The sequence below is a fragment of the Aphelocoma coerulescens genome, chromosome 21 (assembly GCF_041296385.1).
Source record: "Aphelocoma coerulescens isolate FSJ_1873_10779 chromosome 21, UR_Acoe_1.0, whole genome shotgun sequence".
NCBI lineage: Eukaryota > Metazoa > Chordata > Aves > Passeriformes > Corvidae > Aphelocoma > Aphelocoma coerulescens.
The window spans coordinates 279357-826549 of NC_091034.1; the positions used below are offsets into that span (position 1 = coordinate 279357).

General features: G+C 52.9%; 22 protein-coding genes and 2 long non-coding RNA genes across 68 annotated transcripts; 19 read left to right on the top strand and 5 right to left on the bottom strand.

The window, feature by feature from the left end:
• Positions 1 to 29442: 29442 nt before the first annotated feature.
• On the top strand, positions 29443 to 43430 carry PHC2 (polyhomeotic homolog 2). Of its 3 annotated transcripts, XM_069034798.1 has the most exons (15): positions 29443 to 29505; positions 32599 to 32784; positions 32868 to 33026; positions 33098 to 33175; positions 33260 to 33421; positions 34533 to 34637; positions 34706 to 34919; positions 35370 to 35731; positions 36884 to 37043; positions 38410 to 38603; positions 40397 to 40526; positions 40642 to 40756; positions 41318 to 41459; positions 41982 to 42276; positions 42669 to 43430. In XM_069034798.1, exons 2-15 carry the CDS (start codon positions 32641 to 32643, stop codon positions 42821 to 42823), a joined length of 2415 nt encoding a protein of 804 aa, XP_068890899.1. In that variant the 5' UTR covers positions 29443 to 29505; positions 32599 to 32640; the 3' UTR covers positions 42824 to 43430. The 3 variants fall into 3 exon arrangements, with proteins under 3 accessions (XP_068890899.1, XP_068890898.1, XP_068890897.1); XM_069034797.1 differs by lacking the exons at positions 29443 to 29505; positions 32599 to 32784; positions 32868 to 33026; ... (4 more) ...; positions 35370 to 35731; positions 36884 to 37043 and adding an exon at positions 37603 to 37623; XM_069034796.1 differs by lacking the exons at positions 29443 to 29505; positions 32599 to 32784; positions 32868 to 33026; ... (4 more) ...; positions 35370 to 35731; positions 36884 to 37043 and adding an exon at positions 37693 to 37776.
• A 1049-nt stretch (positions 43431 to 44479) lies between these two features.
• Positions 44480 to 58830, bottom strand: ZNF362 (zinc finger protein 362). Of its 9 annotated transcripts, none has more exons than XM_069034952.1 (10): positions 58624 to 58829; positions 53431 to 53457; positions 53236 to 53320; positions 48177 to 48240; positions 47797 to 48043; positions 47369 to 47690; positions 47047 to 47271; positions 46108 to 46186; positions 45875 to 46033; positions 44480 to 45800 (listed from the first exon to the last, which is right to left on the bottom strand). In XM_069034952.1, the coding sequence occupies exons 1-10, from the start codon at positions 58661 to 58663 to the stop codon at positions 45684 to 45686; spliced, it is 1365 nt and encodes a 454-aa protein (XP_068891053.1). In that variant the 5' UTR covers positions 58664 to 58829; the 3' UTR covers positions 44480 to 45683. The 9 variants fall into 9 exon arrangements, with proteins under 9 accessions (XP_068891053.1, XP_068891054.1, XP_068891061.1 ...); XM_069034953.1 differs by lacking the exon at positions 58624 to 58829 and adding an exon at positions 55129 to 55161; XM_069034960.1 differs by lacking the exon at positions 58624 to 58829 and adding an exon at positions 53839 to 54594.
• Positions 58831 to 61231: 2401 nt separating this feature from the next.
• LOC138121324 (E3 ubiquitin-protein ligase TRIM62) lies at positions 61232 to 68116 on the top strand. The gene is made up of 6 exons (XM_069034729.1): positions 61232 to 61408; positions 63072 to 63488; positions 64521 to 64616; positions 65629 to 65885; positions 65954 to 66069; positions 67396 to 68116. Exons 2-6 carry the CDS (start codon positions 63081 to 63083, stop codon positions 67944 to 67946), a joined length of 1428 nt encoding a protein of 475 aa, XP_068890830.1. The 5' UTR covers positions 61232 to 61408; positions 63072 to 63080; the 3' UTR covers positions 67947 to 68116.
• A 1136-nt stretch (positions 68117 to 69252) lies between these two features.
• On the top strand, positions 69253 to 70490 carry SVBP (small vasohibin binding protein). Its single transcript, XM_069035021.1, has 3 exons — positions 69253 to 69304; positions 70108 to 70223; positions 70303 to 70490. Exons 2-3 carry the CDS (start codon positions 70110 to 70112, stop codon positions 70387 to 70389), a joined length of 201 nt encoding a protein of 66 aa, XP_068891122.1. The 5' UTR covers positions 69253 to 69304; positions 70108 to 70109; the 3' UTR covers positions 70390 to 70490.
• An 880-nt stretch (positions 70491 to 71370) lies between these two features.
• Positions 71371 to 74888, bottom strand: TMEM269 (transmembrane protein 269). Of its 2 annotated transcripts, XM_069035020.1 has the most exons (7): positions 74607 to 74888; positions 73674 to 73715; positions 73165 to 73312; positions 72104 to 72201; positions 71870 to 72013; positions 71599 to 71799; positions 71371 to 71518 (listed from the first exon to the last, which is right to left on the bottom strand). In XM_069035020.1, the coding sequence occupies exons 1-7, from the start codon at positions 74629 to 74631 to the stop codon at positions 71409 to 71411; spliced, it is 768 nt and encodes a 255-aa protein (XP_068891121.1). In that variant the 5' UTR covers positions 74632 to 74888; the 3' UTR covers positions 71371 to 71408. The 2 variants fall into 2 exon arrangements, with proteins under 2 accessions (XP_068891121.1, XP_068891120.1); XM_069035019.1 differs by lacking the exon at positions 73674 to 73715 and having other exon boundaries at positions 74607 to 74866.
• A 1870-nt stretch (positions 74889 to 76758) lies between these two features.
• Positions 76759 to 80193, bottom strand: CELA3B (chymotrypsin like elastase 3B). Its single transcript, XM_069035219.1, has 8 exons — positions 80151 to 80193; positions 79998 to 80074; positions 79818 to 79915; positions 79037 to 79171; positions 78823 to 78959; positions 77646 to 77791; positions 77414 to 77566; positions 76759 to 76842 (listed from the first exon to the last, which is right to left on the bottom strand). Exons 1-8 carry the CDS (start codon positions 80191 to 80193, stop codon positions 76825 to 76827), a joined length of 807 nt encoding a protein of 268 aa, XP_068891320.1. The 3' UTR covers positions 76759 to 76824.
• A 3065-nt stretch (positions 80194 to 83258) lies between these two features.
• HSPG2 (heparan sulfate proteoglycan 2) lies at positions 83259 to 124024 on the top strand. The gene is made up of 93 exons (XM_069034771.1): positions 83259 to 83318; positions 88423 to 88552; positions 89320 to 89403; positions 89824 to 89933; positions 90021 to 90079; positions 90526 to 90686; positions 90879 to 91004; positions 91558 to 91800; positions 92944 to 93063; positions 93138 to 93269; positions 94083 to 94227; positions 95280 to 95428; positions 95513 to 95659; positions 95723 to 95886; positions 95957 to 96133; positions 96482 to 96678; positions 96787 to 96934; positions 97023 to 97150; positions 97220 to 97306; positions 97400 to 97458; positions 97540 to 97607; positions 98077 to 98217; positions 98552 to 98728; positions 98829 to 99008; positions 99205 to 99323; positions 99397 to 99508; positions 99589 to 99702; positions 99782 to 99909; positions 99987 to 100073; positions 100159 to 100208; positions 100293 to 100381; positions 100456 to 100596; positions 100677 to 100868; positions 101430 to 101522; positions 101606 to 101686; positions 101767 to 101997; positions 102613 to 102726; positions 102816 to 102943; positions 103026 to 103112; positions 104175 to 104401; positions 104473 to 104583; positions 104663 to 104763; positions 105071 to 105251; positions 105737 to 105796; positions 105978 to 106100; positions 106187 to 106327; positions 107084 to 107226; positions 107311 to 107446; positions 107535 to 107680; positions 107762 to 107900; positions 107978 to 108132; positions 108236 to 108374; positions 108508 to 108659; positions 109025 to 109163; positions 109282 to 109439; positions 109772 to 109910; positions 109994 to 110145; positions 110241 to 110379; positions 110460 to 110611; positions 110697 to 110835; positions 110920 to 111071; positions 111155 to 111293; positions 111376 to 111527; positions 111614 to 111752; positions 111843 to 111986; positions 112061 to 112195; positions 112660 to 112841; positions 112916 to 113108; positions 113195 to 113374; positions 114884 to 115144; positions 115425 to 115620; positions 115703 to 115800; positions 116294 to 116560; positions 116635 to 116747; positions 116834 to 116981; positions 117069 to 117185; positions 117443 to 117527; positions 117613 to 117757; positions 117828 to 117927; positions 118012 to 118121; positions 118196 to 118304; positions 118385 to 118483; positions 119000 to 119221; positions 119979 to 120211; positions 120643 to 120745; positions 121384 to 121521; positions 122148 to 122201; positions 122293 to 122368; positions 122507 to 122585; positions 122684 to 122754; positions 122863 to 122946; positions 123018 to 123121; positions 123581 to 124024. The coding sequence occupies exons 1-93, from the start codon at positions 83259 to 83261 to the stop codon at positions 123742 to 123744; spliced, it is 12522 nt and encodes a 4173-aa protein (XP_068890872.1). The 3' UTR covers positions 123745 to 124024.
• Positions 124025 to 124974: 950 nt separating this feature from the next.
• USP48 (ubiquitin specific peptidase 48) lies at positions 124975 to 155364 on the top strand. 6 transcript variants are annotated; one of them, XM_069034619.1, is made up of 27 exons: positions 124977 to 125234; positions 126211 to 126331; positions 126416 to 126557; positions 127654 to 127781; positions 129066 to 129190; positions 129747 to 129855; positions 131049 to 131182; positions 131352 to 131434; positions 131918 to 132097; positions 134657 to 134782; positions 136916 to 137065; positions 139425 to 139625; positions 140891 to 141005; positions 141140 to 141270; positions 142574 to 142645; positions 145444 to 145568; positions 145723 to 145845; positions 147719 to 147780; positions 148246 to 148356; positions 148980 to 149110; positions 149770 to 149876; positions 151699 to 151803; positions 152220 to 152375; positions 152527 to 152652; positions 153469 to 153517; positions 153651 to 153677; positions 153774 to 155364. In XM_069034619.1, the coding sequence occupies exons 1-27, from the start codon at positions 125101 to 125103 to the stop codon at positions 153794 to 153796; spliced, it is 3096 nt and encodes a 1031-aa protein (XP_068890720.1). In that variant the 5' UTR covers positions 124977 to 125100; the 3' UTR covers positions 153797 to 155364. The 6 variants fall into 6 exon arrangements, with proteins under 6 accessions (XP_068890724.1, XP_068890723.1, XP_068890721.1 ...); XM_069034620.1 differs by lacking the exon at positions 151699 to 151803 and having other exon boundaries at positions 124976 to 125234; XM_069034624.1 differs by lacking the exons at positions 124977 to 125234; positions 126211 to 126331; positions 126416 to 126557; positions 127654 to 127781 and adding an exon at positions 128002 to 128022.
• A 2302-nt stretch (positions 155365 to 157666) lies between these two features.
• On the top strand, positions 157667 to 164664 carry RAP1GAP (RAP1 GTPase activating protein). Of its 3 annotated transcripts, none has more exons than XM_069034905.1 (21): positions 157667 to 158081; positions 158164 to 158211; positions 158329 to 158367; positions 158471 to 158656; positions 159248 to 159342; positions 159423 to 159501; positions 159584 to 159637; positions 159716 to 159799; positions 159954 to 159979; positions 160053 to 160182; positions 160617 to 160772; positions 160849 to 160920; positions 161004 to 161090; positions 161662 to 161799; positions 162439 to 162507; positions 162581 to 162690; positions 162773 to 162844; positions 163714 to 163807; positions 163896 to 163977; positions 164056 to 164123; positions 164205 to 164664. In XM_069034905.1, the coding sequence occupies exons 2-21, from the start codon at positions 158173 to 158175 to the stop codon at positions 164211 to 164213; spliced, it is 1689 nt and encodes a 562-aa protein (XP_068891006.1). In that variant the 5' UTR covers positions 157667 to 158081; positions 158164 to 158172; the 3' UTR covers positions 164214 to 164664. The 3 variants fall into 3 exon arrangements, with proteins under 3 accessions (XP_068891006.1, XP_068891005.1, XP_068891004.1); XM_069034904.1 differs by having other exon boundaries at positions 159248 to 159306; positions 159879 to 159979; XM_069034903.1 differs by having other exon boundaries at positions 157668 to 158081; positions 159879 to 159979.
• A 1555-nt stretch (positions 164665 to 166219) lies between these two features.
• Positions 166220 to 174199, bottom strand: ALPL (alkaline phosphatase, biomineralization associated). 2 transcript variants are annotated; one of them, XM_069035198.1, is made up of 12 exons: positions 174097 to 174199; positions 172952 to 173043; positions 172759 to 172878; positions 171569 to 171684; positions 170804 to 170978; positions 170543 to 170718; positions 169021 to 169164; positions 168809 to 168878; positions 168005 to 168139; positions 167218 to 167409; positions 167013 to 167132; positions 166220 to 166914 (listed from the first exon to the last, which is right to left on the bottom strand). In XM_069035198.1, exons 2-12 carry the CDS (start codon positions 173007 to 173009, stop codon positions 166658 to 166660), a joined length of 1563 nt encoding a protein of 520 aa, XP_068891299.1. In that variant the 5' UTR covers positions 173010 to 173043; positions 174097 to 174199; the 3' UTR covers positions 166220 to 166657. The 2 variants fall into 2 exon arrangements, with proteins under 2 accessions (XP_068891299.1, XP_068891298.1); XM_069035197.1 differs by having other exon boundaries at positions 174069 to 174171.
• A 1277-nt stretch (positions 174200 to 175476) lies between these two features.
• Positions 175477 to 188014, top strand: ECE1 (endothelin converting enzyme 1). 6 transcript variants are annotated; one of them, XM_069035192.1, is made up of 18 exons: positions 175477 to 175620; positions 178819 to 178905; positions 179824 to 179965; positions 180678 to 180890; positions 182198 to 182322; positions 182603 to 182815; positions 182907 to 183098; positions 183623 to 183765; positions 183851 to 183965; positions 184139 to 184249; positions 184501 to 184599; positions 184715 to 184792; positions 185175 to 185278; positions 185482 to 185592; positions 185721 to 185788; positions 185865 to 186055; positions 186148 to 186243; positions 186523 to 188014. In XM_069035192.1, exons 2-18 carry the CDS (start codon positions 178819 to 178821, stop codon positions 186697 to 186699), a joined length of 2265 nt encoding a protein of 754 aa, XP_068891293.1. In that variant the 5' UTR covers positions 175477 to 175620; the 3' UTR covers positions 186700 to 188014. The 6 variants fall into 6 exon arrangements, with proteins under 6 accessions (XP_068891293.1, XP_068891291.1, XP_068891297.1 ...); XM_069035190.1 differs by lacking the exon at positions 175477 to 175620 and adding an exon at positions 175640 to 175746; XM_069035196.1 differs by lacking the exon at positions 175477 to 175620 and adding an exon at positions 176532 to 176550.
• Positions 187689 to 193099, bottom strand: LOC138121555 (uncharacterized). Its single transcript, XR_011156214.1, has 3 exons — positions 192903 to 193099; positions 192194 to 192423; positions 187689 to 189105 (listed from the first exon to the last, which is right to left on the bottom strand). It is a non-coding gene; the product is annotated as an uncharacterized lncRNA (long non-coding RNA).
• Positions 193100 to 193679: 580 nt separating this feature from the next.
• EIF4G3 (eukaryotic translation initiation factor 4 gamma 3) lies at positions 193680 to 336335 on the top strand. 8 transcript variants are annotated; one of them, XM_069035125.1, is made up of 35 exons: positions 193692 to 193885; positions 234974 to 235049; positions 243114 to 243257; positions 261263 to 261358; positions 266194 to 266226; positions 272873 to 273052; positions 273916 to 274030; positions 277298 to 277398; positions 280080 to 280202; positions 284735 to 284843; positions 290079 to 290930; positions 297739 to 297827; positions 299409 to 299658; positions 302112 to 302269; positions 303378 to 303503; positions 304570 to 304680; positions 308357 to 308527; positions 309468 to 309665; positions 310541 to 310687; positions 310970 to 311206; positions 313266 to 313370; positions 314697 to 314829; positions 315811 to 315905; positions 317448 to 317541; positions 318087 to 318204; positions 319492 to 319715; positions 320907 to 321022; positions 323037 to 323209; positions 325189 to 325314; positions 326290 to 326371; positions 328165 to 328263; positions 329131 to 329277; positions 330386 to 330467; positions 331846 to 331992; positions 332899 to 336335. In XM_069035125.1, the coding sequence occupies exons 1-35, from the start codon at positions 193719 to 193721 to the stop codon at positions 333078 to 333080; spliced, it is 5406 nt and encodes a 1801-aa protein (XP_068891226.1). In that variant the 5' UTR covers positions 193692 to 193718; the 3' UTR covers positions 333081 to 336335. The 8 variants fall into 8 exon arrangements, with proteins under 8 accessions (XP_068891233.1, XP_068891226.1, XP_068891228.1 ...); XM_069035127.1 differs by having other exon boundaries at positions 284738 to 284843; XM_069035128.1 differs by having other exon boundaries at positions 243129 to 243257.
• Positions 336336 to 344011: 7676 nt separating this feature from the next.
• Positions 344012 to 364803, top strand: HP1BP3 (heterochromatin protein 1 binding protein 3). The gene is made up of 13 exons (XM_069034727.1): positions 344012 to 344092; positions 351568 to 351767; positions 352175 to 352277; positions 353526 to 353676; positions 354034 to 354193; positions 355227 to 355370; positions 356198 to 356278; positions 358030 to 358184; positions 358901 to 358991; positions 359635 to 359794; positions 361781 to 361892; positions 362811 to 362948; positions 363667 to 364803. Exons 2-13 carry the CDS (start codon positions 351672 to 351674, stop codon positions 363950 to 363952), a joined length of 1677 nt encoding a protein of 558 aa, XP_068890828.1. The 5' UTR covers positions 344012 to 344092; positions 351568 to 351671; the 3' UTR covers positions 363953 to 364803.
• Positions 364804 to 364831: 28 nt separating this feature from the next.
• On the top strand, positions 364832 to 373853 carry SH2D5 (SH2 domain containing 5). The gene is made up of 11 exons (XM_069034728.1): positions 364832 to 365003; positions 366513 to 366927; positions 368078 to 368302; positions 368467 to 368547; positions 368659 to 368733; positions 369198 to 369341; positions 369430 to 369639; positions 372018 to 372180; positions 372275 to 372377; positions 372472 to 372631; positions 373523 to 373853. Exons 3-11 carry the CDS (start codon positions 368219 to 368221, stop codon positions 373724 to 373726), a joined length of 1224 nt encoding a protein of 407 aa, XP_068890829.1. The 5' UTR covers positions 364832 to 365003; positions 366513 to 366927; positions 368078 to 368218; the 3' UTR covers positions 373727 to 373853.
• Positions 373854 to 377065: 3212 nt separating this feature from the next.
• Positions 377066 to 391153, top strand: KIF17 (kinesin family member 17). The gene is given in 18 exon segments (XM_069035220.1): positions 377066 to 377272; positions 378339 to 378464; positions 378467 to 378487; positions 378857 to 378958; positions 381255 to 381444; positions 382547 to 382999; positions 384054 to 384151; positions 384758 to 384788; positions 384791 to 384904; positions 385915 to 386003; positions 386131 to 386255; positions 388809 to 388842; positions 388844 to 388889; positions 388892 to 389022; positions 389835 to 390093; positions 390354 to 390429; positions 390504 to 390604; positions 390792 to 391153. Coding segments are annotated over 17 exon segments (2289 nt in total). The 5' UTR covers positions 377066 to 377272; positions 378339 to 378407.
• Positions 391143 to 396547, top strand: DDOST (dolichyl-diphosphooligosaccharide--protein glycosyltransferase non-catalytic subunit). The gene is made up of 11 exons (XM_069034834.1): positions 391143 to 391310; positions 392442 to 392552; positions 392779 to 392865; positions 393109 to 393212; positions 393989 to 394083; positions 394408 to 394501; positions 394923 to 395071; positions 395346 to 395493; positions 395602 to 395722; positions 395863 to 395969; positions 396060 to 396547. Exons 1-11 carry the CDS (start codon positions 391172 to 391174, stop codon positions 396207 to 396209), a joined length of 1305 nt encoding a protein of 434 aa, XP_068890935.1. The 5' UTR covers positions 391143 to 391171; the 3' UTR covers positions 396210 to 396547.
• Positions 396548 to 398147: 1600 nt separating this feature from the next.
• Positions 398148 to 420807, top strand: DDI2 (DNA damage inducible 1 homolog 2). Of its 5 annotated transcripts, none has more exons than XM_069034634.1 (10): positions 398148 to 398332; positions 402932 to 403061; positions 404021 to 404251; positions 406161 to 406287; positions 408101 to 408228; positions 408769 to 408897; positions 409642 to 409745; positions 410157 to 410346; positions 414635 to 415870; positions 416428 to 416511. In XM_069034634.1, the coding sequence occupies exons 1-10, from the start codon at positions 398195 to 398197 to the stop codon at positions 416436 to 416438; spliced, it is 2424 nt and encodes an 807-aa protein (XP_068890735.1). In that variant the 5' UTR covers positions 398148 to 398194; the 3' UTR covers positions 416439 to 416511. The 5 variants fall into 5 exon arrangements, with proteins under 5 accessions (XP_068890735.1, XP_068890738.1, XP_068890734.1 ...); XM_069034637.1 differs by lacking the exon at positions 416428 to 416511 and adding an exon at positions 414479 to 414541 and having other exon boundaries at positions 414635 to 414722; XM_069034633.1 differs by having other exon boundaries at positions 414635 to 420807.
• A 4857-nt stretch (positions 420808 to 425664) lies between these two features.
• PLEKHM2 (pleckstrin homology and RUN domain containing M2) lies at positions 425665 to 451050 on the top strand. 2 transcript variants are annotated; one of them, XM_069034786.1, is made up of 20 exons: positions 425665 to 425774; positions 436265 to 436371; positions 436523 to 436632; positions 437859 to 437958; positions 438446 to 438533; positions 439012 to 439198; positions 441429 to 441488; positions 443771 to 444005; positions 445068 to 445820; positions 446084 to 446153; positions 446234 to 446324; positions 446608 to 446672; positions 447001 to 447089; positions 447662 to 447794; positions 447875 to 448065; positions 448352 to 448417; positions 448879 to 449038; positions 449249 to 449428; positions 449512 to 449628; positions 449967 to 451050. In XM_069034786.1, exons 1-20 carry the CDS (start codon positions 425715 to 425717, stop codon positions 450102 to 450104), a joined length of 3000 nt encoding a protein of 999 aa, XP_068890887.1. In that variant the 5' UTR covers positions 425665 to 425714; the 3' UTR covers positions 450105 to 451050. The 2 variants fall into 2 exon arrangements, with proteins under 2 accessions (XP_068890887.1, XP_068890888.1); XM_069034787.1 differs by lacking the exon at positions 441429 to 441488.
• Positions 451051 to 451886: 836 nt separating this feature from the next.
• Positions 451887 to 454224, top strand: SLC25A34 (solute carrier family 25 member 34). Its single transcript, XM_069034889.1, has 5 exons — positions 451887 to 452604; positions 453134 to 453199; positions 453534 to 453686; positions 453768 to 453902; positions 453995 to 454224. The coding sequence occupies exons 1-5, from the start codon at positions 452149 to 452151 to the stop codon at positions 454157 to 454159; spliced, it is 975 nt and encodes a 324-aa protein (XP_068890990.1). The 5' UTR covers positions 451887 to 452148; the 3' UTR covers positions 454160 to 454224.
• Positions 454225 to 454315: 91 nt separating this feature from the next.
• Positions 454316 to 457851, top strand: TMEM82 (transmembrane protein 82). Its single transcript, XM_069034888.1, has 6 exons — positions 454316 to 454645; positions 454729 to 454801; positions 455012 to 455186; positions 455930 to 456338; positions 456915 to 457102; positions 457209 to 457851. The coding sequence occupies exons 1-6, from the start codon at positions 454567 to 454569 to the stop codon at positions 457272 to 457274; spliced, it is 990 nt and encodes a 329-aa protein (XP_068890989.1). The 5' UTR covers positions 454316 to 454566; the 3' UTR covers positions 457275 to 457851.
• Positions 457852 to 458413: 562 nt separating this feature from the next.
• Positions 458414 to 463078, top strand: FBLIM1 (filamin binding LIM protein 1). Of its 2 annotated transcripts, none has more exons than XM_069035085.1 (7): positions 458414 to 460767; positions 461137 to 461270; positions 461362 to 461473; positions 461563 to 461732; positions 461826 to 462004; positions 462101 to 462218; positions 462543 to 463078. In XM_069035085.1, exons 1-7 carry the CDS (start codon positions 460575 to 460577, stop codon positions 462654 to 462656), a joined length of 1020 nt encoding a protein of 339 aa, XP_068891186.1. In that variant the 5' UTR covers positions 458414 to 460574; the 3' UTR covers positions 462657 to 463078. The 2 variants fall into 2 exon arrangements, with proteins under 2 accessions (XP_068891186.1, XP_068891187.1); XM_069035086.1 differs by having other exon boundaries at positions 461410 to 461473.
• Positions 463079 to 466736: 3658 nt separating this feature from the next.
• Positions 466737 to 475701, top strand: LOC138121507 (uncharacterized). 7 transcript variants are annotated; one of them, XR_011156203.1, is made up of 8 exons: positions 466737 to 466906; positions 467260 to 467559; positions 468114 to 468256; positions 469699 to 469827; positions 470073 to 470695; positions 472684 to 472745; positions 473348 to 473480; positions 474442 to 475701. It is a non-coding gene; the product is annotated as an uncharacterized lncRNA (long non-coding RNA). The 7 variants fall into 7 exon arrangements; XR_011156204.1 differs by having other exon boundaries at positions 470076 to 470695; XR_011156206.1 differs by having other exon boundaries at positions 470558 to 470695.
• Positions 475702 to 477323: 1622 nt separating this feature from the next.
• On the top strand, positions 477324 to 543613 carry SPEN (spen family transcriptional repressor). 2 transcript variants are annotated; one of them, XM_069035080.1, is made up of 15 exons: positions 477324 to 477452; positions 495487 to 495807; positions 499104 to 499580; positions 519806 to 519966; positions 521159 to 521359; positions 522139 to 522290; positions 524792 to 524917; positions 525486 to 525599; positions 526724 to 526837; positions 528389 to 528489; positions 531095 to 539021; positions 539484 to 539879; positions 540578 to 540772; positions 541614 to 541772; positions 542477 to 543613. In XM_069035080.1, exons 1-15 carry the CDS (start codon positions 477370 to 477372, stop codon positions 542606 to 542608), a joined length of 10659 nt encoding a protein of 3552 aa, XP_068891181.1. In that variant the 5' UTR covers positions 477324 to 477369; the 3' UTR covers positions 542609 to 543613. The 2 variants fall into 2 exon arrangements, with proteins under 2 accessions (XP_068891181.1, XP_068891182.1); XM_069035081.1 differs by having other exon boundaries at positions 531098 to 539021.
• Positions 543614 to 547193: the final 3580 nt, after the last annotated feature.

Genomic DNA, 547193 nt, shown 5'->3' on the forward strand with positions numbered 1-547193 from the left:
CCAGGCTGAAATCATCTTTCCAGGAATGTTTTTTGGGGTAATGAAGCCGGCATCACAGGATGGATCATGGGAGAGAATGTGGCTTGGCTGGGACTTGATGCCGTACGCCAAAAGTCCTGGATTAGGCCTTAAAATATAGGGAATCCTAAGAATTTGACACCCAACGCTGAGCATCCTTGGGATGGAGTTAATCCACTCCAGGGGCGTATTTATTTCAATATTCCCAGTGTCCTCCAACATGTTTGAGCCTCGAGGAGCTTTAAAATATTTCCCTGAGGCAAAAAGTTGGGGTTTATTCTTTTAAAGTCCAACCAAAAATCCCCAAAAATGGGATTTCCGAAGCTCCACCATCCCAATTCCTCCAAATCCCCAAAAAAATCAAGGAAAACATATGCAGGCGTGCAGAATTCCGGTACAACAACCCCAGCCCCCAACAGCTGGACCAGCTGCCAACATCACCCCAGTGATCCTGCCAGCATTCCATGAATTGCGTCAATCCGGAGTGGTTTTCCTGGCGTGAGGCTCTTTGAAGGTGTGGGTTCAGTCGGGGTCGGGTCACCTGGAAAACCGCAGCCCAAGTGATGAAACTGGGGATAAAGTCCATCCAGAAATAGGATTTGTCATAAAATTGGGTTGGGCAATGGCGACACAGCTTCCACAGGGATTTCAGCCTGACTTAAAATGCCCTGGCTTGGCTTTTCCATTGGGATTTTGAGCTGGTTTTGGCTTGTTATGTGGGGGATACTCCTGGAGCCTCCTGGCCCAGCTCTAGGGATGCGAGGGAGCTCCTGAATATCCTTAGTATTTGGATTTAGCAGCTGGATCTCCTTGGATTTCACTTTTTATCCTTAAACCTGGATTAGTTAAACCCCAGGATTAGCAAAACTGGGATTAAAGTGCATTAAACCCTCCAGTCCTTGGGTTAGAGTGGAATGGAGAGAGGTTCTATGTCTGAAAAAGCAGGAACACTGATCCAAATAAAATCAATTATTATAATTTAATGTATCCCAATTAATAAATAAAAAGTTTTCCAGCCCAGGCAGCAACTTCCTTGTCCTAAACTGACCTGGTTTTGTTGGCTTTTCACTCAATAAACACAGCAAGGATGGGAAAACAAAGGGAAATTCTGATTTATCCATGAAAAGGGGAAAATTAACCCCCAGTTCTGCCTCTTCCGAAGGTGGGTTTTCCATTTCATCCCTTATTTTGCCTTTTTAAGGCACCACGAATGGATGAAAACATGGGAAGAAAAGAGGTTGGGGCTAAAAATAACCGGGTGAGTCAGGGCCAGCACCAGGAGCGTTGTGCCAACGGAGCCAGAGCTGAAACCCATGAGGAGAGGAGAAAATCCATTTTCCCTTTGGCTCCACATGTTCATGCACGAGGATTCCCAGTCCTTCTCCGAGAAGAAAGGAAAAGGAGGATATTTGGAGATTATATATATATATATATATATATATATATATATATATATACATGTGTGTGTGTGTCTATAAATGTATATTTAATCCTGCTTTTCTCATTCCATAAACCCCCCCTGGATTTCCCAAGAACCCCTAAAACATCCAAAACAGCAGAAAAAGGGGATTTTCCCTCCTCTTCCACAATACTATGATGAATTAATTCCCACTTGCCTATGACTTTTCCCCTTGGGGAGCTATTTCTGGAGTCAAAGGCTGTTAATGACAATAATTAATCATTAATGATAATAAGTGGATAATGGCCACTCCTGTGGGATGTTCCCTTTATTGTTTAATTTTTGGATTAATTCTTTGATTTTATTTCACCTCGTTGCTGTGATGTGGAGGATGCCATGGGGGAATTTTTTTTGGGAGAGTTGCTGAGGTTTTGGGGTTCAGTCACTGGGATTTTTTCCACCTGGGGAGAAAAAGGTTGGAACAGAGAGGAAAAAAAAGGTGGGATAGGGAGAAAAAAAAGAGATGGATTACAAAGAAAAAGGGTGGAATAGGGAGAAAAACAGGAAGAACAGGGACGAAAAAGGTGGAATAGGGAGAAGAGGTGAAACATGAATTTAAAAAAAAAAAAAAAAGGTGGAATGGAAGGAAAATAAGAGTGGAGTGAAGAAAATTAGTGGAATAGGGAGAACGAAGTGGAATAGGGAGAAAATGGGTGGAACAAAGTGAAGAAAGGGTAGAATAGGGAGAAAACCGGGAGGACTGGAGGTTAAAAAAAGATGGAACAGAGTAAAAAAAAAGGTGGGACTGAGAAAAAAGGTTGGATCAGAGAGAACAAAGGTGGAATAAGGAGGAGAAAAAAGGTGTAACAGGGAGAAAATGGGCAGAACAGGGTGAAAATAGGTTGGAAGAGAGAGAAAAAAGGTGGAACACGGCGAGGGAAAGAGTGGGGAAAGGCCGTTTTTCCCTGTGTCCGCCACTCCCAAGGGCTCAGCCCTGGCCTGCGGCCGGAGCATCGGAGCTTTGGGAGCAGGAATCCTGCAAGGAAGGGGACGGGAGCGGCACCAGAACCCCCAGTACCCCGAAGGAGCATCTTCCCCTCTCCAGCATCACGATCCCGGTGGGAATCCACCCACACCTGCTCAGATTTAGGAATTTTCCAGGTTTGGGGGGGATTTTTGAGCAGCCGATCAGAGCATCCCGCAGAGAAATCCGGTGTTTGCTCCCGGAGTGATGAATTTCTTTACAGGCAGATTTTGATCTTCCCATCCTATATTCCCTGCCAGGCTTGGAAAACCCCTAAATCCTGATTTTTCACTCAAAATAGCCCAATTTGGCAAACGTAAGGCACCCTGACAACCCTGGAGCTGCCGATATGGGGGGATCCTCCTTCTGCCCTTTGGCATCCCTGGAATGCCCAATCATCCATGAGGAGCCTGGAAAAGGGCTGGAGAAGGATTTTGAGGATGAATTTTAGGGGATTTGGGGTCAGAGGGTGCATAAATGTTGGGTTTGAGGGTGGGGATGTGAGCCAGGTGCTGCCGGAGGGCACAGGGTGAGGTGCTCCATGCATCCCACTGCAGATGGAGAAGGAGATCCCATCTTTTGGGATGCTCCATTTTCAATTAATTAATTTAATAATTATTTCCCTCTTCCTGCACAAGGTACATTTCACCCCCTGGGCCCACCGACAGCATGTGGGTGCAGGTGGCTTTGGCATCCCAAGATGGAAAACACTAGGAAGGGGAAGAAAAGCCCCAAAATCCTAATTCCTTCCGTTAAAAATCCCTGAGGCTCCAGACAAGATGGGCTTTGCCTCCCCATCCCTTACTGGACTGGGAAGTGCCCAGTTTGAGCACTGGGAATGGGTCGGAGCAGGCTCCATGGGCAATTCCCGCCCCGCAGGAAGGAGGATTAATCCCCATTACCTAATTAACTGCTTGAATAATAATGAGTCAGGTATTTGTGTGTCATCAGCTCTTGGCTGCAGGGACATGTCGGAGACAGCGAACGCGGCTCAGCGAATCCAGGAGCTAAAAATTCCTCCGATCCCAAATTTCCCGGGGAGGGAGCAGCTCCGCAGGGTGGGGCCGGGGGCTCCGTCCTCCCAGGACGCTGCAACTCCGCTTTTTGGGAACATTGCCCTTCCAGGATGGTGCAGTTTTATTTGGGGGATATCACAATTTCAGGAGAGTGAAATTAAATTTTTTTGGGATCATTATTCTCCCAGGATGACACAATTTGATCTCGGGGGGATATCACCCTCCCAGGATGGCTAGATTTGATTTTTGTGGGGCCCCCCATCCTCCCAGAATGATACAACTTGATTTTTTGAGGAATAGCGCCCTCCCAGTGCGATGTAATTTAAATTTGGGTGGGCAATATGAATTTTTGGGGAGCGTCACTCTCCCAGCATCAGGCAGTTTGAATTCTGAGGGGGTCATAACCCTCCCAGGAAAACACAATTTGAAATTTTGGAGGTGTAACACCCAGCAGACTTATAAAATTTGATTTGGGGGGGGGTCATTGGCCTCCCAGGATAATGCAATTCCATTTTGGGGGGCATCACCCATCCAGGATAATGGAATTCTAATTTTGGGGGATTATTATCCTTCCAGGACCATGCAAATTGATTTATGGGGAAGGTATCAGCTTCCCAGGGGGGTGAACTTTGATTTTTGGGGGGTCATAGCCCAGCCAGGACAATGCAATGGGATTTCTGGGGGGGATTATCACCCTCCCATGATGGTGAAAATTGATTTGGGGGGGGCTAATGGATACCCAGGACAATGTAATTTAATTTTGGGGGGATCATTATCCTCCCAGGACAATGCAAATGGATTTTTTGCAGGATATCATCCTCCCAGGATGATGCAATCGGACATTTTGGGGATCATCACCCTCCCAGGACAACACAATTCAATTCAGGGGGCGTTCATCAGCATTCCAGGATGATACAATTGGATTTTTTGGGAAGAGCACCCACCCAAGACAATGCAACTTGATTTTTGTGAGGTTCTCCCACCACCGCCCCACCTTCTACAGCCTCACCCGCCCTCTCCATAACCCCATTCTCCAAACTCATGATTCAGCAGCTCCCAAAAACCCGGGAGGCAGATTACAAACTCCTTTCCAAGTGGGAGAAGAAGAAAAGCCATGCCGACGGCTTGCTTCCAAAAAATCCCCAAACCTCCCAAAAAATGCCTCTGTCAGCTCAGGCATTTATTGAACTACTTTCTTCTGCTTTATAAATAATCCGGAATAAAAGGTTGGATCGACATTATTATTAATATTATTATTATTAATATTATTATTATTATTGTTGTTGATTATGTGGTTGCTGTTGTCAGCATCGACGGGAGAGACAATGCAGCACTTACAACCCTTTCCTCATGGATTTGGGGACATTCTCCTTATTTTTGGGGGTGATACAGAGCTGCTGGATGAAAGCATTGGAAAATATTCCCAAAAACTCTGGCCTGGGTGGATTTTCTGGCGGTGCCGGGTCACCATCCGTCTGCTTCTCCCAATTAAAAGAATTAAGGGAAGGAAATTGGAAATGTGGCCCCCGCTGCCCCTCGTCGGGAGCAATTAAATCCCGTGGGTTAATGAGCAGGATTTAATTAGGAAAAGGAAAAGGCTCCACTCATTAGATGGAAGTGCAGATAACAGAGTGGGGGGCTTAGACCCCCCAGAAATGTGGGATGATGGAGAGGGTGTGGCTGGAAAAGGGGGGATCAATGGTGTTTGCCATGAAATTCCCATATTTGGCGGTTTTCCCGGCTGGATTTGGCCAAGGAGATGCCAAGAGCCTTTTTGTGCCCTATCCAGGCACTTTGCAGGTTTAAGGATTTTAAACACAAATTTGAGGCTCCAGTGGGTCTGGAATCCACTGACGGCCAAACAGGCTCCTGTGTCTCCCCAGGTGGATTTTCCTTCCCCATTACCGGGGATGTAAATGGGGTGGGGGAGGGTAAAAGCCCTGAGGATGTGCCGGAGGGTGGCCAGCAGTGCCCGGCTCTATCCCCCTGCACCCTGATCCCACCTCCTCCAATCCACCACGCACCTGTGCGAGCGTCTCCTGCTGCGCTCCCAAGCTTCCCGTCCCACACAATCCCGTGCAATCCCATGGAATTCCATGCAGTCCCAGTGGAATCTGATGCAATCCCATGCAGTCCTATGGATTCACCTGATGAAATGCTGTGCAATCCCATCAATAATCCCATTCAGTCATCCCAAGGAGTCCCATTCAATCATCCCATGGAATCCCATGCAACTCCATGGAATCCCATGCAATCCCATGCAACCATCCCATGGAATTCCATTAAATACCATGCAACCAACCCATGCAGTTCCCATACAATCACCACAAGGAATCCCATTAAATAACCTGCAACCAACCCATGCAATTATCCCATGCAATTCCCATGTAATCCATGCAATCCCATGCAAGATGATGAAATCGCAGGCAATCATCCCATGAAATCCCATGTTATTCCTGTGCAATTCCCGTGCAATTCCCATGCAATCCCAAAATCCAGCCCCCACGGGCAGCAGCTCTGCTGCATCCTGCAGGAAGGGTGGGATGGAGCCAGGGCAAAGCCCCCAGCACTGGTTTTTAGCACTGAATTCTTTGCATAAGAGGGAGATAGGAAAATGCTGGAAAAGTGCTTCCCAGCACGTCCTGGCATGCCGGGGAACCGGCCCGGCTGCAACCGTCCCAGTGGGATAGGGGGATGCCCAGAACATCCCATAAAGTCCAAAAACATCCCCCATTGGGGTTCCTGGGGTGTTTCAAGCCACAGTTCTGGGAGAGAGGGGGTTCAGCCATGCACACCGGCATGGTGAGCAATGCCGGCGGGATGGATCCAAAGGTTCGGGAATGTCAAAGCGAGGTCACCCTGGATCTTGCCGGGGCTTGCCCATTCCCACGCAGACACTTTGATCCCTCCCGCACTTTTCAGGCTCTGAAATTCCTGAGGCTTTTGAATTTCACTCTGTATTCCCCAACCTGGGATTTCAGATGGATTCCCACATTTCCTGGCTCACTGAGGGGGATCAGCATTTTAGGGCTTCACCCCCGTTTCCCACAGACCTCCCAAAAATGTGGGTCAGCCAAAAAACTCTCCCTTCCCAAACCCAAGGTCAAATCCCGGTAACACCCCCCCCAAAACCACTCCAGCCAGGAGCTGCTGCGACCTGCCCTGCTTGGCCACCGGAGCCCCAAAATTTGGGGGGTGGGGTCAGGTCAGGGCTTGTTGCCGCCTGTTGCAGGAGTTGAGGCCGGCTTAGAAGCACTGCTCCGGATCCAAGCAAAGGCTGAGTCCAGGGAAGATCATGGCATGGATAGGCACCAGTTCCCAGTGGGAATGGGGGGGGGCCGTGGAGCATAAAGGAGATTGTAGGGTGAAGGACATCTCTGGGGTGAAGGATATCCATGGGGTGAAGAAAATGCATAGGGTGGAAGATGTCCATGGGGTGAAGGACATACATGGAATGAAGGATGTCTCTGGGGTGAAGAACATCCATGGGGGGGATGAAGGACATTCATGGGATGAAGAACATCTGTGTGGTGAAGGATATCTGTGGGATCCAGGACATGTGCAGAGTGAAGGACATCCATGGTGTCAAGGACATCCATGGGGTGAAGAACACCTGTGGAGTGAAGGAAGTTCAGGGAATGAAGAACATCTGCAGGGTAAAGGACCCCCATGAGGTGAAGGATGTGTGTGTGGGATGAAGGACATTCCACGGAGGAGTGAAGGACATTCCATGGGGTGACAATGGGCAGATGTCCTGGAACACCATTTGAGCAGGGTCCCACTGAGGGGTCCTGCACTGGGGACACCCGGGAACAGGTCACTGTGAGGTGGGGTTGGATTTTGGGGTGCGGCCCCGGCCAGGGTCCAGCAGTGCTTCCAGGCTGTGGGAGCAGCAGAGCAGCAGCAGCAGGAGCAGCAGGAGCAGGAGCAGGAGCAGGAGCAGGAGCAGGAGCAGGAGCAGGAGCAGCTCCTTCCTCATTCCAAGCCCTTGCACAAGGGTGGGGTGGGCGTGTGCTGGCCTGACGCAGGCGATGGGCACAGTCTTGCCTGGGAGCTGCCTCCTCCCTGCCTCCTCACCCCCTCTTTGCCCGTTTTTTGGGATGCTCCAGAGCTGGACGGTAGAAAAACCCCCCCAGGATTGGGGAGCAGCATCACGTCCAAGCCCTTTTCCCAGGGTCAGGCTCCCTGGCAAGAACCAGCGGGCTGAGGCGGCTCCCAGCCCCTGCATCTCCCCGTATCCCCACATCCCACCTGCTCACTCAGGAGCCACATTTAGGGAATTTGCTCCCACAAAACCCCTCAAACATTCCCAGCCCCCAAGCCACGGGTGCCGGTGCTGTGTGTGGGTGCTGGGAGCTCATTCAGCTTCGGGGCCCTTTTTTTAGATGGACAGACTTTGAAGTTTCCTTCCTACAAGACTGGGACAACCTAAGGAAAATAGGAATGCTGGGGGCTCGGGGGTGGGAGCTGGCATTGCATGGCCTGGCTGCCCCCAGAGCACCTCACACGGGGCCCTTTCACGCTCCCTTTGCACACTCCCAGCTCACACTCCCTCCCTTTGCACACCTGCTCCATGTGCACACTGCACACACGTGCTCCCCTTTTGGAATTTTGCTGCCCTGGAGCCCTGGTTCCCTTTGCACGCCCGTCCCTTTGCACACTTGTTCCCATGCGTTTGTTCCAGCGCCCTTGCTGCCCTTGCACACTCAGTGCCTTTTCCCGCTCACTCTCCCTCTGTGCTCACTCCCCTTGCACACTCATTCCCCTCCCACTCTCTCCCCCTTTTTTTGGGCTCTCCCCTTGCCCACTCAGGCCCTCTGCAGCTTGGTGCCCTTCTAGAATTGTCCTTGCACGCTCGCTCGCTTCCACACCTGCTCCTTGTGCACTCTCACTTCCCTTGCTCATTTATTTCCTTCATACACATCCTCCCCTTGCACACTCCCATTCCCTTGCACATTCCTGATTCCTTTCCACACTCCCATTCCCTTGCACACTCTCCATTCCTTTCCACACTCCCATTCCCTTGCACACTCCTCATTCCTTTCCACACTCCCATTCCCTTGCACACTCCTCATTCCTTTCCACACTCCCATTCCCTTGCACACTCCCTGCCTTGCACGCCTGCCATTCACAAAGAGCCGTGAGGGAACCCAGGGAAAGGTTTATTCTCTTTGCCCTGAGAATTCCCAACCCCTCCCCAAATGCAGGATCAGAGGGGTGCAGGCCTGGCCCCCCCCCCGGCCTGGAGCTGTGTTTTACCCCCCACGCTGCAGAATCCCAGATTTGGGGTCCCTCCCACAAGGACCGAAGCCCCTTTCCCACGCGCCGGCCCCCCCCAGGGTTATTTTCGCTGCCCCCCACAGTGGGAGCTTTTCTCTCTCTTCCCTTCCCCTGCCCAAGGTTTCCTCCCAGCTTCCTGGCCCGCCTGTTTATTCCCAAATCCCAGATTTCTTTGTTTGCCCGGCGGTAATTTTCCATCGAGGCTCCAAATCCGTGAATTCCCGCATTGCCCACCTGAAAATTTCCCGTCCCGCTGAATAAAACCATCACATTTGTGGGGTTTACAGACACAAACCCTCATTTATTTTCCCTCCAAATCCTGAAAATTCGTTTCTCCAGAAGGTGGGAAAATAAATTTGGGAGAAAGAACAAAAAAAAATAAAGTTATAATAAATATATTCCTGCATGGAGGATCTTGCCCAAAAACTCAAATTTTCCCAAAAATTTGGGGGAAATTATCATTTTGCATCCATCAAAAATGGATTGGCATCAGGATCTGGGATACCAGGGAGCAGTGGAAGGGGTTTATTCCTGGGTTGTGGATTTAAGGCCTATGGAGAAGAATCCTGAGGATGCTGGTTTGGGATGAGCCAGGAGCTGGTACCCAGGTGGAACGAGGGGCTGAGATGCTCAGACACATGAATATTACAAATGTAAATAAAATACTTATTATACATTAATATATAGAAGAATTTGGGTGGAGTTTGCATTAAGAACCTGCAAAATTAGATGTAAATCGATCTATTCAGAGGTTAATTGGGAATTTTTCACAAGAAAGTCACAATAAAACCCGTGTATGGAGGTTTTTGGGGTCATTTTTGCACTAGAAAACTGTAAAATTATATACAAATATAGGGAGTGGGCTTGTGGTGGGTTTTGCAACAGAAGGCCACAAAATTATACATAAATTTAAATATATGGAGGGTTTGGGGTCTTTTTTGTATTAGCAAGACACAAAATTGTATAAAAAAATAATTATATATGGGGGATTGGGGCCTTTTTCCTTAGAAGTAGAAAATTTATATCTGTATTTAATATATGAGATAAAAATAATGTTGGTATGTTGTATAAACATAATATTACTCTAATAATAGTATAAATATAATATTAATTCACATGGCTATGTCATACAATAAATATATGGCAATATAGCATAATGTGATAAAATAATCATATAATATAGGATAATAAAGATATAATATATAAGATATAAGATACAAGATATAATAAATGTATAAGAAGATATAATATAGAATAATAGAACAGAATAAAATGGAATAAAATAATTATCCATATTTCGATATTAATATAATATTATCTAAAGATGACTAAAATAAACAGCATTAATAAAATATACTCAATAAATACTCCCAAAACGACCTATTTTCATCTTTCAAATCCCATGGAAAAACCTCTTCATCCTTTAGTCTCTTTTCCCAAGGAAAAGTGGAGCAAAAACTCCCAGCTGGAGAGAAGGGTGAGCCCATGAAGACACCAGGAGGAGCTGATTTTTGGGGTGGATTTTTCATCATTTTTTCAATATTTCCCCTTTAAATGCCCATGACAGGGAGAATTTTTTTGCGATTTTTTTTTTGGTGCATATTTCCCATAATTTTTCCAAAATTTAACCCTTTGAATTCCACCAATGGGAGGAAACGCGACTTTCCATAAGGTGGATTTTCCATACCTTAGGGGAGCTTGATCCATGGATTCCCCAGCCTGGAGAGAGGCTGAGACCACACAACCTTGTGACACCCATGGAACCGGCTGTGAGCCCTTAAATCCCGCTGGAAGATTCACTGGAATTGTGATATTTGGGGGAGAATTTTCCACAATTTCCCCTTTAAATAGCACTGAGGGGGAAACTGTAAATTTTTTGGTGAAGATTGTCCAAATTTTTTTCTGAAATTTCCCCCTTATATCCCACTGAGGAGGGAAATTGTGACATTTAGGAGTGAATTTTCCATATTTTTTTCTGACATTTCCCCTTAGATACCCCTGAGAAGGGAAATTGTGATTTTTGGGGGGCAGATTTTCAAAGTTTTACCCAAATTTCCCTCTTAAACTCCACCAAGGGGAGGAATTGCGATTTCTGGGGAAGGATTTTCCATCCTCTGGGCGAGGTCAATCCATGGATGAAGGTTTTTTGGGATGTGCCTGCAGCATCCCAACAGCTGTGGGTACCGCAGGCGCTGTGGGCAGGGATGCAGGAACCGCAGCATCCCCTCAAATCCCCAAATCCGCCTTTTTTTAAGGAAAAACCTTTTCTAATGAGTTTAATCCGCGATGGAATTTTTTTCCAGGTATTTTTGGGCTCTTATTCCCCGCCCAGGGAGATGCTGGAGGCTTGGTGCCTGCGTGGGTTGTTTTCCTCTTCCCAGAACAGCCGGAGAACAAACTAAAAAATAATAAAATAAAAAGTAATCAAATCAAGCCCGGCTGGGGCCATTCCCGGGGCAGGAAAATTCCAGAAAGGTGGGGAAAAAAAACGTGTTTATTTAATTTAGGAAACGCAAAAAAACCCCTCCCGGTGCTATTGACGGCGGGATGTGGCTTTGTGGGGGGAACAAAGGGCCGGGAACCCCCGCGGGGAGGAGGAAGAGGAGGAGGAGGAAAAGGAGGAAAAGAGGAGGAGGAAGAAGAGGAGGAAGAAGAGCAGGAGGAGGTGTGAGCGTTCCTCATCCGCTGCAGCGCCGAGTCCTTCCCTCCCTGGAATTCCCTTCCCGGCTCGGCGATGTCCCGGGAGCGCGGGGAGGGGGCAGGGAAATCATAAATCCAATTAATGGAATTCTCGTGTTGGGTTCCGTTTTACCCCCCTGGGTCTGGATTTGGGATTGGTTTATTTCAGTTTTTAGTGTTACTTATTTTCTGTCGTTTTATTAAAGTATTCTTTGTGCTTATTGTTGGTTTTATATTTTATAGTTTTATATTATTTTAATTTTAGTATTTTACTTTTAATAATTTTAATATCATGTTCATTTTTATTAGTTTGTTAATATTCGTTTATTTCTCATTCTGTTTTTCCTGGGTTTTTATGAATTTGTAATATTTTTCTATTCTCTTTTTATTAATTTTTCTATTATTTTATTTTGCATCATTCATTTTTATATTCTTTTGGGTTTAAGTCATATTTTATATTCTCTTACATTTCTATTTCTTTTATTTTTGTATTATTTTATTCCTATATTCTCATTTTTAAATTTTTCTCATTTTCATATTCTTTTCAATTTACATTATTTTCCCTTTTTATCCACTTTACTACTTTATTTGTGCATTTTTATTTGTAATTAATTTATTATCACTTTACTCTTCATTATTTTTGGATTGTATTATTTTATTATTCCTTTTTTTATTATTATTTTATATTCTTTTTCTTCTTCCTTTAGTTTCTTTTTGCATCCATGTGGTTTTATCCTTCTTTTCCTGCCTTTATTTTCCCATTATTTCACCTTTCTGTTCTTTATGTCCCTATTCCCATTTTTACCTTCCTGCATTTATTCCTTTTTACCTGGGTTTTTTTCTATTATTTTAATTTCCCTTCATTCCCTTTTACACTATTTGACTTCCACGTCATTTTCCTTCTCTATTCCTTCATTTTCAGATTATTTCTTATCTTTTCCCCTTTATTCTGCCACTAAACCACCAAATTTTGCCTTTTCCCAACTCTTTTTCAGGACATCCACCTTTAAAGGGACATTTTCCGTCTGCCACCTCCAATCCTGGGGATTTTACCGTCTGAGTGTAATAAAATACGGGGTGAAATCCTGTTGAAAACCTGCTTAAACCTGCTTAAACAATGAAGCAGTTCTCAAAAAATTAAAATTATAGATGATTAATTGTTGTTGTTGTTATTGTTGTTGTTATTGTTACTATATTATTATTATTATTATTATTATCATTATTATTATTATCATTATTATTATCACTACTGCAGAGAGTGGATCCCTGGGTGATGGGGGATGGAAAACAAAGGGGTTTGGGGGACACAAGGAGGGGGTGGTTATTTCAGGCTGGGTTTCTCTTTAGTCTGGGTTTATCTTTGGGCCAGAGGAAAAATTCTGGGGGCTGCAGAGATGGAGCTCTGTGGGGCCCTCCCCCCGATTTATTTGGGGGAAATTCGTTTGTTGGGGAATGTCAGTCTGGGAAAGTGAAGTTTTGGAAGACTCAATGGTGCTGAATCTACAAATCTCATGGGGGGCTCTGAGTTGGAAAATGGGGTCTCCTGGGGGAGAAATTGGCTGGTTGGGGCACCCCGTGCTCCTAAAATGAGTCTTTTGGGGGATCCCACACCTCCAAAATAGGTTTATTGGGGATTGCAGAGCTGCAGACTGGGTATTTTGGGGAACCCCATGATGCCAAAAACAATAGGTTTTGTGGGGGATCCCAAGAGTGCAAGACTGGGTCCCCAGGGAGATGCAGAAATGCATCAAATGCTGCAAAAATTGACCTTTTTGGAGGGGGGGGATCCCAAAGCTGCAAAAAAGGGTCTTTTGGGGGACCCCAAGAGTGAAAAGTGGGATTTTGGGGGGATCTCGTGCTGTAAAAAATGGATATTTAGGGAAGATCCCAATGCTGTAAAATTAGATCTTGTTGGGGACCCCGTGCTGGAACAATGGGGTCTTTTGGGGAACTCCAAGAGTGCAAAAAAGGGTCTTTTGGGGGACACCATAGTCCAAAATTGATCTTTTTGGCAGGGATCCCCCACTTTAAAAATAGTTTTTTGGGGGGTCCCAGGAGTGCAAAATTGGTGTTTTGGGGGACCCTAATCCCACAGGGGACCCCCAATGGGGGATTCCGTGCTGCAAAAATTTGGGGGGATCCCAATGCTTCAAAAGTTGTTTTCCTGTGGGACCCCACCCCCAAAAATGGGTTCACTGGGGGACTCTGTCATACAAACCCCCCCCATTGCAATTTCACATGTTTTACTTTGGGGAGGGAACCCCTAAATTCCAGTTTTGGGGATCACGCAGATTTTGGGGCACAACCAGCCCTGACAAAAACTTTTCTGCTCCAAACAGGGTTTTTCCACAGGGTTTTGCTGCAGTTGGAGCACGGGGCTCAAGGAATTAGAGGATTATCCAGGGAAATCTTACCCCTGAGCCCCAGGGGGTTGCTGCCAGCTCCATCATTTCCCAAAACTCAGCTTTGGGAAGGGTAATGACCATTTGGGGGTTCAAGGGTAATTCCCACGTGCAACAGGGTGGAAATTCCATCCAGGATCTGGGAGCCTTGGACCCCGACACACAAATTTGGAAGGCATTTTCTTAAATCTGGGGGGCATTTGTGGAAATTTGGGACGGCTTTTGGAAACCGGGACCCCACTGGTGCAAACATTGAGCCCCATCTTGGGAATCTGGGGTGTCTTTCCTTGAATTTGGGGGGGCTTTCTGCAAACCTGGGACCCTTTTTTAGGAACCTGGGACCGTTTTTAGGGAATCTGGTATCCCTTTTAGGGAGCCTGAGGTGTCTTTTTTCAACCCTGGAGCCCCATTTTTGGAACGTGGGCCTTTTCTCACATTTGGGGGGAGGACTGTGAATCAGGATTCACTTTGTTAGACTTAGGGTTATTTTTTCCTTAAACCTGGGACCCCTTTTTGGGAACCTTGGACCCCTTCTAGGGAACCTGGGATGTCTTTTTTCAGCCCTGGAACCTCATTGCCCAAACCAAAACCACAGAACCCCATTTTGGGAACTCCATGTAAAAGCTGAGGAGGCTTTTCTTCGGCAATCAGGGCTCATTTTCTGAAACTTGGGGGCTTTTTGCAAACCTGGGACCCCTTTTTGCAAACCTGGGACGTTGTTTTTCAAATCTGGAGGCCCTTTTTGCAACCCTGGTGTCCATTTCTGCAAATCTGGGAACGCTTTTTGTATCCCTGTGACAAACCAAGATCCATTTTTGCAAGTCAGGGACCCCTTTTTGCAAACCTTGGACCCATTTTTGGGAACCCAGGGATGGTTCTTAAATTTGGGGGGCCTTTGTCGAAATCAGGGCTCCTGTTCTTAAACTGGGGGGATTTTTCTTGAACTCGAGATCCCTTTTTGCAAACCTAGAACCCCATTTTTGGAACTTGAGGTGCCTTTTCTTAAATCTGGGGTGACTTTTTACAAGTCTGGGAGCCCTTTTTGGCAAACCTGAGACCTCCTTTTGCAAATTTACCACCCCATTTTGCAAACTTGGGATGCCTTTCTCCAAGCATGGAGCCTCCTGCATCCAAACTTGAAAAGGGGTCCCTGGCCATGAAAGAAAGGAGGTTTGGGGGCATCTTAACAGATAAAATGGAGATTAATTTATGTTTAATGCTTTTCTTAAAGTCAAAAGGCTGCGAGTTCTCATTATTTCTCTCTAGAAGCTCCAATTCACCTTGGAAAATTAAAATTTTGATGGATTTTAAGCATTCACTCCTGTTCCTGGAGATTCTTTCTCATATTTGTGTGTATTTTTAGCATTCACTCCCATTCCCGGACACGCTTTCTGATTTCCAGGCAGGGACAAATGCTTATTTCCCCTTAAACCCCCTAAAACTGAGCCTAAAAGCTGCGGGAGGGTGATTGAGGGCAGTGTTAGGGATCGAGATTCCTATAAACTTGGCTGTGGGATTTGGGGGCACGTGCCCCAGCAGGAAATGTTTTCAGGCATCTATAGTTTAATTTCCCTGTTTAATTAATAATGGGGCTATTCTTTGTTAGGAGCTTGCAGGGGATTATGCTGGAGGCAGCTGAGCTTGAGGCTGGATTCTCCTTTTCCAAGTCAGCTCCTATGATGGGAAAAGGGGTTGTAAATTTATATATTTATATTTTATAGAAATATGTATATAACACTCCCTCGCTCTCTCTCTGTACACATAATCTATAAAATATAAATATTAATATAGAAAATACAACTTATACATTATATAATATATATATTCTGTAATTTTATTGATATGGAAATTATTACATAAAAACATAAATAAATTCACATTTTTATACAGAGAGATTATATCTATAATTTGCAATCCCTGGGATAGCTCAGCCTGGGGGATTTAAACCTCCCCTTCCCAGGACTACAAAAATCATAAATACCCCAAAATCCCCCTTTTTTCTTCATTTGAAATACCAGGATGAACCCAGTCCTTTGGGCGTTTTCCCCCTCTGTGTATTCCCGATGCTGGGATGTTAATCCATGCTGAATCACATCCCAGAAAACTCTGCCAGGAAGGATATGGGGGGGAAAAGAACCCTCAGTGAACAAGTTTGCCATGGATTTTCATGCCAAGACGACTGGGAGGTGGGTGCTGGGTGTTGCTCCGGCCCACACTGGGGTTGGATGTGCCATGGGATGGAAGTAGGGGTTTATTTACATTAAATTTCTCCCGCTGGTGCAAAGGGCTGGAAAATCCAACGCGACAGCTCCTCCGGGGTCTTGGCCTCTTTCCGACCTGTTGAGCCAAAATAATTCCCCGGGTTTTTGTTTGAGGTTACCCCAGTTATAAAATGCAAAGAAGGGAAGGAGGCTGAAAACGGGGGAATTTGGAGATCTCCAGGGCTTTTGTTGCCCCATGTTATGGAAATGGTGTTTTGGGGTGTGGCATTGAGGAAAATTTGGATTTTCCTAGAATAGAATCCCGGTCTGGTTTGGGGTGGGGAGGGACCTTAAAGCCCATCTCGTTCCACCTCCTGCCATGGGCAGGGACACCTTCCACTACCTCAGGGTGCTCCAACCTGGCCTTGGGCACTGCCAAGGGTGGGGCACTTTCAGGCAGGATTGGCTCTGTCCAGTTGGGAGCACCCTCCTCTTCCTCCCCACACCCCAGCCCAGCTCCTCCACATCTCCCAGTGCGTGTTGGCTTGGGAATCTTGGTGACCCTGCATTGGTCCTTCTATTTCACTTCATCTGGGAGGGTCCCTACTGGCCACAATGTCCCAAAAAGGTGACACCAACCCAAGCCTGAATGTCTTGACTTGCCACGCTGTTATCATCTCATTCCTCAGGAAGATCTGGCACCTTCCCTGGCCATGGGGCTGTGGCTTCTCCCACTCAGAGGAGACAATCTGGTTGTTACCCCAACTCCTCCCCTCTCACCCCTCTCCCTGGACCGGCGTGGTCCATCCAACCCTACATTACTCACCTCTTCAAGTGGAGAGAGCAGGAACTCCAAGATGACTCAAAAGGAAGCAAAAACACTCTTTCAAAGGGTGGGAAAAGGAAGAAGCCAAGGGGTAGATAAATAATCACAGGCCAGGAAAGAAAAGAGGGAGGATGTGACCCCATGGGATCCATGGTGGGAATAGGATCTCACCTGGGATCACGTGTCCAACCTGGGCAGCTCTTGGTGTGAACAAAAGGTGAAGGTCTTTAGGAGGGCAGGGGATGAAGGTCCTGCAAGAGAAGCAACAGGGCTGGGCTGGAGAACCAGAGCCATGAAAAGGAGGAGTTGGAGCAAATGCTGCAGATAAGGCCAAGCTGGAGATGCCCATTCCTTTGGAACTTTGCACATTCCTGGCTCTTGCTTTCACCCGACGTGAGGAGGGTGGGGAGGTTTTGTGGCCCATGTGGGTTTAATATCAGCCAGGAAGCAAATCTGGAGGAGGAACTCAAGCAGGACCAGGCCACCTCCGGGCAAAGTGAGGGAGAAGAGTTGATCCCAGAGGACCCGAGGCAGCTCTTGGTCCCCACATTCACTGGCAAAGCAATGAGGAGGGTTTGAGCTGGTGGAAGACTTTGTGTCAGTGACCTCAAAGTGCCTCAAAACCGTCTGGCTGGAGAGGCTGGACCTGCCCTGTCCCAACTTCATCCCATGTCAGAGGAGACGAGGGAAGAACATCAGAGCATGAGCATCATCCGTGAACCTCTCAGAGGGGGGAGCCTAAACTTTGTGTTTATTTGGGGTCAGGTGCACGTGGGTAGAGCAGCTGTAGGTGACACCACCCTTTTTTTGCCCCAAAATCACCAGATGTGCCCCAAAAGCAACATGGAATCAGGCTGGAGGCAGCTCTGGGATTTCATCACATTCCAAGTCTCAATATTTGGTCAAAAGAGACCAATTTCCAGCCAGTCTTGTCCTCAGGGTGCCAACACCATCCTGAACAGCCCACGGAGCCCAGCTCACGTCCCAAACCCCCTGTGACTGCCAGAATCCAGATCCACTCCCTGCCAGTCGGGTGATGAGGAGCCTGACTCACTCCCACAATAAATAACCCTGAGCTCACCCTGTTTGTTTTTCCTTGCCAGCATTCCCAAGATCCAAGTGGATCTCTTCCCGTGGGTGGTAGGACCACCCAAGGGGTTAACTGAAGAGAAATTCCCAATAATGGGCAACTCTATCAGATTTGTAGCATCCTCATCAGAGCCAGTCTTGGTGTGCAAAGATTTTGGAGGTGATCTCATCCAAATCATGGATGGATGGATGAGGGGATGGGGCTCTCCAGCACATTCCAAAAGCGGGCTGGCCAAGCAAATTCCTGGGGTGCTTCAAATGGTCCCAGTTCATTGTTAATCAGCAGCAGCACTTCATCCCTGCTCAAGAAAATTGAACTTTTGCAAGTTTTGGTGGTTTATCAAGGAAAACACCCCCCTAGGAGATTCCCAGGAGCCTAGTAAGGGACTGGGAAGCGTCTCCAGCAGCACCAAAGCATCATCACATGTCCCGAGCGATGGTGAGGAGTGTGGAGAAGGCATCGGATCACTGCTCTCTGCTGGTGTGGAGGGATAAACACCCTGGATCCACAGGAAAAACCCACAGATCCATTTGCTTCCCCAAAAAATGCTGATCCACCAAGGATTTGGTGGGTTTACAGCTCTATATCCTCATCACAACACAAGTACAAGGAGCATTTTGCTGTAAGAGGGTGGGGTTTCCCTGCATTTTCTCCTCTTTGGGTGGATTTGGAGGACATTCCTGGCTGGAGGGAAGCAACCCAGATGAGTTCCCCAGGATTTACCAGTGATAACATCTTCCCCCCTCCTAGGAGAACTCAAAATACGAGAAGCAGGTTCTCCAGGAGGTTTCTCCAAGGGTACAAACCCATGCCGGAGGTTCCCACGCACCCACGGGTGACTGGACTGGTTGTGGGGTTGGGTGAATCATCAACGTGGGTGAAAATCCTCTGACCTGACTCCTCTTCCCTTATTTAGGATCACAGGGATGAAACCAAGAGGTTGGGATGGGCTGGAAACTTCTCAGACCAGTTGTGCAATGTCTTTTCCAACCCCATCCCAAAGCCATCCCTCCTCTGGGCTTCCATCTCAGCCTCTTGCTCCAAGATTTGGCATTGCAAAGAGGCAAATTTCCAGAAAAAGGCATTTCTATCCCTGATCCGTTGCAATTTGGGCCTTGATTCATGTAACTTTTTCAGGGGGTGGTAGTGAACATACTCCTCAGTGCAAAATGGGAACCAAAAACACCCTCAGATCCCACTCTAAATAGAGAAAAGCTCCAAAGGAAAGTGAAATTCCACCAGTAGAGTAGTCCCAGAGGGAAAAAAAAGCAGAAATATGGAATATTTGCAGCTCTCCGACTCAAATCCATGTAAATTTGTTTAATTGGTCTGGGATTGCTCATCCAACAAGTTCCAGGGTGGGATTGTGTTGACATTTTCATGGAATAAACGTTGGAAATTAAATTACCCGGGCAGGTGTAGGGGCTGGTTTCCTCTCTCTCTGTTACAAATCTGCGACAGAGGCTGAAAGAAGCGTCGGATTCACCCAGAATGGCAAAGGCGCAAATAATTCCCTCCGTTTATGTGCGTATTTATTTATTACTTTCATTCCTCTCCCACTCCAATTGCAAGCCCATTGTAAACCCATTGTAAGGCTGTCACAAGTCTGTCGCAAACCTGTTGCAAAGCACGTGCTGACCCATTGCAAACCCACCGCAAGGCCGTTGTAAGCCCCTCGCAGGCTCACTGCAAGCCCACTACCCACTGCCTGTTGTAACCTCATTGCAAGACTGTTGCAAGCTTATTGTAACCCTACTACAAGCCCCTGGCAAGCCTGTTGCAAGCCTGTTGTAAATGCTTTGCAAGCCCCTTGCAAGCTCATTCAAGCCTGTTGCAAGCCTGTTGTAAACCTATCTCCAGCCCCTTGCAATCCCAGCAGCAAGGGAAGGAGGAACCCTGGAAGCGAGGCTGGGATCAAAGGAACCCTGCTGCTCCAACCTCCCCCAGCCTGGACTCCCCTCCCTTCTGGTTCCAGTTACACAGAGGCTCCAGGGCTTCCGTCACGGCTCCGTCCTGCGCGTCACCACCGCAGCCCCACGCAGCCGGAGCCCTTCGGATCCTCCTCACTGCGGCCGCGGGGATTTTCCACCCTCCCGTGGCTCCAGGGGGATCTTTGATCTCCCACCCGGGCAGCTGCTTCTCCTTAAATCGCGGAGGGCGAGGCCCAGGGTGGGATAGGGGGATAAATCCTTTCTCGGGGTGGACTGAATCCAAAGGCAGCCCTGGGAGAGCAGCAGCAGCACAGCCAGGAGGCTGCCCAAGATGAGGGACAAATGTCAGGACTGGGGTTCAGATTCCTGAGATGTGCCTGTATGGAGAGAAGGCACTGCAAGCCCATTGCAAATCCATTGCAAACCAATTGCAAACCCGTTGCAAGTTAATTGTAAACTCCTTGCGAGTCCATTGCAAGCTCATTGCGTGCCTGTCACAGGCCTATTGCAAACCCCTTGTAAGCCTATTGCAAGGCTATTGCAAGCTCATTGCAAACCCCTTGCAAATCCCTTTCAAGTCTGTTGTGAACCTACTGCAAACGCTTGCAAAACTTGGAGGCCCATTGAAAACTCTTGGGGAACCTTGAAAGCCCATTTCAAACCTTTTGCAAACCCATTGTAAACTTCTTGCAAGATCAATGCAAACTCATTACAAACCCCTTGCAGCCCATTGCAAACCCTCTTGTAAGCTCCTTTTAAACCCATCATGGACCCATTGCAAACCCTTTGCAAGCTCTTTGCTGTTTGTTGGGCACCTTTGAAGCCCATTTCAAACCGCTTTCAAACCCATCGTAAACTAATTGCAAGCCCATTGCAAACCTCTTTCAGTCCCATTGCAACCCCCTGCTGTAAATCCATTGCAAATCTGTTGCAAGCCTGTTGCAGGTGCATTGCAAGCTCATAGTAAGCCAAGCTCTCACCTCTCTTCTTTCTCGTCTCCCATCTGCAGAAACCCCCCAAGCCCCCACTCCCCAATCTGCAGCTCCCGTTAAATTTTTGTTAATGAATCTTTTCCCGTTGGAAGAACGAGGGATGGAGGAAGGCAACGGATCCCATCCCTCCTGCCCCCTTGGCCCCCGCCGCCGCGCCGGGGCATCACCCCGGTGCTCCCAGCCCCGCCGGCTCAGCAGAAGCCGCCGCCGGGCTCGTCGGGCCCCTTGGCTTCGTTAGGGCTCATTAACGAAGAGTCCGTCTCGCTTTTCCAAGCTGTCAGGGCCCATTACCATCCGGGACCCCTCGGCCCTGTCCCGCGGGCTGGGAACGGGACGGCAGCGGGAGGATCAAAGGCCACGGGTGTCCCGCTCCAGCGGGGCAGAATAATTTAATAGAGATGCTGATAATTTATTTTTACAAGGGGTTTTTTCTTGCTCTTACGAGGTTTTTTTATTTTCTTTGCAATTACCAGTCTCGATTCAGCCCGTAAATCTCTCTGCCAGCCCTGTCTGCTCCCATTCCACCTCCACCACCAGGAAAACTGGGGTGTTTTTTTTTAATTAAGCTCCAAAGTTTTTGGCAAATTCCACTTTTCTCTTTCCAGGGAAATTAGGATTTACTGGAAAGGCCGGGATGGGCAAGAGGGAGGTGGCGGGATGCCGGTGTGTTACCACTGCTCTCTGCTGGACCCGCTGCATTTCCCACAACCAGAGCCAGACACTTCCCGGCTGGAGCAGGAGAAGAGGAGGAGAAAGAAGGATGGTGCTGGGGCAACACCATCCTAAGCATCCCCAGCCAGGGAAAAGCAGGTGCTGGGGGAGATCCATGGCCCTGGGGACAGCAGTGCAGTGTCCAGAAATGCCACCCTGTCCTTGGCATTGCCACCCTCTCCCCAACATTTCCACCCTTTGCACAGAATTTTCAGCCTTTCCCCAACTCTGTCACCCTCTCCATGGTGTTGCCACTCCTTCCCCATCATACCCACCCCTTCCCCATCATTTCCATCCTCTCCCCAGCATTCCCACCCTCTCCCCAGTGCTGACACCCTCTCCTTGGCATTGCCACATTCTCCTCAACGTTCCCACCCTGTCTGAAGCGCTGCCACCCTCTCCCCAGCATCATCACCCTCTCCTCACTATTCCCACCCTCTCCCCAGCATCATCACCCTCTCCCCTGCATTCCCACCCTCTCCCTGGTTCCTCATGTGTTCCTGGGCTCAGACTCCACTGGGGAAGGTTTATTTGCACTTAGGAAATCCAGAGCACTGGACTGGGTGCACTGGGAGCAAGTTCACGAGGAGAGAGCGTCTAGCTCAACCCGGAGCTGGGATTTCTCTGGGAGTCTGGGTCCAAGTGAAAATCCCTCAAGAGAAAATCCCTCAAATGCAAATCCCTCGTGTCTGTGAGCTCCGGGGCCTCTCTGGGGCCTCAATGGGCCCTCAAGGGGTGTTCTGCAGTGCAGCATCCGGGGATCAACAGGACCTTCAAGGGTATTAAATACACCGATATTTAATGCCCCAGCCCTAAATACCCCAATGTTAAACGACCCAACACCAAAAAAACCCCAAGCTAAACACCCTGACATTTAATGCTCCAACCCTAAATACCCTGGAGCAATGCCCAGTTTTTAATACCCTAACACTAGACACCCCAAAGCTAAACACCCCAATGTTTAATGCCCCAAAACTGAGTACCCCAGAGCCAAACACCCCAACAGTTTCATGACCCAACACTAAATATCCCAGAGCTAAACACCCCCATGTTTTATGACCCACAGCTAAACACCCCAAGGTTTAATATCCTAGAGCTAAACACCCTCATGTTTCATGCCCCAACACTAAATACCCCAGTGCCCCAATGCCAAATTCCCCAGGCACTAAATTCCCCAGGCACTGAATTCCTCAGGCACCAAATTCTCCAGGCACTAAATTCCCGGGATCTAAATGCCCTGGCGTTTAATGCAACACTAAATACCCTGGAGCCAAAAGCCTCGGTGCCAAATCCCCCAGGCACTAAATTCCCTGAATTCTAAATGCCCCAACACTAAATTCCCCGGAGATAAATGTCCCGGTGTTTAATGCACCAGAGCTAAATACCCCAATGCTAAATTCCTCAGGCACTAAATATTCCGGGAAATAAATTCCTCAGGTACTAATATTCCGGGAAATAAGTTCCCCGGAGTTCAATGCCCCGGTAGCTTTCGGCTCATCCTGCTTTAAACACACCAGGAAAAAAATTCCCATCACAACCAAAAGCAGTGGCTCCGTTTCGGGACCCCCCCCCCCCCTCCTTCCCAGAGTTTAATCCATTTCCAAATTAACTGGGGGGGGGTGGGGTAATTAACCCAGAGATGGTGCAGGGTTAAAGCTCTACAAGGCAGTGGATTCCCAGGGCTGGTTTGGCACCCAGCGGGATTCCAGCTGGGAAAAGCACAGAATTCCTGTATGGAATAATTCCTGTAGGATAATAACGAGCTGGTCATTTTTAATGCTGGTGAATCAAGGATTTTAGCTGCAGGGAAGTGAATGGATCCCCCAAAACAGCCCGTGCTGGTGGGGTTGGAGTGGTTTGGGATGGACGGATGGATGGTGGGGCCGGAGCTGACACCAAGTGGATGGAAATTGCAATTCCTGCTCTGGGAGCAGAAAACAGAAGATTTGGGGGAAAAAACGAGAGGTAATCGCAAAAAAAAAAAAAAAAAAAATTAAAAACAACCCAAGTTTAAGACCAGAAAAAATTGCGAAAAAAGGCTAATTTGGAGCATCCAGAAAAACTTGGAGGGGGGATGGGGAGAGGGGATGGGACGGACAGACCATGTCAGTGTGAGGTTTCCTTTGGAAAAGTACCCGAATCCATGGCAAATAAATGGAATAAACCCCCAAAGGCAGCTCGGAATATTTATGTAACCTCGGTCATGGCTTTTCTGACCATTCCTGGCTTGGAATGGGGGTGCTGGGGATGGGGCTCTGGGGGCACGGGGGGCATGTCTGGGGTCACGGCAGTGACCTCTGCATCCTGGGCTGTGCGTGGAAGGGATGGCTGGGGGTGCCGCGGGGTCCTGGGGGGACACGGCAGCCCAGGACTCCGCTGGCCAGTGGCACCTGAGGACCAGAGCCACTGTCCCCAGCACACCGAGGATCCGGAACCCAGATCTCAGAAAAAGTCCGAATTCTGCCCCCCAAATAGACCTTTGTAACCCCAGAAAAGCCTCACTTTCTCGGAAAGGGCATTTTTGCCTCAAAACAAGCCTTTTCTTTCCTCCAAAAGCAGCCTCTTTTCCTCAAAAAAAGGCCTTTCTTTCCAAAAAAAGCACTTTTTTCCCCCAGAAGAGTACCTCTGTTTCCTCAAAGCACTGGTTTTATTCCAAAAAGCCCTTTTCCTGTGAAGAAAAGAAGACTTTTGTCCCAAAAAGAAAGGCTTTTTCCAAAATAAAAACCCTTTTACCCCAAAGTTTCTTTTTTCTCAAAAAATTTTTTCTTTTCAAAGAAAAAGCACTTTTTTTCCCAGTTTTTCCCATTAAAGCCTTTTTTGGCTTTATTTTTCTCACCAAAACTCATTTTTTTGTCTCCAAAAATACTTTTTTCCCCAAGAGAAAGTATTTTTTAAAGAAAAACCCTACCTTTTCCCCAAAATGTTTTCTTTTCCCAAAAAAGCACCTTTTTTTTCTCAAGAAAAAGTCTTTTTCTCTCGCAAGAAAACATCTTTTCCCAAAAAAACTCCTTATTTCCCAAAAAACCTCTCTTTCCCAAACCTATCTTTTTCTTGTAGAATGCAGAGAATTTCTTTGTAGAGCTCTAAAGCCCATTTTCTGCCTTTTCTTTTTCCTGTAAAAAATCAGCTATTTTGTTTTTTTAAAAAAGCACTTGTTTTTTTTTCCAGAAAGCCTGTTTTATCCACAAAAAAAGCCCTTTTTCCCCCCAAAGCTTTTTCTTAACAAAGCCCACTTAAAAAAAAAAAAAAAAAGCAGCCTTTTTTTCCTCTCAAAAAAGTGCCTTTTTCTTAAAAAAATGGCTTATTTTCAAAAAAAAAAAAAAAAAAAAAAGTGCACCTTCTCTTTTTCCCAAACCCCCCTCCCCCCACCCCGAGGTTTTTTGGTTTTTTTTTAGATGGACCTTTTTCAAGGAAAAAACCGTCTTTTTTCTCCAAAACCCTTTTACCCAAGGAAAAAAAAAAAAAAAAGCCCTTTCCCCCCCCCAAAAGCTTTTTAGCAAATAAAAAAAAATATCCAACAACTCTCTTTTTACAGAAAATCTTTTTTTTTTTTTTTTTTCCCTAAAAGTAAAAGAAACCTAAATCTTTGTTTTAAAAAGTCTTTTTCCCTAAAATGCCGGGATTGGTGCGGTGCGGTCCCGGGCAGGCCGGATATGATCCGGCTCCGGCCTCGGCTCCGCTCACATCAGAAAATATCCGGCCCCATTGTTCGGGGGGGCCGCGCCGTGTCCGTGCTTTGTTCCCTTGGGACCCCTTTGGATCCACATAAACATTTGGAGAGCCTCAACGCGCGGGAAGGACGACGAGGAATTTTTTCTCTCCCCCCCCCCCACCTTTATTTTTTGGGGCCAAATATGACTTTTTGTACCTTCAGACGGAAATTTCCGGCTGGAAACCCAGCCCTGCGCCTGGTGGGAGGCTGAATGGTCTCCCCGCTGGGTGCGAACAATACGGATTTGGGATGAAAAGCTTTTCCTGGCCGGCTCCCCGGAGCGATCCGGAATTGCATCCCACCGGCAGCATCGCGGCGCGGGGCCGGCGGGATGCGCGCGGCGCTCCCGGGGCTGCCGGCTCTGGGATTTCGGGGGTTCCATGTGCAGAGCCGGATCCGGGACGGGGGTGGGATGCGGGCCAGGGGGTCCATCCCATCCCAAAATGTTAGGGATCCAGGGATGAGGGGCGGGACATGGAATGGGGGACCCATCCACCGATGGTAGCGATCCAGGGCTGAGGGGTGGGATGTGAGACGGGGATCCACCCCATCCCAACATGAAGCCTCAGCTCCGGGATGAGGGACACCGGGATTCCGAGGCTCCCGCGGCGGTTCCCGACCTCTGTCCCAGGGGTGACGTTGTCACCGGACGTGGCTTTTTTGGGTTGGAAAGGGCAGGATTTGGGCCACGCGCTGGTCTGAGGTCGTTGTGGAGAGGGGTGGTGGAGTGGGATCTGGGAATCTGGGATCCCACGAGATCCTGGGGCAGGAAAAAAAAAAAAAAAAAAAAAGGGTGTAGGGACAAAAAGAGAAAACAAAGTGGGGAAGGGAGGAAAATGGGAAGAAGAGGGAAAATAGTGGGAATGAGGGAAAAGGGGAAAAAGCGAGGGCTAAAGGGAGGGAGGAAAGGAGAGAAAAGAGTTGAGGGAGAGAGGAAAAGAGGGGGAAAGGGGGAAAAGAAGGAAAAAACGGGCGAACGGGAAAAGCAGGGGACAAGGGGGAAGGTGGGAAAACTAGAAATAAAATGTAGGGAAGGGGGATAAATGGAGGAAAATGGGGAGGAAGAGGAGAAAAACAGGGGAAAAGTAGGGGACAATGAAAAAAGGGGAAAGAAGATAAAGGGGAGGAAGAGGGGTAAAACGGGGGAAAAGAGGAAAAATACGAAAAGAGGAGAAGGGGGGGGAAAGCAGGGAAAACAGAGGAAAAACAAGGCAAAGGGGGAAAAGGGGATGACAGGAAGGAAAAAAGGAAAAACGGGGGAAAGAGGGAAAAGGATATGAAGGGGAGGGGGAACAGGGAAAAACAGGAGAAACGGGGGGCAGAGAAAAAACAGGGTGAAGTAGAGGGGAAAAAGGGGCAAGTGGGGAAAAGGGGGGAAATCCGGGGGGAAATCCGGGGGGAAACAGGGAGAGCGAGGGTCCAGAGGGAAAGCGGGGACAGCGGGAGCCGCGCTCGGTCCCGCAGCGCCCCCTCTCGGCAGTGCCCGCGCAGTCCCCGAGGGGTCGGGACGCGCTCCCAGAGCCCCCAGAACCCCCCCATAGTCCCCAGTACCCCACAGCCTCCCCAGTAGCCCCTCAGCTCCTCAGTATCCCCATGGCTCTCCCAGAGCCCCCAAGTGCTCCCCCATCGCCATCCCTGTGTCCCCTTAGCGCCCAGTATCCCCCAGTGCCCCCATAGCTCTCCCATAGGCACCAGTACCCCCCCACAGCCCCCCAGTGCCCCCATAGCTCTCCCATAGGCACCAGTACCCCCCCACAGCCCCCCAGTGCCCCCATAGCTCTCCCATAGACACCAGTACCCCCACACAGCCCCCCAGTGCCCCCATAGCTCTCCCATAGGCACCAGTACCCCCCACAGCCCCCCAGTGCCCCCATAGCTCTCCCATAGGCACCAGTACCCCCACACAGCCCCCCAGTGCCCCCATAGCTCTCCCATAGACACCAGTACCCCCACACAGCCCCCCAGTGCCCCCATAGCTCTCCCATAGGCACCAGTACCCCCACACAGCCCCCCAGTGCCCCCATAGCTCTCCCATAGACACCAGTACCCCCACACAGCTCCCCAGTGCCCCCATAGCTCTCCCATAGGCACCAGTACCCCCACACATCCCCCCAGTGCCCCCATAGCTCTCCCATAGGCACCAGTACCCCCACACAGCCCCCCAGTGCCCCCTCAGCTCCCCATAGTCCCCAGAGCACCCATAAGCCCCCAGTATCCCCACAGCCCCCAGTGGCCCCACAACTCCACCCAGTGTCCCCACAGCTCCCCCCAGTACCCCCACAGCCCCCCGTACCCCCACATCCCCCCAATATACCAATAGCCCCCCCAGTGCCCCCTAGGCCCCCAGTACCTCCATAGCCCCCAATGCCCCCATAGCCCCCAGTACCCTCACAGCCCCGCAGTGCTCCCATGGCCAACCAGTACACCCACAGCCCCTCATTGCCCCCCGATCTCTCCCAGTGCTCCCAGTAGGCTTCCCTGGGGTCTCCCACACAGCCATTACAGCCCCTTCCAGTGCCCCCTATGGCCCCCCAATTCCTCTCCTTAGTCCTCACAGTCCCCTAGTCTGTGCCAGTGCCCCCTCATAACCCTCATAGCACCCACAGTGCCCTCACAGCCCCCTAATAGGCCTTAGAGCCCCCCCCGACTGCTCAGTGTCCCCTCATATCCCCCCCCAGTCCCCCCAGGATGCCCCATAGCCTTCCCAGCATCACCAGTGTAGGGAGCAGCTCCTGTCCTTGCACGGCTGGGGGGGCCGGGGGCACCCCAAGTGTCCTCGGAGGGGCTGACCCCTGAGTCGGAAGGGCTTTGGTGGCCACGAGCCACGAGCCCTATCGTGATCCCCGGGAGCACCGGGAGCGGTGCCACCCTCCCCCCGCCACCGCATCCCACCGGTACCGACCCTGAGCATGCCCGGAGCGCCATAGGAAACACCGGAGATCGGTGCCACCCCCTCCGCGCTGCAGCATCCCGCCGGTACCGACCGTGAGCATCTCCGGGAATATCCCCGGGAGAGCCCCGATCGCTCCGGGGGCGGTGCTACCCACCCGTACCTCCTGCCGGCACCGCTCCTGGGTAGCGCCGGAGTGACCTTGGGAAACACCGGGGACCGGTGCCACCATCCCCCCGCCACCATCCGGCCGGTATATGCCCTCAGCATCCCCGGGTGACCCCCCGGTGGCGGCGGGAGCCGGTGCCATCTTCCCTCCAGCGCAGCATCTCGCCGGTACCGGTCCCGGGGCAGCCCCAGGGTGACTCCGAGGGACCCCAAGCAGCAGCGGGGACCCACATCACCCTCCCCCCCGCTGCGGCATCACGCCCATACCGGCCCTCAGCATCTCCGGGGTGACTCCTGGAAACACCGGGGACCAGTGCCACCATCCCCACGCTGCGGCATCCCGCCAGGACCGACCCTCAGCATCCCCCGGGGTGACCCCGCATAGCATCAGGGACAGGTACCACCACCCCTGTATCGCTGCCTCCCCCCGGTGTCGACGCTCAGGATCCCCAGGGTGCCCCCGGGTGACCCCGGAGGCGGCAGGGACCGGTGCCACCATCTCCAGTCCGCAGCATCCCGCGCTGGGCAGCCCCGGGGTGGCTCCGAGAGACCCCAGGCAGCAGCGGAGGCCGGTGCCACCAACTTCACCCCGCGTCTTCTTGCCCGAACCGGTCCTCAGCATCCTCGGGGTGACCCCGGGTGACCCCGGGTAACGGCAAGGACCGGCGCCACCATTCCCAGGCTGTCGCATCCCTCCGGGCCTGACTCTGGGCAGCCCCGGGGAGGCTCCTGGGATCACCGGGGACCGGATCTCCGCCGCCCCCCGCCGCCCCCCTCCCCCCCCCCCACCCCCGTTCCCGGCCGCCTCCCCTCGGGCGTATCCGCTCCCCCCCCCCGTTGCCATGGCGAGCGCTCACCGCCCCCCCCCCTCGGGTTGCCATGGCGAGCGCGAGCGGCGGGCGCGCGGCGCGGTGGGCGGGGCGCGAGGGGCGGGCGGGGCGGCGATTGGCCAGGCGGCCCCACGTGACGCGCGCAGGAATGCAAATGAGCGATGGCCTCGCGCCGCCGCCGCGCCGCCGCCTGAGGGAGGGAGGAGGGAGCGGGCCCGGCCCGGCCCCGCCGGGACCCCCGCGCCCCCCGCGCCCCCCGCTCCGGGACCCCCCGGCGCCCCCCGGGCCATGGCACAGCCCGCCCTCCGCCGCCGCCTCGCCCGGCCCGGCCCGCAGGTACCGCGCGTGCCGCCGCTACCGGGCCCCGGCGGCTTTGTCTGGGCCGGGGGGGGGCTGAGGGGAGGGGGGGGCCGCGCATGCGCACCCGCCGTGCCTCAGTTTCCCCACCCGGGGCCGTGGCCCCCGCCGCTCCCCGCCCCCCGTGGGGTCCCCACTTCCCACCCCCATCTGTGTCTCCCCCCCTCCCCTTCCTCCTGCGCCCCTTCCTCTGGTTCTGCACTCCCTTATTATTATTGCCCACTGCCCACCATTATATTCCAGTGCCCCCGTGTTATCTCTGACCCCCTATACTATATCTGACCCCCCTGTCTTCTATCCCACCCCTCGCCATCATATCCCACGCCCCATCTTCCACTCCCTTTTCTGATTTTGCACCGTTATTATGCCCACCCCCACCATCATGTTCCAGTCCCTACTATTTTATCTGACTCCCCCTTTATTATATCTGACCCCCTTTTTTCTTTTCTATCTCACCCCCACTAGTGTTCTCCACCCTTCACCAGCATCTTGCACCCCCCCTCTTATTTTGCATCCTCTTATCATTCCCTGTATCATATCCTGCTGCTCCCTATCCTGTACCCCTTTAATATTATTATTGCCCACCCCCAATCATATTCCAGTGCCTGCTGTTACCTCTGATCTCCTATATTGTATCTGACCCCCCCAGTGTTATATCTAACCTCCCTCACTTCTATCCAACCCCTTCATTAGTGTTTTCCCCTCTTTCCCATCATCTTCCACCCCCTCCTCTGCTTTTGCACCCTCTTATTATTATTCTCACCCCCATCATCATTTACCAATCTCTAATCTTTTATCTGACCCCCTCTCTTCTATCCCACCTTCCTGCCATATCCCACCCTTCACCAGCATATTGCATCCCCCCTTATTCTGAGTCCTCATATTATTCCCCCCATATTCCCCCATACTGCTGTTTACTCCCCCATCTTTCTCCTCTCTATCCCATAGTCCCCCCCCCCGCAACCTGTCTGTATCCCCATTCCATCCCATCCCTCTCTGATTTCCCTACCCCGCATCGTTCTGCACCCCCATTTTGGGCTCAGCTCAGGGAATTCCAGCTCCCTGGCTCTTCCTGTCCTGGCTGTGGGACCCCCCATGTCCCCCCACCCCAGTGGGTCCCAGCAGTACCCAAAATCTTCCCTTTTTATTATTTTGGGTGGGTGTAATGGTTTGGAGGGGCTTGGAGCAGGTTTCCTCACCTCTGGGTCAGAAGCGAGGTATCCCCATCTGACACCCCAAATTCCCTGGTGGGGTTTGGTGTGGCTGAGGATGGGGGGCTTGGAACCACAACGGGTGGGAGCTGCTGGGGGCTTCCTGGGCTGTGCCTGTCCCTGGGGGATGGACTCCGGGTGGGCCTGGTGTGATCCCTCTGTGTCAATCACCTCAGTGACCCCACGTCAACTCGATGCCACCAGAGGGGAAAGAGCAGGTGCATGGCTGTGGAAAAGGTGCTGCCTAAAACCTCTCCAGCTGATGTGGACACGTGCCATGGATGCAGACCGAAGGGTGGGAAGTGTCACAGGCCACATGCAGGGATGGGGACATGTACTGCCACCCCCATGAACACACGGACGTCCCACCCTGTGCTTTGCAACAGTGGCACCTTAGGGGACAAAGCCCCATGGGCCGCGCAAGGCCAGGACATCACTGCTGCCGTGTCCCTCGTGTGCTGGGCTGGGGTGGCCACCAAGGCCATCCTCAGTGGCCACTGTCCATAGTCTGCAGTATCCCACACTGTTGTCCCTGGTCCTGCTGTGGTGGCACTGCAGGGGCTCAGACGGGTGACACAGGTGGCCATGGGTGGCTGTCAGTGATCATGGAGCCTCAAGGCCACCACAGTGGCCGTGGTGACAGAGGTGCTGCCCACAAGCCCCCCTCTCCGGCCCCCAGAGCACCATCCCCATCCTCCTCCTGTCCTTCTGTCATGCTGTCCATCCCTCTCCTGCTGTCCATTCATCCCTCTTCTTCCTTCCATCTGCCTTTCCCCTCATCCGTTTCCTCTGTCCATTCTTCCTTGCATCTCTGCATCCCTCTCCTATGTCCATCCAGCCTTTCTTCCATCCCTTCCTGCCTTTTGTGTCTTTTCATCTGTCCATACTTCCTCCCTCCTGTCTGGTCTGTTCTTCCCTCCATCCTTTGGTCCCTCACTTCCCTGCTTCTTTTCAGCCTTTCCTTCTATCCTTGGGTCCTTTCCTCATTCTGTCCATCTTTCCATCCACCCATCATTCCTTCCTTCCATTCTTAGAGCCGTCATTCCTTCCATCTGTCATTTCTTCTGTCTATCCTCTTGTCCATCCTTCCTTCCATCCTTGACCCCTCCTTCCTTCTGTCTTTCCTGTCTTTCTTGTCTCTTCTTCCTCACTTACTTCTATCTGTCCTTGTGTCCATCCTTCTTTCCCTCCCTCTTCCCATCCATTTTTCTTTCCTGCTCATCCACCCTTCCATTCGTCCCTCCCTTTCCATCCATCCTTCTGTCCATCCCTTTCCTTCTCCTGTTTGTCGTTCTCTCTGTCCTTCCATCCTTCATCCCTTTCCTACTTCCACCTGTCCTTATGTCTGTCCTTTCCTAGTTCCAGGTCTCCCTTGGTTTCTCTCTTTATTTCCATCTCTTTCCTACTTCCGTCTGTTCTGTCCATCTGTTCTTTGTCCCTTTCCTATTTCCTTCCTCCTCTTCCCTTGTTTCCTTCTCTCCGTTTGTCTGTCCATTTCCTACTTCCCTCCTTCCCTCTTTTCCTTTTGTCTGTCCATCCCATCATCCCTCTCTTCCCCCAGTCCATCCTTCTATCCATCACTACCTTCTCACCTCCATCTCTTTGCCTTCCAGCCTTCCCTCTGTCCATCCTTCCTCCTGTCCCTCCCTTTCCTCTGCTCTCTCCATCCTCCTGTCCATGCTCCCTTTCCCCATTTCCCCTGGGGCGCTGACCCACACTTTGGTGGATGAGGATGAGCCACAGGGTCTCCCATCGTTCTTCCTCCACCCCACCCTCCTCCTCCTCTGTGACTCCAGCCCCCCATTCTTCATCTGGACACGAGGTGCCAGGGGTACCCCCTCACTCTGTTCCTCCCCCCCAGCTCTAGTCTGACCCACGCTCTCCATCCCGCCCCGGCCCCACCATGGAGAATGAGCAGCTCCCAGCCCCGGCTCCCGCCAGCAGCGCCGGTGGCACAGCCCCGACGCCCGCCAGCACCGCGGCCACGCGCCCGCCCGGGCCCCAGATCTCCGTCTACAGCGGCATCCCCGACCGCCAGACCGTGCAGGTACGGAGCTGGGGGGCACCGCGGGGTTGGGGGGTGTCAGGGGGGTCGTGGCGCAGCCCGGGGCCACGTTTTCCCCCCCAAAGGTGATCCAGCAGGCGCTGCACCGGCAGCCCAACACAGCGGCACAGTACCTGCAGCAGATGTACGCGGCACAGCAGCAGCACCTCATGCTGCAGACGGCCGCGCTCCAGCAGCAGCACCTCACCAGCGCCCAGCTCCAGAGCCTGGCCGCCGTCCAGCAGGTATGGGCACCCCGCGGGCACCGGGGGTTGCTCGGGCCTGGCGCGCCCCTCACCTTCGGCTTTTCCCCAAGGCGAGCCTGGCAGCAAACCGGCAAAGTGGCTCCTCAGGGGGCAACGGCACCCAGCCGGCCACGGCACAGCAGCCCACGGTGAGTCCCTCAGCCGCTCGGCACCCCCCTTGCCCGTGCCCACCTGTGCCAGCACCCCACCTTTCTTCCGATGCCCTATTCCAGATCAACCTGGCGACATCACCAGCAGCGGCGCAGCTGCTGAACCGGGCGCAGAGCGTGGGGCCCGGGGCGTCGGGCATCGCTCAGCAGGCTGTGCTGCTGGGCAACACCGCCTCACCTGCCCTCACCGCCAGCCAGGCCCAGATGTACCTGCGGGCACAGATGGTAAGGGTGGGGCTGGGACACGGCACGCCTCGGCATCCTGGTTGGATGCCCATCATCCTGCTGGGGGTGTCCAGGACTCATGGAAGGCCCATCATTCTGCTGTGGGGTGCCCATGGTCCTGGTGTAGGGTGTATAAGATCCTCTAGGGTCCCTGACCCTTGAGGGTGCCCATTGCTCTGCTGTGGAATGCCAAGACCCATGGCATGCCTGAGACTCATAGGGTGCCCTCAGCCCTGCACCAGTGTGCCCAGGACCCACGGGGTAGCCATCATCCCACTGTGGGGTCCCCAGGACCCATAAGGTGCCCACTGTCTCACTGTGGGTGCCCAAGACCCATAGGGTGTCCATCATCCTGCTGTGGGGTGCCTGGGACCCATGGAAGATCCTCTGTCTTTTTGTGGGGTGCTTGGGACCCACAGGGTGCTCATCATCCAGCTTCAGGATGTCTAGGACCGATGGAGTGCCCATGGCCCCACTGTGGGGAGCCTGGGATTTACTGTAGGGTGCCTGTGATCCCACAGCAGAGTGACCAGGACCCAGGGGGTGCCTGTCATCCAGCCATGGGATGTCTGGGACTCTTAGGGTGCCCATTGTCTCACTGTGGGGTGCCCATGACTTTTAGGGTGCCCATCATCCTGTTGTGAGGTGACCAGGACCCACAGGGTGCCTGTGGCCCTGCTATGACCCTGTAGGGGTGCTCACTGCTCTGCGTAGTGTGCCCGGGACCCATGGGGAATCCATAGGGTGCCCAGAGCCTATGGGGTGCTCCCCACCCTCCTGGGGGGTCTGAGGACCCCACAGGGTGCCTGTTACAGGGTGCCTGTGAGAGTGAGGTGTGTAGACTTCATGAAGTGCCTTCACCCTGCTGGAGGAACCCGGTCCCCATATAGGGTGTCCCCCATCCCACTGGGGTTGCCCAGAGCCCCACTGGGTGCCCAAGCAGGTGCTCTTTGCCCTATAGGGTGCCCTCCACCCCACTGGGCATGCCTGTTCCTACCCTACGTAGATCGAGGGATGCCCATGTGCCAGCCTGTAGGGACACACAGGGGGGACACTCAGGATGTGCCCTCCCCGACATGGTGAGCTGTGCACCCACTCTCCCTGTCCCCAGCTCATCTTCACGCCCACGGGCCCCGTCAGCGCTGTCCGGCCCGAGAGCCCCGCGCCAGCCCCTCCACCGGCCCCACCACCCGCTCCGCCACCCACCACCCCTCAGGTGAGTCTCCCCACCCCTGCCAGCTCCCCAAAACCTGTCCTGGCACCCCTGACCCACTGCTGTTGCAGGTGCACAGCCTGGCCCTGCGCCCCGCCGGCCCCCACCTCCCCGCCCTGGCCATGAAGCCCCCCGGGGGTGCCCCTCCCCGGGCTGGCCCCCCCCGGGGGCCCCCGCCCGACCCCCCCGCCGAGCACCTCAAAAAGACCGAGGGGCACGAGGGCCGTGCCCATGGCCTGGCCCGCGCCACCGCCCCCGCTGCTGCCCACCCGCTCGTCACCCCAGGTAAGGGGCTGCTCTGGGGTGGGGGACACCCCTGGGCGCTGGGGGAGTCACGGGCTGGTCACTCAGAAACCTGGTGATGGCCCACACTGGTGTGTCCTGTACCTTGTCACCTGTCTGGGAGGGTCTCAGCACACATAGGGATCCCAGGGTCCTGTGGGGTGCAGGGGGCTGGGGCTGTGAGGGTATGAGCCAGGGGACTCCCTGGAGTGCTGGAGCCTGGGGTGCTGCACTGGTGTGGCTCCCAAAACTGGGGACCCCCACCCTGGGACAGCCTGAGCGCAGCCCCCCACATCAGCAGCAGGAGCTGGCAAAGCTGGCTGTCCGAGGGCACCAGAGGGAAGAGATCAGAGTGAGCAGCAGCCTCCTGGAGGGAGATCCTGGGGGTGCCCTCATTGGGGCTGAGGTGCTGGTGGTGAGGGGGGATCCCTGTCCCCATCGCTGTCCCCGCAGCCTATGCTCCGCTGCAGCCCCCCCAGTTCCTGCAGCAGCCGCCGAAGCCGATGCAGCCGCAGCCACCACCGCAGCAGCAGCAGCAGCAGCAGCAGCAGCAGCAGCAGCAGTTCGTCATCCAGCAGCAGCAGCAGCAGCTGGGCCCCCGTGGGCAGCTCACCTCGGGCCCCCCCGCCGCCCCCCAGCTCCAGCCCCTGCCCCCCGTCAGCCCTGGCCCGGCCCCCCAGCCCAAAACAGGGGTACCCCAGGGAGTGGGGGGCGAGGGCGGCCCCCCCAACGGGCACCCCGGCTGCCATGCTGCCCCCCGCAAGTTCCAGCACGCCTCGGCTGTCATCCTGCAGCTGCAGCCCGCCGGCCCCACGGTGAGGGGCCCTCAGACCTCCCCCCAAACCCTCATGGTGAGGGGCCCCCAAACATCCCCCCAAAGCCTCCCTAAGCCTCCCACCAAACTCCCCCAAACCCTCTCGGTGAGAGGCCCCCAAATTCTTCCAAACTCTCACGCTGACAGACCCCCAAACTTCCCCCAAATCCTCATGGTGAGTGGCCCCCAGACTCTCACGGTGAGGGGCCCCCAAGCCCCTTGGTGGGGGGAGCTCAGGGGAGGGAAGGAGGAATGGGGGCACTGGAGTGGGAATGGGGGATGTTGGGGAGTCAGATGTGTGCACACGCGCGTGGGTGTGCAAGTGCACAATCACTGCACACGCGTGTGTGCTTGTGCGTTCCTGCCCTGTGCATGGGGACCCAGTCACGTCAGTCTGCAGGTGTGCAGGTGTGCACGCTCAGGCCACGCTGCACGTGTGTACCCGCTCCATGCACGTGTGCGTGTATCTGCCCCGTGCACACCTGGGCGCACAGGTTTGCCCCATCCATGCACACTTCTGTGTCTCTGTGTACCTGGTCCTGTGACATGGGGAGCGTGCGGCAGATCCGTGTGTGTCTGATCCACGCACGCGCGTACGCGTGGCCCGGATCCGCACACGTGTGTGTGCACAGCTTTGCCAGATGCATGCACATGCATGTATGCACATGTGCACGTGTGTCTGCTCCGTGCATGCGTGTGCGTCCTCGCTCCAGGTCCGTGCATGTGCATGTACACGTGTGTGTCAGATCCATGTGTGTGCCCGGTCCACGCACACGAGTGCAGACGTGTTTGCCCGACCCACGTGTGCACACATGTGCTTGATCCCCGCGTGTCTGCTCTGTGCATGTGTGTGACGCTCACACCAGACCCACACACGTGTGTGTTTGTGGGAGTGTGTGCAGGCTCCGTGCGCGTCTGTGCAAATGTGCATGCCAGATCAGGTGTGTCAGGACACGTGTGCCTGACTGCGACACGCGTGTGTGCATGTGCATACCCGCTCCAGGCACAGCCCTGTGTGTGACCCATGCACGAGTGTGCACGCTCCACCCCTGCAGGCGCATGCCCCTGTGCCACCTGCACGCGCACCTGCCCTGACGCCCTTCCGTGCGTGTGCACACCTGACCCTGCCCCACGCGTGTCCCTGCCACCACAGCCCCCCCTCGGGGTCCCCGAGGGTGCCCGCCGGGACCCGCTGCCCGTGCAGAGGAGCGCCGAGAGCCCGCCTGCCGCCCCGCCGCAGCCCCCCGCCCTCTCGCCGCCCGCCGCCCCCCCGGGCCCCGACACCCCTGAGGGCGAGCGGCCCCCCACGCACGGTAAGCCCCCGCCCCACTCCCACAGGCACCCACTCATGGGGTTAAGCAGCCCCATCCCCGTAAGCCGCAGCAGGGAGACGTCGAGGCCGGGCCGTGCGCGGGGGGTGGTCCCTCATCCCACGCGTGTCCGCGGTGCCCCCCACGGCTGGCACGGGGGATGCGGGCCGGGTGCAGCGCCCGCCGCTGGCGGGGCCCGGGCGCTTCGGCCTCCCGCACGGAGGGCGCGCGCGGGGCGGGGCCGTGGCCGCGCCCCTCTCGGTGACGCGGGCCTGGCGCGCGCTGGGGGGGCGGGGTCACGCCCGCACGGGAACGGCTCCGCCCCCGAGGGGCCGCGGGAGGCGGGACCGGGCGGGGGAGGCGCGGCCGCGCCCCGAGGCTCCGCCCCCCCCGCGGGCCGGGTGCGCGCGGCAGCGGCGGCCGCCAATGGGCGCGCGGGGGCGTGTCCGGGCCGGGCCCCGCCCCCGCCGCCGCCTTTGTCCCCGCTCGGCCCTGGCCCCGCTCCCGGCGCCGCTCCCGCCGCATCCCCGGCCCGGCCCCCCCCCCCCCCCCGCCATGGACCCCCCGACCCGCTGAGCGCCCGGTGAGTGAGCGCCGGCCGCGGGGGCCCGGCCCGGCCCGGGGCGGTGGCGGCGGCGGCTCTGACCTCACTTCCGCATCCGCCCCCGGCCCCGGTCCGGCCCCGCGGCCCGGGCGAGGGAGGGGCGGGGGCAGCGGGAGCCGCCGCCGGACAAAGGTGATGGGGCTGCCGGGGCCTGCGCGGCCTGAGGGCCCCGTCGGGCCGGGGCGGCCTCGAGGGGAGAGCAGCCGGGGCGGGCTGGGGCTATCGGGCCTCACTGGGCTGTGCTGTGGTTTTACCGGAGTGTACTGGGGTTTACTGGGATCTTACGGGCGTAGATCGAGCTCTGCTGCGGCTTTATCGGGATGTACTGGGGCCTTACTGGGGTAGTTCTGGCCTTTCTTGGGTCGTACCGGGCTTTGCTGGGGAGGATAGCGGCTTTCCGGGCTTGATCGAGCCTTGTTAGGGCCTTACTGGGGGCGGTCGGGGCTTTCCGGGCTAGATCGAGCCCTGCTGGGGCCGTACTGGGGCAGACGCGGCCTTACTGATGCCGTTCAGAGACGCACTGAGGCTCTGCTGGTCCTTCCTGCGGTCTCTTGGGAGTGCCTGGACCCCTCCGGTTTTTTGGGGGGGGCCCCTTTAACTCCTTTCCCAGCCCCTCGGGGGCCGCCCGGGGCGCTCTGGGCGGCACTGGTGGCACTGGGAGCGGCAGCAGCTGCTCCCCGTTCCAGCTGTATGGAAATCGCGGTCCCGCGTCAGCGCCGGCGTCAGCGCCCGCCCCTCAGCCGCGCGTGTCCCCGCTGTCCCCAGAGCCCCCCGAGCGCCTCCATGCGCAGCCCCGCATTCCCGGGATGACCTCGGGCTCCGGCAGCGCTGCCGCCACCGTCGCCGGCGCCGCCCCCCACAATGGTGAGAACAAACCGCCCCAGGCCATCGTGAAACCCCAGATCCTCACGCACGTCATCGAGGGCTTCGTCATCCAGGAGGGCGCCGAGCCCTTCCCGGTAACGTATCCCGCTCTCCAGAGCCGGGGGTGGGCGCGGTGAGAGGGGGCTCGTGGATTTGGGGCGTTGGGAGTGGGGTGCACAGACGGGCTTGAACCCCCCCCCCCCCCCCCCCAAATCCTCCCCTGCTTCGTCATTCGGGAAAGGGCTGATCTGTTCCCGGTAACATATCCCGCAATCTGTAGTTTTATCCCATGATTTGGGGGCTTGGGAAAAGGGCTTCTGGATTCGGGGGTCCGGAGGGGTAACCCCTAATCCCAGCCCAGGCCATCGAGCAGTTTGTCATCCAGGAAGGGCAGAATCATTCCTGGTAAGGTATCCCCCTGTCCCTACTCCGATCTTGGGGTTTGGGGTTTTGGGAAGGGTCTTTTGGATTTGGGGATCTGGAGGAGTAACCCCAAATCTTCCCCCATGTGAGTGAGCACAGGTGCTGGTGGTGAGGGGGGATCCTTGTCAGAAAGGGATCCCTGCCCCAGAAAGGGGCAGAACTGTACCCAGTAATGTATTCCTCTATCCCTACCCATATTCCTGGGTTGGGGTGTTGAAAAGGTGCTTCAGGATTTTGGGGGATTGTATGTGGGGCACCCAGACCCTCATGAACCCCTAAATCCTCCCCCATGTTACTGAGCATTTTGTCATTCAGGAAGGGGCTGAGCTGTTCCTGGTGATGTATCCCCCCCCTTTCCCTGTCTGCACTCCTGGGCTTGGGGAGCTGGGAAGGGGCATCCAGATTTGAGGGGGTTGGGAGGAGTAACTTCAAATCCTCCCCCCACATCACTGAGGGCTCCATGATCCAGGAAGGGGCTGAGACAGTCCAGGTAACATTTCCCTTCATCCATACACTTACTCTTGGATTTCAGGGGTTGAGAATGGTGCAGCCACCATTCTGAGCCCCAAATCCTACCCCATGTCGTTGAGCACTTCATTATCCAGGAAGGCGCAGAACCATTCCCAGTAATGTATCCTTCTATCCCTACCCATATTCGTGGGTTTGGGATGTTGAGAGAGGACTTCTGGATTTGGGGGAGTTGGGAATGGGGCTACTATGAACCCCAAATGGACACCCATGTTATTGAGCACTTTGTCATAAAGGAAGAGGCTGAGCCCTTCCCAGTAACATATCCCAACATCCATACCCTTGTTCCTGGGTTTGGGAGGTTGGGAATGGGGCACCCACCACCATGAACCCCCAAATCCTCACCCATATAATCAAGGACGTCATCCAGGAAGGGGCAGAACCATTCCCAGTAATGTCTCTCTCTGCATCCTTATTCTGAATTTGAGGGTTTGGGAATGGGGCACCCTGACAGTTGTTAGACCCCGAATCCTCACCCATGTTACTGAGCATTTCCATCATCCGGGAAGACACAGAACTGTTCCCAGCAGCGTATCTGTTGTCCTTCCTGGAGATGAGGGATTGGGAAGGGGGCATCAGGATTTGGGGGGTTGGGAGTGGGTCACTCAGACAGTTGTGAACCCCCAAACCCTTGCCCTTGTTACTGATCACTTCAGCGTCTGGGAAGGGGCAGATACATTCCTGGTAACAAATCCTCCTCTCCCTATCCTTGCTCCTGGATTGGGGCGTCAGGAGTTGGTCACTCAAAGAATTGTTAGACCCCGAATCCTCACTCAGATTTTCACCCAGGAAGGTGCAGAGCTGTACCTGGTGACACATTCCCCTCTCCTTACCCTCATCCCTGACGTGGGTGGTTGGGATGGTCCACGGCAGCCCCGTGCCGCGGGCAGGGCTCCGCGTGGCGCAGGGCGCGGGTGCAGCCAGGTGTGTTGTGCAGGTGGGCCGCTCCTCGCTGCTGGTGGGGGCCCTGCACAAGCAGTATGCGCAGGAGCTGCTGCCGGACAAGCTCCCGCCGCAGGACAACACCACCACCACCGACTCGGACATGGAGGAGCCGTACCTGCAAGGTAGCGCCCGGGCCCCCAGCCCGCCCAGCCCCTGGGAGCCCCTCGGGATTTCCCCCGGAGCCCCCTGGCTGAGCTGGCTGGTTTCTCTCTCTGGGTGTCCCTCCACGCCCCCCAGAATCCAAAGAGGAGGGCAACCCCCCCAAGTTGAAGTGTGAGCTCTGCGGCCGCGTTGACTTCGCCTACAAGTTCAAGCGCTCCAAGCGCTTCTGCTCCATGGCCTGTGCCAAGAGGTAACCCCAAAATCCACCCAACAAAGGGAACCCTAAAACCCACCCATCCCCTCCTTGGTGGGGTACAGGTAGCCCCAAAACCCACTCAACAGAGTAGAGGTAACCCGAAAATCCACCCAGTCCCCTCCTCAGCAGGATAGAGGTAGCCCCAAAATCAACCCAGCAGGGTAGAGGCAACCCCAAAACCCACCTGACAGAGCAGATGTAACCCCAAAACTCATCTGGACCTTCTTCAGCAGAGTAGAGGTACCCCAAAATCTACTTGACAGAGTAGAGGTAACCCCAAAAATTCACGGAGGGAGGGGGTGGGAGTAACCCCAAAATCCCCTCAACAGGAGTAGAGGTAGTCCCAGAAATGCACCTGTCAGGGTAAAGGTCAGCATGGTTGGGGTAACCCCAAAAAATCCACCCAGCAATGGAGAGATAGCCCCAAAATCTACCTGCTAGGGTGGGGGTAACCCCAAAATCCACCCTCCCCCTCTTCTCCAGTGGAGTAGATGTATCCCCAGAATCCCCCCCCGCGGGGCGGGGACCCCTCTGTGACCCGTGGCTCCATGGCAGGTACAATGTGGGCTGCACAAAGAGGGTGGGGCTGTTCCACCCCGATCGCAGCAAACTCCAGAAACCGGGGGGGCCCCCCCACGGGCGGCGCCGCAGCTGCAAAGGGACCCTGCCCCCCCTGAGCAAGGACAGCAAGAAGCAGGTGAGGGGGGGACAGGAGCTTGTCCCCAGCTGGGTGGGCCTTGGGGCTGGAATTTGTTCCAAATTTCGGGAATATGGGGTGGGCACCGAGCCTGGGGTTTGTCCCTGAATTTTGGGGACATGGAGTGGGTGGTGAGGCTGGAGTTTGTCCACAATTAGGGGGACAAGGGGTGGGTGGTGAGGCTGGGGTTTGTTCCTGAATTCTGGGGACATGGAGTGGGTGATGAGGCTGGGGTTTGTCCCTGAACTTTGGGGACGTGGGGCAGGTGCTGAGGCTGGGGTTTGTCCCTGAACTTTGGGGACGTGGGGCAGGTGCTGAGGCTGGGGTTTGTCCCTGAACTTTGGGGACGTGGGGCAGGTGCTGAGGCTGGGGCTTGTCCCTGAACTTTGGGGACACGGGGCAGGTGCTGAGGCTGGGGCTTGTCCCTGAACTTTGGGGACACGGGGCAGGTGCTGAGGCTGGGGTTTGTCCCTGAACTTTGGGGACACGGGGCAGGTGCTGAGGCCAGCGCTGCCCCCGCAGCCCCCGGGGTCTGTCCCAGCGGGGTCGGTGACGGCGTCGTTGCAGCTCAACCACAGCCAGGAGGATTCCAGCCGCTGCTCCGACAACTCCAGCTATGAGGAGCCGCTGTCACCCATCTCCGCCAGCTCCTCCACGTCCCGGCGCCGGCAGGGAGAGCGGGACCTGGAGCTGCGGGACATGGAGCTGCCGGACGTGCACGGCCGTGACCTGCCCGGCCTCGGCCACCGCTTCCTGCCCAGCGAGCCCAGCAAGTGGAACGTGGAGGACGTTTACGAGTTCATCCGCTCGCTGCCGGGTGAGGAGTGTCCTGGGGTGGACAGGGAGGGATCGACCAATGGATACCCAGAAATGTGGTTTTTGGGGAGATTTATGTCCCTCAGGACACGTTCAAGGAGGGATTTACTCAAGGATAACCCCAGAAATGTGTTTTTGGGGTGAGATTTATTCACAGAGAATCCCCAAAATATATTTTTGAGTAGGATTTACACACAGATAACGCCATAAATATATTTTTGGGGGGATGATTTACTCACAGATAACCCCATATATATTTGGGGAGGGGGATAGATTGTACTCATAAATCCATGAATATTTTGGGGAGTGGGGGGGGGAATTATGTACAGAGAAGCCCCTAAGTGTATTTTTGGGGGCTCTGAGAGGGTTTGCTGATGCTTCCCCTCCCCACAGGCTGCCAGGAGATCGCAGAGGAGTTCCGGGCTCAGGAGATCGACGGGCAGGCGCTGCTGCTGCTCAAGGAGGATCATCTCATGAGCACCATGAACATCAAGCTGGGCCCCGCGCTCAAGATCTACGCCCGCATCAACATGCTCAAGGACTCCTGAGGGGGGGGCCGCGGGACCCCCCACCCCCCCCCCCCCACGGGACCCCTGACCCTCCCGGGACCCTCACAGGACTCCCGGCCCCGGGGAGGGGGCGAGGGGGGGGAGACACTTGTGAGCACACCCCGCCCCCCCCCACCCCCCCGGGGGGTGTAAATAGCCCGTAGCTCTAGAGCCCCCCCAGTTCGGGTGGTCACCCCCCCTTCTCCAGCAGGGAGGGGGGTCTCCACGTGTCCCCCCATGTCCCCCCCAGTCAGCAGGGCCAAGCAGGACGGTTGCCTTAACGTGTGCTCCCTCCCCCAGCTGGGATTGGGGCCCCAGGGGGGCTCAGACTCCCCCCCAAAGGGGGTCAGGGAGAGGTGGGGGGCGCGGAGGAGGCGTCACCCCCCGTTCACACACACCCCCACACACTGGGCTGTTTTGGGGGCACCTTAGCAGAGGATGGTGGCAGAGGGCCCCCCCCAGGCAGGTAAGGACCCCCCCCACTCCCCCCTCGGCCAGCACGGTCTTTTTAAGAAAAAAAAAGAAAATTTGAAAAAAACACATGGCCCCACCCCCCCTTTTCCTGTTTTTTGTTTTTGTTTTTAATAAACACTGAAAAAAAAACCCTGAGACCCTCCCAGTTTTCTTTGCTTCCCACCCCCAAATTTCTTCTCATGTAAACTGAGGCAGCAACTCAGGGATGTCCCCAAGTGCTGCCGTGGGTGGTGGGAGCTCCTGTGGCCAATGGGGAGAGGGTTGGGGGTGTGTTCCCTGCTGCCCCCCAAGCGGGGGGGTGGCAGGATGCCCCCCACCCAGGGGCCAGTGGTGACAGTGGGACCCTCCACATCTCCAGGTGACCCCCAAGTCCCAGTGCTTAGGGGGACACAGGGTTCCAAAGTAGGGGAGGGGGACAAGAGGGGACATGGTGGCATGTCCCTGGAGATGCCAGGCCTGGTGAGGGGTTCCTGGATGTGGCATCTGTACTGAGGTGTCCCCAGAGCTGGTGGCTGTGGTGGTGACATGGCCGTGGTGCAGTGTCCCCAAGCACTGATGTCTGTAGTGGTGTGTCCCAAAAGCTGATAACCACAATGCTGAGGTGTTCCCAGAGCTGGTGGCCACAGTGGTGACAGATCCTTGGAGCTGGTGGCCGTGGAGATGGTACCGAGTGTGCCATGTCCCTGAGGCTGGTGGCTACAGTGTGGTGACCCCAGAGCGGTGGCCACGATGAGGTGGCCCTGGAGGTGGTGACAGGTTCCTGGAGGGCCCCCAGGGCGGTGGCCACAGCGGGCTCTCCCCGGGGTTGGTGGCCACACTGAGGTCTCACCAGAGTTCATGGCCATGAAGTGCACCAGGCCACAGTGAGATGTCCCCAGCAGTGGTGGCCACAATGGGCTGTCCCCAGAGCTGGTGTCCCCCCACCAGGACCAGGAGCCACTACCTTCACCCTGCGACACCGGTGACCAGGCACTGCCACCCCCTCCCTGGGGAAATCCTGGGGACAGCCGCCCTGGTGGGGAGGGCCCACGGCTTCACCCTCCCCTCCTGCAGCCCCACAGGGACCAGGCCTGTGTCCCCAGACGTCCCCACAGCGGAGTCGCCTCCCCCCATCTTTCCCCTCCCCCCCCAAACACAACCCCCCAGTTTCATTCATTCCCATTTTGGTCTTTTTTTGTTCTCTTTTATTCTCTTTTTTTGGAAAGGGGCTGGGCTGGGGGGGTTTCACTCCTTTTCCACACTTTGAGGCCATGGCCCCCCCGGCTTCTCCAGGAACCACAATGCAGGACGGGGGGGTGGCGACAACAGGGAGGGAGGCAACTTTTTGTCCATTTTCTCCTCTTTTCTTTTTTTTTTTTCCTTTTTTTCCCCTTTTTTAATAAGGTACCAACTAGTCCTAGGGAGGCCTGGCCTGGCTGGGCAGCGAGGAAAATAAAAAAACCCCAAAATTTGGGGGAAGGGGGAGAAAAAAGGAGGGGCTAAGTGTATAAGAGGCGTATTTACACAGTATTAACATGCTGACAAAAAAGGTTACAATATTGATATCGTACAACATCGAGGGGGGAAATAATGGGGGGGTAAAAAATAAGGGGATGGGGGGGTAAAAATAATGGGGGGGGTAAAAAATAACAGGGGGGATTAAAAATTAATAAAAGGTAAATAAAACACCCTGAAAAAAAAAAAACAAAAAACCCCAAAGAAACGCTGAGTTAAGGCTTAAAAAGTGTATAAAAAATAACACAGTTAATATCCAAAATGAACCAAAAAGTACAGAATATAGATGAATTTGGGGGGAGTGCCCCCCCCGGCTCTATACAGGGGGTATGTACACGCAGGCACAAGGCAAAGCAGGGGGACCCCCGAACCCCCCAAAACTGGGGCTGCGGAATGGGGGGTCCGGCCCCAGGGGGACGCGGCTCTGCCCGCGGCTTCGCCCCTGAAAGCGACCCCAAAAGAACACAAAAAAACCCCCAAAATATTTAAAAATCAACCCCAAATGGAGGCGCTTGGGCCCAGAGTCTGTGGGGGGGGGGGGGTGTGGTGGGATTTCCCCCCTCCCCCAGCTGCGTTTTGCTCCATCCACGGTTCGTTTTTGGGGTGAATTTCTGGTTTTTAGCAGCACCAAGTTCTAGGCCAATAAATATATATATATATATATTTGTATCCAAAAATGGGGGGGTGGGGCCTGGTGGGGGGGGACACCCCCACCCCTACTGCCCCCCAAAGAAACCAAACCGCAGAGATTCAAAGTGCTCTGAAACCGTCTTTGGATGTCACCAAACCTGCGGGAGCCAGGCAGGAGCACGGCCCGGGCACGGCCCGCGGCGCTGGGGGTAACCTCCTCCTCCTCCTCCTCGTGCTGGGGGGGCCCTGTCCCCCTCCCCGCTTAGATGAGGGAGATCCGTACGGGAATGCCGGGCGACTCCGTCCGCTGCGGCGAGTGCTGGCTGACCAGGTGCTCCACCACCGTGTGTTTGGACATGTGCTTCATCAGATAGGTCTCCTGTGGGGGGACAGAGGGGTGAGCGGGGGGCCGGGGGAGCTGGGGGCAGGTTTGGGGGCATCCCCAGTGCTCACCGAGGTGTAGGCACGGCCACACATGCTGCAGCAATAGGCCTTGGCGTGCTTGATGGCGTGTGCAGACAGGTGGATCTGCAGCGAGGCCGAGTCCGTGTACGCCCGGTAGCAGTTGGGGCACTTGTAGGGCTTGTCCTTGTTGTGCTGGCGCTGGTGGGACTGGGGGGACACGGGGAGTCAGGGGGGGACTATGGCGGCCCTGTGCCCCCCGCCCTGGGATCCCCCACACTGACCTGGAGGTTGGAGAGCTGGGTGAAGGCCTTCTCGCAGCCGGGGTGCGGGCACTTGTAGGGTCTGTCACCGGTGTGGATTCTGGGGACACACACGTTGGGTCATTGTCACCTCCCTTCCACCAGCAGGGACAGTGCTGGTCCCACCCACGGGGTCACATCGGAGTGGAGGGTCACAACAGACACAGCGACATCAGTGCCCCAGGGAGGCGACAGGGGAGAAGGGGGAGACATGGGGCTGAGAGATGGGGGTTGGGAGAGGATGGAAGTGCTGGAGATTGTGAAGGTGGTTGGGATGATGAGTGTGGAGGAGATGGACTGACCTGCGTGGACAGATGACCACGGTGGGGTCACTGAAGATGGCGGGTGCATGGGGGCATGGTGGGGATGAAGAAAGTGGTGGGAACAAGCACAGTGGGGAGGGCTGAGCATGGTGGAGGCAATAAAGGTGATGGAGATGGTAAACGTGGTCAGAAAGAAGCTGGTGGAGACAACGGAGGTGGTGGAGACAACGGAGGTAGTGGAGACTACAAAGGTGGTGGAGGTGATGAGCACAGCGGGGACAATGAAGGCTGTGGAGTCAGATTGGCAAGGTGGGGATGATGAAGGTGATGGAGATGATGAGCATGGTGGAGCCCATGGAAGTGCTGAAAATGATGAGTGTGGAGGGGATGGATGGTGTGATGGGGATGATAAAGGCAATGGGGACATCCAGTGTGGGGAGAATGGATGAGCATTGTGGGAGTGATGAGTGTGGTGGAGCCTGTGAAGGTGCTGGAGATGATGGGGGATGATGATGAAGGGGACGAAGATGGCAGCAGGACCAACAAGCAGAGCAGGGCCATAAAGGCTGTCAGGAGAGATGGTGGGTGTGGGGTGCCCGCCTGCCCCCTCCCTGGCCAGCGGGAACAAGCGTCCCTAGCCCGTCGGCGGGGCCCTCACCGGGTGTGCTGCTGGAGGTGGGACAGCTGGCGGAAGGACTTCTCGCAGTAGGAGCAGTGGTAGGGTTTGACGCCCAGGTGGATGCGCAGGTGCTGGGCCAGGTAGGAGGCGTTGGCGAAGGACTTGGAGCAGTGGGGGCACTTGTGGGGCTTGGCCTCTGTGTGTGACTTGGAGTGGATCTGCATCTCCGACTTGGTGAAGAACGTCAAGGGGCAGACCTTACACCTGGAGGGTGTGGGGGAGAACCCCGCAGGGACCGGGCTGGGGTGGGGGGGCTCCCCGCCATGGCCCCAGCCCCCACAGCGGGCGGGGGTGTGCCTACCTGTATGTCTTCCCCTCTTTGGCCGTCTCTCCTGAGGCCAGGATGGGGTAGGGCACCACCAGCACCGGCGGCCCCGAAGGATTTTCCGCCTTGATCTTTTTGCGGCCCCGCTCAGCCTTGGGCGCTCCCAGCAAGCCGTGGCCCTGGATTGTCTTGATGGAGTCGAGGAGGGGGGGGCTGGTGATTCCTGAGATTAGGGTGGGCGAGGAGGCGATGAGGCGGCTCTGGCTGGTGGAGGTGGGGGTCGAGGGCGTGGTGGTCCCCGTTCCCGGGCTGGACTCGGAGGTGCTGACGGCCGGTGCACGGGACGCCAGCCCCAACCCTAGCGGGCAGCATGACAGTGTTAGTTCTGAGGGGACCCACATCCCCCTGTGCCCCCAGACTGGCGGGACCAGCAGCGGTACCTGTGGCAGGGCCTGTCACGGTACCTGTGACGGTGCTGGTGGCTGGCCGGGCATGCAGGGCCACGTCGGGCTGGGGCACGGCCTGGGGGTGCAGCCCCGGCACCTGCTGCAGCTTTGGCAGGGACATGATGGACTGGCTGCTCTCGGCGGGCGACGGGGGCACCAGGAGGGGCTGCTGGGAGGCCACCGAGGTGGGGGGCAGGTGCGGGGGGCGGATCTTCTCCGCCATCAACTGCTCCTTGATTTTGTTGATCAGGACCAGGTTGTCCAGCTGAGGGGGGAGAAGGCAGAGAGGTGGGTGAGGGCAGAGGAACCAGGACCCTCGCGACCCCCAGCCTCCCCCTTGGTGCTCTCCACGTCCATTCATCCTCCCTCCTCCCAAAATCCCAGGGCACGGGTCCTACCTGGCTGGGCATGGTGGGGGGGGGCGGCCAGAAGTAGGGGTTGTTGAAGCGAGGCTCCGCCATCCTGGGGAGAGAAGGGGGTGGTTATGGAGCATCACTGGCTGCCACACGGCCCCCCCTGCCCTTCCACCTCAAACCCCCAAAACCAACCATCATTCCCCTAAAAAGCAAGACCCAGACTGTGAGCAAAGGCAGGGAGCAGGTGGGGGGGGGGGGGCAGGGCTGGGGAATCCCCCAAGCATCTTCCCAGATGAAAACTCCTGTAGGATTAGGGGGACACCAAGCACCTGCCTGCCTCCAAGACCACAAAACACTGGTGAGTGTGCTAGGACACAATCTGGAAAAGGAGGAAGCTGAAATTTGGGGAAAACCCCCAAATCTCCCAAGCTCTGGAATTATTTCTCCCATCCAGGAGGGATTAGAGGTGGATGGGACGCTGCCATGGGAGAGGGCAAGCACAGCAGCACATCGAACCCAACCCTAATCCCAGCTGAATCCCCCCCAAAATACACCTCCCAAAGCCAAGTGAAGCGCCTGTGACACCCAGGAGCAGCTCAGCAGGGACACCTGGAATCAGCAGGGCTGGGAGATTTATGGGGACGCTTAAAGGCATTGGGGAAATTAATTCTAAATCCATCTTCAGGTAATGGGAAACAGCTGGAAGGGGGCAGCAAGAAGATGATCCCAGCAGAACGGCCCAGCATGACCAGGCATCACCATCCTGGCAAATCCCATTACGGGGGGCATGAGGGTAAGCATCCATGAGACCCTGATAGGATGTGTGGGAGGGGGCCCCCAGGAGTTCTGGCTCCAAAATAAACCAGGCCATGGCCAGGATTCCAGGAGAAACTAGAGCGATGCCTCCAGCAAACTGCATCCCCAAAAGCTTTGGGGGTGGCAGGATTTGGGGGCGATGAGCCTTCTCTTCCTCCTCCTCCTCCCACTCACTGCCCCAGGTTTCAAACACACCCTGAGCTCCCCAGTGGCAGGTGGGCAGCACCCAGAGAAAGGCGATCCTGGTCCCACCAGAATGTAGCATCCCAACAGCTACCCCAGCCTGAAGAAGCTGTGGGATGGACCATCCCCATTCTGGGGAGGAAGGAACCACCTGCCCCCTGCGCTACAGAGCAGCCTGGCACAGGACGAGGCGTGTTCCAGGGTATCAAGGAATGGGAACAATTTCCCATGGCAGACCTCAGTGCCACAGCCTGTCCAGGACACCACCCAGACATCGGCTTCGGGAATTCCCCTTCCCAGTCTTGAACCACTCCAGGTCACCTCCCGGCTGCTCAAGCACCGAATTTTAGGGTTTTGAAGTGAGAGCAGGGCCGGACCCCAAGGGCATGGGCAGAGGGCAAAGTCCCTCTGCGTGCCACAGAACAGGAATTCACTGGGGATGTTAAATGCACCTTCCCATGCACAGACGCAGCCACTGCCAGCTATTCTGTGTAATTATATATGTACCCACAGGCCGCCCACGGCGTGCATTTACCCACTGGCTACGTGTGTGTGTGTGTGTATATATATACACATATATACAAGATCCCTTGGGCTGATGGGCACGGGATGAGGGACGCCGGTGCCAACACGAGGGGCTGGACACCAGGAACCAGGGACAAAAGCAGAGCTGGCAGCAGGGAGCCCCCTGTGATGGAGGCAGGCAGGGAGCAGGAGCTCAGGCAGGAGGGCTCTGAGTCCCCTCGGCATGATCAAGCACCCCGGCCACGATCCCCCACCCCGGAGCAGCCGTGGGAAAACAGGAAACCGGAGCTATGATTAGAAAAGGGTTTTTTGGAGCTGCTCCCCCATCTCAGCAGGTGCCCCGTGACCTCTGTCCTTTCCATCCGTCCATCTGTCCATCCCTCTCCCTGTCCCGATAGAGCACTGGGCTCCAATGGAGCCGGCAGCAGCACCCAGACGGATCAAAACCACCAGCGTGGCCCCTGAACCATCACCAGAACACGGCACCAACCCCTACACCAGTCCCAGGATCCTTCCTGCAAAGCTGGAGGGGGCTGGAAAGGCACAAAGGGTATTTTGGGGAGAAAAGCATAAATATCACGTGTTTCCCCACCCCCACCCGAGGAGGGCTTACTAAAGAAATGAGAAATTATTTGTAAAACCGCCACACTCGGAGCTGGATGAACAAGAGGGAAGAAATGGTCGGCGTTGCCAAAATAATTCTAAAAATCCCTGTTCCTGTCCCGATTTAATGTTACGAATGGTGCGGTGTTTCGTCGGGAGCGGCGTCCCCTTCTCCGGGGCTGGGGAACGGAGTGGGAGAGGGAAGAAAGCAGATGGAAAAAAAAAAAAAAAATATATATATATAAAAACTCCCTTTTTCTCTATTCTCAACTAACTATGAAAAATGGAAGCTGACATGCAGCAAAGGTGGAAAAAAAAGAAAATCCATTAAAATGGAAATTATGAAGGGTAGGGAATGCTGCGGCGCGTCTCCCCCCGGCTCTGCAGGGCACAGGGGGTTGGTAGGGCTCTCTGTGCCCCCCCAGTTTTTGTCTGGGCACGGGAAACTCTCCTTGGGTAGCATCTCCAGTGGCGTGGGGTCCTGTGGTCCAAACCATGGCAGGAAGAGCCCCTGACATCCTCTGCAGGCACCAGATTTGGGTGCCGAGGGGTGCCGAAGGTTATCCCCAGGGACAAGGTGGGTGCCCAAGCATGGTGGAGACCCAAGCAGCCCAGCCAGAGGAGAGGGATGTGGGAAGAGCAAGCAGGAAGATGCACAGAGCCCCAAAATCATGGGCTGAACCCCAAATTCCCCAGAACAGCGCAGTACCCAGCATCACCGCTCAACCAGGCCACAGGGGGAAGCAGCAGCACCCTAAAAAGAGACCAAAAGCCTCCTCGCCTCCACACCCACAGGGAGGAAAGAGCAGGAGAAGCCGGCAAGCCAGGGCTGGGGGTGGCGAGGGGAGAGCGGGGGCGGCGGCAGCGAGGGGGCGGCGGTGCCGGGGCCAAGGGGTCGGCGGTGGTTGGTACTCACAGGGTGGCCTCTGGAGCCAGGTGGGCGCAGCTGCCTGGGGAGACGTGTCGCTGAGGCTCCAGATTGATGGGAGGTAGATGATGGCACGGGTGGGCACGAGCTCACTAGAGCCTTCCAACTTCCTACCCAACTGCCGCTAAGTCAAGCTACAGTTCTCTAGGGAACGCCTCTACCTTGGCAGCCCTCTCTGTCTCGCCTTCGCTGAAATAAAAAGAAACAAGAGATTTCTTTTCACGGCACCGCCGAGAGAAAAGGGGCAGCTCCCAGGGACCGGTGAGCAACCACCGACCTGGTACAGCCAGAAAGTGGGGGGTCTGGGAGGCGAGGGGAGGGATTTGGGGTAACCAGAGCAGCACTTGGTGGCTAAACGTGTCCTCAACCAAGCGAGACACCGAGTTTGGCGTCCCCAAGTATCCCAGCAAGAGCATCAGGGCAGAGCTCCCACCCCCCGTGCCAAGCGGCGAGTGCAGGAAAGCCGGCGGCGGCCAGAGACGGCGCGGTGGGCGAGAACCAAGCACAGGGATGGATGTCCCCTGCGCCTTCCCCCACCCAAATCCCAGCACGTCCTTCCCGACACAGGCCAGACCAGGGATGGTGATGCTGGCCTGGGCATGTCCCTGGGCCAGGGAACCCAGCTCTGCCTTGCACCATGCCTCTGTTTCCCCCCCAAGACACAAGGCAACGGCCCCCGTTCCCTCTTAAGAACAGGTTTCCCTGGGGTTCACCTGGAGCAGGAGGAGTTTTGGAGGGATAGCAAGTGCCCATCCACAAAACCTGCGTCCCAAAGCCACCAGGGTGGGAATCGGCATCCAGCACCGTCCTGGGGGAACGCACATCCCTCCCTGCCCAGACTGTCCTCATCCGGGCAGGATTCACCCCAAGGCAGAGGGGCAGAAAGCAGGCATGGCTGGGAAGCAGGAACGCCAGGCGAGCCCCCTGTGGCTCGGGGAGGGGGTGGCCCGCACGCCACAAGAATTCACCCAAGATGGAACCAATTAAACCCCCGGCTTCCGCCCCCCGAAGGGCCCTGGGCTGGGGCTTCTCCTTCTGCATTTCCAGCAAAATCAACCCAAAATGAGCCCCCAGCCTGGACGGAGGGTGCCTGTGCAGGAAAAGGGGTGCGCGGGGCAGGGTGAGGAGCCAAGCACCAGTGGCAAGCGGGAGGGGACACAAAGCCACGCTGGAGATCCCCGCAGGGTCCCCAACTCAGGGGTGAAGGGGGGACCAGGGTGGCCATGCTCCCAGAAGATGGGGGCCAAGGCAGCATGACCCCAAATCCACAGTTTGGGTCCTGTGACCCAGAAGAGGAGACACGGGGACAGCCCACAGGGGGACCCAGAGCCCACGGGGTGACGCACCAGACGCAGGGCACACGTGCCCCACAAAACATGCCACTCCCCAGCCTGGGGGGGTCCTGCTCCCCCAGACCCCAAACACACCCATCCCCCAAGAGAGACCAGCCAGGCACCCTGCAAGGCAAAGGCAGCACCACAAACCAGCCTGGGGGCAAATGTCCACCCCCAGCAGCACAGGGGGGGTCACCCATGGGTGACAGCACGCAGGGAAACCGAGGCACGGGCAGGGGATCGCCCTGAGGAGGGAGCGAGCGCACCGGATCCAACATGCACTTGTCATGACATCGCGCCCAATGACCGAAAATCCACATTTTTAAGGGAACAAGCAGAAGGTGGGGGGGTTGAGGGTGAACATTATTATTTTATGCATATTAAGGCACATTTCTTAAAAGGGAAATATCAAGGGGTCACACATATGCCGGGAGCGGGGTCCCCTCCCTGCGGAGGGGGCAGGTAGGGAGTCCCTCACACCCCCCAAATACCCCAAAAAAACACCATGCCCCCGCTTATATATAAATATCTGTATCCGTACATAATACCTGGGTTCTGGTGTGTATACATACATTATTTTTATCAGCACACACACAATTACATGCATGCACATCGTTAAGCTAGACGCTATTTTAAGATGCAAATGTATAAAAGCAGGGATTTTTTTTTTTTTTTTTCCCGGTGATCCCCTCGATCCAGCCATCATGCCCACCTCTGCGAGTACTGGCGTTGCTTCCCCTTATCCGCGTCCATCTCCAGCTCTAGCTGAGACCGGGTGCTGCACGTGGGGCGTTTTTCTACGGGGGGACAAGGAGGAGGACAACTTCACACACCCCGAACCCCCCGCCAGCCCCCGGCGCGCGAGATCCCACAGCGGAGGAACAAAAGCGAAGCGGCTCCGACCTACCCGACCCGTGGGAACGTGGGGTTTTGCCTGAAAATAGAGAGAAAACAACAACAAAAAAAAAAAAAAAAAAAAGGAAAAAAAATAAAAAAAAAAAAAGTGGGTTTTTTTTATAGCCCCGCTCACCCCCAAGCTGTTGGGAAAGCTGAGGGATGGGGAGCTGGCTGGAAAACTGGGGGTGAAATCCATCCCCTCGCCCTGGACCCTCCGCCTCTCGGCAAATCGCACGCCGTGAGGGACTTAAAAAACTTTTTTACCTCTCTGCTAAAATATCACTTTATAATCTCAAAGGCCTCAGGCTCAAAGCCGCTTTCACCCGCTCCATCCTCCCTGGGTTAAAAAACCCGGCTGCTATCCGAAGGACCGCAGGCTTGGGGGGAAAAAATAACCCAACAAGGAGCATCCTCCAACCTTGAAGGAAGAAAAAGAAATCAAAATCATCAAAATTCATCATTCCTGGGTTCAAATCCATCGCTGTGGCCACACCGGCTCTAAGCTCCCCCCCCAGGCCCCCCGACGTGGCTGGGAGATTATGGATGTATAAATAGTATATGGCTAAATATATGTTGGAGAGGGATAGACAGACCTCTGGGACACGGCCACGGAAATTTGGGTCCCTCACTAAAGCTGCCGCATTCCTGCCAAAAACGCCATGAAAAAAATATCTCCCCCCTCCATTAGACCTTCCAGCCAGCGAGACCACTTTTCTAGACAAAACCAGTTAATGCAGAAAACAGCGAGGATAAGGAGGAGAAGAGGAAGGAGAAAAGGAATTAAAATGGTGAAAATTATAATAATGGTGATTATGATGATGGTAATGATAATATTCAGCCCCTGCGCTGCTTCTGCCACCCCCTGTAAGCAAAAAAAGTCAGAAAAAAGCCATGAATGCATAAAAAAAAGCAAACCCCCCCCCCAAACATGCAACATCCACAAAAATAGGTACGTTCGGCTGCAATTAACTTTTCCATTAGACCATCCAGAGGGAGAGAAAAAGGGAAAATCCTGGTAAATGGGTATTTTCCTCGATGTCCCCCCCCCTTTCCCCCCTTTTTTCTCCCTCTTTTCCTTCTTCTTCCTGCTTGGAGGGGGGGGGGTGATGGAATAATGATGATAATAATGAAAAAAAGAGGTGGAAAAAGGCGAAGTTGGTTAAGTGAAGTTGAAATCCTCAACCTGGGAGGGGATTTGCGGGGGGGGGGAGGTTTGCCAGACAAAAAGGCCGGGGGATGGGGATGGAAGGGGGGGGTTTGGGGAAGGGGGGGTGGCCCGGCTGGGTGCTCCCCCCACCCCCCTCCATCCGCCGCCTCTCCCACATTCTCAGACGTTTTTATTAAAATTCGCAGACAAAAGGCAAACAAAAATGGCAGCCCCGGCTTATTTTTAAAACGCTAGGACGGGGACGCCATGTTCTGCAGGGCTGAGGGGAGGGGGAAGGGGGGGGTGAGGGGGAAAAAAGGAGGGAAAATTTTTTTTTAAATTGATTTAGATGAAAAATGAATAAAAAGCAGCGCGGGGGTGGGGGGGGGAGTGTCTGAAGGCCCCCCCTTCCCCGCTCGCCCCCGGGGTGAGGGGGGTTTCGGGGGGTTTTGAGGTGTTTTGGAGAGGGGAAGGGGGGGGTGGAAAGGGAGGGATGAGGGATATAAAAAAAAAAAATAAAGCGAGGGGGGGAAGGTAAAAAAAAAAAGACACTTCCTATACCGACAGCCATGGTGCCCCGCCGTCCCGCCGGCTCCGCCGCACGGAGGAAGATGGAGCCCCGCGCCGCCCCCCCGCCGCCGCCCCCGCCCCCGGCCCGCCCGGCCCCGCCGCCGCCACCGCCCGCCCAGGGACGGGCTGGGCTGGGGCACCCCGGCCCGAAGGGGCTCCCCGGGGCCCGCAGCCCCCGAAACCGCCGCAGCCCCAGGAGAGCGCCCCAAAGCTCCGCAGCTCCCGGAGGACTCCCCGCTGTCCGCAGCCCCGCAAGCCTTCTTGGCTCCCCAGACCCCTTCAGGCCCCCCAGCCCCCTCAGCTGCCCGTTTCCCGCAGCCCCGTCAGGGCTCCCCAAACCTCCGCAGCCCCCGGTTCCCTCAGCCCCGGGAGGGCTCCCCACTGTCCGCAGCCTCTCAAGCCCCCTTGGTCCCCCAAGCTTCCTCAGTGTTCCCAGCCTCCCAAACCTCCCCAGCCCCTGGTTCCCTCAGGCTCGGGAGGGCTCCTCAGTGTCCACAGCCCCCCAAACCTCCTCAGCCCCATCAGGGCTCCCCGGTTGCCTCAGCCTCCAAAACCTCCTCAGCTCGCCGGTCCCCTCGGCCCCGGCAGGGCTCCCCAAACCTCCTTACTCCCCCCCCCAAACCTCTTCATCACCCCAAACCCCTTCAGCCCTGACAAGGCTCCCTGGTTCCCTCAGGCCCCCAAATCGCCTCAGCCCCTCTGGTTCCCTCAGCTGCCACAGGTCTCCTCACCCCGCAGATCCCATCGGTTCTCAGCCTGCCCCGCTCCCTCAGTATCACCAGCCCGCACAAATTTCCACAGTACCCTCAAATCTCCTCAGCCCACTCAAATCTCAGCCCACTTAGTTCACCTCAGTACCCCCAAAATCTCCACAGAGACCCATTTCCCCTCAGCCCACACAAAGTTCTCAAAGCCCTGGATCCCTTCAGTTCTCTGACCCTTCCAAGTCTCAGATTCCTCAAACCTCAACCCCCTAGTTCCCTCACTGCCTCCAGGACTTCTCAGTGTCCTCACCTCCTCAAATCTTCTCAGAACCCCCCAAAATCTCCTTAGTGCCTCCAAATCTCCGCAGCCCCCCAGTTCCTCTTAGCCCGCCCAAAGATCTTCAAGCCCCCAGATCCCCCAGACCTCAGTTCCACTCAGATCCCCCCAAATCTCCTCCGATCCTCCAGATCCCTTCAGTTCCGTCCATTCTCCTCAGCCTCCTCCAACCCCCCTAAATCTCCTCATCCCCCAGTTCCCTCAGCACCTCCAGGACTCCTCAATGTCCCCACCTCCCCAAATCTCCTCAGACCACCCCAAAATCTCCTCAGGCCCCACAAATCTCTTAAGACTCCTCAAAATCTGCTCAGACCCCCCAAAATCTCCACAGACCCCCAGTTCGCGCAGCCCCCTCCAGGTCTCCTCCCCTCCCCTAAAACTCTTCCACCCAATTCCCCTCAGCCCCCCCAAAAGCCCCTCATGCTCCCAATTCCTCTCAGCCCCCCAAGCTGTCACCCCTCCATTTCCCCTCAAGCCACACAAAGCTCCTTAGAACTCCTGATTCTCTTCAGCCCCCTTGGTTTTTCTCAGCCCCCCCAGTTCTCCTTAACCCCACTGAACTCCCTTAGCCCCCCCAAATCTCCTCAGCCCCCCAGTTCCCCTCAGCCCCTCTCTCTGCCTCTGACACCCCCAGCCCCTTTGTGAGAATCCACAGCCCCCTCAGGGACACCCCCAGTCCTCCCTGTACCTCCTCACCCCCCTGAGGATTCCCCCCCCCTTCCCAGGGGGTCTCCAGCCCCTCTTAGGGTCTCCCCCCGATCTCGGAGTCCCCCCAGCTCCTCTGTGGGTCTCTTGCAGCCCCCCAAATCCACAGACACCACCCACAGGGGAATGAAAAGCGGGGGCAAATCCCACCCATTCCCCTCCTCCTTTTCCTAGGTTCAGGGGAATGACCTGTGGAGCTTCCGAGTTTCCACTTTAAAAATTGCTTTTTAAAAAACCCACAAAATTAGGGATCTTCTTCATGTTTTCCCAAAATGTTCTGGCAAAGGAGGATGGAGAGGAGAGGGATATCCTGAAAGGAAATGGCACCTCCAAGAGAGGTGGGAAAATGGGAAGGGATATGGGATGGGATGGGATGGGATGGGATGGGATGGGATGGGATGGGATGGGATGGGATGGGATGGGATGGGATGGGATGGGATGGGCACCCAAGAGGTCTCCACCACAGAGTGGACATCACTCTGCAGCTACCCGGGGCGTCGGAAGCCCCTGGAACAGGTCCTGGCCACGGCAATGGAGCTGGGACAGAGGCATCATCCCCTGTGGGACCTCTGGGCCTGTCCCTGGCCCTCCCCACATTCCCACTGCTCCGTCAGCCCTCCATCTGGGATCCCCCATCACCCAGCACTTGCCCATCCTGGAAGGTCCCCAGATCCATTAATTATCCATGACGCAACCAAGAACCTGAGCCAGCAGCTCCAAAACTCCCTTTTTATCTGATTTTTGGATGTTGACACCCAGAAGTTGCCACCCAGCATCAGCGTCACCCCAAAATGGAACACCCGGAGAGCCTGGATCCCCCTGGAGCTTTCCGAGTTGTTCTGATGTCCGAGTTCCCCCTGGCTGGGTTAATTTCCATCGGGGCTTTCACTTCTGCTGTGGGATTTTTTTCCCCTGTGATTAAGAAACCAGTGGTTTTAACCCTTGGCACCAATTTAGGCATTTTCTGATTTTTTTTGCGGGGGGAGTGGAGTTAACCAATCCCAAATCTGCATTGGGAGGAGATGGTGTGGGTCACTGCTGAGCTTGTGGGATCCACCAAGCATTGGTGAACATCTCCTGGGATTTTCCTTGTTGGGACTAGCTGGGATAAGTGACACTCTGGGCTTTTTTCTGACCCTACTTTGGGTGGATTAATCTTGGGTGTGGGAAAGGGGCCCCTTTCCTGGGAAGGTGGTTGGTATGCAGGGGAAAAAAAAAAAAAAACAACAAAACCCATGCCCAGCTCCATCCCAGGCTGGAAAATGAAGGAAATTAGCGCTTGCCTGCTGAAAAAATATGATTCCAAGGCTGGTTTTGCTCCCGGGATAGATCCAACCGCGATTAAAAGGAACGGAAGGCAGGACTGGAGGGAAATCATGCCGGAATCACCACCACAGGGTTTCAGCAAAGCCACAGGGCTGTTAGACCTGTGCAGAGCAGCAGATCCTTCCCATTCCAGCAGCACCAGGAAGCCAGATCCATCCAGGACCTCCAGTTGACTCGGCAGAGAAAAGGAGATTTTTATGGATGGCAAACTGGGATTTTCCAGTGAGAAATGTGGTCCCTGAGTGGTGACACTGGGATCCCCACGAACTTTTCCAGTGTTCCAAAGCCTCTGTCCTGGATCATGGCACACTTGGAAGGGAATTCTTTGGGAAACGCCTTCGTCCCACCCACCCACTTCTTTCCTTCCCCAAATATCCCTTGTTTTCCATAAAAAAAATGGTTGAAAGCACCTACCAGAGTGGGCTCCCCTGGGATGGGTGGGCACACCAGGCATTGGGGATGCCAGTATTCCCAGTGCCAGCTATCCAGATGAGTGAAAATCCTTATTCCAGGCTTCTTGGCATTAGCAGCCCCAAAAAGTAGGTTTTTCTCCTTGGATTGGCAGCAGTGGGGAGTACAAAGGGCACTGTCTGATGCTGGTGTGAAGCAAACATGGAGGTTTTGGGGTGCTTAGTAAATGCTGGAAAAAAAATCCCCTGAGGTGCCAGAATTTCCCCTCTCCCTGCAAAGGGGAGAGCCCTTGGGCTCTAATTAGGTAACAAGTTAATTAGGATTAATTAGTTACTGTTTGCAAAGCAATGCGGAGATGAGACACGGTGTGGGGCAGCTTCCTGCCTCCTCTATGGAGGAGTGTGGGATCCTCCTTAGGAAGGGGGTCCATAAACAAAGTTGGGATTAACCCCAGCGGGATGGCGTGCTCCAGGAGCAGGCGGGATGCTCCCGGCATTCCAGCGAGGGGGAAGAGCCATGCCAGGATGGAAACACACATGCCAAGAGCCGAGCGGGCACGTCCCGGCGTGCCCATCCCGCCAGCGGCAAGAGGGAACATTCCAGCACTGCGGCTCCTCGGGGCCTCCCTCCCTCCCTCCCCGCCAGCATTCCCGGCACACGCAGCACACGTGGGCAGGAGACAGGTTTTCCCTGCCCGCCGGCTTTGCCGGATCACCCACACTCTCGCCACATCGTGGCATCCTCCAGCCTGCTGGAACCGCAGCAGGGAAGGGCTGTGTATCCCATGAAAAGATCAGGAATCAAGGCATGGTGGAGCCCCCCCCCGGCTCACGCAGGGTTTACCAGGAGGTAACAAAGCCAATTTGCTAATTAACTGGGATTAATTTCCCTGTTTGCCCAAACCACCCTGTGGTTTCCCTTCGTTGCCCAATGATCTGCCGGGATGAGTGTTGGCAATGCTGGCTGAGCGCCACGGGCTCCAGTGGGATGATGCTCTCCATTGCCCCAAATTCCTGGAAATTTCAGCCAAATGCTTAGGATACAATTAAATAACCCATTAACTACATGGGATGGGATCCCCTAGCCCTGAATCTGGATCTGGGGTGAAAAAAGGATTTTTCGTTCTTTCCATGGTTATTTGATATCATTCCAGCCGTTCCTCAGTCCCCAGAGGGTCCCAGAGGGGAGACATGACCTGAATTCCTAAAGCAGGAAAGCAAGCAGGAAAAAAAACAAATCCATGTGGGTTCATTATTTTTTTTAGCTGTTTCCAAGCTTTTGGGGCCTAGCAGGAAGAGGAACAGAGCGGGTGGTTATTCCCTGGAAGGAGATGGGGATAGCTGGGAGATGGGGTGTACCTGAGTTTGGGGGGAGGAAAGGGGGTGCCAGCAGTGGGAGTGGGGTGATCCAGCGGTGAAAGCAAAGGAGCTTGTTCCTGTTGGCTCCTGGCCAGACAGTCATGCCTCTTCCCAAACATGCAGCTCGACTTTCCCTCAGCAACTGTGTCCTCTTCCCCACTGCCCCCTCCATCCTCCAGCTCCCCTTACCCCCACCCCAGGGGTTCCTCCTCTGTCTCTCTGGTCCCTCAAGGCGGGAGCAAAGGATCCCTGGGGACCCCAGGGGGTGGACACCTCGTTAGGAGGCAGACAGTGCTGCCACTGGTCCCAGCTGGTCCTGACTGTGGATCATGATGACAGGCATCATGATGACACAGGAAGTGCCTGGCAACCAAAACTCCTCTCTGTGATTTTTGGCTAAATCAGTAGTTTTGGGGGGAAAGTGGTTTTCTCAACAATGGGTTTGTCAGTGTCACCTGTGGGGTCATGTGGCTCTGGTCACTGGTGGGTGCAGAAAACCAGGATGAAGAGAAGGATGGAGGGGTGGGAGTACAGGGGGAGGAAGGATAGAGAGGATGGGTAAACAAATGGAGAGACAGAGGGATTAAGGGCTGGACAAGGGAAATGTATGGGATGAGAGAGCAAGGGATGGATGGATGGATGGATGGATGGATGGATGGATGGATGGATGGATGGATGGATGGATGGATGGATGGATGGAGAGATGAGAGTGCAGGGGGATGGACAAATGGACAGATGAAGGTATTAAGGACTGGATGGGGAGATGGGTGGACAGGGTAACAAGGAGATGTGGAGGGATGGATGGAGGGACAGAGGGATGGACAGAGAGACAGGACAGACAAATGGATGGCTAGAGAGATTAAGGTCTAGAAGGGGAGAAGGTTGGACAGGGGACCGAGAGATGGGTGGAAGGATGGATGGACAGAGGACAGACAGACAGATAGAGACATGGGAGGACAGAGGGACAGAAAGATAGATGGACAAATGGATGGACAAAGGGCTGGACAGTGAGATGGCTGGATGGAGGAGAAAGGAATGGACGGAGGGACAGACAGGGACAGAAAAAGGGCCTGAGGTCAGGATGGGGAAGGGTCAGTGCCCGGCTGTCCGGACAGACGGACGGGACAAGGCTGGCGAGGCCGTGGCCCCTTTAAGCGCCCCCCCGCCGCGCGCGGGCGATGGTACGCGCCGGTGAGGCCGCGCCGCGCGGGGGACAATGGGGTGGGGGCGGGCCCACTGTGGGCGCGGGGGGGGGCGGGCAGGAAGTGCCGCGCGGCCGCGCCCCCTCCTGCTCGCCCACCCCGGCCCGTCGCGGCGGGGCCGCTCTTGAGGTGGCGGCGGGAGCGCGAACCCCACCGGGACCGGCAGCGCGAACCCCACCGGCACTGGGAACGGGGCACGGCACCAGAACGGCACCGGGCACCGGCTGGGTGAGGGCACCGGCGGCTGAGGGAGACGCGGGGCGGCATCGGACGGGGGTTGGCGGGGGCCGGTCTCGAACCCGGGTCCTGCCGGGAGCGGGGGGGCGGGCTCAAACCCGGGGCTCCGGTACAGCCGCCGGCAGCCCCAGCCCCGATCCCCCCGAATCTGGCCTCAGCCCCGATCCCCCCGAATCTGGCCTCAGCCCCGACCCCTCCAAGTCTAGCCTCACCCACGGCCCCCAAATCCAGCCTGAACCCCACCCCCTCAAATCCAGCCTCAGTCCCGACTCCCCATATCCAGCCTCAGCCCCGGACCCCAAATCCAGCCTCAGCCCCACCCACCCTTGTGCCCCTAATTCAGCCCCATCCCTGCCTCCCACCATTCAGCCTCAGCCAGGCCCCCTGATGCAGCCTCAGCCCCACCGCCCCAATATCACTGGTACTCCCAGTTCCCCCTGTCAGACCACTCTGTATCCCCTGTATCTGATTCACCCCCAGCCTCGAACCTATTGCAACCCTATTGTGTCCCCTCCCAGTGTTGCTCTGATCACCTTTATCCCAAATCCGTCCCACTACATCCTGATGCTCCCATTCCCCCCTATTGAATTCTGACCACCCCATTGCATCCTGATCCTCCTAATGCAACCCCTCCAGCCCCCACATTGTATCCTGACCCCCAGTTTTCCCCCTGCACTGCAGCCGTATTGCAGTTTAGTCCCCCATTGCAACCCCCCATTCCCCTGTTGTGGCTTGATCCTGCTATTCCGCCCAGTGTGACCCTCCCAGCACCCCTAATTGCATCCTGACCCCCCTATTCCCCCTCTTTGTAAATCCCCCAGCCCCCCATTGCCTCCTGACACTCCCACTTCCCTCCACTGCAGCCCCTCCATTGCATCCCAACCCCCACCTTGCCCCCCATTACAATCCCCTCAATCCCCATTCCCACCTGACCCCCATCCCCTCATTATCATCCTCAGCCCTACTCCCCCCACTCTTCCCCACCCCGAGCACCCCCATTCACCCCCTCCCCATCAATCCCCCATTCACCCCCTCAACCCCCTGCTCCAAGCCCCCACTCACCCTCTCACCCTTAATTCCCCCCGCCCCAAACCCTCATTCACCCTCTCCCCCCACAACTTCCCCCCCAACCTACCCCCACCCCCAGCCCTCCACTCACCCTCCCAAGCTCCCATTCACCCTCTCACCCTCATCCCAAGGCCTCTACTCACCCTCTTTACCTTCAACCTCCCCCCATCCTAAGCCCCCTTTTTACCCTTCCACCTCAACCCCCCCATTCACCCGCTCCCCTCTGAAGTCCCCTCATTCATCCTCTCCCCTCACAATGTCCCCCCTCACCCCAAGCTCCCCCTTTACCCTCTCCCCACTCAAGCCCCGTCATTTCCTCTCTCCACCTCCCCAAGCCCTCCAGTCACCCTCTCCTTCCACAACCTCCCTACCCCAAGCTCCCCTTTTAGCCTTTTCCCCTTTAATCTCCCCGTTCATCCTCTCCCCGCCACCCAAAGCCCCCTATTCACACTCTCCCCATCACCCCACGCCCCCCACTCACCCTGTCCTCCCACCGTCCCCCTCCCTGCAATCCCCCATTCACCCTCTCCTCCTCACCCCATGCCCCTCTCCCCAGCCCTCCCTGACCCCGTGCCCCTCTCCGCAGCCCCCAGCCATGGCGTGCAGCCTCAAGGACGAGCTGCTGTGCTCCATCTGCCTGAGCATCTACCAGGACCCGGTGGGGCTGGGCTGCGAGCACTACTTCTGCCGCCGCTGCATCACCGAGCACTGGGTGCGCCAGGAGCCGCAGGGCACCCGCGACTGCCCCGAGTGCCGCCGCACCTTCCCCGAGCCCACGCTGGCCCCCAGCCTGAAGCTGGCCAACATCGTGGAGCGCTACAGCGCCTTCCCCCTGGATGCCATCCTGGGCGCCCAGCGCAGCCCCTTCCCCTGCAAGGACCACGAGAAGGTGAAGCTCTTCTGCCTCACCGACCGTGCCGTTGTCTGCTTCTTCTGTGATGAGCCGGCCGTGCACGAGCAGCACCAGGTCACCAACGTGGATGACGCCTTCGAGGAGCTGCAGGTGGGTCCCCATGGGATTCCCTACCCCGAGTGGCTCCCTGGGGCTGCTGTGTCCAGCTGGTCCCTCTTGCTTCTGTGGTAGTGCCCATCCCTTTTGTCCCTGCACCCGTCCTGAGCCCGTGGGGGTCAGTCCTGTGGCTTCCTCCCATCTGTCTGTCCCTGCACCCCTTCTTTTCCCTCTCAGGGTCAGCCCTGTGCCTGCATCCTGTCATTCTGTCTGTCCCTGCACCCCTCCTGTCCCCATGGAGGTTCAAAGGGGTCAGTCCCATGGCTTCCTCTGGTCTGTCTGTCCCTACAGCCCTCCTGTCCCTGTGGGGGTCATCCCTCTGCCGTTTTCCTGTCTGTCCCTGTGTCCCTGCACCTCTTCTTTTCCCTGTGGGGTCAGTCCCATGCCTTTCCCCATCAATCTGTCTGTCTCTGCACCCCTCCTGTCCCCACAGGGGTTAGTCCTGTGACTTCCTCTTGTCCCTGCACCCTGTGTTTCCCTGCACTCCTTTTCCCTGTTGGAGTCAGTCCCACGGCTCCCTCCTGTCTGTCTGTCGCTCACCCCTCCTGTCCCCATTGGGGTCAGCTCCATGCCTTCCTCCTGTCTGTCTGTCCCCACAACCCTTTTGTCTGCATTGGGGTCAGCCCCATGCCCTCCTCCTGTCCACCCCTCCGTCCACCCCTCCGTCCGTCCATCCATCCATCCACCCATCCATCCATCCATCCATCCATCCATCCATCCATCCATCCATCCATCCACACTTCTGCTGCTGCCCCCCTGGGATCCCCCTTCTCCATCCCCCCTGGGAGTTCTTGGGAACCCTCAAACCACCCCATGGCTCTGCTGAGCTGTCCCCCAAGCAGGACCTTCTAATCCAGGCCCTGCTACCGCCTGCCCCAGGCAGGACCCTCATTCCACAGGGACCATTCCCGGCCTGGCCATCCCACAGCCCCATAACCCCATGGTTGGTTTGGGCGGGAAAGCTCCTTGCAGCATCCCTTTTTTCCCCAAATCCCCTGTTTATGGATTTTCCCTCCCTGTCCCCAGCGGGAGCTGAAGGAGCAGCTCCAGGGGCTGCAGGAGAGTGAGCGTGGCCACACGGAAGCCCTGCAGCTCCTCAAGAAGCAGCTGGCCGAGACCAAGGTACATGTGGGGACACCACTGTCACCCCTGGGGACCCCCCGTTTTTCCCCAGCCCTTCACAGCCCCCCCAAAGCAGAATTGGGGTCATCCCCATTGCCACCCTGATGACCCCAACTCTGACCCTTACCAGCCTGGTTTTGGAACTTCCAAACACTCCAAATTCCACAATTTCATGGATTTGCCCCGTTTTTTACTTCTGTGGTACCCCCAAATCCCTCCATGGGGCTGCTCACCCCTCTGTAATTTCCTGCAGTGCTGCTTTGATTTACTTTTTAAATTAATTTAATTAATTATCTCCTCACTTAGGGGTTCAGTATCCAGCAAGGTTCAATTTTCTCCCCATCCCCACCAGCGACTGGGTGTTTTAGGGTCTAGAGGTTTTTAGGGGTTATTTTAGGAGTTTTTCTTAGTTTAGGTTTTTTTCTTGGGGGTTTTTTTAGGGGGTTTTAAAGGTGTCATTTGAGGGGTTTTAGAGTTTATTAGAGGTTTTTAGGGGGAGGTTTAGGGCTTTTAGAGAGTCTCTTTAAAGGTTCTTTAAGAGCTCTTTAAAGTTCTTTGAGAGGTTTTTTCAGGGTTCTTTTGGAGATTCTTTTAGGGTTCTTTGGAAGGTTCTTTCAGGGTTCTTTTAGGTTTCTTGGGGGGATTCCTTAGGGTCCTTTGGAAGGGTCTTTGGGAGGTTATTTTAGGTTCTTCAGGAGGTTCTTTTAGGATTATTTTAGGGCTCTTGGGGGGGTTCTTTTAGGGTTCTTTGAAAGGTTCTTTGACAGGTTTCTTTAGGGTTCTTTAAGGTTTTTTTGGGGTGGTTCTCTTAGGGTTCTTCAGAAGGCTCTTTGGGTGGTTCTTCTAGGATCCTTTTAGTCCATTTTTTTAAGGATGCAAGATCAAATCCACCCTTGTAGCCCCCAGAATTCCCTGATCTGATGCCCTTTTAGATATTTATTTGGGGATTAAGGAACTCACAGAGCGACCAGCAGAGCTTTGGGTGCTCCTAACCCCCCCGTTGCACCCCAAGTCCTCAGCCAAGAGCCTGCGGGCGACGATCGGGGAGGCGTTCGAGCGGCTGCACCGGCTGCTGCGGGAGCGGCAGAAGGCGATGCTGGAGGAGCTGGAGGCCGACACGGCGCGGACGCTCAGCGACATCGAGCACAAGATCCAGCGCTACAGCCAGCAGCTCCGCAAGGTCCAGGAGGGCACCCAGATCCTGAAGGAGCGCCTGGCCGAGGCGGACAAACACGTCTTCCTGGCCGGCGTGGCGTCCCTGTCCGAGAGGTGGGTGGCAGCGGGGATGGCGGGGTCCCTGGTGTCACCCCCACCTCGGCACTGTGCGTTCTCCGCAGGCTGAAGGGGAAGATCCATGAGACCAACCTGACTTACGAGGACTTCCCCACCTCCAAGTACATGGGCCCACTGCAGTACACCATCTGGAAATCCCTCTTCCAGGACATCCATCCCGGTGAGGACACGGGGACGGGGGCGGTGGGGAGGTCATCAGGGACAGGGACGCACCAGTGAGGGATGGGGGCACACTGGTGAGGGACAGGGTTGGAGGCATCACCAGCAAGAAATGGGGACAGGGACATCACCAATGAGGGATAGGGACATCACCAGTAAGGGACAGGGACGTGGCCATCTCTGTTGAGGGACAGGGACATCACTGATGAGGGGTAGGGACATCACAGGCAAGGGATGGGGATGGGAACACACCAGTGAGGGATGGGGACACCCTGGCAAGGGACAGGGATGGGGGCATCACTGGTGAGGGTTAAGGACACACCAGTAAGGGATGGGGACATCCCTGTTAAGGGGCATGGACACACCAGTGAGGGATATAAGAGCAGGAATTTTGTCATGGGCAGGGGATGGTGACATCACCAGTGAGGGATAGGGTGGCACTGGTGAGGGATGGGGACAGCACCAGCAAGGGAAGGGGGCACACTGGTGAGGGATGGGGACAAGGACATCATCGTTGAGGGATGGGAACATATTGGTGAGGGTTTGGGATACACTAGTGAAGAATGAGGGTATCACCAGTGAGTGACAAGGACACCCTGGTGAAGGATAGGGACATCACTGACAAGGAATGGGATTGGGGACATCACCATTGAAGGACAGAGACACACTGGTGAGGGGTGGGACTAGGGACATTACCAGTGAGGAGTGAGGACAGAGGACACACCGGTGAGGGATGGGCATGGGGACAACAACTGTGAGAGAAGGGGATGTCACTGGCCAGGGATGGGGACATTACTGCCAAGGGTCTGGAACATCACTGGCAAGGGATGAGGATGAACACACCGGAGAGGGATGGGATTGAGGGACTGTTGAGGGAAGGGGTTGCCGCTGCCAGGGGACAGTGACATCAGTGATGAGCGGCGGGGAGGGAAGGGGATGGGACCATCACCAGGGAGGGACGGGGACCCACTGATGAGAACAACGGTAGGGACATCACTGGCAAGGAGTGAGGATGAGGACACTGGTGAGAGAAGGGGATGGGAACATCACCAGTGAGGGACAGGGACACACCAGTGAGGGAAGGGGATGCAGTGCCAAGGGATGGGGACGTCACTGATGAGGGACAGGGACACCCTGATGAGGACAAGGACAGGGCCATCACTGACAAGGGACGAGGATGAGGACAGGACACCCCAGTGAGGGATGGGGACAGGGCCACCCCGCTGACTTTCCCCCCACGTTGGTTGTCACCCTGGTGGGACAGAGCACCTGCGCTGGCTCCGGGGCTGCAATAACCCTCGTTCCCCCTATCCCTGCTGTGTCCCAGTGCCAGCAGCGCTGACGCTGGACCCTGGCACTGCCCACCACCGCCTCATCCTGTCAGACGACTGCACCATCGTGGCCTACGGCAACCTGCACCCGCAGCCACTGCAGGACTCGCCCCGGCGCTTCGACGTGGAGGTGTCGGTGCTGGGCGCCGAGGCCTTCGGCGCTGGCGTGCACTACTGGGAGGTGGTGGTGTCCGAAAAAACCCAGTGGATGATCGGCCTGGCCCACGAGGCTGTGACCCGCAAGGGCAGCATCCAGATCCAGCCGAGCCGCGGGTTCTACTGCATCGTGATGCACGACGGGAACCAGTACAGCGCCTGCACCGAGCCCTGGACGCGGCTCAACGTCAAGGGCAAGCTGGAGAAGGTGGGCGTCTTCCTGGACTATGACAAGGGGCTCCTCATCTTCTACAACGCCGATGACATGTCCTGGCTCTACACCTTCCGGGAGAGGTTTCCCGGGAAGCTGTGCTCGTATTTTAGTCCTGGGCAGAGCCATGCCAACGGGAAGAACGTCCAGCCGCTGCGGATCAACACTGTCCGCATCTAACGGGGGTTTTTGGGGTGTCCCCCCACCCTGACGGGTGTTTTCCCACTCCAGGAACTGGTCTCGGTGCTGGGCAGGATCTGGCATTCCGCCCGCTTCTCTCGGTCCTGTGCTTCCAGGGAATCCCAGTGCGGGGGGCTGGGATACGGCAATAAAGGATTTGGAGAGAAGGGGCCGGGTGGTGAAGAGCCCCAGGGTGGGGGTGCTGAGATGGGCTGGTGGCACCGTGGGGTGCCACAGCAGGGGTCTGTCACCGTGCTAGGGCTGCCACACTGTGCTGGGGCCGTTGTGCCCTGGTCTGTGGCACTGTGCCGTGGTGGGCTGTACCATGGCAGAGGTCTCTCACCGTGCCAGGGGCTACCGTGGGTGTCACACCATGCCAGCGGTCACCATGCCACGGGACACGTACTGCGGCACGTGTGCCACACGTACAGCACCGTGCCCTGGTGTGCCATGCCAGTGTGTGCTGTGCCGGGCCAGGCTGTGCCACGGTGTCCCAAGCAGGGACAGGGCTCTGTATGTCCATGCAGGGGACACTCTGTGTATGGGAATGTACAGGAGGAGCTGGGCTGTGTAGGGTGGGCTGTACAGAGGGTCTGGTATATGGGGAGTGGGCTGTAAACAGGAGGTGATGCAGGGGGGGTGCTGTGTGCAGGGGGTGTGATGTACAGGGGGTGTGATGTGTTGGGGTGGGCTGTACAGGGATATGGTGTATGGGGGTTGTAATGTGTAGGGGCTGCACTGTATAGGATATGCTATGTAGGGGCTGGTCTGCGTGGGGCTGTGAGCGGTAGAGGGGGGCTGTGTAGGGGGTGTGGCATATGGAGGGAGATGTCTAGTGGGTGAGCTATGTGGGGCAGTGGTACACAGGGGTGGGCTGTACAGTAGAATGATGTATGGGGTGATGTTTAGGGCCCGGGCTGTGTCAGGAGTATGGTACAACGGGGGAGATACATAGGGGTGAGCTGTATGTGGTGATATATAGGGGTGCGCTACTTAGAGGAGGGATAGGTGGGGGGGTGTTATATCAGGGCGGGCTGTGTGGGGGCTGATGTATCGGGGGGGACGCAGCAGCGCTGGGCACTGAGAGACAAGGGCGGCACCGGGGGGACACCGGGAGCGGCACCGGGGGACACCGGGGGACACCGGGAGCGGCACCGGGGGGGCACCGGGGGACACCGGGAGCGGCACCGGGGGACACCGGGGGACACCGGGAGCGGCACCGGCCCCCGCCCGCCCGCCCGCCAGGCGGCGCTGTAGCAGCCTGCCCGTGGGCTCCGCGCGTGCGCCCAGGGCGGGTAATCGAGCGCCGAGTGGCGGAAGCGGTTCGCCGCCATCTTGCTCCGGGCACAGCCCCGCCGGTACCGGGGAGCGCGGGGGGGGGCAGCGGGGGCCGGGGGAGCTGAGGGGCTTGGCTGGGAGAGTGAGGGGGCACCGGGGCATTGGAGGGGGCTGAGGCGCCACTGTGGGCCTGGGGAGGATCTTGTGAGGCACTGAGCGCTGGGAGCTGTGGGAGTGGGGTGCCTGTGGGTGTGGGGGAGGCTGTGGGGCATGAGGGGCGCCTTGTGGGGCGCTGAGGGTGGTGGGGTTTGGGGGGGTTTATGAGGGGCTGGGGAGATGGAGAGGGCTTTGAGGGGCCTGGGGGGCTTGGGACGGTGGTCTCTATGGGCAGTGGGGCGCAGGGGGGGCTGTGAGGATGGAGAAGAGGTGGGGGGGCTTTAGGACAGGAGTGTCTGTGGGGTTGGGGTGCTCTGGGACCGATAGGGGGTGGGGAGATGGGGCCGCTGAGGGGGCTGGGGAATGGGGGGTGACGGGAGGAAGCCTTGGGGGCCCTGTGGGGCTCCCTGTCTGTGGGGCTGTGGCGGCACCTGAGAGGCTGGGGATGGATTTGGGAGTCAGGATGGGTTTGGCGGGGGGGGCGTCTCCTCTGAGGCTCAGGCTGGGATTGGGGGGCGGGGTCTTCTGTAGGGCTTAGGATGCGTTTAGGGGTCACCTGTAAGGCTCAGAATGCGTTTGGGGGTCACCTGTGGGGCCCAGGATGGATGTGGGGGGAGTCCCCTGTGAGGGTCAGGATGCTGTTGGGGCACCCCGTGTGACCCTCGGTTGTCCGGGGGGGCTGCGTGGGTGGGCCGGGGGCCCCGGGTTGACTCCCCCCGTGCCGCAGCCATGGACGCGGGGGCGCGCAAGGAGCGGCCGAAGCCGCGGGAGCCGGCGGCTCGCCTGGAGAAGGCCAAGCAGAGGTCGGCACAGCAGGAGCTGAAGCAGCGGCAGCGGGCGGAGGTGGGAATGCGGGAATGGGGAGGGACACGGCCCAGCCCTGGCCGAGCCCCCGTTGCCATCTGCCCTTTCCCAATCCCAGATCTACGCCCTGAACCGGGTGATGACGGAGCTGGAGCAGCAGCAGTTCGACTCCTTCTGCAAGCAGATGCAGGGATCCGGGGAATGACAGCCCGGCCCCCGCCCTCCCCCCCCCCCCCCCTTCTTTTCTAATCCCCCGGTATTTATTATCAAATCGCTCTTTTTATATCAATAAAATCTGTGCTGGTTCTCTGTCTCGCGGCTCCTGCTTGCTCCGGGTGAGAACGGCGTGGGGGAGGCCGGGGCAGGGCCGGGGCCAGAGCAGCTGCGGTGCCGGGTGCCAGCTCCAGCCACGGCCCCGTCCCGACACTCCCTGCTGCGGGGAAGGGTCCTGCCCTCCCGGAGCTGGGATTTGTCCCGGGGGGACACAGCAGGAGCCACATCTCGCAGCTGCTCCTGCTGCTGGAGCCTCCCTGGAGATCCTGAGTGTTTCTCCAGCACCAGGTTTGACCTTCGCTTCCTTCCTCCACCCACACCCTCTGTGCTCCAGCCGCCGCTGTCCGGCAGCCTCCGGCTTTCCAGAGACTTTGGATCGAATCCTGCTTCCCCCCTTCCCTGCCCCAGCGATGACGCACTGAGGGGGTGAAAGTAAACCACATTTGGGATGGTATTTCCCTGCAGCCATGGGTTAAGCGGCAAATTCCAAACTGCTCCCAGTGAATCCCGTGTCCAAAACCCTCTGGAAGTTTGATCAGCATCTTCTGCCCCCCACCCAGGGAGGGCCTTCCTCATTTTTGGAGTGCAAACCTCTCTTTGTAATGAATTCCCACTGGGCAGTGGGAGCGATCCCTAAACTTCAGTTTCCTGTGCAGAGAAGGGCTTGGGGGTCTCTTGTCAGGGCAAACCCTAAATTTCCTGTTTCCCAAGGATTTGGGGGTCTCTGCTGTTGGTGTGGGGGGATGGGGGTTCCCTCACCTCACCCCCTCCCCCCCCACAAGGGATGGGGATTTTGGGGCTTCCCTGATGTTGAGCCTTTCTCTTTTTTTACCTTAGCAGGCTCCCTTTGCTACCCAGATTCAGTGGGAAGAGCAAAGGAAGGAAGCAGCACCAGGAGCAAGGATGAGGAGGATGAGGATAAAGCAGGCTTTACTAGGCTCTAGGGAGGGCTCAGGCCTTGCAGCTCCAGAGGGCGAAGGGAAAGACGATGTAGGACGTGGCCCAGGCCAGGCAATAAACCGCAGCCACCGCCGCTGGAGCCAGGAGGACGGCCACCACCCCTACGGAGCGGGAGAATCCTTGGGGATCTGCTCTTCCTCACCTTCCACCGCCATCCCGACAGGTTCATCCCCATCCTTACCTCCAGCATAAACCAGTTTCTTCCAGAGCTGTGACTCCAGCACCCTGTCGTGCGGGTAGAAGCCACAGTCGGCCATGAACAGGATCATCGCGGCCGCGGCCACGCGGAGCAGGGCCACGTGTCCCCCGGTGAGCAGGAAGGTGCTGGCCAGCAGCGCTGAGGCGTAGGGGCAGGGCAGCCCCCGGTAGGTGAAGGGGATCCCTGTGGGGTGCCAGGAGGTCAATGTGGGGGGCAGCACCCCAAATCCCCCCACGCCCAGGGTTCATCTTACCGCTGGAGAAGAAGCAGAGGCGGGCAAAGACGGCCAGCACGTAGGCGAGAGTCAGCAGCCCCCCCAGCACCCCCTGGGGCTGCAGCAGCAGCGCCGTGCCCAGCCCAAACGTGGTGAAATCCGCAAAGTCATCCAGCTTGGCACCTGTGGGAGCAGCGAGGGGCAGGGGCCAGGTGGGCATCGGGCATGGGGGACACCCCCTGGGTCACCCCTGGGCCGGGGGGATGCACTCACCCAGCGCCGAGCAGGCGTCGAGCTGCCGGGCCACGGCCCCATCGGCCAGATCCAGCAGGAAGCCCAGGAGCAGCAGCCAGCAGGAGTGCTGGTATTGCCTGGAGGAACAACCCCACTTCTCAGCCCCTGCTCCCCCATTTTCACCACATTTCTCCCTTTTTCGCCCCATCTGTTGAGGGTGGAGAGGTAAGCCCCGCCACCAGATTGGCCACCAAGAGAGCAAAACTGGGGTGATCTCCACCTGTCATCCCATCTTTGCCCTATTTCCCCTTTTTTCCAGCAAAAGTGGGGTGACCCCCACTTTGCAATCTGCTTTTTCGTCCTGTTTTTCTTTTTTTTTTTTGCCCCGTTTCCCCTCCTTCCCCCCACTTAACTTTGGATGAAGGAGAGCCTGAATACAGAGGTTGGCTATGGAGGGAGCAGATCCAGGGTGACCCCCACTTCCCAACCCTCTTTTTCACCATATTTCCACCTTTTTCACCCTATTTTCCCCTTTTTTATCACATTTTCCCCATTTTCCAGAAAAAGTGGGGTAACCTCCACTTTTCAGCCCTCTTTTTTACCCCTTTTCAGCCCATTTCCTTCATTTCCCCCCCCTCATCTCTTGATGCTGCAGAGGCCAAAGGAGAGAGCCTTTGACCATGGAGACAGCCAAACCATGGTGTCCTCCACTTTTCATCCCTGTTTTTCACCCATTCCCCCATTTTTCCAGCAAAACCAGGCTGGCCCCTGCTTTTCTACCCAATTTTCACTCCATTTCCATCTTTTTGCCCCCCTTTCCTCCTTATCCAGCAAACAGGGCAAACCACACTTTTCTACCATCTTTGCCCTCCCATTTCCCCCTTTTCCCAGAAAAAACAGGGCAAACCCCACTTCTGTGCATCTTTTCCACCACATTTCCTCTCCTTTTATCCCATTTCCCCCTTTTTTTCCCCCAGCTATTGATGCTGCAGAGGCTGGACGTGAGCCCAGCCACCAGCTTGGCCACAGAGAGAGCAGAACCAGGGGGACCCCCACTCCCCAGCCCCATTTTTCACCCCGTTTTTCCCAGTTTCCCCCACCTGTTGACGCTGCAGAGGATGGAGGAGAGCCCAGCCAGGAGGTTGGCCACGGAGAGCCCGTTGGCCGCGTTTTTCCGGAGGAATTCCAGTGCCCGTCCCCGTCCCGCTTGCTCACTCAGCACCAGCTTCTTGGTGGACTGGAAAATACCTACAACCCCCGACCGTGTTCCAACCAGGGAGGTGCTGCAGCCCCCCCCCAAAAAATAGCAGGTTGGTGCAGGGGTTCCCCCTCCTCAAACCAAAATCCCCCAAAATCCGTTTAGGAAGCAGCAGGGGGTAGATTTGTGCAAGCTCTGCTGCTGAGCTCCCCACCAGCAGCCAAAAATGGAATAAAAGAGGCCAAAAAAGCCAAGAAATTAATAAAAAGAACCGTAAAACATAATAAAATAAAGACAAATTAAGCCAAACCCAAGCTTAGACTAAAAGCCAACCCCGGTTTAAGCTCTATGGATCTTATATACCTATCGGGCTAAGCTTTAGGGAAAGAATTTAAGGGTCCTGTCCTTTGCCCCCCGCCTTTGCCGTGTCCCAAAGCCAGGCAGATCCTTCATCTGAAAGAAAACAGGACGTCAGAGCAAAACAAACCCCCCGAGCCCCCTCAGAGCCCCCCCGAGCTGCTCCGGGCCGAGCCCGCGCGGGCTCATCGCCGGAATGCCACCAGAACAGCTCCCCAGGTGGGAAAACCAGGAAGAACCGCAGGAGAGCTGAGCTTTCGGGGGTCGGCGGCTCCGAGCGCCGCGGCGAGAGCGACCTTTGGACACCGCGCCCGGGGCCGCCGGCTCGGGCTGAGCCGGCAAAATCCCCCCTGAGCCCCGGGACGGGCGCTCCTGCTTTACCGGAACCAGGGATTTTTGGGGGTCTGAGGCCGTGCTGGGTGCTACACCCCACCTTTATCCTTCAGTGTGGGGAAACTGGTGAGTTTGGGATCTTCGAAAGCTGAATGGGACTTTGGGATTTGCCGTCCCTTCCCAGCGCCAGGCAGGATCGGGGCCCTGGGAATGTTCCGGAGCTGTCGCAGCACCGGATCCAGGGACCTGTGAGCGTCACAGCACCCGGGCACTGCCGGGGCTTCCAAACTCGCCCGTTCCTGGCGTTTCTCGCCCCAAAATCAAAGTGCCGGGATGGGAGGGAATTCCTTAGCACTTCGGCGCTCCCGCGGCTTTTATCACTACTGTGGGGGGGAAGCAAGGTGATTTGGGTTCTTCCCAGGTGCGCTACGAGGGGGTTGTGCCCCCGGGGCTATCTCACCCCCCGCCCCAAGGCGCAGGGAAAAGGGGTTCAGCCACAGGACATGCAAAGTTAACCTATTTTGGGGGGCCAATTCATTTTTTTTTCCGGTTTTCTGCCCCAGTAACCCTAATTTTTCTACTAACCCCAAATGATGACTTTTAGGGATGGGGGACACCTCACAAGGGGCCGAGCGGCATCCAGGTGACACTTACCGACCGGCGGTGACACCATCCACATGGCAGCGGCGGCCGTGGCAGCGGTGACAGTGACGCCCCGGCGAGGGGAAACTGAGGCAGGGGCCGCTCCGTGGGGCTCCGCGCGGTGCCGCGTTATATAAGGAAAAGCCTCCCGGGCTGAGTCACCCGGCGGGGGTGGGTCCGGCCAGAGGCCACGGACACGGACACGGGGGGTTCGCAGCCGCTTGGCACCACCGGCGAGGGAGGAGCTGCCCTGGGGGGCCGGGGGGCCATGCCAGGCTCGCGGTGCCCCTGCCAGCCTCCCAGCACCCCTGCCAGCCTCCCAGTGCCCACGCCAGGCTCACAGCACTGGTGCCAGGCTTGCAGCGCCTGTGCCAACCCTGCAGCGCCGGTGCCAGGCTCGCAGCACCCGTGCCAGGCTCGCAGCACCCGTGCCCAGCCACAGCGCTGGTGCCAGGCTCGCAGCACCCACACCGTGCCCACAACAGCAGGACCGGGCTGGCAGCACCTGTGTGGCACTGATAACACCTGTATCACACTCACAGCACGAGTGTCACTCTGATAACGCCTGGATCCGTCTCACGCCACCAATTCCAGGCTCACTCCTCACCTTCTCCAGGTGTGGGCCACCTATGCCATGCTCACAGCACCTTTGGTAGCCTTGCAGCCCCTTTGGCAGGCTCACACCACCCACACCCGGCTCATGGCACCCATCCCACACCCGCAGCACCCATCCCACACTCCAGCACCCATCCCGCACTCATGGAACACCTGCCAGGCTCTCACAGCCCATCCCAGGATTGCACCATTGTGCCAGGCTCATAGCACCCATTTCCAGCTCTCAGCACCCCTGGCAGGCTCACAGCACCCACCCCACACCCACAGCACCCACCCCACACCCACAGCACCCATGCCAGGCTCACAGGACCTGCCAGGTCTGTACCAGCTGTACCACAGCTCTCATGCCACACTTGTAGCACCCATGGCAGCCTCACAGCACCCACGCCAGTCCCACAACCCCCACACCCATCCCACAATACCCACACCTATCCCACAACATCCACACGAGTCCCACAGCCCCACACCAGCCCCTGGCACTGCCACACTCCTGCCCTGCACCCCGCTGCCACCCCAGGGATGGCACCCAAAAGGTGTCACCAGCCGGTGCCATCCCATCAGCCACTCCTGTCAGTGGCACCGGGGTCACAGCTGGTGCCCCCCACCCTCGCCCACTGTGCTGGGCTGGGTCACCTTGTCCCCCACCCTGGGCCTCTGCCAGGTGGCCCCAACTTGTGCAAGGGTGTCACGAGTTGGGGGAGCTCGGCCTCTCCCTCCCCTGGAGCAAAGGGCCGGCGATAGCGAGGGGCTGCCGGGGGAGGCGACGCCGGGGCCACCACCGGGAGAGCAAAGGTCCCCGAGGACACGATGACGAGGGGCCCATAAAACTTATACAGCCTGGTGCTGGAATTTTCCACCCAGATCCCAGTGGGAATTGGGGGGTGCAGCAGCACCCACGGCTGCAGGGTCCCGGGGTGGGGGGGAGGGCCTGGGGTGCCCCGTTGGGGGGTCCCAGGGTGCTGGTCACGGCGGGGGCACCGGTGAAAGGGCTCTTTGTTCGCTGGTCACGCGCTGGTGCTGGCGGTTGCGAAGCGACGGCCAGGCCAGGAGGGCCACGATCATGGGCGTCCGGCCCTGGGGCACCCCACGGGGGCCATCCCGGAGCCTCGGGGGGGCCCAGCCCCGTGGGGGACAGGACGTCACTGGGTGCCCATCGCTGTGGCACCGGGGCCATCCCTGTGTCCTCAGGGCACCCAAAGCCACTGCACTGATGTGTCTTGGGGTGCCTTTGGCAGCCGGGGTGTCTGAGAGTGCCCGTTCCCATGGCACCTGGGTGCCCATCCCTATGGGATCTGGGTGTCTGAGGGTGCCATCTCCATGGCATCTAGGTGTCTGTGGGTGTCCATCCCTATGGGATCTGGGTGTCTGTGGGTGTCCATCCCTGTGGTGTCTGCGCACCCCTCAGTGTCTATCCCCACGGTGTCCGAGTATCCCTGGGTGTCCATCCCCGTGACATTGGGCACATCTGGGTGCTCCCAGTACGATCCACTGGTGATGGCACAGCCCCTGCTGCCCCCAGACCCCTCCCCAGCACAGGGACACACTGGTACCCGTTGTTGGTGCTTTATTTGCCCGGTGCCAGGCCGGGGGGTTGATGACAAGGATGCCGCCACACTCAGTTGTCTCTCATGGTCTGGAAGGGAGAAGCTTCTAAGGGGGGAGGGCAGTACCCCAACACCTTGACACCCCAACACTCCAATAACCCGACACTCCAGCACCCCAACACCTCGGCACTATGGCATCCCAACACCCCAAGAGCCTGGCACACTAGTGCCCAGCACCCCAGAGCCCTTTTGCCCCAGCACTGTGGCATGGTGACATCTGGTACGCTGGGACCATGGCACGCCGACAGCCCCGTCCTCTGGTACCCCAGCATCAGGGCACCCCAACACTGCACCCCAACAACCTGGCACACCAATACTCTGGCACCATGGCACCCCAGCAGCTCAGCAGCCTGCCCCCTTTGCCCCCTGGTGCCCTGGCACCTAGCACCCAGAGCCCTGGTACCCCATTGCCCTGGCACCCAGCACCCCATTGCCCTGGCACCCCAGACCCCTGGTACCCAGCACCCTGCTACGGCATCCCAATTCCCCAGCGCCATGGTAGCCAAGTTCCCTGGCACCCCGACACCACGATATCCCAATTCTCTGGTGCCCTTGTACCCTGACAACCCAGAATCCCATTCCCTGGCATCCTGTGCGCACCTCTGCGATCCAGTCCTCGAAGGCAGACACGCGGGTGAACACGGTGGGTTTCTTGGCGGCGTTGCAGCCCAGGGCTGACACAAAGCTGGCGATGCCATGGACCTCCCAGGTCCCATCCTCGGCCTGGCAGTTCAGGGGGCCCCCAGAGTCGCCCTGGGGTGTGGGATGAGGCAGGGTCAGCACCACAGGGGAGCCCGGCGCGGTACCCCCTCTGCCCTGGAGCGGTACCCACGTTGCATCCGGCCTTCTCGGCGCCACCGGCGCAGATCATGGTGTCACGGATGGCCAGGGCCCCCCACCAGTCGGGCTGGGAGCAGTGCTCATAGTCCACCACGGGCAGCTCCGCCTGCTGCAGCCGGTCCGGCAGCGACCCCCCAGCTGTGGGATCAGAGCACCCCGGGGTCTGCCCGTGGCCCTCCATCCCACATCCATCCATCCATCCATCCATCCATCCATCCATCCATCCATCCATCCATCCATCCACCATCTATCCATCCCTCCATGCACACATGCATCCATCCATCCACCACCCATCCCTCCACCCATCCAGCACCCATCCAGCACCCATCCATCCCACATCCATCCATCCATCCATCCATCCATCCATCCATCCATCCATCCATCCACCATCTATCCATCCCTCCATGCACACATGCATCCATCCATCCACCACCCATCCCTCCACCCATCCAGCACCCATCCATCCATCCATCCACCATCTATCCATCCCTCCATGCACACATGCATCCATCCATCCACCACCCATCCCTCCACCCATCCAGCACCCATCCATCCCACATCCATCCATCCATCCATCCATCCATCCATCCATCCATCCATCCATCCATCCATCCATCCATCTCCCCATTCATCTCCATCTGCGCTCTCTCCCATCTGTTCCTCTCTCCCTCCTCCCAACCCTCCCTTATCTCCCCATCCTGCCATCCCTTCAACCATCTCCCCAACCATCCCTCCCTCCATCTCCCCATCTATCCCTCATCTATCCATCCCTCCCTCCACCCATCCCCCATGTCCAATTCTCAACCATCCCTCATCCCCTCCCTCCATCTCCCCAACCATCCCTCAACCATCCCCCCATTTCTCCATCCCCCATCCCTCCATCTTCCCATCTTCAACCCTTCACCATCCCTCCACCCATGTCCCCAGCCATCCCTCCATCTCCCCATCCATCCTCCATCCTTCTCCCCATTCCTGCATCCCCACCTCACCCTCCACCTCCCCATCCATTTCCCCATCCATCCTCCATCCTTCTCCCCATTCCTGCATCCCCACCTCACCCTCCACCTCCCCATCCATTTCCCCATTAATCCCTCCACGCCTCCATCCACCTCCCCGCCCACCCCTCCGTGCCCGCCCGTCCCCGCCCGCCCTGCCGCTCCCGGACGCACTGGTGAGCCGTCCCCAGCCGCTGAGCACGCAGGGGTACCCGTTGGGCAGGATGGAGCCGGCGGGCGGCAGCCGCCCCACCTGCACCTCCGCCGAGAGCGCGGCCGGGCGCTGCAGCTTCAGCAGGGCGATGTCATTGCTGCGCGGGGACACGGGTCAGAGGGGCCGCCGGGGGGGGCACGGGGTCCCCAGCCCCCCCCCAGGGACCCCGCTCACCCGCAGGCCGCGCAGAAGCTGAGCCACTTGGGGTGCACGAAGATGTCCTCGGAGTTCACGGGGATGAGCTGCTCGGGGCCCTCCCCGGTGCTCATGTCGTACTCGCCCACCACCACCTGGTACGTGAGGGATGTGCTGCCAGGAAAGGGGAGGATCAGCGGGTGCGGCCCCCCCGGCATCCCTCCTGCACTCGGGACCCTTCCATGCACCAAACTCCCTGCCCTGCACCCGAAATCCCCTCCCTGCACCTCTCCATTCACCAAATCTGCACCCAAACTCACCTCTCTGCACCCTGAACCTCTTCCTGCACCCAAACCCCCCGCCCTGCACCTCCCCATGCACCCACCCTGCACCCAAATCACCTCCCTGCCCTCTGAGCCCCCTCCCTGCACCCATCCTGCACTGCACGCCATCCCTGTGTTCACTTTGCATTTTCACCCCATCCAGGCACTCTTTCCATGCGTGTGGCAACCCCTCCCTGCGCCCTGAATGCCCTCCCTGCTCCCAGAACCCCCTCCTGCACTCAGGACTCCCTCCCTGCACCCCCCTGCACTTTTCCCTCTCTCCTGCACCCCTCCCTGCACTCATCCCCGCACTCTGAAGCCCTTCTGCACCCCACAGCCATCCCTGTATCCAACACCCATTTCCGCCCCCCCAACACTCATCTCCGCACACCGCATCCCTTCCATGAAGCTCTCCGCAGCCCTCCCTGCACCCCGCACCCCCTCCTGCACACCAGCACCCCTCCTGCACCCTGCACCGCCAGCCCCGGAGCCCTCACGAGATGCAGTGCGCGGCCGTCATCACCCAGTTGGCAGCGATCAAGGTGCCCCCGCAGGTGTGGTGGAAGGTCCCGTCCCGCTCGTACTGCAGCGAGATCTGGGGGGGGGACACCGCTGGGTGCCACCGTCCCCCCACACGGGCGCCACCACCCCGTCCCCCTGCGCCCCTGTCCCCTCACCTGCCAGGGCCAGCTGTAGGGCTCCGCATCTTGCCCATTGACCACCCGGGAGTCCGGCAGCACCGCGGCGCGGACACCTGCGGGGCACGGCACCGTCAGCCACCGAGCACACACCCGAGCCTGGGGACACGGAGCGGGTCAGGGGACACTCACCGCCAGCCACCAGCAGCAGGACGAGGCTCAGCATCGCAGCCATGACTCAAGTGTGGGTGTCCCGGGCACCTGCCGGCCTTAAATCCCCGCCGGTATCGGGAGCACCCAAGGGCACCCCTGGGAATGGGCACCCGGTGCCCAGCTGGGGGCTGGGGGGGGTGTTAAACATTAACCTTGGCCTTGGGGGGAAGTGGCCAGTGGGGACCCTACAGATCCCAAACCCCCCTGTCCCTGCTGCCCCCTCCTGCCTCTGTACCCCCTGTGTACCCCGCGAGTGCCCCACGTCCCCCACAGGCCCTCTGGTCTCCCTGTGCCCCCCACAGCCCCTCTAACTGCTCCTGTGCCCCCCTTAGCCCCCATGACCCACCCCTCTGTGCCCCATAGCCCTCACAACCACCCCAGTGCCCCCCACAGTCACCTCTGTGCCTCCCAGAGCCGCTACGACCCCCCTGTATCCTCACAGTCACCGTAACCACCCGTGCCCCCCATAAGTCCCCATATTCCCTGAGCCCCTGGTGGCCCGCTCAGGCCCCTCTGGCCCCCATATATCCCTCCCCCTGCCCTGGGCCCCAGAGCCCCCAAGCCACCAAGCCCCCCCTATAACCACCCCTGTCCCCCCATACCCCCTGTGCCTTTGGTGTGCCCATATGGCTCCTATAGCCTTCATGGGCTCAGTGCCTCAAATGTCCTCCCCTCCTGGACCCCCATAGCCACCCCTTGTGCCCCCCATAGACCCCATGCCCCTGGTGTGTCCCCATTTGGCCCCTATGGCCCCTATAGCCCCCATGGACTATATGGCCCCATATATCCCTCCTCCCAGACCCCATAGCACCTACAACTACCCCTGTGCTCCCATAGCACAGGGGTAGCTGTGCCCACATGTGCCCACATAGCCCCAGCATCACCTCTACCCCCCCACAGCCCCTTCCAATGGTCCTTGCAACCCCCATATCCCCCATGTTCCCCTACAGCCCCTGTGCCCCCCATATGCCCTATGCCCCTGGTAGCCCATATATACATATATCTGGCCTTCATATACAACCCCCTCCCAGAACCCATAGCCCCCATAATCCCCCCTAGACCCTGTAAACCCTGTGCCCCCATAGCCCCCCTATATCTGCCATGCTCCTTGTGTTCCCCATATACCCCTATACTGTCCTGTGCCCCAAGAGCTCCCACAGGCTCCCTGCACCCCTATAGCCCCCCCCCCCCCAATATCACCTTATGTCCCTGGTGCCCCCCCATAGACCCTATAAACCTCAGTGTCCCTATAGCTCCTCACCCCAGTACCCCCATAGCCCCTATAGCCCCCCTGTGCCCCCATGGTCCCCCTCTACCCTACACCCCCGGTGCCCCCATAGCCCCCACACCCCCCTGGTACTCCCAGAGTCCCTATAAATCCCTATAAATCCCTATGTGTCCCACATTGCTCCCAAACTTCCCCACGCACCCCAGAAACCTCGTGGAAGTTCCCACAGGAGTCCCCCGTGCCCCTCCAGTGTCCTCACGTACCTCCATGACCCTGTAAAAGTTCCCAGGGGTGTCCCAAGGTGTCCCCATGAGCTCCCATGTCCTTGTAAAAGCTCCCAGAGGTGACCCCCATGTCACCCCGTGTCCCCATAACAGTTCCTGCAGGTGCTCCACAGTGTCCCCACGCACTCCCGTGTCCTCCTGCAGCTCTCCAGAGGTGACCCCGTGTCCCCACACACCCCTTGTCCCCGTAAAAGTTCCTGTAGGTGCTCCATGATGTCCTGCACCCCTTGTCCCCATAGAAGTTCCCAGAGGTGCACCCCCGTTCTCCCCCCACACTTGTGTTCCCATAGAAGTTCCCAGGAGTGTCCCACGGTGTCCCCACGCTCCCCCGTGTCCCAGGAGAAGTTTCCAGAGGTGACCACCCGTGTCTCCCGGTGTCCCCACTCACCCCCGTGTCCACATGCAACTTCACAGAGGTGTCCTCACTCCCCCCGTGCCCTCCTAAAAGTTGCCGGGTGTGTCCCCCCGTGCCCCCACTCCCCCCGTGCCCTCCTAAAAGTTCCCGGGGGTGTCCCCACGCACCCCGTGTCCCGGTATAAACTCTCAGAGTTGCTCCCCGTGCCCCCCCGCAACTTCCCCGTATCCCTGTGAACGTTCCCAGGGGTGTCCCCAGGGATGTCCCAGCGCAAGATCCCAGAGCTGTCCCACGGGGTCCCTGCGTCCCGCGTGTACCCCCGTGTATCCCTCGTGTCCCTGCAAAAGTTTCCAGGGCTGTCCCCATTATCCCCGCGTCCCCGTGGAGGTTCCCAGGGGTGTCCCACGGTGTCCCTGCCTCCCCGTGGACGTTCCCAGTGGTGTCCCACGCGTGTCCGCGTCCCCGTGCAGGTTCCCAGGGGTGTCCCACGAGTGTCCCCGCATCCCCGTGCAGGTTCCCAGTTGTGTCCCACGCGTGTCCGCGTCCCCGTGCAGGTTCCCAGGGGTGTCCCACGCGTGTCCACGTCCCCGTGCAGGTTCCCAGGGGTGTCCCACGCGTGTCCCCGCGTCCCCGTGCAGGTTCCCAGGGGTGTCCCACGAGTGTCCCCGCGTCCCCGTGCACGTTCCCAAGGGTGTCCCACGCGTGTCCACGTCCCCGTGCAGGTTCCCAGGGGTGTCCCACGAGTGTCCCCGCGTCCCCGTGCACGTTCCCAAGGGTGTCCCACGCGTGTCCACGTCCCCGTGCAGGTTCCCAGGGGTGTCCCACGGTGTCCCCGCGTCCCCGTGCAGGTTCCCAGGGGTGTCCCACGGTGTCCCCGCGTCCCCGTGCAGGTTCCCAGGGGTGTCCCACGCGTGTCCACGTCCCCGTGCAGGTTCCCAGGGGTGTCCCACGGTGTCCCCGCGCCCCCGCGTGTCCCCGCTGACGCTCCCCCGCGTCCCCGTGTCCCGGTGCGAGTTCCCAGCGCTGTCCCTCGCTGTCCCCGCGTGTCCCCGCTGACCCCCCCCCCGTGCCCCCCGTGGGCGCGCGCTCCGTGGCCCCGCCCCGCGGGCCGGGGGGGGCGGAGGGGGGGGGCGGGGCGGGCCCGGGGCGGCGGCGGCGGCCGGAGCGGAGCGGAGCGAGCGGAGCGATCGCGGCGGGGCCGGAGCGGGGCAGGAGCGGCGATGGGGCGGCGGGGCCCGGCGGCGCTGGGGACCCTCCTGCTGCTGGGGACGCTCCTGGGGGTGAGTGGGGCCGGGGAGCGCGGGGGGCGCGGGGTTGGGGTCCCCCCCGCCGAGCTGGGAGGTCCCGGGAAGGAGTTGGGGGCCCCGGAGTTGGGGTCCCGCGAAGGAGTTGGGGACCTCTAAAGGATTTGGGGTACCTGAAAGGAGTTGGGGTCTCCACCCGCGGACTTGGGGTCTCTTGTTGAGTTGAGGTCCCTTGTAGGAGTTGGAGTCCCCCCGCGGAGCTGGAATCCCCGAAAGGAATCAGGGACCCGGGAACTGGAATTCCTTGTAGGAGTTGGGGTCCCCCACGGGAGTTGGGGTCCCCGGAGCGGGAATTCCGTAGAGCAGTTTTGATCCCCCCGTTTTGGGTTTTGGGATCCCTTAAAGTACTCGGGGCCCTTAAAGGAGTTGGGGTACCCACACGATTTGGGGATCCCTTAAAGGATTTGGGTACCACGGAGCTGGAGTCCCCTGAAGGAGTTGGGGTCCCCTAGAGGAGTTAGGACCTCCTCCCCGGAGTTGGGGATCCTTGTAGGAGTGGGGGTCCCCCACGGAGTTTGTGTCTCTTGAGGGATTTGGGGATCCTTGTGGGAGTTGGGGTCCCCTCAAGGAGCTGGGGGAGTTTTGCTGTGCCCGAAGGGAATCGAGGTCCCCCCCCCAGTGCAAGGCCCAACACCCTGCTCCGGCCGCTCAGGAAATTGGGGTGTCCCTCCACGTGTGCAGAGGGGGTGCAGGGATCCCAGGGTTATCGGAACTGAGGTCCCCCAGGACACCAAGGAGATGTGGGGGTCCCTGTTCCTGAAGGGATTGGGGTGTCCCCCCTGTACCAGGGGTCCCTGGCACCCTGCCCCCCTCCCTAAGGGACTGGGGGTCCCCCCCTGTACCGGAGTCACGTGGAGACCCCAGGGCCCACTCTGTCCCATCTGGGAGTTGCAGTGTTCCCCCGAAGGAGAGGTGGGGTCCCTCTCCCCATGCCCTGTCCCACCTGGAAATGGGGTGTGTGGGGTCCCCCTGCCTGTCCCCTATGGGACTTGGGGTCCCCCAGGAACTGGGGGTACATGGGGTCACCCCTCCCTATACCCCTATAGAACTGGGGTCCCCATGACCCCATGTGGGGCTCCCCAGTCGGGGGGGTCCCCATCACCCCTCCCTGTTCCTTCAGGGAATTGGGGTCCCCCGTGACCCCCGGGTGGGGATGGTTCCCATCACCCCACAAAGCCACCCATGGTGGTCCAGCCCCCCCCTTGCCCCCACACCCCACCGTGGGTGGAGGTCACCCATAGGGGCTCATCCTGCTTTTGGGGTGTCCCCCCCGACCCCGTCCCCACGCCACCCCATCCCCCGCCCCAGCTAAATTTAAAGGGTGATGGCGGCGCCGGTCACCCTAAAAATAACCGTCCCAAAATACGCCCCGGGGGGGGCGCTGCGTCTGGGGGTGCCCCTGGGGGGGTCCCCACCCTGCTGAGGGCAGTGGGGCAGGGGGTGACACCTCTGGGTGCCCCCCGGGGGGGTGCAGGGGGGGGTTTCGCCGTGGGGCTGCTCACTCCCGATTTACGGGGGGGTCCCTGAGTGGGGTGCGGGGGTGATGGCGATGGGGGGGGGGGGGGCCTGAGGTGGGGGGGGCAGGGGGGCGGTTTGGGGTTGGGCGGGTGCCCGGGGTGGAGAACAGAGGGGGCCTTGTGCTCGGGGCCATGCTGGCAGCGCGGCCCCCCCTTCCCGTGGGGCTCCCACCCACGGCCGGGGGGCTGGCGGGGACAAAGGGGGGGGGGGATCCCCACTTTACAACCCCCCACCCCCCATTCTGTTGAGGCACAGGGGGGGATCTGGGGGCCGAGCACCCCAATAACCCCCCTCGCCGGGATGTTGGGCCATACATCCCCCCTACAAACGGGGGGGTCCCACGCGCCCCACGGAGGGGTCCGGCGTGGGATGGGGCACGGGGGTGCCGCCCCCAAGGGCTGCGAAGGGTTAACTGGGGGGGGGGGGTGGAAGGGGAGGGCGAAGCAGGAATGTGCGATAAGATCACCGTGCCCGGGGGGAAGGGCTGGGGAGGGGGGGGACACCCCACACGCACCCGCCCCGCTTGCGAGCGCGCTCTTGCACACTCGTGTGCCCGGGGCACGCACGAGGGGGGCACGGCCGAGGCCGCTTTGGGGGGCCCCGCGCTGCTGGGGAGGCTCGTGTCACACCTGGGGGCACGTGGGGACATTTGGGGCCACCTGGGGACATTTGGGGCCACCTGGGGATACTTGGGGCTACCTGGGGGTACTCGGGGGCACTTGGGGACCCTTGGGCCCGCAGCGCACATGGCCTCTTGCCTTGGGCTCTCTCCCATGGCCAAAGATGGCCCGGCTGGGATGAGGAGGAGGAGGAGGAGGAGGAGGAAGGGGGGGAGGAAGGTCAGCTCAGACGCTGGGTCCTTGCCAGCACTCCTGGGTTTCCCCCTCGCCATCAAAACCCGACACTCCCCCAAAAAGACTTGTTATCCCACAAAAAAAATCGACTCCCCCAAAAAATCCTCCTAAAAAATCTGTCTATCCCCAAAGAAAACCATCTCCACCCCCACATCCATCTCCCCCCGAGCCCATCTCCCTCCCCAAAACCCCCTTATCCCTTCCCCCAAAAATCCATTTCCCCCCCCTAAACCCATCAAACCCCCCCAACTCACCTCCACTCTCCAAAATCCATCTCCCTCCCAAAAAACCCATCACCCCCCCCAACCAATCTGCCCCCAGGAAATCACCCCCCCAGCTTCACTCCCCACCAAAAAAAAGTACTCCCCTCCAAAACCCATTTACCCCAAAAATGCCCAGACTGCCCCCCCCCCCCCGCCCCCAGTCCAAGTCCTTTCGGGATAAATTAGGCAATGCCAGCAGGGAGGAATGCAGCGGGGGGGGGGGGGGGGCACATATTTGGGGCCCCCCTGCCTCCCCGGCTGTGGCTTTGACCCCGCAGCTGCTTCACCCCCAAATCCCGGGGGCGGCAGTGGGGGGGAGGGGGAGAGAGCAGCTGCCTGTGCCCCCCCGGGACCAGCATCCCGCCAGCTGTGCTGGCAGCCCCCCCAAATCCTGGGGTGACCCCCATCCCCCAAACTGAGGGTGGCTCAGTCCTTGGGGACCCCCGGGAGGGGGGAGGAGGGGCTTTTTTTGGGGGGGGGGAAACACCTTTTAACATGACCTTGGGGGAACAATAAGTCGGGGGGGGCGGCTATTAATAACCCCCCCGGTTATTATTCCTGTGCTGCGTCACCTCCTCTTCCTCGCCCGGATGAATTAACGAGGGGGGGCACATCCAGATTTGGGGGCCACTTCAAGATTTCAGGAGCCACATCCAGATTTTAGCGGGGGAACATCCAGACTGGGCGGGACGACATCCAAACTGGCTGGGGACGCCCAAATAAGGGGGGGGTCCTGAGTTTTCCCCCCAGTCTGGGGTGCAGTTTGGGAGCGGGAGGTGGGCAGGGTGGTGCTTCCTCACCCTCCTCTTCCTCGGCCCCCTCCCCCCAACTTTTCCCCAGGGTGCGGGGCAGGATTTGGGCCGGGGAGTGGAAAATGTGAGCGGCGGCGGGGCCGTGGCGTCCGGCCGGGCGCGGTGCCCCGGCGGCAGCGGGGGGGACCCGGGTGTCCGGGGGGGCCCAGGCGTCCGGGGGTGCGGGGCCGCGGCGCGGGGAGGCTTCCGGTAACCGGAGAGGGGGATTGTCCCCGACCCTGCCCGGACACTGCCGGACACCCGACACGCAGCTGCCCTTCCGCCGGCCGGGCTGGGGCTGCGGCGCCGGGGCTGAGCCCCCGCGGCTCGGTGCACGAGTGGGGGGCGATCCCAGGGCACCCGGGGGCTGGGGAGCAGGGGCTGAGCCCCCGCGGGCTCGGTGCACGAGTGGGGGGCGATCCCAGGGCACCCGGGGGCTGGGGAGCAGGGGCTGAGCACCGGGGGGGGGGGGGGGACAGCGTGGCAGAGACCCCGCACAATCAGTGCGGGTGTGGGGACAGCGACAGAGCAGCCACACGCCGGGTACACGTGTGGGGATGTGGGGCTGAGCACCCACACAATCAGTGCACATGTGGGGAGCAGCAGAGGCCCCCCCAGCACACATGGCCTAGTGCCTCAGTTTCCCCCTGCACAGGGGCTGGGCTGACACCCACGAGGGGCCTCCCCAGCCAGACCCTTTCGGGTGCTGGGTCCCCCCATCCGTGCGGGCGCGCGGCCGCGTGCCCCGTGTGCCCCCCTGTGTCCCCCCCTTGTCTCCCCGTGTTCCCCCCGTGTCCCGTCCCCCCCAGCGCCCGCCTAATCCCCGGGCGCTTGTTTGCACAGCAAAGTGCTGCTGCGACGGATTCCTGCCGGGGCCGGGGCGGGGGCACCCGCGGCGCCGCACACGCGTGTGCGCGGACCCGCGGGCACGGGGGGCACACCCAGCTGGGGCACACGCGTGTGTCGGGGCGCGGGTGTGGCGGTGCCAGCGTGTGTGCGCTGTCACCTGCGGGTGCCTGCCGTGGGTCACGCGTGGTGGTGCAAACGCGCGTGCACGGCCGGGTGTGGGCATCGCACAAAGCGCGCAGATGCGCGTGCACGGCGGCGCGCCAGCGCGCGCGCCCCCGAGACAGGCCACGCGTGTGGCAGTGCACGCTCACGTCCTGGTGCAGTCGTGTGTCACCGTGCGTGCACACCGCGGTGCGAACCCACAGCACACGCGTCCCCGTGTCCCTTCCTGCGAGTGGCAGTGGGCACACGTGTCCCCGTGTCACCGAGCACACCCGTCCCCGTGCCAGTGCACACGTGGAGCGGTGCAGACGTGTGTGCACACACTTCCCGTGTTGCTGCACACGCGTGTGCACACCACGGCTCCCTGGCACGCGCCCCCGTGCCGCACACGCGAGTCCCGGTGCCGGTGGCCCCGGTGCTGGTGGCCCCGGTGCCGGTGGCCCCAGTGCCGTGCTCTCGGTGCCGGTGCTGGTCGGTGCAGGAATGCGGAGGGTGAGATGAGCTCATCCCGCTCCCTCTTCCCGGTGACGCCACCGCACAGCCACGCGCCCCCACCCCTGTCCCCCCCCGGGGTGACGTGGCTGGACACCCGCAAGGCCGTGTCCCGCGGGTGGCCCCATCCCATGGTGGCCCCATCCCCCAGGTCACCGGCGGCGCCCGCGGCTGGGCCGATGCCTTCCCCGAGGACACGGTGGCCGATCACGTCGGGGACACACAGGGACGGCGCTACTACAGGCACCTGTCAGATGACGAGGACCTGGTGGCCTCCGGAGGTGAGCAGACCCCGGGGGGCACCAGGGTGGGTGGGTCCAGATGCCACCCTGGGTGCCACTTGCAGAGTCCCCACTGCGAATGGCGCTGGGACCTGGTGGTAAGGTGGCACTGGGTGGGTCGGTGCCGCCAGGGGTGGGTGTCACTCTGAATGGGTGTCGCTGTGGGTTGGTGTCCCATGAGTGGGTGCCACCCTGGTGCCACCATGTTGTGGCCATAGCAGATGGCACCAGGACTTGGTGGCATCTGGTGGTAAAGTGGCACCGGGTGAGAAAATGCCACCTTGGGTGAGTGTCACCATAAGTGGGTGACACAAGTGCCACTTGTGCTGTCCCCATGGCAGGTGGCACCAGGACCTGGTGCCATCTAGTGCCAGTGTGGCACTGAGTGGGTGAGCATCACCCTGGGTGAATGTCACCATGAGTGGGTGTCACCATGGGTAGATACAGCCCTGGGTGCCCCCATGTTGTCCCCAGAGCAGGTGGCACCAGGACCTGGTGGCATCTGGTAGTAAGATGTCACCAGGTGGTTGCCACCATGGGTGTGTGTCACACGTGTGAATACCCCCCTGGTGCCACCACATTGTCCCTATCATGGATGGCACTGGGATCTGGTGGCGTTTGGTGGCAAATGTGGCACTGGGTGCCACCATGGCTGGGTGGGTGTCACCGTGGGTGGGTGTCCCCGTGGGTGTTTGTCACCTTGGGTGCGTGACCACACACGTGGGGTCCCCATGGACGGTGCCACCCTCACGCCGTGCCCATGGCAGATGGCAGCGGGGAGGATGGCAGTGGTGTCCCCTGGCCACCGGCAGTCGTGACCCCAGCTCCGGACAGCGGGCTGGCACCCACCGGTAAGGGGACACTGCGGATGGCACCTGGCCCCGGGCTGGTCCCCGCTGGCACCGCTCTCAACCTCTGTCTGCTCTTCATCCTCCTCCTCCTCTTCCTCTTCCTCCTCCTCCTCCCTGGGGACAGAGCCCGGGCCCCGCCCCGCGCCCGCGGGCATGGTGGTGGCCGAGCCCGAGGACGACCCCCCAATCAGTAAGTGACACCTTTTGGGGACCTGCCTTTGCTGCACCCCCACTTTTCTTCCTGCTGTGCTTTGTTGGGTGGGATCCCAAACACGGGGGGGCACAGCTGGCGAGCAGGAGGAACATCTGGATGGGGGGGTCACAGCTGGATGAGGGTCACAGGGGAGATTTTTGGGTGTGCAGGTGCCACCCCCCCAGTTTTGACTCTCCACCCCCAACTCTGACACCCCCCACCCCCAGTTTATTTTCGGGCGCTGGTGAACTTCACCCGCAGCATCGACTACAGCTCGCGGCTGGAGGACCCTGATTCTGAGGAATTTCGGGAGATTTCGGAGGCCGTGGTGGATACGGTGAGGACTGGGGGGAGTCAGGGGGATGCTGGGGGTGGGGGGCACCCAAGGGACCACTCTGACCCCCCCTTTTCTGCCCCCCAACAGCTGGAGTCAGAGTATTACAAAGTGCCCGGGGAGCAGGTGGTCAACGTGGTCTTCATCAAGTGAGTGGGGGGTTTGGGGGGCTCTGGGGGGCCCAGAGGGTTTTGGAGGGTCAGGAGAGCAGGGGGGCAGGGGGAGCAAGGAGTCATCTGGGGAAATCTTGGGGTTCAATGAGGACGTTTTGGGGTGCAACAAGGAGCTTTTGGGAGTGCAGGGAGGTTTTGGGAATGATGGAGTCTTTGGAGGTGATGGGGAAGGTTGGAGGTGATAGGGATGTTTTGGGATGCAATGAAGGGCTTTTGGGGGGCAGTGAGGAGATTTTGGGGTGCAATGACAGTTTTGGGGTGGAACAAGGCGCTTTTGGGAGGGCAGAGAGGTTTTGGGGGTGATGGGGTGGATTGGAGGTGATGGGGATTTCTTGGGGGTGCAATGTGGACACTTTGGAGGCTCAGGGCTGATTTGGGGGTGCAGTGTGGCTATTTTGGGGTGCTGACCCCTTGTCTCCCAGGCAGCTGGACGGGGACGTGTTCGTGGAGCTGGATGTGGGCTCAGAGGGGAATGGGGACGAGGTGCAGCTCGGGGGGGTCCTGCGGGACCTGTTGGCCGGCGGCTCCATCGCCTCCTACCTCACCTCCCCCCACGGCTTCCAGTTCCGCCGCCTGGGAGCCGGTGAGCCTGGGGGAGGGCCTGGGGGGGAGCCTGAGGAGGTTGTGGGGTGCTCTGGAGCGGTTTGGGGCGGGGGGGCTCAGAGCACCACATCCCAACCCCTATTACTCCGCTGGCTCTCACGTCCTGGCTTGTGTCGGGGTGGGGGGTGTTTCGGGGTAACCCCCTGACCGTGTGTCCCCTCCCCGGCCGCAGTGACCTCCCAGCCACGTGCCTGCACTGTGGGGGAGTTCTCCTGTGGCAGCGGGGACTGTGTGGCCCTGGAATATCGCTGCGACCGCCGGCCCGACTGCCGTGATGCCTCTGATGAGGAGGGATGTGGTGAGGCAGCTCGGCACCCCTGGAACCCCCTCTGCCTCTCCCGACCCCCCCTACTCCCCACTCCCCATCCCATGGCCCCATCACTCCCCTTCAACACCCCCTTTCCTGCCTATAACCCTCTTGTCCTCTCCTTCTGCATCCCCACTTCCCCCTTTAACTGCTGTGCCCTTTTTACCCCACAGCCCCATAAACATTCCCTGCATCCCCTTTTTCCCATATATCCTCTACACTCCACTGCACCCTCATCTCCCCCCAACCCCCCCTGCACCCCATAAACACTTCCCACACCCCCTTTTCCCTCATATACCCCTCTATACCCCCCTGCACCCCCATTTCTCACTTTAATCCCCCTGCACCCGTTTTATTCCTATGCCCCCATAAACACTCCTCACACCCCTTTTTCCCTCCTATAACCCCTCTGCACCCCATTTTACCCCTACACCCCCCTCATAAACCTCCCTTGAACCCCTCCCCTCCAACCCCCCCCAAACGCTCCCTCTTCACCCCCACTCCCCCCTAAATCCCCCCATAACCCTCCTTTTACCTCCCCCAGAGCCCCCCCCACGGCCACCCCCCAGCACCGCCCGCCCAGCCACCACGCGCCCGCTGAGCACCGTCCCCGTGGGCACCACCCCGGCGTTCCCCCTGCGCCCCGTCACCCCACGCCCCTCGAAACCCGCGGCCGGGGGGTGCCAGGGGGGCGAGGCCGCCTGCAGGGACGGGCGCTGCGTGCCCCGGGATTACCTGTGCGACGGAGAGCGTGACTGCGCCGACGGCTCCGACGAGGACGCCTGCGGTGAGTCCTGGGGGCAGCGAGGGTTTGGGGGGGCTCTACCCAGACTTCGGCAAAGCCTTGGACGCTGCATCCCACGGCAAACGCCTGGGAAAGCTGGCAGCCCGTGGCTTGGGCAGGTTTGCTTTTGCTGGGCTGGGAACTGGCTGGTGGCCGGGCCCAGAGGGTGCAGGGAGATGGAGCAGTGTCCAGCTGGTGTCTGGTCACCAGGTGTGTCCCCCAGGAATCAGTGCTGGGCCCGGTCCTGTTCAGTATCTGTATTGATGGTCTGGGTGAGGGGATTGAGATCCACACCGGGTTGGGTGCAAGTGTGGATCTGCTGGAGGATGGGAGGGCTCTGCAGAGGGACCTGGACAGGCTGGATCCAGGGGCAGAATCCAGGACCGAGTCCTGCACTTTGGTCACAACAACCTCTGCAGTGCTACAGGGTGGGGACAGTGACTGGACGGTGGCCAGGTGGAAAGGGACCTGGGGGCACTGATGGACAGCTGCTGGACATGAGCCAGCTGTGCCCAGGTGTCCAAGAAGGCCAATGGCACCTGGCCTGGATCAGGAGTGGAGTGACCAGCAGGACCAGGGCAGGGATTCTTCCCCTGTACTGGGTACTGGTGAGGCCGCACCTCGAGTGCTGTGTCCAGTTCTGGGCCCCCCAGTTTAGGAAGGATACTGAGGGGCTGGAGCGTGTCCCGAGAATGGCAACAAGGCTGGTGAGGGGTCTGGAACACAAGTCCTGTGAGGAGCTGCTGAGGGAGCTGGAAAGGGGCTCAGGCTGGAGCAGAGGAGGCTCAGGGGGGACCTTGTGGCTCTGCACAAGTGCCTGACAGGAGGGGGCAGCCGGGGGGGTCGGGTTCTGCTCTCAGGGAACAGGGACAGGAGAGGACACAGCCTTAAGCTGCACCAGGTTTAGGCTGGACTTTAGGAAGAAGCTCTACATGAAAAGGGTGATTGGGCATTGGAAGGGGGTGCCCAGAGAGGTGGTGGGGTCACCGTTCCTGGAGGTGTTTAAGGAAAGCCTGGATGTGGCACTCAGTTCCATGGCCTGGGTGACAGGGTGGTGTTGGGTCACAGGTGGGACTCGATGATCTCAAAGGTCTTTTCCAACCTGATTCTGGGATTCTGGGTGCTGACTTCCCCCATGCCCCCCAGGCACCCCGTCCCCGTGCGAGCCCAATGAGTTCAAGTGTGACAATGGGCACTGCGCCCTCAAGCTCTGGCGCTGTGATGGCGAGAATGACTGCGGCGACGGCTCTGACGAGAGCGACTGCCGTGAGTACGGGGGCTCGGGATGCGCGTGGGGACATGGGGACACAGCTGACACATGGTGCCGTGACCCCCCACAGCCACCAAGGCGCCCGGCGCGGTGTGTGGACCAGCGGAATTCCGGTGCGTGTCCAGCGGGAGCTGCATCCGCGCCAGCTACCAGTGCGACAGGGAGCCCGACTGCCCCGACCGCAGCGACGAGGTTGGATGTGGTGAGTGACACCGCAGGGGACAGCTCAGCAAGGAGGGGACATGGGGACCAAGGCTGGGCTGGGGATGCTGTGCCAGGGATGCTGTGTGCAAGCTGTGGGGACACGTGGCGCTGTGGCATTGGGACGGGGACAGTGTGCCCAGGGATCCTGTCATGGCACCAGGATGGGGACTGTGTGCCCAGGCTGTCCTGGGGACACAGGGCTGGGGACGCTGTCTGAGCTGTGCCAGGGACCCTTTGCTGTAGCACCAGTCTGGGGACACTGCCCGGGGACTTTTATGCCATGACCCTGGGCTGGGGACATTGTGTCATGGTACCAGGCTGGTGACACTGTGCCTGGGGACATTGTGCCATGGTGCTGGGCTGGGGACATTGCACCCAAGAACCCCATGGCATGACACCATCCTGGCGACATTCATGGCACCAGGCGGGGGACACAGCACCCAGGGACCCTGTGCCACGGCACCGTGTTGGGGACATTGTGCCCAGGCACTCTGTGACACAGCACTGGGCTGGGGACCCTGTGCTGGGAGCTTGCCCCCAGGTGGTGCCACGCTGGGGACATGTCACAGAACCAGGTTGGGTATCGGGAACCCTCTCCCCAAGCTGGACTGGAGCGATGGTGACAAAGAACCTGTCCCCAGCTGGGTCTGGGGTGGCAGTGTCCCCATCCTCCAGTGGTGCCACACGGAGCAGGCAGTACCGGTGGCGGTGACAATGACAGGGTGGCGGTGGCAGTATCCCTGTCCCCCGGGGGTGCTGCGAGGTGTGGGTGGTGCCGGTGGCGGTGACAGTGACTGGGTGGCGGTGGCAGTGCCCCCACAGGTGGTGACGCTGCCGCGGGAGTCGGTGCAGGCAGTGCCAGGCCAGACCGTCACCTTCACCTGTGTGGCCACCGGTGTCCCCACGCCCATCGTCACCTGGCGCCTGAACTGGGGACACACCCCCAGCAGCCACAGGTGGGCGGGGCCGGGGCGGGGCCTGAGGGGTGGTTGTGGATTGGAGGGGTTGGAGGAAGGGGCGTGGCTTACCCTGGGAGGGGAGCTCGTGATTGGGTGTGGTCTGCGATGGGCGGAGCTTCCATTTGGGTGGGGCCGGTGTGGGCGGGGTCTGTGTGTTGGGGCTGAGGGGTGGCTTGGGGCGGGGCTTGGGAAGTGGGAGGAGCTTGTGACAGGCGGGGCCTTGGTAGGCGGGGCTTCCATGGGGTGGGGTTTGTGGGCGGGGCGTGGTCTCTGTGGGCGGGGCTTTGGGTGGGTTTTTGATAAATGGGCGAGGCGAACAGCCGGGGGGCTCGTACAATGGGAGGGGCCTGAGATTGGGGCGGGGCCTGGGTGTGGGGGGGTCATGCAGAGGGAATGGGCTCCTCTGCTGGGATGGGGCGCTGGGTGTGTGGGGCACCAGGTGTAATGGGTGCCAAGTGTGTGGGGCAGTGGGTGTGCGGGGTACTGGGTGCTGGGTGTGTGGGGCACTGGGTGTGCGGGGTACTGGGTGTACTGGGTGCCAGGTGTGTGGGACACTGGGTGTGCGGGGTGCTGGGTGTACTGGGTGCCTGGTGTGTGGGGTGCTGAGTGTGTGGGGTAGTGGGTGTGCGGGGCGCTGGCTGTGCGGGGCGCTGGGTGTACTGGGTGTACTGGGTGCCAGGTGTGTGGGACACTGGGTGTGCGGGGTGCTGGGTGTACTGGGTGCCTGGTGTGTGGGGTAGTGGGTGTACTGGGTGCCGGGTGTGTGGGGTGCTGGGTGTGCGGGGTACTGGGTGTACTGGGTGCCAGGTGTGTGGGGCGCTGGGTGTAATGGCTGCCTGGTGTGTGGGGCACTGGGTGTGTGGGGCACTGGGTGTGTGGGGCACTGGGTGTGTGGGGTACTGGGTGTACTGGGTGCCGGGTGTGTGGGGTGCTGGGTGTGCAGAGCCCCAGCTGTGCCGGGTGCTGTGTGCTGGGCGTGGGGTGTGTGTGGCTCCGGGCGTGCCGGGCTCTGTCTGTGCCGGGCTCTGGGTAGCAAATGTGCCACGCAGGGTGTCGATCGTGAGCGAGGCTGGGCAGGGCACCCTGACCATCCGGGACGTGAAGGAAGCCGATCAAGGCGCCTACACCTGTGAGGCCATCAACACCCTGGGCATGGTGTTCGGCATCCCCGACAGCATCCTCACTGTCACCCGCCCCGGTCAGCGGCCCCTTCCCTCCCCTCCCCATGACACCAACCCCACCGTGGTACTGTCACCATCACCCACTGTCTCATCTCCCACAGGGCCATGTCCCGAGGGTCACTTCCAGGTGACAGGGACATCCCGCTGCCTGCCCTGCTTCTGCTTCGGCGTCACCACCTCCTGCCGCGCCACCACCCGCCACCGCCACCGCCTCCACCTGCGCTTCAACCGCCCCAACGACTTCAAGGGTGAGTTGTGGGGACAGGGGACAGGGGCAGGGGACACACCAGGGGCTGAGTGTTTCCTTGCAGGTGTCAATGTGACAGTGCCGGCGGCGCCATCCGCACCGGTGCTCTCGGCCACCCAACTCCATGTGGATGTGGGCACTGAGGAATTCCAGCTCCTAGACCTGTCACGCCGCTTCCTGGCACTCGATGCCTTCTGGGCACTGCCAGAGCCCTTCCTTGGGGACAAGGTGATGCCAGGGTGGGCTCAGGGCTGGGGACACCAGTGGCACGGCTGCTGACAGCCCACTCTGCTGCCAGGTGGATGCCTACGGGGGAGCGCTGAGCTACGGGGTGCGGTACCGGCTGGGCCGGGGGCCCCCTGAGCCCACTGCCCACCCCGACGTGCTGCTGCGGGGCCACGGGCGGCAGCTGCGGGCACGTGCTGGTGACACCCAGCCAGACGTCCTCAACCAGCGGCACGTGCCCCTCACCGAGGTGGGTGTGAGAGGGGAGGGGGTTGGTGGGGATGGTGGGGAGATGATGCCGGTGGTGATGGGTGAGTGAGGCTGGTGATGGGCGGGTGATGATGATGATGGTGGTGGGTGGATGATACCAGTGGTGGTGGGGGGGTGATGCCAGTGGAGACGGGTGGGTGGTGTGATGGCAGGTGGGTGAATCCAGTGCTGGGAAGGAGATACTGATGGGTGGGTGGTGCTGGCAGCGATGATGCTGATGATGGGCACTGGTGCTGGTGGTGGCAGATGGGTGGTACCGGTGGTGGCAGGTGGGTGATGCCAGCATTACCATCACCCTGCTGTGACACCGCTGTCACTGTCCCGGCAGGACCACTGGGAGGACGAGCAGGGTGTGCCAGTGAGCCGGGAGCTGCTACTGCTGGTGCTGCAGGGGCTGGAGGGCATCTTCATCCGGGCGGTGTATGACGGGCGCATGGCCAGTGTGGGGCTCAGCGACGTAGCCATGGACATCACTAGCATTGCGGACACTGGCCTGGGGCCGGCCGGCGACATTGAGGAGTGCAGGTGACCACTGGCAGCAAGGTCATGGGCTCAGTGCCACCGCTGCTGTGATGCCACTGTGTCCTGGTTTGTGTCACCCCAAGACACACTGTCACACTGCTGTGTCCCCAGGTGCCCCGTGGGCTACACGGGGCTGTCATGCCAGCGCTGTGCCCCCCGTTTTGAGCGGGTGACGAGGGGACCCTACCTGGGAACCTGCTCTGGTTGCGGCTGCCACGGCCACTCCAGCACCTGTGACCCTGTTTTTGGGCACTGCCTGGTAAGGAGTGAGGGGTTGATGAGGTGACAAGGGGGCAGGGACACATTTCAGGGTCACCACTCCCTTGTGACATGTGTCCCCCTCCCAGAACTGCCAGCACAACACGGAGGGTCCCCAGTGCGAGAAGTGCAAACCTGGCTTCTTTGGCGATGCCACCAAGGGCACAGCCACTGCCTGTCACCCTTGTCCCTGTCCCTACACTGAGCCATCTCGCAGGTGGGTGCCAACCCCAGGGACCAGCCCCTGATGTCACCACCCTGGCATCACCGTCGTTGTCACCCACAGGTTCTCGGAGTCCTGCTTTTTGGACACAGATGGCCAGGCCACCTGCGACGCCTGCGCCCCTGGATACGCCGGCCGCCGCTGCGAGAGGTGGGTGGGGGGTCCCTCCCTGTAACCCCTCCCACCTGAGACCCCCCCACCCATCACCCACTTACCACCCACCCATCCCCTACCCATCCACAGGTGCGCCCCGGGCTATGAGGGAGACCCCATCCAGCCGGGTGGCAAGTGCACCCCGATCGGTGAGCGGGGGTGCTGGCTGGGGGGGTGGGGGGATCCCCGCACCCTTGGGTGCCCCCCACCCTCACCCTCGCTGCCCGCAGGCCAGGAGCTCGTCAAGTGCGATGCCCGCGGGGGCCAGGACGAGGCAGGTGGCACCTGTCGCTGCAAGGTGAGGGCAGGGGGCTGGGGGGACAGTGGGGCAATATTGGGGGGAGCAATGGGGGGCTGGATGCTGCCATCCCCCACTGCACCAGTCTGGTCCCAGGTACCCAGTCCCTGCCCTAACACCCATCCTACCTGTGCCCCATAGTGCCCAGTCCAGCCCCCACTCAGATCCCCTGAGGCAACCAGTCCTGCCCCCCAAAGCTCCAAGTCCCACCCCCCATAGCTCCCAGTGCGATCCCTGGGGTACCCAGTCCAATCCACCCAGCACCGACCCCACCCCCTGCCCCATGGCACCCAGTCCAACCCCCCAGCAGGACCCACTCCAGTCCCCCATAACACTCAGCCTGACCCCTGTGACACCCAGTCTGGTCCCTGGGGTACCCAGTCCCACCAATGCCCCCAGCCCCCATCCCACCCACTGCACCCAGTCCCCCCCATTGCCCCGCTGACCCCTGCCTGCCCTGTGCCCCCAGCCCAACGTCCGTGGCCGGCTCTGCGACTCCTGCGCCGCTGGCACCTTCCACCTGAGCGCTGCCAACCCCGCGGGCTGCCTGCCCTGCTTCTGCATGGGACTGTCCCGCTCCTGCGCCAGCTCCGCCTGGCACCGCCACCAGGTACCCTGTGGCCCGGGACAGGCCGTGCCAGACCGTGCCATCCTGTACCACGTCGTGCCGTGTCTCGTCGTTGTGTTGATGTGTCATTCCATGGCTTGCCATGCCGTGCCACCGGAGTGCCATGTTGTGCCATGCTGTGCCACAATGTCATGTCACCTGTGCCATGTCATACCACGCCGTGTGGTGCCTTGTCATGCCTTGTCATGCCGTTATGTGCCGTGTAGTGCTGTGCCATACAACCTACGTGTTGTGCCTTGTCATGCCATGTAGTGCCGTGCTGTGCCATGTAGTGCCATGCTGTGCCACACCATGCCCACCACGATCCTTCCCGCAGGTGCTGCTCAGCTCTGAGGACTCGGCGCCGCTGCCCCTGGCCAACATGTCAGGCACGTGGCTGGAGGGGGCCGTGCCACACTTCGTGTCGCCGCGGGAGCTGCGCTTCGACGCCTTCCAGGAGCTGCCACGGGGTGTCCACTACTGGGTGCTGCCTGCACCCTTCACCGGGGACAAGGTGACACGGCCACTCCAAGGGACGCCTCTGAGCCTCTCCCTGTCCCCACCACCCAGTTCAGGGGGTAGGTGACCCTGAGCCATGCTGGCTGTCCCTTCAGGTGACAGCGTACGGCGGGGAGCTGCGGTACACGGTGACACACCGGGCCCTGGCGGGCACTCCCCTGCTCCCCGGGCACCCTGATGTCCTGCTCCAGGGCAACGGGATCTTCCTGGAGCACTTCTCCAGTGCCAGGCCCCCAGCCGGTGTCCCCACTGCTGTCACTGTGCCCATCCGTGAGGTGAGAGCGGTCCCTGTGTGGCACTCAGCAAGAGGGGTCGTGGAGGGAGGGGATCAGACTGGGTGCTGGGGAGGGGTTGGTCTGAGACCCCCAGGGGTCAGACTGGGCACCATGGGGAGGTCACCCTGGGCGCCCTGGGGGCCGGGCTGGGTGCAGTGGGGGATAGCGGCCCCCACGTCACCCCGGTGCGGCACAGGGCGCCTGGCGCCGCGCAGACGGGCGTGATGCCACCCGCGAACACCTCCTGATGGCCCTGGCCGACGTGGACCTGTTCATGATCCGCGCGTCCTACTCGGAGCAGCCAGAGGAGAGCAGGTGGGTTCCTTGTGGGGTCAGGAGGGGACACAGGGCGGTGGCAGGGCAGTGCTGACCCCCTCTGGCCCCGCAGACTGGCCGACGTCACCCTGGACGTGGCAGTGCCACACGCCACCGGCCGCCCGCCCGCGCTGGAGGTGGAGGATTGCGCCTGCCCCCCTGGGTACCGCGGGGCCTCGTGCCAGGTGAGACTCTCGGGTCCCCTCACTGCCACCATGGGGATGCTGAGCCGTGTCCCACCCCCCTGCCACTGTGTCCCCTCCAGGACTGTGACACCGGCTACACCCGCAGCACCGCCGGGCTCTACCTGGGCACCTGCGAGCCGTGCCAGTGCCACGGCCACGCCAGCGAGTGCCACCCTGACACCGGCGTCTGCCAGGTCAGCTGGGGACAGCCAGGGGACACCCTGGGGACCCCCATGGCAAGGACACAAATGCCATCAGCCCCTTTCTTTACAGGGCTGCCGGGATCACACGGAGGGTCCCCAGTGTGACAAGTGCCAACCCGGCTACTACGGCGATGCCACCCGGGGCACCCCGGGCGACTGCCAGCCCTGTCCCTGCCATGGACCCCATGGGGACACCCAGTAGGTGCCATTCCACGGTCTGTCACATCCCTGAGGACACTGATGGGGTGTCACCTGTCCCTTTGTCCCCTCCACAGGGTGACCAAGATGTGTTTTGAGGACACGGACGGGCAGCCCACATGCAGTGCCTGTGCCCCAGGACACAGCGGCCGCCTCTGCGAGAGGTGACAGGGACACCAGGGTGGGATGGGGGGTGTTTTTGGGGTGAACGCCCCTCTCACTGCCTCATTTGGGTTTGTCCCACCGCAGGTGCTCGGCCGGGTACGTGGGGGACCCGCTGCGGGGAGAGCCGTGCCGAGGTGAGCGTCACGGGGTGGGGACCAAGTGCTGTCCCCTGTGGTGGCAGTAAGGGGGGCTGTGGCTGACTGTGTGTCACCCCTCAGTGCCCAGTGTTCCCGGCGGGCAGTGCCAGTGTGACCCACGCGGCAGCACCGGTGAGGGCTGCGACACCAACGGGCAGTGCCGCTGCAAGGTGAGCCTTGTGTGTGTGTCCCCAGCCCCGGGAGGGGTGACAGGGCCATGTCACCATGCTGTGTTTCCCCCCAGGCCAACGTGGAGGGTCCCCACTGTGCCACGTGCCGTCCCCACCACTTCCACCTGAGCGGGGATGAGCCAGCCGGGTGCCTGCCCTGCTTTTGCATGGGCATCGTCCAGCACTGCACCAGTACCTCCTACGCCCGTGCCACCGTGAGTGTCCCCTCTTGTCCCCACGTGTCCCCAGGGTGTCCCCAAGTGTCTCTGACCCCGCTCACCCCTCGATCCCACAGATCCAGACATCCTTTGCCCCGGGGGATGCCCAGGGGTTCGCCCTGGTGAACCGCCAGCGCAGCACCCGTGTGGGCAGCGGCTTTGGGGTGCAGCCAGGGCACCCCCAGCCCCACCTGACCTACGAGCGCTTTGGGGAGCTGCCCCCTGACTCCTACTACTGGCAGCTGCCACCCCCCTACCAGGGGGACAAGGTAACGGGGTGACCCCTGGGGGACAGGGTGTCCATGGAGCCTTGGGAATGCCCCGCCAGGGGCTGCACCCCTTCCCCATGGGCACCCTGGGCACTGTCCGGGAGGTGGACACAGCCTCCTTGTCTCTGCCCTTCTCTTTCCCTTTCCCCCTTAGGCTTTTCCCCTTTCCCTCCCCTTTTTCCTCTTTTCACCGTGTCTTTTTCCCCTTTGCCCCTTCTCCTTTCCCTTTCCCCATAATTTTTGCCTTCCTCATCCCTGTCCTGTGCCATCCCCTGTCCCCATCATCACCCCCATTCTTTTCTTTCTCCTCTTTCCCCATCCCCTCCCCTCCCCATCCTCTTCCCTTCCTTATCCCTATCCTCTTTCTTTCCCCTTTCCCCTCTCCCTTTTCCCATCCCTCTCCTCTTCCTCATCCCTATTTCATCTTATCACCTTCCCCATCCCCATCCCTGTCCCCATCGTGCCCATCCTCTTCCCTGTGCCCATCCCATCCCACCTCATCCCATCCCTTCCCTTTCCTACTCCAATCCCAATCCCAATCTTGCCCATATCCCGGTGCAGGTGGGCTCCTATGGGGGTCGGCTCCGCTACACCCTGACCTACACCCCAGGGGGGCAGGGAGCTCCCCTGCCCGACGCTGACATCCAGATCACGGTAAGGGGGTGCTGGCTGGGGTGGCACAGGGACACACTGGGTGACGCCAGGACCCCCTGACCCCCTTGTCCCCTTGTCCCCAGGGCAATGACATCACACTGGTGGCCTACCAGCCCGACCTGCCCCCGCGGACCCCCCAGGCCTTCGAGATCATTTTTCGGGAGGTAGGAGGTGGTGGGAGGCTTTTGTCCGTGATGTTCCCCTGTCCCAGAGTGTGTTCCCTGCTAAGCCCCTGTTCCTGCAGCAATACTGGCAGCGGCCGGATGGGCAGCCAGCGACGCGGGAGCACCTGCTGATGGCACTGGCCGACCTGGACGAGATCCTCATCCGAGCCACCTACTCCACCAGCACGGCCGCAGCTGCCATTGCCGACGTGGCCATGGACACAGCCGTGCCCCCCCAGCCCGGCTTGCCCCCGGCCCTCGAGGTGGAGGAATGTCGCTGTCCCCCTGGGTACCACGGGCTCTCCTGCCAGGTGAGCCCAGCCCCTCCCAGTGTCACTGCATCACTCCCATCACCTCCCTACCCTCCTTCCCAGTACCTCCTCATCATCCCCCCGATCACCCCTCAGCATCCCCCCCATCAATCCAGTAAGACCCTCCATCACCACCATCACTCCTTTCATCATTGTCCCCATCATCAACTCCAGCATCCCCCACCACCCCAGCCTCCCCCCGTCATGCCCAGTATCACATTCCGTCATCCCTCCAGCATCCTCCGTCATCATCCTTCCATCATCTCATCTGCCTATCAAACCCACCGTCACCCTGTCAGCTTCACCTGCATCACCGCTTCATTCTCCCCCCCAGTATCACCCCCTCATCACCTTCCATCATCATCCCTCCATCAGTGTACCATCATCACCATCAGTAGTCCCATCATTGCCCATCAGCCCCCAGCATCCCCCCATCATCCCCAGGATCACCCCCATCACCCTCATCACCCCTTCAGCATCTCCCCAGTGTCACCCCGTCACTCTTCATCATCCCCCAGCACCCCCATCACCCATCTGTCCCCCAAGCCCCCTCTTTCCCCCTCCCCAGGCCCCTTCCCCAGGCTCTGGGGGTCCCAACGCTGTCCCTTCCCGCAGGACTGTGCCCCCGGGTACACGCGCACCGGCGGGGGGCTGTACCTGGGGCACTGCGAGTTGTGCGAGTGCAACGGCCACTCCGAGAGCTGCCACCCCGAGAGCGGCGCCTGCTCCGTAAGGCCCCACATTCCGAATGTTTCTGGGGGGGCTGTGGTGTCATCCCAGCCGGGACACCCCCAATTTGTGCCCCCACTATCCCCCAGGGCTGCTTGCACAACACAGCAGGGGACTTCTGTGACCAATGTGCCCCTGGCTTCTACGGAGACGCCACCGCCGGGACCCCCGAGGACTGCCAGCCCTGTGCCTGTCCCCTCCCGTACCCCGAGAACCAGTGGGTGCCTGCACTGCGGTGGGGGTGCCAGGCTGGGGGTGCCAGGGAAGGGATGTGCCCTCACCTTACTCTGTCCCCGCAGGTTTTCCAGGACCTGTGAGAGTCTGGGAGGCGGCGGGTACCGCTGCACCGCCTGCGAGCCAGGCTACACTGGGCAGTACTGCGAGCGGTGAGGCTGCTGGGACCCCAAAACGTGCCCCAAACACCCACCCCATGGGCTCACCCCATATACCCACCCTGCTATACCTGCCCTGATGGGTTCACTGCCATATACCCACCCCAAAACCCCACCCCATGGGCTCACCCCCATATACCCACCCCAAAACCCCACCCCATGGGCTCACCCCCATATACCCACCCCAAAACCCCACCGTGATTGAGTCACCCGTATGTACCTATCCCCAAAACCCACCTCCACTGCCTCACCCCCATATATCCACCCACATATACCCCCCCCAATGTACTCCTGCAATACCCACCCAATGCGCTCACCCCGATGAGCTCACCCCGATATACACGTCCTACAGAGCATGTGTGCTCACCCCGACATACACACCCCAAATGCTCACCCCAGTTTATGCACCCCAGTACACCCACCCTGATATACTCACCCTGATGGCCTTTCCCATACAGACCCACCCCAAAGTGCTCCCCAATATACCCACCCCGATATAGCCACCCCAATGTTCTCCTGCTACACCGACCCTGATGTACTCACCTCTATGAGCTCACCCCAGATTTTGCATCCTAAAGGGCTCAGCCTGACATATGCACCCCAATACACACTGCACCTACCCTGATGGCCTCACCCCAATAGAGACACCCCAAAGTGCCCCCCCCTTATACCCGCCCTGATACAGTCACCACCCCACTATACCCATCCTGATGTACTCACCCTGATGTGCTCACCCCAATATACTCACCCTGTGTACCCCAATATACCCCCCATACACACCCCAATGCACCCACCCTACGTACCCCAATATACTCCCCATACACACCCCAATATACCCACCTTAGATACCCCAATATACCCCCCATACACACCCCAATGCACCCACCCTACGTACCCCAATATACTCCCCATATACACCCCAATATACCCACCTTAGGTAGCCCAATATGCTCACACCCTAATGCCCCCCCGCCAGCCCACCCACCCCAATATACTTCCTCCCATTTGCACCCCACTGCGCCCCCACAAACGCAGTGCCCCCATTTCTCCCTGCAGCTGCGCCCCGGGGTACAGGGGTGACCCCACGGTGCGGGGCCAGGGCTGTGTCCCCGCGGGGCCCCCGCCCGCGCTGGCCGTGCGCGTGCACCCCGTGCGCACCGCGGTGCCGCAGGGCAGCGCCGTCACCCTGCGCTGCCAGGCCACTGGGGACCCCCCGCTCTACTACCACTGGGTGCGAGAGGACGGGCGGCCCCTCCCCGAGGGCGCCCAGAGCCGCCGACAAGGTACTGGGGGGCTCCGGGGGGGATGTCAGGGTGTCCTCAAGGCGTGGGGTGTCACCTGCGTGTCCCCCCAGGCGAGGAGCTGCACTTCCCCAGCATCCAGCCCTCTGAAGCCGGCGTCTACGTCTGCTCCTGCCGCAACCTCCGGCACAGCAACGCCAGCCGCGCCGAGGTCATCGTCACCGGTAGGTCGTTGTCACCGAGAGGGGGACACGCACAGAGGGGAGGCAGGAGCGGGGCTCACCCCTCTCTGTGGTGGCCCAGAGACCCCTGAGAAGCCCATCACTGTCACCGTGGAGGAGAAGCGAGTGCAGAGGGTGCAGCCTGGCGCCGATGTCACCTTCGTCTGCACCGCCAAGAGCAAGGTGAGGGGAAGGGGGCACAGCAGCAGGGCTGCGGGGCCGTTCAGGGACATTCAGGGTGTGGAGATGCCCCTGGGTGCCCACCCAATCCTACCGAGCAAAGGACACCCAAGGATGTCCTCACAGGGATATCCAGAGCACGGGAACAGCTGTGCCCATATGGACTCCCCCAAGCCCCCTTGGGCCCCTACACAGCTCTGTGGGACATCCCTGGGTACCCACCCCTCCCCCGTGGGTGCACAGCCAGACATGTGCCCCTCCATGTGCCCATCCCAGTGGCCTCAGGCCTCCCCACCTCTGTCCCCCCCAGTCTCCCGCCTACACCCTGGTGTGGACACGGCAGAACCATGGGACGCTGCCGGCAGGCGCCGTGGACTTCAACGGGATCCTGACGCTGCGCGGGGTGCGGCCCCAGGACGCCGGGGTCTATGTCTGCACCGGCTCCAACATGCTGGACATGGACCAGGGCACCGCCACGCTCTACGTCCAGGGTGAGCCCTGATGCTGTGGCTCACCCCGTGGTGATGGGAAACACCAGGGTGATGGGCACATTCACTGCCCAGACACCAGGGTGATGGGCACAGCAGGGCCGGGGCACCGGTGTGGTGGTCGCACTTGGCCCCCAGAGGCTGGGTTTGATGGGCACGTTGCTGTGTGGATGTCAATGCCCAGAGGCCAGGGTGATGGGTGCATCCAATGCCTGGATACCAGGGGGATGGGTTTGCATGGTGCCCAGTCCTTCAGGTGATGGCCACGCTCACCTCCCTGGCTCTGCAGTGATGGGCACGTGCGGTGCCCAGGTGCTGGGGTGATGGGCACATGGAATGCCCAAACGCTGGAGTGGTGGGCACACTTGGTGCCTGGACACTGGGGCAGTGGGCAGGTCTGATGTCCAAATGCCAAGGTGATGGGTGGGTTTGGTGCCTGGACACTGGGGTGATGGGCACACTTCCCTGAGACCCACCCCCTCCTGCAGCTGCCTCGAAGACTCAGATGTTCTACGGGCCCGTTGAGTTCATGGAGGGGCACAGACCGGGTAAGTCACCAGGGGAGGGTTCCTGGGGGTCCGCACGCTCCCCCCACCCGCTGCATGCTGGGGCTCCACGCACACCCTGCTGCTGGCTGTGCCACGCCGCCCCACTTCCCACTGCCCCACTGCCTGGGGACAGCACTGGGGGGGCCTGGTGAGCCCTAAACCCCCCCGGGTCTCACCGCAGCCGGCACCGCCGCCGCCCCCACCGCCACCGTGGAGCCGGCGCAGCTGAGTGTGGCACCGGGGCAGCCGGCCGAGTTCCACTGCGTGGTCACCGGCAGCCCCCAGCCCACCCTTGAGTGGCTCGGTAGGTGCCCACTGGGGACGGGGGAACACCGGGACCGGGCGAGGGGACACAGCGAGCGAGGGTGATGCCGGACCGTGTCCCTGCAGGTGCGCTGCCACCGCGGGCCGTGGTTCAGGGTGGGACGCTGCGTTTCGGCGCTGTCGAGCCCGCCGACGAGGGGCACTATGAGTGCCGGGCACGGAGCAGCGCCGGGCAGCACATGGCACGCGCCTTCCTCCACGTGCAAGGTGAGCGGCAGCACCATCGTCCCTGTCGCCCCCTGTCCACATCATCCCCATCATTTCCATCATCCCCATCACCCCGATCATTGCCATCTCTGCTGTCATGTACATCACCCCTATTGTCTCCATTGTCCCTGTCACCCCTCTTGCTCCCATCATCACCCATCATCTCTGTCACTCTGCATCATCCCCATTGTCCATCTCCATTGTCTCCATGGTCTGCAACATCCCTGTCATTCTCATCATCCCTGTAACCCTCATCACCCCTGTCACCTCCCGTTGTCCATCCACTTCATCCCCATTGTCCCCATAATCTCATCATCACCACCGTTGTCTCTGTCACCTCCAATACCCATCATCTTCATTGCCCCATCATCCCTGTCACTCTCATTGTCCCCATTGTTCTCTTCTTCCCCTTCATTCCCCGTTGCCCCCTCAGCTCCATTGTCCCGTCATCCCCCATCATTCCCTTGTTCCCATCACCCTTACCATCCTTGCCATCTGCATCATCTCCATCATCTCTGTACACCCCATTGCCCCCATCACTCCCATCGTCTCTATCATCCCCATCATCCCATTGTCCCCATCATCCTCATCATCTCCATCACCCTCATTGTCCCCCATCTCCTCCAGCACCTCCATCATCCCATGGTCCCCTTCACCCTCATCGTCTGCATCACTCATGTCAGCCCCATTGTCCCCACCCCCATTGTCCCCGCCCCCCCATTGCCCCCAGCACTGCCCTGATCCCCCTCCCCACAGGTGCGGGCACCCCCCAGGTGCAGGTGAGCCCGGAGCGGACGGAGGTGCAGGAGGGCTCCACGGTGCGGCTCTACTGCCGGGTCTCGGGGTCCCCCACTGCCACCATCACCTGGGAAAAGCAGGGGGGCACCCTGCCACCACAGGTGAGTGGGGCACTGGCACCAGTGGGTGCTCCGGGGGGTGTGGGTGCACCACAGGTGCCACTGACACCCACCCTCATGCCACAGTCCCGCACCGAGCACGGTGACATCGCCACGCTGGTCATCCCCGCTGTGACGGTGGCCGATGGTGGCATCTACCTCTGTGTGGGCACCAGCGCTGTTGGCACGGCCCGCGCCGCTATCGAGGTGGCCGTGGTGCCAGGTGAGGAGGGTGGGGGACACCAGCGGTGTTCAGGGGTGGTTTTGGGGGGCCTACAACCCTCCCATGCGCCCCCTTTTGCTTCCCGCAGGGGTGGCACCACCTGTCCGCATCGAGTCCTCATCCCCATCCGTCACTGAGGGACAGACCCTGGACCTGGACTGTGTGGTGGCAGGGCCCAGCTCTGCCACCGTGACATGGTACAAGCGTGGGGGCTCCCTGCCCGCTGGCCACCAGGTAGGGCAAAGCAGGGTGGGCAGCACCCCAAACGCTGCCCTGTCCCCTGCTGTGTGACACCAAACATGTCCCCACCTGCAGGTTTCAGGGTCCCGGCTCCGTGTCCCCCATGTCACGGCAGCTGATTCAGGGGAGTACGTGTGCCGGGCAAGCTTGGGGACCACTGCCCGGGAGGCGTCTGTCATTGTCACCGTCGTGGCTGCATCCGGCTCATCCTATGGTGAGACTGAGCTCAGCAGCACCAGAGGGGACGTGCTGGTTCCCAACGGGTGGTCACAGCTCTGTCCTCCCCTGCAGGACCACCAGCTTCAGGTGTCCCTGTCCGGATCGAGGCATCCTCGTCCACCGTGGCCGAGGGACAAACCCTGGACCTCAACTGCATCGTGGCCGGGCAGGGACAGGCCACTGTCACCTGGTACAAGCGCGGGGGGTCCCTCCCAGCCAAGCACCAGGTAGGGGACGCAGAGGGGGACGATGCGAAGGGAGGCTGGGGTTGATGCACAGCCCTGTGCGAGCCCAGGTGGCTCTGGTGACCCTTGTGTCCCCTCCCCACAGGTGTCCGGCTCCCGGCTGCGGCTGCTGCAGGTGACAGCGGCCGATTCGGGCGAGTACGTGTGCCGGGTGACCAGCGGGGCCACCACCAAGGAGAGCGCGGTCATGGTGACCATCCAACCCAGCAGTGCCGGTGCCTACTGTGAGTGGGGACAGGGGATGGCAGTGCCAGCAGGGGCTCCTCATGTGTCACAGCACTGAGCCGTGGCTCAGGTGCCCATACTGGCGAGACCTTGCTGTGGTCACTGGTGTCACCCTCCTGTCTCGGTCCCCAGCCCCGGGCAACACGACCCCCCTGCGCATCGACTCCCCATCCTCTGCCGTGGTCGAGGGACAGACCTTGGACCTCAACTGTGTCATCGCCAGCCCCACACAAGCCACTGTCACCTGGTACAAGCGTGGGGGAACCCTCCCAGCCAAGCACCAGGTAGGGGACACGGAGCAGGGATGTCCCCAAAGGGGGTGGATGCAGTTGACCCACAGCTGTGGGCAACCTGGGTGGCCCATGCAAATGCAGATGGTCCCATGGAAGCCCGGGTGGCCCCTTATAGGCCCAGGTGACCCCATACAAGAGCAGGAAACCCCATGCAAGCCCTGGTGGCCCATGCAAGGTTAGGTGGCCTACGGAAGCCCATGTAGCTCATATGTTGCAAGTCCAAATAGCCCATGCAAGGTCAGGTGGCCCCATACAAGTCCTGGTGGCCCATGCAAGCCCTGGTGGTCCCATTCAAGCCCACGTGACCCCATGGAAGCCCAACTGGCCCCAGTGACCCCCATGTCCCCTCCCCACAGGTGTCCGGCTCCCGGCTGCGGCTGCTGCGGGTGACAGCGGCCGACTCAGGCGAGTACGTGTGCCGGGTGACCAGCGGGGCCACCACCAAGGAAACCTCCATCATGGTGACCATCCAGCCCAGCAGTGCTGGTGCCTACTGTGAGTGGGGACAGGGAACACGGGATGTTACCCACGGGGGGGGTGACACTGCTCCCAGTGTCCCTGGGAGGGTCACACATGGTGGTGGTCACAGTGTCTAACCCATCTTGGTCCCCAGCCCCGAGCAGCACGACCCCACTGCGCATTGAGTCCTCGTCCCTGTCATCCCCTGTGACCGAGGGACAGACCCTGGACCTCAACTGTGTCATTGCCAGCCCCGCACAAGCCACTGTCACCTGGTACAAGCGCGGGGGAACCCTCCCAGCCAAGCACCAGGTAGGGGACACGGAGCAGGGATGTCACCAAGCGGGACGGATGGGAATGACACACAGCTGTGGGCAAGACCAGGTGGCCCATGCAAGTCCTGGGGACCCCATACAAGGTTGGCTGGCCCTGGGCAGGCCCAGGTGGCCCCATGACTATGGAACCCCGAGTGATCCCAGGGAAGACCAAGTGACCCCAAGGAAGCCCAAATGACCCCACATAAGCCCAGGTGGCTCATGCAAGCCCAAAGTGACCCTGTGCAAGCTCAAGTGGCCTTGTGCAATCCCAGATGACCCCTTGCCAGAGCTGATGGCCTCAGTGACCCCCATGTCCCCTCCCCACAGGTGTCCGGCTCCCGGCTGCGGCTGCTGCATGTGACAGCGGCCGACTCGGGCGAGTACGTGTGCCGGGTGACCAGCGGGGCCACCACCAAGGAGATCTCCATCATGGTGACCATCCAACCCAGCAGTGCCAGTACCTACCGTGAGTGGGGACAGCAGGAGGTGACTGAGGACTGGGGGACAGTGCCACCGTCCTTGGGGTGACCCTCCTGTCTCTGTCTCCAGCCGCTGGTGTCACCCCTCCAGTGCGCATTGAGTCTTCGTCCTCCTCCGTGGCCGAGGGACAGACCCTGGACCTCAACTGCATCGTGGCCGGGCAGGGACAGGCCACTGTCACCTGGTACAGGCGCGGGGGGTCCCTCCCAGCCAAGCACCAGGTAGGGGACACAGAGGAGCATTTTGGGATGGAAAAGGGATTTTTGGTGGTGTTGAGGGGTATATGTCCCCATTCTCATGTGTGTCACCCCTCCAGGTGTCGGGCACCCGCCTACGCATCCCCCAGGTGACAGCGGCCGATTCGGGCGAGTACGTGTGCCGGGTGACATCGGGCAGTGTCACACATGAGACATCCCTCATCGTCACCATCCAGACTGGTGCTGGCTCCTCTTACGGTACTGGGATGGGTGAGAGGTGACATAGGGGCGTGGTGAGGACACAGTGGTGACCCTGCTGACCCTATTGCCACCCCCAGCTGTTGGTGTCACGCCACCAGTGAGGATCGAGACCTCCTCTGCTGCTGTCACCGAGGGACAGACATTGGACCTCAACTGCATGGTGGCAGGACAGGGTCATCCTCATGTCACCTGGTACCGGCGCGGGGGGGCTCTGCCACCAAACAGCCAGGTGGGACATGGGGGAGGTGGCTTTGCCCTGCAGGCCACAACCCTGCATCAGGTAGTGATGTGTCCTCAACTTGTCACCTCCCCAGGTGTCAGGGACCCGCTTGCGCCTTGCCCAAGTGGCAGTGGCCGATTCGGGAGAGTACGTGTGCCGGGTGACCCTGGGGACCATCACCCAGGAGGCATCTGTCATTGTCACTGTGCCCAGCAGCGCCGACACCTATTACAGTGAGTGTGAGAGAGAGGAGAGCGCTTGGGGACAATCGAGTGTCGCCTTGGTGATAAACGTGCCCTTTCCCTGTCCTCCCCCAGCCTCTGGCATCTCCCAGCCCCTCCGCATCGAGTCCTTGTCCTCGGCCATCGCCGAGGGACAGACCCTGGACCTCAACTGCGTGGTGGCAGGGTCAGGCCCCACCACTGTGACGTGGTACAAACGTGGTGGCTCCCTGCCCATTGGCCACCAGGTAGGGGACAGGGGAGGGTCCCCCTGAATTTGTCCCATCCCCTGCTCTACGATGATGACTTGTCCCCTAATTGTCCCCTCCAGGTGTCAGGCACCCGCCTGCGCATCCCCCAGGTGACAGCAGCCGACTCAGGGGAGTACGTGTGCCGGGTGACGTCAGGCGGCATCACGCAGGAGACGTCCCTCATCGTCACCATCGATGACGGAGCCAACCCATCCCACTGTGAGTGCCACCCTCCGGGGGACAGGTCCCCACTGGTGTCAGGGACCACTGGGGCCGTTCACCCTCAACCGTGCCCATGCAGCCGCCGGCGTCACGCCACCCATCCACATCGAGTCCTCGGCATCCTCTGTCACCGAGGGACAGACCCTGGACCTGGACTGTGTGGTGGCCGGCCAGGGACAGGCCACCATCACGTGGTACAAGCGTGGTGGGGCCCTCCCAGCCAAGCACCAGGTAGGTGGGGACACCGGTGGGGTGGGGGACGGTGGTGGCTGTGCATGGCTGGGTGATGCCACCACCTTCTGTCATGACGTCCTCAGATTTCAGGGTCCCGGCTGCGGCTGTCGCAGCTCTCGGTGGCCGATTCGGGAGAGTACGTGTGCCGGGCTGACACGGGCAGCGTTGCCCGCGAGGCCACTGTCTTTGTCACTGTCACCTCCCGTGACAGCTCCAGCTACCGTGAGTGCGGCCACGGGGTGAGGGAGGATGCTGAGGGGAAATAGGGGATGTGAGTGACCTCGTGGCCTCTCTGTCCCTTTGTCCCCACAGGTCTGCAGAGCCCCATCATCTCCATCGACCCACACAGCATGGCAGTGGCACCGGGTGAGGATGCCACCTTCAAGTGCCGCGTCCACGATGGCGCGCGGCCTGTCAACATCACTTGGCGGATGGGGCCTGGCCAACACCTCCAAGGTATGGTGGTCCCCAGGGTGGCCCTGGCATGGTCCCCAGGGTGGCCCTGGTGCTGATGGCTCCTCCTTGCCCAGACAATGTGAAGATCAGCGCCAACGGCTCAGTCATCTCCATCACTGGTGCCCACGTGGGCAACCAGGGTGCTTACCACTGCGTGGCCTCCAACCGCTTCGGCGTCGCCAGCAGCGTCGTCAACCTTGTGGTGCAAGGTATGAGGTGGCCAGCGTGGCCCTGTCCCTGTCTCCAGATGCTCCAGCTGTCTCCAGGGCATTGGTGTCCCCATCCCCATGTTCTCCGTGTGCTCCAGATGCCCTCAGGGTGGTCTCCCTGTCACCATGCTGGTGTCCTCCACGTTATCCAGATACCACTGGAGCAATGGTGTCCCTATCCCCATCTCCTCTCTATGCTTCAAGTTCTCCTGGAGTGGTGGTGCCCATGTCCCTGTGCTGGTGCCCTTCATGGGGCCGCAGGAGTTGTGATGTCCCCATCCCCCATGCTGATGTCCTCCATAGGCTTTGGATGCTCCTGAGATGTTGTGTCCCCATCCCCACCCTCATGCTCATTTCTTCCCATGCTCCCGATGCTCCCAAGGTGATGGGTGTCCCTGTGTCCAGGCCAACATCCTTCATGGTGGTGTCCCAATCCCCACCCCAATGTCTTCCTCCTTCTCCAGGTGCCCCCACAGTGTCAGTGATGCCACCAGGCCCCGTGACAGTGAAGGAGGGCAAATCCCTGAGCCTGGAGTGCCTGGGCCGGGGCGAGCCACGGCCGCTGGTGCGCTGGAGCCGGCTGGGCTCCCGGCAGAAGGTGGAGCACCAGACACTGCTGCACATGGACAGCCAGGCCATCCTGCAGGTGAGGGAGCACCCAGGGGCACCATGGGGCACCGGGCAGTGCCTGGTGCTCATCCCCACCCTGTCCCCCCCCAGCTGTCGCCGGCCAAGCCGGAGCACGCCGGGACCTACGTGTGCACAGCGCACAGTGCCCTGGGCTCGGCCCAGGCACGGGTGGACGTCAGCGTGGAGTCAGCGCAGCGGCACCCCGGGGCCCCCGAGGTCACTGCACCATCTACCGTCACCGTGGTGGCCGGGGACACGGCCACACTGCACTGCATGGCCAGAGGTATGGGGAGCCTGGAGGACCATGGTGGAGAAGGGGTGTCCTGAGCAGTACCCGACACCTCGGTGATGGGCATGGTGTGGTCATAGGTGACCCAGCGCCCCGGATTGAGTGGTCGAAGCTGCGGGCACCCCTGCCCTGGCAGCACCGCGTGGTGAACGGTAGCCTGGTCATCCCTCGTGCCGCGCAGCAGGACTCGGGCCAGTACATCTGCAATGCCACCAGCCCCGTCGGTTCCACCGAAGTCTTCGTCACCCTCGATGTGGAGAGTAAGGAGGGGACAGCGGGGGGCTGGGGTGCCCCTGGGTTCCTGCTGCCACCTCTCCTGTGGCCATCACCTGTCCTTCCTCTGCATGTGGCCGCCTCCATTGCCACTCCCACCCTTACATGCAGCCCTTCCTCGCGGGACCATCCTCGCTCCATCCCAGCACTCATCCTCCTCCTCTCAAGCTCCATCACCAGCCCTTCCCGTGGATGTGTCCACCTGCTTGTCCCATCCCTGTGCATGTCCATCTCCACTTCTGCTCTCTCATCCGCCATTTATCCATCCACCATGGATCCATCCATGGCTCATCCATCCCAGCTCAAACCCATCTCTTTATCTCTGCTCATATCTCTCCTTCCACCTCTTCCTCATGGATCCATCCATCTCATTCATCCCAGCATACACCCATCTCTTCATCTCCTTACTCTTGCATCCCTTTCTTTCTTGTGGATTCACCACCCATCACTCATCCATCACAGCTCACATCCATCTCTCCATCTCTGCTCACACCTGTCTGTCTTTTCCTTGTGGATTCATCAATCCCAGCACACACCCACCTCCCCATCTCCTTGCTCTTCCATCAATCTCATCCTTGTGAATTCACCGCTCTCTCATCCATCCCAGCTCGCATCCATCTCTCCATCTCCTCTCACACCCCTCCATCCATCCCTTCCTGGTGGATTCATCCACTGCTCACCCACTCCAACTGACATTCCTCTCTCCGGTTCCTCTCACACCCCTCCATGCATCTCATCCTTGTGCATCCACCCATCTCTGGTCCATCCCAGGACATGCCATCTCTCCATCTCCTCTCACACCGTTCCATCCATTCCTTCCTTGTGCATCATCCATCTCATCCATCCCAGCACACACCCAACTCGCCACCTGCTCTCACATTCTGCCATCCACCCCCACACCTACCTCTTCCTTGTGGATTCATCCATCACTCACCCATCCCCGCTCACATCCATCTCTCCATCTCCTCTCACACCTTTTCCATCCATCCCTTCCTTGTACATCCATCCATGTGATTCATCCCAGCATACACTCGTCTCTCAATCTCCTCTCAAACTTATCCCTCCACCTCTTCCTGGTACACTCATCCATCATTCAATCTTTCCAGCTCACATCCAGCTCTGCATTTCCTGACTCCTGCATCCCCCTTCTCCCTGTGCATCATCCATCTCAGCACACACCCAACTGGCCATCTCCTCTCAAACTCTCCAATCATCCATCCATCCATCCATCCATCCATCCATCCATCCATCCATCCATCCATCCATCTCTTCCTTCCTGGTAGATTCATCTGTCAGTCCTGGCCATCCCAGACATCCATATCTCCATCTCCTCTTACATTCCTCTATCCACCCCTTCCTCGTAGATCCATCCAACTCTCATCCATCCCAACACACGCCCATCTCCATCACACCCTACCCGCCCCCACCAACACCCTCCTTGCCCCGCTGACCCATTCCTGGCCCTGTCCCGACTGATGGTTCCACCCGTCCCACAGCACCTCCGTACGCCACCATCCTCCCGGAGGACACGGCGGTGCGGGCGGGTGATGCGCTGCAGGTGCAGTGCCTGGCCCACGGCACTCCCCCGCTGCACTACACCTGGGACAAGGTGAATGGCAGCCTCTCGGCACGTGCGGCCCACCGCGCCGGCCTCCTCCGCCTCAGCCCCGCGGCCGCCGCCGACGCCGGCACCTACCGCTGCGTCGTCACCAACCGCGTCGGCACCGCCGAGGCCTTTGCCCGTGTGGCTGTTCATGGTGAGCCCATCCCCGGCCCGGGTACCATGGGTGCTCCACACTGGGTGGTGGCAGTGCCGCCGGGTGCCCTCAGAGCTCTGCGTCCCACCCAGGCGATCCCGGTGCTGACGGGTACCACTGGGGCTCCGCATCCCGCCTGGGTGGTGCCGTTGGGTACCACTGGGAGTCTGCACCCCACCCAGGTTATCCTGGTGTTATCCTGGATACCACCGGGGCTCTGCATCCCCCATGGGTGATGCAAGTGCCGCTGGGTACCACTGGGGCTCTGCATCCCTTCCAGGTGATGCTGGTGAAGGTGGGGGCATCGCTGGCGGTCCCTTGGTGGTGCAGGTGACACCAGGGAGCCTCGTCAAGGGGGTGGGTGGCACCGCCGAATTCGCCTGCTCTGTCTCTGGGGACTCCCGTGCCCGTGTGGAGTGGCTGAAGGAAGGTGGGGAGCTGCCCCCCACCCACAGCGTGCGGGACGGGGTGCTGCGGTAAGGAGGAACGCAGGACAGGGAAGTGGGACCCCCACCCTGGCCCCCCGTGGGGTCTCTCACCCCAGTGGTGTCCCCGCAGGATGCCGGAGCTGGCGGCGGGGGCGCAGGGCGTGTACGTGTGCCGGGCCAGCGCCCCGGGCGGGCAGGCGGAGGACAGGGCCACCCTCACTGTCCAGGGTAGGAGTGTCACCCTGGCACCAGGGGACACGGGCACCCCCTGACCTGTCCCCCACTAACAAGGGCACCCCGGGACCCCCATGTCCCCACACCGAGGGGTTCCCCAGCACCTTCCATTTCCCTACACTCACAGGTACCCAGATACCCCAACCGCCCATGGTGACCCCAAATCTCTCCTCAAGCCAGCAGACACCCCAATACCTCCCACCCTTCCCCATGCCTGTGGACACCCCAACACAATCAATCTCTCCCCACCCCTACAGCCACCCCAGTGCCCCTATCTCTTCCCACACCCATGTCCACCCTCGTACCCCCCATGTCTCCCCATGTTCACAAGGACTCCAACACCTCTGACCTCTCCCCCTTCCCACAGCCACCCGAATTGTCCCACATCCCTCAGGAACCCCATTTTTCCCTATCTTCCACTCCGGTGCCAGACCGTGGTGCCTCCCTGTGCCGGGGGCTCACCCCAGAACCCCACTGTCCCCCCAAGCTCTCCCCAGGGCCCTGATCAACATCCGGACCGCGGTGCAGACGGTGCTGGCAGGGACAACAGTGGAGCTGGAGTGCCTGGGCTTGGGGGAACCCCGTCCCCATGTCACCTGGAGCAAAGTAGGGGGCCGCATCCGCCCCGGGGTGCTGGTCCGCGCTGGCACCCTCACCATCGAGCAGGTGGAGCGGGTGGACGCCGGGCAGTACCGCTGCACCGCCACCAATGCTGTGGGCACCGTCCAGTCCCACGTCATCCTCCACGTGCAAGGTGAGCACGGGGACACGGAGGTGGGGACACACACCGTGTGCCCACAGGGTGGTTACACCTCTGTGCATCCCCAGCCGCTCCTCAAATCACTGGGCAGCCGGAGGTGAAGGAGGTGTCCATCGGATCCGCGGCCGTTTTGCCGTGCTTGGCATCCGGCTTCCCAGTGCCAGAGATCACCTGGAGCAAGGTGCGATGGAGGGATGGAGGGTGGGGGTGGCAGGGGCTGTGGGGGTTGCCTGTGGGTGCTGAACCCCCCCCTCTGCTGTGCCACAGCTGGAGGGGGAGCTGCCAGCAGGTGCCAGGGTGCAGGGGAACGTGCTGACGCTGCCAGCCGTGCGCCCCGAGGATGCCGGCGTCTACACCTGCGTGGCCGCCAACCACCGCGGGCAGCAGACAGCTTACTACGTGCTGAAGGTGCAAGGTGAGGACAGACAGACGGACGGACAGATGGATGCACGGGAGCGGGGGGTGATGTGCCCCACCCCTTCTGACCCCCCCATCCCTGCAGAGCATGTGGTCCCCTATTTCGGGCAGTCGCCCCGCTCCTTCCTCCCCCTGCCCACCATCAAAGACGCCTACAAGAGGTTTGAGATCCTCATCACCTTCCGACCTGATGCTGCCGATGGTGAGCCTGTGTCCCTCACGTGTCCTCTGTGTCCCCCTTCATGCCCCCTCCAGCATTTCCCCCTCCCTTCCCTGCCTTCATGCTCCCCTCCCTTCATCCTCCCCTTGCCCTCCTTTACCTCCCATTCTCTGTTCATCTGAGAGCCTCCAATTTATGGGGGGTTTCTCCTCCATTCTGGGAGGATTTTGGGGTTCCCTAGGACGTGTCCCTCACCTCAGGATGGGGACTGTCCCACCTGATCCCCTGTCACCCCTCAGGGCTTCTCCTCTACAACGGGCAGCGGAAAAACAGTGGTGCTGACTTCATCTCCTTTGGGTTGGTGGGTGGACGCCCCGAATTTAGGTGAGACCTATGAGAAGGTGCTATGGGAGAGGTGGGAGATGGGCACCAGCAATCACCCACACCCCTCGTACCCCCAAAAAATCAGGTTTGATGCTGGCTCGGGCATGGCCACCATCCGTCACCCCACAGCACTGCGGCTGGGTGAGTTCCACACCGTGCGGCTGCTCCGCAACCTCACCTGGGGCTCGCTGGGCCTGGACGGGCACCCCGCAGTCAACGGCACCTCCCAGGTATCAGCTTGGGGGGCTGTGGGGTGGGGTCAGGGTGCTGGAGGTGGTGCCCACCCTCTTGTGTCTGCAGGGGAAGTTTCAAGGGCTGGATCTGAACGAGGAGCTGTACCTGGGCGGGTACCCTGACATTGGCGCTGTGGCAAAGACGGGGCTCAGCCGGGGTTTCATGGGTGAGTGGTGGGTTCTGGGGGGCACCGGGGTGAGGGGACACCGGGCGTCCTGTGACAGTTCTGCCCATCTGCACCACCCTGCAGGCTGCGTGCGCCAGCTCCGCATCCAAGGGGAGGAGGTGGCCTTTGGGGACATGGACCTGCAAGCACACGGTGTCACCAATTGTCCCACCTGCCAGGACCGGCCATGCCAGGTGAGGATGGAGGGGAGGAGGTGATGCCCACCCATCCCTGCCCACCGCTGACACCCATGTCACCCCTCACCCAGAATGGCGGCGTGTGCCAGGATGACAAGAGCGGCACCTATGTCTGCCGATGTCCCCATGGCTTCACTGGCAGCAACTGCGAGTACTCGCAGGCTTTGCACTGTCACCCAGGTAGGTGACACCTCTCCCTCCATGGGGACGTCATCCCAGGGCCCCTCCGGGATGGGTGCTCATGGCTTGTCACCCCACAGAGGCATGTGGGCCTGATGCCACCTGCGTCAACCGGCTGGACGGGCAGGGCTACACCTGCCGCTGCCACCTGGGCAAGACTGGGGAGAGGTGCACCGAGGGTGAGCGACTCAGGGACACATCTGGCACCATCCTGGGACATGGGAACGGGGTGGGGACTGCCCCAGGGAAATGGGTACATGGCTGGGACCACCCTGGGGACATGGGGATGGAGATGGAAATGGAAAACGGAGATGGGGATGAGGATGGAGATGGGGATGGGTATGGATACCACCTTGGGGACACTGGCACAGAGATCAGGACCAGCCTGGAAAGTTGGGCACCATGGGGATGGAGGCTGCGGTCCCCTCCTGGGGTTGAAGGTTGGGTCTCACCATGGGGCTGGACATGAGGCCCCACTGTGGGGATGGAGGCTGGGGATGGATGATGGGGTCCCATCATGGGGATAAAGGTTGGGGATGGACGGAGGGATGGATGGACAGAGGGATGGATAGATGTTGTTCCACCCTGGGGATGAAGGCTGTGGATGGATGTTGGGGTCCTGCTCTGAGGATGGAGCTGGAGGTCCCACCCTGAGGATGGGGGGTCCCACACTGGGCACTGACTGGGATGTGCAGGTGAGGTGGTGAACGTGCCGTCCTTCGATGAGGAGGGAGCCTTCGTCTCATACCCGCCCCTCACCAACGTGCACCACGAGCTGCGGCTGGAGGTCGAGTTCCTGCCGCTGGCACCTGATGGGCTCCTGCTCTTCAGCGCCGGCAAAGCCGCCCCTGTCGAGGACTTTGTGGCCTTGGCCATGATCGGTGGCCACCTCGAGTTCCGCTACGAGCTGGGCTCAGGTGGGTGGCACAGGGACAGGGGGCACTGCAGAGGGGTGGCACTGGGGACCCCAGGAGTAAGGGGGTGACACGGTGTTACCAGGGTTCACTGGCATCAGAGGAGTCCCTGAGCCACAGTGAGGTCCCCTGGCACCACTGGAGTCCCCAAGTGTCACTGGGATCCCTGGGAGTCATCCTGGTCCCCAAGCATTGCTGGGATCCCCTGGCACCAGCAGGGTCCCTTGGCCTCACTGGGGTCCCCAGGTGTTGCTAGGGTCCCTGGACATCAGTGGGGTCCCCTGGTGTCCCCAGGGGTCCCTGGGCATTCTTCAGGTCCCCGTGGCATCTTTGAAGTACCGTGGTGTCACTGGGGTCCCCTGGTATCACATCCCTAGAGTCCCCCACCATCCCCTGGGTCCCCAGGCACTGCCAGTGTCCCCAAGCACCACTGTCACACCACTGGGGTCCCCTGACATCACTTATATCCCCAGTTGTTCCTTTGACCTCACTGAGGTCCCCAAGTATCACTGTGGTCCCTTGGCCACATTGGGGTCCACAAGTGTCACTGGGATCTTCTGGCACCACTGGGGTCCCCAGGCATGACCCTGCTACCTTGACTTCCTTGAGGTCCCCAGGTCCTGCCCAGAGTCCCTTGTCACCACTGGGGTCCTCAAGCATCACCAGGGTCCCCAAGCATCACCCAGGCCTCATCTCAGGTCCCTGCACATCCCTGGTTGTCCCCCGGCATCCCCCCATGACACCACCCCCGTCCCCACAGGCCCAGCAGTGCTGCGGAGCGCAGAGCCGGTGGCCCTGGGCCAGTGGCACTGGGTGACAGCTGAGCGGGTGCACAAGGATGGGACGCTGGTGGTGGACGATGCTGCCCCGGTGAAGCGCTCCTCGCCCGGCAAGAGCCAGGGGCTCAACCTGCGCAGCCCCCTGTACCTGGGGGGCACCGAGCCCCCCCTGCGCCCCCCCACCAACGCCTCCTTCCGCGGCTGCATCGGAGAGGTGAGACCCCCTTGTGTTCCCTCGGAGGGGAGGTGATGCCCCTCAGGTGGGGAGGTGACTCCCCCATACTGGTGATCCCCTTGCTGGGGAGGGAGGTGACCCCCACTGATGTCCCCTTGTTGGGGGATGACCCCTCTTGGTGTCCCCTTGGTTGGGAGGGGACCCTGTTGCTGGGGAGGGGACTTCCCTTCACATCCCCTTGTTGGAGCTCCCTCACTCGGTTGGTGACCCCCGGCCTTGGTGTCTGACCCTTGGTGGGGAGTGACCCTCTTGGCTGGGGGGTGGTGCCATTGGTGTCCCCTTGTTGATGTCCCCTCGTTGGAGAGGTGACCCTCCCTGGTGTCCCCTTGGCGGGGGGTGACCCCCTTGGTGTCCCGGTCGGGAAGTGACCCCGCTGGCAGGGAGGTGACGGCTGGGCGGTGTCCCCGCAGGTGTCCATCAGCGGGAAGCGCCTGGAGCTGCGGGAGCGGTTCCTGCGCAGCCGGGGGGTGCGGCCCTGCGGCCACCGCGCCCCGTGCCGGCCGGGGACCCGCGGTGAGAGCGGGGTCAGGGCTGGGGGAGTGGGGGGGGGGGTGCTGGGGCGTTTGCACGCCTGTGTGCACTGTGTGCACGTTTGTACATGTGTGCATGTGGGCAGTGCATGTGTGTTAGCAGGTGTGCATGTGCTGCGTGTGTGCACTGCGTGTGGGCCGCACGTGTGCCGTGTGCCTGTGTGCACTGCCTGTGCATGTGCTGCATGTGTGTGCACTGTGTGTGCATTTGTGTGTGTGCACTGCATGTGATGTGTGGGCTGTGCATGCATTTGTGCAGTGTGTGTGTGTGCACTGTGCGTGTGAGCACGCGTTGCACATTCTTGTGTGGGCACATGCTGTGCGTGTGTGTGCACTGTGCACGTGTGTGTGTGCTGTACCTGTGTGTGCATGCTGTACCTGTGTGTGTGTGCTGCGTGTGCTGTACCTGTGTGTGTGCTGCCTGTGTTCCCTGCACACACCCGTGCCACGTGCACACACAGCTCACACACATTCCCTGCACGCACCCGTGCCACGTGCACACACAGCTCACACACATTCCCTGCACACACCTGTGCCCCGTGTGCCCTGTGGGGGCCGTGCCCGTGTGGGCCGTGCACACTCACCTGTCACCCCCTGGTGACCATGTCCCGCTGTCCCCAGGCCCGCGCTGCGAGGAGGAGGAGGAGGAGGAGGAGGCCAAGGGCTGTCACCCCTCACGGCCCTGCTTGCACGGTGGCTCCTGTGTCCATGGCTCCTGCCGCTGCCCCCCCGGATACAGCGGGGCCCGCTGCCAGCACCGTGAGGGGACAATGCAGGGACGGGGGGACACCTTGGGAACACAGGGAGCAGGCAGGGACACTGCCAGCACAGTGAGGGGGGAGCACATGGAGGGGCAAGGGGGGACACCTTGGGACACTTGAAGACACAGAGGGGCACCTCAGGTCACTGGGGGATGGGGGTGACAAAGGAAAGGCATGGGGACACCCAGGGACACAAGGGACACACACACTTGGGGATACTTGGAAATACCTGGGGACATTTTGAGACAGCTTGGGACATGTGGGGACATGGGGGGAAACTTGGGAACATGGGAGGAGGTACTTAGGGACACTTGAAGGACACTTGCAGACATGGGTGGGACACACCTGGGGACACCTGGAGACCCTTGGGGATCGACTGAGGACACAGAGGGACACCTGAGGACACAGAGAGACACCTGGGGCCATGGCAGGGACACACGCTCGGGGAATACTTGGGAATACCTGGGAATAATTGAAGCCACCTGGGGACATGGGGGGACTGCTGGGGACACGGTTGAGGATATACCCTTGGGGAATACTTGGGGATACCGGGGAACAACTGGAGACACCTGGGGACATGGTGGGGGGATACATGCCCCCCCTTTCCCCCCTCTTCTCCCGCAGGCTCGGCGCTGGCAGAGCTGGAGCAGGACTGGCAGGAGGGCAGCGGGGGTGGCGGTGGGTCCCTGCACGTATTTCCCCTTTTTCCCCCCAAAATGCGGGTGGAGCCCCCTCCTCCCATCCCCCCCTGACCCCCATCTTCCCCCAGACGCTCCTGGGCAGTTCAGTGCTGCGTTCCAGGACGGATCCTACCTGGCCCTTCCCGGGCACCTCTTCCCTCGCGGGTGAGTGACACAGCACACCCCGGGTGGGTGCTGCACCCCCCCCATGGCACCACCCCCTTTTTGGGGTGCTGCACCCCCCCCCCCCACGACATCCCTGCCTTTTTGGGTGCTGCCCCCATCACCCCCCTCCCCTCACAGCCCCCCTGAGGCTCCCGAGACCATCGAGCTGGAGCTGCGGACGCGCAGCGCGCAGGGGCTGCTGCTGTGGCACGGCGTGGTGAGACGGGGACAGGGGGACAGGGAGGGCACCGCCTGTGAGACCCCCTCGGCGTGGGGGTCCCGGTGCCCCCCCGCTCACCCCTGCTGCGCCCGCAGGAGCCCAGCGAGGGTGGCAAAGCCAAAGATTTCCTCGGCCTCGGGCTGAAGGATGGACACCTGGTGTTCAGGTGAGGGTGACTGAGGTCACCTGGTGTGGTATGTGGCACCCAAGGGTCCCCTGAGCCCCACAAGGTGCCCCCAAGGGGCCGTGCACTCTGACACCGTGCCCCCCACAGCTACCAGCTGGGCAGTGGTGAGGCCACCATCACCTCTGAAGACCCCGTCAATGACGGCGAGTGGCACCGGGTGACAGTGACGAGGTGGGTGGGGGTCTGCGGGGGGTGTGGGGTCAGGGTGGGGTTAGGGTGCAGGTGCTGACGGTGCCCCACAGGGAGGGCCGGCGTGGGCAGCTCCAGGTGGACGGAGAGGAGCCGGTGAGCGGGGAATCACCCGGATCCAACATCATGGCCAACACCGAGGGCAGCATCTACGTTGGTACGGTGGGACATGGGGACATGGGGGGACGGGGGCAGGGATAGGTTGGGACTCAAATGGATGTGGGATGGACATGGAGAGGACAGAGAATGAACAGTGGGGCAGGAAATGTGGGATGAAGATGAGATTGAACAGGGGTGGGACATAGAATGGACGAAGGGTGGAGGTGGGATAGGCAGGGTGAGGCATGGGCTGGCACAGGGGATGGACATGGGGTGGGACACAGATGTGGGATGGGATATGGCATGGACACAGAATGGGACACGGGATGGGACATGGTGGAACACAGGGTGGGACGCAGGGAGGGACGTGGGCTGGACACGGGGTGGGACCCATGGTGGTACGCGGGGTGGGGACGCCTGCTGGGACACGAGAGGGACACGGGCAGGTGTCCTAGGCCAGGACAGGGGTGGGCGCAGCAGGTGCCCCCCACCCACGCGGCCCCGTGTCCCCCCGCAGGCGGTGCCCCCGACCCCCGTGCCCTGACCGCCGGCAAGTTCAGCTCCGGCCTCTCGGGGTGCGTGCGGGGACTGGCGCTGGAGTCCGCCGGGATCCCCCGACACCCCATCGACCTCCGGCATGGCGCCATGGGGGGCTCCCCTGTGCCGCCCTGCCCCTCCTAACGCCCCCCGAAACAGAGTTTGGGGGGAATTTGGCCAATTTTATTCTTTTCAAAAAAAAAAAACCACCAGGAGGAAACGGTGCTTCGCTGCCCTGGGGTGACTCCGGGGGGGGGGGGGGGCCGGGACCCCCAAAAATGTTTACACCCCCCTTCCACCGGCCCCCCGAAACTGTGCAGGGGCGGCCGGGCCGCCTGGGCGCCCCCCGGGGTGGCGGCGGGGTGGGGGCGCGGGGGACAATCGGGGCGCTGGCGGGGACCCCCCCGCGGGGACAGCTATTAAAGGAGAGACAACCAGCGCGGCTGCCGTGTTTGGGGCTGCGCCGGGGCAGTATGGGGGGACGGGGGGATGGGATGGGGGGCATGAGGCTGGGGGGTGGTGTGAGCATACGGGGGAGCTGTATTGGTTTCGGAGTGCAGGGGGCTATAGTGTGAGCGAGATGGTTTGGGGGTGCTGTAGGAGAGGGGGTATAGGGGGAGGATGTAGGGGGCACAGTGTGGGGGTGCAGGGGTGTACGGGGGCCCGGGAGGTTGTGGTATGGAGGGGTTACGGTATTGGGGCGCGGGGGGTGGTACAGGGGGGTGTGGGGGTTCAGGGGGTCCGGGGTGTTATGGCGGGGGGGGCGTGCGGTAGAGGGGCCCGGGGGAATGGCACGGGGGTGCAGAGGGGTCTGGCGGGGGTGCTGGGCTGGGGGGGCACGGGGTGGGTGGGGGGAGGCGATGGGACCCAGCGCGGCCCCGCGCCGCAGGCCCCGCCCACACAGCACAAGCCACGCCCACACGGCGGGATAGCCACGCCCAGGTGTGACACAGGCCCCGCCCACAAAGCCCAAACCACGCCCACACGGCGGGATAGCCACGCCCAGGTGCCACGCAGGCCCCGCCCACACAGCACGAACCACGCCCACACGGCGGGATAGCCACGCCCAGGTGTTACACAGGCCCCGCCCACACAGCACGAACCACGCCCACACGGCGGGATAGCCACGCCCAGGTGCCACGCCGGCCCCGCCCACACAGCACGAACCACGCCCACACGGCGGGATAGCCACGCCCAGGTGCCACGCAGGCCCCGCCCCCTCCCGCCGCTCGCGCAGGCCCCGCCCCCGGGGGTGCAGGGCCCCGCCCCCGGCGGCGCGAGCCGGGACCCGCCGCGCCCAAGCCCCGCCCCCAGCGCCCCGCGCGTCGCGGCCCGGCAACGTCAGCGCCTCGCGCCGTCAGCGCGTCGCGCTCGTGGCGTCACCGGCCCTGACGGCGGCGGGAGGGGCCGGGCGGGACCGGGACAAGGACCGGGACCGGGACAAGGGCCGGGACAAGGACCGGGCCGGGCCGGGGCAGCCCCGCGGCGCCGGCGGGAGCGATGGCGCCGCGGCTGCAGCTGGAGAAGGCGGCGTGGCGCTGGACCGAGACGGTGCCGCCCGAGGCGGTGGCGCAGGAGCACATCGAGGCGGCCTATCGCGTCCGGCTGGAGCCTTGCCAGCGCGGCGCCTGCCGGTACCGCGGGGCCGGGCCGGGCACCGAACCCTCCCCACAGCGCGCTTGGGATCTGGGGGCTTCCCCGGCCCCCCAGGGCTGGGGGACACCCTGTGTTCCCTCCCCCCGTGAGGCGCGGGGCGTTCCCCGCCCCTTCCGAGGTCCCGCGGCGTCGGTGGAGGCTCCCCCGTGTTCTCTTCTGGGGGACCCCCATTTCCCGGGGCTGGGGTGGCCCTCAGCACGGTCTCCTTGTGGGGCTCTCCAGATACAGGGGACTCCCTTGGGGTGGTGGGGAACCTCTGTCCCTGTCTGCTCAGACACAGGGGACTCCCCCCGGGTTGTGGGGAACTCCTCTCGTTCTCTGGCTCCTCAGATGTAGGGGAACTCCCTTGGGGTCGTGGGGGACCCTCCTGCCTACCCGGCTCACCAGATACAGTGCACCGCCCTGGGCACCAGCTGCTGGGCTCTTCAGACATAGGGGATCCCCCAGGGGGTTGTGGGGTCCCCTCTCCTTGCTTGTCCCTCCCCATTTATAGAAAAACCCCGGGGCTGTAGGTGACCCCTATCGTTGCCTGGCTTCTCAGATATAAGGAACTACTTCCGCCCCAGGGTTGTGGGGGCTCCTCTCTCTGCTAGGTTCCCCATTTATAGGGGATCCCTGTGGGTTGTATGGAACCCCTCTCCTCGCCTGGATGTAGGGCACTCACCCTGGAGTTGAGGTGACCCCCTCTCCCTGCCTGGCTTCCCAGATATAGGAGACCCCTTGGTTCCATACTCTCCTATGGAGTCCCCTTTTTCCCAACAGGGGTTGGTAAAAACCCCTCTGGTTCTCCACCTCCTTCCTCACCCACGACCACCGTTTTTGGGGGGGAGCATTCCATCTCTCGCCCCGTCCAACATTATGGGCTTCCCCTTGTCCTTGCCCCCACATCTCCCACTGTCACCCCTCCCAGCCCCCGAGGGATGTGGGGGTAACCGCTGGGGTCTGGCTCCCCAGGAGGAACTGCCGGGGGAACCCCAACTGCCTGGTGGGCATCGGGGAGCACGTGTGGCTGGGCGAGATCGATGAGAACAGCTTCCACAACATCGACGACCCCAACTGCGAGCGCCGCAAGAAGGTACCCCCAGACCCCACCCCTGGGGCCCAGGGCGACCCTGGGGACGTGGGGAGGTGACTCCTGGCCCTGTCTCTGCCCCCCTAGAACGCCTTCGTGGGCCTGACGAACCTCGGCGCCACGTGCTACGTGAACACCTTCCTGCAGATGTGGTTCCTGAACCTGGAGCTGCGGCAGGCGCTCTACCTGTGCCCCAGCGCCTGCGGGGACAGCGTTCCCAAGGACACAGGTGCGTGGGAGAAAGGGATTTGTTCCTTTCCTCCTAAAACCGCCCGTTGGGATAAGGTTTTTCAGGAGAATCCACGGGTGAACCTACAGCCGTACGTCCCATCGCTGCACTGTTAGTTTTGAGCTATCACCTGGATTTTGGGAACGAACCCACCTTAATCCAAGTGATTTCTTAGATCAGAGTGACATGAGCTGGTTGAAAATGGTGGTTTGGTTTGGTGTTGCTTCCCAAAGTAGCCTAGTGGTGGTGGAACATGTGGATCAGGGCTGGTCTGTGCTGTCACAGAGCTGCACTTACCCCATGGCAGGACTGAAATTTGGGTCCCAGATAGGATTAAGGCTCCCAGTTTTTCCTGGGCTTGGGTGCTTTTCCCAGGGAAGCTCTGGGTCAGCACAGCCGCCTCAGCTCTGCTCCTGTTTGCTGGTGGTTTTAAATGATGTTTCAGTTCCTGGGGTAAATAAGAAGCTGTCTCTCGGGGTAATTGGTGCATGCTGTGTAAACCCTTCACTCACAGCTCGTGCTGGGCACTGCAGGATTGTGGAATCCCTAAGGCTGGGAAACTCCTCCAAGATTATCAGTCCGACCATTCCCCCAGCACTGTCAGGTCCACCATTAACCCATGTCCCAAGGTGCCACATCCAGACATTTTTTTGAGCACTTCCAGGGATGGTGACTCCACCGCTGCCCTGAGCAGTTCCAGAGCCTGACCACCCTCTCCATGAATGAACTTTCCCTAATATCCAACCTAGACCTCCCCTGGTGCTACTCAAGGTCATTTCCTCTCATCCAGTCCCTTGTTCCCTGGGAGCAGAGCCTGGCTCCACCCTCCTGTCTGGAAGTTTCAGAAAGTAAATATTTACAGTTGGACTTGATGATCCTAATGATTTTTTCCAACCTACATTATTCTCTGTTTAGCTTGTGCTGGGATTTGCCACCATCCCCTACGTGATCCACTTCAGTTTTCCTGACAACTCAAACCACCTTCCAGCCCCATCACTTTTAGTTTTAATTTCCCCTGACAAAACCAGAACAAGTGAAACACGTTTAGCGATCCCTTCTCGCCCTGAGTTCCTGCTGTGCCTTGTGTTTTCCCCAGATTATGAGCCCCAGACCATCTGTGAGCACCTGCAGTACCTGTTTGCTCTGCTGCAGAACAGCAAGCGGCGCTACATCGACCCCTCGGGCTTTGTCAAGGCCTTGGGGCTGGACACGGGGCAGCAGCAGGTGTGTGGGAGGGCGTTCCTGACACTTCCAGAAGTTGGGAATCACCCTTGGGTGGTCACTGGGCAGTTCCCAGCTGGGTCTGGCTTCTGGATGCAAAGATGAAGGGGGAGGTGGGGCTCCAGGCCCCTCCCACAGCGCAGGGGGGGAACAGGAGGGGACCAGGGAGCACAGAGGGATCAGGAAGAGCCCAGGGAGTGATGGGACAGGGCCAGGGAGATGAGGAGGATCCTGAGGAGGAACGGTATAAGAACAGGGAGACAAGGAGGAGCCCAGGGAGTGATGGGATCAGGACATGGGACAGTGGGATGAGTACAGGGACATAAGGAGGAGCCCAAGGAGCAATGGAATGAGGCTAGGAAGTGATGAGTGCAGATCAGGAGGAGCCAAGGGAAGGGTGGGATGAAGCCCAGGAGCAATGGGATGGGGCCAGGTGGGAGCCAGAGCTGCAGTCAGGGTCCTTCTGCAGGTGTTCATGGGCTGCTCCTCCCCGGGAGCGGGGGGTTGGGTGGTGGAAGGGCCCTCCCAGGGGTGAAGAGATCCCCAGGCTGAGGTGGATCAGCGGGAGCCAGCCAGGATCTGAGGGGAGCATGTGGGAGGTGAGTGCTGCGGGGCCCTGTGGGGCTGCAGCTGGAGAGAGCCTGGGAGAGGGGCACGGCTTGGAAATGCACTTGGAGAGGTAACAGGAGGTTTTGGAGGAAGATCTGGGGCACTGGCAGATGTTTCCTTGGGAGGGTCAGGAGGGGAAGGAAGCCGGCCAGGGACACCAAAAAGCAGCTGAGAAAGGCCAAAACCTGTTTGTTTTGGGGGGAGGAGAACCAGGGTGGGAGAGAAAGGCCCCGAGCTGGGTGTGAGGAAGCTGTGGAGCATCGCCGGGATCACCCACAGGGCGGCTTCTCATATTTGGGGTGTTTTTATTTCTCTTCTCACCTCTGATCTGAGCAGGGACAGCTGCAAAAATGAGGATCAAGTGGCTCGAAAGCTCCACAGGAGGGTTTTTATCCCTTCCAGAATCCTGGGAGGAGCGGGGCAGAAGTCGAAGCCCCCGGCAGGGCTGGCGGGGAGCCAGGGCAGCTCCCGCTGTGCTCCCACACCGAGGGCCTCACACTCCCTTTAGCCAAATTCCTCTGTTTTCCTTAGTTCTCCTGCCTGGTCTTTGTTTTCCATGCAGTGCACGGAGCCTCGGCACAGCCTGTGTGGAGGGCTCAGGGTAATTAGCAGTGAGTTAGTGACAGGGTTGGGATTGTGCTGTGGTGGATTGTTAATGAACTTGGTTTTCTCTTTCAGGATGCCCAGGAGTTTTCCAAGCTGTTCATGTCCCTGCTGGAAGATACTTTGTCCAAACAGAAAAACCCAGATGTCCGGAACATTGTGCAAAAGCAGTTCTGTGGAGAGTATGCCTATGTCACGGTGTAAGTAATAGTTTTGGGAAGACCCTTTTTGTAAATATTTAAATTTTTAGAAGGATTTGGGAGGGGGAGATCCCTCCTAACAACCAGAGCAGGCAGTTAAGCTGCAGCAGAAACACTTTCTTAGACATATTTACCTTTTCCTTTCCTGTTCCTGTGCGTGTGGTGTTGCTGTGACAGTTCTCCAGCTGCTTCTAATCCTTTAATGGGAATTTACCAATTAAACCTGCAAGTGAGCTAATGGAGTGGCAGGTCCTGCAGCCAAAAAACAGTGTCCTGGGTGTTGTATTTCCATTCCTGTGTTCTCAGAGCTATGAATTTCACCTTAAAAATAATATAAGATGGGACATGCGAGTCGTGACAGGTCCTGGTAGGTGCTGTTGAGATGTTTAAACCTTCTTCTGGAGTTTTTGTGCTGTGGAGGCGTGGATCTCCTTAGCCCTGACTTCACTTTTTCTCCTGGTTTTATTCAAGGAATATTTTACTAAAGGCTGGGGAGCCCCGACATGTGAGCCATGACCTGTCCTCAGATAAATTTTTGTCTTCTTTCCCATCCCAGCTGCAACCAGTGCGGCAGAGAATCTAAACTGGTGTCTAAATTTTACGAGCTGGAGTTAAACATCCAAGGACACAAGCAGTTGACAGACTGCATAACAGAATTCCTCAAGGTATGAGCTCGCTGGGGTTGGAGTCCTGCTATTTTTAGCAAGGAATTTCAATTCCTTCCTCCAATTCACAGCCTTCGAGGTCGGTGTCAGAGCGAAGCCACTGACTTGGCTCGGTGAGATGCATTTAAGTGAAAATGGTTTTTTCTGCAGACCCGAAAAATGAGGATTGAGGCATGGAGAAAGGAATGGTTCTGTGATATCACATGCTCCTGTTATGGCTTTAAAAAGCACTTGGAAGTTGCATTTTTAGTTAAAATACTTTGCCAGGAAAGTTAGGGAGAAGTCTCTGCCGGCTTTGTCACAGATAGCACTGTGAGAACGGCTGCTTTCCATGTTTTCTATGTCAGTGCTCATCTGCATAGCAACAGGAGACATTCCCTGCTGAAAAATGTGCTCTCAGAAGTACCAGGGAGCTCCGGGAATAGCTGCAGGAACAGCTGCAAGTGCTCTCAATTCAGCTTGAAAATTTGCCTGGATCTGAAGTTCGGCTCTGGCACACTAAGGTGTGGATTCCACTCAAATTATTTAGGACAGAGCTAACCCGAACCCCTTCCCTGAGCTCCTCGGTTGCTGGTGCACTCAGCAAACCAGTTGCCCTGCCTGGAAGGTCTGCTATGAAAAAAAAACTGGTTTGGGTGTACACATTAAACTCCTGAATCGGTGAACTTGACGTTTGTCTGCTCCTGCTTCACACAAACAGCCCTGTGACGTTTTTTAGAGGGGTTGGAATTTTCCTCTGGCCTAATCCTGCCCTTGGATCTGCTTAGGCAATGAGTGACTCTTGCACGGTGATTTTGGGTGGCTGAGCAGAGGGCTGTAGTTTCCAGGCTAAAATGTGGCTTTACATTAACTGGGTCCACGTGAACTCATAAAAGGGGTGACTTAATTACTTTCTTTGGTATAAACCAACTCAGTCAAGCAAGGAGCAAGAGTAAGAGACCTGAGAACTTGGAATGGGGCTTGATTCAGTCGAAAATTTGTCTTAAAGTGAGAGCAGCCTGCTATGGCCATGCTGTAAAGGGCAGTTATTAGTGTGTCTTTAACTCAGAGAAAAATTTGGGAAGCAGCTAAAAAGAGACTTAAATAGTTAAAACAACTTTGGCGCTTCTCACTCTCCAGCTGTTGAGTAGCTCAATTGACTTTTCAGAGGTGACATGTTCTCAAGACCTTTCCCTCTGCCTCTCCACACTCAGGAGGAAAAATTAGAAGGGGACAATCGTTATTTTTGTGAGACTTGTCAGAGCAAGCAGAACGCCACGAGGAAGATCCGGCTGCTCAGCCTGCCCTGCACCCTCAACCTGCAGCTCATGCGCTTTGTGTTTGACAGGTGAGTGGGAACCCCTGGAAGCTCTTTGGGAAGTCACCTGCCCTGCTCTTCCTGCTTTAATTTGAGGGGTGTCAGGGTGTCTGAGCCTCTCTGGGGATGTTCAGGGGAGTTATTTTGGGATGTGAGCTGTTACTGCTCTGCCCTGAGCCGAAGCTTTGCCTCCGCACAGACAAACTGGCCACAAGAAGAAGCTGAACACCTACATCGGCTTCTCAGAGCTGCTGGACATGGAGCCTTTCATGGAGCAAAAAAGTGAGTTTGGGACAGTTTTCTGTTATCTTTTCCTATTGCTTCTTGGCAGATCTCTGTAATTCTGTTTAGGAGGAAATTCCTCCCTGTGAGGGTGGGGAGGCCCTTGGCACAGGGTGCCCAGAGAAGCTGTGGCTGTCCCTGGATCCCTGCAAGCATCCAAGGCCAGGTTGGGCGTTGGGGCTTGGAGCAACCTGGGATAATGAAAGGTGTCCCTGCCCAACAGTCCCTTCCAACCCAAACCATTGTGGGATTCTGTGGTTCCTCTGAATCCTCTTTTTTGACTGAAAATTCTGTCGAGAGTTGTTTGAAGCCCATATTTCAAACAACATCCCTGTTATTAAGCTACAACCTTCTTAACAATGTCCTGAAGAGCTGTGAGTTCAAGTACAGGCTTTGCTGCCTGGTGAAAACACAAAGTTTTAGGCCAGGAAAGACGAGTGCTGCTGGCTGCAGAGCTGTGAGTAAGTGCTGCCTGCCTTGCAGATGGTGTGTACGTGTACGAGCTGAGCGCTGTGCTCATCCACCGCGGAGTAAGTGCCTACTCCGGGCACTACATCGCCCACGTGAAGGACCCGCAGACGGGCGAGTGGTACAAGTTCAATGACGAAGACATTGAGAAGATGGAGGGGAAGAAACTGCAGTTGGGGATTGAGGAAGATCTAGGTAAAACCTTTCAGTTGTGAGTGCCCTTTTAAAATAACTCTTTTCACCAAAACCACGGGCGTCCCCGGCTGCAGCCTGCTGCTCCTCCCCAGAATGCTCTTACCCGGGCTGTCACGGCTCGGAGGAACACGGGAAACAGCAATCCTGGTGATTGCAGCCAGATTTGCTTCGTTTCAGCCCCGTGTGAGTGTTTGCACCTCCTGATCAGCTGCTCTAGTATTTCTCTGGCTGCCACATGGCAGATAAGACGCTGATAACGCGGGCAGCGGGTTCCTATCAAGGAGCAACAGGCAAGTGCCACTTCCTTGGAACAGATAAGGAGAATGCTTTCAGTTTCCTTAACACATTATGGTTCTATTTGCACTGAGGTGTTTTACTTGGAGACAGTAAAAACAATTTTGATCCAAATAACGACTTGGAAGCTAAAACTGCCTTTTTACTCTGAGCTTTTTCCTTGGTGCTTTTCTGTTTTACTGGCTCGTCACGTGCTGCTCAGATCACTGTGGTCCTGGACTGGATTTCTTGGAGATTTCTTGGAGATTTCTTGGAGAGCTTGGGCTGAGGTTGGACCTGTGGCTTTCTCACTCTGCAGTCAATAAATAAGAGCAGCTCAGTGTTGAACTGGCATTTGGAGTGAATTGGTTTTGTAGTGACTCAGTGTTCTGTAGTGCAGGTGCTCGCAGGCAGGAGAACCAGGGAAGTTAATAAGAAATTAGCTTGCAGTTCGAGCAATCCATTCCCAGGAATTCTGGCCCACCTGGATGCTTTGCTGTGGTTGGAATTTATGGAATGTTGCTTTTCTTTAAGGCATCTTTAGAGAAAAAAACACCTGCGGATTTAAGTGCTCCCTTGGTTTGGTGTAATGGGGCATCAGCCTTCTCCCATTTCCTTGTTCTCACCTACACGATGCTTCTTGAGGTGCTGGAATGTGTCCAGAGATGGGCAGTGGAGCTGGAGAAGGGTCTGGAGCACAAGGAAAAGAGTCTGGAGAACTTCCGAGGAGCGGCTGAGGGAGCTGGGAAAGGGGCTCAGCCTGGAGCAAAGGAGGCTCTGGGGGGACCTTGTGGCTCTGCACAAGTCCCTGACAGGAGGGGGCAGCCAGGGGGGTCGGGCTCTGCTGCCAGGGAACAGGGACAGGAGGAGAGGGAATGGCCTCAGGCTGGGCCAGGGGAGATTTAGGTTGGATATTGGGAAAAATCCTTCCTGGAAGAGGCTGCCCAGGGCAGTGGTGGAGTCCCCATCCCTGGACATGTTCGAAAACCATGTGGACATGGCCCCTGGGGACATGGGTTAGTGCTGGGCTAGTGGTGGACTTGATCATCTTGGGGGGCTTTTCCAGCCATGGTGATTCCATGATCCTGCCTGTGCCAGCAGCTCTGTCGTGTTCCCTGTGGCTCCACTCGCTCCCGGCTCAGGCTAGAGCTGGCCGGACATCTAGTGGTGTGCAGGGAAACTGAGCCCTGAAAGACACCCAGAGCAGTTCAGCCTTTGTTTTTACCCTTCCCACTCACTCAGTGCAACAAAATGAGATGCAAATAAACTGCTGTGACCTCAGTTTTATAAAGTTTTATGCTTAACTGCAAGTAAATGTTCTTATTTCTTGTATTTCAATTCAAAACTGTTTGGAGAATAGAACTAAAGTGTGTTTAGGAGCCTCTCTAAGCTGGAAGCTCAATATTTGTATCAAATTTTGACGTAATTTGCCTGTTCTGGGCAAAACTGAGGTCTTTCTTTGTTACAAATACATGTAACAGCAGGAGAAGGTCAGTAGCATAAAGTGAAGGTCTGTGGTGGGAGAGTCTTGGCCATGCAGATGGGAACAATTTAGAAAATTCTTGGATAAATTGCAAATAAATAGAGTCTGGGAAGTCCCCTGGATAGTGTGGGGGGAAGGGCATATGAATTTTTTCAGAATTTGGGAAAAAGAAACTTAATAATTCAGTGATCCATTTAGAGTTTGACTTATGGAACGTTGTTCCTTTAATTTTTTTCTTTGCTTAAAATGGTTTGATTTTTGAAGCTGCAGCTGTAGATAAGTGTTTTCCTTGCCTGAGAATCCGTCTGGAAACGGCAGCTCTTGCAACACAACTTGACATCCCCCACCAGCTGCTCCAAAGCAACCCTTTCCGTGGCTCTTGGCTTCCCAAAAGCTTTGCTGTGTTTTTTTCATATCCACAATCACCTGTAAATACGATTTTCTTCCCTGAGGATTCGACTCTTTTCTTTGGAGTCAGGACACCAGAACAAGAGGCAAAAGGGAGAAAGGATGTTTTTCCAAGGGTGGCTTTTGGCTCAGAGAAGTTCCACTGGGGAGGGAAGAAAGGCTCTTGGAGAAGGGAGGTTCAGAAAAGGCTCCTAAATTTAGTCCCTTTGATTTACCCAGAAAGACTGGAGAGATCTGGGGCTTTCTTTGGGATACAATTCTGAGTCATGCCAAGCCCAGTGCTTGGCACAGAGGCCTGGCACGGGGAAGCTGGCTGGGTGGCAAACTCATCCCGTTAATGGGGGATCAGGGAAGGAGCTCGTGTGTTGCTGAGGTTTTGCCTTTTGTTCCCACAGCGGAGCCATCGAAATCCCAGAGCCGTAAGCCCAAGTGTGGGAAGGGCACCCACTGCTCCCGCAATGCCTACATGCTGGTGTACAGGCTGCAGGCCCGGGAGAAATCCCTCACAGTCGAAGTGCCAGGTGAGTCCCTTGGGGATCCCTCTCGTCCTGCAATGCTCCCGGTGGGCTAGGAGTTGGAATTTTGCTTGAAGTCCCGTTTTGGGGTTAGGAAGTTGCTGGAGCCCCTCTGCTCTGGTGCCAGGCAGGGAGAGCTGGAGAAGGCCCCAGGGAGATCTTAGAGCCCCTCCCAGTGCCTGAAGGGGTCTCCAAGAGAGCTGGAAAGGGACTTGGGACAAGGGTCTGGAGTGTCAGGACAAGGGGCAATGGCTTCCCAGTACCAGAGGGCAGGGTCAGAGGGGTTTTGGGAAGGAATTCCTGGCTGTGAGGGTGGTGAGACCCTGGCACAGGGTGCCCAGAGCAGCTGTGGCTGCCCCTGGATCCCTGGCAGTGTCCAAGGCCAGGTTGGACATTGGGGCTTGAAGCAGCAGGGGATAGTGGAAGATGTCCCTGGGTGAAACAAAATGATCTTAAGGTCCCACCCAACACAGCCCACTCCATGATTCCATGATTTTTGACTGTTGTCCAGGAGCCCCAAAGGTGCCATGTGGCACCTTGGTGTCTTGACCAGTGAAACCCCTGGGTTTTCCCAGCAGTTAATTAACATTAAACTGCTGATCCCTCCCATGTGCCCACTCAGACATCGCTTTCTTACCCAACTGGTCAAGCTGGGAAGGGGTCAGGAGGAGATCCTCCCGCTGGGATTCGCCACTGGGATCCTGCTTGCATTCCAAGGGTGCAGGAGAACAGCGTGGTTAAATGTCATCAGCAATGCACGAGGAGGTGAATAATCCTGACAGATGTCAGGTTCCCTCTGCGACTGCCTCAGCTTTGCCACAGCAGGAACAAATGACATGAAAATAAAAAGGCTCCAAGCCCCGAATGGGAATTTGGGCTGAGCGCCTTCGTGCCGTGCTTTAGAATTATGGGGGTGCCAGAACTGCCTGTGGGTTTAATGTTTCCTGTTCGGCTGCTCCTTGATTAGAAACACTAATTAGACCCCTGGTGCTGAGGTGTGTTCCCCCTTTACTCCTTTCCTGTGGAGCAGAGGTGGTGGCTCCCTTTGGATCCCTGCAGAGGGGGTAAATCATACACCTTAATCCCCCCTAATAACACCCCAAACCTTTCCCAAGCCCCCCCTGTTTAAAACATACCCTCCAAGCCATAAAACTTCAGGAATTAGCACTAATTCCTGCCTGGATCTGTATTTTCAGCCTGTTTCCTGAGCTTTCTTGCTCTCCCTTTCCTCCTACCGTTCTGCCCAAAACAATAACTCAACAAAAACCTCTCCACCCAGCTCCAAATTCCTGCACAGCCCCGCGGTTGCCTTTGTTTCCCGTGGAATCCTGCCAGAGAACAGGGATTGAAGGGCAGCAGTCAAGCTCTGCGGTTGTGGGGAGGTTTCATGGAACTGTAAATTTGAGGCATTTTGCTTTGATGCTGTTAAAAAGCGGCTTTTCCGGGACAGTGGAGAGACGTAACTTGGCTCTGACCTCAAGGAGGTCAGGCTGGTTATTTTTTAATACTGAATATTCTCCCAAGATGGATATTTTGGTCAAGAATTAACCTTTTTGCAGATATTTTAGCTCTTCAAAATAATTCTAAATAGGAAAAGGTCTCAGATAAGCAGAGCTTCCCCTCCACTCCCTCCCACCAGCCCTGTGAGGGAAGTGGTTTATCTTCTTTTTTCCCTGCTGAGGTTTGGTTTGTTTGGGGTTTTTCCATCAGTGGCAGCAAAAATCCCCATTTCCCTCACCTTTCTGTGGATCTGCCGTGGCTAATCTCCCATCTCCTGAGGGCTCTTTGCCCTTGGGGTTGCAGTGTGCTGGATCGCAGGTCGTGAGAGGCTTCAGGTGTATCCACAGGGTGAAAAGCTTTTGTTTGCCCCCAGCAACCATGAGGCAGGACAGAGGAGCTGCACTTAACGTAGCAACCAACCCCAAGTAAATTATTTTCTTGGGTGCAAAACTTTGCATTTAATCATCTGCAACCGTCAGTATCAGAGAGAGCAACATCCGCATGCTTGGCTTGGGGAAAGACCTCGCCCGGCAGGGCTGCGGGAGGGAATTTTTAGGTTTGTTATCCCCAGATAACCCGTGGTAATTAACATAGCTGGCATTTTCCCTTCAATTCCTGGGGTTTCTTTTTCTTTCCCAGCTTTTCTGCAGGAGCTCGTAGAGCGGGATAACTGCAAGTTTGAGGAGTGGTGCAATGAAATGGCCGAGATGCGCAAACAGAGCGTGGCCAGAGGCAAGATCAAACACGAGGAGGTGAAGGAGCTCTACCAAAGGTTACCCGCCGAAGCTGGTCTGTAAGACATTGTGGAGTATTGCTGTAGTAGAGCTGTTAAGCTTAGGAATGATTTGTGACTAACCCCCAGGTGCTGTGGCCTTGCTGGAAGGCATTCCCGCAGCCCTCTGGAAGGGGAGAGCTTCATGCATGCTTACATTTGTTTTCTCTTGCTTCTTTCCCTGCCTTAACCTATTTTTCTCCTTTCTTTGCTCATTCTCGTGGCCTCTGGCGTCGCTAATTCCCTCCTGCTCCTTCCCCATCCGTCAGCCTCATGCTTTGTGACTCTTTTCTTCTGCCTGGTGAGCAGCTCAGCTCGTTAGGAGCATCGAGGCGGAATAACTGCCTGCTCCCAAATTGCCAGCTCAGGGCAGGTTTGGGAGCTGGTGAGCCCGATCCATCAGCAGGTAACGGGCTAAGAGAATGCCTGACCTCCAGCAGAAAATTACTGGATCCATCCCTGCCAGTGCTTCACTGCTCCATGTCTCAGCTTTGTAGGGAGACTGGGGTTAAGCTTTTCCTCCTGCTCCTTGAGTCTTGTTGCCTCAGCACACGGAGTTTTATTTCCCACCTTGTTTTTCTCGCCCATCTCCCTCAAAACTTGCTCTGTCCATCCAGCCCAGGGAATTTGTCTCCACTATGTGCCTCTCCTAAACACTCCAGGATAATTATAGTTGAAGATTTAAAAGTGGGTGTAATCGTTAGAGAATTTGCCTGTTAGAGAATTTGCTGTTTAGCTTTTATTATTGGATGCTCAGAGTCCACCATGAGATTGGAGTAGCCCAACAGCAAACTCCTGTTCCTGTAAACATCTTCCTCTCCAGTTTGGGAATGCAGGTGCTTAACTCTGGAGCAGGAAGATGTCACAGCTCCTCACGAGCCTGAGCAGCACTCAAATGTCACTGTGAGATGAGAGTTGTGCTGGAGGGATGAACCTGCCCTGAGTCACTTGTGAAAAGGAGCAGCAGCACAGTTCCCAGTGTGTTTTCCCTCAGCAGGAACAGAAGAGTTTGCTTTCGGCAGTTCTGATGTTACAGAGGAATAAATCTCAAAGAGATGGTTTTTACAAGTGCAGGTGAAGCTCTTCTGCCCAATTCAGAGATGACAGGACCTAAAACTTTGCCCTGAGGCACCCTCTGCCTGCTGCTGGCACATCATGGGCACAGCACTTCCAGCACAGCTGGAGGCAGCATCATTCCAGCGCTGCTCCGGGTCCTGTCTCTCCAGAGCTCGGGGCTCTCTCTGCAGCTGTGCAGACACATTTTCTGCCAGCTTTGTGGAGCCTGCCCCAGAAAACCCTCCTTTCTGGGGGAGGCAGTTTCATCCCAAACTGGCAAACCAGTTCTGACAGCGATGCAATTCTCTGGAGGTCACGGCTGCGGAGGGCGTTGCGTAAGATGAAAACACCGTGGATTGAGGCTGTGGAGGAAAAGAGGCTTCATAGAGCTCCCGTGCAAGCTGGAGAAACGGTGTTTTCCTGTCTTGTGTGTTTTCCTCTTGCTTCTCTGTTGCTCCTGCCTAGGAAACATGAAGGATTTGTGCTCAGTTATAAATGTCACCAACGGGTGCGTTTCCCCACAGTTTCAGAGCTGCCAATGTGGCAGCACAGAATGGGTTTTAATTCTTCCTAATTTACTCCTAATTTCCCAGTCATCCCACAGAAGAGTTGTGTAGTGATACTGTGCCTCGGTATTGAGATACAGGGGTTTCACCCCAAACTATTTCCCTGCTCACACAAGCACTGACCTGCTCCTGAACCCGGCTTTGTACTTCTCTTTCGGCAAACAAGGGCAAGCCTGCTGCTCTGCTTCAACAAAAAATCTAAGCAAGTTTCCATTTGCACTGTAAACTTTAAAATTTTCTCACCTAAAATTGTTATAGACACTGAAATTTTGGGTGCTGAAAGGACAGGGGGAAACACTGACTTCCTTTCTGCTGTTGTTGCCTTTAATTTTCAAATTACCCCAATGAACTCCCTCTGTTGTAGAAAAAGCTTGTAATGTATGATGGTGATTTACATATTATATCAGTCCCTTGATGGATGATAGGAAAACCTTCCCCTTTCCTCGAGTGCTCTCCAGTAATCCCCAAAAGGTTTGAAAGCATTACCATTGCTCCTTGGAGCTGTTGCATATTGATTGCTGAATCCAAAATGATCTGCACATCTTAATCTCACGTAGCTCCTGTCTTCTGAATCTGTGACACTGAGATCAGAATGGGGTGGGAGAAGCTGGATCAGACCTTTCAAAACTTGTACCTCAGAGATTTAATCAACAGTGATTGCCTGTTAATTTTTTAAGAATAATTATAAAATACCACCTGGCATTGGAGCTGACATGCATGGTCTTGTTTCTGTTTGCGGTTTCTCCCCTCCCAGGTTCCCCTTATGACTTCATCTCTCTGGAATGGCTGCAGAAATGGCTGGATGAGTCCACTCCTCCCAAACCTATTGATAACACAGCCTGCCTGTGCTCCCATGGCAAACTCCATCCTGATAAAATATCCCTGATGAAGAGGATATCAGAATACGTGGCCGACTTCTTCTACCGGCGATATGGAGGAGGGCCCCGGCTGAACGGTAACATCCTCTCCAAGTCACCTCCTGGAATGTGGTTTAGAGCCCTGGTCTGGTCCCAGCCCTGTTTTGAGCCATCCTTTATCATCATAACTTTATTTCAGTGCATGGCTTTAGGGCTGCCTTATTTCCAGCGGATTTTTTTAGTATCACTTAATTCTGTTACCATTTCCCAAACCCATTTCGGGTGATCACAGGGTCTGCTTTGGCCTCGGGCTCTGCTCAGGGAAGGGCTGTGCCTGGAGGAATTGCTGTGGAGGGATGGGGCACTTGGCTTAGGAAACGTAATATTTGGAAGGTTTGAAGGCGATTCTAGAAAATAAAACTTCCACATGCACCACTCCAAACTCTTGACAATTATTTTCTGTGCCTGCAGCACCCACAGCTCCTGTGTGGGCTGGGTCTCATGGAATATTCAGGCCAAAAATATCCCTTCCTGTCTGTCACCTCATCCGAGGGAGCACTTACCTGTTAGCCTGCTCCTGGTGAAGCACCTACCACACATTCTGCTTTTCAGGGTCAGCCCAGCCCCTCTAGGCGTTGGGCATCCCCTCGTAGAGCCCCGGGTTTCGTTCCTTTTAGGAAGTTGCTCAGTAACTCCCACTGCGACCAAATTAGCTCAGCTCCTACTGGGAGCTTGTAGGGAAGAAGCTGCTTGTGACGCAGGCAGCCTTTGTGGGGAAAAACAGGGCAAGGTTTATTAGTCAAGTGGAAGATTGCCTGAAGGGTTGTGGGTTGAGTATGGCTGGCAGGGAGGGAGGGATGGGTAAAAGGATGGATGGACACGCTGCTTCCCTTCTCTCACTCCAGGATGAAAATCTATAAAATACTTGCCCAGCTGGAGGATTTCCACCCCTTTGGTCCAGTGCAGCCTTTGCAGGAGGGTGATTTTTCTGGGCTGAACTGGCAAAGTGCCACAATACAGGTGTTTTCTTGGCATTTCCTGCCTCCTGTGGCTGCGTGCTGGGCTGCCCTGGTTCCCTGAGACTACAGGCTGTGGAGACCAGGAGCTGTGAGAGCAGAGCTGTGAAGTGGTGGAGCAGATCACACCTCATTTGAACTATTTTATGCTTCTTTAAGCTTCAAACATGGTCTGATGCGGCTGTAACCCCCTGGATTTCCTCATTTACACGTGAAATCACCCATCCTGAGGCAGCATAGTTGGTACACACCTGTTTGAGGGCCTTTGAACCAGCAGGAAACTACCTGTGCAGTAAATTATGCAATACATAGTGTAAAAACCTGTGTTTCTTTCCTCCCCACTCCAGTCAAAGCACTTTGCAAGGACTGTGTGGTGGAAAGGTGTCGAATCCTGCGGCTGAAGAACCAGCTGAACGAGGACTACAAAACCGTGACCAACCTGCTGAAGATGACAGTCAAGGGGTATGGAAGTCCCAAATGCTGTCAAAGATGCTTTTTAGAAGTGCTTGAACAGCTTTTTGCTAAAGATTTCCCTGTTTGGGCTCTGAAGAAGGGAGCTGTGATTTTGGGGTACCAGTGCTGTTGTCTCCCTGCAGGAATGACGGGTTTTGGGTTGGAAAAGCATCCTTGAGGAGCTGGCGGCAGCTGGCTCTGGAACAATTAAACGAGCAAGATGAAGATGCAGAGCACAGTAATGGAAAAATGAATGGAAATGCACAAAACAAAGGTATTTACTCCTGATTTCCTCCTGATTTCTGCTGCTGTAGAGGCCCACCAGCTCTGCCTGATCCCTCCTAACAAAAGACACGTCAGGGGTTTCTGTAGCTGTTTTGTTCCCCTTGTACGAGTAGGGAGGAAAGGATAATAAATCAAATAAAAAAGTCCTTAATTTAAGGAGCGTTTTCTTTGCTAAGCTTGAAAACTGCGGGGTGATCTTTGTGCTGGAGAGCGAGATGAGGCGATAAGTGGTTTTACAAAGCTGTGTGAAATTACCACCCCAGACACATGATCTTTTCATCCACTTTTCTCTGAATGAGAGAGCACAGGAAAGGAAGAAACGTGAAAATTACCTTGCAGAAGGGATGATGATGATGTTTATTGTGAAGGTTGAGGGATAAAACAGCACAGCTGATGCAGCAGCACTGGGAAAACACAGCCCGGGAACGAAAATCATGAATTTCACTCCATTCTGTGCCCATATCATGAGAATAGATGGAGGTTTTATTTGCCTTCTGCTCTTTAAATGTTTGAAAATTCTATTTTGTTGCACTTCTTTGAACTGGGTAAGAAGCTTGTTGGAATGAAAGTGGGAACGATGGTTCAGGGCATTGATCTTGGGCTGGAAGGCTGGAGGGCACCTCAGCCCCGTGAGAAGGGGAAGCACTCATGGAGAAAAGGGTATTTCTGGGTTACCTCTCCACGTTCCTCGGGGTTTACTGATTCACAACAGGTTGCAGCTCCCAGCAGTGCATCTGAATTACTCACGAGCCAAGTCTCTCCTTAGGCAGCTTGTTAGAGGCTCTTGCTGACACGTCACTGTCTTAATGATGCTCCATTCAGTGGCCAACGCTTGATTTTAACTAATTTAGAGATTGATGTAAGGCTTGTCAACCCCCTGGCAGGCTCCCCCTCGGTTTGTGAGGCAGCATCTGGTTTAGATCAGGGCTTTTGCCAGGAATTGTGCTTCCTTTGCTCTTACCTAGGCTTGTGTTTAGGTTAAACTCGGGAGATGTCTGGGAGCAGGGAACCCCTGCGGTGTTGCAGCCCTAACAAATGCATCCTTTGTAATCTCACAAAGGCCTGGCTTGTGCTCCATGCACTTCAAAGCCCTCCTACGTGGCCTGGAGGCTGTAATCCCGCCTGCCCAGAGGCCAAGACATCGGAGAATAACAAATCTCCTTCCAAATTTTCCCTTGGGTGAAGGCTTTGCTGTAATTTGAAAGGCGACTGTGCTCCTTTCCCCTAAGATTTTTTTCTTTGGGAGAGGAACTCTGTGCAATCCTCTTGTTTTTTTTTTTTTTCTTAATTAGATGAATCAAGTGAAGAGAAGAGGGAGGAGGAAGAGGAGTTAAATTTTAATGAAGACATCGTTTGCCCACATGGTGAGTCTCTCCGGGGGATGGAGCTGAATATCTCCCTTGTTGCCCACTACTGCACATATTAACCTTGTAGCCTTTGCTCCAGCTGTGGCCAGCTTGAGGAGTCACTGCACAAATGTGTTCAACTCTCATTTTCCTGGTGTTTTTTGCTCTCAGAAGTTTTACTTGCAGGCATACTCTGTAAGGACTCGGCCAGGCAGAGCTGTCAGATGCTGAGCTTCCCTTCCTGCATGGGCAGCACCAAAGCTCTGCAGCCATTTGGAAGCTCTAAAAGCAGTAAGAGAGAAAGAGGTGGTGTAAATTGGTCCAGGTGGGAGCTGGGAGTATCCATTTAGTATCCTGGTTTACATTAAAACAGGAGCACTTGCCCAGCACCTGGGCCAGGACCGCTCCCGATATCGATTTCCCAACCTGCTGTGCTTTGGTGTCTGTTTACGTAAGATTTTGACCTCGTATCAGTTGTTTTGCAAGTGATGCCTCATTAGCTGCATCCTTGGCTACCCTGTTGTTTAAATCTCACTTTTTAAAGCTTGTGTTCCCAGCCATAAAACCCAGTTTTACTTAAGCTGCTGTTGGTAGGCATCGGTTTGTAGGGATGCTCCGTCTTAGCTCTAAAGAGAAAGAAAAATGACATAAATTATCCACACACTTCCTGTCATCAGGGCTAATCAAGAACCTGGAGTAAGGCTTGAGAAATCCCATTTCCAAGCAGTGTTTAAGCACTTTGTCACGATTTTAGCTGTTACTTAGAGCCTTGAATGCTGCATTTCACATTGCCTGGAGGCTGCTGCTGTTCAATAAACGCATGGAGCGTGGGGATGGAACATTTATGGAGCCAGACATGACAAAAAATAGGCCAATAGGCCGTTGGAAAATGTATGGTGTTAAATTGCTGGTTGATCTGTGACTTGGGGTCATAGCAGAATAAATAATACTAAATAAGGGGGCTGCTGTCAGGGCAGGTTTTGTTGTCTTGAGTTAACCTCTGATTACTCATGGAAAACAACCTTTCCACCTTGAAAAATTCACTCTGGAGTGGATCAGCAAATCTGTAGTCTTGTTCCTGCGGCCTTAATTTTGTGGTGGAGGAGGTTCCTGCCTCCATGGTAGGCTCTGGAAAAGCCAGTGCTGGATCTGGGAGGGCTGGCTGGCCTCCAGGAATGCCACCCGGGCATTCCCTTCACAGCTCCCTTTGCATCCTTGCTGCAATTCCTCGCTCTCCAGTAGCTGCCTGAGCACAGTGAATAATTTTTTCCAGATACCAAGTTAAGCCTTCTTTGATGTCCATGCCCAAAACATGTCCCTGGATGGTGGGAGTGGGAAGCAGGGTCAGCAGTGGTTGGGATCATCTTCCAGATGGCAAAACACTTGTTCTCTGCACACTCAGAGCTGATTTTTCCACCTCTTTCACTCACCCTATTAATCTGTTTTCATTAATCATGTGGTGTCAAGGCACTTATTTGTACAAACTCCTTTTTTTCCCTATCCTCGCTGGCTCTGGACAGCATCCTGGGCCTTGTTGGATGGAGCTCAAGAGGCCAAGTGCTGCAGCGAGGCCCGACCTTTGTTTATTAGAGGAAAAGCAGGAGGGGAGCATTGCTATTTTTTCCTCTTCAGGGCTGGCCAAATTCCAGTCTCAGCTGGAGCGAGTCCGTGGGCCTGAGGAGCTGCTTGTCATGTTAAAGAGCTGCCAGAGGGTGGGGAGGAAGGAGTTTCTCTGCCTCTCCTCTCTCTGCAGTTCTCCAGGCTATAGAAAAGCAGATAATAAGGGATTGTGCCCTTTGGACACCACAGTTGCTGTTTTCCTTCCCTCTTGCTGGTGCAATCCCACTGAGGCACGGATATTCCCAAATCCGGTTCCCATCCCGGTGTCGCAATGGCTGCGCCTCGTGTTTCTCCCTGTGCCTGCACAGGGACTTCCCAGCTGCTGTCTTGGAGGGAGATGTGGTTGTGTTTTCCCCTTGACCCCCATCAGCCCTGCAAGCGGGCAGCTGCTCGGATCCCGCAGCCTTCCCCTGTTTTTCCGAGCCTTGTTTATCCGGCCAGCACGTGTCATCACTGTGCAAGTGGTGTCCCAGTGCTGAGTGTGCCTCCTGCTTCCATCCCTGAGACCACAGGCACAAACGGCTCCTGGAAAACCCTTGCTGGGGTCTTGGAGCTGCCTGAGCATTGGGGTAGATAATCCTGATACCAGGATAAATAATCCTGATGGATAAATAAGTGTTCTGGGGAGTAGCTGGTAAATCTTGCTTGGTATCTTCACATCCAGTTATTCCCTAGAGCAGGTTTAGGGTGCAAAATCTGCCCTTTCCACATCTTCAGGTGCTTGGATAGGGCACATGGAACTGTATTGAGATTCTACAGTGGGAATTTGAGGTTTTCAAGGATGTGGAAAGCACCTGGCTTCATGGGACACAGGGCTATCAGCAAATGGAGTCACCATGAGGACGTAGCTGTGGATAGCCAGGATCAGAAACCAGTAGCCCTGTGCCCTCTGGCTTTTCCCAACATCCCGACTTGTGTTTGATCAGCTGCTTAGGCCATGATCTTGGAAATCTAAAGGGTATTTTTATGAATTAAATTACTATTATTATTATTACTGCTATTACTATTATTCTCTGTCTAAAGGAAGCACAGACGAGTTGAAGGTGACTTTGCTGGTTTTTGCTGACGTGGTGTTGGCTGATGAACGTGTGGATTTCTTCCCCACGTTTATTCCTTGTAATCTCTTCAATCAAGGGCTGCAAAACATCCCTGAGCGTGTTGTGATCAAAGCCTTTCCCTTGATTCTGTCCCTGCAGGTGACCTGTGCATCTCCGAAAACGAGCGGAGGGTGGTTTCCAAGGAAGCCTGGGAGAAACTCAAGCAATATTTTCCAAAAGCCCCTGAATTCCCAAATAACAAAGAGTGCTGTTCCCAGTGCAAGGTATTTGCCAAATACTCCCCTTTTGTTGACTGTAAATACTGGTTGTGTTTCTGGTTTTCATTCTTAACGTGACCTTATGCCGTGGAGGAGAATAAAGTCACCTTTAGTAGCAGCTGGGAACGGGGGCTGGGCTGTAATTAACTGTCTCCTGCAGATTTTGGAGCGTGAAGGGGAGGAAAATGAAGCTCTGCATAAGATGATGGCCAGCGAGCAGAAGACCTCTCTCCAGAACCTGTTCCATGATAAATGCAGACCTTGCCTGGGCAGCTGGCCTCAGGTAGGGAAGGAGGGGGGTCAGGGAATGCAGCCAGGCTCGGGAGAGGTTTTTACTGGCTTTAATCCCTCTCCTGCCCAGAGAAGCTGTGGCTGTCCCTGGATCCCTGGGAGTGTCCAAGGCCAGGCTGAACAGGCCTCGGAGCACCTGGGATGGTGGAAGGTGTCCCTGCCCGTGGCAGGGAGTGGAAGGAGATCCCAAGCCAAACCACTCCATAACCGTTGGCTCAGTCCGTGCCAGCGGAGCTCTCACGTGTGTTGTGCTGAGGTGTGACTTCCCTGGATTAGCTGTGCTGGCACAAAGCCCTGAAGAGCCACGGGAATGGCTGATGTGCCAAGGGAGCTGTGGCTGGCCCAGAGTCAGGGAGATAACAGTGACGATGTTGCTGTCATGGTCGTATCCGTCCCTGGAAGGACGGAAACGGCACAGCCACTTCCCACTGCTCCCCATCAGCCTTCCCGTGCAGGAGGATGCTGGAACACCCCTGGGTTTTGCCTCACCACCACCTTTTGCTACTGGTTGGGCCAAATTCAGGTGTGCTCCAGCATTGTCCTGTGTCCCAAAAGCTCAGGGAGCTTCCCAAAATGCTAAAGCACTCCAGAGAGCAGCGATGGCTGTGCAAACCCTCTCCAAGCATCTTCTCCAGGAATTCCTGGGGGTTTGAGGTGCCCAGAACGAGCTGTTGGCTCCAGTCCTTGGCTCCTGGGAGTCTCGTGGTGCCGATTAATGATTGACTCTGCAATCCTGCCAAGGTGATTTGGCAGGTGTCTGCCTCCATCCCTCGCTGCTCCAGCTGGGAATAAACACTGAGGCAACGCAGATCCGGGGCTCAGAACCAAGGAGACCCAAAAGGGTTTAAAAGGAGTTTTCCTTCTGTGCTGAGCTGGAGAGCTCCAGGTCCTGCCAGTGGTGGTTAAGGTTGTATCTGGTTGGATTTGCTTTTGGAGCTGGAGGATGGAAAGTTGGAGCTCATCACTGTGGGTCAGAAATAGGAGGATCTCCACTAGCAGGGCTACATCCTTCTTCCCTTTTTATCCTCCTTTCCCTTTTAATTTCCCAAGGGAGCCTCATAGAAAAGAGCTGAGCATCTTCCCCTCAAGCCTTCTGAGTTCTCCTGATCCAAAGCAGCTGAGGTTTGGGGAGGAAACAAGCAGAGTAAAAAGCAAGCAGAAATCAAGAGATGAAGGGAAATTAAAAAGTTTATATATGTGTATGTGTGTATATATATATTCCTCAGGTGTGCTGAGTTTTCCTGAAAATGATGGAGCAAGCCCTTAAATCTGTCTTAGGGAAAGGGGTGAGGATATAGGAGAGCATGGAAGTAAGTTTGTCACCCAGCTCTTGGGGTCTGGGTGCTTTCTTGTCCAGGACAATTTAAAGGAAGATTGGGACAAAAAAACACAGATTGTCCCAAAAACATTGCCTCATTCAGTGCTCAGCTGTGGTTTTGTATCCCTGCTGCTGCCAAAAGGAAAAACTTGTGGATTTTGATGTTGGAAGTAATTGAGGGATGTTGGGGTGGTCTCACCCCACACCTGTTAGGAGTGCAGGGATTCACCAGCTTCAGACCCCGAGTACCCAGCAGGAGAAGCAGCACTGGGGAGTCCTGGCTGCTCCAGGGAAATGCCCTTTCCCGCTGGGAATTAAAGGCAATTGGATCAAAAGCTCAAGTAACTTCATAATAAACACAAGATTAGCAATGGCAGTGCTTAGTACCTGATCCCAAATTATTTTCCTTGGCTTTCACAGCCCACTTGGACGGAGTTGTCATGGTAAAGCAGCACCAAGGTCTTGGAGGGAGTGAGTGCTGCCGAAAAACCGAACAGTCATTGCTGGATTCATTAAAAAGATCATTTTTCCTCCTCTTTTCCCCCAGGAGACGGATGAGCTGTATATTGTTTCGCAGTTCTTTGTAGAAGAATGGAGGAAATTTGTCAGGTAACTTGGCTGGAGGGTTTTGGTGCTTTTTACCCGTTATTTTGGAGGCTGTGGATAATATTTTGTAAATAATATTTTGCTTCCGACTCCCAGCACAGTGAGCTCATGGAAGCAGTGGAGCTGATTTTTGCAGGACTTGTATCAATTTTAAGACACTGAATTTCCTTGTTTGCTGTGTGTTAACCAGATGGTCGGATTAGCTGGTAACCTGATTAGTTTTTTCATCTGTCTGGAGCTGTATCCCAAAGGTCACCACTCGGGCTGGAGATGGAAATCTGCTGGACAGAGTCACTCTGCACTGCAGAGGAACGCAGATCTGATTTCCTTATCACGAGCAGTTACTATTCCTTGTTGGAATGCCTTGTGTAAATACTCACCTGTGATTTCTTCCTGGCTTCCTGAAGAACTGTGGGGGTTTTGGTGGGATAACCTGGTCCAGCTCTGCCAGCTTCTGCCCTTTTGCAGGAGGCCGACACGCTGCAGCCCCGTGTCCTCCATAGCAAACAGCGTCCTGCTCTGTCCCCACGGGGGGCTCATGTTCACCTTTGCTTCCATGACCAAAGAAGACTCCAAACAGTGAGTTTCTTCCCTTCACACACTTTCCTTTTGCCAGGAGCTTCGGGAGAACATTCCCAAAGAAATGCTCTTGCTGCTGAGCTGCAGCAAGATGAGGAGTGAATCCTTTCCCTCAAAACTAACACCAAGGCTTTCTCAGAGCCACCTCAGCCTTCCTGCAAGGCAAGACCTTAACTGTCCAAGGATGCTGGATCAGGAAAAAACAGCTTCCTTCAGCTTGATTTGTTCCTGACAATAACACCCTGGGTTTGGCCAGGACGCAGAAACATCCTGCTCCCTTACAATTTGCTTTTCGTTGAGCCTTCCCCCCCGGAGCGCTGGCTGCAGGGCTGGACTTCATGCTCCACAGCCTTGCTTCTGCAGTGATGCAGCACTAAAAGTAGGAAATCTTCCTCTTCTTTCCTCCTCCATCCCTCCCTCCGGCACGGCGGGAGCACAGCAGCGTCGCTAATCGCAGGCTGCTGTTATCTGGGTGTACAGGCCCTCCCATGGAGCTGGGTTTTAGATGGATTTTGCAGTTTTTCTTTCGTTGACAAACCCACAAGCCAAAGAGGGAGGGTTTGTTGGGAGCTTAGGGCTTGGCTTTTCCATGTCATAAAGCACCTGCCTGTTCCTTTGCACAGTATAGCTCTGATATGGCCCAGCGAGTGGGAGAGGATCCAAAAACTCTTCGTTGTGGATCACGTCATCAAAATCACCCGGACACAGGCAGCCGGGGCCGACCCCGAGAGCGCCCACTACTCCTCCGAGCCCCGTGAGTGACTCTGCTCCTGGGGATAAAACTTCAGTCAAAGGGGATCGGTGGGAAACGCAGAGCTTGGCAGATCCCTCCCTGCAATGCTGTGTCCAACTCTGGAGTCTCCAGCACAGGAAGGACGTGGAGCCGCTGGAGCAAGTCCAGAGGAGGTCACAGAGATGCTCCATGGGCTGGAGCCCCTCTGGAGCCAGGCTGGGAGAGCTGGGGGTGCTCACCTGGAGAAGAGAAGGCTCCAGGGAGACCTCAGAGCCCCTTCAGGAGCCTGAAGGGGCTCCAGGAGAGTTGGAGAGGGACATGGGACGAGGGATGGAGGGACAGGACGAGTGGGAATGGCTTCCCACTGCCAGAGGGCAGGGATGGATGGGGTATTGGGGAGAAATTCTTGGCTGGGAGGATGGTGAGGCCCTGGCACAGGGTGCCCAGAGAAGCTGTGGCTGCCCCATCCCTAGAAGTGTCCAAGGCTTGGAGCAACCTGGGACAGTGGAAGGTGTCCCTGCCCATGGCAGGGAGTGGGATGAGATCCTAAAGGTCTCTTCCAACCCAAATAACTCTGGGATTTGATGTGATTCACTCTGGGTTAGCAGTGAGAGGCCCTGCACTGGGGCCCTCTGAGGAGCTGGAGCAATGGAATGTTTTCTCCCGTGGTGTTTCCCCAGAACTGTGCCCCGAGTGCCGGGAAGGGCTCCTGTGCCAGCAGCAGCGGGACCTGCGCGAATACACCCAGGCCACCATCTACATCCACAAAGTGGTGGATAACAAAAAGGTAGGGACTGCCCTCCATCCCTGCTCAGCCTGGCTCCAGGAGCCCCAGGAATGCCCCAAGGGGGCTGTCACAGCTCCCGTGTCCCCAGGATGGGTGGGGATCCTGCTGGTCCGTGGTGGTGATGAGGGCAGAAATCCCCTGGCTCTGCAGCTTTGGCAAAACCAGCAAACTGGGACATGCTGGCTCTGGAAATTCCATCTCCTTGAGGCTCCCTTTTGCCAAACCAAATCCTTTGTGTTTTCAGGGATGCTCCCAGCTATTTTCTGTGTCTTAGCTGTGTTCCCAGGTTCTACCTGCTCTCCTCCCCCTCCAGTATTTGTCATTTCCTTTCTTCTTGCTCAAGTGACATTTTTATTGCTGGATAAAAATGAGCTCTTCCCCTCGGCACTGGTGAGACAGTGAACTTGGAGATGGTTTTCAGGATACCCTGAAGCTGTGAATTTTGTTTTTACTGATCTTAAGTGTCAGGATCAGCTCTAGAACTGGTTTTCCAAGTACCCAAAAGCTGCTTCTGGTAAACCTCCCCGCTTAGGGCTCTCAAGGAGGGATCCAAGGGTGGGCGAGCTTGGATGAAGACGATCCCTGCACTTTTGCAGTGTGGGGTGGGTTTTTTTGGTCTTTCCTTGATTTCCGCCTCCCTGCCAGTCCCAGGGAGGCGCTGGAGCCCGGGGAACTGAGGGGAGCTGGAGGCTGGATGGGTTCCTGCCTTGGTTGTGAGATGTGGATCACGCAGCACCGTCTGGAGCCATCAGCCACAGGCTTTCAGCCTGAATCCCCAGCCTGAATCCCTCTTGGCTCTGGTGCAGGAGAGGGTTGGGTGTTGTGTTTTTCTGGCACTGGACAGGACTGTGCTCACACGTGGGGCTGGCAAAAATACAGGGAGCTATTCTTTGTGGAGCAGCTGGAGCTGGAGAGAGGGGGTGAGAACGTGCCCACGAGATCCCCCAGTAGCAGGGCAGCCTGGGCAGGATGGGAAGCAGCAGGAATGCTGGCCAGGATCACTGTCGGCAGCACTGGGAGCCACTGTGCCCTTCCTGCTGGGCTTTGCAAAATCAGGGAGTGTTTCCAGCCCCTCACCCTTTTCCTGTCTCCTCTGCACCACCTGGCTCCTCCTTGGGGGGGTGATGCTGCAGAGGGAAGCCTCATCCAGATAAAATCATTGTAGGGTGGCACTGCTGGAGTTCAGAGGGCTCTGGGGAACGTTTGGGAGCTGGAATTGCATCATTCATTGTAAATACACGATGGAGAGGAGAGCTCTTGGCATCCAGAGCTCCTGGGCTCCTGCAAAGCCCAGCTCCAGCCACAGCAGAGCTGGGAATTTGCATCCAGGCAAATCTATGCCTGGAGTGCCTTTCACCGACCTGAACAACCTTTTTATTTTTGTATTTGTGTAAATTATTTAGATTTAATTTAGTTACAGCCTCCAGCCCCATAAGTGATGGTGCTGAGTGTCCCTGCCAGGCTGCTGCAGGGACACAGAAATAACTCACGGAGCATACTTTCTCCATGTTGAGGCTTTTGCAACACCCTTAGATGAAGCAGCTGAAGGGAATCAGTCCAGGGCTCAGGAGACTTTGCCTGGAGAGGAGGGCAGGAAGCACCTGCAGCTCCACAGAGGGGGATTCCTGAGCTGAATCCCACGAGGTTCCACCGAGGTGGGGAGGGTGGAGGAGCCTTTGCAGAGCTCACGGAGCAGCTCCTGGGGCTATTCCTGGGCTCTCTGGGTGGAGGTGGCACCTGGAGGTCTCTGGGAGCTGTTTGCCATGGTGGGGCAGGCCGGGTGGATGCTGTTGGTTATGGAGAATGATTTTTATGACTCCAGGTAATGAAGGACGCGGCTCCGGAGCTGAACGTGAGCAGCTCGGAAGCTGAAGAGGAAAGGGAGGAAAACAAGCCAGAGGGGGAGCAAGACCCCGATTTTAACCAGGTAGAGATGAAAAATCCCATCAGGTTCCTTGATTTTTGTATTACCCTCCTGAGTCAGCATGATGGGATCACCACTCTCCTCCTGTGCATCTCACTGGCAGCAGAAGAGTGTCTTAAATTGTCATTTGAATGGTCAAACCACACAGTGCTGGGTTTTGGAGAGATTAGATATGGACAGGGATTCGTGTGCGTGTGGGAATCTGCCCCACACTGGCGTTAGGACTAGGAGCTGAGGTCTGAAGGCAAATCCTTTGGTTGCCTCCACACTTGCATGCTTCAATTGGCTTTCCAAGGGGTTTTCCATCGCTTCCTGCCTTCCCTTGCACGACCAACTTGCCCAAAACCCTCTCTGAGATCTGGGAAAGTTGTGTTTATCCCTAAACAACTCGATCTCCTCACTTTCTGCCTCGTCTCCAGGCCAACGGTGGCGCGAAACGCCAGAAGCTGTCCCACCAGAGCTACATCACTTACCAAAAACAGGGAATCAGGAGGAGCACGCGGCACCGGAAGGTCCGGGGGGAGAAAGCGCTGCTTGTGTCGGCCAACCAGACCCTGAAAGAGCTGAAAATCCAGGTGAGGCCAGCTCTACTTCCAGGAATGAGGAAGAAAACACAAAATGAAGAGTGTGGGGGTGCAGGGGGAGGGTCTGACCCCCCAGGAGGTGGGGACGGGTGGCGGGGCGGGAATGCCGCGATCCCGGGATGAGGTGTCCGTGTGCCCCCAGATCATGCACGCCTTCTCCGTGGCCCCCTTCGACCAGAACCTGTCCCTGGACGGGAAGATCCTGAGCGATGACACGGCCACGCTGGGCAGCCTCGGGGTCATCCCCGAGTCCGTCATCCTGCTCAAGGTAACGGCGGGGTGGGATTCGGGAACGCCGTGGGATCAGGGAGAGCCACGAGGAGGGTGTGGTGGTGTGTGTGGAAATGGGGACAAATGGAACGAGCTCCTCGTGCAGCTCCTTATTAAAAAAAATCCGTAATGTTTTCGTTTTAGGGAAGGAAAATCCTTAATTTTTTTTGTCTTTGGGGAGGAAAATCTTCATTGTTTTTTGTTTCAGAGGAGGAAAATTCTTAATTTTTTGTTTGTTTGCTTGTTTGGAGGAGGAAAATACTTCTTGGGGTTTTGTTTTGGAGGAAGAAAATTCTTAATGATTTTGTGTTGGGGACAAAAGTCCTCATTGTTTTTTGTTTTGGAGGACGAAAATCCCTAATTTTGTTTAAGAGAGGGAATATCCTTAGGTGCTTGGTGGTTTCTTTGTTTTGGGGTTTTTTTTGGAGGAGGAAAGTCCTTAATTTTTTGTTTGGAAGGGACTATCCTTTTGTTTTCTGTTTTGTTTTGGAGGGGGAAAAGCCTTAATTTTTTTTTTTTGTGTTAGGGGAGGAAAGTCTTCATTTGTTTTGTTTTGGAGGAGGAATATCCTTGATTTTATTTATTTTGGAGGAGGTAAATCCTTTTTATCTTCATTGTAGAGGAGAAAACCCCCTGGTTTTTTATTTCCAAGAGCCCTTTGTAGCTGATTTGGCTGCTGAGCTCTGTGGGTACCAAAACAGGACTAACTCAGGGAGTGAGTCCTCCCATGGAGTTCCCATTCCCTGCTCCTGGCCTGAGCAGGGTCCCGCGGATCCGTGTGCTCGTTAATTCCCTGCTCCCCTCTCTTCCCCAGGCCGACGAGCCCATCGCGGACTACGCGGCCATGGACGACGTAATGCAAGGTGAGAGGCGGGGAAGGGCTGGGCCGGGGGTTTGGGGTGGGAAGGTGGGAAATGGGGATTGTGACGCTCCCGTGTCACCGGCTGCGGGACGCTCCGAGCGACTTCTAACGCCTGCCTTCCCTCTCCATCCCAGTTTGTATGCCTGAAGAAGGATTCAAAGGTGAGTCCAGGTGTTTTCCCCCCTTTGCACCCCTCACATGGATCCCACCCCATCCCATCTCCCTTCTCATCTCCTGGTGGTGTCTCTCCTTCCCAGGGACTGGTTTACTTGGCCACTGATGGTTTTCCAAGAGGAGCGACCAGAAGGGAAGAGGATTTGTCACATGGTAGGGCATTAAAAGAGTAAAAGCAGGTGGATGCAGTACTTTTTGACTCTTCCAGAAGGCAAAAATCCATCATGAGACGTTTGCTCCCCAAAAAACAAAACAAATGCCTTATGTCAAAGCAGATTGCACTGAAGGACATCCGGCTTCAGGACAACGTTCCCGGGTTTATTTAATAAGGAACAGGAAGGTTGGGAAGTTGAGCAGCAGTTGGAGTGTTTGGGACAAGGGGTGGCCCTGTGTGTCCCCTGGTTCAGCCGCAGAGGGTCGAGATCCCGTAGATCCAGCCCATCCTGATCATTCTCCAGGAACTCTTTAGGATAATCCCATCTCTGATCCACTCTTAACGCTTTCAATCCATCATGGAAGTACAGGGATTGTGACTTGGTGAGGAATGTCTAGTGCTTTCAGACAACAAAACTTCATTTATTTAACCCAAAATGGAAGCTGGGATCTGCCTCCCAGACCCTCCCAGGGGCTGGGAGACGCCCCCTCTCCGCACCCCTCCGCCGTCACTTCCACACCTTGGATGATCCAATAACCACCTGAGCTCTGGGAACTGTGGGGTTTTTTAGAAGTTTGGGGTATTTTAATGACTCTGGAGAACATTTTCCCCCAGTCTGACGCTGCTGGGAGTGTTCCTGGCTCGGGGCAGCCGGAGCCGGTGAGGGGGTGTGGGTGGGTGCCATTTTCCCTTGGGAAGATTTTCTTACCCCTCTCTCCTCATTTTTCAGCAATGCACTAATTTTTAATTTTTTTTTTCCTGACATCTCCCAGCAAAGTTTTCTCTCCATTAATATTTAGCAGGAAATAGTATCCCTCTTCCAAACTGATCCACACTGGGTGCTCCGAAGGATCTCTTTAATAGAGATCCTCTTCCTTTCCAGCCTTTTCCTTTGTTTCTGTGGAAAAGTTTAATGCAGAGATCACATCAGTTTTATTTTTTCCAGGTTTGCAGGAATTTGGGGTGCAAGAAGAGGGTGGGGGCCACAAATTCCATCCCCAAAACCCCACCAGTTTTGATTTCCAGTGTTTTATTTCCATGGTTTTATGTGAAGAATTCCAGCTGCTCTTTGCCCAGCCCCCTCCTCCCTTGTCCCTGCTGGGTTTGGGGGTGAAGCAGCAGCATTTGAGGGGCTCTGAAGTTCCTAAGAAGGGATTTTTTGGGGCAGTTTGAACCCGTGGATTCTTTCCCAAGGTACAGACATGATGAATTCCATGCGCCGAAGCCACAGGAGGTTTTTCTTCCCAGCCTGAAGCACTCGCTTGTGTACATATTCCTTGGAAATTCCATCTTTTCAAGTTGCTGTTAATTTTTTTTAATGTTATATATAAAAAAGTCTCTTCCTTGAGCTTATACTGTTGTGGGAAGGGATCCCGTGGGGCCGTGAGGGTGTTCCAGGGCTGCGGCGGTTCCGGCAGCGCCAGATCCTGTGGAGGACGCAGGTGCAAGGTGTGAGCCAAGGCCCCGTTCCTGTTTTGTCTGTTATTTGCAAATATTATCGGATTAAAGTTGTCATTGGAGCTGTGGCAGCCTTGTTACAGTGCAGACACGTGGGCCAAGGGTGTTGGAGCAAGGTGGAGGTGATTATCCCATAAATCCCACTTGGAGCTGTCCCAAAAAGGAATGTGGGCACTGGGGGGTGGGATGGGAGCAAGAGGGGCCCTGCTGGATCAGGAATGCCCCCCTCCTCTGCACGGGGAAGAGGATTTTTGGAGCTTGGGCACTGCGTTTGGTGGCCCTGGCCCTGTCACATCCACCCCTGTCCCCACCCTGGTGTGTCCCCGGGGGCTCCCTGCCCCTCCTTGTCCCCCGAGCCGGGGTCTCCCCCTGGGAGAGGGGGAGGGAAATGGGTGCTGGAGGTGGGGGAGGAGAGCGGCCTTGGGGTGCTGGGTGACCCCCGGGTGCCAGGGAGGGATGGGGGGAGACGGGGCCTGGGGATGGGCACTAGGGATGGGAGGGGGCAGGAATGGGGCTGGGGGCTGCAGGGGCCACCCTGCGTGAGAGAGGAAGGGTTAAGGTTGGGGGGTACTCTGGTACCAGGAATGGGGAATTCGGGATGAGGGATTCCTAGGGTAGCAGGGATGGGGGTTATGGGTGGGAAGGGGGGAGGCTGCTCGGGGTCCCAGGGAGAGGCGTGGGGGGAGCCCAGTGAGCCGAATTTGGGGGGAGATGCGGGTGATGGGCAGAGCGGTGCCCGGGTGCCAGCCGCGGGCAGGGGGATGGGGATGGCTCTCGGGGGGACGGGGAGACGTCTGGGGGGTCCCCCGGTCTGCGGGGACCTGGGCGCCGGGGCGGGAGGGGACACTCAGGCGGTCCCGGGGGTGACATCAGGGATGGAGAGGGGGATCCCCGGTTCCCGGTGCCGGTTCCCGGTGCCTGTGGCCGGGGGTCTGTTTCCGGTGCCCGTGGCCGTTTCCTGGTGCGGTGCCCGGTTCCCGGTGCCGGTGCCCGGTCCCACCGCCCCCGGAGGGGCCGCCCCGCCCCGCCGCACGTGACGCTGCGCGGCGGCAGCGAGCGCCGGGGCCCCGCTCGGCTCCGTTCGGTACCGGCCCCGCTCCGGGACCGCCCCGGCCCCGCCGCCCCCGGTAAGTGCCGCCCCGCGGGGACCGGGCACCGCGCTCCCCCCGGAGACCCCCGCCCCGCGATGTCCCCCCATCCCCGCCGCAGCACCGGGGGGTCCGTCCGCCCGTGACCTTCACCGCTGCCGGTACCGGGGGAGGGGATGGGGGGGGAACGCTCCGGGCCTGGGGGAGAAGCCCCGGGTTGGGGAAGGAGGGTGGGAGGAGTCCCCCATTGCCCCCCCCAGCCTGTCTCCCCCAAATATCCCCTCCATAATTACACCCTACAACTTGACCCCCCCCCCGCCCCCCACAAAACCTGCCCCCCCCCCCCTCCCGGACACCCCAAAACCTGCCCCCCCTTCTGCCCCCATCATCTGCTGCCCCTGTTCCAGTCTCCCCCGTCTGACTCCTGTGTCCCCCCAAACCCAACCTCCCTCCCCACCCAGTCTGGCCCCCCACATTTAGGACATTTCTCCCCCTCGCCGGTGCTCCCCCCACCCTCCCGAGACGGCCCCCCCACCTTGGGTGCTGGGGGGTGGGGAGCGATAGGGGAGCCCCCGCCAGGGTCGCCCCCAGCCCGGCGGGGTCACGCTGTGGCCCAGGGGGTGCACGGGGAAGGGTCGTGTTTGCACGGGGACGGGTGGCAATGTCGCATTGGCACGGGGACACCGGGGTCGTGCTTGCACGGGGCCGGGTCACACCTGCACCGGGGCTGTGCTTGGCTGCGGGAGCGTTTGCACCAGCGCCGTGCTTGCACAGGGCCGGGTCACACCTGCCGGGGCTGTCTCTGCACAGGGACGGGGCTCGTTTGCACCAGAGCCGTGTTTGCACAGGGACGGTGGCATTTGCACGAGGGTCCCTTTTGCACCAGGGATGCGCTTGCACGTCCTTGTGTTTGCCCAGGGCCGGGTCGCATTTGCACCAGGGCTGTATTTGATGGAGACGGTGCCATTTGCATGGGGACGGTGGCGTTTGCACGAGGATGGTCACATTGCCACGGGGAGAGTGACATTTGCACGGGGCTGGTGACACCGGCGTGGGGCCGGTGACACTGTCACGGGAATGATCATACTTGCACGGGGAGAGACCCTGGGCACGGTGTCGGTGGCACTGGCACGAAAATGTTCGTGCTTGCGCGGGGTCAGTGTCACTTTCACGGGGTCGGTGACAGTTTCACGTGGAGGGTGGCACTGGCATGGGATTGGTGGCACTGGCACAGGGTCAGTGACGCTTTCATGGGGAGGGTGGCACTGGCTCGGGGTGGGTGGCAGTGGCGCGGGGATGATGACATTCCACGGGGTCGGTGGCACTCCACGGGTCGGTGCCACCTTTGCGGGGTCCCGGCGCTGTCCGTGGTGCTGCCCCGCGCCGCCGCCTCCCGCCGGCAGAGGGCGCCCTTCGGGGCGGGGGTGGGGATGCGATGAGTTTGGAGGGTCTCAGCGGCCCCCGTGGAGTGACCCCGCCCCGCCGCTCCCGCCCCGCCGGCCCCTGGCACCGGCAGGGTGGCACCTGGCTCGCTGCCATCAGTTGGCTTCAGGGGTCAGGCTGCTGGCCGGGCGTCCCGGCAAGGGGCTGTGGGGGAGCTCTCCTCTCCCCCAGGAAGCGCCATGGGCCCCCCTGGACCCCCTCACACCACCTAGACGCGTCTCCAGCGAGCAGCACCTCCCAACCCTGAGGTAAGCGCCCGTGGACGCCCCCCAGCCAAGGATGCCCACCCCAAGGCGGGGTGCCAGGCACCCACAGCCCCTCTGTCCCCAGGGCAGCAGGATGGCCCAGCAGCGCCATGCCATCCCCCCACCACTCAAGGTAGGTGTTGTTGGGGTGGGGGGCACGCAGCCAGCACCCGGGGGTGCCACCATGGGCATCACCCATCCCAACATCCATGGGTGCCTCTATGGCCATCACCCCCCCGTTGTCTTGCAGACGGAGGAGGACTACATCCCCTACCCCAGCGTGCATGAGGTAGAGCACCCACCCCGCTCCGGAGAGGGGTGGGAGGGGCGCTGGCCGGGTGGGTGGGTCGGTGGGTGGGTGCCCAGAGCACCCACCCCGGCTGTGGGCACAGGTGCTGGGCCGGGAGGGGCCGTTCCCCCTCATCCTCCTGCCGCAGTTCGGGGGTTACTGGATCGAGGGCACCAACCACCAGCTGAGCGGGGCCCCTGACTCACCCCCCACCCCGGTACCTGGCACCCGGGCAAAGCTGGAGGGCAACCACACAGCCAAGATCTACCGCAAGCACTTCCTGGGCAAGGTGAGGCCCTGGGGTGCTGCAGGTGCGGGGTCTGGGTGGGAGGGATATCCCATGGGTATGGAGGGGCAGGAGCACGGAGACCACGTCAGCTTGGGTGTTCATGGGCGTGGGGGTCCATGGCTACGGGAGCCCTCTGGGTCATGGACATGGGTGCTCATGGATGTGGGTATCCCTGGGCACGGCTGCCCCAAGACAAGGATGCTTGGGGTGGGTTCTCCATGGGAATGGAAGGACATGGAGACCTCGTAAACACAGGTGAGAGGCACGTGGGTGCTTGTGGCCATGGGTGCCCCATGGGGCGGGTGGTCAAGGAGGTGGGTGCTGGGTCTCCATGGGCAGGAGAGCCCCTGGCATGGGTGCCCACGGACATGGGTTCTCCATAGGTTTGCATGGACATGGGGGCTCCGTAGGTTTGTGGAGAACCTTGGTGCCACATGGGGTGTGTGGCTCACTGAGTAGAGGTGCCCCGTGGGTGATACCTGTGGGTACAGGTGCTCATGGGGATGGGTGCTCATGGACCCGGGTGTCCCATGGCGCGGGTGCCCCCAGCATGAGCGCCCTTGGCCATGGCTGCTCCGCTCCTTCCCGCAGGAGCACTTCAACTACTACTCCCTGGACCCGGCGCTGGGACACCTCGTCTTCTCCCTCAAGTACGACGAGCAGGAGCACCTCCACCTGCTGCTGCGGTGAGCGGGGTGTGGGGGGCACCCACGGGGGCTGCCTGGGGGCGGGGGGGGGCCCCCCTGACCCCCTCCTTGCTCCGCAGCACCCGTGCCCGCACCCTGCACGATGTGGTGCCCATCTCCTGCCTGGCCGAGTTCCCCAACGTGGTGCAGATGGCCAAGGTGGGTGTAACCCCGCCCCCAGCAGCACCCATGGGTGCCCCCCAGCCCCAGGCCCCCCCGGTATCACCCATCCCTCCCACAGCTGGTGTGCGAGGACGTCAACGTGGATCGCTTCTACCCCGTGCTCTACCCCAAGGTGAACGGGGTGCAGGGAGGGGGCACATGGGCACCCATGGGTGCCCTCCCCAGCCTCTGACCCCTCCCCACCTCGCAGGCATCCCGCCTCATCCTCGCCTTTGACGAGCACGTGCTCAGCAACCACTTCAAATTTGGGGTCATCTACCAAAAACTGGGGCAGGTATGGGGTGGGGTGGGTGGGGGTTAAGGTGGGGGCAGTCCCTGGGTGGGTGCTGGCACCCATCCCCACCCCACTGCAGACCTCTGAGGAGGAGCTTTTCGGCACCACGGAGGAGAGCCCGGCCTTCACCGAATTCCTCGACGTTCTGGGTCAGCGGGTGCAGCTGCGGGACTTCAAGGGGTGCGTGAGGAGGTGCTGGGGGAGGCAGGACCCGCGGGGTGCGGGTGCCTGTCTCACCCACCCACCCACGCAGGTTCCGAGGGGGGCTGGATGTGACCCACGGGCAGACAGGCAGCGAGTCAGTCTATTGCCACTTCCGTGACAAGGAGATCATGTTCCACGTCTCCACCAAACTGCCCTACACCGAGGGGGACGCCCAGCAGGTGGGCACCCGTGGGGGCTGGGGGCTGTCTATGGGGGGCAGGGGCTCCTGGGGCACCCATGGGTACTGGGGGGGTGGAAGGAGGGGGAACGGGGAGGACTCTTGGGTGCTTGGGGGGGGGGGGTTGGAGGTGGTCCTGGGACACTTCTATGGGGTGGAAGAGCTGTTGGGGCTTTGGGGGATGTCCCATGGTGGTGGCGGGCAGCTGTTGGGCCCTGGAGATGGCAGGGCACCCATGGGTGTGCGGAAACATCTCTGGGATGCAGAGGGCTGGTAAGACAGCCATGGGTGCCGGGGGGAGCTGTGGGGCACAGGGGCTTTCATTCCTTTTGATGCCCCTGGTGTGACCGACCTCTGTCCCTCGTGTCCTGCTGTGTCCCCCCCTTACCCCCTATGTCCCCTCCTTGTTCCTCCGCGTCCCCCGTGTGTCCACAGCTGCAGCGGAAGCGTCACATTGGCAACGACATCGTGGCCATCGTCTTCCAGGACGAGAACACACCGTTCGTCCCCGACATGATCGCCTCCAACTTCCTCCACGCCTTCGTGGTGGTGCAGCTGGAGCAGGGGGGCACCCAGGGCACCCTCTACAAGGTACCCCCCGTGCCTCCGTGTCCCCGTCCCCATGGGGGCCCGCGGGGTGCCCCGTCACCCGCCCCACTCGCCGCAGGTCTCTGTCACCGCCCGTGACGACGTCCCCTTCTTCGGCCCGCCGCTGCCCGACCCCGCCGTCTTCAGGAAGGTGAGCGCCCGTCGGTGCCGCTGGGGGTCCCCGGTGACGCCCACCCAGCCACGCACCCACCCAGGGCCGCCCCCGCCCCGCAGGGCCCCGAGTTCCAGGAGTTCCTGCTGACGAAGCTCATCAACGCCGAGTACGCCTGTTACCGCGCCGAGAAGTTCGCCAAGCTGGAGGTGCGGGCACGGGGGGTGCGGGCTGGGCACGGGGTGCTGGGGGGCACCCAGAGGGGCCGGGCAGGCCGCGGGCACAGCGCGACGCTGTGGATGTGGGTGCCGGGGGTGCCGGGGGTGCCGGGGGTGCCGTGCCCACCGTGGGGCCCGTGCACCCTGTGGGCGCTGCGCGTGGGTGGGCAGGGGCTGGGTGCTGCAGGTCCCGCCCGTGCGGGTGGGCGGGTGGTGCCGGGGGTACCGCGGGGTGGTCTCAGGTGTGGCGGCAGCAGCGCGGTGGGGAGGGGGTTGCGAGCGGAGGCCCCGTGTGGGTGGGTGGGGGTCTCGCGTGGGCGCGGCGAGGCGGGGGGCGGGTGCACGTGGTGGCCTCGCGTGGGTGGCAGCGGTGCGGCACCGGGCTGCGGGGGTGCTGTGGGCGGCGCCGCGAGGCTGCGGCAGTGCGGGGCCGGTCCCGCGGGGGTGGCGGCTGTCCGGTGCGGGGCCGGGTGTCTCGCATGGCGCAGCCGCGCGGGGTGCGGGGCTGGGAGCGGGGCTGGGTGGGCTCGCGTGGGCGCAGCCGTGCGGGGCTGGTGCGCAGGAGCGGACGCGGGCGGCGCTGCTGGAGACGCTGCACGAGGAGCTGCAGGCGCGCAGCCAGGCCATGCTGGGGCTCGGCCCCGACGACGAACGCCCCGACAACGGCGGCGCCGCCCCGGGCTTCTTCGAGTCCTTCAAGGTGGGGCGCGGGGGTCCCGCACCCCCCGCACGCAGCACTGAGGGGCTCAGCCCCTCCTGGCGCCCGCGGGGCCAGGCCCCCTCCCCGGCTCCCCCCCGGCCCCGCCACGGTGGCCCCGGGGCCGCCCCCTCCATGGTGGCCGCGCCCCGAGCCTTGGCCGCGCCCCCCGCGCGCAGCCGCTCTGCGGGGCGTGGCTGAGGCCGCGCCCACCCCAGGCCACGCCCCCGTGGGCGGAGCGAGCCCGTGGTCGCAGCCACGCCCTTTCCAGCGGACCACACCCCGGGAAGCCACGCCCCTCACACGGCACAAGCCCCGCCCGATCCATGGGCCACGCCTCCTCATCACTTAGCCCCTCCCACCCCCTTGGCTCCGCCCCGCCCCAGTTCCCCCCCCCCGGTGCCCGGTTCCCTCTCCCCTCGGTGCCCGGTTCCCTCTCCCCTCGGTGCCCGGTTCTCCCCCCGGTGCCCGGTTCCCCCCCCCGGTGCCCGTCCCCCCCCCGGTGCCCGGGTCCCTCTCCCCCCTGTGCCCGTCCCCCCCCCCCCCGGTGCCCGGTTCCCTCTCCCCCCTGTGCCCGTCCCCCCCCGGTGCCCGGTTCCCCCTCCCCGCGGCCCCCGGTCAGTGACGCGCTGCTGCCCCCAGTCGCTGCTGGTGCCCGGGAGCCGCCGGGGACGCCGTGGCAGCGCCATCGGGCTGGGCTCGGTGGAAGAGGTGGGTACCTCGCTGTCCCCCCTCCGTGTCCCCCCCGGTCCCTGGTGTTCCCCCGGTTAACGGCGCCCCGCAGGCGCTGCTGGTGCCCGGGAAGAGCCCGTCGCGGCGGCGGCCCGGCCCCCTCGGCTCCCGCCGCTCCAGCGCCATCGGCATCGAGAGCATCCAGGAGGCGCCGGCCGGCAGGTGAGCGCCGGTACCGGCACCGCCGCTGTCCCCTCCCGCTGTCACCTCCCGCTGTCGCCTGACTGCCGCCGCCTCCCCTCAGGGACGGTCCCGCAGCCCCCGACGGCTCCAGCTCCACACACAGCTCCCCCGAGAGCCGCCGGAACCCCGACAGGTCCCGCAGCTGTCACCGGGATCGGGGACAGGAGGGCACTGGAATGGGGTGGCACTGGGGTGGGAATACTTGGGGACTGGAAGGCACTGGGATGGGGTGGCACCGGTATAGGGTGACACCAAGACGAGGTGACGTGGGGACAGGGTGATAATAGGGTGACACGGGGACTGGAGGGCACTGGAATAGGGCAGCACAAGAAGAGGGTGGCACTGGGTTGGAGTGGCACTGAGATGGGGTGACATCAGGGCGACACAGGGACACAGTGAATGAAGGACAGTGGGATGGGGGGTGCAAGGACAAGGGGGCACTGGGATGGGGTGACATCAGGGTAACACAGGCACTGGAGGGCACTGAGATAGTGCGGCTCAAGGACATGGTGACACTAGGACAGGGGGTGGCACAGGGATGGGGTGGCACTGGGATGGGGCGGTATCAGGATGACACACGGACTGGAGGGATGGGACAGCAAAGGGGTGCAGTGGGCCAGGGTGACCAGAGGGACAGGGTGTCACAGGAGCTGAGTGGCACAGGGTCTGTATGTGCCAGGGACAAGGTGGCAGGGGGTCGTGGGGTGGCACGTGGGCACAGGTTGGCATGAAGGTGAGGTGGCACAGAGGACAATTTGGTGTGATGACAAGAGACGTGGGGACAGGAGTGCATGGGGATGGGACCTCCCAGGGATGGGGTGGGCGCGGGGTGGCACAGGGATGGGACATGCCAGGGATAGGGTGACATGAGGATGCAGTGTCCCAGGGACAGGGTGGTGTGGGGACAGTGTCCCGGGGCCAGCACAGCATCGCAGCGGGCCATGGTGGTGGCCACGAGGCGCGGTGCCAGCCTGTTGTGGCCTTGGGGACTGTCCCTGGCAGGGCCGAGAAGCCGGAGCCGCCGGATTTCTCCCGCTCCTCCTCCAGCGCCAGCAGCTTCGGCAGCGCCGCAGAGGAGCCCGGCGAGCCGGGACGGGTACGGGGAGCCCGGGCGGGGGTCCGGGACGGGCCGGGGGGGCAGTCTGGGGTGGGCAGCACCCCTCTGACCCTCCCTCTACCCTCAGGAGAGCCGCTCGCCCTCGGGGAGCCACCGCGACGCCTTCACTGACACCCCCTGGCCGGATGACCCCCCCGGGACACCCCCAGGTAGCCCGGCACCCCCGGGTCGGGGCGCCGCGGGGCTGGGGGACCCCTCGGGGTTCTCATGACTCCCCTTTTCCCCAGGCCGCCGCCCACCTGACCCCTTCTGCCCCGAGATCAAAATCCAGCTGGAGCAGCCCCCCCATAACCCGGTGAGGCTGTGCCCCCCCACCAGTGCACCCCAGTATGGGGGTGCCCAAACTGGGGTGCCCCCACTGACGTCCCTCCCACAGGGCTCATAGTTACCCCCCCACCCGTGGGGGTGTCACCGCTTCGCCCCCTCTGTGTGCCACCCCCGTGCCAGGAGCTGAAGCCATCGTCCCCGGTGCAGGATTTGGGGGGACCCCCCAAAAAAATTGGGATGTGCCCCCCTCCAGACAATCTCTGTCACCCCAAAAACCCCTTGGGTGGGGGGTGATGCACCACAAAGGGCCCCCCCTCTGCCGTTACCCCAAAATGAAGAGTGGGTCCAACCCCAGCATCATCCCCTCCCTGAAAGAAAAGAGGGGACTCAAATCCAGGGTAACCCCAAAGTGGAGCTCCCCCTCCTCCCCTTTATTTAAGGGAAAAAGTTCCGGAATGGGCCGGAGGCTGGAATTGGGGGGAGAGGGAGGAATATTTTTTCACACCCCCCCCAAACTGTGTTTGTGTTTCCCGTGAGTCCTGTATAAAATAAAGGTTTATTTATCGCTACTCTGGGGGGTCTCCAATATCTAGGGGCTCCCCAAAACCCCAAACATCAATGGGGGCTGTAAAAACACCCTCAAGTTCACTCATTTTCGGAGGTCATTTAGACATATTATGGGGTTTCGCAGCAGCCAGGCTGAGCAAAGCCTTTCTTTAATGCTGCCATATTCTGGGGTGCTGTGAGTATCCCAAAATATGGCAGGCGATGCCCTCACTGCCCGCCCCCCCCACCCCGCAAAAAAAGTGCCTCTTTGGGCTCCACTGGTCAGCCCGGCGTCAGGAGCGGCATTTGGCCACAGCCCCGGTGGCCACCGGCGTCCTGCCAACCCCCCGGCCAAGGGAAAGTGGTTCCCACCCCCCCGAACCCCCCAAACCACGCGGCACCCCGGGAGTGGTTAAACATAGCTCGGGGCTGCCGGAGTTCTGGGAAGCGCCAGCGGCCGGGCCGTGGTCGGGATCTGGCAACGCCAGCAATGCCCGGGGGGCAAAGGGCGCCGGGCAAAGGAGGGGTCAGAGCCCCCCCAAATCCAGCCCTGGCAGGGTCACCGCCTGCACCCGCTCTGAAGGGTCCTGGTTAATGAGGAACTGGAGTTTTAATTATAAAACTGGTAAATGAATAAAAAAATGGGGAAGGGGGTTTAGGGGGGTTTTGGAGGGGCCTGGGGGATTTAAGGGGGTCCAGGGGAGTTTTGGGGTGCTCAGGGGGGTGTTAGAAGTGCCCGATGCAGCCGGGGTGTGCAGAGGGCTGCTCGTGCGTGGGATTTGCACGGGAACGGGCAGCGGCGTTTTCCCAGCGGTGTTTTCCCAGCGGTGTTTTCCCAGCCACTTGCACGAGCACAGAACTCGTGAGCACCGCGGGGCTTTCATGTGTGCACAGGAGCGTTTGCACGGGCACAGGGACTCCTGCACGGGCACGGGATAATTTGCACAAGCACGGTGGCTCTGGCACGTGTTTGCTCTGTACACTGTCACCGTACGGACGGGCACCGTGACAGTGACGGTCACCCCTGCACGGTGACTTTTGCCCATGGAAAGGGCAATTCAAGCACAGTGAGTGACATCTGCCTGTGCTCTGAGCCACTTGCACAAGCACCGTGACATTTGCACATGCAAGGCACTACGCACCGTGACATCTCAGTGACATTTGCATGTGCACACTGACATTTGCACCTTTTGCTCGGCTCAGGCAGCATCTGCAAGTGCACAGCAACACTGGCACAGTGACATCTGCACGTGCAAGGCGCTGTGCCCACTTGCACGGTGACATTGGCACAAGCACAGGGACATTTGCACACTCCCAGCACCCTTTGCACACCCAGCGTCCCTCTCCCTGCTCACCCCTCCCCAGCACCCTTCGAGCTGCACAAGCCCTTGGTGACCTACTAATTACCCCCCTAATTACCTCACCCCAATAAAGGGGCGTGTCCCAGGGCGTCCCACCCCTTACATCCCGCTTTGCTGCCCCGCCTTCCACAATCCCAGCCCCAGCCGCTCCCAGTTCTCTCCCGGTGCAGCAAATTGGTTTAACCCAAAGAATTTTAAAACAAAATAAATCACTACGGAGACAACAAAACCCAAGTTTAGGAACAAATTAACCCGGTGAGTTAATTTTTTTCCTATCTTCGTGTGATTTCTGCCTCCCCACACATGTGAGGAGTTGGGCACCAGGGTCAGTCCTCAGCCAAGGGACCGCAGAGGCATTTTGGGACCCAGCCCCATCGCATTTCGCTCAAAGAGGGGGTTTTATCCACCGAGGCTCCGGCTGCCATCCCAAATCCCGCGGTGGGTTTGGGATAGGCCAGGGAACGCTGCTAATTATAGGGAAGGAACCATGTATTTACAGAGGCAGCTCCCAGCACCAAACCGCCGGCGGCCGCTTTTGCTCCGCTGAGTCTCTCTGTTCTCTCTCTCCTCTTTCCCGGGCGCTGCTGTCCACAAAAAAATAAAAAGGGGGGATGAATTAAAAATAAATCCCCCTCGGTGATTTGCAAGAGGCACTTTAGCAGAGGAGGAGGAGGAGGAGGAGGCTGAGGAAGGGCAGGAGCAGGGGGGTGGCGGGGCGGCCGGCGGCGTTGCAGTGGCCTCGGTTGGAGCCGATGCAGGCAGCGTAAGCCATGGCGTGGGGGATGTAGTTCTGCTCGTGGACCCCGTGCAGCAGGTGGGCCATGGGCCCGCGGGCGAACACAGCCACGTCCTCGCCGCCGTGGGTCTCCTGCCGCAGCGGCACGGCCGACTGCGCCTGGTAGTCAGCGTGTGCTGGGGGAAAACAGCACAAGTGAGAGTCGTTTAAGAGCCCAGCTCATTTTAGCCAAGCTGGGATGATTTTAAGGGGTTTTGGCCCAAAATGTACTCACCAAAATCCACGGCAGAGACGTTTTCTCGCTCGCCCGCCACGATTTTATAGCCGGGGCCGTTGCCATAGAGGATGGAGGTGAAGGGTTTGCGGTCCACGTCGCTCTGCATCGGGGCCAGACCTGGCGGTATGGCACGATCAGCGGGATGGAGTCTCCCCACTGTGTCCCCAAGCTGTCCCTGGCATCGTGGCCGGGAAGGGCTCACCAAAGATGGGGTTCCCGCGGGGGGTGTAGCCGCCGAAGGTGAAGACGTGCGAGTGGTCGGCAGTGACAACACTGAGCGTGTCCTGGGTGGACGTGAGGCGTGTCGCCAGCCCGATGGCCCTGTCCAGCTCCACCGCCTCGTGCAGCGCCTGCTTCGCCTTCCCCTCGTGGTGCCCGTGGTCAATGCGGCCACCTGCGGAACCCGGCACCGCTCGGCATCGCCTTCTCTTCCCAGCCTTGCACCCCTCTTTATTTCCTTTTCTGCATTCCCCCATCACCCCATTTATCCCCCCTTTTTACATCCCACATCCTCTCTTTTGCACCCCCATCAGGCCCTTTTCATTCCTGCTTTTCGTTCCCCTGCTCTATCCGTTTTAGCACTCCACCTTCACCCCTCTTATCCCTCCCTCTTTGCACCTTCATTGCCCCTGTTACCCCTCTTTTTGCACCCCCCATATCCCCTTTATCTGTCATTTGTGCATCCACCATCATCCCCTTATCCTCCCTCCCTGTCATCCCTGCCATTCTGTCTCCCCATTATCCTCCCTCCCTTTTTGAACCATCACCCTTAATCTCCCTGTTTTTGTTCTCCCATCACCCCCTTCATCATTCATTTGCACCTTCCAGTCCTCACTTTTTGTACCTCCCCTTTATCCAATTTCCCCTTTTCCCCTCCTTTTTGTATACCCATCACCCCCTTTATCCTCCTTTTGCACCCTTCCTTTATCAAATCCCCCCCATTTTTGCACCCCCATTGCCCCATTTTTGCACCCCCATGAGCCCCCCACCTTCAACCAGGAGGAAGAACCCTCGGGGGTTTTTCTGGAGCATCCTGATGGCCACGGACACCATCTCGCTGAGGGATGGATCTGTCTCGTTGTTCCTGTCCAGCTCGTACACCATGTCCCCTGGCTCGAAGAGGCCTGGGAACAGGAACACTGCTGGGGACATCCTTTTCCCACCAAAAGAAAAAGGGGGGGGGCAAATCCTGCTCCTCGTGCTGATTCAAGTATTTCACACACCACTGGATTCAGGAAGATTAGATAAAAGCCAGGGAGTAATCCCAGCCCTTCCTTCCTCCTGCCCGGCTGGATTCCACATTCCAGAATGGAGTGGGAATTTCACTGCTGACAAAAGAACTGCATCCCTGCGAGGGAGATGTGTTCCAGGGTGGGAGTAGCAGCATCCTCGGGATGTAACAGCATCCTTGGTGGGCAGCACATTCTTGAGAGCACACCAGCATCCCCAGGGTGGGGCACCAGCATTTCCAGGGAAATTGCAGCATCTTTGGGACCAACACTCCTGGGGGCAGCAGTAGCACCACCCTTGGGGGTGTAACAGCATCACTTTGGGGTACCAGCGTCCCCACGGAGGTAACAGGATCATTTGGGGGGGTACCAGCATCCCCAAGGGAATAGAAGCATTTTAGGGGCTACCAGCATCCCCAGGACCAGGTGCCACCATCCCTTGGAGGCAGCAGCACTCCTGGGAGGGTAACTGGCCACTGCAGCTGCCCCAGCACCCCAGGACCGGCCAGGGGTCCCCTAAAGCACTCAGCTGATGCCAGGACACCCTTGGGTGCAGGGACTCACCCAGCAGGAAGTCAACGCGGCTGAGGTTGAGCGCCAGCAGCCCTCGCCGGTGCCACACGTACTCAGCAACCTGGGGACAGGGGACAGGCACTGTCACCTCTCCATTGCCTCTGCCATCCCCGCGGCCACTCCCCAAAGTATTCCATCCCCCAGGAATGGCTCTGTAGGGTTACAGCGGGGTGATGTGTGTGTACCCCCATCCCCGCTGTCACCTTGCCGCGGGGCTTGGCATCCTGCCACGCCTGGACGAGGTTCCTGTGGTCCAGGCGGGTGCCCCGATGCTTCTCCTCTTGGGGGTATTCCACATCACTGACATTTTTGGGGTACATGTATTTTCTCCCTCCACCCAGGATCACCTGCAAAGGAGGGGAGGAAATGTAGTTTTAAATAATTTTTAATTATTATAAATTTCCCCCTCCAGCTGGGGTTTAACGGGGGAAGACCCCGGAGGAGCAGAGCGGGATGTCCAGGAAAGCCCTGGCGTTGTGGGCAAAAACACCCGAGGAATTTCACCTAGCTCAAAATAACCCTGAATCTCTTCCTATTAATTAAAACCCAGGACAAAAATAACCATTTCCAGCAGGGATTTGGCTTTTTGAATATTTTTTTTTCTCCATCTGTGGGAAGGATGCTCCACATCGGGATCCCCACATGAACCCGCTGGGATGGAGCCCCATCCCGTGGCTCTCCCTGTTTGCTTTGGAGTCTGATTTATTTGGCCTCTGTTATTTATAACCTAGCAGAGATTTTATGTTTTTTTTTGTATTTTCCCCCCCTTTCTCTGCGTAGAAGGTGAATTATAAAGCTGCAAAACACCAACACCAAAATTATTAACAAAAAAAAAGGGAAAAAAAGTCTTTTCCCCACTATATAATTATTTCCAGCCTGGGACAGAGTTAAAATTATATTAAAGGGAAAAAAACAGCAAAAGAGGCTATTAAAGAGCTAAATAACAGGCTGGGATGTTTTGCTTTGGGGCTATTTTGAAGGACAGAAGAAGATTTATTTACAGTGCTGAATTTCTGCATAAATCCACAGCAAGGAGCAGAACTGGGGGAGAAAGGAAGAGTTTTGGGTCTGGGAAGCATGGGAAGGGAGGGGGCTAGGATGGATTTGTGGGTCTGGGGCTTGGTCCTAGAGGTGCTTGCAGTCCCAGACCTGTGTTTAAGTGTCCTGGTCCCATGCCCACCTGAAAGTGCTGGTACCCCACCCGTGGTGGTCCTGGTCCCAGTCCCATATCTGATGAGGGTCCCAACTCTGTACCCATGGGTGGTCCTGGTCCCCCGTCTGCTGGGGGCTCTGACTCTGCACCATTGGGTGGTCCTGGATCTGCACCCATGGGTGGTCCCAGTCCACCATCACACAGGGATCCCAGCTCTGCACCCATTGGTGGTCCTGGCCCCATATCTACCCACAATCCTGGTCCTGCACCCATGGGTGGTCTCAGCCTCACATTTTCAGGGGTGGTCCTTGTCTTGTACCCACTCACAGTCCTGACCTTGCACTCCTTGGTGGTTCCAGCCCAACATCTCCTGGGAGCTGTGGCTCTTCAACCACTGGTGCTTCCAGCCCAACATCTCCTGGGAATCCTGGCTCTTCAACCATTGGTGGTCCTGGTCCCACATGTATCCACAGCCCTGTCCCCACCCTTGGGTGGCTCCAACAGTCACCCCAGGTTGTCCTGGTCCCATCCCCACTGACTCTAGGGCACATTCCCAGTGTCCTCATCCCTACCTCGATGTCAGGGATGTTCTCCACCAGCTGCCGGGCGATATCCTTGCAGCCACCCTCCAGGGCGTCCGGGGGCATCTCTCCATCCGAGTACCAGTCACGGTTGGCAGAGTGGGCGTAGGCGGCGCTGGGCGTGGCGTGGGTCACGCGCGTGGTGGTGACGATGCCCACGGCCTTGCCTGCACCACCAGTTCAGGGGACAATGGTGAGAACACTCCAAACCCCCTGCTTGACCTGCTGCCCAGGTGTCCCTCAGCCCTTCACCTGCATCCTTGGCCCAGCGGAGGATGGAGGTCACCTCCTGGCCCTTGGTGGTGTTGCAGCGGTCCCGGGTGACACCGGCACTGACCCCCAGCGTCCCCTCGTTGGCTTTGACCCCACAGAGGTAGGCGGTGGCCGTGCCCGCGCTGTCGGGCACCTGGGCATTGGTGTTGTAGGTCTGGAAGGTGGGAGATGGACAAAGGTCCATAGTTGTCACCTCCATCACTGTCTCCTCCACCACCACCAATACCATTGACAGTGCTGTCATCCCCACCCTGGGGCTTCCCTCCCTGTGCTGTTAGGCTGCGCCAGACCCCCCCATCCCACCTGTCCCCTCTCTTTTGCCCTTTGCCCCCATTTTACCAGCTGCTCCCTCCACCGTGGTGGCACTTCCCCCCCCCCCATGCATTTTGCTGCTTTTAGCCTTTTTTCAGTCCATCCTTTGGCAGGGAGAGAGAAGCCACTGCCGTGGGCATCCCCACGGGGTGAACAGAGGTGGCTGCTGACTTCCAATTTAATTATTATTTTAAAATGTTTTGTTCAGCAAAACAACCCCAGGCGAAGCAGGGGGGGTCCCGTGGCGTCCCGCAGCCGGCGGGCTCCTCCTGCCCCCCCGCCCCGTTCCCACGGCCGGCCCCTGGCACGGCCAGCAGGCACCGGAGCCAGCTCCTTTCGCCCGCCCCTGACCTAATTTCGGCTCGGTCGATGCCACCCGCCCGTGACCTTGTGGTGGGTGTCGCGTCCCCGTGGGCGCCCCGGGGGGCTCACCTTGGCCAGGGCCACGAAGGGGAACTTGTCCATCTCCAGCAGGCTCTCCTCGCCCTGCCCGTGCTGCAGCTGCCCTTTGAGGATGCGGGCGGCCGTGACCGTGGAGACGCCCATTCCTGCGGGACACCGTCAGCCGCGCAGGGACAGCCCGGCGGCACCGGGCAGCACAGCCCGCTCCATGCAAACCCCGCTCATCCCGGGCTACTGCAGACCCAGTTTATCCCATCATCCCGTTCATCCCATTACTCAGTTTATCGTAGCAACCAATTTTTTGCAAGCCCAGTTTATTGTGCAGCCAGTTTATCCCAGCTCCCAGTTCATCCCAGCAGCCACTTTCATGGCAAAGCCGCTTTATCACAGAACCCACTTTATTGCAACACCCAACTTTTTGCAAATCCAATTCATTCCAGCACGCAGTTCATCCCAGCACTCAATTTTTTTGCAAACCAAATTTATCCCAGCACCCACTTTATTGCAATCCCAGTTTATCCCAGCACCCAACTTACAGCAAAACCAATTTACCTGAGCACCCAATTTTTTGCCAGTCCAGTTTATCCTTGCACTTGGTTTACTGCAATCCCAGTTCATTGCAGCACCCAGTTTATGACAGCACCCAATTTATTGCAACCCAGTTTGCCCTGGCACCCAATTTCATTGCAAACCCAATTTATTTCAGCACTCAACTTGCTCTAAATCCAGTTCATACCAGCACCCAGTTTATGCCAGCACCCAACTTAATGCAAACCAAACTGATTGCAGCAACCAATATTTTCTGCAAATCCGGTTTATCCAGCACCCAGTTTATTGTAAACTCAATTTACCATAGCACCCATTTTTTTGTAAATCCAGTTCATTGCAGCATCCCAGCACAGAACTTCTTGCAAACCCAGTTTACCCCAGCACCCAGCTTTTTGCAAACCCAATTCACTGCAGCACCGAACACTTTGCAAATCAAACTCATTGTCGCACCCAGTTTACCCCAGCACCCACCTTACTGGAAACCCAGTTTATCCCAGCACCCAGCTTATCCCAGAACACAACTCACCACAGCACCCATTCTTCCACAACACCCAATGTGTCTCACCCCCAATTTATCACAGCACCCACTTCATCACATCCACTTCATCACCCCCCCGCCCTTCAGCCCCCGTTCCCCCCGCCCCATGGTGGGTGCCCTCCTCCCATCTCACCGTCCCCCAGGAAGAGGATGAGGTTCTTGGCCACGTTCTGGTTGAGGCGCTGGAGCCGCAGCGCATTCTGCAGGGTCTCCTGTGCCTGCCGCCGCCAGTACTCGGGGTCCTTCTCCCTCTCTGCAGGGGAACCGGGCTCATAGTACCCAACAGCACCCACTCTTGGGGTGCTGCCCCCCCAAACCTCACCTACCCGGGACCAGCGATGCTGAGCAGAGCTGGGCGAGGAGGAGGACAAGCAGAGGCTTCATCCTGCGGCACTGAGTGGGTGCTGCCAGAAGAGAGCTGCAGGGTGGGTGGCACCGGCTCGTGCCTCAGTTTCCCCACTGAGACCTTTGCCCCGGGGTCAGCCAAGCGAGGAAATGACCCCTCCCTGACCAGTCACAGATGTGACCCCCTGGGGACATGCCAGCTTACCCCCACCCTTCCCCTGGTCATCAGTCCCATGAGGCGTCACCTCACTGTCACCAACCCGAGCTGGGGGAAGGCGGCACAGCCCCCGTGGGGACATGTCCCCATCCTGTGTCTGTGTCCCCATCACGTGTTCCACTTCCATGCCCATGTCCCCATCATGTGCCTGTGTACCTCTCGTGTGTCCCCATCATGTGTCCCTGTCATGTCTGTGTTCCCATCCCATGTCCATGTCTCCACTGCACATCTGCAAGCCCATCACATACCCGTGTCCCCATCACATCCCCTGTGTGTACCCATGTCCCCACCACACACCCCTGTCCTCATCCCCAGCCTCCGTTCCCATTATGTCCCCATCCCCATCACACACCTGTATCCCTGTTGCATGTCTGTCCCTGTTGCCCACACGTCCCCACCACATGACCACGTCCCATCACACATCCACGTCCTTGCTCCATGTCCGTGTCCCCATCCCATGTCTGTGTGCCCACCACATGCTCATGTCCCTGTTGCACACCCATGTCCCTGTTGCACACTGTATCCCTACCACGTGTCCCCGTTGCATGCCTGTATCCCTGTTGCACATCCACGTCCCCATCACATGTCCATGTCCCCACGACACCCCCGTGTCCGCATCACACGCCCGTGTCCCTGTTGCACACCCACGTCCCCGCCACATGTCCATGTCCCCATGACACCCCCGTGTCCCCATCACACGCCCGTGTCCCTGTTACATAGCCACGTCCCCACCACACTCCCGTGTCCCCATGGCACTCTCCTGTCCTCATCGCCCCCACCTCCCCATGGCACCTCCCCCCCGCTGCACGCCCCTCACCCCTCGCTCCCCGGGGACCCTCCCCTCCCCCGGGGTGGCAGCGGTGGCCCCGGGGGGTCCTTACCGGGGATGGGGGTGTGTCACACACATACCCGCACAAACTTGGGTCCCGACACCCACGTCCCTCTGGGCGGCGGGAGGAGGCCGGGCCGGGGGGACCGCGAGCCCTTAAATCCCCCCGCACCCGGCCTTCGCCTCCTCCTCCTCCCCTTCCTCCACCCTCCCCCTGCTGCCAGAAAGGGGCGGGGGGGGAGGGGGGAGAAAAGGCCACAAACTGGGCTTACTGGTGCCCTCTGCCGGGTTATACTGGGAGGACTGGGAGGACTGGGGTGCACCAAGCCTGGGTCTAAGTGCTCAGCAACTCTCTGCCGCTTCACAAGTGGGAGTGTGGGGTGCCCCTTGGTGGGGTAGATGTGTGTTTTGCCGGATTTTGCATTATTTTCACCCAAACCCCGTGCTAGAAACACCAGCGAGGGGTTGAGGCGGGGGTGATGGAGGTGAGGGAGGGCTCCCTGCCTCAGTTTCCCCACACAAAGCTCCTGCAGCAGCCCACGAGAGATCCCTGCTGGAATCCAGTGGCGTTACGGCAGGTCTTACAATAAACACGGCGTGGTGACAACGGCGGAGGGGGTGATCCCCCAGCCCTGCCTCGATTTCCCCAAGGCGGGGGCCCGAGGGGCTCCGTGACCCGTGGAGCCGCCCGTGGCTTCCCAGAAGGTGGCGGACTCAGCCCAAAAATCCGCTCTCCGGGAGCCTCGGGGTGCAACCAAGGGAGCCCCAGCAGCGCCCCGATGCCATGGAGATAGGCACGGCCCCTTGCGGACCCCCCAGATCCCTTCGGCACCTCCAAATCCCTCCGTACGCTTTCCCCGTTCACCCTCCCTTCGCCCCTCTGTACTCCCCAGCACTGTCGCAGCCCCGTGGGTGTGATGAGCATGTCAGTGCTCAGCCCGTCGGTGCAGCGCAGGGATGGAGGCACCGCGGGGAGGAGGTGGCACCGCGGGGAGGAGGTGGCACCGCGGGGAGGAGGTGGCACCGCGTGTTCCCATCCCTGTCACCGCGGCAGGGCGGCCGCCGGTGCTTTTCGGTGCGGGACAGCTCACGCTGGCACGCTTGCTCGCACAACGGCCGGCGTGCACGAGCGTGTGCGCTCACACGCAGCTGCAGGCGTGCAAGCAGCACCCGCCCGCGCTCTCGCACACTCGCACGGCCGCCCGTGCACACTCTTGCACATCTGCACGTGTGCCCGTCGCACAAGCGTGCGCTGGGCTGTTCGTGGCACCGCTCGCTCGGACACGCGCGTGGTTTGGACGGTCACGCACTCGTGTGTTTGCACGACTGCGCTTGCACGAGCGCACGCCCGGAGCCCCGCGGCCCCGCACCCCACGTGCTTTCGCGCTTGCACAAGCGCACGCCCCGGGATCGCGCCTTGCGCGCTCGGCCCGAGACGTCACATCCCCCGCCGGCCGGCGAGCCAGGGCTGCCTCGGGGGGATGCTGCCAGCAGCGCCGGGGCACGTGGGGCCCCCCCAAACGGGGCTTGGGCCCCCCCGAAAGAGTTAAAGGAGGCGCGCGGGAAGCCCGTCCCTCCGCGGCCCCATTGGTTTCCCATCCCAGGTACATCCTTTGCTCGTCACCCTCGCCACCCTCGCTAGGCCGCAGCGGCGTCACGAGCTGTGCCGGGGCTCAGCGGGCGCTCGCCCCAGCGGGGCCGGGGCTGGCGGGAGTGGGGTGACGGCCATGGTGAGTGGGGGGGCCCAGCGACACCCCCAAATTTGGGAGAGGTTGAGTGGGGGGCGCTTGGCCGAAGGGGGCGCCGGGTGATGCATCTCCCATGGGATGCTCTTTGTAACCCCATAGGACCCCCCCATTGCATCCCAGGGGACCCCCCCAGCATCCCCGTGGGACCCCCTTTGCACCCCCGAGGGACCCCCATGAGACCCTCATTGGGCCCTTAAGGGATTCCCTATTGCATCCCGAGGGACCCCCTAAGACACCCCCACAGCACCCCCAGGGACCCCTGCTGCACCCCCGAGCGCCCCACCCGGGCCCCCCCCGCCGCGTTTGCTCTGTGGCCACTGGCTTCACCAGGTGGGGACCCCACAGTGGGTGCCCCCCTCAGCCCTCCCGCCGCACCCCGAATCCCCTCTTGACCCAGACCCGCGGGGGTTTGCACCGTGTTTCCCTCTGCAAAGGGGGGAGGGGGGCGCCCCCCACCCAGCTGAACCCACTTTTGTGGGGCTGTTTGCGAACACCCCCAAACTGGATTGTTCTCTTCCCTAATGTTTTTGGGGGGGGGGATGTTTGTTGGTGGGTTTTTTTTTTGGTGAAGTTTAACCCTTTTTTTGCTGCTTTTTAAGCGTTTTTTGAAAAATTAATTTCTCGCCAGCCAAGGCTCCGTGAAAAACTGGAACCTCCCCCCAAACTCCTTTCCTAGGACCCCTAATTAACACCGGCACCCTAATTATTACCAGGGGTTGCTAATTACCCCCGGACATCCTAATTAGCAGGCTGAGCCTTTCTGGGCGCTGACTCCGGGCTGTAGAGGTGCGGGGGCACCTATGGGTGCTGGGGCCGGTGGGCACCGCTTTGCTAGGCGGGGCTTTGGGGGCGCGGGGGTGGCTTGGGGGGGTTCGGGGTGGAGTTGGGGGGGGTTGGGGGGCTGGGGGGAGGCGAGGAATCGCCATCGCGATCGTGGCCGTGGTTGCTCCGAAATGGCGCCCGGACGGGAATTGAAAGCAGCCGGCGGAGGCTCGGGGTGCCCCGGTACAGGCTCGGGGCTCCCCCGGGGGGGCAGAGCCGGGCGCTGGGTGCCCCCCGAGCCTTCCGGGGGGGGTGCGGGCTCCGAGCACGTGGGGCTTATTGTTTATAAAGCGAAGGAGCGATTTGGGGCAAAACCAGGCTATTTAAGGTAATGCTGAGATTCTTGTAAAGAGAGTGGAAATGCCTTGCCTGGGGGGTTAAAGTGTGGGTGCACCCCTTGGTGCCCCCCACCCTGTTGGAGCTGGGAAAACGCATTTTTATTCGGATTGAAGCAAGCAACAGCTTGGAGGGGGGAGGTGTATGACAAAAACTACCTCTTTTTGCTCCCAGAAAAGGGGTGCTCCCGCTGGAGAGGGGTGGGGAGCACCCATAGGTGCTACTATGCCCCCAATATGGAGGATAGGGGTGTTAAAAATACCTCCCGGGCCCAATTTCCCCCCAAATTAAGGATGCTGGGGGTCGATCCCAGTGCCTCCCGGGGGCGTTTTGGGGGAGCTCGGCCTCAGTTTGGATGGCTTGTACAGCATTGAGCCAGCACATACCTTGTGAAAGGAGAACAGAAAGGGATTATTTTTTGGTCTTTCTCCTTCTGTTTCAGGCTGGGGTAGGCGGGGTGGGGGATCGCTGAGGGGAAAAAAATTGCATTTCCTCAGGAAATGGAGTGAAAGCTGGGGTTCCAGGAATTTGGTGTTGCAGAGCCGTGGGGGCTTCATGGGTCCCCCCCACCACGTGAGCGGGGATTTGTGCTCGGAGCTGCCAATTTCAGCCATGTGCGAAGTACTAAAATAGGTGGAAAAAAGTGAAAGGGGTTGGAAAAAAATAGGATCTAAACAGAGATTTTCCCCGCGATAAAATCTTGCAGTTGAGGCTCTTTCGCCACACGGTTCTCAGGCTCCAGGCGGGCGCCCAGGGGAGATTTTGGGGCTGCAAACAGAGATTTTGGTACAACCAAGGAGGGAAACCACATCTTTGTTTTAACCCTTTCTATTCCCCAGGTGGGTTTGTGGTTAATTAAACTGAGGCTGGGATTTGGGATCCGGGTAGGGGATGGGATCCAGGGAGAGGATGAGATTTGTTATTAAGTGTGCAAAGGGAGGTTTGGGAATGCTGCTATTGGAAACCAGGCTGAGAACCGGTGCTTTCATTCTCCCAGGGGAAACTGAGGCACGACTGTGCGGGGTTTTGATCAACTCATCCCTTTGGGATTGATGGCAGCGGGATGGGGACATCCAGATGGGTGCAAACCCCCTCCCTGCGCTGATTGCGGGTGAAGGGTTGTGAGTGGTGCCGCTCGGGCCATCGGTGGCAGGGTCAGGGTGGATTTTGGGGTGCTCAGCCCCTCGGTGGGGAGTTGAGGGTTGTTTGCTCCATCGGGAGACAATCTGGCTGGATAGCAGGGCAGTGCCAGAGGGAAGGAAACGGCGGCGGTGGCACGATAAGGGCCGGCTGCCAACCCGTGAGGTTTTCCTTGTTTTTCTGCCGGGGATGAGATAAGAGCCGGGCACAGGCACAAGATAATGCCCGGGGGACACGGCGCCGGGAGGGAGCCCGTCCACAGCTGAAATTCTTGGCGCTGTCGCCTTTGGGTTCTCGCAGGGACGACTCAGGGTGTTTCACGGTGCGCAGGGTTCACAGATGGGGCGTGGAGCGCGAGCGAGGCGGTAGTGTCAGGGTGAAAAGCCATTTTCTCTGCTGCCAGCCTTTCCCAGGTGCCTGGCACTCCGGGGTTCCCTGGCACAGGGGGGTCCCTCTCCCCGCTGCAGGGCGGAGGTGGATCCGGCTTTATTCCAGGCTGAAGGGGAGGTTGCACAACCCGGCCCCGGGGGAAAGTGAGGCGGGTTCGGGCTTTGCTCAGCTCTTGGCTCCAGCCCTCTTTGCTTTCCATAACCTTCCTCAGGCGTTTGTGTAGTGCTTTACTACCTCAGAGCCATTCGGGATTTTGCTCCCCGGAGGAGAAGGGGGCTTTAGAAGGTGTGTAAATCTTCCTTGTCCTTCATCCTCTTCCTCAACCTCGGGTCGCTGAGCAGGTCTGTTGCCGATTTCCCTGTGCAGATGTCGACCTACAAGCGGGCAACACTGGACGATGAAGACCCCCTGGACTCGCTTGGTGACGGTGATGGATACCCCAATGGCTTTCAGGTATAGCTTCATGTGTCTTTTAGGGAGGAAAAAGGGCATTTTGTGTGCTGGCAAGCAGCAAAGGGGGTGCAGAAGGGTTTTCCACCTCGGACTAGTGTCTGGAGGGTAAAGTCCAGTGTGGGCAGAGCCGTGTTGGCTCCTGCCACTGCTGCCCTTCGCTCCCCTCCTGGCACGGGGAGCCAGCAGGGCCATATCCTGCCTCCACTGTTTCAACACTCCACCTCCCAGTTTTTCTGCTGCCCAAACCCTTTCCCAGCATGGTTGGGGTGAGCAATTACTGCAGCACTGGGAATTTTGTCCGCACACAGAAGGGGATTAGGTAATTTCTCCCCAAGCAGTGGGAAAGCAGCTTAAAGAGGGCCGAGGGTGGCAAGAAAAAACCCCATGGCTGCCAGTGTCCAGCCTCACCGGGAAAGGTTCAGGTCTGAAGAGATGCTCTCTGTCCTGGCCCCAATCCCAGCTCCATCAGTCTCTAGAATGGTGGTTTCTGCCCCAAATGTGTTTTTGCTTTTCCCGGCGGGGCCGTCTCTACTTGCCGTCACATCGAGATGTTTCCTGGGGATGTTTTTCGGCTGAGTGGGAGTATCCTGTTAAGGCACTTCCCGATGCAGCCCCCACCCTGTCCCAGTGCTGGCAGTGGGGACAGGGACAGCCATGGGGTTACGCTGTGCTTGAGGAGGGGTTCAGGGTGGCACGGGACAGTAGGTGAGCCCTCCGAAACGCTCATCCCGCTCCCTTTCCTGCCATTGTGCCGCCCTTCCTGCCCGGTTTCTGGAAGGCAACTGCTGCCTTTCCCAGCCCGATCCATGACGGATCCCTTGCCGGGGCTAATTCGTGCTGTGGGCTGTAGGAAGCAAAATGGGGGCTGCGTCAGTGAGCTTTTCTGCCAGCGGGGAGACGACACTGCTCTTCCCACAGGTGAACTTCCGCAGCTCACGGAGCAGCCGGGGCTGCTGGGCCGAGCGGACGCGTGCCGAGAAGCAGCTGGTGGTGCTGGTGGGGGTGCTGGCGGTGCTGCTCGTGGCCTGTCTGCTGGGACTCGTCTTCCAGTACAGAGCCAGTAAGTCCTTTGGCCATTTTTTGGGGGCCAAAACTCCCCCAGCAAAGGAAGGATCCTGGGCTCAGCCTCTGAGTGCGAACACTGAAGCAGAGCAGCTTATCTGAGCAACCGGTGGGGATGGTTTGTTCAAGCTTGGAGCAAATAGCTGCACAGGGATCCTGCCCCCTTGACCAGGGTGGGTTGCTGGAGAGTTCCCAGAATGGGATATTTGGTGCAAGGGTGAGATGCTTACCTGCACCCCTCCCCCCAGGACAGGATTCTTGGGTATCAAACAGGATGTTCAGGTGTGGGGCGGGATCTTTGGGCTCAAGATGGGATGGTTACCTGCACCCCTTAACCCCTGGGCAAGATGCTCAGATGCAGGATAAGGTGTTCCTCTGATCCTTTATCCTGTTGCTTGATGCTTGAGCACAGGATGGACCGTTTACCTGCATCCTTCACCGCACGGTGGATGACTGGGCACTGGGCAGGATCCTTGGGCCTAAGTTGAGATGCTTGCCCTGGGATGGGATGATTCGGCCAGATGCTCAGACATAGGTCAGGATGCTAGTCCATATTGCTTGCCCTAGGGCAGGGTGTTAAGGCACCAGGTGGGATGCTCAGGCACCAGGTGGGGTATTTGCCCGCATCCTTCAGTGCAGGGCAGGAGGCTCTGTGGTGCTGCTCATCCTGCTGCAGCAGAGGAGCTGAACCCATCCCTGCCCCCCCCCAGGGCCGCCTGCCATGTGCCTGTCGGAAGCCTGCATCTCCGTCACCAGCTCCATCCTCAGCTCACTGGACCGCGCCGTGAATCCCTGCGAGGACTTCTTCAGCTACGCCTGCGGGGGCTGGATTAAGGCCAACCCCCTCCCCGATGGTCACTCGCGCTGGGGCACCTTCAACAACCTCTGGGAGCACAACCAGGCCATCATGAAGCACCTGCTGGGTGAGTGCTTGGGAGTGGTGGGACTCAGCATTGCTCAGGGGCCCTGTTAGGTCCAGGGGATGCCAAAAACATGTGCATGTGAGGTTGGAATTGAACTCCAGTATCAAACCAGTCTGTGACACATATGATGTGAGGACATTGAGAAACAGGTCCTGGCTGTGTTTGCTCTCCTAGATGGTCCTGAGATTTTTGACTGCGGTGTTGCTAGTTTTTGGTGCCAAGTAGAGAAAAGAGTCCTGGCCTCTGCCCTGTAAACACCATGGTGGCATTCCCAGGAGCTCTGAAATTCAGGATTTGCACTTCAGGCTGCATCCAGAGGCTGCAGTGCCCCAGTATCGCCCCAAGGATATGCGTTTTTCCTGTTCCTATAGCTTCCAGCCTTTGTGAGCAGCCTTTTGGGGGGCTGGCTGCCAATATGGCCATTTTTTGGGTGGCCAAAACTCCCCCAGCAAAGGGAGGATCCTGGGCTCAGCCTGTGCGTGCGAACACCGAAGCAGAGCGGCTTATCCGAGCAACTGGCGGGGACGGTTTGTTCAAGCTTTGAGCAAACAACTGGCTCCTTATCAGCACTTTCCACTGCGCCAGGGCTGATTATCTGGAAAGAGAAGGTTTGGGAAAAGTGTTGTCTTTTGAGAGAAAGGGGGTGGCGCGGGAACAGCTTCGTCCCTGGCTTTTCCCGCAGAAATCTGGCGCTGGTTTTACCGGGAGAAGAGACTGGGCCGCCAGCCAAGTGGTCGCGTTCGGCATTTCCTTGCATTCCTTGGAGCTGAGGGACCTTTAGTTAATAAAACCACACAGCTGGGAAGCCAAAGGTGCAAGCTGTGTCATCAGGAAAATAAATAAAAAAAACCCAAAAACCCTCTGGGGAAGCAGAATTTTAGCTGGGGACATGAAAGGAAGGTTTTGGAGGCAGAGGAGAAAAATGGGTTTATTGTTCCTTTATGCAGGAATAAATAATACAGGGCTGGGGGGCACCAGCTCAGAGGCAAGGGCAGCACCCGGGGCTGGATGATGCTAGGAATACCAGAGCTGCTGGAAAAATGCTTTTTGTTTTTTCTTTCTTTCTTTATCTTTTGTCCCCAAAGAGTTGGGGCAGTCACTGTGGGTGGGAAATGAGATGGGGGGGCAGGAGGCCAGGAAGGGCTGGGGCCAATGGGATGCTCTTGGGAGCATGGTGGGGACTATTGGGACAATCCTTGGCGCCTTTTTGGAACCTAGCCTTGCACAAAATGGGGCTGAATCCTTCTGGCTCCAGTGGATGCCCATCCCAGGGGCCCCCTGTGATTCTCCCTGGGTCCCTCCCACAGAAAACACCACGGCCAATGTGTCAAGCGAGGCAGAGCGCAAAGCACAGCGCTATTACCAAGCCTGCATGAATGAGAGCAAGATCGAGGAACTGCGTGCTACCCCACTCACAGAGCTCATCCAAAAGGTTTGTCCCAGTCCTTGTGGAAAAGCCATCTTCCCTCTGCAAAATGGGGGGAAAAGCTCAGTCGTGGGCAGTCCCAGCACCCTCCAGACTCCATTCTCGGTGCTTCCTGCAGAAGAGCGTCCCCCAGGTCAGGCAGGCAGAGGCAGGGATTTATAATCCTATACTGGGGCTTCTTAGTCCTCTTGCAAGATGTTTCCCCCCAGGATGGATATTGAGGAGATATTGAAGTGATTCCAGGTGGCTGTTTCTTACCCAAAAGTTGCTTGCTGTCTGTCCCCAGCTGGGTGGCTGGAACATCACCGGTACCTGGGCTGGCGACAACTTCAACGAGACGCTGCGGGAAGTGACAGCACATTATCGCACCTCGCCCTTCTTTTCTGTCTACGTCAGCGCCGACTCCAAGAACTCCAACAGCAACGTCATCCAGGTGGATCAGTCGGGGCTGGGCCTGCCGTCGCGGGATTACTACCTGAACAAGACGGAGAATGAGAAGGTGAAGGTGTTGGGGGAAACGTGGGTTGGCTGGGAGGATGCTGTGGGTGGGTGGCACCTGCCACGCTGATCCCACCTGTCTGACCACACAGGTGCTCGCCGGGTACCTGAACTACATGGTGCAGCTGGGGATGTTCCTGGGAGGCACCGATGAGGAGTCAACACGGCGGCAGATGCAGCAGATCTTGGACTTTGAGACGGCCTTGGCCAACATCACCATCCCGCAGGAGAAGCACCGGGATGAGGAGGTCATCTACCATAAAATGACAGCAGGAGACCTAAAGGTAGGGACGGAGCTGGTGAGCTTCCTCACTCTGCTGTGGTTTGGGAAGCGGGGTGGACCGTGGAGGTGACGCAGCTCCTTGGGGAATCCAGACGCCAGCTGACGCAGCCTGGGAAGCTCTTGCGCAGTAGCTTGGCCCATGTCCTCCTTGGGGAAATCCCACCCTGACCCTTCCTCCCAGCCTCCGGACCACCCCTGGGGCTGGAAGCTGTCCTACTGCAGCACTTATGTCCTCCTGGCACTGCTGCCTGTGGACATCAGCCAGGTCACCTCTTGGTGTCCCCAGAGGAGCTCTAATGACTTGTGTCAACATTTCTGACACCCACCCCATTTTCTTTTCCTTTGTGTGAGGAAATTGTTTACTCCCCTCCAACCTTTTGAGGATGCTGCTTTTACAGGAACTGGCCTCTGCAAAATCAGCTGAATCCATCACATGGGGACTGATGCAGCCGATTCCAGCTCAAGAAGCAGCTGCCACCCCCTGCAATGGTTTTTGGGTCCATAGCAGCACTGTGGCTTTTTCAGGAGCTGGCACCGGCTGTGGACTGGATGCCCTTCCTCTCCACGGTCTTCTACCCTGTGGAGCTCAATGAGTCAGAGCCCGTTGTGGTCTATGCCAAGGAGTACCTGGAGCAGGTTTCTGACCTCATCCTGCACACGGATAAGTGGTAAGGACCCCCAGCCTGTACAGAGACGCAGGTGCCCAGGGTGGGCAGGAATGTGCTGCTGCCTACTCACTGCCTCTCACCACAGTCTCCTCAACAACTACATGATCTGGAACCTGGTGCGGAAAACCAGCCCGCTCCTTGACCAGCGCTTCCGGGATGCTGAGGAAAAATTCATGGAAGTGATGTATGGGACAAAGAAGGTGAGGGCGGAGTCCCCAGGGCCCTCGAGTGATGTCAAGGCCCTGTCATGTGGCATCCAAACAATAGAGATTTGGGGTGGCGGGGGGATGGATGGGCCAAGTGGAGCAAGGGGTGGGAATGTGGAGGGCTTTGTTCGATGCCACCACTGATGACCACCTCTTGTCCCATGCAGAGCTGCCTCCCACGCTGGAAGTTTTGCATCAGTGACACGGACAACAACCTGGGCTTCGCCCTGGGGGCCATGTTTGTCAAGGCCACCTTTGCTGAGGACAGCAAGCAGGTGGTACGTCCCCAAGGCAGCAGCGTGCGAGTCCCGGTGCTGGGAAAGCCTCACCAGTGGTGGAACCATCGGGGCAGACAATGTTTCTCTGTCCACCTTGTTGCGTTCGCTGTGCATGTCCGTGTGCCGGGTTTTTCACTATGCGTTGTCTTGGCCGCCCAGCCTCTTCCTCCCTGTGGTGTGAAGGTCCTTGACCTCTCTGGGACAGGAAGCCAGCTCTCTGGACTGACACTGTGCCGCCTTGTTTTGTCTAGGCGGAGGAAATGATCGCGGAGATTAAAACTGCCTTCGAGGAAAGCCTGGAGACCCTGCAGTGGATGGATGAAGAGACGAGGAGATCAGCCAAAGAGAAGGTGAGGCGCTGGTGGCTGCACTGGGGAGATGGTGAGGGTGGAGGATGGTGGAACCAGGTGAGCCTGTCCTTCCATCTCTGGCACCAAAAACACTCTGGTCCTTGTCACCCTCCAGGCAGACGCCATCTACAACATGATCGGCTACCCCAAGTTCATCATGGACCCCAAGGAGCTGGATAAAGTCTTTAATGATGTGAGTTGTCAGATATGTCCCCTGGGTCTTCTACAGGACGTACAGGATGTGCCCATATCACCATGACCTCAGGGCAGCCTTGAACCCCAGGTTTCCTCCAGAAGGGTCTCACTGATGTCCTTGGCCCTTCTCTAGGGCCTTCCCAGAGAGCTGTGGGCCAGTCCTGGGGTGGCTGGGGCTCTTGGGATTCCTGCCTGGGAAAAGGAGGAGCTGTTTTCCATAAGGGTGATTCATTGTCCTCCAGAGACTCCACAGATGTTGGAGAGGAGGAGAAACAGGAGAAGTCATAACTCTGCTGGCTCTGGAGGCTCAGACGTGACTGTGGAGGGAGGAGTGGGGCTGGGCAATCACTGCACACCACTCAAGCCTTGTTCCTTTGCAGTACGAGGCCGTGTCTGACCTCTACTTTGAGAACGTCATGCAGTTTTACAACTTCTCAGCCAGGGTCACGGCTGACCAGCTCCGGAAACCGCCAAACCGGGACCAGTAAGTCATCTGCTCCACTTCCCTGTTGTATTCATTGAGGAGTATCAGCATATCTGGAGCACTGGGATTTGGTCTCCGCCAGCCTGTGCTGGTTGTGGGGAGATAAATTTAGGACAACAGCTTTGCAACAAAAGTGGATGTTGTTGGAGCAAACACTGGTGATGGTTTGTGTTGCCATGTTGGCCATGTTTGTGTTCCTGCAGGTGGAGCATGACACCTCCAACAGTCAACGCGTATTACTCTCCCACCAAGAATGAGATTGTTTTCCCTGCTGGCATCCTCCAGGCTCCCTTTTACACCCGTGCATCCCCCAAGTAAGAGCCATGGGAAAACAGAGAGGGCAGGATTCCCAGCTTTCCTCCTGTACCCAAATCTGAGGCTAAGTTTCATGGCTGTGAGGAGCAGAGGCTGCTTTCTTAACCTCTGCATTACCCTCCTGCAGGTCCCTGAATTTTGGTGGGATTGGTGTGGTGGTGGGCCATGAGTTGACACACGCCTTCGATGACCAAGGTATGACCAGGGCCAGGTGGGTGGGCAGCTGAACAGGTGGCCAGTATGAGATGAAGAATCCACTGTGTTTTTGCAGGTCGGGAATATGACAAAGATGGCAACCTGCGTCCCTGGTGGAAGAACTCCTCGGTGGAGGCCTTCAAGCGTCAGACAGCGTGCATGGTGGAGCAGTACAGCAACTACACCATCAACGGCGAGGCGGTCAATGGCAAGCACACCCTCGGGGAGAACATCGCTGACAATGGGGGCCTCAAGGCCGCCTACCGGGTAGGACCATGGGGCTGGGGAGATTCAAAGGGGAACATGGTGTGGTGGGATTTGTGTTGTCTCTTGAGCCGCCTGTGCTCCCTGGTCTTCAGGCATATCAAAACTGGCTGAAAAAGAATGGGGATGAAGAAACACTCCCAACTCTCGGCCTCACCAACTACCAGCTCTTCTTCGTTGGCTTCGCACAGGTAGGTCACGTCGTGACCCTGGGAGGGTGGGTACACAGGTTTTTGCGGGTGGAGCATGCCCAGATGGGATTGGGAGGGTGTGATGGCAAAACTGAGTCCTCTGGAGATGATGTAGTGGATGGAGCATGGGATTGGGGTGGTGCTGGTTAGAAAACAAGACAACACTGAAGCTCAAGCTGCTTTGGCTCCCATCACGCAGGCAGAGGGGTTGGATTCAGCACTGAGCTGGCCCCATGGTGGTGGGTGTCAGTACTCAGGCCCCTCGCGCTCCATTTGCAGGTGTGGTGTTCGGTTCGCACACCCGAGAGCTCACACGAGGGGCTCATCACCGATCCCCACAGCCCCTCGCGTTTCCGCGTCATCGGCACAGTCTCCAACTCCCAGGAGTTCGCGGAGCACTTCAGCTGCCCCCCGGGCTCCCCCATGAACCCCCTCAAGAAGTGTGAAGTCTGGTGATGGGCGAGTGCCCAAGGGAACCAGCGGCTGGTTGCTTCACCCTCTGCCAACAGCTGGGCTTCCCCAGTCCTTTGAGGCTCAAACCACTTCTCCGTGCCACGGAGAGCCCAACTCTTCAGCCAGAGCGGTGTCTGCATCCCCGGCATTGTCCGAGGTTCAATCCACTGTGAAAACTCCTTATCCCCTGCTTGTTGGTGAAATGACTTCAGCTTGGGGGTGTCTTCTTTCCCACCGTGCCCGGGCCACGTGTCGAGGCACACGTGTCCGTGGGCGCTGCCCGTATTTACACACACAGCGCTCAGCCTGACCCACCACCTGGCAAAACCCCTCTGTTACAGAGGCGATAAAGGGAACCCCCAACAGTGGCAGGTTTGTCTGCGTGTCTAAATACACCCAGTGTACCACCTTGTCTCCAAAGATGCGCACACGAGGGTGGAAAATATTTTTAGATATATTTTTGGGGGAGGGAAATATATTTTTTTTTTCATGTGTTGTGGAATACACTGGAAATTTTCAGGGAAAATGCATTTAAAAGCCTTTTTTTAGTACAAGATTAGTATATTTATTAATTTTTTTTACTTAGTGCAGCTGTAGATGCAGTACCCTGTGGTGACAGTCCCTTGGCCAGGGAAGCTGGGTAGGGCCGTGGATGTAACTTTCCAGTCTTGGATCCTGTGTTTCTCTGGGAGAGACTATCCTCAGAGGATGCTGATGGGAAAATTAGGGACAGTGGGCCTGGAGACAGGGCTGGAGGATGCTGCAAGTCACAGAGACTGTGCTGGGATGCTGCAGCTCCTGGGATTAGCTTTAATTTCAGAGTGTAAAGGGAAAAATTGACGCAACCAAAGATGTAACCAAGGTGGTGATGGGGTGGATGAAGCATCCTGTTCTACCTCCTGTCCCCTCTGAAGCCAGGCCAGCCAGGATTTCCTGGCCCAAAAGCTTCCCAGACAAGTGCAGGCGGTTCCTGCCCCTGCTTCTCTCACGCCAAGCCTGCCCTCTGCCTGGGAAACTGCAAGCCCCAAAAGCACCATGTGGCCCCAAAACTCTGTCCCTCCACAGCTGGTTTGAGAAGTGATCAGGATCAGGCTGAGAGACTTTTTTAAGAGATGTTTTTAATACTTGTTTTGAGGGGAAAGCACTGACAGGAGCTCAGGTGCTGCGTGTTGTCACTCTAGACAGTGCAGAGACCTAGAGGGATTTTTAATATTTATATGTAAAGGGAGGGGATGGAAGGGGCTGAATTTTTGTAACTATTTTTTCACCCTACGCGTGGGGCTTATTGTAATTGAAATAATAAATACTTTTTACTGGATTTGGAGCTGATCACAACTCATACTTTCTTATAGCAGGAGAGTCTGCATCCCTTTATTTATGCTTTTCTCCCTGTCCACACCACTGAGCCCGTCCCATGCTGACAAAACTGAGCCAAGGAGGCTTTTTCCAGCCTGCACTTGGTGACTGCTGCCTCCCTTGGAGGCTAGAGCCAGGGGTTTTTGCCCAAAAACCCCAGTCTCACTGCAGGTTGCTCTTTGCTTTCCACCTCTATGGCATGGCCCTGCGCAGCTCCCCGGCAGGGAGGTCTTTCCCGGATGCTTTTCCTTCCTCCCAGGTGAGTTTTTGGCCAGCTGGGCTGTGCTGGGATCCAGCGGCACAGGCCCCGCACAGGTTTCTCTCCAAACAGTAATGAGTATTTTGGGCCAAACCACTACACTCCCGTATTTATGGCCTGGTGATGCTGGTGGGTTGCTGCCAGCTCTGTAACACAGGCCAATGTTCTCTCCGAGCAGATGCTCCATGGCTTCATCAGGCTCGCCCAAAAAATGCAAGGCAGGATCTGGGCTGCAGGCTCCTTGCAAGCCTCACCCCAGCCCCTGGCAGAGCTGGTGGCCATAAAAGAAGCCAAGTGCTGGGTACTCCTTTGCTATTTAGCCTTGGAATTGTTATCGGGACTGGATTTGGGGAAAAACTAGGAGGCTGCAGCCCACTGGTAACAAACTTTTGGGAATACAGAGTGTTTCTGCTGCTGCCAGGGGCAGGACTGAGCCAGCAGTGAGCCGGGGACAGGGGTGTTGCGTAAATAAGACATTAAAATACCTCTCTGACTGTTTTTACCGTGTTTTCTCACCCACGTGGAATTGAAATGTAGTAACAGCACTCACTTTCTGCTTGCACGACTCGGTGTGAGGCCCTCGGTTTCCTGCAGCGCTGGGGAGCGGCCGTGGCCGTTGTTTTCCCTGAGATGTGCCTGGAAATGGCGCAAACCCGCAGAGGGCGGTGGAGCCGAGAAAATCGCTGCCTGCACACTCCAGTGCCGGGCTGGCAGGAGCCAGGGATGTTACCAGAGTCCTATTTTGGTCTGGATGTGGCCCCGCGTGTTTAAATTGTGGTGGAATACCTGCATTCCTAGGGAAAGAGAGGAGCAACGTGGGTCGAAGGCAAAGAGGAATAGAGTGAGGCTGGGGTGAGAGGGTGTTTTCCCAGCTGCAAGGAGCAGGGAAGGGAGCACAGGCGTCACATGGAGATGCTGTTAGAAGTGGTTTAACCATCCAAAAAGGAAGTACTTTGGCTCTCTGGGGCTTACTCGCAGGGAGGGACCAGGCAGGTGATGGCTCAGGGACAGCCCCAGGGCAGGAAGGATTTCGAGGGTGACCATTAACTGTGTTGTGGTGGGAGACGCTGTGGTCAAGGCTCCCCGTGCCGGGCTGGGAGCGGGTGGCAGGAGTTTTCCTCCCTGGGAGGCTGCCGGGCGTAGGGAGGGCGGGCAGGAGGTGAATCATCCCGCTCTGTGCCAGCGCCTGGTGTGGGCTTGCCTGGTCCTGGGTGGTATTTGCTTTATTTTGCGCTCAGCTATGCCCTGGAGGGCTGAGACGTTTGCCGAGGGCTGAGCCTGGGCAGGGGGAGGAATGGGGAAAGCTCCAAGCAGGACCTTTTTTTTTTTTTTTTAATGGTGGGGGGTTTTCTTGTCTGGAGGGTGTTGGAAGAGGATCTGTGCAGGAAAAGCAGGAGAAGCCGAAAGAGGGAGGTGCTGCTGTGCTGCGTTGGGTGAAAGCATGCACCTGGAGCATGCTGGAGCCTCCAAATGGAGCTGGAAATGGGGGCTGTTCATAGGTTTGGTGGGGCTGAGACAGCTATTGAGAGGTGAGAGGCTGAACCCAACCATCTGAACTGCCCTTCTCCTTCCCGCTTTGTTCCCTCCAGGTAGGATCTAACCCCTGTCACATCACAACAGTGCTGAGGTCACCTACTGGGACAACTAGATTTTAGGGGCAAAAGCTTCTCTGAAAAAAGCCACACCTTCCTGAAGGCAGGAGGACGGGGAGTGGGAGGTGGGGAGCAGGTTTCTAAATCCCACCTTGCAGCTGGGACCTGCTCATTCTGAGCACTGTGAGTTTTCACTCTGAGCCAAGCAACAACAAGGCTGCGTCTCCTCACTAACTCCTAGACCGTGGCTTTGTGCTTTTATGCTTTCCTCTTCATGAGTGTCCCTCCAGGAAAACAGCCATTTTCCAGTGATACCCCGATCCTGTATTTTCCTAAGTTCACCAAGAGCTCCAGCATTCCTACTACGCTCTGTGCTGTGGGGTTGTGTCTCTGCTGTGGCAGGTACACGAGAGACTGGTGGGACTGGAAAAAGTGCTGGCGATGCTCTGAAACAGGAGCTCAGCACTGTAGGCTGCAGCTGCCCACGGTGACACATTGGTTCCCAGGTGCTAATAAAGCTAGCAGGAAAAAGAGGAAAAACGAAATGGAGAGGCGGGAAGAAGGGTGTGAATCCAGCTGGAACTCACTCAGGCTCTAAAATCTGCAGGATTTTGTTGGCCAAATCGTCCTACATAGGGTAGAAGGGAGACATATCTGCTTTTTCTTCTCAGGAAAAATTAAAAAGAAGGGAAAAACATGGCTGGGGAGAGACATTGACTTGGGAAGGGCTTTAAGACAGAGCCAGGAGCCTGGCTCCTTCTCCTGGCCAGCACATTTTGGGAGCTTCAGCAGACAATATGGTGAAAATGCCAATTTTTTTTCCTTCTAAACAGGCAAAAAGTGTATATCCAAAGATCCTGGAGCTCGGAAGCTCTTTTGCAGCTGTGTTTACAGGCAGCTATTTCTGTAGAACAGAGGCAGCCATGGATGTCAATTTGCTTTTGAGATTAATTTCCTTCCGTGCAAAGGGGGGTACCCGGAGAGGGGCCGTGCCAGGAGGTGGTCACGGAACGGCACCAGGCCCCCCAGAACACACAGCTCTACTTGCACCCTCCAAGTTACAACAGCCAAGTCTTTACCAGCCGTGGAGGGAGAATCGTCTTCCCAGCAGGAGAGGTGTGCTGTGAACGAAGCAGCTCTCTGGGGTGCTGGGAGATCTGTTAGTCTTTGGGTAAATCCCATACCATTAGAGAAGTTCCTCCTTTGTTCTCCCATTTTTGGGGAGTGGAGGAGTACTTGGCCTTTGTTTTAGGTCATTCTTATTTCTCTCTTCAGTTTTCCTGGTGGGGAATCAGTTAATATGGCAGGCTGAAGGCTGCTGAGGAAAACTGACTCAGACAAAACCAGGCAGACCCCCCTCTAAATATTTGTTCCCGGGTTCAGATGGAAATATTCCCCACGCAGGACTTCTTTACAGGCTGGCAGGGCTTGGTTGGGCTCTTTCCCCTTAAAACAAAAATCTCAGTGTTTCCTATTTCCCCCCATTTCCCACAGGCAGTGTGAGGTATGTATGAGTTCACCTCCTCACAGGTTATTTCCCTTACCCCAATGCAGAACAAAGAGCACAGAAAGGGACACTAAGCAGCACATGAGTCACCTTCCCCTGCCCCACTAATGCCTGCTGGCACTGCAGGAGGTGGCTGTACCCTCGGGTAGCACATGAGTAAGTAAGAAAATATTCCAGTTGCAGGGCTGCTTTTAATGGAGACCTGTGTGGCAGCTCCCAGCTTTCCTTCTGAGAACACACCTCGGAGGAGGAGGGAGAGCTTCTGGATACACTGTGATCCTTGTGTGTCCTAAACCTCCCCTGCACGACCCCATTGTTCGATAACTCAGAGCCTGACTCCAAAGGGAAAATGTACTCAAGACCCTTCTACTGTTTTTTGCCCACTGTGCTGAATTTTGCTCCAGTGAACAACACCCAGTCCAGATTCTCCACCTTCAGATTTATATTTAAAACTCAAAATTACTTCTCTGCATAGAAACAGGACCATTGCACAGGCAAGGACAGATGTGACTCCTTGGGTAGGTTTTCTTTAGTGCACAAGATATCTCTCCTCTCAGCTTGTGGTTGTACCAGTTACTCTCCAGGTGCCTGAATACACCACCACGAGAGCTGTTCACTTCAGTAAAAGAAGCTTTTCACGTTTAAGGGTTTATTTGTGATTGCTTTAAAGCATTATCTTCCTCCTAAACTTGCAGCTGCTCAGAATTTGCAGCAGATGGGACACAAACTCTGGGAAGGTTTCCTAGAGCAGCACCCCAGGCTGGGTGACAGGGGCAGCAATACCTGCGGGCGCAGTGAAGGTGCTGGGAGCGTCTCCCTGGGATGTGCGGCACGGCAGGAACGCGAAGGTGCCAGCAGGTTGGAATGAGCCCTCGGCGGCCAGCGGCGAGGAAGGACAAGCCAGGACAATCTGGTAGCTGCTGGAATCTGTTCTGAGGTGCTTTTTATCTCCCTGAGATGGTATAAACCACTTTGGCCGGTGCCAAGCTCAGGTGGTGGCTGTGAGGAGGGTTCTGCAGGTTAGATGTGAAATGGTGAAGATGGTGGTGGTGGCCAACCCTTGGGGGGTGATGGCTTGGTGTGACCATGGGACCAGGTGGACATCTCTCCCCACAAGGGCAGGTTTGGAGGGTCCCCATTGCCACAGGTGGGCTGCCTTGGGGGCTCCGGGGGTCCCTCAGAGCCACCCTGTCACCCTCAGGACTGCCTGCCCTCAAGAGGGGCTGCAGTGTGGCACCTGCCAGCTGCTCCAGCAGCTGGGAATTGGGGCTGGGGGTGAGGTTTCTTACGTAAGCCTCTTCCTCGGGCCCGCGGTGGGGTGGATACTGCGGGATCCCTCAGAGCCAACGGGGTCCCAGGGGTGCCCGGCTTCCATCCCCTCCAGAAGCCAGGAACTGGGGCTGGGGGTGAGGTTTCGGGCAGGGGAAGCCCGCGGTGGGGTGGCTGCTGAGGGACCCCATGGCCCCCTCACAGCCTCGGCCCAGTCCCTCACCGCCGAGCGTTGCCGAAGTCTCGCCGAACCGAGCCGAGCGTGCCCGAAGCTACGCCCGCGCCGATCCCGAGGGATTCCGAAGATAGCCGAGAAGCTCCGAAGAGCCAGGAGCGGGGCGGGAATCCCTCTTCCGAGCCCCTCCGAAGCTTCCCGAACTCTCTCATGCCTTCGTCTTCCGGAAATAGCCGAAGTTTACCGAGCGCCGGGGTCACGGGAGGTGCTGGGCTGAGCGGGGAGGGAGGGGGAGCAGGGCAGGGCGCTTGCGCCCGCGAAAGCCGTTCCGGAAGAACCCGAGGTTTGCCGAGCGGCTCTGCCTGACGAGAGACTCCGGAAAGAGCCGAAGATTGCCGATCAGCGCGGGGCCGAGCGACTCCGGAAAGAGCCGAAGGTCGCCGATCGGCTCTGGGCCGAGCGGCTCCGGAGCGGCCCGAAGGCGCCCGAGCGCCCGCCCGGCCGGACAGCTGGAGGCGGCCGCAGCGCCATGTTTGATGCTCCGCTACTCCAGTGAGGAAAATCCGCCGGCATCGCCCCCGAGCCGCCGCCGCGAACGGCTCCGCTGCCCCCGGCGAGGGCGACCGCGACCCCCAGCCGCCGGCGGCTCATGAGCAGCACGGCCTGAGCCGCCCCCCCTTCCCTCCCTCCCTCCCCTCCCTCCCTCCCTCCCCGCCGGCCCCTCTCCCGAGCCCTCCGGGAGGCGCGTTGTCACGGAGACCGGCGCCGGTGCCGGCCCGCCGCGCTGCCCCGGCTCTCCCCCGGCCCGCTCCGCGGCTCCCCCCGGCCCCGCTCCCCGCCGCGGGGTGGTGGCTGCGCTTGGCCATGAGTTTACCGCAGAAGGCGGCTTTGAAACCCGGCGCGGCGGCGGCGGCGGGGACCGGCCCCGGGAGCGGGGCGGCGGCGGGGCCGCCTCCCCCCCCGGCTCCCCCTCACCCGGCGCCGGCGCCTCACCCCAACATCAGGGCCTTGCCGCCACAGCCGCCCCAGCAGTATCCTTTGCCCCGGGGGTTCAGGGGGGCGACAGCCCCTCCCCACAGCGAGCGGGGCCGGGGGGTGAGGGGTGCGGGGACCCCCGAGGCCTGGGGGAGGTGGGGGGTGAGGGGTCGCGGGGCCCCCCAGACGGGGGGAGGGTTGGGGGTCGCGGGGCCCCCCGGAGCCGGGGCGGTGTGTGAGGTGGGGGTTGTTGAAGGGTTCCCGGCTCTTTTTTGTGTGTCTGTTTGTGTGTGGGGCCCCCTGCAAAGGGGGCTGCACCTGCTGGGATGGTGCGGGGTAAGGGGGGCCGTCCACCTCCCCAGTGGGCTGGTTTGGGGGTTCAGCGCTTTCCAGGGGGTCCCTTTTCCCCCTCCCCCAAAGCAGCGGTGACCCCAAGGGTAAACTTTTAATTATAAATCGTTCTTCAGTTTTGCCTCTGGTCTTGCCCAGGTAAGTGCTTTGGTTTTGTTGTTTTGCCAGGCGAATTTAAACCCAGCGTTTTTATTTACAGCTGGGGACGATTTTCATGTGATTTATTTTATTTTATTTAATTTTTCCTACTTGGCTGGTGGGAATAAACCTCAGGTGGAATGTCTCACTGTGCGGCTTTCCCTGCCAGGCCACGCGTGATGGGGAGGAGGAGGAGGCTCCCACTCCCCAAAATCCCCCCACCACAGCGGCCGCTGCTACAAAGAGAGGCTGGCGGGGGCTGCGAGTGTTTTTTAAAGGTCTTCGGTTCTGTGCTGCGAGTAGGCCCCGAGTCAGGAGGGAAATACTGCAGGGATCAGCAGGAAAGTGCCTGCCGGCCTGAGGTTTTGTTTCCAGCGTCCGACATCATCCCGTGGCAAACTGGCTGTTCTCTTCCCCCCCTCCCTGGAGTTTTGGGGGGAGTATGAAGTGAAAAACACACTTTGTGGAATATCTCCGTGCTGTGTTATCCGGGAATGGTGCAGGGACGGTCGGGAGTGTGTTTTCCTATTAACGTTTGGCGGTGAGTTGGATTTTAAGGTGGAAGTGCAGGGTGGTTTTCGTGCCGAGGGCTGTGCCGTGCTGCCTGTGCTCTCAGAACTGCGTTCCCTATGTGCCAGCATTTTGCTGCTCTCACTTTCAATTTGGAGGTGGGAAAACCCAGCCCTTTTATAATCAGTTTAGGTCCATTGTTTTCTTGAGCTTCCGGCAAGAATCACCCCTTCCATGACAACAAATTCATTGCTTAAATCATGGGACTGTTGACGTTACAGATTTGTTTGGGTCAAGTGAAAACCCCTGGACGTTCTCTGTGCTGGGTGATTTTTGCCTGGTTTGTGCTATTCTGTAAATCCAGCGGGTGCTTTAGGAATAAAAAAAGTGGGAAGGTGCTGTCAGTAGAGTCAGCAGGGTGGTGGTAAGTAAAACTGTTGCTCAGTTTTGAGGGATGTGCCAAGAGTTGGAGTGGGAATGCTGGCCAGCATGCACAGGCTGTGCCTGGCTGATCGTCCCAGCAAGGTGCTGGTTTGTCTGGGAAAGGGCTTTTTTATCGGGAAATGTGGTGCTTGGGTGTCTTGACAGTTGAAGGCTGAAGTTTGCCTGGCTCTGGGGTTGTGCTGGGTTTTCCAAAGCTCTCTATTTATTCCCTGGGATACTTCTCCGGGTGTTGCTGAGGGGGAGCCTGGTGGGTCCGATGAGGGGCTGTGCTGTTGTGGCTGTTGCTTTCGGTGAGGTCATGAAGCACACGAGGGATGAAGTTTGCGTTTACTCTGAGCACAGCCTAAAAACAAAAGGGCTTGGAAAGACTGGAGAAGCTCGTGGAGGAGCTGGGGCTGCTGTGGCAGTGTGTCCCCTCCTGGAGACCCAATGACACCGTGAGCAGGAGGGACAGAGGTGGGGAGAAGTGTTAGATGGACATGACAAGTTGGTGTTACAGAAGTGGGGAGGTTAAAATGACAACGTTTCATTTTTATTTCTAGACAAGCCTGTTTTGAAAACATTGTGTTTGACCGATATCTCTGCTTAACTCCTAAACTACTGATCTCTGCTTGGAATATATACAAACACTTTAATTTCGATGCTTATTCAGGTGTCCTGGTGAAGCTTATTCAGGTGCCCTGGCCGGTTTTATCCTCCACCAAATTGTGTTTGATTATAAACAAAAGCTGTTACCTCTCAGTGCTGCTCTGAGTGAGGCTCGGGGAGCAGAGTTCATCCCTGATTTACTGGAGTGCAGGGGGTCATCTGAGTTCAGCCTTATTTTTAGCCCTCTTTGGTTTCTTTTTTTTCCCCTCTCTGTTTTGATACAACTGTTGAGCCACTGTTACCTCACAGCAGATAAAAGAGTTGCAGGTTTCTCTGACTTGGGCTTTTTAAACCAAAACAGTTTCCTACCGGTGAACTTTGGTCTGTGGTTTCAGACTTAATGTATCATAAAATTGAACAATATCTCTGTAATTGGAAAAAAATAAGAATTGTGTGAGAGAGAAGTGTTCAGCATGTGCATGTAGCAAGGCACGAGGGAGGGAAAATTAAAATACAGGAGAAAGAAGGAATTAAAAAAAAAATAATATTTTTGGGAGAAGGAGAAGCTGGAAAGCAATGGATGTGAAGAGCAGAAATGTCTGGATGTGAGATTCATTCTGTTTCCTGGTAAATAGGAAGTTACTGAAGCTGCTGTAAGACAAGACAGACTTGTGAGGTATTTCCTTAACACAGCGGCTTCAAGAAGTTAAATTTTCTGTGTAAAAGTAAGTTGAGATACTTTTGTGGCTCTGGCAGTGGTGAGTATTCAGCCAAACCTGATTTCAGGCAGAAATTGTGCTAAAAAGTTGTCAGTATGGATAAATCCTTCAGTTGGATTCTGACCCTTATTTGGGAGGAAAGGACAAGGGAGGGTGAAACGACACACAGAAGGGATATTATAAAAAATAAATCCCAATCTGCCCTCCTTTGCTTTGACTCCCAGACTGCTTCTGCAGGAGAAGTTCCAGTGAAGTCTGGAGTGAGACTCTTTCCATAAAAATGTACATTAACAAAGGTGCTGTAAGTGCACTGTGGCCCTTTGTGGTTTTACCTCGATGGTGCTTCTGACACGTGTCACACTACACCCTGTTCTTTACTCTCCCACTTAGGAGTGAAGTATTTTTTGTGTGTGTGTTACATTAAGCTGCTCTTTCAAAAGTCCCCGTGCTGGGAATAAATTTTGTGGATCGATATAATCAAGTCACCAGTTTCTTCCCAGCCCAGACGAGAGCAAACATTGGCCTGTAAGGGACAGCCAGGTTGATGGATGGCACCTGGGGTGAGGTCCCCCAGCTGCTGGTTAATGTGACACTGTTCTGTCAGAGCCCTCTGCAGCTCGGGGCTGGTGTCAGTAGGGTTTTGTTTTCTTTTCCCAACTTCCTCACGTTTGGAGGGAGTTCCTGGTAGTTGATGTGCAGGCACCAGTAAGCTTGACTTTAATCTATCCCTGTGGCTGCTTCTGTGTGGGATTGGGCATCTCTGAAAAACTGGGTGTTCCTCAGGTTATTGCAGGTCGTAGCAGGCTCAGGGTGCAACAGACCATTACTAATTTTTTTTTTTCTCTTCTTCCTCCTTGTTAATTCAATTTCTGAGAAGCAGAGAGGAAGGATCAGTGTTTGGGGGACTGATTTCTGTGTGAATTCCACCATTGCTGTGTGAGGAAATGTGTGTTTTGCCTCAGTAATTTAGTTTTAGTTTTTCCTGCATTGTTCAGCTAACTGTGCTGTAGTCCCTTTCAGAAAGTGATGTGCTGGTTCCTGCTGTGTTGGGTGGCATCTTCTGGATGCGAGCAGCTTCCCAAAAGCCCAGGAGGACAGCAAGAAATAGAGGATGGCATTTAGGAATGTCTGAGGCTGTGTGAGAAGTCGGGGTGAGTTCCTGGCAGTACTTGCCCAGTGTTGGGATGCAGGCCAGGCCAGAGTAGGCCTGCCTTGGAGATCTGGTTAAATCAAGATTCCTGAGGAGGATTTGGGTGCATGGGGTTCTCTGTTGTCTCTCTGTGAACAGAGTTGAGTTGGAGGAGAAAGTGCCCAATAATTTTTCCCAGGAGAGAATCTGCAGCGTGCGCCAAGGGGTCAGGGTCTCTGGGTTGCCGTGATCCCCTCTGGAAGTTTGGAGCCAATGTCATCGTCCCTCCCTTACTTCCATTTCGAGGGGTGTTTTCCCAGACTATGTGATGGAGCAGCTCTGTGCTCTCTGGGGTTTGTCTGTTGAGGACGAGGCATTCGGAAGCTGCTTGGGCACAAAAGTCAGCTTGGAGAGCGTGGTCGTGGCTCTTGTGTGAAGCACTCCCTGCACTGCTTTGACATCGACTGGAGTGCAGTTGGAAATCCTCTTCCAGATGCCAGTGGCAGCTGTGTGTGAGGAAGGTGTCGGGAGCATTACGGTCCCAAGAGGGAGGGAGGGAGTGGTGAGAGGTGCAAAGGAGGGACCAGGCTGAGATCAGAAGCCTTCCTTGCTCTCCGTGTTTCTGAGTTGAGGAGGGAATGTTCTGAGATCTCGGCTGGATGAAGGGGAGGAAGGGGCAGAGGTGTTGCTTGGGAAGTGTTTCTGTTTAGAAGTGTTGAAACTGTGGGGATCAAACATCTTGGGAGGGTCAGAGCAGCAGGAGAAGAGCTTGGAAAAGAGACTTTCCCTGCTGCTCCGTGGTGGTGGCTCCTCTGCAGGGGAGGAACGGGCACAGACTGGGGAGCGTGTTGCCAAAAAATTAAGTGCCTTTAGCCCTCTCTGCCATCTCCCCTGTTGATGTTTCCCAGCCTTGGCACATCTTAGTCTTCTTTCAAGCAGCAATAGCTTTAATTTATTTAATGACAAAAGCCAATCATGTTGGCGCACAGATATGTCACTTTACCAGCTTTGTAAGATTTTTGTGGTGAAATTTCTTGGAGAAAACCGTTCAAAAAATGTGATTTCAAATGGCTTATTTTCTCCTCACATCCAAGGACATGATTGTGTATGTTCTCTGGCAGAAGTTGGTGGTAGAAGGTTACTTTATCCATTTAAATATACATGTATTTAATGAGCAGCTCTGATTTGGGAGCAGAGTTTGTGTAAGAAGTTGTTGAGAGAGTAACAGGAGACTCAGAACAAGTAACTTCCCCTTTAGATGTTGGCACATAGAAGGATTTTTATCTGTGTGCGAATGGATTTTGTCCATCATTTTCAGGCTGAAAGGCTTTTCCATGTTGTTAGCAAACATTGGGATGTGTTGAGCTGGTGCATTTGCTCCACTTTTGTTTAGTAGTAGGGGTTAGCAGTGAAGATCTCCCTATAGAAGGCAGAGGTAACCTATATTTTCTTTCTCTCCTAATCCAGCAATTTCAGGGCTAGTCAACTGTCAAGTTTAGTTGTGTGTAAATCCGCTAATATGATTAGAGTTGCTGGAATTTTTACTCTGGGGAGCTACAGATGGGTAGTATCACTGTTTTACAGGCATTGCTTTGGTAGGAAACTTTATCTGTGACTTGAATGTGGCTGCTGGCAATTGCAAAAGCTTTTCTGGAATGAATGGGGAAGAGAAAACTGGTGTTTGTTCCAAGGCATGAATGTGTGGGGGGAGTCGTGTGCCCCGTGGTCTGGAGGAACCAGGGCAACTAATTTTTCTTCTTGTTTTTTAAGGGAGTACAGTTGATGAGACTCTCACGGTGCTGTGTTTTACACTTGCTGCAGTTTCAAGCACTTCTCTGTACAGCCTTCCTTCCCAGACCTTGGACTCCGTTTTGCCTCCCAAATAGGAGCTGATGATGTGGAGCAGCTGGAAGAAGAAAATAGAATGTGTTCCTAAAAAAGAAGAGGATCAAAGGGAGAAGAGCAAAATCAGATTTTAGTCTAGTGAAGTTTTCTGGTGCATGTTATTCCTATGGTTTATTCTTTACCTTTGGAAGGTGTCCCAGGGCACGCTCCCTCTTTTTGGAATAGGTGATGGCACGCTGTTGCTGATGGGACTTGAGTCAAATTGCTGCTGGGCATGTAACTAGGTTAATGGGACAGCATGATTATTTTTTTTCTTTCCTGAAAGGAAAATTACACGCTCTGTATTTCGATTGTACCCGAGGAGTTGTTTTTACCTTTGTTTGCTGCGTAGTTAAGGTGGAGAGAAAAGGACAAGTTTCCCCACACGGAGTATCAGGTTTAAATCAGTTCTGCCACCAAAAATAAGATGTTTTGATTGCTGGTTTTAACACCTTTGTGTTTCCTTTGTCTACATGAGAGTTAAAATATTTCTAGAGCTTTAGATAGGCTTGAAAAAAAAGCCAAGTGGCTTCCAGAATGTGTGTCTTGGAAGAAAAACTTATCCCATCCTCGACCGATCCCAGTAGCGCTCTCCAAATCCGTTGGTGAAGTGTTGAAATGGGTTAGGACTTGTCGAGGTGCAGCGAGCAGCTGCTCCTTTCCAAGTGCTTGAGCTCAGCAGGAATGAGACTCCCGTGCTCTGGAGTAGGAGTGTCTGCACAGGAATAGCTGTAAAAGCTGGAAGCACAAAGACCATCCCTGCTTTTAGCAGGGGAGGGGACCGAATATGGTCAGAATATGGACAGAAATTTTCCTGCCAGCCTTGGAGTTTGCTCTTGGTATGGTGAGAACAGCGAGCAAGGAGTTAATGGCAGTTAAAGGTCTTAAATAACACAGACTTTCCTGAGTTTGGAAAGCTTTTGGAAGGTGGAAACCAATCAACATTGCAGGACTGCTCTGTTTGGGGTTGCCAGATGATGATTGTGTGTTTGGGTTTGATTTACACGTGAGGGTGACTGTGAGTTACTGAGTTACTCAGAGGAGTCAGAGGAGTCTGACTGCAGTGTCTGTGTCACTGGTGATGGGTGAAAATCCATTTGAGCTGATGCTATGGCTTTGCTGATGGTGGTCTGAAAACCACGTCCCTCTTTTATGTGTTATTAATAAGTCGTAGAAGTTACTGTGCCTTGAAACTGGCATTTTCTGGGCTTATTTTGTTCTGTTGCCAAAAGGCAAAACTGAGAGAAGTCTTTGGTCTTTCAGACTAAGCAGGAGACTCTTCCTCTGTGCATCAAAGGGAAAGATTTTTTTCGTGATGCTACTTTCAGCTTTGGTTTTTTAGGCAACTGTTGTCTTGGGAAGGCTCCTAAGCATCCTGAGGAAAGGACCTTTCTAGAAAAAAAAAAAAAGTGCATTTCCACTGAGTGGTGAGACCCAGCCCTTCTGTCCTGGGGCTGCCATGAGATCTTCCACAGAACTGTCAGGTCTGATGTGAAATTCAGGCTGAAATCTGGCCTGAAAACTTCCTGGAAGTCTTGAATTCCTGTTCGGGGTAATGTACAGGCTCCACGCTGGACACTTTGTTTTGCAATGTGCAGCTGAATCATTGGGCTGACTCAATATATTATATTGGAAAGGGAACTCAGCAGGGTTCTTGTAGCTGAGGGTGAGTAACCTATACTACTTATTTGGGGGGAATTCAAGAACTGAAACCAAATTTAAAGCCTGTTTATTGTGACTTTTAATGTGAAGTTGATGGTGCACCTTGAGCTCTGGAACGTGCTGGGAAGGGGATTTCAGCAGGTATAGCATGGCAAGGCTTGTGTGGAAGGTGCTTTTGGATGTAGTATTTCTTGAGCTGGTGAGACATCTTGAGTTCCACTTGCTGTATAATATGAAACCAGCTTCAATTTGTGTCACCTTTCCTCACCAGTGCTCACGCAGTTATAAATACTTGTCACTGGACGGTCTCTCTCCAAATCCTCAGCTTTTCTGGGCTCTGTGTTTCATATTTTATAGTTGTGAATGCAAATAATTCAGCTGTTGTGTTTTAAAGTCAATTTCAAAGTGCCTTTATGTCTGTCTCTTCAAAAAGAAAAAAAGACCTAATTTTTGTTGATATTCAAATATCACAAAGCCTAAGTTTCGATGAGTTTAAACTATTTGCCTTAATTTTATTGATTACATTTCCAAAACACTTTTTTAATTTTGAAAAAGTTCATCTGCACAAATAATCTCCTTTTATGAGGTTGTGCACCACGTTTAACTTGAAATGATTCCCATTTTCCCCCAAACCACCCCGTCTCATTGCAGTGGCCGTGGCAGCGGTACCTGGCGTCGCTGGCATTCACCGAAACAATTGGCCCTTGGCACAGCCCCATCCCTGCCTTGCTGCAGCCAAAGCATACTTTATCCACTCAGGCTGATGTTAAGATCATTAAATAAATGAATGAATTGTACTGTCACCAAATTCCCATCCTGGCAGCCGAAGAACACGAGAGTTTTATAGCTGGGACCTCTGTCCAGAATGTCTTATTGAATGCCCAGGATGAACAGTCAGCAAAAAGCTTTCTGGTGAAATGTGTGAGCCTTACAGAGAGTTATGGCATGGAGTGCTGTAAAAGCTTGAATTACCAGACATCTGATCGTCCAGAATGAGTATTAATCAACCTGATAAGGGCATGGAGAAAGGAGCTGGAGCAGAGGAATAAAAGAAGGGAGCGGGACAGACACGGAGAGTGGGGAGAGCTGCTTCTCTATTGTCAGGTCAGCTCTGTCTTGTTGTTTGAAAGGAGTTTTGGGGGGAAGAATGCAGCCAGGCTTGGAAGTGCTGAAAACAGGGATAACTCTTGGTCTTCATCAGGGATGAAGGTCTCACTGGTTGAGCTAAAACTCCTAAAGGTCGCTGATGGTTTGGAAGCTCTTGGAGAAGTCTGCTGAACTTCCACCACTAGGAGGAGAGGATTGCAGATATTCCCTCAAAGGAGGAGAATTCACTCACTCCTCAGGCTTGGATTGCTTTTTCTTGTGGTCTAGCTCCATCCTTGCTTTTATGATGTTGTGCTTAAGATGGTGTTTTTGCTTAGGAATGGGAGACAAAAGATCTGTATCGTCCACACTGGCTGCGAGTGAGTCCGAAATGTCTCTGGTTTGTGGGGAAAAAGGAAGAAGATGAAGTGTGTTTCAACCAGTTTGGTGAACCAAATTGCACTGCAGCCCCTGATAATATCAGAGGTGCTAGGGATAATCAGAAATGTTTGATTTGCTCCATTCCTGTTCTGCAGTGTTCCAAAACATCAGCATTTAAGGGAAGAATACTTACCTTGTTCTTCTCTTCCTCCCATCCAGTGGTTAAGACCATTGTCTTAGCTATGGTTAATTTGAAAAGAGGCTGCTAAAATAGCAATGGTCACCAGCACAGTCCTCCGAGCTTCCCTGTCCATGCTTTAGGTGGTGATGGCACTTGTGGCCGTGGTGGTGGTGAAATCCAAGTGTCTGGGCAGTGTCTGTAGGTGGAAAGTTCAGTCTTAAAGCCCTGCTGTGACTGTGGAGATATTGCAGTCTGAAATCAGCACAGCTGGGGTTAATGCTCATCAGGAAAGGAACCATCGTGCCTGTGGTGATGCCATGGGCTGTCCTGTTGGTGCAAACAGGCCTGAGCAGCCAGGCAGGGACAGGTCCTGAAGTTCCCATTTCTTTCCCATTTCGAATAGCACATCAGGTATCCTCACTGACTTCTACCTGTATGTTGGTTCAGCTGTGTGGCATCACTTCAGAGAGCACTGCAGCAGCTGCAGCCTTCCCTCTGTGTTTATCCCTGTTCGTGGCCTGAATTTGTAGAATCCCAGAATGGCTTGGGTTGGGAGGGACCCTAAAGCTCCTCCTGTTCCACCCCTCTGCCATGGGCAGGGACACCTTCCACTAGACCAGGTTGCTTGAAGCCCCATCTGACCTGGCCTTGGATCCAGTGTCCAACAGGCAGATCCAATGGAAGTAAACTAGGATTTCTTTAAATGGGAAATGCTCAGAGGGTAATTTACTGCTCATCTTCAGACCCTGGTGAGGTGAATATATTGTTGCTGTTCCTCTTTCTTGGATTCCCCTGCGGAGGTGTGTGTGAAGTGTGCACCTGAGATTCCTTATGAGAGAAAACTGGAGGTGCAGAGGATTGAACTGAGGAGACCCAGGGCTCCCGTCCTACCTACATCCCTCTGTGAACTTCGGTTTTTGTGCAGCAGTGTAAGGTGCGTTGCACTGCCCTCCCTGGATGCCAGCTTTCCCAGGATTTCATTTTGTATGACACGGGATTTTAACTCAGGGGAAGTCATAAGCTCCACATGTGGCAAGAAGGTACTTAGTATTTAATTTAATTTCGATAAACTGCTGAAATAAAGATTATGGGGGGGAAAGTCACGAGGCATTACAGAATTGGGAGTGGAAATGAGCATCAGTGCTCCGGAGAATCATCCTTTTAGAATTCCTTGCTCAGCTGACGGGAGGACCATCACTCTGGGTGACAACACTGCTGTCACCACAACAGAGTGACCAGCAGAGCGTTGCATTTCCCCTTGAGGTCACAGCGTGAGGTATTGGAGACACCATAGGAAACGCAGCAGAGTGAATGAGACGGTAAAATACCAGACTGTTTGGTATTCCTGCTTATCATACGGATGGAGAGCCTGGCTCAGGAATAGGTGGATTTTGCTGCAGGGTTCCCGACCCCCAGGACAGAAGCAGGGGCTGTCCCTGTGGAGCAGAGGCGTGTGGGGGATGTAGCCTGGTAAGCTGGAGTGGTTTATTAGTGATTTTAGGGCACAGAAGTGGGCAAGGGCAGTTCCGTGTTAATGACATGCACAGGAAGGGAAAAGTCAGCTGGTTTTTAGTACTTTACGGAAATTCAGACCCCTGGGCGAAGATGGCCGTGAACGAGCTGAGGTGCTCGTGTCTGGATGGGAACTTTCTTCTCCAGATGTGTAACAATGTGCCCCCAGCTGCAGGAACTGCTGGCTCTGAAGGGAAGCCAGAGATGGGAGGTTTTGCTTTGTGAATTCAGCATGAGGGAAGGTAGGCTGTTACACGCACAGAGAAGTTTATTCCAGGCTGTAAGATGAATAAGGGCTGGAGAAAAGCTTTTGAGCCTTTCTCTGTGATGAGATTCTTTTCCTCATGCTCTGCCTTCCTCTGTTTGTGCCTTTTCAGTTGTGTCACCTGGCCCTGTCTGCTGTGGCTCTTGAGGTTTTAATGCTCTTACCTGGTTATGTGTGTGCAGGGCAAACTCAGTATAGAAATAACTCTGTGTGTGTGTTAAGTAACTGCTCTGAAGGAATCGAGCCCCAAAATCCCAGTTTTCCTGGTGAGGCTGTTGGGACTGGAATGTGTTTCCCAGTCGGTGTCCTCTGTCCCCAGTGGCAGTGGCTCTGCACTTCCCAACCCAGACCCAGAGTGTGTTTATCAGGTTGCCTCAAAGCAGCAGATGGATGGGGGCTGAGCAGGTCAGAGCCTCTCCCTGAGCTGGTGTCGGGCCAGAAACTGCTGTTTCAGCTGCTAGTCAGGGGACAGCCACACTGAATTTGGGGACCTTTGTTTTCATTGGATTGTGATTCAGTCTGTGTGAGATAGTGCCTGGTTTGGCTGTTTGATGTGAGTTGTTTTAAGCTCAATGACTGGAATACAGGAGTATTTGAAAATAACTGTTGTATCTGCAGTTGCATTTCAGAATGGGAAAGGTGGAAGACGGGTGTGGCTTCAGCTGTGTTGACTGATCTGTGGCATTTTATTAAAAAACCTCTTTTTTCTGCCAGACTAGCTGTGCACAAGCATCTGATGCAGCAAAAGGTGCAGAGAACAGCTGAAGAACCATTCCTGTTCCTTTTGGAATAGACCAAAAGCCAAAGTAACTCCAGAAAGGAGTAGGCTGGTGTGTGTGTCTGGCCAGACAGGAGATCAAAGCCTTGTTTTCCCTGGCTTCCTCCTCCCAGTCACTCCTTGTCATCTCCATCAGGCCAGCTTGCTCACAGCCTTGCTTTGGATATTTTTATAGCATTTACCAGGAGGTTTGCTTGGTCTTAGCCTTGTGTAGCTACTGTTCCGTGTGAGACTGTTACTTTTTTTCTGCTTGAAAATTCAATAAACAAAAATAAAACAATCATCACAAATTCTGACTCTGACATCAAGTTCTGGCTCTGACATTGCCTCCTGTCAGATTTGCCTCTGTCCCCCCTGGCTCTTCCTTGGCCACTGCTTGGGAATTTTGTGGGTGTGATGTTTTTCTTTGAATGCATGTCTCCTGTTAGATTCCTGGTTTTCCCTCATTTCTTGAACAATGCAGTTTCTTGACTCTGAAGACTCCTCCTCATTCTCTGGGAGCAATGGTTCTGACCGCCTTAGAGCTGCCTCCTCCCCAGGCATGGTTGCAATTAGTTTGGTTGGTGGCTTTGCTTGAAAAAGTGACCCAGGAATTTTTCCTAGTACATATCTTCTCCCAACTCTTCTGCAATGTCCAGAGAAGCTGCGGCTGCCCCTGCATCCCAGGAAGTGCCCAAGGCCAGGTTGGACGGGGCTTGGAGCAACCTGGGATAGTGGAAGGTGTCCCTGCCCATGGCAGGAGGTGGAACAAGATGAGCTCTAAGGTCCTTTCCCACCCAAACCATTCTGGATTCTGTGATTCCGTTCACTTCCATGTTCAGGTGTTTCAAGGAAGGATCATTTTACTGTCGCAGGTCAGGGAGGACTTTTGAGCTGCGAGGCGGGAGGTGGGTGTGGTTGGCTCTCTGAGGGGTGTTATCAGCTGGGGCAGAAATGCCTTCCTGAGCAGCAGCTGGAGGGTTTTTGGCAACCCCTTTGCATTCCATCGTCTCCAGAGGGAGGTTTGCAGCGTGCAGAGGTGCCTCCATGTGTGCTCGGGGCTCTGGGAGCTGGCATCCCATTTCCCTGCTGAACTGTTCCATACATAAATACGGTTTTTAACACTTACCAAATGCTTGGGAGCCAGAGGCTGCTCTAGGAGAACTTCATCAAGGAAAGCAGTGTAAAGATATCTCTCTGTTAGGTACTGGATTTATTTTCCTTTCTGTTGTAGTTAATCGCAAAAATAAATGCAGTTAAAAGTATCCAAAGGACCTTTTTCTTTGCTGCACTGTGCTGTGAAATGCCTTGTTTCAAGATGCTTTCTTCCTCCGAGTTTGGATCCTTTTTATGTGCTGAAGGGCATTTTTGAGACTTTGTTTTAACTCCGTTTTACATCATGTTTATATGAAACAGACAAAAAAAACCCCAATGCTTTGCCAAATATTTTTGTAAAGAACAAGCTTTGTGGATAATAATTTTCATGTTCTACCTGCTCCTTGGTGTGTTCAGATGGTGGAAGAATCTTCTCTCCCCTGAAAAATGCTTTGAGAGATTAACCTTAAGGTAGTCACTTGAGGCGAGTTGATTAAGAAATACACTGAACGTTAGATTTAATCAAGATTGAGTAATGATGTTAGAATTGACTGTCGCTCCTGGAATGCAGTTATTTTTAGGTGGGGATTGGGATGTGCTGCTCCCCAGGTTGTCTGTACCATGGCTCTGAAGGCAGACTGATCCAAATGCCGTTGGACAGAGTGGATCTGCTCCAGTTTCGTACTTGCAGCTTCATTCCGTTAACACATCCCATAGTAAATCTTGTGACAAAGCTTGGCAAGTCAGAGCAAGGGGATTCCACTGCAGCACTGAGGGTTGTCACCCAAAATGCAGCTCAGATATATCAGTAAAATCATTGAGCTGGTATTGATGGAGGGACTTCACCTCCTTTTGTATTCGGCTTCCTCCCAAGGGGCAGTGGAAGCACAGCTCCAGTCTCTGCTCTGTGACCAGGGACAGGACCCAGGGAACAGCTGGGGCTGTGCCAGGGGAGGGTTTAGGTTGGATAATGGGAAAGGTTCTTCGCCCAGAGGGTGCTGGGCACTGCCCAGGCTCCCCAGGGAATGGTCCCGGCCCCGAGGCTGCCAGAGCTCCAGGAGCGTTTGGGCAGCACTGCCAGGGATGCCCAGGGTGGGACTGTTGGGATGTCTGGGCAGGTCCAGGGGCTGGACTGGATGATCCTTGTGGGTCCCTTCCAGCTCAGGATATTCCATGGTTCTCAGAAACATTTGGTGATGCATTAAACCTCATCTTTTGATCACTTAGTTCAGGCACTGCCCTTGTTGCCATTGGTGTCATAGTGTGAGGTCCTGAACTTTTTGCCCATGGTGGTTTTTTCAGTGGGTGCCTCAAGGGAAACGGGTCTTGTCCAGCTTGAGGCCTTGGCCCTCTCTGTGGTGCACTGCAGAGCCACCCTTTGTCGTCTTGCAGGGGATGTGTGGCATAGCTGAGGTTTGGCTGGGTATTTTCTCTTGCTTAAAGGTGAAAACAAAGCTGTTTCTTTGCTGTAATTTTCTATCTTCAGCTCAGGAAATCAGGAAGTTTATCTGGATTAAAGCCTAAGAAGCAGTGATAGACCAGGAGGGGTGGAAACACAGCCCTGGGGAGTAACATCCCTACCCTTGGCAGGGGGTTGGGACTGGAGAGTCTTTAAGGTCCCTCCCAACCCAAACCAGTCTGTGGTTCTGTGAAACAGCCGAGGCTGTTTGCTGCTCCTTGCTGTTCCAGAGAAGCCGGGTTGCAGATTGATTGAGTGGAAGAAAGTGGGGTCACTTGCATGTGAGGTGAATGAATCAGGATTATTTTGAAGGAGCTTCCTCACTTTCTTGACATGCCCTGGCTGCAGAGAGAATCAGAGCAGCTGTCTTGCTAAATTCCTCTTAGATTCAAGGGAATTGTGACATAGTAGTCTTTCCAGGGACTGAAAAGTAAAGATCAGCTGCAGGTGTTGCATGATATTGTCAGTTTGGTTGTGTCTAGTAATAATATCGATTTCCCTTCACAACCTTCAGTGTCAGTGGGCAGAAAAGGCCAAAGCTTGTGTGGTTCATCACATGGTGCCCTCAAGCAAGGAGCTGTTCATCTGTCAGCTGGAATTGTGACTTTTTTCTGCATTATGCCTGGGCTGGGCTTGTCTTGGCTATGCTCAGGATGTCCATTTGTGGGTTTGCATTTCTGGGTCGGTGTAATCGCAGGGTGGGAGTGGTCAGGATGTGAAGTTACCCATGAGAGAAAGTCCTCTCGAGAGGCCTCAGGTGTGCTGCCTGTTGTAAGCATTAGGAGCAGGTAGGATCAGAGGGCAGGCTTTCATTTCCATGGGAAAAGCACAGTTTCTGGGGTCACTTTACATGGTGCCAGGGCACAGGACAGTATTTTAACATCATCCCAATCTCAGAGCTGACTCAAGCAGCTGCAAAATGGGGTGAGATCAGTGAACAGGGATTGTAGTATTTCTATACCCAAAACATGCATCATCCTCTTTGCAGCTTACCACTCAGTAAAAGCAAAGAGCATAAAACCAGGAAACCTCTACAGATGCTGCTTTGCAGAAGCTCATTTGGTGGACACATTTTGCTTGTGTTGCTTGTCCCTTTAAGCCTCTTTTTGCATGGGGTGTCAGCCACAATGTTTGTACTGAAAGCAGCAGAAGGAGCCCAACAGTTGGGACTTAAGTCCACCTGCTCAGTGGCACCTACACTTGGACCTCTTCTAGTGGCCCTAATAACCTTAATGAGGTTTTTGTGTGGCTTTTCCTAGGTCTTCATTTTGTTCCATATGAATATTTAGATATAAGCAGCATCTTGGAGCTCTCCTGTACCAGGTATTAGCATATTTGAGAACTGCTTTTTTCCCCCTTGATTGTTATATTAACTTTTATCATAGATTGATTTTAAATGCTGGCATTTCATAATTGCATCTTAAAACGTGTTATCTAGACTGTACAAAGCAGAATTTAGAACAAATACATCTTGCTTTATCTGGAAATAGGGTGTACTTTGCTGCAGATTATTGATGTTCTCTTATCTATGGTGCAAACACTAAGGCTTTGGAGAAAGGAGTTGTTATTTAATGCTGTATGGTGCATGTTGTGATTTGAAACATAAATAAATACAGCTTACTCTCTGGGTTTGTTCTCAGTGACCAGCACAGCAGCCCTACCTTAGGAAGGTGAAAAGGAATCTCCTATTTATATCCCACTGCTGGTCATCTTGCCAGAGTTGCCAGTGGAAGCCCAAGTCATTGCCAATCAGCAATAGGTGTTTTAGGGACTTTTGCTTTGTTTCTTCTCTATTTCCACATTTCTTTAGACTTTGGTTTCAAGCTTGTGTGTTGTAGCAGCTGCTGCCTTCACTGGAGTTTTGAGCGCACAAAGAGTTACCTGATTTCATGCCAGATCGTAGAATCATGGAATATCCTGAGTTTGAAGGGACTCACAAGGATCATCAAGTCCAGCTCCTGGCCCTGCACAAGGCAACCACAGGAATCACTTCCTTTTATCACCTAAGGATAACTTCCTTTTTTTTCTCTGCTTCTTTATTCTTTCTCACTTTCAAGGGTGTTCTGATAATTAGACTTGAAAGTATTAGACCTGACATTAAAAAAAAAAAGCGAAAAACAAAAGATGTGATGCAAGAGCAGCCGTAAATTCCTGCTTCTGCAGCAGCCACAGGTCCTTTGCTGTTTGCTGTGCAAGGGACTTGGTTTGTAAGTTCCTCTTCCCTTCTTTACAAGCTGCCTGCTCGATGTTGCCATTCCCCACCTGTGAGGAAACAAAGGAGGCAAAAAATATTCCTGCAGTGGAGGAGGAAAGTGTGGCAGGAGTGTGTGAGTGTGCTTGAAATGCCTCTTTGTGCTGCCAGGGCTATGTTCGGATACAGCTCTGGGCTTGGTCCCTCCGAGTGGATTTCCCCTCTGGATGCCTGAAGAACAGTAACTTTTTTTGCACAACTGGCTGTTTCTGATGAGAACTTCCTTCACTTTCCAGTGAAGCAACAGATCAGCACCTCTAAAAAGATCTTTATCTCAGTGGTGAAGAGCAGGAGTCCTTTCTATATTGAAAAATCCCAAAAGGAAACGGCGTCAAAACCTTGGCTCTGCTGAAGCACAGAGGGTTCAAAGTTTTCTTTCTGCCCAGAGGTTCCAGTGTGCAACAAGAGCCCAGTTTGGGAGAGGAGCCAGCCCAGTGTGAATTCATGGCTTTGGGTTTTTACAGGAGAGTATTCGTGTTCCTTGGGACATGCAGGCCACAAAAAGGTCCATGATGGTCACGTCTTCCACCACATGGAGGATCCTGCCTCATGGATGCTCCTGCTGCTGGTGGCTGTGTGGCTGAGGCGAGGAGTGTGTGCACCCCTCTTTGAATACCTGGGAGGAGAACACGTGCCCAGCAAGCATCAGACCCTTGGAGGTGGTCTTGATCATTCTGCATTTCAGACTGGTGGTCACATGTGTCCATGTTTAAATGGGACACCAATACCATCTGGGACCCTACTCCTTTGATCATTTCTTGGTATTTTGGTTTGCTGTTGAGCTCTGCTGAGTTTTATGGTAGCGCTAACAAAACAAGGAAAGGGGTGTTAGTTTTGTTTGGTGGAGTCAATACTGAAAAAGGCCAAGTGCTTTGTAGCACGGTGGGGAATGATGTAGAAATGAGGAGCAGGTCTCTAAATGTAAAGGACTCGGAGAACGAACACAAACATTTCCTCAGTCCCAGGAGTGGAACAATAGCTCATTGTTGGGAGGAAGGGATTGCAGAAAAGCCAGCAGACTCAGAAATAGGGGGTTATTTTCTATAGCTTACTGTTTATATTGCACTTGGATGCTCTTTGGGGACTGGATGTCCAGTTCCTGGAATGTGTGTCCCTTGGTCGAGGAAGGTTGGGTGCGAGCAGAGCGTGTCCTCAGTGGGCATTTGTTCTGCACAATGCCAGGCTTACGGGCGCTTGGAACGCTGCTCTGTGTCCATGCGAGTCCCTGCTCTGCCTCGCAGCCTGTCCTCTAAAGAGACAGGACTCTTCTTCCTCCCACCCTCACTTTCTTTCTGCTGTCTATCGGCCGCTGAATGGGTTTGCATTGACCAGAGAGACAAAGGAGCCTTTCAGGCCCCGGCTTTCGCCACAGCCAGCGCGCTCTGGGCTTTTGTTAATGTGCTCAGTCCCCCCTTTCTCCCCGGGCAGCCTCACGCTCATTGTTAGTGCAGCTCCGGAGCAGCACTGATAGTTGTGAATTCATTTTGTTTGCTCAGTTCGCAGGAAAAGTTGCAAAAAGCTGTAGAGAGAACGTGTTGCCTCTTAGATTCTCCTCAGAGTATTTTCTTTCATGCCTTTCGCAGGGAAAAGTGGATTGTGTAAACAGATCCTGGCAAATCCGTGCCCGAGCGGAGCGTGGCGGGGCAGCGGCAGCGCCTGCGCGCGCAGCCCGACGCCTCGTTCCAGTGCCTGGGAACACCGACTGGCTTTCCCCCACCCTGCTGGATTAGGCTTCACGTTGTCCTGTTTAATTTTGTTATTGCATTAGGCAGCTAAAGATGTAAGCGCTTATTAAAACAGCTGCTCTGCTAAGTGGCAGTGCTGAGTCGGGGGGTGCTGTGCAACAGTTGGGAACTCGCTCGGCATCGCCCCAGACTGACTCTGTTGTGTGAGGGGATTGTGATTTTTAAGGACTTGAAGGCTTAAAGATCCACAGTCTTAAATAAATTAAACCAACTTCAGATAGATACAGCAACATGGGGATGGAAGGTAGGAGAATCTCCTGGGTCAGCATTTCCTACCAGTGCCTAGAGTTGACCAAAAGAAAAGCTGCTTTTCCAATTCCATGTTAATAAACCTGAAAGATGCTCTCTAATCGTTATGAAACATCACTATGGAATTAATTCCTGGAAAAAAACTGTTAGGAAGCAGCTGATGGAGAGCACTGGTGCATAGCAGGCATGCAAACACAAAAATAAATCTAAATTGTTGTTGGGGGTGAGGATGGAGGGAGAATGGTTGTTTCTTATCTTGAAGGCAGGCAGGTTTTGGAGGGGTTGTGCCCCAAAATCAAATGCACTATTGGGTGAAACAAACTGGGAGGACAGGACAGAGATGAGTTTGATTGTGCAAACGAGGTAGCGTCAGCAGTTGAGAGATGACCACAAAGGCTGTTGCAGGATTCAAAGCACCTCAGTGCAGCTGTTTTTTCTAGAAATAGTTGGTGTTTTGGTATTCTGAACCAGTTTTTAATAGCATGTAAAGCTGTGTCATCTTTGGTTACCATTGCCCTGACTGGAACATGAATTGTGGAGCTGGGGGAAGTGAGGCTGTTATCTCTGCACCTTTTAAAAGATAACAGAACCCTCTGTAGTGAATATGTGACAAAAGGGGAGAAAACCAGTGTTCAGACACATGGAGGGGCCTGAGTGAGTTACGGAAGAAATCCTTGTCAAAGGAGCATGACTGATTGTTTTTTTTCCCCAAATGGAGAATGACTTAAACTTCTCAATAGATGGCTGCTGAGCACACACTTTCAAGCTGGAAAAAGTAACCCCGGACAGGACTGTTCATTGGTCTCCCCCAGCCAGCTCCTGCCTCACCAATAGAAAGTACCTGTCCTTGCATGCACTTGTTTTTAAGGACTTGAGGGCTTGAAGATCCACAGTCTTAAATAAATTAAACCAACTTCAGATAGATACAGCAACACGGGAAGGCGGGAGAGTCCCTTAGGTTGGTGTTTCTTTGCTGCCTGTCTGGAGGGATGTGGATCTGTTGGATTGCAGTGTAATCCTTCCTGCAGTGAACTCCCCATCCCTGGAAGTGTCCAAGGCCAGGTTGGATGGGGCTTGGAGCAACCTGGGATAGTGGGAAGTGTCCCTGCCCATGGCAGGGGATGGAACAGGATGAGCTTTAAGAGCCCCTCTAACCCACACCATTCTGGAATTCTGGGACAAAAAAAGCACTAATATTTCATTAATTACTCAGAAGGGGTTACTTTATCCAGAAACAACTTCACAAGTGGTCAACCACACAATGCAAACACTCCTCGTGCTTTGGTAAGCATCAGCTTAATTCTGTTATTCTTGTCAGAGGGTCTGGTTCTAGTTTTTTGGGGTTTTTTTAGCTTTGGAAGTCAGTGCCTGGGGTAAAATCCCTGTGTGGCAGTGGAGCCCAATAGGGGGAGTGTGAACTTTAACTAAAGCCTTGTCTGAATTCCTTCCAATTTCCTGTACAAAGGATGAGCCGCACCACGTGTCCAGAAGGCTAATAAATGTAGGGGCTTGTAAATCAAAAGGGAAATGAATCTGAAGCCTTTGGGGCCTTTGCTTTGCTTAAAAAGTGTGGAATGTGTCCATGAGACAACACTCAAATTGTCCTTTCTTAATAGTTTCTTTAAAATTTATGCCCAAACTTACCTAATGAAGTAAAAATAAGTTGTTTCCTTGGCGTTTTCAGTGAGGGAAACTCTTCTTGGTTCAGTGGTAGAGGGTTTAGACCTCGGGACTGGACCAAATGAGCTAGGTTTTGGCACACTTAACCCTGACTGAAGCAAGGAATGCTCTTCTAATGCCCCCTGCCCCCAAAGCCACCCAAACCACAGCGTGTTTCAGCATCACCTGTGGCACAAATCCACCCGATGGCTTTGCTCTGGCTGCTGAAATGCAGGTTTTCTGATCTTTGTTTTCTTTCTGTTGGGAGGAAACCTGCCACCTTCTTCTGCAAGTCTTTCAGGAAGGTTTATTCTAATAGAAACCTTGGTTTTAGCAGCCCTGGCATTTGCTTTGACCTTGGGTGCCCTTTTTACTTCTCTTTTCCTGTCTTTGATGTTGGAGCACTGCATATTTGTGGTGATTTCCACAGGCATGTGCCATGCTCAGACAGACAAGGCTGCACTTCCAGACTTAAAACACCAGCACTCGGCCTCAGTTTGATTCGATTTGAGTAAAGAGAGATTTTTGTAATGCAGAACCGTCAGCCTGAAACTCTTAAATCAGATAATTAGTTACAGTGGGAGTGTTGTCGGAGTGCAGAGGTGGGAAGCAGCTCTGGGATGGCTGGGAGGGGATTGATGTAGCTGAGTTAGGAGGGGTCTTGACCACACTTGTGTGGTGCTGACCCTCTAAACTACATGAGTTTGTCCCTCCATCAGCCATGGGAAGGGACAATCCCTGTTTTAGTCCCTTAAGCCTTTGCTATCCAAAAACATAAAATCCAATTGCGTGCCTCTTATACTGGCTCAGCTGACCTGGCAGATGCACCCGCGGAGGCCCCCAGGGTGGAAGAACCTGGCACATTAAATGTGTGTGTTTGACTTGGGTGGTGATGAAAACACCACTGGAGCTGGGGCAGTGGCCGCTTTCCTATTCGGGCTGATCTTGGGGATTTCTGTTTCCCTGACATGGAATGCAGGAGATGAGTCAGAGGGTGACAAGAGGAGCTGCTCCTTTGTCTTACTGTGGGGCTGGTACTGAGAGTGGCTGCATTTGCACCCAGCTGCTGGGCTTTGAAAGAATTGGATCAGCTCTCCTTTTTGTTCAGGTTCTTGCATTCTCTTCCTTAATTTCCCCTCCCATCAGTGTGTTTGCAGCTCCAGCTCTTCTCCTAGGAAATAAATACGAACTTGCTTTTTCACGCCCTCTTACTAATTTTTACAGTACTTTTCATGCACACGGTTCTGTTTCAGGTATTTGTCTTCTTGAGGTCTCTTTACATTGTTGTTTTTTTCCTTTGAAAGTCTGAACCTCCTTGGAAATAGGTACATGGAGATTTATTCTGTGGGGATACAGATGATTTGTTGTGACCTCATGCCAAAATCAGTGCAGGGAGTGGGGTAGGGAACCACAATTTAGGTGTATAAGGAATATCTGGCAGTGCTGTTTGTTCCTTTTACTAAGTAGTTACTGGTTTTCAAAAGCTTTTGGGGGGATGAGAACCCCAGATTTCTTTATTCTCTTCCCAAATGCCATAAAAATCCATTTCTTATGCGCTACCATCACCCACATCTCTCCAAAGAAAGAGCGAGTCAGCTGTCAGAGCTCAAAGGAGGTATTGAGGAGCCTGAGTCCCGGAAGCTGGCGAAGGCTGGGTCGGGAGTTCTTCATTCAGAGACTGGGAGGCCCCAGGCCATGAGGGGAAGGCAGGATCCCAGGGGCTCTTCTGCCCGTGGGGATGAGCAGAGAGTCATTAGTTGCTGCTCATTACTCACCCTGCAAAGTATCTAGTGCCAGGCTCAGAGCTCAGTCTTTTAATTCAGGCAGCAAAGCATTGTCACGTTCCATGGGGTTGCTCCCAAATCAATGTAGACGCCTCATCCTGGGAGGCTGAGCAGTGTGAAAAATTATCAGGCTTCAGAAGTGGGCAGAATGCAGTGGATTCTGGTTTGGGTTGGAAGGGACCTTAAAGCTCATCCCATGGGCAGGGACACCTTCCACTGTCCCAGGCTGCTCCAAGCCCTGTCCAGCCTGGCCTTGGACACTTCCAGAGATCCAGGGGCAGCCACAGCTGCTCTGGGCACCCTGTGCCAGGGCCTGCCCACCCTCACAGGGAAGGATTTCTTCCCAATAACCCATCTAACCCTGCCCTCTGGCAGTGGGAAGTCATTCCCCCTTGTCCTGGCACTCCAGGCCCTTGACCAAAGTTCCTTAGGTCAGGATGTGAAGGCTAACTTGGGCATCCTCTACTCCAGTGTGGACACTGGAGTGAGCTGGATGGAGCAGTGGTGGTGTTCAACCCAGCCTTGGTTGTCGCTTGGTTCATGATGGAGGAGTAGAAAGGGCAGGAGCTGCAATTTAAGAGGAGCAAACCAACTGCTTGCTCTACTTGGTTTTCAAACCTTGTTTCTCACTGTTCTTGTTGTGACAGTCTTGGGAAGTTCCAAAATGCCTTGTTCCTCCTGCTCCATCTCCAGGAGGTTACAGAGGAGACGTCACTGGGCTTGCAAAAATCCTGAAATAGGGTCTGGGAGATGTGCTTGGTCACTGTGCTTCGGGGGTTGGCTGGCAGCTGGGGAGCAGATGTGCTCCAGGGCTGCATGGAAGCTCCGGGTGGGACCTTGACTCCCGTGGGGATCAGCTGGGCTCAGGCAGACACATCACAGTGGTTACTCATGGACCGGTTCTGACACTCCTACACACGTCACGAAACAGAAGCTCTGTTCTGGAGTCAAGTGCTCTTCCTCTGATGTCCAGAGCCAAGGGGATTAATGCTATTGAAGGAAAAAATGAGATGATGATGATTATTATTGTTATTATTAACTTTTGCTCACATGGGAGTCCCTGTTCTTCTGCAGTGAGAGTATGAGAGACTCAGGAGCCGGGAAGACATGCGAAAGCTGATTGTTCAGTGTAGATTTCAGCAACTCTTTACAAAGGAGCAGATCAGGCCAAGCAACATAAAATGAAAATAATCAAAGTGGCAATCGGCTTATCCATAATAAAATTAATTCTTCATTATTTCATAGAAGCTGTATGGTGAAATTTTAACTGTTTTTGCTTGAGCACTGTTCTGTGCCTTAATGTTTCTTTCTCCTCTTGGCTGCTGGTCCCAACTCTGCGCCTGCCGTGCAGTAAACGACCTCGTGTGGGTGTGTCCATAGCTCGGCTCATCTCAGGTTTCCAGCACCACTCAGAGGGTCCTAAAAAGTGCTCGGATTTTTCCATTCAAGAGCCCCTGCTTTCCTGGATGTGTACCAGCTTTTCTGTTAAGGAAGCAGGAGAGGATGAAGCCTGTGGGGTGTCTTTGAGTGGGATGAGGCTTTCCTCAGGTGGAGGGTTTTTTAACCCTGGAAACAACAATAACAGTCAAAGCTTCACTGCCCCAATCCCTTCAATTAGGAGGAGATTCCTAAAGGATTTTTCTTTTTCAGGACGCTATTTTCTGTCATAACAGGGAATTTATTTTCTAGTAAATAGCAGAAAGTAACTCCCTGCTGTCTGTGGGATCATGCATGGATTGCTTTGGGATTTGCCATGGTACATATCAGCCAGTGTTTAGACGTGTTGGCTTTTCCTTGGGTGCCATGGCAGCACCTCACCTCTCCTGTGATGGTTTCTGTGACCCCACCCGTGACAGAGATGGTCCTTAAAGTAGTGCCATGTGGGCTTTTCCCCTCTGCCCTACAAGCCACAGTGTGCTTCCTGCTGCCACAGGGCTCTGTCACTGCAAGGTGTAGATCAAGATTACATTTACCCACCAATTGGAAAACAGCCCTCTCTGTCCTTCCTCTGTGCACAGATCCTCACTTGGCCTCCCAAAAGCTTTTTGATTTCTTATTTTTACAGAAGGCCTTGTATGGGGTCACCGTGGTGGTTCAGGAGCGTCTCTGGGCACATTGGGTGTGAGTCAACCCAAATGGAAGTGTCCACTTAAACAGCAAGAGGAAAAAGCCTTTTTATGCAGCCAAGGCCAGATACTTCAGGCTGTGGCAAGTGTGATTAAATGAATTGGAATTCAAGATCTGGAGCTCCTTCTGGGGATTTCCAGTTGGGTTTCCCCTTCAAGACTGCTGTTGGTTATATCGGAATAGGGGAAAGATTAATAACCCGTGGGATGAAAGGGAAGAAAGTGTGTTACGTAAAAGTGAGGATGGCTGATGAAATAGCTGACCCTGCAAAATGCTTTCTCTGGGCTCTGTGCCCTTAAATATGGAGGAACACATCACAGGATGTGGATACAATCACTTGGTTATATTTAAAATATGGAGAGGCAGCATGCTTAATATTCCACTTAACTGGAGAAGCAACTTCTCAAGCAAACTCTGATCCATGACCCTAAGAAACCTCACACAAATCCACAGGTAGTGCGTGCGGTTTATAAAAATTCAGACCTTTACTTGAGTAAATCTTGAAATCACGTGTATTTACTGTAAGTGATTCTATCATTGTCTGAATTGTCAATCCATTTAGTGAATGTGTGTGAGAAGTTCTGAACAGCTCAGCACACGTTAATTAATGGGGATGGTCTCTGAAGAGCGCTGTGGGTTAGCTGGGCTTGGATGCTTTGGAATTTTACAGCATCTCTTTTTCCTTAAGGAGAACTCAGTTATCTCTGCAGTTTTGCAAACTCCTTGTCTATGAGTCCTTAAAAATTCCTTTTTTAAGTAAAGAGACTCAGCCAAAGTGACACAGACTTAACCAAAGTGCTTTAGATTAAATGTGAATTTGCCTGGCTTTGATGGAGGTAGGTTTTTGGGGTTTTTTTTTACATTCTCATCATTTGTTGCTAAAAAAGTGATGATTTTGGGGGATTGGAGTGTTCAGGGGTGCAGGTCTGGCTGTGCCCATACTCGGCACCAATTGCAGGAAACATCAGCCGATGTTACATAACAGGTACAGACTTGCACATCCATCCAAGGATATGGTTAGTGAAACTTCTGCTGGCAGAATTGGGGCAAAAATGCTGCAGGTATTCGTGATAAGCCCCTATTTTATTTTTTTAAAGGAGTATTGGGTTATAATCATAGGTGGAAAAGTTGTAAATCCATCCCTTTTATTTGATATAATGCAAATATCCAGGTAGGACTTTGTCCAAACTTGGATGCAAACCTTAGAAATGCTCCTGAATTGCTGTTCCTGTACAATATTTAAGGATTATATTTCAGCAATGTCCAGGGAAATGAAAAGTTACTTTACTGGTAGCAGCAGCATAACTGGACGGGAAATGGGGCGGGTGCTGTGCTGCTGTCTGATCCAGAGAAGCTTTTCCTCCCTTGGAAAATCAGGGCTGTGTTTGTGCTGCCCAGGTGAGTGCTGACCTCGGATACTCCTGGCTTACGTTAAAGCCACTCGGTTGCATAAGTGGCTCTTACACCTCTCAGTTCTTGTGCCATCAAATGACACCATTTGCCCAGGAGAATCTTAGTGCGTCGTAACCTTGGCGTTTGCTGGGAAAATAGAGGAGCACGAAAAGTGAGATGACTCGGGAGAAATGGGAAGGGCGGGATACTTTTCATCTTAAAGCATTATGGAAGATTATGGAATAAGAGCTCTTTATGCAGATAGGGATGCGATAACTGTTGGAAAATTGTATTCAGTTAAATCTGCTTAAAAATCTACATCGCTCTGTATTTTTTGCTGTGCAGCATGAGGATGCTTTTAATTGTTCCTGAATTTAAGAGGCTTTAATATCTCCAGTAAAACAGGCATAAAACTTCCACCTCCAGCATGGAGGTTCCCAGTGATGGTGTAAATGTCTATGTGCCTGACCCCTCTAGCGATGGATATGGTTCCTTGCTACACTGAGGACAAACGCCCCAAAATGCTTCCTGGTGATCTTTGTCCCTGTTCCTGTGGCTCTGTGAGGGAACTCCTGGTGTGATCTCCCCTGTCCTGGGAGCTTTCCCAAGAGCTGCACCCCATGGTAGTGCTGGTGAGCTGCTCCTTGGGATCCTGGACCTCAAAGCTGCCTCCCACCTCGAGGGACCCCCTCAGCTAAGGAAGGCATGGGCTCGGGATCCCAGATAACACCATCACTTCATCAGCTTAGAGCAGAGTGCAGCCAGTTGCACAAGCTGCTGCTGAATTACTCTTTCTCAAGCTGTGCCAGAAAACTTCCTGCGCTGAAGTAGCACGAGCTGGAAGCTCCTTCCTTAACAAGCAGTTTGTCCTCCAATACCAGCATTGCTTCCTCTGAGGACCTTCATACGAAATTATCACAAAAAAGAGGAAGCTGGCTGAGTAGCAGCCACATATCTCTGGTATTATGGGATGTTTTAAAAAGTCTTGTTCCTTGGTCACTTATGTAGGTAGATTATATATGGATTTACGTTGGACTCGAGCTTGGGAGCAGCCACAGGTTTGATGCTGTGGATGTACAGCAGCTTCTGGGCATAATTCTCGCATGGAAGAAGGCTAAATGACAATTATCTCCTGGTTTCATTGTACAGGGATGAGGGAGGACTTCAGCCTTCTGTCTCTAGTTCCATTAGGCTAAAACCTTCATGAATTTTTGCTAAAGAACTTTATAGTTAAACGCAAATGGTCACCTCGTCCCTCCCCTCTCTTCTGCTTTGAAGTCCTCAGATGGCTGGAGGGAACTGCCTGCATGGAGATATGTGCCCTGTAGCTCCTTGTGCCAGGTGGGAATGCCCCATATCTTGAATTGCGAGACTTCATGCCTAGAGTTCAATGGTAGATTCCTTGATTTTACTTTTTTCTGGTGTTGACTGTTATTTTTTGCTTGTTATGTCCATTAAAAAGATTCCCTGGGTGTAAATTAGTGCTCAATGCTCTACTTAGTGTCACTTCCTATAAATGCTGTTCCGCACTAAGGGGTAGGGGATAATTCATGAGCTCCAGGCTGGACTCTGTTCATGATCTCTCCTCGCTCCCTGTTCCCAGTGCTGGTGATCTCCTTTCCCACGGCACTTAATCCCTAAGCCAGAAAAAGGAGCAATTTAAAGCCCCTCGCCTGGCAGATGACGTGAAATTGCAGCCTGACCCCTGCATAAACTTGTCTTCCCTTGGAATTCTGCCTTCCAAACACCCTCCTGCATTACGGTCACCACTTGGGTCATACTGCACATGGTGTTTGGTCAGGGGGCTGTGAAGGGACAGATCCCAAAGGGACAGATCCCAGACACCCATCACAGCTCAGCTTGTGACCGTAGCAGTTGGGTGTTGTTTTTAAACGATACTGGGAGCATTTGTAGGGGTGGAGCTGCAGGATTGGGACCCATCCCATAGAACAGGATGGGATCGTGCGCTGCTGGACACGGCTCTGGGTGGAAGGGTGCCCTTCCCAAAGTGTCTTTCCAAGGAAGGCAAGAGCTGACACATTCAAGGTGGTATGTAAAACATCTCCTGAAAGCTTCAGTGTGCTAATGAACTAATGGCACTGAAATGAATTGCTAATTAAAGAATTAGAAGCCTTCAAATCAGGTAGTAGCATAGAGAACAATCTCAGTGTTGAAGGGAAGCAGAGGGAAATCTGTTCTCAGATAAAGTGTTGCTTTTCCCACATATTTCCTTTTTTTTTCTTTAGTAAATGCATGACAAGTTTTGTGTCCTGTCCTGGGGCCCGTATTGGCTTGAGGCTCAAGTGGTCCTTGTGGTGTCTGTGTTGGTTCTTGCTCATTTGCTCTGCACCACTTCTCTTCACCTACACAGACTCCATCCCTCAGGAATGAGCCGCATCCTACCGAGATTCACCTCCCTGCCATCTCACATGAAGGACTAAAATAATCCTGGAGAATCACAGGGCTCCTTGTGACTCCAGCTGGTGTGAACACGCCCATTGCTTTACTTCCTTCCTCATAGCTTGAGAATCCACTGTGGCCCCTCGGGGCCGTTCTCCTGGCTCCAACACGACTGTCGTGGAGGTGTGCAAACATGAGGAAGCAGGGAAAAAGGGAAGAGCATGGTGTGTAGGAAGAGCCTGGTGCGTAGCCATACCCAGTCCCTCCTCTGGAATGCAAAAGGGGCAAAGCCACAGAGCAGGATGGGGAGTTCTGCCCCGGCTGGGACAGGCACCGGCCTCTGGTTCACAGTGTGGATTTTGGGATGTTCTGGGGGTGCTTTCATGGATGTGGTTTCATGTTGGGATGAGAGATGTCCCTCTGAGCTGCAGTGGGAAGAGTGGATCTGCCTTTGCTGACTGGGCTGTCTTTACCCTGGTCTCAGAAGTGATGATCATGTGAGCCTTGGGTGATTTAAATCAGCTCATGGAATCCACGGAAAACTTCACCCAGCCAGGAAAGAAAAATAGTTTTCTCTTGAATCACCAGGCTGAGCTGGTTCACCAAGGAATCTTGTGATCCTTAGTCCATTCTGAGGGACATTATTCCTTGCTGAGGGAGGTGGCAGAAGCTGTGGGTGCCAATGTTGGGCACCCGGGTTGGTTTGGGATCCCATGAAAGCTGATCCCAGTGCCTGTGGCAGGGGCTAGGGAAGCACTGTGCCCTCAGGGAACCATGCCTTTGTTTTCTTCCCTTTTCCCAGGGAAACTGGGGCTACCCCATGACCTGGAATTATTCCCCCTTGCCCCTGTAATTAACAGTGCTCCAGAAGGTTTCTAAGGGGCACTCCATGGAGGTGGGGGGTGCAAGGGGAAGATCATCTTTTAGATCTAGTTGCAGCACCTTTGAAGTCTCTGTTTCTTTCCCCACCTGGCCACCCAGGCATGGATTGATGGAGGAATTGCAGGATGGAGGACTTGGGCTTTTTCCCAGCTTTTTCTGCTTCTGATCCAGGATTGCCCCTTGTGTTTTGAAGGCATGCGATGTGCAATGTAAGAGCCATGTAAAATAGTAACAGCCACTGACTTAAGTCACTTGCACGATAAATTATTATTGTTGTTGTTATTATTATAATTAGTATTATTTATTTACTTTCATTTTACTTGAATAGACAGATGAGATTTTTTTTGTGTTGGAAGGGCAGCAAGGTGAGGTGTTGGTGTAGAGGTAGGCAGTCTGCTGGCTGACACTAAAAGGGATTTTATTTTTGTCAGGGCCACAAAAATAAGTATTTGGGTAGCAGGGGAGCTTCGGAGCTTTGTCTCATTTCAGGGAATAGCAGGGGTGTAATAGCTGCATAAAAATCTTCTAATTAAAAGAAGCAGCTGAGCTATTTAGGCTTGTGAACTGCCACTAAAATGCTAATTATTTCGGAATGTGAGGATGTCTGGAAAAGTTTCTTCATCAGGAATCATGAAGGTTTCTTGTGTTTGAATGAAGTTCTTGGGTTATATAGAAGCCAAACATGGTTTGGGCTGGGAGGGGCCTTAAATCTCATCCAGTCCCACCCCCTGCCAGCGAACAAGGGACAGGATGAGAGGAAATGGCTTCAGGTTGAGCCAGGGGAGGTTCAGGTTCGATATTGGGAAAATCTCTTCACTGAAAGGGTGGTCAGGCACTGGCACAGGCTGCTCTGGGCAGTGGTGGAGTCCCCAGTCCTGGAAGTGTTCAATAAACGTGTGGATGTGGCACCTGGGGACATGGTTAGTGGTGAACATGGCAGTGCCGGGTTAATGGTTGGACCTCATCATCTTGGAGGACTCTTCCAACCTTAATGATTCCATGAATCTGATGTTTAGGATCACCAGGTTATGTTCAGATCTGCCTCAGCAGCTCTCTGGGGTTACTGCATCCCTGCAGTCCTATGCAGGGATGTGCTTAGGCAATCTGCACCAGGAGCATTTTATGGGGGAGCCTTCCCCCAGGTGACAGCTTAATCCTCCACCTCCTCTCCATCCATGCCTGCAGGATCCTGCCCTTTGGATTACACCTTCCTGACAGTAATTTTCCTCTGATGCCACCTGATGACTTGTAGGTGCCATCGGTGCTTACCCCTTGCCCTCAGGAGCCTTGGGAGCAGAGGCTTGTCTGTTCTCTCTTTTCTGCTAGGAGCTGCCCAGGGATAGCTCTGAGAGCATCCAGCTGCTGTAGATGCTTTTTTTCCCAATTAACTTGTCCCCTGATAGGAACTTAGGGCTGGATTTGGAGTTTTAAAAGCAAAAATGAAAGGTCTGGGAGGAGGGACTGAGTGATGGGAAGTTGCGTCGTAAGGAGGGAACAGCTTAAAAGCTGATTTCATCAGGAGCTGTAGTGATGGGATGAGGAGTTACGGGTTCAAACTGAAAGAGGAGAAATTTAGGTTAGATAAATAGAAGAAATACCTCCCTGTGAGGGTGGTGAGGCCCTGGCACAGGGTGCCCAGAGAAGCTGTGGCTGCCCCATCCCTGGAAGTGTCCAAGGCCATGTTGGACGGGGCTTGGAGCAACCAAGATTGTGGAAGGTGTCCCTGCCCGTGGCAGGGGGTGGGACTGGGTGATCTTTAAGGTCCCTTCCAACCCAAACCGTTCTATGATTTCCTTTCCCATCCTTGTCCTGCTGCTTTGGAAGCCTCAGTGGTTTCTTGACCCACAGACTTCCCAGACAACTGGAAGTGGGTTCTCCAAGAAGGTCACCCCAGTTGTGGTAGCAGGGTGACAAATACCTTCCCTAGGGCATGTTGGATGTGATTTATTCCCACACTTGGCTGGTGCCTGGGAACATGTAGGTCTCCTGAAACAACAACAGGGAGAGGCAGGTTTTCTTTCCCTGCTTTTATATACCTGTGAATCACCTGTAAATGTGCATTTACACATTGTAGGATCCTTACAAACACACTCTGAGTGCTCTGGCCCTGTGTTTTGATCACTTGGTACTTGTTTTAAGAAATAAGGAAATGATGTCTTGGTGTAAGATGACAAACAAAAATCCAGGTTTGCCTTTAGTATGTGGATGTAAAGAGCACCAACATCAAAATCCTTCATTCCCACACCTTGGCTCCCTCCTTGGGCAGAAAGCTGAGAGCAGCACAGCTCCAGCAGAGATCTGGAGTCATTTAATGGAATTTTAGGAGACATTGCCCTTTATCACATGGCATGAGCCCAGCTTCCTGGCATTGCCCTGCCTGGGACTTTTGGACTCTGTTTTTTGGGGCCAAGCTGTTCTGAGCTGGCTGGGTGTGCGTGCTGCTGGCGTAACACAGCTCTGCTTCCAATTCTTTGGGTGCATTTTGGAGTACAGGCCTCATCTGGAATATCTCCATGGGTTGTTGGCCCACCAAAGTCCTCCCTAACTTAGAGTCGGTTCTCCAGAACTCAGTGGAGTCTCCAGAGCTCACCTTGTTAAGCCTTTTTTCCCCACCTCAATATTTTGGGCTGTTTATAAGGTGCCTGGCCGGGGGTCTGGCTATAGATCCGTGAGGAATCACTCGGAGCAGGAGGGACTGTTGGAAGACAAGTGGGGCTGCTCCAGGTTCCTGAGCATTGCCTGTTTCCTGCAGCCTAATGGGAGTTTCAATTAACATGGACAAGTACAATCATAAATAAGCCTCCTAAAATTAAGTGGAATTTTAGGGCTACATCGGTACTTTTCCCATGATGCCGTCGCCTCTCCGTGGCAATGCCATGATTTCCAGCTGAAGGGAGCTGATGATATGTATTGACTTTTTTATCTCTTAGAAGAGTCCATATATTTTGAGAATAAAATGTGAATTGAAAAAATTTGGAAGTGGCTGGTGTTTTATGGAGGGAAGAGGACAAGTCAGCTGGTGAGAAGTTGTCTGTAGCTGAGCAAGAGATGCTCTCCTGGTGCACTGTTCACCTTGTTACTTGAGCTGGCACAGGCACAACCCAGGGAGCCTCTGTGGCTTTTTTTTGGTAATTACTAATATTTCACAGCTTGGTTCAAACCTGGATTTAACCTTATTCAGGCTGTGCTGTGAAAACCCACTTCTGGGAATGTTAAAAATACACCTCAAAGTTCACAGTTACAGAAATATTCCGTGCGTCGCCTCCAGACCCGTCCCCCACCCACCAACACCCCGCTTCAAGGAAAATCCCAGCAGGATTAGCAGAGTTTAGACACAGTTTCTTCCACCCCAAACAACCTTTCCAGGTCTCAGCTGAAAACAGCCAGTTTGCCTCCATGCTGAGGTTGCACTGGAGGGAGACAGAGACGAACTAACAAAATCAGGTTGCCCTTAGAAACCCATTTGTATTGGGCAGAAGGATTGATTTGGGGTTTGTGGCATTTGCTGGGGCCCAGGTCTTGCCAGCCCCCGGAGCTGCGCCGGGAGGAGCCGTGCAGGGTGAGGCCAGGTCTGGGGTGATTTATTGCGGGTGAGCTGTCTCAGTGCTGGTTAATTCAGAGATGCAAAACTGAGCCTGGAAGTAATGAGCTCTGGCTAATTAGGTGCTTGTCTGCAGGTGGAACTATTGCAGCTGGTGCTCCCAATATTGCTGGTCTATATTTGGAAGCATCTTGGAATCAGTGGGATGCTGGGAATACAGATCATTTGCAACAAAGGGGTTTTTTTCTGTTATCTTCCCCCTAGCCCCCAGCTTTCCTCTGGCATTCCCGTTTGGCTTGACTGTGAGATTATCATATGTGGACCAAAGTCAGAAGGGAAAGGATGAGGGGAAAGGGGCTTTATATACAGACAGATACTGACAGGACAAAGAGGAATGGCCTCCCACTGCCAGAGGGCCGGAATTGATGGGATACTGGGCAGAAACTCTTCCCTGTGAGGGTGGGGAGGCCCTGGCACAGGGTGCCCAGAGCAGCTGTAGCTGCCCCTGGATCCCTGCAAGTGCCCAAGGCCAGGTTGGACGGGGCTTGGAGCAACCTGGGATAGTGGAAGGTGTCCCTGCCCATGGCACAGGGTTGGACTGGATGGGCTTTGAGGACCCTCAGAACCCAAATCAGTTTGGGATCCTGGGATATTTTGTGGAATGGAGATTTAAGGGGATGTGGGTTGGAGGATTCGGAGACGTGCTCGGGTACAAACAGGACGTGTGCTGTGGCTGTGGCTGCTGCAGTGGCTGCTCGGGCAGAAGGGCTGGGGATGTGCCAGGTGGGCTCTTCGGCCGCGCTGTCGGACGTGCCAGCGCCGCATCCGCAGATTCCCAAAACATGTCGGGACTCCCGAAGGGAGAGGAGCTGGAGTCTGAATAGCAGCAGGATGCTGGGGGAAGGAGAGGGACAGCACGCTGTTCAGTGAGCATTTGAAGGTCACATTTTCCTTTCAAGCTGCAATTTTCGGCCCTGGAAAGCTTGTCTTCTGACAGGCATTGAGGTGAGATTTGTGTGCCCCTTTTCTTTGGGAAACTCTCCCTGTTCCCATTCAGCTCTGTGCAAGCGCAGCTCAGGGGACATTGTGTGGCAGACAGCAGGGAAAGGCAGTGTTTGGGATTATTTGGAAGCTGATGCTGAGATTAATGATACATAATTAGGTAAAAAGCTCAAGATGTATTTCGAGGCAAGTTTTGTTAGGAAGAGAGTGCTCACTTAGAGCATGGCATAAGCTGGGATAAGCAGGGAAAGCCTCACTGTAACATTTGGATCCAGACGGAGCTTGGGGGAGGATGGTTTAATGAGGAGCACTTAATGCAGAGGGATGGACAGGATGATAACTTCCAGTTATCATCTCAGAGTTCATCTGGGGAGCAAAGAACGGGTCCTGCAGTCGGGGATTTTGAACGAGGCAATAAAGGAGTGGTGAAACATCAACAATATTTATGTAGGTGCCTTTCTGGTACAAAAGGAGAAGATAAATACCTTATTTAAGGTTTTGTTCCAAGTATAAAATAGCCCATAAACAAGAACTTAAAAGAGAATTCAGTGATGCAGTTTAATACACAAAATACATGAAGGATTAAAGAGGTTGTTTGTACAAACACTTCATTGATCCACTTTCAATTTATATGTCTGATAAATGGCTGTTGGACTGTGAACATTGACTACACATGTGGCACTAAGGAGCTTTATACCGGGCCATAAAATGTTGAAACAAGCTTAATAATGTCTTTTGCCATCGGATCCTTCTGGGGATAAGTTGTTTGGAAAGTGGTGGACCCTGGAGGTTTGCTTCTCTTCACAGGAATGATGTACTGCTCTTTTAGAAATCTCAGTACTTTTAAACCATGAACCCCATTTTTGCCACTTTGCAAACACTTTTTATTGTGTTCCTCTCTTTTTAAAACATTTGACTTGCCAGAAACAGTCCTTAGATCAGAATTAAGTATTGGTGTAAAGCTGCCGTGGGCTTTTAAGGAATTCCTCACCTGCAGCTCTTAATACGTGACCACATTCCTGAGTGCTCATGCCAGCAAAAAGTTGTATTTTATTTTTCCCTGGTATAATAACAATAAACACCGAGCACTGAAACACCAGTGCTCCATTGGGGCTTGACCTGTGGTATAGTCAGGGCTCAGAATTGTGCTTTGTTTTGACATCCCATCACGTTGTGCAAGAGCAGTTGCATCCAGCTGACAAAACGGAAGTAAAAGCACTCTTTTCATACAGAGGCCACCTCATTCCTTTGAGATTCAGCCAAAAGGGCTGATCCCCTTGTCAGGAATCCACTAGCAAAAAAAAGCCCTGAACAGACAAGAAACCCCACCCAAACACACCCTGAAATGAAACATGATCTCTGCAAGGATGGGAGATGGCATATGTCATTGGATGGAGGAAGGGAAACGGTTAGAGAGGGTCAGCATTTTATTAGGTGGGGTCTTTAAATGTTTTCCAAGGTCCTTGAATTATGTTGGTCTTGATTTTTGTAATATTAATTGTCTGTCATCTGTTAACGAGCAAGAGTGGCTCAGCTGTGAAGGGTCAGGCTGCTCGAGTCCTGTAAGAGCTGAAAACGTGTAGGTGGCAGGGAATGGGGGAAATCAGCGTGGGCCTCTGTAATTAGGGGCTGGATTCTGCAGATACACAGGAGGATTGGATTATGGTCACCCCAGCAACATCAGTCCTGCCTTTCTCTAAGTTTGGAGTTACTTGCTTTGTAACCTGACTTTTATTTTTCTTTGGAAGAAGTCAGTTTGGTTGTCATATTTCAGCATGGAGAGATGACAACACTATTTTGATCTTATATATTTTAATTTTTCCCATGTGATGTGTCACTTGGTGAAGTTTGCTTTGGGATTTTGTTATTGTTTTGTTTTTTAAAGGCTGTAGTTTGCTTTGCCAGCATTCCTTCCTCGGGCTTCTGAAATGTGATCTGTCGAAAGAGGAATTGGTTTTGAAGGGAAAATTGATTGCTGAAGTAGTTGCTAAGTAAAGGGGTTCGTGGTGCTGTATTTGGGAGTAGCAAGATGAAAGCTGAGGAGAAACAAGCTGCAAAATTTCCTGCTGAGGAGTTTGTGCTGTGATTTAATTCTCCTTCTGATAGGGAGCACTGATGCTTTCTGAGCTCCTCATTCATTGCTGTGCAGCTTTCCAACCACTCCATGCTGTGGGGGAGTTCATCTTTTTCCCTTATCCTTTCCTTTATAAGCTTGGCTTGATTATTATCCCCTATCAACTTGCTAAGAGGAGCATGATGCTGCCTCCCATCCCTTTTCCGCTGCACGCACAGCACAAAAATCGGGGAAGCAGCGAGATTTCAGTGGCATTGAAGTGTTTGGGCACCAAACCCCACCGAGACCTCGCTGAGTCCCCTCTTGTGCTGCCTCTTTAAGAGCTCAAGCTCTGCCTGCACGGGGATGGGCAGGAAGAGCTCAGGAGCCAGCCTGGCGTGGCACGGATGGGATGTGGCTGTGATGGGATGTGGCTGTGATGGGATGTGGCTGTGATAGGATGTGGCTGTGATGGGATGTGGCCGTGGGCTTTGCTGATGGATGCTGGGACAGGACCCAGCACTGAGCCGGCTCACAGCCAGAGCTCTCTGGGATCTCACAGCCAGAGCTCTCTGGGATCTCACAGCCAGAGCTCTCTGGGATCTCACAGCCAGAGCTCTCTGGGATCTCACTGCCAGAGCTCTCCAGGATCTCACAGCCAGAGCTCTCTGAGATCTCACAGCCAGAGCTCTCTGAGATCTCACTGCCAGAGCTCTCCGGGATCTCACTGATGGCTCTTCAGGATCTCACTGCCAGAGCTCTCTGAGATCTCACTGCCAGAGCTCTCCAGGATCTCACTGACAGCTCTCCAGGATCTCACTGACAGCTCTCCGGGATCTCACTGCCAGAGCTCTCCAGGATCTCACTGACAGCTCTCCGGGATCTCATTGACAGCTCTCTGGGATCTCACTGCCAGAGCTCTCCAGGATCTCACTGACAGCTCTCCAGGATCTCACTGACAGCTCTCTGGGATCTCACTGACAGCTCTCTGGGATCTCACTGCCAGAGCTCTCCGGGATCTCACTGCCAGAGCTCTCTGGGTTCTCACTGCTGGAGCTCCCTGGATCTCGCTGCTGGAGCTCTCTGGAGCTCACTGCCAGGTAGGACTGAGCACGCCGAACAAAAGGCTTCGCCCCACGAGTGGAGGACAGTGGAGCTGGGAAGGATGGGGTGATGCCAGGGAAGTTCCAGCTGCTATGACTGGCAGAGCTTTTCCCTTTGAAGCTTTTCAGAGCTGTCCGGTTTCCCAGCCGGCTCAATGAAGTGTTTCTGCCGTTGGGATGTTCACCTCCTGCATTTTAATTGCATGGTGAATAGAGAAGAGGCTGCAGAGGAGAACCATGCTCCTGTAAAGCTCCCTGCCATCACATCCCTGCATGCTTGGGGGGGTTTTATAGATTCCTTGCTCCAAAAAGCTGAAAGAAATGCTCAAATTTGATGTGGTTTCTTGCCCTTCTGTAATCTTGCTCGACGGTTTTTCTTTGGCTTTTTTAATGCACAGTTTTGGTACAAGCAGGGACACGTGTGGGGATTATATAACCCTGGGGAAGCCGGTGGGAGACTGGCTCCGTTTCTGGGCAGGGATGAAAATCAGGAGTTCTGGAATGGTTTTGTGTGAGGTGTTTGCATAGGCGCCCATGGGTACCGCGGGTGTTCTTACTCCTGGGAAACGGCGCTTCCTCGGAGCTGTGAGCTGGAAGGGGAGGAGAGGCCAAGGGTGCTTGGGGTAAAATGGTTGCTAGTTGCTGAAATGAGCTTAGGTGAGAAGCACCATTCGAGGGAAAATGAATCCATTTTGGGAGAAAATGGAATAATGTTCTTTCTTTCTGCCTCCAATCTCGGTGGAGCAGAGAAACCTGTACAAATTCCTGCTGAAGGGCTGATTTTGGTGTGTGTTCCCAGGTCATTCATGGCTGGAACAGCACACAGAAATCTCGTAGAATTGCAGTTTTGTAGTATGATTGAAACAAGCAGAGAAGTGTGATATAAGGAGGAGATTTCTGCAAGGAATTCCTGCTGTCATTTTGCTCAGCATTTGGCAGTGTCACTGATTGCTCCAGCAGCTCCAGGCTGGATTTTTTTTTCTTAATCGCTTTACAGAGCAGTCACATATTCCCCTCTCCTCAGAGTGTGGCTGTGGCTCTCTACTTAACAGAGATCCTCCTCTTTTTAGGGAGATTTTTGGTTTCCAGAAAAATTCTGTTTGGTTTCCAGCTGGCATTCCTTCTCCCACTGGGTCTATAATAGCTCCCGAAATTCCCCAGCTTGTAATCACTGCTGCAGCCAGATGGGGACTAGGTGGAACTCCCACTGCATCTGTGCCTGCCTTTATGAATCTGCCAGAAGTGTCTCACTTAGGTGAGATTTTGAATATATATTTCATGAGTTAATGAGCCCTGAACAGCGACGAGGAGAATCCAGCGCTGGTACTGCCAGGGTTGCCATCCTTCTCCTGGATGCTGGCATGATGCTGATGGAGCAGGGAGAGCTCTAAGGAGTCGTTCAGCCTGACATGAGCAAAGCAGAGGCTGCAGTTCCACTTTACCAACCTGATGGTACTTTAAGAGGTTCTCCTTGGATTCAAGAGGGTCTCTTTGCTCCTGCTCTTCTGCTTCATTGCTCTCCTCGTCTTTTCTCCCTGTGGAAGGAGCTCTGAAAACTGTGTGAGGTTTGGATTATCTTTGCTTTTCCCCCCTTCCCTCTCCCTTCCCACCCTCCTGGATCATTTCAGAGCACAGTTGCACAAGTCGGTGATGAGGGTGGCAAGGATATAGGGGAGGAGGAGAGGGGAGGAAGAGGGAGGGCACAGGATGCTCCTGGATTGGATCTCAGCATGGCAGGGTAGTAACACTGAACAGCTGCCTGAGTTACTCAGTGCATCCTGGCATTCCTGGCTGTGGTGAATCCAGTGCTGCAGTGGGGCTGGGCTGGCTGGACTTCAACTCCTGCACTTGCCTGGGTGTGCTGAGGAACCTGAGGGCAGCGATCCCAAGGCTTGTGCTGCATTTGGGGATGTGCAGCCCTGGTGGCACCAAAATCTCTGTGTGAGAGCAGATGAGTGAGTGCCCTGGGGTGGTGTGGGTGTGGATGGGATGGGATGATGCTGCTGGATGAGGTTCTGCTTCCCACCTGCCTGCCCTGACCCGTTCACCCCCCTTGGTGGAGTATCCGTGCTGTCACTTAACCCATTCCTAGGAAAAGAGCCTCATTAGCACAAGTCATGATGAACTTTGCTGTCACCCTGGCTTGCTCCTCCCACAGTTACAGCAGCTGTTACCCCAGGACAGGCTCCTGTGGCAGGGAGAGGGAAGGTGGTGGTTTCCACTGGGGAGCAGGAACGAGCTCCAAGAGGCTTGCTGGGAACCAGAAGCCTTTCCACTTGCCCAGCTCCTCTCAGGGAAGCAGGAACCTTTCCACTTGCCCAGCTTCTTGCAGAGAGTCAGTCTATGGATGCCACAAGTTGGATGCTGGAAATAATCAATTTCTCCAACCATTATTTCATTAAGGCTTACTAGAATTTAAGGCATTTTGTTCCTATCAGTGTTGTGGCCAGGTAAAGTCCTTTGGAAAAAAGGACTTTAAAAAGGTTTCTTTTGGATCTGATGAGAATCATCCCTTCCTAGGAGAGATCTTAAACAGTGACTCCAAACTCTGCAAATCCGTTGGAACTGCTCCTTCCTTCAGGCAGCTCTTCCTGGGTGCAAAAAGACCGGTTGCTCTGCTCAAAGGAGATTATTTCCTCCTGACTTATATAAGTTCTAAAATAAGAAAATAAATCCCAACCTTGTCAAGGATGAAACTGTTTTTCCAAACTCGGGAATGATCCCTTTTGAAGCAGCGATTGCTTCAATGAATTGTCAGGAGTGCCTAGAGATGGGAAATCTCAGCTGTGACACAAGGGGGGCAGCTCCGTCCCGGGCCTCGGGCTGTCATCCCTGTCATAGGGATGTTCTGGGGGAGAGGGAATGGTGCTACAGCAGGAAATTGGAGTTTTCATTCCATCTTGCAGTGTGTTTTTAATCCTTCTCTCCCAGATTTTGGCTTTTTTGTTGTTATTTTCCAAAACTCGGGGGTGAATGCAAGATCCTTGGGATGAAGGCTGGGAGTGGCTCTGCTGAAGTTTGTGATAAATCTTGCTGTTGTTTGGCTGAGTCAGGGTTTTAAATCCCGTCTGTTTGTTAAAAACCTCTCTGTTTATCAAACGACACCACTCGGGCCTGAGCTGGCAGATGTGCAAAGTGCAGATGAGCTTTAGACCCTGCGAACAAATTCCTGCCCTCGTTAAAAAAAAGGCAAAAAGAGACACGGGGTGAATGAGCACCAGCCTGGGCACCAGCGGGGCCGGATCCTGTTCCTGGTCTCCTGTCCTGGAGCTGGCCGTGGGCTGTCCCCTGTCACCTGCCAGGGTGACGGGCCAGGACCTCCCTGCAAAGGTGGTGCTAAGGTCAGGGCTGGGCTCTTCCCAGTGTAATCCCATCAAGCAGCTTTTTACTGTGTCTGCTGCTCAAACGTTGAATATATAACAAAACTTAGAAGTTTTAGAGCAATTTCTGAGCCTGTTTGGTGAGGAAGAGCTTTTTAGTGACGAGTTCAGAGCCAGAGTAGAGCGAGATTGTAAATTTAATTGTCTCTGTGTTTCTGATGCTGTAAATTTGCCTCAGCACTGCTGGAGGAGGAGCTGATCCAGCTGGGATGTGCTGTGAGCAGTCGGCAGGGGCAGAGCAGGTTGTGTCTGAACAGTCCTTACTTCAGCCTTAACATTTGGTGCATTTTAAGGGGAATAGTTGGGATTGTGGAGCTTGGGAGGGCTGTCGAGTTGTGTCAGCGCTGGCAGGGTCTGTCCTGTCACTGTGATGTTGGTCCCTGCAAAGCTTTGGGCAACAGCATTTATTTGGAGATCAAACTTGGGGTGCAAAGAGTCTCTTGAAATTTCAACTCAAACTAATCTGGGCTCAGAATTTAACTCAGCAATGTGTTTTTCCTTGTTAGAACAAAACCAACAAGTGTTTTCATGGCTTCATTTTCTTTTTGAGTATCCCACTGTGCTAACACGTGAGGTCTGTGTCCTTCCATGTGTGCAAGAGCCTCAGTCAATCCAGCTGTTCTCATGTTCCATGACATTTTGATGTGTAAAATGTAAACAGCAGGAAGGTGAAATCTGATTCTGGCATTTAGGAAAATTTTTCAGCATTTAGGAAAATTTCCATGACAGTGGCCGTTGGGTATTGCCTAGGTCTGTGTGAGGCCGCACGGTGTTACCCAAGTCAGGCTTTTTTATTCTTTTGGATCCCTGCATCCCCCAGTTTTATTCCACAGGTAAACCAGATTCTGTTGTGGGGTATTTTTGTGCATAGTTTTTTCCGCTTCCCACCCTCCCCCGGATTTCCACAATACCTTTACAATTAAGAAAACTCTTGCAATTTGCCTTCAAGTCACCCTGCAACAGCTCCTCAAAACCTCCTATCCATCTGACAGCCCTTTCTTTTGGTGGGTGGATGAGGAAAGGAGTCACTGGGTGAAGAGAGGCAAACAAGGAAACAATTCCAGCAGGATTCCTGCGTGGTTAGCAAAACAGGAGCTGCCATTGTCCGGCGGTGCCCTGCTGATCCGCAGGGTTTGTCCCGCTGAATGCCGAGGCCTTGTGGCTTCTGGGATTTTTCCCTTACTCTTTCAAATAAAAGCAGAGGTGGGGGATGCTCCTGACGGGCCCAAGGTTTTGTGGCTTATTCGGCGACGAGTTTGCGTCGGTTCCCTCGCTGTGTGTGCGAGAGCAGCTGCCTTTGGAGCCACGGGAGATCCCGAGGGCTCGGAGGGTCCCGGGGGTGGGGGTGCCCCTGGGTGTGCCCCTGAACACAGCCCTGCCTTCCACGCTGCTTTCCTTGACTTGCTGTGTTGCAGAATCCCCCGAGGTCCTGTCCAGCAGCCCCTCGAGGATCGGATCTTCACTCCGACCGTCTCGGCTGTGTACAGCACTGTGAGTATCTGCCGGGCGGGGACCGCGCGCGGAGGCCAGGTGGGCGTGCAAAAACCCCGTGCAGTTAGAAACTCTGCAGTCACAAACGATACCGTGGGGAAAATGCCTCTTCTTTCTGCCTCCTGAAATAAATGGTGCTCAAAAAGACCCTTCTCCTTGCATGTGAGTAGGAAAAGAAGGGGGGACCTTCTGGCTCTCCACAGCTCTCTGACAGGAGGATGCAGCCAGGGGGAAGTCGGGCTGTGCTCCCAGGAAACAAGGGACAGGACAAGGGGACACAGCCTCAAGTTGTGCCAAGGGAGGTTCACGTTGGATATTGGAAAAATCTCTTCATTGAAAGGGTGGTCAGACATTGGCACAGGCTGCCCAGGGCAGTGGTGGAGTCACATCCCTGGAACTGTTCAAAAGATAGTGTGGATGTGGCACCTGGGCACAGGGGTTGGGTGGGCATTGGGATTTTGGTCAAACATTGGACTTGATCTTGGAGGTCTTTTCCACCCTTAATAATTCTATGATTTTATGAAAAACCTTTTTTGTTGCATGGGAGCAGGAAGAGAAGAAATCTTTGGAGGACTTGTGGGTCCATTGCTATTTTTAAGTGTTTCTGGTTTTATTTAGCATATTGAGAGTGGGTTTTCCCAATAGTATCACTGAAGTGACAGTGTTTTGGCCATATTTTCACTCTGGTGACTCCATCTCCTTCCTTTCCCCTGCCTCGCAAAGATTGATTTTTTTGTGTATTAGTGGCTTCACATTTCTAATACCTTCTTATCAGAAAAATAATCAAGAAAGATTTGTTTTCACGTGAAACGTTCTACTGCACAGAGGAAGAAATGTTTGGTAGTAGATTGAATATTTGGGATAGGTCCCCTTGGCTCGCTGTGCTTGATGTTTGCTAATGTATAATATTGATTATTGTAGAAATTTGGCTTAGAAACAGCCATGTTTATTTGTGAACACAATAGTCTTTTCCTTTTATTCATTTCTTTTTTTCCAATGGCAATAGCTGGAAGCCTAGGGTTATTTATAAGCTTTGCTAAATCAGCACAGCCCTGGGAAAGTCATATTTTGCTTTTCTGGTTGGGATAGTGCAAATATTTTTAATGCCAAAAAACCCTGCTTTTAAGCTGCTCTTTTAATTATTTGGAAAACAGGAAGAAAAGCTGTAGATAGGATAAATTCAGTATATTTTATGCAGGAACATAAGCTGCTTATAGAAAAACATAAGCTGCTGTGCAAGGTTTTCTCCTTCTCTGTTAGCAGGAGTGACTGGGGATGGGGTTCTCGGCCTTGGCTCCCTGGGGGTTGGAGCACCTCTTGCCCAGAGCAGCTGTGGCTGCCCCTGGATCCCTGGAAATGCCCAAGGCCAGGCTGGACGGGGCTTGGAGCAACCTGGCACAGTGGAAGGTGTCCCTGCCCATGGCAGGGGTGGAATGGGATGAGGATGATTAAAGTTCCTCCCAAACCAAACCATTCCATGATGATTCAGTGATGATGCTGGTATTTAGCCTTTCCCTTTTTTGGGTTGTAGAGGAGTTTTGTGATCCCTCCTCTGCTGTGGCTGTCAGGGGTGCTAAGCTGAGCTTTGGGCAGGATTGAGGGTAAAAGTGCTGCCAGGTGCCCATTGGGCCCAGCAATGCAGCAGCTCAGGTGGCTGTAGTGGCAGAAGGACTCAGGTGTGGCTGTGTGTGGTCTGGTGGCCAGGGAGCCAAGGATTCCCATCCAGGTGAGTTGGAATGGTTGGATGCAGCTCTGACAAGGGTTGAAGATACTGAGGTTTGTGGCGTTGACAGCAGTGAATCAACAAACCCGAGCTGCAGGCTTTGTGCTCCTGCTGTTCTCAGTAAATGGTATAGAAATGTTTGTGTGCAAAAAGGCAAAACCAAAGGAACAAATTCGGAAGAAATCCTTCCCTGAGGTGGGCAGGCCTTGGCACAGGGTTCCCAGAGCAGCTGTGGCTGCCCCATCCCTGGGAGTGCCCAAGGCCAGGTTGGACGTGGCTTGGAGCACCCTGGAATAGTGGGAGGTGTCCCTGCCCATGGAACAAGGTGAGCTTTAAGAGCCCTTCCAGCCCAAACCATTCTGTGAACATAAATGTACAAACCCTTATAATAAATAATTCAGTTTATATTATCTTTCATATACCCCGTACAACACTTAAAAAACACTTTAAAAATATCTGAATTCCTTTAAAAGAAGGTTATTTTTTTCACTTCTTTCCTCCCAAGATATAATGCAGATGCCTGTGGTGAAAATATGACTGTAAAAATTTAAATTAATGTAAAATAGAAAAGTAACTGTGAAGAATGACCCAAAATAGCTTTTCAGTGTGGAAAAATATCACTCCTTGCTATGTTACAGGAATAGAAGACAGGGCTGGGAGTATCTCAGTTCCAGGATTTGAGAATGCACAAGTTTGAGAGAAAATTTCATGTTTTGGGGAAAGGAGAGAAATTTCTCGGCTGGGTTCCTTTCAGGCTTCCATTTGAAGCCCCAGGCGGATTTCAGATTCAGAGGGAGTCCAGGGAAAAATGAATTGGGATGGAAAAAGCACATGATGGGAGGGCCTTGACAAATTCATTCATGAAAGGTCTCTGAGGTTTCTTACACAAAGGAACAGCACCACGTGTTTAAGGCCTGGGTTTGCATTAAACAGTCATTTTTTATTTGATGGATTTGGTATAATTTGTCTAGATTTTACAAAAATCCTCTAACTGAAGGTGAGGAAGAGCACTATGAAATCACAGAATCATGAAGGTTGGGAAAGACCTCCAAGATCTTCAAGTCCAACCTCCAAGTCCATCCGCAGTACCCAGGGGCTGCTTTTTCCCTTTGGCGTTTTATTCCCTTGCACATGCTCTGTGGGATTCCACATGGGTTATGGATCCTCATTCCCAAAGATGTGTGTTTTTCAGAGCATGGCTGGTTTGGGAAGAGGTCTGGGGTCCATAACCACCCTGTGGTGACTCTGAGCCGTGTTTGTTCCTGTACATCATGCATGGGCTGGGAGGAGAAGTTGTTTGAGATATGAACAACCCACAGATGAACCCCCAATTTTTAGTCATATAAAGATGAAAAGTAATTCAATTACCCCTTCCATGCCTTCCCACATGCATTATCAGGACCTTGGTTGCACATTCCAGAGCTCTTTTTCTCTTCCCACAGCTACAAAAGTGGGAATGGAAAATCATGTGGCTTCCACTGTGAGCCCCAATAATAAAACTGAATCTGAGGAACAAGTTTTGCTGTAGGGCAGAGGTAGGAGGTGAGGAAGGGGCCAAGTGGGATGAAGTTTGTCTGAGAACTTGGAGATGCTCAAAATTCACAACAAGGCTTTGATAAAACCTCTTTTTCAAGGAAATCGTACTGGTATTAGACCCAAACCCAGCTAAATTAATCATAAATCAAATTTATTTATTTATTGTGACATCTTATACTGGGTGGGTTGTTGGTTTGGGTTTTTTAATAAATAAATCCAGCAGTAGAATTATTTTAAAGCAAACTACAGTTGGACATAATTATTTCAATGAACTGATCTTGTAATAATTTTCCCTCATCAATAATGGTGAATGCTCTGTTGCAAAGCTACATTTGGACATAAAGATTTGGGGGTTGTCCTGAAAGCAGCTTCTTACCTGGTGTTTCCTAATCCTCTGCACTGCAGGAAATGAGGGTGATTACTCGTGTGGCCTCTGCAAGATCCCAAACTGCAGAGTTCAGAAGGGGCATAAGAATGAAATTCTGTTTCTGTTGTAAATCATTTCAAGAGAGTTTTTTGGGTTGGAGTTTCTTTGAAAGACATAGACCTCTAATAGGAAGGGAACTGTGCAAAAGGTGACCGTAGATCCCACCTGCCACCCCTGTTCTGTGCCCAGGGGAATGGGGCAGATTGCATGGAAAATGAGATTAATGAGCAGAAGCAGATGTGCTCTTCAAATTCAGCACGAGGCACAACTCTGGAGTTGGCTAAGAAGAATAATGGTGTTCATGGGCATCCAGTTTTTGCACAAATAACTGGTTTTGGCAGGTTATGGTGGAGGTTTGTAACTGCCTTAGTAACATGTTGTGATTGGAAGTGCTGAAGCTTGGACCAAAACTACTCTGAAATGTTTATGAAAGTTTTTTTGTCAGCTGAGGAGCAACACTGAGGCCATGAGCAACCTGGTCTAGTGGAAGGTGTTCTACCCACGGCATGGGAGGAGTTAAAGGTCCCTTCCAACCCAAACCATTCCATGATTCTGTGAGTGACTTCTGGATGTGAACTGGTTAGGAGTGAGTGATAACAAGGTGTATTTGTGAGGGGAGAAGTCGCTTGGTCAGGTGCAGCCTGGAGCAGGGTCCATGTGGCGGGGCTGGATGCAGCACTCGTTGAAGCCATCGCTGTTAATTGCTGTCCCCCCATGTCCCTTCAGAGCGGGTGCCAACTCCTGTCAGGGTGCCCGGCTCACGCCAGCTGGGGGCAAAGAAGGTAAGGGGAAGTGAGGAACCTGTTTGTCCCAAATTTTCAGGGACTAAGGGTTGACTGCATCATTCACCCTTGGGGTGTTTGGTTGGTTTCTGTCCCGGGGTGCCCAGTGGTCCCCCCGAGTGTTTCACACCCAGCAGAGGTTCCGTGATTCGCTTTCGTGTCCTTTAAAGGGATCTTCCTGCAGTGAAGAGAATCCTGTAAAAAAGGGATTAGGGAGGATTAGCTGCTCCAGCCACCCTGTGCTTAAAGGAAGGATCTGGGTCAGGAGGCCGACGCGGTCCCTGCCTGGCTGCTGTGGAGGCTGTGGAATGTGCAGGAGGGAAGTTCAGTTCCTCATCCTGTTCCAGCCTAGAATCATGGAATGGTTTGGGTTGGAAGGGTCCTTAAAGCCCATCCAGAGCCACCCCTGCCATGGACAGGGACTCCTTCCACTATCCCAGGTTGCTCCAAGCCCCAGTGTCCAGCCTGGCCTTGGACACTGCCAGGGATCCAGGGGCAGCCACAGCTTCATAAGTACCTGAAACCAGGGACTTGGATGGGGGAAAGGGTAATCCCTAACTTGTAAAAGATGGAAACGCAAAAGATGTAAAAGATCTCAGAAAGAAAAGCAAGAATCCCAGACTGAGGTTTTATTTCATATTTCATTACCTGCTTCCTTTAAAATACAGGATTAAGGCTTCTGGAAAACTAAAATTAGCCTCTTGCTACTCTGGGAAAATAGAAAGTCATGCTCTAGCAAATTAATATGTAATTTTGTGCATCCATTTTTAGGAGAACAATTCAATCTGTAGATTTAAGGAGGATATTTACTTCCATAGTCATCTCAGACCATTTAAGAAACAGCAAACAACACCCTGGGCTCTGTGGGGGCAGACACCCCAGGAGTGATGAGCTTAGACAGTCCCTACCTCACTGATTTGTTAAAAATTACTGAGAAAACATAAAAATTCAGCAAGTTTGTCTTCCTTTACTACCTGTTTACATTAAAATCAGTATATTATAATTCAGTTTATTTGTAAATACTTTTGTTGTAGGAAGAGGAAGGTGTAGAAACACCAACGTTTCTGTAGCTGCTGAGAAAGGCTCTCTGTGCTTTTCCTTCTGCTGGAGCAAACACCAGTCCAAGCTAGACTTGGCTAACCTTAGGAGGTCCTGGAAGATCAGTGGTAGGCTCCTATGGGCTACTCTCCAAGTGTGCTGTTGCCAAACCGTCAAGCTGGTACAATTTTATAATTGTTCTGCTGCCTTTGTTAGGCTTTCAAGCCAATTTTAGTGGGTCCAGACCTGTGTCTGTCATGTGTCTGCTGCACTGCACGAGGGTGTCTCATGGACAGTCATTCAAGCAGCTGCAGTTTTCCTCTCAGTTCAGCTTCCAGATTTCAGATCCAATCACAAGAGCATTCCTTGATCTCTTTCATTAACCTCCAACTTAGGTTGTTTTCCCCAAGGTGGTGCTGGAGTCACCATCCCTGGAAGCGTTCACAAGGTGTGGGGATGTGGCACTTGGGAACATGGTTCAGGGGTGGACCTGGCAGTGCTGGGTTAATGGTTGAACTCTATGATCTTGGAGGGCTTTCCAAGGTTAGTGTTTCTGGGATTCTATTCCATGGTTCTGTTTGCATGTTACAATTTCTGAGGAGGGGGACTGCTGGATGCTGTCCTAACCTGGAGTATTGGTGGTGCCCCTGTCCCCATTGTCAAAGCCCTGTGTGGACTTGGGTGCTGTTGGATCAGAGGATTTTGGATGGCTCCAGCATTAGCTGGAGTAGTTTTTGCACTGGTGAGAGTAGGGAGGTGAAAACTGGCAGTGGTTGAAGTCCCACAGCTATCGCAAAATAACCTCTATTTTCCCCCAAGAAGTGACATTCATGGAGAATCCTGGTGAGGAGCATGGGCACAACCTGCCTCTGGGGCTGTTGATTGGAATGATTTCCTGGTATTTTGGGTTGCCTTTGCGTCCTCCCCCTCCCTGACTGCATTTTTTGATATCCATCATGATCCAGAGTCGCTTCTAAGCACTGAGTGCTGCACGGCTGACATGACAACTCTCTCAGGAGTTGTGGAAGAGACTTTAGTTTTCTCAGGGATGGGCTGTGGAAGGTTTTATGGAGCTCTCTGTTAGGCTGGCTCTGATTCAGCCGAGGCTGCGTGCGCACACCTGCCAAGAGAGATCAGCCCAAAAAAGAGATGATTCATCCCTGGCAAAGGGAAGGATCCAGTTGGGGACAGAGGATGATCACAGGTTCTGCGACTGACCCACCCTTTCCTCTGATGAGCACTCAGGGGCTGTAAATCTTCCCACAGTGAAGGGTCCTGGCCCATTCCCAAGCCCGGAGCTGTTGCACGTTGTGATTTCTTGGGATTTTGGTGCTGGCGCAGCTGCTGTGGTGGTTTAGGAACTGTAACGACAGGCATGGACACTCTGAGTGCAATAAAGTGACTTGGAAAAAGCATTTAAGTGGTGAACTCCATGACTTCTGCTCTCTGGGAGCTTGGAGCTAATGCTCCATTAAAGCAGCCAGGAATTTCCTTCTGCCCTCTTTGCCCTGCTAGGGACAGTCATGCACACGTTGGTCGGCCTGTGAGGTGCCAGTGACCTGTGGGCTCTGGGTGTCTTTAGCTCAGACAGAGGAATGTTAGATGGGATATTGTGATGAAATCCTTCCCTGTGAGGGTGCTGAGGGCCTGGCACAGAGTGCCCAGAGCAGCTGGGGCTGCCCCTGGATCCCTGGCAGTGTCCAAGGCCAGGCTGGACATTGGGGCTGGGAGCAGCCTGGGACAGTGGGAGGTGTCCCTGCCCATGGCAGGGGTGGCACTGGATGGGCTTTAAGGTCCCTTCCAACCCAAACCATTCCATGATTAAGTGGTGCTTCTCAGCAAACAAATAAATGAGAAAAGGTCAGTGAGAAGCAAATGCCGAATTTCAGTAGTGTGAGTTTTAACCCAATCTGCTGAAATTTGATTGTGTTGAACTGCTGGAGGTATCACCCAATAGTTATGTGACTCTTTTTCTTTGATTCTCCTTTTTTTACTATAGCCACTCTATAAAATATATTTAAAACAGTTCCGTCGTAGAGATAGTACAGTGGAGCAAATATTTGTGTGCCATGGAAACATTTTTCTAATGTTTTGTTTAATGTGTTTTGTTGAGTATTTTTAATAGAAGCTGAGAAAGGAGATAAACATATGCAAGAATTGCTTTGCTATTTCATTCCTTGCTTGTGGCAAGCCCTGCAGATACCATGGACTCTCTGCAGCCCTTTCTTTTTCCTTTTTGGAGGGGAATATGCAAATTTCCCCCTTACTTTGTTGCTGGTAATGTGTATCCCCTTGCAAAATCCCAATATTTTTGATATGGCTTCTCATGGAGAGATCAGAAGGTCCCAGGCCAGAAGGCAGAGGGATCCAACACATTTCCACCAGTGACTCCAGCTGGTGCTCTGATTTTTTGATCCTTCCACGTTTTCCTGAATCGCATAAATAGTTAAATAACTTGTGCAGTGTTTCACTTAGATAAATACATATTATTTTATCTCTCTAGATATGTACAGTGGAGTCTCTGCAGACTGATTACTAATGTAATGTTTTACTAACAGTTTATCTCCACACAGGTAACACAAGTAGCAAGACAACCGGGTCCTCCTGCCCCATCCCCTTACACTGCACATGAAATAAATAAGGGACACCCAAATCTTGCTGCAACGCCACCGGGACATGCATCGTCCCCTGGGCTCTCACAGGTAAGACCTGGCGTTGGAGCAGAGCATTCCCAGCCTCCCCCTTTTCCTCTTGTCCCATTCTCAGCTTCTCTGCTCAGCAGTTAACTGAGTTGTGTTGTCTGTGACCAATGTAGAAATAAAGTGGATAAAGGGTGTGGCTTGAACCTTGCAGCACTTAGATTAGCACACCAATTAAATACAAGTTTATTAGATATTAGTTCCTTGTGGAGTCTGTAACAGAAACTAAAAGCAACTTGAAAAATTAGAGAAAATAATCATTGATGAGGAGGACTGTGTTTTGCTGCTGGATCAGGCAGTTTGGGGGATGACCTGACTCCCAGGTTAAACACCCTAAAAGTGCCCTGTGTCATCCGTTGGGGATTTTCCATGGGGCGTTTTGTACAAGGTGGTGCAGTTTGGTAATTCTAAGAAATGGGTCAGGAAAATGAGTTGCACAAATGATTGCTCATAAAAGAGATGAGACAAAGGGCTGGTTACAGAAAAGTCCAGAACAAGAGATAAATGGGAGTTAGAATAAGAATGGAGAAATAGAGTTTAGTGAGATACGTGGAATTAATTGGTCTCTTTGTAGCCTCTATTAGATAAATATTCTGCAGGGCTGACTTGAGAGTGGAGAAGCTTATCTGAAAAAGGAGGGGGCAAAAGAGGCAGGTAATGGGGCGAGAAAAAAGAGAGATAAAAGATACTGAGGTGGGGAAAGTGGGATGTGTAAAGAATGAGGTGTGAGATGGAGGAAAGCCTGATGTTCCCTTTGCTCTGGATTAATTTCTACTTGCGTGGATCAAGCAGGAAGGCTTGAGCAGGTCAGCTGTTAAGGAGAGTGGGTTTGTTATGAGCAAGGGGTGTAGGATGAGAGGCCGAGGGTGGGTTGGAAATGAGGAGGTGATGGAGAGAGCCTCGAGTGGATCCAAGCCCCCCTGCCAGCCTCTGGAACGTTAAACTGCAGCTGACCTTCCAGCCAGGGAGATGCCTGGAAAGAGGTCGTGGAAGGAACACTTCACCTGAATGATGCACGTTTTAGATAAAACATGACGGGGAAAGTGGAAACTTGTGGTTGTGTTTGTGAATGTGCAGATGCTCATCCTCCATGGAGTGGAGAATGAGAGGCTGAAGTGTCTCCTGCAGGCATTAGTGGTGTTGGAGCTGTTCCTTGCACTCCTGCTGCATGGCTGTTGGAAGTAAAGGCTCTGGGCTGAGGACTGAGGCTCACGGAACAGGGAGGGCACAGCAGGGTTGCAGAGCAAACCCTCAGATGCTGCCTGGCTTTTGTCATGGATCAAGACATTCCTTCCTGGTAAACCTCACCAACAGGGAAGCTACTCGTGTGGCAGAGGAGAGGGGAAGAAGAGAACATTCTGGGCAGCCTCTTTATTCTAATCAAGGGATTTCTTTTCTTCCCTTAATATTTTCCTGTTGAGTCAGTGCATCCATAGCAAGTGGGCTCTGTGCCAAATCTCCAGCCAGCTGGAAAATGCTGCTTTCCTGTTCCTCTGGCTCTTGGAAGTGAGGGTCAGCTTGTGTCCCTGCCGTGCTGCTGGAGTGACCTCAGAGCCTCTGTGGCAGCTGAGGGCCCTCAGGGGCTCCGGAGGGTGCTCCCACTCTGTGGGGCCAGCCCTTGTGTGCTGAGGGACAGGGAGGAGCAGCAAGATCAGGGTTACGAGGCAGATGAAGCTTCAGGCACTGTGGGCTTTGGGGCCAGAGAGGACTGGGGTCTGCAGAGCTTTCCCCAGGTGATTCGTGCCAAGGTGGGATTCGGCAGTGGAGCAGCACAAACGGTTCCTGCTCGTGCCCAGCTGGGGTCGGCACTGCCGGGGCTCCTCTCAGGAGCCCTTTTCTTTGGGTGAAAGTTGGGTGGTGATGCCAGGTTGGACAGGGCTTGGAGCAGCCTGGTCTGGTGGAAGGTGTCCCTGCCCGTGGAATAAGCTGATCCAACCCAAACTGTTCTGGGATTCTGCAAAGAACCAAAATGCAGGTGCTTGCACTGGGGACACCAGAAAGGCTTGAAAAGGGATCAAAACCTTCCACAACAACCTATCCCCAGGGAAAGTTTCCTGTACCCCTGAACTATTAGGGATTTGGGTAAATTTAAATTCTGAATATCCCTCTGTGCATCTCACTTGGACCCCTGTCAGGAGCTGAGTTTCTGTGTTGTGTCATGGTAAGAAGTTCGCAAGCTAAGTGGAGATTTGGATGAAAGTTTAGCCTGTTCATTGCCTCTGTGATTTGTCTCCCATGGGTTTCAAGGAACACCCTGGTGCTCGTGTTAAGAATGAGGTGAGTGGAAGTTTCCTCTTTCCACACTTCTTGTAGTTTGTGAATTTCCATTGTGGTTTTGTTTGCTTTCTTCTAGAAAGCGATGAGAGAGTAATTTTTGAATAATTTTGTCTGATTCTTGGACACCTTAAATCCTCCTGTTTCCCTTTAGAGATAAAGGGACCGTGGCTGACATGGGATTCGGATGAATGTATTATTATTAATTCCTTTAACAGCAATAAACCACAAATGTCTGTATTTTACCCGCCCACACTGCGTTGATGATTGAACATTGAACAAAGGTTGTCTTTGCCTTTGTCCAGGCATGCCTAGCGTAGCGAGGGGGTGTTTGTGCATGAAAGGTAAGGACAAGACCACTTTGTTTGAATTAGAGTCTGATTAAGGGTCATTGATTTCTCCATCAGACCCTGAGTTAATGAATACTCATAAAAGTGAGTCTTTCTGAGGTTGGGACTGCTCTTGAGGCAGTAGTGAGTGGTGGATGTTTTAGGCTTTGGATGTCATTTGGTACTAAATGGAATTTGGGCAGAGGTAGAAGGTGCCACTGCTGGTGTGGGCACATTGCTCTGGTTGCTCTCTGGGCTCAGCAGAGTCGCTGCTTGCTGTTACCCAGGAGGGATCTCAGCATCTCCTCAGGCTCAAGAGTTTCTGGAAGTGGGGATGTCACAGAATCATGGAGTGTCCTGAGCTGGAAGGGACCCACAAGGATCATCCAGTCCAGCCCCCAGCCCTGCACAGACACCCCAACAATCCCACCCTGGGCATCCCTGGCAGCGCTGTCCAAATGCTCCTGGAGCTCTGGCAGCCTCAGGGCCGGGACCATTCCCTGGGGAGCCTGGGCAGTGCCCAGCACCCTCTGGGGGAAGAACCTTTCCCATTATCCAACCTAAACCCTCCCCTGACACAACTCCAGCCGTTCCCTGGGTCCTGTCCCTGGTCACAGAGCAGAGCTCAGAGCTGCCCCTCAGGAGGAGATGCAGCCCCCAGTGAGGGCTCCCCTCAGGCTCCTCTTCTCCAGGCTGAACACACCAAGTGCCCTCAGCTGCTCCTCGTGTGGCCCCTCCAGACCCTTCACGCTCACCCTTGGCAGGAGCCATGCTCCGAAGGAGAGCGAGGGTTAACAAATGCTTTGGTTCCATGAGTGACCCCTCACTGTCCTGGCTGCTCCAGAGCTGCCTGTCCCAGCACGTCTGAGGGCTGGGAGATGAGGTAATACCTTGAATTCTAGTAAGTGATAAAAGGAATTGCTGTGCCTTACCAGAGCTCTGGGAGCTGGAGCAGTTCACTGTAAGTTGTGTGTGGTGAGATGATGGCATCGTGCTGAGTGGTCTGAAAGGGAGAGTTTGGGAACCAGGGATCAGGGAATGTGTGGGGTATTTAACCTGAAAAGTCAGGTGCAAGTGAACGTTGTGCCTTTGCTTTCCTTTTGCTTTATTTAAACAGACAGAAGCAGCTGGTGCTGTGGTTGGGTGGCCCTTTCTCTTACTCCTCCACCTTTTCCATCTGACGTAGCCAAAATGAGCACGGCTCCCTGTTCCGCTTCCTCCGAGAGCTTTCCTGACAGACACCCCCCGGCACTCTGCTGCCCTTCAGGATGAGTTTGTGCAGCACAGTGAGGAGATCTTGGCAGCCATGTGGAGCTGTCCCACAGCCCTGTCTTTGCAGCAAGAGGCAGCGTCTCTGCTTCCCAAATTCCAGGGCCTTGAAATCATAGTGCTGCTCCCGGGAATGTGCTGAACTCTGGCGCAGGGGAATGCACAGCACATGCTGCCGCAGCGATGTTATGGCCAGATGTGGCCCCAAGTACATAAAATTTCATATTCCTGTTGGGTTTTGCATGTTTTTCCCTCATTCTGACAGGGAGAGGAGGGGCATGGCCCCTCTGCCTCCTCTCCTGGCTTAAGGCTGCAGAAGGGGCTGGTTTGACGCAATTCCCTTTCTCAGTGTGCGGAGGAAAGGAGAAGCCGTTGGAAAAGGAGCAGAGCAGGTTATCCAGAGCTCAGGCAGGGCCTGGATTGACAGTCGGTCACCATCCTGTGATGGATGGGAGAATCCAGAGCAGGCTGAGAGCATTCCCAGAGCCCTTAACAGAGAGCAGCTGAAGCGCTGCAAGTCTGCCCCACTCCAGCTGTGCCTTACACCGATGGATGGGGCAGCCGTGGTAGGATGGGGTAGTGGGAAAGGGAAGCACTTCCAGAGCAGCTAGGCTGGGAGCCGCAGGAAAGAGCTTCCCTCTGTCCATGGAGAGAACAGAGGAGGAGAGGGTTCCTCCAGAGGCAGCGTGCAGAGCTCAGGGCACCAGGAGAAGACAGTTCCATCCCTGTTTCCATCCCTCTCGTGACCTGGGAGTGTTTTGGAGGATCCCAAGGAACAAGTGCAGTGGGTTCTGGCACGTGAGGGTGAGTGGTTTGGAAAAGACTTGTGGCTTTCTCCGCCTCAGCTTTGGAACTGCGGGCTCCAGTGGGATACTGAGGGATTCTTTTAGTCCAGGCCCACAGTTTGGAAGCACCAAGCGACCACACTTGGAGCAAATTGCCAGGAATTTCCTCTGTAATCAGGGAAAGCTTCAGCCCTCATTAAGAACACGCTGTGCACTGAGCAGATCAGCGCTGCCTGCCCACGGCTGCCTCTTGGAATGGGCTGGAATGCTGGAGCGCCTGGGGAGCAGAGGATCCCACAGCACTGATGGGGACCTTCCTCTGGAGCTGCTGTAGTTGTAGACATCCCTCACCTGCTCCTAAAAATGTTGAGATACTCCCAAGTGAACAAAAGTGCAAGAGGGCTGAATTCTCTGGATCTTGGTGCACAGAGACCTTGACTTTTAGGTGGCTGATTTAAATCCAGAACAGATTGTACCAGCTGAAACTTGTTACCATCTGGTTCTGTGCCTGAAGTGAATAGAGTTTTGTGGTCTCATTCTGGTCCTCAAAAATGTCACCATCGTTAAATTAGTGTTTGTAATAGCAGGGAGACATTCCTTGGTACCTTCAGGTCTGGGAATGTGTGCCAGGAAGCAAATCTGCCTGCCATCTGTGGCATGTTTACTAGGCAATCCCCAAGCCCCTCTTTTATGATCTTGGATCCTTTCTACAGGAGCTGGAATAATCCTGTTAGAACCATGATGTTTATTTGATGCTTCCATCTTCTGTAGCCCAATTTGAGATGCTTTTAATATAGGGATATTTATTAAGGGGTTGGAACAGAAGGAGGGATGTAATTTAATTGTAACCTCACCCTCTGGTACTGTGTGGTCAGTCAGGTGTCCTGGGACGTGGGGAGTGTTACTCCTTGTTCTCTCCTCATGTTGGAGGCAGCTGCCTTTGGAGCCTGGTTGCTATGTGTCAAATTCATCTTCCCCCAAATTCTGGTGACCAGGGACAGGACCCAGGGAACGGCTGGAGCTGTGTCAGGGGAGGGTTTAGGTTGGATATCGGGAAAGGTTCTTCCCCCAGAGGGTGCTGGGCACTGCCCAGGCTCCCCAGGGAATGGTCCCGGCCCCGAGGCTGCCAGAGCTCCAGGAGCGTTTGGGCAGCGCTGCCAGGGATGCCCAGGGTGGGGTTGTTGGGGGTCTGTGCAGGGCCAGGAGCTGGACTGGATGATCCTTGTGGGTCCCTTCCAGCTCAGGATATTCCTCATTATTTGGGTCCACATGTGCTTTACTAGGAGGAAATAGTCGGCATAAAATCAGATAATAAACCTCCAGTGCCCCTGGATCACCAGGGGCTCCCAGTTTTATTGTCTCATTCAGATAAACCCTCTGTCCATAATCTTCTGTGTTCAAGAGCACCGTTGTGGATCCTGTGATCTGAGCTGGTCTCTAAGCTTTGCAGGGAGCTCTTCCCCCAGAGAACTTCTCTGTGTAGGAACCTCCTTGTTTTGTGTAAGGTGCAGTTATAGCCAATTCCCTGCTGGTTAAAACCACCCAGAGTGGTAACTTGTCCTGTAACTCGTATGGTTGTCAGTCAGGATATTGATTCATGGTGTAGACACAGAATGAAAGATTAAACAAACTCTCCTTATGTAAATGAAGAAGTTGGTGCTGGACCAGATGAGGGGAAATGTTGCCTGTTTGTGCTGCTCCTCCAAGCAGCACATTCCAGTTTCTTGGATCTTCTGTCCAGTCCAGATAATGAGAATAAAGAAAATTTAAACAACTCCTGATAGTGTTTTGTGAACAAGAAACCTGCCTAAATAACCAGATTAATGTGTAGTAATGGATTTTTTTTCTGACCAGTCAAGAGTTTGACCTCTTGTCCTTCTCACTTCTTTCCTTGTGCTTCCTTGTACATCCAGGTCAGGCTTCATCCCAGCACATTTCCAATGCATTTTGCTAATTCCAGGTTTGCAGGAATATGTGACTGCAGGTGGAGATTTGAAACTGCGAGTTATTTAATAGCTGATAAATCCAGAAGTGTAATCTTCTTTTGGCCTTTGTGTTCAAGACCTGCTGGAAGTGCAGCTGAACCCGCTGGTTCGTAATAGGATTAGGAGGTTTTTGATTGGGTTAATAATGCTGGGAATATTTCCTCCTAGAATGTATTTCATTATTTTTGGTTCATTACTGTGCTTTTTACCTCATTAAGTTAAATCTGGGCAAATCTGGCTGGAAACATCAAACATGTCTTGTGTCTCAGTGCCTTTGGGCTTCAGGGTGCCTTTGTGTGGGGATGCTCGGCTTCATGGGTGTCTTCTAATTTGGAAGAGCATCCGGGTGTAAGAGCTGCAGGAAGGGAGAGTTGGGAAGGCATAATGTAGCTTCAAATGCTGATTAACACTATTAATTTTAATTATTTAACCTTGGAAGCAGTTGGCTTTCATAGGGCGCAATGTAGGAGGGATGTATGAATTACTTTTAGTATTTGTGCACTTAAGAAGGACTAGAAAGAGCCTTTAATTCTTTTTTTTTCTAGCAAGGAAAGGAGAGAAAGGAAAACCCATTACAATTTTATCATGTACATATGCAAAGAAAAGATTACAACACAAATACTGAGTCTAGTTAGGACTAGGTCTGGCTTTAGACCTACCCCTTATCTGCCTCATAGAATCCTATCATAGAATCCCAGGATGGTTTGAGTTGGAAAGGACTTTAATCTCATCCTGTCCCACCCCCTGCCATGGCAGGGACACCTTCCACTGTCCCAGGCTGCTCCAAGCCCCAATGTCCAGCCTGGCCTTGGACACTGCCAGGGATCCAGGGGCAGCCACAGCTGCTCTGGGCACCCTGTGCCAGGGCCTGCCCACACTCCCAAGGAAGAATTCCATCCCAATATCCCATCTGACCTCTCCCTCTGGCAGTGGGAAGCCATTCCCCCTTGTCCTGGCACTCCAGGGGGTGTATTGTAAAAAATTCCTGCTCTGAGAGGTGTGTTTAATCCTTCTCCAAGTGGTCTGGTTTGCCCAGTGGGGAGAGAGTTTTTCTACTGCTGCTTGAGCTTTTCCTCCCAGGAGTAGCCGTGACCTGGCTCCGAGTGTTCCCTGGCCCTTCCACCCCGTGCAAGCGCAGGGATTGGGAAAGGGAAAGCTCTCAGTGGGTGTCTTGGCCACACGGCGCATCCTGGCTGCGTGTGCGAGCGGAAGCGGCTTTGTTTGGCGTGTGAGATTATGGGGAATCAAAAGCACTTTTAAACTTGCCAGTAACTTGGTTTGGGGGGGGAATGAAACAGCATTTTTAGTAGAAAATCAAACTTCTCTGTGGATGTTTAAAAATTCTCCAGATCCCTTTCTTCAGGACCCTTCCGTGTGCGTTTTCTGTTCTCACAGTCACGTGCCGTGGGCTTTATTTTGGTGCTTTTCAGACTTTGCTACTTGTTGAACCACATTTTTATTCATAATATAACAATATGAGGCAATTTGCCATTTTCTTACATTAATAATTTCAATTCTGGAATTCCTTCTGTAATAGTACCTTCTGTTCCATGCAATTTAATGGATGTTTTCTTGCATGCTCCAGAAAATACGCAGTTTTTAAACAAACACCATGTGTTCCATAAAGCACCAGAGTCAGCACAAAAGTCAGTGCTTTACACAGTCTGCGTTTTGTAAGCACAGAGGGCATGAAATATCCCTGCAGCCAGAGAAATTGGGGAGATGGGGCCCTAGAGTTACTGGAGCCCACCGTTAGCTGTTGTGTCAGACTGGGAAACAGAGGAATAACCTCTGGGGCTGTTTAACCTGCAGCAGGGACAGCCACATTCCAGAGGTGAGGCTTTGAATCCATGAACAGCCTGGTTCTCCTGCCAGCTGAGCTCTCACCGTGCTGCTTTCCGTTGAACCAGCAGAGGTGGTGGAGCCGTAATTCCACTCCTGCAGCCTGGAAGGGCTGTTCCTGTGTTCTCCACAGATCCTCCTTATGGTGCCATTAGAAACCCATAATTTAGTGTTTTAACTTTGAGCAAATTCAGACACTTTATATGTAGGGTATTTCTGGGCTTCCGTGTAAAACTTGAATATTTTTATCTGAGTGCTGCCCTCAGCTCAAACAGGTGAAGGTTGGAAGAGACCTGGGATCGACAGGTCCGAGTGCCTGCTCCGAGCTGGATCAGCTGGAGCAGGTAAGTCTGGGCCACCTCCTGTTGGGTTCTGAGCATCTCCAAGGATGGAAACATCCTCAGAGATACCAGGTGACACATTTTTGGAGCTTCTTGTTGGCTTTTGGAAGAATATAGGAGGAAGGCTCCAAAGCTGCTGATGCTGTTTTGATGTGGAGTAGAGTCTTGGCTGGTTGGGGTTGTGTTCCTGAGAACAAGTATTTATCCTCAAAGTCCATGTTTTTGTTACAATGGGAGGCAGTTTTACAGAACAAGTGAAAGGCGCTCTGTGAACTCAAGGGTGTCTCTGCAGCCTGGGCAGGGCCAGCCAGTTCAGCCTCAGTAAGGAGCCAAGTGAAGCCATAGCAGCGTTTCCAGATGTTATGGAATGGTTTCCTGTGATGTTATCCATGGCCTCAGGCCTTCTTTAGCAGCAGATTCCACGCTGATGGATATAAAAGTGGCTTTGGGAGGGAGCAGCCACCAGCAGGACACCTGTCCACCCCCACGGCTCAGGATCATCCTGGGGTTCAGTCTTTCACTCGGGGTCCTCGCTGCGGCCTGGAGTCCAGCATGGGCTGATGGGCTGGAGCCTTATCTGGGAGGGAGGAAGATGATTCTTTCCTCCCACAGGCTGGCTGTTCTGTCTGCCTTTGCACTGTGGTGAGGGACGGGTACACCCTGTGGAGCTGAGGAGAGAATCACTGAAACCCCGAATGGTTTGGGTTGGAGGGACCTTAAAGCTCATCCAGTCCCACACCTTCCACTGTCCCAGGTTGCTCCAAGCCCCATCCAGCCTGGCCTTGGGCACTTCCAGGCCCACAGCCACAGCTGCTCTGGGCACCCTGTGCCAGGGCCTGCCCACCCTCCCAGGGAACAATTCCTTCCCAATATCCCACCTAACCCTGCCCTCTGGCAGTGGGAGCTGTTCCCCCTTGTCCTGGCACTCCAGGCTCTTGTCCTAGGTCCCTCTCCAGCTCTCCTGGAGCCCCTTTAGGCCCTGGAAGGGGCTCTGAGGTCTTTGTGGAGCCTTCTCCAGGTGACCACCCCCAGCTCTCCTAGCCTGGCTCCAGAGGGGCTCCAGCCCTGGAGGAGCTCTGTGGGCTCCACAGGACTTGCTCCAGCAGGTCAATGTGCATCCTGTGTCTGTGTGGTCCCTGGCACAAACAGTCCTTGTCCAGGGAACAGCAAACCGCATTTCCTTCACCATCTTCCCTTGCAGACAATCTCATTAGCCATGTTGAAGTAGGAAAAGTGCCTGTAGCTCTGTGGGTGTTACCTGGGTCTCAGTTTCCCTGTTCTTGCTGCTTTGCCCACTCAGATGTGTGATGTGAAAACATGCAAAGCCATAAAAAAGGTTGTTACAAATTTGGCTGGGCAGGTAATGACACAGGTGATGTATCCCAAGACAAACTGCTGCAGAGGAAAAAGGGGAGAGAGGAGTAATTCCTCCTGGGTCAGGAGATTTGTATCCTTTTAAAGGCTGAGCTTAATCACAGAATCACAGACGGTTCCGGTTGGGAGGGCCCTTAAAGCTCATCCTGTTCCACCCCCTGCCATGAGCAGGGACACCTTCCACTGAAGTGTTAATGTTTACCAGCCCCAGGAATTCCCTGAAGGCTGGGCTTATGGAAAAAGAGAGAATAAACCAGTGTACTTGTCAGGAGAAGGGCAGTGAGGATGCCAACTCCTTCTTCTCTGCATCTTCTACTTGTCTGCAGTTTGTTAAATCCCTAAAATCAGTCAAGACACCTGGAGCCCGGTCCTGGCATTTTGAGGAAGTAGCTTTAGAAAAAACCTACATATTTAAATAAACTCACTGAACAGTCACAGTTCCTGTTTATTCTGTGCCTCTACCCAAATCCAGACCTCAGAACTTCCCAGTAAATCCGATGTGCAGAGATTTGGACCATGTCCCACCTTGGTGCCATCCCAGCCCCTCCGTCAGGAGCAGAGTGTTCGCACCAGAATTGTGCTAAATCCTGTTTTTTAAGTGGAAACTCTTCATCTGCACAACTTGTTTGGTATCAGAGAAGAGCTCTGATCCTTTTGTCACTGATTTTAATGGGACTTTGAATATTCTAGGTCTTACATACCAATATATGCAGGAAAACAGCGTTTCTCAGGTGCTGGTGCACCCTGCAGGGGAGCAGCCCTGGCTTAGAGAGGCAGCAGAGTAGAACTGCTGCGTATTTTTGTTTTACAGCAGTGCCCTGGTGAGGACGAGCTGATTTTAGTGATTCTGGATAATTTGCAAATGAGCTGCTTAGAAAATGTGGCATCCCTGGTGTGATGGGTACCTAAAACCTGCATATTTGTCCACGTAGCTGTGAATGGGAACTTGTGTTTAAGCAGAAGGATCTGAGAGTGTGTGTGATGATCATTGAAATATCATTGTAATAATGAAAGGCAAACTGGGAGCGTTTAGAGGGAAATTGTCCTTGTTTAGTGGTTTAATAATTTGTTGTGCTATTTTTAAAGCTGGGATAATTCACAGGAGTAGTGGGAGAATATGCTTTATGCATTATTTGAGGGGGTGCTGTGTAAAAAAAGGCTGAAATGAATAGATCTAATTATTCAGGTTTCTCCACCATCATCTTTAATATTTGCAGATGAGCTGGATCTGTATGTTACAGACACTGGAGTTTTGCCTGCCAGCAGCTTCCAAGCCTGTTCCACTGAGTGCAGAGCACACCAGGGAGGGAAAAAAGCGGAGTAGGCTTGAATGATCTGGTTGCCAAAACAATGGTAACATTCAGATGTGTCCAGAAGTGCAGGAGCAGGTGCTGCCCTGTTTGTGCTCAGATGCAGGAGGTACCTGAGGCTGGTCCTGGGCATCTCCAGAGCTCGGTGGCAGAATTACAGAGTTGTTTATTTTGTCCCGTAATACTGATTTTAGGTCAAAAGCTGCTCTGTGCTGTGTTCAGGGGTCTCTGCTGCAGCCCCTGGGAGTGTGGTAAGGGAGACAGGGAGAGCAGGGACTTCCTTGTGCCTTGCCCTGGATGCTGCCGCTGTTCCTAAGGCAGCCCCTGGATGGAAGATGAGCCTCTCATTAGCCACGTGTCTGTGGGAGGAGGAGATTCTGGGCTCTTCTGGGATGCTCTGGCCGAGGCTGTTTTCTCTGCCTTCAGTAACACAGCTTTTCACATCAGATAAAGAGTAAAATCTCGCTGTAGCCTTCAGTCTGTGGAAGTTCTGTGCGTTTTCACAGGAGTGGGAGCAGCTGCCTGTGGGGAGCCCGGGAAAGCTGCTTCCCCCGGCACTGAGCCTGTGCTGAGCACCTTTTTCAAAATCCAGGGCATGCACAAACCAAAGCTTGGGGGAAATGAAGGTGCTGGGTGTGAGTGAGGAGGGGCAGCCTGAGGAGCTGCTGTTCGGGCTGCGCTGCCTGCGGGGAGTTCATTAGGGAGAAATGAAGATACAGGGTTTAAATTATAATCCTCTTACTTTCCCAGAGCTGAATGCCCAGAGATTTCCCTCACTGGAGGGTTGCAGTTGTTTGGGTTGCAGTGATTGAGTTGTCACAGTGATTGGATTTGGGGCTGTGGGAGGGCAGAGCCAGCCCAGCTCCACAAAGAAATGATGATTCAGAACTAAAAGCCACATCCATGCTGTCACCATCACTCCACACTTGTGAGCCAAGTGATGGGTTCTGCTGCTCTGGGGAATTCCTTCACCTGCATCTGAGGCCAAGTTCCTGCTGTCCAGGCCAGTGACCCAGGGCAAAACTCTGTAAAAGCAGCCTCCAGGGCTGGTGCATCAACAGAGCCAGTCCCATGCTCCCTTTGTGGTTTTCCTCAAGGAAATCGTTCAGCAGCTGGAAGGAAAACCAAGTCTGGTCGTTAAAAACAGGGATAAAGAGGAGACTCCTGTGCAATGACCTCCCTCTCCTGTACCTTGCTCCAGGGGCAGCTGCCTTTGGTCTGAGGGGCTTGTATAAGTAAGAATTTATAAATCTAGGGACAGCACCCTTGGTGTAAAGAACACTGGCTGTGCCTCTGAGTGCCCAGCTGGGAGGTTGAATCAGTATTTAGCATTTAACCAGGTCAGGGAATGGCTTGGGAACAGACCAGTGCAGGTGTTGTGCAGAAATACCTGCACTGCAGGAGACACCGGGGTGGGCTGAGGGTGTTGTGTTGTTTGGGGAAAGAGATGGATCTCATAACAGTTTTATCCTGTTTCCAGCCAGTCCCTATTTTTGGTATTTGATGCCTTGACATAAAATAGTAACAAGATATTTTTGAAAATGTGTGTGGTGGCACTTTGGTGAGTTGTTAGCTGGGTGTTGTCCATCATTATTGCAGAGATACATGAGATATAACGAGATACCAAACCACCTGGGCTACGGGCCATAGTTTTTATTCCCTGCAGCACCACATTGGTTTGTGGCCATGCCAGAAAAAGCCCTTTGGGGCTGCTGTGGGACAGCCAGGGGCTGCCTGTGGCCCCAGCAAAACCCCCTATGTTGTTCTAAAGTGTTTCGCTCACTCTGTCACGTTCCTCCTAAGAGATTTAAGCTCTGTGCTGGTGTCGGGGGCAGGCAGGGCTGTGGCTGTGCCGGTGGGGCTGGGAAGGGAGTGGGAATGCGAGGTTTCCTCCCCAAGGTCACGGCCGACAGCGATGGGAGCAGCGGCGAAGCTCCTGAGTCACGGTCATGCGCTGGAGCTGCAAGTCCAGTTCTCCTCCTCGTGTGTAACTTCAGTAAATATAGACCCAGCAACCTCTTCCTGAGTCAGGAGAGGATTCAGGAATCAGCCACAGGGATTAACCCCCTCCTGGCCAGCCCAGCCACCGAGCTCAGCAAGGGACACCTTTTTGCCCGGGGCTGGAAGAGTTTTGTTCCCAAAAAAATTTTCCAGAGGCAGAGCTGGGTGACTCAGCTCTTTTGAGCCTGATGTGTGTACTTTGCCTGTTTATTCCCAGGACAGGCAGTCCTGAGGGAGTCATGTTACGCTGCAGGCTCAGTGTTTATTAACCAGCTCGGGGCCTGAGCTAAGAATAACTTCTTTCAGTTGTTTTGTTGATAGTGATCATTTTTCCTTGCTTAGCACAGGCAGCAGCTCGAGAAACAGCCCAGAGAAAGGGTTTTCCCAGCAAGTTGTGGGAATACATAAACACTCAGCTATTATCACCTTCCTCCCTTGAACAGCCACAGCTGAAATATAAAATCAGGAAGGTGAGAGCTTTAAGGGAAGCAGATTCCTCTGTCTCAAAGTGGAGCAGCTCAGCAGCGCTCTGTCCTCTTCCAGCAGGTATTTGAACTTCAGGGATTCAATCCAGCCTTTAGATGCTTCAGAACCAACATTTGTCTGCAGAGCAGTACTTGCTTCCCTGCCTTCTCCTCCATGGGGGTTTATTTGGGGGAGTTTTGGAGCATTTCCTCACTGATCTCCTCATTCCCTTGCTCCATCCTCGGCGTTCCAGCCCCGGAGCACGGAGCCCAGTGTGGCTGCACGTGACCACCTCACTTTCTGTACCCGTTTAGCTGCTTGGCACAGAAAAAAGCCCTTTGACAGATGAATAGATGCAATGCTTTAATCAGCTGATGTGTATGAAAAGCAGCAGAGTGCTGTGATTTATTCTGTCGGATCTTTGATAGTTTATTCAGGCTCCCACAGCCGATGTGAAGTTACTACCTGCAGAAGTTTATAAACCACTTTCCCCTCCCTTTTCTTCCCCCTATTATGGTTTTAACACAAATACCAGTTAAGGCAACGTCCCTCTGGTTGGAAACATGTGGAGCAGAAGCATTTGTTGTTGTGCAATAGTTGTAAAACATGTTTATTTAGGTGATGTTTGTGGTCTTCAGTGGGGTTGGTATTGCACTTGTTCCTTGCTTGTGACCTCGCACCCGCCGGGGTCGTCTGTCCAAAACTGCCTTGGCTGATGACACCTTAATAGCAGAAACCCTTAATAGCTGAAACCCTGCACTGGCCTCTGGTTAAGCCTTTATATGCTTTTTTCTTTATTTATAACTTAGTGCTGTGCTCGTGCTGGTAGGGTTTAAATACTAAAGCAAATTTAACCCTGGATTGTGTCACACTGTCACAAGTGACGTGTCACCAGTGAAGTGCCTTTGGCACTGTGTTTCCAAATACCTGTTTTATAGTTTTGCTGCTAAAACTCAGGAGGTTTTTTAGGTTTAATGATAGCTGTGCTCCCTTTCTCTCACATTTCCTTTGGATTGGGTGATTGGGCTGTTTTGGAGGTGGGTACAGACTTTGTGGCAGCATCAGCTATCTGACTTATCCATTGGGAGACACATCAGAGCTCTTCTCTGTCACGTGCAATTTAAGCCTGAAGAAGATGTTTTTGTGAGCCTGAAGATGGGGAGGAATAGTAGATATTTTCTTCTCCTGTTGCTGAGATGCTGTGGGAGCAGCAGTTTGGGATGAGGTCTCATCTCCTGAGATGTGGAGCTGGAGGCACAAGGAGCCAGTGGTCAGCTGGTTTATTGGTGTTATTTGTTTATAATATTTCCCAACACAGCCACCTACCCTGTGGGCTCACTGCTGGCTGGTGGGAGAGATCCAAGGGAGAGTGGCTTTAAACTAAAAGAGAGTAGGTCTAGGTTGGATATTAGGAGAAAATCCTTCCCTGTGAGGGTGGGGAGGCCCTGGCACAGGGTGCCCAGAGAAGCTGTGGCTGTCCCTGGATCCCTGGAAGTGTCCAAGGCCAGGCTGGAGGGGGCTTGGAGCAACCTGGAATGGTGGAAGGTGTCCCTGCCCATGGCAGGGAGTGGGACTGGATGAGGATGATTAAAGTCCCTTCCAACCCAAACCGTTCCATGATTCCATGATATGAACAGCAGCATCTGGACCTGTGCTGATCCTCCAGGGGAAGAAGCCTTAATCTCACCCTGGGCAGAGATCCCAGATGCAGAAAGTCAGCAGCAGGATACAACAAAGGCAGGACAGCTTCTCCAGGTTGTGGATGAACAGAGTTTCTCCACATCTCCTTAGCTCTGGGTTATTCCCTGTGGAACGACACTTGACACCACCAGCTCCTGCAGAATCACTCGTCAAGTAAAGGGGAAAAGAGTTGATGCTGCATCTGACATCTCAAAAACAAATTAGAAGTCTTCTTTCCATTTAGTTGTTTCCATGAATTAGTTTCTGGCAGTGGTGAAAAGGGAGGGAAGGGGTGGCTGGAGTGGATCGGATCAGTGAGCTCCTGGAGAGGAGGGACAGGACAAACCTGCCCTGCCCACCCCTCAGAGGATGCTGCTGCTGTCAGGAGCTGGGCAAAGCATTTAATTGCTCTTGAACCAGAGGCTGTGCAGCTGTACGGTGTAAACGACTCCAGAACAACATTGTCCAGCTAAATCCCCTGCCCAGTGTGTTCGGTGTCCTGGATCACAGTGAAGATGTAGTCATGTATTTGGAGACACATGTTTTATCATCATTTTGACCCAAAAAGCTGTGAAAATGAGACAGAAGCTAACAGAAGGTCCTGCCTAGTTAAGTTGTGTGGTAGGAGCGGTGTCCTCGTGTCTGTGGAGTCATGTCTAAGTTTTGCTCTTTAAAAAGCAGTTCCAGTGTGGTCCCAGAGCAGGAATAGAAGATGTTGCAGCAGTTGGGTTTTGGGATGGGGCTGTTTTTGGGCTGTGCTCATTCCCCTTATCCCCTTATCCCCTTATCCCCTGTGCCATGTTTTGGGGAGGGGGTGTTTATTGTATTTTTCCTTTTTTTTTTCTTTTCCCCCTGAGATTGAGGAATTCATGGTTGAATTGTTTCCAAACATTTGTTTCATTTACCTTATGTTGCACTTTTATCAGCAGGTGATTAGTCCAGAGATGGAAAAGCAGAAAAACAAATGCAAATTGTACCCCTGTTCTGGCCCTGCTGGGGCACCTCCAGTCCTGGGGCAGTGCTGGGGCCCTCAGGACAAGAAGGACATGGAGGGGCTGGAGCGAGTCCAGGGCAGGGAATGGAGCTGGGGAAGGGGCTGGAGCCCCAGGAGGGGCTGAGGGAGCTGGGAAAGGGGCTGAGCCTGGAGCAAAGGAGGCTCAGGGGGGACCTTGTGGCTCTGCACAAGTCCCTGACAGGAGGGGGCAGCCGGGGGGGTCGGGCTCTGCTGCCAGGGAACAGGGACAGGAGGAGAGGGAACGACCTCAAGGTTAGGTTGGATATTGGGAAAAACTGCTTCATTGAAAGGGCTGTCCAGCCCTGGCACAGCTGCCCAGGGCAGTGGTGGAGTCCCCATCCCTGGAGGGGTTTAAAAGACATGTAGCTGTGGCACTTGGGGACACGGTTTAGTGGTGGCCTTGGCAGTGCTGGGGCACAGTTGGACTTGAAGATTTTAGAGAGCTTTTCCAACATTAACAATTCTGTGATTCTATGGTTCTTGAGAGCAAAGGCTGTTGCAGGCTGGTGGCTGGTTTTTGTGCCATTACAATAATAAACTATTTCAAAAAATAATAATGTAAATTATAATGTTTTTGTTCAAAAAGAAGAAGGAAAAAGGCACTCTGCAAAGTTATTTCTAAATGTCTCATTAAAATGCATCATCGGCAGAGCTCCAGAGCTCCAGTTTATTGTTACTTTGGGCAAATAACACTTGGGGAGAGCATCTGGTGGGATAAATTGTTATAGCCCACGGAAATGGGTGGAAGTAGGAAAAATTTGCAGAGCCTGTAGCCACGGCCTGCCTTCCATCTGGGACGGTTTCGGGCCATTCCATTGCGTTGGAAATGCTTTAATGCAGCAGCAGCTCCTGTTAAACACACTCAAGGTTTTTTCTTGCTGTTTGTCTGATTTTGGAGGATTTATTGGCGTCATGTACAGTTCTGGCTTTCCTTGGAAGCTAGTTCAGAGAAGGTTTTTGGAAACAGGTGGCCAGGGCTTTGGACACGCAGGGTTTTGGTGACGTGGTGTTGGGGTCGTGTGTCCCTTGGGTTGTTTTCCACCGCAGCGCTTGGGGAGCTCAGGTGGTAAATAGTGGCAAACTCTGACTTATAAAATAGTAGTAAACTTTGACTAATAATGAGTAAGGCAGCTGCTACTTACTAGTAGAGCTACAAGCTGCTACCATGAGAGGCAGATTTGATGAGTTGATCCGTGACAGAGACGGTTTCTCCATTGCAATCTTTTCATCTTTATCTCCATGTCAGTGACTCCAGTTGATAACGTGTTCTGTTCCTGTTTTTCAGGATGAATCATTGGATCCACTCACTTCGTATTTACTTTTCTTGTTCCCTGGCAGGCTCCTTACCCCTCAGGACAGAATGCAGCTCCAACCACGTTGGTGTACCCTCAAGCCCCTCAAACAATGAACACGCAGCCTCAGACCCGCTCACCGGTAAGGAGCCCACGCTGGCCTTGTCTCCTGCTCTTTCTTCCTCGTTCGTGTGTTTCTCTGTCTGTGTGTGTCTATAGCCCATGGCTGGTTCTCTGGAAAGCCCATTTTACTGACCGGGAAGCACATCCCGAATGGCAAACCTTGACTGAGTTTTTCAGACACTATCCTGGTAGGATATTTTTCCTTCTGAAGTTGCTAAAGGAGCGATGGAGGGATTCTCATCTACCTTCAAATAACACCATTTATTTTTAGCCTAGTTGCTTTCAGGTTCACTTCATTGTAGAATTCAGGTTCATTGCCAGAATCTTTCTCTTTTCTTCTTTTTCTTTTCTTTTCTTTTCATTTTTCTTTAAGGATGTGTTTTACAGAGGGATAGACCAAAGATCAAACACAAGCAGTTCTCTGCAGCAGCACTTGGTCTCCAGTGGCCTCTGGGCTTTGCTCCCAAATCAGTGCCACCGATCAGTTCTAACCCTGGAGGTGCTCACATGTAACCTAGAGCTTCTGTGTACTCAGATCTTTTTGTGCTGAGCCCCTTTTTCATCCAACTTCAGGTTTGATCATCCTTCACAGTCTATTTTTTGGGTGTTTATTGTGATACTGCTCTGCTGTTTTAGGACTTCAGTTCCCCAAACCAGGTATTTTCTGGGGATTCTCTGCTCATAGCACAGCTCCACGTGATGTTAGAAGACCCTCCTAGGGCATCAGAGGCTTAGCCCAGCTTCTGGAGGCGTGGTGGCTTCCCATCACCACGTCTCAAGGCTCTGTCAGCCTTGAGCAGCAATCCTGCACCTCCTGCCCCTCTGTGTCAGGACACCCTCAGGTTGCCCATAACCCCTCAGTCCCTTCCCAACACTCTGCTCTTTTTAGAGTAAGGTGAATACTCCTGGAGCGAACTGAAAGCCTCTGAGACAGAGGAGTTTGTCCACAAACCAGGTATAAATACAAATGTCCACAGGGCAGGAATCCCCAAACCTGCAGCATCACTGGGGCACTTGCCTGGCTCTGGAGATTTCCCATCCAGGATATTGCAGGGTTGGTTCTGAGGCCCCTTAACCTCCGTGCTGATGAACGAGCCAGGTAACACTGATTTTGAAGTTCTGTGATGTGGACAGCTGGGAATTTGTCCTTAGAGCCCCATTCTGATCAATAATGCAGGACACTGCTGATAAAACTCTTTCCTCAGTAAGTATAATCATCTTTCTCTTTAATTGTTGCAAAGCACAGCTAAGCTGGTATGGTTAGAACTGGAGCAAAAACTTGACTGAAGAGCTGCATCTCTAAACCAGTTTTTTTGACAGCCCAGCAGAACAGTGCCAATACATTGCACAGAAAACTGGAAGAGGAGGAAGGTTTTGGAACAGAGTCCGGTTTACAGGTCCCTGGCTGGAAGAGGCTGGATAAAATACTGCATTGTAAGCAATATAACAAACTGTACTCCTTCTTGCAGGCAATTGTGCCCATGGCACTGTTTTTATTTCTTCCTTCCTTTCTTTATTATATATATTTTTTTTACCACATCCTTTTTTGTTGGCTACAGAAATGCACTGATTTTGCTTCTTTGCTGAAAGCACGAGCTGCCGTGGCAGCCTCTGCCAGTGAGGTGCTGCCACAAGGTCCCAAAGGTGAATTACAGCTGGGGGGTCTGACCAGGGGTAGAACAGAGACCAGGGCCCCATGGGCTTTGTCACTCAGCAGAGAGAGAATCTGCAGGAAATTCGGCCAGTAAATGTCAAATTTTGTAGGGTTTTTGCCCGTAACTGAGGAGATCCCAAGGAAGGATTTATCTGCACCTGTCAGCCTTGTTTGTACTGTTCTGAGCTCTCCTGTGTGCAGGTTTTGCCATGTGCTCTGCTAGTGCCCATCTCCACCCCATGACTAAAAGCTGCTCCCACCCATCACATCTCATTCCACCTCCCACCCCAAAGCAAATGCAAGACTAGCCCAGGCCTGAGCTACTCCTGCATTTGGTTCTTGGCTTGATTTATTTATTTGTAATTTAATTTTTTTTTTTAATTTATATTTTTAACCGTCCTTTTTGGTGGTGAGGGGAGGGTGAGGAGGGGACGAGGAGGGTGGCGGGGTGGCTTTGCCATCCCTGGGTTTCCGTCGTGCTCCGGCACAGCCGGCGTGGGCAGGCAGGACTGACCCAACCCCTCCCTCGAGACAGAGCTTCCTCCATCCTGCTCTGCATCCAAGGGCCGTTGGAAGTGCAGAGCTCAGGTTTTCTGTTCCTCCCAGCACAGCTGCCTTTGCAATCCAACCAGCTTCACATTTGCTCCCTGCTAGCATCACTCCCACAGCGGGAATTGCAAAGCTCCAGCTGGGCAAGGAAAACAAAATTTGGGTCCTTCAGCACTGCTGAAAACTCCCCATTAGCTCTTGCCCATGCCAGCCCTGAGCACCAGGTGACCTCAACACAAAGTGTCCAATTTTAGGACTTCTGCCAAAAAAAGATGTGCTGGAGAGGGTGCTGGAGCAATCCAGGAGGGATGAGGTGTGCCAGCCCAACATCTGCAGGGAGAGAATATTCCCTGTGTCCATGGAGCAGTGGGCAGGACTGTAGGGAGTGAGGAGCGTGGGGCAGGAAGGTTGGACCCAGGATTTATAAAGTTTTCCTATCTACTGTCTTCATCAAACAGAGAAAAAACAACCCCAAAGTGTGTATTTTAAGCCAGCAGTGACTACAGTTTGTTCTGTTGCTTACAGCTATTAACAGGAATAATTCCTATCAAAATGAATTCTTTTTAAAAAAATTTAAAATTAAGAGCCAGTGGTGACCAGTGCAAAACAGATGAGGGCATTTTTCACTAACTTGGAGCTTTTATTTTATTTCTGTATTTTTTCCTTGTAACACACATTACTTTCCACCATGGAATATACTTTGGCTTCTTCAGATACAAACTTCCAGCTCTTGTTTTAGGCGCAGTGAGAGCAAATCTTTCCTCTGGAACAGGGATGAGAGAGGTGCTTTGGCCCTGAAGTGAAGCAGTACAAGGTTTCTGCATCCCAACATTCTCTTTTTGGCTGTTTTCTTTCACTGGTGTCTAACACGGAACGTGCAGCCCCACAGAAAGGCTCAGCCCTTCCAGGGTACCTTTAGTCCCTTTTCCCAAACACAGGATATTTGAGCTGGTTTAGGGGAAGTTCTTTGGGAAAATAAGGACTTGAAGTGCTTTTATCTCTTGAGACTCATCCATGTACCTGTTTCTCCTCATCCACAGAACCACTGCCCTCCTCCCTCCCGGAGCCTTGGGAGGATGCCAAGAGGCTCTGAGTCCTTCTACTTTATTAAAATAGAAATTACAGCTTTTTGTTTCACAAGGTGACCATGCTTTGCTTTTTTGTTCTTTAATGTAAGGCCTAGGGAAAATTTTCCAGGGTGAGAAAACTATTTGGTGAACCAGTGCAGGTCATTCTTTATAAATTCTTGTCCCAGGAACAGTCTGTGTGTCCGTATTTACTCACTTCTGAAGGTTTTTATGACTTTCCATCCAAGTATCACCATGAGGTGAGGGTAAAAGGAATATATAAACACCAGGATTAGTAGACTAGTTCTTGGAAATCTTTACATCTAGGCAATTTAAGTGTTTATAAAGCAAAAGATCACATGTACCAGTGAATATTTATGCTTTGCTTTGTGTTTGATGGCTTTAGAAGAGTTGGAAGGGCTGCAAATGAACCCAGGCCCACTCCCCCTTATAGAAAGAAAACTTATTAAGAAAGTCACTAATTAGTAGCCAGTTTTGGTCACTGTTGAGGCAGAAAGTAAGCCACAGAGAGCCCCTGAGTGAGCAGAGGTGGCTGTGCTGAACCATCACAGCAGAGGCACGTGGTGGGTAAAATCCCCTATGGATGTAGTTGTGGTCACTGCAGTTAATTACTGGAGCTCTTATCAACATCTCTGCTCTCATTGTGGAGCTCTGCTCGTTACACTGAGAACTCAGGGTTTCAACACCTAACTCTGCTCTGGAAGTGGGTACCTTGTCATCTTTATTTATATTTTCCATTTCTTGCATTCATTTTTATTTCTATTTTAACAATCAGTTCCTTATTGGGAAATGCTTTTAATGTTGACTGAGCATGTTAAATTGGGATTTTTTCCTCTGTGCGTGGCCCAAGTGAGTGGGAAGTGATTCAGTAGCCTGAGCTCAGGGCTGGGAACCAGGACCTCCTGTTCTCCATCCAGGCTCCTCTGCTGATGCCTTCAGCTCCACGGGGACACCCCAGGATAACCTGATCCTTCACTTTCAGAGAGGGTGACAGATCCCACTCATTAAGGAGGGGTTTGCTGCGATCCCAGTGGAGGAGAAAAGCTGGAAATGCAGTAGCAGGGGGTGTACGTGCAAGGAACGGCTGCTCTTTGCCTCACAGGGATGTCCCACGGCCCCTGTGCCTCCCTGGCTCTTCCCAGCCGTGAGTCTCCATCCTCTGCTCCCACCAAATCCCCGGGATGGCTCCGGCCCAGCTGCTTTAACCATTTACCTCCACCTTGAACAGTTTCAGAATCTCCACTGCTGCTTGTTTTAAGTTGGTTTTTTTGGTTTTATGTTTTTTTTCCCAGGCAGGATAAGGAATGCCTGCATCCCTGAGTGCCTTTAGGATCCCAGGCAGCTTTGGCTGTTCATCCCAGCTCCCAGTACAGTGCCCGTAGCGATGTCCATCGTGACACCTCAGTCCCTGTGTGTCGCTGTCCCGCAGCAAAGCTTTTGACTGTGTCGTTATTTTATTTTCTGTGGGTTTATTTTGCATAGAGTGTGACATTTTGGTTCGTTGTGGTGTTTCTGACTCTTTGTGCCTTTCCTTTTGTGTTTGTTTCTCCCGCCTTTCCTCAGTTTGCAGCGGGGCCTCGACCTGCCCATCACCAGGTACAGTACCTGCCCCTTCGTTATCACCCTGCACTAATTGGCTGGGGGGAGGGGGGCGGAGGTGACTCACCCACTAACTGGAGTGGAGGAAAGCAGCCCTGTAGCAGCTACTGGCACGTGCATAACCCCGCTAACAGCCGCCTGCACCGCTGAGTAACTCTGACCTCACCCCTGGGGCACCGCTCCCGTTAACCACCCCACGTCCCGCAGGGGAGGAGAACCTCTAGGAGTCATTGCCAGGGATTTGTGGGATTCCCTTGCCTTCTCACATCACTAGAAACTTGTTCTGAGTATTTCCCAAACTAGTCGGTGAATTCAGTTTCCTGAAGATGTCACCTGAGAGAATCCTGCTTTTCCAACTCAGAGTAAAGCAAATGACTTCCAGTTCTGCATTGTTGTGTGATACACCTGGTTATCTGTCACCATTGCACTGCTTAATGTTGTTTTTACTTAGCCCACAAAAGCCAGACCTTTAAGGATCCTTTAGTGCTCCTGTTGCATGACTTGGACTTTGTAAGGAACCACTTCATTATTAAGAAGGAGAAACAGAAATAGCTCTGGCTCATGGAACTCAGGGGTGGCAGAATTAGGACCTCCCCAGTGTCAGGACAGATACACAGGCCCATCTGTCCTAGGCAGGGTGTCTGGAATTGTCTTTTTTATCGGCTCCTACACTTCTCTTTGCCAAAATTCTTGTCCCTGGGAACTGATTTTGATGCTTCTTGTAGGTTTTGAGGGAACAGAGGTGGCACTGCTGGTGGGAAAGAGGAGGAGAGGCAGGACGAGGCAGGAAAGCTTTCCCAGATCTCCCTTGGCTTTGAAGGAGCAGGTTGTTTCCACAAGTTAATAGGAAAAAAAATCCCATTCATCCTGTGGTGTCAGGACAGGGGTTTGAGGCATGGAAGGTTTGTTCCAGGGAATTATTTTGTTCTCGCTTCACTCGTGTTACTGAGCAGTGGAACACTGGGATGAGCAGCCTGGGGAGAGTTCTGTCTCAGGAGAGCAGTGTTAGGTGGGCACAGACACCCCCAAATCCCCATCATCCTCATTCCATCCAGCTCAGGGAGCAGCAGGGGAGCTGGAGCCTTCCAGAGCAGGGCAAAAAAAGGAATGTAAAGAGTAGAATGGGACATTTGCACTTGTTTGCTCACAGGCAAAGGCTGTATGGGACGGGGGGAATGATTTCTGTGCGTGGCTGGGATGGCAGGGACAGGCAGTGGTAGAGGAATGTTTGCAGGATGACAGGGCAACCTGGGAACAATGGGATCAGGATCTTGTTTAGATACTTCTGTTCTTGACCTGAACTTCAGGTCGGTGTTTATACTGCACAATACAGAGAGTGCATTGCTGCTCTGCAGCTCCTTAGTTCTTTCATGGGTCATTCCTAAGGCACGGGATATATACACTGTGAGCCATTTAATGTTCTCCTAAAATTTACTGAGCTCTCTCTGAGCAGGTTTTGGCCTACGAGTCTTGAGGCAGCACAATATTCCAGTGACCGGGGGCTTTACTGGCGGGAGTTTGCCACCAGTCTGTCAGAACTGGATCCAGAACTTTCCTTTGGACCCAGTTATGTCCCTGCCCTTAACTCCGCTTGTAAATTCCAAGTGTTTTCCCAGTTGTATCACAGTAAGATTTTTGTCTCTGTTACATTTGAATCTGCTCATTATTATCTGTGAGAAGCTGTCACCATTAGAAAAATATTCCAGGCTTTATTCCCAGTTACATCTGTCATGTGCTGGATCAGGACAGGCACAGAGAAACCTGGGCTGTAGATGAGCTATTTGTTTCCTTTAATCCAAAACACCCATGGAGTGGGTTGGGGTGGAGAGAGGGATTTTGGCCCCTGCCACGTGCAGGAGGGTCACAGCTGTGGAAGCAAGTTCATCCTAAACCCAGCACTCACAGGATACTTGAGACCAACATAAATAATTATCCTCACATGGGAGTTTTTAAACTTGGTTAAACTGTGTAACACAAGCTGAGAGCTTGGAGACTGAGATTTGTGAGCTGGAAAGTGCAAAATAAGTAAATTGCAGGGTTAATATTTGCTGCAACAACTGCACGTTCCCTTTGAATGCAGCAGCAGCACCATGGGGGTTTGCAATTCCCTGTGTCCATCCCAGCTTTTATGAACATGTGCCTTGTGTTGATTCTGGGGCTCCTTCAGGCAAATAATGGATTGTTCTTCAGTGTTACTGCCTGTCATTATTACATCTTTAGGGTACTCAAATGAGCATGACTTTAGCACCTGAAGGGGAATGGCAGCTTTATAAGCAGGGCTTTTTCCTGGATGGAAATGCCTGCCCTGGAGTTGGACAGTTAACAGTGGGAGTTGGTAGAGCCAGTTAATGCTGGAGACAGTGTGACCACACTGTGTGAGAGAAAACAGCAGAGATTTAGGGTGTTCAGCAACACTGGCTGAAGTGAAATGAAGTAACTGCAGCAGTTCTGACTGAAAGTTAAATATGCATCAGTAAACCCTGATTCCCAGATCATGCTGGAATCTACTGGAAAACCTCACTTTATAGCAGACAGGAAACAGCTCCTACAAAGCATTTTGGGCAGTATTTTTAAATACACTGTCAGCTGGTGTTTTTCCCCAAATGCTGTAGCACACGTAGCTATCCCTGCCTGGAATTGCTGCTCCGTTTCCCACTTTGTGCACAGAGCTTCCCAGTTTTTGCTTTCTAAGTGAGGCTCTGGAGTCACTTTGCTGCTTCTGATCCTCACAAAGCACAGTTGAGAACAGCAGCTTTCTTCTAACCTGAGCTCCAAAATGCAGATTTTTTTTTTTGCATTTGAATCTGCCTAAACCCTTCACTTACGAAGTGACTTGGGGAGCGTGGGGTTTATTTTAGAAATGGGTGCTCAGAAGAGGCTGGTGTAATTAAAAACAGAAATCAGAAATAGAAACTGAAATGTGGTTGTTTCCTTCTGACTTGAACTGTGTTTGAGGCAGGTTTGCTGCTCATGGCTCAGCCTCTTGCTTGAGGTTGCTGGTGGAGTTTGTTCCAGTTTTAGCTTGGGGTTACTTGAGTTCCTCTGGGTGTAACTTGTACAACAGAGAATGGGCTTGGCTGGGTGCTGTTGTGAAAAAGCTTTGGGACTTTGAGAGGTTGGGAATTGACTCCCTGAACTGTCTTAGCTGGCCATTTTGTAGCTTTTTGGGGTATTCAAGTCAGAAAGTGATGGGAAATGGCTGCTGCAGTCACTTCCCTGTCTGCATCCATGAGTGTGTGAAGGAGCTGCCACTTCTAAACCAAAAAGGGCTTTTTCCTCTTAATTTTATAATTTAGTAAATAATAAAACTGGGAGAGTCTGAGGGGAATGGAACAAGCCTTGCCTTGAGCCAGCCACAAGAGCTGCACTGAGGTGCTGGGGAAGCAGGACCTGGGGATTTGTGCTGCAGGTCCTGCTCCTGGCACCAGGGAGTAAGGGACAGGACAAGAGGCAATGGCCTCAACCTGCACCAAGAGAGGTCTAGGTTGGATACTGGGAAAATTTCTTCATGGAAAGGGTGGTCAGGCACTGGAAGAGGCAGAGGCACCATCACTGGAAGTGCTCAAACAATGTGTGGATGTGGCAGCTGGGGACATGGGTTAGGGATGGACTTGATAATCTTAGAGGGTTTTTCCAACCTAAACAATTCCACAATTCTCTGATCTTCACATCTCAGGGCTGCAGTTCCTCAGTTCCTGCAGCATTGCCTGTCAGGCACCTCCTTCTCCTCCCTCCCCCAGGCCAGGCTCAGGTTATCCCACCAGCCTTCCTGGTGGCACCAGAGAGACTAAAAATTAATAACAGGGGTACGAGAAGCTTGACTGAAGTGCAGAGCTTGGGTGAAGTCAGAGACCACATTGCCCAGGAGCATTGACTCCAAGGTGATCCAAGAAATCCCTCCCTAACAGACTTGGACAGGTAAGGGATGAGACATGGCTCAAGGACCATGGCCTAGGTCCTCACTGGTTGCTGAACAACCAAAATTCTGATGGTCCTGTTGCTTGGAATAATGGATCTGCTGTTCCTGCTGCTCTGACTTCCTGCTAGAAGTGAAGTTCTCCTCCTTTTCTCCCCATCCCTGAAGCTGAACCAGCTCTAGGATGGTGTGGGCACACAGGGGGGCTCTGAGAGGTTTTTTGACATCCATTTGCCTGAAGCTCCTTGTCAGAGACCCTCCTGCTGCTGGTGAGCAGCTGAGCAGCTCTGGGAGGTGTTCAGTGCTCGTAGAAGAGCAGGTCAGTGCCACCCCCACTTCCAGAGCACAGAGTGCTGTCCCTCCTCCAGCGCCGGCAGGGAGGAGCAGAACGTGTCCCATGGAACGGAGCCTCCCCAGCTTGGGAGCAGCTGGCAGCGATGGGAACGAGCAGCTCTCCATGCCCAAGGAGCTTCCAGGGCTGGGAGTTCTCTCTCAATGGTCTCAGTTGAATGTGAGCAGGTTCTGGAGGGGCAGCGGGAGCCTGAGGAGCAGATTCCATAGGTGGAGTCTCCCCATCTCTGGCATTGGGGGTGTTCCTGCACTGCCCTGTGGGTGGAGGTGCTGTTGATAGAGAGAGGTCTCACTTCAGCCTCCAGCCCTTTTCTCTTTGCATAAAGACATACCTATGGGGGTTATTAAATTTTTCCAGTCCTCCCTTGGTGAGACCTGTGCTACAACCTGCTGACAGGTTGGAAATAATCATTACTCAGTGAATTTCAGTGAAAGAAGAAAGACTTTTTCACTTTTTGCTGTCTTTGGATATTGAAAAATCACAAACTGGTGATTCTCACCATAAATTCATCACCTGTGCTTGGTTCATGCCACACACCTGTAGCTCCCCCACATCTCTCAGCCACACGGTTTTATCAGCACGACCATGGCAGGGTGTTGTTCTTCTGGTTTGCTTTCTCCACCCTCACTTCCAAACTTTTCTCCCTGAACAGTTGCCTTCTCCTGGTTCAGGTCATATTTCCAGTGTGCTGGGGACAGCTCTTCATCCAGGTTGACAAGGCTGGACATAAAATCATTGTGCTCACCTTAACAATGTCTGGAAATCTGAAAGAGTAATCCAGGGCTTTCCTGGAGAAATCGTTTGCTGTGGGAAACAGCTCAGGTGTAATGAAGTCCTCAGCAGCCCCAGAATGGCCATTTTAAGCTCGTTGTTATGTTGAGGATAGAGACATCACAGCTTCCTTCTATCCTCCCCCATCCTTCCCGAACCTGGGGCGGATAATCCCAGCTCATTCCTTCATTCCCCTCTCTTCTTTTCTTACTCCTCCTGGCACAGTTACTCCCTGTAACACATCACTGCACAGCAGCCAGCAGGATTCAGTGTGATGTGTGGTGGCCTAATTATTATAATTATTTTTTACTTAACAGTTAAATATGTGGCATTTCTTTCCCTCCCAGTCTTGGTGCAGAAAAGGAGAGAAATCCATGGTTGGAGCCAGGGTTTCTGCTTTATCTGCTCCCCCTGTACCACTGAAAGAGACAGAAGGAGAAATATTTGATGTTTTAGGAACAGAGTAAACATAAAGTCTTTCTGTAGTGTCACATTTTGTGCAGTGAATCATGGTTTGATTGGGTTTTTTGCTTGGGCTTTTTTTTTAAACTTTTATACTTCCGTATAAAACTTTTCTAGGAGAGTTCTGACCCTGTGGGATTCTGGCAGCAGAGTCTGTGGTACCACTCAGTGTCTTTTCCTGGCCGTTTCTGGAAGGCATGAGTCAGAGCAGGGCAGAAGCTGGCTGGAATTTGTGCATTTAGGGTGCATGTTGTATCCTATTCCTTCCTGTTGATCTGTAAGCTGTTCCATTGGCTTTCTTTCTGTTTCCTGCTGCTTTCTTGCTTCGTTATTGAAGGGAGGATTCAGACCTATACAGGTAACTCTAACTCCTGGTTCTGCATGGCATCAGTGTCTCTCACCTGACCGTTCCTCCGTCAGTGAATGCCTCAGTGTCCGGTGCATTTCTTACCTCCTGACCTCCGAGAGTGCCGAGACTCCAGAGCCAGGGCCTCCATCCGGGACTGCCGGTGCCGTTCCCAGCGCGGGAGGGGTGAGGATGGAGCCCGTGCCAGGGGGTTGCTTGGTTCCCTGGGCCTGGCCCATCCGCCGGGGGCATCACTCCATCCCAGCGTGGTGCAAGGCTTTGGTACCACCCTGGGACAGGTTGCCACCCTTCAGAAAACAGGGCAGGACAAGTCACCTGTGCGTGAAGGAGAGACATGAGGTGCCTCTGGCCTTTGTGAAATTATGGATTTTTAACTCTTCTGGAGATAAATTGGAACAGTTGCCTTGATCTTTTATTTCCTTGGGGTATTTATAAAGGTGGGTGTTTTAGCAGCCACCCCACCTTATAAAAAGAAAATTAGACAAACTCATTTTTCTGAAATTTGCACTGAAAGTTCAACTGTAAAATTCAGGAGATACAAACTAATAATTATTAGTTTGTAAAGTTTCTTGCCTGTTTCTGCCTTGTAAAATAGAAAGCCATAGACGGCCCTGCTGTTCCCAGAGAAACACGGACTGTCCTGCAGTTTTCTGGAAGTGTGGCAACCCTTGGAAACTAATACCATAACTATAATTCTGTAAGGATATTTCCAATTCTTTCCCAGAAAGTCTGACCAGTTCTTTGTTTTCTCTCCTCTCTCCCTTCCCTCTCCTAGTTTTTTCAGAGGCCTCAGATCCAGCCTCCAAGAGCCACCATCCAGAACAGCAGCCCCTCCATCCGTCCTGGAGCGCAGACCCCAACTGCCGTGTACCAAACCAACCAGCACATCATGATGGTGAACCACCTGCCAATGCCCTACCCGATGCCTCAGGGCCCCCAGTACTGTATCCCACAGGTAAATCCAGCATCCAGGCACCTGAGGACCTGCAGAGCAACGTTGGCTCCGTGGGGGTTGCCTCAGGGCCCAGCAGGAGCGGGCGGGGATGTGTCTGTGTGAAATCAGGCTGGTAGTTGCATATCGTGTGCCAGGGCAGGTTTATATTAGATATTGGGAAAAATTCCTTCATGGAGAGGGTGATCAGGCATTGGCAGAGGCTACCCAGGGCAGTGGTGGAGTCACCATCCCTGGAAGTGTTCAAGAAACAAGTGGATGTGGCATTTGGGGACAAGGTTTAGGGGAGGGCTTGGCAGTGCTGGGAGAGCAGTTGGACTTGGTGGTTGTAGGGGGCTTTTCCTGCCTAAATGATTCCATGATTCTGTGGTTCAGCCTTTGTCCTTTCTCTGTGTGAAGTATTTGTTCTTCTGTGCATGGAGGCAGTAGGAATCAATCACCTTTTTGAGGCCTCCCTCAAACACAGTAGGAGACCAAGCTCTGGGAAAATATTTAGTGCTTTAAAAATACCTGATTTGACTTACTAGATCCACAGGCACTCCAAACCCTTGGGCCTCATAACACACAGTATTGCTGCAATCCAGGGAGTCACTGTGATCCCCCTCAGCTCCTGTGTCCTCCCTGCCTTGGCTCTACCTTACTTTTGGCAGTAACATTTGGAGAGGTTTAGGTGGATTTTAGGGAAAACCCCTTCATGGAAAAGGTGGTCAGGCACTGGCAGAGGCTGCCCAGGGCAGTGCTGGAGTCCCCATCCCTGGAAGTGCTCAGACAAGGTGTGGGTGTGGCACTTGGGGATGTGGTTAGTGGTGAATGGGGTGGTGGTTGCCCAAGTCCTTGTAAAGTGATGGTTGTTTTTGTCCCCCCAGTATCGTCACAGTGGCCCCCCGTATGTCGGGCCACCCCAGCAATATCCTGTGCAGCCACCAGGACCAGGACCCTTTTATCCAGGCCCAGGTCCTGGAGAATTCCCCAATGCCTACGGTAAGTTCTGCTTGGAGACTTCTTACAAAGTCTTTTCTTGGTGTGTTTTTCTGTTGTCAAGCTGAAGATTTATAATAACAAGCTGGATTAGCATTTGTTTGAACTTCAGATAGCTGCTAAATTTGGTGGTGTCACAGCCCTGATTATTCACTCCTGAAAAATCTCAGAGTATTGTTTGTGTGAGTGTGTCAGGAAAGGCTGCAGCTGCCCAGGATCGCCTGTGACCAGGAATGGGGCTGTTTGATAGTCCCTGCTCAGTCATTGTTATTTATTAAGGTATTGTGGGTACATCTGGCAGTCCTGGTTTTCACTGTGCCGTGCCCTGGGAATGCTCCAGCGTTGACAGCAGTTAACAGTTCTTATCCCAGCATTTCTGGTGCGTAGTGGGGGATAAGAACAAGCCATGGGGTTTTTTCCCTGGATTTATGCTGCAAAGATAATTCAGTCCAGTGGAAGAGTCTGTAACCCCTGCATAGGACAAAACTTGGCCTTTTCATGCATTTGGTCACTCACTGCTCCCTGCCCACTCACATTCTGCAGCCTGTTGGGGCAGAGATATTCTCAGCCTCCCATGGGAATTCTCTGTTGGAATTTCAGAGCATTGGGGTGACTGATTCCCTTCCAGGCTGAACAGTAACAGACCTGCTCCCTTGGCAGCATTGCAGGTTTGCTCTTCACACACACAGATCCCTTGGGAAGGAGAGAAGAACCCAGTAGCTGCCTGGGCATCATTTGGAAAGGTCTCTTATTTTTCCTCTTTTCCTTCTTTCTTTTATTTATTTGGTCTGTGTGGAACTCACAGGAATCATTGAAAGGTTGCCATGAAGCCTTTGAACCTGGTAATGCAACTTGAGATCAGGAGAGAGGGTAATTACAGGGCAGCTCCTTCCTGGTGGTTGATCCTGGAGAAAATAGAAGAAATATTGCAATGGCTCCTCAAATCTGATCCACTAGAGGAGGAAATTGCCCAGTATTCCTCATTTTTTGTGCTGTTACAGGTCTGCTTTCCTACTTCCTGCTTGCTTAGTGACATTTATCTGCCTTCACTCCTGTCATTAGGAAAAGGTTCATTTCCAGCTCCTTTCCTCTCCTGGAAGCACCTGGTTTCTTGCAGAGAATCTTGGAATCCTTCAGTCCCAGCTTTAGGTTGCTGCATCTGTGGAGCATCAGTGGGGGAAGCCAGAGCTCTCTGTCCTGCAGAGTTTTGCAGGCAGGGAAGGTTTACCCAAGGATTTGCCTGTACTTATCCACCTTTCCCCCTTGCTGTGTGTAGGGACTGGGAATGCTCAGGCTCTCACCAGGTGCTGCCAGGTTTGGGGAACAGCTAAATCTGCAGTCCAGGCATGGATAATGCTGCTGGCAGTGCCTTTTCCATAAACCACAGGATTTGTAGCCAGTGTGGCTGCTGGATATCAAAATCATTGCAGTCTGGAAGGACCTAAAGGAGGTGATGAGGGAAAATCCAGTGGAAGACAAAACTTTTGAAAATGGACAGTACCATTTTATAACTCAGTTTTCCAGTTTATCATTTTCTGATATCAGGGGGTTTCTGTACAACATTGGGAAAGACCTTGAAATGATCAGTGGGTAGGAGGGAGAATAAAAGTTGGAGAACTGGAGGGATCAGAACTGGAGAACTGGAAGGGATCAAAGGCAGGGAGCAGAGCAGAGAGTGTGGCACTGGCAAATGCACTTGGGCTGTGACAGAAGCTGTTTCTTCCCAGAAGTTACTCTTTTCAGGATTTGTGTTTTTAAAATACTTTTCATAAAGGGAGAGTCGTTCCCTGAGTTCTGCTGGAGCTGCCTCTCCAGCCAGGATCACACTGTAGGTGATGTGCTTGGATCTGGTTTCTAGGAAACTATGAAAGGAAGGAATTCACACATTGCAGGGTTCCAGGCTCCTGTTCCCTCACCTCACCCAGGCTCTGCTTGGACACCTGCTCAGCAGGAGGGTTCATAGAATCACAAAATCCCAGGATGGTTTGGGTTGGAAGGACCTTAAAGCCCATCCATTCCTACCCTCTGCCATGGGCAGGGTCACCTTCCACTGTCCCAGGCTGCTCCAGGCCCCATCCAGCCTGGCCTTGGACACTGCCAGGGATCCAGGGGCAGCCACAGCTGCTCTGGGCAATAATTGTTGATTCCCAGCCTGCAGAGATGCTGGTGGAGACTTTGAGGCCAGATCTGAAGTGGCTCTGCTGACCCTGACTTTCAAAACAAGACATTTCTTGAGTGATTCAGCCCACCCAGGAGTGTCATTTGGGTTCCTTGATGCCATGCAGTGCTCTCTGCTCTGACAGGGAAAAGTTCCCACTCCAAGGATGCAGTCAGGGAGCCTGCTCTGAGCTGGGGCTTTCCAGCTCTCAGCAGGAGGAATGCATCCTTGGAAGTTGCAAATCAGGCTGTGCTGGGCTGGTTTAATTTGCTTTCTTGGATTTCACTCTTTGCCTGAGATCACAGTGACCTCCCAGTTGGGTTACAGACACAGTCCAGATTTTCATTCCCAGTTAAAGGTTAGTTCAGATCAGATTGCTCCAGAGGCAAGTGCAAGCGCTCAGTTCATCCAGCATCCATGCCTAGAAGGGAAAACACCCCAGCAGCACCTTACACATTCCCCTGACACCTGATCCATGGACAGGAGGCAGCTCTGCTCTGCTGCCCTGATGTCTGGCATGGTCTTAAAGCACTTGATTACTTATTGAGCCACTCTCATTCTGTACGGAAAACCATAATGAACCACATTGGCTGTTAGGAATGTGATCAGCACCATGGTGTGGTTCTGCACTGATCACTGTGGTCATGCTTTTTGTGTGTTGCAGCATGAGAAGAACACTGCTTATAATTAAATTTTCTGGTTATGCTTCCAAATAGGTTGCAGTTGACCTTGCAAATTGTTTGTATTGGTTAGATTGAATTTCTGTACAAATGCAGAAAACCCCTGATAAGCCAGCAGCAAACCCAGCAAAAAAACCCTCAGGAGGAGTCCAGGGATGGTCTTGCAAATGCCTCTGTGGTGTCCACAGCCTCTCGAAAATGGATGATGCACGTGGTCAATTTTTGGTCATGGAAATCAAATAAGAAATAGTGAGTGAATCTCTTGTCTTGATGGAGCATCAGCTTCTGTTTAGTGGAAGTGGGGTAGAGCAAACGCAGCATTCCCAGAGGGATGTTGGAAGTTCTGGCCAGTTGTACCTCTTGTGCCTGGTTTTCTGTCATGAGCAGTCAAACTGACCTTGTCCCTCTGGTTTGTGTCGTTGGCTGCCCCAGGAACGCCCTTCTACCCCAGCCAGCCCGTGTACCAGTCTGCTCCCATCATTGTGCCTACGCAGCAGCAGCAGCCACCGCCTGCCAAGAGAGAGAAGAAAACGGTGAGTGAGGCACTGAGGGACACAGCCCGGGGGGCTGTCCTGGGCGGGAGGTGCAAGGACATGAATAATGTTCTTAGGATCAAACCTGAGCTTTGCCTTCACTGGAGGCCCTGGCACAGGGTGCCCAGAGCAGCTGTGGCTGCCGCTGGATCCCTGGAAGTGTCCAAGGCCAGGCTGGACATTGGGGCTGGGAGCAGCCTGGGAGAGTGGAAGGTGTCACTGCCCATGGAATGAGATGAGCTTTAAGGTCCCTTTCATCCCAAACCAGCCATTCTGTGGTTCCCAAAGAGATTAAGAGTAATTAAACATTGCACAGTGCTGCAGTGGTGCCTTATTTTCCATTTTTCCATGGGCACTCTCCACTCTGAGTTTGTGACATCTCAACCAATGAAAAAGGAAGATAATTTCACTGGTTTTAAATAAATATAAACAAAAGCAGCATGGTTTCCCCAAGCCTGGAATCCTCACCTGCCTGTGCTGCTGCTTAGAGTGTTCCCAAAGAGCCAGGTGGGAATGAGGGAGCTCAGCAGTGTGGGAGAATGTTGGGATTTGGTTCAAAGTGACAAATTAGAAATTACTGAATATTATGCCTTGAAAAAGGTGGAAAAACCAGTAAGTTGTGTATGTATTTACAACCTTGAAAGAACCTGACCACACTATGAAAGTGGGTTTGGAGAGCACATTCCCTCTCTTTTTAATTCACTGGGGGGAATGTGAGAGAAGCAGATGAATGGAATTTGAACCCATGTCCAGGTGGATGGTGGGGAACAGTAAAGGTGAATGTAAGGTTTAACCAGGAAAAGATGATGTGGGCTTGAACTTGTGAATGAATCGTTTGTAAAGGATTGAAAAGGAAATTAAGCAGTATTTGTGTGAGAGTGTTTTGGAAGCGTTAAAAGAACAGTTTCCTGGGGGTAGAGAAGAATAAAGGGAACTTGGACATGTCTCAAAATGCAGAATATTTGTATCTTTTGAGTTTTGAGGATGATCTGGGGTGACACTTGATTTGGGAGACCGGAAGAACTGAACAATGTGTGAGCTGTGCTCGCAGGAAAGGCCTTTTTGGTGGCTGCTCTCAGCAGCTTTTTTGTCACCTCTTCAGTCCCCAGGAGTCTCTTTTCAGCATCCCAAACACGACATGCCCAGATCCCCGATGCCATTGAAATGCAGAGCTGATCAGACACGCTCAGCTGGGATTAAGGCACTTCCATGCCAGCCAAGCCAAGTTCTTTGAGGCAGAAAAGGGATTTTAAATGCCCGAGATGCTTCTCTGTGAATGTGCTGTTTCAGTTTGGTAATTGGTGTTGCAACTGGAGAAATGAGAAAAATTAAAGTTTAAATGTATTAATGTGCACACACCCACATCCACCAGGAGTTGAGTATTTGAGTGCTACAAACTTCCAGGCAGGGAAATCTTGTTTTAAGGCCATTGACTCTGTGTCAGGGGGAGGAGAGGGCAGGAATTAGTGCCAAGTCTCAGGTCCTTGTTGCTGAAATGTTCTTTGTTAGTGAAATGTTTTAGCAAAAAACTCCATCAAAAATAAGAGAAGACCAGACTGAGCATCTTGAGTGCAGTGTGTGTGTTTGTGTGTTCACAACCCAGACCGAAGCCACCATACCACCAAATCACAAAACCCTTCTGCAGTTAGGACTTTACAGCCCAGAATCCCGGAAGGGTTTGGCTTGGAAGGGACCTGAAAGACCATCCCAGTCCCACCCGCTGCCAAGGGGCCATTACAGGGTGGTTCCCAGCAGAGCCCCTGCCCTGGGAAGGGCGATGATGTCTCCTGGTCTGCTTGGAGTTGTTTGCTTGGATTTCTGCATGGAACTTATCTCGAGTTCAGCCAAGAGCTTTGGAGAAGGTGGGCAGACGCACAGCGCTCTGTGTTCAGGGTTATCAGAATCTCCAGTTCTTACTCTGGAGGTGAAAAGCTCTGTTTCACAACATCCCACACGTCCTGGCTGTCCCCCTGTCCAGGGGCACGGATTGGCTCAAGTGTCACTTGAAGATTCAGTGAGTGTTCTGGAGTGGTTTCTTTCGGAAAATATTTTTTCTTCCCATTTTGGGGCTGTGAAGAGACTCAAAAATCCCACTTTTTTTCCTAAATGCTGCAGAGTTCTACAGGACTTGAGTTTGTTCTTTCAGTTTCCCTTTCCTCCACTCAGTATTTTTGTTTGTTTCCCTCTGTTTTGGTGGAATCTGGGACTGATTTGCTGATTTGCTTTCCCCTTTCCCCGCGGCTGGGTTGGCGAGGTCACCGAGTTCCCTGTCGGGGTAAAACACAGCCTTTTCTCCATTCTTGCCCTTTCCACTACTGGGCAAGCTTAACTCTGTACCTAAACTGTCTCCCAAGTTTTCTCAGTTGCAGGAAACTGACATTCCAGCAGCAGAGACTGTATTTTGAATTACAGGGTGCTCAGACTGAACTGGTGTGGTTGATGATTAAATTAAGTTTTGATTAAATTAGGTGTTGATGAAGGGATGACATGCCATGCATTCCAAGTCATGGAAACAAGCCACATCCCAGTGTTCCTGCCGAGCACCAGCTCATCCCAGAGCATCTCCTGCTGGGTGTGATGGGAGCACGTGCTGCCCACGCTGCTCTGCACAAGGACAGCGGTGACAGGAACATTGTGGGGATTATTCCTTTGTTACTGTTGGAATCCTTTCAATCCCATAGATCCGAATCCGGGATCCAAACCAGGGAGGCAAGGACATAACAGAAGAAATCATGTCTGGAGGGGGCAGCAGGAACCCCACCCCCCCCATCGTCAGACCCACCTCCACCCCAACTCCTCCTCAGGTAAGGAAGGGCCACGCTCCTCCGCCCATGACCTTTGCTTTGCTGTGCCTCTCCCTCATACTTCCAGCCACACCTGACCATCTCAGACACCTGGATGCTCCTCAGTTACCAATATTCTTCAGGGATTGTTTTTTCCCAACTTTGGTCATTTTTAGCAGTCCATAGCTTGTGGAGCCTCGGTGCTGCTGCACGTTCCCCCGCCCTGGTTTTGTATCAGCCATAGATTTTCAGAGTTTTTCAGAGTTTCAGTGTTAAAGGAGGAGCCAAAATATCTGTGGGAAAGGAGGTGTCTCTGTTAAGTCTTGTGCACCTGAGGAAAGTCCATGTCACACAGGTGATTGATTACAGACCTTCAGCTGCATCACTGTTCTTTCTGCCTTCCTGGAGCGGTTTTAGAGTTACCAGAAGATCTGGAGCTCGGGAGTTTTCTCACAGAACTGTGATAAATTTATCACAGATTTGGTCTCTGGGTGTTCAAACTTAAATATGCATTTTTCTGATGAGAGCAGAATTATAAATATTCCAGATAATTTTCTGTAGCTCTTAAATCCCTTCCCATTGTACACCTTTGAGTCTGACCCCTTTAAATCCCTGTTTAGAGGTCAGGAGGGTTCTCCAGGTGGTGGCTGGGCTGCAGAGCAGAGCTGCTGCTGGGACGTGATTTCTTCTTCCGTGTTCTTCCCTGTTGGGTGTTACCAGGCTTTGGCAGCTTTTAGGTGAAACAGCTTTTCCTGAGCTCAAACCTTCCTTTCCCCTCCGTGTGGGAGTAGTTTTTCTGCTGAGAATCCTGTGTTGAGGCAGGAGCATGTCCCCATGCCTGGGGACACTGGCTGTGCTGGAGTGGGAGCTTGGGATTCCAGGGAGATGTAACTGGGATCACTGAGGTGAAGTGAGATCTGCAGATCCCTCCCTGAGACCAGCAGGATTTCAGCTTTCAGCCATTCCCAGCTCAGTCAAATCCTTGTGTCATCTAAGGCACCACCTTGTGCTTTGTCACCGGTTTTCTCCTCTGGCCCCCATCGAGGACAAGCACCAGTTAAACTTCTTTCCATCAGAGAAGACAGTAGAGATGCCACATGTGGGAATCTTGGTGAGATCATCTCCTCATTTCTTCTTGCTACCCAACTTTCCCCGTTGAAAGTGGGAAGAGTTGGAAGCAGCCAGGATTTCCTGTGGTATTCCCACAAATGCAGTGAATCCAGGCACTTACCTGATCATTTTTACATTCTGAAATCTATTTTAAGGCACTACAATTAAGTCAAACAGAAGGAAATAAATGTGTTTCAAGAGGAGGTTAATAGGCCTGAATTCTGATCTGCTGTAATTTATATGCAGAGCACAGCATTGATGTCCAATCATCTCCTCCAAGGTATGCAAATATTCCATTGTTTAATATCCAGCCTCCCTTTTGATTAGGTGCTTGGAACCACTTTTGGTAATCACAGAAGAGCTCTGAAATTGGGCTCACCAGAATAAGTTCATTAGTGTAACATAACTGAAAATTTAAGCCCACTTAAGCCAGGAAATTGAACGTTATTGTCCCAACAGCTTCTCTAAATCAAGTCTTCAGAGCATGTTTAATATCTTGGGTGAAATTAAATCGTGCCTTAATAACTGTGCTCAGGAATTGCAGTAGTGGGGGTGTTACTGTTTTGAACAAGCTCGAGTCAGTAAATTTTAATATTCAGCCACAACTTTTGAGATGCTCCTGACTTGAGGCAGCTCCCAGGAGAGTGCAGGGGGAGCAGAGCTGCTGTTGTTTGTTCCATCCCCTGGATCAAGCCCTGCTCACCAGGGTGCTCAGGGAGATTTCAACTGGTTGAACACTCAAAATGTGAGTGTGCAGCCTCAGGGCTTGACAAGGCAGCATCAAAGTGACTCCCAGTCCAATGAGATTTTAGAATTATAGCAAATTCTAATAAAAGTTCTTTCTCTGAATCTTGTTATCTCATTATTTAAATGGTACAAACACAGAGGAAGAAACTTCCTGAAGAAGTGATGGAGACCAGGCCCTGTCCCAAATTCTGCATTTGAAAAAGAAACCATTTTATAATAAGAATAGTTTCCAAATTTTCATTTTTTCCTTTAGATTTGAATTACTCTATTAACTGACTCAAACCAAAACTTTGCTAACACAAGCCCGAAGCACCCTCTTCTCTCAGTAGATTAAGTGCTGAACATCAAAAAATTGTTGGAATTGTGCTTAACATCAGAACATTATTGGAATTGTGCAGGAGATGAGCGTTGCTGCCAAGATGAGCTGCGTGGTTTGAGCCATTCCTGTACTTTTTACTCGGCGTCGCTGACCAAAAAGTGCTTTAGGTGGAGTTTCCCCAGTGCCTCTACGGTGTATTTGAATTGCTTTTGAGCACATAAAGTGCTCTAAAGTTCCTGCAAGAGCAGCTGGAGGCACATGGAGATACGATTTATCCATTTCTAGCAGGACACTATTTTCACTCTTATTTTTTGCTGGGAAGAGAAAGAAAGCCCAGGGCCAGAATCTGATTATGGTATTTCCTCAGCACTGGCCTCCACAGAAGATCACTTTTTAAAGAGTAGATGCTCTTATTTTCATGGTAAAACTCTTCCAAGTCTCAGTGAGTTTGTCAGAGTTGTGTTTGCTCAGTGTCCAGGCCGTGGTGGGGTAGAATAACCCAGAGCAACCCTCAGAGTGTCATAAATCAGGGGAGTGATTTTCAGTGGGATTTTTTTCCTAAAAACTCTCTAAATGCTCCATTTTGCAGCTGCAAGGCTCAGTGCATAAGGACCATTTATTCATTTGCAATATCATTCCCACAAAATAAATGACTGTTTTCCACATTTCTTAAGGAAATACATTTCCTGACCCAAGAAGTTTCTGGGCTCACAGGTTTCTTCTTCACTGGTCTCCTTAGGTTCCTGTGGTTCTTATCACAGTTTCCTTTTTTGCCACTGATTTCATCCATAAATTTTCTTACAAAATGAAAGTCCTGATCATTGAGGGCAAGGGGAAAGTGTTCTTGAAACCTGCTCATTTGTAAAGCTGGGTTTTCTTTGGCTTCTTCCCTTTGGCTGGAGGCTGGGCTGCTTCTTCATCCATTCTCCAGTCAGTCTGTCAGGCTCATTCCTGAAAGAGAAGTAATCCCAAATAAAACTTCAACCCTTCACCCCTACTTAAATTTTCATTCTTATTTTTCCAGATGTGCTTTTTCCTGGTTTTCCTGAAATGGTGAAAAAAAGTGTCTTGGAGATAATTCCTTCTTTATCCTGCACTGTTCAGATGCAGTCGGCAAAAAGCTGGAAATGGGAGGGGAAAAAGAGTCCCAGGAAGAGACACAGGTTGCCAGAGAGTTTCTTTTTATAGGGAAATAAGTTTTGCATGGATTTCTGAGAGCCTGTCTGAAATCAGGAATTAGGCACCCATGTCTTGGACACTCTGCTGTGTTTGGATTGATTACAAATTCCTTTTCCTGTAGATGTTCAGAGAAGTTCATGGATGTGGAACTGGGTGAGGAGCACCCTGCAGGGAGCTGCCTGGCTTTCCACTTGGGATTAAATTAAATTAAAATTTAGCCCCATTTTCTTTTGTGCCTGGTCCCTGGTGTGCATTTCAGAGGATTTTGTGACCAGCTGCCTTGCCCTGTCTGTGTTCAGTCCAGCAAATGTTTCACCTTCAAGTCTGGGGCACTAATTTGGTTTTCCTTAAATTCTGAGAATAGATACAGAGGATTTTATCAAACTTTCTTGAACACAAGTGAAGTGTTTGGTGGGAGATAATTAAAATATGTGTGTCTGCCACAGGCTGGGGCTCCTTCAGTCTTCCTTCACTCTTTGCGAGTCTTTCTGTTTTGTTCTTCCGTATGGAACAATCCATGTTCTTTGGGAATCTGCTCTTCCTGCTCTCCCTCAGTTGCTGCCCAGCTGGGTTTATTCTCCTCTTGTCCTGCAGGTCTCACCCCCAGGCTGCTTGTAGGTGATGCTGGGGGATTTTTTCATCCAGCCACCCCCAGTCTGGGATGATTTTCCTGCTGGGATAGCGAGGGATGTGTGTGCAGATACATCTGTCCACCATTCATCCCATCCTGCACACATCAGCCGTTGGTAAATACATGGAAGAGTAAATACATAGATTTAAATCTCTAAGAGGGTTGAAATAGTGGATCAGTTGAGAAAGGAGTCAAGTCCCAAAAGTGAACTTAAATCACAGAGAGATCCAGGAGCCTTGGAGTGTGTCCTGCATGGAGGAGCATTCCTGCAGCTCCTGGAAGAAGTGCTGGGAGAGCAAAGCGTGTTGATAACTGTGCTGTGCTGTCCCTTCCTCGCTGTTCTTAACAGTGATCATCCTTTTCCCCTTTTCCTGCTGCCTTTCCCTCCCTTTCCCATGCACTTTTTGGATGTATCCAATTGACCTGTGTATCTTTTCTCTTTATTTTTTCTCTTTATTCTCCCTGCCTTTGGTTTCTCCTCTCTATCCCACCCTGTCTCATCTCCCCCCTTGCCTTTGCTCCATGTTTTTATGTTCCCAGGCTCACCCTGTTGTCCCTCCCCCCCAGCAGGTGCCCAGCCAGGTCCCCGAGCCCGTTCCCGCGGCATTCGGAGCCGTGGAGAGCTCCCACCCCTCTGGCAGCGCCCCCGGCACCGCGGCCCCCGCCTCCAAACAAGGTCGGTTCATGGAGATTTCCTCCCTCATTATTTTGAATCATTTATTTTTTCCCCTCCTTTCTTGTTTTAGTTGGAGTATTTTTGGCAGGGAGACCAGCAGGCAGCAGAAATAGGAGGGGAGGAACTTCTCTTCCTCCAGTGGAACATTTTAAGTGTGTTGCTAAGGGAATTAATTGGAATTTGCTAATGTGGAACTGGTTAAAAATAATTGTCTTCAAGCTTCTGTGTCCTAAACGTTGTTTCAGAGCACGCAGAAGGATGAAACTCCTCTCACCCATGTGCCATCCTCCAGAAACCAGTGTGTTGTCAGGGAAATGCTTTAGCCAGAGAGGCTTTGGATCATTTGGATAATTAGCCACAGCAGTGGCATGGATCCAGAGGATCGTATGGCTTCCCCAGAGCTGCTTGTGTGTCCAGTCCTGTAGGAATGGGCAACATGAACTAGGAAAAACCCATCAGTGTGCAAAGTGTCTCATAAAGCCCACAGCAGATTTTGCTGACTTTGGTAAAAATGGCATAGATGGAAAAAGTTTCTTAAAATTCCATTTCCTTGGACAGCACTCTCAGGCACAGGGTGGGATCCTTGGGGTGTCCTGCGCAGGGCCAGGAGTTGGGCTCAATGGTCCTGATGGGTGCCTGCCAGCTCAGGATATCCCATAATATACCTTGGAAGGGAGATTTGTTAAACCATTCAGGGCATTGTCCCAGGAGGCCAACGGAGCGGGCCCAGGCTGTTCCCACACTGGAATTTTGTAGCCATTGGAAGCTGTAGTTCCTGATGTGTGTCAGCAGATGGGTGCTGGGGTACAGAGCTGACACCACAATTTGCTTCCCAGTTTTACCCACGGCATCACAGCCTCCCTGGGCTCTGCCTGGAGCGACGCGTGCAGGGAAGTCACAGAGGGCTGAGATCTTTTGTTTTAGAGTGTCTGGAGTCACAGAATCACCAAGGCTGGAAAAGCCCTCCAAGATTTTCAAGTCCAGCCATTAACCCAGCGCTGCCATGTTCAGCACTAACCACGTCCCCAGGTGCCACATCCACAGATACTTTTTTAACACTTTCAGGGATAGTGATTCCACCACTGCCCTGGTCAGTGCCTGGCCACCCTTCCCATGAAGGAATTTTCTCAAAATCCAACCTGAACCACCCCTGTCACAGCCTGAGGCCATTTCCTCTTGTCCTGTTGTGTGTTCCCTGGCAGAGGTTTGCTAGAGGACAACCAACCAAGCCCCAGAGGAGCACAGCTCTAGAAGAGGGGACAAACCAACATCTCTGGTGCTGCAGATGTCCCCGATCCCAGCTGCAGCTCAGTCACTGCTGGGAAGCCACGGATGGTGTCCCTGGGGTTGCTCTTACAGCCACAGCGTGGACACCAGGGTTTCCCTCTTCCAGTGCTGCACCTCTAAACTACTGCAGTGTCTAAAAATTGGTTGTAGAAGGTTGAAAAGGGACCTTTTGGGGATGGTCTGGTCCCATCTCCCACTTAAAGGCAGGCTGTGGCTCTGTCTAGATGTCGGTGCACCTTCGATGTCTCTGGTGTCGCCTGAACAAGGCGTGGGTGGGTCTGATGTCCTTTGGCTGCCCTGTGGCTGTGCTGCCTGAGCTCCCTTGGCTGTTTGGTGCTGCCTGGCTCTGGCATAGCTGCTCTTCCCTGTCTGTGTCCCCTCTGCCAATATTCCCGAGTCCCTCTTGCCATCCTCTGAGCTCCCCACAGTGCTGGTGGCAGCGGTGACCTCTGAAGTGCACCTGCCCTTGGGGGAGAGCTGGGGCTGAGCTGTAAAGCCCTGGAATCACAGAACATCTCCAGCCACAAAGGACCTGTAAGATTACCAGGTCCAACCCCCTGCTCCTTACAGGACCACCTACCACTAAACCATATGACCAAGAGCTCCTTGAACTCTGATCTCTGAAAATCCAGCACTTTCCATCACAGTATTTCATCTCTGTGTATAAAAATGTGGATTTCAGGACAAACTGGTCTTATCCCTCTTCTCTCTCTCCTTAACTTAATCCCTTTGTAGGCAGCTGTGAGTAAACTGGAAGTAAGTATGTTTATTTAGTTACACAGCTCTGACAGTGCTGGTTTAAACATAAAGCAGGGCTTGACTGGGATTTAACACCAGTGAGCTTCCCTGTGTTTATCTCCGTTCCATCCCAGAAAGAGTCAAACATTTGTTCCAGTCCAAAAATTGCTAAAGAGCACATTTATGTAAGCACTGCAGGGAAAGCCCTGGAATAACACCCAGAGCGTTGGGCCGTGGCCGGGGGGGGCAGAGCAGTGTTGGGGTTGGTGTCAGTAATTAATAGACCCCATTAATAACATTTAAACTGAACTAATGACTTCTGGGGGGCATGTCTGTCCAGAAATACATGCCAAGGTATCAAAATGATTTTTCACTTCGATGTTGGGGGATTTTTGCTTCCGAAACAAAAGCAGTGACAGGTAGGGCTGCGTGGCTGAAGCGTTCATTAAAACCAGTACTGTTGTTTCTCCAAAGTCCCCTCTGCTGTGTTCACCCTGCGGTTGGCTCCTCCCCGTGCCCTTCCTCTCCTGTGCTCGTTTGCATCCATTGAAGTTTGGAATCCGGCTTCCATTGTGGTTCTGAGATAGCCAGTGCTGCTTGTGCAGCTGTTGGTAGCTGTGAGCAGCATCTGGCCCGTTTGCTGGGCTCGGGTCAGGATCGGAGCCGCGTGTTCTGCCGGCAGACCAGGATCTGCAGTCCCTGCTGGCTTGGTCTGGGAGTCATTCCCGAGGCTGGATTTGGATTGCATTATTTATATCCTTGGTTATGTTTTTTTAAAGACAAGCCTTTGCATTTCATAGAATCCCAGAATGGTTTGGGTTGGAGGCACCCTAAAGCCCATCCCATTCTGACCCCACTGCCATGGCAGGGACACCTTCCACTGGACCAGGTGTAGGAGTTGCTGCTACAGTGCCTTGAAAAATCACATTATTAAGGTGCAGGTTCTGATTCCTGTAGATGCCCCTGGTGTGTCCATACCAGCCAGGCTGCCAGAGGGAGGATACTGCTGGAGAATCCAGGTCAAGCCAGCAGCCAAGCCTTGCAGAGCCTGGCTGCAGGCCAGGCTGGTGCAGGAGGTGCAGTGGGATAGAACTGCATGGAATCACGTTTATTCCACTTGCAGAGGTTCAGGGGGATGTTTGGAGTAGTATTACCCTCTTTTTAAACCTCTTTCCAAATCTTGCAGTGCATCAGACATGGAGAATGTACAACACGGTTTGAGGAAAACAGATTAATGTCAGACCCTGGAGTTTGGAAAGCTCCAAAGCCCCTCTGCTGACACTGACTCAGTCCCAGTGCTGCCTCGTGAGTGTTTGCATGAGGACAAAAGATGGAAAAATGGCAGCGAGCCCAGCAGCTATTGTCAGATAAACACCACAGAGCAGGAACAAATTCCCGTATCCAGTAAAATCTTCCTCATCCACTGCCCTGGCCTGTCTGTGCCACTGGGACCACCCAGCAGCCAACAGTGGCTGTTCCGTGAAGGAGGCAGCAGGGTCTGTCCCACTGGGTATGCGAAAGAATCTTTAAGGAATCATTTTGCAAAAATTTTATTTATCCGGAAATTTTAAAAAGTATCTCTTGATATTTCCCCTGGAGCAGCCGGCACTTCCTGTAAATACTTTCTAAATATAACATGAGGAATGATCTCAGCGTATTTAGGAATAGGGATCTGATCCAGTTGGGATGAATTGCATCGATTTTTGTTTTCCCTCCCCAGCTGTGAGTTGCTCACGTGACTCTGTAACAGTTGGCAGGGATGAGTCCTCTTCTGCCAGGGCTTGGAGATTTGTTCTCTGGGATGGGGGTTCAAGTTCAAATTTGCTTCTCATTAGCCAAATCTGCTCCTCGTTCTCTGAAATCCCTCCTCAAATCACTTTTCTCTGGGATTTTGTGCAGACAGCCTGTATCCATGGCGAGAACATTGGCCAGACAAGGTGTGGTTTGAAGGAAGGGAGTTAAACCTCTGGTTTCAAATGCAGCTGTGGATTTGTGCTGGTTTGAGCTCTCAAAATGATTTTCTTAACACTTCAAATGCATTTGGTTGGGGTTTGTTTTGAGCATTCTCCTTTGACTGAGGGAGAGGATACCCAGGCAGTTGTTTATAGCAAGCTGTAAATGTCAGGAATGCTCCAGAAGTTCCTGCAAAGGATGTTCCAGAAACCAGAGGTGACGCGTTTTCTTTTCCAGACCAGTTCCCGCGTCTTTTTTCTTCCACGGAGCCTCCAGAATCAAAATCAGCTGTTGGGATACTCTTTCCCATCTCTTTCCTCACTTGTCATCCTCCTCCAAAGCCATGTCCCCGGGTGCCTCATTAAGTTGATGAACTACTGCTTTGGCCATGGGCCTCTGTAATGCTGCTGGGGCTGCCGACGGCTGGAAGCAGAGTTCATTTTTGCTCCAGCTATTCCTAAAGGTGGGATTTGATGCTCCAGGCAGTTTCAAATGGGTTCTCCTTCGAAAACCCTTTGGTTCTCCTTCAAAAACCATTTCCCTTTAGCTGAGCTGTTGAATAAGCCCGAAATGAAAATCCAGCAGAGCTAAACCTCTTCAGTCCTACCTGAATTTTGATGATTTGGGGTTGGTTGTGGCCTTTGACTTCCTAATCTGAAGAGCAGTTTGTGCCTCTGGCTTTTCCAGAATTATTTTTGCTGGTGTGACAGTGTCGTGAAGGAGTTCAGTGTTCCTGCAAGATCTTAAACCATGATGGCTCATACTTTTGTAGAAAAGAAGTGGGAAGCAGCAGAGCTGCAGCAGAGCTTTGGGAGCTGTGTGATGGTCGTGGCAGGGATGGGATCACCATGTCTGTTGCTAATTGTGGGATAAGTGCAGGGACTTCTTTCTGCACAAGATTTTGGGGGTTGTGTTGATACATTTCTTTCAAACGTCCATTCCAAATCTCTCCTTTTCCGGTTTAACCCATTCCCCCTTGTCCTGCAACTTTTTGTCCATGTAAAAAGTTGCTCTCCTTGTTTTATAAGCCCCTTTTAGACACTGGAAGGTTTCAATGAATCTCCCTAGATCCATCTCTTCTCAGGATGGCAGTGGTTGTATTTTCAAGTTTGGATTCCAGGTGAGGTGCAGGGGCCTCTGGTGTTTTCCTCAGAGGTCCTTGGCAGAATGCAGGAATGGGAGCCAAGGGAGCCAAAGCAGCAGGCAGGAACATGCAGTTGCCTTGCTGTTGATAGTATTCTTTTTCTCCTTTCCCAGAAGAGAAGCCAAAACCAGATCCAGTATTAAAACCACCTTCTCCAGTCCTCAGACCAGAACCTACTGGGGAGAAGAAAGATCAAGCTGGGCAGATGACCGAGGCCCCCACCTCAGTGGAAACCCCACCAGAAGTTCCTCGTGCTCCGTCACCGGCCCCGGCCGCTCCGGTCGCAGCTGTCCCCGCGGCTGCCGTCACCGTGTCCAGCAAACCCCCGCCCGTGGCTGACCCAGAGGACAAATGTGAACTGGCCTCCCCCAAAGAGGAGGCAATGCCTGCATCCAGTGCCACACCCTGCACGGAGCCAGCGGCCCCTCGTGCCGCGGAGGAGCCCGGTGCCGCGGTGTGCGCGGAGCCCAGCAGTGCAGTAGCATCGCCCGGTGACGCCGCGGCGGCGGCCGGGCCCGGTGTCAGTAACAGCGCGAGCGGCGCCAGGGCCGCGGGGGCCGCGGCCGAGCCCGGGGCAGAGGCGGCCCTGGCGGAAGCTGCGCCGTTGACTGTGGAGTCGGAGCCCCCCGAGGCTCCCCCAGCAGAGGTGGAAAGCGTGCCATCATCTCCCAGTGCTCCTCACGCTGCTCCCTCTCCTCCTCCCACCCCGCCTCCCACCCCGCCGCCCCCGTCTCCTCCGGTTTCCGTTGCTGCTGTTACCACTACAACTCCTTCTCCACCTCCTCTCCCATCTCCGAGTGCCCTCCCTGTTGTCCAGGGAGATTTAGAAGGAGAGGAGAGCACAAGAACTACTCTTAGTGAAGAGGTAAAAGATACTGAAAAGAAGGAAGAGACAGAAGCAGATGGGCAACTGGAGGAGAGCGGGGAGGCTCTGAGTGTGAACTCGAGGAAGAGTCCTGTCCCAGGTAAGTGCTGAGCTCTGTGGGCTCATGTGGTGAACTGGAGGATGAAGGAAAGGGGCTTTTTCTTCTCCCAACAGATGTTTCTGTTTCTATCAGCAAAAGAAAGAAGCCTGGTGGTGCTGCGTGGCTGCTGTGATTGTGAAATACTGATCTTCCTTTGCAGGGGTAGAAATCCCTCCTGCTTGTTCAGAATTGGTCACTGACTTGGATGTGTGTCCCAGGCTGGGGTGGGCTCGTGCTTTCATGGCAACACAGGGCTGGTGGAGGGGGAATGCAGAGCACACTGCTTTTCAAGGATGGTTTGGATTGGAGGGATCTTAAATCCCATCCAGTGCCACCCCCTGCCATGGCCAGGAACACCTTCCACTATCCCAGGTGGCTCCAAGCCCCATCCAGCCTGGCCTTGGGCACTTCCAGGGACGGGGTAGCCACAGCTCCTGTTCCCCCAAGGTGAGCAGTCAGTCCGAGGGCCTGTGGCTCTGGATTTGGGAGCCTGATTAACACTCAGACCCAGCAGCCCTTGGGATGAACCCCCTGAGCCAGCAATTTCCAGAACTGCTGGAGTGGGGTCTTCTCCAGCTGTAAAAATGTGTCACGATGTTCCCACATGTGGGAAAATGAAATGGACCTTCACACTCACCCAAACAACTGACAGCCAGAGTCACTCCAGTGTCACTCAGGAGGGTCAGCCCAGTGTCACACCCCAGTGTCACACCCCAGTGTCACCTCAGTGTCACACACCTCTACTTGCCCAGCCATTACTGATGCTTCTGCTTTTCCTTTGCAAAAGTCACATGTAAGCAAAATGTACAATTTACAATTTTAAATTTAAATTTTGCAGTTTACAGTTTAAAACTCACTAAAAATTGCAATTTCTGCAACTGCCTTCTAAAACCCAGCCTGTTTCTCCAAGTGTTGTTACCTGCCTTTGGTTTCACCCCTGTCACATCTCTGGTTTGGCACTGAATGGATTAACACTCTGTGTTCCTTATGGAAAACTACTTTTTTTGCAGGACTTCCTGGAGATTAAATTGTGGGAAAGAAGTTAAATGATCAATTTGTTGTATTTGCTGCTGGATGAGATGTAATGGGGGCCGTTCTTCACACCCAGCAGTGTTAAAGCATTTAATGTGTCACATTTTCTGCACCCTGTTCTGCAGTTATTTCGATTCCTTGGAACTTGGTTGAGCTGGGACAAAGAGGACAAACAGCCGGTTGTGATTTGGATCTTGTTGGTTTCATTTTTTTAAAGTAACATTTCATATAGAGGGTTTTTCAGTTTTTTCTTTGATCGATGGGAAATCTCGGGCTCTGTTTTTGAGTGCACTGAAAGGCTGAGGTTGGCCCTGCTCCATGTTTGTGTGATGCTCAATATGCTGATTTTAAAATCCAGTATCTACAGATGAGAAGAAAGATCCCTTCACTACACCGACCGTGAGGATTTTTTCCTGTTAATCTTCTTCTATTTTTATTTCACTCAGGTCATTTCACTGCTCTGGCACTTGTTGTTCTTTCAATCCAAGCTACTTCATAACCCAAGTTAATTTCCTTACAAAGGAGAGGAGAAATGGGACTCTGTAAATAAGGTTTTGCACAGGCAGGTTCCAGCTTGCAGTGTTATTGCTGGCTTTGTAATGGCCTGTAGTTTAAATTAAAAAAAAATTAACTTACAGTGTTTGGGCTTTTAATTATGCAGAAGATTAATTTTAATGCTGTAATGTCATTATGCTCCAGAGCACACGTTAGCCAAGGCACTGGCTTTGGCAACAGGGAAACAAGGAGTTCTCAAGTCATGTAAAAGATGACTTGAAACTCAGATTTCTATTAAAAGCTCAGGACTTCAAATAAAGCACAAAGCTCTCCAAGTGGTTTTTTGTGCTTTACCCCTGATTTAATGATCTTGAACTATTGCATTTCTCTGCCAGCCTTCTTTTCAGCAATAATTTTCCAGTTCTTTCTTGGAGAGAGGAAGAGAGATTGAAATAACATCATCTGAGGCTGCCTGCTAGTTCAGGACCGAGGAGCAGTGTGTCTGCCATATTCATTGGAAAATCCAGATGCTGACCCTCAGGAGCAAGGAGAAAGGGTTTTATTGTTGTGTTTTACTTGGACTAAAGGCCAAGAGATATTTTTATGCTCTCTGGAGTTAGGATTTAACCTGGGATAAGGGAAACTTCCCGAGCACGTGCTGGTAGCAGTGAGCTCTGTGACTTTGAGCAATATTTTTTGGGGTTTTGAGCAGAATGGTGTTTTTATTACAGAGCAGCTCGGCCACAAATCATGCCCCTGCTTTCCCTTTAAAGGGAGCCGAGCTGGGCTGACTGGGACAGGGCTGGGACCTCTTGGGATAACCTCATTCCTGCAGCAGTTCCTCCTGCATGTCCTTTTCATAGCTATAACCTGGCCTGCCTAATTTTGGGAATGAGACCTTCATCCCCTCCTCCCTGAGCTGCTGGGGCAGCACTGCTGAGGCTCCCGGGTGGATCCCGTATTTTGTGCTGGAGGTGGCAGCTTTTTGGAGATGAGCAAAGGGATTTGCCTGTTCCTGGAGTGTTTTACAGGACACACCTTCTGTCCAACAGTCAGAGAAACCAGACTTGGATTTTTTTTGCTCTGTCGAGCTCCGTGGCGAGAAAGAAAATATATTCAGACCCTTAAACATCTTTATCCTGCAGCAGTTCTCTTTTTACAGTTCAACAAAGCAACTCTGTCAGTGATTGCAGGGAGAGGCCGGAGCTGAGTTGATCCTGTGGGGATCCAGGGGAACCACCACTCTTCCTTTTCCACTGGCATTAAGTCTCCACCAGATTTTCAAGGTCAGGGGATTCTACTGGAGCACCCCTGATGTATTTTACACTGAATTCTGCCTACTCTGAACACCCTCACGGCAAAGTTGGCAGCTTTAGTGGTTCTATCTCTGTGTCTGTGAGTCACTGGATCATCATTCCCTGCTCATCAGCATCACTGGTTGTGCTTCCCTATGAAATGGGGAAGATTTGGTGGTTTTCAGAGCATTAAGGCACTGAGCAGTGCAGGCTGTTGGACCCAGGGGGTGGTTTCTTGCTGCTGACTGTGTTCCTGGTCTGAGCACCTGCCCACAGGGGACACGTTCCCCCTGTTCTGAGGGCGCGGGGTGCGTTCCTGCCTCCTCAGGAATGATTGCCTGGAGTTTTTAGGATGGGCACAGCTGTTATCTGCAAGGGGCAAGGGGCAAGAGCACGTGCTTTTTGAAGTAATTAATTCCTACTCGTCTGCTCTGCAAGGAGAAGGATTATCAAGAGAGGACCTGGGTGCTCCAATCCACATGAAAAACATCGCCCTGGCTGAAGTCATCAACAACTGTTGCTTCTTAATAAATTCTGGGGTTTCTGCAGCTACAGTGAGGGACCAGCACATTCCAGGGAACAAAACAGGAAAAACGGTGGTGGTGAAGTGGAATTTCTGCAGAAGAAGGTGCTACCAGAGATCTGAGGCCTTTGATGTCATCATTCTATCATGGCTATTACAAGAAGCAAAGAGGGAAATGAGAGACTGATGTGTGTTCCAGGCAGAACTCCTTGGAACACAGGAAGTTGAAAGAACTTAATACACATGGAATTCAAAGGGCTGTTTCTTGCAGAGCTCGTTTATGAGACATATTTCTGTATTAAGTAGCCCAGCTGTGGCGAGTCTCAGAGTTTCTGAGCTGGGGAGGCTGTAACGAACAACTTGGGCTGTAATTGGAAATATCTTGGAGAAAATTCTCCAGCACCGAAACCTGGAGAGGCAGAAACATAAATCAGGTGTCGCCTTTTTCTTGATTTGCTGCCATAGCCACTGGAATATACTTTCTTTTCCATGAGCTGGAAGGCAATGGTGGGTCTTTGCTTTGGTCTTTCATGGCATGTTGGATAATAAAATAAAAATACAAGAGCTGGTATTAATTTAGGCTTCACAGTTGGCACCACATCAGAGGGGAGAGGCCTCGTGTCCCGCTGGATGGGCCGTGCGCTCGCTGGTGGGTAAATTCTGTGGGAAGATGTTCCACTGGGGAACGTGACACAGCTGCAGAAACGGGCTGAGGGAGCGTCGGGCCTGTTGAGCAGATCCCTGCAGTGGTGGAGTTACCACTGGGAGTGGTGTCCGGGATAGTCTGGAATTAAGGGTTTGCTCCTCTTTCCAATCCTAAAGTAAATCTGCGTTGTCACTCCTGTTATCTCCCCTTGTAAGCTGAGATAAGAGCTCCAAGTGTTGGTTGGGTTTGCTGGTGTCCCTTCTCCAAAGGAACGAAATGAGCTGAAAACAAGGTCTGGAAGTGTGAATGGTGGCAAAAATGAGCCTGCATTTGGGCAGGAGTTAAACTACTGGAGAGCACGTGACATTGCTCAACTTGGGGAGAGGGAAATGGAAAAGAAGACCAGAAGTGTCCAGAGTTGTCCCTCTCCAGGAGCCAAACTGGACACATTACTTTATATTTCCCTACAGCCTCACAGATGAAACTCCATCTTCACGTGGATAATGCTGTTGTCCTGTTGGATTGGGGGTTTGGGAAGGTTGGCACCTAAACTCACTTTGTTTTTACCTAAACTTTGTTTGGCACCTAAACCCACATCAGCGCAAATTCTCCTTGCAGCTCCTGAAGCAGAAATGTGAGCTTGACAGAAAAAGAGAAATCTGGTGTCTGCTAGTTTAAGAGGGGGAAAAATTGAGCAGCGTCTCTGGAGATCTCTGGAGATCCATCCCGGGCACGGTCGGAGTTGCTCTGGCTGCAGAACCCCCGGGCTCATGGAAGTCGTGGGATTTAAGGCAAGACTCATTCGGGAGGCTTGGCAGGATTGCAGCCTCTACAGAGCTTTCTTTTGCCAAAAAAAGGTGGAAAAAATGTATTCTTGAGCAGCAATAATGTTCACATCCTGACAGCTGAGGAAGGAAGCACCCCGGACCTTTGCCAGCCCCAAATCCATGACCCGTGAGTTTATTTCTGTGCAGTTAAAAATGAAACATTATTTTACACTGTAGATGGTTTCCATGGTTTGAGTTTGAGTGGAGTGAAATTCTGTCTGATTAAAAACTTTGGGACTGATCAGTTAAATTACATTGCTGTGGCAATATTGAGGTTGTTGCTGTGCAGACGTAATCCCTTCTTGGAGGAACCCCTGAAGTGTGGAAGTGACATCACCAAACACGAAGACTGAAAACAGCACTTTGAAAAGTGCTTGGTTTTCACTGAATTTGAGGAGATTTTGTGATGGAGGGACCTGGGGAACCTGGCTTAGATCTGTGCTTTGCTGAATTCCAGAAATTACGGCGTGCATGGACACGTGGTCGTTCCCAGGCCTGGTTTTACCCTAGGATAGTGGGAGTAACTGGGCTGTTCTTGCCAAGGTGCTGGGAGCTGCTGGGAGCAGCAGTAAAGGCTCATCCTGGGTTGTGTGAGACAAAGCTGTGTTTGTTGCAGTCTGGGCCTGCTTGGCCCTTCCTCTCCTCTCCTTTGACCCCCAGGAAGTTGGGGATTTGTGTTGGGGTTCTGCCCTGCCCTTAAAGCCTCTCCATAGGGAGATGCAACTCCCTATGGAGATGTGCAGGACTTGGAGCTTGGGAGACCCGGATGATTTTTCCAGCCATTGGTTCTGTGAACAAGCAGATGATGTTTGAATATTTAAATAAGACTTTCTTTTTCTAATTGACTTTACTTTTGGGGTGTTCAGCCTGAAGGTAAAAGTCTTTCAGCACCGGTAGCTCCTGTTGCTCTTTGGTCTGGGGCCTGGATGTGGTGATTCCCGTGGGAATCTGCAGAGTGTCTGCAGGCCCATGGTAACCCTCCAAACAGGGAAACACTCTGGAGAAGCCACTGAAGCTCGTACTTACCCTTAGGGGCAGTGGGAACACAGCAAATCCCGTTTCCTCCGTGCCCTTAGGAACAGAGTTGGCTGTTATTAGCGCTTCTTATTTATCCGTAGTGAAGAACCATTCAAAACTGTATTTTACTGTGATAAAGGAAGTGCACACTGGGTTTTGCCACAGTATCTGCTGGAGACCAAAGGCTGGAGCTGGAAATCTGATTGCAGTAAACTTTAGTCACAAAATCAATCCCATTTAGACTCTTAACTGGGCATGTGTGCCTGGAATGTGAATTTAAGCTGGGAGCAGTTGCCACAAATTAGGAGCAGATTGGATTAATGGGTTTGTCTCCTCTTAATATATTGTGTGGTTTCTTCTACCCTTTAGGGGAAAAACATGATTGGAGTAAATCAGTGCTGATCTTGGGAATATTCTGTGGTGTTTCCTTTGACTCACTTGGCCAGGGAGATCATTAATGGTGGAGTTACGAACCTGCTTTTAAGTTGAAATATAAATCCAGCTCAGGGCAGTGCTGCAGGATTGAAGAAGTTTTCCTTTTGGATGAGATACTGGAAATTTGGGCTTGTTTATGGTTGATATTATAAGGATGTTATAATTCTTGAGAAAAATACATTGAGAACAACCTTCCCTCCCAGCCAGTACCTGATTTTTCCAAAAACTTGACTTCCTGAAGGTTTTTTCCCCTGCATGATCCTTGTGCTGTTGGCAGTGACCTCCTTGCTAGCCCAAGTGCCACTTGGAGCTTGAATGAGCAACTTGTAAAACAATTCCTGTGTTTTAATGTCATTCTGATGATCATTATTGCTGCATTGAAAGCAAAAGTGGTTAACTCAAGCTGAATCCTCCACAAGGCAGCGACTGCTTCATTTTCCTGTGCCTCAGACCAGCCCCTGAGAGGGAAGCTCAGCACCCACAGCCACATCAGCTCCGTGTCGTTCAGTGTTGTAACAGATGCACGTTTGCATTGCAGCCCAAACCTCTGTAACTGCACCAAAGACCTGGAAGAAACCAAAAGACCGGACCCAAGCCACTGAGGAGGTGACAGAGGCAGAAACAGAGGTGAGAGGGAACCAAAGTCCTCCTTTACCCAACTGTAAAGATGCTGTTCCTCTCTTGAAACTGTGCTTTAGAGAGTTGCTTTCTCATTGTCTCACAGGATCCAGGGCAGGGTTTTGGGGAGGAACTGTGCTGTTCCTCAGCATCCTTTAGATAACAGGTGTCAGTCTGTTCCCTTAAAGCTCTTCAGTGTTTCTTTGAGTTTGCCTAATTTAATGACTAATACAGTCACAGAATCGCAGACTGGTTTGGGTTGGAAGGGACCTTAAAGACTCATCTCGTTCAACCCCTGCCATGGCAAGGGACACCTTCCACTAGAAGGTTCCACTAGACTTCCACCAGCCTCCAGCACTCAGGAACCCCTTCCAGTGAAGGGTGAAGGAAAAGTGGGTTTGCATCTGTCAGCACCTCCCCATTTTGGTCCCAGGCCACCATCCTGACACTGGGCAGGTTCTTCTGCACAGGGATACCATGGCAAAGGATGGTTTTCCTGATGACCAACTGATGGAGAAGCTGACAAAGGAAAATGGCTGAAGTTTTCAGGCAAAACCACCTCAGGAGTGATTAGATGAGTGAAGATAACCTCCCTCACTGCTGTTCTGGTAGGGATGTTGCAGCAGGGAGCTGTGCTTGATATCCTGGGTCAATTTGGGGTTGGAATCGATCAGAAAGGAAGCAAGAGAGTAAAAATGTGAAAGTTCAGACTGCCCAGTGTGTAGATAAAAGCTGAGGTTGGCCAGATGTGATGCAGAGCAGGAGAGCAAAGGGTGTCACTGGGGCTGCACCAGCGGGTTCATCCTCCACACTTTGCTCATCCTCCCCTGGAGGAGTTGCATCTCCTGCACCACCTGGCAGTTCCACTGAGGAATTCTTCAGAGAATTCCCTTGAAAAATCTGCAAGAAGCATTTTAGGATGTGGTGCCCTCAGGTGGGGAGGCAAAAGGAGCAGGAGCCTCCTCCAGAGCATCCTCAATGAAGTTATTCCTTTGTTCAGTGCTAAGATGTGCTGGGATTTCTCCTGGGAGAAGCGCGTTCCGACGCCTCCTCGTCTGAATGCACAATCAGGCTGTGTCCTTGGAGAGCTCTAAAATTAACAGCCAGGGATACTATTAATGCTTTTTCTGAAGCCGAGATGCTGGAATTGTGGCTGGATCTTACATTACCTTCTGTAGTGGGATCTGCTCCAGTTGGCAGCAGGCATTTAAAGGAAGAATCCCCCAAAACAAGCACCACGTGCCCTTTACCATCCCTTTATCATGAATAGTAGGAGAGAAGGAAAGCAGAGTTGTCTTTCCAGGCTGGGATTGCTCATGGCTTAACAGTTCCCTCCATCCAGTCCCATGGAGATTTCATGGACAACGCTGAGTCTTTCCAGTTACACCATTAATTATCAGTGGGCTGTCCATGGGAGTGAGCCAATAAATCACCCAGTGGCTCGATGTGGTGTTCCATATCCCCGTGTAAGATGCATTTGTATTCCTGCTGCTCCCAAAAATGCCGTGTGAATCCATGAAGAGCTGTTCCACGTGCATTGAATTTGTCAGGGTGTTTTCAACAAAACCTCTGCTTCTGTCCATGCTGCAGCCGAAGGAGGAGGGGGAACCTTCAGGGGACAAAGTACTTGAATCCGACCAGGAGAAAATGAGCCATGGGCTTCAACTGGAGAGGGAACCCTCGGAGCTCAAACCAGTGAAACCTGTGGAAGAGAATGGGGAGCAGGAGGCAGAGCTGGTGCGGAATGGCGCCGAGAGCATCTCGGAGGGAGAAGGCACCGACGCCAACTCCGGTTGCACAGAGAGCTCCGGAGAGGGGCCTGTGTACCAGTACAAACCAGGTAAGTCCTGCTCCACTCTGCTTCTCTGCCTCCCTCCTGGAAGGGCTGCTGAGACCCCGTGTGTCATCCCTGTGGATGTTCCCAGTGGGGCTGGAAAGGGATTCAGTGTTCACCATGTGCTGAAATCTGCAACCCAACAGGCCGTGAGAGATCTTCCAGGGGGGCAAAAGGGGAGAATTGGTTTTGTCTTGCTGGTCATGGTCAAGAGAAGAGAAAATCCCTAATTCCTTGAAAATTTTGTGCGTTTGGATGTTGACTACAGCATGGTGGAAATGGCAGAGAGTTGATTCCTGTGTGATTGACAGCTGGAAACCATCCAGGAGATTCCATATGAACCAATATACCTCTGAAATAAGAGGTGGTTAAATAAGAAATGAAAGTGCTCATTGGGTCCTAAATACAAATACGTGTGCTCATAAAGATTTAATTTCCTGGGTAAACAGTTACCTGGATCTTTGGATTTCTAGAAAATCGAGGAAAAGAAGCAGTTTGTGGTTTTCAGTCCGGACACTGCCCAGCTCAGTTCCATTGATTGGGGTATAGGATATCTGTAGGGTGTGTCTGTTATTTTATGAAGACCTAACCTTTTTGTTATTTATGAAGATTTTGTAATTTATAGACCTGAACCTCAGTTAATCCACCTCATTTGGACAGAACTTGAGACCAACTTCTCAGCTGCTCCCAATTTTTAAGCAATTTCTTATTCAAGTGAAACTCCCTCCACATAAAACACTCATTTTTTTTGGAGCCCAGAAATTAAAGAGTCTAATAATAGTAATAAGGAAGGACCTGGAGAACCTGGTGGGCAAGGAGCACCTCCATTAAGGGATTCCACTGCAGTGGTTATTTCTTCACCACTTTGTTCTGACAAAGAGCTCAATTGCTTTTCCTTTTTTAATTCAGCTCAATCATATTGTGAGGGGGAAACACAGAGGCCTCTTGATAGCTCATCACACTCAGGGTACCTGACCAGTTCATTAACCAAGCACTTCCTGAAGTTAATCCATAATTCATCAGCTTGATGCCGTCAGAACAATCCCGGCTGGGTTCAGATGTCCTTTCACTCAGCAGGAGGGGTTGGATTGATTCGTGGAAAAGCAACACACAACAGACTTGTGCAATAGTCCTCGATTTCAGCTCTACTCTTTTTAGAAAGGGGAGTTTCTGCCTTTTGGAGGAATTGTGTGTTTGATCCCTGTCTCTCCCTGCATTGGGGATCGTTCCTGTGGTGCTGCCCAGCTGCTCCTCACATTAAAACAGCTCATTGAGAGTTTTCCAGGAGAAGGAAACGACATAAACTGCTTGTTGTTGTGTCGGAGCTTTTCCGTGGTAAATGACAGGTGGTGTGGCACAGGGGACAGGCCAGGAATTACAGCCAGGATCCAGCCAAACCATTTCTGCACCCCTGTATCCTGAAGCTCCTGTCCCTACCAGTACAGTGACAAACATCCACACTCTATTTCCAGTAGAAATAAAACTGCTTAAAGAGCTAAAGTTTGTAATTTCTGCTGTGTATTTTCATTCCCAGTTGTTAAAACCCATAGTTGGAATAAGTCCCTGCTCGTGGCCTCTGCGGGGGTGCAGATGGTGCAATCCCAGAAGTCCAAAGCTGGGTGTCAGGGAGTGAAATAGAAGAATAATAAATACCTGAAGGGCTGGTAAATACTGAGTAAGGCAGTCTGGCATGAGGAAGATCCAAAGGCAGCATCTCCTACAGATGTTTTCCTTCAGATAAAACATGTTTTCTTCCCTAATTTCTAACAAACTGTGTGGCCAGTGCCGAAAATCCCATCTCCAGGCCACCAGAGGCTGATTCTCCTTGTGCTAAAGTGGCTGTAGGTTTGTGGGGTGATTTTCACCAGGCAGGGTCCTCCACACCCAAAAAAGCCCCACGAAAAATAGGTGGAAAGTTGTAATTCCAAATCATGGCCTGTGGTTGTGGCTTCTCTTGCTTCCACTTGTTGTCTCCAGCCTGGGTTGTTCACAGCTCCATGGTTTCACATTTTCAAAAGGTATTTTTGTTCCATGCTCTGCTCTCCTTGACTCCATGTTTATGACTCCCTTTTACACCAGACAAACCACTTTACCTTCGCCATTTTCACGCAGAAACTGGGAACTGTCCCCATTCCACCATATCCCCCAGGAGAGTGGAAGTCAAAGTTAGACACATGGGTTAGAACTGGAATTAGTGACCAGATCCGGGTGTGGTTGCTCCGGACCTGGCTCTACAGTCCCCATTGTTTATGTCCCTTTAATGCCACATCTGTTCCCCTCCTCTCTCCCTTCAAAATGAAAATTAATTGAATCTTTGCAATTTTTTTCAATTTCAGTTTTTTTGAATTGAAATTTCCCAGGCTGTTGCAGCAGCCTCTTCCCCTTGGATTTACCAGAACCACGTCTGGGTGAGCAGAGGGTTTGTTTCCTGTGACTCTCAGGGACTTCTCTCCCTACAGAGCAGTGGAAGCCCCTGGACCCGGAGGGGAAGAAGCAGTACGACCGGGAATTCCTGCTGGATATCCAGTTCATGCCTGCCTGTATCCAGAAGCCCGAGGGTCTGCCTCCCATCAGCGACGTGGTGCTCGACAAGGTGAGAGGAGAGCCCATAAAACAGGTATGTGCAGGGTTTTGATATAAAAAAAGACCCCTAATGCCTCATTGCTGAACCATTTCCATGCAGGCTTTTGGTGGGAAGCAGGAATAGTTGGTCTTGTCACAAAATTCTACACATAGAGATGTTGGTGTCTGATGAATGTGTGCAGATGATTAAAAACTGAAGCATTTTTGATGGTCTTTATCTGGATAAGTTATACCAAGTTGTTATTAAAATTTAAAATGAGCCAGGCATGAAGAGCTGAGGATCCACGCAAGGCTGGATGAAGAGGCAGTGGCTTCCGTTAGATCAATTAATTGACCTATTAGATCAATTAAAAAGCAGAGAGAAGCTTTTGGGCAAACTGTTTTTTGATCTGAAGCAGTTTCTTCGCTATTTATAAGCTGATCTAATAAAAGATCTTTAAGAACTCCATTCCCAGGCAGTTCTGGGATTTCTCTCCAACCTCATCTCAGAGCTGATTGTCTCTGCTGGAGGTCTAGGCTTGGGATTTCTGAGTGCTGGCACCAAGGCCTCGTTCTACTCTCACTGAGAACTGGGGAGTTCCTTGGCTTTGATGGAAGCCCCACAGACTCACTCTTGAGACTCGGGGATGTGGGTGATCCTTGTGTGCAGAAACATTTCTGCTCTGAGTTTCATACCCAGGCAAATTGTAAAATGCAGCTTTATTCCCAAAATTATTTCGTCCACCTTCTACTTTCCCATGATTGTTTCTCACTGTTCTGTGTTTGAGCTTCCTGGGCTCAGTTGCCCATCTCTCATGTTGGCACAAAAGCCATTGCTTTGAGGGAAGGTGGCAGTTTTGTGCTCCTAGACCAAGATGGGCCCGTGTTACCATGATTTTATCCTCCATAATTCCTGCTCAGCCTTGAAATATTTCTTCACTACCTGTTTCCTCAGTAGTCACCTGCAGAAGATGTATTTTAAATTAAATGCTTATTTTTAGTTAAGTGTGAATGCCTAAAACTTGAGCAGTTTGTTAAAAGCTTTAATTTGGATGTTAAATATGACTATTATGGTTTAGCAGAGGTTGTCTGTAGATTGCATGACCTTTGGTAGCTCAGCACCCCTGAGCAGCCCCTGTTTGTGTGCTCTGCTCCCGGCACAGGTCAATCAGCCGAAATTGCCACTGAGGACTCTGGACCCCCGGATCCTGCCACGAGGCCCCGACTTCACACCAGCCTTTGCTGATTTTGGGAGGCAAGCCCCTGGGGGAAGAAACGTGTCTGGAAGTGTGAGTTTACCCCAACTTGCTCATTTAAAAACTGGCCTTAACAGTGATAAAATCCCTCTTCAGGCTTTTGGGCCTCTTCTGATGTTCTGGTGGTTCTGGCTTTGTCAGGATGAATGCAGGGGTGATGTTTGCTTGGCTGACAAAACTTGGGGAAATTGGAAATGGTTGTGGATGTTTGTCACTGGTACGTATTGGTTGGGAAGGGTTCGATCTCCTTCCCGTTTCCCTGTGTGAGAGGGTGGAAGTGTTTCCACACCCGGACCCGGCAGTCGCGTGTGCGGTCGCACGTTCGTCGTTCAACAAACCCGGCGCCGGCGTGTCAGCCTGGGAGGCTGAGCTGCAAAACACGCCAACAGAGCAAGGAGGTTCTACTAACAAACAAAATGTACCCATCACTTTGTGTTCCTGCTTTCTCTGTGCTTCCCTGTGTTGCTTTAGTCACTTCATTCCTCGTTTTCCCACCTTTTCCCCTGCTTTTCTTTCACTTTCCCTTCTTTTCCCTGTGTCTGGCTTTGCCCACGCTCTGAAATCACTTCTTCACTCGTGCCTCTGCCATGTCTTTCCCTGGGGCACAGGTGCCCCCAGCACGTGCCACGCCGTCAGTGCCGCTGGAGGAGGACGCTGCCGCCGTTAGGGGCAATCACTGACTTCAGCTATTGAGCTGCTTCCGCTGTGTCCATCTGGATGTGTCTAACGACACAGCCATCGTGGATCTTTCAAACCTGCTGGTTCCAGAAGAGTTCCCTGAATCACCCCGACTTCCAAGTGTGCAGGTTTCCAGGAGTCAGACCCAGCACTTTTGGGTCAATGTAATATTTCTGGTTTGGGAGCAGCCTCGTGGCCGCTGCCTCGGTTCCGGGGTGCACATCCGTGTCTTGGAGCTGCCTCAGGGCCACTGTTTCTCTTGGAGCACCACCTGGTCCCCAAAACCTCGTGCAGTCGCCGGTGTTTCCCGTGTTTGGGGCGCGCAGGTTGTGCTGCGGCGCCTCCTCTCCTGTCGTGTGCTGAGCGTCGCGAGCCCTTCGGCGTCGGGGTAACGCGGCTGTCGCTCTTTGTCTCTCCGCAGGCCTGCAAAGTGCAGAGCACCCCTGGATTGCCCTCCCTGGCTCGGTGCGGGCCCCCAGCATGCCCTCTCTTGGTCTCGCCTCACCCACCATTGAGGAACCTGCCGATAGGGGTAAGCCAAATCCCCCCCTCTCCCCCCAGACTTTGCACCTTTTTGTAGAGTTGCCTTTTTTCCCAATGCCCACTGTTGATAAAGAATGACTGGCAGAAAACTTTACAAAAAGGTGCAACCTTGTTTAAAAAAAACCGAAACAAGACTTGCATTGTACCCCTCTAGGCAGTCTTCAGTGGTGGGTGGGACATCACCAGCTGAGGGCATGCTGGGACGTTGGCCTGAGCGGGATCCGCGAGGGTCTGCACTTTGCAGACCTGTGGAAAGGGGGAGAAAAGGTAAGTCCCGCTTACCCCGTTCATTTGGAGCATTCAGCACATAACATACATCTTACATTTGCGCCTTTGCAGAGCAGAGCCTCTCTTTGCCTTGTTCTGGAGGAGGGCTGGAAGGTGACGTGGTTTAACCAGCCTGTCCTCGATGCCGGCGGTTGTAGGATCAGAGGGTTCTGAGCCCCAGCAATGCCAGATGTTCCCCTCCTGTGACGCATGGCAACCCCTGCGTGTGCACTGCCTGTCCCCAGCCATCCCACCTCTGCACAGGCCATGCCATGAACCATCAAACCACTGCCTCTTCCTTGCCCCAAATAACGTCGAGCAGCTCAGCGCTAACCGCTTCCGGCACGTTGAGAATCTTTTGGTTTGCTTCTTTGGCTTTTGTCTTTGTCTCCCTCTTTTTGCTTGAACGTGTTGTATGACTGTTTCTGGCACTAACCAATGTCACGTCAGACGGCACCGGGGTGGAATTGCACAGGGGCAGAATCCAGCTGGGAAGGCTCTCTGGTGTAGGCAGGGTTAGGTGAGTGTGGCGGGTGAGGAGGTGCAGACTCAAGAGATGTGGGGCTGGAGCGGACAGATCTGTCCCTGCACAGGATGCGTCTGCTTTGTCCTTCCCGAGAGGTGATGGAAACTCAAATCACCTCAATTCTTGTTCCCAGAAGACAGAACCTGTCCCACCATCGAAGATCAATTTCACCATCTGCATTCGAAGCCTCTTGTAGAGGGAGAAGCACTTCCTTAAGTCCTTGGACGGTTTCTAAAGCATTTCTGTGACTTGTGGCCTGGGTGGGAGCACCAGATCAGGCTGTGCTGCTGTGAGTCTTTGGTTCCTCTGCAGGAGCCTTGTCCCCGTGTCTTCCTGCTTTCCTTTCCCCCTCTTCCTCTGGAAGAGAGGTCGTTCAGATTAATGCAGGAACACCTGGTAATGTGCCCCAGAACCATCATGGCTTACAGGAAGCCAGGCCTGAGCTCAGGCACCTCTTTACCTTGCTGTGTAAATCTAGAGCCAGAAACCCCTAGACCATTTCTGTTAAAAGTTAGATCCATCTATTATTTTATTACATCTTCAAAGGAGGCTTCTGTTCACTGATTGAAAACCTAATCACACAGTTTGAACGGAGTTACTCACAGATATTAAAAACATACAGTCTCTAAGAAAGTCTTTGCTGTGTTGATGCCTGAAAGGTCTGGGCTCAAAGGCAGCCGGATGTGAGGAGGTGACACGTGACACACTGGTGCTCCGTGCATCCCTCAGTTTTCCAACGGAATCACCTCGCCTCCTTCAGGGGTGGGTGTTGGCTAAAAGGGAGCATTTGCATGGACCCGTGCCCGAGGAAGCGCCGGCCTCTGCGACTCTGTCCCCGCGTGTTACAGCCTGGCATGTTCAGAAGGTCCTTCAGACCAGGGCTGCCTCTGTGCAGGAGATGGTGTGGCTGCAGGTCACCTCTCTTTGGCTTTGCCCCTGTTCCTGGGGAGAATGAGCCCAAAGGTTTGGGTTTTCAGGGCATGCTCCAGCCTGGCTCTGGTTGCAGAGCTGTCCCCGGGCAGGAGGTGTGTGGTGAGCTCTGGCACGTGTGGCTGTGACCAGTCCATCTTCTGTTACATCACTGTCTGGGTTTTGAGCTGGAGGAGGTCTCTTCTCCACGTTTGCAGCGTGGTCAGAGCCTGGGCAGCAGAAGTGTGTGCAGTGGTGTGACACCAGAGGAGGTGTGTGAAGGGGGGGCTGCGATCAGGCCTTGCTGTGCCAGACCGGTGTCGATCAGGGCCCGGGGTGGGAGCAGAGAGGGGTCACAGGGAGAGCTCGATGTCTGCTTTAGGAGGGTTTCTGACACACAAAAACATCCTGAAGGCTCCCTGTTCCACTGTTGATTCCTCAGGAGTGGTCAGCTGGTGTGGTTGTGCTACAAGTGGTTGGACTTGATGATCTTGGAGGTCTTTTCCAAGATAAATGATTCTGTGAATTACAGCATTCATGGGGCTTGTGCCCCATGCAGTTTGAATAATCTGCTGGGCTATTTCTGTGCATGCCAGGTGACGTGAACAGGGGTCTTTGTAAGCTGAGGGGAGCACACTGACACCCTGCCCCTTGGAGCCCTCTCCCAGGCGTCGCTGGGCACGCAGAGCAGGTCATGGCCTGAGGTCGTCATCTTCTGACAACATCTGTTGCTGTTGTCCGTAGTGAAGCCCAAACAAGAGCTCCAGCACTGCTGGTGATCGTGTTTATTTGCACACATTTACCTTGTCAAAGGCAAGTGGTTCATCTGCCTCCTGCCTTTAAGAAGGATTTTGCCTTTCAGTAACACAAACTCAGGTTTGTGGCTGATGTGTGACATAAGAGGCACCAGCCAAGAGCCCTTTTCTCCTATTCAGTGAAGCTCTTTGAATAACTGCAGTGGTTTGGCCTTTTTGATGCTTGTTGAACCCTTTGTTGAACAAAGCAGTGTTTGAAATGGCCCATCTTCCACAAGTGGCTGCTGAGCGGATTAATTACTGCTGTGGGAAGTACCAGGTTTGATAATGGAGTTTTGCTGCGTTAATTTGTACCTTGAGGTTGGAGATTTGTGATAAATGAGCTCAGAAATATGAAAGAGCATGGGGGCAGAACAACCTCCCAACAGCACCTGGTACCTTTAGTCCTTAATCAGAAGCCCCCAGATGATGAAGAGGAGCTTTGGGGGTGTCTTGTGCCCTACCAGTTGTACACTGAAAAACTCCCCAGCTGTGGCAGGTTTTGTGCCTCATTTGTTTGGGAGGAGCATCACGTTACACAGGATTGCAGAAGTGCTTGGTGCAGTTCCAAAGCACCCTGATTCCCTTTCTTTTGTGGAACCACCCAGAGTTTGTCCCACATCTGCTAGGATCCATATTTTTACAGTGCAGGAGCTGCAGTGATACTCCTTCAGTATGTTTTACGTAATTCCCATCTCAAAATGGCTCTGTTGGAAGCAATCCTCCAGTAAAACTTAACATTTCTGGCAGAGCTGCTAATCTATCATTGTCTAAGTGCTTGGGATGGCATGTTTGAAATACACCTGTAAGGGCTGAATTCTTCCACACCTTCGCTGTGGTGTCTCAGTTATGCAGTTTCTGACTCCCAAGAGGCACTTTAGGCCAGTGGGGTTCAGTTCTGCCCCACTGTAGCAGCACCCGGAGTGCTGCCAGATCGTGTAGGCAGAGTCATCCCACCTCTCTGTTGGGAAAAGCTGCCCAGAGAAACGTGTTTGGTGTCTCCATGTTCTGTGACCAGCCCGGAGCAGTGTTGGGCCAGAGGGACTCTTGGTGTCCCAGCAGGACGTGCTGGTGGTCAGTGGTGCCGTCAGCGGGTGTTGGCGTTTGCCCTGCAGCGTTATCCCATGTGAGCTTAAAGTGGGATATAACAGGGAATGTTTTTGTCCTAGTTGTTGAATGTTGGACCGAGGAGATCTCAGCCGGGCCAGAGGAGGGAGCCCAGGAAGATCATCACTGTGTGTGTGAAGGAGGACGTGCACCTGAAGAAGGCAGAGAACGCCTGGAAGCCAAGCCTGAAGAGGGAAAACCAAACGGAGGACCCGGAAAATGTCAAAACCCAGGTGAGAGCGAAAGCAGGCCTGAGGGTGCAGCAGCTGCAGCAGGTAATGGTAATTTGCCTTCCCTCTTGTGTCACAGTGAAAAAGGGCAGTGAAGTTCATTGGAATCCCAGCTTTCCCCTACCTTGATGGTATTTTTTGTATGTTTATTCTTGACCTGGAGTTTAAATGCCAGTCCTATATGTTAAGCAGAGAACACCAGACAACCTCCTACCTTTCTTCCAGGATTGCTTTTCTACTGCTGTTTTACTGGAATATTTCTGTCTCTGTTCTAAAGCAAACAGCCCTACATTCCCAGCATAGAACTTGCTTTTCATCCCCTTTTAGACCACATTTCTGCACTGAATCCTCACCAAGACTGAGGTTCCTCTGTGAAATCCCTCGGTTGGTCCTGCCCAGCCCAACAGTGCTGTCTGAAGCTCCCTCTGTCCTTCTCCCTTTCCTCTCCTCCGTGGGACAGCTGCTCTGGGAGGAGGTGTTTGTCTGGTGGTCAAGCTTGTAATTTGTAGGATAAGTTGGGATGGTCTTGAAGGACACTGGAATTCTGGTTTTGGAGCTAATGGTGGCATTGCTGGCCTCATTGTCATCCTGGATAGGAAAAAATAAAGTGCCTTAAAGTGAATTTTAGGAGAGGTTGGTTACGTCTGGCTGAAGGAGACACAGGCCACTCCCTGTCAGTTTGTATCTCATGGATTAAACTGATACAAAAAAGAGTTTTTCTGACCGGAAGGGCTTTGTGCCTCTGTTGCACTTGACAAAAGCACTTGGGCGGTTCCAGCACTCCTGCCCTGCAGCCTTGGTCTTTGGTAGCCAAGTGAGAAGTGGGGTTGGGTGTGGTGTGTCACTCAGCTTCCCAGACATTCCCCTGTAAGAAGCATCCTGGCTCGTTCCTGAAATCCCCCTGCACCCCTTGTGCCTGAACTTCAGTGTTTCTGTCATTCAGGAGCTGTTCCGCAAGGTACGAAGCATCTTGAACAAGCTGACGCCCCAGATGTTCAACCAGCTCATGAAGCAGGTGACAGACCTGACGGTGGACACAGAGGAGAGGCTGAAGGGAGTCATCGACCTGGTCTTCGAGAAGGCCATCGACGAGCCCAGCTTCTCGGTGGCGTACGCCAACATGTGCCGGTGCCTGGTGACGGTAAGAGCCGCCCGCAGCTCGGGAACCCTCTGGGCAGTGTTCAGCACGGCACCCCACGGGCTGGTGGGCAGTGACAGAGCCCGGGGAGAGCAGAGTTAAGTGTTTGTTCTGAGTGTAAGTGAGAGTAGTTAATGTGGAGTATTTGTTTGTTGGCCGTGCCCGAGGCGGAGGGATTTGAGGGAGCAGTTGTTGTTGGGAGTTGAGGACTCTGCTCCACCTGGTCACGAGATGCGATTTGGGAAGTTCAGAAAATCACGGAAGCATGGAATGGTATAGGTGGGAAAGGGAACTTAAAGCTCTTCTCATTGCACTCCCTGCCATGGGCAGGGACACCTTCCACTGTCCCAGGCTGCTCCCAGCCCCAATGTCCAGCCTGGCCTTGGGCACTGCCAGGGATCCAGGGGCAGCCACAGCTTCTCTGGGCACCCTGTGCCAGGGCCTGCCCACCCTTCTGTGTCTGTCATTTCCAAGGGAGCCCAAGATGAGCCAGGCTTTGCACAGATCATTCTCAGATGGTGAATTTGGGACAAAATATCCCCCTTTTCCCCGGGTCCTTCATGACATGCAATGAAGGAATACAGCTTAAGCCTGCGGCACAGAACAGGAGCGGTTTTAAGCAGGAGGTGTTTTTAAGGGATCCTGTGGATGAAAATGTAATCCATCCCCGGGCAGAGGTGGTGTCAGCCAAGTTTGGAGTGTGACTTTATATCTGCAGTGTAAAACTCCACTGGAAATCCTGACGTGAGGCTTCACTTTCACAGCTGTGCGGAGCCACACAGCTCAACATGAAGAGCATAATAAATTGTTATAGCTGACCCCTCCTCTGTGGAGTTTATCCCTATTTCTGCTGATGTTTTTCTTCCTTCTCACTCCAGCTGAAAGTGCCCATGGCAGACAAACCTGGGAGCACAGTAAATTTCCGCAAGTTGCTGTTAAATCGCTGCCAGAAGGAATTTGAAAAGGACAAGGCTGACGACGATGTCTTTGAAAAGAAGCAGAAGGAACTCGAAGCTGCCACCACTGTAAGTGGTGTTTTTCTCCATAAGTTCTTAGAGTTCCCTCAGAAAATTATTTCCTTTTGAGACGGCAGTTGATCTGGGGGGATTCTGGAGCTGAGACTTTCATTCTGTCACTGTGCCTGAGGATAACAAAAAATATTTGCCTTGACAGTGGGTTTATACCAGCATCTTTCAGGGCTTTAGGAGGAAAAGAGTAAACAGTGTCTATGAACATAAAACTGGATCTTTCAAAGAGTTCTGTGCACTGGGAACATGGTTTCGCAGAGCTGTTTTCCTGTTTTACAGCCAGAGGAGAAGACACGGCTCCATGACGAGCTGGAAGAGGCCAAGGACAAAGCCCGGCGGAGATCCATTGGGAATATAAAATTCATCGGCGAGCTTTTCAAGCTGAAGATGCTGACGGAGGCCATCATGCACGACTGCGTGGTGAAGCTGCTGAAAAACCACGACGAGGAGTCCCTCGAGTGCCTTTGCCGCCTGCTCACGACCATTGGCAAGGACCTGGACTTTGAGAAGGCAAAGGTGGGGCAGGAATGGGAGCAAGGGATGAGGCTCTCTGGGCAGGGCTGGAAAAATGGGTGTGGGGTGTTCTTATTTGAAAATTTGTTTTTTCTTCAGGAATTTCCATATGGCATGAGGAAATCATCCACTCCTCTGTGGATGTTTCGTCATGACCTGGCCTTGCTCCCTGCTCTTTAATAGATTCTGTGTCATTTTCAACAGTGTTCTCCAGTTGCTGTTTCCGAAGATTTTATCCAAACACACAGCCCAGAAATGCTCAATGTTTACTTTTTCCAAGTTGAATGTCCCTCTCTCTGTAGTTCCCAAAACATGAATATTTCCAGTTGAAGGTTTATATTACCTACAGAAGCCGCCATTTAATGTGTTGTTCAGGTGAAATCTAAAACACCCTCATTAACCAGTCCAAACTCCTGCCTGAGCCTCGGGGGTGCCTTTATTTTGTGTCATCCTTGTCTCCAGTTGTGCTGGGATGTGGCAGCTGTTCTGCAACCACAGCGCTCCTGCATCCTCCTCCCTGTTTTCCAGCAAATATATCTGTAGCACAGAGCACAGAGCACTCCAAGAGCTTCTCTTGGCACAGACAATCTGCTGCTCCTTCACAAAAACCAGGCTTGGGATGAAAAACTCGAGGGTTTTGCCAGGAATCAGTGGGACTCGGCTCTGGAAACAAACGGAGCTAATTGTGTTCAGCTGCCCAGGGCAGGGAGTTCCCTCTCCACACGCTGGATCTCAGGGATCAATCCTGAGCCTTAAGGGGAAGGAATTTCCCAGATTGTTCTGTGAGCATTGACCAAAACAACGTGGTTTTATCAGCAATCCCCAGGCTAAACATCCCATGCTGTGAACGCAGCACCAAGCATGGGACCAGCGTGGGATTCAGTTTCTCCGTGTGCTTTGGGAAGAAAACCAGGTCTGAATTCCAAGCTGAGGTCAGGCTGGATGAGGCCTGGATGCTGTTTTGGTCTTTTTGAGCACTGTAAAAGCCAACATTTTGGGGCTCTGCTGGTCCTGCACCCTCGAGCGGGGCATGGTGGGGCACGGAGCAAGGGAGCAATTCCAGATGCCTCTGTCCTGTCTTTGGGTTTGGTTATTTCTATCAAGACTGAGAGAATCCTTCTTAATGGGGTAGACATTTTATTATGTGTTTTTATTGAAGCTGAACTGTTAGTCATAGTTTAATTAAAACTTCTGAACTAAGTCCATTGGTAATATTTCCCCATGATCCCTAACTTCGGAAACATTTGCTCCCAGAGCTGGAACTTTCCAAGGCAAGGCCAGACACAAATTTTAATGGGCTTTTTCTTGTTTGTTTAACTACAAGGACAAGGGTTTAGCTGGTTTTTAGTGCAGAGACAGGGAAACACTATAGAAAAGTGCTCTGAAACTCTTGTTTGAAACAACCAGAGGCCCTATTTTGAGAAAAAGGCTTTTTAGAGCTTGGTGAGCCAAGTTTAGACCTAACAGGAGCTTCTCTGCTTTCATGTCTTAATGTGAACCTATTGGGATTTTTCCACATCATGATTTTCTGGATGAGAAGGAGTTTGTGGGGTTTTTTCCCACTCCGAGCCCATTAAACTGTTGTTGTAGAGAGACCCAGAGCTGCTGCTCAGCCTGGCCTGGCTCAGACAGCTCGGGGGGTAAACCATGCAGTGATGTGTCTTAGGCTGGTTTTGTACCCATTTTGTTTCCTGAGCCAGTTTTTCTTGGTCTGAGGTGAGCACACAGCTGATTTGAGGAGGGGGAGCTCAGAATGAGATCTATTTTCAATGGATGTAATGTTTATTATGTAAGTGCAGAGGGCATTCATTGTTTGAGTAATTGAAAACCCAGAGAAAGTGCGTGCCTGCACACTTGCGCCTCATTTCCTGCACGTGCTGCCCTGTGCACCCTCCAGTCCATCCTGGAGGAGTGTACAAGACCCAGCACTCAGCTCTCTGGGGAGCAGCCCTGTGTCCCCTGGTGTTTCCAGCATGGGAATGCAGGAGCAGCTGGGTGCCCCTCAAGGGAGTATTTTCATTTTCCTCCACAACACACTGATGATGCTGTTTTTCTTGTCTAGCCCCGCATGGACCAGTATTTTAATCAGATGGAGAAGATTGTGAAAGAGAGGAAAACCTCCTCAAGGATTCGATTCATGCTTCAGGATGTAATAGACCTAAGGCTGGTAGGTCACAACTCCAGTGAGGAAAAGCATGAAATCATGGAAGCTCAGACTGGTTTGGGTTGGAAGGGACCTTAAGGATCATCTCATTCCACCCCCTGCTGCGGACAGGGACACCTTCCACTATCCCAGGGTGCTCCAAGCCCCATCCAGCCTGGCCTTGGGCACTTCCAGGGATCCAGGGGCAGCCACAGCTTCTCTGGGCACCCTGTGCCAGGGCCTGCCCACCCTCACAGCCAAGAATTTCTTCCCAATATCCCATCTAACCCTGCCCTCTGGCAGTGGGAAGCCATTCCCCCTTGTCCTCTCCAGCTCTCCTGGAGCCCCTTTAGGCCCTGGAAGGGGCTCTGAGTTCTCCCTCAGCCTTCTCTTCTCCAGGTGAACATGCCCAGCTCTCCTGCCAGTCTGTCATGTTCCCTTCCATATCCAGACTGGATAAGCTCTCGTGCAAGAGCAGGGATTCACGGCTCAAGTAGGATGTTGGGGGGAGATCTGTTCCCCTTCTCCCCAAAGCCTGGCTGTTCAAAGCCAGGAGATGTCTCCACGTTGTCCTGGTGCCATGGTCAGTACATGTGTGGTGCACAGGGTCCCCACACTGTTCAGGTGAAGATGTGACCACAGGTGGAACAAACCTTCCCAGCACCTGTGATTTTTCCCCCAGGGGACCTGTTTTGGGTTGTGTGGAGGCTGAAGTCACCATTTTGGCTGCAGGTAGATAATTGCCCCGAGAGCTGTAATGAGGCTGCAGCAAGATAAGGGACAGCATGGTCATTCCAGGGCTGGAAGGGTCTGAGCAGTGCATGGCTGAAAAGACACATCAAGCAGGGAAAGTGTTTTTGGAGTGACAGCTGCCCCTCTCTGCAGGATTCCTGTCTCAGCCATCACCATTCCTGGATTGGCAAAGCACTGTCTCCACTTAAAATCAGTCACTTTTTGCTTTTTTTATTTTCAAGGTTTCATTTTTTCCCCTCAAGCTTGATGGAAAGGCTCCCACCAAGAGTGTCAGTCATAGAGTGACAGCAGCTCTTCTCTTTCCTCTGAACCTTGAATGAGTGGGAAGCTGGGAATGTGCAGGCTGGGGGTTGACATGTCTTGAACTCAGTCAGGTCTTCACTGCAGTCTCTACCCGAGCACAGGGCTTTGCTCTCTGGTGCTGGGATAACCATGTCCATAACATGTCCCAGCTCCACAGGATTTTCTCTGGCCCCTCTAAGGCATGGCAAGGGTGGGAGGATGAGGCTTCGTTCCCAATGTTCAAATTCCCCACATTTGATGCTCCCCTGGAAGTTTCCCTGAGCACGTGTTTGGTTTTTTTTGCTTCTTCCCCAGTGCAACTGGGTGTCACGGAGAGCAGACCAGGGCCCCAAGACCATCGAGCAGATCCACAAAGAAGCCAAGATTGAGGAGCAGGAAGAACAGAGGAAGGTGCAACAACTCATGACCAAAGACAAGAGGAGACCAGGTAAAGTGAAAGCCAAGTTGGCTGCTCCTTTCACTCATTTCACACCCTGTGGCCTTAGAGGGAATCCCACATAAAAGGAAAAAATCTGGTGGTGTTTTTTTTTTCTCAAGTGTAATGAGCAAAGGGAATTGGGGCCTGATTGTGGCAGAGGCTGGAAAAGGAACAGATTTGCCATGGATTGGCTGTGGGGATTTTCAGGGGCAAATCCCATAGGTGAAAACAGCCAACCACAGGCCAACAGTGCTTAAGTTTTCCATTCATTCAAACCATGTTTGATTTTGTGACAGGCTGCCAGAAATCTGTTCTAACTTGGGAGTCAGATTTGCCATCCATTCTCATAACACTGCAGAGTCTCATTTCAAGAGAAAAACATCTCATTTCAGGAGTAACCGTGTTGTCTTCAGCTGTTACAGTCGTGAGGTGCTGACTCTGCATGAGGGAGTGTCTTGGCTTAAACTGCTCCTGGCCCTCAGGGCACTACCTGAAGATGAATTTGGAGTGACTGGGAAAATGAAGTCTGGGACAGAGCAGGGCAAGGAGAAAGTAATTTTGGGGATTCTTTAATACTAAGGATTGTCAAATGAAAGTGCTTTGAAAACAGGGTGTAAAGAAAATACATGTAGAGTTCAATTATCCTGAAAGTGACACCAGGAGAAGGAGAGGAACCTGGGAGTGCCTGAGGGGCTCCGTGTCAGACCTGCCAAGCACTGCAGGAATGTGTGGGGTGAGTGAGCCTCTGGTCAGGGAAGGCATCTCACCTGCTCCTTCCATGAGCTCGTGAATGTGCAGCATCTGCAGGAATGCAGAGGAATCCAGCCAGGAACCATCCCTTCCAAAAGCAGCCCTTGAAAGGAGAGAGAGCTTTTGTGTCAAGGCTGTTTTGTAAAAACACAGGCAGGCAGGCTGGTTGTGTCATGTCAGTGGGACAGACATTGCTGAGCAGCGGGGTGAGCTGAGGAGGGTTCTGTTTGTCACCCTCAGGTGTCCCACGGGTCGATGAAGGCGGCTGGAACACTGTGCAGGGGGCAAAGAACAGCAGAGTGCTGGACCCCACCAAGTTCCTTAAAATCACCAAGGTAGGTGCCAGCACAAGGCTCCTTCAGGGCAATAAAACATCTGTCAGTCCAGGAAGGACTGGGATGGTGTGTACAGGTCACAACTTGGGGTTGGGACATTTTAAATCCTCAGAGTTAGTACTGTGTGTAGATAAAGCTCCATTATCTTCTGGATGTTCCTTTTGTCCTGAGAGAGAGGAGTGTGCAGACTTTCTTTCTTAGGTTCACAGTGTCCTTTTAGTAATTCAGAAGCTCTCGTAGTCAGAAAATCTGCATTTTATTCAGTGATGAAAATGTGAGTCAGGGTACTGTGTGACATGGAGAGGCAGCACAGCACCCACGTTTGATGGGTCTCAAATACATCACTTGGGGGTCTCAAACACCTGCTGGAAATCCTTGGCTGCCTCAAGTTCTTGAGACCCTATTCTGATGCTGCTCCTCAATAGAACAGGGAGGCCACATCCACTTTGACGTGTCACAAACAGCAACACTCCAGACTTGGGAGGCTCCAGTAGAATGGGAAGAGCTGTGTCTGCTTTTAGAGGTTTCTTGATTTGGTGGCATGGTTGCATCCCCCAATACGTGATAAACTTTTGTATTCATCCTCCAGATGAGCAGCTTCCTGTTATTTCACCATTAGACTGGTGGATTTGGGACAGTTTTCCAGGCTGCAGGTTGGGCAAGTTGGAGATTTCTCCTTTTTTAAACTTCAGAACAGCTCTGGGTTTTCTTGCCAAGGAAAAGTCTGGCCTTTGCATTAATCAGTGACTCCTAAATATTCCCTTGTCCCACTTAATGTCACTCGCCCTGAATTTTTACACTCAGTGCCTGGATTCTTGGAGAGCTGTAAGGCAGGACCTGGACAGACTGCAGCCCTTCTGCAGATCCAGTCAGTTTGTTCCTTCGGAAAGTCATAAAACAGTCTCCAAAACTTCATTAGCAGGAGAGGTTCAGCCTCCTCCTGCCTGGGCTTATGGCTCACCTGGGAAAAGCCCTTCTCCTCTGTTCCATACAAATGGAGCTGGTTCCACAGCAGCTGCTTTGGAAGGAGAGAGGGGCTCACCAGAGATCTACGAGGTCACAACCTCCTTGTCAATAAATTCTCCCACTGAACATTGTAAAATCAATGTTCTCTTCTTGCCAGACACCACTTCTTCCCTCCAAGTTCTGCGACCTGTTGTCCTTTGCCCTCTGGATTGTTTGGTACCCTGCAGATCCCCGCAAAGCCATGATGGACAGTGGAGCTGTTCACACATTACAAACGGACTGAACATCTTTCAAGTACAGATACACTGAGCTTTTCCACCTTCCTGAGCTTCAAATTCCCAATAAAACGAAGCTCCTGCTCACTGTGAATGTCTCTCACTGGCATTTGGAAGAGGCTCTTTGTGATACCCTTTGTTGTTTGCGTCCTCTGTCTTGGGCCGCGGTTTGGTCTTCCAGAAATATCTTAAAGTGTATTTTGGTGTTCACAAGACTGGGATTGTTGCCAAAAAAGTCTCCCATTTATTATTAAATGGTATGATTTGCCCTTGTAATGGTACATCCTGGTGTGTTTTACAGCCCACAATAGATGAGAAGATTCAGCTCGTGCCTAAAGCCCAGTTGGGCAGCTGGGGGAAGGGCAGCAGTGGTGGAGCCAAGGCAAGCGAGATGGGTAAGTCAGGAGGGACCCTCACCCTCGGCTGTGCTGCCAAAGAGCAGGTTTGGGTGGGGTTCACAGAACGATGGAATGTCCTCAGCCAGGAGGGACCCACAAGGATCGGAGTCCAGCCCCTGGCCCTGCCCAGACCCCCAACAGCCCCACCCTGGGCATCCCTGGCAGCCTCGGGGCCGTGCCCATTCCCTGGGGAGCCTGGGCAGTGCCCAGCACCCTCTGGGGGAAGAACCTTTCCTGATATCCAACCTAAACCCTCCCCTGACACAGCTCCAGCCGTTCCTGGTCCTGTCCTGGGCACAGAGCAGGGATCAGAGCTGCCCCTCAGGAGGAGCTGCAGCCCCCAATGAGGGCTCCCCTCAGTCTCCTCCCCTCTCTGTGTGACCTCCTGACAAGAAGGGTTGAAGCGGGGCAGGACCAGCCTTTTCCCTGCACTTCTCTCCCCATCGCTCTGAAACAGCTCTGGCTGAACTGCTCAGTGATGCCAAGGTAGCAGCAGCTCCTGACCTTGTCACTCTGCTCTGTGTTGTCTCCACGATCTCCAGACTCCTTGCGACCAAGTGCCACAAGTCTGAACAGATTTTCTGCCCTGCAGCCTCCAGTCTCCCCAGTATCTGCCTCATCTGCATCTTCAGAACTAGAATCTCGCAGGGCCTTAACGAGGTGAGTGTTGCTCCGTCTCTCTTCCCTGCTGCACTTTGCACCCCCTGCTCTGGGTACCAGCACTCAGAAAGAAGAGAATTCCTTGCCTTTCCAGGAATTCCCCTCTGAGTTAGCTTCAAACACACCTGTATTTTATAATACCATAGGAGAGACAGGTGGAATTCATTTTTAAAGCCATTTTGATGAATGTTTTTATACCCTTCAGCTAAGGGTAGTTGTGTTTAACAGATCAAAAACTCTTCAGATAAAAAGTAGTAATAAATAGGTTGGATTTAATAGCTGTGAGTTCAGCCAGGTCAGTAGGTTTATTTATCCAGAAAAACACACCTAAAACCTGGCAGAAATGCAGCATAAAACAGTGTCTGACCCTTCCCAGCAGGTGTTACCTGCCCATGCTCCCGCATGCCACAAAACGCTCCAGAGCCTCTCTCTCACTCCAATTCCTTCAGGGCTGCAGCCACTCCAGCTTGGAGCATGAAACATGTATTAACCCTCAATAATTTATTAACTCTAGACACGGTTTATAAATGTACAGTTCATTTAAAAGGTCACTGGATCTTCCTTCCAGTGCACACGAGCTGCTGAAGTGTTTTCCTGGGTTGTGCCTCTAATGTTTTCCCTCCTATTTCACTTACTCCATTTTGGTATTGTTTTGCCCATCTTACTCGTTAACACAATAGTTAATAGGACAGATCATTGTCACCTGTTGCTGGAAGCGTTCACTGTTTGGGAGGTATTTTTCAATAAATGGGTAAAAAATACAACTCTGATGGGATCACAGAATGGTTTGGGTTGGAGAGACTTTAAAGATCACCCAATCCCACCCCCCGTCATGGGCAGAGACACCTTCCACTATCCCAGGGTGCTCCAAGCCCCGTCCAACCCAGCCTTGGACACTTCCAGGGATGGGGCAGCCACAGCTGCTCTGGGCACCCTGTGCCAGGGCCTCCCCACCCTCACAGGGAGGAATTTCTTTGCAACATCTAATCTAAAGCTCTCACACCATTTCAAAGTGAAACAGAGTCCTTGTGTTATAAAATTCACAATTCCATGTATAAAATGGGTGCTGCAGAGCACTGCTTTTCCATGTGTTCCCTAGCAAGCATTGGCTCTGCCTGTCCACTCTGGGTATTTGTGTATGCGCATCCCTGAAACTGAGTTAATTTTGGTTGTAGGTACAGCTGTAAGAAATGGAGTCAGCAATCCTGTGGGGTTTGGGGGTGGTTTTTCCTGCAGTGAAGCCCTCAGGTACCTTCTCTAACCTCTGAGTGTGTTTGTGTTCGGCAGTCGTGGGAGCACAGGCAGGGAGAAGAACGACAAACCTCTGCCACCTTCCCTGTCCCGGCCCAACACCTTCCTCCGGGGCAGCAGCAGCAAGGAGCTGCTGCTGGACAACCAGGCCCAGGAGGAGCAGCGCAGGGAGATGCTGGAGACGGTGAAGCAGCTGACAGGAGGCATGGAGATGGACAGGAACAGCACCGAGGCCGAGAGGAACAAAGCCAAGGAATCTGGTAACGGCTCCTCTGTGCTTGGGGAATCTTGCTGAGTGTGTGGAAAAGCAGGAGGATCTGTCAGGAGCAGTGACACTGTCAGGCTGCTGCAGCTGTGATGCACCTCCCAGAGCTGGGTAACAGCTGAGTCAGGCAGGCCTCGGCCTCATCCCTCTCCAGCTCCTCTGTAGGATCCAGCAGAGCTGAAAGGCTGCAGGTGCCAGCACAACACCACGCCATGGCATTGTCTTGCCTGTTTTGGCCTGTCACTGTCCCACTGGCTTCTGGGCACAAAGTCCCCCAAGTCAGTGTCAGTTCTTCAGGAATGCTTTTTCAGTGCCCAGTAAAGCTGTATCTACCCTTTCCAAGCATTCCCCTGGGCCAGGGCAGGGATTTGGGTCTGGGACAGATGGTGCACAGCAGCTTTTTAGCACCATGTCGTTGCCAGCTCTCCTCCTGAGCTGGCCCTGGTGCAGTGGGACAGTGGCACCCACCAAGGTGACTCGACTGTCACCTTGTCAGTCCTGCAGCTCCTACTTTTCCTTCCTGCCAGCCTGGGCTGGTTTGTTAGTGGGAAAATGTGGACTCCCAGGGGTTGTTCCCTGTGGACAGAACCTTTATAGTAAGGACAGCGTTCAGCCCCTTCCCTGGGAAACATCTGGAAACTGCTGCAGTGAGGGAAACACCTTGACTGCCACAGCACAGCACAGGCCTATCCTGAAGCTTTGGGACGTTGTGGACAATCCACGGGCACCAGAGTTTTGGGATGTGATCAGGAGATTGTCTTGGGCTGCTGCCCATTGCAGTCAGCGTATTTTAACTTCGCTGCAACAGCTCCCATTTAATTATTTAATGGTTGCAGAGAGCTTTGAAGGTATTCGACCTGTGCCACTGCCAGCTGTGATCCTGCAAGGTCAAGTTACAGAGATACTGGGAGTTCCTATGGGGGAAAAGTAGCCAGGAAGGAATCACAGAATCCCAGAATGGTTTGAGTTGGAAGGAGCCTTAAACTCATCCAGTTCCAACCCCCTGCCATAGGCAGGGACACCTTCCACCTATCCCAGGTTGTTCCAAGCCCCATCAAAGAACTACCCTGTGCCTGAGGATGGGACAGGGGACACACCTGCTCTGGTGACTTCTGTTCTCAGAATGTCAGCTCTGAAATGCTGATTTTCCTTTTCCAAACATTTCTTTTTGCTGTATTTCCACCAGCCAAGCCAGAAGCTCCCCCAGCTCCAGTGCAAGAAAAGCCTTCGCTATCAGAAGAGGAAATAGAGAGAAAATGCAAATCTATCATTGATGAGTTCTTGCATATTAATGATTTTAAGGTAAGCAAGATGAAAACCTCTCTTAACAGAAAGCTCTGAGGGTATGGAGTGCTTTCTCTCCAGGATCTGTCTCTGTGAGCACCCAGCCCACACAGAGGCAGTGGAAGCAGCGGGGCCGGGCAGAATCCAGGCAGCAGCAGCAGCTCCATGAGCCGTGTCAGGACAGTTGTCTCCCAAGCTTGTTTTCTGCCCTGCTGGTCACAGGAAAAATAGCCCAGCCTGTGTGTTTTAAGTAGTAAGATGGATGTGTATCTGTCATGAATCACTGAGCAGCTCCATAATACCAGCAATTCTGGAAGCAGAAAAGCTAGTGGGAAAATAAACAGAGGTTTTCATTTAGTTATCAAAGCATGTGCTGTTCTGATCTGAAGGCAGATAAAGCAATACTAAATATTGAACAAACCACTCCAGAGGATTTTTAATAAACATTGGAAATTACTGAGCAGCTGTCATCACTTCCTAGTTAAAAGGTTGAAATTTTGTTTCTCTTGTAAATGGGTTTTTTAGCTTGTCCAGGGAGTTTGCAAGAAGTGTTACATTGGCTACGAAGCTGCTTCGTTTGATCTTTCACTGAAATAAATTTTAAAACCTGCCAAGTTTGAAATGGCAGCATTTGGGAGTTGTTGGTTTGGCGCCCTAAAAGCAGAGTTGCTGCTTCCATTTCATTGGGCTCCCAATTAATGATTGGAAAGAGGAATAGTGTCATGATGGATTGTTTAGAGTTCACATCTAGTTATTGGGATAAATTATTAAATACTTGGTTTGGAGAGGAAAAACCGTGCTCTGGTTGGCATTGGGCTGGCCTGGGACCCAGGGGCTGGTGAGCCAAGGAGTCTCCGCTCCTTTTCCTTCTTGTGATGGACTCCAGAGGCTCCCCCTGGATGCCTGCAATGAAGAGACCACTTCGGTTCCCTGTTCGCACATACAACAGCGTATTTCTGTGGCTGGCTGGAAATAGAGCTGAATTGCATTGGACAGGGCTGATTAAAAGTATGGAATCAAGGCAGTTTGTTTGCATCAGGAATTACTTGCTGCTGGGGAATTCTTGGTGCTCGTCAGGTGCAATGAAGCTCCGACTAACTCTGCTTAAACTCCTGTTCCTGCAGCCACCCATGAGCAAGTTCCTGCTGTGTAGAGCAGAGGAATGGCCCTCTGCAGGTGTTTGGTCCTCAGAGTTTGACCTGACCATGAACTGCTGATATGACCCTGGTGACAGCAGGGTTGGCCAGCAGGGATCCCTGGGTGTCCCGGGACGCCGGGATCCTTCTGACGAGCTCCGACCCGAGTGCATGGGCTGGGACCACCGGGTTCCTGACCTGCAGAAAAAAGCAGGGCCTGAGGAAACACATCTGGGGCTGCCAGGTCTTGGTAACTCAAGGCATAAGCAGTCACAGAGCAGGTTCCTGTGGTCAGGAAGGCCACTGAGATCCGTGGGCTGGACCCAGAAGGTCACTGGGAGGTCCTTGTTATGGCAGTGGAGATTTTTGATGTGGGACTTTGAGAGTTCCTCTCAAAGTCTCTGAGTGTTTTCTTTGTTTAGGTTGCAAAATGCACAAGTCAGAAAGTAGGGGCTTTAGAAAAGGGAAATCTTCCTCCAAGTGCTCCCCAGCTATTTTCTGCTTCTTGATGGGCTGTGGGTTTGTAACACGGGCGTTTGTGGCAGGTCAGATGAGTAACAAATCTAACCTGATACCCTCTTTTTGACTTGGCTTGATGTTTGATGCAGTAATAGGTGTTTCGGTGGCATCCAGAAGACAATTCCTGCCATTTCACCGAGCAGCCCTGGAATGTGATTGTGTATTTTAAAAGTTGTTACCTCAGTGGTATAAATTCCATTATTGCTATTACTGTTGTTTCTGTTACTATTATGTGATGAGGTTCCACAGCCTAATTCAGCAGCCTCACTAAATACTCATTTCACCAAAAATCCCCAATGTGACAGTAGGAAATACTCTTGTGCCACGTTTTTGGCTGCTTTTCAGTTCCGGGGTGACTGATCTGTGTCGTTCCACAGGAGGCCATGCAGTGCGTGGAGGAGCTGAGTGCCCAGAACCTGCTGCCCGTGTTTGTGCGCGTGGGAGTGGAGTCGACGCTGGAGCGGAGTCAGATCACCAGAGATCACATGGGCCAGTTGTTACATCAGCTGGTGCAGTCAGGAAAGCTGAGCAAGCAGGATTTCTTCAAGGGGTTGGTATTCTGCACAGAGAATCCACAGATTCTTTTCCTCAGTGTTTCTTGCAAATGGATGCTGTGCTGCAGAGAAATGTTCTCCCACCTTTTTTTGGTATCCTGCCCTCTCCACACATTCTTTTGTAAGGACCATATCATCTGGGTGTATTTATAAGGAATATTATTACTGTAATATATCTTAAAGTGTTTCAGATGCTTTAGTGAACATAAATATGTTCATATTTATATCAGCTTTTATTTCAAAGCAGATCTGTAGGTGTCTGTTTAAATGTGTGTATTCAGATCCCTGTTCTGTGCTGCATTTCTCCCTGCTTGCCTTTTGCAAATCCCTGAATGTAATTGGAAGAGGAGGAAGTCAGAATCCTTCACACAACATTAGTACCTGGGAGCTCCTGTGCATCCACAGAGCCTCAGCCACTCTCCCACTGGGAAAAAGGCTTCACCCACCCGATGCCATCTCTCAGGACACCTCAGCTCGAGGGGCTGAGGAGGAGAGCATGCAGCAGATGGGTTGGACCTGCCTCAAGAGACCTGAGTTTCAGCTGCTGGCTCATTTCAGCTCCCTGAGTTTTGTGTTCCCAGCCTGGTGTCCAGTCCTCAAACAGTCCATGTTCCGAGGGAGGCCCCTGGTGGCACTCGGTCCTCGCCGGGGTGTAGAACAGGAGGAATAAAACAGGGGTAGCCACAAATGCAGCAGTGAAGGAGCAGATGAACTCTTTGGATCCTGAGTTTCTGAGGAGTTGGCTCTGTCTGGCTGCTTTAATTTGAATCCCTGTCATTGTGGTACCACCGACCGCTCTGACAGGAGCTCCCTGCACCCGTGTCTGTCCCTGAATTCCATCCAGCTCACAGGAAAGGTTTAGGCAGCCTGAGCCCAAAACCATATGGAACAGCTGAAAAAATCGACACAGATCCACAGGGAGAACACTTGTGTCCACACAGCACTGATGGTCAGAGGGACTCATTTGAGGTGATACATATCCAAAATGTATTGGGATTAAAGCTGTTCTGGAGTTTCCTGGCGTTTAGGTAAGTGGATCTTGATGAAATATTGGGATCTGTGGTCTGAATGTGGCATAAACAACGTGAAACAGCTCCTGAAGATGATGGAAAGGACAAGTGGTGTTCAGTGGGTGCTGAGGAGAACACCAGAAACCACCTCGCTTACTGACACAGGAGAAATGACCGTGCAATGAGGGATCACAGGATGAGCACTGCTCCCAGCCCACATCTGGGAGATGCACAACAGGAAAACAATTTCTGGCAGAAAGGCTGGAGGAGCAGTGGGGGATGCAAAGAACAAAGCAAAGGAGGTGGTTTCTGGTTTGAAACACAAGAGAAAATGTGCATTTATAGTCACTAAACAGGACACTGGACTTTTCAAGGTTTTTGGGGGAAACGAACCATGATAGAAACTGGCAGGAGAGCAGAAAAATTGCCATCTGCCAGGCATGGGAAGTGAAGCCACCTGCAAGGATTTCATGGAAAGAAGAGTTTTGAGCCATTCTGGAAAGTATGTCATTGGGGAGCAGTCCTGTAATTCCTGCTGCAGATAGAAACCCCCCCTCTGCTGAACTGAGCTCTTACTTACAGACATTTCACTTGATGGTTTATATTTACAGACAAAAATGCTTTTTAGTTTTATAGGTGTTACTATTACCAAACGATTTGGTACTGGGGTATAAGAATTATTACAAATTGAGGTTTCCTCGATCTATTTGTTGGATCTACAAAAGGTGGTGTCTTTTCCACATACTCTCCATGTTACTGCATGGAGAAATTCAGTCCTGGCAGTTCGGAAGTACCAAAAGCATAAAATGGCAATAGGGTCGTTGTTACTTTTGTGATTCTTCTCACTCCTCTCTCTCTTCACTCCTCTTTTATGTTACAAAACATTTTTAAAGTGCAGATTTCTTTGCAGGAAATATCTCCAATTAAATTTTCTTTAATACTTGATGTTTTTCCTTCTTCTAAAGCTTTGCCGAGACCTTGGAGCTGGCAGATGACATGGCCATAGATATACCCCATATCTGGTTGTACCTGGCTGAGTTGGTGACCCCCATGTTAAAAGAAGGAGGAATCTCTATGAGAGAACTTATACAGTAAGTGATGCTTTCCCAGCTGTGCCTGCAGGGTTTTCACAGCGTGGTTCCCACCAGTCGATGAAGGATGAGAGTGCTGGAGGCTCAGCTCCCCGGGAGCCAATGGAAAGCTTAATGCACATCCTTGGGGGCTGCACCGGTCTGAGAGCTCTGCTGGGAAGGGAGCTTGGTGCTTACACCCTTGGAGAGGGGTTTTATCCATAAGTCTGCTGTTTGTTTCAGCTGAGCTTAAAAATACCCCAGTGCTGTAGAGTGGAGTCATTTGGGAGCGCTGGGAGCGGGACCTGTAGCGAGTGAGGTATCGCAGAGGGGCCTGTGTGGCTCAGAGTGGTAACTGAAGGAGGGCAGGGTTAGGTGGGATATTTGGAATAAATTCCTCCCTGTGAGGGCGGGGAGGCCCTGGTACAGGGTGCCCAGAGCAGCTGTGGCTGCCCCTGGATCCCTGGAAGTGTCCAAGGCCAGGCTGGACGGGGCTTGGAGCACCCTGGGATAGTGGGAGGTGTCCCTGCCCAAACTCTGGGATTCTGTGTCTGCTACCTGGGCATTTCCTTGAATGGGCACAAAACCTTGTCTGCAAGACTGGAAAGCATTTCCTGGACCAGAATTCCTGTATTTTCTGTACGTCCTTACATATTTGGGGATTGACTGGAAGCCAATGGAATGGTTCCTATTTCTATTACCAGTATATTAAGAAAATAACAGTATTTTCCCTCTACCCAAATACAGCATCCCACAAAAATGAGTGGATTTGACATTAAATAAAACATACTTTTTGATGTAAAATTCAAGTCTTTGTAATTAGCCCTGTTGTGACAAGGTCACTGCATCACTAAATGTTTTATCAGCAGTGCTGGATTAATCAAATCCTTCCTCCCTGGCAGAAGTTAAAGGTGATTTCCTGCCTCAGTTTGCCCTTTGCTTTGCATTCCAAATACGAATTATAAAGAAAAAACACCTGGTTTTCTTTCATTCTAGAGAATTTAGCAAACCCTTGCTTCCTGTGGGAAGAGCCGGCGTCTTGCTTGCTGAAATCTTGCACCTTCTATGCAAACAAATGGTGAGTGCCCAGGTGCTCCTGTCCTCCAGAGGGAGGAGTGGATGCAGCGCTCGTGTTCATGCATGAAACCTACACCATTCCCACATGAGGACGTTTAGGGATGATCAGCCAGTCCAGATAACTTAGGAAACATGCCTCGCACCCCCAGTTTCCAGTCAAGCCTTAAGAGGTTCCAAAAAGTTGAGTTAACTTTTTGTTTTCTCATCACTTTTCCCTTTTGCAGGTACCTTTGCACCTGGCTTCTCCCAGAAGCTAAGTGCTGAAATACTGCAAGAGGGACATGCTCAAGGGATTTCTGGGCTGACCAGAAGCAGCAAGTGCCGGGAATCTTGCGAGAGAGCTGTTCTTGCAGACCGGAGAGGTTCTCAGGGTTCGGATAAGCTTCCGATGGCCTCAGACTGCTGGGTGCTTATCCAAACTAAACCTGCCGACTCTTGAGGTTCACCCAGCACTGGGGTAGTGACACCTCCTCACCCCGTGACTCCAAGAGCTCTCTTTCACACCTCACAGCTGCGTGTCCAACCAGTTTGGTGTTTTCCCTATAACTCATCTCCATTTTTGTCTTTTTTTTTCTTTTTTTTTTTAAATCCAGCTAAATCCTGCACTTTGGGTAGTGTCTATTTCCAACCCTGTAAAATCCCTCACTTGCCTTTTTTATATTTTTTCAAGCATGCATTCAAGTAAGGTTGAATGTTCCAGGAGCATTTCAGTCTTAACAGTGCAAAGAGTGTCTTTTTATTTATTTATTTTAGTCTTGTGCTTGTTTGGACAATCAACTTCCATTTTTTTTTTAACTATTCTGTGAAAGAAAAGCTGCTGTGCTCTGGGTGTGGAAGCACAGCCTTGGGTCTCTGTTTCTGCCACAGCTTTCTGATCTAATCTCGTCCAGGCCAAGACTTGGACTCAGGTATTTCAATGTAATATCAGCCATCTAATCCAGATCTTGATGGGTCAGAGCAGGAACTATGCACAGTTGGCTCTTAACAACCTGTATCATAAACTGAAAATTTTAATCTGCTTTGTAAACTAAAAGTCAGGCTGCATTTCTCAGCTTGGCTTAGGCTACTCAGTGATCTCCTTGTGAGCAGGCGCTGTAAGGTGAAGCTCTGGCAGAGCATTTGGGTGAAAAGATCTGGTTGTGCTCAGCATTTTTATTCTTGTCAGAACTGTGTGTGTCAGAACTGGGCCCTCCGAGGCAGGAGGCTCAAAGGTCAGTGTGACATTAGAGGCTGCAAAAGGCTGAATTGTCTGTGCTCAAAGGCACTGCTCTCAAGGTTTGCATAAACTCTAGGAATTGAGGAGAGAATTTGGGATTGTGTGCCTGAATTTGAGTCTTGGTCTCTGTGCAGAAAAGAGCCGTGTAAATAAGGAATTTTCTCAAAGGAGCAGTGTGCCAGAGCCTTACTGTCGAGGCAGGGGAGCGTGAGTCACGGAGTAAGTCAGGAGAAGGATCTGAGTCATCCGTGCCAGCTCTGTGTCAGGCCGTGGGAAACTGTCCTGTTCCACTGCTCCTGGGTAACCTCGGAGGTCGTTGCGAACCCCCCGTGTCACTTCTGCCTTGTCCGTTCCCCATCACGAGGCGTTGCCCGCCTGACAAGATGTGCATACCCGGGGGGATTGCACATGTGGTTTCTCTTGCACGAGGTCTCCAGATGTTCTCACTCATTGCCGGGCGTTTGTTGGGTGGCTGAGCTGTCCATTATTCCTCCTGACACAGCTGCACCATTCTGGCCCCTGTGAACTCCCGGGGTGTCACTCAGCTCTTTAAACTGGACAAACTGCTTGTGTTTCAGAGCCATAAGAAAGTGGGAGCCTTGTGGAGGGAGTCTGGCCTCAGTTGGAAGGACTACTTGCCCGAAGGGGAGGATGTACATACCTTTCTCATGGAACAAGTGAGTTCAGATCATTTGCTCGATCATCCCGTTTGTTCATCCTCTTCCATCCCGTTCTTATGTGCAGTTGGAATATGGGGTGAAGTGTCTCGAGTTGGGGTAGATGATTTCAGCACCACCTTTTGAAGCACAGGGAGGACAAGCCCGTCCCCACTGCTCCCAGACACACATCTCAGGTCTCCTGGCTTCCTCTAGGAGACCTGTTTCTCCAGCTGGGAAAAAAATTTCAAGAATGAGTTTTGGAGCAAGGACAGATAATCTGCAGAAGGGCCACAATAAATGGTAGCAGTTATTCACTCATCCCACCTTGGACTATGATCCTGGAGGGAGCCAGGAACTGATGGAGGCACCTCACGTCTTGCTGGTGCTGCTCCTCAGGAAGGCACTGTCTTCCTTTGGAGCTTTGAGTGATCTGCTGCCCTGTTCTGGCACTTTGGAAGTGCTGCAGGAAATGAAGTTGTTACCATGGCCTGGGCCTCACTGAGGGGACTGCAGCCCCTCTTGTCACAGTTTTCAAGGAATTGGGGCACTGGCTGCAATTCCTTTGAGCCAATGCCAGCTCTGGTCGTTGCATTCCAGCACCTATAGCTCCAGGTGGGCAACACACGCTTGATTTTTTGCTCTGCTGTGCAGGGCTGGAGCTGCCTGAGGTACCTCGTTGTCTTTGCTGGATAATGTAGTTCCCATGTGTTGGTAAAATGCTTCCTAACCTTTGGAACAGGGAAAATTTATATTGCTGTAACGATAACTGAGCAGCTGGAAGATGCCAGGAAGCAGAATTAAATGTAGTTTCCTGCTTCAATCTGGTGTAATTCAGCCTAGGGAAGTGTGTTTCACTAATTCTCATCATCACATGTGGTGTTGCAGAAGTTGGAGTTCGCGGAGTCCAACTGTTCCAGTTCCTCAGAAGCACTTTCAGAGAAAGAACTCTCTGCGGAAGAGCTGAACAAGCAGCTGGAAAAACTCATTGTTGAGGACAAGGCGAATGATGAACAAATCTTTGATTGGGTAGAGGTACAAAGAGATTTTCACCCTCCCTGCAGACTGTTTAACTGCTTTTGTTAATATGTTCTGGTCTGAACATCTCGGGGTTTAGAACACGGCAAGGATTTGGTCTGTGTAATCAACACTTCCAAATAATTAAAATCTAAAATATAATCAGTTATTTAAGAGTCAGCTTTAGGAAGGAAGAATTTTAGCCATATTAACTGTGTAACTGCCTTTTAAATACTGTAGACTTTCTGACACTGAATATCCTGCTTCTGCCACTTAGCACATTTTAGATGTACACTGCTACATCGTTTCTTCACAAAATAGGGAAGAGAACCTTCTCACTACTTTTTTCCAACATGACCTCTGCAAATTTCCCCCTGTAAAAACATCCTGGGCAGTCACTGAGAGCACCTTTTCCCAGTGCCTGCCCAGTGCACTGGAAGAGAAAATAAAGCAAAAAAAGAGGAAAAAGCCTGTCAACCCACTGGTCTTTGCTCTCTGTCTCTGGCTGCATTCTTTAACCCAGATGTTTAGTATCCAAAATTATACCCAGCCTGATGCATTTACATCTGTGCTTACACTAAATCTTGGTCAGCTTCAGTTCAGTTATTTCTGTGGCAGAGCACTGTGTTAGAAATGTCATTTTTCCACTGCTGTTAGAGGAGTCGAGAGTGGAATGAAAGCAGCACTGAAAATCTGGGATCACCCACAGGCTCTTAGGAGTCTTGGACAAGTTCCACAGCCATTCCCTGAATTTCTTTTGCAAAGCAAACAGTCTCCACCCAAGGAGCACGCCATAAAGTTTGTTGGAAAAGCCTGAAACTCTTTGAAACTCTGTAAGGGCATTGCAGGAGCCCGGCGTGGTTGGTTTGGTTCTGCAGACAAACGGCTCCTTGTGGGAGGTGTTCAGTGGCACATGGATCCCATGGGAACTGGTGTTACCTGTTGGCGTCCCTGAGGGAGTTTCAAGGAGTGAGTGGGGAAGCCGAGGGTTTGCAGGGGTGAGCTGGGTTTGTGCTGCAGCAGCAGCTGAGCCTGGACGTGCTGCCAGATTCAGCGCTGGAGTTTGGAAGCGGTCGCGCTCCTGCAGCGCTGTGTTTTTAACTGGCCCATTTACTCTTGATTCCAGGCTAATCTAGATGAAAGCCAGATGAGTTCACCTACATTCCTTAGAGCTTTAATGACATCAGTTTGTAAAGCAGCTATTATAGGTGAGTAACTTGCAGTGTAAACACCACACAAACCAAACCTGCAAAGAATTATTTGGTGTTTTTCAGGTTTATATCACATTTCCCTGCCCAAGGCTGTGTTCTATCACACACTAAGGCTACTCCATCATTTGGGATTGTGCCCGAGAGCAGGGTGTCCCTTCCCCGTGTGACAGCTGGGCGCTTTGCCGAGTGTGGTGTTCCCGAGGTGACCCTGGTGTGTCCCAGTGACCTTGTGTGAGTGGGGGTTTCAGACAGCGCTGGGTAATGCCAGCTTGCTCATCGATTTTCTTGACAAAGGTGGAAATGACTGAGATCATCATTAAGGCAGTTAACATTTCCACTCCTGTGTCAGCAAAGATGCGTGGGCACCCCAGAAGTGGCAGCGTGGGCTGTGGGAAGAAGCCAGTCTGGGGCTCAGGCTTGTAAGAGTTTTACATCTGAAGTTTCAGTTTCATAAGGATGGTTTATGTGGATTGCTTGCCTGTACAGCTGTCGGCTGGAAACACAGGAAAGGGAGGGCTCCCAAGTCAGACACGTGAGCCTTGGAGCCTCAGGGGAGTTGAGTAAAGCACTGCAGCCAGAAACATCTGCTCACTTCACTCGGTTTTCTTTTAACTTTACTGTTGGCATCTGGCAAAGCAAAAAGTGGTGCTTGTAAAGGGTCTGGTTCTGCTCTGAGCTGTGATTTAGGGGAGAGAACGGGCTGGATTCCACCGCGGGAGGGAGGGGAAGGACAGCCCAGCTCCTTCCTCTCTCTGGGAACAGAACCTTGCTCGTGCCACCTAGTGTTAACAGAGACATGACACAGAATTTCATTTACAATGTTTAAGGGTTCCCTGTTGTCAGGAAAGTCATCCTCTGGTGTAAATTTTGACCTTGCCTTTAACTGAATCTTTTTCTTTTGTTTTCAAAATATCACTTAATGGGGTTGTGTGATCTACTTGAAAGCTGCTGAATTATTTATCCATGTGGCTGAGGGATTTCTAATGCATATTTTTTATATATTCCTATTTCCTATGTCATGTGCAACTTCCAATTCTGTTTCTGCCCTGGTATTTAAAAAAACAAAAAGAATTCTCTAAAAACCTTCTAAATGCAGTTGCCTGTGGAGACACGATTTGCACTGCAAGGTAAAGTTGTGCTGCTTCTGTGTGTGTTAGTGCTGGGGTCACTGCAGACACTGGTTGAATTTGGGGAACTGTAAGGACCAAGACTTCCAGAAATAGCCATTAACCAAAAATAGTTGCTGTTGTTTCTCATCCTCCTTTTCTCTCCACTCTGATCTGTGTTTGTGATTGTTATTTGCATAAATAAAGGCAAAGACCTGTCCCTGTTGCCGTGTGCCAAAGCTGACCCTGCTTTCTCCTCTTCCCCTCAGCGGACTCTTCCAGCTTCCGAGTGGACACTGCTGTTATCAAACAGAGAGTGCCCATCCTACTCAAGTACCTGGACTCAGACACAGAGAAGGAACTACAAGCACTTTATGCACTACAAGCATCAATAGTAAAACTTGATCAACCTCCTAGTAAGTGTTGCCTCTGTGCTGGGATTCCTGCAGAAGGGAAGGGGGATTCTGTGGGAGACTGGGAGAGGATGTGCTTTTCCTTACCTTTGTAGGTAGCAGGTGAGAGAAGCCGGTGTGTGGTGGGTTCAGCTTATCCAAATTCCAGCTTTTTAGAGCAGCTCAGGTTCCCAAATGCTTGGCCAGAGGCCGACTCTTCTTTTGGTTGTTCCTGTGAGCAGGCACACAGAAGGAAGGACAAATGTCTGTTGATGAAAAGAGAGGAAAAAAAGAGCAGTAAAAAATAATCTGTTGAGTTTGCAGTACCTGGGCATGTGAGAGCATGGGTATTATTATTATTGCATTGCTACTCCACAGATGTCTGTGGACTTGGAGGGAGTAAAATGAGTTGGTCAGCTGATGACTTTTGTCCCAAAGATGCTACAGAAAACTCTTGTGGGATAAGAGGCAAAGGAGTAGCTAAAGAAACAGGGATTCCCAGGGAATCTGCAGCACAAAATCCAAGAGTGCCTCAAAACACCCAGCACAATAGTCTGTAGTGCCCTTTATGGCATTAGTTGGGCATTATCCCTCCTGCTGAGCCACAAAAATCCAGTTCGAGGGAATCCAGATGTGTGGTCCAGAGGAGATGGGCTGCTGCGGGTTCTGCTTGCCAGCCAATCTCTAGATAACGTATTCCCACAGCTGCTTTCCCAGCTTTCCCTCTTCTCTGACAGTGTCAAAGGGGTTGGTTTTCCCCCTCACCTGAGTGTGAGCAGCCAGGAAGCAATAACTGAGTAAGAGCCCTTTATTTTCCTTGTCTCTCCATCTCCTGTGCCAAGAGGTCGCGTTAATCCCCTTGTCTGCAGGCGCGTCTCTGGCCGCAGCCACAGCTGACAGATGTTCCCTCCTGTTATTCCATTACTGCAGATTTGTTGCGGATGTTTTTTGATTGCCTGTATGACGAGGAGGTCATTTCGGAGGATGCCTTCTACAAGTGGGAAAGCAGCAAGGACCCAGCGGAGCAGAACGGGAAAGGAGTAGCGCTAAAATCTGTCACGGCGTTCTTCACGTGGCTACGGGAGGCCGAAGAGGAGTCAGAGGATAATTAAAACTTAAAATACAGATTACAAACAAACAAACAAAAAAGAAACAATTTAAGTATTTTTTTAAAAAGTTTCACGTCTTCGCCAATCACAGTGCAGCAAGGCCAATTCTCTCTCGCAGACCCCCCTTGCCCCACACACGCACGAGTGGGAGAGGTAAAACCCGATAAACACCGAGGTGATCATGGAGGCAAAAAGGTACTTGAAAAAAAACCCACAAAAGTAAACTTCAAACCTGAGGGCGGGAGCACTAAACCAAAATACCTGTATTATTTATAGAAAATATTTTCTGTTTTAATCTTTTTCTTTTCTTTTTAAACAAGGACTCATACTTAGGAAAACACACAGCAAAACAAATCTGTTTAGCAAGAACAAAAACAAGTTGAAAACTTTTAATTTATTATTTTAAGGACTGCAAATGCCAGTGTAATTTTTAAATTTGCAGTTTCTGTAAACAAATTGTATAATAGAACAAAAGCAGAGAAATAAATTTCCCTCCCCTTCATAAGCACCTCAGTTTTGTTTCAAAGCATGATAAATAGACAAAACTTTGAAGGGGGTTGGGGTGAGCTAGATGAGGACAAGATAAATTTTTTTTTATTGTCATCAGATTTTTCTGCCTGCCTCTCAGCTTGCTTCTGAAATTTAAAAAGAAAATAGTAATCAAACCATACATAACCTTGGATCAGAAGGAAATGCATTTGAGAAAACCGCTGCGGACCAGAGTGCTCCGAAAATAACTCATTGAAAACCGTGCTACCCTGGGGAAAAAAGTACTAGTGATACTTTGAGAACCTTTAGAGCAACTTTAAGGCTTGTAAATACATAGAACAAATATTTAAAAAAAAAAAAAAAAAGAAAAAAAGAAATTGACTCAATACTATTTCTTTTCACTTTCAAAATATAAAGAACAAAATAAAGACAAACATTGCAAGTTTAAAAGAAAGTAAAACGACTTCTCCTTTGACAGCTGCTGAATGTGTGCACCATCCTGAGCGGTGCTGGCTTCCTTGGTGTGCCGTAGGTCCTCGGGCCCAAATTGTGTACATATAGTGTGTGTCTGTATGTGTGACTACCAAAAATGAGGGATGAGAGCAATTGTTGTTTTAAAAAAAGAAAAGGAAAAAAGGGGTTGCTGTTGTGCCGAGAGAACTCCCTGGCCAGGGAGCAGCCGGTGGCTGCGGGGCCACGTAGGTGCCGTTGGTTCCTGAGGCGGGGACGTGATCTCGGGGCAGACGGTGCCCGATCCCAGCTGGGTTTCTCCAGCCGTGTGGCAGCCGTGTCTCTCGTGCGACTTGGATCAGTGGCGTCATCCCGGTGGCCCTGGGAGCTCCAGAGATGGCAGCAGTGTGAGCCGAGATCCGACAGCCGTGCGCCCGTGGCCGCCGCCCTTCGCCCGCTGTGCCTGCGCAGCCAGACCCGGACCGGGGAACCCAGCACCAGGGAACGGGTGGAGGAGCGACGGGTGCTCGCCCGGCCCGGCCGGGTCCATGTCCACAGTGCCAGCGCGGCCGGGGACAGAACCACAGCCGTGGGAACCCCTTCCCGTGTGCCGGCGGGAGCCAGGCCCCGGTGCTGCTCCAAACCGAGCTGCTGCTGAGGACGAGAAGGCCCTCGTGCGTCTCTCTGCAGCCACCAAAGATGACCTGCTGGCTCTCATTGTGAGAAGCACCTGCCACCAAGGACTCTGCAAAGCTGGGGAAGCCCTGAAATGTGGCTTGTGAACTGTGGGCCATGGACCGTGAGTAACCCGTGGAGCATTTGTTGGGGGTCTCTGCAGCACTGGCTGCTCACATGATGCTTTTTCTCTCCAGCTGCTAAATCACTTCTTTTTAAAAAAAAAAAAAATACAAAACACCCCAACAACAACAAAAAGAAACAAAAAAAGAAGGGAAGAAAGGCTACAAATGCATTAAATACTTCCCTAGTCTTACTTTTACATGTAAACAATTGCTGTACTTGCCTAAGGATGTGATTTGATCACCACGGGGAAGGGAGGAGGTGCCTGGCTGTGGCCAGAGGGGAGATGTCCATGAGACACTTTCCCTGTTAATGTGTTCCACGCCGTGAATCTGAGCTAGAGAATCCATGGCCTAAAACACTAGAGCATTGTTTGGTTATTTTTTTTTTAGTAACAATAAAACACTTTTCTCTGATGTTTTGTTAAAAAAAAGGAAAAAAAGAAAAAATACTCTCACCGTTAATGTATGTTCATGTATCTGCGTGTACCACATCCAGTGATGCCTCGGCCTCACCGTTGGGCCCAGAGGTTTGGATGGGCTCTGAAGGTCTCCAGAAGGTTTCTCCCCACGGAATCCCCACCTACCAGGGCTCCAGCAGTGGCTGTTAAACCTCTGCAGAAGGTTGTGTGGGTGCTCTTCTTCCAGAAGGCTTTTTTTTGAGCAGAACATGGTGGTTTGTAGTAGTTAAATAGTTAAATTAAATGGATGCGAGTTTGTATGTAAATAAGGGTAAATATTTGCCAAATCAGTGTGGGCAAATGATGGAATTCCTCTCAGGGTGGGCAGTGTCAGAGACCACAGGGAACGTGGGTGTGCAACAGCAGAGCTGTGCAAGGAGTGATTTGTCTCTCATTGCCTTGGATCAGAAAGGACGAACTTGCTGTAGAGCCTTTGAACAGCCCTGTGAATCCAGTGTGTCAGGGCTGGGAAATCTGTCTGGGGAGCTTAAACCTTCTGGCTGAGAGTTGGAGAACCACTGGCTGGAGGGAATGGGAATGGCTGGCAGGTGGGTAGAGGTGAGGTGAGAAAGTCTTTCCCCCTTTTGTTAGAGCCTTTTATGTTAGACATTCGAGGGGGTGAGAACTTGCCCTGTTAGTGTCCTGCAGAGGCCAGAAAGGGACTTCTCAGAGATTTTCAGGAGGGGTTTTTCAGAATTGTCCAAAGTTGGGTTTGCAGCATGGCAAGTTTTGGCTTCTCTGAAGTTAAATCAGTTCAGCTGCACTCTGGATGCTGTGAGCAATTTATGCACGAGGCCTTGATATCTCCAGCTGTGGGTGTGTTACCTGAAGTTTCAGCTTCCCAACAATGTCACTGCAAGGAGCAGGACTCCTTCCTCTGCTCCTCTTTGTGTTCTTTGCCATGTACTTATTGCACCCAGTTGGTTTCCAGTTTCCTTGTAGATCAGCACAGATTTGCAGGTGGTTGTGGCTCCTCGGGATGCGGCTCATGAAAGATCTTTGTAACCAGTTTCCTGTAACGGTGTTAAAATACAAAAAAACTGTAAGATACGTGAAATAGAAAAGGGAATTTTTAATTAAAACAGGTTCCCATGGGAATGTGGTTTGCAGGAGCTTCATTTTGTGTAAGTGAGGAGAGATGAGCTGTGGTCACTGACCTAAGGTTACAGGAAAGCCTCAGCAGGGAGAGCAGCAGGTTTACACCAAGAATACTGCAGGTTATGCTGAGGTTTTGTCTCCTAGCCTTGATCCTGTTTAAAAACATCTTGTGTGCAGGCTCCTGACTGTGGCAGCAGGGAGTTAATGCAGCTCAGAGGGAAGAGTGGCATTAGAACCATTTCCACTGCTGGGAGCCCTTCTTTTCCCAAGGCTGGGGCACTGTCGGAAGCACAGGCAAGGAGCAGATGCATTGCTTACATCCCTCTTTATTACTGAGAATGTCCCCAAACCTGAAGCCACCAAACAGCTCATTTTCAGGCCATGTGTCCGCCTAAGGCTGGTTTCTTTCTAGGAAAGTGTTTTCAGAAAGGGATCAGCCATTTCTGGGAATGAAGTCAGAAAATGCACTGATCCCGGATGCTGCGCTCTCTGCTTGTGTCAACACGTTCAGGTTTCAGCTTGTTTTCTGAAAAAGCCTCAGGTCCAGGAGCAGATCTCAGTGTGTGGAAAAGTCTTTTCATAGAATCCTAGAATATGCTGAGTTGGAAGGGACCCATCAGGATCATGGAGTCCAGCTCCTGGGGTTTCTTTTGCCTGGGATCAGCCCTCGCTGGTGCAGGACATGGTAACCCACATGGCAGGAGAGGCTCAGGAGAATGGATTCCTCTGCAGGGATGGGTTTTAGTGTGCACAAGGCAGGTTTAAACCAGTAGTAACTTACACCGGTTGTTGCTGCGACCCACAGAGCTTTTGTTCCAACCCTGTAGATTGTTTTTACTGATAAAGGAAAAACAGGGTCTCTAAAAAGTCCCCTTAACTTGCTGAGCATCCTGAAAACATTTAAAGCCAATGGCAGATGTTGCCATCTTGTTGCCAGAGGGTGGCTGTGATTGTTCTTGCTGCATTTGGTCCCATGATGAGTTGTTTGTAGACACCCTGAAGCTGGTTGCCTTGTCAGAAGTGTCCTGTGCAGAGCACAGAAACTGTTAGCCAGGTCTGCATGCTTGGTTTCTTTCACAGATGCTAGAGAGTTTAACTTTTGGGGCAGGAAGCTCAAAATCAGACCTTCCCACAATGCTTTTGTGCCCTTAGATCCAACACCCCTGGCCCTGAGGCACTGAACCGCCTGTAGGAGAGCTGGCTGCTGGCTGCAGGTCAGATGTGAGGGTGAGATGCTGCGTGGTTGGAGTTGGGCCAGGAATGCTGGGCTCTACCTGGGGTGAATCCATCAGGAGGTATTCGGGCTGGCAAGTGCTCCGAGCTCCCACTTCTCCCAGTCAAGGCTGGGAACTGGAACTTGACCTTCCTGCTCTTTGGAAGGTATTGGCCTGGAAGCTGCCAACTGAGCAGTATCTGCAGCCGAGCAGTGTCAGCAGGAGCCACTGGCTTTTCATGAGGTGCCAACCCCGAGGTTTGCACTAGGCCCCGCACGCTGACAGAAGCTCCAGGTTTGCTGTGCCTGGGGCCACGTGCAACCTGCAACAACCATAGGGTGGAGCCTGGGGACCAGGAGGCTTCAGCCCAGAGGATCCTGCTTGGCTTTCTTCGGATAGACAACCCGCAAGGAGCCAGTGGAGGAAAAGCAGTGATGGGCAAAGAACAGCAGCAAGAGATTGATTAACTCGGCTTCCAGCAGCGTGACTAAATCCCAATATCCAAGGAAACCTCAAGTTGTCTATGCTTGCATTTTTCAAGGGGCTCCATTTGCCACCTTTGGTTAAGCATCGTGGATCTGTCATTTGTGAAATAACTCCTGCTTCTTTAAATGCTGCTGTAAGGATGCTGACTGTGGAAAGCTTTGTCATGTGGCACCAACTTCTCTTTCTTGTTTCCAGCTGCTAAATTGTGCTGAAACAGCAACAGGAATAAAACCAGCTCCCACTCCATTCAGTCCTTTCCATAGGGGAATTCGTCCAAGTTGCTGGCCCAGCTGCAGGGATGGATATGCTGGGGTTGCAGATGGGAAAGAGGGGAGTGGGCGTGGGGAAGGCAATAGATGCTGTTGGTTGGGAAATCTCTGTGTTACTGAGTGAGGGGAGGGAGCAGTGAAGCACTTGGCTGTCCTGTTGCAGCCCCCTGCAAGGATTAATGGCAGATGTTATCATAAAGTAGAGTTTCACTGAGCTCCCAGGGTACAAGGCATTAGTGAGTGTGGAGCAGAGCCCTGTTAGAAGTGGATTATCAGAGCACTTTGGAGAACAGCTGGAAAGGAGCTGCAAAGATCATCTTGGCAGATGCAGCTGGTCCGTTCAGGTCTCACCCGTGAAGGGAAATGGGTCATTTCAGCATTGCAGGGTGAGCTGTTCGGGATGACACCTGGTGCGAATGCTGTGTGCCGTTACAGATGGCATGACATGAATAATCCGCTGGTCCCGGCAACTTCCCGCTCCTGTGTGAGTGCAGGGAATGACTCCTGTGAAGGGAGGGGCACTCGGCACCACCACTGCACGAATTCACGGAGATGGACTCAGCTCACACCTCTGTCCTGCCCGGGGCGTTCTCATGCACCAGAATCATAAACACACGGAATTTCACTCATCTCCACAAAACAGGAGTTGAGTGTTTTATCCGTTCTCCAAGGAAATGCATCTGATTCTCCAGGCCTCCTCCAGCATCACAAAGGTGGATGTTCTGAGCAGGAGCCTGAGCTGCAGCTGAGACATCTTGAAGAAAAGCCAGTTGACAAGATTCTCCACAGAGCAACGAGTAAGCCAGCTCTAGAGCTGACCGTACACTTCCAGCAAGAGCCATCGCCAGAAAAGCTTTAAATTCCTGTTCAACTGTCTTCTGAGCAAGGCTCACAGGCATGGCACTGCTCTCGTATGGCACAGAGGCCGGAGTCCAGCCAGGCTGCTGATGGCAGGGGTGGGCAGTGCACGTGTGGCAGCCAAAAAAGAGCTTTTGTGGCTGCAGAACCATCCCAGCCGGGAGGTCTGGCAGCATGTTATTACCTGCCCAGGTGAGGGGAGCGGCCCCTGCGTGTGCTCACCAGTTTTCATCTGAAACACTGGCTCAGAGTTAAGGAAATTCTCGCTGCCAGATCTCTTAACTGTGGGGATATGTGGCTTAGGGAGAGCTGTCCCTGTGTGCAGTGTTGAGTTGGTGGTCTTCAGCTGCTCCTTGCTTAGTGGAGGTATCACTTTGTGTGCCTGCTTTGGGTAAAATAAGTCATTACTGTAATGCCAAAAGTGGTGTAGAAAAAGAATCACAACTTCCAGCCCCTGGTCCTCCAGTGACAGCAGCATCCGCCCCGCCAGCACTTGGGATCTATTTCAAATTAGGGTGTTTCTAGAAAACCAGCAGCCTGTGGAGGCTGCTCAGTCCATGACATTTTCCTGCTCTAAATCTTGTTGGCTTGAGTGGTATTTCTATTCTACACTTGCTCCAGAATGAAACAAACTTTGGTGTATTTAGCTGTATTTTTATTCACTTGCTAGATCTGATGTAAAAATGGGTTGTTGGGTTTGAAAATGCATAGAGGAACGGGATACCCCTTGGAAAGGGGGAAATGTTTGAGAAGATAAAGGTAAGAAGGTAAAGCCTTAAGGGTAGGTGTGAGAGGGGCAGCAAGGGAGATCATCTGGGAGATGGTATAGAGTGACACTGGGAAAAGTATGGAGAACAAATTATTAGGAAGCTGATAAGGAATAAAGAGATCAAAAGTGGTATCTGGAAAGCCATGAAGAGGCAGGGAATATGCATTTTTGGGTTGAAAGCAGAAAATGAGTGACTTTTGCATAGAATTAGAGGAGCTACAGGGATGACAGTAAGACTGTGCAGCTGAAAAAAATAAGGATGAACTGGAAGAGAATTGTGAGTTCTGGTGATCATTAGAGATGTCTTTGGTGAAGTGAATCAGCAACAAAGTGGAAAATTGCAGTTAAAGGACTAAAAGTCCCTATTTCTACAGGACATGCAAAAGGGAAAAAATCCCTTAATAAGTAAAGTATAAGTAAGAATTTAAAAAGCAGATCAGGCATAAAGATAAGAATTATGTGTGGGTCTGCAGGAAGGGCAACACCACCATGTAACAGCTCCTCGTGTAATGCTTATTTTGCTGAGGGCAAAAAAGCCTCTGGAAGTTTGTGTGTGGCTCAACAAGTGAGAGACCCAGGTGAATCAGATGTTTGGATCAGTGATGGTTATGGGATTGTGATACTCAGGGTCAAGCTGAAGAGAGCACCAACCATCCCCTCATGGCTGGGCATACAACCTCCTTGGATACATATTCAGGGATAATGAGATCTAAAGGTAAAGACTTTCTATGGGAATATTGGATTATGTATATATATAATATTAGATTTGTTCTTCAAAGCACAAGAAGCTGAAGAAGCAACAGCAGAACATGGAGTTTTAGGGATGAAAGAGCAGAGCTTCCCAGTCTGGTGGTGATTAGGGACGGGGTGGGATGGGATGGGATGGGATGGGATGGGATGGGATGGGATGGGATGGGATGGGATGGGATGGGATGGGATGGAAAAAAGGCTCAAATTCTCCCTGAGCCGGGCAGACTGTAGGTCAGAAGGGGATAAAAGGCTTCCTAAAATAAATGTAAAAGCTGAGGTAAAGGTGAAAAAGCAAAAAATCACCAAAAACTTGGGGTGACAACACCAGAGGCAAGGCCTGAATGTATTCAGAGCTGAAGTTTGGAGCTGCAGGTCAATGCTGAAACAGCATTTGGGAACAAAGATGCAGCAGGATCGAGAATGTATCGGCAGAAGATGATTTCAGCAGGTGCACAGTTTGGCAGAGGTAGTAAAAAAAGGTAATCATGTGGTTTGTACTGTATGTGGCAGGGAGATGCTAAGCCTCACAAAAGGGTGCTTATGAAATTCAGAAGTGTTCACTTTAAATAAAAAATGTGGCAAAGTGGGGAAAGTATGAGTTGGTGTAGGGTAAGAAAGTCAACAAAATAACCCCTGGAATGGAGTTTCTGTGGGCAGATTTAAAACGTTACTCAAAACAGTTTTTAAACCAGAAACACAACAGGTTCCATGTTTCTAGGAGAAGAAGAACACATGGCATTGCTCTGGACACTGGGTGGAAATGGTAGAACCCTCGACCGGTAAATTTTACAGTGACTCCTTGGGAACAAAAGCGACATGTCTGGATGATCTGCAAGCAGCACAGCCAAAGCCCAAAGCTTGTGGGGAGGCTCAGGAAAGCTCTAAGGGACACTAAGGTGTAATCAAATTGAATGATTTTCAGGGAAAAAACCAGTTGGAATCTTACTAGTGCATGGCACCTGGGAGGGCAGGAAAGGTATTGAAAAGGCTTTTAGTACTTACTAAAAATGCTTAGTACTTACTAAAAGTGTTTAATACGTATTAGAAGTATTTCTGATGATGATAGTGCTCGACACCATCACAAATAACTCTGGCAGCAGCTCCCTGCTGCAGTCTGATTCCCTGGCCATGGATTTCCCTGTTCCTTCCTCCTGTGCTGGCTCAGAGGTTCCCACAGCTTCATTCCTGTCACTGTCACACACAGTGTGTGTCACAGTGGGAACAGGAAGAGGGACACAAATGACACAAACCTGCCCAAAAAGTGGAGCAGAGGAGACAGAGCAGTGGGTTGTGATCCCGCAGTGTGGCTGCAAGGAATGTGCAGGGCCTGCTGTTCCCCTCTGGGATGGATTTTGAGGTAAAAACCGGCGAAGGAGACAACAAAAGCTTTTCTCCTCTGCTTGTAGCTCTGTGGCTCAGCCAACACAGCTTCTGGGGTTTTACACATCCTTGCAGCAGACAAAGGGAGAGCTGCTGGGCTGTTTTCATCTTTTCCTTCTTGGTGTCTTAAAAAACAACAGTAAAGGAGCACATTCCCTCTTCTTCCCCTCTGCTCCACCTTCCCCTCCTGCCAGAGAGGCACTATAGGGGGAAAAAAGCCAAAGAACACATTTTTCTGCAGTTGCACGGGGCTTGTTTCCCATTCAGAGGCAAGACAGGAATGTTCAGCAAAGTGGAGCCATCTGGCTCAGGTGCTTCCAGGGCTGTTCAGCTCCACACCACAGGGATCATCTGGAGGGGAGAAGAAGACTGAGCAGGGCCAGGCTTTGCTCACAAGGCTTTAGAAGGTGACATTCTCAGGTGTAGTAAATTTACAGTAGTCACCTAAGGGGGGAAAGAGTTGGAAAAAGCTTAGACAAGAAAAAGGCATTACTGGAGAAATAAGACACCTCTGCAGTGCTTTGAATGGTGTGAATGCTTCTAAATGTGCTCACAGAGGGGTTTCCCATCACAGGAGGGACAAAAGTGCCCAAAAAAACGGGTAAGTGCCCATATGGAGAGAGAGGTTGACAGGAGATGGGTAAAGCTTTATGTGCAGAAAACAAAGATGAGAAAACTGCTCAGACAAGAGACTGCAGATGAAATTGCTGTGGTGTATTAGGAGTCACCATCCCCAGAGCTGTTCGAAATGTGTGGATGTGGCACTTGAGAACATGGTTTAGTGGTAGCCTTGGCAGTGCTGGGGGAACGGCTGGATTAGATGATCTTAACGGGTTTTTTTCAATTCTAATGATTCTGTAATTCTAAGCATGCTTATGGCAGAAAATAAGAATAGGTAGGGAGTTGAGAAGTTCTGCCTTAAGGTTAGGTAAAGTTAGTAGATTTGAAGGAAGGGCGGGAAAAAAAGAACATCCATGGGTCTAGCTAAATTAAGTAAACTTGGAGCAAAAGTGTAGCAAGAGGTACACAGGAAGAGCTTCTGGTTTTTACCTCTCTGTGTATCTGCACAGCCCTGAGATTACTGCGACAGTGAAAATACAAGGGTGGTCACACCTCAGCTCTGCTTTGCCATGATAATCCTCACCCTGGGCAGCAGAGGCAGAGGTAAAAACTGCCTGAAACAGAGCTAAGCATCCTCAGGAAAGGGATCCTTCCCACATGTGAGAACTTGTGAGCGTGTTGTGACAGAAAATTCCCAGCTTGCAGCCAGACCTCGGCACTGGGACTGGTGTGATTGCGGCAGGCAGTAATTACACAGCTAATGAGGGATGGGGGTGAAGCGGCTGAGGCAAAGGGAAGGCGGCACTGGGAACACCGCAGAGTGAGAGGAGGGCGAAGCAAGAGTCTGGAGGTGAGATACAGGCTGGAGTGGTCCGGAACGGGAATTCACGGCCACCCACAGAATCATAGAATAGTTGGGGTTGGAAGGGACCTCTGGAGAAGATCCAGTTCAAACCCCTGTCAAGGCAGGGTCACCTGGAGCAGGTGACACAGGAACGCGTCCACACGGCTCTGGCAGGGCTGAGCAGGCGGAGGGGCGATCACAGCCTGGCAGGGCAGAGGTGAGGATCCAAGGGGGCTGAGTTGAGGGCTCGGCGGGGCGGTCCCAGCCCGGCAGGGCTGAGGCGAGTCCCGGGGCCAGCTCTCGCCCCCTCAGCGACCCCAGCAGGCGGGAATCGCCTCAGCGCGGCAGTGGCGGGAAGCGCGCGCAGCCCCGCCCCCCCCGCGCGACGTGGAGGCGGCGGGGCTCGGGCGGGGACCGGCGTTCGAAAAATGCCCGCGGCCTCCCATTGGCCGCCGGCCCCGCCCGGCCCCGCCCCCGCCGCGGCCCCGCCTCCCCCGCGCGGCCCCGCCCCTCGGCCGCCCCCCCCGCTCCCGCCGCCGCCGCCGCCGCCGCCATTGGAGGCGCCGCCGCTTTGTGTCCGCCGGGCCCGGTGAGTCCCGGCCCCGCCCGCCCCCGGCGCCGCGCCGGGCGGGACACGGGGCCGCGCCCGGGAGGCCGCGGGTGCTGCGCGCGAGGCGCGGGGGCGGCCTGGCGGCGCCGCCGGAGGGGCCCCGGAACTGCCCTCAGCGCGTCCCCCCCCCACCCCCCCGCCCTCCCTGCCCTGACAGGCCTGGGGCAACGGGGGTGTCGTGACGGGGAGTCGCGACACGCTGCGCGGACACGGCGCGATGTCGCGGTGGGCTCGGCCCGGCGCAGGCCCGAGGAGGCGGCCCCGGGCCTCGGGTGTCGCCGGGCCCGGCGGGGCCTGGCGGGGTGCGGGCCCGTGGCCCCTCACAAAGGAGCTGCGGGGCTCAAACACGCCCCAAACGCGCCTCTCCCGTCCCGCCGACACAGGGCGAGCCCCGGGGAAGGTCAGCGGTGGAAGGGGCTGACAGGGCCGCGACACAATAAATAATCGCTATTTATAAACTTAGGGAGCGCCTTGGCTCCCGCCGCGGCCTTCCCGCCTTTCGGCTGCTTGGCTGTGCGGTGGCTGGGGCTTTTTCCTGCACTAACTCACTTCCTCAGCGCCCGAGAAGTGCCACCGCTCGAGGGGAACCTCAGTCTGGCTCCGGTGTGGCTCCGCTTCCCAAAAGAGGTCCCTAATCCCCCTCGGCGCTGATAGCGATGGATACAGACCTACGTGTGAGGCTCCCGGGCACTTCCGAGTGCCTCCCTGCGCCCAGGTGCTCGCACCCTGCTCAGGGAGCGCTCATCACCCTCCTCCCCGGAGCGCACAGATTCTCCGTAGAGAAGGGTGTTAAATTCCAGTCTGGAATGGGGCTGTTCCAGACAGGCTTCCATTCCTGTATCGTTATCCTTGCCGCTCTAGGCTGCGGGGTGCTTTCGGGTAAAACATCGCAAATATTTAAGGAGACAAAGAGCAGCTGTAAACTGGGGTGGCTCTTGCCAGGCTCTTTCCTGCTCCACCTGAGGACAGCTCCAGACCAAGAGCACTGTTCAGAACAAATCCTTCCCGCGTGTATTTTAACTGTTTTCCCACCCCCCACTGTCTGCTAATCCCTGGGGAACTGCCCAGCCTTTGCTGCAGGAGAAGAAAAGTTGGATAATGTGGGATTGTGGGTGTGTTCGCTCCTTTATACAGTGTAGCAGAGACCGATAGTTTGGATAGTTTGCTTATAGCTGTGTACTTGGGTATTTCTCAGTTCTTAGTAGCACTTCGGAGCCCTACTGAATTATTTCTGGGTTAGCAAGTGTGTCACTTTCCAGTTCTTATCTAACTATTGAGTAAGTGTTGCACTCTGATTTCCCACCACGTGACTTTTGTTTGCTTTGACCATAAATAGTATTTTTAGCATATTCAAGAAAGAGTTGGCCAGCAGTCTTTGGCAAGCAGCTGCCATTGAGGCGGGAAAGGTTCGGAAGTGCTTGTGTTTGTAAACAGTGTCCCTTCTCCATGAGAGCAGTGAGAGAGGGAGGTGAGTGCAGTTCAGGAGTGGAGATGTTTGATGGACTGGGCAGGAGAGCGCAGACCTTCCTCAGGTGAGACTCCAAAAAATTGTTGGATAGAGTGGGAGATCCTTGGAAATCAAGAATGAGTAGAGAAAAAACAAAAAACCACATAATTCCTGTTGGGGGGGAAGAAGTTGGTATAAATACCTTGGGAAAAAGTGGCTTTTGGAGCTTTCCCCCTTTTCCCTGTGTGTGCTTGCTAATTAATTGTACTCTCAATACATCATGCACATTCATCAGGCGGAAGCTCCTTGAATTGTTTTTGTCTTTGGAATATCTTTTCTTGTGGTTTTTTTTCCCTTTCAGCAAAAAGTGGCATGTAAATCTTTCGGCAGCATTTTGTTACAAGTAACCTGGGGTCGTCTGAGGATTTAAACTTCTGTGAGAGAGAATAGAAGTTTTACATTGATGGACTATAATGGGAGGTGTGGGTAGTTTTCTTACAGACTGCAATGAAATAATGGTTTTTATCATGTATAGTTTTGTCTGTAGAATAAAAAATGATGGCTGAATAAGTAGTAGTTGGGAGGAGGGTTTATACAGTGGTTTTAAATGTACTCTATCTAGGCAAGGAGGAGTTGGCCTGTAGAGGGTTCAAACCCTGGTATGTAACATTTGCAGCCTAAATTTTCATTCAGGTGTCAGCAGTTTGTCAAAATTCATGAAGTTGGATCCTGAATTAAGATATTTTATCCAAGGCTATGAAAACTTTCAGCAGGGGATTTTCATGCTGGAGTTGTTTTAACTTTGTGACCTGACCTTGTTTTCAACTTAAAGCTGAGCCCTGTGCACTCTAATGGGGGCAATTTCATCCTTCAGTGGCTTGTGGCAGAGTGTGGAGAATTTGGATCAAGGGCCATTCTAGCCAAAAACTGTTCAAAACTGTTGTTCCTTAGAGCTTGTCACCATCATGATCCTGAGCATCAGTGCAGAGAGGGATTATTTTGAGACAGCCATGCAGGCAGAAATTCTGCTTCATATTAATCCCTTGGCTGAAGTTTCTGTGAGTTTTAGGTATGATGGTGGTGTAATTTAAGTTGCTCGCTGGCTGTGGCTGCTTGGGGACGTGAGGAAAAACTCTTGGGTGTAGGAATGGAAAATAATCCAGGCAACGGAAAGGATCTGTTCTTACTGTCTTCTGTGCAAGTCAGAGATTGATGGAGAATCTGAAACCTGTAGTGGTTTTCTATTGAGCTCGTGTTCTTTGTGTGGAGAACAGTGGAGGTGAGGCATGGGTGGTTACTGCTGTTTTAATAAACATCTGTGGGGATTGAGCTGGCTTGGGGTTGCTGGTGTTGGACCCTAACAGAGACAAGTGCTAAGCTCAGCCCTGGCTGGGAGCATCAGTTTCACTCTAGTATTGTGCCTCTTTTTTTTCTTTTTATTTTTTTTTTTTTTCAGTGAAAGCAGCATCTGTGTGCACAGAAGTCAGAGTTTAATTTTTGCTGTGCTCTGTAAAAATCAGGACAGGCAAGGTGTAAGCTGGGTTGCATTCGTGGCGTTTGGAGTCAGAGGCTCAAACTCAATGCTGAATGAAAATGTTTTCAAATGGAAATATATCTTCAGGCTTAAAAAACCCTCCTTTGAGTCTCTGAGTGTAGGAATTCCTGCGGTTGGATGCTAGAAGTGTGAAGGATTTTTGCTGTTCTCCCCTGAATCCTGAGGTACATGGGGTTTGTTGTTCCCCCTCTAACCCCATATAGGGAAGGAGCGGATGGAAATGGACACTGTAACACAGACAGGCCAAGGAATGTGCTGCCTGGCAAGCGGGGAGCTCTTGGATGTGTGTGCTGGACCACTATTCCTGGTTAATTGAAACAAGCTGCTTTGTGCAGCCTGCAGCAGCGTGGGGCTCAGGTAGCCTGGAACAGATCCCTGAGAGCCTTCGCCGTAGGAGAGCTGCAAATACAGCCCTTGGAGCTGGAAATTCCAGGGAGCTGGGACACATCCCGGGGAATGGTGGCTCTAAGAATCAGGACAAAACTTGTTGGCTGCAACAGAGGTGATGGGAATGCCAGCTGCGCTCAGCCACACACAAGTGGGTTGGCAAATGAGGATCAGAAGTTGGAACTAACTTTGTATTCTTTATTCAGTAACATATTTTATTAATCTGCAGGACTTCGGGCTGGTTTAAATGACTAAGTGCTCCTGGGCTGATCGTAGCCGAGACCACAGGCAGCTCCATGAGCTGGAAAAGCCAAAGGCAGAGTGCTGGAACACCTCAGTGAGCAGGCAGTGACAGCACCAGCTGACAGACACATTTTGTAAAACACATTTGTATCCAAGTCGTTGCTGGATGATATAGTGTGACCATATGGATACTGGGGGTTTGATAAAGTATCGGCTGCCTGGGCTGGGTTTTTAGGGAAGAGCTTTGAGGATTTCAGGGGGACAAAGCCTTGGAAGAGTTGTGCAGCTTGCAATTTGGAAGGTGATGGGTTTTGCCCTCTGCAAAAACATTAACATTTCCTGTGCTTTTTCCTTCAGTTTCCAAGTCATTTAAATGCTCTTGTGCATTATAGAGTAGTAAATAACTGTCAATATTCAATAGCATGGGTTTTAAACCCAGTTTTACTTTGCTTTTTAAGGCTTTCTGATAACAAACAGTTGTTCTTGCTTGCATCACTTGTCAGGCTGTTGGATTTGTATCCCTTGACACCCTGCCTTCAAACCTGCAAGTGCATAAAGCCTTTTTTTAGCCCTTTTTGACCTCATTTCTAGGCCGGTGTCATGTACTTTGTACCCAGTCACATCTATGTACATCAGTCACCCCTACGTGTCGTGTGACAGTAAGGGGACACCCCGCTGGCCCAGGATTGGATACACTTCCTTGTTTTTTCCATTGCATATTTGTTTTCAGCCTGCTCACCCTACCCTGAGTCCCTGTGAGTTGGAGTTTCTGCCAGCCTGACACTTGGATTGCCACATTCAAAGCCTAATTTATCCTGAAGGATTTTCCCTCAAAGGAGATTGAAGGCTGAGATAATCTTACGGCCAGCAGAAATTCTGTAACTCAGCCAATTTTTTTTTTTTTTAACATTCTTGTGTCTCTTGCATTAGTAGGGGGACTCCACACTTCAGAAATATCAAAAATGTGTCTCACCTGAAGCCTTCCCTTATTTATTCCTAATGATGTGATAGTTCAGGAGGAAATTGCTGTAGGTGTTCGGAGTAGTTCCAGAAAAACTCCCTGTACCTTTGGATCTTCTGTTAGTAGCTACTCCCTGAGTTGGGAGACTGGACGCATTCCTGCTCATCTAGAAATCCAGAAATTTAGGGGGGGTTGTTGTTTATCAGCTCCTTGCTGGATTACCTGCTTTGGAATAAATAGTTCGTGATAGTTTGGGAGCCTGTGAACCTGCAGAGTTCCTGTAGAAAAAGGGGTGTAACTATATGAGGAGTAACTTTCTGTACTTTGGTGAAGGTTAGCGTCCTGGTGGTGTTTTCACTGCTGATCTGATTATATTTTTCTGACAGTTGATCAGATTTAAATGTTCATTAGAGTTACTCAAGAACCACCTTGAAAACTGCATCCTCAGCTGGTGGCCTGTATCCCCTTTCAAGGCACAACGTTTGTCTGATGTTTGTGTAAATGCAAAATACAGTTGTTACTTTCAATTTTTTATTGAGTGATGCTTGTGGTTGTAGCTGTGGTTCCCGTTTAAGTTGTCTTTTGAAATAGCGTGTCCAGGTAACAGTTGGTTTGGGTGACTTGATTTTCCCATTACACAGATCAGTTTTATTTGGAGAGGGGAATGAGGTTTTCTGCATTGTCGTTGCAAAACTTTCTTTTTTTGCTTTATCTTTTTGAGGAACTGAATTCAGGCCTGATTGTGGTTGATATTTCATACTCAGTGCGGAAAACCACTGTGGAAAGAAATGGGCTGAGCAGGCACAGTCCCTGCGTGGATGCTCTCACAAGGTGGGGCTTCTGACTTCACCCCTGGAGACCATCAGTGCTTTGCAGTCAGGAGGAGATTATCCTCCTGCCCCTTTGATTCCCTGGGCCTTTTGAGCAGGATATGATCCATGCCTGGGAACACAGAGGGAATCAACAAGCCACTCTGAATTTCTGCTGGATACCAGCTTGTTGGCATGTATTGTAGGCACAGAAGTGAAGAATTGTGCTGTGTTAAGTTGTACTCTTGAGAGCAAAAAGACATCAGTGGTTTATACACTGATCTAAACAAAGGGGTTTTCAGAACTTGGGGAATTTTAAGTCAAAGTTGGGAGTACTGCTTTCATGCGTGTGTCTTGCAGGTCACACAGTTTAAAAACAAATAAACCCAGGACCATGTCAGCCACAGTGCGGCTTGTGTGCGTATTTAATCCCAGGGAATGCTTCTTTTGTAGCCCCCAACTGATTTCCCTGAGGGGGAATCCGTAATTGGTTATTTTAGGACTCACGTCAAAATTCTGGCATTTTCTTAAAGGGCTAAACACTGGATATTGAGCTGAAGCCTGGTGAAAATTTTCATTTTTTTTCCCTTTCACTTTCCACACTTGAGAAAGGAAGGTCCCTTAAAATAGGCCATTTTTTTTTGTTTTTTAAGTGCTGTGCTATATTCTGTATATTCTAATTGGCAGGCAGTATATTTTCACATTCAGACATTTCACAAGAAACCTTCATTCATCTCTTTTTATTTTGCTTTTGGCATGTGGTGTGTTTTTATTTTTCTGTTTTGCCTCAGACGAAAACCTCCAGTGCAGTTGGGCTTTGCTTTCCTTGGTGCTGAGACAGGACCAGTTCCGTATGGGTTTTCAGAGTGACTGTTCAGTTCCTGTCAGAAGTGTCTCTGACTGATTAGGGATCCCCACTGCTGAGTAATGACAGGACTGTGTTTTTGGGCAAGAACTGGTGTTGGTGTGGTACAGAGCATCCACCTGTGCAATGGGGAGTGCAGTGCTGAAACTGGTGAAAGTCAGCTTGAAAACAGGGCTGGGGCTGATGCTGGGTCTCTGTTCAAGAGGAAAACACTCAGGCTGGGGAAATACCTGTTGAAAGTGAAAGTTTATAGTAAGTGCCTGCCTTCTGAGCAAAAGGAAACATCCAGAGGAGGTGAAAATGGGAGCATTTGGCTGTTTCTCTGTAAGGAAGGGAGGAGGGCAGGCTGGAGCTTGATCTTTGGATGGAATTGGGACAGGTCCAGCTGTGGTTTGCTGGAGGTGAGGCTTTGCTCCTGAGGTTTTTAAAGGGGATGCTGAGAGGAAGTGAATGAGCTAATGAATCCCAGTTTTGTGATGGAATTAGTGGAGCCCCGCTCCTTAGGAAAGGCCAGTGCAGGCAGATGGGCAGCAGGTAAGAAAGGCTGTAAAAGCTTAATAGTAGTAAGTGGCAAGACTTGATGAGAGTTAAACTAAGCTTAACCCATTTGTTATCCATGACAGTGCATGTGTTTGGAGCAGAGCTTTGGCAAGCTTACGTTTTCTGGTAGAAGGCATGGAGACTGCTCTTCTGATTGTCATGTTTTGGTCAAAAGATTCCCTCATTTCTTTAAATTGCATGGGGTTTAGTTTGGGGGGGCATGGCTTGGCTTCCCAATGCTTGTATCTTCTGCCTAACAAATGTGATGGTGTCATTCCTTAGCTCCACGTGCCAGCTCCTGCTTTTACCCAAAGCCACTGAGTGACCAGTTCCCTCACTCAGGGCACAGTGCAATGGCTGCTTCTCATTAATGCTTGCCCTTAACTTAAAGAGCCTTTTTATCTTTCAGCCATGTTCTAATGGAGTGGGTTTGGCTTGCACCTTTCCCATTTCTGCTCCATCCATAGCTCTCCAGTTTGCATACATGTTTTAGCACCTTTGTGGAATGCAAGTGTTGCTTGTCAGTTGTGTTAGTCATGAGCTGTAAGTCATTTATCCTTTTCTTTTTAATCTTTAATTTGATAGATACGTGGATGTAGATGTTTTTGTTTTGTTAATTTTCACACCACATCTTTTCTGTACTTTAGGTTGACTCCTCACTGCACTGTGAAAACCATTAGGAAAAAGTCCTTGGGGTTAAAACCTAGGGCTCCACACTGTTACCTGCACTTGGGGCTAGAAATTAATATAAATGTCGACTGATCTGTCTGAAGCTGAACCCGTGCATCATAAGGCGCTTCCACTCTTAACGGGAGCTCAGCTGATCCACACGGACAAGTTAAGTGAGGTAGGGGCTGGCCCTTTCTCCAAGCTTGCCCTTGGATCAGTCCTTGACTTCCAGTCCTGCTGAAGGTTACTCAGCACTCTTTCTCCCCTGCTTCTAGGAAACTCAGTTGGGAGTCTAACAAACTCTGCTTCCCCTTCCCTGCTTTCCCTGAGATGATGTGTCTGTCAAAATCCTCAAATGCTCATCTCATTTAATTTGGAATTGAAATTATTTCTTTTATAACCATAAAATGTGGAACTATCCTCTCCTAGTAAGCTTTGAAGAAGCTGGTTTGAGGGCTACTGTCTTTTAACATCACGAAAAATCCAAACCAGAATATTTCTACCTATGCTGCTTTATTTTAATCCCGTTTCAAAACTTTCCAATTCTTCCCAGCATCTGTGCTGATTTTCATGTGCTTTCTGTAGAAAGTGGAAGACGACACGATGCCAATCCGTCGCTCGGTGAATGCTTCTTCCCGGGAAACTCCTCCCAAAAGCAAACCTGCCGAAGGGGAAGAGGTCAAAGCAGGTACAGTCATAGTTCTAGAGGGGATTAATGTATATCCAAACATTGACTGGGTCTGAAACTCCTGGAAAACCCTACAGCCAGGATGAAAATATTGTTAATGTTTGGCTCCCTGTCACAGGGTTTTCCAGGATTTGTGTTTTGCAGACACTGTTTGCAGTCTGAACCCATTTGTTTTGTCTTTTATACCCTGTATCACTCCAGACATGAAAATATGGCCAAATATGGTCCCTTTTAAGTTTGCACATCCTTTAGGATGAAGAAATTATGACGTTTCAGTAGTGTCAGAAAGACGGTTTGAGGTAAAAAGGTGTAGTTAATGAATGGAAAAACAAAGTATTCAATTTTTTTTCTCTATTTTTCTGAGCAAAAATGTTTTACCATGATGTGTCATGAAATCTAGTCTGATATTAACGTGCCCTGTCTTAGCAGCTTGGCCTCAGTGTCCCAGAATGTGTCATTTCGCTACTACAGTCAGCTGGTTTCACTGACTTTGTCCTCTTTGGTGTCACAATTTAAAAAAGTACCTACAAAACTGACTCTTAATTCACTGCACATTTTAAATGCCTCTGTGGGAAAGCTATGGACAGGAATGTATCAGAAATGCTTAAGCTGCACACAGCAGTGTTGGTGGGCAGTTCTTTATCCAAAAAGTGTGGAATTTCAGTTTATATGGATCTCATCTAGTAGGCAGCCCAGTCTCTGTTCTCAGCTAAATATGCTTTTATGTACTTTTTATTTCCTTGGTAAGTTGATTTCTGACTGGATTTGATCCTTCTGATATACAAGTGCTCCCGCCAATGCACGTGCCACCTAAAGCTTTGCCAGGTCTGGAAAAATGTGATGGAATTGTAATTATCCTTCAGGTGATTTTGTATTTGAAAACAGCTGGGTCATAAGCAAAGCTCCTTCTTAGAATCCCAGGCCTGTCTGCAACAGCAGCTTGTGGAGTTAAGAGGAGAACGCTGGTGGAACTGGTTAATTGTGAAAATGTTGCATGATGTTGTTTGCAGTTATCCTGGCATTTGAGGGCTGATTGCACCTTTATTGAAGCTCTTTCAGTACTTTTCTTTTCAGTACTTTTCTTCTCTTTTTACATTGCTTTTAAATAACACATTTAAATAAGTGAAAAGAAATTGGTGGAAAATAATTAGTGGGGTGTGATCTTTAGTTTGGCTTTTTTTCCCTCTGCCTTCCTAAAGAATAAAAGATGGTTTAGACAGTGATTTGATGCTTTTTCACATTTTCTAGATGCAGAAGTCACCTCTGAGGAATCTGCATCTGTTGGGGAGGAGCAAGAGACTGAAACCCTGCCTGCTGCATCCAATGAAGCAGAACAGCCAAAGGAACCTGAGAATGAAGGGAAGGAGGAAACAAAGTCCTCAGAAGAAACCAAAAAGGAGTAAGGCTTGCTTGGTGCTGAATTCAGGGATTTGGGTAGGATTCTGAAGGGAAGTCAGGTTCTACAGAGAGAAAAGATAGTGGGAGAGATGGAGGAAGTGAATGCCTTAAGGTGCTTCTCCTTAAGATACTTCTCAGGAAGAAGCTACTGATCACATGTAGCTGCTGTTCTCAAACATGTGAGGCTGAATATTGATACGAGATCTCTTTTTTACTAATAGAAACATCAAACTATTCCTTAAGTTATGTTAATTTAAATAATGTCAGATGTTCTGGGCTTTTTTGTTGTTGTTCTCGTACTGCTTGTTGGCTTGTTTTAGTGCCTCTTGTCTTACTACTGCTCTGTATTTTCCCTAAGCGAGAAGGATCAGTCTAAGGAGAAGGAGAAGAAGGTGAAGAAGACCATCCCTGCATGGGCCACACTCTCTGCCAGCCAGCTGGCTCGGGCACAGAAGCAGACTCAGATGGCAGCCACCTCCCGGCCCAAAATGGATGCGATTTTAACCGAGGCCATCAAGGTAAGCAGGACGCAAATGTGTGGTTTTTATTCATCTGTCACAAAGCAGAACAATTTATGTCCTAATCCACACGATTTCAGCTTGCTGAGGTGCAGGTGGCTGATGTGTGCTAGCAGGAAGCTGAGTGTGTAAGATGGGTGTGCTTGTGCCTGGAAGCCCATGGAGCTGACGTGTGAGTCCATGAGGATGACGAGGGGCCCTATGGCTGATTTCTTTGTTTAGAATTCGTTTCCCTCCCTAATTACATTATGGGGAACAGCTAGGATGGCATAACCTGGTTGATTGCTGTCATCATTTTGTTTGCTGTGCCTCCTAGCCACATTTAACTTCATTTACCTGGATTCATCCATCTATTTGATACATGTGCTTTTTTTTTAGCCTTAACTTGCTCTAAGTCAGGACAGATGGAGGTACTGTAACCCTGCATTCTAAAGTGGTCTTGGTTTACTTTATCCCTCCTGATTGTAAGAGGAAATCTGTGCTGTTGTAGCTGTGCTGCTCCTCTCCCCTCAAGGCTTGGTTGCTCCCTTTAGAGGAGGCCTGGACTCCACCAGCCTTAATTGCAAGATGGCCTTTCCATCTATCTTCAAAAGATGAACTTCACCTTCTGTTTTTTGCTAGTTTACTAATGTCAGTCCTCCATCTTATTAAAAATATAATTGGCAGCTTGTTCCGACTTAATGATTACTCTGTCTGACATTAAAATGTGTTAGGAGATCAGTTGTGCAGCATTAGATTTACCCAAAGGTGACTGTATTTTAAGCCATTCCATGTGAGTGCTTCAGAGCAGGGGAGTAGTAGATATGTGCTTGCTGTGCTGCTTTTCTGTTGTCTGTGTTACTCTTCAGCTACTCAGGAGGGGAAAGTTAAGTATTTTGTTAGTCATGTTTTATACTTGAGTCACAGTGGGGAAGAGGCCAGCCCTGGCATCCTGTGATGATGGCCTGTGTGCATCAGTCCAATCTGTGTTCTCCCAGCCCCACTCAGGGTAATTCCAGTGCAAGTGGTTTCTAATGTTTTGTTTCTGTTTCAGGCCTGCTTTCAGAAGAGCGGTGCCTCGGTCGTTGCAATACGGAAATACATCATCCACAAATACCCTTCCCTGGAGCTGGAGAGGAGGGGATACCTCCTGAAGCAAGCACTGAAAAGGGAGCTGGAGAGGGGAATCATCAGGCAGGTAAGAGCTGCTTTGTGGAGCAGCACTGGAGACGGCGTTGCTGAGGAGGGACTGTTTACAAGGGCCTGGAGTGACAGGACAAGGGGGAATGGCTTCAGAGTGCCAGGGAACAGGGTTAGACGGGATGCTGGAAAACAATCCTTCCCTGGGAGGGTGGGGAGGCCCTGGCACACAGTGCCCAGGGATGCTGTGGCTACCGCTGGATCCCTGGAAGTGTCCAAGGCCAGGCTGGATGGGGCTTGGAGCAACCTGGGATAGTGGAAGGTGTCCCTGCCCATGGCAGGGGGTAGAACTGGGTGATCTTTGAGATCCCTTCCAGCCAAAACCATTCCATGATTCTGGGAACTGCACAGGAATTTCTTAACTCCATTAGCAGGTCTGTGGAATGAACGTGTTCGCCCTCGTGGAGGTTTATCAACCTCTGTCTCTGCTGTGTTGGACACTGGCAGGATTTCAGCACTGTTGTGTCAGTCACATACTTGGCACAGTTGGCTTTTTGTGCAATTCATGGCAGTTTCTGGGTGTTGTGTCACACAGCATTGCAGCAGCATGTGAACCCAGCAGTGTGGGTTTTAACACTGTAATTTATGCCTGTGTTATCTGTCAGGACCTCCTGGTCAGGACAGCAGAGTATGTCCTAATGTCTGGCTGCAGTTTCTGATCTTACTGAAGTTTCAGTGGGTTCAAATCAGGCCTCTGCCATAAGAACCCACTGCAGGGTGACAGTGCATTCAAAATCTCCATCATGATGTCTGCAAGTCTCTCTCAGGTTGTTAGTGTTCTGAGTTACGCTGTTAAGGACTGAAATGGACTTTCTCTTGAACCAGGTGAAAGGAAAGGGAGCTTCTGGGAGCTTTGTGGTGGTGTCTAATGCAGGAAAAACTGTTCCAAAAGCCAGAGACAGAAAGGTAAGATGGATCATTTTAAACAACACTCAGAAATTTATTGCTCTGAAGCACACGTACCTTACCCAATGTTCTCAACGCAGTGTTCTCCTCCTTGCTGTGCTTTTACTCCCCAAGTACAGCAATTAAAACACCCATTCCACTGGCACCAGAATCAGAAAGCTACTATGAGGAACTAAACACAAGTCGAATGATCAAAATCATAGTCTTAAAATGTTTACATTAACCCCTTAGGCTTTGGTTCAGAGGCAGAAAACTAAATAACAATGAAACTCTTTGTCTGTCTTTACCTGGTAGAGGGAGGTGCCTTTCAGGTATTGGAATACAGTTTTATGCTACTCCTGCATGTGTTTTATCCATTGTGTGGATAAAGAGAAGACTCCAGTCTTTAGGACTGAGAGGAATGTTTTCCCATCAGCTGTGAGATCAGAGGGAGAAAGAGGAAAATATCCTAAGACTTCTGGAAGAAAGCTGCTGATGCTGGGTGTTGTTGGGGAGTAATGTGAAGGGGATGGTTTTTTGAGCTTCACAGTTAGTTGTGGTTCCAGCACTGCTGAGCTCCACTCCATGCTGTGCTGAGTGTGTGAAACCCATTCCTAACGCTGCAGTTACAAAATGTTTAGCTGGAATTGCCAACCCCTTGGGACTAGACAGGTGAAGTTAGACAGGTAACACCTTGTTGCTCATCTCTTGCCTCCTGGGGAGACCAGAAGCCCTAAAACTGAAGGAAATGTTCACACACTTGCTGTAAGGCCCTGGAGGAAACTAACTGCAGTGGAACTTTTTAAACAGAGCTCACTGGCTCCACGAGAAGCATGAGCAAGGCACCTGATACCTGCTGACACATCACCTCTCTGCAGCATATGGGTGTCTTTGTTCCCAGTTACTTTCTCTGTGCTGCAGCAAAACAAAGGTTTTGGATGAATTCAGCTGGCAGGGGAGCAGCTCCCTCACCCATTGCACTGTTTGCAGAGCTGCTGTTCAGCATCAAATCACTGAACTTCAGCGCATTTTCTGTATAAAGAACAGATCATTTTTCCCTGATTATCCCCTCTCATAGCAACAAAAGGGGTGTAGGAAAACTCAGAATGGAATGTTGGCTTCAATCAAGATTTTATTGCGTTATTTCAAAAAAAAAAAAGGACTCCTGTTTAGCTGTTTGTTTTGGGGAAGATTTGATTTGTGTAAACAAGTTCTGTCTTTGATGAGCTTTAAGTTTCGTGTCAGCACGTATCATCATCTTCACAGAAAGGGTTGTAAAGCATTGGCACAGGGGATCCAGGCAGTCACCATCCCTGGAAGTCTTCAAAAAACCTATGGATGTGGCACTTGGGGGGCATGGTCTGGTGGTGAATATGTCAGTGCTGAGTTAAAGTTTGGACTCGATGATCTCGGAAAGCTTTTCCAGGCTGAATAATTCTGTGATTCTATGATTTTTCTCCTGCCTCATTGAAGGGTGGCAGAGAAAAACGTCTATAGCAAGGGGAAGGAAATAATTAAATTTACAGATGTTTTTAGATACTCAGCAATTTGTATTTGTAAAGTTTTCCTAAAACTCCTGTGAAAATTCAGCCAGATTTGCTGGATTTCACCTAAGCTGCAAAACTCTTCAAGTTGTTAAAGAGCTGCCTTACAGCACCTGAGTTGCCAGCTCTGCAGCCAATGTCAGGAGCACTTCTCCCCACATTTGCATTGCTGGTTCAGAAACCCAGAGTTTTAGGCCCTGCTGATGCATAAAAGTCTGTGTGTTTCAGAAAAGCACTTCGGCTCCGAGCACAGAGCAGCAGGTGAAGCTGGAGGACGTCTTGCCGCTGGCCTTCACCCGCCTGTGCGAGCCCAAGGAGGCTTCTTACAGCCTGATCAAAAAATACGTGTCTCAGTATTACCCCAAACTCAAAGTAGATATAAGGTAAGTGCTGGAGTTGCTTTAGCAAGCAGAGGATTGGGGAAACTTGGCCTTCCTCTGGCTCGGTCTCACTTCACAATGACTCAGTCTGGTATTTAAGCAGTCAGGTGCTGCTCTGAGTTGCAGGGCCTGGGGGAAAGCTTCAGGAAAAGCTACGCCTTTTCCTGCATCCCTCCACATCCCATCTTTGTTCCTGACACCACCAGCAGTGCTGCTCTGCACACCTTAACCACACCCACATCCCTTTACTGCCTGGATGTGAAGGCCTCTCCTCAGGGTCTCATCCTCTTGGATCTGGATGCTTTAGCCGGCACACACATACAGTAATCTTTAAGCTGACCTGTACGGAGCGAGTTGAGGCTTGGGAAGGAAACTAGGAAACCCTGTGTCACCTCTAACAGGGTTATATCAGCCCCTTGTTTGCCTGTGAGCTGACTGAGTGCCCACCACATCCAAATGTGCTGCTCAAGGTGAGTGGATCCTTGCCAGGGCTGCGTGGCCGGAGCTGCTGGCGGTGCCGTGACACCGAGCACGCGCTGCCGCGCAGCTCCCAGCGCAGCGTTCTGTAACGAGCCTCGCTGACAGGTCTCCATTTAGTGTCTGCGTGTAGGCAGACACGCTAAGTGCTGCTCTGCTCACACGCTGCAAAGCGCTGTTTCTCTGTTTGTGTTTGGAGCTGTCAGTGTGTGTCAGTAAAGCTTTCTCCTCCTGTGTTTCAGACCCCAGCTGCTGAAGAATGCCCTGCAGAGAGCTGTAGAGAAGGGCCAGTTAGAGCAGATCACAGGGAAGGGAGCATCTGGGACATTCCAGGTCAGAGAATGAGTTCATCTTTGTCGACCACAAGCCTTGGATGTCAGTTACTGCGCCCTCTCCCCTGGTTTCACTGGGTAGCCCTTTCTTCAGCAGCCTGGCATGCTCAGCACCTGTCCAGCTATGAAGCAGTAGGACTCTTGGTCTCCGTTTCAGGAGCAGCCCCCTGTTCCCTTGCTGAGCGTGCTGCACGCACTGCTCAGCTCTGACTCACCAGCACAGTAGGGAGCTGGTGGGGCAAGCTTTCCTTTCCATCTCTAACTGGAAGTGCAGCAGGTACCCCAGATGCCTGCAGTGTCTTTTACTCATGTGTGTGCCACAGAAGTTGCTTGGGTACATTTGGTCCGTGGGATGGAGAAAGATGTGATTTATTTTGCTTTCTTTCCTCCCCTGAGCAATGGGCCCTTAGACTGCCACATCCTTGCAGTGTATTTGGGGGCTGGGGTGAGGTGTTGCTGATAAAGCCCCCCAGGCCAGCTGACTGACTACAGCTGGGAGAGCAGCGTTCCCTGTGCAGTGTTTTAATATTAAACGTATCTGTGCTAATGCAGGAGCGCCGACCCACCTGGTGCAGAGGAGCTTGTCCTGACCTGGTTTGGGAGAATTTTGTCTTGATGCTTTTCTCTTCCTCCTTGGAAAATAGCTGAAGAAATCAGGGGAGAAGCCCCTGCTGGGTGGGACTCTGATGGAAGATGCAATCCTGTCTGCTATTGCGGCCATGAACGAACCGAAGACCTGCTCCACCACAGCACTGAAGAAGTATATCCTGGAAAATTACCCAGGGACCAACTCCAACTTCCAGGGTAAAGTACTGATCCATGTAAGGCTTCTATTCTGCATGCTGAAGAGAGTCCTGCAGCTGCAGATGTGCCTGTGCAGCACCTTTAAACTGCTCTGTTGAGCTTGCAGGGAGCTGCAGCTGCTCAGCTCTTTGTGCTGCAGAGATGCTCTGTGGTTTTCATTCCCATCAGTCCCTTTCAAGCCGGACAAAGGCCAGTTCCTGAGACAGAATGCACAATTCTCTTGTCTATATCCAGGAAGGGGGAATAGTATTCAAGTACTTTATTGTTCTTAAATCACCAAGTTGATTTCATCTGTCTCTGCTTTGAAAGGGACAGCATGGCATCAATGCAGTTCCTAATTGCTTTTCATTTCAAGAACTTGCCTAGTTTAACTTTTAAAAAAAAATCATGAGCACCCCTCTTACAAAATTTGTTTGAGGCCCTACTTTGGATCTGATTTTTAAAAGGTCAGGCAAATAAGGAGAAAAGCCAGTCGTGTTTTATTTGGAAGGGAGATTTGGCATGTCTTTGTTCCCAGGAGAGACACTAATGTCTGGTTTGACTTTTGCATGAGCAGAGACTTTCAAGCAGATCTTCTGATGGCTTATTTGGGTTATTTGGGCTGAGCCCCGATGCAGTTGGTTGGTGCTGGAGGTCACTTGAGAGCGGCTGAGCTCACAGCGGTCTCTGCTCAAACCTGAACGTAGATCAGTTTGTTCCTATGGTGTCACTGAGCTGGTGCCATTCCTCGGGAGCAGAGAGGAGATTGCTGATCCCACAGTCTTTACCTGGAGCTGAAGCACAGCATCAGCACAGCTGTTTGGTGCAGGGTTACTGACACAGCACAGGTCCCAGGGCTGAAGAAGCTGCCTGAGGCCTTCTGCCAATTAGGATGATGTTGAGTGTGACTTCTTAATCTTGGGGCAGGGAAAAGAGTTTCCAGGCTTCCTAAGCCTTCGCGTGGTTTATTTTCAGACCATTGGAAATGTCCCTGGCCCTTAGGGCCTGCATTGAGCCAGCCTCCAGTGCTTGTCACTCCTGCAAGGCCGATAAGGAATCTCAGCTTGCAATCTGTTGTTTTCTTTCTCCTTCCGTTACATAAAAGGAATTTTGATGATCTCTGCTTTGCTCTGAGAGCAACCGGAGGAAGATCTGGTGTGATGTGAAAAGCAGGCGGGTACACGCTGCAGAGCCAGAGCTCTGCTCTCCTCCCCAGTTTATGCCTCATCTCAGAACTGGACTTGACTGGAGTCAAATCATTTACGTGCTGCTATTGATCTTTGGCACCCAGAGTAAAAGCAGCCTTGTGGTTATACAAACTTTGGAACGTGCTTGAGAGCAAACCTTGTTTTTCCCTGGGAGCTCAATATGTAAATGGACCCTCTAATTAGAGCTGAAAATGGTTCTGAACTGACTAAACACCCCCAGCCCTTTGCCAGAGACAAAGATCCCCTGTACTTGCACAGTCTGAGTTACAATTCTTACACAGTGCACAATGGAATGGCTGGAATAAAAGTCTGGAATAAAAGACTGGAATAAGAAGTTCATTTGTTGTATTTCTAGACCAAATATTTTACCCTCTAAAACACAAAACAAGAAGAAAACCGCAGTGTGGGGAAGGATGCAGCACATACAGCATTTAGAACTTGAGATCAAAAGCAGGGTAAAAGCTTGTTTTAAAACATACTTTGGAGGATAGTCTGAGACCTGGGTTAAATTTGGACAGAAGTAGTTACACAGTGCTGTCGAATGATTTATGAAGGAGCACCCCGTGATCATGACATCAGAAACATGCACTGTTCTTGACTCCTGCCTTTGGAGAATTTAAAGCCACTCTTGCCAAGAGCTCAGGAACAATATCTTGTATCTTGGTCGAACATTGACTGAGAGGATTTCCCTTCCTGACTTCAGCTCTGATTTCAGAGGGCACAGCAGAGAGCAGTAAGATCAGGCAAGAGGATAAAGATAGTAACTCAACCTTTCTCTGATTTCTTTTCTATTTCACAGTGCATCTACTGAAGAGAACCCTGCAGAAATGTGAGAAGAATGGATGGATGGAGCAAATTTCTGGGAAGGGCTTCAGTGGAACCTTCCAGCTTTGCTTCCCTTATTATCCCAGGTAAAGAGCTTGGCTGTAAAATGATGTTCAGGAGTTTTGCACAGCTCAGGTAGCAGAGCTGAAGTTCATGAGCCAACCTCCTATTTACAGGGAGTTTGTTGAGGGTTTAATCACTGGTGAGCTGCCACATCGTCACCCATGCTCTGGATAATGGCATTACTTGGGTGAACAGAAAGCTGACTTCATTGGCAAGGGAAGCTTTTAAGGGCAGTAGAAATACTGGGCTCACTATTCTCAGGTTGTGCTGTTTTTGTTGCAGGCTGGGCTATTTAAGTGTTCCTGTGCTAAAACCAATTCACCTGAGCAGGGAGTGGGGTGGGTTCTCCATGCCAGGATGCTCCTAAGGAGCAGGACCCAGCTGTTCCTTCCTTAAGGGAGGAGAGGTGGGAGGAGGGAGGATGACCTAGATTAGCTACTCTGAGTCTAAACCAGCCTTTCTTCTCCTGCTGTGAGCTGATATTGTGCTGGGCCATGTGGAGCCCAGGGATGGGGCCTTGGTGTCCCAGGAAGAGCCAAATGGCAGCAGCGTCATTGAAGTGCTCCCCAGCTCCCTTTATTGCACACATGAGTCCTCACAGCTTCAGCCACGCTCAGCTGCTGCAGTCTGATCCTGCCCCTTTGTTGTTTCTCTCCCTGGGTTTGCAGGGAAGGAGCAACGATGGATGGAAATGGAGAAGGGACAGCTTAGGGCTGGTGCATTCCCAGGCTGTCATGTGTCTGCCATTGCAGAGACTAAATAACCTTGGTTTGGGATAGCAGCAATCACAGAATTCCTGAGGGCATTTCTGGATTAGGTTAAAGCTGTAACCTTAGCAGGAAGCTGCAGTGCCAGGGGAGAGCCAGGGTTACCCAGGGCTTGCCTACCGTGGAGTCATATCCTTAGAAGCAAATCACGCTCTGACCAGACCCCTCTTGTAGCCCAGATGTGCTCTACCCAGAGAAGCAGCAGGATGAGGATTCTGAGGAATCTGATGAGGAAGAAGAGGAGGAATCTGAGGAGGAAGAAGAATCTGAAGAGGAAGAGTCTGAGGAGGAAGAACCACCACCAAAGAAGAGGTATGGCAGCATGAGAGATGAGCGGGCTCCTTTGGATGAAATAAGTGTCTGTCACAGCTGTGGAGTGCTCAGGTGCGGTCACTTGTCCACAAGGCTGTTGCTCACAGGTGTTGGCAGAAGTTTCTGATTATTCCTTGCTCCAGAGATGCTGACCTCCCCCAAATTCCACAATTTGAAGCCTTCCTCTTTTCTCCTCCAGATGAGAGAGAGCCTGTGTTTATTCTTTGTGTTGCCTTTAGTCTCCTGCTTTGGAAAGTGTGATGTTTCGTGTGAAACTTTTTGTACTTGTTTCCTTAAAAAAAAAATCTTCCCTGCAGTAATTATTTGCAGCTCTGTAGCCACATATGAGACCTACCTCACTCAGAATGTGGACTTAATATGAGTGTTGTTTATTAAGTAATAAAATCCCATTTAGAGAGGAGAGATAGTGCTTAGGGCTCTTAATTGTTCTGACAGCTGACTGATTCACTGTCATTATTTACATGTTTATTTGCCTAACAAAGGGGTTGGAAGCCTCACTGGCAGCTCTGTGGGGATGGGAAGTGCTCAGTGCAGAGCTACCAGCGAAGCTCTTGCTTTTTGGGATTTAGTTCATGGAATGTGCTGGCAGAGGACAGGGATGCCAAGATGTGCTTCATTTATGCAAATTGCTGACAGCAGCTCTGCTCTGGGTACCATTTGTGCTCCACTGAGCTCCTGTGCTGTCTCTTCCTGACAGGATGCAGAAGAGACCACCCCCCAAATCCCGGAGCAGGGCCCCTCCGATGAAGCGAAGAGAGTCCAAACCCAAGCCAAGGAAAACCCCTGCCGCCCGCCGGGGCAAAGCAAAGCCCCCTCCCAAGGTCAAAACCCCTGCTAAGAAAGCCAAACCAGCAGCTCCAGCCATCAAGAAAGCCTCCAGTGGCAGCTCTTCCAAGAAACCAGCAGCCAGCGGGAGGAAGGAAGTGAAACCCTCGGCCAAGGGCAAATCCACCATGAGGAAATCTCTCCGGGCAAAAAAGTAAAATGTTTCCAGTGTCAGGGAATCCCATGGTCAAATCCACAATCTTGTTTTATAAGTCAACGTGCATTTGTATTTTAGTTCTGATGCTTAAACACTTCTTTAATTTTTTTTTAATTTTTTTTTCTTGAATGATGGGGAAAAGCTGAAAACTAAATCAAACCAACCCGAGCATTCGTTAGATCTCAATGCTGTGCCTCGTGCCTGCCCCTCCCCTGGAACGAGTCATCTTTACTTTCTGCAATAATTTTAGGACTTTTCTAGGACGTCTCTAATCTGTACATTTATGGTGTTCCACGTGGGTTTTGGGGGGGAGGGTTGGCTTTTAAAACAATTCTTCAAAGAAGATCTTTATATCTTTAGACAGCAGGAACAGGATGATCAGGGGAATGTGATTCTGTAAAGAGAAGGTGCCGTGGCAGAGGAGTCCTCCCTAGTTCCCTGCATGCCGAGGTCCTTGGCGCTTCCGTGAGGGAGCCGTGTACATACAGCACTTGCACTGAGCCCCGAGATGCTGCTTTCCTCAGAGCCACAGGCCCAGGGGTGGCTGGTGAGTCGGATCCCCGGCGTCTCCTGAGGGTCTGGTGCCAGAGGGGCTCCAAAAGGGGCAGCTCTCGGTTAGGTGGGTGATTTGAATTAGTGTTTCCACACCACATCTGTACCTTAAAACCAAAATATATCAAAGTCTTCTTGAATCCAACTTTCAAATGTTTTTAAGAGATGAAAAGCCTGAGTTTGTTACCTCTTGTTTACCCTTTTTTAAAGAGAAGTTGGAGAGCTATACAATTGCTAATGTAGAGATGTTGATAAGTGAAGAACATGCGGTTTGCTAAAATAAAATGAAACTAGATTCCAGGCCTGCCTTCTGTGTCCATTCTCTCCTCACCACAGCTTCTCCTCCTGGAAAGGTGGAGAGGAGGGAGTGGAGTCACCACGGATTGCTGCAGAGGCAGATCTTTGTTCAAAGCCAGCGTGATTTAGCCTGAGCCACTGCCAAGCTCTGTAGTTGGACCAACTCCTGACCTTTTCCTTCCCTGGTTTCTCTGGAGACAAAGGTGAGTGAGAAAAAAAGCTCTGTTGGAACCTCTTGCTGGTCCTCTTCTCCCCTGTCAGTGATCAGTGGGGACACAAACCCAGCTGAAACCTTCTCCCCCTGCCCTGCTCAACAGAGCAGCACCTGCCCTCAGAGCGCGTCTCGCCACGTCCCCGGCGCTGCCGTGCCCAGGGCAGTGATGCCAATGGGACCTGACAGTCTCCAATGTGCTGCTGCAAAGAGCTGTGAGGAGGGGAATTACGCACACTGAAAGGGAGAAGACAACTTCATTGAATTTATTCTTTTCTGCCGCTATCCCAGTGTGCTACCTCTAACTTGGAGTTTAAAAATTTCTTATAGAAATGGCCTGAATTGTTCCCAGCCCTGTAAGAAGGGTACAAACAGCAGGTTAAAAATCACAGCTAATGGGAAACAGAGTGAAACTGAACTCTGATCAAAGAATGATCCACAGGGATGTAAAGCAATTAGAAATGTTAGTCAATGGCTTGTTCTTGGGGCTGCTTGTACCAAAGCCGTGGGGTTTGTTGGCATTATGGTGAGATGAATTGGAGAAACTTCTCAGTGCTAGGATATTTATGGGGACAAGGAGTCTTCACCCAGTTGCTGGGCATTTTTCAACCTCCTTCTTCCCAATGGCATTCCCACACCAACAATTTCATGGGTATTTGTTAAAACACTGCTCTGGATGACACAGATTTCTCACATCTGAGCAGGAACACCTTGAATTAAGGGTTGTGCCAAAACCTTGCTCATCACCAGACTCTGGCTGTGGTTTGAATTAAGTGATTGCTGCACACTGAGCCAAAACAAAAGCCACGGGGTTGGTTGTATTTAATCCAAAGGAGTGATCCTTTCTTCCCAGGAGCAGTGTCTGGGGTTGAATTGGAAAATCTTCATTGCCACCAGAGCAAATGCCTTCTGGGGGGTTGTGCCGGCTCTGCCACTCGCTCTTCTCCAGTCTCTGCTTCCTGGCCAGACTGGGCTCTGTTTTGTTGTCTCTTCAGCCCCATCTGTCCTATTTTTTTTTTCCTTTTTTTCCACGGTTTCTCCAGTATCAATTGATCCGGTGGCTCTGCCATTGCAGCTCACCGGTGTCTCAAAGCATCTGGCACTGGCAGTGACCCAAGGCTTCAATGCTACTGGTTTTCAATGCTGAGGCTTTTTCCTCACACCCTCAGGATTGCTGGGGCACGAGACAGGAATTTTTGGATGCACGACCGAGGGTTAGACCCCAGCTCCTTCCCAAACTGCTGCTTTCCCATTCTAGGAGCCAAGCTCATCCCTGGGGCTGGGGGCAGCTTCGCTCCAGCTGGCGCGGAGGGTGTGAGGGAGGCTCTGGGTTATGTGGTTGCTCTGCAGTGAGGCCAGAGCCACCCCTCTTCATTCTTTTTTCCAGCAAAAGCAGGCAGCAGTGGGGAAAACTCCACTGGGCATGTAGAAATTGGGGTGAAAAGGGTCTGAGCATCAGGGCAGGGGATGGCGAGCGAGCAACCACGTGTGTACGTGTCAGGGTTAGAAATCGCTGCTCCGCCGGGCACGCCAGAGGAGACGGGAAAAGACGCAGAGAAAATCAGTTGCCGCCGCGTTTTCCAAAATCCCGAGCGAGCGTTCCTGCTCGCCGTCGCTTCCAAGAAACGGAGAGAACCGAGGAGGAAAATTGCGGTGATTCATCGCGGGCAGATCGGAGGCAGGAAATGGGAGTTTGCTGCCTGCCCCGTGCCCGGCGTGGGCTCGGTGGGCTCGGGCTCGCCGGGGCCTGGCTGGCGGCGAGGGCCTGACACCCACGGGTCGAGCATCCCTGCGCCGCGGCCGGAGCTGCCGGGGGAGCCACCGGCGAGGGAAAAACAACCGGCGGAGGCCGAGAGCAGGAGCAGCGGGAATTTTTCACCTGCGTTTCTCCGGAGCCATCCAAGCGAGAGCTGCCCGTGAGCCGGGGGGGGTCCAGCGGGATGGGGGTCCCAGGGAATGCTTAGTGTCTGGTGTCACACACCACCTAAATTTTGGGGGTCAGCATCCCTCCCTTGGGGACCCCCAGGGTGGCCGGTGGGCTGGGGGCTCCACTGAGAAATGAAGCGTGGGAAAGGGGGGGCGGGGCTTGGGGGCTGCCTGTCCGCGGATTGGCTGGGGGAGGGGGGAGACCCCCAAATTGTGCCGGGAAGGAGAGGGGCCAACCTGCGCTTGTGACGGGGAGACGGCACCGCAGGGACCCTCCCCCCACCATTCGGATGTGCCTGGGGCAGCCGGACCCCCCCCCCTCCTTTTCACGCGTTTGCACCCAGGCGGCTGCGGCGGGGCCTCTGTGACACGAGTTGCGCCGGTCTCAGCCTGGCCGAGGGCTGTGGAGCAAGAGCCCCCTTTGGGTGGCTGGAGAAGGGCCCGGTGTACTCCTCCGTGGCTGCTCTGCACCAAAAAGCACCCCCAAACCTGCTGCCCTCGTCGCTGGTGTTTTGGGATCACCCCTGGAGAGCCACGGGGGTCTCAGTGCTGCGTGGCCGGCAGGAAGTGGGATGGAGCATGGGAGGGGGAGGATATGGGGGGACCCCAAAACCTTGCTGGAGTTTGGGATGTGGGACTGCATGCACCTCACTTGGGGTCCAGAGTGTATGTTCTGCATGCAGGGATTGCTTGGGTTTCATTTGGGGGGTGAATGTGGACACTGCATCCATCACGTTTGGGGTGGGGATTTGGGGACCCTCACATCACCGTCGGGATCAGGACGTGGGGGACTGCCTGCATGCTGCTTGGGATGGGGACATGGGACCCTCGAATGGAGCTCAGAAGAGAAGATGACCCTTACACACCCCTTTTGTTGGGGTTGGGACACAGGGACCTTTGCCTTGGGGTCGGGGTCAGGTTGTGGGGAGCCCTGTATGGCACCTGGGCTCACAGGGGGACCCTCGTGTTGGGTCTGAGATACAGGGACCCTTCTATTGCGGCCGGGACCTGGGGACATCTGCATTGGCGTCAGGACTTGGGGAGCTCCGCACAGGGACCGCAGCACCTTCCCAGGGCTCAGCGGGCTGGAAACAGGGGGACAGTGGGGGCAGGTTGTGTCTGTCCCCTCCCTCCTCGCAGGGACAGTGCCCGGGGGCCGGACCCAGGCTCCCCCTGCTTGCTCCAGCACCACCACCCCTGGAGGGCTCCGGATAACCCAGATGTGGCATCGGAGTTGCTTAACCCCATCCTGACCCAGCCTTCACCCTAAACCCCGCTGCCATGAAGAAGAAGCCGGGCAATGGGCGGGGGCCGGACCCTGCGGCCCCCCAGCAGCGAGCCCGGAGCGTCACCAAGCCAGCAGAGGTGACTTACCCATGGGCGGGGTGGGGGATGGACACCCCGAGATGAGATTTGGGTGCTGCTGCACCCTCACGACTCCCCAAACCATCATCTCAGGGTGGGCCGGTGTCCCTGGGGGGGCATCGTGGGAGGCTGCTGCTGACACGGGTGGGGTTTTGCCCGTGCAGTATGTGGGATCATTCACCGTGGAGGATCTGGACCTGCAGCAGCAAGCGGGGAGGTTGGAGGAGCAGCTGCGGACACTGAAGGTCGGGATCTACCACTGCTCCCCTTGCTGGGAAACACAGGGGACCCCAAATAATCGGGGCACCCACAGGGGGCACAGCCCAGACCCCCCAGTGCCACATCTCCCCCGACAGGACTGTCCCAGGAGGAGGTCGGTGGTGCTGAGGTTCAGCTTGCAGGGGCTGAAGGTCTACGGTGCTGATGGGGAGGTAGGGGGCTGGGGGGGTCAAGGGGGATGGGGATGGGGTGCTGGGGATCGGAGAGGCTGAGTAGGGAGTGAGGAGTGTTGCAGGGGTGTTGGGAGGGTCAGGGGAGCTGGGGAGGGAAGTCAGGGATGCCGGGAGGGGTCAGGGGTGTTGGGGGACAGATGGGAGGGTCAAGGGTGCTGCGGAGGGGAGTGGGGGTCTGAGAAGAGGGGTCACAGTTACTGCGGTTGGCAGGTCACGGGTGCTGGGGAGGGGGGTCAGGAGTGCTGGGAGGAGGGGTCAGAGGTGCTGAGGGGGTCAGGGGTGCTGGGGAGCTGTCAGTGCTCTGCTGGAAAGGTGCTTTGGGGGGCTGCACCTCTCTGAGCATTGCTTTTCTCTTGAGAAGCTGCTTTGTGTGTGCAAACAGGGGTGACCCTGGGGGGGCCCAGGGGTGCTGGGTGCCCCTGACCCCCCTCCCGGTCCCGCAGACGCTGCTGATGGCCCACGCGCTGCGCCGGATCCTGTACAGCACCTGGAGGCTCCCCGACCGCCAGTTCGCCTTCGTGGCCCGCAACCCCCACAGCCCCCCCAGCACCCTCTTCTGCCACCTCTTCGTGGGGCTCCCGGGAGAGGTGGTGGCCCAAACCCCCCCGCGCCCCCAAAACACCATAATTATTATTATTTTTAATGTTTGCACGCAGCATCTTTCTCCTCCCGCAGGTCCAGACCCTGCACCTCTTGCTCTGCCGCTCTTTCCAGCTCTGCTACCTCCTGGCGCACCCCGAGGAGCAGGCGGGCGAGGGGGAGCTCCCGGGGCCGGGGGTGCTGCGGGAGCCCCTCAACCCCGAGGAGGTGTCACGGAACGTCAACGCCCTCGTGTCCTTCCGGCGCCTGCCCGCGCCCGCCGGCCTCGGCCCGCTGGGCACCGGGGTAGGTGCCCCTGCGCTGCCCTGCGCTGCGCTGCCCTGCTTTGCCCTGCCCTGCCCTGCTCTGCCCTGCCCTGCTTTGCCCTGCTCTGCCCTGCACTGCCCTGCCCTGCTCTGCTCTGCCCTGCTCTGCCCTGCTCTGCCCTGCACTGCCCTGCCCTGCCCTGCTCTGCCCCGCTCTGCCCTGCCCTGCCCTGCCCTGCGCTGCCCTGCCCTGCGCTGCCCTGCCCTGCCCTGCGCTGCCCTGCCCTGCCCTGCTCCGCCCTGCCCTGCCCTGCCCTGCCCTGCTCCGCCCTGCCCTGCCCTGCGCTGCCCTGCCCTGCGCTGCCCTGCTTTGCCCTGCCCTGCCCTGCCCTGCCCTGCCCTGCGCTGCCCTGCCCTGCTTTGCCCTGCCCTGCCCTGCCCTGCTCCGCCCTGCCCTGCCCTGCCCTGCGCTGCCCTGTGCTGCCCTGCGCTGCCCTGCTCCGCCGTGCCCTGCCCTGCCCTGCCCTGCCGTGCCCTGCCCTGCGCTGCCCTGCTCCGCCGTGCCCTGCCCTGCCCTGCCCTGCTCTGCCCTGCCCTGCCCTGCCCTGCCCTGCGCTGCCCTGCGCTGCCCTGCCCTGCCCTGCCCTGCTCCGCCCTGCCCTGCCCTGCCCTGCCCTGCCCTGCTCTGCCCTGCCCTGCCCTGCCCTGCCCTGCCCTGCTCTGCCCTGCCCTGCCCTGCCCTGCGCTGCCCTGCGCTGCCCTGCCCTGCCCTGCCCTGCGCTGCCCTGCGCTGCTCTGCCCTGCCCTGCTCCGCCCTGCCCTGCCCTGCGCTGCCCTTCCCCGCCCTGCCCTGCCCTGCCCTGCCCTGCTCTGCCCTGCCCTGCCCTGCCCTGCCCTGCGCTGCCCTGCGCTGCCCTGCCCTGCCCTGCTCCGCCCTGCCCTGCCCTGCCCTGCCCTGCGCTGCCCTTCCCTGCCCTGCGCTGCCCTTCCCTGCCCTGCCCTGCTCTGCCCTGCGCTGCCCTGCGCTGCCCTGCGCTGCCCTGCCCTGCCCTGCGCTGCCCTGCTCTGCCCTGCCGCGCTCTGCCCTGCCCCGCTCTGCCCTGCCCTGCCCTGCCCTGCGCTGCCCTGCTCTGCCCTGCCCTGCCCTGCCCTGCCCTGCCCTGCTCTGCCCTGCCCTGCCCTGCCCTGCCCTGCCCTGCCCTGCCCCGGCGGCTGCTCCTTCGCACGTCTGCGGGCACGGTGCTCTCGCACCCGGGATTTCCACACGGTGTTTCCTTGCTCGGCACCTTGCACGAGTGCTTTGGCACAGCCCGTCTGTGCACGGGGTCTCGCCTGCCTTTTCTTGCGCGGCCTTTCCTTCGCACAGAATATTCTGAGCTGGAAAGGATCCACAAGGCTCATCCAAGTCCAGCTCCTGGTCCTGCACAGGACAGCCCCGTTTCTTTCACAGCAGTCTGTGCATGGTGCTTTTAGCAGAGGGGTTTTTTGCACAGTGTTCTCCCAGGCAGCTCTTGCACGGCCTTCTCTCGCATTTTGCGCAGCACGTTGTCACACCACACGTTATTACCTGGTGTCTTGCATGGTGTTTCCTTGCATTTCCTCTCTGTGCAGCCTTTCTTTGCACAGTGGTGTGTGCACAGTGTTTTGCACAGCCTTTTCTCGCACGGTATTTTGAGGGTCGCGTTTTGCAGGGCCCATCCTGCGCAGCCCGTCCCCACACGCTGCTTTGCACAGCCTGTTTTAGATGGCCTTTCCTTGAGGGCCTTTTCCTGCCTGGTGTTTGGCATCAGGCAATTTGCACAGCAATTTTTTTGCACAGTGATTTTGCAGGAGGTTTTACAGTGCGTTTTTTTCCTTGGCATTATTGCACAGTACTTTCTTTTTCATATGTTTTTGAAAAACTTTTTTTACACAGCACTATTCCTTCTAACTTTTTTACATGGCACTTTTTGCAGTGGTTTGCATGGCTCTTTTGGTGTGGCATTTCTTGCAGGGTATTTTTACACAGTGGGTTTTATTCTTCTTTTTGCACTGTGTTTTTGCACAGCATGGTGATTTTTTCGCATGGGATTTTTCCATTGTGTTTTGCATGGCATTTCTTCTGCACATCACATTTTGCATGGCGTTTTTTTTCATGGCATTTTCTACACTGCATTTTTTGCAGGGTGATTTTTTGCACGATGTTTTTTGCATGACATTTTGCACAGCATTTTTTGCACTGCATTTTCCCCACGGTGTTTTGTACAACTTTTTTTTTTTTTTTTTTTTTTCCCCCACACTGTTCTCTTTTGGGGTTTTTTTTTGTGTGGCATTTTGCACAGCTTTTTTGGTGTCGCATACTTTGGACAGCATTTTTCCGTGTGGTGTTTCACGTGACATTCCCCACCAGACCCCTCTCACGGCCTGTCCATCCCCCAGGACCGGCGGCCGGAGGCGGAGGGCAGAGCCTGGCGCCCGGGGAATCCCTACTGCTCGCCGGTGCTGGTGCGCAAGAAAGCCATTCGGAGCAAAGTGCTGCGCTCGGGAGCCTACCGGGACTGCGGGGGCGAGGGACAGCTCCACCAGCAGCCCCGCGACGCCGGTGAGTGCGGGGGGGAAACTGAGGCACGGGGATATACACAGCCCCAGTACCACGGGGGTTTGGGGGCGAAGAGGGGCTTAACGGGCTCCCGCAGCGGCGGCGGGATGGGAGAGCAAAGGGGCGAGGAGTTTGGCCTTCCTGCCCGAAAACGAGACCGTCCTGGCCGAGAGCGTGTGGGCCTTCGCCGGCATCGCCAGGTGAGTGCGTGTGCACCTGATCCTCGGCACGGCCAGCCCTGCGCCCACCCCCGGCCCCACCCCGGGCCCGGCCCCACCGCCGCCTCGTCCCCAGGGACGCCGGGGTCGCGCTGCTGCGGCGGGACGTGCCCGGCGCCTTCCTCCTGCGCCCCGAGCCCGGGCTGCCCAAGCGCTGGCGCCTGTGGGTGCGGGCGCCCTGCGGCGTCGTGTCCTACGGCCTCGCCAGGACACACCAGGGCCGGTTCTGCGTGGAGGTGAGTGCGGGGCTGCTGGTGAGGGGGTGTCCGTGCATGAGGGCACGGGGGCGTTCGCTGCGGGGCTGCACCTGGGTAAGCGCACGGGATGTGCCTGCGCGTGGGTGTGAGTGCATTTGGCTCATCTGTGCGTGCCTGCACTGGCGTGCTGTGCCTTGGTGCATGTATAACTGCATTTGGTGTGCCCATGCACGGATGCACTGGTGTGTACATGCATTTACTTGATGTTCTGTGTGTGCTTGGACCACCCATGCGTGGGTGCACCAGGGCTGTAAGTGCATTTGTGCCTTGATGCACTGGTGTGTGCATGCACTTGATGCACCGTGCTGGTGGTGTGCTTGTGCATGGCTGCACTGGTGCCTTGGCGCGGGGATGGGCTCAGGTGTACGGGTGTGGGTGCACACAGGGGTGTCAGTGCGCGGGGACATCGATTCACAGGGGCCTCGGGGCACAGGTGCATCTGGGCGTGGCACACAGGTACCCCTGGGTGTGGGTGCACCAGTGCATCCACACTTTGTTGTATGAACGCACCTGAGTTTTGGGTGCACTAACGCACAGATACGCGATGCACAAGTGCACTGGTGTGTATTTGACTCACCAGCCCGCTGGTCAGGGTGCCTTTGATCCGTGGGTGTGCGGACACACAGTGCCCCAGTGCCACACGCAGGGGTGTGCACGGGTGTGCTGGACTCACGTGTTCACCTGTGCCCTGGTGCGTGGGTGCCTCGGCTCCGTGGGTACCTGGTGCACCAGGGGTGCGTGTGGTGCGTGGCTGTGCTGGCACGCGGGCACGCAGAGATTTGCTGCGTGGGCACACTCAGTTCAGGGGTGCGTGGGCACAGCCTGCACGGGGGGGCTCACCTCTCCCTCTCCCCTCTCTCCCGACGGCAGCACTCCAACACCGAGTTCGCCAGCGTGGCCGCCCTCCTGGCCCACTACTCCGGGACACGGGGAGGCTGCTTCTGCCGCCTGGCCCCGGGCCGACGCAACCCCGGCTATGAGGAGCGGGACCCCGGTGGCGGGGCCAACGCCGGGGCGGGGGAGGGCGCCTGGGCCCCCGCCGCCCCCATCGGGGTGCAGCACGAGCGGGGGTAGCCCCGGCCCCGCTCCCCGAGCACGGCCGTCCCCCAACACCCCCGAGCTTTAACTCGCTGCCGCCTGCCTTATCCCCCCCGCTGCCGCGGGCTGTCCGGCGCCTCCCGCAATAAATGGCTCTCGTGCATCCGGAGCGGGGCTCTGCTGGCTGCTCACACCCACCCCACGGCCTGGCACGCCGCACACCGGTGTGCTCACACGCGTGTGCACGCGCTCTCGGGCCCAGGCGCCCCAGGAGCCCGCACGCACGCGAGGCCGCACAGCCCCGTGCTCGCCCTCTCGTGCACGAGCAGGGCTCGCACCCGTGCCCTGGCACAGCGGGGCAGCGCTGCCGCCGCCGTCACACGCTCGGGCCCCCACGCGCCTGTGCTCCCACGCGTGCGCGCGCCTGGGCCCTCGCGCGCCGCACCTTGCACGTGTGTGCGCGCGCCCCTCCTTGCACACCTGCCCTCGCGCGCCCCTCCTTGCACACCTGTCCTTGCGCGCCCCTCCTTGCACACCTGCCCTCGTGCACCCCTCCTTACACACCTGTCCTTGCGCGCCCCTCCTTACACACCTATCCTCGTGCACCCCTCCTTACACACCTGTCCTTGTGCACCGCTCCTTACACACCTATCCTCGCGCGCCCTTCCTTGCACACCTGTCCTCGTGCACCCCTCCTTACACACCTATCCTCGCGCGCCCCTCCTTACACACCTATCCTCGTGCACCCCCCTTGCACACGTGTGCGCGCGCCCCTCCTTACACACCTGTCCTCGCGCGCCCCTCCTTGCACACCTGCCCTCGTGCACCCCTCCTTGCACACCTGTCCTCGTGCACCTGTCCTCGCGCGCCCTTCCTTGCACACCTGCCCTCGTGCACCCCCCTTGCACACCTGCCCTCGTGCACCTGTCCTCGCGCGCCCCCCCTTGCACACGTGCGCGCGCCCGCGCCAGTCACGTGACACCGCGGGCGGGGCCTCTCTCCCGGTGCGGCCCCGGTCGCTGCGGCGATCCCGTGCGCTCGCTCGCGCTCGCTCGCGCATGCGCGGGGCCGCCGCCGCCGCCTTCAGCCTTCCCGGCCCCTCGGGGCTCCCTGCTCGCCCTCCGGCCAGCGCGGCATCGGCTGGGTTACCCCAGGTTTTCCCCTGCTCAGTCCCCCTCGGGCGTGTCTCGGCTCCCAGAAGTTACCTAAGGGTTTCTTGCCCTTGAGTTTCCCGCCCTCAGCTTCCCCTCAGGGTTCCCCCCACCACCCCCCGCTCAGGTTTCCTCCCCCCTGATCTGCCATAATTCCCCCTGAGACTTGTTCCCAACTTCCCCCTTTTCCTCTGTCCCTCCCCAGCTCTTTCCCTCTATACTTTCCCCTTCTCCCCCAGCTTCCCTGGCTCGGAGGTCCTTCCCCTGCGTCCCCCAGTGAGGGATGAGTGCTTCCCCCCCAAAATGGGTGCAGACCCCCAGGGTTAGGCTTGCACCAGCCTCTTCCCAGCCCCCGGTGCCGCCCAGTCCCGCCGAGTGACACCGTGTGGGGCTGATCCGGGCGTGTGGGGCTGGGCTCGATGGGTGCGGTGGCCTGGGGGGGAAGGGGGAATTCTGACCCCGGTGTGCGGGGCTGACCCCGGTGTGTGGGGTGACACCGGTGTGTGGGGTGGCACCCCGGTGTGTGGGGCTGATCCGGGCGTGTGGGGCTGACCCCGGTGTGTGGGGCGACCCCTCAGTGTGTGGGGCTGACCCCGTGTGTGCGATTGACTCCGGTGTGTGGGACTGACCCCGGTGTGTGGGACTGACCCCGGTGTGTGTGACTGACCCCGGTGTGTGTGGGTGACTGACCCCGTGTGTGGGTGACTGACCCCGGTGTGTGTGTGGCTGACCCCGGTGTGTGGGTGACTGACCCCGGTGTGTGTGGGGCTGACCCCGTGTGTGGGTGACTGACCCCGGTGTGTGTGTGGCTGACCCCGGTGTGTGGGTGACTGACCCCGGTGTGTGTGGGGCTGACCCCGGTGTGTGTGGGTGACTGACCCCGGTGTGTGGGGCTGACCCCGGTGTGTGTGACTGACCCCGGTGTGTGGGTGACTGACCCCGGTGTGTGTGACTGACCCTGGTGTGTGGGTGACTGACCCCGGTGTGTGTGTGACTGACCCCGGTGTGTGGGGCTGACCCCGGTGTGTGGGGCTGACCCCGGTGTGTGGGTGACTGACCCCGGTGTGTGTGGGGCTGACCCCGGTGTGTGTGTGACTGACCCCGGTGTGTGGGGCTGACCCCGGTGTGTGGGGCTGACCCCGGTGTGTGTGTGACTGACCCTGGTGTGTGTGTGACTGACCCCGGTGTGTGGGGCTGACCCCGGTGTGTGTGTGACTGACCCTGGTGTGTGGGTGACTGACCCCGGTGTGTGTGGGGCTGACCCCGGTGTGTGGGACTGACCCCGGTGTGTGTGTGACTGACCCTGGTGTGTGTGTGACTGACCCCGGTGTGTGGGGCTGACCCCGGTGTGTGGGTGACTGACCCCGGTGTGTGTGGGGCTGACCCCGGTGTGTGGGACTGACCCCGGTGTGTGTGTGACTGACCCTGGTGTGTGTGTGACTGACCCCGGTGTGTGGGGCTGACCCCGGTGTGTGGGTGACTGACCCCGGTGTGTGTGGGGCTGACCCCGGTGTGTGGGTGACTGACCCCGGTGTGTGTGGGGCTGACCCCGGTGTGTGTGACTGACCCCGGTGTGTGGGTGACTGACCCCGGTGTGTGGGTGACTGACCCCGGTGTGTGGGGCTGACCCCGGTGTGTGGGTGACTGACCCCGGTGTGTGTGGGGCTGACCCCGGTGTGGGGTGACTGACCCCGGTGTGTGTGTGACTGACCCCAGTGTGTGTGACTGACCCTGGTGTGTGGGTGACTGACCCCGGTGTGTGTGTGACTGACCCCAGTGTGTGTGACTGACCCTGGTGTGTGGGTGACTGACCCCGGTGTGTGTGGGGCTGACCCCGGTGTGGGGTGACTGACCCCGGTGTGTGTGTGACTGACCCTGGTGTGTGTGTGACTGACCCCGGTGTGTGTGACTGTCCCCGGTGTGTGTGGGACTGACCCCGGTTTGGGGTGACTGTCCCCGTGTGTGGGTGACTGACCCCGTGTGTGGGTGACTGACCCCGGTGTGTGTGGGGCTGACCCCGGTGTGTGTGTGACTGACCCCGGTGTGTGTGGGGCTGACCCCGTGTGTGTGTGTGACTGACCCCGGTGTGTGGGTGACTGACCCCGGTGTGTGTGTGACTGACCCCGTGTGTGTGTGGGTGACTGACCCCGGTGTGTGTGGGGCTGACCCCGGTGTGTGTGTGACTGACCCCGGTGTGTGGGTGACTGACCCCGGTGTGGGGTGACTGGGGCGATGGCCATGGAGGCAGTGAAGGTGGCCGTGCCCTGCGGTGCCGGGCGATCGTCGGTGTGGACAGCGGTGGGGCCGGTGCCTCCTGCGAGACCCCGTGGCCCCCGCGGAGCCCCCCGGGCAGTTCTTCTTCAGCGGGGTGTTCAGTGAGGAGCACAGCACCGAGCACATCTACAACGAGACCCCCTACCCGCTCGTGGAGGTCAGTGGGGACCCAGGGCAGCCCCACGCAGCCAGGGATGGGGGTAGTTTTGGGCACCACAATGAGAGAAAGAGCTCCAGGAGCATGTGGACAGTGCTCTGAGGCACAGGGTGGGATTGTTGGAGTGTCCATGCAGGGCCAGGAGTTGGACTCTGATCCTTGTGGGTCCCTTCCAACTGAGGATATTCTGTGAACACATAGCCTGAGACATGGGCTTGAGGAGTTTTACAGGTGATCCCTAAATGGAGCAGGATCCACTTGATCTTCCCCACGCTGGAAGGTGTCCCTGCCCATGGCAGGGTGGTGGAATGAGATGAGCTTTAAGGTTCCTCCCAACCCAAACCTCAGCCTCGCTTAGACTGGCAAAATGAGAGGGGATCCATTTGTTTCCTTGTTAACAGATGAGCACAGAAAACAGCTGTGGTGAGAAATGAACCTGTTAAGCAAAAAAAGACCAACCTCCCCCCCAAAAAAGTTTTGTTAGAAGAAGTAACATGGATTAAATGGCTTCTGATGGTTTTAAGATAGAAGCTCCTGATCATGAGAACAAGCAGGGCTAGAAACAGAAGATATTAGACTAATAGGTTCTTTTTTTCTTATTTAAACCTTAAGAAATCCAATTATTTTCTGTTCCTAACACACTTCTCTGAAATAGGGACAAGTGACGGTGAGCAAGCACTTTTGCCAAGCAAAAATTATTCAAAGCTAGAGAACATCCCTTTGGCCACCCTACAACCAACTATTGTTCTGGTTGTCTCTTTCAATCTCATAAGATTTTATGCCCTATGGCAAAAAATATTCTGGTTTTCTAAGTGTTGGCGTTGTCAACTGCTTTTCAACACCTGCATTGCTTCAAGATTCCCAGTTTTAAGAGAAAAACATTGATTTATATGCTAATTTTGTAATTACTATACTCTGATGGTGTGTGGAGATTAAGCAGCTGTTTGATGTTTACTTCCAGCTCTTTCTTTAAAATACCTTTTAGGGGGTGGGAATGACTCTGGACAATGTATTTCCAGTTAGGCAAAGATGATGGTAGTTTTCTTTGATTTTTCCCCATTTCCAGGTTGTCACGGAAGGCTACAATGGCACCATCTTTGCCTGTGGCCAGAGTGGCAGTGGGAAGTCATTCACCATGCAGGGAGTTGTGGATCCCTCCTCACAGAAAGGGATCATTCCCAGGGCATTTGAACACACATCTTTGAGAGCACACAGGTGGGTGTGAAAGAAATCCTGTGGGTAAGTTTTTACTAGAAAGACTTTTCTGGTGTCCTATCTCAAGAAGTGAGTGCTGATGGCACATGAAGTGTGAATAGGGACAGGTTTGGGGTGCACTGCTTCTCATCCTTATGCTGAGGCCTGTCCACAGTCCGATGAACTGCACCCTTATCCCACACGACATTATGGACTTGAGGTGTGGAAGGACCAAAAGTCCCTTGCAGTGTTGAGTGGCTCCAGCTGGATTGAATTGCCAGGGCAGATTGGATGGGGTGCTGATGGGTGGTGGGCACCCAGCTGTGGGAGGGGCTCTGTGGGCTGCCCGTGCTGTGCAGCCTCTCCCCAAATCCTCCCTGTGTTGTGCAGTGTGCTGAAAAGGCCAAGCTCTGGCTGGGAGCCTCCTACCTGGAGATCTACAATGAGGACATACGAGACCTTCTAGGAGCTGACACCAAGCAGAAGCTGGAGGTGAGGCGGACTCATGGTGTCTTAATTAAGTGCTTTAATTAGCTCAGATAGGTGTTACCATGACTTACAGAAGTGCAGCAATGTTCTCTGTCAGACGCTTGAGTGCCAGAATATGAAGTTATGTGAGGAATATGGAAGCTAAGAGGGGCTTTTGAGGGACTTCAGTGAAAGTTTAGGAACAGGATGCAGTCGGAGATGTGTGTGGTGTATCCCACATGATAGTGGCTGGTAGCTCAGCAGCAGCTCTGTGAAAGTCCTTCACTGGACAAGGATGGAATAAAGTGCCCATGGGGCAGTTTCTTCCTCATCCTCTTCATCTCATGCTTGTCTCTAAAGCAGGAGAATTCTGGGCCTTATAAATGTTTAATCTGATCCAGTGGAGCCATGGATGATCTCTTTATCTGCCTAAACCTAAAAGGCTGATCCATTTTGAGGGGCCACAGCAGATATTACTCCCCATGGGAACACATGTGAAGTTTACAGGACCGCAGGAGGGTAAACTCTCCTGAAATCCTAATCAGGGGGCTGATCTTTATAAAATTTACTTCTTGGTGGCTTTGCAGATCTTTTTGTATGTGTTCCTGGAGGGAGCTAGAAATTTCCTGTCCCAATTTACTTCCTTGCAGGACTGCCCTGGTAAATAAAACCAAGGCAATAGCACCTTGAGACACTCTGGGATGGCAATAGACCCAAACTGCCTTACAGGGCAGATATTTCCAACATCTTTATGGCTTTAAGGCAGGCAAACCCCTCTCTGCTCCATGTTCCAAGTGTGCTTCACCTGTCTCGTGCTGAGGGAGAGTGGGAGAAGGGGACTTCTTGCTGCAGTTTCCCATCCTTTGTTCCACATCCGCGGTGACACGGGTTTCCATGGTGATGCAGTTGGCACGGGGAGGGCAGGAGCTGGGCAGAGCAGTTTCCAGGGTAACTCTGTCACACTGCCTGTTGCTGCCTCCTCTGAGTACCTGAGGGAGTCGTGTCCTGCGGAAACAAATCCCAGGCTGACCCGCTGCATTCCTCTGTGTCCCCCAATTCCCCCCAGAATCCCAGTTTTGTTAATTCCTTTGCCTTTCACCTCAGTGACTACAGCCATGTCCTTGGTCTAGTGTTCCTCGGGGACTCTGCATCACCCCCAGACAGAGCCAGGCCAATCCTGGGGCTCTCAGTAGCACAGGCAAGTCACAGTGTATGAACACTCTGGCTGTGACTGTACCTGGATTCGTCCCGGGCATCGTGGCTTTGGAACAAGGATAAATCCCACCCAGTTAAGTTTTCAGCCACTTTTGCTATGTTCTGTGGGATTTTTTAACAGCAAACACTATTTTACGTCATTTCTTGTGAACATCACTGAAGTATCTGAGCCTCCTCTTTGGAAGTCACAGTGCCAAACATGGTCTGTGTTGCTCTATCGTGAGAACTGTATCTCGGTATCCCAGCTGACATGATAAAGATAGTTTTAGTGATGAACTTAGCAGATGTGGGGTGTAACAGAGCTGTGGAAAATTAATTCAGCTCATTTAAAATTCCCAGTGTGGAGGGGGCTGGTGTAGGAGTGCAGGGATCTCTGGATTATTTGTATTTTTTTATGTAGGTTTGATGGGTAACTCAAAACTTTGGATATTTCCATTGCTTATTAGCATTCTGTATGAAACTTTTCATCTGTGTGGTTGATAATTACTGAGAAGGTGCTGTTGGGTATTTAATGCTCTGCCCCAACCAAGGGGCCCAAATAGGATTTTTGCTCATTTAAAAATTAATTAATCTGGAGAAAAATGATGACAGTTCACCTGTGTGTGACAGGTGTGACTCTGGGAATGCTGTCAGTGAGCTCAAGCCACCCACTCAGAGCAGAGAGTTCAGCAAAGCACTGGGAACAATATCTGGGAATATTGTATCTGTGCTTTGATATTAAAAAAAGCTTCCTGTGATTGAGGAGATCTTAGAGTCTTTGCCATAATAGGTGAGATGTATTTTGATTCTTGTTTAAAATATGCAGCTTAATAATAGAGAAGGTGGAGGGTGGATAGGAGCTGGGTTCCTCATGGCCTGGGGGATGTCTGAATCAATCAGCAACTTTTTTAACTGAAATTCTTTTAGCCATGAAGGTGGTTCCCTCTTTTTCTGTGGTTTTATTCCTCCTTCAGAAATAAGGCTTTTTTGGTGGCAGTCAGATGTGCTTTTCTCATACTGCAGTTTAATTTCATGTAGCACTCAAGCTTCCAGGCCATTCCCAGTGTAATTTTCCATGGTTTCAGTGCCTCTGGTTCTGACCTGGTTTGCGTTGTCCTGTTGGCAGCTGAGGGAGCACCCAGAGCAGGGGGTGTTTGTGAAGGGGCTGTCCCTGCACGCCGTGCCCAGCGTGGCACAGTGTGAGCAGCTGATGGACACGGGCTGCAGGAACAGAGCAGCGGCCTTCACCCTCATGAACAAGGACTCCTCCCAGCCCCACTCCATCTTCACTGTCAGGGTGGAAATCTGCACTGTAGGTGGCTACCTGGATGTCCTGCCTTAGGCCTGGGCCTAGCAGGGTGCAGGATCTCTGTGGTCACTCGTCATCCCACAGCTACCCTTAGATCCCAAATGATTGTAGGTCCAGGAGAAAAATCCTCTTCCCTGTGAGAGTGGGGAGGCCCTGGCACAGGGTGCCCAGAGCAGCTGTGGCTGCCCCTGGATCCCTGGAAATGCCCAAGGCCAGGCTGGACGGGGCTTGGAGCAGCCTGGGATGGTGGAAGGTGTCCCTGCCCATGGCAGGGGTGGAATGAGATGAGTCTTAGGGTCCCTCCCAACCAAAACCATTCAGGTCATATCACCTGACAGCTCCTTCACTGAGCTTAATCATAGGGCATATTTTTAAAAGATGGAAGAATCCTTTAATAAAGTTTTAGCGACTAATTTTCCTTTCATGAGTATCTTATTGGTATTTCTTTAGTTGGAAGAGCTGCCTCGCTGGGTCTGAACAGGGCGTTGGAGAGGGTTTTTCCTGGGATGAGAAAATAATTAATCTCTGCCTTGTCTTTGACCCTGGCTGTGAACAGCTTGGCTTTGTTTTCTTCAGCTGTTTCAGTCACACTACATCTTCCAAAACTGTGGTTCCAGATGTTGATGACAGTACCTCATTTTCCACTCAGTAAGTGAGGGATTTAGGGAGTTCCTCAATTAGTACAGACAGTGGATGCATTGTGTGGGTCTGTCAAATCCCAATTTTAATCCCAAAAGGGAAGAAGAAGTATTTGCACTCCTCTTCTGTGCTCCAGATTGGTGCAGGGCCCTCAATCTAGCCTGAGTTTCTCTGATTTCTCTGGCTGAAATTGTAAATACTGTGGAAATACATGGAGGGGGCAGTGTGTGTGTGTTCAGAGCTCACTGGGAGAGTAAGAACAGGCATGAATTTTTACTGTGGATCCTGTTGAGGAAAGCACTAAAATGTGCAGTGTTAAGATTAAACAGATATTTATTTGCTTCAGGGAGTCAGGGCCCCAATGCAGACAGAGAACAGGGCTGGAGCAGGACGTGGTGCTGAGAGAGTCCTGGCTCTTGACTGTTGAAATGCTTCCTTCTAAGAGCTATGTGGGAATTATTTCCATGCAGATGAGCCAGGGCAGGCCCACCTTAGGGCTGCCAAACTCAACTTAGTGGATCTGGCAGGAAGTGAGAGACAGTCAAGAGCTGGTGTCACGGGGGAGCGGCTCAAAGGGGCCACCAAAATCCACCTCTCCCTGCCTGCCCTGGGCAACGTCCTCTCGGCCCTGGTCGATGGCAGGTGCAGACACATTCCCTATGGAGACTCCAAGCTGACCAGGCTGCTCCAGGACTCCCTGGGAGGGAACACCAGGACCCTGATGGTGGCATGCGTGTCTCCAGCTGATGACAGCTGTGAGGAAAGCCTCAGCCCCCTGTGCTTTGCAAATCGAGCCAAGAACATCAGGAACAAGCCCTGCATCAACGAGGACCCCAAGGATGTGCTGCTGAGGGACTGTCAGGAGGAGATTAAGAAGCTGAAGGCCATTCTGGCTGAACACATGGGCACAAGTGACTTGTCGGGTAGGAGAGCCCTTACTGGCTGCAGAGATGTCAAAAAAGGGGGTTTTACACATAAAGTGCTAGCTAAATTTCACCTCAACCTTTCCCTTACCTATTGGAGGAAGAGTTCTCCATTCTGGTTACAGACTTTTTCTTCACTGCTGCCAAATTGACCTTATTCCACTGGCAAAGACCATCTCAATAACCCAGTGTTTTCAATAGTGACAAATTCTGTTAGAAAATGCTGACATGATTCAAATCCTTGGTTATTTTTGGTGATTGTGGCTAGAATTTGGTCAGTTGCAAAAGAGTGGTTTCAGCCAGAAGAACAAAAATGAGCTGCAAAAGAAATAATACTGTAAAATTCTTTATTGAATATACATATATATATATGTATATATATATATATATATACATATGTATATATATATGTTTTCAAAGTGAGCATTCAGCTCTTGTTCTCCTACCATGTGAATTTTTGGCACTACAAGAGAAGTTTTGCCCTCCTTATGGCAGTGCTTGAGGACTCAGCCCAACCTCAGCACACTTGCTCTTTCCTCTGGAGGAGGAATAGCAAGTGTAGGAACAAATGGGGAAAAGCAGTCTTTAGGGAGCTGATCCCCTGTGAAGAATTAAAAAAGGGCAACTTTCAGCAGGGGAATAAGGCTGTAGGATGACTTTTTCCTCCTTTCTGCCACCTTTCAGAAACAGCTGTGAACAAAGAAGGTAATTTCCTTGCACTTTTCATCTTCCCAGTGTCTTTTATCTCCCAAGTCTGTAGCATAGCCCTGGAAACAAGCCTCCTGTTATTCTTTGAAAGAGATATTTGTATCTATAAATACCATATAATTAAATTCACTTTCATGTTTCCCCTGAAGCTGGAACCTCTCCCTCTCTCCCCACACCTATGGAGCCCCAGGCCAGTGGGTGTTCTGGCAGCGAGCGTGGTTTGAAGGAGCACAGGGGTTGCCATGTTCTTTCTTGGCACCCAGCTTCTTTGTTCTCTTGCCAGGAATTCTGCAGACAGTCCCACCCAGTGACTGTGAGTGATTTTTATTTCTACTTTGCTTTGTAGGGCTTCTACCTGCTGAGGCTGCTCACCTGGGAGCAAATCCAGCTCCCTGCCTCAAACCCCAGGTGGATCTGGAAGCAGAGAAGCAGCTGATCGGAGAAGTAAGTTGGGAAGGGATATCCAACTTTGAGTGGCTTTGACTAAAACTTTTTCATAGTAATCATTACAAATATGGTTCAGCCTTTCCAGAACAATTCTCTTTTTCTATTTCTTTCTCTAATTTCTAATCCTTGGACTTCTCCTGTGAACAGACCATGTGTTATGGAGGCCATGTGCCTTATTACAGTCCACCTCTTGTTCCCACCTCTCTGGAGATGGATTGGAATGTATTCCCAGGAAGAATTTTTGGAGTAACTACGTGTGAAATTATCAGAGAAGGGAGGAACAGAGTTGAGGAAAGCAGTAGTCAAAGATGTTAGGAACAGAAATGAAGAAAATGAGGAATACAGAGCCAGGAGGAAGAATGAGTAGCCAGAGGGAAACAAAACTCTCTCCTTGCTCTTTAGAAAGTTCATTCCAGGGCACCACAACCACCCAAGGCAGCCGTTTCTAGGGCTGAAGAGTCACTTTCCATCACTACTGTGACAAGTCACAGAAAATGTCAGTGAATACGGGGTGGTGGAGTTGTATTGGGATGGGTGTGTGACCTGGAGTGGAGCTGGATGTGACCTCGGGAACAGTCACAGGGCTGTTGCTGTGCCTTACAGGAGTACAAGGAGAGGCTGGCCCGGCTCCAGGCAGCTACCAAGCACAGCAGGCGTCCTGCGCCCACCTGGAGAAGGACATCAGCAGCCTGAGGGATGACTTTGATCTCAAGGTGTCTGTTCTCAAGGATCTCTTCAGGAAGGAAGCAGGTGTGGAGGAGGCGGGTGGAGGCTGTGCAGCCAAGCCCAGGTTCCCTCAGGAGCAGGGGCTGTTTCTGCAGTCGGATCTGTGGCAGCCACTGCAGCCTTTAAAAGGCAGCGCTGCTACTGCAGCAATGCTGCCTGGCAGCAGCAGTCCCTGCTCCCAACCTGCCCTTATCCACAGCAGGAGCAGGAACTCTGCCTCTCCTGGGCCAGATTTAAGACTGTCCCAGTTTTGTCCTCTCCCCTATTTCCCTGACTTCTTTTCCTGTCGGGACCAGCCTGACCCAACCCTGTAAGCCTTGAGGCAATGAAAAGCCTCATTTCTGAATGAAACACCTGCTTTTTGCCCACGTAGCAGAGTTCCCCCTGGCTGAGGGCAGCGTGTTTCTGGAGCAGAGGTCACTGCTCTGTCCCAATCCCACTGGACTCATTCCCGAGGGCGGGGTGGCTGCCGCAGTCTCTCCCTCCATATGCAAATGTGCTGCAGCACTTGCTCTCCCGGTGGATTATCCACACCATCGCTCACTGCAAGGCAGATATTCCTCTCACATCCTGTAAATTGTTGCCAGCTCTCCTCTCCTCTCCATTACTACTTTTCACTGACACCCGCAGTGCCTCAGGGCATGGTTTGCAATGTGCTCCTACAGCACTTATCACCCACAAGCAATCGTGGAACCTATATTCTTCACTTTTGGTGCTATCAGTTTCGAAGGTGAAGGCTTGAGAGGTTTTTTATTTTTTCCTCCTCTGATTACAAATGTGCACCCCCAGCCTCTGAAATGGATTATTTTTGGAGCCAGGCTCTCCCAGCCCTGTACAATCTGCATTCCTTACCCCATACACCCTCTTGGTCTTTCATGGTTTTTACTGACCAGCAGAAGTAGGTAAATGACAGCCCTTTTCCTTTCAAACACTCATTCCTGGCTTTGGGTGAAGGCTTTGGGGGATGGTTTCACAGATTTATGTCTGGTTTTTCACAGTTCATTACCAACATTGTGGGGATTTCCTCTTTTCAGCTGACACACGGACTAGAACGACCTCTGGCCAGACACCTTCCCATGAAGCTGGTGCTGCTTCCGTGCATGAAGAGCCAATGTCAGCCCAGGTACCCTTGAGGCTCCTTCTCCCCTCGGGAGGAATAAACCTGAGTGGGTAATGTTGTGCTTTATCTCCCCCAGGACTCTCATTGCGTCCTTCCAGAGCTACAGCCTTTGTTTTCCTTTTGTCCCCAGCATTCAGCAGCACCTGGGACTGTCACAGACACTGGTGGGGTGAGCAGGGGCAGTGCTGGAGCAGTGGGAGCTGTCACTGCCCCGGGGATTTCCCTGCCTGCAGACCAGCAGCTGGTGCTTGCCAGGTCAGTGACGTCCCTGCTCATGCCAGCTGTCCCCTGGGCAGCACCCACAGGCAGCAGCAGGTGCCTTCTGCCATGACACCACAGCTGCTGAGCTCCAGCTGTCAGTGCAGCCCCAAATCAGGCACATGTGAGTTAAAATGATGAACTGGTTTGGGTGGGAAGGACCTTAAAGCTCATCCCATCCCACCCCTGCCATGGGCAGGGACACCTTCCACAGTCCCAGGCTGCTCCAAGCCCCAATGTCCAGCCTGGCCTTGGACACTGCCAGGGATCCAGGGGCAGCCACAGCTGCTCTGGGCACCCTGTGCCAGGACCTCCCCACCCTCCCAGGGAACAATTCCTTCCCAATATCCCATCTAACCCTGCCCTCTGGCAGTGGGAGCCATTCCCCCTTGTCCTGGCTCTCCAGGCTCTTGTCCAAAGTCCTTCTCCAGCTTTCTTGGAGCGCCTTTAGGCAGCAAGAGAGGCTCTAAGGTCTCCCTAGAGCCTTCTCTTCTCCAGGCTGTTTTTACCCCAAAAGTAACTTTGCCCTATTTGGGTGGATGAAGAGCTGTTCCTCGCGGCGCTCGGTGAGGCCAAGCGCCAGAATTGTGAGAGAAAAACGGGGATGTTCAAGTCAGCAGACGTGGATGCCAAAAAGTGTGTGCTCCTGGTAACAAATCCTGCCTGGAGCTGCAGGCAGGGGAGTCTTAAGTGCCCACACAAGTTACGGAGATGCCTCCTTTTCCTCTTGAAAGAGGTCCTTGAAGGGTACTTGGAGCCCTCTCATGTATCTACAGGTAAGGCAGCAGCTGTCCTGTGGCTCATGGATGGACTCTTCCCATCACTGAGGCCAGTTTTGCCTCCAGCTCGTGCATCTCACAGTGTTTGCAGCACATCAGCCAGAACTGACAGCAAAATTTCCCAGTAATCCTATTTTAGGGGCACTGTCTCCTGGAGGACAGGGCTGGGATATGAGGGATGCAGGCTCGAGACTTGTGCTCAGCCCATCTCAAAGGCAGCCCCGTTCAAGGTTTTCTCCATGTGAGAGCTGTCCTGAGAGAATTCCCTCAGCCAGAGTACACCACCATGTACTGAAGCAGCATGGGGGCTTGGGCTGCTCCAGAAATACGCAACTGAAGCAAATTCTGCTGGTTTCTCGCTTACTCTATTGTGCAGAATGATATCACAATTAGAAAAGCTCAACCTGAGATACGCTGTGGATGACAGAGTTTGATTCTGAACAGTTCTGTGGGTTTTAACCAGTCCTTTTGTGGGTTTTAACCAGTCTTTCAGCTTTCCTGTGGCATGTGCTCGCTCTGTTGGGTCTCTCCTGGTTCAAAAAGGAGCTGCTATGAATTGCAGAACAGCAGTGTCTGTAATTTGTGGGCAATTCTGTCTGTTAATGGAGAGATCTTCAAAGAAACCCTTCATTTGGATATCAAATGTTAGTGGTCCTATTGCAGGACTGGTCCTATTGCAAGAATTAATCCTATTCCTTTTGTGTCAAACAAGGGAAAATGCCCTTCTAATCACATTGTTAAATCCAGGTTCTGTGCAGATTGGGCAGGAGGGTTTGGTTCCACAGGCATGGGGATTTCAAAGCTGCCTGTTCAAGCTTTACACATCGGGGCAGCTCAGCAGAGCAAGGATTGAATCCTTGGATTCAATCGTGTATTAAGCAAAGGAAGGAGAAGGTCGCCTGGCGGGAGCAGTGCAGCAGAATAGCAGGTCAGTTCTGGGGGAGAATGAGCCATTTCAGAGGGTTTGGAGATAATTAAGAGGCTGTTATCAGTAAAGGGCTTATCAGCCAATTTGAGCCAGTGCTGGCCTACCTGAGCTCTCTGCTCTGCTCCAGATCCTGTGCAAAGGAATGGCTCTGGAGCATGGCTTTATTTCCATGTCAGAGCATGATTTCAAATACAGGCCTGTGCCAGTGCTCCATAAACAACGCTGAGGTCACACAAATCATCAACTGTGGCTGATACTACCCCAAAATGGAAACCACACTGTGGGTTTCAGCTCTACCACTCCCACATCCACCATTTAAAATAACACTCTGTGTAATTCTGGCACCTTTTGTGCATCTTAAAAAAACCCTAAATGTAATAATATATTCAATGTTTATTTAAATAAGAATTTAAATATGCATTACACAAAACAAGGGATTTAAAGAGAATTTTGTGAAATATGGATTTCTGGACATCCTTGTTGACTGAGGTTTTTGGAGTAACATATGCTTTGCCTTTGTGGAGTATTTTGCCCAGAGCAGCTGTGGCTGCCCCATCCCTGGAAGTGTCCAAGACCAGGTAGTGGAAGGTGTCCCTGGCCATGGCAGGGGGTGGGACAAGATGGTCTTTAAGGTTCTCCCAACCCAAACCATTCTGGGATTCTATTTATGACAGAAACTGTTAATAATAATTAGAATTTGCCATGATAGGGCAAAAAATCTTACCACAGTTCCCAAGTTTCTGTGTCTCCCTAAATGTCACCCATGGAAGGACGTGCATCCTCCATGCTTGTGCAGCCGGTTCCTAGTACCACTAAGCTCAGAGGAGTGTTCCCCTTCTCCAGGCTGCAGATGCTGGAGCAGCAGGTGGTCGGGGGAGAGAGAACAAGCTCAAAACAAGGACCTGAAGGAAAAGCACAAACGCCGGAATACGCGGACGAGCGGAGGCTGCAGCTGGTGGCTGCACTGCAGGAATCCAACCAGGACAGCAGTGAGCAGGCTCTCCTCAACAGCTATGAATCCATCCAGGAGGAGGTTCGAGCCAAGAGCAAGATGCTGGTGAGGGAGCAGCTCCTTCCTCCTCTACATCCCCGTTTTTTACGTTACAGGGTTTAGGGCTGTAGGTTTAGAGAATGACTCTGGCTGTGTCAGTATTTCATACACCACGTGGTTTGTGTGGGTTTTTACGAAATCCCAGATGCAACAGCCCTCAGGTGGGGAATTAAGCTTTTGAAGCCCAAACCCCACCAGTTTTAAAGGCTCGGTGTGTGACACTTGGCTGAAGGAGGATGTGTTGGGATGGGAGGGGATGCGACTCCCTCTGCTGACCTATGGATCTGCTGCAGCTCCCATCAGTTCTAAGCACACTTTCTGGGGGAAGAAATAAAGCATAAAAGTAACGCTCTTAAATTTTACATTTAAAATCTTCATTTTCAAAACACTTGAAAATCAGTTTTGCTCTGATATTTAGTGGCAGAATCAGAGGGGCTGCAAAAAAAATTACATTTGTGTGTACAGTCCTAGACCTGCACATGAAGGACTTGCTTTATTTGGGTATTTAGGTTATCAAAGAACTATTGCACCTTTTTAAATGAAGTTAGGAACTTCCAAGAGTTCCAACACCACAACAGTAAGATTAGCTTCAGGTTCATTCAAATATCATCCCTGTGGAGAAACATGAGAAATCTTTCTTTAAAACAGACATGGAATAATCTCTGCACACAAATTTCATGCTAATTTGTACCTAAATTAGAAATGTTTCCAAATATTGAAGCTTTCCTGACTGTCTTTCTCTGCCTGGCAAATTCCTGTACTCATAGTAACCATCAGTCTCTCTGCCTTATAATCCTGACCACTTGTTTTGTGGCCAGCTCCGGGCTGCCCAGACCGAGATCAAAGACCTGCAGCTGGAGTTTGGGCTGGAAAAGATGGATTATCTGAGCACCATCCAGCGCCAGGAGCGGGACCTGATGCTCTGCCAGCAGCTGCTGGATCAGGTGCAGTCCCTCATCCGGCGCGACTGCAACTACAGCAACCTGGAGAAGATCAGGCCTGAATCCGTCTGGGATGAGGAGAGCGGCTGCTGGAAAATTCCAGAGCCTGACATTCAAAAAACCCACCTGCCCGCAGGTAAGGGGACAGGGCCCAGGGGAGAGGAAGGTGCTGTGGATGACAGGAGGGTGATGCAGGCACGCAGCTGTGACAGGATGTGTGCAGTTATAACATCTTCTACATAAAGTTTGTCTGGAAAGTTTGAATACCATGATCTAAGGTGGCACGAGGTGCGGCTCCCTCGGGAAGCTCTGAGCAGTGCCGGGATCAGGGAGCGCAGTCAGGGCAGCGGTGATTGTTGTACCCACAGCCACCCTTCACGCCACCTCTTCCCACAGCGGTCCCAGCCCCGCCACAGCCCAAACCTGCCCGGACAAGCCCCTCGAATGAGAGCGGGGAGCCAGCGGTACGGCCCATTCCTCCTCCATTTCTATCCCATTTTACCAATTTTGCCTTGTCGCTGGGGCTGCTGACCGCGTTTCCCACCTGGACCGCTGCAGGCTGGTGCTGGACAGGAGCGACAGCGAGACCACCGCCAGAAACTACTTCGGATCCCGGCGAGCCGGCCAGATCCTGCACCCAGACCAAGGTAACCCCTTCTCCCAGATACCGCCGGCACGCTTCATTTTCCTCCTTTTCCTTGAGGAATCAAATGGCGACCCGCCCAGGACCAATTCTGCCTCAACCCTTTGACCTCTCGGGGGTTTCTCGCAGGGCACAGCCGCATTTTGCGGTCCTGCAGCCACCCACCACAACCCCTTCCTCTCCCCTTCCAGCTCCCGCAGGCTCCGAGGGGGCTGCGAGCAGCGCCTGCACCATCCCCCAGCCCCGACCCTTCCGCCTGCAGTCCCTCGCCTTGGCTGCCACCGCCGACACCAAGCGCAGGACGGGCAAAGCGGCTCCGGCAAAGGCGGCTCCGGCAAAGCCGCTCCGGCGCCGCCGCTTTTGTCCCACCGCGGTGTCCGAGAGCAGAGGGCGGCCGGGCCCTCCCTCCTCCCCCGGGCGGCGGCGTTTGCGCTGCGTCCCGGCGCCGCGGAGCTGTCTGTCGCTGATTGGCTGGAGGCTGCGCGGCGCTGGCGCTGATTGGCTGGAGGCTGCGCGGCTCGGCGCTGATTGGCTGGAGGCTGCCCGCTTCTGAGGTGGTTCGGCGAGCAAGATGGCGGCGGCCGCTGTGGCTGTGTGGGGGCTCCTGGCGGCGCTGGCGGCGGGCGCTGAGGGGGGGCCCCGCACGCTGGTGCTGCTGGAGAACGGGAACCTGCGCGACACGCACTCGATGTTCTTCCGCAGCCTCGCGGGTACGGAGCGGGTTTGGTGGAGCGGGAGGAGTGGGCTTGGGGACCCAGAGTCAGGATGGGGGAGAAGGTTGGAGTTACCTGAGGGAAAAGGGGATATTTGGGGTCTTCGGGTTAGGCCGAGGGAGGAGATGAGGTCCCCTGGCGGGGCTGAGGGCGGAGCCAGGGGTCCCTTGCTGGAAGGGAGGAGTTTAGATTCTTGTGGTCAAGATAGGGGTCCCCTAGGGGAGAGGGGGGTGATCGGGGTTTCCGGGTCAGGATGAGGGAGGAGATTTGGGATCCTGCACCGGGCAGAGGGAGGAAATTGGAGTTTCCAGGCGGAAAAGGAAGGTGTTTGGGGATCCCATGTCAGAGTGGAGGAGGAGATTGGGGTCAGTGTCAGGCTGAGGGAGCAGATCGAGGTCCCCTGAGGGAGAATGGAGTGTTTGAGGTCTCCTGGTCGGGCTGTGGGAGGTGATGGGGACTCTGTGCCTGGATGAGGGAGGAGATTGGGTTCCCTATGTCAGAATGGGGGAGGAGATCGGGGTCCCCTGGTCAGGCAGAAAAGGAGGTTGGTGTTCCCGGGGAGAGGGGGTTGTTTGGGTTCCCCTGGTCAGAATGAAGAAGATTTGGGTCCCCATGTCAGGGTGAAGGAGGAGATTGAGAGGGGAGTGCTGTCGGTGTCGCCCGGTCAGGCTGAATGTGAAGAAGGAGGAGACTGGGGTTCCTTGGTTTACAGGGAGGTGTTTGGGTCCCCTGGCTAAGCAGAGGGAGAAGACTGGGAACCCTGTGCTAGTCTGAGAGAGGAGATTTGGGTTCCCTGGAGGGTGGGGGGAGTTGGGATCTTCTGGTCAGAATGAGGCAGGAGATGGGGGCTGTTTCCCCAGCTGTGCCTGTGTTTGGGTCCTGTGCAGCATCAGTCCCTGTTCGATGGGTGACAGCAGGGCATCCTTTGACATCTGGGCTCTTCAGGGGATCCACCCCCTTGGGTTTATGTGGGAACCCTCATGTGCTGCTCCTAAAAAGCCCCTAAGCCAGTTTTTCCAAACCACTCTTTCTTTGGGGGAATAAACCTCTGGATCCTGCTGCAGCTTTGCTGCTCCATGGGTGGTTTCAGGCCATGCAGAAGTTGTCACTTTTGTCTCCTGGCTGCAGACAGGGGCTTCGACCTCACCTTCCGGACAGCAGATGACGCCGGCCTGTCCCTGATAAAATACGGGGAATTCCTGTACGACAACCTCATCATCTTCTCCCCATCCATAGAAGGTAAATGCGGAAGGGGAAAGCTCGGGTGGCATTTCTGGAAGAGGATTTCCAGCTGTTTTGTGAACTTTAGTTAAATCTTACACTTTAGATGTACTCAGTAGCAAACTGCAGCTCCATCCTGGCCTGTATTGGTGGTTCTGCCATAGATTTGGTGATTTGCCATGGTTTAATTCTAATGGGAGGTTATTTCTGAGCTCTAGCTTGAATTGTTGCTGTTTGCTTTCAGACTTTGGTGGGAACATCAATGTGGAGACCATCACCGCGTTCATCGACGGCGGCGGCAGCGTCCTCGTCGCCGCCAGCTCAGACATCGGTGAGTGCAGAGAATTAACTCACTGCAGCAAAAACAGCCGCTCCTTGTGCACCTCAGGTTTTGCGCTGCGAGGAAATGGGTGATTAAAGCCTTTAGTAACACGTTCAGTGGGAATGCAGCTCGGGAGGTCATGTTGCTCCCTGGGGTTTGGCTCATAGAGCGTTGAACACACGACTCTCAGCTGAATTTACTTTTTCTTTTGAGTTTGTGTCTTGTAACGGAGAATCTGTTGTGTCCCTGCAGGTGACCCCCTGCGAGAGCTGGGCAGCGAGTGCGGGATTGAGTTCGATGAGGAGAGGACAGCGGTCATCGACCACCACAACTACGACATCTCCGACCCCGGCCAGGTAACGCTTTGCCTGCACCCTTGGGCTGCTTTAACGAGCACGTGGGTGCAAAGCTTTAGGGATGAGTCCTCTGGCCTTGTTCTCCCTTTTTTCTGCTATCCCTTCTCTCCCATCCTTCTCCCAGGAAAGTGGTAAATAATCCATGTTGCAACATTCAGTTCTGCTGCTGTCAGCATCCTTCAGGCTCTAGTTTCAGATGGTCACCGTGTGCAGGCAGGGAGACTGATTAATGCTGGTTCTGGATCCCTCTGAAGCTTGGGGGGAATTTCAGCTGAGGGTGCGGTGTGTCGGACACCAAGTGCAACGCTTCAGATGTGGGAGGGGAGATTTTCAGTCCCAGATTTTCAGATCAGTATAGAAACAGAAGCATTTCTACAGTTTTTCCCACCTGGTGTAATCCAGCACTTTAAAATTAAAATACATATTAAGGTCTGAACTAAATATACTCGGATCATTTTTTGTTTAAGGTAAACTGTTGAAGCAGCACATATGTGCGTGTTGTCCTGGTTTGAGAGTGAAGGTTGCTAAATACAGGGAAATTAAACACTGAAGGTGTTGCTGTCTTTATCAAGCGGCAGTTTATATTTCCTTGAGGATCAGTATTAACCTAATTTGATCATAAACAGAAAAATGCTGTTGTTTTGCTTTTTAATTGAACTACAACATTCACCCAACAGTTGTAATTGTCTGTAAAAATGAGGTTAACTTTTAACTGCAGAGCTGTTGTTGTCACTAAACCCCGACTCACCTCACACAGCTCTCTCTCGTTTCCCCAGCACACGCTCATCGTCGCCGACACTGAGAACCTGCTGAAGGCCCCCACCATTGTGGGGAAAGCAGCACTGAACCCCATCCTGTTCCGAGGAGTTGGGTGAGCAGCAGGGGCTGAGGTGGGGGTAGAGCAGTGGAACCAGTGGTGTTGCTGTGAGGTGAGCGTGGGGTCAGCCACTGGGACTCTTAATGTGAGCTTAACAAATCTCTCTTGATTTCAAACAAAAATAGAAGGAAACCCTCCAAAATAGCTTAGTTGTTGGCTTAGGAATGGTTCCTAACAAATCAGTGGAGGAAATATTTAGTTTCTCAGCAGGTTCGAAGGGTGAGAAGGTCCATGGGGTTGAGCGGGTGGCCACACGTTCCTCTGGGTGTGGGGGGCCCTGGGGGTCTTTGTGCTGCTCACTGTGGCTTTCCCTGCAAGGATGGTGGCTGATCCCGACAACCCGCTGGTGCTGGATATCCTGACTGGCTCCTCCACCTCCTACTCCTTCTTCCCAGATAAGCCCATCACTCAGGTACGCTCCCTTCCTTTCTCTGCTGTTTTGAGCTGTGCTTCCGCAATTTAGTCCCTCTAACTTCAGCTGCTTGGGAAAATCCTGGAGTGTTTGATTTCCTGATTGGTTTTGAAAGGATTGGGCTGTTGGCTGCTTCCCCATGTTGCCTTGGGAATCTTCCTCTCTGCTTTGTGCTCGTGGGGAGGTGTTCGGAGTGAGGGACACGTGCTCTGGAGGAGAGGCCGGCCTAGATCAAAGCATCTCTCCCATTCCATCCCACCTGGAGTGGCTATCAGAATCCTGTTCCTTCTTTCTCTGAGCTTCGTGGTCACTACTTAACTGCAGCTGGTGCTACGACAGCCAGCCTGTCCCACTCCACAGCAAACTCTTCTCCATGCATTCCCAAGTGGGCTAAGGCCTGTTCCACCTCGTTGCTCCGCAGTACCCGCACGCGGTGGGGAAGAACACGCTGCTGATCGCGGGGCTGCAGGCGCGCAACAACGCCCGCGTCGTCTTCAGCGGCTCCCTGGATTTCTTCAGCGACGCCTTCTTCAACTCTGCCGTGCAGAAAGCGACTCCTGGCTCCAAGAGGTGCGCTGGCTTCCCTGGCTGAGGAGTGTTTGAGGAGTGGTTTGAGGACAAAAGTCCTGGGAAACAGGCAACAAACGTTTATGTTTTGGGAAAGAGCAGAAAGCTTGAATTGAATCGGGGTGACATGTCTTTCGGTGTTGCGGAACAAAGAGCTTTGGAAAGCAGCTCCTTCCTGTAACCTCAGCTCAGTTTGTGTTGCTTTCACATCTGTTTGGTTTAGTTTGGGTTTGGCCCCTGGGTCTTCTCGGCTGTCTCAGCCTCCCGTGTTCCGCAGGTACTCGCAGACGGGTAACTACGAGCTGGCCGTGGCCCTGTCGCGCTGGGTGTTCAAGGAGGAGGGGGTTCTGCGCGTGGGCGCCGTGTCCCACCACCGCGTCGGGGAGCTGGCGCCGCCCAACGCCTACACCGTCACTGACCTCGTGGTGAGGCTGCCGGCCTGGCGGGGCGGGGGCCGCCTGGCACTTGGGGAACCTTGGAGCTCGGGGTCGGCTGAGGCTCGTTTTCAGGCATCGCTGGTTCGTTTGTCCCAGGAGTACAGCATTGTGATCGAGAAGCTCGCTGATGGCAAGTGGGTACCCTTCGACGGGGATGACATCCAGCTGGAGTTCGTGCGCATCGACCCCTTCGTGCGCACCTTCCTCAAGAGGAACGGTAGGTCCCCGTCAGGAGGAGCAGGAGGTTCTCCTCAAGAGGAGCAGGAGGTCCCACCGCTGCCCTGGCCCCACACTGGGGGCGTTTTCACCTTCCACAGCTTCTCGTGTCCCCTCAGTGTCACCCTGTCTCTCCCTCAGGTGGCAAATACAGCGTGCAGTTCAAGCTGCCGGATGTCTATGGCGTGTTCCAGTTCAAAGTGGATTACAACCGGCTGGGATACACCCACCTCTACTCCTCCACACAGGTAAGCGTGGGGCAGTGGATCCCACCCTGTCCTGGCAGGAAAGGCTGCCCCAGGCTGCTGGACTGCAAGGGCTGCTCTGTCCCATGCCAGGTGTCCGTGCGTCCCCTCCAGCACACGCAGTACGAGCGGTTCATCCCCTCGGCATATCCCTACTACGCCGGCGCTTTCTCCATGATGGTCGGCCTCTTCATGTTCAGCATTGTCTTCCTGCACATGAAGGAGAAGGAGAAATCCGACTGAGCTCCCTGTGGGAGCCTTTCCTGGTGCCAGGAGGGCCAGGCAGTGCTCGGAGCCTCGCGTGTATCTGTGTGAGGACTGGTGGGTGCCGGATGCACTGTGGGGCTGCATTTGGTCTTTTTTTTTTTTTACACCTGGGGGGGTTGTTGAGAATGAAAATTAAATTTTGGGGGGGAAATCCATTGCCAAAGTCTCTGCAAACCCGGGGACTGGAACACTTCCGGTGTTTACTGATGAATCACTGTTTGTTTCACTCCATTGTTGGAATGATTTGGCTTGCAGATTAACTCCCAGTTCAAAATAAAGGCTCTCGTTCCTCTCAGCCTGGAGGGGAGTGAAGTCCTGGCGTGGGGCATTCAGTGCATTCCCGGACCTGAGGGCTGTGTCCCCACCTCACCCTCGCCCGCTCCGGGCGTTCACCAGGGTGAGCTGGGAGGGAACAGTCAGATGGCGCTGGGGCTGGAGGGTGCTGAAAGGCAAAAAGCGGAGTCTGGGGGACTTGGGACGCCCCAAAAAGCACAACGAAGGGTCTGGGCTGTCACCAAAGGCACACAGAGGGCAGGACACCTCAAAACCCACCCTGTGCCCCGTAAAGCAAGCAGGTGAGTTCAGGGATACTCCAAAGGCTCAGCAAGAGCTGGGAATCACCCCAAAATGCACACTGAGGTGGCTAGGGGAAAAAATACCAGCTGGAAGATGTGATCCCAAGAAAACGAGTGAAGTGGAGGAGCTGAAGGGGTGGCAGGGGTGTGAGATGGAGTGAGCAGCTTTTGGGGTGCACCAGGGCTGTTTTGAGATGGAAGGTGGAGAAATGATGTGGGGGGGTGACGGGGTCAGAGGTGGCAGTGAGTAAAAGGATGAAGATGATGATGAGGCCTTGAGGGCCAGCAGATGGGACTCAGGGACCCACAGGGATCCCTGGGACACTTGGGACATGGGGACCAGCAGGGGCACAGGGACAGCCAGGACCCCCAGGGGACACCTGGGACAACGGGACCACGGAGGCCACAGCAGAGTCCAGGACACTGCTCCCTGAGGGCGCAGGAACCCCTGAGGGCACAGGGGCCCTTGGGTCAAAGGGACACAGGGAGCGCCAAGGGACACAGAGACCCCCTGGAAGCACACTGGCACCAGGGATCCCTGCGGACAGAGGGCCCCGGGACAACAGGGACCGCCAGCGGGCACAGGGATCCCTGGGGAGACAGGAACGGCCGGAGGACATCTGGGGACACCGGGATCGCCGGTCACCAGTGACACCCAGGGGCATAGGGATCCCTTGGCGACACAGGGACCCCAGAGGAGCCCTGGGGACACCGTGGGACACCAGGGGACCCTGGGGACACCGTGGGACACAGGGACCCCAGAGCACACCCGGGGACACCAGGGGACCCTGGGGACACCGTGGGACACAGGGACCCCAGAGGACACCCGGGGACACCGTGGGACACCAGGGGACCCTGGGGACACCGTGGGACACAGGGACCCCAGAGCACACCCGGGGACACCAGGGGACCCTGGGGACACCGTGGGACACAGGGACCCCAGAGGACACCCGGGGACACCGTGGGACACCAGGGGGCCCTAGGGACACCGTGGGACACAGGGACCCCAGAGGACACCCGGGGACACCGTGGGACACCAGGGGACCCTGGGGACACCGTGGGACACAGGGACCCCAGAGCACACCCGGGGACACCAGGGGACCCTGGGGACACCGTGGGACACAGGGACCCCAGAGGACACCCGGGGACACCGTGGGACACCAGGGGACCCTGGGGACACCGTGGGACCGGCGGTGACCCCCGGGCCCCTCCGGCCCCGCCCACGAACCGGCGCGAGGAGGGGGCGGGACCTCCTCCCTCCGACGCTCTTCGATTGGCCCGGAGGCCGTGATTGACGTGGGCGCCTGACCGGCGGGGCGGGCGCTTTGCGACGGCGGCGCTTGACGGCGGCGGCGGCGGCGGGTGCCGATCGGGGCGGGGGCGGCCATGCTGCTCACCGTGTTCTGCCTGCGCCGCGACCGCTCCGAGATCACCTTCAACCTGCAGGTGGACGCCGACTTCGAGCTGCAGAACTTCCGCGCCCTCTGCGAGCTGGAGTCCGGCATCCCGGCGGCCGAGAGCCAGGTCAGGGCCTGCCGCCGCCCCGAGCGCCGGGGAGGGCCCGGCCGGTGCCCCCGGGTCGGGGTCCCCCGGGCTGGGAGCGGCCGTGTCCCCCTTCTCCCGCAGGGTCGGGGTCTCCTGGGCTGGGAGCGGCCGTGTCCCCCTTCTCCCGCGGGGTCGGGGTCCCCCGGGCTGGGAGCGGCCGTGTCCCCCTTCTGCGGGATCGCGGTCCCGGGATCCGCCCCGGCCATCCGGAGTTTGGGGTTGTTTGGGGTGCCGGGTCCGTCCCGGTGCCTCCCCTCGCCGACCTTTCGGGTTTGGGGAGAAACCCCTCGCTTTTCGCTCAAAAGCCTCTCGGGAGAGGGCTCCGAGTCCCCGGTGACTTGTGGTCCCTCCGGGAAAGGCTCGGTCCGTGCCCGCCGCGCAGCTGAAAATAATGTGGGTTTGTTTTGGTTTGTTTTATGTTGAGGTTTTGGAGGAATTTGATGCTTAAACGGGGCAGGAATTGGAGCGAGGGGAACAGGAGTCGGAGTGCGGGGAAAGTGGTGGCCCGTGGGCTCCTCACATCCCGGGAAACGGGGCTGAAATCAGTTCGGGAAGGGGTTTATTTATCCCACCAAACCCCTGCCCGGTCTGGGGCGGAAAGGGCACATTGAGTCTTTTCCTCCCTTTTCTCCACACAGCTGTGGGTACCGAACAGGCACATCCGTGTGGTTTTCCCAGCAAATACCCCCCTCCAGCCCGGATCCACGGCTCACTCGCGTGCCAAAACATGGGGGAGGCTGCGTGTGGGGGCGGCTCTGGGCCATCTGTCTGGGGTTTGCTCATGTTTTGGGTTCAGTCCCGTGTTTTTGGCCGTTCCTCCCCGTTTGTCCTGGGCAGGGCGGTGTCGGCTCCTTTTCTCGGCGCCGGCCATGCCTGGCAGAGTTTGTGGAGTTTAGTGGTGGTGGCTTTTGCTTCCCGAGCCTTTTCCCAGTCTAAATTAACAAAGTGATTTTCCGGCCAAGCCGAGATTAGTCAGCGCTGGAAGAGCTGCTGCAGGGGCAGCCCTGGAGCTGGAGTGTTCCTCACCCAGCAGGTTCCCGACGTTTGGCTTTCCCTCTGCCTTGGGAGAGCCTTGTTTTTTGGAATGGGAGGTTGGTGTTGAGAGAGAAACAGTCTCAGAACAGGGGTAGAAAATCCGGGTAGGGTGGATTCTCTTTTAGGAAAAAAAATCTCTTGGTTTTGGGCAGGTGGAAAGGGAGAACCCACCTCACACCAAGGTTCTGTGCTTCAGCACCCCCGCCGTGGCTGTGTCACAGCCACCAGTGAGCTCCCAGATCTGGGGACAGCCCCTGAGTGGGGGACTCTGCGGTGGCTTCAACATCTCCAGGCATGAACTGGAGCATAAACTCCTCACTGTCACCTTTGTCCCTTGTGTCATGGTGACCTGCAGCTCTGGGTCTGATTTAGGATAACGAGGGGGTCACTTCTCCGTGTATTTTTTGTCAGGAGTTCCCTTGTTTGAGTTTTTCCAGCACAGCTGACCTGTGTGGGGTTTGGGTGCTGCCAGCCCCAGGCAAGGGGAGCAGCGCTGCGCTTTTGTAGCCACCCCTGCCTTCCTTCTGCTCATCCATCTGCCACTCGTGCATCATCCTGTGCCGTGTCGTGTCGCGTTTTCAGGCAGTTATTTATCGCTCCTCTCTCTTCTCTTTCTGCCTGGCGTTTGTGAGGTGTTTTTAGGACCTTCAGTGGGGAGAACAGGTTGGACGTCAGGAGGAATTTCTTCATGGAAAGGGTGGTCAGACATTGCAAGGGGCTGCCCAGGGAGGTTTGGAGTCCCCATCCTTGGAGGTGTCCAAGGAAGGACTGGACGTGGCACTCAGTGCTCTGGGCTGGGGACAAGGTGGGGATCGGGCATAGGGTGGACCTGATGATCTTGGAGGGCTTTTCCAGCTTCAATGATTCTGTGAGAAAATTATAAAGATACAAGTTATCAGTGAAGCAGCTCCTTTGGAAAGATTTTGCGTTGTTAAACCACAAATAGGCGGTTTTACATTTACCAAACTTGGCTGTTTTCTGCCCTTTTTCCTCAACCAAGGTGAACGTTGCATCGAAGGTGCTGTTGGCACAAGGAAGGATGCATTTCATCGTAAGGGTTGTGCAGGATGGAGTGAGCCACTCTGTGTGGAGAAGGGTTAATCCCAGCCTTGTTCTCTGCTGGTTTGGGCAGTGAATTCCGGGTGCTGCGGTCTGGGGTGGGGCAGGGAGCTGTGAGGTGTCCGAGGGAAGGCTTTGGGCACAGGTCGGTGCGATAACAGAGGCGGCTGCCAGTGGCTGTGGTGATAAGAGGAGCAGGGTGAGGAGAGGGGAAACGATCTGACTTTGATCTGACTTTCCACAGTCTCCTCCACACACCAAGGCCGTGGCTTTCCTGGAGATGGGATAGGAGGCTCTCAGCGGAGCCACACTTTTCATTCCCTCCCTTCATTTATTTTCTCTCTGTGCCTTCCCTCTCTTGTGCCATGCTCAAGAATATTTGATGGGTCCAGGATGTGGCTTGATTGATGGCTGCAGGTGGTATCCAGCGCTCCTGGTTGGGGTTCCCTGCTCCACGGGGAGGTTCTACCCTCTGGCATCAAGCACGATGAATCCATCAGTGCCTGCATCCCTGTCTGAGTCACCTCCAGAAGAACCTGTGTCTGGTGCCTGCCAGCCAGCAGAACTGCCACGAACCAGACAATCAAAAGGCAGCAAAATCCAATCAGTTTGTTTTAAGAGTGGAGCGGAATGGGTCAGAAGTGGATTAACCCGTGATGCTAATGGACGTGGCGCGAGTGCCAGACGCTTAATTCATTGTCTGGGATGTAAGGCCAAATGCTCATAAATCCAATCCCAGCAAGATGACAGAGGTAAAGCCTCACTTAAACTGATTAACTCGTCTCTTCCAGAGTGTCTGCGCAGGGAATCTGCCATTTCAGATTTGGGTGTGCAGCTGGGATTTATGACACACTGGCTGTTGCTGCGGCAGCACCGACTCAGGCCGGTAACATGAGAGGCTGCGCCGGGGCTCTGCCAGCACCAGCTGACCTTGGTTGTGGCAGTGGTGTCGTGCGGGGTAGAGACCAAACACCTTCAGATCGCTGCACATGGGCCCTGGGAGGGACCTGGCTCGTGAGGTAGCGCTGAGGCTGCGCACTGTGGTGGTGGGGAGGAGGTAGGGAGCTCGTGCTCGGTTCCATCGTGTGTGTTTCCCTGATTCTCTGATTGCTGCCCTACGGGGTTCTGGTCATTTGTGCTCCTCCTGCCTTGCCTCGTTTTGGCACTGCTGCTGACAATGGATCTCCACTGCTGAGTGCCATAGGGAGAGTCTGTGTAAGATTTTGGAGTTGCTGGAGTGAAGCAATGAAAGTCTGTAATGTCATCCAGACCTTAAGACAGGTAGTGATTGTTTTCTCTGGATGTTGTTGGATCTGCTCCCTGTGATAACATCAGGCAGAGCCGCAGCCCATCCGTGCTGGGACTGCAAAAGCTTCTCCCACGAGGCTCAGCCAGTCCCGACCTGTGGCAAATGTGTTGTTGCTGAACTGGCCTTTTCCAGCCCCAAAGAGACGTGGTTTGGCTAAACAAGGTGGTGAACATGAAATTTGATCGTGTGCCTGAGGGGTTTAGGCCAAGTTCTCGGTGCTCTGGACTGCTGCCAGGGCAGGAGGCGGCTGGGCCGATCTGCCTGGTCTCGCTGTGCTCCAGCGACGGCACAGAAACCTTGGCCTTGCCAGATACCATTTCTGGGAACTTCTGTTCCAGCTTTATTTTACATTTTGGGCTTTCCCATAACTTAGGGCCTCTGTAGGTATTACAGGTCTGATGTTCATGGAAATGTTCCGTGGGGATTATTCACCTTTATCTCAGTGTTTTTATGTTTAGTCTGTGGACCCCTTGTTAAACCAGGTTATCAAAATAGAAGTGGATGTGAGTTTGTGTTTTACAGTCACGAGAAGTTAATTCCCTGCATGGGACTGATGGCAGTCTTGGGAGCAATGCCTTTGGGTGCTCCGAGTCTGGAGAGTTACATCACTGGAGTGAACTGGAAAGCACTGAGCTAATGATTGAGGTCCCCGTAAAACTGGTTATTCTGGGGAGCCGAGTTGTGGGAAGAGGCAGAATGATGGATGTTGGGCTGGATCATCCCTGGATCTACTCAGATCGGCGCTGCTGGCATGTCTGCAATTGGCCCGGGGTCAGTGGGTGCTGACTTGGGGGCAGGGAACGCTGCAGAAAGCGTCCGAGGCTTGTGTAATCATAGAGGTTGGAGTTTGGGAATGTGGGCAGACAGCCCTGGTCAAGACTTGCTTCCCTTTAATGATCTTGGCCTCTGATCAGGGGAGACCGGCCCTTTCTCTGTGGCTGCCAAACCATGGCTGGATTTCAGCAAGACCAACCCCATGTTGTCCAACCACGAACGTGTCGAGGCCCTGCCGTGCTTGAGGCTGGGCCTGTGAGGACATCACACCTTCCCTTCTGAAGCTTGAGATGGATCTGCAAGATTTACTGGAATGTTTTTTTCCTCCTATAACAAAATAACATCTTGCTTTTTTTCAACTGTTTCTCTGCTCGGTGGTGCTGGTGGCTCTCCTGGCACAGATTGTTTATGCGGAGCGGCCGCTGACCGACAACAACAGGTCCTTGGCCTCCTATGGCTTGAAGGATGGGGATGTGGTGATCCTGCGCCAGAAGGAGACGGTGGAGCCACGGCCTTCCATGCGCTTCCCAGGTGAGAAAGGCTCTGTGCCAACACTGCCTGAGGTTCATCAAGGCTTACCCAACACCAGCTCGTGTCAGTGTCCTTTAGCACCTTCTATGCAAAGCACTGAGGGAGGGAGGGAGGCTGGGATGAGTCAGGGGGGCTTGTAAATGACCTTAAAGGCTTCTGATCTAGTGTTTTATTCTGAGGAAGCCAATACCATTTTACTTTTTTTGGGGGGGCAGTGAGGAGGTGACTGGTTCAGAACAGGTTTGGTAAAGGTGGGTGAGGTCTCCTACAGCCACTGGTTCCCTTCCTGCTGGATGTGATGGCACAGTCGTGTGAGTGGCTCAGACCCAGGAACAGCCTCTACGGACATGTGTCCTGAACCTGCCCTGTGGCAAGTTCCCCGAGGAGCCACATCTTGCCAAACCTGGTGGCTCGATCATTTGTGCATCTGGGAATGCCCTGTGCCTCTGTCCTGCTTTCCACAGCCATTCCTAGCAAATCCCAGTCATAAAATATCCCTAGAAAAGGTGCCACAGGCTGAGAAGGGCATGGGAGCATTGCTGAGGTCCTCGTCCTGCCTCAGCTGGAGGATGGGTACCTGCAATGCAGGTCTGCAGGAATGTTACTACTTTTTTTTTCCCCTGCTTTTTTTTAACCCGAGAGACTCCAAAGTGCCTCAGAGCCACTGGGTTTAGCCCTGCAGTCCCTCCGTGAGGGATTCACGTTTGTGGAGCTGGGAATAACTAGTCAGCAAGTGCATTTCAGGGGATTAAAAATGGGGCAGGCAGACGAGACCAGTTACATAAATGCGCCAGCGTTGCTAACCCAGTAACCCGGGGACGTGGCTGTGCTTCCGACACAAACCGCTGCTCACAGAATCTGCTCTCGTGCAGCGTTAAGGGGCAGCTCATCCTTCCCATGGTTTTTCCAGCAGAACTGTAACCACGAAGCACCAACACCTCTGCTCTTCCTCCCTGCAGGTCTGCCCAGGATAGATTTCAGCAGCATCGCCGTTCCCGGGACGTCCACGCAGCAGCACCAGCCCCCGGCGCAGCGTCCTCGCCCGTCGCCTCCGGACGCGCCGTCGTTCCCTCAGGGCCTGGACAACCCGGCGCTGCTGCGGGAGATGCTGCTGGCCAACCCCCACGAGCTGTCCCTGCTGAAGGAGCGCAACCCGCCCCTGGCCGAGGCCTTGCTGAGCGGAGACCTCGGTGAGCTGGGCTTGGAGCTGGTCAGGGTCGGCTCCCATCAAAGGCAGCCCCGGGTGTTTAACGCTGGGATGTGCTGCAGGCTCCTTGATGGTGCAGATAAAAGGTGCCAGTTGGGAGCACTCAAGGCAGAGTTCCTCCATTTCTGGGTGTATTTCTTCTGCTTGGCATCTTTAATATCCTCTATCTCCTACTCGGAAATATCAGATGGACAGATGATTTGGGTGTCTGTGAACACAAGTGGCTCAGCTCCTGATTTTTACACTAAGACACTCTCTTAATGCACATTTTCCAATAAAGGTGGTGTGTTTGGTGCGTCCCAGATCCTGCTGGGACTCGGCAGAGAGCAGCACGCTCCAAACCCAGCTCTGTCCGTAGTGATCGTGTGCTGTGGAAGTGAATCACAGAAAGGGAGAGGGAAAGGAACAAGGAAATGGTGTCTTTTAGGAACTCTCTCAATAGAAATAGTCAAATGTGTGAGTTTCTGTTAATCTTGGAAGTGTCTGCATGTTCTGGGCACAACTGAAGCCTCGTCCTTCACTTCCTATGCAGCTGATGTTGGTCCCTCATTCTTCCTGTGGTGAAAGATTTGAACTCCAGTGTCCTTTCAGTGTGAAAAGACAGGAGTTTTGGGTAGCAGCAGATGAGCTCCTGAACCTCTGCAGGATGTTTAGTTGGGAGATAAATGCCGTGGAGTTTGGAGAAATAAATGAAGAGAAGGAGCTTCTAGCAGGAGACTTTACCAACTTTCACGGTTACATCCGAGTGATTTCTCTCTGTCAAAGGAAGCCAGAAAGGAACTTCCATGGATATTGTCAGCCTATTTAGTTTTAAACTTTGCCTTTAGTTCATATCCAGAGCTGAAGTCACATTCTTTGCACTCTCAGGCTTCTTCAGGCTTCTTGCTGGGAGTTTTTCCCATCAGCTTGAGCAGGGGTGCTGCTCTTGGCACGGGAAACCAGAGGTTAAGCCCAAGACACCCAGAATTGGCCCCTCTGCTGTTCCACCTGGTCAAGCTTTGACCCAGATGTTCGTTTTCAGTCCCAAATCGCCGCATTGGGCTGTCAGGAGGAAGTGGTTTGGGCTGGTTTTGCCCTTGTCATGCTGCACTGCTGCTACTGGCAGTGTTTGGGCACAGATCCAGTTCAGCTCTAGCTTGGATTCCCAAATATCTGCATAGATCCGTGCCCTGAGGCTGTTCTCAATGAAGGCACCTGCTGTACAAAAGCCTAATTTCAAAAATCCAACAGTCAAACATACCCAGTGCCTCCCTGAGCACATAGCAGCCTTTGAGCCAGAGCTGCTTCCTGGGAACGGCATCCCTGGAAGCAAACCCAAACCCTCCATGTGTACAGACCTTCATGGACTGCCAAGTCCTTTTGGGGGCGTACGTGATCCCATTCAAGTAGTAAAAAATGGCCAGAGGCCATCCAGAAAAAGTGGGAATCTAAAAACTGTGTGGTCTTAAAATGTGCATTTAGACCTAGTGTCCTGGCTAGCACCTCCTGGTTCCAGTGGTAGGCATTCGTCTTTAGGGATTATAATCTCTGGCTTTGCCACATTCCTTGGCTTTGAAGGAAGTTTTGTCATTAGCTTTTGTCAAAAGCTTTTGTTTTTTTAATTTTTTCCCTATAAAAATATATGTGCCAGGAAATTGAGTTTGATTGTGCAGTGTTTGGGTAGGGACATGAGGAGAATGAGCTCTGTCCAGTTGCTTTTCATCTCGGCAGGTTCCCAAGCTTGCCACTGATCCTCTGAGGTCCATCCATGCCGCCCTCAGAGGAAGCTTTTTTCCGTGTGCTGCTGAGTCTATTCCTCAGCTGGCATCAAAAGAAGCATTTGCTGTGCCAGAATTTGATTTGCAAGAGTAATTTCCAGTAAAAAGCATTTCTTTATCTCCTTGTTCCCGCAGAGAAATTCACCAGGGTGTTGCTGGAGCAACAGCAGGACCGAGCTCGGCGGGAGCAGGAGAGGATCCGGCTCTATTCCGCTGACCCCTTTGATCTGGAGGCACAGGCCAAGATAGAAGAAGACATAAGGTAACAAACCAAAGTGGCTTGCAGGCTTTGGGGGTCCTCTCTGGGGAGAAAAAACTGCTGTGTGCTTCTATCCATGGTGGTTTTTCCTCAGAGAAGGCAGAATCTAAATACATTCCTTGTATCAAGGAGTTTGTTTGCAGGGCAATGCTCTGGGTCACCTTTGCATGTGGGAAGGTTGGGATTTGGGAACATGTAGGTGCACCCCATCCTTTAGATGTGTCCAGTTGAGATCACAGAGCGTTGTTCCCTGTAAGGGTGGGGAGGCCTGGCACGGGTTGCCCAGAGAAGCTGTGGCTGCTCCGTCCCTGGAAGTGTTCCGGGTTGGACAGGGCTTGGATAGTGGGATAGTGGAAGGTGTCCCTGCCCATGGCAGGGGGTGAAACTGAATGGTCTTTAAGGTCTCTCCCAACCTGAACCATTTTGGGATTGTGTGATACGAGGTGACAGCACTGTTGTCTGTGCACGTGATGTCTTGGAGCTGCCTGAGCTGGTCCACTCTGAGACTGGAGCACTTGTGGAAAGCACATCTCCTCTTGAGAGGTGCGACTCCAGTGCCTGGGGCGTGTTTTGAACCCAAGAGCTGGGCTGGTGCTGTCTCCCAGCTGAGCTCTGCACAGCAGCACAGCGTCGTTTCTCCCAGCTGCCCTCGAGATTTGGTTTTGCATCCTGCTGATTGTTCTGTGTCTGGCTAACTCACTGATGAGAGGTTCTGCAGAAATGAATTCTGCGCATCAGCTCGTTCCCTCTTGCTGCCTTCCAGATGTAACTGTGTTGGGCTGAGGCTTGATTTCTTCAGCTGAATGGTAATTCCTTGAGTCAGTTCATGGCCAGTGGCTTTCCCCTATAACAAAGTGTCTGTCTGGTACAGACCCACTGTTGGTCAGAACCAAAATTCACTGGCGCTAGGAGTGGTCTCATGTTAAAACTGACAAGGTGTTGGTGCCAGATAAACACTCAGCAATGCAGAAAATAGTCATTTGTAGATGGTGAAACATTGCTTGGAAGCACAGGAACGCTTCCCTTCTTCCTTAGATGAGGCACACATAAAGGGGATGCACCTAAGGCTCTGCAGCTGTTTGGGAACACTGGGCTGAGCCATCCCCAGGTTTCACACCCCACTCAGTGAAAAATGAAATTACATCAAAATTAGAGCCTTTTTCCCCTTTTTGGGGAGGTAAAGCTGTTTCGGATGCAGTCACTACAGATACCCATCCCTTCCGGGATTATCCTGGGGCTGCCAGGGACTCCTTGAAGAGCAGTTTTTCTGTCGGCTTGAATTTGCACCAAGGGCTGGTGCTCCTGGTGGTGTTCTTTCTGCTGTTTTGCTCACCTCCCTCCTTTCCTATGCCTGGAAAAGGAAAGATACCAGGGAAACCAGAGGATTTTAATGTTCAACTGCTGTGTGGGATTCCAGTGATGTAGCTACTGGCAACATCTCCGTGTGCCCTCGGCATGACTAACGAATCCACAGGTTTTTTGCGCTGAGTTCTCCAGGTTATCGTGGATGGCAGGTTCCTATTGGCAACACAAGGCTGTCAGGAGCTGAGGGGTGAGTTAGGCAGGGGTTGGAAGCGGCAGTGGCTGCTGAGGAGTGACTCAGTGTCTCTGGACTAAGCTGAGATCATTCCTAGCAATCCTCAGCTCCAAGGCCTGTGTTTCGCTAAGGAAGCGACCTTTGCTGTGGTTTAAATGTGTGTTTGTAAGGTGAGCAGCAGCAGGTGGGATTTCCAGGTCCATCTGTGAGTCAGGGGGATGTTACAACGTCTGGTTGACAGGCATTTTGATTTTTCTCTCTCTTCTCCACAAAATTCAGGCAACAAAACATTGAAGAGAACATGACGATAGCGATGGAAGAGGCGCCTGAGAGCTTTGGGCAGGTGGTGATGCTCTACATCAACTGCAAAGTCAACGGACACCCCGTGAAAGCCTTTGTGGACTCAGGTGCTTTCTCTACACTCTCCTTTCTGTCACTGAGGGCAACAGGAAACATTCCAGTAGTTTTCCCAAAAAATCCTATAACAAAGCACTGCATGACGAGATTTTGAAGTGCTTTACTGAATCCTGAGCCCAGCCTGGGTGAGCAGAGCAGAGCAAATCGTTGGGAGAAGCAGTGTGGGAACACCCTGGATTAGGGCTCCTGGGAGAGTTTCTGGGACTGCCGTGCCTGGAAGGTCACTGCTGTGTGTGTGTCTTATCTCATTTTGCAGATGAGGGGATTTCACACGCCTTTAATGTGGTGGTTCTCATCTACAGTCCTCCAAGGGGAAGTCCTTGGGGTTGTTCCATCCCTACAGTAATGGTCAGTGCTGACCCATGTGTGGACAGCCAGATCAGCACAGTGGGATTCACAGGAAGCCTTTATGCCCTGGGGCAGGTGGGTTGGTTTCCCAGCCACTGAGTGCCAGATCTTAAGCTCTTCCAGGAGAAAATATAAATTCGTGCTGAGCTATCAGGATTTAACACGAGTTCTGTCGCTGGCAGGTGCCCAGATGACCATCATGAGCCAAGCCTGTGCTGAAAGGTGCAACATCATGAGGCTGGTGGATCGGCGGTGGGCTGGCATTGCTAAGGGTGTTGGGACACAGAAAATCATTGGCAGAGTGCACTTAGGTAAGTACTGGCATTTTTGGGGCAGCTTTAGCAGGGGTTTAACTGCATTTCCCGCAATCTTGGCACCAAGGAGTGTCTGGGTTGGTGCTGTAATTGTTAGAAGCTCCTGCAAAGTAAAATCAAAGTGCATTTGCAATGTGTTTGTCTTGGGCACAGAACTCTGTTTTCTGTCTCATTTAATGCTTTATTTTAATGGCATTACTGTAACACTTTGAGGTGAGGGAGTCCCAGCTCCTGCACACCTAGAGGAGATGTTCACTGGGGGCAAAACCCAAGGTGAAACACCACGACCTTCCCCGTTTCGGGTGGGACTGCTGGGCAGGGTGAGCTACTCAGGAAGGGTTCCAGTGCAGTGTTTGCTGTTCCTTTGGAAAGAGAAGCCTCTCTGTGCTCTTGTGCAGCTTTTCTGGATGGAGGAGATTGTCCTTATTACTGAAAATTCGAATCTGTTTGCTGTTGTTGCTGCTTAGACTTGTGCTCTAATAAACTGTTTGCAGACCCTCAAGCTTGGAGGGTCAGAGAAGCAGGACTCGAGGTTCTTAGGCACATTGGCTTTTAAAATAATTAATTTGGGACCATGGCAGGTCTGGCAGTCCTGGGGCTTGCAAAGGGCTGGACTTTTTGTGACCAAAACAATGCATCAGAGTGCTGCTTTCAGATTTGGCCAGACCTTTCCCTGGAGGTGGAAGAGCAGAAAGCAGATTTGTTGTGCTGTAGTGGGAACTTCTCTCCCTTGTGTTTCAGCTCAGGTGCAGATCGAAGGGGATTTCCTGGCGTGCTCCTTCTCAATCCTTGAAGAGCAGCCCATGGACATGCTCCTAGGACTGGACATGCTTAAGAGGCATCAGGTATCAAAACCTCTTTTGAAACAGTTACCTGGCTCTTGCAGGTTTAGTGAGAAGTGCAACATAAATGCCTGGGCTGGGAATTCATTAGGATTTTTCTGGGAAGAGGTGATGGTGGGGTATCTTCCATCCTGGAAGCACGTACACTACATCCATCATGGACAGTTCTGGGGTGCCTGGCTGCTGCCCGGAGCCTTTTGCTCTGATCAAAGATGCTCAGAGCTTTCCAACTGAATGATTTATTCCAAACTGAGTCAGACAGGGCCCTTTGCTTAGAGCTGATACTCCTGGCCCACCCTTACCTGCTGCGAGCCGTTCCCATTGGAGCCAGATTGCCTGACCTCGTGTTTCCCTTTTTCCCTGGGAACTGCCTGGCTCTCCGCAGGCCCCTGATGTCTCGCTGCTCTTTCGCAGTGCTCCATTGATCTCAAGAAGAACGTGCTGGTGATCGGCACCACGGGCTCGCAGACCTCGTTCCTGCCCGAGGGCGAGCTCCCCGAGTGCGCGCGGCTGGCGTACGGCGCGGGGCGCGACGACGTGCGGCCCGAGGACATCGCCGACCAGGAGCTCGCAGAAGCAATACAGAAATCCGTAGAGGAAGCAGGTACCGGCAGGAGCCCAGCTGAAATAGGAATCCGTGTATTTTTTTTTGCTGCATGTCAGGATGTCTGTGAGCAGTTCCCCTTCCAGCTCCTGGGAGCAGCATCAGCCAGTAAAGGGTGGAGAGAAGGGGCTTTATTGTTGTTCGTGGCCTCTGAGTGCACTTCTCTCTTCCTTTCTGGGCTGCAAAACCTGCATGAAGGCACAGGGGCTGTTTGCTGTTTAATTTGTGCTCTCCTTGCAGCTTCCCACACGCTCTGGTTTCCTGGCTTTCAAGGTGTGGAGGTTAATGGTTGTCTGTGGCCGGGATCACGTTGTAGTACCCAGCAGGGACGTGGCTCAGCTGTGGTGCTGCTGCAGCCTCGTGTGAGCACAGCTTTGGGGAGGCTTCCCAAACCCTGCTCTTATTGGCTGCACCACGTAAAAATAGAGCAGCTGTAGCGGTGACAAAAGTTCATGACAATTTTTAGAATTCGCACTATTTCAGCATTTTTCCCTGGAATGGTGCTCGTGCCCTTGGAGGGGGAATTGCCTCCTTGCAGTTGCTCTAAGTTTCGAAAGCTGAATTCATGTCCTCAGCCTTAAACGTGACCTGCAGAGAGAACTTTCACCCTCCTGCAGTTTTGTTCCCAGTATCCCTGGAATCCAAACGCTGCACGGGTGCTGTGACTGGGCTGCAGGGGATTTTGGTGGCTGCAGAATTTAGTGAAGTAATTTTATTTTCAGCCAAAATAGCTGAAAGTCGAGTGATGAGCCAAAAACGGTCCGAAACTCAAGATTTTCTGTTCAATTCCTCCCTTAATTCAGCTTTTAGCTAAAGGGAAATTATTAATTATTTTTTCCCTGCTGTTCCAGAGAAGCTGTGAATACCTCAGGGTGTATTCCTTAAGCCTTTTCCAAAACTTCTAAAGATAACATTTTATATCCAAGAGTTCTCTAGAGACCTTTGAGTTTTACTGCTCATTTTTCTTCTGACAGAATGCAGTAAATTCTGCTTCCTACACACATGTAGAACTCTTTGCTGGGTCAGGTTTAAGCTGATCAAGTTGATTTCAACATTTTCGTTGCTAATTTTTTAAGACTCTAGCATGCCCATATATAAAATTGAAATGAGATAAAAAGATTTAACCATATATTACATATATATTTTTATATATTTGTTAGATACTAAAATTTATATATATTTAACTACATATATATATCTATATATCTATATAGACATATATATATATCTACAGCTATATCTATCTAATTGAAATGCACTGAAATTTTTCTTTAACACTTCTCAGTTACTGTTTGACAACCCAAAGAGTAAGCAGTTAGTTAAAAATAATGAAGTTGATAACATTAAGGGGAGCACAGGACTATGCTTGTTGCTCCTTTTGGCCAATTTTCTTCCATCCTAAGAATATAAGTTTTCCAGAAATGCAAAACACCTCGGAAGGAAGGTCTGGCTTTAATGAATCAGTAAGAAATAGTTTAAATGTGTGACTTTTCTAGCCAAATTTGAACGTTTATTAACTCAAGTTGCAGCCAGTAGAGAGAAACACAAACATAGGCTTGACCTTGTGATCAGGTTTTGACGTCGCTAAAGGTCAGGCTCAGGAGCTTGGGCTCTTGTCTGTTCCCACAGCCTGGCAGGTGTAAATATTAGTTCATTTCCTGTTAAAAATTGTAGCCTGATGAAGCCTGGGTTAGCTTTCAGAATATATTTCATTTTTGGATGAGACTTTGCAGATATTATAGTTGATTTGATTTAGTTCTCCATTGAAAGGGTCAAATAACACAGCCCTAACTATGAGTCTTTACAATAAAAACATTTTAGTCGTTTTTTAAAAAGAAAAGTGCCTGAAATGACTTAAATCCAAGCTGCTTATGTACCCCATACATTTCTAAGGACCGTGAGCCTTTGTTCAGGCTAGTCAGCACTCAGACACTTGCCATTGATGCTGAGCCCTAGAGGAATATAAAAGATTTATGGGAATAGGAAATCCATTTTGTGTGTTCACTTAATGCTCACAGAACACCAAGGCACAGAACTGAAGTGGCTCTTGTTCGGGTTGACTGTGACAGTCCTGGTAGTTCTAGACACAGTACCAGCCTCTGGCCCACAGGCTTTTGTTGGCTGTATCCTAAAATGTCAGCACATTCTCTCTTTCTCTCTTCCAAAACTTGAGTTGCTGCTAGGTGGTGCCAAGAAAACCAGGAAAGGAAAAAACAAAAAACAGAAGAACAACAGAAAGAGAATGTGATGCAGCTCCAAAGAAGCTCAGCTCCCTGCAACATGTGTGTTCTTTTATAACAGCAGGAATTTTTGCTGGCTTCCAGGAGATGGTACAACACAAATGGCTGTGTGCACCTGGAGGCTATTAAAGTGCTTGTTTTGAATGCACCTGGATTATCCTTGAGCTTTATTTAATCCCCTGAAGCCCACTTTAGGGAGCCTTATGATTTCTGTCAGCTGCCTTGCTGGTGGTTCAGCACCTATGGAAGGCAGCGAGGTGAAGTCCTGGTGGGGTTCACTGGGATCCAGGTCCCAGTCCTCATTTATTTCTGAGGGCTTGATGCTCTTTTGTGCCAATTTCCTACTACTGGGGAACTTGGTGATCATGGACGATTACAAGCCTGGCAGCAAAACTGGAGTTCTTCTGCTGAGGAGGAAGTGTAGCCAGTCAGTTCATCCCACACACACCTTTTCATCCAGGCAGCCTCAGTCCAAGTCGCTGCCACCACAAACAACTCAGGCTGTTCCTGGCACAGAGAGGAGTTTATCCCTCATGGTGCACTTTGTGGGGAAGAGTTTGTTCCCGGTTTTAGCTGGACCAATATCCCTGGTGGGGTTGGGATTCAGCTCCTGTGGATACCCCAGGAGAAGGATGACACCAAGGAATGCTTGGCAGAAAACCAGCTCCTGCTACCTACTTGTGAATCCCTGATGTGTTTGATCAGACCCTTATTAACGATCCAGCGGGTCAAAAGACAGTTCTGCTTTCTCCCTGAAGGGTTGGTTTGGGAGCAGAGAACATGAATGTAATCATTCCATGTAGAAACAGAAAGGATCCATCTGGTTTTCATCCATATCCTCTGTCACAAAGCTCTTTGCCACCCTTAGGAAAGATGAATAGTGGGGTGGTGTCACTGCAGGTACTGCACTGGTTCTAATTAACAGAGGATAAAAGGAACAAGGCTGAGGAGAGAAAGACAGATTTCTGTTGTGTTGTGGAATGAAAACGGAATCCTGGCTGGAGGTGTGGGCATGGTGAGCTGTGCCCCAGTGCTCGTGTAAAAAGAGGCTCCAGGAAAACCAGTGGTGTGTGTTTAAGACCACTGAGTTTGGGAAGGGAAAGGGCAGCAAATCACAGAACACCTGTGACCCTGGGCAGAGCAGGGCTGTGGTGGCAGGACAGGAGCTCCTGCAAAGTTGTGTGAGTGATTTAACGAGCGTGAGAGCGCTGATACATCAGCGAGATTAGACTGTCAACAAGATAAGGTCACTTAATCTCCCCCGATAACCACAGCCAGTGTTCGGTACTTCTGATAGAGATCTGCAATTCATCTGCTCTCTGTGCGGACACGGAAGCAGCAAGCTGGGTTTGACTTCTGGCTGCTTCTCCTTTGCTTTGCTCTTCCCAGCCTTGGGCAGCAGTTCTTTTGGGGGATTTCTTTCCCCCTACAATCTGTACACCTCCCTTTTGCAGCTGGCTGGTGTTTGGTCACCTTCTCTTCGGTCTGATGGCACTGCTGGGAGCATAACCCAAGAACTGTGTTGCCATCTCAGTTCCTATATCCCTGAAACATGTCTCCTGAGTATCTCCAGCCAAAGGGAGAACAGACCAGTATGGCACTTGACACGTGTTACACTGTGTAGAGTTTACCAAGTGTGTAGTATCACCCACAGGCTCCTCTGTGGTGTAGACAGTACAGAACAGCCTTTAAATTGTGCTCTGGCAGAGTTATTTTTACCTTGATGTGCTGAATTTGCCAGGCAGAATCCTCCTGGGAGGCAGGAGCTCCTGCAGCCTCCGTGGCGTTGTGCCGGACAGTTGGGAGGGGAACTGTGCAGGACTGTAACCATGCATGGTGTGTGCTCTGAATGCTAACACGAGTTTGGTGTGTTTGTTTCCTAATCCAAACAGAACGCCGGAAGCCTTGATGCATGTAGTGTGTGTTTACTGCAGCTGGAGTGGGCCACAGACCAGGTATTTAGAGCCACCCGTTCCAGTTTGCGCTGCCACGCTGCGAACGGTGCTTCTGCCGTGTCCTGACTGCTCCTTTCCTTCTGTCTTCCATAGAGAATAGTGACAAAGAAACTACCTCACTGGAAATGCCCTCATTACCAGCTTCTGATGGGTTTCAAAATCCAGTCCAGTCTTCAGGACTAAATTCCAAGATCTGTAATCCCACAAATCAATTACTTGATCGTTCTGTCTCTGCCCCTGCTTCAATTTGCTCATCCGAATCCAGCCTTGCAGAGCCCATTGATCCTAGAGCCGTCAAGACTTTTGACTCTTCACCTGAACACCAGATAACCCCAGAAAGAGAATATCCTCTGGTATTGCAGCATCATTCCAATAGCTCTTCCCTGGCAAATAATGACCCCTCTCCACGCACCGGGGATGAAACCTGCTCCAGTCCAGCTTGCCTTTCACAGAAGACACTCAAAGAAACATTTAGTGCTGACATTTTAAAGGAATGTAATGCTGAAGGGCAAGATCACGGTCAGGAACATCCTCTGGAAGTGACAAAAGTCAATTTGGCTGACACTGCTGCCAAGCACAGGCAGAATAAAGATGTCTGTCTGTCTTCAGAGCAGGAGCAAAAACATGAGCTTCCCACAGACCATCGGACGTGCAAAGAGCCAGAAGAGGAACATCTTGAGGAGCAAACTGAGACAACCGACCCAGAACCTCCTTGCTGTGTTGCTGGGGTTGAGAAACCTGCTGTGGCAGAAGCCAAGCAGCCAGAAAATCCTCCCATGGAAATGAGAGATGGACTGGAGAGAGCAGGTCTTTCCTGTGTGAAAAGGAGTATCCAGCTGTCAGCCTCCTGTAGCCATGTGCACATGGAAGCCTCCATGGAAATAGATGCAGTGGAGCAGGCTGCAGGTGAAGCGCAGAGCTCAGCAAGGGAGCAGAAGCAGCAGACTGAGAACAGACGTATATCCAGCCTGAACTCTGATGCCTTCTCCATGGAGGTGGAGTTGCTGAAGTCTCCATCCTTGAGTGATCCACTTTCCACCAGTGATGTCCTGCAGCCTAAAAGCACTAGTGAAATTCCTGCAGAGTATCATGAGTTGGCTAATTTGGCAGCAGAAAGCTCCTCCCCCTCCAGCATCCACCAGCTGGACACGGATCCAGGAAGACCTTCAGAAGAGCCATGTTTCCCTCTAGCATCAGCCTTGAAAGAGCTTCACAAACTCTTGGTTATCAGTCGGAAAGGAGAATGTAAGATCCTTGCCTCAGAAGAAGTCTCACAGCTGGAAGTGGTTCACAGAGAGCCAGCAGTGCAGCAGAAGGGGCTTCCTGAAGGTGAGCGGAAAGGCTCGGATCCAGCCAGCCAGGAACAGAGCTGTTCCTTCGCTGAGGTGAGGTCTGAGGGTGGAGGAGCAGAGGGGAGCCAGCCTTGTGATTCTGGCAGAGAGCATGTCAGCACTGGGCCCATCAGTCCAGGGCAGCCTGGGCTCGGGGGAGGTGCTTTAGAGAGGCAGAAGGGTTCAGGTAAGAGCGATGTGGTCATGGTGAGTTCTGCAGCCACCCCTGGCCAGCAGCAGAGCCCAGAGCAGGGGGAGGTTTTGGCAAGAGGTTCTCAGAGTCCACTGAGTCCAAGTTCAGAGCAAAGCACACCTGTTTCCTCCACACCTGCTTTGGGTGAAGGTGCACTACAGGATACTCAGAGCCTGTTCACAGGAGCACCTGGGAGAAGTGGCAGTGCTGCTCCTGAAGGTCCGTGGCCGCTGGGTGGGAGTGAGGAACCGCCGCTGAGCCCACCAGCCGCCTACACCAGACTGACCACACGGGCTTCTGCACCCCCTGCTTTCCCTGCCGCTGATGTTGACCGAATCCTCGGTGCTGGTTTTACCCCGCAGGAAGCTCATGAGGCCTTGGAACAAGCGGATGGAAACGCAGATCTTGCTCTTCTCATTTTGCTAGCCAAGAGCATTGTTGTTCCTACATAACGGAAGAGGGAGCTGACTGGGGGATCTTTTCTTCTACAGGAGTATCTCAGTTACACACCACAATGGACGAGCAGAATGTTGAGCCAGATTTTTTTTAATTATTCACAGCCAAAGTAACATGTCTCTTCTGTTTCACTCATTAGATTTGGGCTTTGAAAAGAAAGAAAACGTCCTTGCATTGTGTGGACAGGATAGCTTTTAATCATGCATACTGGATTAAAACTACCGGTTTTATTTAAATGTACAATTTTAGAATGAGCTCCAATGCTACGAATAAAGAGCAGCAGCCACTGTGCTCACCGCCCTGTCTGGCACAAAGCAGGTTGTGACAGGAATTAGCCACGTGCACAGGACGGGAGGTGCACACTGAGTCCAGTGTGGACTCTGGATTTGTTGCAGTTCCTTGGAACCCAACATGCAGCTGTTGAAATTATTCTGGCAGCTACTAAAGGTGTGTAGATGCTCATGGATGTGTAAGGCTTTGCCAGAGGAGTGAGGGGGTTTGGTGGGAGTGTGAGATTTTGTGTGTGCATAGGGAAGGCTGATGCTTATTTTTGCCAAACCCTTTTATGCTTTGATTTAGAGTTGGACTCGATGATTCTTGTGTGTCCCTTCCAACTCATAATATTCTCTGATGCTCTTGGGCCAGTGTGTTCCAGTTTACAACATGGGGATAGAAGAAGGGAAGGGATAGAATTTGGTGCTACCAAAACTTATAAGATACGTTTTAACTTATTTGAAGATGTACTGGTATTAACTGTAGGGACAGGGGAGGGAAAAGGAGTACTGACTTTTTTTCTAGCCTTGCTCACCATCATGTTTTTCCTCATGCAAAAAGAACAAGCTCAACCAGTTTAGGGCTAAACCTTAATGATGAATTTGTTTAACAAACCAACTGTGTGTTATGGCTCTAAATCTCCCTGTGCCCGGGGAGAAATGAACTTCATCTCAGTGGCTCCAAGCAGGGCTGTGATTGGAAGAAGGAAGAATCTGCTTTGCTCTGGTTTTTCTGGATGTCTGGGGTCGATTGGCCTCTCGGCTGTGGAGTGCCATGACTGAGAGGTGCTGATCTTGCACCTCCTCGAGAGCGAGGGCTCCCCAGCAGGGTTCACGAAACAAATGCACTGACGTGGCTTCTGCGTTACAACCATCGTGGCCTTCTGGGATATCTCTGGTGAGTCACCTGCGTGGTGAGGCCTCACCGAGGCTGTGCTGTAGGAAGCCCTTTCCAGATGCTTTTTTTGGGGGGATGGACTCCTTTGTGATGCTCTGCAAAGCCCCAAAACTCTGTCGGAGCTGGGGAAGGAAAGCGTGGCTGAAGCCAAATTCTAAGTAGGAACTTTGATTTAATCCCACTTGCAAATCTCAGAAGTGGCTTTGTGTTAGGTGTTCGTCTTGAACTTGACGTGTTGAGCTACACCTGGAGCGATGGCTCAGCAGCACCAGACACATTTTTGTTCATGGCTTCCATGTGGTGTTGTCGTTGTCTCAGGCCTGTGTGTCCTGGTGTTTGTGTTCCCTGTTGCTTTAGCAGGTCTCCTATGTGTGTGCTGGGCTGTTTTTATGCAGGTGGCATTTAAAAACAACACAGATTTGGTTTCATCTGTCACCTCACTGGAGTTTGTGCTGTCATTGAGTGCCAATGTCAGATTTGCCTCAGACACTTGGGCAGCCAGGAGATCCTTTGGAGTAATGAAGGGCTTTAAGGCATTCTGCTGTCAAATGGAGTTTTTCCATGAGCTGTTTTGGCTTATATCCCTCTGCTTGTGATGCCAGCAGCCAGCACTGCTCCGTGTGGGAAGCAGTGCTTGGCTGTCTGCAGCAGCATCCAGGGATTCACTGGAGGCTCTGCTCAAAATGAGTTACTGAGGCCAGACTGCACTTTCTCATCTTCATGGGGCAGGTGGTAGAGTTACCCCTGCTGAAGGTTTGGTTTAGTATTCTCCGTGCAATGAGCACCTCAAATCAGCAGAAGCCCCTCTGTGAAGGGCAACGCTTGAGCTGGTACAGGAGTACAGTATCAGCAGGTCTCTCTAGAAACCTTAGGATCTATCAGACCCATTCCTGTCTGCATCTGGTTCACCATCAGAAGCAGCAGCAATGAGGCTCCCAGATCCAGAGTGACTTCAGACGGCTGTATCTGCTCCCGATTCGCATGGTGGGGCTTGGTGAGGTGGAAGCAAGGGAACACGGGAGCCAGGGGCCGGTTGGCTCTCTTGGATGCGGGAGAGCTGAACCTGTGCCCTTTGCCTGCGGGTGGATCTACTGCCAGCTGCTTGGAGCAGCAGATGTTGGCCATTCAGTGTTAGCTACTCAGTGTTGGCTACTCGGTGATAGCCCCTTGTGTCACCCTCTCTGTTTTAGAAGCCGTGGCTCAGCTGGGCCAAGTGGTGCTGCTCTGCACTAAGCTGGTGACAGGCTCTGCTCTCACAGCCACGCTGACTTAGGCTGCGCATCCAGAATTTATGCTATAAAAGCTTTAGAGCATCAGCCAATCTGCTTCAGTGCTCACTTTTATTCCTTGTCAAATATAAATTTTGAATCCCACCCTTCTGCCAAAGCTGTATGGAAACATTTATCCATAGTGCTAGAATTCCGTGCGTAAGTCTCTCCGAACTGCTAGAAACAAACCCTGACCCCCAACTGATAAATATTTCTAAAACTCTTTTATCAAGTAGGTCCAAGCCTGGTGATTTAAATCTCTTAATATCCAAGTCTTGCTTTGAGTGAATGGCTATGTGCTGCTAAATTACTTAATAATTTTTTTAGGAGCAAGATTTAGTATAAAATTGGGGCAGTAGTGAGTATTTAAAGTTAAAATAAAATGTAATAGAATGTGTGTTTAGCAAACGCTGTCTAAAACTTGTCTTTGTTTCAACGTGTGTCCTCTCTGCTGCATGCACACATACATCCTGTGTTCAGCCTGTGGCAGTCCCTGTGCTGACCTGGCCCACAGAGTGGGAGTATTTATAGGGAAGGAGGGATGGCAGAGTGCTATGGCTTATTGGCTACAGCAGGGGATAAAGGTACCACCAACAGCTGTTCAGGTTTCCAAGGAGCCAGGTATCCCGGCCTCAAATCAGGCACCTCGTTCTTTTCTCTTCCCCCCTCCTCATTAACCACTGCTACAGTGTCCTAATGTCACATCACTTAACAAAGGGATTTCACCATGGAAGTCCAGCTCTAGAGAGTAAAGCAATGCTCAGAAGGTGCTTGGTAAAGCTCCCAGCACCTGTGGGGATCCATGTGGGTCTGTAGAGCTTCTTTCTGGGTGTGCCCTGGAGCCAACCCTGGTTTCTGAGATTTACTTTTTTTCCTTAAAAATACCGAAGGAATTCACTTGGCCTCTTGGTGACTGCATGTTTGTGTACACAAGGCCGCAGGTGAACATAGAGGTGATGTTAAGTGAAATCCCAACATCTGGAAGTTTCTGGGCATGGGTAATTCTGACAAGAGGAGGGAATATTCCTGGCGACCATCCCTGGCATGTTGACCTGCTGCAGGACAGAGCTGAGCTACGCTGTTACCGACAATCTCTGCCTCCTTGCTGTGTATGTTTAACTTTCTGTGTAGACACTTGGTCTCCAGGACTGTTAACCTTGTACGTCCTCCATGTTTCCCTCTTCCTTCTCTCCCTCTTGCTGTCTCCTCTTCTCAAAAGTAGCAATATTTATGTGTACTTGCTGAATGCTCAACTTCAGATCAGTTTTCTGTAAAACTATGCCATTGACGAACAAAAGGAGGAGCAGGTCCTAGAGGTTTCTTCACCAGACTTGGACTTCTTGCCAAACAGCTCCCCAGAACTCTTAACAGAAAATCAAAGAGGAGAAATCCAGAGGTATTTCTGCCTGCCTCTCTCGGAAGTCAGCTTGGGAAACGGGGTCGGTTTCATGTACATCATTCCCCTCTGAAGCGCCCAAGAGATTTCTTCCTGCACTGTGTAGACGAGGCTTAGTCTGTGATCCAAAGCGCAGCGGTTTGGGTCACACTTTGACTGATGCTTCAGAGTTTTACAGACTCACTTAGGGAACTTGAGAGAATCAATACTCAGGAATCCTAAAGCTGGTTGCGTTTTGTGTCATTGACTCTTGTGGGCTGAACACGCTGCGGCCTCGCAGGCGGCTGAAGAGAGGAGTGGGTGTGTCATCAATGGGATGTGGTTCTGCCCAAAGTAATACACACTTGATTCTTTTTTTGATTTTTTTTAATATTGGGGGACTGTTTATCAACAAATTATGTGTAAAAAAAAATTTGATATTTTAAAAAAGTTGAATAAACACTTTATCATAATGTTGCTTGGTTGGTCTGTCTGTATTTCTGAGGTTGGCAGTTCTCTACTCAAATCCTTCTCTGCCTTTTTTCCCAAAGCCAGTGGATTTTCCTTAACATAAATGCTGCCATTTTGAACATAATGAGTAGAAATCTGTAGGTAAAATGATTCCAGTTGGGAGGGCTTGAGAACAGGCATGAGAAATTCCTGTATTCCCTTTACTTTGGGTTTGGGCTGTTGGGCCCTTCATGGAGGACTTAGAACAGCATCAGAGTAAACACAAAATATAGCACTTGGCCATGGCACTGTCTGCTGGGAAAGTGATCGAGACACTCCTTGTCTCCTACTTAAATACCTCATTTCCAGCCCGGTTAGAAGATGGTTTTATTTTTCTGGAGCTGGAAGCTAATTTCTTGGGACATTAAAAAAATTGGCATTTAAATCCCTGGAAAGCTCATGAGAGTTTTAGTTAGAAATAACCTTTTTGAAGTCCCATTCTCGTAGTGTCACATAGTAGAACAGGTTTTAGAAAGGAGGAGTAGAGGATATTCCTCCTCTGAAACTTGGGGTATAGTCACTAACCCTAAGTTCCTCTCATGGAGGAGCACTTCCTTTTTCAGATCCAGAAAACTTCCACTTTTCCTTGAGACATCAGTGAGGTTTTGGCCATTTTAAATCCCTCCTAACCAGAGCTGTCGGTGCTGGTACCAGGTAAGAGACACAAACACAGTGGGTTATGATTCTGTGGCTGTGACAAACTGGGCGGTGGTTTCCTCCTCACATGTTCAGAGCTCTGCACGTGATGCTGGTGTCGCTGTTAGAGCTAAGTGAGGTCTTTGATTATGAGGCAAAATCACATTTTGAATTCAGCTCTCAGGGTGGGAAAAGGGAAGGTTTGGCGTGTGGGCTGCTATAGCCCCATCATACACTGGCCAAAGGGTTGCTGCAATTTCTTCTGCTGGGAGATGATTTAAGGACTGAACACTCTGGTTCAAAACTATTTTGAGCACTTGGGCCTTGTTTGTTCTGCTTGATGAAGATGGTTTTATTTTGGCAATGTATAAAAATGAAGATTAATGACACAGTTATGTCCATGTTTGGGATTGTCCCAGTTTGAATTGGCCTGATGTCCTGAAGCTGAACCAAGGGTAGGTTGTGGCTGCCCCATCCCTGGAAGCGTCTAAGGCCAGGTTGCGTGGGGCTTGAAGCAACCTGGGATACTGGAAGGTGTCCTTGCCCAGGGACATGGGATGAGGTTTAAGGTCCCTTCCAACCCAAACCGTTCTGGGATTCCATTAATTGGGGCATTGGCACCCTGAAATCTGCAGCCTTTATAGAGCCAAGAGAGGGTCAGGCCCTGTGCAATAAATGTACACTCTCAGTTGGTGAAAACACCTTTCTTTGGTTATCTTTTGTGGGCCTTCAGGAGCAGAGGTCTCTCCTAAAAATTTCCCGCACAGGTCTGGAGTTTAAAAATAACAACTGAAGGTTTTTTGAGCAGTCACGTGGATGCAGCGGCTGCATTAAGAGCAAGAGTGGGATGCAGAGAGGTGAGTGTTCCTTCATGCAATTTCCTGGCCCAGAATAGTTCAAGGAATGGTCAGCAGAAGGACCATGACTGAGCCATTGCTCAGGAATTCCGCAGTGCCTCCCATCAGCCCCTGCCCGGCCTCTCTGCAGTCCCACGTCTGAGCACGTGCCTGGTGTGGCTTTGCCAGGGTAACCACTTTTTGGGCGGGTTTGTCACCAGAATGGGATTTGGGAAATCCTGGTGGCCCACCCGGCTTTTGATTCACTGTGACCTTACATCGATTGTCTGCTCTGCCTCATTCCCTGGGGGTGCCGGGACCCCTGGAAGTGTACGCACTCCACTTTGACATAATTACCTCCAACAACCATGCGTGCTAATTACAGGGTGCTGTCATGACTGCCAATAAAGCACTGAGTCACACAGAAGGATGTGAGTGGTTGGTGACTGAAATCCCTTCCAACAGCCAGTGCCAAAGGAATGTCTGGTTCCCAGTCTCTTTGTTAACAAATAGAAATGGGAAGGAGTTTAAAACCAAACCACTTGTGCCTGGCTGTGGAAATGGAGGTGTGCTCACAGGCCTCACTGTTGACTTCCCCTGATAACCCAGCAGTTTCTTCCATGATTTTCCTAATACTAATTTTTTTTTCCTGCTGGAATCAACAGTGCTGAAATGTTTCTTATGCCTCTTTAATTTCCCCCTTGATCACTGGGAGCGTTACTGAGGTGCCCTATGCCTGCACTGCATTAGGTGGTATCTTGGGAGTACCTTGCACGTAACACAGCTTGCTGCAGGAGGTGATTCCTCTCAGTGACTCGCTCTCCTTCCTCACTCTCCATCCATGACAAGCGCCTGATGGCTATTCTCCTTGGGGATCACGTTCTCCATGCCAACTTCAGGCTGCAAATATTGAGCAAAGAGTTAAAAATCTCTTGGGAAGAGGGTGGGAAGCAACCCAGCACGTGGTGGGAGTGGGATGGATCCCCCCAAGCTTTTCTGAGGAGGATGAGAGCTGTCTAAATGCTGGGAGCAGGGAATTTTCCACGTAAATCCATAATTGGGTGGTGGGTGCTTGAAGGGATTATAACCAACTTGTTTTACTTGAAGTAAAACAAATACTTGGGGCATTCAAAACATTCAGGAAAACAGCAGGACACCAGGAAGTCTGTTGCACCAGAGAATCCCAGAGTGGTTTGGGTTGGAAGGGACCTTAAAGCTCATTCCAACCCCCATGGGATTATACAGGTGTAGATGCTGCACCTGGTGCCTCTGGAGCAATGAGGAATGCAAATGGATGCACGTACCTGCTGGTGCTGTACAGCTTGTTTGCCTTTATGCTTTAAATCCTAAAATCCACCAGGAAAGAATAAACTGGCGTGTGGGATCTGTTGGGCTGCTTTAAAAGGAGATGACTTCAGTCTCTCCAGTGACTCGCTGGGGATCAGGCTTGGATGTTTCAGGCTCAGGATTCGCTCCATTCCCCCCAGTTCAGCAGGAGAGAGTCACCTTCCTCCCCACATGCCAAGACAAGCTCTGATCCTTGGGATCTTCCATAATGCAATGTTTCTGCTTCTCCAGAGGCTGGTGGGGAGCTGGGAAAAGTTTTTTGGTTTGGCTCAGTTCTAAACCAAGCACCCTTCCCTTCCCTTCCCTGGGAGTTTCTCCCATGGTTTCCAAAGCTGTTAAACTGGCTGGGCTGTTCCTGCAGGGAAAGCACAAGCTTGGCTGGTGTGGCTTTTCCATCCAAGCCCTTGCTCAGCCCTTTCCTTCCCTGCCAGCAGGTTATTTACAGAGGAAGGGGTGGGAATGGCAGGGAATGCACTCCTGGAAGCTGCTGGCTTTCACATTTTTAATTGCTTTTACTTTCAGTTCCATTTTCAGTTACCAGGGTCGGGTGATTCAGGCGCTAAGCCAGGCCCAAGTCACAACCCTTTACCTCAGCCTCAGGTTTTATTTATAATTTATCTTAAATCTTTGCACCAATTCCCGTCTCTGTCCTGTGATGGCAAGTGGGGCTTGTATTTGAGGTTTTTAAGAGCTTTTCCCACCAATGGAGGCTTGGGCTGGAACAACAATGTGGCCCATTTTTGGATCCATGGTGCCACCCAGCACAGGGATCCCAGCAAAGAGCTGGATCCCCTATTTCAGGTTGCTGGAGCAGAACTGAAGGAAGCACTGCTGGAGCCTGAGGTGGTGGGATGCCATAGGGATCACCCACTTTTCCCTCACTGATTATTTCCTTTGAGGCCAGTGCCCCAAAGTGCAGCAAAGCTGCTGGCTCAAAGGGCTGAGTGGCTGGTGGGCACCTCACGTCCCAAACCCACTGTGTCCACTCAGCAGGCACCCAACAGCACTGTCCCCTCCTGTCACCCTGGACTGTGAGAGAACCAACACCATCTCTCCTTATCCCCCTCACATCCCTCCTTGCTGTGAGGGAATCAATGCCACCTTCACTTGTGTTTCCTCACTGTGTCATGGGAGTCCCAAATGCATTCTCCCCTCACAGAGGTCTGGGCCATGATGGACCCAAAACCACCTCCCCTCATGCCCCTCAGTGTCCCCAGTGCCATCTCCCCCCACATGCCCTCACTAATCCCAGGGCTGTGAGGGAGCCAGTGCCACCTCCCTATATGCCTTCACTGTCCCCAACATCACGTCCCCTCACTGAGCCCTGGGTTGTGAGGGACCCAGTGCCACCTTCCCTCGCTGTCCTCAGTGCCACATCCCGTTGCCTGCCCTCACTATCCCCTCAACTGTTTCCAACGCCATCTGCCCTTGTGTTCCTTCACTATGCCCAACGCCAGCTCCCCTCAGGGGCTCATGAGGGACCCAACGCCAGCTCCCCTCACGGGGTCACGAGGGTCGCACCGCCATCGCCGCGGGCGCCATTTGGGGTGGGCTGGCTTCAGCCGGGCTGGGCTCGGCTCTGTTCGGCTCCACTCGACTCTGTTCGGTCGGGTTGGGCTCGGCCGTCCCGGCTTCGGCTCAGCTCGGCCCCGCTCGGGCCTGTTCGGCTCAGCTCGGCCCCGCTCGGCCGGGCTGGGCCGGTGCCGCGTTCCCGGGCGGGGCGGTCCCGTTGCCGGCCCAGGGCGGTCCCGTTGCCGGCCCGGGGCGGGCAGCGCCGCTCGCTCCCTCCCTCCGTCCCTCCCTCCCTCCCCGTGACCTCAGTTCCCGGCGGAGCGCGGCCCTCCCGCGGCTCGGCTCCGCTGCGCTCCCGCGGGGCCCGCTCGCCCCCGCGCCCGGCCATGGCGCGCTGAGCGCCGCGGAGCCGCCAGCCCGGGGCCGGCCGGGGCAGCCGGCAGGACGGAGCCGGCAGGACGGAGCGGGCCCGGCGGGCGGGACGGCGCTCGGCCTGCGCCGGGCGGGCGCGGCGGGCGGCGGCGGCGGGCGGAGGCGCCATGGAGCCGGCGGAGGTGAAGGACCGCATCCTGGAGAACATCTCCCTCTCCGTCAAGAAGGTGGGAGCGGGAGCACGGCGGGGGCTGCGGACACCGACCCTCGGTGCTGCGGGGACTAGGCCTGGGGACACCCCTGGGCTGTGGGGGTTGGGGACAGCCCTGGGGAGCCCCTCTGCCAGGGCTGCGGGGTTGGGGACAGCCCTACGACAGCCCTGGAGTCCGGGGTGTAGGCCGGTGCTGTGCTGTGGTGGCGGCGTTGTGGACAGCCCTGTCCCTGGGGACACCCCTTGTGGGAGTGGGGACCCCCCTGTGCCGGGGACAGCCGGGAGGACAGTCCCTCTGCCGGGGCTGTGAGGTTGGGGACAGCTCTAGGAGAGCCCCTGGGGCTCCCTCACCCGGCTCTGTCAGGGCTGTGGGCCGGGGGACAGCCCTGGGGACCGTCCTCTGCAAGGGATGTGGGCTGGGGGACAGCCCTGGGGACCCTCCTCTGCCGGGTTATAGGGCTGGGGGACAGCCCTGAGGACCGTCCTCTGCCGGGTTATAGGGCTGGGGACAGCCCAGGAGACCCTGCTCTGCAAGGGCTCTGGGCCTGTAGGCAGCCATGGGAACCCCCCTCAGCTGGTGCTGGGCACAGCTCTGGGACCTCTTTCTGTCCTGTGGCTGAGAATGGGGCTGTGGGCCTGGGGACAGCTCCAGGACAGCCCTGGGGACTCCCCTCTGCCCAGGGGTGCATGTGGGGGCTGTGTCTGCCAGAGGTGCAGGGCTGGGGGACACTCCTGGGGACCCCTCAGACACACACCACTGCCATGGATGTTGGGTTGAGGTGTGTCTGCCTGAGGTGTGGGGTTGGGGGACAATCCTACGGACCCCCACACCCAAGGAACATCCCAGGGATACTGATGAACTCTGATAAAGGAGCGTGGGGTCAAGGACACCCAGCATCCCCTCTGCCAGACGTGGACACTTTTGGGGGTGTCCTTAGAGACCACCTGTGTTGAGGGTGTGAGGTTGGATGCAGCCTTTCTGGTGGTGGCACATCTGGGGTGTGGGGTCACCCCCAGGACCCTCTGTCTCAGTTGGTTGGGATATACTAGGATTCTCCCACCCAGGGTTCCCCTTTTCAAAGGACAGGACTGGGGAGACCCCTCTTCTGGGGGCTCTACTCAGGAGGGATTTGGAGTCCAGCCTAAAACCATCTTTCTAGAGGTTCTCCCTCCAGCCAGGCATGTCCAGGGCACGGGATAGAGGGGCAGGACCTGGGACATTCTCCCCATGGACAGAGGGGATGTGTCGTTCATTCCTATGCCCTGCTCTGTGCCCTCAAAACAGGGCTCTGAACATGTGTGCTCTCACCTTCTCCTTGCCTCTCGTTTCTCCTCTGATGGTTCCTTAAAGCCCATCCTGGTGGTGGAAACATCTGTGAGCTGGCACAGAGGGGACCAGGACAGGCACAGAGAGGACCAGGATGCTGGAATCTTTGGGAAGGCCAAAGGAATGCACTGTAAGGACGTGCTGGAAGTTTTGGTTTGGCCCACACGTGAGCTCCAACCATCCTTGAAAAAGAACCCCTGCTCAGGAGCGGGGGGAAACAGGAGTTTCATTTGTGTTTGTCCCAGGTTTGGGGGAAAGGCTGTCTGGACTCACTGTTGTTTCTCCAGTTGTTGGGTTTCCTCTGCCTTATGGAATAGGAGTTTTCCTGTGCTCTGCAGTGTGTCCTAACACAGATTCATCCATGAAAACTTGTCCTATGAAGACCAGCACGAGTGAATTCTGGTGCTATTAAGAAAGGGATGGCTGGACACTGCTTCTGGGGCGTAGGACGAATGTGCCAACCCAACTTTTTTCTTCCATGGATGACCCTGACCTATGGTCTCTTGCCTTTTTTTCCTCTAAAAATTAAGGATAATCTTGTATCTATCTGGAAATCAGTGGATGTTCAGCCTGCTCTGAGCTCTGTCACAATGCTCTGCAATGCTCCTGCCTCAGTTTCCCTGTACATATAAGGAATACAACTTCCCACGCAGGATTGGTTGGACATAATTTATTTGCGTTCAGAAAATCCTTGGAAGATCACGTTTGGAAATGCTAAAAAATCAACATGATGTTTTTTAATTATTGTTGTGATTGAAGAGGACTCTTCAGCTCCAGCTCTGCCAACACACCTTGGCCTGCCCGATCCCTGCCAACTCCTGTCTTGGTCCAGCAGTGAAAATTTTGGGATTTTCCAATCCTGTCTCTTCATTCTTGCTCAAAGCAAAACTCAGGGACGTGTAGGAACCTACTTCAGGGTGATGGATTAATTTCTACCATCCTAGTGAAATCAAACTCAGGCCATGGTGAAATCCCACCCTGCTTTTTTACCCCCAGGATGCAGTTCTCCTTCCTCAGGGAAATAGCTATGGAGCTGCTAATTTTTCCCAGCACTTACCTCTCCGACGTCAGCCTGTAATCCCTGATCCTTTTTTTCCCTGTGAGTGGCAAGAGTAAAGTACTAGGTTAAGGGAGCAAGTGGCTTTGTGCTGGGAAATCCTGCTCTCTTTCATCCTTGTCTTGAGTAACTCCTTGGCGCTGGAATTGTGTCATGGGGCTTGGAGCTTTCCGAGCATCCTGCCTCTGATTTCGAAAGCTTCCTCACAGTGTGGGTTGCTCACTCCTTACTCTCACCACCGGTGCAGGTGTAGGATGGAGGGTTTGGATGTGTCTGTGGTGATGGTGTGGGTTTTCTTTTCTTGGCTGCAGACCCAAAGAGGAGAAAAAATGCCCTATTTTCATGGAGTTGCCTAGGGAGAAGCACCCTGTGCTTGGCAGCCTCAGATGGGGAAGAAGAGCAGCGGCACAGCCCTGGGGCAGTGTTTGACACTCAGGGCTGTGACAGTATCTGGCTGTAATTTCAGTTTTTACCAGTGCTGCTGGATTTTAGGGATGGGGGATTTGAGCACAAGCAGTGGGTGAATTCTGTACAAATCCACAGCAAAAAAATGCTTTGATTCCAAGCAAATCCCTCAAACCTCAGTGAACAGGACCATTTCTCTTATTTTCCTGGAAAGACATGAGGGATGGAGCATGGATGGAAAAGTGGCAAACTTGCTTGCAGAGGGTAATTCCAACCTGTGGGAATCTCTGTGTGGTTACCAGCTACCAGTGGGAGATCAGTGATAGCTCTGCCATGGATTTTGGAGGTGTGAGGTCAGAGGTGTAAAGTCAGGCCTCCACGGCAAAAAGTGAGGAAAACACCTACCTTAGGCAAAACAGGCTTCTCCAACCAGAGAGATGTCAAGAGGTTTCTGCTCTTGGTGGCCTCAGGAGAGGCTGGGAAAGCTCAGCACTGGAGAGCTGGGTTCCTGCTTCAGTTCCAAGGGAATTGGGAGCATGGTTTTGGTTTCCCATCTACTGCTTGTCCTCTGTGTCCCCCCTGGGAGCTGTAAATTAATTCCCAGGGTGATGCTTTCTGCACAGATGGACAGTGTTACTTCTGTCTTGTTACCGTTTCTTTTCCCTTTTCCCACTCAGTTCCCCTCCTGCTAAGAGGGCCATGCTCCAGCTCAAATTACTGCACAAATTAATGCCTAACCCTTGCTTTTTGCAAAGATTTAGGGCTTTATTGGGGCAGAAGGCTGGAGATGGGCATGTTATGGCTCAGTGTGCAGGCCCTTGTTCACTCAAGTGCTTCTTTCCTTCTGGGAGATGCTGCTGTATGTGGTGGCAGTGGGATGAGAGCAGCTTCCTGGTGCTGCCCAGGTGGACTCTAAACACACCAGAAATGCAAACAACTTCAAATCCAGCCTTGGCCAAGCATCTCCTGGTAGCCAGGAGCTGTTACAGGTTCCCTGGTCCGTGAAGCTGGTGGTTTGTGTTCTCTTGGGTTTTCCTGGACATTCCCTGGGTTCGGGAGGGGTTTAGTGCTCTCCTACTTGGGATTAGGTGGTGAAAATACTAAGTCCTTAAACAGTGTTATTGTTGACAGTTCCAGGAGCTGAATGTAAAATCAAAAAAGAGGTCAGAATCCCAGATTTTGGGACTCCTCTCTGGTTTTCAGGCTGTTCTGCTGGTTTTGAAGGACACACGTTGCCATGAACCCTGGAGCAGCTGATCCTTGGTGCATGTCAATCAGGTGGAGCAGTGTTTTTTGCTGACATTGCAGGAGTTCTTGCCAAAAGCTCTGGCTCTGCTCCGTTTCTGCATGACTTTGGGAAGGTTTCCACTGGCCTCGCAGCAAATTAGTGCTGAGCCCTTGCTGCCTGTCTCTGGATTGGATTTTTAGCCCTGTACCTTTGAAATGCCTTTGCAAATCTCCTGTGCTGCTGAGCTCTGCCTTGTGACACCTCTGCTCCTGCATGGTGAGAGAGGGTGGGTTTGGGCATGGCTTAGTATCCCCGTGCCCTGGAGAGGAGCAGGGAGCTCTGGAGTGGAGCATCCCTACTCAAATCACGTAGGGAATGTGCTCATCTCTGCCTGGCTGGATTTATTTAGCTCAACTGCTGTGACATGGAGGCAGCAGCTCTGGAGATGTGAAAACAGCCAAACAGTCTCTTGCCCTCTGCTCCCTGTTGAGGGGCACCTCGCTGGCTCAAAGACCACAGGGGTTTTATCTCTGCCATCTCTCTGGGCCACATCTGTCACTGCTGCAGGGACCACATTAAGAGGATAGTCCCGCCTGTTCCTTTGCCACGTGTACCAGGTTTGCCAGCTGCCAGAAACCTGTGGGTGAAGGTAGCAGCAATCTCATGGAGCTCCTGAGTTGTCCATGAAGACAAGACACAAGGGTCACTCGGGTGCTTTTAACAAGTCCACAGGTGTGTTTTGGTGGGCCTCCAGGGTCTCTGTGGTGCTGTGGTTCTGCTCTCATCACAGCTGTGTATTGCTTAGGTTGCTTGAGTATTTCAAGGTTTATCTCTTTAGAAATTCCTCTTGCCTCATCCCAGTGATCAGGAAACTTCCCTGCCTGGCCATCCAGGAGCCACTCTGGTAGTCACACTGACCACCACAGGTCTTGTGATGATCCGAGGTTCGTTGTCCACAATTTCAAGGGGATTGGGTTCTGCAGGTACCTAAACTGATGTTTGTCCTCTATAACACCCAAAATCAGCTCTGGAGCTGAGGGTGGACAAATCCGTGATAACATTTTGGGAATTAAAAAATCCCACTTGTTCTCCTCCCTCTAACACAAAGCGTTTCACTGGGAGGGCAGTCAGGTTTGGAGGGTGAATTTTGGCCATGGTTTTCCTGAGGAGCTAAAGCAAAGCCTCTGAGCCTCTCTGCCTCTGATTGCACAATTTCGGTGGCTGTTGAGTGATTTCAGCTTTCTCCACTTCTGGTGAGCTGGTCCAAGAGGTGTAACTGAATTAACCACGGGCCAGAGGCTGTGGTCGGTGGGGAAGGACTCGGAGCAGCGATACCCAGCGTGTGAGGGAGCAGCAGCTCCGTGGGGCAGCAGCACCTTGCTTGCTTCTGGTGTGTTTGCCACTGGACTTGGTTTTTTTTCCCCATAATATCTATTTTTTTCTGTTATGCTGAGCATGTGACCTTCCCATCTGCCTTCGGTTAGCTCAGGGATCCTGTTCCGCTGCAGCCAGTTCTGTGCCCGGCCCCTGCTCTGCTCCCTCTGACAGAGGAACAGGATGCTCCCTAAGCATTCCCACTGGAAAAAATCCTATCCTTGTCTGAGCCACACATGGGTCCAGCCTGCTGCAAGCTTTGCTGCTTAGAAATAGTGAAGGAAAGCCCTGGAAAAGCCTTGGGGGGGTGTGAGCTGAGGAGCTAACGTGTCCCAGGAGGTGACAACCTTGCTGGCGTTGGATTGGGAATGCATCAAAGCTCAGTGTTTCCAGCAAGGAGCAACTTTGCTGTGGGTTTCAGCTTCACCTGTGTCAGGCTCCTGTCTCTCCACATTTCCAGGCTGCTCCAGTGGCACCTTCCAGGTGCTGATGCTCTGAGTGTGCCTGGTGTGTTTTTTCTAGAAAAAGCCCAAAGACCCAGGTGATGCCCATGTGGAAAGCTGGGCCCTGAGGCCAGTGCTGGTTTGGAAGTTTGTTGTAAGGAATGTTGAGTCAGATCGTGTGTGTGACTTCCAAAATGTCCTGCTAAAGCTGGAGTTTTAGGGGTTTGTGTCATACAAGTGTAAGAGAGAGACTAGCACCCCTGCCATGAAATTCAGCCTGCTGTTATGGATGGTATGGAAAACTAGGAGTTTTCCAGGTACAGGAGTTCAGCCTCCTCTTTATCCATTTGCCATTGAATGTCTGTACCCCCTTAGCAGGTGTGAAAGTGACAGGTCTGAGGTGTCTGTCCTGGCCCTTCCCACTGGGTCTTCCCTTGGCACTGAGCTGTCGTCGTTTGGGACAAGGTCAGTCGCCCTTTTTTGTGCTCCCTGGAGCTCCAGGGTTGCTCCTGAGAGTGCTCAGCTTTTCCAGCTGGGGAAAACCCCTCATCTCAGTCCATGAACTGTGGGTGGGAATGAGGGTTTTGAAGCACCTCTCCCCTCTCCCATCCCAGTTAAGGAGCTGAGGAGTGCAAGGGATGTTTGTTGTTCTTTCGCCGTGTTTGCCCTGCCAGGGAAATACCAAACAGAACAAGTGAAATGGAATTGATGTTGGACAGCTGCTGGTGAAGCATCTGCAGGGCAGATTTACAGAGGGGAGATGTGGACTCAGTTGGGTTGTGGCCAGCCCTGAACAGGTCAGGAGACTATTTCAGTATTCCAATAAGTTTTTAGAATGACTGGAGAGATTTCAAAGGAGCCACCACAAGAATGATTAGATTTGGGAATGGGCTTTCCAGAACGCCTCCCTGATGATTTGTTGGCTTCCCTTGCAACACAAGAGCTCTGCGGATCAGCCTGGAAAACTTCACCCTCATTGAGAACCACTGCAATTAACAGGTTATAAAATTGTGCAAGGAAAAGCCTCTCTCGTGCGTGCCAGCGTGGAGCGGGGTGTGTCACTGCCAGAAAAATGAACTTGTGATTGATAAACAGCAATTAAATAATTAAATCCTCCTCCTCCTCCTCGGTGGGGATGAGGTGCGAGTGTTCCTCGGTGCCAGCCAGGTCTCTGTTCCCGTTGGACAAACACCCTCCTGCTCCAGGCTCTCCCAGGTGTGTTCAGCCCGTGGCTGAGCTGTTGTGGCCCTCTCCCCGAGCAGGTTCTGTCCCACGAGCGCTGGTGCTCAGACCTGCTTGGGGTGCGGAGTGGTCCCGGTGGGTGGATGGCGGGAATGCCTTCTGCATGCCAGCAGTGCTTATTTTGGCCACAGGAATGTCTATAAATAGCCCCGGGTCAGGGCTCCAGGCATTGCCGTGCCCCTCACGAGTCCTCGATGCGAGCCAGCCTTCAGCCCTTCCTTCTGGATTTGGGGTGCAGAGGAGACGAGGGGAAGAGCATCTCTTCAGGAAACCCAGGGTGATGTTTGTAACCCAATTATTTGCCTCCTTCCTGATTTCCCTGGCTCCAGCCCGGCTCACCGCCCAGCTGTGTCAGGGAACTGCTTTGGGGATGCCTCATGAAGTTTTGTCACCACCTCCCAGACAGGTCTGACTGCTGAAGGAGAGGCTGGTTCAATTATCCATGTGTGTTTTGTAACAATTTACAGGAGACTCCATTTAAACACTCCATAAAATGCCATTTTTCGGGGCAGTGTCACATCACTCCTGCCGTCACCATGCTGAGGGGTGGGTGCTGGGATCATTCCCCATGATGCTTGTGGTTGTACTTCCTACAAATTTTCAGCTAGGCATTGGATCTTTGAAAAATGGTGCATCTGGACTTTGTTCCCCAATTGGAAAAGCTGTTTCATCCTAACTTTCCTCCTGTGTCTTCACCCTTCTTCCCAAGCCAAAAACACCTCCCCATCAGCTTTTGCAAATCTTTCCCCACCCTGGCTGGAGGGATGACTCCACCCAGGAGATCCCAAGGCTAGCTGTGTCTTGTTTCCTCCCTGGCCAGGTGGTGGCTGGGCAGGGATTCATCTCCCTGATCTCTTTTGGGAATTGTGCTCCAGTGAGCTGTGCGTGCCCTTGGCTGGTCCCTGGAAGCCTTGGGCTGTGTTTATTTTGGAGGGATGCTGGAAATGGCACCATCCCTGGGTGCAACGCTGTATGGGGCCGTGCTGGCACACATCTCAGTGGGAGGGAGCCCTTGTGAGCTTCCCTGTGACCCACAGCTCCTAAAGGGCTGTCACTCGGAGTGCCAGAATCCCAATCCCAAACTGCTGAGCGCGCGTTTGCCGCTCGCTGGGCTGGTGTGACCCCGTGACTCAGAGCACAGCACAGTCACACCAGCTCATCTCGGGCTCCTGATGTGCCACAGGGACAGGGTTGAGCCTTTTGGGGTGGGTTTGCTCTGGATATGGCCACGGGGCTGGGTTTTCCAGCAGCCTCCCTGGGAAGTGGGATGCAGGGGGAGCTGGTTTGTGCAGAGCAGGAGGCTCAGTGCTCCTTGTGGAGCAGCTAAAAGGGACACCAACCCTTGGTGTAACACAGAACAAAGCCTTCAAAACCTAAACCCCTTCCTGGGGGAAGATTGGGTTTTTCTAGGGAAGAGAAAGACATTTTTTAGACGCAGACAACCACCATTTGCTAATAGTTTGCACCCTCGGATGACGGGAGCAGGTCAATCCATGGAGAGGGATGGGAGCTGTGCACTGGCTGCAGGAAGGAGCATGACAAAGTTCTGTGCTATTTTGGGGGGGAAAGGAGGAAAGGAAAAAGAGGAAATATTTCTATTTCCTCATCTCTTTTGCTGCCCAGGCTTGGAGTGTCTCTGTCACGAGGAATTCCTCCAGTCAGAGGCACAGACAGGCTCCAAGTTCCCTCCACACTGACCTCCCCAAGCTGTGTCTCCTTTTTTTTGGTGGTGAGCTAATGAAAGGCCTGATTTATTCTTGTTCCCCCCAGCTCTCCCCCACAGCTGCATTTCCCCAATCCAGCACAGAGCCTGCAGAAACCTCCTCCAAGGAGTGCCCCAGCTCCCTGCAGAGCCCACAGCCTGGTTGGGACAAAGCTGGGAATTTCTGCCTTCAAATGCTGGCTCATGTCCTGTGAGACCTTTGCTTCTGCCTCAATTTTCCCAAAAATGGGATATTTTAGTGAGCTCCAGCTTTTGGAGATCATCCCCATGACTCCATCTATCCATCACCTGAGGGATATGGCTCTAAATTAGGATTTTCTTTCTTCCTCTGGTGTCCTTGCTGCAGCTTCAAACACTGGCTGCAAGTACCTCCTGAAATTTTTCTTAAATAGTGGGATTTTAGGGCATTTTCCTCTCTGTTTCAGTGTGGGCTGCCTATGAATAGCGGGAATCTTCTGGAACAGCTTCCCCCCAAAAATGGATAGGAGCTGCTGATCTGAAATGCTCCAGGTCTCACCTGGGTGTTGTGAAAACCCCTGTGGATCTCCGGAGCACCCACAGGTGCCTCTGCAAACACCACCTTGTTGTGGATCTGCTTCCCCAGGGGATTCACCTGCGGAACAGACGGGACAGGGACAGGCAGAGCAGGGCTGTGCCATCGGACAAGGGAACTCTGGCTGCAATGCTCCAGGCTCAGCAGTTTGTTCCCACATAAGGGCTGGGACCAGCTCCATGCAGGAACATGCCTGGCTCCCCATCTTACCTAAGAGCTCCAGAGGGATTCAAGGTCTTCAGACCAGGAGGGTGTTGGAGCTTGATATGTTTATATTCTTAAGAGTGTTGCTGGGATCAGTTCCCAGGGGCTGTGAGGTGTTCTCTGACCCCTGGATAACTTTACGTCAAGTCTGGATGATTTTTCTAAAGGACCTTCTCTAGTAAAAATTCTGGAGGAGAAACCTGTTTTGGGGGACAGGTCAGACTTGACAAGCACAATAATGTCAAGTTTTACACGTCTATCATCTAGTGAGGTTTGGGAAAAACGTGTCAGGTCACTAAAATAACACACATATTGTCTATAATATTGTTGTGGCTCAGCTGAGCTGTTCTTGCTTGTTGCCAGCAAACAGCCATGGCCTATCCAGCTGAGATTACATCCTGGGAAAGTAATCTCCCTGCCTGGATGCCGAGAATGTGTGAGACAGGACCTAAATAGATCCGTAAGCTCCGGGGGCAGGAGGAGGCCGGTGGGTCAGCTGGGAAGGGATATAGGATTTGGGTACAAGGGGATTTCTGGCAAAACCAAGGAGAGGCCTCATCCATGTCAGAGCCGGAAACAGAGCAGAGCTGGGTTTATTTCTGCTCTGAACCATTTTGTGGTGGCTGCAGAGGAACCACCAGACCCCGCTGGTAGTGTTGGCTGGCAGGGAAGAGGCTGTTCACCAACAAGAAGTTGATTGTTCACCCACCACAGCACTGCTGGGCTGTGAGATGTGGGGACGCTGGGCAAGGTTCTCCCTGTAGTTACTGCCTTTAGGGTCCTCTCAAAACCAACAGCTATGCCCTGTAAGTAAAACCTGTGTCAGGGTTTTGCAAGCTGAGAGATCACAAAAAACTGTTTAATGCTGGATAGGAGCGTTTTGGCAGCTCCACCTGCTCCTCGTGGGCTGGAGAAGGGCATTCCAGCCATCCCATCTCTTCTTTTTGCAGCTGCAGAGCTACTTTGCTGCCTGTGAAGATGAGACACCGGCCATCAGAAACCACGACAAGGTCCTGCAGCGGCTCTGTGAGCACCTGGACCACGCTCTGCTGTATGGGTGAGCCTGGAGCCCACCTCTGGAATGCTGCTGTTCCCCATGGAAAAAGCCTGGTGTGGAGCCTCAGCATGGGGAAAGCATCTAGGCAGGGATTGGGGTGGAGATAATGAAGCTTTTGCTTAATTTTTCCCTGGGATTTTTCTTCCTCCAGACTGCAAGATCTTTCCTCAGGGTACTGGGTGCTGGTCGTTCACTTCACGCGCCGGGAAGCCATCAAACAGATCGAAGTGCTGCAGCACGTGGCTACCAACCTGGGACGCAGTGAGTATTCAGTGTCCCCAGCTCTGGGCTTGGGGACACCTGGGGAGGTCCAGGTTGTGCTGAGGAGTTGGGGCTGCTGGTGGATTGAGGGAGCTGTTGGAATCCAGGTTGCCGGCAAAGGAATCGCAGAATCATTAAAGGTGGGAAGGATCTCTAAGATCATCAAGTCCTACCATTAACCCAGCCCTGCCATGTCCACCACTAAACCACGTCCCCAAGTGCCACATCCACGTGTAGTTTCAACATACCCAGGGATGGTGATTCCACCACTTCCCTGGGCAGCCTGTGCCAAGGAGGTGGGAGTCCTGCTGTGACCACGTGAGGTCTCTAGAAATAATGTCACCATGCCTCAGGGTCAGGTGCTGAGGTGTAGCCCAGCTTCTGCTGCCCTGAAACCCAAGGGGCTGTGCCCTCAGGAAAGGTTCCAGACAGATGGGAGTCCGGTGGGGCCATGCCCTCAGGAAGAGTTCCTGGCATAGGGTAGCACTTGGGAAGGATGGGAATCCTGCAGGGCTGTGGCCTTGGGAAGGATTTCTGGCAGATGGGAGCTCTGTGGGGTCATGCTCTTGGAAAGGGTTTGTGGTTGATGGAAGCCCTGTGGGGCCATGCCCTCGGGAAGGGTTCCTGGCAGATGGGAGCTCTGTGGGGCCGTGCCCTCAGGAAGGGCTCCTGGCAGATGGGAGCATTCCCTCTCACCCCACATCTTGCTGTGGCTGTCATGTGCATGATTCTGCATTTTCCCTGCTCCCAGTTGTCCATAGCAGATGTTTGGGACCATCGAGGCCGCTTTTGACACAGGATGGTGCCCAGATCCTCTGTGCCTGCTTATCCAAACACCCATCATGTCCTGGGCCTGTACTGGTGAGAGCAGAGCTGAGCACAGACTCCACTGTCACCTCTCTCTGCACCAGAATTTGTGTCAAATCTCACCTGGGGTGATTCACAGCAATTCTCCCTCCAGCTCTCCCAGCATTTCTGGCAGGGCTCCCATCTTGCTGGAGGTACACAGTTGTGTGGCTACTTCTTCACCTGTCTCTCACCATTTTACTCCAAATCATGAATCCCTCACTGGCATTTCCCCCCCCCTCCAGATTTCCCCCACAGTTGCCCCTCTCAAATGATACAAATGAATGATCTGAGGGGTTTTAACGAATTCATTATTATTTCTAGGCTTGTTTCACTTCTCATGTATTTCCAGATAAATCTCTCTGCTGCTCTGTTTCCAGGCCGGGCCTGGCTGTACCTTGCCCTCAACGAAAATTCCTTGGAGAGCTACTTGAGGCTGTTCCAGGAGAACCTCAGCCTGCTGCACAAGTATTATGTCAAGTGAGTATCCCAGCTCCTTCTCCTTTGGGCACTGTTTGACATCCCTCCTTGTCAGAAGCCAGCCTGAATTTGCCAGTGGAGGACAAGCAGCTGATCAGGGTTTGATTTTGAAATTCCTTGTGGGGTTTACCTGGTTGATTTAAAGATCCCAGATGTGGGCACACTGTCCTCTTATCTCTGTGAGGCCCTGCAAGCATTTCTCCTAGTTCCTGCTTTTACTCTGCAGTCCCCTTTATATTTTTCCATGGTTTCCAAGGAGCTGCTGAGCTCCTGTTCAGGCACCTGGCTCTGCTGGACACCTGGAAATGTGGCTGTAGCTCAGTTTGGGGACAGCACGTAGTGGCTGCCTGTGGAGGCAAGGAATGGGCTGCCAGCTCTGGGGTCGATCTATGGCAGCTCAGACACCTCCAAAGAAACAGAAGGGCCCTTGTAGCTGCTTCTCCTCTTTCCCACATCTGTAAAGCTCTTTTGTTCCTCCCTGTGGCAGGAACGCCCTGGTCTGCAGTCACGATCATCTGACCTTGTTCTTAACGCTGGTGTCTGGGCTGGAGTTCATCCGCTTTGACCTGGACCTGGTGAGTGTTGGATATGTTCTCCCGGCTCTGGGAGAGCGGGAATGCGGAGCAGGGAAAGTCCACGGTGGGACTGGTTCCAGGACTTGGTCCAGGGTGGACCTTCCTGTTGACCTTCAGCTGAAAATGTGATGCTGATGCTTTTGGGAAAGACTTTTAGGTCTTTGGGGATCCAAGAATGGGATTTATTCCTGTTGCTCAGTTCTTCACTGTTTGGAGGAGGAACAAGGCAGCTGCAGGGCAGATTGGTGGGGATAAAGGAGTTGAGTTCTGCAAGTGTGGCACGAAACCCTGGCATCCCTCCAGGAAACACAAATCCACTGGATAACCCTCGGTGAAACTGCTGGGTTTCCTCTGAAATGGGCACTGAGAGGGGACATTCAAGGGACAGTCCCACTGTTTTGGTGGGGTGGCATTTCCCCCCAGCTGTGCCAGTAACAGTGACTGGAGCTTGACTCACGCCACGCTCCCTGCCCTGCAGGATGCTCCGTACCTGGATCTGGCCCCGTACATGCCGGATTACTACAAGCCTCAGTACCTGCTGGACTTCGAGGAGCGCCTGCCCAGCTCCGTGCATGGCTCCGACAGCCTCTCCCTCAACTCCTTCAACTCTGTCACCTCCACCAACCTGGAATGGGACGACAGTGCCATTGCTCCATCCAGCGAGGGTCAGTGGGTTTTGGGGATGGTGTGGGCAGGGCTGTGTTGTTCACACATTCCCTTCAGATAAGGCAGCAAATTTTAGACTGGAAGAGACCAAAGCAAGAGACCCAACAGCCAGACCGGGAGTCTCTCCTGTCTTACATCCTTGGGAGACAGGACAAGGGGAAATGGATTTAAACTAAAAGAGTTTTAAATTAAAGATGGGAAATTTAGATGGGATATTAGGAAGAAATTCCCCCCTGGGAGGGTGGTGGGGCCCTGGCACAGGGTGCCCAGAGGATCTGTGGCTGCCCCATCCCTGGAAGTGTCCAAGGCCAGGTTGGACAGGGCTTGGAGCACCCTGGGATAGTGGAAGGTGTCCCTGCCCATGGCAGGGGGTGGAATTAGGTGAATTTGAAGGTCCCTTCCAACCCAAACCATTCTGTGATGATTCTGTGCCTCTGACTGGGAGAGAAGGACTTTCCCAGGCCCCATTCCTGTCTTGGGGGTTCTAGCAAGAACTGGAGGAATCTTCCCGCAGAGTGAAGGCTGTGCCTGTATCTGAATGTGGCTTCCAGGTCAGCAGGGACACAGGGCTGCAGGGGAGGTTTTTAAGTGCTTGTTTTGCAGTCCAGAGACCCACGTGTGCTGGACCTGGTGGGGAGTAGTTTCTAGAGTCTTCTCTGTGTCTGCAGTCTGGGAGACAGACAGCCAGTGGTCTCAGAGGTGCTGGTTTTTCCTGTTTATACATCTTGAGCAGGCTGATAAATTGTCCTACTCACCCCCTTATCCCTTCACAGAGGCTGGATGTTGTTCCTGGTGACCTAGGCAGACACGTACCTTGTGCCCCATGAACCCACTGCAGCCAGAGCAGGGAGCTCCTGTCCTGCACCCACCATGTTCACAGGAAGCAGCAGCTCTGCTGATGCTGTTCCTAATCCAAAATCCTGGGTTTTATGTCAGTTTGAGCAAAGGGGGTTCTGGAATAGAACTGGAATGGAATGAACTGTTAGCTGGATGCAGGGAATTTGGGACTGAGCCCACACACAGATGGGTTCCCTCAAGACAAGGGTCGCCAGTTGGCCTTGATGTGCAAGACAGGACCTCAGGTATTAAAGATGCTGAGAAGGAACAGCCTGGGATGGGCATTAGAGTTGTTTTAACAAAGGGCTTGGAAGCACAGCACTGGTTTGGGCTCACCCACATCTGCACTCAGGAAAGGGTTTGATTTCAGGGACTTGCTCATGCCAAATCTCCAGCATCCCAGGAAGCTGAGACAGCAGGAGGAGCCTAGAAATAAAAATCAAAGGAATAAGGTTCTCTGTCCCCAGAGGGTTGGCATAAGCAGCTGTTCTGCTGCATCCCTGGGTCTGTATTCCTGCTCCTCCCTCAGCAGAGCATGTCTTGGTGTCAGACATCTCCTGCCTGTCCCTATCACTGGGTGTCCCTTGGGTTTGGCTGCATTCTCCAGCCTGTCTGGTGAATGGGTGCTTAATGCTCAAGAGAAGAGGGATTTGGAGTAGAGATCCAGGAGATTCTGGAGATGGATTTTGTGTCTGGCATCATCTCAGCCTATTCCATGTGTCCAGGCAATGGCTGTGCTGTGTGTCTCAGTTTCCCCATGCACAGAGGGGTTTGGTGCTGATGTAGGAATGCTGGACCAGGATCCAGGAGGGCAGGAATTGCTGCTGCTCCTCTGGTGTGGAGGAGTTTAACTTCTCCCTGTGACTATTACCCTGCTCATCACTTCAACAGGAGCATGTCTCTACCCTGAGAGTGTAGGTGGAACTGGGGATTGTAGGATCAGAGGACAAGATTTTCCCTTTAATCAGATCCCTGGCTTTGCAAACATTCATGAGTCAAACATCACAGTTATCTATGGGAGGTAAGTGTGAAGTGGGGAAACGGAGGCACAGAGAGACTAAATTGCTTCCCAGAGAGGATCAAGCCCTAGGTGACACTGTTTATCTGGTTTAGCTTCCCAGAAGTTTGAATAATGGGGCCTTCACCCTTCCCTGGTCCCTTTGTAGCTCCTGTAACACTGTTGTTCCAGAAGGAACACCCATCAGTGCAGCTGGTTTCCATTCACATCCACATTCCCTATTTTCTCATGTGTTTCAAATACCAGTGGACGATTGTTTTGTTTCTCCCCATTCCCATCTCCCTCCCCAAATCCCCTTCACACTCTCCCCTCTCCCCACTTCCCTCCCCACTACTTGTATTTCTAATCCTGAGTTTTATCCCTCATTTTTGTAGATTATGATTTTGGAGATGTCTTTCCAGCAATGCAGACCATGCCCAGCAGAGACTGGGAAGGTGGGACACGCTCATCTCTTACAGCATTTTGGTTTTCTCTCTGCATTGCTGCCCCCTGAGCTTGCTGCATGTTCCCATGTTTGTTTCTGTAACAACCAACTATCCTGTCCTGATGGAATTCTGTACAGGCCCAAAATGTGGGATGTGCCAGCTGCCCTCATGCCATAGATTTCCTCTGTGGGGTAAAGCACACAGGGTGCTGATTGAGAAACTGATCCACCATCATTGGTTTCCTGAAAGCCCTGGAAAACAGCTGAACTAATTATGCTGCCTTTAATTTTGGGCATTTTGCAGGGATTAATTTGGGAGGTTTTGTTTTCCCTGGATCATCCTGTCCTGAGGCAAAGCTTCTCCCGTGAAGCCACAACATCCAGCACATGGCCATGCTCAGTTTTGGGTCACTACATTTGTTATTTTTATTGATTTTACCACTTTTTAAACCCACTTACCAGCTACCTGTGGCCTTTATGGCCAAGAGCACGTGCCCAGCTTAAAGGAATTTGTTCTTCCTCCACATGCAGCCCCTGTGGACGTTCTCTTTGTGCCACTGGAGCAGGACCCTGTGTGCTTCACCCCCAGAGGAAACACACCCACACTCCATCCTTTACAGCTCAAAGCTGGATGGAGCCTGATGGTACCACCTGAATATTTGGGGAATATTTGGGCAAATCTGCCTGAATTCCATGTGGCTTGTACTTGGGCTCTAACGCGCTCCCTCTTATCTTCTTTCTTTCCCCACGCACAGGGATGTCACAGAGGTGGTTTAACCTGTCCCTGGAGGGTACAAACCACATTTCCAAACCCAAGGTGCAGCCAACAGCTCCAGTGTGGGTGTTGGGTGGAGACTGGGAGAAGCTGAGGGGTGCTGGGGGCAGATCCCTCTGGATTTGAGGCACACACAGCTCCCATGTGCAGGGTGGTGCTGCTGGGATCCAGCACTGCTCCAGGCTGAGTTTCCTCAGCCACAGGGAAATTGTCATCAGAACCCCCTGCCAGGTCAGCTCACAGATGGATTCCTCGCTGTGGGGACAGAGCAGAGGTTAAGAAGGTTGTGCTGTTCCCCATTTTCAGCAAATGCATTTTGGGATGAAATTCTGTATTTTGGACAAAGATTGTTTTGTCTCACCAGAACCAGCAGGATTTAGGCCAAAGAAGTGATGTGGATTTGGTGGTGCAGCCTGGGAGCCCAGAGCTGAAACAGCTTTTAAATGTTTTGTTTTGTTTTGTTTTATTTATGGTTGGACTCGATTATCTTGGAGGATCTTTCCAACCTAAGCAATTCCATGAATTTCCCTTTAATGCAGGTATTAAAACCCGATTGACTTCCCTGGTAGAGCTGACACCCTCCCTGCTCCAGGGCAGGTTTTTCAGTGGGAACAAAGTGGCATTTTGGAATCATCCAGCACAAACTGCCTGGATTAGAGTTTTACAAGAGGTTTCATTCTCCACCTCAAATCCTACAGCCCAAATCAGTCTGCCAGGGCTGTGCTTCTCTTCCCAAGGGTCTTTTTAGCTGGCTGTGGAAAGGAATCATAGAACCATGGAATGGTTTGGGTTGGAAGGGACCTTAAAGATCATTTCATTCCAATCCCTTGTCATGGGCAGGGACACCTTCCACCAGGCCAGGAATGGTGCTGGAGAAGAAAAGGGCATGGATAACCTTCCTTTAACCATGATTTTGGTTGGATAATGGATAATAATAGTCCCAGCATGACTCTTGCAGCCCTTCTCCGCTGCTTTTTTTCCCTCTGAAGACTAACATGGGCCCAGCTGTTCGTGCTCCGCCCCATCTGTGCCACCTGCTGTCCTCGGACCCCCATGAGTGCTGTGTTCTCCCTCCAGCACACTCCAGCCCCATGGAGTGTCTCGTGTGAGCAGAGGAGGGCAGCCAGCTCGGTCAGGATCACTGTTCCATGGGCTGGCTCCGTGTCTGCCCTTCACGCCGAGCAAGGCCCTTCCCACGGCCCTAAGGCAGGGGAGAAGCAGCAGCCTCGTTGCTCGCTGTCATCTTGCTCAGGAACAACGGCCCCGAGACCCCTCAAACTCTTCCCACAGACACTGCCTCTGCTCCTCAATCCGGCTGCCGGCTCCTGGGTGACCGAGCTCTTGTGTTCAGGCATTCTCTGACCTGCAGGGGGGTGCTGGGTCTCATGCTGGCCTCCCCATCCCTCCTCGCCAGGAGGGTGCCCACACGGTGCCCCGAGTCCCCAGCTTGGCTTGATCTGGCTCCATGCAGGAGCCCGAGCTGGTGCTGATCCGCTCTTCCCGCCTCGTCCCTGCAGACGGAGACCTGACGGACACGCTCAGCTGCCCGCGCTCCACCGCCTCGGAGGCCAACGGCAGCAGGGCCGCGCTGAGGAGCCCCACGCAGCGCCACAACCCCTTCAACGAGGACAGGGCCGAGGCGCCGTCCTCTGCTGACACCACGCCGGTGCACGCGGCCTCCCGGGACAAGGCAGAGGCCACCCCCGAAGGAACAGACCAGTCTGAGAGCTGCACGGAGCTGGAGGTCATCAGGTAGGGACAGAGCTGCTGGCCCGAGAAGGGGTGGTAGATGTTGAGGATGTGCCACCTCTTCTATCCCAGCAAGGACAATGTTTGTGCTGCAGCCTTTATTCAGCCCTGTGGGGCTGGGCTTGGGTCCCTCGTGCTGACTCCACATCACCCCCTTTCCCTGCCAATGTGTGTGTCAGAGGCCTCAGAGTAATCCATGAGCTTTTATGTGGAGCTCTCTCCAGCTGGTGGCAGCTTTGCAGCAGCTCTGGGCTTGAATCTTCTCTCCCATCACGTCCCTCCTCCTCTTTTGTCAATGAGCTGTGGCCAAACCTGTCACAAGAGATGCCTCTGCAGAGCTCCTGGCCGGTGTTTGGGCATAAGACTCCTGCAGAGGAGATCCCCAGGGATCCCTCCCAGCCCTCAATCCAGACAAAGAGCTCAAGGCTCTGTCTGCTCACACCCAGTGATGGGGACACCCCAAACCCGCCCAGCAGGGCTGTGCTTTGTTCTCGTGCCCAGTTTTCCCGGGGAAGGAGCAAAGGAGCTGGGTTTTGCACATCATCCCACATGGCAGGCACAGGGAAGGGGAGCACTGGGCTCACTTCCCGAGCAGGGGTGACCTGGCAGCAGTTTGGGTGCCGTGGGTGCCGAACACTTCCTCAGCACATCCCGGTGTGCTCCAGCCTGCATCTCCCTCTTCTGGCAGGCGGGGACACGGCATTCCCACTTCTAGAGACGTCCTCCCTTCCCAGCTTCTTGATCTCAACCAGGGATTTCTCCCACATCACTTGAGCTCCACAACCATTTGTGATCCCTTTACAGCTGAAAGAAAGCTCAAGGTGCTGTGTCAGCAGTGATGCCTCTTTTTGAGATAGGTAGGAAAAAGTGTCCATACCTTGTGTCTCCTGAAAAGCAGCACAGAGATGGGGGCTCTATACAGCTGCACACTGAGCAAGGTTCTCGATAGAAGGATTTCTCTGCAATAGGGAAAACTGCAAAGGAATGTCGTTGGGAAAGGGTTGGACCCTCTGCGTATTTCAGAGTCTAAACAAGCACGGTGAGTGACGTTCTTCTCTCTCACAGGTTAGCCAAGAAGAAGAAGACAGGCAAGAAGAAGAAGGTGAAGCCTGAGGAGGCAGTGAACAGCCCAGCACCCGCAGCGCTCGAGGCCAGTGGGGACAGCGGCGTCAACGGGTTCAGTGACAGGGAGGAGCCGCCGAGGGACGAGGGCCCCGCTGCCCCGGGTGGGCCGGAGGAGGGCGGGGAGCGCGCTGCCCTCGGCCCGCTGGCCCTGCGCATCCCCGAGATGAAGGACACGTCCATGGAGAGCGTGGGGCAGCCCCTGAGCAAGGTCATGGACAGGCTCAACGGGCAGCTGGACCCCGGGGGCTGGACCGCCGCCCTGGAGCCCCCCGGGCAGCCCTTTCGGACCGGCACGCCAGGGGAGACCCCAGATGGATCGTCCTCTGGCGACTTTAGCGAGGGGATTTCAGCCCCCATGGACTTCTACCGATTTACCGTTGAGAGTCCAAACGCTGCTGCACCAGGTGGTGGCCACCATGACCCTCCAGGGCCTGGCCAACCGCCACATGTTTCTGGTAGCCCTGAGGCTCCTGAAGAAGAAGAAAGCAGAGAGGGAGAAGCAGTTGGGGCAGTAGAGGAGCCTGAAAGGACAAGTGATGAACCTCAGACAAGCCAGACAGAAACCACCAACCCGCCGGCTCTCTGTGAGCCCAAGAAGGAGCAGCCCAGCCCTTCCCCGAGCAGTGCTGAGGACTCTGGGGTGGAGGAAGGGCAGGGCAGCCCCTCGGAGCTGACCCATCCCTCCGAGTTCAGGTGAGGATGGGTTTGCTCAGCAGGGAGACCATCTTCCAAACAATCTTGAGCTCAAGTTGACGCCTTTCCCCTTTGTCCTTGGTTTGGGGGCAAAGCCCATCCTTCTCCAGGATGAAGAGGAGGCACAAAGGGTCAGGAAGAAAAGGTCTTGGGGAGCTAACAAGTGCCCAAATCATGGGCATGTTCAACAAGGAAGGGGATTGCCCTTCCTGGACTCACCCAGCCTCACAACCATGTCCATCCTCTGCTGTCTCTCTCCACAGGGTGGATAACAACCATCTCCTCCTGCTGATGATCCATGTCTTTCGGGAGAACGAGGAGCAGTTGTTCAGGGTAAGGGATGTCCATCGATCGAAGGACCATCTCTGTGCCTGCATCAGCCCAGGGCTGAGAGCTCTTTTCTTTCCACGCAGATGATCCGAATGAGCACGGGGCACATGGAAGGGAACCTGCAGCTGATCTACGTCCTGCTGACGGATTGCTATGTGTACCTCATCAGGAAAGGTGTGTCACCCTGACAGCCCCTGGGCTCAGCGGCAGGGAGAGGGGCTCCATCTGTGGCTTATCCATGGATTAGGCCACCACAGCTCGCTGCCTTCACTGCCAGTTCCCTTGTGTCCCCTGGTTACCGTAGGGAGCTCCGATTGACTTGTCCCCTGAGGAGCCCTGGGACACGTGTCCCGTGGCTCCGTGCTGCCTGGGACATGGCTCGGTTTGCAGGTCCATCGCTGCTGCTGCAAAGGGGGTCCTGTGCCCCCCTTCACGTGGCTCTCTGTGTCTGTGCCAGGGGCAGCGGAGAAGCCGTACATGGTGGAGGAGGCCGTGTCCTACAATGAGCTGGATTACATCTCGGTGAGCCCGGCCGGGGTGGGTGGCCGGGGGCAGCCAGAGGCGAGTTGGGAGTCAGGTCTCGCCTGTCCGAGGATGAAGGTGCCAGGAGCATCACAGTGGGGTGTGTTTGTGTCCATGGGGAGTGTTCTGGGCAGTGAACCTTTGAGACTGGGAGAGTTGAAGTGATGCCCCTTCCAATGCCACCTCTGTGGGTGCCCGCCTTGCTCACATCTTTGCATGGGCAGCAGAGTGACCGCTAACCCTCTCCCTGGGCCAGAAGCCCAGTCATCCCTGCTCTGTTGCCCCTCATCCTGTGCCTGGCTTCCCTAACCATTCCTGTGTGGCACAGGTGGGGCTGGATCAGCAGACAGTGACCCTGGTGTGCACCAACCGGAGGAAGCAATTCCTGCTCGACACAGCTGACGTGGCTCTCACCGAGTGAGTGGGGAACCGGAGCATGAAACTCTGGAATTCTTGGACTTGGGGAATGTGGGAGACTCTGGAGACAGCCCTTTATGACAGTCCTGCCACCAGTGGGAGGTTTGGGGGTTGGTTTGATGCCACCAGACAGCTGGAAATGCCTCAGGCATGGATACAACCTAAGTATCTTCCCTGGATAAACAGTCACCCCATGCCTCAGTCTGAGCCTTGGAGCTCTGGGCAATGCAGACCACGTGTCCTTTGTGCCACTCGGGATGAGTAGGGACGAACTCTTCAGTTCCAAGGCATGTCCCCAGGTCCCTGTGTGTGCTGTCACCTCAGGGAGGTGACCATCAGGTCATAACTGGGATCTGTTCTGGGATGAGTGTCCACCTCCCAGTGTCACCCATCTCCTTTCTGGAGTTCAGACTTTGCAACCTCCCATCACCTTTGGTCTGTAGGTTGATTTTGCGATTCTTTGGAAGACCAGAGGCCCACAGTTAAGGGGAGCCCCTTGGGCACCAGAGTGTATGAGAGAGATAAGGGGCTGTTTGCCCCGGCCTTGTCAGAAATCTCTGCCTTCCTCTCAGGTTCTTCCTGGTCTCCTTGAAGTCAGCCATGATCAAAGGGTGCCGGGAGCCCCCATATCCCAGTATCCTCACAGATGCCACCATGGAGAAACTGGCACTTGCCAAGTTTGTGGCGCAGGAGTCCAAGTGTGAGGTGAGTTTGGGTATCGCCACCATCACTGCGGGCGACGAAGGCTCGCGGGAGCTTCCCTTGACTCCTCCTGGTTCTCACAGGCCTGCAACGTGGTTGTGCGTTTCTACGGCCTCGTTCACTGGGAAGACCCCATGGACGAGGCGCTGGGACCCGCCAGCAGCAGCTGCTCCTCAGCGGAAAACGCCGTCACCAAGGACGGCATCCTGCACTACAAGGCGGGGACCTCCTACCTGGGCAAGGAGCAGTGGAAGCCCTGCTTCGTGGTGCTCAGGTGGGCACGGGGGCTGTGGTCAGATGGGGCTGCTGGGAGAAGGTGCTGGGAGCAGTCTGCTGCCCGGGAGCTGTGTGGGAGGTGGAGAGGACTCATCTTGGCACTTAGACGGGCCAAGCCACTGGTTTGGTGGCTAAAGCCACTGGTTGTGGGTGCCCAGCAGCAAGAATGTGACCCCACAGGGCTGTGTGGGTGGAGGGCAGGGCAGGGGTGGCTGTGGGACCAAAGGCAGGGCACCAGAGCTGAGCTGACTGCAGTTACCCCCTCTGATCTTCCCAAACGGCAGCAACGGGATCTTGTACCAGTACCCAGATCGCACGGACGTCACCCCTCTGCTCTCCATCAACATGGGGTAAGTGGCTGGTAGGACACAGCACCCAGACTCAGTGGGGATCTGGGGAGCAGGAGCTACTTGGGATGTCCAGGGAGGGCTTTTGAGCTGGATCATGACCTGGTCCATGCTGCAGGAATCCTGGCTGCTCCTGCCTGGAGGCAGGTGCCTGTTTGCTTTGGCTCCAGTGCATGCCACTGGAAATGGGCTCACTTCCTTCCTTGGATGGGGCCTCAGCCTCTGAAGGGTGACACATCCCTCTAAGAGCCATGCTGGGAGACCCACTCTGCTCACCTCCAGCTCTCCTGCAATGTGCAGAGCCTGGAGATGGTCCTCGGAGCAATCCCAGGGGATGTCACAGATGGGAAATGGGTGTTGGGAAGAGGGGTGAGGTGCTGCCCAGGGAGGGCAGTTGGAGGCTGTTTTCAGGCTCATGCTGGCCCCTCCATCCCGCTCATCTCCCTCCTCCCCCTCTCTCCCAGCGGCGAGCAGTGCGGGGGATGCCGGCGCTCCAACACCACCGACCGGCCCCACTCCTTCCAGGTGATCCTGACAGACCGGCCCTCCCTGGAGCTGAGCGCCGAGAACGAGGAGGACATGGCAGACTGGATGCAGTACTTCTGCCAGGCTGTCTCCAAAGGGGTGAGCCGGGGACAGGCCCCAAGCGTGGGTGCTTTGACCCCCTCCTTTGCCCAGAGCCCCTTTGGCGCTGCCGAAGGGAGCAGGAATGTCTGGCAGGATGGAGGAGGCAGCTTTATCCTGAGCCAGGAGGGTTTCCTTCCCCACAGGGGACCCCATGGAGATGGGGCTCCATCATGCCAGGTTTCACCCTCCCTTCCCTGCCCCACACAGGTGATCCCCCAGGGTGTTGCCCCGACGCCGTGCGTTCCCTGCTGCCTGGTGCTGACGGATGAGAAGGTTTTCACGTGCCACGAGGACTGTCAGACCAGCTTCTTCCGCTCGCTGGGCACCGCGGAGCTGACGGACATCACCGCTGTCTCCACAGAGGCCGGCAAGGAGTACTGTATCCTGGTGAGTGCAGGGCTTTGGGACCTGCTGACCTGGGGCTGGGTGAGCACCCAGTGCTGACACCTGGCCTCTCTCTTGGTGTTTAGGAGTTTGCTCAGGACAGCAAGGAGTTCCTGCCCCCCTGGGTCCTCTATTTTAGTTGCACTACAGAACTGGAGAGGTTCCTGTCAGCGCTGAACGTCGCGTGGAGGAACATCTACCAAGTGAGCATGTGGGGCTGCCTCACACCCTCATCGCATGAGGGAGGGCAGAGGGGTGAATTTGTCCCTGTAGGGTGAACCCAGCTTTCCCACAAGGGGCAGGAGAGCCACGGGGTTCCTCTGGGTCCATATAACCACAGGATGTGGGATTTAGAGCGTGGCAAGACAAGCCATGAGCATCCAGTGCTGGCGAGGGGAGTGGGACGAACCTGGGTCAGCCCTGCTGTCACCATATTCATGACGCAGGCGCCTTTCCCATGTGGATTTGAGGTGGTTTTACAGCGAGAGGGAGAAGGGACCGTTGTCTGTTCCTGTCCTGATGCCCCACACCCGTGTTTCAGGTCGATCTCCAGCACAAGGCCATTCTGGATGCTGCTGTGAAGAAGAAATGTGAGGACGCCCAGAGCCTCATCAACAGCGCGTGGCAGCGCAGTGACAGCCTCTGCCGGGGACGGGCCGAGCGGGACCCCTGGTGTTGACCCTGGCCAGGGGAGGACAGCTCACGGGGGCCCATTTTTGGGGATCAGGGCCTGTATCTGGCCAACTGGCACCCCAAACCCTCCTGCCATTGCTTGGTCCCCACCAGGGCTGTGCCTGCAGCATGGACCCCGCGCTCTCCGCCGAGCCGGGGACACCCGGCGTGGTTTGGGGAGCAGCCAGACGCTTCACCACCTGCGCCTTCCTCCTCGTCCAGCTGCCACGGGGCAAATAATTTGCCTTTCACAGAGAAATATCCCAGTAGTAGTGAGGGTGAGGGTGGGAGCGGGGTGGGCTGGGACGAGTATCCCCATTGTGGTGGGGAGCAGGACTGAGGACTTGTTCATTTTCGAACAGGGTCGGGGCGTGGAGGGGCGAGGTGGGAAAACTCAATCGCTACCGTGCATGTTTTGTTGCTCATACAATCACCAAGGACAGCACCGCTCTGCCTCCTTCTCCTGGAGAGCTCGCCCGGGGCCTCCGGACACCACTGAACCCCTCTCAGCCTGTCCCGGAGCTTTGAGGCTAAGGAAGAAGGAATGGGGCCAAATCTTTGGCTTTAAAGATGGTTTTAGGAGATCTCAGCAGCCGGTTTGTGGTTTGGATGCTGGCCCTGTGCACGGGGGGAGAAGAGATGGAGTTCCACGTTCTTCAGGTGTCGTGAGGGACATTGTCACGTGGCTGCCACCAAACACGTCCCCATCTCCTCGACTCACTGCACCTGAGGCCAGCAAGGACCCTTCGCCACTTGCGCTCCACAACGAGCACTTTGGGGCACAACCCCAGCTTTTAAATAATATTAATAATAATAATAATAACCTAGAGACCTTCTCATGTAATATACGTTCACGGGGCCTTTTTCTGGGAGGAAACGTACGTGACTGAATGTATATGTACATACATCTGCTTCCTTTCCCCCTCCCCAAATAAACAGACCTTGGTAACTCAGCCTTGGCCCTACGCCAGATTCTGCCACCAGTGGCTGCTGCTCCTCCTCCTGCCGTCACTTCGGAGCCTGGGGAATGGCTCGGGCGGGGAGAAGGGGATATTTGGGTGAAAAGAGGGAGAACGTGCACCTCCCATCTCCTCCCTCAACCGCAGCAGCGTTAACCCTGCGGTGGGACAGGTTCGTAGGAATTACCCATCAGGACACAGAGTCTTGATACTTTGTCCTTGTTCCTCTCTGGAGACAGGAGTTATTCCCAGTCCCCTGGATCTGGGAGATCCAGTCCAGACAGGAAAGAAACAGCCATGGGGCCAGCCCCCAGCGCCACCCACTGTCCTCATAAACCCTCCTTGACTTCTGACATCAAAACGAGGGTGTTCGGGGGCTGTCGGGACTGGGATAGCCACTGGCATGGGGAAGATATTGGGGCCGAGGAAGCCGCTGGCAGCGGACAAGCTTGGAACATGGAGGCTTCACACGTCCTCCCCCTCAGCAACCACCGAAGTGCCTCGGCCATGGAGTAAACCGGGTCCCGGGGGTCCCTGCGCAGCGCTAAAAATAGGAATCCTCGGCGGGGGCGGGACACCGCCGTCCCCCACCCCCCGCAGCATTTTCCCGCGGGAAGCTCCAATTTCAAAGCACCGGGAGAGGCGGCGAGACCCCCGCAAGCCCCCGCGGCCACCAGCGCAGCGAGGTGGTCAGTCCTCATCCTCCTCCCCAGGCTGGTCGGGGCGGGGGGGGACTGCGTGTACCCCCCAAAATTCCTCTCGCTCTCCGTTTCTGTTTCAATTTTATCCCGCCTTTTTTTTTTTTTGGCCTGCTTTTCCCTGTTTGCGCCGGGGCAGCACCATCACGTGAGACCGGGCCCGGCTGGACGCGGCTGCCGGGGCGCGCCGGTGTCGGGCGGCCGGACACGCACCCCCAGGCCCGACCTTTGCCCCACATCCCTTCCCCAAATTGGGGGCTGGATTGGGGGGGGGTTGGTTTGCAGGAGGCGGCGCTCGCTCGCTCTCGCCCCCCCCCACCCCCCCCCCCGGATTTTTTCCCTGCGGTTGTTCGGGAAGGTGGAGCCTGGGGCCGCCCCCGCGGGCAGGTGCCGGATGGCGGCGGGAGCCCGCGGCCCCTGCCCTTCTGACTCCCCGCAGGAATTCCCGTACCCGCCCCCAAACAGCCCCCCGGCCGGGGGGGTACCCCCGGCCATCGACCTGGTGCTGGGGGCCACGGCCGGGTGCTTGGCCTGCTTCCTCACCAACCCGCTGGAGGTGGTGAAGACGCGGCTGCAGCTGCAGGGCGAGCTGCAGCCCCCGGGCACGTACCCCCGGCCCTACCGCGGGGTGCTGCGGGCGGCCGTGGCCGTGTGCCGGGCGGACGGGCTGCGGGGGCTGCAGAAGGGGCTGGCGGCCGGGCTGCTCTACCAGGGGCTCATGAACGGTGTCCGCTTCTACTGCTATTCGCACGCCGAGGACGCCGGCTGGACCGGGTATCCCGGCGGGACCGTGGCCGCCGGGGCCGTGGCCGGGGCGGTGGGAGCCATCGTGGGCAGCCCCGCGTACCTGGTGAGTGCTGCTCCGCCCCAAAAGCCGTGGGGTGGGGGTGTGTTTTGGGGACACCCTCCCCCCCCCCCCCAAAGGTTCGGCATCTTGGCTGCATCCTATAAACACTGTCTTGGTGCATTCCCTCTTCCCCTGCTTTGCGTCACCCCCCAAAATGTGGGGCTGCCCTGTGCATGCATCCCCCTCCTTTCTCCCCCAAATCCCCCTCAGAAAACCAGCAGAGAACTCCCCCATAAGGAAGTTACCCTAAAAGAAATTGCGGGGGTTTCCCCGCACTCCCATTTTAGAGGGTCTCCCCAGTTTTTTGAGGTTGCAGAGCTCCAGCAGTGGGTCCCTTTGCCCTGGGTGGGAGGGGTAAAAAAACGGTGTTCAAAGTCTGGAGTTCCCACTTGGCTACTCAGCTGTGTCCCCCACGTCTGTTGGAGGGGCTGAAACTTCCCCTCAAAATCTGCCGAGAAGAAGAGGGGGGGACCACAGCCGGTTCCAGCGAGGGCACTGGGGGGTTTTGTCACCTGGCATTGTCCCCCCCAAGGTCAAGACCCACCTCCAAGCCCAGACACTGTCGGCCATGGCCGTGGGCCACCAGCACAACCATGAGGTGAGTGGGGACAGGGCTGGGGTGGGGGCACACAGAGGGTTTGGTGGCACCTTGTCTGTGCACGCTCCGGGACTCAGCAGGGACGATGCTATTTTGGTCAGCAGGAATTTAAAGCTGTTGTTTGGCCGCTTGGCCCCGTAATGATGCTATAAATAACAGAGCGAGAACAGAGGGGGTGTGACAGGCACGTGGGGCTGTGATACCGAATCCAGACCCCCTGAGATCTCTCCAAAGCCAATAGTGGCTTCGTGTCACCAATGACCAACAGGGGTGGGAAATTTTGGCCAGGTGGGATGCACCATTCCCATTTTCCCCGATTTCCTCTCCTCCTCAGAGTATCTCCAGCGCTTTCAGGAGCATCTACCAGCAGCACGGGGTGGTGGGGCTGTGGCGGGGGGTGACGGGCGCCGTGCCCCGCGTGGCCGTGGGCTCGGCCGTGCAGCTCGCCACCTTCGCCTCCGCTAAGGACTGGGTCTGCGAGCGCCAGGTGAGCGGGAAATGTGCCGGATCCGGCCGCCGCCCGCCCCCCTTTATGGTTGGGAAGAGCTGACGCCGGCGCTTCCCGCAGTGGTTCAGGAAGGGCAGCTGGGCGGCGGTGCTGGCGGGGGGCATGGTGAGCGGTGTGGCCGTGGCTGTGACGATGACACCTTTTGACGTGATCAGCACCCGTCTCTACAACCAGCCGGTGGATGCCGACGGCACGGTAAGGCCACTCCGGACACAGCTCAGGGGACACACGGCTTTTCCCGGGATTGCATCCGGCAGGGGTGCACAGCTGGCTCCTCTCTCTACCAGGGCAAGCTCTACCGGGGTTTTTTGGATTGTATCCTGCAAATTTCCAGCAAAGAGGGGCTGCTGGGCTTGTACAAGGGCATCGGTGCCGTCTACCTCCGCCTCGGCCCCCACACCGTCCTCAGCCTCTTTTTTTGGGACAAGCTCAGGAACATGGTTCAGCACTAGCAGCCCCCAGGGCTGTAGGACAGACTCCTGCCACCACCACCGATGTTAATAAAGAGGTTTTTCTATTTTTGGCGTTGTTTCGGGGTCTTTGGGGTGGTGCAGATGTGGGGGGACAGGACCTGAAATGCTGCAATGCCTTAGGGTGGAGAGGAGAATGGCAGCGCTGGGGTGGGGGGGAGTTAAAGGTGCTGGTGGTCCCTGAGCCCCTCCATGTGCATCTCATCCCTCGTCCTAATTTTCACCTCCACGGGGCAGCTGGAGCTCATCTCCTCCGGCCGGGGCTCCAGCTGCCCTGGCTTGCCGCAATAATGATTTACTAGCCGGGGGAGGGGGGGGCCACTCCCCGCCTCCGCCCCGCGGACCTTGGAGCCGGGGCCTGGCTACGCCGTGGCTTCTCTCCATTGAAAATGTTTTCCCTGGGGTCCTGGCTCCCGGCGTTGCCCGGGCTGGCGTGGGGCTGGGCACTGCTGGATGCACTCCTGCAAGGTGAGATCCCCCGATGGTGGCCCGGGGACAGTCTGGGGACAGCCCAGGGGACACCAGTGACCCACTACTGCCTTTCCCCACAGGGCTGGTGGGTGCCTGTGCCGTCTCGGTGCTCTGCAGCCTCCTGAAGGTTTATCTCTACATCCAGTGCGTGAAGTAAGCACCAGTCCTTCATCCCCTCGGCGGAGGTTGATTTTGGGGATCTGATTTTGGGATCTGCTGTTGGGGGATGGCTCTTGGCACCCAGGGGTGCAGGGCAGGGGCTGCAGCCTCTGCTGCAAAGCACAGAGGGGGATGTCACTAAGGCTGTCACCCCATTTTGGGTGACATCCCCCTGGCTCAGCATTCCTCCCCTGCTGTCCCCAGCAATCCGGAGAGGCAGGTGGAGAAGGAGGCGATCGCGTCGCAGCGGGCGCTGCTGGAGCCGCTGCACGTGCTGGTGCTGACCGGTGTCCTGGCCCTGGTGGGCTCCCGCGTGGCCGCGCTGGTGGTGCTGGAGTTCTCCCTGCGTGCCGTCTCCACCATCCTCTCCCTCAGCAAGGTGAGGTGGCATGGGGGAAACTGAGGCACGGTGAGGTGAGGTGTGGATGGAGCTGGAAAATCGTGGATTTGTTAAGCATCCACAGGGGATGGAGGGGCTGTGGTGTGGAGGGGGCCGTGTGTCCCTTTGCACCTGAGCCAGGTGTGCCCGAGTGGGCAGGAGGCTGATGGTGCCTGGCTGGTCCTAGTATGGGCACAGGCCCAGGGCAGTGCCTGTCCCCGGTGCTGGCACTGCTGGGACACCTCCAGTTCTGGGACCTTTGTGATGAGGACACTGAGGGGCTGGAGCATATCCAGAGATGGGAACAGAGCTGGGGAAGGGGCTGGAGCACCGGGAGCGGCTGAGGGAGCTGGGAAAGGGGCTCAGCCTGGAGAAAAGGAGGCTCAGGGGGGGCCTTCTGGCTCTGCACAACTCCCTGACAGGAGTGGAGGTTGGGGTCTGGTCCCAGGGAAAAAGGGACAGGATGAGAGGAAATGGCCTCAAGCTCAGCCAGGGGAGGTTTAGATTGGATAATGGGAAAAATCCTTCATGGAAAAGGCGCTCAGGCACTTGCACAGACTGCCCAGAGCAGTGCTGGAGGCCTCGTCCTGGGAAGGGTCCAACAGGTGCTTGGATGAGGCACCTGGGGACATGTTCAGTGGTGAACGCGGCAGTGCTGGGGGAACGGTTGGACTCGTCGATCTTGGAGGTCTTTTCCAACCTCACCAATTCCGTGATGCCACGACCCCCGTGCTGCTTTGCAGGGCGCCCACAGCAGCCAGCTCTACCTGCTGTGCCAGTACTCGCTGGGCTGCGGGGTGTCCTGCGGCCTCAGCTTCCTGCTGGAGGGGGCTCCGCACCGGAGCTGGAACCTGGCGCTGGCGGCGGGGCTGGCGGGGCTGCTGGCGCTGCACGCCCGGCGCCTGGCCCGGCACGTCTGCGCCCTGTACGGGCTGCACAGCCGGGCGCGCTACTGCGGCGTCTGCATCCTGCTGCTGGCCGCCGGGCACGGCATCCCGCGCCTGCTGCGCAGCGCCCTGGCCCTCACCTTCGCCGTGGCCGACCTGGCCGCCGTGGAGCTCATCAACCGCGACTTCCTGTCCACCAGCGAGGCCGTGCGCTTCTGGACCCCGCTGACCATCTGCTACACCCTGCTGGTCGTCTACATGCAGGGTGCGTGGGGGGCTGGCCCCGCTATGGGGGGCTCCGGGGGGTACGTGGGGCTGTGTGGGGTCTGTTGGGGGTGTAATGGGGGGGTATGTGGGGGATGCTGGGGGTGTGTGGGGCCACTGGAGGCCACCTGGGGCTGTATAGGGGGCAGATGGGCGGTACTGGGAGTATGTAGGGGGTACATAGGGTGTCCTTAGGCTGTATAAGGGGTATATATAGTCCCTGCTGGGGGTGTATAGTGCCCATATGGGGCATCCTGGGGGTCTGTAGGAGGTATATGGTGCATTCTGGGGATATATGGGGTGTCCTGGGGGTCTGTAGAGGGTGTCTGTATATATATCCTGGGTGTACATAGAGGGTACTGGGGGTGTATGGAGAGTATGTGGGATGTCCTGGGGGTACCTGGGGTGCCCTGGGACCGTATAGGGGGTCCACGGGATGTACTGGAGGTGTATAGCGGGTACACGGGCTATATGTGAAGCCACCCCATAGCACCCCTGGAATGCTTGGTGTCCCCATTGTGGGGCTGGGAAGGTCCCAGTGTCCCTGTGGTGGCTCCCCAATGCCGTGTCCTCGCAGAGGAGTCCCGGCAGAGCACGGGCAGGGGGCTGGTGTTCCGGACTGTGGTGGTGCGGATGGGCGGCCTCTTCATCCTCCTCCTCACCGTGGGCCGATGGACTGACATCCTGCACGTCTTCGTGTCGTTCCTGGGGGAGCTCTGGTGCCTGCTCTGCTCCGGGGTCCTGCTGGAGTCCTGCTGGAGGCAGGTGAGAGGGGGGGACAGCTCCCTGCCACGACACTGGGTGAGGGGCTGGTGGCAGCCCCGAGGCCACGGTGGGGACCTTTCTGCTTCTCTCTTTCCATCTCCCACAGGATTTTGCCCATCAGCCTCGCTTGGATAGTTCATCGGGATCCGGATCGGAGCAGACGTCCCGATGAGCCGCGGGGTGTAACCAGACAGAAATTCAGGGTGGCTTCAGCGGGCACCCCCAGAATCCCCCCGTTGCAGATCCCCCATGGGGACTAAGGAAAAAAGGCCTCCTGGAAGGCATCCATGGGATGGAGGAGGTCGGGGGGAAGACTCACATGGCCCCTGGTTTTTGGGGGGACCCCATAAGGTTGCAGAACTGCTGGGGTTTGTTCTCTGATCCCAGTGGGACTGCGGGATGCTGAGGGGTGTCCCATCGTCGCTGGCTGCAGGGCCACACTGTCACAGCACAGGGCCTCCAGGGGGTTACAAATCTCAGAAAATAAAGTTTTTTCCAGCAAAATCCATGGGCGGAGCAAGCTGGGGTCCCGTTGTGCCAAAGAGGCAACTTGGGATGGTGGTGGTACAGCTTTTTGAGGGAGGTGGGTAGAACTCCTCCTTGGGAAGGGAAACTGAGGCAGAGTGGGGTGACCCTCTGGGAAGTACCCCTGTGCCTCAGTTTCCCCCTGGCTGCAGCCTGCTGTGCTGTGCCAGGGGGCAACAGGCCCTGTGAAGGTGGGGTGCAGTTTGGGAAGGGAGGGTTCTGGCTGCCTGGGCATGGGCCCCCAATGTGGGGGGGAGCAGGAAGGGGTCTGGGGGCACCAGGGGCTCTGTAGGGGTATATGGGGCACCCTGAGGCTCTAGGAGGGCACATGGGTGTCCTGGGGGTGCATAGAAGAAATATGGGGCATTTTGGGGATGGAGCTGTATGGGGGGTAACTGGGGCAGTACTGGGGGGATAGGGCTTATCCTGGGGGTATATGGAGGTATTAGGGCTGTATCGGGGTACACAGGCACCCCGGGGGTGTATGGGGGGCTCATGGGGCACGCCGGGAGGCTGGGTGCCCTGAGGGGGTGTGGGGCTCTCCCCTGGGAGGGGGTAATGCCAGAGCATATAAGGGCACCCGCGGGGCCTAGGTCACCCCGGGGTAGGTGCGGCACCCTGAGGACAGACGGGGCACCCATGGAGCACTTTGGGGTGCATGGGACAGTCGGGATGCATGGGGCACCCTAAGGACACGTGCCCCCCTCTGCCTCCGCCCGGGGCTGTGGGGCAGGCAGGGGGGAGGAGGAAGGGAGGTGGAAGAGGAGGAGGAGGGAGGAAGGGGCGGTGATGCCGGGCGGCTCTGCCTTCCCGCTGCCCCCGCCGCGCCCGCGGAGCGCACGGAGGGACCCGCACCGGCTCCCCAGGTAGGGGACAGGGACGGGGGCAGGGACAGGGTCACCCCGAAGGGCTGCAGGGCCACCTCCGGGCAGGCGAACCCCCCGGACAGGGAACCTCGCCCGCCAAGGTACGAACACCCCAGGTAGGGGACCGGGGCCACCTCAGGTAGGGACCACCCCCGGTGTGGGATTGGGAACCCCCCCAGGAAGGGGACAGGGGACACCCCAATATGGGACACGGGACCCCCCACGTGATGGGATAAGGACTGCAGAGCCATCCTGGGATGAGACAAGGGGACCAAGAGCCACCCCCAAGGAGGGGACTGGGGACTCTCCCAGGGAGGGGATGGGGGACTCCCAGGCAGGGGGACACAGTGTGGCCACCGCCTCATAAGAGACAGGGCACTCCCAGGTAGGGGACAGGGAGCTGTGGGGCTGCACGGTGGGACACAGGGGATGGCAGGGGGGCTGCAAGGCCCACCCCCCAGCTGGGGGATAAGAGGACAGTGGCACCACTCGGGGTGGGGGGAGAAGGGACACCAAGCGTTGTGTCCCCCCATCCCTTTTTCCTTGGGCATCCTCGGAGCACCCTCTGACAGGTCCCCGGGGCAGGGGACAGAGTTGAGGTGCAGCTCTTGAGGGTTGTGTCCCATTCCACTTTTGGGGGGTGTGGGGATACCCCATAAGTGGCCCTATCCCCATCGATCCCACCTGAGCCCCCATCCCAGGGGATTTTAGGGAAACCAGGGGGGTTCCCTCCCAGTGTGGCCTTGGCCACCCCAAACCAGGATGGAGCTACATGGGGAAGGGGGACCCCCATTAATGCACCCCTCAAGCCTCGACCAGCCCGATGGCCCCCGGCTGGGGGGGCCCCGGGGGTGCTGCCACGGGGCCGCCGGGATGCCGTCAGCCCCGGCACAAAGAGGAATGCGATGAGCACATGGTTCTCATTAACCCCGGAGAAAATTTTTTTTTCTTTTTAGGTTGTTTTTTTTTAATGATTATTATTTTCTTTTTTCCCCCAGTTTTCCGCAGCTCTGCTGGGGAGGAGGAAAAGCGGCAGCTCCGGTGGGTGAGGAGTTGGGCGAAGGCCGGTAGCGCCGGAGCCCGTCCGGGGTTTTGCCGGCGGGGAGGGAGGGAAAGAGGGAGCGAAGTGCTCGGGGTTCTTTTTCCTCTTTAATCCCTTCCCTGCTTGAGTCAGAGGCTGAAGTCACCGGCAGGAACATCCCGAAGCTTTTCCCCCACCTCGGGGAGTCTGTCTGCCCCTGAAAGGATGTGCTGACCGCCGTGAGTGGGATTTTGGGGGAGCGGAGCCGCATGAGACTGGGAACTCATCACACAGGTATTTCTCAAGCTGCCGATTCACCTCAGGGATGAATCCTGCTTCACCAACACAGCGCCCTGACTAAAGCCTCAGGGTTCCCCCCCTTTCAAACCATTCCATTTGGGAAAGCAAAGCTTCGCCCCAGCTGCTTTTCCCATTGGGAAGTTGGATAAACAGCCCTTTTCCTTCCTGAGCAGGGTTTTTCGGGGTAGGGTGCATCCTGCCTGTGCTGCCGGGTGCTGCTCAGGGGATGTGTCGATGTCGGGGACATGGTGATTCACAGCACCGCGCCTCAGTTTACCCACCTGGGAAAATAAAAGGGGGGTTGCGCTGAGCTGGAAGTGACTGGCAGGGAATTGGAGTTAAGGAGAGAGGGAATGGGGATGTAGAAACATTCCAAAAAGGGGTTGCCAAAGCAAAATCCTATTGCAGCTCTGTTTTTTAAAAGGTGCTGCCCATGGGGAGTTTAATCACAGGTGAGTGGGAGCAATAAGAGGAAATACAGGGGATTCAAACACTTATGAAAAGGTGGGATTTGGCCACAGAGGTGTGAAAATGGGATTTACCAGCTGCTGCCTCACCAGGAACTCTGTACCCTGTGCCCTCCCAGGCACGAGACCATTTATTGCTGTGACGTGGGACGGGGTTCCTTCTCCCTTTCCGGGAGAAGGGAGGCGGGTTGATGCCGAAGGGCAACACGGCTGCAGGAGCTGCCAGTGCGCCCGGGAGTTTTACTCTCTTTTTTCTTATTTTCCCTAGAATCAACCCCTGATCCGGCCCTTCCATGGCTTCAGCGATGTTGCCGGGGAAAGCAGAGAAGAGAATTGCTTCGTCCATTTTCATCACCCTCGTGCCACCACGGAGGGACGTGGCCACCAAGGAGAAAACCCAACGGGAGCTGCAGCCGGATGGTGCCGAGGTCCCTGGCACCCATCACCCCCAGATCCTGCTGTCACCCCCTGCCTTGCCCAATGGAGGTGAGGGGTGTCCATGGGGGGCTGCGAGCAGTGGGGAAGGATGATGATGGGGCCAAGGAGGTTGTGGGGATGCTTTGCTAAAGGATGCGTGTGCAGAAGGGGATGTGGGGGTATTTTTGGGGGGGTTATTCCCTAAATCCCTGCACCCATCCCGGGATGGATCCGGCTGCTGGGGAAGGACTGTGTTTGCTCTCCATTGCTGGGTGCTTATCGGTGCTGTTTGTCCCCTCTGGCCATGATGGCGTTTGCTTTTGGGGCAGGTCAGCGAGTGCTGCTGCAAAGCTGTTGGAGCGTTATTGTGTTATCGTGATGGGGTGTTACTGGACATTATTGATCCCCTAAACCCCCCACATCTGTCTGTTGCCACAGAAACCCACCCAGTGGCCCCTGAACCTTCATCCCCACCGGTCCTCACTCTCTCTGAAGTGCCCCAGCCCTTGTCTGCGGAGGCGCTGGGTCTGGCACTGCAGCAACTGGACATTGCAGCACCTGCCACCCTCCAGGTGAGGATAACAGGGTACAGACCCCCAGTGCCTCAGTTTCCCCACCTGCAGGGGCATAAGTAATATGGCTTTGCCCTTCCCCACTTGCCAGGCCCCTTCCACCTGTCCTGCTGAATTGAAGCCACCCACATTTTGCCAGGAGCAAGCAGGCAAGCAGCAGTGGCAGGATGCGAATGGGTACCCAGAGAGGGACAGCTCCAGAGGTAAGGGGAGACCCAGCTGTGCACAGGCTCATCCCCACTCGGGGGAACTGAGGCACGCAGCTCCGAACCACTCTCCCTGCTTCTTGCAGACATCTGTGCCTTCTGCCACAAAGCGCTGGGGCCCCAGGAGCCGACGGTGGAGGCGATGCGGAAGCAGTACCACCCTGACTGCTTCACCTGCCGCACGTGCCACCGGCTCCTGGCCGGGCAGCGCTACTTCCAGAGAGATGGGTGCCCCATGTGTGACACCTGCTTCCAGGTACCCATCCTCCTTCAGGGAAAACCAGCACCCTCGGAACACCCCTTGGGGCATGGGCTGGTGTCTCATGGCATGTGTTCCCTTGAATTCCAGGCCACGCTGGAGAAATGTGCCAAGTGCCAGGGGCTGATCACGGAGCACATCATCCGTGCCCTGGGCAAGGGCTACCATCCCAGCTGCTTTTCCTGCGCTGCCTGCAGCCGGGCCATCGGCACCGAGAGCTTTGCCGTGGACGAGCAGGGTGACGTGTACTGCGTGCCCGACTTCTACAGGTGAGCAGTGGGGGAGTGTCTCCCACACTGGGAGTTGGGTTTGGCTTGTCCCTGTCACCCGGCAGGGCTCACGTTGCTTCTGCTTGCTCCCATCAGGAAATACGCTGCGGTGTGCAGCGCCTGCGAGCGCCCCATCGTCCCCCGCGAGGACGAGGACACCTACAAGATCGAGTGCCTGGGACGCAGCTTCCACGAGAGCTGCTACCGCTGTGAGGTATGGCCCCGGGGGTTGGGGAGGGCTCCCAAAGCCTAGGAGGTGGCACTGAGCCTTGGCTGAGCACGGACACACAGGATGGCAGCACCCACGGTTGTTTTTTAGCCCCCGGTTTATCTTACCAGTAATGGGGAGAGGGAAAATAAATAAATTGGGTGGTGATGATGATGATGATGATGATGTGTTTGGAGGGCTTCAGCTTTGCACACTTTTGATGTAATTTGTCACTTTTTCGGAGTGCTGGTGGGTTTTGCAGGGAAAGTAGGATGTAGCACAACACAGGGACTGCTAAAATGTGGCTTCCTTTCCCCCTCTTGCCCCCAGAGCTGCAGGATGCCCCTGTCGCCAGAGCTGACAGAGAACGGGTGCTACCCCCTGGACGACCACCTCCTCTGCAAGTCCTGCCACGTCCGCTGGCGCAATGAGTCGTCCTGCTGAGACCCTGCAGCTCATCAATCTCCCTCTTCCAGTGCCAGGCACCAAAAAGGGGGTGCTCCCACTGGGATGCGCCCTGTGGCTGACCCTGGGTGCTTGCTGCACCTCCAAATTACTGCAGAACTGGGTTTTCATCACCAAAATGTCCCCAGGACCCTGACCCGGTGGGCTGGCGGGGTGGAGAATTGTGGATATGTCCCGGCACAGCTCTGCGCTCATCATGAACATAAAATGCCCTGACAGAGCAGCAATGGCAGAGGAGTGAAGGTTTTAATCCGTATTTCTTTTTTTAAACTCCTTTTTTAAAGGCCAGTTTGGTTTTCTTGGGTGGTGTTTCTTTCTTCTTGAGCTTCCTTGGGGTTTCACTGAAGTGTTTCTCTCTGTGGAGAACGGGCACTGATTTAGTTACTCAAAGTTAAATAAAACCCCAAGTTTAAAAACTCTCATTCCTTTCATCCACCCTGCGTTCCAAGCCTATCAAATCCAAGTTTAAAAATAAGGAAAAAAAGCTGGTTTTGGATTTTCTAGGCGTGGCAAGAGTCGGGTCACTCAGGTCCATAACAGTTGATTTTGGGGTGTAGCGATTTGGCAGATGCTGCTGTCACCTGGGGGAGAGCTGAGTTGGTTTTTAGGGTGGATTTGGGATTTGGCGATGTGCCGCGGTGTTGATAAAAGAGGTTTTGGTGTGGTTTGAGGTTTTTTTTGCTGACTGACTGTCCTGAAGCCGGTAGAGGGCAGCCAGAGCACAAATTCCTCCATCAGGCACCAAAACTCGAGCTAAAAGCATCCCGCAGGGCCGGGATGCGGGGAAAGATGGACAGCCCCATTTCTGTGTGTTATCCAAGATTATATCGCTCTGCCAGTGGAAGCTTTTTGATCTTCTCTCAGTCCAGGCCTCAAACCAGCAGAAATGTTTCTCTGCGTGCCCAACATCTGTGCAACCGATGTTGCTGGTGCTTGGTGGTTTTGTTTGCGAGGGCGTTGCAAACCACGCAGAGAAACTTTTTAACTTTCTTTTTAACCGAAAGTGCTTAAAAAGCCACAAATCAAGAGCAGAAAATAGCAAGAGCATGTGAGATGATGTTTAATGCTTTCCTGATGGAAAATGGGAGCTGTAAGTAAAGAAAACAACCACCAGACCAGCAGCTCCTGGGTCACATACAACATCTCTCCAGCGTGTGCCGTCTTTATGAGTGAAGGGGTTAATGATGGTTAATTAATCACATCAATAACTATTTCCTGATGACTCTTCCCCGTCTACAAAGCTTATTACTCAGCGTTTGTTAACGAGCATCTCCGGGCCATCAATCAGGTCATAACTCGCTTTAAACATATTTATAAATAAGTTGTGGTCTGTCCCAGTCACGTAAGTTGGTGGTTTTGGGTCCAGTTGGGTGGGAACTCCTTGTCCCATGCCAGGAAATTCCCGTGCTCCATGTCAGCTCTCACTTTCCAAAGCTTCTTGCACTGTGAGGAAAATCTGGCATCAAAATGATGCTAAAAAAGTAAAAAAGGCATCAAAATGATGCTAAAAAAGTAAAAAGATGTGGCAGTGGCCAAAGGGAGCAGGAAAAAGAAGGTCCAGAGGGCAAAGGGCTGCTTGCTTTTTGTAATATGGATATTTTTCCACGCGAGGTTTTTGGGGAGGATGGAAGTGCAACGCTGAGTGGTGTTTTGGATGTGTTATTGCAAGCTGCACTACCCTTCCGCAGAGGAATGGTGGGAAGGAGTTGGGTATTTCCCCCTTGGAGCCTTCCAGGATGGGCTGTTGGCACCGGGACTGCGGAATTTTTGGCTGGAGGTAGGCAGGGAAATGCTTTTATTTACAGGCAGCCTTGGAGAAGGTCCTGGAAAGCAGGGAGAAAGGAAAGGCACGGCTGGAGAGTTTGGCAGCATGGTGAAGGGATGTGACGTGGCCAGATTTGGTGTGATTTTTCAGGAGTGGAGGGTGACAAGGGACAGGGATACATGGACACACATAAGAGGACAAAAAGGCTGATTTAAGCCATCTTCTTCCCAGATAAAGGGAAAAACGCTGTGAGCCGAGGTGCGGGGAGCACTGCTTTGCCTGAAAAGCCTCCCTCGGGAGGAGCTCGAGGAATTCTGAGCCGCATGCAGGAGATCCTGCAGGGGTGAGACTGCAGGAGCTGGATCCTGTCCCACTGCCGAGCAAACCCAGATTGGCTGCAATGGCTCAGCCTGTCCTTGGGCTTCTCACCCTGTCACGAGTTCTTCTGCAAGCACCCAGGTCTGCAAAAATAATCCAACCACATATCCTGCCTGGAAAAATAACATTTTGGGGCTCCAAAGCTTTGTGGAGTCCCCCCCGGGACCACCCAGGTGTAAAACCCGCTCGATGTCCCTCCTCTTGTCCCTGTAGCAGTGCCAAAGGGCAGCGAGGATCCCAGCGCTCTGAACTGCTCCGGCCCTTCCCTTGGCTGCTGCAATAGCCCCGTCAGCTCTTGCAATCCCAGTTGGCAGGCCGAGGAGAGCGGGAAGGACCTGGCTGCCTTCCAAGGAGCAGCAAATGCAAATATTTCCTCACTTCAGGCTGGGTGCGGCCCGCGGATAAAATTTCCTCGGGCTTTCCCAGCGAAGGCATCTGATATCTTGCTCTGCTGCGAGGCCAACTTGCTCCCAGGAATACAATGGTGCATCCCATAAAAAAACCCCAAAGGTTATCTTTTTACAACTCAAAGGACTGCCTGATTTTTTAAAAAGAGGTTTTGAATTGAAGAAGGAGCTGCCAGGCACAGCTGTAGTGGTTTTAAATTAGTGGTTTAAGTGTTGTTTCATTTTAGAAAAAAACACCCTTTTTGCAGGTTTCTTTGGAAAATGGAAGATTTATAGTGTGGCACAAGGAAAGTGGGATGATAGAGGGGCTGGAAAAGGTGCTGGGAACAGGGTTGGGTGCTGGTGATGGTTTTTCTCAAATAAGATAGAAAGAGCTGCAAGAAAACTGGGTTTTTCCTTTAGATCCCAGGTTAATGGCAGCCACATCCCAGCCAGCTCCCTGCAGCGTTGTTCTTCCCCATAGAGCATTCAGACTTATTTTCTGCACTTTCCTGTCTTTGACACAGCCTAAAAAAAATTATATTTCTTAAATGAAAAGCAGTCTGATCCTGCTGATTCTGGGAGAGACAAAAACCAGCAGGGATTATAGCAGGAACAGCCCAAGTCTGGATTTCTCCAGCTCATGCAGCACAGGTGGGATATATGCATATATATATATATATATAAAATTGTATGCTAATATTCTCCTTTTTTTCCCAATTTTCCTGGCAAAACGGAACCACCCACTGCCACACTGTAGTTTTAAAACACATTGGTTTTGATAGCAGGAGGGGAAAGGGATGAGGTGAGTGCGCAAGCGCGTTACCAGGCTGCGAGTGCTACACTGGCTTCTTTATAAAATAAAGGATAAAAAGCCCAACCCACCCTATTTCTGAAAACAGATGCATAGCACATGCCTGCGAGCAGCGTTTTGCTATTTCATCTCCCAGATTTCCTTCATCGTATCAGCGATTACAGCATCCTGCAGCCCTGTTTCCTGAAAATTACCGATTTTCACCCAGATTTGGCTTTGAGTGCTTCAAGTTATATCTTTATTTTGCTCGAACGTCCACTAGAGCAGTATGAGTGAGGTGTTTTATTTAAATAAAAACATGGGATATTTTTCGAAGAGGTTATCCCCTTTGTCAAGGTGGATGATTGACCTCAGGGATTTATCACTGGTGTAAAGAAGTGGAGAAGGACGAGGAATAAATATATATAATATAATAATATATCCCTTAATTCTCAGTGTGGCTAAACTTTTCCTCACAGCCAAACTGGAGAATATGCTTTAATCTCATTTATTGGATTGCTTCGTCTGAGTATGGATTTTTTTTTTTTTTTTTTTTCTGAAGCGATCGGGCTCTAGACGGGGAGTTAAGGACAAAGTGTTTCGTGAGGAAAAAGAGAAATCCCTGAAGAAAAAAGAAAAAACGAGGAGGAAAAGGAGGGTTTGGGCTGACAAAAGGCGGCGCCGGCCGGGGCTGCCCCTCAGGCGCTGCCCCCCCCCCCCCCCCCCCCGCTCGCTTCACAAAATGGCCGCCCGGCGGGGCCGCAGGAGCGGCACTGAGGCGACAAAATGGCGGCGGAGAGCGGGGGGAACGACGGGCGAGGAGCGGCGGCGGGGTCGGCGCGGCACGGGCACGGCGGAGGGGCTCTGATCCTGTGTGAATCCCCTTCGGGCGGGCGGCGAAAGAGTTGTGGGTGAAACCTGACCTTCTTCTTCTCCCCCATCCCTCCTGCCCTTTTCTCCTCGCCGCCTGTGAAAAAGGATGTGAAAATGGCCAGAAATGGCGCATTTTCACTCGGCCATGGCAGAGTCCCCGGTCTTCTCCCCTCACCTCAGGCCACCGCTGCCTCACCCCTACTACCCCCCGGTCCCCCAGTGTTACCCTTAAAATGTTATTTTATCCCTCACAGCCAAAGGTTTTTGGCCCGGAATTGCGCTTTCCACACGCCCCTCACCCTCCCCTTCATCATCACCACACGCACCCCCAAGGTGGGTAGTTTTATGCCTAATTCTCTGCTTTTCCACCGCTTTTGTCCTTTGCAGGGGTTGAAGCCGCCATCTCCCGCTCTCTTCACGGCATGGAAAATCCCCAAAAGTGCTTAGGGAAAAAAAAAACAACCCACCAAGAAAAAAAAAGTCCCAAGCGCCCGAGGATTGATTTATCATCGGAGCCGGCGTGGTGTGGGAAGAAGCCATCGCTGCTCGCCTGCTCCCCACGACAGTTTGCCCGCCATTCGCTTAATTAAAATCATATATTGGTGTGATCAGACGTGGTAATACCATTTAAAAAAAAACCCAAATCCCGTAACATCCACACGCTCGTTGTTGGAGGCTGCAGCCAAGGTACCACGCTTTTTTTTTTTGTTGTTTTAAATATATATTTTTAATGTTGCGTTACCCTTTTTTTCTGCATCACGGTGTTGTTACAGGCTATAACATTGCCTCTTATTTCTTAAAAGCTACGTCCCTAAAATACTGCTTTTTTTCCCATAGAATTGCAGATTTAGGCCTATACAGATGCTCTTTTATTTCAGCAGATACAGAAATACTTATATATATATATATAAAATATAAATATTTAAATACTGCTATATAGTTCATATTTTTATAGATATGTCCTTTTCGTAGGGATTACTTAGAATATAAAATAAGCCCACACACTTAAAAACTATAATTATATATAATCACTGTAACTTTGGTCCGTATATATCTTTGATTTTATATACATATTACCTTTGTTTTCCTCCATTGGTTTCCTACTACAATGTATCCTAAAAGCAGGAGAAAAAATGCCACCAAAAATAAAAATAAAAAGAAGAATAACAAAAACCAACCCATCTCTTTTTTCACAGTCCATGATGGAAGTTTGTACCTGAATGTTTTTATTTGTTCCACAGAGATGTAGATTTTCCTTGGGAGATTTGGGAAGGATTATTTTTTAATGAAAAAGAGGAAAAAAGTACACCCAGAAAAAACAAAAACAAAACAAACAGTGAAAAAGAAACAAAAAGGAAAAGAAGCACAACAAAACCAAACCGCAGTAAGTGAAGCTGCAAATGCAACCGAATAGTCCGGATCAGACAACTCATTGCACAAGAAAAGAGGATAAATGGAACTGCTATGGCCGGCTTTGCTGTAGATCCAGGAGGAGGGATCAGCTCCTTTATCCCACCATCTCGCGCTCCAAACACCACCATTTTTTCTCTTTTTTTTTCTTTCTCTTTTTTTTTCTTTCTCTTTTTTTTTTTTTTTTTAATGTGCTTTGTTGGAGCGTTTTGTTTCCAGCCGAGGCGGCTGCACCACCCCCCGACCCGGGGCTGCCAGAGCCGCTCGGGGGCTTCACTTTTACAGAGATCTCTGTTTTTCCCCGGCCTTGTGCAATCCTCTCCCTTTTATTACAAGGGTTTGTTTTTTTTTCTCTCCCCTCTGCGGCTATAAAGGTTTCTCTCTCCAGCTTGGCTGCTTATTCCAGAAGTTTCCACGGGGGCGGAGAGCCCCCACTGCGGCGCCTTTGCCGCAGCGCCGGGCAGGAGGAGGAGGATGCGGAGGATGCACCACCTCTCCCTGGCTGGGAGCCTCATTCCAAGCCTCTCCCCCTTGCTCCATTCGCCCGGCCTTGAAAACAGAGCGCTGGGAGGTGTTTGCAACTTGGTGGGTTTTGGTTCTTTTTTTTTTTTAATTTTTTTTCTAAATAAATGGAAAGCAGAGCTGTCGCTGATGGAGATGGATGAGGCAGGGCTGGCAGCGCCGCAGCCCTGCTCCGGCGTGGCCATGGCACCGATGGCATAAGTGACCTTTCCCAGGCACTGGGAGGGGGGATTCCCCCCCCTGCCCCAGCATGCTCCTGCTCGGAATTCATTTTAAATAGCAGGAGTATTATTTTTTATTTTCCTTCCCCCCTCCCCTTTCTCCTTCACTGTTTTTTTTTTTTCTTTTCTGAAGCTTCCTCACGATCTTTTATTTTTTTCCTCTGTGTGTTTTGAATTGCGTTTTAAAATTGCCCAGCTGGAGACAAGGCTTGATTAGAGCTGGAACAATAGCTCCCTTTTATTAATAACGGGAAGGATTTACAATCGTACAGCACCTTCCTTGGAAAGCTTTCCAAACCATTTGCAAACACTCACAAATTTCAGATTGCGCAGCCCTTGGCTGTGAGGTGGGTAAGTATTTAAATGGTGCCACCACCCAAAATCACCTCGGTGGCAAACCTCCGTTTCTGAGTGCTTAAAAAGATGACAAATTTGGTTTGGGTTTTTTTGGTGGGGGGTGGCGGGGGGGTGGGGTGGGGTGTGGGTCTGGCTAAAAGCTGTAACCTGAATCTGTAGATGCAGAGTATTTTCTGCGTCCTGGGAACTGGGCTGTTCTCCCTCCGACCACGCAGCTTTCCAGAGCTGAGCTGTGGATTTGCTGCATGTCAGTAAACATCTGCTTATGGATTTTTTTAATTTTTTTTTTTTTTTTTAATCCATTCCCTTTTTGCAGTCCCCAAGTGACCTCCTGCAGCGCTGCCTTCACTGTAGTTCCACCACAGCTTTGCACTGGAGCACTAATGTGTGTCCCTGTGAGCCAGAGTGACCTTGCTGGGGGGACTGGGCCCACCGAGTGGTTCAGGTGCTCTGCTTTGATCCCAAATCCCTGTACCCTGTTTTTTTCCAGCACATCCCCTCACACAGGGGGATGCTGCTGTTATGGGTTAAAGCTGTTTCATGCCTTATTTTTTTTTCCTCTGTGTTTTTTTTTGGGGGGGTTTTTTGTTTGCCTTTTTTTTTTTTTTTTTTTTTTTTTTTTTGGCCTTGTTGGTTTGGATTTTGTTTCCAAGGCAAACAGTGTATTGTTTATGTAACCCCCCTCTACAGCAGATCCCTACAAACCACGCAGGGATCCAGGAGTCACCCAGGCAGTGGGATCTGGCCTTGCCAGGAGCATGAGGGACAAGGCTCCAGCCATGTCTGCATGTGTCACACATGGGCCACGCAAACCTGCAGTGTTCCTGTGGTTACTTCTGTCTGCAGAGCATGAGTGGGTCCCAGGGCTTCCCCTTCCCACTGCTTGCTGGTTCACAAAGGCTGATGCTTCTGGAAAAAGCTCTGCCTTGTGGCCTTTAAAATAAATAAATAAAGCGGCGCTGCTGTGGATTAGTCATCCTTATTTTTGAAGGAAGCTGTTTGCCAGCGCTGTCCGTATCACGCATGTGCGTGTGAGATGGGAACTCCAGAAGGCTGGTAATGCGCTCTGCTCGCTGCTCCTTGGAGCTCAGCCAGCCAGGCTTCATTGAGCTGCTCCTGGCAGGTGGAAAAACCGACAGTCCAGCTTTCCAGACCTTTCCCTCCTTTTTTTTCAGTGCTGGAATCTGCATTGGCAGGTGTGCAAATGTGGAGACTGTAACAGCAGCAAGTGAGGATGGATGAGCTGTTTTCTGGGGTCACGTCCAACTCCAGAGAAGAAACCGTGGTGATTTATAATTTTTTTCTTGTCTCTGGTAGGTTTTACTCTGAGCTCCACTGTATCTTGTGAGAAGACTGAGTTTGACCCTTTTGGCTACTAAAAATGGTTGTGTTTTTAAACCTCGGTGCTTTTTCCCTTCCCTGTGGTCATGTAGAAGAGCAGGCAGTGCAATTAAACAGTACGGCAAAGGGCAGCTCCCTCCCCCTTTCCCTTTCAAAAAATCCAGAGTTGTGTGTCTTGAACTGCTGCATAGGCAGAAAACATACAAAGCCCTTGTCAGCATTGTGCTGATGTGTGGCACATTAAAAAAAATACACACAAAAGGGGTGGGGAGAGCGGGTGCCTCCAGGGAGCAAAACTGTGGGGCCCCTTTCCCTCCAAGCCTACAGACCTACATGAGATAGTCTATTCCTCCTAATTTTGCTCTGGCAAAGGCAGTGGAGGTTGGAGGGAGTGTTGAACATCTTAAATTGTGTTGATGAAGATCAGGGTCCCCTTGAGTTACAGTTTTTTTGTCTGAACTTTTCTCCCGCGGGATGCAGCTGGTTTATTACTCCATTTCTCAAAGTCCTGCTCGCTCGCCAGGAATAAGGAAAACACTTCTTTACTGGGTGTCATTTCTTTTGTTGTGTTGCAAAGGTAATAAAAAGCACCTGGTGCTGGTCTCTCCCAGGTCACACATGACTTGGAGGCACAGCTTCCCGCAGTCATTAGTGCACAGGGAGTGCTGGTGATCGTTAGCCACCCTTAATGAGGATATCAGCATCGGGATTCCATGGATGCCACTGGCTGACCAGGCCCTGGAGAAGCCCCTTAGGAGAAATGATTTCACTGACTGGTTGCTGCAGGGATTTCTAGCACAGCTACGACTTTATCCTTTTTTTTTTGGCCAAAATTAAGCACAGGGTGAGGATGAGGTGGCCAGGCCAGGTTTCATACCCTGCTCCCTGTGGTAGAGCTGGTGTGTGAACAGTGGCTGTAGCTCCTGTGCCTAAAGCCTTGTTTGGAATAAGCCAGTGTGGACAGGGATTTGGATTTTATTCCCCCATTAGGGCTGTGATGGTTTGGAGATACACCTTGTACTCTTCATAGGCCTTTGCTGGCAGGGAGGTTCGGAGGAGCAAGAAGCTGCCTGTTGGGATGATTCCACATTTTTCAGGCTGGCACACCCTGTGGGACTCTAAATTACTTTCCTTTGGCAGTTTAGGATAAATGAGTGAGAATTGCCTTCTGAATGCTGAACTTTTACCACCCTGAAGAGTTACTCGAGCTACATATGTGATATTTCCAAGCTAAACAAAACCTGAATTTCCAGTGCCAAAGAGCCATACAAACCTCCACTCCTCTGTACAGGAGAAAACCACGGTCCTCCAAACTTTGCTCTTAGCCCAAAGAGTTAAAAAACTGCAGTGTGAGATCTGCAGAGGTGAAAATAAAAGCCAAAGGCAGACGAGAAACTTCTCCCGTGCCGTGTTGGAGGAGAGGCTTTCGAGCGCAGCAGGTGTCAATGCGCAAATATTTCTCTTTGTGCTTTCTCTGGAGTGAAGGAGTGAGAACTCCACAGACATGGGGTCGCTCCTCTTAATTTAAACACCCTCATGTTGCTGTGGTATCAAAATGGTGTTTGATGAAACCAAAACTCAGATGGTGGTGGCTCAGTGGTTTTTTTGTGCTGGGTGTGCTGATCAGTCCAATGTGGAATGTGGGAAGAGCAGCCTGTAGTTTGCAGGTTTGCTAAAGCAGGGTTTGTGCTAAAGCTTTGTCCTGTAACATTTCCAGTGTAATTTCTGAGATTTTTTTTTAACCCCTGGGCATTGCACACAGGAAAAAATCACATCTGGATGTAGAGTTAAAACAACAATTAGGTGTTAAAAATGGCAAAGTATAGGATTCAGTGATCTCACCAGGCCTAGGGGATTTATATCCTTTGCAGTTGTCCTGTTTGGGTATCAAATCATGTGGAACTAGGGATTTTTTATGTTTGTTTTCTTTGGTTTTCCCTTAAAATGCAATCTTTTGCAGCCTGGAAGGCCACAGTCCTGTCTAGTGATGAAAGCCCTGTGTTTGGGGAGAATCCTTGTGAGGTGAGCAGACACAGCTCTCTGGCATGTGGTTGTACAGGAGTTTGGGGGCAAGGGAAGGCAGGACAGAAGCTGGCACTGTGATATTCCTATTTTTTCCCAACAGCAGGCTAAAAAAAGGTGTTATTTCTAATATATCTACCACACCATAAGCGAGAGTAAACTCTTTTGCAGTCCTATGTTGGCATGTGGGTTTTGGTTGTGTGGCTCAGCCATCACACTGGGCTCTGCTGCTGAAGAAACCTCTGGTTCTTTGTAGCAAGGAATTTTAAAAACAGAAATGTGCTTTTATATAGAGATAAAAATGGGTTCAGTGTCAACTGAAGTCCAGGGGCCCCTGTATACTGGGGCTGTGGGATGTGACTGGTGCTAAGCCACTGGCTAAAATGGTGGCATGTTGTGGCAGCTCCCAGCCCTGGCACTGTGGATAACAACACCACAGGGAAGAGCGTTGGAAAATAAATTACTAAATTCCACATTTCAAAAATGTGAAGGGAGTTTTCTGCACAGAGTCATCTTATCAGGAAGATCTGGAGCACTAACCCTCAAAAAGAACTGAAATCAAGAGCTTTATTAATATAACTCTGTGCTTTGTGTTGCTTAAGGCTCCAGAACCCGGCTCCGTGCTCCAAGCGTTTTCAGCCCCTAAGCCAATAACCTCTGTCTTGGCAACAAATGGGCCTAAATATCAAACAGCACCAATTCCTTCTTGGAGAAAATGAGCATAAAGCAGAATGGGTAAGCAATAAAATTAGGCCAGTAATTCAGGCTGGCTTAAAAAGGAGATAAAAGCCTAGCTGCGAATTTGATACTCAGCTGCCATAGCGTTCTTTTAATAAATACAATCAATGAGCAAGGAAGGCACGTAAATACATTTTACCCTGACAAGATGGTGGCTGGTGGAGCTGGTGGGCTCAAACAAAGGAACACTCTGATTGTTTCTTGGGGCTCTTTGCTGGGAAACCTCCTGCTTTTCTACAAAAAGCAAAGAAACTGGCTGTGCACTGGTGGTGGGGATAATCCCTGTGTGCCTGCTCGGATCCCTGTGAATCCTGGTTGATGTAGCCAGGGAGAGGTGTAATGTCTGCCTTTCCCAGCGCAACACACAGAGATGTTGCTGAGCCAGACGTGAGGGTAGGAAGTTACGGCCTGAGCAAACAGAGCCCTGGTTGCTGTCCTTGTTGGGTATCTAATCTTTGCTTTTTGAAATGTTTGGTGAGCAGTCTCGGCAATGCGGGGCAGCTCCTCTGCTTGGGAAAGGCGCCGTGTTCAAAATGGATAAACCTGCCTTTTGAAGCATTGTGCCTGCTCACTTCTATTTATTGCTGTTTCCTCTTCAAAAAGTGGCTGCTCTGTGGACCCCAAGGATGTTTTCTGCTTCTCCTGCCCCCCCTTTTTTTTTTCCCTTCAAACTGGAGAGCTGCTAACTTTATTAGCGCCTTATATGGCAGCCCCATTTTCTCACGCCTTTAATGGCTCTTTTGATGTGTCCTGTTCTTGCCTTGCTTTTCCTGACATGAACGTGGTGTTCAAGCCGAGATGGGTTTATAACCTTCTCCCTCACTAATAAATGGCCTGGCACTTTAATCCTCTCCAAGAAACATTGAGATGTTTTAACTCTGGGGTTGGCTGAGATGTCCAGAGATAGCTGGGCTCTCGGCTACACCCTCCCAGGAGTAATTTAAATTGTTCCTTGCAGTGTGTATCCCAAAGGCCGAGGGCCATCGGGTCATGGAGAACAGCTCAAGTCCCCTTGTCCTCAGCTGTTTGGCCCCTGGGAAGGGCAGCACGCAGGGCAGTGCATCCGTGTCTCACCCCTGGGTGATCGTCATGCTGTCACTCGTGGCAGGACACTGGGCTGGCACAAACGTGTGTCCGTTCTGCAGACACAAGGATGGTGTCGGTCCTTCATCACAGCCCCTCTGGCCTGCTGAGGGGAGGGTTATACCTGCTCTGGTCTCCAGCCTGTGTTCTTTGAAATCTTCGACTGAGCTGGAGGGATCTGGTTACAGCAGCATCGCTGGTGTGGCCGCAACTGGGAACGGTTTCCCTGCAAAGCATTTGAAGACTATCGGGATGGTCCAGAGCTTTGTTTTGCGTCACCAGCTGGCCTTTGTGCTCCTCTTCCAGCTGGCTGTTGTGTACATGGAACCCTCCTGGCACTCGTCTCAACCCTCTCCTGTCAACAGAGTCGATGGCTTTGTTTGCGACAGCTCCCAGCCCCTGCATGTCCTGTGAGATGGCTGGGTGACAGCAGTGACTCCGTGTGAGATTCCCTGGAAGGACCTGGGAGCTGGTATGGTTTCCTCGTGTCCCTCGGAGGTGCCACCCCAGCAAGGAGGAAGAACAATTGGAATTGCAGTTGCAGCAAGTGCACTCCATCAGAGAGGGAGAATTCATCATGGAGAAGTTGTTTGATTTTTTGGCAGTCTTGGTTTGGGTTTTTCCTCTCCAAAATGGAGAGCCTGTTAAAGGCAGAGACACGTAGGAACTGCTCCTTGGGCTTCCCACCAGGTAAAATGGAAAGCTGAGCCCTGTTCCACGCTGGAAGCACTGGTGAAGCGTGTTGGCAGCGTATTTTCTTGTGCACACGTGGCTCCATCACGTTTTAAATAATAGATGGTTTGCGTGCAAGGAGGTGTTGGGATTTTTAATTAATCAGTAGATCCCAGTTTGGCAGAGCCCATCATCACTGGGGAAACTGAGGCATGGGGCTGCCAAAGGATGGGCTCGCAGCCACTGGAGTTGGGGACAAGGCTCGGGGCCACCGCAGATCGAGTCCACGTGCGTCAGAGATCTGATTAAATCAAGAGATTTGCACGTTTGTTAAGCCACTACAGCTCGGTGACTTTGACCAGTAGCGAGGTGGACTTGTTGCCAGAAGGTTACGGTATCCGGCCGGACCGGGTGGCAAAAAGCAGCTCTGACAAATAAAACGTGGGTTTGATCAATATCAAAACGTCATCAGGAGACTTTGGCCACGGAAAATACTGAACTCTGGGTTCGCTGTGTGGTGAAAGCAGTGAAGGTTTCAAACACCAACACTCGTGGCTGTGGGTGTGTGTTTTATCCTGACCTCAAGCTGCTCGGAGTCTCACAGCGGGAACCGGTTGGGCATTTTCCTTTTAGGACATAGGTGTTTTTATCAGTGCAGTGGCATGTTTTGAAAAGGAAGGAAGATCTTGTAGGTTAAAAAGTGTCTAGTCCTGTGTTGCAGAGCTGGGGTGTAACACGTCAGGCAACTAGAGATGGGTGATATTGGCAATTTCTTCATCCCATGTTAATTAACAAGCTCTGCCAACCCACGTGGGGGAGCGGGAGGGAGTTTCTCGTGTGTGGTTTTCAAGGCAACGTGGTCTCTGTTCTGTTGGAGGAAGTGCCTCAGGACAACGTGGCCACCCGATTTGGTGGGGGAAGCGTCTCAGGGTGACACATCATCCCTGTTTCGGCCGACGGAAGCATTTGGAGCAGCCAGGGGGATTTGGTGACCCCCCTGCAGCCCCCGGGGGTTCCTGTTGCTCTGACCTTTGGAGCCATTGGAGGTACCAGAGCGCAGGGCCCTTGCTGCCACCACCTCAATCAATTTTTCACTTGCCTGTCCGGTGGGCACGGCCTGGGTGTGCGCTCACCTGGGGACGAAGGTAGTTTGTGGCCCAGGATTTTGAAATCCTTATGGTATGTAGGGGAGCTGTAGGTCTGGGGGTCAGCAGGGGCCCCTGCCTGGGTGAAGCCCCTTTGAGCTGTGCCAGCGGGACCTCGCCCTTGCAGGGCAACCCATTCTGTCTCTCACAGCCCCACTACGATTTCCAAAGCCCCCTGTAATGATCCTCACAGCCCACCAATACGACTCAGAACCCCCCGTTATGTGTCTGAGTCTCCCATTAACTCGCACAATCCCAATTCTCTCATCCCCCCGTTTCCCACAGCCCGATCTTTCAGCCCCCCAATACGTTTCTCACAATCCCGATTCCCACATCCCCCATCCCAAATCCCTCATCCCCCCGTTTCTCACACCCCCGTAGCCCCCGCCCGCCCCGCGCACGCGCAGTCCCGCCCCGCCCCCCCGCGCGGGGCGTTGCGCGCTCTCGCCCCGCCCCCTCCGCCAGCCCCGCGGCGCGCGCCCCGGGGCGCAGTGCGCCTGCGCGGGGGCCCCCGTGTGGCGCTGCGCGAGGCGCGGGCAAGGGAAGGGAAAAGGGAAGGGGAGGGGGGGAGAGCGAGCGAGCGAGCGCGGCCGGGCCGGCGGAGCAGCGGGAGCGCGGGGGGGGGGGGAGGAGGAGGAGGCGGCGGCGGGGGCGCCGCGCTGCCGCTGCCGGAGGAGGAGCAGGAGGAGGCAGCGGGAGCGAGCGAGCGGGCTGCGCGGCGGGGGGAGCCGGCGAGGGAGCGCAGCCGCGGCGGAGAGCGAGCCCGGCGCCCGGCAGCCGGCCCGGCGGGCAGGGGGCCCCCCCGGCGGGGATGGTGCGGTCCGGCGGCCGGTGGCGCTGAGGGCGGCCGGGCCCCGCGGCGGAAGGGGCGGAGGGCGAGGCGGAGGCGGCGGCGGGCGGCGAGCGGCGGCCGGCGGCGCGGCGCGGGGGCAGGCGGCGGCCGGGAGCCGGGGCACGGGCGGCGGGCTCGCCCCGCGCCGCGCAGCATGGTCCGGGAAACCAGGCACCTCTGGGTGGGCAATCTGCCGGAGAACGTTCGCGAGGAGAAGATCATCGAGCACTTCAAGCGGTGAGTGGGGAGCGGCGAGGGGGGCCCGTCCTGCCCGATCCGCGGTGTGGGGAAAAACGAGGGGAAAAACGTGGGAAAGGGGGGGAGGAGTGCGCAGGGACGGCGGTTCCCGTGGAGAGGAGGAGGAAAACAGCGCTGTAAATAACCCGCGCCATGGCGGGATCGGCGGCGCGGCCGGAGCGGGGAAATACAAAAATGGCTAAAAATGGACCCGAAACGACGGAGCAGCAGCGAGTGGGGCTCGGCGGTCAGCACGGAGCGGATCCCATGCCGAGGATGTCGGGAGGCAGCGCTGAGCCTGGCCGACGTGTTTTCCATTCCTTTTTTTTTTTTTTTTTTTTTTTTTATTACTCAACGCTCGGAGTTTTTTCTGTTTATTTTCGCCCATTTCACTGCGTTTCCCTCCCACCTGGAGCTGTGGAGGATGCTGCGTGTCCTCCCGAGGTGCAGCGAGCTGTGGGAACCGAAGCGCCTGCAGCTGCGAAAACGTGACTCTGGGGAAAAAAAAAAATCACGCAAACCCACGGAGAAAACACAGGATCCTGCACGCGGGAAGCGCTCTGGACTCCTTATATCGTGCTGGGTTGTTTTTTTCCTTTTTTTTTTTTTTTTTTTTTTTTTTTTGTTGTTGTTGTTGCATAGGTTAATCCCACTCATAAGGAAGTAGTAGCTGTTTGCATGGTTGTGTTTTTTTCCTCCTCCCTCCGTCTTTCCCTGCGAGGAGGAGGAGGAAGAGGCTTTTCCCCCGCCGCCTCAGCAACACCTTTTTCCTGTGGAAATGCTCTCAAGTTGATGCACCCCACGCTGGAAGCTGTTTTTTTGGAAGAAAAAGAGAGTAATGAGCCTTGCTCAGCTCCTGGCCCCTCCAGGCGCTTTGCTTTAATCCCACCACCAGCAGAAAAAAAATGGATTTTGAAGCTTCCTTTAATCTTCCCGTGCTGGAAAAATGACGGAGCGTCCTTAATAATGAGTCACCATGGGAAAAATAGATGCGGTGACACCGAGGGGGAAAAAGGAAGGTCCCGGCGCCTCTTCCCTGGTTTCTGGTCGTCTGTTGTGGAAGGACTGAGGGTCTCGCATCCCCCTCCATCCTCCTGGCCCGAGCTGCTGCAGCAGCCAAATCCCATCTCCGCATCCTCCTCGCTCTGAAATTGCCCTGTTTTAATCGAGCTGCTTCTTTTTTCACCATTATTATCCCCCTGAGCCCAGAATTCGCCGCTTGGTCCGTGCCAACGGCAGGATGGTGGATGTGTATCCAGGGTGGTTTGTCGTGTCCCTCAGTCCAGGTTACGTGACCCAGTGCTGTACAAAGCCAGCTTTCGGGGGAAAAAGCTCGCTCTAGGGTTACTTGGTTAATTCCAGCCATAACTAGCTGAGGCTCTCCATAGTGGAAATCTGACATTCCTGGGTTTTATTTTGTCCAGTCCCACTCCTTTTATAAGATGTATTAAAGCAGGGAAAAAGTTGCTATGGTAGTGTTGCTTGGAGATGGATGGGAAAAATGGCAGGCGCTGAATTAATTACCTTTTTTTGGTTGTTTTTACCTCGGCAAGTTGCGATCGGAGGTTTGGGAAGGAGATTTGTGGCCAGGCATTTCTCCCTGTTTTTCCAGCGTGATTTTTGCCCGGGATTTGTGTGTTTGGGTGAGGCTGATCTCACGCCAGTAAACACAGTTAAAACACGCTTGAACCCTTTGGCTGCAGGTACTAAGCTGGGGGGAGGGAGTGACACGCCGCCTCCGAATGCTGTTGGGGTGTAACCACTGGAATATTTGTGGCTGGAAAAGGGGTGAGGGGGTGAGCGCGGAGCCGGGTCCGAGGCTCGGTGTGTAGGTGCTGTAGGTGGACAATGGAGCAAGGCTTCCTTTGTATGCCCGTGCTCGCCTGGGGGAAGGGACACGCGCTGCACAAGGATTGCACGGCGTGGTGGGTTTATCCAGAGGGAAGGAAAGCGGCTGCCCGGCCATGGAGGTGGGATGGGGGAGGCTCCCTCCTTGGAAAGGACTCTGTAGTTGGGAGAGAAAGTCTTTTCGGATGGAGCGGGGCTTGGCAGAGCCCAGTTCCCACCCATCCCCCAGCCTGGGAATAGGGCGCAGCGCGTGCGGGGAGGCTGAGCCATGGGAGCCACGGGAGCCATGGGAGCGGGGCAGGGTTGGGGGAAATACCGCCTAAAATCTCAACTGGACTGCGGCCGGGAATCGCCTGACCCCCGGAGCCTCTGTGCAACTCACCGGAGTGTTTGTTTTTCCACTCTGCTTGGGAAATACTGTCCTTCCCAGATGGAAGCCCGCTCGCAGGGCTGTTGCAGTCTCTGCTGGGGGCGAGTTTGAGAAACAACCACCTTGTTTCCAAAGAAGAAAAATTCAGAGAAAGCTCCTAAAACTTACAACCCGGCGGGAGTGTGAAGGGTTTTTCCCCCCTTCACTTACCCACGGACTGTGGGAACCTTGCTTGGCTTTGCAGCCTCACAAGGAATTCTTTTAAGGGATGAATTAAGAATTGTGAAGAAATATATGTTTTTATTCTTTTTCCCCAAATGCTTCTGATCGGTTTGTTTAGTTTAGTTAGGTAAATGGAAATAACACTCCCTGCTGTGAATTCTTCTCTCAAATTAGAGAATACTGAAGCTGGTCTCAAGAAGCACTCTCTTAAATGAGCAGTGCTATTTTTTTCCTTAGAAGCCCTTTTTAAAATCTGCTTCCTTCATATTAAAGGGGATTGCAAAGGAGAGATTTTCCATGCATTTAAATACATTGAAATTGTCTTTCAGATTCTTAGCTAAATACTCCCTTTTTAAAAACTTTTTGCTCTGTATTTCCTTTCAACTGAGCTATTTAGGCACCCTGAAATAGAAAAGCAACCAGTGCCAGGATTAGAGATCCACTGTTGAGGTGGAATAAGTAACGAATCTGAGTTAGGATCTGGGAGACGTGAGCTCGGGGAAGTGGTGGGAGCAGTGGTTTGGGTTCACCTAATTAATGCTGGAAAAAAAACCCGTCGTTCACCATCACTGAAACAGATGCTCGGCAGCTTGCAGAACAAGGCAACTAAATATAGTAACAGTTGTCCCCAACACAAGTGCTACCCTTCCATATTTTTTTTCCTCCCTGTGTTTTCTTCCAGTTATCTGAAAGAACATGGCTTTGTCCCTTTATTGGTGTTTTAAAGGGCAAAGAGGAGTAAAAGCCTCCTAATGATGGACCATGTGACTGTCGTGTGCAATCTCCTGTGCTGGGGGAGAATGAAGGCATTCACAGTGGCAGCCAAGTCCAGGAGAAACCCTGGATTTCAGGAAACAAATGTGATCCCCGAAAATCAACCGAAATACATTGCAGATCAGGGCAATCTTGGAGGAGATAAGTAACTTCTCAGGGGTTTTTTGGGGTGGGAAATAGGCTTTGTGTGGCTTAGCCATGTTCCAGTGTCTGTCTCTCAGGAGATGCTTTGGATACCTCCTGGAGAAGTGGCTGGCATTTAAACACAACTGCGAAAAACCTACCATGACAGTGAGTGTCTGTTTTCAGTAATTGCTACAGAATATTTGGTCAGTTTGTGAGGAAACGTTTAGTCTTGACGGCTGGGAGTGTAAATTCAGCCCGGGAGGGTGGAATCTGTGCCTTCTGCTCCGTGTCACCGCTGTGGACTGAGGTGGTGTAGGGGAATTTTGGTAGCTCTGGTGCAGGCTGTGACCTGGCAAGAGCGGTGATGGCTGCTGCTGGTGTGGAACACTTGGAGGAAAAACTTCCCACGTCAGATACCGGCAGGTCTTGCAGTGCCTTTCCACAGGAACTGGCTTGAGTTTTCCAGTAAAGCTCTTAAATGGGTTCCCTGGCTTTTTTTGGTGGTCATTGATTAATAAGTCCTTGGATATCACTTGGGAGGCAAACACAGGGATGTTTATCCTAACTCAGCTCAGCCTGTATAGATCCAGGTATATTTCTATTGTAGGAAAATACAGAAGTAAGGCCACAGAAGGAACTGTTCCTGTTTTGTCTCTCGATTTGTGTCACTTTAGGTATTTTCACAGATGAGGTACTGCCCTTTTCAGCTCAGAGCTGTGAAGGAGGGAGAGGGTAGAGTTTATGCCTGTGCTTTACTGGAGTGATGTCTGGAATAATGGGCAGCATCAGAACTCGTTTGTGCTGGTTTTATAAACACTTCCAGTAATGTAATCCACAGACCATGGTAGGATGTTTGGTCAGGAGATTGGGCAGGGAGACTAAAAGAATTGCCCAGAATCATAAGGGGAGTACATGAGGTGAGTTCTTCTGCTTGGTTCCAGTGAGAGTCCACCTTGTGCAGGGTGTAGGTTGGTCAGTCAGGTGGCTCTTTGGGGTTGTGGTGGTGCTGGTTCTGGTGGTGGTTTTCCATTAGATCTGTAATAATTCTATTCCTAATACTGGTCCGCAAGAGCCATAAAGCAGCGCAGGCATCACCTTGGTGGCATCCCGGTGCGTTACCCAGCGGTGTCTGCCTGCAGCTGCCTCCTGGTTCCCCCAGGCCGAGTCACGGAGGTGGGTCCCGAGCAGGCTGAGATCCATGGCCGTCCAGGATTCTGCTCTTTGCCTGCGCTTGAGGTGGCAGCTGGTTGACGCCACACTGGCTGAGGAAATGGCTGGGTAATTATTTCAAAGAAACTTAATGAAAAGCCACAAAGAGTGTAGATTTGGACTAAGCTTCTGTCAAGTGGTTTTATACACTGAGCTGTGGTAGAAAGATAAGTTGATGTCGCTTGGTCACAAAATTCTGTCATCTGCTGAGCCTGGCTGGCATTGTTTCTTCTCTGAAGTTTCTTCAAAGGTTCAGGCTGCATTTAGTTGTGATTATTTGTGATTTGATGTGAACAGCTTCTATTGTCGCTGAGCCGCTCAAGAGCGATGTTGGCTTTTGGTATTTCTTGCCCTTATTGTAAATTCCTTTGGTACAACAATAAAATAATCCCTTCAGAGTACAAGAAAACAGATTCATATGTTGAGAATTTACCAGTCCAGCAAGGCAAACAAAGGTATTAAATCCATTCATCAGGTCAGAACAGGAGATGAATAAAGGCTTAAATTCACTTTGTGATAACCTCGTTGACTGTTTTTTTATTCCTCCTTGCTTTTCATAGGCCAGAAAGTCATGCCAAGTTTCCTGGCAAATGACCTTATTGACGTCTTAAGGTGTGTCCAAAATTAGGTCCTTGTCTTTGCTGAGGGCGAAGAGGCGCTCACTGGCTTTCCATAAAAAAGGAAATAAATATCCAAATTAGTAGAAGGCAGTTGCAGATGTTGGATGAGGTGATGAGTCAGGGTGGACCTGGGGCTCCTCGGGAGCTTTGTTTTTGTGAGCTGATGTGTCATAGCTGCAGCTTGTCTTGCTGTTGTAGTGGTTTCACGCTGCTCTTGGGTTGTGAGGAAGAGGAGGAGATGTCCTTTTGCATGTGAAGGGCATGTGAGAAATAGCAAACACCAAAACAGTCTTCTGAGGATGTTTGCAAAGGGGTAGAACTGAGGGTCAGCCCTCCTGGCTGCTTTTAGGCTGCTGAAGGTTTTGGGAGAGTTGCTGGATGTGAGTTGTGGAGCTGCCAGTGGGTTAGATACACTCTGTATTTGTAGCTACCAAAAATAAGAACCAGTGAGATATTTCACTTGTGTTTTTATTGAGTTCATTGAACTTGCTGAGGTCTGAGAATGCCCTGAAACTGAAGACTGCAAGGACAAACATTCCTAAACAATGAACTGAGGAATAAACTAGAAAACCAATTGCTCTCCATAATAAGATTTGGAGTTTAGCTGCATCTTTGGCATGCTGATTTAGGAATCTTGTGGGAGGAACAGGAACCTGAGGATGGAAATTCACTGTGTACAACCAGCCTTGCTGCTTTCCTTTGCTTAAGTCTTTGACTCCTTGGACAGTTAATGAAAATCAGACAGAAGTTGCCTTCTTCATCACCCAGGCTACAAGTCAGCAGTGTTTCCCACCTGTGATTGTATGCACACACTCATATGGAGGTTTCACCTTTCTGCCTGGGGAGTAGTGGCAGTTCAGATCTCCTGAAACCCATCTCCATCACTGCTCTGCGGCAACACATTCAGAGGTGATGAAGGCTTCTGGACCATGAATAAAGCACAGCAACTGCTTTGGTTTGTGCATTTCCATAGTTATTGTTTAACCTGCTGACGCTCTGTAATCGTCTCCTGCAATCTGTAAAATCCTGCAGTGTGAAGATAACATCCTTCAGTAAAAGAATAAACATTGTTCCAGGCTTTTCATAAATACGCCAGATAGATCCGAGGGCCTGCTGCAGTCTGATCTGTCAGGAAGGATTGAAGGCAGCACCTCTGAATTTGGTGGAAACAACATCCTTCCTGGGATGGATTTTTTGGAAGTGGGTTCTGTAGCTGTTGTGCGTGGCTGGCTTTGGACTAGAGTTTGTGTGTCTGTGCCTTGTGCGAGGTCCAGACCTTCGTGGTGACTTGGGTGAGAAGGAGCAGTGTTTGGATGTGAAAGGAACATCAATTTTCTGCTCAGACAAAACTGATCGTGGGAGGAGAGCAGCAGTCTGTTGTAACGACCGTGTTCTGGTTAAAGGCTTGGACATTTTTAAGAACAAAAGGGAGCTTTTTTTGCTTCTTTCTCTTCCTCTTTTTAATTAGATTCAGCAACTTAAAACTGAAAGTACTTTTTTTGTATAAGCGCACTTAGATCTGGAGCATGAGCTTCCGCATCTGATCAGAATGCCCTGAGTGTGCTCTCATCTCTCCACTGAAAAGCCAGAGAAATCCAAATGTCTCTGGAAGGAGGGTGAATGGATGATCTGCAGGGCTGTCTGGTGGATACTGCTGGTGAGATAGTTTTGACCTGTGTGTGTTCTTTTGGATACCCCTCTGTCCAAATGGAAGAGCTTCCATGTCTTTTATTATTCCCAGTGAGGTAGGAAATGAGAACTGTGTTCAGACCAAGTTCCTGTCGCAGAGGTGGTCAGGTACCCAGTCAGAGCTGGATTTGAAATGATCTTTTGGCTCAACAAAAAGAACAGCCAGATTGTAAATGATTTTATTTAGGCAAGTAGTGAATCACCTGCAGTTTTTCTTCAGGAACAAAACTGAGCTGGTTGTGTTTGCTATCCACGGGATTCATTGAGAGTAACTTGGTGTCCCAGTCACAGCTTTCCCTGACTGTGTCTTTGGTGAGGTGTTCATCGCTTCCGCCTGGCACAAAGCTCCACGCCGTGGTCCATCTGCTCCTGCCTCTGGGTGAATACCTCCCATCCTCATTAACAGTGATGGCTGCCAAGGAGATCACAGAGGCTCGTTTAAATGTCCCTCTTTAAGCTCTCTGTGGCAGCTGTGGGTGACCTGTAATAGTTAATAGGGCAAAATAAGAAAAATAAATTGCCAAGTTGTAGGTTTAAAGAAGTCATCTTTGGAGGGGAAAGAAGTCTTCCGGCCTCATTAGCATCCTAACTGTGAGGGGAATAAAAGCTCAGGGCAGATGAGTATCTCCCTTGTATACGTAATCAACATCTGATTTAATTTCACGGGATCTGTGAGATGCTGCTCTTAGGAAGGCAGCTGGATATGCATCCAGACAGCCAATGGCCGGCACAGTCACTGCCTTGTAATCAAAGTCTCAATAAACCTTTGGGCTTTTTGTTAACTCTGAACCAACTTCTTGGAAGAATTAGTACCAGTGAAGCTTTGCCACATTTAAAAAAGAAAAGTGGCTTCAAGATTGATGTTGGTAGATGATAACGCTGGTTGTGGGTACGGTGAGATACACTGTTTTTTTGGCAGCAGTTGAGCTCAGGAAGCATCTTTTCCTCTACATCCTCTCAGAGTTAACAGCCCCTGGGTTGCCTGCAGTTCATGCTCTTGCCTGGCTTGTGTCAGTCTGATTTGAAACTTAAAGGTGAAGCTGATCACTGAAATGGCATAAAATGAGGGAGCAGCTTTCCCAGCAGTTGTGTTGGTGTATCTGGTTGTGTGGTGTATCCTTGAACCCCAGGAGGAGCCCTCTTGGTCTGGTAGTACATGTTCATCTCCAGGTACAGCTCTGCTCAAGTCTTTGGTGTGGTGAGGCCTGCTTTAAGTCAGCTCGTAAAGCTGAGGTGTGAAACCTTGCCTGTTGTTGCGATGAAACTCAAGTTTCCAGCTCACCTTTGCAAAACCTAGACTTTAAGTTGCACTAGAAGAAAAGCCATTAAAGTGTGGCTGGTTCAGGAGCTCAGCTCTGGAAAGTCCCAGGCTCTCACCTATGGAGAAAGTGCCTGGAGCGCAGGTAGTCACTGCAGACAAAACACACCCAAGTGTGTACCGGGCTCTTGCTGGGCACTTGTCAGTGGGGAATATTATTTTCCTTGGGCTGACACCTGGCTCATGCCTAGGACTGTGCTGCCAGTTGGTTTAGTCACAGGGACAAGCACTTTCTCCAGGGCGGTGGAAGCGGTGAGTCATGAAGCAACGAAGTAACATCTGCACATCTGTGTTTGGTGACTGGCTGGTGTGGCAGAGCGGGAGTGGCTGGACTGGCTGGGAACTGGCTGGATTTCCTCCCTGGTGTCAGGATCATAACCTCTTAGCATTGGTGAGCTTTTGTGGTTAAGGATTTGACTGAGAGTCCTTGGATTTCCATCAGAAGTGAATTTCAAGTTGTTGAACCTATGGGCTGAACTGAAGCCGGTCACTTGTTCAAACCCAGATGAAGTTTGAGGGGGAAGAGCAGTTCCATCATTTGAGGTGGTCTCAGACTGCAGACAGATAAACTTTTCTTCTGAAGTACCATTTTCTGAAAAGCATACAAAACCTTGGAGAAGAGGTTGTAAATGTCTGTTACTGGAGAAGTCTGAACCAGTGAGGACCATGACTTCAGAGCTTTAAGATGATCCACATTTCAAGTGCTCTGCAGCATGGCAGGGAGACCATAATGTTGTGACTCTGCATTTTCCTCCATCTGCTGCCGAATACATGCAAAGCAGAGTTTGGAGAAGCAAAAGTGAGATGGGGAATTACCCTTTCATGTAAGAATGAAAAAAACTTGATTAATCAAGAGATTCCCCTACAGTTGGGATGCAGCGTGTTCTTAACATCAAATCCAAACAAATCCTAAAATCAGTCACGCAAAAGAACAGGCTTGAGCAATTCCCCTGCAGAAAGCGTTGAACGTAGCCTATCACCGCTGGTGTTTTTGAAGCAAATCTGCAGATTATGCTTTAAGCTGGAAGAAAAAAAATGCCCTGGAGATGGAATTCGGCGGCTCTGTGTCTAGCGTGTAGGAACGTGACAGTGCGCATCTGTGTAGGTTGGGGATAAAGAATCACAACTCGTGCTTGAGACAACACAGCTGAACATGCTGAGTTCCTACATATTTCTGTAACCTTTCCATGCTTCTACAAATAGTGGTATTTATTCTGATCTGCTTGGAGAGCAAGACTGAGGTATTCCTGCCATGTGTATATATATCTTCCCTAATCAATTTTGAACCCATTTGCCAGTTTCAGATAAACCTGAGGGCGAAGGGGATATTCAGTCTCAGAGACACAACGTTCCTTTGAGTTTTGTGAAAACAAGCGGTTTTAATAGAGCAGAGAGACCTGATTAGTGGCCCCATGGAGAGAAAAGCTGCAGTGAGAGCACAGCCCTTATTAGACATTAAAGAATCCACATGGGAGAGAGGTGTTCCTGACCGTGGGAAAAGCTGCAGTGGGAACTGGCAGTTATTGGATGCCAGAGAATTCGACCTCAAGACATGCATCCGTAAGAAATGAGTCTTCGTTAGTTCTGCTCACAAAGCCACTTTGATTTTTTTTTTTTTTTTTTAATAATATATATACCAATAAGGTAAGGGTGCTTCCATGCTTTTCCTTAATTGTTCCAAAGAAACAACTAGGAGAAGTTCCTTAGGAAGAGGCTTTCTCTGTTCTGGCTGGCTGAGGTGGCTGTGCCTTGTCCGGTTACCGCTGGCAGCTGTGAGTGGCTGATGTTGTGTTGAGCCCTTCGCTCCAGCACGGTCGAGCTGTAGCTGGGCTGATGCAATGCTGGGTTCTCCTGACACTGCCAGCAGCAGAACTGCTGACTGGGTGAGGAGGATATTAAATGTAGCCCAGTGAGATGTTGCTTGGAGTGCCAGGAGGTGTTTTTATTAGCTTCATGTAATCCCCATGTCCAAGGCGTGGGTTCAGCTCCCCCGCCCTTGTCTTCGCCCTGGTTTGAAAGGTCGCTAGGACTCTTCCTGGGGGCTGTTCTGTGTCCTGCGGGTCTTGCAGTGGAACTGGTCAATATTTTAAGGAATGGATGCACCCATATTCACGTGTGACCTGATGCGTCTTGGCTGCAACAGCTGATCTGTGGCAGAACTGGTTGTCATGGGGCAGAAAAATTTCCTGGTGTGTTGACTGTTGGATGAAATCATTGCTACTGACTGTGGCAACTATGAAAAAACAGTTTTAAATATTCTGTTTCTTCCCTTTGTGGCATGTAATAATTCCATTTGTATAGTAATACTTCAGCAGTATCCAAAAGGTCACTTTGCAATAAAGACAAAAATAAAATGTCTTAATTAGGAATCACTCTTACTTGGGGTCTTAAAATGGAGCATTTGGCTGAGCTGTAAAGCAAGAGGCGAGCACTTGTTTCAGCATGGAGTTATCTCCGGACTATCTGATCTGTTGAGCGTGTTGTTCCTAAATACCAGAGGTATCAGGAGTATCGGTGAATGTGCCTATGCTAGCTTTTTAATTTCCTACTTTGTCATCTCTTAGGGATTACGAGTGCAGACAAAGCCCTGGCTGTTTTCCGTGCGTGGCAGGAACACGTGCTGTATCTCATTAACAAAACCCCCGTTTGTAGTTGGGAGTTGGGAGATTTCCCATTGAGTGCTGCTGGGGGCCAGAGTGAGCTGCAAAGTCCAGAGGGGTCTGGGTTCAAGTGGTTTGGGGGTTGGGGCAGGAGGGTAGAAGTATGAGCGTTGAGCTCAGGATTCACCCCAGGATTGTCTGGCTGAGCTCTGTAACCTTGCTGATTGTTTCTGCTCCTGGATTTTGATGTTTCCCTGAAGATCTTTATTATGAGAACAAGAGCTAAAGAGAATGCCCTGAAGAACATTGTTTTTCTCCCCCCAAAGGTCGCAGAGCCAATAAAGATCACTCTAAACAGGTTTTAAAGCATCTCAGATTGTAATCTAGAAATTTGATGATGGGACCTTGGTAATTAGGGCATGTTTCTGAATCATTGTTGTCACAAGGGCTGTTCTTGGTGTGGCTCGAAAACCAGAGCTCCTTGTGATATGAGGAGCTTTTATTTTGCTTGGCTCTAGGAAGGTGAAGGATTTCAGAGCTGCACATCGTGTGGATTTATCACTCACGGATGAGCTTTCCTACTTGTGATCGTCCAGAGTGCTGTCCCAGCCACTCGCTGTGTCTTACCTTTATAGACACAGCAATTTATCTGCACCAGTGCCCTCAGCACGGGTGAGAAACAGGAGGAGCTGGAAACCATTGCACAGCAGGAGATGATGGTATGAGTTGCCATTATGGAATTATGGTGGGGTTGACTGGCACAACTGGAGTTCTGCAATGAATGGCTGTGACTTCTTCAGAAGGAATTTGCAAGGAAGAAGTGGTGGGGTAGCCCTGTGTGTTAGGAAGTGTTTGGATTGTCTAGAGCTTAATGATGGTGGTGACAGGGTTCAGTGTTTATGGGAAAGAATGATGGGATAGATATCCTGATGGGAGTCTGTTCTCGACCACCCAACCAGGAGACCAATTTCATCTGAAGAGACAGATGAAATATTCTCTAAGCAGCTGGGAGAAATCTCATGATCACCCTTGTTCTTGTGGGGGACTTAAACCTACCATGTCTCCTGGAAATACAGCAGAGAGGAAGCAGTCTGGGAGGTTCATGGAGCGTGTGAAGGACACAGTTGGTGAGGGAGCCAACCAGGACTCGCTGTCGAGTTGTCTGTAGTAAATGCTGCTCCTGGTCTGCCCTGAGTGCAGCTGCTGGCCCAGGCCAGCGGCCGTGGGGACGTGGCCATATTTGTCTGGAAGCATTTGAGATACGGTTTGACAAATTCCCTGGGGCTGAGAGACAGTTCTACAAAGTGAAATGATTGTGGCTCAACAGCTGACAGTTCCCCACATTTGTTAGACTTAAAATTAAGTGTAGTTTACCAGGACGATGGAATTCTGCTCGTTTCTATCAAGATCCATCTCAGTGAATTGGAATGATTTTTCAGACCAGCCATGTGCACACTCTGCTCAGTGGTCTGTCCCTGGTTCTGCTGTCTGCTACAGGTCAGTTACTGTATTTATGAAACAGTCAGTGCAATTTTGAGTGGGTTTTTTTTAGATTCCTTGATTTTTCTGTGTCTGTCAGTCCTCAAGTCTCCTTCCATGCCAGGCACATGATAATACTGTCAAATTTTGAGTAATGCTCTGCATTACTTGAGGCAGAGTTTAATTCCAAAGACTTGTGCTGCTCTGTTCTCGAGGTGGTGAAATACCATCTTATTATTGCTCTGCATATGAAATTCCCTTTCTAAAAAAAAATTTGTAAGTGTATAAATATATTTTATGGTAGTAAAGCACATGGCTATAATGAATACGAAGCTTGGAACATGGTGGGATGTCATTTCCTTAGGATAAGCATGTTTTAAGTGCTGTGTATTTCATTTATTGTATCACTGCCCTCATTGTGATCGGCTGTAGTGCTATAATCTTTGCAAACGCCTGTGTAGAGACACAAGTTCCCTTTGTGTTGCTGGCTCAGGAACTCTCACAGTGGTGAATATTAAACACCTTTTGTGAGCGGTGCGGGCGGGAGACGCTCACTGTGCGGTTCCTGCTGGGAGCTGGTGGTACTGGAGGCTGGTGCTTAACTCCAAACAGGATTTCTTCAGGATAGCTGTCCCTGTGGCTCGGTGTCCTGCTGCTGGTAAGATCCCAGTGTGGTCGGTGCTGCTCTTTGGTGTGTTATTTTGTGTATTCTATGGCTGGGAAGTGGCTGCACGTGCTGTTGTGGTAGGCCAAGTTTCTCAGGCTGTGAAATGGGTGTCCATGATAGCAGAAGACCCTAGAACTGATGTTCACGGACTCAAGAGACATCCATTAGTCTGGCTAAAATTCCCTGTGGAGGGTGATGGCATCCTGCTTTATGGAGGTTTAGTAGCTGCACATCCTGGATTTCCCTGTACCTAGAGCAGACCTGCTTTGTGCAGGGGGAATGCAGGGCTGGAGTACCCCTAGTGTGGGGTATTTGGACTGATTTGGTGTCAGGAATCGGGAGAAGAGACACAAACATCTGGTGAAGTATTATTTCAGGACACATTATTTTGTTATGAAATAACAACAAAGCCAGAGGAATGTGATTGGCCAAGGAAAGCTTCAAGCTGTGCGAGCATTTTACTGAATAATGCAGGCTGGGGCATGCTGGGGTTATATAATCACGGAGGAGGAAGGAGTTTGAGTGTGGCACGGCAGAATCAGCCGAGCTTTTCAGATGGCTAAAGATACCTGACTGCAGCCAAAGGGAACCCGAGTGAATACAGAACACTCGGATGTCCTGCTGTATTAGAGCATCTTGTCAAATCATGCTTGCAACGGGCGGTGCAGAAACACGCAGAGAAAAAGCTCCTGCGTTATTTTGGGTCCTGCAGTGTCTCTTACATTTAGTAGTGTGTGGAATGTAGCATTGTGCCAGCTTCTGAATAAAAATGTGGTGAAGTTTCTTCAGCCAGGATGTAGCTGACCTGCAGAACTCTGCAGTGATGAAGATGGTTGGGTATGAAAGGTCCTCACAAGCTTGTATGGAGCTCAGCAGGAGAAATAGGGAGGTACCGTGATTTAAAGGGGGATTTGGTGTATATTAAAAATTGAATCTCCCTCACTTCAACCCACCCTTTCTTATCGTGTACAGATATGTGCTATAAAGATCCTAATCAATTTATAGACTATTCCAACTAAACAGTAAGGTTTGCTTACTACAAAGTTACTAAGCTGGCGTTCTCATAGCCTGTGCTTGCTTTGGAAAGCTTTTGCTTGGAACAGCAGGGAGTGTGCAGGAAGAGTGTTCAGAGTGAGCACCTGAGCTGAAATGGTTTATTAAAGCTGGGAAGCCGAGGGTGTCAGTCCCCGGGCTAGGGAAGGCTGTAGGGTGTGGGATGGCTTTGGCTGTGCCTGGGTGACACGTTGCCCCTGGGGAGGAGGAACCAGCCTGGTCCTGCATTGGTGGAGGCTGCGTTTCCCAACCCGGCTGTGCTGTCTCCCGGTCTGGGAGGAGGAAGGGCTGGAGAGCAAGGGAAACATGCTGAGCAGCCGTGCCAAGAGCCCAGAGACATTTCAGCTGCTTGAATATAGAGGTGCTTTGATCTACAGTGAATAAACCGATAATGCTTAAATTATGAATTCCTTTCCTTTGTCTGAAAAGCTGGATTAGTGTGGCTTTGTTCGAGCGGTGATTATTGGGCAACTTTTTTCTGCAAGGGCTGCTCGATGTGTGTTTACAGCCGGGTGCTTCGGTCGTGCTGTGCTGCTGGAGGGGCTCAGTGACATAACAGCTCCTGCATGTCCTCGTCTCCTCTGCTTCAGGTTGAACTGTAAACCCTGCCGAAAACACGGCCTCGGCTGCCTTCGTAACGATGTGGAGCTAATGATTAATCGGCAGGAGTTGTGGACGGGAAGAGGCACTAAAAGGCCTTGTTTTTGTTCGAGTCTGCAGAGTAGGAGCTGAGCGAAGGCACCTCTTTGTTTCTGTTGGTCTGGCAGCGATTGCAAAACGCAGCCTTGGGAAGGGCTGACGTGCAGGTGTAGTGATACGAGGCGAAGGTTGAGAGGAGCTCTTCTGCCAGTGCTACCAAAGGTCGTGGCCATGCCTCCCCTGGCCTTTTGTCCCCTCTTCCCAGCGCTCTGCTCGGACAAAGGTTGCTCCTTGGAGCATGTTCACCTCCATCTTGCCTTGCTTCGGCACAGGGAAGCGCGGTGCTCTCGCCGCCTCTCCTCCCCCGGCCCTTCACAAAGTGTCGTGGTTTTTTCCTTGTAACGTTCGTGTGCTGCAGTGAAGCCGTGTGGTGATGCAGCACTGCAGATCTCCCTCCTCTCCCCCCAGTCTCCTCCCGGCAGCATCTGCCAAGACAGGAGCAGCTCGGAGAGACGCCAATGGGTGCGGCCGGGCCAGATCACTCGGCACATTGATCCTCGCGGTGGGGACTGAAGGATGTCTGCAATCACAGGACTGTGGCAGAGCACAGAAAATGCAAACCTTCCTCTTCCAGCAGCTGCCCTGGAATACTCGGGGCTCTCTCCTCCTCGGTTTTTTCATCCCCTCCTTCTGCTCCCTTTCTCCTCCTCCTGTCTGCCTCCCTCGCTTTCAGCAAAGGCGATTGTCAGAGATTATCCTCGGGGCCTGTCAAGGGTACGGGGCAGGACACCAAAGCGCAGCCTATATTTATGTATCTGGATAAGGGGGGATTAAAAGGCGCCGTTTCGGAGTGGAGTGATTTAGCACCATGGCTGCAGTGCAATACAGTAGTAGCCTCCCCCCTCCATTTCTTATTTAGGAAAAAAAAATTAATAACCAAAGTACACTTCTTCCAATATAAAAATTATTATTGGGAAGGGTTACACCCTTTGCTAGGTGGTTTTTGTGGTAGATGGGGACCTTATTACACTGATGTTTTGTATCCTTTCTGCTTTCTGAGCAGCATGAGCTCAGATATTTGAACATTTTAACACATTCTGGATCTTCTGCAGCAAAAGAATGATTGAGTTCTGACTGTGTGTGTATAATAACATGTACGTGTTAGGATTTCAGAATCAGGCAGTAATTGTCAAGGTGGTGAGCAGGCAGTCGTTCAGAGCCCAGCTCTAATGTCACTGGCAGGCAGTGCTTCATGTGAGGTGGGCCATGGCGACTGCAGTCAAAGGACAACTAGGATTTTAGGGATATTGATACCATTATCATCTCAATCCTGTGCCCCCCATGAAGATTGAAGACAAATACGGGCTTGTGTTGCCAGAAACTGAACATGTAAACAGTGAGCAAAAGGAAAGTGTGTGTTCTAACCACTCAGTTTGGGAACTACCTGGTGTGTAGATATGAGGGTTGGAGCCCATCTTTGTTTGCAGAGAACTGGCACTGAAATGTATGTTAAAGGGTGATCCTAACTAGGATTCCTAATTACTTTCCATATTTTTTGTCACATTCATTCATGGCATGAACATTTTCTCAAATAGGCTCTTTCCTGTTTTCCTTCCCTCTCCTTCCTTTCCTGTTCCCTCTCCTGCTCTCTCTACATCTGCCACATCCAATTAGGCCATTTTTTTCCCTCACACAGATTTTATTAACCATATCCTCTACTTTTCTGGGCTTTCTAAATCTTGCTTTCAAGGCAAGATAATCATATCCAGCTTCCAAAGAGAGTAAGCTTTGAGAAGCAGCTTTCGTGCAGTTCCATTTGCCATTATTTGAAGCTTGTAATTAAATAAAACACAAAGAATAAATAAAAAAATAACCAGAGCATTGCAGATTAGGCAACTCCCAAGAATTAACGTCCCTGTGCTGTACCCAGAGGCACAAAGGTGACAAGCTCAGCCTTGGACAGCTGAGAGGCAGGAACATGTCTGGTGTGTGACTGTGTCTTTTTATGTCCAACAAGGCATTTTTTTCTTGGAAGACGCTCTGTTTGTGCACACATCCGTGTTCAGTGGAGTATAAACCAGGGAGAAAAGGGCTCTAAATCCAAACCAGGTTATATGTAAGTGTAGTAGGTCAGGCTGGAATGAGAAGGCAGCAGTCAGCGAGGCAGGTTTTCAGATCGTATTTAAGGATTAGTCATCCAACAACAATGATGAAATTGTAAGGTGTAGGAAAAGCCAGGCATGAAACCGAGGCAGCTCCGGGATCTGACAGCGTGTGTGCCTCAGCCTGGTGGTTGTATTCCCTCTTCCTTGTGTGTGTGGCTGAGAACAGTTTTGCCTCTGTAAGGTCTGTTTACATCTGTCCGGCATTGTGCTGCCTTCGTGCATAGAAATTTTTTTGCAATAATTCTTCACGGAGTTTACAAATACTTCCTGATGAGGTTTTTTATTTGTGTATCCCTTTCCTCTATGTTGGCACATTCAAAAATACACTTTTTGCCTTCTCTTGTCCTGGATTACCAGCTGCAGTTCAAAGCTTTTCCCTGGTTTGCTCAGAATCTTTTGGCTGAGAGAACTGAGCACCCAAACCCTGCAGTTGTTGGCTGTTAAAACATCACTGTGCTCATCCCTCCCAACTTGTCCTTTCTGCTGTGAGTGGATGCAAGTTATTTAAATATGTTTTTACATCTTGTTTCCTTGTGTACACAAACATGTTTGGGTTTATTTTTATTTTACATAGACATTTACTCATCCGTAAGTGCCAGTGTTGCAGTTACTTAACATACATTACGTAGGGTGGTGTCACATTCCCTCTGGCATTTCTCAGCGCTCCTGTTGGGCGGCTGGGGCTGGAGTGGGAGGCTGAACCCCGGCAGCACCTGGGTCTGGGGGGTCCGTGCCGACCGCGCGTCCTGCAAGGTGTTGGGAGTAAAGGGGTTTGAGATCAGGAACGGGGATCACGGTGGAGACTCTGGGTTAAATACAGATCGGAGTAGTGGAATTGCTGTGTCAAGGTCATTTGTCTCCTAAGAAAATTGTTGGCTGCCTGTATTTTTCCTCGTGACACGGTTTTGTTTTAATTGTGCCTCTTTAATTGTGTCAGACTAATGATGTGCAGGGTGCTCTGGTTGAGAACACCTTTCTGTTTCTTCTGCTGCTGCTCTGTTGCTATAAAAAGGGTGATCCCATGGTAGGCTGCCCACACTGTGAGAGAGGAGTTTAAATGTAACCATGGAAAGTTTAAATGGCCTTTTCCCCCCTCCTAATGGCTTTTTCCCTCTTGGTGTCTCCCAACGATTGATTTTCCTGGCACATGGGAAGGGTGAAGGGTTGGATGTTGATTTTGCAGGAGGCAATGTTACTAAAGGTGGTCTTTTCCCACCAGCACTAACCTGTGTGCTCTGCTTTGCTTCTCTTCCAGATATGGACGTGTCGAAAGTGTCAAAATCCTCCCTAAGAGGGGGTCGGAAGGCGGAGTGGCAGCGTTTGTGGATTTTGTGGACATCAAAAGTGCGCAGAAGGCACACAACTCTGTCAACAAAATGGGAGATAGAGACCTACGGACGGATTATAATGAGCCAGGAACCATTCCCAGTGCTGCGCGGGGATTGGATGATACAGTTTCCATAGCATCTCGTAGTAGAGAGGTTTCTGGGTTCAGAGGAGGTGGTGGGGGGCCCACTTACGGCCCCCCACCATCACTTCATGCACGGGAAGGACGTTATGAGCGGAGACTTGATGGGTAAGTTCCAAGGTTTCTCTAGGCAGGTATTTTGTATTTGATATGGTGAGAAACACAAACTCGTATCTAGGGCCCCCAGATGGATTTAAAATTTTGGGAATTATCTATGTTTCCTATTTTGGGTTGGAAACAGAAGTGATTTCTATCCCAGTGGCTGGTACCTTGTGGATCCATAGAGGATGTGTCCTGCAGCTGGTTGGATATCTACCTACACTTGAAATAAGGTGGTTTTAAGATGGAAGATTTCCTTTGGCCAGCATCGATATTGGAGTTACTCTTTTCTAGAAGTAACGATCCCATTTCTTGGATAATATTAAGGCCTTGCTGGATGTATCCCTGCTGCCAGATGGAGCTATCTTACTCTACAACATGTGGTGAAGTTCTCTGTGGAGTATCTTCGGAATACTAGAACCTAGAATTCGGTGAAAGCTTGATGCCTAGCTCTCAGTTCTCACTATACGCAGCGGGTATGTTAATTGGATTGTCACCACAAAATTCGTAGTAGACTTTAATGATGCGGCCCCTTGGATTCTACAGACAACACTTAGCCATGGAAATAACGCTTGGATGGAGAAGACCGAAGGCAGCTTGTGATGGTTCCATTTTGGATCTACATCCTTTCCAAGTTATTGGGATTATTCTTTCTGATGGCATTGGCAAAAAGAGATGATGGACATTACTAAATTTTGGAAATTATAGTTTATTTTTTTTTAAAGCTGGGATAAGAACTACTGCCTTGAATTTATTGGATGGTATACAGTCAAGACGCCAGTAGCCATGGGGAGTGGATTACTATCTAGTCTCTTAAAAAGCTCTCTGCTGCTCCACATTAAACATACTTTAGCTTTAAGGACGTGGTGCTAATACCCGTTTGTGGATACACCAGTGAGAAGTGACTGGGCTGGATGGTTACCAAGGCGGCCAGAGGATGCCTGCTGGCAGCAGCGTGAGGGCCCTCGGGCCTCGGGGGATCTTCTACCAGCTGCTTGATTCAGACTTAGGGCTGGAAATTAAAATTATGGATCTATTTAAGTGCCTTCTGTCTCAAGAAAGAAGTCTGGGGGTTTCAGAGTTACGGTTTCAGTCTGGGACTACTTCCGTCCAGTGGAATTTTTTTTTTGTGTCTTGTCACTAAGATTTTTTTTTTCTTGTTGGTTCATCTAAAATATCATTTGACACCCTTGCCCATTAAGAAGGTGGATTACCCCTGTAAGAGGGGCCAAAATTGGGGAAGTTATGTTCACAATTCTCTCCCTAGATTTAATTGGGAATATAGGTCGTGTTTCCACACTTGGAAAAGGTTGGTATGTCCTGCCCTGTGTATATTAGCCCCTCTCCTAACCCAAGTCAAACCCTCTCTTTCCACTAACTCCAGTAGCACTTAGTACTAATAGATAAGTGAAGAAAGCACTGTAGCCAGTAGCTGTTCAGCTCTGCTTCCTCTGTCTGTCTTCTGTGTCCTTCTCACGGATAAGGATTTGTTCTTTCTGTCAGTTCTGTAGCAGTAACCTGCTAGAAAATACTGCTTTTTCTCTGACCTCATTAAATCAGCTCACTGATTAACACTTTGTAGGATGCTAAATGCAATCGTTTATAAAATTGTTGATCTTGGTCCTTCAAAAGGGGGCAAAAAGAACCAAAATAGAGACACATTTATGTGCCAGATCCAGAAATATCTTTCAAAATTCCATTGTTGCGAGCAAGAGGTAATGGAAATAGAAAGGCAACAATGAATTTCAAGCAGATGTAGAAGGTAATGACAGTCTCTTGCAGCGGTTAAGCAGTTTCTTACATATGATTTGAGAGAAAAAACGCAGGCAAAATGTGAGGAAGCTCTATAGAAAGCTTGATACGAGTTACAATTTAACAACAGAGAGTGAATATATTGAGAGGATTAAGGATCTAGTGATTCATTGGAGAAGAAATGGAAGGAACTTCCTGAGATGCCAATCAAAAAAAGATTCAAATCCCATTTTCAGTTTATAAAAGATCCCTGAAATATTGCTGCCATTTGAACTAGAGCTGTGATGCAGGAGAGGGGGAGGAGGAGGCACAAGGCAGAATTGGGTTATCAGGATTCAGGGGATTGAAGTGACTCATAACAGATTCTGAAGGAAGAAGCTAAGAGAGAAGGCTGAGAAAAAAAGGTTAAAATGTCCTTCATAAGATGGATAATTAATTTTTAAATTAACTTTGGCTACGCTGACATATTTAGAATTTTAGAAGTGTTTTTTAAATGTTAAACGTAACCATTCTGGATCTTCCATTTTGTGGATGTAACTAAGACGTACCGTCCTGGTACTTGTCTAAATCAGAATACTCAACTATTTGTAGTGTTCCTTTATCTGTCAGTTTTACTATCTCTTTATTTGAGAGATCACACTAACTCAGAGCATCACCGAGCCTTTCTCAATTTAAAATGTTCAGAATACTGAAACAAACGGGACTGTAGCTGCTGGAAAGCAGCAGCTTGTGCAGACAGAAATTCTGCGATGCAGCAACAGCAGCAATCGCAACAAAAACACTGCCTAAAAATTGGATTCCCAGTCCTTGTGTAGGGTTGTAGTATCTTGTGGGGACCTGCATCCTTGCAGTTCCAGCATTAGTAATGGAGATGTTTCTTCAGCATCCACAGCTTTTACAAGAAATGAATGTAGCAATCTGATCAAAGCAAAAATTCCCTCTAAGAGGGTGAAATATTTTAGAACAGCAACAAGAACCCCCCTAATTTTCTGGGAATTCTCTATGGGTTATGCCACCCCTTTTGAAAGCAGCTTCTTACCTCTGGGTCATGCTTTGCATGGAGGCTTTCATGGCTACAGCCCAATTTGTGATGCCATTTTTGCAGAAGGATAATTACAAGAGCTCCAGTAATTACCAAATTTTGAAAAAAAACTTCTGGAGCTCTTAAGCAAAAATGGAGAGAAAAAAAAGTTAATGATTATGTCCACAAACATGAAGTTTTTCTTGTTTACAGAATTTAAAAGAAAAAGAACAACCTGAATGAGGATTCTGCACTGGAAAGCAGAATTTTTCTCTTGTGCAGGCAAGTCGCTGGTCATGAAAGCCCCATATTGTGATTAAACAGAAATGATTGCTCAGCTTGATCGTATACAAATATAACTTTGGAGTCAAGTAAAATGTTTTGAAGTTTGTCAGTTGCTTGATAGGATATTGCTGGTTAGTGGAGAAGCAGTCGCAACAATAAGTCGTGCTGCCGTGAATGTTTGCATGATTTGCTTTTAGTTGTGCCTGCCCCTTTCTGATGCGATATTTTTCCCCCTTCCCAAATGCAGGGCTTCAGATAACAGGGAGCGTGCTTATGAACATAGTGCCTATGGACACCATGAGCGGGGGACGGGCGGATTTGATCGGACGAGACATTACGATCAGGATTACTATAGAGACCCTCGGGAGCGGACCTTACAACATGGGCTCTATTACACTTCTCGGAGCCGAAGTCCAAACCGTTTTGATGCTCACGACCCCCGATACGAACCTAGGGCCCGGGAGCAGTTTACATTGCCCAGTGTGGTACACAGGGATATCTACAGGGATGACATTACTCGGGAGGTACGAGGCAGAAGGCCGGAGCGGAACTACCAGCACAGCCGGAGCCGGTCGCCGCACTCGTCGCAGTCCAGGACGCAGTCCCCGCAGCGCCTGGCCAGCCAGGCCGCCCGGCCCGCCCGCTCCCCCAGCGGCAGCGGCTCCCGGAGCAGATCTTCCAGCAGCGACTCCCTCAGCAGCAGCAGCAGTACCAGCAGCGACAGGTAGGTCCCTGTGCCGTGGGCCGTGCGGGTCGTTTCCTGAGGTGCGAGCCTAAGGAGTTGTTCCGTGGCGAAGCTTTGTTCATTGACGTAGAAATAAACTGGAGTGAAATGTAAAAAGGCTCAGTTGGCACGAAGGGTTCCAAGGGGAACGCTGGTGCTGGTATTTGTTATTTTCCGTGGTGGATCCATGCAGCATCTGTAAGATGGTGGCTGGGCAGAGCAGGGATGTACAGACACAAGGCCTTGCTGCCTGTGTGCCTGGAGAATGGGGTCACTTTTATTTGCTTCAGCAAGAAAAAAAGCAAATTTTAAGGTCAGCTACTTTTTACAGGCCCTACTTCAATGTACTTTGGGAAATGATGAGTGGTATTGTTCTGTTTCTTCTTGGTCCCTGTCACTGCTGACATTCACAAGGTTGATTTGTCACCTTCCCATTTCTCCCCGCTGTCTCACAGCAAAAATTCTAGACTTGGAAGAATTAAAAGAAAATAATCCAAGTTTGCTATTCCTAGTAACACATTTCCCATGTCCTTGGTTCTGCAATAGGCTCTGTATTTACATGGCTTTATGAAATACCTAGGGGGAAGAAAAGAAGGTGTTAGGTAATCACTGATTTCTTTTAAGAATTTTTAAATTCATTAATTTCATGTGCCTCTCTGATATTTAGCCTTCTAAGAGTAAGTTCACCCTAAGAGTGGAAACCACGAAGCTACGGTTGCACCCATAAATGTTTTATGCTCTTTGGCGAAGAGCTCTGCTCTTTGGGAGGGTTTGCAGAGTTGGCAGCGTTTCCTCTGCATACCAGCTCTTTTCTAGAACTGAAAATATTCATTAAGTAAATAGTGTATCAGTAGAGTGTTCAATTTTACAAGGGCCTGGAATGACAGGACAAGGGGGAATGGCTCCCACTGCCAGAGGGCAGGGTCAAATGGGATATTGGGAAGGAATTCCTCCCTGTGAGGGTGGGGAGGCCCTGGCACAGGGTGCCCAGAGCAGCTGTGGCTGCCCCTGGATCTTTGGTGGTGTCCAAGGCCAGGCTGGACATTGGGGCTTGGAGAATCCTGGGACAGCGGAAGGTGTCCCTGCCATGGCAGGGGGTGGAATTAGATGAACTTGAAGGTCCCTCCCAACCTGTGGTTATCACTGTGAATGGAATTTTACCACTGGCAGAACTCTCTGACCAAGGGAATTATTCTCACAGAATCTTACCTTGAATGTTGAACCTTCTGGGAGGGTGAGATGGGCTGACACCCATGGAGAGTGTACAGAAGAGAAGATGAGGAAATCAGTTTCTCTCTTCTGATTGCTCCACCCCCTCATGTCTAAAGAATCATGCAAGGATTTAATTGACTTCTTTTAATTATTGTTTTCTCCTCATGGATTTAGAAATCCAGGTTCTGTCTCAGCTGGAGAGCAGGTGAAGATTTAAGACAACTTACAGGTTGCTTTAAGCACTTGTTTATTTCCAGCACCTCTCTCCATGAGAGCTTAATGCTTGAATAAAGACAACCCTTTGTCAAAGATTTTTCACACTTATTACAGCTCAGAAAAATCGGTGAGATTTCCAGAGGTCTCAAAAAAATCCTAGAGAAGATGGACTGAAAGGAGGAGGGCTGGTTACATTTAAGGTTTAATAAAAAAATCTGAAGCAGGGGAAGAAGAAAAAATCTCTACTGGTGCTTCTCTGCTCCTTGCAGAATGAGAAGGGCGTCCAAGAAACTTGTAGTATTTATAAAATGTCATTGTTGGGATGTCGAGGCGGGATGAAATCCTGTTCTGAATTTGAGAGGGCTAAATATGATCCCAGTGGAACCTAGTTTTAAGATTTAATGAGAAGAAAAGCAGTGTCTGCTGTGCTTGAGCATTTCATTTTCTTGGCAATTTCTAGTTGTAGTAATGGAAAAGTAGACGATACTCTGGGAGGAAATAAAACATTTTTTTCTTATTCATACAATAAAATCAAACTCAGTCGAGCAAGTAATGGAATCTGGTGGATTGTATATTTAATTTTGAAGGCTCAGAAAGGAGTTTTACATGTTTCTCAGCAATCAGTTAGATATTAATAAACATTTAACCCTCTCTTTACTTTGGGGAGCAAAACCCCAGCTGACCTTGAAGTCTTTCACAGCACACGTGTTTAATTTTCAACACACTTTGAATTTAGCCACGTAAATATGACGCCACTCATACACTGCTGGTGAGCCTTTCCCCTGGTTCGGTGCTCCCACTTGCTGTGTAATATATCCAGTTTTATTTGTCTGGAGAATAATTATTGCCTGCAATTTCCGTGGTAGTCTTAAGGATTTTAGCAAGCTGGAGATTCTCTTACGGCTTTTTATAAGTGGAAATGGCCAATTCTGCGACGCCATGGTGTTATTAAGGTCTTTATGACACTGAATTCTTCTGAAATTTAAGAACTTGGTCACTCAAGTCTCGTCCTGTTGGTCTCAGCTGGCTAAGTTGTGTTCCCTGCCCCGGGGAGTGTTTGGGACACACGGGGGGTGTTCAACACTTGTGGGAACTTTTGTTCCAGGCACTGTCCTTCCGGAGCTGTGAAAAAGCAGCAGAAAGGTAGTGAAGGAGAAGTTTGGGTTTCCTTGCTTGTGGTTTTCAAGAGCTGTGTGAAGTAATAACACTGATTAAACGGAGCTGATTTTTCTGGACAGTAACGTGAAAAACATGATCTGCAGATTGCTTAAAAATTAAAAAACTACCCAAAAAAGCCTTTATTTCATAAAGTGTTTATTGTGTTGGATCTCAACTAAACTTTGCTTTAAATTGCTATTTTGGGAGCCTTTGCAGGTAATGGAGCTGCAAGGGAATAATTTAGAAACTAAAACCAAAAAAAGAACACGTTAAAAATAACTGGTATTATCTAAAGCCAGGCTTTATTTGGGTTGTTTTGTGGCCTCTCAGAAGTTGCCTGCTGGGCTGAGGTGAGGAAGCTGGTGGATGTGGATGGTTCCTGCGTGGATTTGAGGAGGAATTTGTGTTTTGAAGTCTTCTTAATGTGAGATTGCTCATTCCTCACTCGTATTGTGGAAAAGGGTTGATGGAATTTTTTTGTCACCTTGAAAGAATAAAAAAGCCCTTAAAAAATGACAATTTGCCACCACTAGAAGACTCAGTTTCTCAGTTTTGGTGATTCAGACACGCACCACAAATGATACATTAGCAAACATATTTTCTGTACTGTGTCATGGAAGAAGTTGGCCATGGATGGAAGCTGGGTGATCCCATACGAAGCAAACCAGATTTTGTTTGTGCCCTGCCCAACCTCCTGGAAAAATCCCCCGTGTTTTTGGTTTGGTTGGTTGTTTTTTTTTTTGGTAGAAGAATCTCTTTTCTAGGCTGCTTGTCGAGGTGCTCTAATGCGCTAAAAATAATTTCTGGGCTTTTTGATTCAGTTTTGTAACGTCAAATGGCCTGACACGTCTCTTGCTGCTCCATGTGTTAGTGATTATTTTTAAAGCTTTGCTGCAGCAGTGTGCTGAACCACTCGGTGCTGAGAGTGGGGCATTTTGCTCCTAAAATCCTTGTTGGGATGGGGTTTGAATTCATTTACAAAAATCCAGGCAGAAGTGTTTGATTTCCTGTAAGGTGATGTCCAGGCTGTGGAAGCGTGAACACCCCATGTGTTCAATTTACAGATAAGCGACCTGAGATTTCCCTTGGCCTTTAATTTATTTTTTAAGAGTGCTTATTCAGTTGTCTGATGTGGAGGATGCTGGAGGATTTGCCAGTTAAATGAATAATTTCCTATAGCGTGTAATGTAGTCACCTTTAATTTATTTTTAAGAGTGTTTATTTGGTTGTCTCATCTCCAGGATGCTGGAGCTGGATGAATAATTAGTTAGATGACTATTTCCCTATAGCTTGTAATATGAAATAGATATTGTGAAATTAAAGGAGCATTTTCAGCTTAGATAAAACACTGGTTTTATTTTCACCAAGATCTAGGTGAACATAGTTATTCCAGTCTTGCTGAAATCAAGCAACGGGAAGAAGTTGCACATACAGATATTTGAAACGGAATTTTTTAAAATTCTGATAGCTGTATTTAAAGTTCTCATGACAAGAGGGCAAGGCATAAGGTAATTAGAGATTGGTTTTAATTTTAGATTTCTCTGTGATGAAATTCTTTCTGGAGCAAGGAATTACCATTGGAATGGAATACATGTGTGTCTTAATATTGAAATAAACTGATGAAAAACACTGCCAAGAGAATTTTAATTATGGGAAAAACAGGCTCCCTGAAACCTCCAGTGTATTTTATTTAGTCAGGGACTTTCTTACCCTGTTTCAACAACTGAAGTGAAAGTAGAAAAAAGTGAGTTTTAGTTTCATTACATAATGCAAACCTTTCTCTACCATTGTCTTCATCTTCTCCTTCCCGTGTCGTTTGCTGCCAGAAGTGATGAATCACTGACTTAGCTGGGATTTGGGATTTTGAGTGGGTTTGGAGATGCCTGTGCTGAGGACAGATCAAAAATCAGGAAAAATGAGGTTAAATGTACCTGTTTAATCTTTATTGAAGCATCTGTGAGATGGCTTTTGTCAAGGTTAAATAATTCCACATACATTGGTACTGTAGAGATGAGCTGAAAATTTTTAATCTATTCTGGTAGAACGACAGGGTTGAGCAGGCTCCTGTTTGTATGGGAAAAGAATTAGGCTAAGATTTATAAAAGAAAATTAAAGAATTTCTTAAGAGTAGGAAGCCTTTTCCATTACACAAAGGCAACAGTAAATCCCGTCAGAGTCAGGTGAAACACCTCATCTTTACCTTTTGTTCACACAAACCCATGTGCTGCTTTGATGTTCTCTCCGCGCGACAAAATGTGAATTAGGGAAAGGAAAATTAAAAAAAATGTGAATTAGGGAAAGGAAAATTAAAAAAAAAAAAAATCCACCTCAGATACTCGCAGGTTTTTGTGACCAACTGTCGAGCGTTTTCACTTTGTTCTTCCTTGTGTCTCTGCTCGTGTCAGCCTGTGCTGCTGCTCAGCTAAATATAACCGAGACCATCCTTTAAACGTGGCTTTTTTACCCTTGGGGACTGTATCGAGTTTCTTGAGATTGAGCACAGGCAGAAAGTTTTCAGATGGCTTGTGAGAGATTATAATACAGAAAACAAACCTTTATACTCGAGATATGCCGAAAAAGACGTACCTGTGCATGTGTAACCACATAAATAGATCCTTCTGTGGAAAAAAAAAAATAACGTGATGTATCAAACTTCTCCTCACGGATGGTGAAGAAATGGTGCCTCGGTGCCCTTGGGAGGGAGCGGCCGCAACCCGCTCGTCCCTCGGCCTCCCGCCCCGGCTGCTGACAGCCTGCATTACCTCAGCCCTGGACTCGGCAATAATCTATTAAAAATGTGCGTTGCATAATAAGATTTCTATCTCGCTCTGAAACCCCGCCGCTTTCTCTCGCCTCACAGCCGGCGGAGCGCGGTCGCCGCTGTAATGGCGGCACGGCCGCGGAGCCACCTCACCCGACTGTTTCGGTGAGGGTGGAAGCGGGTGTTTCTGAGGGAAAAGCGGGTGTTTCTGGGGGGAAGGCGGGTGTTTTGTGGGGGGAAAGCGGGTGTTCTGCCGTCGCGGTGCCCCAGCGGGCGGGGGGCGGTTGTTTGCACTGAGAACCGGTCTAAGCCGGCGGGAGCCGGCCGGGGCCGCCGCGCCGCCCCCGGGGCGGGGCCGCCCGGGCCCCGCGGAAAAACACCGCGATTGCCACAAAAAAAGCACTTAAAAAAAAAAATACAATCCCTCCCCCACCTTAGCACCGGAGCAGCTCTCGCTCCTGCGTGAAGGTTTTCCCTTCACGCAGCGCAGGGAAATGAAGCAGCAGCGCCTGTGTCAGAGCCTGCTCTGAGGGGAAAACTGCCCTCTCTCCCTCTCAACCTTCCAATTTTAGGTCCTTTATTTTTTTTTTAAACCTTAAATGCTCTGCTCGCTCTAGAAGTTAAGCACTGGTTTCCTCGCTGGAAGAATCAGCCCCAAAAATTCCCCCAAAAGGGCGATTTTGGAGCCTGCTCCAACATCCTAATACCACCAGTGCCGTGATTGGACGCAATTTCAAAAAAAGAAGAAATTCCATCGTTGTTGGCCCCTCTGGGAGAACCCATCCCCCATCTTACATATAAATAGGCAATAAAATACTTTGAAACGTTATAACCAAGAGGAGTTTTAATTTCTTTTTTATTTAGTACATAATTTTCTTGGCGTGAGCTGCCCAAAAAAGAGTGGACATTTGGCTGCAATTAATACCCCCACCCCCGCCGCACTCCCAGTAATAGTTGCTAATTGCTGGCTCTAAATGACAAAGCAATTAAGCCTCTTCCTAAATGTGCAGAAGTAGGTGTTTATCTAAATCTGGGCTGTCAGGCTTTGTTTCTGTGTCGAGTCACAGAAGCTCAACTGCTGCTTTCTCAAAGTGCATTTGATTCTTTGCAGGCAGAGAAAAATAAAATCTTTTTTCAAAATAATTTCAGGAATCAAATTAATTCAGGAATTTCTTAAAAATATGTGGTGGATGGGTAAAGTGGAAATTGCCCTAGAAAAACATTTCTATTTCATTAGTATGATAACTATTTTCAAACAACTTTATTGGTAATTTCAAATGACTTTATTGTTGTTAAAGAGATCATTATTATTTCAATGCTTTAAAGGTTTCTTGCAATGAGATCACAATCTTTTCTAGAGAATATGAGGATTTGTGGCAGCTGAATCCAGTCCCTCCTGTGAACTTGCCTTTTTCTCAGCTGGGGGAGGAAGATCTGGGTGTGTGGAAGTATGTGTGTTAAAAATGATATTTTTAAGACACCCCTGGACAGCTGCAGGTCTGTGGGAGTCGGTGTCTGGTGTGAGAATTGGTGATTTGATGTCTTCCTAACCTTCTTTTTTAGGAATGGTGGGAAAAACCTGAGCTATGTGGAAGGCACTGTTCCCACCAGCGTTGTGGGAGACTTTAGGCTGTTCCTTAAGTCCGTGGGAGCTGCTAAAAATTGCTGTTTTCCCGAAGGTCAGGTGCTGTTGGATTGGGTTTGACTTTGGGGTTGTGCATGCACGTATTAACAAAATGGTCACTTCTAATTGCGTTTTTAAGACTTTGATTTCCTTCCAAGTATTTTGCTTAATCATCTTGAGTAGGCTGAGGGAAGGAAAGAATTAGCTGAGGTCAGGGAAGTTGAAGCTGCCCGTGTAACTGCTCAGAGGCCGGTCTTAGTCTGAGGGATCCTGGAGGCAGGAAGAATTGTGCCTCGTGTTCTCTTTGTGCTGTACGCTGGGAGAGCAAGGGGAAACCAGCCCCGAGAAAGCCAAGGAAAACAGGGAAACGTGTGGTGCCATGGGCTGTGGTGGCTGCCTCCCTCTGCACAAGTCCAGATTCCTCTTCCTCTGGGAGACACACACAGCTCGGATGTGAATCATGGCTAAAATAGATTAGAGGGATCGTAGTCTGGAAGTGCTTATCTGCAGCAATGGTGGAGTCAGCTCAGATGGAGAGACAGACACCGCAGGCACCAGAGGTGGGGGAGAGGATCCCTGTCGTACAGACCTTTGGAATAAAGGGCAGTTTAATAATTTCTAATGAATATTCACATGGAGGGATGAATAGCAGAAGAGGAAGGCTGTATTGAATGCTTCCTGAAAAAATACCAGTCATTACAGTGATCAAAGGAAAAATCCAGGCACTGCCTGGGCTCAGCCATACGTGTTCCCATTAAAGCCTAGACAGCGCGTCCCTTTGGACTTGCAAATACAGTGATTTGTTGGTATTTTTTTTTTTTTTCCCAAAGAGGATGTTTCTGCTTCTGCCAGAGGTGTGGATGCAGGAGGAGAACCTTCCCTGTAAAACCTAAGGGCTGGGAGAGCAGGTCTCCTTGAGGCGTATCGCTGCGACTTGGGCATTAATCTTACAAACAACTTCAGGTGGAACACGTTGTAATTAAATAAGATCACGGGTGGGAATTAATAGTAAATAAGCCTTATTGGGGAAAAAATAAAAAATAGTATCATCCCCTAATCTTTGCCTATTGAGTTAACCGTGTACCTGATGCACTTAGCTTGGCCCTTACCGTCCTGGCATCGAGCACAGTCCGGCCGTAACGTCGCGAGCGCCGAAACCACTAATGATGGCATCAGGGGTTTAAGTGCAAAAGCTTCTTAGCAGGAGATTAGGGATCCCACTCCAGATCCTTACGGTCAGCTCGTAATGCCACTCGGAGAGGAGACGGCAGCGCAGCTCCGAGTGGAAAATCACAGGCTTGGGAGAGAGGTGAGGGCTTCGATGCGTTCTGTAGAGGAGGAAAAATTTATATGTGCTGGGACGTGGTCCAAATTTTTTAAAGTCTTGAAGGGAAGCTGAGTTTCCAAAAGGAGGAAGAAGGAGACGTGCACTGTGGAGATGCCATGTGAATAAAGTCTTTGCGTAATTATTCATTAAGTGCCTAATACAAGAACAAAAATAGCTTTGGCATTAAGAAACAGGACTTCTCTGTGCTCCCTCCTCACAAGAGGCCCGTAACAAAGGTAGGGGACCTGTTCCTTTCTTTCCTGGTTCTTCCAACCATGACTGCACTCTCCTGTCTGGAGAAGCGAGACGTGGAGCCTTTTAATTCCTTCTCTTTAAGAAATGTCTGGGCTTCAGTGCTCAGTTGCTTTATTTAGTTCAAAGCGATGGTTTTGGCTAGAAGACACTTGGAAATCCAGGGTGGCAGGAAAAGTACCTCTTGGAGAATCCTTTCTATGAGAGGGAAGTGGTTTTCAGGGCTGTATCCTCACTTCTTCCACGGTTGCGGGATGTTCTCTGCAGATGCCCAGAAATCATTGGTTTTATACCTGGGCAAAAATAAGAGAACCTCATCAAACCCTTTAAAAATCAAGAATAATTAAGATACATTTCCAGCAGATCCCGGTTCTAAGGGCATTCACGTATTTATTATCTTTCATCCATTTGAGAGCAGAGAGCTTTGCTGGTGTGGTGATGTGTGAAAGAAAGGCACTGTTCTCCTGAAAGTGAATTGCCAAGAATGCCCAGCCCCAGATCCCCGTGGACAAGTGATGCTGGGCTGGGCTGAGTGAGATGCAAAGTGTCCTACTTACTGTGGCTGCTACAGGTCTGACCTCCTTGGATCATCTGACACCTCCTTGGGTAAGAGGTTGCTGCAAGATCTCAAACCCTCAAATTATGTAAGATTTACACAGTTGCTTTGAAGTTGGTCCCTCCCTTCCATGTTTGTTTACTGGCTGGTGTGTCCTGTTGGATTGTGAAGGATGAATAGTCACAGAAAGGAAGCTGTCGGGTTAGTACAGATTTTCTATTCCTCTTCGTTTTCTAGACGCGCGCGGAGCTGTGCTTATCCCTGTTCCAGAGTCTGGGAATACGGCGAGGACATCCTGCGCCGGTCGGGGCTTTGCTGGGTGAAGTTTTCAGTTTGTTTGTTTTTGAGGTGGAGGGAAAGAGGAAAGGCTCGTTATGTTGCTAGAGGAGAAACAGAGATGGTATCTAACAGTCGTCTCAGGAGTTGATGTTGGGTTTGCTTTTCAGTATGCAATTTCCCTTGAACTTGGAGAAATCACGTGGAAAAAAGGAAGGTGCTTAATTAATCCTGTACATGTAGCTGCCATGGTTTGGGGGTTTGAAAGCACTGGCTCCCATAAGGAAAACACACAGGCTTTGCCTGTGGGAATTCCTTGGAGGACTTTTCTTCCGTCCCATTGTCTCCACTGTGCCAGAGGAAATGCCTTGCACTGCTCCTCCTTTCCCAGCTGCTGCCATGCGGGGTGGAGGTCAGGGCTGTACAGGCACTCGGTCCAGGGAGGTGTAAGGCATTTTCTTCTGGATTTTCCCCTACTTGTGCATTTTTTGTCACAAATTAAGTTCTCACCCGTGCTTTGCGATCCCCAGTCAGTGCGATGGAACTGGCCCAGGCTTTTGGGAAGAATCCCTGGACCTTCTGACCGTGTGTGGAGATGTAATCCTAACAAATTCCATGGAATTAAATTACAACAAGGTGCTTTTTCAGAAGTTACTCTTAAGTGGCAAACCCTGTCATGTGATACAAGTTTTGCTGGGTTGTGTTTTGGTTGGTTGTTTTGGTTTTTTTTTTTAGTTTCTAAGCCTGGCATTACTCTCCATAGTTGCTCAACAAAGTAAAATCATGTTCTCTCCCCCAGCCTACTGCAGAGCCACAATAGGTGCTGTGGCACTTTACCTGTTTCATACAGACATTTTCTTTTTGGTTTTATTTTCATTACTTCAGTGTTTTCTACCCATGTGAAAGCTCACAAAAAGTTCTACTTTTAGTTGTATTTTTATTTGCATGTGGGCAGCAAAATGAAGTAATTCCCAAATATAGTCCCAGCCAAGAGATCCATCTGTTCCCTGCATTTTTAAATGGCAAATTAATCCTTAGCATACAACTCATCAAATGTCTTCTCTCTATAATTTATGCTGCCTGAGATCACAGAAATGACATTTTTTTTCCCAGGCCTTCCATTTTAAGTAGTCCTTTACTCCAGAACAGCAGCTTCCATTCCGGTTTTACAGAGCTCTCCTGTGCTTCCTCCAGTCACTGTTGTTGGTCTAAAAAGGGGCATTAAAAAAAAAAAACCCTCCAAAATTATTTTTCCCTTCATCTCTTTGGAGTTTCTTTGAAAGGCTGTAGAAGATTCTATTAGAATCTTAGATCAGAAGGAGTATTTTATGATTCTAAGATGTAAGGGAATAGAAATTCTCTTTGAAAAACACCCTTGATAAATGGATTTATTTCGGATGGAGAACTAGGGTCACTCTGTCCATTTTAATTTGGGTTTCTCTCTTTGGACAATAGTCACCATTTTCAGAAGTACTAAACTTCCACGGTGTTATCTGCCATAAAGGGAATTTCTATATTAAGCTTTGCATGTTCCCAAATTTACTTAAGCAGCATTGTAGCTCAGCTGTGTATCTTGGCATGCCTTCCATTGCAACTCCCATCCCAGGAACAATTCTGTTTATAGGAGAGGATGCACCATTTCAGAACTGCTCCAAATCAGGAATTTCAACAAATGGTGTTTTGTGTATTGCTAAAAAAACCCAGTGCCTTCGGTTGGGAGGAGGCAGTGCATGCAAATAGTGCCTGGTTTGGTTTTTTAAGGCAAGGTGTGATGCTTTTCTAAAACATGAAGACAGAATTAATTCTATGGGGCTGTTTGCCGTGATCTTCGGCAGCTTTATGTTAAAAAATAACTGCAGTAACCTGGAGGTGAATCAGTGCTAGGGCTTTTTTTGTTCTAGCATATGTCTGAAAAAGGCTTTTTTTCTGAAAGATGCCCAGTGCTCAACACTTAGTCAATGCCAAATGGTTTTAAAATCGTATTTAGAAGTGTTTATTCCCAGGAATGCATTTGACAGGGCTCTTAAGGAAAAAGAGGTTGCTTTTTGCTCCTTGAGTAAAGTGTAGTAGCCTACTTGGATGCAGTGGTGGTTGCATTTTCAATGGCATTTCACTCTCCTGGCTCATAGGGAGCACTTGGAGTAGAGCTTGGCGTTTTTTCCTAGGATGCCGAGTAGGTCCCTTCATGAAAGCAGTGCTGTGGTTGAGGATATGGCCTTTAACTGTTGGGCTTGATGATCTTGGAGCTCCTTCCAGCATAAATGATGCTGTGTTGCTTTCTTGGTATTTTGAAAAGACTTGGCCACCCATGAGCTAGGAGATCAAACTCCTGAGCCTGTTCTCTCTGTGATTCACGGAATGACCTTGGGCGAAGCCCTTGGCCTCTTCATACCTTACTTTTCCATCTGCAGTGGATGTTAAGACAGCCTCGCATGAATCTTATACTAAAATACGGCTTTTGTCCAAAGATTTCATGTGCTCTGAGGTGTCAGTTGCAAAATACTAATTTAGATCATCAGCAGATAGGTGGCAAAAGCTCTTCCTTATAACACAATTATGCTGCTTTTGGCCAACTTTTGTCTGATCCATGCCTGGAGCAGCAGCTCTTCCTCAGGCATGTCCTGGCAGTGCTTGGAATAATTTGGCTGCAGCATGGCTGGAGGAGGTGGGAGTTCTGGGTGACCGCAGCAGCGCTTCTCACGAGGGATCTTGACCCAGGGCTTCCCTCCATGAAGGTGATGTTAAACAGAAGCTCATCATGCTCACCCATTCTCACACCCACCCTCTTTCTTCCCTCTTTGCATCGGTGGAAGTTTAATTGTGGGAAAGCAGAGCTGGAGAGCTGCTTTGTACTTCACCCTCAAGGCCTCGATGACTTTTATCTTTCCCTGTGCTGAGCTCTGTCACCGTGGCCGTTTGCTGAGAAAGCATTTCCTCTGGCTTCCCAGGGTTTCTTTTTGGAGCGTGAGCAATCCTGCTGTTTCCAGGAAGCATCCATGTTTCAAAAAGGCAGTGGCTGGGTAGGCAGGTAACTCCAGTTGCTCCCAAATTCAGCACCAAACCCATCCACGGCCAAGCCACTGGCCAGCGTGGGGAGCACAGGGATTGAGTAGCTTCTTCCCAGCAATGGGAAGCTGTTGTCAGTGCTGAGTCAGCTCTGCTCCAGAGATAGGCCAATGTGTTTGTAACCAACACTTTTTTTCCCTCAGATTAATGTTTTTAATTTTTGGCTGTACACAGTTCAGGGGCAGGGGGACATAGGTCAAGGAGAGAGGTGGCAACACTGACTGTGGGTTGGGCACAGTGTCCTCAGCCAGACAGGGATTAATATAAACATACATATTTTTAGCAATCATAATGGATTATTTAGTTGCAGGGGAGAATTAAAAGGAGCTCAAGGCTGTCTGGAAACTCTGAGGGCACATGGCTGCAGGGGAAGGTGGTTCTGGGGGAGGGAGCAGTCCTTCCTGAGAAACATCTCCATCTTCTCTGTGATTAATTTCAGACTTTCATCAAAGATCAGGTGTCAGACGTCAGGATAAAACAACTGACGTAAATATATTTATATATATTTATACATGGCCTGTCACAGAAATGCAAATGGAATGTTAATAAGTCACTCAGTTGACTTGGGATAAATATATGGTAAATAGTACTGGAGGCTGTGCCTTCAAAAACTTACTGGTCAGAGACTGAAATAAATACTGCAACAGTGTGTGTTAGTTGTCCACCCAAAGGACATGGAGTTGTCATGGTTGTGTTGCTTTCCCATGGCCTTTAAACATCATTTAATTTCATTTCTTTGGATTTAGGATTCCAGGCCAGCAGGAGATCATTGAAGTCTTCTCTCTGGGCGTGGTAAAGCAGAAAAAGTTAAGGGAAGGAGGATGTCCTTGTTTCATTAGTCTGCAGTATTTAATGATCTCTCTTCAGAGCTGTGAATGCTGGTTTTATCTGTTGCGTGCTTTCTACGGCTGTTTTTGTTTCCATGCAGCAGGTCTGGCCTTTCCCCTTTCTTGGTGGATTGTTTTATCATAGCTGAGTGCTGTTAAATACTGCAGTGTGACATGCACAAACCAAAGTTCCTTGGGTGGCAGGTTCTCAGCGGCTTGAACGGGTGCCAGGAATGTCACAGAATCGCGTCCCGGCGAGCTTTGCTCCGGAGGGGCCGAGGCCAGGGTGATGGGCACAGGGTAATTACACTGAGGGAATGTTTAGGTGGCTTTCTCTGCCTTTTCTCTTGTATCCATATTTCCGGTGGAAAGCCTTGTTTGGACACGGAGGAGCGGGGTTCAGGCTCTTTGTGGTTTGCCTGCGTGGGCTGAGCCCCTTCAGCACTCGCCTACAGTTGGTAGAATGCGGCGACGGCTCGTTGCCTCTTGATCTCTTCATGCAAACCAACCTCAGAGGTCGGAATGGGTTTTCTGACATCTTCAACTTCGGGTTCAACAACTCCTTTGAACAAGGGAAAAAACCCCGTATTTATTTCCGCAGGTGTGTGAAATGTTTTTTTTCCCATACAAATACCCTGGTGTGGGACGTGTCATGTGTACAGAACAACTGCCTGCTGCCGTCATGTGTACAGAATAACTTGCCTGCTGCTTGCTTGGATATTTAGGTCAGTGTTGGAATCAGCTCTGACAAGGAGTTGCTCACCATGTGCCCAAACCTCTGGAATTTTCGTTGTGGTTATTCCTGCCCATGGCAGGGTGTTGGAATGAGATGATCTCTAAGGTCTCTTCCAATCCTCTTCTGGGCTTCTATGATTCCTCTTTGAGTGTGGCAGAACAGCCACCTGGATTGTTGGATTAACAGGGTGATGTCAGGAGTTTTGTGGGAATGGGCTACTGCTGTTCTTAGGAAGGAGCGTGTGATTTGATGTGCATTTTTGACTTACGTGGGTGTAGAGAACAGGGGAAATTCCGGTTAAATACCTTCTTAGGTTCATGTAGTATTTAGCAGTAGGTCAGAAATACCAGTCTGCAATAGCCCCGTGCATATATTGCTCCAATATATCATTTTCCATCCAGAAGTCAAAGTGTTTCACAGGCAAAGATCTTTAATCCATTGCTAGAATGGAATACAGTGCATTTTTTAAGCTTTTATTTTGAGCAGTTGCCAAGAGGTTCTTCTGGGTGTTGGCTGGCAGTAATCAGGTCTTTTTAATTCTTTTTATTCCCAAACAACACATCAGTACATTCAGGAAACTCGGAGCAATTTTCTGGTGCTGTTTTCCCAGGTTGAAGAAATCTAACCAGCAGGTTTTCTCCAAAGCCTATAAAGTATCCCAAGGATTTGTGTCTTCTGGGTAGAGCTGATCATACAGCACTGTCACTGATGGTGTTTTGTGCATGGAGATCATCTGTGGTGACTTAACATGGATCTGGAAAGGGAGGGACAAGGAGAAAACTGAGGGTTCCTGGTTGCTTCCGTTCGGAGATGACTGTACGTTAACTTTGGATTTCCTGACCCGGCTTGGGAATCTGCTGCTGACATCAGCCGTGAGAACAACCCGCCGTCAGCGGGGATGGAGCCTGTCCTCAGTAGATCTTTCGAGGAGATAATCTTCACTCGGAGATTATTCTGACAGGGTGTTGAGTCGAGCTGAGCCAGGCAGAGTTCCTGATTTCAAGTTAATTTTGGCAGGGAAGAAGTGATCATTCTGCATATTTCCTGTAAAAAAAAAAAATCCTGGATACTTCACCAGGTCTGATGAAACAGTTTTTGAACTCAGCTGTAAAAAAAACAATTTAAAGTCATAATTTTTACTTTTTTCACAGCTGAAATTTGGCGTGAAAGATGCAGGGGTTTTTAACTGGTTTTAGGTGGCTTTGTTCTTGACTTGCTCCAGCGATCAGAGGTTAGAATCATGGAATGACAGAATCATGGAATAGTTTGGGTTGGAAGGGACTTTAAAGCTCATCTCATTCCACCGCCTGCCATGGGCAGGGACACCTTCCACTACCTCAGGTTGCTCCAAGCCCCATCCCACCTGGCCTTGGACACTTCCAGGGAATGGGCAGTCTTCAGCTTCTGTGGGCAACAACAGGTTGGTTTTGTTTTGCTTTTTTAAACCTGCATTGGCAGCTCAGCACCTGCAGCACGTTAAAGCTTCCCTCTGCTGTATCCTCCACGACGGCTGCCGTGTTTCCAGCCGTGTTTCCCGCTTTGTTTCCAGCTTTGTTTCCCTCCTGCTGCTCGCAGGGAGTCCCCAGCCTGCAGCTGACTCACTGCTCTCAAATCAATGGGCAGAAATGACAATTGTGCCACATTCTAAAATTGCAGGAGGGTGGAGGGCAGGTTGTGAGATCCCTTGATTCAGCACCACTGCCATTGACAGGAAGCAGCGGGTCTCCCGTTCCATCGGCGGGCTTGGAGTCTCTCTTTTATCTCCTTTTTGTGGGAACAAAGGACGGCTGGCTTTGTGTTCTTCGCTCAGTGCTTTCATTTCTCACACGTAAACCCAGCGTAACTTCATCGCCACTAGACCTGCAAACGTAATTGCCTGAAAATGAGAAATTTCTCTGGAAACGAGGAGTGGTTTGTGGGATACCAGGATTTGAAATGTCATCTTTGCGCTTAGAACTGAGCAAAGGAAAATTCTGTGTGCTAAATGAGCTGCAACGTACTGAGACCACGAATGGGGCTCCATCATCCTTGTGGGTCCCTTCCAACTCGGGATATTCTATGATTCTATGAAACCAGGTGTATTTGGGTCTGAACCCCATTGATGGATTCTTATGTGTTGAGTCTTTGGGAGTCAGCCCATGTGGTTAAGATTTAGACTGGATTATGAATAGATGTAATCTTGATTATTGGAAAATAGATACATAGATAAATACTGTAAGTTACAAATAGATTTTATCATGGTTGATGAAAAATGGGTACATAAATAGTGTGAGTAAGAACACACGTCCTTATATACTCATTGGTAATTATGGAATGCAGATAAATGTTTTAAAAGGGCTTGTAAACTACACCTGTAGTAAAGTGCATGTGTAAGAGGAAGATTTTTATGTCCACCCCTTGTTTAACTAAGAACAGTCTCTCTTATGGCTCCGTTTTTCCATCTGATTCTGCCGAGAGTAAAATGCAAAAATCGTTTTTCTTCAATGCTGTGATGCCATAGAGTGAAACTGATTTTAGAAGTATCTGGGCTGGACAAAATAGCATCTGAAATCCTGGTTAAATACTCAAATTCTCCCCCAGTGATCCCACGTTCCCGGGAGAAGTGCAGAGCACTGCGGAGGCTCGGGGGCCGGGATGTCGGAGGAGCCGTTCCCAGCTCCCTCCCGGCGCCGCGCGTGTGTTGTGACAGCTCAGGAGATTAGTTCTTCAGCGTGCTGGCATTCTGCTCCGCTGACTTTACAGGGATGTGGAAGAGCAGGTTTTCCCGTGTTGGGAAAAGGCTTTGTGCCAGAGCGCGCTCTGCTTCTGGAAAAAATCATCCCGGGTTTAATGCTGGTAGCGGAAGCCCAAAATGAAGTTATAAAGCTATTTTTGCATCATTTTTGACCTGCTCCAAAACCTATTGATAGTTGGAATACTTTTAAGGAGGAGATTATCAGAGCTTTTGTTTTATCCTATTAAATTCCTGTGTTAAAATTTCCCTAGCTCATTCTAAAAGCTTTATGAACCAACTTTTGCCAGAAGAATTTTTAATAACTTATTTTCTGCGTTGGCAACGGGCGGTTGTTTTCAAAATTACTCACAGGGAAAAGCAAAGCCATATTCTCATTTTAATATTCTGGGAACCTGTCCTTGAGCAGCTTTCAGGCTTCAGATCTGTGTATTTTTAAAGCTGAAAAAGAGTTGTGTTTTGCTGCTCGAGACTCCACATAATTCCCTGTCAGATGCTTTATTTTGATTGTGCTGTGAGCTATAACTGGGTGACACAGCAGCTATAATTAACTCTTCCATCATTCTCCCATTCACAGAACATCAAACCTTTGACTTACTTTTGAATTATTATATCCATGTTTCTTCAATTGGAAAAGTGATGGGGATTTCCCTAAAGAAAGGGGGGATTGTTCTTGCAATACTTTCTTTTTCTTGTCTTAAAATAGTCATGAAATAATGAAATTTTTTTTCTGGAATGTTCAGAAAGTCTTGCTTTGCTTAGGGAGACACATCCTTAAAACTCCCTAGGGAAGTGGAAGTTACCAGCACGATCCTTGTTTCCCAAAGTTGCACAGAGTTCAGGCTCCTTTGTAGAATTTATCACCCTGTTGTACTGCTGTGTCATCACTTGGATATCTAACGGTGCTATCCCAAGATAATACTTTTTCTCTAGTGGAATGCTGTGATTTTAACAGTATGTTCCATATTTTTAACATCCTCATTAAAAAACCCCCAAACTGTAAAAATAGCCTGTCCCCATTCTAAAGCACTGCTCAAATCAATTCAACGCTGCCTCTTGCTCGAGAGATACGATCTCAGCACACAGGAATTCTAAAGGCTTTGGGAGTAGGGAGTTGGTTGGAGCATCAAGATGTGAGAAGGGAAAGTAAAAATGTGCACATGGCAGAGGGTTCTGCAGCCCTAAAATCCTATTTTAGCCTTCCCCAGGGGCTGCTGAACCACGTGGAGCTGCTGTCAGCTTGGGAATTATTTTCAGTTTCTCCCCACACACATTCTCTGCCCTATATTTGTGTGTTTAAAGAAGTTTCTCTATTCTTTGCCAATTTATTTCCCAGTAGCAGGCGATGGTTGGCTGATGTTAACCCTGGAGAACACTGAGGCCCTGTTCATGTGGAGTTGGGTTTGTCCTTTTCCCAAAATGCTGTAGAGAAGAACTTCAGTGTGGTGTGGATTTGAGGTGATTTAGTGGAAAGGCAGGAGGCAGAGGGAGTGGGATAAAGATGAGGAGGAAATGCTGCACTCTTCACTTGCAGTGATTAAATAGTTCATTAATGAAGAGGGCACAAAAGGAGGGTCTGCAGGTGAGACAGAAATAAAGGCAGTTTAGCAATTTAGCAGAAAAATGAGGCTGTGAAGGGACATCTTGATGGTGGGAGATTCGTTGCTGGGAAACACAAGGGACTGTAGCTAGGAAGGGAAATGTTATTTATTATCCATGAAGTGAGAGGTTGGGTGGTGCAGGGCAGCTGCCCTTGGGAAGAGCAGGGCAGGAGGAAGGGCTCAGTTTTTCACTCATTCCTGGCATGGCTTTATTTTCACTCCTCTTCCAAAGTGATGCTGAACTTCCTCCTCCGGGGCTGGAGGAGTAGGAGGAGAATGTGTGGGAAAGGCACCAACGTGTGAAGTGGCTCGATGGGATGGGAGGGCTGTAATGAGAGGGTGAGACCGGCAGCAGAGTTTCTCATGTTTATTATTACTTCTGCATTTTTGACCTTTTTTGTTGTGTTTTATTTTGGTCTGGCCTGTTTTTATATCCTTCTTGGATTGTTTGTAAGTATTTTGGGACAGAGATTGTCTTCCCTTCTGTGCCTCCAAATATAATGGGGACAGAGCCCAAGGGCTTTTGGGAATGTGCCACAGTGCTCGTTGCACCAAGATGTTCAGAAAGAAAACCAGGTTTTTTGAACATTTGAATAAAAACACCCACAAAAAAAGTAGTAGAAGAGCTCACAAAATCAAATCCTGGAAATTATTAGAAGCCTGAAATGGTTTCCCTGAAAAAAGAAATGGAAAAGTTAAGTGGTTTAATGGCAAGAAGGTTTGTAGGAAGGGTATGAAATATTTAAGATAAGAAAAAGATAAACCTGCCTATCGTTTTTCTAATACGATGTGGAGAGGAACATAAAAATTCAATCAAGCAGCAAATTTCAGACTGACAGGGTTATTTTAGTACGTGGCACATCTCCCCCCCCTCCAGCCTCCGAGTTAAAATTCCAGCAGAATTTTTTCGAAGGCTGCTCGTGTAATGGAGAACGAGAGTCTCTGGGGTTATGTCAGACAAAATTATTTTTAGCGCTGTTCTGAGCCCTCGTGCCTCGGGGAAGAAATGAGCCACTGAAGCAAGATGACGTGTCCCCACTGGGCAAGCTTTAATAACATTATATTCTCTCTATTTCTGCCTCTCCTCGAAGCATCGAACGATCCCGAGTCCGTGGATTAGATTGACTCCCTCCGTGATCTAACATGCAAATCCTCTTCCACTGTAATTATTGTTTATAAAAGGCGTTCTTGGGTCTGAATTCTTCATATCTTGAAGTTGGAGGTTGAGGCTGAGCCCGGAAATAGTGTTTGCTGGTTCATAGAGAATCCCAGAATGGTTTGGGCTGGAAGGGATCTTAAAGATCATCTTGTTCTACCCCAAGCCATGGGCTGGGACAGGGTCATGGACATCCCCATCTATCCGGGTTATTCCCAAGCAGTTGACCAAAATACTTGCCATGATTTTCACACGCGGTCTCTTTGGAGTACAGGCCTTTTGAGGAAAGATGCCTGAGAGCACAATAATATTTCTTTTCTGTACATGAGAGTGCTGGGAGGGATTTTGAGGCTTTGTCAGACCTGTGCATCATCCCTGTATTTCTCCACTCTTCCCACACAGTTCCTGAGCTGGTCCAACATTGCATTACACTTAATTAAATCTCCACCATTGTCAGGGCGTGTAACAGGATCTCGCTGACATTTTACCCATATTCCACTTCCCTGCCTGTCTCCTCTGAGGGCTTTGGAGTGGAATATTTGTAGGAAGACTCTTAAATTCCTGTGAATAACAGGGCTGCAGCACAGAAACAGAATCAGGCACAAAAGGGAGGAAGACCTGTAGATGAGCCGAAACTCTGGTATTTTCCTTTTTTAATAAAAGAACCATTTCCCGGGTGACTCCACTCCATGCACTCACCTGTCCTTCCCTCCATGCCGTTCCCAGCAGTGACTCCAGCAGCAGCTCGAGCGACGAGTCCCCGGCACGCTCGGTGCAGTCGACAGCCGTCCCCGCACCCGCGTCCCAGCTGCTCCCATCGCTGGAGAAGGATGAGCCCCGGAAGAGTTTTGGGATCAAGGTTCAAAATCTTCCAGTGCGCTCAACAGGTAAATTCCCTCGGAAAGGGGAACAGGGGAAAAAAGGGAGGGGAACTGGTTGAATAACCTGTACCGAGTCTTTGACACGCGGCGGCCACGTGCGGCCTCCGAGGACCAGATTCTCTCCCTGCTTCTGCCTCAGTTCTTGTGTGACAGTGGGAAAATTGCTTAATTAGTGACCATCTGTGAGAAACCCTGCTGCTCCCAGCTCCAAGTATTGGGCATTTCCAGGCCCTGGAACTGGTGCTCCCAAACAGTAATGTGGGCTTTCCCAGGGAGAAAACTGACACATCTCCATTTTTTAACTTAATACTTCAGTTGTTTAACCTCACCTCTCACCCTTCAATTTCTTTTTTAATCCAAAAAGTTGAGGGTTTTCTGTTGCAGTTTGAGTGCTTTAAAACACCCCTAAGCATATTTGTAAAGGCAATGGATATTGCATGGAAAATAACCCAGGAAGCCATGGACTGAGGAGCGCCCATGATCACTCCCTGTTCCCTGTGCTGAGCACAGGAGAGATCCCACAGGAAAAACCAGCATGGGATCAGTTGTGAAACAGTTTTAATGGAATTCATGGATGCAAAAGCACTGGCTGAGCTAAAATAGTATCTGTTAATCTTGTGAGCAGAGTACTTCATGTGTTGGTATCTTCCAGTAGATTTAATGCCTGTCATATTCCTTGAAAGGATGTGATGCTGAGGTCAATACCCCACGAATCCCAGACAGATTGTGTGGGCTTGAGTCAGATTCCGCAAAATCTGATGAATCTGCCTGGTTATATTTCTGAATTGACTGGACTGAACGTTGTATGACCCCAGCCTCCATTGCAGACACCTCATCCCAGCTGTGTGCAGTATCGCTGTGGGTATTTTAATAAAGTATCCCTGTTTATTTCTTCTTCACATGGAACTGGGTGTCTCTTAGAAGGAATAACCATCCACCGCCAGCTTTAGCCATGTAAAACCTCGTGTGTGTAGTTTCTTGAGTTTAAAAATCCAGGCAAAGAGAAAGATCAGCCAGAAGCTTTGGACATCGGCAAAATTAACATCCCAAATTAAAAAGGGCGCTTGTGTGAGCACTGACTTAAGTGGGATGAAGTCACATTTGAGAAAGGCAGTCAGAGTTCTTCATGTCTTTGATGGTGCTGCTGAGTCGGTAGAAGCTATGTTTCTGCAGTACTAATGTTTACTTGTTGGTTTAGATACAAGCCTTAAAGATGGACTTTTTCACGAATTCAAGAAGTACGGGAAGGTGACGTCGGTGCAGATCCACGGCGCGTCCGAGGAACGGTATGGCCTGGTGTTCTTCCGGCAGCAGGAGGACCAGGAGAAAGCACTAAATGCCTCCAAAGGAAAGCTTTTCTTTGGCATGCAGATTGAAGTCACGGCCTGGATAGGACCAGGTAAGGTCCATGCCCTTCTCCCATGGGACCGCCCTGGGTGTGTTCAGGAGCTGTCGTAAAGAGGCAGAATAGAAGTAGGAAACATGTTTTAAAGAAACTGGGAAAAATGCCGCAATAAATTCCAGAGCAAAAAGAGTGGATGCTCTTGGATCAAACAGCAAGAGAGTTCCAGTCTTAAGCCTCAGAGAAGGAAAGCTGCCATCCTCCCAAACAGTGGGATCCGCTGGAAGGAACAATCTCATCTACCACGTCTCAGTGGAGCAGCTGCCAGTGGGTGGTGTGAGCACAGCACTGAGTCCTCCCAGCCTCGTTTTGTCTCCTTTTAATTAAAACAGCCAACGAGTGCTGCGTTTTGAGCAGCACAGCCCACGTGACCAGCCAGTGAGAGCTGCAGCCCTGAGCACGTGGTGAAGTTCTCAGACTGCACTTCAATGGCTTCTTTAAAAATTGATTCCTGAAAACAAACTCCTGCCACGTGCTCTTCCCCAAGTGCAGAGAGGCCTTACTGGAATTCGTGCACTCAGACGTTGATACTTGTTAAGAGTAAATTTCCAGAGAAGCAGTTGAAAGATGCAGCTCCCTTTCACCTGAGGATGCCAGATTCCTCAGTGGAATATAAAGATTCCAAATCCCACATAAATAACAAGTCATGGGTGCAGTACTGGGTGTTTTTCTCAAAGGCAGTGCTTACTCTTGTTCAGATCAAGAAGGAGACCTGAATAATCCAACATGAACCAAATCTGCAGTCATTACAAATGTCCTGCTCTCTTTTGTCCTAGAAACCGAAAGCGAGAATGAATTTCGTCCTTTGGATGAAAGGATAGATGAGTTTCACCCAAAAGCAACGAGAACTCTGTTCATTGGCAACCTGGAAAAAACAACCACCTACCACGACCTTCGCAACATCTTCCAGCGCTTCGGGGGAATAGTGGTATGTGAATTGTGTCCTGTGTGGGGTGGCACTGCCCCCCCTTCTGTACAGACCTGTGAAATGCTGTGAGTGGTGCTAAATCTGTCAACGACAGATAATTCAGTCTTTCTGTAGTAATCTGAGTCATTCTTGTTGGACTATACCTGAAAGCTTTTCTTTGTATTCGGAGTTCAGCATATGACTGTTGAGGGGTAATTTAGCAGGAAAAACAGTCCTAGGAGTCTTCACAACAAATATCTCTCCTGGTAATTCTCCCCTGGTAGCTCCAAAGCTGACTGGGTAGTTGGGATGTAAATGTGCCAGGTGATGTTTTCATGTTGACTCCTACAACTGTGGGAATCTGAGTTTCCTGTTGATTCCTGGAACAAAGGGCTTGGTCAGTGTGTGTGGAAGCAGCCCCTGTGCCCAGGCAGAGGAGATTGGAGCAGATGGATCAGTGATGGCACATGGGGGATTTGGGTTTTCAGCTGAGGGGGAGTATCCAGATAAGGGAGAGCAGCCCCCTCTCCTCTGCTCATGACTTTCTATCAATTCATGTCAATGTTGTATTTAAGGGGAATTTTCCATTAAAGTGGTGCAACTCTCCAGTTAATTTTAATTAATTTTCACAAGGGCATGGAGTGACAGGACGAACCTTAAGCTGAAGGAGGGCAGAGTTAGATGGGATATTGGGAAAGAATTGTCCCCTGTGAAGGTGGGCAGGCCCTGGCACAGGGTGCCCAGAGCAGCTGTGGCTGCCCCTGGATCCCTGGCAGTGCCTAAGGCCAGGTTGGATGGGGCTTGGAGCAGCCTGGGACAGTGGAAGGAGCCCCTGCCCATGGCAGGGGTGGGACTGGATGGGCTTTAAGGACCCTTCCCACCCAAACCATTCTGGGATTCATTCTGTGATTCCTGTTGAGTCTGGCCTTCAGATGGTCCATATTCTCCGTGTCAGCTGTGGGCGCTTGTGAACGTGCTGTGCCTTCTTCACTCTGCTCTGACGTGTTCTTATCGCTGCAGAGGAATCAGTCACACACACCAGGAGCCCCATCCCTGCTACCCCCCAAAAGAAGGGGAGGTTGCTTCCATGTACAATGTGGACAAATACAAAATCCTCGTTTTATGATGTCTGGCAGCCCTTGTGTATCCAGCCTCTGCTCTATCCTTGACATCAATACTGATTTATGAATTTGTGCCATGTCTGTGGCTTGAACCCTTTTCCAGTGTTAGAGCAGCAGAGCTCTCCTGATAAAGATGCTTATCAGTGGTAGTGTAAATTGGCTTTTGTGTGCCGTGGTGCTCCCTGTCAGCATTATTAATGGCTCAGAATTGGGAGGCAGCACTGCCTCGCTGTTTCCAGGAAAACTTGCAAGCTCAGGTGCAGAAGGGACCAGCTTTATAACCTTTCTGAGGGGTAATGAGCACAATAATGATATTTTATTTGCCTGTCACAAGGAATTGCTTGCCCAGGGTGAGTGGTCAAGTATAATTTGCCGTGGTTGCAATCGTGCTACTTCAGACACTTGGAAGTGTAGTTTTCTATTAATATTCCACTTAAATCATTAGGCCAGGGCTGTAGGAGTCTAATAGTTGTGTAAATCTCCCTGTTTACCTCTGTTTTCCCAGATAAAGAGCTCTTGGGTGAGACCAATATCAAACTGCTGCCTTGTCCCTAAATTTATTAACCATGAAATTAGCCTGTCCTGGATGTTGGAACATTTGTGCTCAGATCCATGTGTGGCTCACAAAGGCAGCTCCTTCTATTCCAACAAATAAAGCCAAACCCTCCACCTCCTATTTTCAGCTCGGAGTGAATCATAATATCATGAGTTTATTCAGAGGCTTTGGGTACATTTCCAGTGCTAGTGCTGAGCTTGTTTGTTAACCAAATGTCAGCTCCTGACTTGCTGGGTTTTTTAAAATAGATTAAAATCAGCCTTTATTTGGCTTTGTGAGCCTCTGGCTGTACTTGTGAATGGGCCCGTGGTGGCTTGATTTTAAAGAGGAACAGCGACTGAAGTTGAGGATCTTTTTTGCCTTTGCCCTGAGCCAGGCTGGTTCAAGGGATGAGTCCGGCATCACTTTGTGTTTCTAGGAAGAGGATGGATCATGTTTATTTGGAAAAGAAGCCCTGCTTGGCTCAGAGATGAGGATCAGAGCAGGTTGTTTTCTCTTGAGCCTTTGTGACCGAAAATTAATCTGTATTTCTTTGATCCTGAATTGTCTCTTCTTGATACAGTATTAACAGCCTAAAGCTGGTGTTTGTTGATCAGGTCAGGCTTAGTTCTGTGGGCTTGGATTTTAAATCTGCGTGATGAAGAGCTTTCCCTGCTCCATAAGGATTTGGTTTTGAGATGCAGCAGAACAGCGAAGTTTTAACTGCCTGCTATTGTTTAAATCCTCTCTCTGAAGCAAATATTAGTTAAAGAGCTTGCTGTGCCACATGCCCCTGAAAAAAACAAGTCCTCTTAGATGAGATTGACTGCTGACTGTGGGTTGTTGTGTTTTGTGCTTGTCCCCAGGACATCGACATTAAGAAGGTGAACGGTGTCCCTCAGTACGCGTTCCTGCAGTACTGTGACATCGCCAGTGTGTGCAAAGCCATTAAGAAGATGGATGGGGAATATCTCGGAAATAACCGGCTCAAGGTAAAGAAATCCTCCCCTGGACTGTATCCTTCTTGTTCCTTCCATTGCCGCATCGTGGGATGTTTTGCAGCACCGTAGTTTATGGAAGTAAGATGATTTTTAATGTGAGGTCGTATCAGAGCATGATGGTTTCAACCACCACCTAACTGGGATTAATCAGCATTTTTCTTGGCTCTGTCCACACGGAACCTTGGGATTGAGCACTCAGAGACTGACATTCCCTGGCCTGGAAGGGCCACGTCTGGCAAGGCTGTGCTGGGAATCCATTCCACTCCCCATGGCAAACGGGGCCTGTCAGGCCCCAGAGCTGTCAACCTGTCACTTCTCAGACGTTCTCAAACTGTAGAAGAACCCAATGTTGTCAAACACTCTATTTGTTTAAACAAGCAGAATTATTTTCATTAATTGCTCTTTGATTTTTGTCTTGCACCTGCACCAGATGCTAATTTTAGAAAATCCATACAAACAACAGCTTTCTCCAAATAAGTCTTTCATTAGGCAGGCTCTGTTCAGTGAGTTTTAACCCTTGTGCACTGTACTGATGGAAGTTTTGCCCTTTTGTGTCCAGCTGGGTTTTGGGAAGAGCATGCCTACAAACTGCGTGTGGTTAGATGGGCTTTCCACAAACGTTACGGATCAGTATCTGACCCGACATTTCTGCCGATACGGGCCTGTGGTGAAGGTAGGTGGGAGGCTTTGGCATGTGCTTCCAATGTTACTGTCTTCCTTTCTTCCCATCCTGTCCTTTCAACCCCCACTGTCCAGGGCTTTATAGCTCAGGTAGAAAAAATTCTCTCTGGGGTGGAATTCGATTGACAGGGCTCTGTCAGCATAGACAGCAACCAAAACCAAGTATTTTGAGTGAGCCGAGATGTTGAGTATTGGAAACCATTTGTTGCTCTTGTGCAGTACAGTCTCTCCCCAGCAAACCTTCTTAAATGTTAGTTGGAAGAACAGCAGTCTAATTACGTAATTACTCATACTTGCTAATTACATAATTAGACATAACTATGCTTTTTTTCGTCAGACCAAGAAAAAAAGACTTTTTAAAAGCAGTCAGGACAGTCACGGTGCCAAAAGTACATGGAAAAAGAGAGAAAGTCAACAATGGTGCAACACACCCATGTCATGCAGCGGGAGCCTCTCCCATGCAAGTGATTTATCACATGCTTAAACTCCAGTGTGGGAGTTGTCCTGTGTATTTTTATTGGACATGGATGTGCTTAAAATTAAGCAATGTGTGTAAATCTTTGCAGGATCAGGGTCTGGCCTCCCCAAAGGATTTTTGTGGGTTTGTGTTGCAGCTTTGACATTCTTTATTGTAGCTGTTGTTGCTTGAATAATACATTTATGCTACTAAAGGAAGGCAATATTTGGAAATTGGGCGTTTAGCAACTGGTGAGTGGTACTGCAGATTGATAACAAAAGCTGGTTCCACTTTGGGATTAACTGTTCCCTTTACCTTTTTTCCCCCCTAAAACACAATTGGAAATTAGAAAAAAAAAAGCTTAACAAATACTACAAAACTCAGTCAACAAAGAAAAAAATATTCAAAGTAAAATACAGAAAAACAAAATAAAGGCATAATATACCTCAAGCCACAATATCCACAATTCAAAGCAGTCCCGTGTCCTTTTATTGTCTCTTCATTCCAATATGCCTCATCAGAAAAGCCTGGAAATTCACCTTGCTAAAAATTATTTCCTTCCTGGTATCCTCATGACTTAGGATTTTGTTGGGACTGACATTAAGTCCTGTGGATGAGGCTCTTATTTGGTTTTTGTTTTGTTTTTTTGTTTTTTACAGGTGGTGTTTGACCGCTTAAAAGGCATGGCCCTGGTTCTCTACAATGAGATTGAATATGCACAAGCAGCTGTAAAAGAGACCAAGGGGAGGAAAATCGGTGGGAATAAAATTAAGGTGTGCAGAATGACCTCCAAACTAAAGCAAAACAGGCAAAAAAAGAGGAACAAATTGTGTTCAGGCCTTCCCCCTTAAATGCTGGCAGTGCAGACTGCCAGGCTCAAAGAATACTTGGCGGGACACACACGTCCCACATATCAAAGGCTTAAATTATATTTTTATACTCGGCTTACCAAGATGTCAGGGAATCCTGAACTGTTACTTATAAAGCCTTTTCCAGTATTCTGCCGTTTGTTTCGCTAAACTTGTCTCTCTGAGCTCCTGAGTGTTGGTGTCCGTGTCACTGCCTCGTTTACCCCAATCCAAGGCAAACTTTTGTCTGTTTTTGTGTTAAAAAAGGGAAATCTGAAGGTGTGAGTTCCTCCAGGAAAACACATGGCTGTGTTCCAGCTGCCCCATGCTGATGTCCAGGCTCTGGGGTACAGTAACCTCAACATGCAGTCATGGAATCAGGGAATGGTTTGCGTTGGAAAAGACCTTAAAGATCATCTCGTCATTCCTTGCAACAGATTTTAAACAATAATTGAAAACACTACTTAAAAAAATACACAGAAAATATTTTTCTTCCTGGAGCAACACTTAACATTTCCAGGAGTATCTTGGATTTGGGTGAATGTGGTGATACCTGTTCTGACTGTCCCATCAGCCCCACTAACTGGGGACGTGAGGTGTCAGCCAACCCTTTGAATTATCTTCCTCCTCCTCCTTTCTCCTCTCCTAAAGAGTGGGCAGTGATGTCAGGCATGATCTCAACAGCTTCCCACCTCACCCAGGGCTGAAAGTTGGATATCCTGTAGTTTCTGAGCGTGGTGTTGGATAGTACTCACCTTCCTCTGCAGGAAAGCGTGTGGTCCCTTAAAAGTTTCACATCTTGTGTGGGTCTTGTTGCTTAATGATTTTGGAATAAGCAACACCCCCAATGTGTGTCTGTGCTCCATTGCTGTGGTTACACACAGGATGATTTAAAAAATAACAGGAACTAGAATGTTAAAAATACTCCGTTATGTGGCATACACGTAATGAAATCCATTCTAATCCTTCATTTTTTGCACTACACCCTTGGCGTCTTAGTATTGTCACCCTTGGCTAGAAAACACCAACTCTTGGAGTAGCTGGAACAGGGAGCTGCAGTTCAGGAGGCTTGGTTCTTTCCCTGCTCTATAACCCCGGGCAAACACTGTGGAGTCCGGAATAGATTCATAATCCTGACCTTCTGTAGCACTTCCCTGAGATAAAAGGGACTTTGGAACTGTCCTGGCATTAAAAACATCAATACCATGATAATAATGTGTATTTTTCCTGCTGCTTTGCCCAACAGAAACCTCTGGGCTGGCAGCTACAACAACATAATAAGGAGGTAGTTACACAGCTCCACTGAGAAAGATCTTTTTTCCTGGGGATGTGCAGGGCCACAATTGGGAAGTGTTTGACTTTTTAAATTAAATTTTACCCCCATTTTCAGATCTGCTCCCACCTTCAGCAGACAGGGAAATGTTGGCAGAATGGGATGTTTCTGTGACTGAATGTGATTTCCCCTTTCTTTTTCAGGTGGACTTTGCAAATCGGGAGAGTCAGTTGGCGTTTTATCATTCCATGGAGAAAACGGGTCAAGATATCAGAGACTTCTATGAAATGCTGGCAGAAAGAAGGCATGTACCAATATATTTATTATATGTTTTGTTTTCCAACATCACCTTGCACAATCCTTTTACAGTCATTGTCCTCATCATCTTACAATCAAACTTTCTTCAGGCCATAATTCTTAAACAATTTTTTGTTCCTCTCAACTTTATCCTTATTTTTAAAGTTTTACTAAAAACACCTCTGCATTTCTAATTTTTTTTTTTTTTACTTCTTCACTATTTTTTTTAACAAATGTATGGGATCAAACTGAAACTGCAGATGAGAGCAGGCAGGATCTCACACATCCGAGGCGTAGCTGGTTACTGGAATTCCTGCTGAGGTGGAGGTTTCAGTTGTCTGCGTGATCCATATTTTAGTATCCGGTTTCTCTGGTGGGTCACCAGGACACAGTTGGGAGTCATTCATCATGTCTTAGGAATGCAAAGAGCAGCTTAACTGTAACAGAGAAATGTGTGTGTTGGTGGGTGTATATAAAGTCTGATAAACTCCTGCTGCTCAGCCCTTGAGCAGAGAGTAAAATCTGATCCTCCACCTCCCTCTTCCCAACAGTTTTGTTTGTAACTTGATAAAATAAGACAATTTGAGTAAGGATGCATTTTTATTTTGAATAAAGCTGTGTCCTGTGTGGCTGCCCCTTGGCAGCAGCTGGCACCACACGCTGCACAGCCACTTATTTATCCCTGCAGACCTGGCACAGAAACAGTCCACATTTTGGGCTTTTTTACCTCCACTGACTGAAAAAATACCCATGTTTTATTCCCTTCAGAGCCTGGCTCATTGTTAGGGCTATGCCTTGCCCAGGAGTCAGCCCAGCGTGATGCCGATTATACCTGGGAGCTGGATAAACCCAAGCATTTTTTGCAGTGAAATAGATGGGTCTGACATAATGCAAAATGAGCAGATTTAAAAGCGAGCAGGGTTTGGAAATTGGCAATCAGGATTTGCATAATGGAAATACAAGTGTGCCTTCCCCAGGCCTTGCCAGATGTTGTGATGTGCCAGCAATAAACATTTCCTCAGCACTACGCCGGATTCAGGCAAGAGAAGGGCGTTATTGGATGTTCTTTAGCACACAGGACTCGGGTGGGCTTGTCTTTGCCGTGAAATAATCCTGAGCAGGACCCTGATTTCTGGTGTTTGGGCACACGTTAGTCTGATTTTTCCTTCTCTGTCACTCTGCTCACACAGTCATTAGGAGATCCATAGGGATAATGGATCGTGGAGCAGCGGAGCGAGCTCTGCAGTGACTCCTGTAATTCTGCAGCTTCTGGTGCCCCTCCGAGCTCTTCCTTGCAGAGGTGCTGAGATCTGCACAAACCACCTTCTCTCGGGGTTGTAGCTGGAGCCAGTCTAAACAGGACCTAAAGGAAAAAAAAAACCAAACCAGACATGAAAAAGCAAAATCCCTGATCAATATTTTTAACTTCACAGCTGCTTTTCACAACATCCCACTTCACTTGCAATGTGAGGTTTTCATCTTCCCTGTTTTGTCCCTTTTTCAATTTTGTTATTTTCTTAAAAGGTGGAAGCTGCCAGCTTTTAACATAAAACATAAACTGTGAAGCCAGATAAACCTGTGAGGAATCCCAGAATCATTTAGGTTGGAAAAGACCTCCAAGGTCATCGAGTCCAAACCTGTGACTGATCCCCTCCTTGTCAGCCAGCCCAGAGCACTGAGTGCCATGTCCAGGCCTTCCTTGGACACCTCCAGGGATGGAGACTCCAAACCTCCCTGGGCAGCCCCTTCCTATTCCTGACCACCTTTTCCATCAAGAAATTCCTCCTGATGTCCAACCTGAACCTTCTCTGGCGCAGCTTGGGGCCGTTTGCCCTTGTCCTGTCCCTTGTTCCCCGGGAGCAGAGCCCAACCCCACCTTTGTACAGAGTGTGCAGAACACTCTGTAATGGTGGGGAATCAAGAACTCCAGCTTTATTCCACCTCCCTGCCATGTTCAGTGTTACAAATGACTTATTTTTGCTGCTTGGAGGTATTGAAATAACAACATTAATTGCTTGATTTATTTTGCTGAATGACTTCACATGACCTTATAAACAACCTGATATTTGTTGACTTGGTTTTACTGTAAACAGGCAACATCAGCAAGTCACATGCAGTGAGGGAGCTAATTTGGGAATTAAAAGATCACTTGCAGGGCTTAGGATTTTTAAAGAAATGTTACCACCACTTTGCTGCTTAGTAATGGAGAGATTCCACCCCTGAATTTTGATTTGACTCAAAGGTCTCAGAAGGTCTCAGGTTCTGGATAAGGGGGTGTCTTCACCCTGCCAGCCCTGTGTGGGTGCACAGGTGCTGTGTTGGTTTTACCTTCATTTCATGCAAGGTTTGAATTTGACAAAAACAAAGGAGTGAGGGTGGTGTAACAATGCTTGGAAGAGTTGTTGCGATATTACCCATGAAGTACCTTCGGTTTGATAAGTTAACAAAGTATTTGGTTCGCTGCACACAGATTCCTTGCCAGACCTCTTTGTGCAGCTGCCTTGATGCACATAGGAAAAAAGAAAATTATTCCTTTAGATAGCAAAAAACCTGTGGTAACAGAGTACATTGGTTGAGAAGGAGAACTAGAATCTTTTTATTCTTATGTTTAGCAGAGACGAGCGAAGAGGATCCTACGAATACGCCCCTGACCGTACTTACTACGAGACTGTTCGGACCCCGGGGACATATCCTGAAGATCCTCGGCGGGAATACCCAGCTCGGGGCAGAGAATTCTACGCTGAGTGGGATCCCTACCAAGGAGACTACTATGACCCACGATACTATGACGACCCTCGCGAGTACCGGGATTACCGGGGAGATCCGTATGAGCAGGACATCAGGGAGTACAGCTACAGGCAACGGGAGAGGGAGAGGGAGAGGGAGCGGTTCGAATCCGATCGGGACAGAGACCACGAACGGAGACCGATCGAGCGGAGCCAGAGCCCGACGCATTCCCGGCGTCCGCAGAGCCCCGGCGCGTCCCCCTCGCAGTCGGAACGGCTGCAGAGCGACTCGGAGAGGAGGATTTACAGCAGGTCCTCGGATCGCAGTGGCAGCTGCAGCTCGCTGTCCCCTCCGCGATACGACAAGCTCGACAAAGCCCGTGTGGAACGATACGCAAAAAACGAGAAGGTGGAGAAAGAGCGCGTTTTCGAGCAGGAGAGGGTGGACAAGGAGAAGCGCTTGGTGAGGAAGGAAAAGCCAGAAAAAATAGAAAAGGAGAAAGCAGATAAGCAGAAACGAAAAGCGAAAATCCATTCACCCAGCTCTCAGTCCTCGGAAACGGATCAGGAGAATGAGAGAGAGCCCAGCCCAGAAAAACTGAAGGGCAACAGTAAACAAAGCAAAGAGAGGGGTGACAAAGAAGGGACAGCAAAGAACCGCCTGGAACTGATGCCCTGTGTTGTGCTGACCCGTGTGAAGGAAAAGGAGGGGAAGGTGATCGATCAGCCTGCACTGGAGAAACTGAGGGCAAAGCTGGATAACGACACTCTGAAATCCCCGCTGCTCGAACAGAAAACCCAGACGTCCCAGGCTGAGCAAGCCAAGTCTGAGCAGTCTAAACTAGAACCTGTCAGAACCAAGGTACAGAAGGAGAAAGCCCTTGCCAGTCACATCGAAGTGGTGGACAAGGAGGGAAAAATGAAACCCAAAAAGCACTTGAAGACAGAGCAGCCTTCTGAGGGGGCCAATGCAGTTGATTTAGACAAGTTGGAGGCTCGTAAAAGGCGTTTTGCCGATGCAAATCCGAAGCCTGACAGGCAAAAACTGGATGTAAAACGGAGTAGCCAAGATGAGGAGGATGCGCGCATGGTTTTGAAAAAGCAGCTTGATGCGACAGCGTCATCTAGAGAAGCACCAGTGTTAAGGGAAGGAGAATTGGAGAGAAAACCCCTGAGGAAGGAGATGATTAAAAGGGAATCTAAAAAACTCAAACTGGAAAGACTTGTTCCCGTTACTAGTCCCAAAGAAATTCAGGACACTCTTAATGTTGGTGGGATTGGCATGCGTCCCACCCTGGATCTGCAGGCAAGGCTCATGGAGACACCTGATGAACCTGTGGAAGTTCAGGAACTCCCTGCTAAAAAACTGAACCCAGTAAAACCCCAGCATAAACAGGTACAGCTGCTGGATGAGCAGGGAACGGAGAGAGAGGACTCAAGGAAGAACTACTCCAGTCTTCCTGAAGAAACACCAGACCATAAACTTGGCCAAGAGAAAACTCAGTCGGCTGACACGGAGGAGAAAATCAGCATTGACATTGACCACACGCAGAGCTACCGGAAACAAATGGAGCAAAGTCGCAGGTTGAAACAGCAGCTGGAAATGGAGATTGCAAAGTCGGAGAAGTTTGGCAGTCCAAAGAAAGATGTGGATGAATATGAAAAGCGGAGTCTGGTTCATGAGGTGGGAAAGCCTCCACAAGACGTCACCGATGACTCTCCACCGAGTAAAAGGAAAAAGACTGACCAGTTTGACTTCGAAATTAGCACTAAGAGAGAAAGGAACTACAGAAGCTCTCGTCAGGTGAGTGAGGATTCCGAAAGGATGTCCTGTTCCCCAAGTATCAGACACTTCCCGTTCCACGAGGATGAGGACACGCTCGATTCTCCAAGGTTAATGCCATTGAAGGAAACCAAAGAGTCACCTAAAATAGAAGAAAAGGGTCTTTCATACTCCAACATGACTGTGAGGGAGGACTCGCTGAAATTCAATCCTTATGATTCCAGCAGAAGGGAGCAGATGGCAGAAATGGCTAAAATAAAACTCTCAGTGCTGAGTTCTGAGGAAGACTCAAGTAGGTGGGAAACCCAAGTGAAGCAAGAGCCTGGGAGAGTCGATATCAGCTTTCCAAGCAGCATTGTGAAAAGAGACAGCATACGGAAACGGTCTGTCCGAGACCTGGAACCTGGGGAGGTGCCTTCGGATTCGGATGATGATGGCGAAAACAAGCCCCATTCCCCAAAAGCCTCGTCCTTGTTAGAGAGTTCCAGGTTGTCTTTTTTATTAAGGGACAGAGAAGAGAAGTTCCGTGAAAGAGAGGAAAGACTCCAGTCCAGTTCCTTAGAAAGAAACAAATTCTACTCTTTCGCGTTGGACAAGACAATCACACCCGACACAAAGGCATTGCTTGAAAGGGCTAAATCCCTCTCTTCCTCCAGAGAGGAAAACTGGTCCTTTCTAGACTGGGATTCAAGATTTGCTAGTTTCAGAAACAACAAAGACAAAGAGAAGGTTGACTCGGCTCCAAGACCTATTCCATCCTGGTATATGAAGAAGAAAAAAATCAGAACGGATTCCGAAGGTGGAAAACTGGATGATAAGAAAGAAGATCATAAAGAGGAGGAACAAGAGCGGCAGGAACTGTTTGCTTCTCGGTTTTTGCACAGTTCAATCTTTGAACAGGACTCCAAACGCCTGCAGCATTTAGAGAGGAAAGATGATGATCTGGACTTCATCTCTGGAAGGTTGTATGGTAGACAGTCCTCCTCCGATGGGATGAACAGCACGGCTGATTTGGTGCAAGAGCCAGTGGTTCTCTTCCACAGTAGGTTTGTTGAGCTGACACGAATGCAGCAGAAAGAAAAGGAGAAAGATCAGAAACCAAAAGAAGTGGAGAAACAGGAAGATAAAGAAAACCGGCCGAAAACACCAGAAATGGTTCCTGATAGTAAAGAAACAGAACATAAACTTTCCTCAGTTGTTGGTCCTTCTTCAGTCACCGTCCTCCCACAAGAACCCATCGCTCCCATCGCTCCTGAGAAAATAGTGAGTGACAAGGTCCTGGTGGAACCAGCTTCTGTCAAAGAAGAGAAACCTTCTGAACCTGCTGTTGCAGCAGAGGAACAAAAACCTTTTCCTGAACTCACAGCTCCTGTCAAAATGGAACCTCCTGAGCAAACAGAACCTCCGCCAGTTGTAGAAGCAAGTAAAGAAATTGTTGCTACAACGCTGGCACCAGAGGAAGATGCTGTGGCAACAGAGCATCCTTCATACTTGGATACCAAACCTCCCACTCCTGGGGCCTCGTTTTCTGATGCAGACATCAGCGTAGATCCAGAACCTGAGGCTGCCCAGCTACTTCCACCTCCGCCCAAGCTAGTTCAGAAGTCAGATGAGGCTGTGGAACCTAAAGAGGAAAATCCTCCACCCTCTGCCAGCACCGATGCTGGTGTGAGTCAAAAGGCGGAGGCGGCTGCTGAGGTCTTGCCACCCGTTTCCGACAATGACATGGAAGTGGAACCTCCGGTTGTTGTAAAAGATAAAAAATCCTACAAGAGTAAACGGTCCAAGACTCCCGTGCAGTCGGCTGCAGCTAATGTCACGGAAAAGCCCGTCACAAGAAAGAGTGAAAGAATTGACCGTGAAAAACTGAAAAGGTCAAGCTCTCCTCGTGGGGAGACCCAGAAGCTTTCTGAATTGAAAGTGGAGGCAGAAAAGGTTTCAAGGAATGCTGCTAAATCCCCGAGTTCCGCTGCAGAGCCAGAAAACGTGGAGCTGAGCTTGCCAATAGGCCGGACCAGGCGCAGAAACGTGAGGTCAGTCTATGCGACCACAGGGGACAATGAAGGCCCATCTCCAGTGAAGGACTCCATGGAGGTCACTAGGTCCACCAGGAAGAGAGGGGAAAAGGAACCGCAGGAAGCAGTGACAACTGTTCCCACAACCCCGAGGAGGGGAAGACCTCCCAAAACCCGCCGTAAGCCAGAGGAGGACATCTCTCCGATAAAGACCGAACCGGTACAACAAGAGGTGGAGGAGGCTGAAACTAAAGATACTGTGGAAGCTCCTAAACCTGCAGAGGGTTGGAGGTCTCCTAGATCCCAGAAGCTCACACACAGTCACTCATCAGCTGCTACCAGCCAACAGGGGAAGAAAGGGAAGAATGAACCGAAAGCCGATACCACGGCTGAATCCGAAGATGCTGCTGAAAGAAGTGGTCAGGAATCGAGCACCAGTGACAATGGCAATAAAGCAAAGGCTGCTGAGAAAGAGCCGGCAGCAAGCGAGCAGAAACGTGATCGGAAGGAACTGGATGTGGAGAAGAACCAGCTAGAAATCCCCACAGCTGAGATCACTGAGAAGAAGCCAGTGCCAGAAAAGGTTACGAAATCCAAAAGGGGAAGGTACAAAAATACCAAAACCGTTGTTGATAAGGCATCTGTCTGTCTCAAAAATGTAGAAATACGCCTCAACGTTGATGAAGTCAAGGGCGCCTTGCGGCCCACCGAGGAGGAGGCAGAGCCAGTGGCGGTGTCACCACCCAAGATGAAGAGCCCTCCAAAAGAGGACACCCTGCCACCCCACTTCAGTAAGAATGAGGTAGAAGATTCATTTCCGGAAATGGAAAAGGAGGTGATGCGGGAGCCCAAGCAGTCACCCGAGGCTGCCCAGTTAGCAAAGCAGATCGAGCTTGAGCAGGCGGTGGAGAACATTGCAAAACTCACTGAAACTCCTCCAACAATTGCTGCCTACAAAGAGCCAACGACAGATGTGGCTGAAGTCCGTCAGGAGGAGGAAGCAGATAAACCCGCACACCAGGCCAGTGAAACGGAGCTGGCAGCAGCCATCGGCTCCATCATCAATGATATTTCTGGGGAGACAGAAAGCTTCCCTGCACCGCCGACGTATCCTGCTGAATCTGAGGCTGAAATCACCACAGAGCCCTTGGTATTGCAGTCACCTCGAGAGGAGATGGAGCCCGAGACAGATCAGGCAGTGAACAATATCCTAGAAACCGAGGCTGCCGTCGAGCCTGCAGTGCAGCCGGTGCCCAGCTCTGTCACTTCGACGTTGGAGACAGAGAGCAAGGAGTCTGAAGTCAGCTTCAGTGAATCTTCCAACTCTGCACAGGAGGCTGAGACCTTGCAGGAGGCTGAAGTTGCTCGGAAGGAAAAGGGCCGTCAGAAAACCACGCGGCAGAGACGCAAGAAGAGCACGAGCAGGAAGGGTGATGCCACCGAAGTCAACACCTTCGAGCCGGAGAGGGTGCAGAGCAAATCACCCCCTGCCAATGAAGTAAAGACAAAACCTGAAGAAGCCTCAAAGGAGGAAAAGCAAATCAAACCCACAGCATCCATGGAGCCAAGCGCTTCTGATGTCACCAAGGCTGTGGCTGCTGACGTCGTGGCTGCACACGAGGCTGTCCCTGAGAGCAGCACTTCTCCAAAGGTTCCCGCTCTGGCTCCTCTGGACCTGGGTGCCCCGCCGGTCCTCCTGGATGAGGGGAGTCAGAGCGGGTTCAAGATCCGGTCGCCCCTGGAGAACGCTCCCATCACGCCACCGAGTGCCCCAAATGCGGCCCTTCCTGCTGTTCCCACAGCGGCGGCCAAGCTGCCCAACCCGGTGCCCACCACCATCGTCCCCCTTCACTCCGGCACTGCCAAGGTTCCGGAGTGGGTGGTCAGGCACGAGGACCCCCGTGCCCGTTCCACACCCCCTCCCGCTCTCCCACCAGACACAAAGGCGTCAGATATCGACACAAACTCCAGCACTTTGAGGAAGATACTCATGGAGCCCAAATACGTCTCAGCAACGAGCATAACCTCCACGCACGTGACGACAACGCACGCCGAGCCGGTGAGCGCGCCGTGCTTGGAGGAGGCTCCTCTTCACCCTGCCGTGGAGGCCATCAAGCCGGTTTCTGAGGAGAAGCCGGCCGTTCCCATCACCAATGCCCTGGACCCACCAGTGGCTGAAGCACCAGTGTTCAGCGAGAAGGAAAAGATCAACACAGTGATTGCTCCCAAAGCCACTTCTGTCATCAGCAGAATGCCCCACAGTGTGGATCTGGAGGAGGCTCCGAGGATCACCTTGGTGAAACAAGCTCCCCAAACCCAGACCTGCCTTGTCAATGCTCCCTCGCCGAAATTTAAGCAGAGATCAAGTACAAATGATAACAGCAGGTTTCATCCAGGATCGATGTCCATTATCGAGGAGAGGCCTGTGGAGACTGGGTCCAGTCCAGGGCTGCGGGTGAACACCTCGGAAGGTGTGGTGCTCCTGAGTTACTCGGGGCAGAAGACAGAAGGCCCTCAGCGAATCAGTGCCAAGATCAGCCAGATTCCCCCAGCCAGCGCTGTGGACATTGAGTTCCAGCAGTCTGTATCCAAGTCTCAGATTAAACAGGAGCCTATCACGCCATCCCAGCCAGCACCGAAAGGCTCCCAGGCCTCGGCGGGCTACGGGACTGTTTCCACCCATTCTTCATTGGTACTTGGAACACAGCCCTACAACACCTCGCCCGTCATCTCCTCTGTCAAGCAGGAGCGCACCGCGCTGGACAAGCCCGACTCGTCTCACCTCGCTGTCCAGACGCCAGCATCTCAGCCCGGCAAGGTCCTGACACAGACGGTAAACACTCCACCCGTGCTGGTCCATAACCAGATGGTCGTGAATAAAAAACTGTCTGACCCAGCTGCTCTGAAAGTGGAGACCAAGACTCTGCAGCCCTCCAGCCTGAGTCCTGGAGTTAGTCCTCACCACCCTTCCCTCTCTGGGAAGATGCATTCGGAAGCGAACCACGTCAGCTCGGGGCCCAGCACCCCGACCGACCGGGCCATCTCCCACCTGGGGGTCACCAAACAAGAGCCGCACTCGCCGCGTACCAGCGGGCACTCGCCGTCACCGTTCCCCCGGGCCTGCCATCCCGGCAGTACCTCGTCCCCGGCTTTGTCCAGCAGCACCCCAGTCATGCTGGCGCCGGGAATTCCCGTTCCGCAGTACATATCCAGCATGCATCCCGAGCAATCTGTTATCATGCCCCCCCACAGCGTAACACAGACTGTGTCCCTGGGCCATCTGTCCCAGGGTGAGGTGAGGATGAACACCCCTCCTCTCTCCGGCATTCCCTACGGCATCCGCCCGGAAGCGCTCCACTCCCCCCGAGCTGCTCTGCAACCCCAGATGGAGATCAAACCTCAGCGATCCAGCACGCCCCAGCCAGCGCCCATACGAGACATCGTCATGCCCCCGCTGTCCTCCCAGCACCCCCCCGAGGAGGAGCTGCACTTCCACGCGGTGTGCCGCGGGCCAGCCCCGGTGCAGTCCGACGTGCTGGTGATGCAGCCCGACTACCGCATGCACCCCAGCAGCCTCCGGCTGGACCAGTACAACGTCCCGCGGGACGTCAGGATGATCATGCACCCGCACATGGCCGCTGTGGGCGAGCACCACTCGGAAACGCGGCAATCCCGGACACCCGAAGGGGCCGTCAAAACTCCCCCGGTCAGTAAGACCCCGCAACCCGGGAAAGAGACTCCCAAATCCTCGGAAGGCAAGATGGCCCACTCTCCCCACAGCGAGCCCCGGCTGCTCAGCGTGCCCTCGGGCAGCCAGCTGCCCGGGCTGCCCCTGACGCAGCCCGTGGTGGTCCCACACGGGGTGCAGATCATGCATCCCGCCGGGAGCTCCTTCCACGATTACCGCTCCGTGTACGGCGACATGAGGAATTACCACACAGCACAGCTCGGGCATCCGCAGTTCCCGGGCGCCTCGCCCATCGGGCTGCCCTCCCGGAGCATGACCCCGTCTCAGGTGAGAAAAAAACCCCTTTATCCATCTCCCTGGAATCTGGAGCGTTTTGAGCTGTTTCTTGGGGAAAATGGGGTTCAAATGCTGCTTAGCATCAGAGGAAGCTGAGACAAGCCGTTTCCTGAACTCCTCTGGGACTCCAACCAGGAGGGGTGAAGTTGCCTGCAGGTTTCTGGATGTGGAGGCGTCGGGGGGAGAATTGTCAGTACTGAGGTGGTGCATGGGTCAGTCATCCTTGGATGGATGGCGAGGCTAGGGATGGGCTTGGGACAGGATTCAGGGAGTGGGGTTTCAGCTCAGGTGGGCTTGGAAGTGAGGGACTGTCCCAGGTGCTACCGCAGCGGGGCTGATGCTGTGACATGGATGTCTCCACCAGGAATCTGATGGTGTCCTGGCAGTCTTACAATGGGGTGGAACACACCCTTGGCCTAAACATTTTCCTTTTCCCCCCTTCCTGCTTCCCAGGGTCTGCCGGAGGGCGAGCACTCGCACCCCAGCCAGCCAGTCCGCAGCAAGACCCCTCAGATCCCGCAGGACCCCAAGGGCCCATCGGCAGCAGGGCCGGAGCAGAGTCACCACCCCCCTGTGAACAGGCACACGGCCCAGATGGACCCCCACGTCCACCTCCAGAGGGCACAAGGGGACACGAGCCAGACCTCCTACCCCTCGCCCGTCGCCATCTCCATGAAGCAGGAGCTTCCCTCGCCGCACCAGCCGCCAGCAGTTCCCAAGCAATCCATGTTTATCCCCACGACGTCGGGGCCGCCCCTCAGCCGTCCAGAGCCCCAGTCCACGCTCAAGCAGGAGCCGTCACCTCACCCCGTGTCCCAGAGACCAGTGGACATGGTCCAGCTCTTGACAGTGAGTGTCATGCTTCTGATCCGGGGAGAAATCACCTGGTTCTGTCTCAGCCATAGCACCAAATCTGACCTTTCTTGCATCAAAGACTTCAGATGCAGAAAAGGCATTGTTTGGGTTTTGGGCTGTTTTGTCCTTGATGGATTTTAGCCATGTTTACTGTTCCAAGTCAGTTTTACAGGCAGCACTTTCCTGGAAGGTGTTTCCGCATGGGCAGGGGAGAGTGTTGGTGTATTTCATTTAAATAAAAAGGAAAAACCACTCTCACAAGTGTAGAAAATGAGGAAAAGGAGGGAGGCGATGAGGAACAGGTACCAACAAGGAGCTGAGGGTTGTGTTCAGTACCAAGTATCTCCTGTATAACCTTGAGCAGTTCCTCCCCTGTTGTTATTTCTCAATTTGTCCACTTACAAAAGGGAAAACAGTGTTTGGGGACAGCCATGTGCTGGGTGGGCGGCTGAGGGATCAGGATGATGGGATCCACCCAGGCAGCCTGGCCAGCTGGAAGGAAAAGGACTGAATTCCTGATTTAGCAGAATCTAACCCAGGCCTGGCGTGTAGAGGGTTGATCTGGTGTTACAGCTCTGCTGAGCCTTTAAGCCTCCGATGGAAGTATCGGAGGCAGCCGAGCAGCTCGGATGGGATTTCAGATCCCCCTCTCCTTGCTTTGCACGTAACTCTTCTTCTCCCTCTCTTCCCAGAAATACCCCATTGTCTGGCAGGGTCTCCTGGCTCTCAAGAACGACACGGCGGCCGTGCAGCTCCACTTCGTGTCCGGGAACAACGTCCTGGCGCACCGGTCGCTGCCGGCGCCCGAGGGAGGGCCCCCGCTGCGGATCGCGCAGCGCATGCGGCTCGAGGCCTCCCAGCTGGAGGGGGTCGCACGGAGAATGATGGTGAGGGCCCGGGCTGGGGCAGGGAGGGGGTTTGGGATTCCGTGCGCTCAGAGGGTCTCACCAGCTGCAGGGCTGAAAACCATCAGAGCTCCCAGAAACTTGGGCTTCTGTCACGTTGATTTCTCCACCCAGAGGGTGCTGGGGCGCTGACCAGGCTCCTTGGGGAATGGGCACGGCCCCAAGGCTGCCAGAGCTCCAGGAGCTCTCAGGGACAGGGTGGGATTGTTGGGATCCTGTGCGTGGCCTGGAATTGGACTCGATGATCCCTGTGGGTTCCTTCCAATCCAGGAGATCCTATGATACTGTTTTGGGATTCTGGTATTAACACTGATTCCTTCAACCCAGAGGGTGAACACGGATTGCAGGTGGTGAGCAATAGCTCTTACACTGCATTTATGGAAAAGGGAGTGAGAGCTGGACAACTCTGAAGTCAGCCTCAACCCTGGGAAAAACTCCTGCTGGCTTCAGTGTGTCTGAGTAAGGTGGGAAGGGGAGTTCAGGTGGCCATGAAAATGCATTTTCAATCCTTTCCACCGTGGCCATGCTCTCAGCAAGTGTTGGAATCACAGAATCCCAGACTGGTTTGGGTTGGACGGGCCTTAAAGCCTGTCCCACCCCTGCCATGGGCAGGGACACCTTCCTCTATCCCAGGTTGCTCCAAGCCCCGTCCAGCCTGGCCTCGGGCACTTCCAGGGACCCAAAGGCAGCCACAGCTTCTCTGGGGAACAAATTGTAACATCAAGGAGTTTAAAGTGAGGATTTTTCCCCCGGATAATGGATGGAGGGCTGGAAAACACACACTCATCCAGCATTTCCCTGAGCACGAGTCCTTCCGTTGCAGGTGGAGAGCGATTACTGCCTGCTGCTGGCCCTGCCCTGCGGCCGGGACCAGGAGGACGTGGTCAGTCAGACGGAGTCGCTCAAGGCCGCGTTCATCAGTTACCTGCAGGCCAAGCAGGCCGCAGGCATCATCAACGTCCCCAACCCCGGCTCCAACCAGGTACGGGCACGGAACCCCTGCAGCGCCACGGGGAACCCCAGCCAGTCCCTACCTGCTTGGGGTTCTGCTGGAGCTGCCTGGGGTTGTTGGTCAAACAACCCCCACGCTTCCATCACCCTTCACGCGTGGATGGGATCCATGGAGTCATTGGTGGGATCCATAGAATCGTTGATGGACTCGATGAAAGTGACCCCAAAGCAGAAACCCTAAATGTGTGTTTGGTGTGTTCCCCATTCCATCATCTTGGGCTGAAAAGCAGCCAAATCCATTTCCCAGCTCTTTATCTCTGGAGTAGAGTCCTTGTTTCTTCCCCATATCCTGATTTTTCCAGAACAGCTGGCGTTTTCTTGCAGAATGCATTTGGTGCTCTGGAGGGTTTATTCCAGGTGTGTTGCTGCACTGAAGCCAATTTAACGTGTGTGTAATTTAATTCTGGGTGTAAAGAGCCCAGAATGAGCAGCCAGTGCTTGGAGCAGCCACTGAAATGATAATTAATGGGAATTCTTCTGCCTTTCCCAGCTAAATCAGCCAGCTCTTACACCTGTGGTGAGGAAAACTCCCCACCTGGGAAACAAAACCCATGGCTTCTTTTTTATACAAGATTTAGGATTCTTTAAACAACTAAAACATCACAAAAATGTCCCGTTTTTAAACATTTTTAGACATGGGTTGTCTCTGATCCGTGGTTTTTTCCCTCCCTGCAGCCTGCCTACGTTCTGCAGATCTTCCCACCCTGCGAGTTTTCGGAAAGCCACCTGTCCCGCCTGGCCCCGGACCTCCTCGCCAGCATCTCCAACATCTCTCCTCACCTGATGATTGTCATTGCGTCGGTATGAGCTGTTTACCAGTTACTGACTTTTTATTATTTTAATTTTAATTTTTTTTAATTTTTCCAAGGCCCCGCAGCAAAAAAAAAACAAACAACAACAACAACAACAAAAAAAAAAGCCCACAAAAAAACACACAAAAAATTAATTTTAAAATAAAACTAATTCAAAAGAAGGAGAGAAGGTTATGAAACAAGAAAAATGCTGCCAGAAACCAGCCTCCTGCCCGACCGGCCTCGATCAAACCCTGGATGTTTACATGTTGCTTTAGCTTACGGACAACTGATGCACTCAGCAGGTGGACTGGGCTTGGGTTCCCGTGCCTCCTTTTTGGGGAAAAAAAAAAACACACAGGAAAAAAAAAAAAAAAAAAAAAAAGAAAAAAAAAAAGAGAAAAGGATGGCTTATTTTTTTTAACAAAAAAAAAAGGAAAAAAATAAAAAAGAACCTGAACTGCCTTTGCACTAAATTAGTGACTCGGACTTTGCACAGTTGGAGACGCTGTGACGTTCTGGATGTCTTGACACACATTGACCGCGCGCCGTGGACGTTCCGCAGGGACTCTGCTGAGATTTGTGGGTCAAGGAGCATTTCACAGTCATTTTTTATTTTATTGGTTGTTTCGTTGGGTTTTTTGTTTTTGTTTTCTTCTTTTGGGGTTGTTTATTTTTTTGGGGGGGGGGGGGCGGGGGGGGTGTTTTTTCCGGATGTGAACCTTCCTCTTCCTCCACCTGCCCCTGCTGCAGCCGTCTTCTCTTCATCTGGGATGTACAGTTTACACTGAAAAACAAGAAAATACAAAACAAACAAAAAACAAAAGGGAGAGCTTTTTTCCTTCCTGGTGGGATATGCAGAACTCAGTGGGTGTGTGTATATATAAATATATATATAATATATATAAATATATATAATACTGACTTTAAAAAAAAAAATCAAATCCCCACAACATACATTTTTTTTTAATCTGTGCCAAAAATGTGTTTTCAGAGAAAAAAAATCTTATTTTCATACTCAGACTTTGTATTGTCACTCATTTGTAAGTGCGCTTCATTTAAACATCCCCTCGTCTCATCAGCTGTGGAAGTGTTATACACTTGTACAAAGACTCTGCCCCGGCCCCCCTCGCCTCCCCTAACACTTAATTAATTTATGGAACTTGGTTGTTTTTTTTTTTTTTTTGGTTTATTTTTTGGTTTATTTTTTTTTCTCAGCGCAGTTTTGTTTTGTGTGTCCATTGGATTACGAACTTTATTAAAAAATACAAAACACGTCGGCGCCCCGACCTCGTCCCTCGGCGCTGGGGGTGGGGAGCAGGGAAGGGGAGGTTTGGGGGCTCCCGGGGGGGGGGTCACCCACCTCTCCTTTAAAAACCAGAAAAATTTGGTCATTTCATCACTAAAGCCAATTTCTCTTGATTTTCCCTCTTGTGTGTAAACACTTGTGAAAACTGAAATTGCAGGGTTTGCCCCACCTTTAATCTCACCACCCACCAAAAATTATCCCTGGATTACTGATATTCATCAGTCTTTAAAAAATAAGACCCAGACACGATGTTTTTCACTGCTTTTCCACCCAAATCCCTGCCAGATGCAAGTGGGAAGCCTGATCAAGACTGGTGTAAATGGGTTAAAATCAGGCAGATGCGGTAAAAAAGGAGGTTTCGGACAGAATTTGGGGGGTGGCCTCCAAAACCAGGGCAGACCCTCACCTTGCACCCGCGGGCTGAGGGCAGGAGGCAGAACAGAGCCTGTTTTGGGGTAAAAACGGGACAAAAAGGTGCTGCTGGTGTCCCAGGATGGACGTGGGTGTTGGGAGCCTGGAACACCCGACAGCGACGCCCAGCTCCCACTGGAGGGGTCAGGGCGGCCCCTTGGACTTGCTCCCTTCCCCAGGGAGGTGGGAGTGAGGCGGAACCGACGGACGGACCCCGGACACGGATGGGGCTTGGACAGATGGACAAGTGGATTACCAGGGCAGTTGGGAAAGGGTCCGACCCTGCTGTTTCTGAGTGGGGCCTTTGGGGCAAAAACGGGCATTCTGGGGGGGTTTTGTAAGGTCTGGGGGGGGCTGGAGGGCACTGTTCGTGTGTCCAGGCAGGTATGAACTGTATGTCCAGCTGTCCATGCAGTGTCCGTCCACCCAGCTGGGCCTGGACCTGTCTGTCCATCCAGGCCTATCCCTTTCACCTACCCAAAGCACTGGGACATGGGCGGACAGATGGACATCCAACTGGACAAACGTATTTCCATCTGGACAGTTGTACATGCTCATGCCAGCCGGACACTTTCGTCCTCCACCCATGAGCGTAAATGCCCCAAAAATGCACTTTTTGCCCCCAAGGCCCCTCTCCAAAACCAGCGATTTCACATCCCCTCCCCATTCCCCACTGTCCATTGGGATTGGGCCAGACCCTTCCCGATTTTCAGAGCCCAGGGTGGGAGATGGACACGGGGATGGGCTCGGACAGATGGACACTGGGCTGTGGGGGCGGGGCGGGGGTGTGAGGGGGGTGTGAGGGGGGCGGGGCGGGGGTGTGAAATCGCTGGTTTTCGAGAGCGGCCTTGGGGACAAAAAGTGCATTTTTGGGGCATTTATGCTCATGGGTGGAGGAGGAAAGTGTCCAGCTGGATGGATGTCAGTCCGGCTGCACATACAGTGTCCAAGTGTCCAGCTGGACGTACAGTGTCCATGTGTCCGGCTGGACGTACAAGTGCCCGTCATTCTGGCTGGATGCACAAATGTCCATCTGTCTAGCTGGACATGTAACTGACCATGTGTTTGTCTGGATCCCCACCTGTGTGTCCAGCTTTTGGACACGTGGACAGGTGAGTGCCCAGCTGGACAGATGGACACTTGTACGTCCAGCTGGACACTTGGACATTGTACGTCCAGCTGGACACATGGACACTGTACGTGCAGTTGGACAGACACCCATCCAGCTGGACACTCCCTCCACCCATGAGCATAAATGCCCCAAAAATGCACTTTTTGTCCCCAAGGCCCCTCTCGAAAACCAGCGATTTCACACCCCCGCCCCACCCCCCTCACACCCCCCTCACACCCCCGCCCCGCCCCCAGCCCTGTGTCCATCTGTCCATCTGTCCATGCCCATGTCCATCTCCCACCCCGGAGCGCTGGGGGCTGGGGGGCAGCTGAGGCCTGGTGGTGGTTCCAGACCCGAGGATGGACAGAGCTGGACAGAGCTGGGGCTGGGAGGGGCCGGACCCTGTGCCAGGGGGGTGGGGGCGGGGCGGGGGTGTGAGGGGGGTGTGAGGGGGGCGGGGCGGGGGTGTGAAATCGCTGGTTTTCGAGAGGGGCCTTGGGGACAAAAAGTGCATTTTTGGGGCATTTATGCTCATGGGTGGGGGGAGCATCTGGCTGGATGGGTGTCTGTCCAACTGCACGTACAGTGTCCACATGTCCAGCTGGACGTACAGTGTCCATCTGTCCAACTGCACGTACAATGTCCAAGTGTCCAGCTGGACGTACAGTGTCCATCTGTCCAACTGCACGTACAATGTCCAAGTGTCCAGCTGGACGTACAGTGTCCATGTGTCCAGCTGGATGGGTGTCTGTCCGGCTGCACGTACAGTGTCCATGTGTCCAGCTGGACGTACAGTGTCCATGTGTCCGGCTGGACGTACAGTGTCCATGTGTCCAGCTGGACGTACAAGTGTCCAGCTGGGCATGCGACTGTCCGATTGTCCGTACAATGGTCCCTCTGTCTGCCTGTGAAGGCTGCTGTCCATGTGTCCATCTGTACAACTGTCCGTGTGTCCAGCTGGACGCGCAGCCCCTGCCCTGGGCCCCAGTGCCTGCTGGGTAACGGGGCTGGGATGGACACACGGACACGCGTGGGGATGGTTGGATGGGGCACAGACACACGGACAGTTGCACGTCCGGCCGGACACACGGACAGTTGCACGTCCAACTGGACACACGGATGGCTGTGGGGATGGATGGACAAGGAGCTGGACAGACCGACGGGAGCAGGTTCAGCTGGGAATGGGCATGGTGGATGTGTCAGATGGACAGAACAGGGCAGTGTCCAGCTGGACACATGGACATTGTACGTCCAGCCGGACACATGGACACTGTACGTCCAGCTGGACACATGGACACTGTACGTCCAGCCGGACACTTGGACACTGTACATCCAGCCGGACACTTCGACATTGTATGTCCAGCTGGACATGTGGACACTGTACGTGCAGTTGGACAGACACCCATCCAGCTGGACACTCCCCCCACCCATGAGCATAAATGCCCCAAAAATGCACTTTTTGTCCCCAAGGCCCCTCTCGAAAACCAGCGATTTCACACCCCCGCCCCACCCCCCTCACACCCCCCTCACACCCCCGCCCCGCCCCCAGCCCTGTGTCCATCTGTCCATCTGTCCATGCCCATGTCCATCTCCCACCCCGGAGCGCTGGGGGCTGGGGCGCAGCTGAGGCCTGGTGGTGGTTCCAGACCCGAGGATGGACAGAGCTGGACAGAGCTGGGGCTGGGAGGGGCCGGACCCTGTGCCAGGGGGGTGGGGGCGGGGCGGGGGTGTGAGGGGGGTGTGAGGGGGGCGGGGCGGGGGTGTGAAATC

Excerpts from the sequence above, each read along its gene's own strand:
- TMEM82 (XM_069034888.1), top strand. The coding sequence starts at position 454,567 with ATGTTTTCCCTGGGGTCCTGGCTCCCGGCGTTGCCCGGGCTGGCGTGG. Across the intron at positions 454,646-454,728 it reads GCTGGATGCACTCCTGCAAG|GGCTGGTGGGTGCCTGTGCC; the intron begins GTGAGATCCCCC and ends CTTTCCCCACAG. Across the intron at positions 454,802-455,011 it reads CTCTACATCCAGTGCGTGAA|CAATCCGGAGAGGCAGGTGG; the intron begins GTAAGCACCAGT and ends TGCTGTCCCCAG.
- SVBP (XM_069035021.1), top strand. The coding sequence starts at position 70,110 with ATGGACGCGGGGGCGCGCAAGGAGCGGCCGAAGCCGCGGGAGCCGGCG. Across the intron at positions 70,224-70,302 it reads AGCAGCGGCAGCGGGCGGAG|ATCTACGCCCTGAACCGGGT; the intron begins GTGGGAATGCGG and ends TCCCAATCCCAG.
- SLC25A34 (XM_069034889.1), top strand. The coding sequence starts at position 452,149 with ATGGCGGCGGGAGCCCGCGGCCCCTGCCCTTCTGACTCCCCGCAGGAA. Across the intron at positions 453,687-453,767 it reads ACTGGGTCTGCGAGCGCCAG|TGGTTCAGGAAGGGCAGCTG; the intron begins GTGAGCGGGAAA and ends CGCTTCCCGCAG. Across the intron at positions 453,903-453,994 it reads CGGTGGATGCCGACGGCACG|GGCAAGCTCTACCGGGGTTT; the intron begins GTAAGGCCACTC and ends TCTCTCTACCAG.
- ECE1 (XM_069035190.1), top strand. Across the intron at positions 178,906-179,823 it reads GATACCCCAATGGCTTTCAG|GTGAACTTCCGCAGCTCACG; the intron begins GTATAGCTTCAT and ends CTCTTCCCACAG. Across the intron at positions 185,279-185,481 it reads AAACCGCCAAACCGGGACCA|GTGGAGCATGACACCTCCAA; the intron begins GTAAGTCATCTG and ends GTGTTCCTGCAG.
- DDI2 (XM_069034633.1), top strand. The coding sequence starts at position 398,195 with ATGCTGCTCACCGTGTTCTGCCTGCGCCGCGACCGCTCCGAGATCACC. Across the intron at positions 403,062-404,020 it reads GCCTTCCATGCGCTTCCCAG|GTCTGCCCAGGATAGATTTC; the intron begins GTGAGAAAGGCT and ends TCCTCCCTGCAG. Across the intron at positions 406,288-408,100 it reads AAGATAGAAGAAGACATAAG|GCAACAAAACATTGAAGAGA; the intron begins GTAACAAACCAA and ends CACAAAATTCAG.
- SH2D5 (XM_069034728.1), top strand. The coding sequence starts at position 368,219 with ATGAAGAAGAAGCCGGGCAATGGGCGGGGGCCGGACCCTGCGGCCCCC. Across the intron at positions 369,640-372,017 it reads TCGGCCCGCTGGGCACCGGG|GACCGGCGGCCGGAGGCGGA; the intron begins GTAGGTGCCCCT and ends TCCATCCCCCAG. Across the intron at positions 372,181-372,274 it reads CCAGCAGCCCCGCGACGCCG|CGGCGGCGGGATGGGAGAGC; the intron begins GTGAGTGCGGGG and ends GGGCTCCCGCAG.
- PLEKHM2 (XM_069034786.1), top strand. The coding sequence starts at position 425,715 with ATGGAGCCGGCGGAGGTGAAGGACCGCATCCTGGAGAACATCTCCCTC. Across the intron at positions 446,325-446,607 it reads TGTGTACCTCATCAGGAAAG|GGGCAGCGGAGAAGCCGTAC; the intron begins GTGTGTCACCCT and ends TGTCTGTGCCAG. Across the intron at positions 449,429-449,511 it reads GCAAGGAGTACTGTATCCTG|GAGTTTGCTCAGGACAGCAA; the intron begins GTGAGTGCAGGG and ends CTTGGTGTTTAG.
- ALPL (XM_069035197.1), bottom strand. The coding sequence starts at position 174,094 with ATGTGTGTGACACACCCCCATCCCCG. Across the intron at positions 172,879-172,951 it reads CTCAGCATCGCTGGTCCCGG|AGAGGGAGAAGGACCCCGAG; the intron begins GTAGGTGAGGTT and ends GTTCCCCTGCAG. Across the intron at positions 170,719-170,803 it reads CCGCTGGGCCAAGGATGCAG|GCAAGGCCGTGGGCATCGTC; the intron begins GTGAAGGGCTGA and ends CTGGTGGTGCAG.
- HSPG2 (XM_069034771.1), top strand. The coding sequence starts at position 83,259 with ATGGGGCGGCGGGGCCCGGCGGCGCTGGGGACCCTCCTGCTGCTGGGG. Across the intron at positions 93,064-93,137 it reads CTCTGACGAGAGCGACTGCC|CCACCAAGGCGCCCGGCGCG; the intron begins GTGAGTACGGGG and ends GACCCCCCACAG. Across the intron at positions 100,382-100,455 it reads ACGGGCAGTGCCGCTGCAAG|GCCAACGTGGAGGGTCCCCA; the intron begins GTGAGCCTTGTG and ends GTTTCCCCCCAG.
- SPEN (XM_069035080.1), top strand. The coding sequence starts at position 477,370 with ATGGTCCGGGAAACCAGGCACCTCTGGGTGGGCAATCTGCCGGAGAAC. Across the intron at positions 522,291-524,791 it reads AGCGCTTCGGGGGAATAGTG|GACATCGACATTAAGAAGGT; the intron begins GTATGTGAATTG and ends GCTTGTCCCCAG. Across the intron at positions 524,918-525,485 it reads TCGGAAATAACCGGCTCAAG|CTGGGTTTTGGGAAGAGCAT; the intron begins GTAAAGAAATCC and ends TTTTGTGTCCAG.
- ZNF362 (XM_069034960.1), bottom strand. The coding sequence starts at position 53,899 with ATGGATTTGAACCCAGGAATGATGAATTTTGATGATTTTGATTTCTTT. Across the intron at positions 48,241-53,235 it reads CAACGCCAGTACTCGCAGAG|GATGGCGGAGCCTCGCTTCA; the intron begins GTGGGCATGATG and ends TTCTCTCCCCAG. Across the intron at positions 47,272-47,368 it reads AAAGAGGGGAAGACATACAG|GTGTAAGGTCTGCCCCTTGA; the intron begins GTAGGCACACCC and ends CACACCCTCCAG.
- USP48 (XM_069034619.1), top strand. The coding sequence starts at position 125,101 with ATGGCGCCGCGGCTGCAGCTGGAGAAGGCGGCGTGGCGCTGGACCGAG. Across the intron at positions 134,783-136,915 it reads CCTCACAGTCGAAGTGCCAG|CTTTTCTGCAGGAGCTCGTA; the intron begins GTGAGTCCCTTG and ends TTTCTTTCCCAG. Across the intron at positions 147,781-148,245 it reads GAATGGAGGAAATTTGTCAG|GAGGCCGACACGCTGCAGCC; the intron begins GTAACTTGGCTG and ends GCCCTTTTGCAG.
- CELA3B (XM_069035219.1), bottom strand. The coding sequence starts at position 80,193 with ATGGCTGCGATGCTGAGCCTCGTCCTGCTGCTGGTGGCTGGCG. Across the intron at positions 79,172-79,817 it reads ACGGCCGCGCACTGCATCTC|CACATCCCTCACGTACCAGG; the intron begins GTGAGGGCTCCG and ends CTTTCCTGGCAG. Across the intron at positions 77,567-77,645 it reads CCGAGAAGGCCGGATGCAAC|GGCGACTCTGGGGGCCCCCT; the intron begins GTGGGTACCGCT and ends CCCACACCCCAG.
- HP1BP3 (XM_069034727.1), top strand. The coding sequence starts at position 351,672 with ATGTCGACTGATCTGTCTGAAGCTGAACCCGTGCATCATAAGGCGCTT. Across the intron at positions 354,194-355,226 it reads TTTTAACCGAGGCCATCAAG|GCCTGCTTTCAGAAGAGCGG; the intron begins GTAAGCAGGACG and ends TTTCTGTTTCAG. Across the intron at positions 359,795-361,780 it reads GACCAACTCCAACTTCCAGG|TGCATCTACTGAAGAGAACC; the intron begins GTAAAGTACTGA and ends TCTATTTCACAG.
- FBLIM1 (XM_069035085.1), top strand. The coding sequence starts at position 460,575 with ATGGCTTCAGCGATGTTGCCGGGGAAAGCAGAGAAGAGAATTGCTTCG. Across the intron at positions 461,271-461,361 it reads CAGCACCTGCCACCCTCCAG|GCCCCTTCCACCTGTCCTGC; the intron begins GTGAGGATAACA and ends CCCACTTGCCAG. Across the intron at positions 462,219-462,542 it reads AGAGCTGCTACCGCTGTGAG|AGCTGCAGGATGCCCCTGTC; the intron begins GTATGGCCCCGG and ends TCTTGCCCCCAG.
- EIF4G3 (XM_069035125.1), top strand. The coding sequence starts at position 193,719 with ATGAGTTTACCGCAGAAGGCGGCTTTGAAACCCGGCGCGGCGGCGGCG. Across the intron at positions 243,258-261,262 it reads CGTCCCCTGGGCTCTCACAG|GCTCCTTACCCCTCAGGACA; the intron begins GTAAGACCTGGC and ends GTTCCCTGGCAG. Across the intron at positions 315,906-317,447 it reads AGTTCCTTAAAATCACCAAG|CCCACAATAGATGAGAAGAT; the intron begins GTAGGTGCCAGC and ends TGTGTTTTACAG.
- LOC138121324 (XM_069034729.1), top strand. The coding sequence starts at position 63,081 with ATGGCGTGCAGCCTCAAGGACGAGCTGCTGTGCTCCATCTGCCTGAGC. Across the intron at positions 64,617-65,628 it reads AGCAGCTGGCCGAGACCAAG|TCCTCAGCCAAGAGCCTGCG; the intron begins GTACATGTGGGG and ends TTGCACCCCAAG. Across the intron at positions 66,070-67,395 it reads CTTCCAGGACATCCATCCCG|TGCCAGCAGCGCTGACGCTG; the intron begins GTGAGGACACGG and ends GCTGTGTCCCAG.
- TMEM269 (XM_069035020.1), bottom strand. The coding sequence starts at position 74,631 with ATGTGGATGGTGTCACCGCCGGTCG. Across the intron at positions 73,313-73,673 it reads GGACACGGCAAAGGCGGGGG|GTATTTTCCAGTCCACCAAG; the intron begins GCAAAGGACAGG and ends CGGGGGTTGTAG. Across the intron at positions 72,202-73,164 it reads ATCCTCTGCAGCGTCAACAG|GCAATACCAGCACTCCTGCT; the intron begins GTGGGGGAAACT and ends TTGTTCCTCCAG.
- DDOST (XM_069034834.1), top strand. The coding sequence starts at position 391,172 with ATGGCGGCGGCCGCTGTGGCTGTGTGGGGGCTCCTGGCGGCGCTGGCG. Across the intron at positions 392,553-392,778 it reads CTTCTCCCCATCCATAGAAG|ACTTTGGTGGGAACATCAAT; the intron begins GTAAATGCGGAA and ends GTTTGCTTTCAG. Across the intron at positions 395,723-395,862 it reads CACCTTCCTCAAGAGGAACG|GTGGCAAATACAGCGTGCAG; the intron begins GTAGGTCCCCGT and ends TCTCTCCCTCAG.
- RAP1GAP (XM_069034903.1), top strand. The coding sequence starts at position 158,173 with ATGGCCCAGCAGCGCCATGCCATCCCCCCACCACTCAAG. Across the intron at positions 158,657-159,247 it reads GCAAGCACTTCCTGGGCAAG|GAGCACTTCAACTACTACTC; the intron begins GTGAGGCCCTGG and ends TCCTTCCCGCAG. Across the intron at positions 160,921-161,003 it reads ACCCCGCCGTCTTCAGGAAG|GGCCCCGAGTTCCAGGAGTT; the intron begins GTGAGCGCCCGT and ends CCCGCCCCGCAG.
- PHC2 (XM_069034798.1), top strand. The coding sequence starts at position 32,641 with ATGGAGAATGAGCAGCTCCCAGCCCCGGCTCCCGCCAGCAGCGCCGGT. Across the intron at positions 33,176-33,259 it reads CCACGGCACAGCAGCCCACG|ATCAACCTGGCGACATCACC; the intron begins GTGAGTCCCTCA and ends GCCCTATTCCAG. Across the intron at positions 38,604-40,396 it reads AGGGCGCCGAGCCCTTCCCG|GTGGGCCGCTCCTCGCTGCT; the intron begins GTAACGTATCCC and ends TGTGTTGTGCAG.